This window comes from Lagenorhynchus albirostris, chromosome 5 (genome assembly GCF_949774975.1).
Source record: "Lagenorhynchus albirostris chromosome 5, mLagAlb1.1, whole genome shotgun sequence".
In the NCBI taxonomy this organism is placed as follows: domain Eukaryota; kingdom Metazoa; phylum Chordata; class Mammalia; order Artiodactyla; family Delphinidae; genus Lagenorhynchus; species Lagenorhynchus albirostris.
The window spans coordinates 51,221,758-51,730,353 of record NC_083099.1 but is presented as its reverse complement, the minus strand read 5'-3'; the positions used below and the strand labels follow the sequence as shown (position 1 = coordinate 51,730,353).

General features: G+C 40.1%; 1 protein-coding gene and 1 pseudogene across 1 annotated transcript; one reads left to right on the top strand and one right to left on the bottom strand.

Annotated features, from left to right (window-relative positions):
- Nucleotides 1-25,543: 25,543 nt before the first annotated feature.
- Nucleotides 25,544-26,060, top strand: LOC132520481 (glycine cleavage system H protein, mitochondrial-like; annotated as a pseudogene).
- A 6,700-nt stretch (nucleotides 26,061-32,760) lies between these two features.
- FNDC3B (fibronectin type III domain containing 3B) lies at nucleotides 32,761-390,676 on the bottom strand. Its single transcript, XM_060150005.1, has 28 exons — nucleotides 390,539-390,676; nucleotides 324,132-324,270; nucleotides 286,184-286,259; nucleotides 202,351-202,427; nucleotides 182,876-183,119; nucleotides 179,414-179,701; nucleotides 144,456-144,514; nucleotides 136,387-136,538; nucleotides 131,841-131,900; nucleotides 116,524-116,662; nucleotides 113,429-113,482; nucleotides 100,319-100,443; nucleotides 98,876-99,050; nucleotides 96,896-96,982; nucleotides 95,581-95,719; nucleotides 93,674-93,745; nucleotides 93,494-93,520; nucleotides 91,469-91,587; nucleotides 89,453-89,558; nucleotides 88,377-88,549; nucleotides 85,668-85,781; nucleotides 85,199-85,348; nucleotides 79,552-79,832; nucleotides 67,534-67,746; nucleotides 55,671-55,837; nucleotides 52,746-52,873; nucleotides 35,952-36,284; nucleotides 32,761-33,297 (listed from the first exon to the last, which is right to left on the bottom strand). The coding sequence occupies exons 2-27, from the start codon at nucleotides 324,240-324,242 to the stop codon at nucleotides 35,973-35,975; spliced, it is 3,648 nt and encodes a 1,215-aa protein (XP_060005988.1). The 5' UTR covers nucleotides 324,243-324,270; nucleotides 390,539-390,676; the 3' UTR covers nucleotides 32,761-33,297; nucleotides 35,952-35,972.
- Nucleotides 390,677-508,596: the final 117,920 nt, after the last annotated feature.

Here is a 508,596-nt window from a genome sequence, read left to right as displayed (position 1 = left end):
GGTCTATCCTATAGAATATTCCACGTGCACTTAAAGAATGTGTATTTGGTGTTTTTTGGATGTAATGTCCTGAAAATATCAATTAAATCTAACTGTTCTGTTGTGTCATTTAGGATCTCTGTTTCCTTACTGATTTTTTTTTCTGTCCAGAAGATCTATCCATTGATGTGATTAGTGTTAAAGTCTCCTACTATTATTGTATTCCTGTCAATTTCTCTTTTTATGTCTGTTAGTACTTGTTTTATGTATTTAGGTGCGCCTATATTTGGTGCATAACGTTAACAAGTGTAATATCCTCTTGTATTGTGTAATATGCTCTTGTATTAATCCTTCTATCATTATATAGTGTCCTTTTTTTGTCTTTACTCATAGCCTTCATTTTAAAGTTTATTTTGTCTGAGTATTGCTACACCCACTTCCTTTCTGTTTATATTTTCTTTCCCATCCCCTCACTTTCAATCTATGTGTGTCCTTTTTTTTATGGCAAGTCTCTTGTAGGCAGCATATTGTAGGCTCTTACAGAGTGGCAGATTGGATAATAAAATCTTTTGAATTTAGTCCATTGACATTTAATGTAATTATTAATATGTATTTATTGCCATTTTAAACTTTGTTTTCCCATTGATTTTATATCTCTTTCTATTTTCTTTTTTTACTTTCGTGGTTTGATGGTTTTCTTTTGTATTGTACTTGTGTTCTTTTTGTGTTCTGTGAGTCTATTGTATGTTTTTGATTTGTGGTTATCCTGCTTTTACAAGTATGCTAACCCACTATGTATTTTTTTGACCTGACACTAAATGGGATTTTTTTGACATTCTCTTTCTGGCATTTCATTGTTAGTGTAAAGAAATGCAACAGATTTCTGTATATTAATCTTGTATCCTGCTACCTTGCTGAATTCACTTATTAGTCCTAATAGTTTTTATGTGGAGACTTTGAAGTTCTCTAGAGTGTCATGTCATCTGTAGATAATAAGAGTTTTACCTTTTCCTTCTGATTTGGCTGTCTTTTACTTTTTCTTGTCTGACTTTTGTATCTATATTAAAGATACTGGCCTGTAATCTTTTTTGTAGTGTCTTTATCTGCTTTTGGCATCAGGGTGATGGTGGCTTCATAGAATAAATTTCAGAGTGTTCCCTCCTTTCAATTCTTGAATAGGTTGATAAAGATAGGTATAAGTTCTTTGTATGTTTGGAATTCCCCAGTGAAGCCACCTGGTCCTAGACTCTTGTTTGCAGGGAATATGCTTATTAGATTTGATTTCACTTCAAATGATCAGTCTGTTCAAGTTATCTGTTTCTTCTTGACTCAGCTTTTGTAGCCTGTTTCTAGAAGCTAGTCCATTTCTTCTACATTGTTCAATTTGTTGCCATGTAACTGCTCAAAGTAATCTCTTATCTTTGATATTTCTGTTGCAGCAATTATTTCTCCTTTAATTTTTTTCGTTTATTTGTGTCTTATTTTCTTGGTGAGCCTGGCTAGAGGTTTGTCATTTTTCTTTCTTTCTTTTTTAATCTTTTCAAGAAACGAGGTCTTGGTTTTATTGATCTGTCTTTGTTCTCTCTTTTATTTCCTCTTTGATCTTTATTTCCTTTCCTCTGCTGACATAGGGTTTTGTTTTCTTCTAGGTGGTAGGTTAGGTGTTTTGAAATTTTTCTTCTTTCTTGGGGAAGGCCGGTATGGCTGTGAACTTCCCTCTTAGAACTGCTTTTGTAGCACCCCATAGATTTGGTATGGTAGTGTTTGTTTGTTAGTTTTTAACATCTTATTAGAGTATAAATGCTTTACAATGGTGTGTTAGTCTCTGCTTTATAACAAAGTGAATCAGTTATACATATACATATGTTGCCATATCTCTTCCCTCGTGCATCTCCCTCCATCCCACCCTCCCTATCCCACCCCTCTAGGTGGTCACAAAACACCGAGCTGATCTCCCTGTGCTATGCAGCTGCTTCCCACCAGCTATCTATCTTATGTTTCATAGTGTATATATGTCCATGCCACTCTCTCCTTTTGTCACAGCTTACCCTTGCCCCTCCCCATATCCTCAAGTCCATTCTCTATTAGGTCCGTCCCCATATCCTCAAGTCCTTTCTCTAGTAGGTCTCTGTCTTTATTACCATCTTACCCCTAGGTTCTTCATGACATTTTTTTTCTTAGATTCCGTATATATGTGTTAGCATACAGTATTTGTCTTTCTCTTTCTGACTTACTTCATCCTGTATGACAGACTCTAGGTCCATCCACCTCACTACAAATAACTCAATTTCATTTCATTCTATGGCTGAGTAATATTCCGTTGTATATATGAGCCACATCTTCTTTATCCATTCATCCGATGATGGACACTTAGGCTGCTTCCATCTCCTGGCTATTGTAAATAGAGCTGCAATGAACATTTTGGTACATGACTCTTTTTAAATTATGGTTTTCTCAGGGTATATGCCCAGTAGTGGGATTGCTGGGTCATATGGTAGTTCTATTTTTAGTTTTGTAAGGAACCTCCATACTGTTCTCCATAGTGGCTGTACCAATTCACATTCCCACCAGCAGTGCAAGACTGTCCCCTTTTCTCCACACCCTCTCCAGCATTTATTGTTTCCAGATGTTTTGATGATGGCCATTCTGACTGGTGTGAGATGATATCTCATTGTAGTTTTGATTTGCATTTCTCTAATGATTAATGATGTTGAGCATTCTTTCATGTGTTTGTTGGCAATCTGTATATCTTCTTTAGAGAAATGTCTATTTAGGTCTTCTGCCAATTTTTGGATTGGGTTGTTTGGTTTTTTTGCTATTGAGCTGCATGAGCTGCTTGTAAATTTTGGAGATTAATCCTTTGTCAGTTGCTTCATTTGCAAATATTTTATCCCATTTGGAGGGTTGTCTTTTGGTCTTGTTTATGGTTTCCTTTGCTGTGCAAAAGCTTTGAAGTTTCATTAGGTCCCATTTGTTTATCTTTGTGTTTGTTTTGGTTTCGTTTGATTTGGGTTTTTTTTGCGGTACGCGGGCCTCTCACTGTTGTGGCCTCTCCCGCTATGGAGCACAGGCTCCGGATGCACAGGCTCAGCGGCCATGGCTCACGGGCACAGCTGCTCTGCGGCATATGGGGTCCTCCCGGACCGGGGCACAAACCCGCATCCCTGCACCGGCAGGCAGACTCCCAACCAATGCGCCATGAGGGAAGCCCTTTTTTTGTTTTTATTTCCATTTCTCTAGGAGGTGGGTCAAAAAGGATCTTGCTGTGATTTATATCATAGAGTGTTCTGCATACTATGTTTTCCTCTGAGAGTTTGATACTTTCTGGCATTACATTTAGGTCTTTAATCCATTTTGAGCTTATTTTTGTGTATGGTGTTAGGGAATGTTCTAATGTCATACTTTTATATGTACCTGTCCAGTTTTCCCAGCACCACTTATTGAAGAGGCTGTCCTTTCTCCACTGTACATTCCTGCCTCCTTTATCAAAGATAAGATGACCATATGTGCGTGGGTTTATCTCTGGGTTTTCTATCCTGTTCCATTGATCTATCTTTCTATTTTTGTGCCAGTACCATACTGTCTTGATTACTATAGCTTTGTAGTATAGTCTGAAGTCAGGAAGCCTGATTCCTCCAGCTCCGTTTTTCGTTCTCAAGATTGCTTTGGCTATTCAGGGTCTTTTGTGTTTCCATACAAATTGTGAAATTTTTTGTTCTTGTTCTGTGGAAAATGCCAGTGGTAGTTTGACAGGGATTGCATTGAATCTGTAGATTGCTTTGGGTAGTAGAGTCATTTTCACAATGTTGATTCTTCCAATCCAAAAACATGGTATCTCTCTCCATCTATTTGTATCATCTGTAATTTCTTTCATGAGGGTCTTATACTTTTCTGCATACAGGTCTTTTGTCTCCTTAGGTAGGTTTATTCCGAGATATTTTACTCTTTTTTTTGCAGTGGTAAATGGGAGTGTTTGCTTGATTTCACTTTCAGATTTTTCATCATTACTGTATAGGAATGCCAGAGATTTCTGTGCATTAATTTGTATCCTGCTACTTTACCAAATTCATTGATTAGCCCTAGTAGTTTTCTGGTAGCATCTTTAGGATTCTCTATGTATAGTATCATGTCATCTGCAAACAGTGACAGCTTTACTTCTTTTCCGATTTGGATTCCTTTTATTTCCTTTTCTTCTCTGATTGCTGTGGCTAAAACTTCCAAAACTATGTTGAATAAGAGTGGTGAGAGTGGGCAACCTTGTCTTGTTCCTGACCTTAGTGGAATGTTTTCAGTTTTTCACCATGGAGGACAATGTTGGCTGTGGGTTTGTCATATATGGCCTTTATTATGTTGAGGAAAGTTCCCTCTATGCCCACTTTCTGCAGGGTTTTTATCATAAATGGGTGTTGAATTTTGTCAAAAGCTTTCTCTGCATCTATTGAGATGATCATATGGTTTTTCCCCTTCAGTTTGTTAATATGGTGTATCACGTTGATTGATTTGCATATATTGAAGAATCCTTGCATTCCTGGAATAAACCCCACTTGATCATGGTGTATGATCCTTTTAATGTGCTGTTGGATTCTGTTTGCTAGTATTTTGTTGAGGAGTTTTGCATCTATGTTCATCAGTGATATGGGCCTGTAGTTTTCTTCCTTTGTGACATCCTTGTCTGGTTTTGGTATCAGGGTGATGGTGGCCTCGTAGAATGAGTTTGGGTGTGTTCCTCCCTCTGCTATATTTTGGAAGAGTTTGAGAATGATAGGTGTTAGCTGTTCTCTAAATGTTTGATAGAATTCGCCTGTGAAGCCATCTGGTCCTGGGCTTTTGTTTATTGGAAGATTTTTAATCACAGTTTCAATTTCAGTGCTTGTGATTGGTCTGTTCATATTTTCTATTTCTTCCTGATTCAGTCTTGGCAAGTTGTGCATTTCTAAGAATTTGTCCATTTCTTCCAGGTTGTCCATTTTATTGGCATAGAGTTGCTTGTAGTAATCTCTCATGATCTTTTGTATTTCTGCAGTGTCAGTTGTTACTTCTCCTTTTTCATTTCTAATTCTATTGATTTGAGTCTTCTCCGTTTTTTTCTTGATGAGTCTGGCTATGGTTTATCAATTTTGTTTATCTTCTCAAAGAACCAGCTTTTAGTTTTATTGATCTTTGCTATTGTTTCCTTCATTTCATATTCATTTATTTCTGATCTGATCTTTATGATCTCTTTCCTTCTGCTAACGTTGGGGTTTTTTTGTTCTTCTTTCTCTAATTGCTTTAGGTGCAAGGTAAGGTGTTTATTCGAGATGTTTCCTGTTTCTTAAGGGAGGATTGTATTGCTATAAACTTCCCTCTTAGAACTAATTTTGCTGCATCCCATAGGTTTTGAGTTGTCGTGTCTCCATTGTCATTTGTTTCTAGGTATTTTTTTATTTCCTCTTTGATTTATTCAATGATCACTTCGTTATTAAGCTTGTGTTTCCTTATTTATTTTCATTTTGGATGATCTGTCCATTGGTAAAAGTGGGGTGTTAAAGTCCCCTACTATGGGGCTTCCCTGGTGGTGCAGTGGTTAAGAGTCTGCCTGACAATGCAGGGGACACGGGTTTGTGCCCTGGTCTGGGAAGATCCCACATGCCGTGGAGTGGCTAGGCCCGTGAGCCATGGCCACTGAGCCTGTGCGTCTGGAGCCTGTGCTCCGCAACGGGAGAGGCCACAACAGTGAGAGGCCCGCATACCGCAAAAAAAAAAAAAAAGTCTCCTACTATGAATGTGTTACAGTCGATTTCCCCTTTTATGGCTGTTAGTATTTGCCTTATGTATTGAGGTGCTCAATGTTGGGTGCATAAATATTTACAATTGTTATATCTTCTTGGATCGAATCCTTGATCATTATGTAGTGTCCTTCTTTGTCTCTTTTAATAGTCCTTATTTTAAAGTCTATTTTTTCTGATATGAGAATTGCTACTCCAGCTTTCTTTTGGTTTCCATTTGCATGGAATATCTTTTCCATCCCCTCACTTTCAGTCTGTATGTGTCTCTAGGTCTGAAGTGGGTCTCTTGTAGAGAGCATATTTATGGGTCTTGTTTTTGTATCCAGCCAGTCTGTGTCTTTTGGTGGGAGCATTTAATCCATTTACATTTAAGGTAATTATCGATATGTATGTTCCTATTCCCATTTTCTTAATTGTTTTGGGTTCATTATTGTAGGTCTTTTCCTTCTCTTGTGTTTCTTGCCTAGAGAAGTTCCTTTAGCGCTTGTTGTAAAGCTCGTTTTGTGGTGGTGAACTCTCTCAGCTTTTGTTTGTCTGTAAAGGTTTTAATTTCTCCATCAAATCTGAATGAGATCTTTGCTGGGTAGAGTAATCTTGGTTGTAGGTTTTTCTCCTTCATCACTTTAAATATGTCCTGCCACTCCCTTCTGGCTTGCAGAGTTTCTGCTGAAAGATCAGGTATTAACCTTATGGGGATTCCCTTGTGTGTTATTTGTTGTTTTTCCCTTGCTGCTTTTAATATGTTTTCTTTGTATTTAATTTTTGACAGTTTGATTAATATGTGTCTTGGCATGTTTCTCCTTGGATTTATCCTGTTTGGGACTCTCTGTGCTTCCTGGACTTCATTAACTATTTCCTTTCCCATGTTAGGGAAGTTTTCAACTATAATCTCTTCAAATATTTTCTCAGTCCCTTTCTTTTTCTCTTCTTCTGGGAACCCTATAATCCGAATGTTTGTGCATTTAATGTTGTCTGCAGTAGTTATTTCCACTATTTTATCTTCCAGGTCACTTATCTGTTCTTCTGCCTCAGTTATTCTGCTATTGATCCCTTCTAGAGTATTTTTAATTTCATTTATTGTGTTGTTCATTGTTGCTTCTTTCCTCATTAGTTCTTCTAGGTCCTTGTTAAATGTTTCTTGCATTTTCTCTATTCTATTTCCAAGATTTTGGATCATCCTTACTATCGTTATTGTGCATTCTTTTTCAGCTATTCTGCGTATTTCCTCTTCATCTGTTAGGTCTGGTGGGTTTTTATCTTGCTCCTTCATCTGCTGTGTGTTTTTCTGTCTTCTCATTTTGCTTATCTTACTGTGTTTGGTTTCTCCTTTTTGCAGGCTGCAGGTTCTTAGTTCCTGTTGTTTTTGGTGTCTGCCCCCAGTGGCTAAGGTTTTTTCATTGGGTTGTGTAGGCTTCCTGGTGGAGGTGACTAGTGCCTGTGTTCTGGTGAATGAGGCTGGATCTTGTCTTTCTGGTGGGCAGGTCCACGTCTGGTGGTGTGTTTTGGGGTGTCTGTGGGCTTATTATGATTTTAGGCAGCCTCTCTGCCAATGGGTGGTGTTGTGTTCCTGTCTTGCTAGTTGTTTGGCATAGGGTGTCTAGCACTGTAGCTTGCTGGTTGTTGAGTGAAGCTGGGTGCTGGTGTTGAGATGGAGATCTCCTGGAGATTTTCACCATTTGATATTATGTGGAGCTGGGAGGTCTCTTGTGGACCTGTGTCCTGAAGTTGGCTCTGCCACCTCAGAGGCACAGCACTGACTCCTGGCTGCAGCACCAAGAGCCTTTCATCCACATGGCTCAGAATAAAAGGGAGAAAAAGTAGAAATAAATAAATAAAGAGGATAAAATAAAATAAAGTTATTAAAATAGAAAATAATTATTTAGAAAAAAAATTTTTTTAAGTAAAAACAAAGAAACAAAAGAAAGTACGGAGAGCACCCTAGGACAAATGGTGAAAGCACAGCTATACAGACAAAATCTCACACAGAAGCATACATATATACACACACACAAACGGAGGAAAAGGGGAAAAAATAATAAATCTTGCTCTCAAAGTCCACCCCCTCAATTTGGGGTGTTTCTTTGTCCTTTCAGGTATTCCACCGATGCAGGGTACATCAAGTTGATTGTGGAGATTTAATCTGCTGCTCCTGCAGCTCCTGGGAGATATTTCCCTTTCTCTTCTTTGTTCACACAGCTCCCGGGGTTTAGCTTTGGATTTGGCCCCGCCTCTGCGTGTAGGTCGCTGGAGGGCGTCTGTTCTTTGCTCAGACAGGACGGGGTTAAAGGAGTAGCTGCTTCGGTGGCTCTGACTCACTGAGGCCGGGAGGAGGGAGGGGCACGGAGTGCAGGGCCAACCTTCGGCTGCAGAGCCTAGTATGACATTGCACCAGCCTGAGGCACGCTGTGCATTCTCCCTGGGAAGTTGTCCCTGGATCACGGGACCCTGGCAGTGGTCGGCTCCACAGGTTCCCGAGAGGGGAGGTGTGGAGAGTGACCAGTGCTCGCACACTGGCTTCTTGGTGGCGGCAACAGCGGCCTTAGCATCTCATGCCCATCTCTGGCTCTGTGCTTTTAGCCGCAGCTTATGCCTGCCTCTGGAGCTCATTTAAGTGCCAGTCCCAACCCCCCCTCCTCGCTCACCATGAAACAAAGAGGGAGGAAAAAGTCTCTTGCCTCTTCGTCAGGTCAAGACTTTTTCCCGGATTCCCTCCCGGGTAGCCGTGGTGCACTAACCCCTTCAGGCTTTGTTCAAGCTGCCAGTCCTCTCCCTGCGGATCCGACCGATGCTGGAGCCTCAGCTCCCAGCCCCCGCCCACCCTGGCGGGTGAGCAGACAAGCCTCTCGGACGGTTGAGTGCCGGTCGGCCCTGATCCTCTGTGCGGAAATCTCTCTGCTTTGCCCTCCGCACCCCTGTTGCTGTGCTCTCCTCCGCTGCTCCGAAGCTTCCCCCCTCCGCCACCCACAGTCTCTGCCCTCAAAGGGGCTTTCTCTTGTGTGGAAACCGTTCCTCCTTCACGGCTCCCTCCCATTGGTGCAGGTCCCGTCCCTATTCTTTTGTCTCTGTTTATTCTTTTTTCTTTTGCCCTACCCAGGTACGTGGGGGGTTTCTTGCCTTTTGGAAGGTCTGAGGTCTTCTGCCAGCGTTCAGTAGGTGTTCTGTAGGAGTTGTTCCACGTGTAGATGTATTTCTGGTGTATCTGTGTGGAGGAAGGTGATCCCCACGTCTTACTCTTCCACCATCTTCCCCCTCTCTCCCAGAGACATCTTTAAGAGCTTTTGGTAGTGTTTTTATTGTCATTTATCTTGGTACCTTCCGATTTTCTCTTTGATTTAATCATTGACCCACTAGTTTTTTTTTTTTTTTTTTTTTAGTAAACTGTTTAGTCTCCAACTGTTCATTCTTTTCCCATTTTTCTTTCTATGGTTGATTTCTAATTTCATACTCTCGTGGTCAAAAAAATGTTTGAAGTAATTTCTATTCTCACATTTCTTGAGGCTTGTTTTGTGATCTATTATGTAGTCTCCCCTAGAGAATATTCCATGTGCACTAGAAAAGGATGTATATTCTGGTTTTAGATGTACTGTCCTGTAGATGGCCATTAAGTTCAACTGGTCTATTGTGTCTTTTAGGACCTCTGTTGCTTTACTTTCTGTTCGATGATGTGTCCTCTGATGTCAGTGGAATATTAAAGCCTCCTATTATATCTCTGTCAGTTTCTCCCTTTGTTAGTATTTGTTTTATATTTAGGTGCTCCTAAATTGGGTGCATATATGTTAATCAGTATATTTTCATCTTGTATTAATCCCTTTATCACTATATGATAAATAATGTTCTCCTTTGTCTTTATGGCCTCTCTTTTAAAGTATTTTGTCTGAGGACCATGTTCTCTTTTTCAGTGAAGCTGTTTTGTTTTCTCAAGTCTCTACTTGATTAGATGAGATGGAATTAAGAAGGGAGACCTGACCATAGGCCCCTGATTACATGTATTTTCTCCTGTCTCATTTTCAGTTTAGTTTACTTCAAACATAGAATGTTAAGAAAATACATCTTAGTAGAATTTGGCCAGGATGGCAGAATAGAAAGACCCTGAGCTCACCTCCTCTCACAAGCACACTAAAATCACAACTAAATTCACAGCTATCTGCAGAATAACCATAGATGAAAAAGACCCGGACCTACCAACAAAGATCTTCTATGACTAAAGACATAAGGAACCACAATGAGATGGGTAGGAGGGGTGAACTTGTGAAATAGTCAAGTCTTATACCCCTGGGGTAAGTGACGCACACTGGAAAATAATTACATTGTAGTGGTTCTCCCACAGGAAATGTCTGAGCCCAATTTTGGGCTCCCCAGGCCAGAGGCCCTGCACCAGGAAAATGAGCCCCTAGAGCATTTGGCTTTGAAGGCCAGCAGGACATAATTTTGGGAGAAATAAAACCACAAACCTGTAGTCTCCAGACAAAGCTTGCCCACCAGCAGGTCAGACCCTTCCCCAGAACCAGCTGGGCCCTAGCCCTGCCAACTAGCAGGCCAGCACAGCTTTGGGACACCCAAGATGACATACCCAGCTGTGTCAGGAACTACCCCCAGTCCACAAGCAATCTGACACCAGCTCTGGGACCCTTGAGCCTTGCAACCAGACTCCAGGATCCATCTCTGCCTACCGGTAGCCCGGCAGTAACCCCAGGACCTGGCTTCACTCACCAATGGGCAGGTAACAGCCCTGGAGTCTTCTGGACCCTGACTCTGCCCACCCGTGAGCCAGTACTAGTCCCAGAGTCCCCTGGGCCTCTGCAGTCAGCCAACTTGTGACCTGGCCCTGCCAACCATCAGCCACAGCCATTTCACAAGGAAAGTCCTGGCAACCAACTGGACTGGGGACCAACCACACCTACCAGACTTCCCACTTAATCTGCCACAATAGAAGGACCCATGCAGCCCTCATGGGGGAACCCCTAGAGCATATAGAGGGGAGTGCACTGCTAGGACATATGGGATGTTTCCTACAGAGAGGAAATTCTCTAAGCTTGGTAAAGGTAACTAGCCTATTAGACACATAAAAATACGAATAGCAACTTATGTAAAACAAGGTGAAAGAGGAACATGTTCCAGACAAAGGAATAAGATAAAACCCCAGAAGAACTAAATGAAGTATAGATAGGCAATCCACCTGAGGAAGAGTTCAGGGTAATGACTGATGATATATAAAGATGATCAAAGAACTGGGGAGAAGAATGGATATACAGAGCAGGATGTACAGAGCAAGAAGTTAGAAGTCTTTAAAAAAGAGTTAGAAAATATAAAGAACAGTAGATGAAGAATACAATAACTTAAAGGAAAAATGCATCAGAAGGCATCAACTGTATATAGAAAGATTCAGAAGAATGGATCTGTGAACTGGAAGACAGCAGTGGAAATCACTGATGTTGAACAGGAAGAAAAAAGTGAAAATGGGGACAGTTAAGAGGCCTCTGGGATGCATCAACAGCACTAATATTTGCATTATAGGGAGAAGAGAAAGGGGCTGAGAACATATTTGAAGACATAATAGCTGAAAATGTCCCTAACCTGGGAGAGGAAACAGTCACCCAAGTCCAGGAAGTGTGGAAGCTCCCATAGAGGATCAACCCAAAGAGGACCACATCAAGACACACTACCTTTAATTTTTTGCCATTTTAATCACAAAGAATATTTTAAAATTTTTTATTTTATATTGGAGCATATTTGATTAAAAATGTTGTGTTAGGGTCTTCCCTGGTGGCGCAGTGGTTGGGGGTCCGCCTGCCAATGTGGGGGGCATGGGTTTGTGCCCCGGTCCGGGAGGATCCCTGTGCCACGGAGTGGCTGAGCCCGTGGGCCATGGCCACTGAGCCTGCACGTCCGGAGCATGTGCTCCACAACGGGAGAGGCCACGGTGGTGAGGGGCCCGCATATCGAAAAAAAAAAATGTTGTGTTATTAAAGTGATTCAGTTATACATGTACATGTATCCTTTATTAAAAGCAGCAAGGGAAAAGCAACAAGTAACATACAAGGGAACTTCCATAAGCCTATCAGCTGACTTTTCAGCAGAAATTCTGCAGGCCAGAAGGGAATAGCACAATATATATGCACCCAACATAGGAGCACTTAAAAACATAAAGCAAATATTAAGTCATAAGTGGAGAAATCAATAGTAACACAATAATAATGGGGTGTTAAAGTCCCTTACTTACATCAATGCCTAGATCATCCAGACAGAAAATCAATAAGGAAACATGGGTCTTAAATGACACATTAGACCAATGGACTTAATTGATATATATACAACATTCCATCCAAAAGCAGCAGAAATCTGTTGGATACAATCTATACAATCTATACAATAACAATGAACTATCAGTGAAATTAAGGAAACCATTGCATTTATCATCACATCAGAAAGAATAAAATATCTAGGAATAAACATACCTAAGGAGGTAAAATATACTCAAATTATAAGACCCTGATGAAAGAATTGAAGATGACAGAAAACGATGGAAAGATATACTGTGTTCTTGGATTGGAAAAATTAATATTGTTAACATGACCATACTACTCCAGGCAATCTACAGATTCTGTGCAATCCCTATCAAAATACCAATGACATTTTTCACAGAACTAAAATAAATACTTTTAAAATCTGTATGGTGACTGACACAAAAGACCCTGAATAGCCAAAACAATCTTAAGAAGAACAGAGATAAAGGAACCATGCACCCTGACTTCAGACTATACTACAAAGCTACAGTAATCAAAACAGAATGCTTCTGGTACAAAAACAGACACATAGAACAATGGAACATGATAGAGAGCCCAGAACTAAACCCACACACTTAGGATCAATTAATCTATGACAAAGGAGGCAAGAATGTACAATGGACAAGAGACAGTCTTTTCAATAAGTGGTGCTGGGAAAGCTGAACATCTACATGTAAAAGAGTGAAATTAGAATATTCTCTAACACCATATATAAAAATAAGCTCAAAATGGATTGAAGATCTAAATATAAGACCAGATGCCATAAACCTCCGAAGGAAAACATAGGCAGAAAACACTCTTTGACAGAAATTGTAGAAATATTTTTCTTGCTCTGTCTCCTAAAGCAAAGGAAATAAAAGCAAAAATTAACAAATGAGACCTAATTAAACTTAAATGTTTTTACACAGCAAAGGAAACTGTTGACAAAATGAAAAGACAACCTACTGAATGGGAAAAAAATATTTGCAAATAATGACCAACAAAGGGTTAATATCCAAAATATATAAACAGCTCATATAACTCAACATCAAAAAAAATAAAGACAACCCAACTTAAAAATGGGCAGAACTAAATAGATATTTTTCCAAAGAGGAAATGCAGATAGTCAACAGACACAGGAAAAGATGCTCAACATTGCCAATCATCAGGGAAATGCAAATCAAAACCACAATGAATATCACTTCACACCTGTCAGAATGGCTATCATCAAAAAGACCACAAATAACATGTTGGTAAGGATGTGCAGAAAAGGGAATCCTCATACACTGTTGATGGGAATGTACATTGGTACAGTCACTGTGGACACAGTACAGAGATTTCTCAAAAGACTAAATATAGAAATACCATAAGACCCAGCAATTCAATCCTGGGTATATATCCCCCCCAAAACCCAGAAACACTAATTTGAAAAGATACATGCACCCCAATGTTTATAGCAGCATTATTTACAATTGCTAAAATGTAAAAGCAACCTAAGTGTCTATTAGTGGGTGGATAAAGAAGAGGTGGTATGTGTGTGTGTGTGTATATATATATATATATATATATATATATGTATGTGTATATATATGTCTGTACATATATATGTATATATATAATGGAATACTACTCAGCCATAGAAAAAATGGAATTTTGCCATTTGCAACAACATGGATGGACTTGGAGGGTGTCATGCTAAGTGAAATAAGTAAGACAGAGAAAGACAAATACTGTATGATATCACTTATACATGGAATCTGAAAAATAAAACTAATGATTACAACAAAAAAGTAGACTTGGATATAGAGAACAAATTAGTGGCTACTAGTGGGGAGAGGGGAGGGGCAATTTAGGGGTGTAGGGCATTAAGAGGTACAAACTAATAGGTATAAAATAAGCTACAAGGAAATATCGTACAGCATGGGGAATATAGCCAATATTTTATAATAAGTACAAATGGACTATAACCTTTAAAAACTGTGAATCACTATATTGTACATCTGTAACTTACATAATATTGTACATCACCTATACTTCAATTAAAAAGGACATGTTAAAAGTCTACTTTGTTTGTCTGGTAGGAGTATTGCTGTCCCTGTTTTCTTGTCATTTTCATTTGCATGAAATATAATTTTCCAACCCTTTACTTTCAGTCTGTGCCTGAGGTGAGTCTCTTGTAGGCAGCATACTGTAGGTTCTTTTTTTAAATCTAATCTGCCACTGTCTTCTGATCGGAGCATTTAGTCCATTGACATTTAAAGTAATTATTGATAGGTACATATTTATTGCCATTTTAAATCTTGTTTTCTAGTTTTTGCAGTTCTTCTTTGTTCATTTTTGTGTGTGGTTTGATGGTTTTCTTTTGTAGTATGCTTGAGTTACTTTCTTTTTGGTTTTTGTGAATCTATTATATGTTTTTGATTTGTGGTTACCCTGGTTTGCAAGTATGTTGACCCATAGCTATAGCTACTTGCTTAAACTGATAGTCATACAAGTTCAAACACATTCTAAGAGATCTGCATTTTAACACTCCCCGTCCTCACATTTGTGATTTTGATGTCCTACTTTACATCTTCATGTTTATCCTTTTGCTGTTAATTGTAGTCATAATCATTTTTATAAAATTTGATTGTTTTTAGTCTATGTAGTCGTTTATTTAAGTGATCTTCAATCCTTTTGTATATTTGCCTCTCCTACTGTGATTTGCCCTCTCCAATAGATTCTTGCTTATTTTCTATTTAGAGAAGACCTTTCAATATTTCTTTTAGGGTAGGTTTAGTATTGCTGAATTCTTTTAGTTTTTGTTTGTCTGAAAAATTCTTTATCTTTCCTTCTATTCTTAATGATAATCTTGCTGGGTAGCATATCCTATGTTGCAGGTTTTTCCCTTTCAGGACTTTGAATATATCTTGTCACTCCCTTCCGGCCCTCAAAGTTTCTGCAGAAAAATCAGCTGATAGCCGTATGGGGGTTCCCTTTTAACTGACATTTTGTTTTTCTCTTGTTGCCTTTAGAATCCTCCCCTTAACTTTTGCCATTTAAATTATGATATGCTTTGGTGTGGGTCTGTTTGGGTTTATCTTGTTTGGGACCCACTGTGCTTCCTATACCTGGATATCTGTGTCCTTCTTTAGATTTGAGAAGTTTTCAGCCATAATTTCTTCAGATACATCTTCAATCCCTTTCTCTCTATCTTCTCCTCCTGGAACCCCTATTACATATAGGTTGGCATGCTTTATATTATCCCATAAATCTCATACGTTGCTTTCATTTTTTTTTTTATTTGTCTGTCTGCTGTTCTGATTGGGTGACTTCCAGTACTCTTTCTTCTAGATCATTCATTCGTTCTTCTGTGTCTTTTAGTCTGCTATTCATTGCTTCTACATTGGTTTTTATCTTGGCAATTGGATTGTCTAATTTTGTTTGGTTCATCTTTATAGTTTCTTGTTCCTTGTTACAGTGAACTTCATTTCACTGAAGTGAAACTTCAATAAACTTCATTTATTGATAATCTTTCTTAATTCCTTTAGCATTTTTATTATCTCCTTTTGGACTTGGGGTCTCATAGGCTGATGAGGCCTGATCATCATGTGTTCTTTCAGGGGATTCCTCTTGTTCTTTTAGTTGGGAGTAGTTCCTCTGCTTTTTATTTTCCCTAACTTTCTTTGTCTCTATGAATTTAGGAGAAAGAGTTACCTACTGTGGTCTTGAACGTTTTTTGTTGTTGTTATTGTTGTTGTTTAATGTGGGAGCATCCCTCTGTAGACTGTTTTCCAATATTTTTAGTGTGAGGGCTTGTTTTGGTATGGATCCAGCCACATCTTTCCTTAGAGTGTGCTCGCCTTATCCCCTTGATGGGGAATGTGAGTGGTGGTATACCGCCCAGAGCCTGTGCTGGATGTGGGGTGGGGCCTCCTCTTTGCTCCATGGCTGTCACTGCCCTGTCAGGGGCGGGGTCTCCTCCCCAGTTGTTGGAGTAGAAGCCCTGAGGGTCGGGTTTGATCAGGCTCTGTTGTCCTTGAGTGCATGCCTTGCCCCAAAGTTGGTGTTCACTAAAGCAAGTAAGGCTCATGTGGTCACAGTGAACCTATGCATCATCTGTGTAGGTGTCTGCACTTCCTTCCAGAAGCAGCCCAAAGTTGCATCACTTTCTCCATTTTGTTCAACCGAGACTTAGTGCTAGGCTGTGGTGTGGAGTAGGCGGGGTTTGGTGGACTGTGGCTACAGGAATGGAGATGGCTGTGCTGCCACCTGGGACCTGGGCTGCCTCTGTGGCAGGATCTGTCTGCCCCAGAAGTGGTATAAAGTGGGTGGAGCTGGGGCGCTCCCACTGGGAAATGAACAGTCACGTATTCCTGCCCAGGGCCTGTCCATCCAAGACTCAGCACCCAGTGCCTGCCTGTTCCTGTGGTGCCACCTGGTGTGCACCGACAGTGTGCACTGCAGCCACACCTGTGCTGTGCACGCATGGACAATGGGCTCCACGGCTTGGCCCAGATCACACCCCAGGTGCCCTGTCTGTCTCTGCGCAGCTAGACCAAATCTCTGCCAGGATCTCACGCCATGCTGCGGTGTGGAGTGAAGGGGCCCTGGGTGTTTGCCCCTTCCGATTGGGAAGCTTGGCAAGTCAGCAGCCAGCCGTTGGTGCATGTCTCTCTCCATCCCGATGTTAGGAAGCCCACACAGGCATGCTTCTCCAGCCCCTCTATCTGTCCCAGAAGATTTCTCAGCAGGCAAGAGGGCTTCCCCAGGGTGAAGGTCTGCCCACGTGGACCTTCTCTTCCTTACAGATCACTCCCAGGGGCAGAGTCCCATCCTGATGACTTTTTTTCCCCATCCTACTCTGGTTCTATAGAGATCTTTCTTGCAGCTTTGGCTGTGTAGGAGATCTCTTGCCAGTTTCTAGTTGGTTTTCTGTGAGAATTGTTCCACATGTAGATGCATTTTTGATGTGTTTGTGGGGGGAGGTGAGCTTCACATCCGCCTCTGCCATCTTGATCTCCCTCCCTGTATCGCTTTCAGTTTCCTCACTGCTGTGTGGTAGCATCTGAAATAAGCTTTGTAGAAGTGTACTGTGTTCCCTGAGCAGTGAGAGTCCTGGTGTTGGCTGGCATTCTTCCTGACTGGCAGTTTTGCAATCCAAATGGCAGATGTTTACAGTTGGCTTGGGGGCAATTTTCTCAAAGTCTAAGGTTGTGCATATGTGGGGGACCTTGCCAGGGGACCTCGCCCCCTGATTATATCAGTCAAGGAATTGTAGTTTGGACAGAAGCCCACCTACCTCAGAAGAGTCCAGTCTTCATAGAATCATAAAGTTAAGGACTTTAGCTTATGTAGTTCAAAATTTGCCTTACATTGGAGGAAACCAAAGCTCAGAACCCAGAGTTTTTATTCCTTTTTTCAGAGGAGTCTCGGTCTGTCTTTTAGAAGTACGATCACCCCTTAGTCAAACATCTGACTCTTGTATGAGTACCCCTGGTGCCTTTCATCAGGAGGGGAGAGGATGGCAGTGAGGGGATGGACTCAAGCCTGAAGGTCAAAACTACAGCTGCTTCTCCTTTAATACTTTTTTAAACCTTGTTTTAACACCACATTATTTATGAGATTGAAGTTCAATGCTGGTACCTTTGTTGTTCACATCAGTTAAAGGTAACCACAAGAGGAGAGGTCCTGAAGGGTTCTGGCAGGCAGCATGGCACAGGGTTAGAGTATACTGGCCTCAGAAATTAATTAGAGCCAGGCTTGAATTCTCCATCAACATTTATATGCTCAAATTACTTGAGCACCTTGTGCTTCAAGGGGAGATAGATATAATTGCCTCAAAGGGTTGTTATGAGGCATAGATGATATGATGCATGTCAAGTGCTCATCAATTAGTGCTCCAATTCAGCATCATTTTGTTAAATTAAAAAATATAGATTTCCTAAATTCAGCATATATGATTTGAAAAGTAAAAACAAAATGAAAACACACAAAGGAAAAGGCCAAATCTGAATAAATTCCCAGGACAGAAATCTTTGAGGTTGTGCATTTGGTACATTGTGTATCCTAATTTATTTATTGTTTTTATTTTTTTTTATTGAAGTATAGTTGAATTACAATGTTGTGTTATTTCTGCTGTACAGCAAAGTGATTCAGTTTTACATATACACATTCTTTTTCATATTCTTTTCCATTATGGTTTATCACAGAATATTGAATATAATTCCCTGTGCTATACAGTAGGACCTTATTGTTTACCTATGCTATATATACCAGTTTGCATCTGCTAATCCCAAACTCTCAATCCGTCCCTCTCCCACCCCCCGCCCCCTTGGCAACCACCAGTCTATTCTCTATGTCCGTGATTCTGTTTCTGTTTCATAGATAGGTTCATTTGTGTCATATTTTAGATTCCACTATAAGTGATATCATATGGTATTTGTCTTTCTCTTTCTGACTTACTTAACTTAATGTGATAATTTCTAGTTGTATCCATGTTGCTGCAAATGGCATTATTTCATTCTTTTTTATGGCTGAGTAATATTTCATTGTATATATGTACCATATCTTCTTTATCCATTCCTCTGTTGATGGACATTTAGATTGTTTCCATGCCTTGCCTATTGTGAATAGTGCTGTGATGAACATAGGGGTGCATGTGCCTTTTTGAATTACAGTTTTGTCTGGAAATATGCCCAGGAGTGGGATTGCTGGATCATATGGTAATTCTGGTTTTAGTTTTCTGAGGAACCTCCATACTGTTTTCCACAGTGGCTTCACCAACTTATATTCCCACCAATAGTGTAGGAGGGTTTCCTTTTCTCCCCACCCTCTCCAGCATTTGTTATCTGTAGCCTTTTTAATGATGGCCATTCTGATTGGTGTGAGGTGGTACCTCATTGTAGTTTTGATTTGCATTTTTCTAATAATTAGCGACGTTGAGCATCTTTTCATGTGCCTATCAGCCATTTGTATTTCTTCCTTGGAGAAATGTCTCTTTAGGTCTTCTGCCCACTTTTTTGATTGGGTTGCTTGTTTTTTTGTTTTTATTGAGTTGTATGAGCTGTTTGTATATTTTGGAAATTAAGCCCTTGTTTGTTGCATTGTTTGCAAGTATTTTCTCCCATTTGTAGGCTGTCTTTTCTTATTATGGTTTCCTTTGCTGTGCAAAAACTTGTAAGTTTGATTAGGTCCCATTGGCTTAATTTTGTTTTTATTTCTATTGCCTAGGGAGACTGACCTAAGAAAACATTGGTACAGTTTATGTCAGAGAATGTTTTGCCTATGTTCTCTTCTAGGAGTTTTATGTGTCATGTCTTATGGTTAAGTCCTTAAGTCATTTTGAGTTTATTTTTGTGTATGGTGAGAGGGTGTGTTCTAACTTCACTGATTTACATGCAGCTGTCCAACTTTCCCAACACCACTTGCTGAAGAGACTGCCTTTTTCCCTTTGTATATTCTTACCTCTTTTTTTCAAAGATTAATTGATTGTAGGTGTGTGGGTTTATTTCAGGCTCTCTATTCTGTTCCATTGATCCATATGTCTGTTTTTGTGCAATAGCATGCTGTTTTGATTACCGTAGCTTTGTAGTATTGTATGAAGTCTGGGAAGGTTAAGCCTCCTGCTTTGTTTTTTTCCTCAGGATTGCCTGGGCAATTCTGGGTCTTTTATGGTTCCATATGAATTTTAGGATTATTTGTTCTAGTTATGTGAAAAATGTCATGGGTAATTTGATAGGGACTGCATTAAATCTATAGATTGTTTGGGGTACTATGGCCATTTTAACAATATTAATTCTTCCAATCCAACAGCATGGGATATCTTTCCATTTCTTTGAATCATCTTCAGTTTCATTTATTAATGTTTTATAGTTCTCTTTCACTTCCTTGGTGTGGTTTATTCCTAAGTATTTTATTTTCTGGGTTGCTTTTCCTTTATGACATTTCATTTTTGGTGTAAAGAAATTCAACCAGTTTCTGTATGTTAATCTTGTATCCTACTACCTTGTTGAATTTATCAGTTCTAGTAGTTTTTGTGTGGGTTTTCTATATGTAGTATCATATTATCTGCATATAATGACAATTTTACCTCTAGCCTTCCAATTTGGATATAACTTATTTCTTTTTCTTCTGTGATTGCTGTGGTTAGGACTGCCAATACTGTGTTGAATAGAAGTCATGGGAGTTGGCTCTTTGTCTTGTTCCAGATTTTAGCAGTGAGTATTATATTGGCTGTGGGTTTGTCATAAATAGCTTTTACTATTTTGAGATGTGTTCCCTCTATACCCACTTTGGTAAGAGTTTTAATCATGGATATATGCTGAATTTTATCCAAGTCCTTTTCTGCATCTACTGAGATGATCATGTGGTTTTTGTCTCTTATTTATGTGGTGTATCACATTGATTGATTTGCATATGTTGAATCATCCTTGTGAAATTGGGATGAATCCCACTTGTTCATGGTGTGTGATCTTTTTTATGTGCTGTTGGATTTAGTTTGTTAACATTTTGTTGAGAATTTTTGCATCTATGTTCATCAAAGATATTGACCTGTAATTTTCTTTTTTGGTGGTATCTTTGTCTGGTTTCGGTATCAGGGTGATGGTGGCTTTATAGAATGTCCTTGGGTGTGTTCTTTCCTCTTCAATTTTTTGGAAGAGTTTGAGAAGGATTGGTATAATTTCTTCTTTGTATGTTGGGTAGAATTTGCCTGTGAAGCTATCTGGTCCTGGATTTTTGTTTGTAGGGAGTTTTTGTTTGTTTGTTTGTTTTTGCGGTACGCGGGCCTCTCACTGTTGTGGCCTCTCCCATTGCGGAGCACAGGCTCCGGATGCGCAGGCTCAGTGGCCATGGCTCACGGGACTAGCCGCTCCGCGGCATGTGAGATCTTCCCAGACCGGGGCACGAACCCGTGTCCCCTGCATCGGCAGGTGGACTCTCAACCACTGCACCACCAGGGAAGCCCTGTAGGGAGTTTTTAAATTACAGATTCTATTTCACTTCAAATTATTGGTCTGTTCAAATTATCTATTTCTTCTTGATTCAGTTTTGGTGGGCTGTATGTTTCTAGAAACTTGTCCATTTCTTCTAGGTTATTGAATTTGTTGGCATATAATTGTTCATAGTAGTCCCTTACAGTTTTTTTTTTTTTTGTATTTCTGAGGTATCAGTTGTTATGTCTCCTTTTTCATTTCTTATTTTGTTTATTTGTGTTCTCTCTTTTCTTCTTGGTGAGCTTGGCCAGAGATTTGTCAATCTCGTTTATCCTTTCAAAGAACCAGCTCTTGGTTTTATTGATTTTCTCTATTATTTTTTTAATCTCTGATTTATTTATTTCCTCTCTGATCTTTATTATTTCCTTCCTTCTGCTGACTTTAGGTTTTGTTTATTCTTCGTTTTCTAATTCTTTTAAGTGGGAACTTATGCTGTTTATTTGAGATTTTTCTTGTTTTTTGAGGAAGTCTTGTATTGCTATGAACTTCCCTCTAAGGATTGCTTTTGCTGCATCCCATAGATTTTGTATGGTTGTGTTATCATTGTCATTTTTCTCAAAGTATTTTTAAATTTCATTTTTGATTTCATCATTGACCCATTGGTTTTTTTAGTAGCATGTTGTTTAGTCTCCATGTAATCTTTTTTTCTCATTTTTCTTTCTGTGGTGGATTTCTAGTTTCATACTGTTTTGGTATGCTTGATGCTTGAAATAAGATGCTTGAAATAAGATGCTTGAAATAACTTCTATCCTCTTAAATTTGTTAAGGCTTGTTTTGTGCCCTAGTATATGGTCAATCCTAGGGAATGTTCCATGTGCACTTGAAAAGAATGTGTATTCTGATTTTTTTGGATGTAATGTCCTGAAAATATCAATTGTCTAACTGTTCTATTGCATCATTTTGTATCTCTGTTGCCTTATTGATTCTTTAACTGGAAGATCTGTCCATTGATGTGAGTGGGGTATTAAAGTCTACTATTATTGTATCCCTGTAAATTTCTCTATGTCTGTTAGTATTTGTTTTATGTATTTGGGTGCTCCTATATTAGGTGCATGTATGTTAATGAGTGTAAAATCCTCTTCTTGTATTCACCCTTTTATCATTATATAGTGTCCTTCTTTATCTTTCTTTATAGCCTTTGTTTTAAGGTCTATTTTGTCTGATATGAGTATCATGACCCCTGCTTTCTTGTCATTTCCATTTGCATGAAATATCTATTTCCATGCCCTCACTTTCAATCTGTGTGTGTCCTTTGCCATAAAGTGTGTCTTTTGTAGACAGCATATTGTAGGCTCTTGTTTTTTTAATCCAATATGCCACTCTGTGTCTTTTGATTGGAGCACTTATTCCATTGACATTTAAGGTAATTATTGATAGATATGTATTTATTGCCATTTTCAACCTTGTTTTCCCATTGATTTTATATTTCTTCTTTGTCCCTTTCCTTTTCTTTTTGTTTTTCCTTTTGTGGCTTGATGATTTTCTTTTGTATTATACCTATGCTCTCTTCTTTTTGGTTTCAGTGACTCTATTGTATGTTTTTCATTTGTCGTTACTCTGTTTTTAAAGTTTGTTGACCCCCTCCTATATCTATTTACCTTAGACTTGTAGTCATATAGGCTCAAACACATTCTAGGAAAAACAAAAACAAAAAACTACACTTTTTCACTCTCCTTCCCCACATTTTATGATTTTGATGTCGTCTTTTACATCTTCAGGTTCACCCCTCTGCTGTTCATTGTGCACTATCATCACTTTCACAGAAAATTTTTTGATTTAAAAAATCTGTGTATGGCTTATTTAAGTGTTTTCCAGTTGTGATTTTCTCTTTCCTATAGATTCTTCTTTTCTCTTTGGAGAAGAGTTTTTAATATTTCCTTTAGGATAGGTTTAGTATTGGTGTATTCATTTAGGTTTTGCTTGTCTGAGAAAATTTTTTTTATCTCTCCTTCTATCCTAAGTGATAATCTTGCTGAGTAGAGTATCCTAGGTCACAGATTTTTCCCTTTCAGGACTTTGAATATATCTTGCCACTCCCTTCTGGCCTGCAGTGTTTCTGTAGAGAAATCAGCTGATAGCTTTATGGGGGTTTCCTTGTAATTAACTGTGTTTTTCTCTTGCTACCTTTAAAATCCTCTCTTTATCTTAACTTTTGCCATTTTTATTATAATATGTTTTGTTGTAGGTCTGTTTCGGGTTTATCTTGTTTGGGACCCTCTATGCTTCCTGTACCTGGATATCTGTTTCCTTTTTTAGGTTTGGGAAATTTTCAGCTATAATTTCTTAAGATACATTTTGGATCCCTTTTTCTCTTTCTTCCCCTTCTGGAATTGCTATTATGTGTAGGTTGGCATGCTTTATATTATCCCATAGGTGTTTTATATTGCTTTCATTTTTTTTTGTTGTTTTAATTTGGCTTTCTGTCTGCTGTCCTGATTGGGTGATTTCCATTATTCTATCTTCCAGGTCACTTATTTGTTCTTCAGCATTATTCATTCTGCTATTCATTGCCTTTAGCTCAGCTTTTGTCTCTGCAAATGAGTTTTCTAATTTTTCTTGGTTCCTCTTTATAGTTTCTAGTTCCTTTTTACAGTACTCTGCATTTCTGTTGATAGCCTTCCTTAATTCCTTCAGTATTCTCATTATCTCCTTTTTGAAATTGGTGTCTATTAGACTGAAGAGGTCTGCTTCATTGTTGGTTCTTTCAGGGAAGTGCTCTTGGTCTTTTAACTGGAAGTGGTTCCTCTGGTTCTTCATTTTACTTATATTTCTCTTACTCTGTGAATTTAGGAGAAACATTTATCTACTGTGGTCTTGGAGGGCTATTTATATGTGGGATCATCCCTGTGTAGCTTGTGTGAGTTCAGTATATTTGATGTGAGGGCTGTTTTTAGTATGGATGCCTGTCACCTGTTTCCTCAGTGTGTGCTGGTCATTATCCCCTTGATAGGGGGTGTGCAGGTGCAGTGGCTGGTGCCCAGTCTTGGGGTTCTTGGCAGTGGCAGGCAGCTCAGGCATGCCCCAGGGACACGCCATGCATGTGAACATGGCTTTCAACCACTCCTGGAGTCTGGGAGGGAGGTGGCAGGGGCCCGTGACCACTCCTGGCATCCAGGGGGTCAGTGTCAGTGGCCTGAGACTGCTCCCGGGGTTTGGGAGGGAGGTGGCAGGGGTCTGCCATTGCCCCTTGAGCCTGTGCAGCTAGTGTCCTCCTCTCTGTGAGCGCACACACAGGGAAAAAGGCTACAATCCAGGTCCTGCCACTCCCCTCGGGCACCCCCCCACAAACAATGGCACCTGACCTCTAAGGTGGCCCAGACTTCCTCTATGTACACCCCCTCCTGAAGTCGCACTGAATTCCAGCCCCCCGCATCTGTCTCCACACAGCCACCCCCAGTCCTCTCCTTGGTTCTGATCTCCGAAGCCTGAGTTCCAGCACCCAGCCCCTGCCGGCACTGGCGGACATGCACATCAGCGTGGGGAGTGCAGGGTGGTGGGACTGACTGTGCAGTTCTCCCTCTGCTCCGGCTGCCACAAACTGGCTTCTGTTCTTTCCTTTGAGGCTCTGAAGCTACCCCTCTGTCCTGGCTGATCTCCCCACCAGGGAGAGGGGGCTTCCCAGGGTGCAGGAACTTTCCTCTTTCACAGCTTCCTCCCAGGGGTGCAGGTCCCAGCCCAATTTCTCTCTCGCCTTTTTTTTTTTTCTTGTTTCCTACCCAGATATGTGGAGATTTTCTTGCCCTTTCAGTAGTCTGAGGTCTTCTGCCAGAGTTCAGTAGGTATTCTGTGAGAATTGTTCCACATGTAGATGTATTTTTGTTGTGTTTGTGGGAGGGGGTGAGCTTCACGTCCTACTATTCTGCCGTCTTGATCACTCTCCTGTGTATAATAATTTAAATAAACCCATTTTGCAATACGAGATAGGTCTTACGTGCTTTCTATCCTAGTTGGGAACCTTCCGGCCTCTGGTGTCAGAAACCCAAGTTCAAGTAGCTTAAACACAAGGGGGCATAAGGAAAGCAGGGAAGAGGTCTCAGAGAACCTAAGGACAGAATAAATGGGGCCTTAACTAGGGATCTCCTATCACATCTTTGCCCCTCTTTTTTGCTTCTCTTTTCCTGCCAGCATGTTTTCTCTTACCAACCACTGGCTTACTCTACACCAAGAAAACCAGTTGCTCAAAATTTTCAAGGTTTTCATCTTGCAGTTCTGGCATTAGAGCAAGACTAACTTGATTCTTAATCCCAAATGGTTAGGGACCCATTCCTAGAATAATGTCCTTAAGTCTGGGCAAGGGATTTTTTGAAAAACACAACAACTCGTGGAGAACCAAGTGGTTGGAGTTGGAGGTGGGACAGGATGCCCCTAGCCCACTGCCCAGAGGAGGCAGTGGCAGACAAATTAAAAGACACCCATTATTTTTTCCTTCTCTCCCACATGACTATTGCAAACCCAAGATCTATTATATCTTATCTCAGGCTCTGCAAAAATAACATTATTGAACTTTCAGGGTTCCGGCAAAAGCACCGTAACTTTAGAAAAGCTAATTCTTACTGTGAACATGGCTCTGCAAGCGGCATGGAGCGTGCAGGCCGCAGTCTGTAGGCTGCGGGCCATCTCTGTGCCCAGTGCGCCCCTGACTGCTGCGGCCCTCGGGACTGTGGGCGGGCACTCTCCAGGCTTGGTGCACCGGCCCTGCTCTGGTGTCGGTGCATAAATTCACAGACAAACATGAATGGGTACCAACAGAAAACAGTGTTGGAACAGTGGGAATCAGCAATTTTGCACAGGAAGCTTTAGGAGTTGTTGTTTACTGTAGTCTGCCTGAAGTTGAGACAAAATTGAACAAACGAGAGGAATGTGGTGCTTTGGAAAGTGTGAAAGCTAGTAGTGAACTCTATTCTCCTCTATCAGAAGTAACTGAAATTAGTGAAGCTCTAGCAGAAAATCCAGGACTTGTCAACAAATCTTGTTATGAAGATGGTTGGCTGATCAAGATGACACTCAGTAACCCTTCAGAACTAGATGACCTAATGAGTGAAGGAGTGTATGAGAAATACATAAAATCTATTGAGTGAAAATGGAACCCCTAAATAAACTAGTTTGAAACAACTTAATCTAGCATAGTTGTCTTAAATTAGTGGTGGATTTTTTTTTTTTAACATCTTTATTGGAGTATAATTGCTTTACAATGGTATGTTAGCTTCAGCTTCACAACAAAATGAATCAGTTATATACATACATATATTCCCATATCTCTTCCCGCTTGCGTCTCCCTCCCTCCCACCCTCCCTATCCCACCCCTCCAGGCGGTCACAAAGCACCGAGCTGATCTCCCTGTGCTATGCGGCTGCTTCCCACTAGCTATTTACCTTACGTTTGGTAGTGTATATATGTCCATGCCTCTTTATCGCTTTGTCATCGTTTACCCTTCCCCCTCCCCATAACCTCAAGTCCATTCTCTAGTAAGTCTGTGTCTTTATTCCTGTTTCACCCCTAGGTTTTTCATGACATTTTTTTTTTTAAATTCCATATATATGTGTTAGCATACGGTATTTGTCTCTCTCTTTCTGACTTACTTCACTCTGTATGACAGACTCTAGGTCTATCCACCTCATTACAAATAGCTCAATTTCGTCTCTTTTTATGGCTGAGTAATATTCCATTGTATATATGTGCCACATCTTCTTTATCCATTCATCCGATGATGGACACTTAGGTTGTTTCCATCTCCGGGCTATTGTAAATAGAGCTGCAATGAACATTTTGGTACATGACTCTTTTTGAATTATGGTTTTCTCAGGGTATATGCCCAGTAGTGGGATTGCTGGGTCATATGGTAGTTCTATTTGTAGCTTTTTAAGGAACCTCCATACTGTTCTCCACAGTGGCTGTATCAATTTACATTCCCACCAACAGTGCAAGAGGGTTCCCTTTTCTCCACACCCTCTCCAGCATTTATTGTTTCTAGATTTTTTGATGGTATGAAATTAGATCACTCCCTAACACCATACACAAAAATAAGCTCAAAATGGATTAAAGACCTAAATGTAAGGCCAGAAACTATCAAACTCTTAGAGGAAAACATAGGCAGAACACTCTATGACATAAATCACAGCAAGGTCCTTTTTGACCCACCTCCTAGAGAAATGGAAATAAAAACAAGAGTAAACAAATGGGACCTAATGAAACTTAAAAGCTTTTGCGCAGCAAAGGAAACCATAAAGAAGACCAAAAGACAACCCTCAGAATGGGAGAAAATATTTGCAAATGAAGCAACTGACAAAGGATTGATCTCCAAAATTTATAAGCAGCTCATGCAGCTTAATAACAAAAAAACAAACAACCCAATCCAAAAATGGGCAGAAGACCTAAATAGACATTTCTCCAAAGAAGATATACAGAGTGCCAACAAACACATGAAAGAATGCTCAACATCACTAATCATGAGAGAAATGCAAATCAAAACTACAATGAGATATCATCTCACACCAGTCAGAATGGCCATCATCAAAAAATCTAGTGGTGGATTTTTAAAAAGCAATTTTTAGCAAAAGAAACTACTTGCAACAATGTTTCCTGAAGAAAATACCACTTAACCTCCTAATGACTTCAGATAAACACTATGCATCTTTTCCACAACACCCTATGATTTTTAGGTTAGTCTCCAGTTATAATATTCAGAATGCCTGAAATTATCTGTGGTAAAACTAGTTATAAAAATTATGTAATTCAAGGATAATATTGCTATCTTAAGCCTTATATGATATTGTAACTTGCTTACAGCCATCCCTGGATTTGGGTCAAAATACTCAACGATCTTCCCACTGGAAATAACTGGTAGTGGACAAAAGTTTGTTAGTTGTATAGTGTCCAATGCAGAACATTACTATCTTAATTTTGCAATACACTGTGTTTGCGGTGCTGTTTTCATACAGTGAAGCAACAGCCTTGCAGGAAAATAAGAAACAGTTTAATAATAAAATATTCAACTTCTTAATTAAAAAAAAAAACAAAAGCTAATTCTTAGTCTTGTGAATATTCCTAAGTATCAAATGTGAAGATATGCACAGTAGGACAGGAAGGTAAAAGCAGGTTATTGAGGCTGGTAGGGATCAGCTATATGAACTTTCTAGTTCAGTTCAATTTCCAACTCTGTGTGGATTGTGATTTTTATTCCCACTCCTTTTTCCCTAAAATAACTCTTTTCACCTGAGGAAAAAAAGAATATATTTGCAGCCGCTAACATAAAAGATGTTGTGTTGCATAGATCCATTTGTATTTTTAGAAGGCAGGGTTCCACAGTGCATTGTTCTGAAACTTGAGTCATTTGCTTATCAGCCCTATGATTTCTGCCATATCTGAGTAGCACCTACACTATTCACTTGTTCTGTTTCTTTTGTAAACTTAAATATCCACTTTAATCTTATGTTTCTCTTTGATATGCTAGTTACAATTTTCCCTAGCCCAGATGACAAAAACTACATAATTTAAAAGGTGTTGACAATAACCACTTAGCTATCTTCTATGCCTCCTCACTTTGGCAAACAATGCTATAGTGGAAAATCATAAGCATTCAATGGCTCATGACTGCAAGAAATTCTGTTTATCCAAATTGAACACATTTCTCTTATAATTTGTTCAGATAGAAAACAAAATCTGTACCTTTGTCCTAGGGGAAAAAATTAAGGAGCATCTTTATTTATCCTTTGGCTCAGAAAAGTGGGAGGAATTTTATTTCTTCTGTATGGTTTTGTTTACAATAAAACTAATTTTTATTACACAATACATAAATTCATCTTTCATCTAAAAGGTGAACATATTGCAGTTAAGACTAAAATTCTCTTTGATCATCACCTCCCCACTCCTCACTAGGGTTAATCCAAGTTATGAATTCAGATTGTATCCTTCCAGACTTCGTTCTTTGCGTCTGGCCACTAGAATATCTGTTGTGTTTAATGGTCAGTTAAAGAATGCTCACAGATTTCCTTAAATGCCTTGAGCCAGTCAGTCCCCCTTGACAAAGTCAAGGGGCTCTGTATGCTGGAGCGCACCTTCAATGCACAGGGAATTTACAATTCTGCCTTAACCTTCGCTCCCTGACTGCACAAGCCCTGAAGATCAGTCAGAAGTGAAATCGGGGCCTTCTCAGGTCTTTGCTGAGCATGCACACAGCCCTGCACATGCACATGGCCTTCCAGACCCCAAGAACTATGCTGAAAGCTTTTAAAAGCCCCCGAGGACATCTCATTCCCCTGATCTTGCAGTTTTGGGCCAGCTCTTGTTTACCCCCGCTGGTATTGCAGCCTCAAGTAGCTGCAGGGTTAAACAATTGCACTGACTATCTTTCAACAAATGCCCTGGGTATAAGGCTTTCCCACAGAGTGAGCTCTAAGGCAAGTTAAATACAACCACCCTGCCAGTGGGGCTTTTCCAGAGAGCCTGTGAGACAGGTTAGATGGTGACAATGCGCTGGGATGAGCCATTTTGAGGTGCTCCAAACCCCGTGTGCTCCCTCTAGTGGTTGCAGGGCTGTTTTTCAAGACTAGTGTGGAGCTGGGGTGGGGTAGAGTGTGGGGTGTAGACTGGGTTAAAATATCACAAAACCTGCAGTTCTTACCAAGGTTCAGATTGTTATAAGCATTTGGTTAATTTCTGGAGCTCTGAAAAAGTTTTCAGAACTTTCGGGACAAGTTATTTTTTTGTTGTTGTTGTTGCTTCTATGGAAAAGCAGATTTACAGACACCCTCACTCCATCATTCTTGTAAGTCCCGCCCCCCCCGCCCCCCCCCCCCGTTTTCTCACTGTTGATGGAAACAAGGCCAAGAATTTTTCTTCTGTTAGACGAGACATCACCATCCATATCCATGTCCGGGATTTGGTGGGAAATGTGGTCAGGTGCAGAGCAAATGCCAACCAACAAGGACAGCTACTATTCACCCCTGTCCATAAGCACCATTCCAGAACAAGACCTAGAGTTTCCGGGTCTCTCAAACTTCAGTGGAATCTGGAATCCCAGTATTTCGTGGGAAATTGCCACATTTTAATTTATTGCCTATAATTTTTAAAAAATCAAAATACTGCACCCAAAATAACACATGGTGGCAAAAGACTAGTTTGGAGCAGCGAGTATCTTATGGCTCTCATCACTGCTATGTGAACTTTTCCGACCAAGTCAGTCAACTGAATTCAACAAACCTTTTTTTTAGCTTCTATTATGTGCCAGAGAATATGCTGTGTGCTGCAGAGCTGACTGAGACTTGCTGCCCTGGGTACATGTTCCCTTCCCCCAGCTTTTGAGGCGCTTAGAGTCTAGCAGTGGAGGTGGGAACTTTTTTTTAAGTTACCACCCTGAATAAAGGGTACCAGTGCTGGTACACAGATTTAATTGTTGGTTTAATTAGCCCAAGGTAAAGTGTTTAGAAGGGTCATTCTGTCTTTCCTCTGTAGAGGGAAGTGTATGCGTGTGTGTGTGTGTGTGTGTGTGTGTGTGTGTGTATGCGTGTGTGTGTGCGTGTGCTCACCCACCATGACTGGGGGGTAGGGAAGGAATAAAATGAAAGCTGCATAAATCCTTCTGAGGCAAAGGGCCAGAGAGCCAACTTCTGACCTGCATGAACAGCACTGAAGGCGGAACCCCACAGATGCTTCTTTCTTGGTTTATCCACTCATATAGGAGAGCACACCCTCTAGCAGCTTCCTGAGGAAGGGTGCATGGGAGGCAAAGTTGTGAGGGCTCCAATTTCTAAAAATGGCTTCATGATACTTTACCCTTGACTGAGAGTAAGCAGGTGGGAAACCTTTCTCTTTCAAAATCTTGACATACCTGCCTGACGGACTCCTCGCTTCCAGTGTTGCTACTGAGAAGAACACATCTACTCTGACTTCTAGCGCTTCTGTGTGACCGGTTTTTCAGCGTGTTGGGGAGCTTCTCTTGGTCCCACTGTTTGGAAATTTCAAGATGGTGTGCCTTGACAGGGGTTCTAGTCCCATCCGCTGTGGTGAGCTCCCTCGTGCCCTCTCACTACGGAAACTCAGATGTTTGATGATTTCCTCCCCTACACTTTCTATTCTTTCTGAAGTCCCTATTGTTTAGATATTGAATGTCCTGGTCTGATCCTGATCTTATCTTTGCATTTTTTGCTCTATTTTTAGGTTAGTCTCAATTCCAGCTTCCAATCCTTCTGCTGAGTTTCTAATTTCCAAGAATGTTCCCGTGTTCTTCACGTGTCCTTCTTCCATGGCATCCTATCCTTAGTCTACAGATGACTTGTTTTTTCCTCATCTCTCTGGGGATAGGATCATTTTCTGAAGGTTCTTCTCCATTAGCCTCTGATTCTTCCAAGTTGTTGGCTTTGGACTTTTCATTCATGTTAGCAGCTTTCATCAGATGTCAGGTTACCTTTGGCTAAGCTGGAGGACTAAAAAGCTGATAGAGGATTGTTGACCAAGAGTTTCACCGTAGGACAGTGGTTCTCGAATCACCTGGGGAGCTTTAAAAAACATTGATACTCCAGAAATACTCATTTTATTGGTGCAGGGTCTGAACACAGGGATTCTGAAAAGCTTCCCGGGTGGTGTCACTGTGTAGCCAAGGCTGAGAAGTATCACCAAAGGGTGCTCTGGCTGAACCACTTCATCTTCCGGCAAGACTAACATTCGCTAAGTCCAGGGCCTATTTTACCTTCTCCTGTGGATAAACTTGGTTTCTGCAAGGGCAGAGGAGCAGTTGTCCAGCTGAAAGTAGGGAGGGATTTTGTAGATGTAATGGCCCTTTTAGCAGCTTTCTACCAATACTATTTGAGGCGCCTCTCCCTCTTCACCCTCACTTTAAAGTGACATGCTTCTGTCAGTTTTCGAGCCTTCAGTGTATTCTGCATGTAAATTGCGTTGGTGCTCATTTTCTCCCCCGCTAAATGAGAACTCAGCTTTCTTCAGTCAGGTTTCCAAACTTCTGGTGCTAACAGTTCCCATTCTTCTGTGTTGAGAGCAGTTATGACTTAAAAAAAAATCCTTTACTGTGTTTTCAGGAGTGGAGTGTCGGGAGCATGCAAAATTTGATGTGTTCAACTTGTCACTTTTACCCAAAAGAATGATTATCACCATTCTTTATGCGAAAGAAAGCTTTTAGTTATAAACAATCGGTTCCCCCATTCATTTTTCCCTCAGGGGAAAAAAAAGATAGTAGGGATTCCTAGCAAAACAATCTAAACATCAGGGTGAAACCATGACTGTAGTGGGAACACTACACTTTATTGCTATTGTTGTTGTTGAATGAGACCCAGAGGAGGGAAGGGGGTCAAAACTGTGCGAGTCCGTCATGGAGAAGGTGCACCCCAGGTGCTAAGTGAAAAGAGCTAGACCTGGGCTCCTGAGTCTGGTATACAGATAAAATGTTAAAGACACACTCTTTATCCCCACAGACTCTGACAAAGGACTGACAGCCCATGGGCCTTTACGGTCCGCAATCCCATGTTAGTTGGCCCATTTAGGGACATCTGGATTTGTAGCTGCTGCTGCTTTTTTTATTTTAATTGGGGTGTAGTTGCTTTACTTCTGAAACATCAGCCTACGTGATTGTGGGTGGCAATCCTGCAGGACCTCAACCAGGAGCAGTGTGGCAGCCGCCCCTTTAGACGGTACAGCAAACACCCTGCGCTATGCCACTTGCCTGGCCTATAAACACATTTGAATTTACAACAACTTCTGGGATGTGGTTTAAGTTTTTAAAAAGTAACAACAACAAAAGCAATCCTATTCATGGCAGAAGAACCCTACTTAAGTCAGAAAGAATTAAAACATTTATTGGGCATAAATATATTACATATACACTACAGATACAGTTAGGTATTACATATAGCATAGTATTTGCAAAATCTATACATTAAAATTGATATGGCAGTTTTAATACAATGTATATGAAATAGTCTAAAATTTACAGGAAAACATATGATTTTTTTTTTTTCTCCTAAAGTTGAAAAGCTTGGAATGTATGTCCAACAGTGAGGTAAAACATTTTGTCTTTCAATTTAAAGAACTGTGCAAGGATAACATTCAAACACATTCAGTTAGGGCACTTTTCAATTTTGACAGGCATACTGAATTACTGTAGCCAACAAAACACGGTTAGAAAATGCCAACGTTTCAAGTTGATAAGAACAAGGCAGGTAATATTCAAAAAATCTTTTTAAAAAGTTGTTTTCTTTTTAAACAATTTCTTTGAGGACAAAGGGCATTTTGCTTCACATGACTGGAATTTTCTTGTGCCAGGGAGGAGTTTGACATATAGAGCATCAGAAAGCCACTCACTCGTTCCTACATATTACAAAAGGGCAAAGAGAGAAGGTTAACATAACACTTTATTTTATTGTTCATGTGTAATGGCAATATATATATAGTTATATCAATATCACATATACATATCTGTGATAGAAAACAGTGCCAGATAGTGTAATAACTTTTTGACTGAAGGGATTATAATGATGCCGAATAAGGGAGAGCAATAAAATAAAGTGCCGTCAGCTAGTGTTTCACACACAACAGCTTTCTGGTGGTTAAACAGATAGTATGAAAATCTCAAAGATCAAATATTCATAGCAATTTCGGCTTAAAGTAAAGTATTATTTCATTAAAAAAAAAAATCCAACCAATTCAGAGAATTTCTTTATAGCAGCAGTTCTGAAGTGTTTCCAAAAAAGGGACTTATTTTTTTCTCCTGCAGACAGGGTTCTCGTACTCAGTTGAATCTTCATTGCTTAAAAAATGCCTTCTCCCCAAAACACCTGCATGAGATTGTTTCAGAAAATGCAGATGCAGTGTTACAGTGGATCATAATACACATTTAAATAGAGGGATGAGTTACGCAAGGCCAGAACTTTGGCAAAAAAATTTCATCTTGATGCCATCAGTTTGCAAGGCTAATTAAACTAATTATTCTAGTCAATAACAAAATACAGAACTTTCTAGTAGTACTTATTACATCAACGTAGGCACACCGAATAATTCATTGATCTTAGCACTTTCTTTCAAGAGATGATTATGTTTTTCTTGGGTACATGTAAACGTTTCAATCGCTGACAATGGATTTTTTTTGGCATTTAATGCACTAGATGCTCTTTATCTTTAAAAACACAAGAAAATGTCAGAAGAATGACAATACTGCAGATGTTGCCAAGGAACGAGACTGACCTAAAATTACAAAAGTATAAAACACAAAAAAATAACATGCTACAAGGGAAAATTAGTACATAAGTACATTTAAAAAATTTTACAATAAATAAAGATTGCACTGTAATTGGCATTTAAAGTACTGTATGCAGAATATAGTATAAATAAACCAAAAACAAAATAATGTTGGTTTCCCCATGACTTTGGTATGGGAATATTATAAGCTAGTACAGGATACTGCATTTTAAGACAACACAGACCAAGCACAAAATAGCTATGATCAAGAAAAACCAAGTAGCAAAAATATACAAAAACAGAAGCAGGGGGATACACTGTGTCTGTTGCACCCTTTTGGAATATATTTGCACCTCCAACTCTTAAATGTCCCTGAGGTACGCGAACATTATGGACTTCATATAAATAATCCAATGACTTTGGGTTAAAATTGATTATCTCATGACTCAGAATAAACATGCAAGAGTAACACTTTGCACTCCAATAGCACCTATAGATCAAGGATCTCAAAGCACTTACGAACATTAGAATCCCCATTTTATTTTTTATTTTTAATGCATGGGAAAACTGAGGCACAGAGAGGTAAAGTGACGTGTTCAGATCACGCAGCAAGTTAGTGACAGATCCAGGGAGATAATCTAGGCTCCTTGACCCCCAAACACCCTGTGCTTATTACCACCAAATACCATTCCCTCTCCACACATGGCCAGGTCAACCCCACAAGAACAGGAACTACAAATTGAGATGACTCTTTTGGGCTTTATCAATTTTCACCTGCTGTTAGATTAGTATTATGTGCACTGAATTAAGCTATTGAAATTCAATCACTTCTTTGATACTTCATTGAATAGCCTAAAGGCAAATTTTTCAAAAATAATGAGCTGATGTGTAAGAAGATTGATCACAATTAGTGTAAGTCATGGACAATGGGCAGAGGCACTAAACTGTCACCAGTTCTCGTCATATAATTCTGGTCAAACATAACAGAATATAATAACTCTAGTGATTAGATCAGAAGTAGTTATATACAAAGACAGACAAACAAGTTAAAGCAGCTTTTAAAATAGCTGGACAAGGAAACTAACTATTGCACAATGCCCTCGAAAAGTTACTGCTATGAATTGATGTGGTACAATCTACAATGCTCTATAATTTATAGATGCATTTTGGTTACTTGATTTCTTAGACAGGCAGCTCATAGTGTTAAAATAATAAGAAATACAGATTACTAAAACATTTTAAAGTACACATTTTGATCTCAATGAGCTAAACACAGTTAAATAACTGAGTGACAAAATGGTTGTTTAGGGCAGCCTTATCTGAGTGAACACATCTTCTGTGTGTGGTTGTGTGGTGACACTCTGACAACACTGAAATCCTAGCCCTGTAACTACACACACTGTGATTCATGTTCACAGGTACAGATGATCAAGACATAAGAAGTGACAGGTGAATATAAATTACTAGATGGTGACATGGAAAAAAAATCAAAGGCTTGCAAAAGACATCAGTGAAAACAGAATAAAGGCAAATCTGAAAAATTTAAAAGAAAACGTAAGCTAGCTTTAGCTTTTGGTATCTGGTTTGTTTCTTTTTTTTTTTTTTTTAAATCCAGTTTAACCTCTTCCTAGTTTTGCATTTCAAAAAGGTGCACCAAAACACTGATATTTTTTTTCCTAGCTAACTCTGTAAAACAAGTATATAAATCAAAGAACAAAAGGGCTTAAAAAGGGGAGTATCTGAATAAATGTGTGTATTAAAATGTGTAGCATTAATTAAATTCATACCTCTAGTTTTGCTGGGTTTGTTTACTTCATTAAGAAGTACTGTAATATAAAGGCAAATAAAATGGACAAAGTTGCAAAGCCAACCACAATGAGGGCTGCAAACTGTTCATCAGTAGGCATCATGCTCTTCATTTTGGGATCATCTAAGCTCCCCATGTCCCCTGTAAGCATGACCTCACTTCGTTGTAGTACAAAAGCCGCAGAGGGGCTGAAAGCTCCGCTTAGCTCCTGAGAGGTGTCTAAACAGCGACGACACGCACACACGCGGAACCTATAGTCTGTGTTGGTCTGGAGGCCTGAGATTTGGAATGTGGCTTCTTCTCCCTTGTACACCTTCAAGAAAAAGAAAAGTCCCGGTCAATAAATTTATAACAACATTGTGGTCTCTAAAGTAATAACTGTATAACATCGGGGACCTTGTAGACCTGGCTTGGTTTATGTGAACTCTGCAACAACAAAAAGTACATGGAAAGGCATTTGTCCCAGTCTATATTTCATCTGTAAAGTATTCTGACCTACTCTGAATAAAATAAAATAAATTCAGTGACTCTGCTATTGCCAGGAGATAAGGCACTGACCAGAAATACAGGTGATACAAGTAATGATGATGCATCTAGCTAAATTTTAATAATTTAGGCTATAAATCAGCAGGTGACTTAATTCATACAAAGGGCTCTCTGACCTTGCTGCAAAGAATATTAAAAACAAATTATAGAAATAAAGGGCAAAGTCTCAGTTGAATGATTCTTTGACTACTGACTACACCGTTTAACACTACTCCATCAAGATAGCCCACCTCCACCCCTAAGAGGTAAGAACTCTTCTCACTTCTCATTCTGTAATTTGTTTTGCCTACTCTAGAAGTTCATGCAAATGCAATCAAACACTACGCACTCTCTTGTGCCTACGAGGTTCATCCATGTAATCGATTCAGTAGTTGTTCCTTTTACTGAAGAATAAGTACTCTATCATATGCCTACACTTTGATGTATCCATTTGCTTTTTGACAAATATTTGCATTGTTTCCAGTTTGGAGTTTTTATATAGTAAGAGTACTATGAACATTTTTGTACAGATCTTGAGGACTTAAGTTTCTCTTTTTCTTGGGTGAATACCTAGGAGTAGAAGGGCTGGGTATAAGTCTACATCTAACTGCATGAGAAAGCTGTCCCAAGCACATCCCTTTGCACTCCTGCCAGCTAAGCATGAGAGTTCCAGTTGTTCCACACCCTCACCAACATTTGTTACTGTCAGTCATTTACATTTTAGTCATGCAAATGGGTGAGAATGGTACCTCAGTTGCATTTCCCTGATGCCTAAGTGTTTCCCACCTTTTCACATGCTCCTTTGGTCACTCACATACCTTCTGTTGTGAGGAGTGTGTGTGTTCAGCTGTTTTGCCTATTTTTAATTTGTTTGCTTTTACTTGTAGTGGCGCCTTAATCTGGATGTAAGTTCTTTGTCAGGTATGTGTTGTGAATATTCTCTCCCAGTTTTGTGTCTTCCCTAATCATTTCTTAAGAAAATTTTTGATGCAGTCCTATTTATCACAAATTAATATTTAATTAATTTAATGGTCTGTCTTAAGTGTTTCCTGTCTGTTTGACCAACTTGTCCTTTTTCCGTTAAGAATCTAGGATATTTTCTTCCCCTTTGTTAACACTGATATAATCACCATGAGGCTTCCTACTATGAGGATTTGAAATCTACCAGTTTACTTAGAGATTATAAACCTTTGAGTTGACTGAAGAAAATAGGTATCTTTGAGGGAAGGTGGTAGAGGGAGATCTCACGTGGTTCTTCAATCAATCAAAGTGGTACCGATCCTCAAAACACTCAGAGGAAATGATAACCGCCTTAAAATTACATACAAATCCATGTCTTATATGAAATAGAGATAGGAAGAAACTAGCTGGAACTCAACCAAATCAGTAAAGAGATTTGGCTGATGAAATAATTAAACAAGAAATTAAAATTAACTGAACACTTTGTAGCTGAGTGGCACTGAGTTAGCCTCTGTAAAGTGCTTAAAACATGCCTGGTACATGGGTAAGTGCAGAGAAAAAGTTAGCTATTATTACTACTACTACTATTTAGAACTTTAAAACAACTCCAAATATATTCTTAAAATACAGTGATTAAAAGTGACAGGGGCATTTTCAACCTAGTGGCAGGCCACCTTAAGTAAAGATGTGAATTTTGCCCATTAATACAAATTCCCTAGAAAATAGAGTATTTCCAACAATTTCAACTTTGTCTGAAATACTCTCCAGCTATAGAGAGCTAGTGGGAATCTACAAAGATTCAGTGTTTCTAAAGCCTGGCACGTAAACTTCTACAAGAAGCAGGACATGGTACCAGAGAACCTAAGTGCACTGGCCACTCACTTAGCGTTGAGCAAACAAAGACAGCAAGAGGATCACAGTTTAGAAAAGGGATCGGACTTCCAGTGCTCACCTGATAGTCAGCCTTTTTAAGATTTTTCCTCCCCCATTTTCGAACTTTAGAAGTAGACTTGAAGAGTCTTACTGTATTTTCGTTTAGTGATTAAGCCCCAGAAAACCAATTCTGTTTCTCATATATTCCTTTATAAGATTTGAAGCACATTCCTCCTGGTGAGTTACTCTGTTTCTTTAAAGATTGTGGCATGTGTCTTAGCAAGTGGGGTTACAGACAGAACTGGGCTGGAGCAACCAAGAACAAAAGAGCTGTAAGAAAACCCCCAGCCATCCTGAGAGACCACTCCTTTCTCATAGGTCATTGTTCCAATGATGAGTTAGTTAAATGGCTATTTTAAGATGAGCTTGTTGTCATGGTGACTGCCCCAAGCTATTCAGGAGTTCGGACTACACCTTGAGAGCACTGTCTATGAATTATCTCCCAACATGTGGGTGGTCTCAGGAAAACAATGGTGTACACTTTTTTTTTCTTTAAAGAGACCTTTTCATTGTGAATGTTCTTAATTTCCCAAATTTAGATGCTCAAGTTGGTATTGTCTTTTCTTCGAAACTGTTGGGACCATTCACGAAGGGAATGATTTACAACCTTTGGGAACAGCATACTACCAATCCCTTTGCCATCTGAGCTTTGGGTTCCTGTCTGCAATGGCCCAGGTATACAATCTGTTCTGTCTCTATGGTGGTGATAAGTTAATGTCAGGCTGTTGATGGAGTTGGAGAAAAGCTGCCATGTACGCCTTAGCTGCAAGGTTTCTCGATACACCTCTTTCATCAATTCTTTTGGAGGCCTCACCTCTTGAATGTTTACCCTTATCAAAGGGTGAAATATTGTAGCTGCTGGAGCTCTTCTGTGCAACCCTGGGGAACTGGGTCTAGTCTGACTTGGCCACTGGGAGGCACTGGGCAGCTTCTTCTCAACGGCAGGACCAGGAACTGGCATCAGGATTCCAGGTCTACGTCCTTGCTCTGACCCTTTCTAGGTTTGTCACCTCGGGCAAGTAACAGCTTTGAGCCTTATTTTTTTTTCATCTTTAACATGGGGACTGTTACAGTACCTAACGTAACCCCAAGAGGGATTGAGTATTAAGTGAGAAACTATGTGAAAAATGCTCTGTGAAAGGAATATACTGGAGATAAGTCATCTTTATCAAATTTAATCCTCCTGATTACTCTGGCAGGTATTACTCCCATTTTAGAGATGATAAAACTGAGGATCAGAAAGCTGTTAATTTCTCAAGGTCTCAGGTGAATAAGGGTAGTGGTAGACCCCAGACGAGATCCCACATCTAACTCAAACACCCCTGCTCACCACTGGAACTGCTCCAGCTCCACTGGTTCCACGTCTTTGGTGGAACCCGTCCTCCCCACTTCAGTCCTCAGCCAATGACTACGGTGTGATACCAGGTCCACTTCTCTTGACCTTCTGACTTTGTCTTCCCAGGGAGTCCCACAGCCTCCCTGGTGTTTCCACGAAACACTTCCAGATCACCCCACCCTGGGTCCACTGCCCCAGAAGGAAAGCACTGCCTTTCCTATATGATGTATGGAAAGCAGCTCCCCAACCCAGTCTGTGCCAAGGAAAGGCTTGGGCAGCATTTCTGTGACGTGGCCTCTTAATTTATGCCGAACAATGACCTCATGGCTGAAAATCACTTAATTCATAACCTATCCCTACAGATGTTTGAGAGACTTTTGGAAAGTACATATAAATGTTCATTTATATGTAGTATTAAACGATTTCTATGGTTTCCAGAATTTGCATGGCTAGCTCCTTCTAAGAAAGTTGGCTCAGAAGTATATTTAATTTCCCAGAAACCCAATTCATGGAATCTTGAACATAGACTTTATATATTAATTTTGATGGTACTTCCCAACTTTTAACTCCTTAAAGATCCCTAAAAATGTATTGACATTTTGAAAGCAAAGGAGTGCTACTGTTCTCATAACCATTAAGCAAAAAGCTTAGTGAAGGAAAAATGAATATCTAATGGAAGGGAACTTCCTCAATGACAAGTCCAATTGAAAGGTGGGCTTTAATTTGTAAATATGTTTTTCTTTTAGCTATTCTTATTGTTTTAATTAGAAGAGCTCCCCCTTTTCACAAGCACTGTCAACACAATGTTAATATTATCTTTAAAAGTATATATATGATAAATATATTGAGTGTGGGACTGTGTTCTATTATCTCCAGAGCAACCAGCACAATGGCTATTAACAAAGCACGTGCTCAGTGAATGCTCTCTAATTAGAACCCTTAAATACTTGAGAGTAGATATGCTTATACCACACTTTGAAAAGAGAGGAGAATTACCAGCAGCAAGTACATGTGAACATTAAGTATCAGAACCCGCACACAAACCACAGGGTTTAGAACAGGTACAGCCATGATTATACAAAATGGAATCGTTAACAAGGATTGAGTTGTTTTCAGTGTATTGATAGTAGTCAACAATGCTTATTAAGCCTTTTGGATCTTAGTTAAGGAAAAATTAAAACAATCCCAATACTCCATTTCCTGAGGATTCTGGTTCCTGAGGTTTGAGATAACTGATTTGTTTTTGTGTAAATAATCACAGCCACGAGATCGCAAAATCAGTAAGGTCATCAGGCCTGCAGCACAGCTGAGGTGACTTTTCATGGGACTGTGCCTCTCACCGTGGCAGGGCAGCAGGCCATGCCTCTTACCCCTTTGTTTTCATTCATTTTGACAGGGGCACCATTACAGGCTCTTCCTCCTGCCTCAACCCAATTTAAAAGGCATAGTTCCATTTAAGATTATCTTTATTGAAGTAACCAATCATAATATCACAGTAAGTATACAAGCAATATTATTTTTACAAAGACTATTTCTGTCCTTGATTTGATGTGCAATACATTTTAAAGTAATTTTGACATGTTTGTTCCAAATGAGAGGATTTAAAGTAATACCCAGATAATCGAAATGAAGAATCAGTGACCCTTAATTCAGAGTAACATGCTGTGTAGTTGAAATCTTTGAAACAGAGAGCCTTTGGGGGAGGCTGCTGGAGGCTGGGATCTGGGCCAAGGCCTGCATCTCTTTACTAATGCCATCCTTCTCCCAGGAACTGGAAAGGGGAGACATAACTGCCCAGCATTGCCATCTACACAGCGCCCTCTCATGACTGAACAGATCTGACGCTCACAGTAACCCTGAGGTAGAGAATTAGTATCTCCACTCCGACAAGACAGCTGAGGCTCAGAGAGGTGAATTAATTCCTCCGATATCACATGACTACAAAAGGCAGATTTCACCTCCCTTGCCCCCCAGCTACAGTGGAAATTCACTAACCTGCAGACTTCCTCTGTAGAGGGTGCAATGCTGGGCAGGAATTGTTGCTCCTGAGCCAAAGAGGACAGGCAAAGGTACTGTTACTGAGCTGCTTCTTGGGGGCACGCTGCTTCTACCCCAGTGGGCCCAGAAGCTCTGAGAGCACAGACTATGCTGTTCTGTTATATGCCAGGCAGTGCTCACAGTGCACAGCACCTACCAGTTTCTCAATGAACCAGGGGCCCTACACCTGAACGCCATGAAACTGAATATAAATTTGTTTCATATGCAATTTAAAACGGATGTGTGCATGAATATTTTTCTGACAGAACGGGTCATATCCTTCATCAGATACTTAAATGGACCTATAAACCTAAAAAACTTAAGACTCAGCAAGACAATTGATAGCTTTTAGATATTCCCACCTTGATCTATTCTTACTTTGCTTTGGATTTGACCCTTTATTTACACAAAGATGAAGAAAATGTGCAATAAGACGGTCACAGCCTATTTAACTTCTGTGTTAGGGAATTAAATCACAAACTATTAAAAAAATATGTAGGCTCCAAGTCCTTAAATTAGTTCTCTCAAGGTCAAGAGAAGATCTTTCTTCACAGTAACTTGTGTGATACCACGAAGAATCAATACACATCCCAATACTATATTCTAAAAATGATACAAAATAAATTTATACAGAGATGCCATCAAGTTAAATGTGGAGCTCTATAAATTTTCAGATTCTTCGAAGGTTTTCATAATGCAACAAATCTGAGCACCAACAATATTAATAATTTGTCACAAATTTTGACTTCCAATAGGTAATAATTTCTTGCAGTTTGTTACCCTTTTCTCATCTTCAGTGTTTATATTTAAATACTTTATGTAAAAATTATTGCTGTCTGAACAGGGATATGAATGTGAATCATTTCGCTTTACATTCTTACGTATATATTAAACTGTTTATGTTATGTCTTGTGAGGCAAAAAAAAATCAGTCACCTGCATATATATACAATTTTCATTCTTTTTAAGAATGCTTTACGGACCTCGGGGGAAGATGGCGGAAGAGTAAGGCGCGGAGATCACCTTCCTCCCCACAGATACACCAGAAATACATCTACACGTGGAACAACTCCTACAGACCACCTACTGAACGCTGGCAGAAGACCTCAGACATCCCAAAAGGCAAGAAACTCCCCACGTACCTGGGTAGAGCAAAAGAAAAAAAGAAAAAACAGAGACAAAAGAATAGGGATGTGACCTGCACCAGTGGGAGGGAGCTGTGAAGGAGGAAAGGTTTCCACACACTAGAAGCCCCTTCGCGGGCGGAGACTGCGGGAGGTGGAGGGGGGAGATTTGGGGCCGCGGAGAAGAGCACAGCAATGGGTGCGGAGGGCAAAGCGGGGAGATTCCCGCACAGAAGACCAGGGCCAACCGGCACTCACCAGCCCAAAAGGCTTGTCTGCTCACCCGCCGGGGCGGGCGGGGCTGCGAGCTGAGGCTCGGGCTTCGGTCGGAGTGCGCAGGGAGAGGACGGGGGTTGGCTGCGTGAACACAACCTGAAGGGGTTAGTGCACCACGGCTAGCCGGGAGGGAGTCCGGGAAAAGGTCTGGAGCAGCCGAAGAGGCAAGAGACATTTTCTGCCCTCTTTGTTTCCTAGTGCACGAGGAGAGGGGATTAAAAGCGCTGCTTAAAGGAACTCCAGAGACAGAACGAGCCACGGCTAAAAGCGCGGACCTGAGACGCTCGCGAGCAACAGCTAAAAGCTCGGACCCCAGAGACAGGCAGGAGACGGTAAGGCTGCTGCTGCCGCCACCAAGAGGCCTGTGTGCGAGCACAGGTAACTATCCACACCCCTCTTCCGGGAAGCCTGTGCAGCCCGCCACCGCCAGGTTCCCGGGATCCAGGGACAACTACCCCAGGAGAACGCACGGCACGGCTCAGGCTGGTGCAACGTCACGCCAGCCTCTGCCGCCGCAGGCTCGCCCCGCACTCCGCGCCCCTCCCTCCCCCCCCCCCGGCCTGAGTGCGCCAGAGCCCCCGAATCAGCGGCTCCTTTAACCCCATCATGTCTGAGCAAAAAACAGACGCCCTCCAGATGCCCTCCAGCGACCTACATGCAGAGGCGGGGCCAAATCCAAAGCTGAGCCCCTGGGAGCTGTGAGAACAAAGAAGAGAAAAGGAAATCTCTCCCAGCAGCCTCAGAAGCAGCGGATTAAAGCTCCACAATCAACTTGATGTACCCTGCATCTGTGGAATACCTGAATAGACAACGAATCATCCCAAATTGAGGAGGTGGACTTTGAGAGCAAGAGTTATGATTTTTTCCCCTTTTCCTCTTTTTGTGAGTGTGTATGCTTCTGTGTGAGATTTTGTCTGTATAGCTTTGCTTCCACCATTTGTCCTAAGGTTCTATCCGTCCGTTTTTTTTCCTTCCTTCCCTCCTTCCTTCCTCCCTCCTTTTCCTTCTTCCTTCCTTCCTTCCCTGCTTTCTTTCTTTCTTCCTACTTCTACTAATTCTATCTCTCTACTTTTTCTCCCTTTTATTCTGAGCCGTGTGGATGAAAGGCTCTTGGTGCTGCAGCCAGGAGTCAGTGCTGTGCCTCTGAGGTGGGAGAGCCAACTTCAGGACACTGGTCCACAAGAGACCTCCCAGCTCCACATAATATCAAATGGCGAAAATCTCCCAGAGATCTCCATCTCAACACCAACACACAGCTTCACTCAACGACCAGCAAGCTACAGTGCTGGACAACCTATGCCAAACAACTAGCAAGACAGGAACACAACCCCACCCATTAGCAGACAGGCTGCCTAAAATCATAATAAGTCCACAGACACCCCAAAACACACCACCAGACGTGGACCTGCCCACCAGAAAGACAAGATCCAGCCTCATCCACCAGAACACAGGCACTAGTCCTCTCCACCAGGAAGCCTACACAACCCACTGAACCAACCTTAGCCACTGGGGACAGACACCAAAATCAACAGGAACTATGAACCTGCAGCCTGCAAAAAGGAGACTCCAAGCACATTAAGATAAGCAAAATGAGAAGACAGGAAAACACACAGCAGATGAAGGAGCAAGATAAAAACCCACCAGACCTAATAAATGAAGAGAAAATAGGCAGTCTACCTGAAAAATAATTCAGAATAATGATAGTAAAGATGATCCAAAATCTTGGAAATAGAATAGACAAAATGCAAGAACCTAGAAGGTTTAACATTTTTTAACATTTAACAAGGACCTAGAAGAACTAAAGATGAAACAAACAATGATGAACAACACAATAAATGAAATGAAAAATACTCTAGATGGGATCAATAGCAGAATAACTGAGGCAGAAGAACGGATAAGTGACCTGGAAGATAAAAGAGTGGAAATAACTAATGCAGAGCAGAATAAAGAAAAAAGAATGAAAAGAACTGAGGACAGTCTCAGAGACCTCTGGGACAACATTAAATGCACCAACATTCGAATTATAGGGGTTCCAGAAGAAGAAGAGAAAAAGAAAGGGACTGAGAAAATATTTGAAGAGAGTATAGTTGAAAACTTCCCTAATATGGGAAAGGAAAGAGTTAATCAAGTCCAGGAAGCACAGAGAGTCCCATACAGGATAAATCCAAGGAGACATATGCCAAGACACATATTAATCAAACTGTCAAAAATTAAATACAAAGAAAGCATATTAAAAGCAGCAAGGGAAAAACAACAAATAACACACAAGGGAATCCCCATAAGGTTAACAGCTGATCTTTCAGCAGAAACTCTGCAAACCAGAAGGGAGTGCCAGGACATACTGAAAGTGATGAAGGAGAAAAACCTACAACCAAGATTACTCAGCAAGGATCTCATTCAGATTTGATGGAGAACTTAAAACCTTTACAGACAAGCAAAAGCTGAGAGAGTTCAGCACCACCAAACCAGCTTTACAACAAATGCTAAAACAACTTCTCTAGGCAAGAAACACAAGAGAAGGAAAAGACCTATAATAACGAACCAAAAACAATTTAGAAAATGGGAATAGGAACATACATATCAATAATTAACTCAAATGTAAATGGACTAAATGCTCCCACCAAAAGACACAGATTGGCTGAATGGATGCAAAAACAAGACCCATATATATACTGTCTACAAGAGACCCACTTCAGACCTAGAGACACATACAGACGGAAAGTAAGGGGATGGAAAAAGATATTCCATGCAAATGGAAACCAAAAGAAAGCTGGAGTAGCAATTCTCATATCAGACAAAATAGACTTTAAAATAAAGACTATTACAAGAGACAAAGAAGGACACTACATAATGATCAAGGGATCGATCCAAGAAGAAGATATAACAATTGTTAATATTTATGCACCCAACATAGGAGCACCTCAACACATAAGGCAAATACTAACAGCCATAAAAGGGGAACTCGACAGTAACACATTCATAGTAAGGGACTTTAACACCCCACTTTCACCCATGGACAGATCATCCAAAATGAAAATAAATAAGGAAACACAAGCTTTAAATGATACATTAAACAGGATGGAATTAATTGATATTTATAGGACATTCCATCCAAAAACAACAGAATACACATTTTTCTCAAGTGCTCATGGAACATTCTCCAGGATAGAGCATCTCTTGGGTCAAAAATCAAGCCTTGGTAAATTTAAGAAAATTGAAATTGTTTCAAGTATCTTTTCTGACCACACCACCATGAGACTATATATCAATTACAGGAAAAGATCTGTAAAAAATACAAACACATGGAGGCTAAACAATACTTAATAACGAAGTGATCACTGAAGAAATCAAAGAGGAAATAAAATAATACCTAGAAACAAATGACAATGGAGACACGACAACCCAAAACCTATGGGATGCAGCAAAAGCATTTCTAAGAGGGAAGTTTATAGCAATACAAGCCCACCTTAAGAAACAGGAAACATCTTGAATAAACAACCTAACCTTGCACCTAAAGCAATTAGAGAAAGAAGAACAAAAACACCGCAAAGTTAGCAGAAGGAAAGAAATCATAAAAATCAGATCAGAAATGAACGAAAAAGAAATGAAGGAAACGATAGCAAAGATCAATAAAAGTAAAAGCTGGTTCTTTGAGAAGATAAACAAAATAGATAAACCATTATTAGCCAGACTCATCAAGAAAAAAAGGGAGAAGACTCAAATCAATAGAAATAGAAATGAAAAAGAATTAACATCTGACTGCAGAAACACAAACGATCATGAGACATTACTACAAGCAACTCTATGCCAATAAAATGGACAACCTGGAAGAAATGGACAAATTCTTAGAAAGGCACAACCTGCCAAGACTGAATCAGGAAGAAATAGAAAATATGAACAGACCAATCACAAGCACTGAAATTGAAACTGTGATTAAAAATCTTCCAACAAACAAAGGCCCAGGACCAGATGGCTTCACAGGCGAATTCTATCAAACATTTAGAGAAGAGCTAACACCTATCCTTCTCAAACTCTTCCAAAATATAGCAGAGGGAGGAACACTCCCAAATTCATTCTACGAGGACACCATCACCCTGATACCAAAACCAGACAAGGGTGTCACAAAGAAAGAAAACTACAGGCCAATATCAGTGATGCACATAGATGCAAAAATCCTCAACAAAATACTAGCAAACAGAATCCAACAGCACATCAAAAGGATCATACACCATGATCAAGTGGGGTTTATTCCAGGAATGCAAGGATTCTTCAATATACGCAAAACAATCAATGTGATAAACCATATTAACAAATTGAAGGAGAAAAACCATATGATCATCTCAATAGATGCAGAGAAAGCTTTTGACAAAATTCAACACCCACTTATGATAAAAACCCTGCAGAAAGTAGGCACAGAGGGAACTTTCCTCAACATAATAAAGGCCATATATGACAAACCCACAGCCAACATCGTCCTCAATGGTGAAACACTGAAAGCATTTCCACTAAGATCAGGAACAAGACAAGGTTGCCCACTCTCACCACTCTTATTCAATACAGTTTTGGAAGTTTTAGCCACAGCAATCAGAAGAGAAAAGGAAATAAAAGGAATCCAAATCGGAAAAGAAGAAGTAAAGCTGTCACTGTTTGCAGATGACATGATACTATACATAGAGAATCCTAAAGATGCTACCAGAAAACTACTAGAGCTAATCAATGAATCTGGTAAAGTAGCAGGATACAAAATTAATGCACAGAAATCTCTTGCATTCCTATACACTAATGATGAAAAATCTGAAAGTGAAATCAAGCAAACACTCCCATTTACCACTGCAACAAAAAGAATAAAATATCTAGGAATAAACGTACCTAGGGAGACAAAAGACCTGTATGCAGAAAAGTATAAGACACTGATGAAAGAAATTAAAGATGATACAAATAGATGGAGAGAGACACCATGTTTTTGGATTGGAAGAATCAACATTGTGAAAATGACTCTACTACCCAAAGCAATCTACAGATTCAATGCAACCCCTATCAAACTACCACTGGCATTTTTCACAGAACTAGAACAAAACATTTCACAATTTGTATGGAAACACAAAAGACCCCGAATAGCCAAAGCAATCTTGAGAACGAAAAACGGAGCTGGAGGAATCAGGCTCCCTGACTTCAGACTCTACTACAAAGCTACAGTAATCAAGACAGTATGGTACTGGCACAAAAACAGAAATACACATCAATGGAACAGGTTAGAAAGCCCAGAGATAAACCCACGCACATATGGTCACTTATTTTTGATAAAGGAGGCAGGAATGTACAGTGGAGAAGGACAGCCCCTTCAGTAAGTGGTGCTGGGAAAACTGGACAGGTACATGTAAAAGTATGAGATTAGATCACTCCCTAACACCATACACAAAAATAAGCTCAAAATGGATTAAAGACCTAAATGTAAGGCCAGAAACTATCAAACTCTTAGAGGAAAACATAGGCAGAACACTCTATGACATAAATCACAGCAAGATCCTTTCTGACCCACCTCCTAGAGAAATGGAAATAAAAAAAAAAATAAACAAATGGGACCTAATGAAACTTCACAGCTTTTGCACAGCAAAGGAAACCATAAACAAGACCAAAAGACAACCCTCAGAATGGGAGAAAATATTTGCAAATGTAGCAACCGACAAAGGATTAATCTCCAAAATTTATAAGCAGCTCATGCAGCTCAATAACAAAAAAACAAAACCCAATCCAAAAATGGGCAGAAGACCTAAACAGACATTTCTCCAAAGAAGATATACAGACTGCCAACAAACACATGAAAGAATGCTCAACATCATTAATCATCAGAGAAATGCAAATCAAAACTACAATGAGATATCATCTCACACCAGTCAGAATGGCCATCATCAACAAATCTAGAAACAATAAATGCTGGAGAGGGTGTGGAGAAAAGGAACACTCTTGCACTGCTGGTGGGAATGTGAATTGGTACAGCCACTATGGAGAACAGTATGGAGTTTCCTTAAAAAACTACAAATAGAACTACCATATGACCCAGCAATCCGACTACTGGGCATATACCCTGAGAAAACCAAAATTCAAAAAGAGTCATGTACCAAAATGTTCATTGCAGCTCTATTTACAATAGCCAAGAGATGGAAACAACCTAAGTGCGCATCATCAGATGAATGGATAAAGAAGATGTGGCACATATATACAATGGAATATTACTCAGCCATAAAAAGAAACGAAATTGAGCTATTTGTAATGAGGTGGATAGACCTAGAGTCTGTCATACAGAGTGAAGTAAGTCAGAAAGAGAAAGACAAATACTGTATGCTAAAACATATATATGGAATTCAAGAAAATTTAAAAAAATGTCATGAAGAACCTAGCGGTAAGACAGGAATAAAGACACAGACCTACTGGAGAACGGACTTGAGGATATGGGGAGGGGGAATGGTGAGCTGTGACAAAGCGAGAGAGAGGCATGGACGTATATATGCTACCAAACGTAAGCTAGATAGCTAGTGGGAAGCAGCCGCATAGCACAGGGAGATCAGCTCGGTGGTTTGTGACCACCTAGAGGGGTGGGATAGGGAGGGTGGGAGGGAGGGAGATGCAAGAGGGAAGAGATATGGGAACATATGTATATGTATAGCTGATTCACTTTGTTATAAAGCAGAAACTAACACACCATTGTATAGCAATTATACCCCAATAAAGTTGTTTAAAAAAAAAAGAATGCTTTACAATTAATATTGTTTGAAAAGAAGTTTTAAGGTTCTTGAAAAAAGCTTGTGTTTGAAACGTTTTTTAAATGGCAGAAAAGCCAAATCAATATATGCATGCATTCTAATACAGAGTAAAACTTTAGGTGAGGACTTAATACTGTAATAGACAGTCTCATAATTAGAACCAGATGCTCGCCCCACATCATGATAGCTCAACCAAAGCAAGCTAATTACAGAGTTAAAGTCAATGTTTCCAGCAACATATCAGAAAAAGACTTGGCCCTTACCATATGTCGCCTGTAAAAATGAGCTAGGGGAACAGAAGGACACTGTTCTATTATGGGTGATTTTTTTCACCTCAGTTATAAACATCACTTCTAAATCCCCCCTATGGTGAAGTTTACTGATTCTCACCACTGCAAGTATAAATCGCCCTGTTCCTGTGAAACTGCCTCTTTCATGCACGCAAGAAACATTTACTGAGTGCCTAGCTATGTGCCAGACCTGGGAAAATAAAAATGAATAACACAAGCCCACACATTAGTGGATCCTGCCTGATTAGTGCTGTAATTGAAGTATACACAGTGCTTCCGATATAAGCCCATAGCTCTGCTGTGGTGTATGCTCTGCACTGATGACCTCTCATTTTCTTTTGCTTTGCCTCTATGAATTCAAAGCCTGTTATCTCTGGACTATAATTATTTTAACCATTACTCTGCACACATAAGATAAATAGATTTCATTCCCTATCTCGTGTCCAGAACAACTGAATGAAGTACTCAAAACATCATGTTTAAGTTAATGTCTATTGAATAGGGAGAAGCAAAAAACTCAGTACAAATTGTCCCCGACTCAACGGTGGCTTTTCAAGTACCACTACCTGCCTTAATCATTTCTTGGTAAATGCAGGAAATACACGGTTACGAGAAGAATGCTAATTCCCCAGCTACTGAGCCCGCCCTGGTGTACTGTGTTTTCACCTACTTTCAACAAGAAACTCTTATTTATAGCTGTTTACAATGAGAAATATATTTTGAAGCATATATGTAATTGTGTATTAGTATTTGTATGTTCATGAGACAAAATATACAACATTAAACAAATAGCAAGATTCAAAAGAGCCAATCTGCCAGTGACATCTAATTTATGAATGTGTATAGATACTAAGTAAACAATGCTTTTTCAATGTAAATCAGCAATCAGTATGCTTTGAGAAGCAGAACATTTTTTCCAAGAACAGGTTGGAAAAGCATGGTGGTGGAATAAAAAGGTTTATAAAATACAACGATGAACATGCAGTGAATGTACTGCTCGCAAGTGAATATTGTTAAGTGTCAAGTGATATGTTGTAAAATTTGGTAACATTTCATCTTTAGCCATTTGTTACACTGCTATGCGACAGGACAGTGCTACTGGTGTTAAAGATGACTAAATCTAGCAGGGAAAATCCTCTGCTCTTCGTGTGCGCTGAGACTCTGAAACCAGTAATATATTTGTGGTAAGGTGAAACAACTGCACACATAAAATTACTGACTGTGAAGTGAAATATACTGTATAAAACGAGACTGTAAGGTGAAAGGAAACAAGAGTGGTTTTGCTCTTATTTCAGAGGAATGATGGAAACTGGTGAAATCATCCACTGATGTTAATCAATACTGGTGGTGCCTGTCTTGTTTAAAACAAGTTTTTGCAAAATGTGCTTAAAGCAATTCATTCTTTTATCTGGCACTTCATATTAACAAAGTACAGTAAGATTTACTAAAATTTTCTTTGATTCTTTTTACACATTTTTATTTACAAGTATTCTTTTTTATTATACGAGGAATATTAACCAGCAAATTAACAAAAACTCTGAATCAAATTATTTTCTACTTGTTTTGTGTACCTGGAGCCTCAAGAGTTGAATACAAAGAAGTGTTCGCAAATTATGTTAATGATTCGGAAGGCAGTGGCATTTATCTTCAACTTCTTGACTTTGACATAAACGCATTCCTATTAAAAGTGCTGGTAAGGAATGGGTCCTCAGCTTTTCTAATGGAGTAACAATGTTGTATTCTGATTTCACATAATTATTAAGTTCCTGGGAACATTATGGAAAGCCACAGAGTCTCTGAATCCTTCACATGCAGTGACAAGATAATGTGTGGCTTTGGAAGAATTAGGATCAAAAAGGGTGTCAAGAATGATAAACCCAAATTCTTTATCTGGTTATATTCCAATCACATTCTTTCGTGTATGGGTTTATCATGTGAACTGTATAGCCTTGCTACTCAAACCACGATCCATGGACCAGCAACATCAATGTCACCTGGGAGCTTGAACCTCGACCCCAGACCTACTGAATCAGAATCTGAATTTTTAACAGATACTCAGGTGATCCTATGCACAGTAAAGGGTGACAGGTAGTGACCCAGAGCTTCTGAATCACAGGCCTCAAGGGCTGATAGGTCGTTTTCCTTATCCTTCAATTATAACTTCCATAAAAAAGGCAAACAGACATGGGCTTTAGTAATTAGGTTGACACTACTTCCCTATAAAGAAAAACCACTGGCACTTTAGTTTTCAATACATATGAATATCAAATACAAATACAGAACTTAAAACCCTTCACAAGATTATGCTTGTGGAACTGAAAATTTAAGAATACCACCACATACAAAATAAAATGTAAGCTAGAGCTACTCTACCCTAAAGAATTAGGTAATGGGTACAAGTGAGGCAGTGTCTACGACCAATTTTGAGAAAAATGTAGTTCACTGGCTACTAAATTATTCACCGCAAAGGCAGAGGCAAGGAGCCAGCCAGACCCTGATAGGCCACGCACGTGCCACGCACGCTGGTTCTTACCTGTTTGTACTCAGATTCTCTTCCAACCAATACCTGCAGAATGTAGTTGACAGGATCGCCTTTCATGGGTGGTACCGTCTCCCATAAAATTTCACATGAATTTCCTTCTAACTGTGTTACTCGAGGTGCTGAAATACAAATCCACACATCCAAGCTCAAAATTCAAAGCATCATTTGAATAGCCCATATTTTAGTAATATTAGTGAGAACCCAGAGAGAGAGAGAGAATGCTTGTGCCCACCCTGAGAGGGGAGTTTATTTGCCCAGCCTCCTAGAAAACTAGCAGGGTACCCTTTACACAGAGAAGACATTCCATGCCTAGCAAGCCATTGGCGAAGAACCCTTTGCTCGCTGTCCTATTAATAACTATTTGGCCTGGGTTGCATTTTTGTTATTTTTTTGATGGCTAATGAGCACCTTCCATGATTAAGCCCTGTGTTAGGTTCTTTGGGGGATGCAAAAATAGGTACCATAAATACTGCTTTCGAGGAAATGAAGATCTAGTTGAGGGAAGGGGAGAGAAAGGTATGAAACAAGTACAAACAAACATAAATGTAAGGCAGATTAAAATGAGAGGTACAAACAAAATGTTGGGGAGTCCCAGGGGAAGGAAGTCACATCCGTGTGAGAGTCTAAGAAAGGTTTGAGGAGCAGGTGGCATTTGAGGTAAGCCTTTAAAAGTTACCTTACGTTTATATTTTTTAGTTTACTTTTTACCTACTGGACTCATTGTTCCAGATTAAAGTGAACTTATGTTAGTTTGCAGAAAAGCACTTACATGTTGCAGAATTTTTAAATATTTTCTTACAGCTTATACTGTATCTCTACAGCTTAATTCAATATCTGATATTTTTCCATTTTGTAACTAGCATGTGTAACTGGTCTTGCCGAATGCCCTTATTTATTTTTTTTTTTTTTTGCGGGACGCGGGCCTCTCACTGCTGGGGCCTCTCCCACTGCGGAGCACAGGCTCCGGACGCGCAGGCTCAGCGGCCATGGCTCACGGGCCCAGCCACTCCGCGGCATGTGGGATCTTCCCGGACCGGGGCACGAACCCGTGTCCCCTGCATCGGCAGGCGGACTCTCAACCACTGCGCCACCAGGGAAGCCCAGTGCCCTTATTTTTAATTTCTAATTTTTAAATTTCTAATTACATGAATTCTTCAGAGGCAGTTGTTTCTACTTTCAATTCTGTACAATGCTGTTTCAGAAAAATAAAAGTTGTCTTAAAAAAAAAGTTTGTATTAGTTGGCCAAAACTACAATTTATGGAAAACTAAATAATCTCATCAGACTAAACAGTCTTCCAGCTAAGACAATTTCCTAAATCTAAGAATGAGAGGAGGAACACCTGATCGTGTGGCAGTGTGAGGACACTGTCCTCCTGAAGAAAGTGTACCACGACCTGCAAGAGCTATCAATTTGGTGTCGTATTTTCCACAGAATGAATCGCCCCCAATAATCACCTTCAGAGGCAAAGGTAGGGCTGGGAAGACCCCTGAAGTTATTTAGCTAATTGGTAAATGTGGCAGGCCTTCCTGTTACAACAACAAACCTATCAGCCACAGCGTGCTCAGGAATCTCCTCTGTTAGAGCCGAAAGGCGAAGCTACACCAAAGGGCCAGGGCATTTACTGCCCAAGTGACCCAGCAAGTATACATCCATTTATACCAGTTATCTTCGTCACATGAAGAAGCCAAAGAGCTTCTGGACCACTGAGGGGCAGGGGAGCAGGGGGAAGGTATTTACCATAAAGTGCCCTGAAAGGAACTATGGGAAACCTTCACAGAATGCAACCACACTGTGGTCAGACCCTGACCCAGGCCCCGGAGGCCCCGCACCCTCCTGTAACGCACTCCGTGCCCTGGTGTAGCTGATACAGCGCCTCTGTGCAGAAGCAGTAAGTCAAATGGCCTTTCTCCTGGGGCCAGACACAGACAGAACCTTCTTAACAAATTGTGCTCACTGCCTAGCCACCCAAATAATACAGCCAACCCTCACTTTACCCCATGTAAAACCTGGTTCAGGTGGGCTGCTTATCTGTCAGCCTCAGAGTCATTTCGGGCAGCAGCTGGATAAAGCAAAGACAGGCAGCAGGGACCCTCACAAGAATCACACTACCGGGGAGGTGAGGGCGCAGGCTCAGGAGTCCATGATGGGCTGGGACTGGGCCCAACGCTAGGTGGGAAGGGCTGAGCCAGCTTTTGCCCTGTTGCTGTCTGCCCGGCTTGGCCAGTCGGCTGTGCAGTGGCTGAAAATGGGAGATGAGGGCTCAGCAGACCCGGTGGAGGGAGAGCCTTGGGGGCGTGGCTTTCGCTCACTCCCTGATCCCATGAAGGGGGCAGAGGGTAAACCAGTCATTCACAAACCTCAAGACAAATACTCCAGGAGGTGAGAACAGGCCACTGCTACAGCTTTCCAGTGAGGGCTGCGGGCTGGAGGAAAGGCTGTGGATGTTGCCTACACCGGCCTCTAATCTACTGATGCACCACAGTCATCCAAAGATGCATGCGAAGCGCTGCAGAGAGACACTCAGACCGCTCGTGGTAACCTGCCATAAGTGCTACATCACCAGGAATTCACCCGCATTCCTAACCCAACATCTGCCACTCAGGTCGGCTTCTTTTCTTCGTCCATCTATCCCCCGTGGGGAAGAGGCTGTCTCACCATTAAATTATCTGTGATAATAATCTACACATACTTGAGAAAAGTCATTACCGGTAAGCCCTCTCCCTTAAGGCCTCTCATTTCCCCTAGAGAACCCATTTCTCAACCATCTCTTTTAGAAAGTTCTTTTGATTCTATCTTGCTGATATGAGAAATATTAGGAGAGCATATTCAAGGTCAGAATCGAGCCTCCTCCTCTTAAATCCCAACATTTCCTCACTCTCACAGAAGAGCATGACTGAATACACGGTCCACAAACCTTTGATGCTGGGGGGGACACTCTTGGTTGTGCTGAAGGTGTAGGTTTCCGAGAAAGGCCCTTCCCCAGCCTCGCTGGCTGCCTGGATTCTGAAGGAGTAGCATGTGAATTCAGTCAGCCTCTGGACCTTATAGGTGTGGCTGGGTCCTCTGTAGATTGAAATAAACCTAGAGAAAGGAGCAGAATCCATTAGCCACCTGAACTTTTATTAGTGACAAGAAATTATGATACAAATGTGGAACAGATTAGACCAACTTGGTAAATGCTTTTCATACCATCTGAATTAATCATCAGCCAGTTGCTATGTCACTGTTAAGTTTAATGTCTAATATATGCTTACATAAAAGAAAAACAAATTTAAGAACATATAAAGCTTAGAATGAGATTCCTTTAATTATGTTATAGATTCTAGAGACATCACTTGTTCATGCTTTTGTTTACTGATAAAGAACAGAAATTTCAAATTTTTCATAATGGCAATATCTATATAATCTGATATGTTACCTTACCTTCTACTAATACTAGGCAATGAAGTTAATGTTAATTGGGCACCGGAGAAATACAGTGTCCTCTTTACCAGAATTTTCTAAATAACTGAGGTTTAGCTAGAAAATTCTTTACATTTTAACCTTTATCTTTCCAAGAGCTTTCAAAGCCCCTTTCTCAAACTAGTAAGATGACATTTACAATCATAGATCTTTGAGAAAATATGTAAAAAGAAGATATATTTTGCTCAGAATCATCCATCAGCTTAATCACAATAACAGAAAAACAGCACAGGTGGGCTGGACAGTTTAGACTGGCAGCTTCTGGATCCTTCTCCCTCCCATCAGGACTATTTTGTACTTCTCTGCTAAATAATATTTCCATGAGACACAGGCATAAGAGGCATGAGGATAAAAAAAACAGGCCTTACATTTTGAGTGTTTCCCCTCAGGTCTTGGAAATTAATATTTTCACAGTGAAACGGGATTACTTAGAACTGCAATATAACGTTACCGTTTGTCCTTTTATAGTTAACTGTAATATTTTGGAAATAATGTAACTTCCCATAAGTTATCCAGGATCTTCAGTAGATTCAGAATCTGAATCTGCTGGCCTGGGGACACTTTGAGAACTTCTATATGAGTTAATCCAACCACACCGCCTTGTCCCTACACAGGCCAACTGTTTCTCCCAGTTTCTCGGCATCTGAGGACAATCCGCTGTCTTCAAATGCTGCTCGAAGTCAGGCAGTGATAGAATCACACACAATTCAAAATGTCTCTTAGGCTGATTTGGCCTAAGGGTAAGCAGAATTTATGCACTCATTTAGCAAACATTTTTTGAACATCTGCTGTGTGCTAGACTCTGTGTATTCAGAGATGAATTAGACCTAATCCTGTGGGTTAGCTGGTCCCGTGTGTGGGCAGGGTTTTCTGAAGGAGAGCAGCAGCTTTTCCACCTGCTAGCGAACATCCCCTCCAGATGGATGGACGGATACAGAGATTAAACAGCTTTTTTACAAAACCTGTCAGTCGATACTTATCTTAAAGTAGCCATGCATTAATCAGCCTTTGCAGTTGAGTTCCTGAGCCCCAGTCATTTCACCCATTTAATGTTCCTCTGCTTTGCTGTGTAAGGAAGCACCTTTTACTGAAGAATGAACATTTTTAATTTCAGGAAAAGACAGAGTCCAGGCTGAAACCCAAATACCATGGTAACCTACTTAGCACTCCTGACACATTACCGCCTTAATGAAGATACCCCTTGCTAATGCTAGAGGCTACTTATTAACTCAGCCTCACCCAGGCTAGAATCTCTAACCAGAGTAATTGCCCTCACTTATACCACAAAATGGAAGTCATGGCGTAAGAAGTAAAAATGTTACATCTTCATTACAAACTTGCAGTAAAGCCGGGTGTTTAGAGGAGTTTGGAGAGGACTACTAGCAATAGTACTGCTTCCTTGCCCGTGCCCTGCTCTGAGAAGAGTATTTCCTTCTGAAATAAGTTCAGTGTATCTATGTAGGCAGCAGCACTCACATTCACAAAGAAATTTACTGAAGCAGATTCAGTACTCTAATTTTGTAGTATAATCTAAACTGAGCAAATAGCATATTTTCAAATATTTCAATTTTCAAGTTCATCAAAACCTGCTGTTTTTGGAATAGCTATTTTGTTCCTTTTTCTTGTTTTCCTCTTGTACCACAGCATTTTATTAATCGTTTAAAATTGCATTCTTATTTAGAAAAAGCACTGTGGAACAGGTGATTGAAAAACTTTACAATGAAAAACTTTACAATGTTGCCATTAGTGCATTTGTTTGCCTCCAGGGACAGTGCAATAAAGCTAGTGACAGAGCCCACCCCAGGTTTAAATGGGTTAATACAAGACAAGTGCTTAGAATAGTCTTGACATGTAATAATCACTCAGTAAGTGTTAGTTATAATCATTTCATAATGCTGAGAAGACAGCTAACACTGAGGTTATTTTCTTTCCTCCCGGGTGGAGGGTCAGCCGTGTGGGGAGCGGCTGGCCTGCACACACTGGCTGCTTACCCTCTCCCACCGGACCTGTCAGTGAAGTGCAGGCAAGAGCACCTCCCTCGCAAGACTGCTGGGATTCAATGTGAAAACTCACGTAAAAGCCCCAGTTCGTACACAGAGTAGCCCTCAAATAAATATCTGTTGATCCTAAGCTGCTTTCTGTACATGCTGACAGTAACTTCTCTTTCAAACAATAAACACCAACCAAAACGAAATAAAAGCACACAAGCCAACACAAAAAATATAATCTCTCTTTCACCCCAATTCTGTAATTATTTTCCATCACTCCAAGAGGCAGGGGAAGAAAGAACCTTCTTTCTTCAGAGCCAGTGATTTACAGCCAGTTGCATGATGGCCTCTCTGGGAGGCTCCATAGGTTAACACCCTGTGGCTAGAACCACTCGGGGAGGGAATAAAAATATTCCTCAAATATTTGTTTTAAAAAGGCCAACTTAATTTTAAAATTCATTAATAAGTAAGCCAGACGCCTTTGGTGATAGAATTAAACATGCTACACGTCCCAAGACACAATGATTGAAGACTCCACATTTTAAAACAACCAAGGACTCAGAGCTTGGAGCAAGGCTTTGCCATGAAGAGGAGAACAGTGGCCATCCAGCCGTCCCGACGGCTATTCCTCCCCCTTACGTCATTCCCTTGACTGCTCAATCCCACGGGGGTGGCCCAGGTGACAAGGGACGCACTATGTGGGGAGTCTGCGCTCCCCTGGGCCATCCCTTGGTCTATGCTGCCTGGTAAACACTGGGCCACCCTTCACTTCTCCCCCTGCCTCCTCCACACTGTTGGTGTCAAGGGGTGGGGCACGGGGACTTGGACCCAGGAAGACCGGACATGAATCTCAGCTCCGCCCGTAAGGCTGCCAAATCGCTCGCACCTGCTAACCGTTTCTCCATCTGCAAAACAGGGACAGTATCCACCTCATAGATCGTTTTGATGAGCCAAATGCAGAAATGTGAGGAAAAAGCTTAGCACTGAGCCCGACACACAGTAAGAGTTCAATACAGGGTACCCAATGGCTCCAGACCCTGCACCATGAGCGCCACCAACCATCCTGATCAGGCTAAGGTGCCCTGAGGATCACTGTGGCTCTCAACTCCCACCACGCAGGCCTTTCTCCAGGTTGCTGGGGCCACAACCAGTTCATGCTGCAGCAGGAAGAGGTCCATCTGAACTTGTCCTGCCACATCTGTTATGGCCTGTGCTAGACACATAGCTCTCCCCCACATAAGTTAATCTAATCTGGTGACCAAGGAGTGCACATGAAATGCTCACTGTTATTTTTATTACATGAATGCTCCTATGCTATAGAAACATAATGAAATTATATCAATATATAGGTATGGTTCCTAGAATGTAGTTCATGCTCAATAAAGCCACTGAGTAACTTTAGTATCAGTTCAGGCTGAGGCATGTGTAGCCACAGGGATCCTCTGTGGTATCACAGCCCATTATAGGCCTCCCTGGAGCCCTGGGCCCACACTGGCAGTGCCTCTGAGAGGTCTTGTACTCCATCCTCAACCCCTGCTGCCCATAGCCACATACATCTGGAGGCATCAGCCCCATGACCTAGGGCTCTTGTGAAGGCCAAGTAAGAGGACAGGTGTGGAAACACCTTGGGGCTCCGCTGTGGAGCTGCCCCACTGGTGCAGGGGCTGAAGGTCCAGCGGGTAATAACAATCACTGCAGACAGCAGACTTGAGTTTGAGTTCAGCTTCAACAGCCTGGTGGTCTTCACCTCTATAGCCAAGTAATCTGTTTCCTCCTGTGTAACATGAGCACAATAACCGTGCTGACCCCCTCAGAGAGTTGTGAGAATTAAATGGGATAATGCAGAGAGAACCCATTACAAAATGCCTAGCACTTGTGAGTGCTAGATAAATATTAGTGGTTACTGTTTATAATAACAAAGCACCAAGGTTCATGAATGATTTACCTAGTTTCTCAGCACTGGAGAAACCTGAGGATGTCCCCGGACGGCATCCCTCTCACTTACATTCCCTTAGACTTTCCGGAGCTGGAGGGAAAGCTGTGCATGTGAATACCATCTACCCTGTCCTGGAAAACCCAGGCGGAGAACCGCTGTGGAAAACAGATGAAGATGGAGCAGCGGGTCCTATAGAAATGCTGGCCACTTATGGAAATTTGGGCATTTTTACTTAGGGAGAGGAAAAACGGAGAGAAATGCTCTCATGTACTAAAACAAATGTTTACTTGGAAGGGGAAGCATAAACAAGGCGGAACGTTCGGTGGGTCACTGAAAGTTTACAGTCTAAATGAATTCTTTATGGCTCTGCCCCCAACTGGCTCCAGCTTTGACTATGTCTTCTTGAAACTAAACACTTTGAAGGTAACAAAAACACGTGGGCTTTTAATCTGGTAATTTGGCAGTGTTTTAAAAAAATATTTTACATATCTATGAATACAAAATGAATATGCTTATTCGGCTTGCCTGTCAGAGTACTCCATGGTGGGTACAAAGAGGTACAAAGACCTTGACCACAATGCAGAGTCTGTTACCTTCATGATGAACAAGTCGGTAACTCTCCAGGCTGTTTCTGGACACTTGGGATAATAACTGTCTTATTCACCTGGCAGGAATTTTTCTGAGATCCAAATGAAAGGACCAAGTAAATTCTATGATTTGTTATTAAATATACACTAGGAAGGCAAAACAACAGATTTTTGACATTTTCAAGAAATTCTTTCAACCTCAGTATTTTAGGCTTTAATATTGTGAAAGATAACTTTTTTGCACTGAAGGAAGAAATTCAGACATGTTACATCTTTAAATGTTTTTTAAAATCATTTTAGGGGAAAATGATGATATACAAAGTATTAATTTTAAAATGTTTCCGTAAAACAGTTTTGTTTCAAAAGAAACGTCCAAGAATTCTCTGGATAGAGTATAATAAATTCACAGTAGAAAATAAGAGAGAATGCTGAGGCTTGTATGTTTATTTCCTCGTTGCTGTCCACCCACTGCAGGCTAACAGAAGCCCATTAATATTTACTCTTCAAAGTGATCTAACCTGCTGACCTAAAAGGGCCTATGGTCCACAAACGGCTGCAAATGGCACATTTCAAAACATCACAAATTAACACTCGTAGTAAGCTCAATGTGGCTATATTCCTTAGCAATGACATGTCATTGCCTTTATTTTTTCTTAATTTCCCTGGGCTCCATGGATTGTGTGTGTGTGAATTTCCTACATTACTGAAGTGACGTTTGGGAATGGAGGATGTTCAAAACAGGAATGAATAGTATGTACCCTCACTCCACAAAGAACACTGAGTCCCGCCATGTCTATGCAGAAGCAGATGGCAGCAGATGGCATCACGTGAGGACACCTGAGGCAAAGAAGATGCTTTTCCAAAACTGGTTCTGATGTGGCCGAGAGTCCCAGTTTGGAGAGTGAATGCTCATGTGTCAAGAGCGATTTCCAAGAGACCAATGAGAAAAGGAGTTAATTTCCTAACCCCCATGTCCCCAGCTCCACATGGCTTGGGAGTAATCAGGCTGCAATATGTTTTGGTTATGATCCTTTTTATGCTCCTTTTCTAAGAAATAAAATGTCACTATAGCTACTGATGAAAATCTGTACATAGAATAAAATTCTTGTTTTTGATTCTTTTTGTCTGCACTGCACTTATTGATATACATCAAAAAAGAAATTTATTTATATTCGAAGAAAGGATGACTAGACTCTCTAAAGACCACCTGAGAACCTTGAAACTTTCCATTCTTCTACTTTGCTTTCAAATACGTGCAGTGAATCTCATCTTCAGGCATATTCTTCGCAGAGTCTTCCAAATTTCTGTTAGCCTACTTTTATTTTAGTGACCTTACCTCAATCTTACCTCATTTAGGAAAAATGGAGAGGAAAATGCTATCCAATTCCATTCTGTTACTTATTTATTTTTAAATAGAAGAAAAAACCATAGTCGGAATTCTACTTCTGGTCTAATTAAGATCTCAAATACTTCATTTACCACTCCTCACCTTGGGCTGTCCTTAGAACATTTTAGCCTGAAACTGAATAAGCTAGCAATACTCTTTATTTTGCAGGATGAATCTTTATGCTCCTTTTTAAAAAAATAAAAATGCTTTTTTTCCCATCAATCAGGGACTGAAGACAGGTATCATTAGCTTCATTTGGTAAAGGGAGAAACTAAGGCAAAAAGAAGTTAAGGGACATGCCTCTAGTCATCTAGAAACTCAGTAACAGATCTGGGATTACAACAGAGAATTAACACCCCTGTTGAGAACCATAACTGCCTTCTGGTGACTGAAAGCAATATAAAAATGCCATTTATCCAACAAGGGTGGTCATGCGAATTGGGGACTGCTCCACAGAAGCAAAGGAAGCTAATACCGAGGGTCTTTTGTGGGCCCTGAGTTAGTCGTGTTACATCTATTTCATTTAATTCAGCAGTATGCTCTGAGAAATATAAGCAGGAGTTTGTTCTATAACAGGCATACATTAAGAAAGTTCACTCCTGTAGTGCTCATATACCCCGGCCACTTTTGTTAGTTGCCTGGTGTGTAATTTTTTAGGGTTTCTTTATGCAGATTATTTTCCATCCCTCTCTAATAGCAAACAGGCAGTCATACTGTACACATTACAAAGTCCCTCCAATTTTGCTGGCTAAAGGTAAAAGTGTCACGGGCACAAGGGCTGAGTTAAAAGGAGAGCAAGTGGCAATTATCCATTCTATTAGAGCCCATCCCCATTTTGCTGGAGCCTTGCTTTAAAATACATTGGCTCTCTGGGTAACCTGAACAACAGATTAACCATAAATGTATTCCTGGAACTTAAGTTCCTCTTGCCTCAGTGCTGAGTACAATTATCAGGAACAGGGACCCACAGGGTCAGGACGAGAATCAGCATCAATTCAAATTCTGTTAGGGCAGCATAACATTTCATTTCAATAACTCAGACAAATGCATCTTCAAAATCATCATTACACATTATAATCTTAAAATGCATGAGCTGATCTTGTTATTCTAATCCCTGTATTCGGTTAGCACAGCATTATGAAAATGTTTACTTTTGGGTATATATTTTTCTTGCATACATAGGAACCAAAGACATTTGGATCTATGCTAGACCTGTTAAGAATAATAGACTTAATCACTCTATAGCTAAACTAACATAATTTTTGTTTTCTTGTTGAAATTAAATAAAAACTCTTGTACTGTCTGCTCATTTTTTCACATTAATTTCTCAGCAAGATAAGCTCCTTATAGACAGGCTACATACTTCACAAGACCTAGCACACTGCGGTAATTTAAAAAAAAATTGACTGAGCAATCATAATATAACTGCTACGGATAAACTTAGTCCTACTTTGAGGTTGCTACGTAAATATGTAGTCAGTGACCTTGGACTGGGAATCTTGTGGGTCAAAATCTTGAATACATGGGAAACAAATGTCCTGATCAAGGGGAAAACTTTCTACACAGCAATTCCAGGTGATCGGGATGAATTCTAGGTTGACTTACCTTGGGGCAAGGATTTGGGCAAGGTGCCCTTCTGGTATCCCTTTTATTTACATGAAGTAGCCCCAAACTTAAGAAAAAAAAAAAAAAAAACCAAGTGTAAAAGTACCAGAACAGAAAGGCATTTACATGGAGAAAGACCCAGGGCATGTTTCTGTTCTCTGGAGATTGTATCCTCGGTTTCCACCCAATCCTGAGTCCTTATCACTGGTCTCCATCCTAAGGCTCTCCAGCATGAGGTTATAAGATTGATTCCCTTTTAAGACTCACCCAACTTGTTACCTTTTCTAATAAGCCTTCTCTGTTCAATTTTAAGCCTAAAGTACATGCCATTCTTCTACCTTCCCTCAACACTCTGTGCATGTGTCAATCTTTAAGCCCTCCACACCATGATTTGCTGTCTCTTCTACCTATCCCCAACCAGACTGTGATCTATTCAAGAACTAAATAATGTAGATAAAGCTCTCAATGCCTGGCACTTTGTAGGTGCTCAATAAATAGTAGTGTCCTTTAGAAAGTCTGAAAATATATTTTTGGCCAAACGGTATACTTAGAAATCTCTGGGTCATTTCAGACTTTTTTGATTATGAGGTATATAAATTAAACATGATAAACCAGCAGATCACAGATGCAAAACCTTAGCGGTTTTGCCCATTAAGTGGTCACTCTTAAGGAAAGTCAGTATCTTTCTTCTTATTTTCTTATTTGTCAAAAGCAGAAATTAAACATGAAGAAAAAAAGAGATAACATTCTCTAATCATTTACAAAATACATCTTTTTATATAGGAGTTAGCTCACAAATAATCTACAAAGATTCACTGCTTTAAGGTGAAAAGGTGGCAAGGATCTCAGAGTTCAGCTTCTAGTTCAACCCCTTTGTATTTCATGGATGTGGAAAACGCAGGAGCAATAGTTTAGCAGCTGAAATCAACTCAACTCTTTAATCTGACAATTACCAAGCAGGGAGTTATTCATTTTCACTGTGCTTCTGTTGCAAAACATGTTTAAAGACTCAGATTTCTTGCATTGGCTGGCTAGGATAGCGACAAGACTCAGACACCACAGCCCTCCTTCCAAATGCCCACAGTGACTGGTGAGAAAAGCGTACATGGCAAAAGAAATATTTTGAGAGCTGACAGCTAAGAAAGTACATTAAAACCACCATCGGACCTAACTCTGATTCTCACCTTGGCCACAGCAGGATATATACTATTTTTGCCACATCCATAATAGGAACTTGTTAGTGCTTAATGAAATCAATACACACGCTAAAGGATGTGTACACTTTTCCCCAAAGCCACAACTAGAAACCACTCTAGCAACCACAAGTTCAATGAAAAAGACAGCTGTCACTTTGGAAGAAAACACTGGACAGGTCAGATCCAAGTCCTAAAGAACCTCAAGGGGACGAGAACTGACCAAGAGCTGGCTAAGAACAAGTATTATGATGTATCCAACTCAAGGTGTTTCTCGCTGATCTTCACTACTCAAGAGCCAGAGTTAAAGGCTTGGATTCGTGGGGCCATTTTCACTACACGAGCTCAGTTTCAAGACACTAAGGAAGGTCATCTTCAAACTCAAAATAGGTCAATTTCATCCTTTTAAATCCCAGGAAAATAATTCCACAAATGGAATGAGAATTTATTATGTTCTATATTCCTATTACTTTAATAACTTCTGGGAGCACTGACAAATCTAATTTAGAAAAAGATAAATTTGGACTCTAGCCCATAAAATTAAGAAAAACACTGTTCCTAATGGTAAGTTTTCTTAAAATGCCATTTAAATTTAGGCAAGTCATTTATTTGATTACAAGCCAGCCCCCCCTCTTTTTGTTTTCTTATTTTTTTTAATGAGGAAGGAGCCTGTATTGATTACTAGACTCTGCACTATTTTCTGTCTGGCATATTTAAATGTCTAACAACAGCATTCTTATTTGGACCAGCATTCTTATTTGGACCAGCATTCTTATTTGCTCATGGAGATTTTGTTCTAAGCATCTGTTCAGTTCTCTGTACAAGGCACTTCAGGTAGCTGCCCTGCAGAGGGCAGGACTGCAGCACACTGGGGATAGCAGGTTTGGTGCAAAGCTGTCCTTCTTCCCATATTCTTGGAGGTAATAGTAGAGGCAGCTGCATGGGGAAGTCAGGAGGTGCTGGTTCTGTTCCCAATTCTGCCACCAGCTTCAAAAATGTTCCTGGGATTCACTTCTTCTAAACAGTACAACTAGAAGGTATTTTCTAAGGAAGGTTCTCCCTGCCAACAATGTAAGCCAAAAGCCCAGGAAAAAAGAGACTCATGTACAAATTTCCCCAAATGCTAGCTTTATATATTTATCATGATTTCTGTTAGTCCATAATTCCTGTTCTTGCCAGTAAGGTCAAGGAGTCTCCTACCAGTAAAATAGTGAGTCCGTGAAAAATGCATTCCAAAAGCACACAGCACAGTAAGATAAATGGTCTTGTCTGTGAATGAGTATGAATTTAATCTCTAATGAACCTCCCCCAAAGAAGCCTTACCTTTTCTGTCCTTTCTACACTGGGACTCATTCCCAAAAGGACAATCACTTTTTTTCTTCTAAGTCAAACTATTGTGTTTTCCAGGTCCTCCAATGTCAAGTTCAAACGTTATCTGTTTCAAAAAGCTGTTCCTGATCTTTGCAACCAACCAGTCTCTGCACTTTATTCCCTACGTCTGCCCCCTTCAAACTCCCAGAGTGCTTTTCTCCAATGGCACTAGTGTTCTACGACTATTTGTAGGTTGATATTATGCTTCTGGAGGGGGAAGCAGGGCCTTGCTTTCGTTCTTGAGCTTGGTGTCCCCGAGGGCCCACCCCAAACAGTGCCTTCCACACAGCAGGACTCCACTGAGCTCACGTGAATCCGAGCACTCGAGTACAGAGCAGAGGTAGAGGTTGGACAGGGGTCTCTGTGCTAATTAGAACCAGGTCCCCATATAAAAGAGCAGGATACTGTGATGCATTAAGGGGAAATAACAGGAATACTTCCACATACACTGGTCTGTGCTTTGGCAGGTATGCACAGGAAGGGGCAGCATGTCTACTCCATCAGGCTGTCTTGGTTTTATGGTCATCTCCTACCTCCTTCAGCTGATTCTCTCATTTGAACTTTTGGTAACAGAACTTTCTGTCATTAACTTTTGCTACGCATCTGAATTATTCCTAAATACAGTTCAGCTGCCCATCTTCTGATCGGCCATTTTCAGAGGAAATAAAGTTAGATTAAATAAATACTATGTGAAAGGCTGTATCTGATTTCTGTAGCCAACAGTGTTCCTGGGCATGGAGTTTTATAAAGAATCTCCTATTTGCTCCAGTTAATTTGATATTATATTGCATTGCCCATAGTTACAGAGCACAATCCCCATCTGTACATCACCACAGCTATTTCAGACTGGTAAACATGTTTGTCCCGATGGTTACTGAATATTTAAAGAGGTTAACATCTTTTCCTGAGTCTTATTTCCCTCTGCACTCGTGACTAATATAACACTATTAAACAGCATGGACTTGAATTCGACCATTTTCTTTCTGGATAATTTCTCTCCATTTTCTTTATGAAAGAAAAAAACACATATATTATCACATGTAGGAAAATCAGGATCACGAGAATGTTAATTTAGAAAATTCCAAATGGAGAATGGAGGGTGCAACTTTGGGTATAAAACGCAGGACCCAAATACCTAGGGAGTCTTTCAATAAGGACGAAGAGTGCTTCAGAGGACAAATGAACAGGGAAGATTCCATCCCACAACCCAAAGCCATCGAATTTTCGGATGAAGCCTCAGGTCCTCACCTCTTGTTTCTGTCCTCCAGCTGCAGTGTGTACACCGTGCCATCAGCCGCGTGCGTCCTGGCATTACCGTCTCCCCATTTCAGCTTCAGGCTCTGGGGCCCAGCAGCGGCACATTCGAGCCTAGGAGGCAACGGTGGTAACGGCCGAGTTTTTGCTTTAATGAACTGACTAAATGGTCCAGCTCCAATTTCATTTATGGCCTGAATTCTGATCCTGGAAAAAGGAAAAAAAATCACAAAGGTTGTTGGTTTAAGAAGCAGTGATTCCTCATTTGAAATAAACATTGTGTGGTGTATTTCTTACTTGCCCCTATAAGCAGAGTCATGGAATAAAGGAAAACAAGTTAAAAATAATTCAAGACAAATAGAGAAATGGGCAGCTCGGAAAACAGATTATCTTCTCCATTCCAAAAAATAGCCCCAAAAACCACATTAGCAAGATATCCCTTAGTTCTTAATTAAAAGAAAGAAAGAAAGAAAGAAAGAAAGAAAAAGAAAGAAAGAAAAAGAAAGAAAGAATGGCAGAAAAGGGAAGACATACTAAAGACTTTCATATTTTGTTCTAGCCACCCTTCAGCTGCCTCAAAGTCAGTTTTAGGATAACAGCTCTTCAACAGCACATTTTCCTCCCCTTTCTCCAGCCTCACCCAACAACCTCTGCTAGTCCTTAACCAGTGCTATGTGTGCGGGCACTGCTGGTAACAGTGTCATTCAGATGTGCAATTATCTTAACTGGATGTTTACTATGTGCAGTGTTATGGGTAATAAAGATATACTAACATTGCTCTCATGGTCTAGGAACTGAAAATCAAAGTTAAAATGTATATAGAAAAAATTTCCTATTATCATTCCTATTTTTCTTGTTCCTCTACTTCCTTATTAGTTGATTGAAAAAGTTCTCCAAGGTCATCACACAACACATTGATGGCACTGCTCCACCTTCATCCTCAACACTCCTTCCCGCAGTGACTGCATGTTATTGAAGCTTGTTTCCTCCTGGCACTGAGTGGCCTGCAGACCCCTGCAGAGGCCTTTCTCCTCTGCTTCTCGGACCAAAGGTCTCACACTAGCTCCCACCCCACCCTCTGCTCTTCCTCTCTTCTTCTGTACAATATGGACAGTCCTCTCAATAACTTCAGCATTCCACAGCTTCATCCACTTAAGCTCTTCCCCAGGTCTGCCTCTCCTCCATCTCTTCATGCCTCATTACTAGGCCTCTAGTAGAAACTTGCACCCAGATCCCTTGCTAGGTACATAGGCATCTTATTGGGCTGAATGAGCAGTGTGGTGTCACTAGTTCTAAAAGTTTCAACATTTAAACTTGATTTGAAACAGTGTTTCAAAACACATGATAATAAAAAATACAGTCAAAGAGAAATTCTCAGGAAACAGATCAGTTTAAAATATTCTTATAATTTAGTTTTATGTACTTTTCACTTACAGCAATTATTGCTTATATCTAAATAGAAAATATCATTTAGGTATTACAATACCTTAATCCATCATATGACCTCAAATTAACCTTAATTCTTCAAATTTAAAATTACATAGTTCAGCAAGTCAATCTAATGACACATCTGTAAATTGTTAAGAAGAAAAAAAACCAATAGATTAATTCCAGGTGAGATGGAGTAAGCACACTCCACCGTCTCTCCCACTGAATGCAGCTATTAAACCTGGACAAAATAAACAGAGCAGCTATTTAAGAAGTCCAGAAAGGAAATAGAAGCTGAAGGATTTGGGGAAGAATTTGAACTATCACCAAACCAGCAGTGAATTTACCATTTTTCCCCTCCTTTACTCACTGGATTAGACTCAACGGCGCAGCCTGAAATCCAGGAACAGATATTTGCATGGGCAGAGAGCTGCCTGGCTCAAAAGAAAGCCAAGAGTCTCTGAATGGGAGAAAATTCCCCCATTCCTCTTTTTTTATTTCTTTTCTACACTGTCTCATTCTCCAACCCTTAGCCAGTTCCATCATATTAACAGCCTAAAGAAGAAAAACCACATGATCATACTCATTGATACAGAAAAAGCATCTAATGAAATTCAACATATGTTCATAATAAAAATTCCCAGCAAACTAGGGATAGAAGGGAAATTTCTCAACCCAAAAGGGGCATCTATAGAAATACCTGCAGCTAACATTACACTTAACGGTGAAAGACTAAATAAAAGATCAGAACAAAGCAAGGATGTCTACTCTCACCACTCCTATTTAATGTCAGGTACCAGTCCCAGCCAGTGGGTGTGGGGAAAAAAGGCACAGAGATAGGAAATAAAGAAATATACTGCAAGACACTGCGGAGACTATTGAAGACCACCTAACTAGACAGAGATATACTGTGATCATGAATTGGAAGATTCTACACAGAAAAAATGTCAGTTCTTCCAAAACTGGATCTATAGATACAATGCAATTCTAATAAAATTCCAGCAGGATTCTTCTTAGTAGATATAGATAAGTTGATTCTAAAAGTTACGTGGCAAGACAAGGGAACTAAAATTGCTAACACAAATCTGAAACATAAGAATAAAGTTGGAAGAATCACACTATCTGATTTAGAACTTACTATAAAGCTTCCTATAAAGTATTCAAGATAGTGTGGTATCAGACAGACACATAGACCAACAGAATCAACACATACATGGCCAACTGATTTTCAAAAATGTGCAGAATGAATTCAACGAAGAAAGAATAGTCTTCTTAACAAGTGGTATTGGAACAACTGGATATCAAAAGGAAAGATAAATAAATCTCAATCTAAACCTCAGATCTTATTCAAAAGTTAACTCATGGATCACAGATCTAAGTGTAGAATGTAAAATATAAAACTCTTAAGAAGAAAACAGGAGGAAATATTTGTTACCTAGAATTAAATAATTTTTAGATATGGTGTGAAAAGAATGTATCCAGAATGCATCTAAGACCTTTCAAATCTCAGCAGCAAAACAACACAAAACAACCCAACTAATAAAAAAAATGGGCAAAAGACTGGAACAAACATTCCACCGAAGAGGATATACACATGGCAAATATGCACACAAAAAAGATGTTTAACATCATTAGCCACTAGGAAAATGCAAATTAAAACTACAATGGGGTAACACTATATCCCTATTAAAATGGCCAAAATAAAAAATGCTTATTAATACCATTCTGGCAAGTATAAGGAACAACTGAAACTCTCCTATTTTGCTGGTGAGAATGCAAAATGGTATAGTTACATTGGAAAACAATTTGCTTACAAAGTTTCTTATAAACTTTAACATACATTTATCATATGACCCAGCAATCACACTTCTTGGACTTTACTCTAGAGGAATTAAAGTTTACGTTCACACAAAAGCCCGCACATACACGTTTATACCAGCTCTATTCATAATCACCCAAAACTGGATGAATATCTGCCTCACAGTTTGGAATGTAGCAAACACTTATTGCTGATAAAGTACAGCAAAAGTTCCATTACAAAGAGCCTTACTTTTCCCAGATTCTATTAAACTAGGGCTACATCAGGTCTCTTGTAGATAATGCAACGTCACTCTCTCAACACAGCATTGAAAGACTACAATGAACTCTTCTTTGCTTCCCAGCATGAGTCTTGTAAAATAGCTGCATGGTATTAAGATAAGAGTTTTTCCCCTATGATTTGAAAAGTACTAAATTTTTCTGCAACTGGAGAGGAAAGATCTTTTTAGAAAGGTGGTCATCATTGTCGTAGAAATTACTACCTTTTTTCCCTACTCAGGAAAAGGGGATTAAGCCAGACTTTAAGTCTCAGTCTTTTTTCAATGGTGTACAAACTTCCTCACCTACAAAGTTTATATCAATGTCTTTCCACTGTCCAGACTGCCATTCCTTCCCTTTATTCTGGGCAGAGGTATTCCTAGAGCCCAGAGGCCAAGATGCTTCCTTCCATCTGCTTGCCCATATTCCTCCAGAGCCAAGCTCACCTGTACTCAAGGTGATCCTACTGTTTTGCTCCCTGCGGCCTCAACAGCCCTTTAGCTACATTAAGTAAAAGGAAGGGAGGTAATGGGTTGCTTTAGATTGTTGTTCTGCTCAAGACAAAAAAATTATGAGATCCGAATCATTTATAAGAATTAAAAAATAGCTTATAATACACAAGTATCAAGATGCAGAAAGAAATGTAGATTTAATATTTACTTTTGTAAATTCATTTTCTTCACAAGGCCTCCCCAGTATTTTGATAGGTACTAGGTTCCTAATATCTGTAGCTCTAGGGTTCTCTGACCTTTTAACTGGGAAGTATTTGGTAGGCATATCGAATGTTAGCCATACATACATACACATACACATACACACACACACACACACACACACACACATACACACACCAAGAACAAGAATATTATGGTAGCATTTTAACTCTCTTTAGCAGTGAAGCCTTTCTGCCTACTCTGCTCATCACTTTGGTGACCTTGGGGAAAGGATCTAACACCTTTAAGTAACAGTTTCCTCCTCTATGAAATCTTCGCTGCATTTACAAATAGGATTACTTAATTAAGATAAGGAATATGGGAAGTACTTTTTTTTTAAATTAATTAATTTATTTAATTTATTTATTCTTGGCTGCGTTGGGTCTTCGTTGCTGCACACAGGCTTTATCTAGCTGTGGTGAGCGGGCTTCTCATTGCAGTGGCTTCTCTTGTTGCAGAGCATGGGCTCTAGGTGTGTGGGCTTCAGTAGTTGTGGCACGCGGTCTCAGTAGTTGTGGCTCGTGGGCTCTAGCGCGTAGGCTCAGTAGTTGTGGCTCACGGGCTTACTTGCTCCGTGGCATGTGGGATCTTCCCAGACTAGGGCTCGAACCCGTGTCCCCTGCATTGGCAGGCAGATTCTCAACCACTGCGCCACCAGGGAAGCCCAGTACTTCCTATTTTTAATATTTTATACTTTGCCGTACAATCAGAAAAGGATTCAAGGTGGCTAAAAGCACTTTGGTGAACTTTGAAGTGCTACTTTATGGAGTTACTATTTTTATGACTTCTTTTAAGACCGTATTCCTTCCTAGAGCAGTGAAGAAAACGTGTTGGGGATCTATAGGAGTGGCACTGTACTGGGCACACAAACGTACATCTTCGTTTTAGTTGTATTACTACCACCACCTCACTTTATTACTTGAGGAATTTGCTCATACGACCTATGTTTCTCCTTCCTCTAAATTATGGCCAAGGACACAGCAACAGCTAAAAGGACTGCCTTCTCAGAAGGTGAGATAACACCTTAGAAACAGATGAAAATGTTAATAACCACTGCAGCAAACAGCACTGAGGACTTGCTCTGTTCAAGGGACTATGCTATGGAGTAGGAACTAGTACAGTCGTCCCTCAGTACCTGCAGAGGATTGTTCCCAGGACTCCTGTGGATACCAAAATCCATGGGTGCTCAAGTCCCATATATAAAATGGCACCGTTCAGTCGGCCCTCTGTACCCGTGGATGCAGTGAGATGAGTGTTTTCTCTTCTATCTATCTATCTATCTAATCTATCTAGGCCACACCACGAGCCTCTCAGGATCTTAGTTCCCCTACCAGGGATTGATCCCACACCCCCTGCAGTGGAAGCGTGGAGCCCTAACCACTGGACCACCAGGGAAGTCCCTTCTCTTGCTTTCAGAGCTGAGCAAACTGCAGTTAAACTCAGGTTAAATAACTCCATCTAATTGATACAGTGGCTACTAGGTGCTGAAGTCTAGATTTGATACTGTCTCTAATTTCTACCCCAACCCCATGAGGAAGGAATTACTCTATTTCACAAGTGCAGGAACTGAGGCCGCCTAGGTTCAGTCATTTGCACTAATCTTCACAGCAGATATAGGTCAGATCTGGGTGTGAGCCTGGTCTTTCTAGGCTCAAAGTCTTCGTGCATTCTGACACACCATTCCCTCCAAGCATAATTTGAGCCAAACGCAGCTTCTAATCCAACCAAAAGATCATTTTAATTCAAACCACACTTTCAGTTCATCAACTGCCTTTTGCCAATGAAACAGACATTTAGAACAGTCAAATTTATCTTCACATTAGTAAAACAACTTTTGGCCTTGGAACGAACTGCCTAGGTTTTAAAATACTTGCTTCAATTTATTCAAATAACAAAATGTGTTTCAGTAAAAATGCATGGAAAACATTTTTCCATGTAGCTGATGTACTGAACTAATGTTAATCAGTTTTAATGATAAAGTAGCACTCAAAACTGAAATAGAACTGAGGAACTGATCAAATGAGGCCATGTCTTCTAAAAATATTAAGAACTCTTAGTCTAGGAGGCTGAGAAAACTGAACAAGGACTAAGGTAGTTAATATTTCTTTTGTCTTGGGATGAAAAATGCAGTGTGTGAAAATAATTTCCTAATCCCAGTGAGAGCTCACCCAGGACTGATTAAAAAAAAAAACAACAACACTAACCTGAGGAACAATTCTAAAAATTCGCCTCAGAAAAAAACGATTTTCAAGTTTTATTAAATTAGTCTATCCCAAACCCAAACTTGAGACATTTTCTCTTTACCTGAAGTAACATGTTAATCTTGACATTTAGATAAGATCTGCATTTTTTTTTAACATGCAATGTGTATCATTTTCTGAAATCTTAAGCTCTGCAACGTAAGTACAAGGGAAATGGAATTTTGCTTTCCAATTCAGGGAAGTGACTTAATTCTGAGAAGCTCTACCTTGGCAGGACTAATGTGAAAAATCTCTTTAAGTATCTAGAAGTCTGCAATATCCATCAATACACTGATAATACTGATAAAATAAATTAAGAAGTATATTCTTTATAAATTTTGACTGAAAATCCACTATTAAAATATCTTCTAATTTTAGATGCCAAATACATTACTGCTTCAGAAGATCATAGCCTAACATAATGCACTTTACACACACTCTCTCTCTCTCTCAAATGACACTACGTATGCTAAAAGAAGAATGACTTTGAAAACTGGGGAAGGTGACTTCTCAATCACAATTAGCCGTCCCAGTACTCGGGATGCCTCGAGTGAGGGGACAGTGAAGACAGCCCCCCCCTTCCTCCATGAAGAGCTGGGGTAAGACAGGCCTAAGAAGCAAAAGATGGGCTTTTAAGCCCACCAATCTACCTAATCATCCACTTAAGAAGAGAAAAATATGAAGGAGTAGTATCATCTTCAGATAACTTCTGAGGAAATAATAAATAGTAGCTTAAATACAGAAAACCTCTTTAGGGGAAAAGATGTGTTCAGAGTAAAGTTACTCGGAGAAGGCTCCCTGGAAGGGTAACCTTAGCTAGCTCAGAGTCATGCCTCCCTTCAACCAAGCTACTTCTGACAGCTCCTCAGAGACCAGTGCCACATTCCATCTCCAGGCACTTAGACCTGCTTTTCTTCGTGCCCTGTCTTGGCAGGAAAGAAACCTTAAATGTCTCCTGTGGCTTAAAAGATAATGCCAGATTCCCACACACATTTCTACCTGTAATCTGGTCATAACCCACCTGCCAGCTCCTTTCTTCCCTACCCTACCAGCATTAGCAACAGATAATTTATTGAGTGCTTACTTACCAGGTGTCAGGTCCCACACAAGGTGCCTGAAGTCTAAAACATGACAACCCTATTATGTAAAGTAATTATCCCTTTTTTACAGATCAAAAAACTGAGGCACAGGGAGCCTAAATAGCTTGCCAGAGGTCACAGAGGCACCAAGTGAGAGACTCAGGATTGATGTCAAGGCTGTCTGACTCCAGTCCACTACTTTTAAACTACTTAGAACTTGTCCCCTTATAAAGCCCACTTCATCTTGTTAGAATGAAATGAGTTATGATTCACTTCTTGACAGGTTTATGTAGTTCTTGACATACACTAAGGACTCAATAAATGTTATTTTCATCCGCATTTTACCAAGCAAAAACAGCACAGCAGACAAATCTACCTTAAGTTTTAGTTATCTGACAGCTCAATATGAGTCAGACATATAATGAGGCTGCCAAAAAAAGTAATCTTAGGCGACCTTACTGACTGCTCAATATGGAGAACAGGGAAGGTGACAGTCTTGCTCTGCTCTGAGCCAGCCAGACCGTTCCTGGAGGTCAGGGCGCTACTCATTAAAGAGGCCATCAAGAAACAGAAATCATCCGATGAAGAGGATTGAGGGGGTTATAGAAAACCCATGCCAGTGAAGACAGATCTGAATGAAGTGAAGATGGTTAACTAGGAGACAGCTGAAATAATAAGATAATGATGTCTAGGCCCTAGGAGTGGGGCTCAGACCTCTGTATTCTGCAAAACCTCTCCAGGTGATTCCTAAATACATCAGCATTCCAGAATCATCGCTCTAGGGCAGAGTTCTCAAACTTTTAACATGCATCAGAATTTCCCGCAGGGCTAATTAAAGCACAGAGTGCTGGGCCCCACCCCAAGGGTTTCTGATTTGTAGCCTCCAGCAGGGCCTGATACATTGCATTTTAATAAGTTTCTAGGTGATGCTGATGCTCTGGGGGAGAGCCCAGGATCAACTGAGTAGATTTTAGCTATAGAGGGGTTTTGACAAAATATAAGGGAACCTCTACAGAAACAGAGTTATCCACGACTGGAATGCACTGCCCGGCGAGTAGAAGCTGAAAACACTGCTCCATCACCGGAGATGCTCACGCCAGGGTGCTGGGAGGGGGTGACACCAGGCAATCTTGTCTCAGCTCACAAAGCCTATGGCTCCCTGTGGCAGGAAGCATGCAAAGGAAACCTACGTCTCTGTTTTCAACAACATTTTTTTCTCTGCAAACCAAAACACAAACTCAGTTCTAAGCTTAAAAGTAATGTATTTAAAAATATCATTGTAATTCCAACCAAATTCTATACAGGGTGTCAGCAAGCCAGTGGACAGTTTGGCAAGCACCGGCGGAGAAGGGATGGATCATTTCTGTGTCAGTAGGTTGGCTGGAGAGGTGCACATTTCTGTCCCAGCAAGACAGAGAAAGAATATGCTCCGTGTGAGAACAACGTGTAACTGCTAAACGTTAAAAACAACAACAACGACAACAAAAACCCAAAAGAAACAAGCCTCACTGCCGCTTAAAATGTTTCTTTCCACATTTGTATCTAGAACATCATGATCTGTTCACTTATATTTTAACCAATTTATGGGACAAAAAAAGGTGAGGTAAAAGTAGATTGGACTAAAATTATACCCTTAGTTCCCTGAAATACTCATTTTGTATTTCACCACAGTTACTGCAATTGTGTTTTTGAAACATAAAAGAACAAGACCATGGGTTGACTGGAGTTCTACTATAGAGAATCCAATTAGGTGCTATAGGAATAAAATTCCTTGAGTTGGACAAAGATGACCTTAAATGTGAAACATCCAATTTATTGATTGACTGGCCAGCAAATACTCTGGCTAAATCTTTTTTTTTCTTTGCCAATAACACAATATGACTTAGGGCCAAAGATCTGTCTTTTCTAAAGCTGTACATTTTTCATGCAATCTGTCTAAAATGATGTCTTACAAGCTACCATGTAAGGTTAAGAGGTGACATCCTCCCAATGTGACTTTCCATGTTCAGCTCAATATAGCTAGCCTTGCATATTAATACTGAAATGAATTATTTATGCTACATCCATTAAATACTTTTTAAATAGATTCTTGAGGTTTCACTATCCAAATCTAAACTGTACATTACTAAACCATTTCATCTTCTCCAAAACAGAATTAATCTCTGAGGTACTTTTTAACATGTCTTTCATCAACCACTTATGTGGAAGATATTCTTGATAATTTCCACTGTAACTGGCATTTCATCAATAAGGAAAGATCCCCTAGGTCAGTTCCTTCATTTGAGCTTTTGACCTCTAGATTTCTTTCTTGAAGTCATTCAACTATATGTTGACTAATAAACATCAGCGTTCCTCCAATATCAACCTTCTAAAAGCCGTAAAGTTTTATGATCATTTAAGCCACCTTTAAGGTATGCATAATGGCAGGAAGAAGCAAAATTCTCAGGCTGACACCTTGCCCTAAAAGCCCTTTTATGATTTCTGACCCGAATGTTCAGAGGACTGACCTGAGGATCTGAGTCCAGTCTGCGTAGACATGGGGTGGATCACACTGGACAAAAGACCTTTCAGTGAGCCCTGAGCCAGTGGCTTCTTCATAGGTTTTCTGGCCTGAGGAATCCAAGTCAGGCAATGTTCTGGACATGCAGTCTCTTAGGAACAGCTAGGGGATGACATTCACTTGGTCATTTCCCCCCCGAGAGACACCTCATGGTCAGGTCTCCTTAGAGCATCACCACTGGGGAATGTCCCTGAGGTCAAGTTCTGGGTTTAATTCACCTCTGGATTTCGTCAGCACCTGATTAGAGTGCTCTGGACACAATGGTCAGTCAGTATTTGGTTAGCAAACGAAGGTGGTGGTTGGTTTTCTGAGATTGGCTACAATGCTAAAAATGAAAAAATGCCCTTGGCCTGCCTCTTCATCCATAGCAAGTCATACCGTCTTTATTCAGTTTCTAACTTGATTCCCACTTCAAACCATCCCGATCATTCTGAACCCTGGGTCTTCCTCTCTGAAACGCCAACAGGACTCTGTACAGTGTTATTTTCAGCCTGTGAGGTCACAAGCATCTGCTATCTTAGGTTGCTGTTAAGTGTCCCCCAACTCCCTGAGCGCTCTGAGGGCAAGGATAGTGTTTATCACTATTTCATAGGCCCACAGTGCATAAGTACTGTGCCCCAGAGATTTCTTAAAAGAAGGAAAGACTAAACAAAAAATAGTCACTGTTTTGAAAAGCAAAATGAATACACTTATATGCATCATTCACAAAAGACTTGGTAAGAGAGGGAAAGCAGAGATAGCATGCTTAGGCAGGATGGGACTTCTGTATCTTACAGCTGTTAAGCTGGTTTCTTTCTTCAGTTTCTGGGGATAAAAAAATGTAGTCTATTAGATTATAACATTAGAAAAGACTGCAGAAAAAAAATAAGTGAAAAAAAAAAATAAGTGAAATGATAAACCCTTTTCTAGCAGCAAGTTTACCTGCCTGCCCTTCATTCCCCCTGCCCTACCCCAAGAAGAACTAGTTTTCCAGGGTGAAGGTCTTGGTGATGATGGAAATCACAATCCCTGTTACTGTGCGCCTGCTGTGTACTGCTGCGCTCTATACGAGCATTTCATATTTGTTTGCTCACTCCTTACAACATGCTTTTGAGGTAAGTAATCTTGTTCTCCTCACCCTGTGGAAGCAGCTGGGACACTGAGAGGTTAAGTAACTTGCCCAAAGACACCGCTAAGGACCTGTATCTGAATCTGTGCTCTCCTTCACCTTGAGAAGCCGTTTAATCTCACAAAGGGCACTGGACTAACCAGACGGTTCCTGCACTCCTCTAACACTAATCCTAAACTTCTGTTTTGGTCCCCCCAGCTATGGCACCCTGGGGACAGAGTTAAATGACTTGAAATCTTAAGAGGCTATGTTGAGAAAAAGGTGTGTGAGAAGAGGAAAGTAAGGTGCTGGCTCCCTGACAGGAACTCTGGGGAAAAGAAAGAATGCAAGTGGTAACTGAGCTTCGCTGGGTGCAGTGTGATGTAACGTCTTTTCACTGGCCCCTCGTGAAATCCTGAGCAAAAGCTCCATCACAAATGCTCTGTAACAGTGTGTCTGCTTTGGGGGATCAGAAGAATGGCAGAGCCCTGCTTCAGAGGTGGACCAAGTACATGCTGGGGACAGAGGGTGTCCATAGTGATGAGTCACAGTAAAAACACGAAGAAAAGTAGTTTATCAAAAAAACAACAAGGAGGAACTGATTCGAAATGGTAGGTGAAATTCCCCCTCAAGGGTTAGGATTTGTATCAATTTATAACCGACTCATAAAGTAAAAAGTAGTACAAGTTTTTAAGCTATATTAGCATTTGGTACTCAAATATATTAAGAGTGACTAGAATTCACCCATTTGGCCTTTAGGACCTGAAGGGTCTGTAGCCTCAAGTGCTGACGTGTCCATGCAGCTTTATTTCAACTTTCCTGTACTCACCGGTAGGTGGTTTCCGGAAGGAGGTCTTTCATAACGTGGGTGGTGGTATTGCCCACAGTGATGCTAGTGTCTCCAAGATCAATATTATAAGCAAGGATGTCAGATCCATTATTGCACGGTTCTTCCCAGCTCAGTACAAGGCACACAGAAGGCGGATCAGGATAGGCGTTGAGGGTCTCCTCCTCCAGGACACACAGAGTGGAGACAGGGTCAGGGGCAGATGCTGGCGTCTGGCAAAGGACAAGCTCACTGTATGGTCCTGCTCCAGCTTGATTAACGGCCTAAAAAACAGAATAGCGAGACAAAGTCCACATTACCCCATGAGCACATTCTAATGCCTCCACATTAGGCGTTAAAGAAGTCTAAAGTAACATACGATTACTGCTAGAAATGGAGGTAGAAATAAATCCTCCACAATGTTTATGTGAATACCACTTTCTAAAAAATACCAATCACATCTTCTCTGCTAATAAGAGAGAACATCGCCATCACCGTTTCTTATGAAAAATAGTTTAAAAATAACACTTTATATTTGCATAGCCCACTTCAGTTTGTGTATTGTCTTATGCAATCTTCACAATAACCATCTGAGGTAGATAATATATGGCAGGTATTCTTATCTGCCTTTCACAGAGGAGGGAACTCAAAGTCAAATTAAGTACTCAGGCCCCAGATTTAGATGCCAAGCTGGGACCCAAATTCAGTAATCTGACTTTTAACTCAAGTGCTGCTCTGGAAGAGCTATAGGAATTTTAGAAAAGATAGCTACTGTTTTCCATGTGAATGCTAAATTCGTACCTGAAGTCAATGCTCAGCCCTCATCTGACTTTACCTGAGCGTCACCACTGACACCTGATCACTCACCGCTTTCGAATCCTCACTCACTCGGTCTCTGGGACCATCTTCTTGTTTCTATTTTGCCGCTGCTGCTGCGTCTCAGTCACCTCTCCTGGCTGCTACTCGTTACCGGGACCTTTCAGCACTGGAGGGCACCAGGCCATGGGCCTTGCGCACCTCTCTGTCATCTCTGCTTAAACTCCTGGACATCTCATCTTGTCTCAGGGAAATATAATGCCATTTATATCCTACTCCCAAATTTATTTGTGTAGCTCAGACCTCTGCCCTGAATGCGAGGCTAGTGTATTCAACTGCCTACTGAATAGTTCCACTTAAATGTCAAATAGGCATCTCAAACTTAAGTGTCTGTACAGCTCTAAGACTCCACCCCATTCCTGCTCATCAAAAACCCCACTGTACCTCCTGTGGTTTTCCCCACCCTTCAGGTTGTTCAAGTCATTATCTCTGAGTCACTGTTGGACATCTTTCTTCCTCTCATACCCCTGCCCAAAGCATCAGCACATCCTTTCCCAGCCTAGTCCAACTACACTCTTTCATATCTGGTTGCTGTAATGACCTCCTAACTGGTACCTGTGTCAGCCCTTGCCCCAGTCTGTATTCACTGTCCCTTTCAATGGCCTCTCACTGGATACAGAATAACCTCTGAAGGCCTCACAACTGCCTATAAGACCCTATCTAATCTGCTCACCGCCACCACCTTCCCAAAGAACCCAGGACCGCTCTGCCTTCATCGTCCACTACCCTCCCTCTCACTCGCTCTGCTCCAGCCACACCGGCCTCCTTGCTGTTCCACAGGGACACTAAATTTGCTCTCATCTCAGGGCCTTTGCAACTTGCTGCCCCTTCTGTCCACAGAGCTTTTCCCCAGACATCTACACAGCCCATTCAATCGTATTCTCAGGCTTCTCTCGAGTGTTGCCTTTTCAGGGAGACCTCTTTGAACACCATATTAAAACTTATAGTCACCCCTACCCCAACTCCCGTGACCCCACTCATTTCTTATTTCCCTTCTCTGCTTTTATTTTCATCATAGCATTTGTCACCAGTATAGTATTTATTTCATTTAATTACTCCCTGATTAGAATGTAAGTTCCACAAGGGCAAGGCTTTCGGGTTCACTGCTGTAGCCCTGGCAACTAGAACAGTACCTGACACAGAGTGTGTGCTCAATAAATGTTATTAACAATATTTTTTTCCTTATAAGAACATTTGGGGACTTCCCTGGTGACGCAGTGGTTAAGAACCCGCCTGCCAATGCAGGGGACACGGGTTCGATCCCTGGTCCAGGAAGATCCCACATGCTGCGGAGCAACTAAGTCCATAAGCCACAACTACTGAGCCCACGTGCCACAGCTACTGAAGCCCACGCGCCTAGAGCCCGAGCTCCGCAACAAGAGAAGCCACTGCACCGCAATGAAGAGTCGCCCTCTCTAGCCCCACGCGCAGCAACAAAGACCCAATGCAGCCAAAAAAAAACACTGGCAACCACCTTACAAAAAAATGAAGGTGAAGTACTCTAAAATCTCGTTTACTTCATGGGAGATCTGATGAGGACAAATTATAATACAAAAGAAAAGTAGTCTGATCTCTTAAATCAAAGTTTCACTATAATGTCTGTGTATCAGTTAATTTCAAAGAAGCAAGCTAAGAGCATTCATTTGCTATCAAATCACTTTTGAAACCCTTCTGTAATATTTTTTACATCAAGTCCTATTTCATGACAACACCAACTTTCTTTCTGGTAAAATTTTTATGTCACAAATTAAGAGTACAGTAAGTCCCCTACATATGAATGAGTTCTGTTCCAAGAGTGCGTTCACAAGTCCAATTTGTTCGTTAAGTCCAACAAAGTTAGCCTAGGTACCCAACTAACACAATCGGCTATATAGTACTGTACTGTAATTATTTTCACACAAATAATACACAGAAAACAAACAAACACAAAAAATAAAGAAAACATTTTTAATCTTACAGTACAGTACCTTGAAAAGTACAATAGTACAGTACAACAGCTGGCATACAGGGGCTGGCCTCGAGTGAACAGGCAAGAAGAGTTACTGACTGGAGGAGGGAGAGGAGGTGGGAGATGGTAGAGCTGAAGGGTCGTCAGCAACAGGAGACGGAGGGCAAGCTGCAATTTCATGTGAACTAACTTACGTGACTGGACGTGCGAACGCACGTTCGCAACTTTGAAAGTTAGCAAGATTTGAAGATTCGTATGTAGGGGACTTACTGTATATATTTAGAGATTTTATTTTTGGATACAAATTTATCACAGGGGCAGAAAAATAAGATACTGTGGAGCCCAACTTCCATATCAACTAAGGCTTTAATCACCATGTAACAGAAGGAAACGAACATGGCTTTTAGAGTTGGAGCTTTGTTCACACCTGGATTCCATTATTTACTAACTGTGTGATCTTAGGCAAATTAACATCGCTGTTTCCTCAGATGTAGAATGGGGATAGTAACACATAATTCAAAGAGTTATTGTAAAGATTAAATTTGTTAACATGTCCAATCCTGGCAGAGTGTATCAGGCCAGCTGTCAGTGCTTCACTTCCCTCCTTCTCCCTGGGAAAATCAAGAACAAAACAGCAATAGCAATTTTCCTAAACCAATTTTCTTAAAACAAAACAACAATGAAATACTTTATTTTGAACTAATTTTAGACTTACAGAAAAGTTGCAAAAATAGTGCAGAGAAATTTCCATATAATCGCTCACCTTGCTTCCCCTAATATTAACACCTTACATAAGTATAAAACAATGATCAAAACCAGGAGATTAACATTGTTACAACGGTATTAATGACGTACAGACCTTATGTAGTTAGATTCAAATCTTACCAATTTCCGATAATGTTCTTTCTCTATTCCAGGATCCTGCCTAGCTTTGTTCTAGCTTTCTCGAGTTATATCACTTACTATATTACCAGTTTACAACGGAAACAATTCAAAAGAATCTTACTAAAATGTAAGAGTATGTCTATAATATACAATATGCTTCATGTGAATAGAATTACTTGGGTACGTGGTAATTAAAATATTCAAACAAGAAATGTAAAAAAAAAAAAAAAAAAAAAAGAAATGTTCCACCTAATTTTTATAAAACACAGTATAGGTATCATAGTGATTTAATTTTTAAGGCACCGAAGAGTCAAAAGAATATTCATCTTTAACCTGACTTTGTAGCAGTGTCAAATGAAAACAATTCAGATTTGGTCTATAGGTATCAAGAAATCAATACAGGTTGGGGAGACCCCTTTCCTGGCAATACTTCTTTAGCATAGCAATGGCCTTGAAAGTGCTATCCCCTTCATAGGGTCTGACTCATTTTATGACAATTAAGTATAGACACTTGAAAATATTTACTATTGTTGACAGGGAGGCAAGATTATTATGCAGGCTCTATTCTTACCAATGTATCTTTTAAAATGCAGTTTTGGGAAGTTAATGCTAAGTGACAACATATACCCCGAAAAGGAGGTAGAACATTTTAAAGAGACACCAAAACTCAAAAGCAGATTGAAGTTGCTTCCTGTGATGGCAGACAGTTTTTATTTATATGCTGCCTTGTTCCAAAAACCGGAGTGTAGCACATAATTTAACCTCTTCCCAATGACTCAGCATGGCTGTTATAAAGCTCAGATAACGTGCTATGACCCTGACTCACTGACGAATGGTTAATTACATCCCAGGCCCTCCATTCTAGAAGGAAGGTGTGTATAATGGAAGAGTTTAGCCGGAAATGTTTATGACAAAACAGCCTTCAGAATTCAACAGAACAGCTTCAGTTGATCTGGAAAGTTAACTTAAGAAGGGAATATTTTCTCCAAAGAGGCCCGAGGCCCAGAGACACTGAGAGTAGAAGGGCTTGTAACAAGCAATATGATCCATGACTTAAATCAGGTGGAAACCTAAATCTGGCATCTTTGCTTCTTTACCTATTTAAATCTAAACATGTATGAAGCAAGCATTCTTCAAGGTCAAGAACCGCAAGCGATTAACCTTTGTGTCTCTCCTTTTCGTCATCGGCAGCATCCTTTGATTCTGGCACAAAGTGGTGCTCAAGAAATGTTACTGAACAAATGGAAACAAATGAACAAAGAACCCTGTTTTCTCGGGACAATATGGTTTTTCAAAGGGAAAAAAATATTTACCCAAGTCAATGAAATGAAAGTAAACCCATGACTATTGTCACTCTTAGGGGTTAGGCTAGGAGCCAATTATTCTTCATGTTATTCTATTTGGACACCCAAGTGGAAGCTTACAGATAACAAGCCTTGTTAATGGTCACTGGGACGTGGGAGGTGGGTCTTAACAACTGAACGCAGACTGGTTCTAAATACTCTAGTGTTTGTTTTTGGCTCCATTTAACATCTGGAATGGGAAGTTTTAAATGTTTTTTGCCTTTTGTCTAAGTGGCTTTCCCACCAAAATGTGCATCTCAGAAAATTCATACAGAAGGTATCTTCCCTAAGCAGCTGTGCCACCTTTGCCTTGGACTCGGTCCTTCAATCAGTGAATTAACCAGCAAGCAAGATGCAAGTGTGGTGAGAAGTACAGTGGAGATGATTCTGGTTTTGTTCCTACTTTTTAGGACCTCTTGGAGAAGTAAAAATTAACTGTAAAATACCAAAACAATTACATTTATTTTTATTTAAAAGGACTCTTTTTTTCCATATCGCCCCTCCTGAGGGCCTCCATCACGAGCCTTTGAGTAAGTTTCCCAGAGTCTATCATGGAACACCAGTATTTGTGAGAGATGTCCGAATAGTGTCAGCCTACCTGTAACCTACAGCAATACTGTGCAGCAGGCAACAGATCCCTCATTTCAAAGCCGGTGTCTGTCCCATGATAAATGAGTTCTAAGGATTCTTCATCTTCTCCCCACTCCAACCTGTACTCTGAGATATCAGCACCAGAGCTTTCAGGACTCTGGAAAACAGAAATTTAAGTGGTTAATTTCATTGAAAAGAAAATCCTATGATGTTTCTGTTCAATTAACTAAACCGAGAAAGAGAGCAACATGCCTTAGGATATTTCAAATACATGAAAAGAAAAGCATGAAAAAGATACTCAATTTCCTCTCAATTCTGACCAGTGGTAAAATTTCCATAACTCTTGGCAAGCGCCAATGCAGATGACTGTGTAAAACCTGTATGTGAACTTAAGCTTTGTGGGTCCCTCATAACTTGCACTGGGGGGCAGATAAAGTAGAAGAAACAAACTGATGCAGAACATGTGCCTGACTTACCTCCCAACTCACTAGGACACATCCATCAGGCGTAAAAGAGATACAAGGTGCTTTGCACTGTCCAGGAGGCCCTGCAGCCGTGGTAATTTCTGAGACATCAGAATAGGGACCATACTGAAAGACAAAAACACATGCGTGCTTGTAGGGTGTGTGTGTGTGTGTGTGTGTGTGTGTGTGTGTGTGTGTGTGTGTGTGTGTGTGTGTGTGTGTGTGTGTGTGTGTGTGTGTGTGTGTGTGTGTGTGTGTGTGTGTGTGTGTGTGTGTGTGTGTGTGTGTGTGTGTGTGTGTGTGTGTGCGCGTGTGCGTGCGCACAAGCTTATAACCGAACAAGGGCTAAGCTAATGCCATCATCAATACAATTGATTAAAAGTATTACCTAATGGTCTTCACTTTCAGTTGAATATGTAGGTTTTCTTCTAACATACATTCCCTAAGTAGTAAATGTCTATTTTATAAATACATATTTTTTTAATTCAAAAGGATTAGAAAGTTGGTTTACTAAACATTTTTGCTGTGACCTAAGAAACAAAAAATGCTGACTTCTGCTACATCACAGCATTTTCCTTTAATTTCTCAGAAGGCTTCAAAGAAAACTAAGTCAGATGCACACTGCAGTTTAATTTTTAATGCCCAAAAATCTTCATGGGATTGTTGGTTATCAAATTTTGAGTACTTCTTCTAGTTACTGGTATTTTCCATTTTGAAAACCAATGGTCCTGTTAATGTTTTCTCAGCATGTCTCCCACCACCTCAACTATTTGAAGGTTTACACTGCACTCCTCTCCTCCACCACCATCAGTGACCACACTGCTCAGAGCCAACCACCGCTACAGATTTAAAACACGTCGAGAGAACCATCACCACCATGTTAACAGTGGAATATGTGATACTTCAATGAGCTGGGGCAAAGAGTGAAGTAATTTTCAGGTTAATGAAGTATGTGACTACATTTTTCAAAATGGAAAAAAAAGATTAAAAAAACAAAAAAAACCCCAAACCTCTCACATTTTCTAACAATATAACCTGCAAATATACTGGGGGTGGGGGAGAAGCTCTCTGAAGTGGCCCACAGAAGGTGATTATGAGTCAAATATATGGTTAACTTCCAATGCAACAGAATTTAAAAACAAGGCTGAAGATACTTTCTTTATATGATAAATTAGTGAAAGGAGAAAGTAAAACTCAAGTCAGCCCAGTTGCACGTTTATCTTTTTTTTCCCTTTTTAACAGCACATTTATCTTTATCATGAAAAGATAAAAAAAAATCCCTCTGAAAAATTGATGGGGAGAAGCACCAGATCAACAGTAAAATAGGATTTCTTCTGCAGCATCAGTGATCATCACCATCCATCCTTTTTTTTTTTTTTTTTGCGCTACGCGGGCCTCTCACTGCTGTGGCCTCTCCCGTTGCGGAGCACAGGCTCCGGACGCGCAGGCTCAGCAGCCATGGCTCACGGGCCCAGCCGCTCCGCGGCACGTGGGATCTTCCCAGACCAGGGCACGAACCCGTGTCCCCTGCATCGGCAGGCGGGCTCTCAACCACTGCGCCACCAGGGAAGCCCCCATCCTCTTTTTACTTATAAAAGTTTGGGTGTATAGGCTTTCTTATCTTCTCACCAATACATTTCTATTGTTTAGTTTTGTGTGTGTGTGTGTGTGTGTGTGTGTGTGTGTGTGTTTTAATTTAAATACCTGTATCTGAAATTCTTTCCTAATGGGCAATTAGAAGAAATCCAGCTCCTGTTAAAGGCTTGTGATCATACTTCAGACCAAATGTTTTCATAGTCAGCATGGCTAACACGAAACGGACTAAAGACAAACATACTTTGCTTCTGAAAGGCGTGAACAGGACCACCGAGAACTAGAAGAGTCATTGTCAACTTCCTGTCACTGTCAGTGGGCTTTCTTACTTGTAAAAATCTCATCAATTAATGACATCTATTTGTCTGCATGGAGTGCATCTGCATCTATACACACCACTGGCACCCTGTGGGCCTTTAGCAGCGGTTTGCTCTACCCACACCCTTCTACCTTCTTTTATGTTTCTGCCCATCTTTGACACACCAAAAAGCCCTGTAGTTTCTGGGTCACTTCACTCTCATTATGAATTGCCCCCCAATCCATATCACTCTGCAATTAAAAAAAAAACAAAAACCAATCACCTTTGTGGATATAATATAGACATACTCTTCCAATCTCTAACAGCCCACCTCAACAACTTCAGATGGAGTAGTAAGAAGGACCAGAGAGTTCTACAGTTTTCACTTGAAATAAACGAAAAAATATATATATATACTGGCCTCCCTAGCCTCTACCCCAGTCCAGTTTTAAAAACTGATGTAAGACATTGCTGGGTAATTTAGACAATATGATAAAGGAATATTATGTAGTCCTAGTTTCCCATAACTAATTTATACAGTCGATGAGAAAATAGGAAATTATTTTAAAAACTACCAAAAGCATCTAAAGGGTGATGTTGTTATTAACCTTGAACTCTATCTTAATAGAATGATATGAGGACAAAAGAAACAAAATTTCCAATGTTGGGTCTACGTGAAATCAAAACAGCGTATCTTCAGAAATTAGATTTTACATACACTTCCTTAACGGTTGTCAAGGTCGGACAGATACTGCTAAGGATTTTAGGAGGGTAGAAACAGAAGTGCCGGGACCTTATATTTCTGTTACGGTGTGTAAGCGTGTACTCACCCCTCCATCATTCAGAGCTCTCACCCTGAAGCGATACATGGTTCCGGGAAGTAGGTTGCCAACGGTGCACTCAAGCTTGGGCCCGTGGTACACCTCCGAAGCGACATCCTCAGGTTCCGTCATCTCCACGCTGTACTCTGAGACCTCACAGCCACTTTCAGAGGCAGGAACATCTGGGAAAGGAGAATGTTTTTCATATCAGAACACTTTTGTGTTTCCAGTTGACCCTATCACACCTCACTTTCCACAAGGTTTGCAAAGTATCATGTAGGTGGCCTGTCCTCGATATTTACAAAAGAAACCCCACTCCAAAAACAAAGATATATGGAAGAAAGTTTTTGAATGATGTTATCCATACTTTCCAAAGCAAGTACGGTTAATGATATTAACACAATTCCAAAACTGTAGAACTTTTAGGCAATTCCTTTATATTCTAATGCCAGGTAAACACAAGAAATAGAGGGGAGAAAATCTTCTCCTTAACTTGAAGCCAAAGGACACATTAAATCAAGTTAGAGGACCCAAAACTGGCACACTATCTTATTTTAGGCATAAGTGATGGGGAACAATAGCCTGACAGCGTTGTGCAGGTTTATATTTGCAGTTTTACATGCTTGTAAATTGTTGACCCGACAGGAAATGCTAATACAGTTTGAGTCGATACAGTAAAACACCAGGACCCACACTTAACAAGGCAGCAAAGATGAGGAGGAATTAGATGTTACCTGATGAACTATTTCTTGGTTTAACCTCTAAATTGAGCACAACTTTTGTTTTATGAATAAAGCTGAAAAATTCCTGAAAAGACTGGCTGCTCTGAAACATTTTCTATAAAAGTGCCCTCTGAGGGTAGAGGATGAACAGCACGTGTGGCACCATCAGGAATATAGGAGGGTGAGTGACAACGTGGGGAGAATACAAACCCAAGCCCATGTACACTGAACAGAATATGGGCATTTTCAATAGAAACAAATATGGTTTTCAGAAGGAAGACCTGGAACTTGATTACAAAGCATGAAGTCTTAAACTCAATCTCCACTTGTCCAAATTGGCAACGTGAAGATGTGTTCACTCACCCCACTCTAAGTGGACTTCTTTGTGCTTTGGTCTACCCAAAACCCTCGGTGGGCGACACTGACCTGGTGCAATGCTTAGTGTGCGAACAGGGAGACTTTCAGAACACTGCAGGAGAAATACAGGAGAGAATCATCTCTTAGTTACTTTGAATTTATTAGAGCTCTATATACCAAGCAAATTCCACCCCATACCTGCAAATGCTTCCAAAGAGGGTTACACATTGAATGTTTACACTTTTTATGCAATAAGATCTTCGTCTGTGTGGGGGGTGTGTGTGTGTATGTGTTTGTTTTAAGTATGGACATATACCGCATACAGCACTGGTAAAAATAATTATTTCTGATGTCAGATTTGTAGGTTGACTTTCTGAGTGTTGTGTATCCTAAGCACACGGTTATTTTCCTTTAAACAAAAATAGAGACCCTTCAGGAGGACAGAAGAGAACACAAAACAACAGCTGGATGAAGTTCTTAAATGGTGTCATAAATGGCCAACCATCCACATACAGAGCAGAAAAGCACATAAAGTCAATATTAATCAACTGAGTCTGACATTAACCAGCAGGTTCTGTTAATACTAAAATCAGCAGGCCTTCTTTTTTGCAGGATCTGGTTGCGTAAGCCTGGTTGTATGGAAGCTGACCCCTTTTGGAGACAGGAGGAGCATGGTAGACCTATGCAGCTCAACCAAATTCAGCCTCCATCCTGAGGAGACGAGGTGCAGAGGAGATGTACTTAAGCTTTCAAGGAGCGCTGCCGCTTCTGTGTAGGCTTGTGCAGCACCCTCGCATGTAAGAGGAACTCGCTGATCATCTGTGGCTTTGATGTGGACATCCCCACCCTGGGAGGCACTGCATAAACGTCGTCTAGGTGGACCTTTTTTTTTTTACCTCAGAAGTCTGTCTATATGGACAGTCTAGACATCACAGTACCACTATCCTTGGGGGGAAAAGAAAATAAACATAAAACGACGTCAGAGGTGGGCTGAGTGGCAAAATTCGGCACCTAATGGCAGGTGTTCTTTTGAAAAGTCAATCCAGTACAGGGTAACAAGGTTATAAGCCACCACTGCGCGTGCACTCCCTCTCAATACTAATGGTTTCAAAACCACAATGTTAAACATCTCTACAATGAAAACATCTTTTACCATATTGCCTCTCACTCACTTTCTGAATGTTAACACCATTTAGATAATAACTACTGATATCTCATTTCTAGAGCACTTCATGTGTACATGTTACGTTGTTTTGAGCCTACGAGAACACTGTGAAGTTGAAACCAAGTTTCCTGACGTGTTGAACGGTTGGTCTAAGGTCATATAAATTGTAGACAATGGTGGTGATCCTCTTGTGACGTATAAAAATATTGTCACTATGTTGTGGACCTGAAACTTATGTAATACTGTAAGTCAATTATACTTCAATTTAAAAAAAAGAAAGAGACAGCAAGAGAACTGCTGCTGCCTACAGATGTGTAGGTTGGGCACTGCGTAATCGCAGGAGGTGCCTTTCAGCTCAGTCATCATAGATTTATGTGGCTTTTACAATTATTTTCCAGCAGATGGCAGCAAAGTATCTCAAGGAAGGTGTGTCTCTCATTTTCACAAAACTGCCAGATGTGGTACAAGAAAAGCTGTGCTGGAGGCCATATCTTTTTTTGCTCTAAATCCTACACTTTCCTATCATTGCAATAACTGAGGTTCACCCCCTTATTTATTAGCTAATGCAAATTGCAGACCACCCTCAATTTTCAACTGTCAGGTGATCATGCCAAAGTCTTCTGAGAAATTAAGTGAGGGATGTACTTGGAAAGCACCACAATTCAGTTGAGAATCATTTGGGTCTATCTTTTTATACCCACTAAAGCACAATTTGGAAAACTCTGAATTCATGACGTGATACCATGGCAGGCTGCATTACCAAGATACATTTTTATACAGCAATTTATTCTGATGTTATAGATGGGTTGTCTGAGTTGGACCAAAGATGTTTACTTTTATACTGAAACAAAACCAACCTGACTGTGTCCACCAGTACTTATGCAGCATGCTCGGAGTTTGTACAAAGTGCCTGGTTTCAAGTGGGTGAAAGTGTACTCTGTAGCCGACCCACTGTAGGCCACTTCCCACTGACTCGCTGCAAAACAAGACCCGTGTATGAGATTATGCCTTTTGTAAAAACGTAACAGTACCAACCATTCCTGATAAGAAAAAGCTCTAAGTGGTTTCCATGAAAACCAGCATCTCCTATTCTTTCTTTCTTCCTAAACAGCCACAGTGCCCTCTTTCCATCTCCTTTACAAAGTTAAATACTAAAATAACATGGAGTCATTTTTAATACTTAGTACTGCTGGCTAGACTACTTAATATCACCATGATTACGTTTGCTGACTGTGAGGTTGGGATGCTGGAAAGCACACGAAATCTGTAGCTTGCCCCGCAGCAGGAGACAGCGGATGGTGTTGAGCAAGCTAGGAAGTGGTGATGGTGTGAGAAGCCCCTGAGGCCAGCTGGGCAGGCGGAAGGCTGCTCGGCCACAAGGTTCCTGGTCAGACCAGGGCACCACTGAAGAGTTTCTCCTGGCTCTTATCTGCCTGGAGGTCACAGTGAGTGAAACCTCCCCCTCCCCATACAGACCAAGTCCTTTGGGTAAAAGGCCTGCTGTCTCCATGGAGCCCCAGTTAAAAGACAAAAACACCTGAGGGAGTGACATTAAAAATGAAACATTCAGTGTGACCCAGGTTATCTGACCACTTCTCTGGAATAAAGCAAGCAAGCAGAGCCACTGGAGGGGCCTGGGTGAAGCTGACGCCACCAGGTGAAGAGCACTGGGGATGCTTCGACTGACGGCCTGCCTGCCCCACAAATCTGGGATGTTTATCCTCCTCTGTCTTGCTCCCACTAACACAATGTTTCCAGCAGACTATTTTAAAGGAGGCCTTTACTCCATGCAGTTGTTTTAGGGAAAATACTTTTACCCTGTTCCATGATAGTTACTAACTTCCACAAATGCCCTCAGCTGCTTATTAGGTCAGATTTACAATGAAGCCACGTGCACTAGGGCCATATGACAAGGGGGAATATTAACGACAGTCATCCTGACATTACCGATCAAACAACCTGCACTGAAAAGGCAACTGGGAACAAGGACTACCGAGGAGATTCAATTAATCATTGACGTCACGCACTGGCAACGTTGTTAACTTTCAGGTACAGATGGCATCTACTTTTGATCTGTCACCAGTGGTCAAGAGAGCCACAAAAATTCAAAATATATATAAGTTTTCACGATAAGCCACCGCACATCCGTGACTTCTCTCCTAGGTCAGATTTTTAGCATAGAATGTGATTTTATGTTAAGAACAGCTGTGCCCATCTCAAAGCATTTTCATGTTTTTCAGCTTAAAATAGGGCCCAACTGACATGAAAAACAAAACACTCCAGGTGGCTATCGTGGCACAGAATAAAAAGCAAGCCACACACCTGCATTGCTTGTTTGTAAAAGCTGCTGTTAACGCTTTCCTTTTTTCCCATATGCATCACTTTTTAAAAAAAAATTTAAGTTACAGGGATTATCAGAGTGGTGAGATGGGTGTCATTTTTAAAGTTCGGATGACTATACTTTTTTCTATTAAAGCCTAATAAATTTTATCAGAAAGAAGATCTAAGAATTTTTTAAAAGACACTATAAAGGGAATCTGATCTGTAACACTGTCCCACTTTAATTCACCTCGTCTGACTAGTAATGAAGAAATAATATGACTCAGAAATCACAACAAAAATGAAGACATTTTCTGAACTTGTGACAAAGTGTGACACTTGTCAATAGCCCACAGCAATACTATATTTTGTCATCCTTTGTGCACCAAACTCATTTGCTGTCTCCAATTTACCCTTCCTGCTGATTGCTTCTGACACTTTCTCTGCTTATAAGAATTTCTAGAGAAAGCGTGCCAAGAGAGATAAAAAACATATTTATTCTATTAATTGGGACCTCTGGTTTAGAGAAATGACAGAAAATTTTAAAAACGACAAAAACGTACATTTCAAGCAGACTCTGATCCCCGATGCTGTGTTTGAAAGAAAAAACTGTCAATATGTGATTAAGGCTTGTTTATTGTAGTACCTCTATCAATAGAATTAATGATTGCCCGCTATTATTATACAAATGTTTATCTTATTAGAAAACAGGACTTGAACAAAACAATTTCTACAAACTTCACCTTCAGAATTTCCATCAGTAATCTCTAGCAAGTACTTGAGTATTTCTGAACCACCGTTGTCCTTTGGAGGATCTGGAAAGTAAGCAAATGCCTTATTAGTTATAAAAGTGTATTGATTTTTGTTAGTAAATATTATTAGCACACATAGAATCATATAATATACTGTCTAAGTTCTGGATTCAACCAAAAGGCACAATAATTAATATATTATTTCACCCAACTCCTTTCTCGAAAAACAAAAGAAACAAAACCACAAAACCTTCTGATTATCAAAGCGTAGAGCTAGAAATGTCAAAAATGTTAGCACTTATTTAGTGAAACATGAACAAAACTCAAAATATGGAGTTATTTTTCTAAGAGTTATGTTCATTTATTTTGAGATTCTGAAGCCTGCTCTTCAATATTTGATGGTTTTTATATAAGACAAAATATACATATATTTCTTTTTAAAAATTACTTTATCCTTTTTTTATTTCACTTATATCATCAGTGAGAGACGGAGAGGGAAGAAAAGGGAGGTGCAAAACTTATTGACAAAATAAATAAAAGATCAGAATACAACAAATCTTTCCCATCACAGTTCGCTACTAAGCAAACTTTGTATCCCACATGAACCTAATATAAAACCAGAGCTGTGGATCAATAAGAACTTGTACCAAAGAGCCGGTTTGAGGAGGAGGTTCCGGCTTGTTACTAGAGCCCTGTGCGCCTTAGGTATCATATCTGTCTACTGCTAACTCGGTGCCTGCAAGAGTTTTCTTTTCTGAGCAGGAAAATACCTTTTTGCAAGACTACGCAGAATTTGCTTCTACTATCAGTTGGCCACCTCTGTATTTTAGATACACCCTCAGGTTACTCATATAGATTTAGCAACTTTAATTCCCGTCTCCTTTCACCTGTTATTTCCATTAATGTATGCAAACTTCAGTAATAGATATTTACAGCAATAATTAAAATATAGCATATGGCTAATGAAAGTAAATACTCAGTGTTGACGGAACTTTCTAGGATATTCTGAGAATAAAAGCTTTAGATCTGGCAAAAAGCACACCTAGATTTTTTGTTTCTCTTAATCGTATCCATCTTATAGGGAATAATTCTGCCTCAAAATTACCACATAACTTGAAGCAGTTATATGTCTCAGTGGTTGGTCTCCAATAACAATTTAATAATGTTTTAAATTCCCTTTACATTACTTGACTGCCAGGTAAAATCTTATTTTAGATTTCTATTTTTTTTTTTTTTTGCCTGTTTGGTAGTTACTATTATTGTATGACATTAGTGATAATCATACACATTATGTTTCACATACAGCTGCAAATGTTTATCAACATTCTAATGGCATTCATTTCGCTGAACTAATCCATGCAGCAGGTGAGCCACAAAACCCTCTACCAGATCCCCACAGATACCATGATGAACTTCAATATGAAAACCTCCTGAATTCCAAGACTTCCAAAGATATACAAACAACAACTAGTCTTCCTAATTCACTGTAACTTAAACTTCTGTAAAATTTAATATGACTTACCTAAATTTTGAAATTTATTTTTAATACTAAGTTTATAAATCAATTTTTATATTAAATATTGCTACATTTTTAAGGGCAGGCTATTGAAGAATGAAATATATTCAGAGATTACCACATTCAAATCAATAATACATTAAAACTATAGGAGAAAAAATGTGTCTTACAGGAAAATCATAAAGTAAATGAAATGCTCTTACAATTGTCAATTTTACGAGTTTGTAGAATTCTCAGGATGTTTCTCATACATATATTTCAAACGTGTAAAACTCCCTCAAATAATATGATTTGTTTGTTTATTGGTTTGTCACTACTGAAATTAATCAAGTTTTTAAAAACCTGTCAAAAAAGCAGCAGCAGCAACAGCAACAAAACATACCCCATTTAACACTAAAACCATGAGATGTAACTGGTCCTTTAATGAGGGGTCTTGTAGGAGGTCCAGGCCTGTCAGGACTCGTCGTACAAACCAAAACTTCACTTGGGCAGCTTTTCCCTTCCATATTAGAAGCAGTCAGCTATAACACAACCGAAAAAACATTAATGTGCTTTAGATATCAGGTCTTAAACCAGTAGTGACTTTCAATATGGCAAGATCAAGGTATCCATAAACTCACAGACAGACACACTCACATATTCTCTTTCTCTCTCTCTCACAGTCTCAAACTACTAATTTATAAGTGTTTCTTTAATGGAGTACTTATTTTCTATACAGTTTAGCTATTAACAATTAAAAAAAAATAACAAGGTAGGTTTTAGCCAAAGATATTTTTACCCTTTCAAGAAGACAAAACAAAACTAGTATGTCACCACCCAGTTCACAGTGTTTTGTGGAAGGAAAACATGGAGGAAAAGCAGATAAAAATAACCTTGCTTATTTAGGAGTACGGCAATGCCACCTTGTGGAGAAATGCTAGCAGTATACCTATGATCTCACAGCCAGCATCGAGTAACAAGGATTTTTAAAAATATCAAAAACTATCATTTTCCTTCAATAGTTACACATGCCACTGGATAATCCGACAACTATTTACTGAGTGACTACTCCGTGTTAAATAACATGGTTTGGTTCACAAATTCAGAGAAGGAAAGGGGGAACCAGAAGACAACCACATCTCTCCAGAAGGCACACTGTCACACTAGAAAACACCGCGCTGGGCTAGAATCAACAAACAGCGGGCAGCACACAAGGCAGCCTGCTGTTCCCTTCTCTCCTAACGAGGTCGCAAAGAGTTGATTCGACGCAACGTCGCCCAACGCGGAGCCCAAGTGGGGAGGGGGTGGGTAACAGAAGAGCAAAAGGAAAACGGCTGAGAAAAAGAAAATGGGCAAAAGAGCAAAGGGCGACGGAGAAAAGGGAAATCTGATTAAAAGAAGAAACTGTGAATAGAAAGGTGTGACGTGCAGGTGAGAGACAGGTGCGCTGGGCACCTGGTTTGGGTCTTCCCAGGCAAGGGCACCTGGCCACGCTGTGATGCAATTTATTACAGCACATTACGGCAACAGGTTTCTTTCTCAAAAGTGGGTTTTAAAATTAAAGTTGGGTGTGTATTTTACAGATGTTACCTTAAAAGTGTAAAGTGCAGCGAACTTAAAAATCTTTTAACCTGTACAGGAGATTTAAAATGGTCAAGGGATGAAACATAAAACAGCTTCATTTTTAAGCAGTTCAGGTACCAAAATGACTGACTTACCCTGAACTTATACTGTGTGCTTCTTTTGAGATTTTTCACAGTACAGGTTAAATCCTCTCCAGTGTATTTTGGGTGGAAAAGGTTATCCTGAAAAGGCAAAGCCAGAAAGAAACATCAGTATCATAAAATCTGGGCATTAAATACCTTGTCTGTAGGGTTTTTATATTGCCTCCTTCCGGCATCACCAGCGGGCCAGAAGTGTGGCAGCTACACCAGAAAGAGGGCCAGAATCCCACAGTGCTTTAGGAAAAATTTAACTCTATCACATCATAATCTGTCCTGGATCTGGGTACTTTTATTGGGAGACTAACACTAATTTGAATGAGAACAATGTTCTCTCTTTGAGAGAGTGTAAATTTGCTTTGGAATAGATGTCACCATATACTTTTCTCACGGAGCAAATTTTTCTGGTTACTCAATAAGCATTTTAAACAATGAATTTAACCACCAAATTAACGAAGCTTATGTAGTTAAAAAAATTATCTAACAATGTCGTCATGAAAAAAGGCTCTTGTACGGAGATCCTTACTGTCAAGCTGCAACGTGCTATGCAACCCACTGGCTGGGGTTTCTGACACAGTGTCCTCTTCTGGACAAGGGGGAAAGCAGAGCTTGGATGGGGAAGACATAACCCTTCAACGGGATAAATATCCTACTGAAAGCTGACTGTACAGAATTCACTCAATAATATTCTCAGTCATGCACACATCCATCCATCCACCCACGCATTCATCTCGGAGCACCTTCTATGCATCAGGCTCTCTTCCACGCTCTAGGGGTTTAGCACTGCCCAAGAACAGAGTTAAGTCTTGCCCATCAGAAACTGACATAATAGCCAGAGAAAGCAATTAACAAAAAAACCTACAGACAAACATGAAGCATGCTGTGTGGTGTTAAGTGCTGTGAGACGAAAGGAAAGCTGGGTAAGAGGACGGAGTGGTGGAGCTAGGAAGCACTGCTTCCAAATGAAAGCATGGGGATGCCATCTACTCGGATGGGGAAGGCTGTGGGAAGGCCAGCTCTGCAGGCTTCTTAAGGCAGCCACATATGGCTCCTCCAATTTAAATGAAATACAATTAAAAATTCAGTTCCTTGGGCTTGCAGCCACATTTCAAGGGCTCAGCAGCCACGTGTGGCTAGGCACTATCTTACTGGACAGCACACGATACAGAACATTTCCATCATCACAGAAACTTCTCCTGGACAGTGCTGTTTTACAGGGTGGTCAGGAAAGGGTCGTCCAAAGAAGTGACATGTGAGAAGAGACCTGAAGGAAATGAGGGAAGTAACTCAAAGATATCGGAAGGGGCATGAGAGCCAGAGGGCACCAGAACTGCAAAGGTGGGGTGGGACGGCACAGCTGGTACGCTCAGTGAGACTACAGTGGCAGGAACAAGGGCAGGAACGAAGACCCTGAATGTGGAGGACCTGGAAAGCACTGTGAGAGCACTGGCTTTTCCTCTGGAAGAGAAGGGAAGGCACTGAGATGGGAGGGCTTCTGAGCAGAGCACTGACATGACCGTATTTGTATTTAACAGGATCACTCTGGCTTCGTGTGCAGAACAGACTGTAGTGTAGTGAGGATGGAAGTAGGGAAAATACTTAAGAGGCCATTCCAAAACCCAGGGGCGAGACGATGGTGGCTCAAGAAGTGTAGTAGCTGTGCAGATGCTGAGAAACGGTCAGATTTCTGGGTAACTTTTGAAGGGAGCTTTGAAAGGATTTGCTGACTGACTATATATGAAGTCAAGGAAGAGCCCACGGGTTTCTGGCTTCCCCAAATGAAAGCACGGGGATGCCATCTACTTGGATGGGGAAGACTGTGGGAAGGCCAGGTTTCTGCTAGTGGTTACAGTGGTAGAAATTAAGAGCTTGGTTTCAAATTTAGGCAGCGAATCTAATTTCACCAGTGCATCCTGTAGTTATGATAAAACTGACTTTACCGAACACACACGAGGGTATAAAATGTGCCAGACTTACGTTTTCGTCCTCCTGGATTTCCAAGGTGTAGGTGACTACTTCCTCAGGCGAACAGCCTTCTGGTTTATTCCACTGCAAAGTGACCCATGTGACCCCAGCTCGAACAAGTCTTGGTGCAGAGGGCATCTGAGGAATGTTTCCTAATGTGTAGCACACCACCTCTTGGCTATACCCACTGGAGAGAAACAGACCCGGTGAGACACGTTTAGGAGCACGGGAGGGGTCTCGGCATTTCAAAAGAGCAGGGATAAGCCTACCTGCTGCGCAACTTGCTTGGGTGGGAAAGTCTGGGGCCTGACAGGTTCATTGAGCAAAGGAAGGCAAGGATCCTTTATGGGATATTCCCCACCACAACTTCAATTTGCCCCGATCCGCCCCACCGCCCCCTGCACTGCTCTGCTTAGGTCTGCTACTAGAAAAGCATGCCATGTTACAGGACAATAGATTTAAAAATTTACTTCCCCCCGAAAGCACCCAGGAGAAAGCACAGCACAGCGGTGATGGTGACAAGCTATGAGCCACAGCTACCAAGGAGCCTTCAAATCCATGTGAGAGCAAATAACTGTCTACTGATAAAATAGATGTTTTACAAATATATACGGTGCTATTTTCCAAATGTTTGTAGATGCCTCTAGTTCATTTACAAATTCTTGAACTGTAGAAGCCTTTATCATTATGACCGGTCAACCAGTGCACTCTAAAAATACAATGGCTATCATGGGTAGGGAAGGAGGGCTGTAAACCTTGTGGTCTTAAGAAGTTCTTTAGGCTGGAAAAACGGTTGGGACCAATGGTGCGCTGAACCTTTAAGAAGATTTTCAACAATCAGTGATAAAGAAAAACATTTTTCCCTTAATCAACAGTTCCCCAAGAAGTACAACTGAAATATGGTCTTTTCAGAGCACCTTTAATCCACTGATGCTTCACCATAAACCTGTTCTTGCCTTTCTCTAGCAGCCTGGAGGCAAGCCGTGTGTCCTACCCAATCCAGATTTCCTCCAGTCCTGTGAGTATCTGCCCGGGCTTGACAACAATGGACGGCCCAGCAACTCTTTCTTTGTATCAGCAAACACTCAGACATAGTTGAAAAAAGGCAACTGAATGAGTAGCTTGCTAAAGTGATGAAAGGAAAAGGCACACAATCTGAAAAAAATAAAGCCCCCAGAGGATTCCTTTCAAAATCTGTAGTTACCTTCCTCCTGATTCTCAGAGACCCCTAGTGGGCCTTTGCATTACAGCCTGCAAGGCTGCAAAGAGGCCACACAGTGGCATTTATCACCTCAGAAGGGGCTTTCTAGCCTCTGATTAGGATTCCCTTTCAGAAAATCTCTAACTGGTTCGGTGTGGAGGCAGCAGGCGACCTTGCGCCTTTTGGCAACGTGACAGAAGACTCAGAAACACCACACAGACGCTTAAAGGCATGAGGACCAGGAAACGCCATACCTGGTGCCAATGTCATTCCGAGCAGCCAGCCTGAATGTGTACCCCATTGCCGGACACAGCTTTGTCAATTTGCAGTGTTTTTGGCTCCCAAAGAAGCACTGTCTGAAACCACTGTTTCTTTTTCCCTGAAACAGCGAAACAATGCAAAGAAGTTTAAAAAAACATAATAAGAGAATGAAGGAATATTTCGAACAACTGTTTAATTTCCTAGTTTGGATGGACAAAACTAAGAGAAGGAAAGCGCTCTACAGTGAAATGCCATCCCTAACACAAAGGCACTACAGAAAGTTGTGTTACTGAGAGGGATAACGCACGGTCCTTGTGGTATTTTGTCAACAAAATAAAAAAGGCCCTTTCAGGCACAAGGCAGTGCTCAAGTGAAGGATCACAATTTCTCAGATCTTCTTCCTTACTTGGTCAAACTGCCTGATCTGACTCATAGGAGTGAGTCTGCAGCCTCACAGGATTGCTAACTCTGGAGCTGCACAGCCACCCCCAGATGGCCCAGCACCTGAGGACCAGGCTACGCAGCTCCGCAAGCCACAGAAAGTCCGCCCTGGTCTTCGCTCTCCTCTCCCGCCTTGTGGCAGCCCCCAAGCCCACACGTGTACATTCTGGCTAGTGAGCTGTTTGTCTACTCATCCCTAAATACTGGGCGCATGCCTTTGACTCATCTTGTCCACATCTGGTCTCCTCAAGGCAGTGCTCTGGACAATCTGGGAGCTCTATCAAGGCTTGCAGAGTTGAACTGAATGTCTGACAAGCACTTCATCTATACATATTACAGCCATTCTTAAGTTTCTTATGAGGCTGGAAACATATTTTAATGCATTCCTAGCCTTACATGATGCTTCAAACTCCTCGAAGGAAAAAGAAAACACTCCAGTGGGTTCTCTTAACAGAAGTAAGAAAACAAAAACAAAAACATAACTTAACTATGCTGTGCCATGCTCAGAGCCATGGAATACTCACATCGGCAGTTTTCTAGAATATTTCATACCCATAATCCACAGTATTTTATCTATGTTTACGCAGAAGAAAACCACATGCTAACACTGGATGAATTAGCATTTTAATCAGACAGCCTGGGCCCAGGACTTCCAGGAATGTTTGAAATTCTCAATTTATTACATAAAAAAACAAAGAAAGCACATTTTTCTCCTAAGCAAATTTAAGCATTTCCTTCCTTAAAGCAGGCCTCCAAATGCTTACTACTGAAAGAAACATTCCAGGTGAAGTCTAGTTAAAAATAAATATACAAAAAAAAAAAATAAATAAATAAATAAATAAATAAATATACAACTAGCTTGAAGTATCACTAGGTTGAACAGATTAAAAACGACCATGCCACATTCATCCTCAAACTCTTCCCAACTCGCCCCTCACAAGCAAGGTGGTACCCTTTTTCCAAGGAAGGGAGTAGAAGCCCTAACAGTCCTTAAGATCCAAAGTTCATTTTATCAAGGGTTCAAAGTACATTCAGGTGCAACTATGGAAAATGGGGAGTGGGGTGGGCAGGCAGTCAAACATGTCTTTCAGTGGCTACTTTAGCAAAGTCACCCTGTGACTTGCAAATCACGCCCTTATGCTTACTTTAACCTTGAGTGTTAAGGTTGCTGCAGACAATTTATTCACAGAAAACCTGTTTACGCATACATTTGCATAATTACATCCAGTGTCTGATTACACTCTAGGCGCTGCATGCCCTGGTATGTTCTGTATCCATTTCAGGCAGTAGCGTGATCTACCTTCTTTCCTCCACTACTTCTGAGCTCAGAGTAAACAGTGCAAGAAAGGCACATCCTGCTGCCACGGAAGCCTCATCCCTTCCAAACCCAATGTTGGCTCCCCTTCAATGCCTCATTTTTCCTATTTCTTTGTTTGGTCTCCTTTGCCCATTTCTCGTGCTTAGAACTACAGCCAGTAAATAAAAGCAGCCTCTTCCTTACTAGGTTGATTTGCTTTACTTTGGTGAAAACCGGGCTTAAATGAGAAAAAAAGTGGTTTAAATGAGAAAAAAAGAGTGGGGAGGCATCAATGATGGAAACTAGACTTTGATTTTTAAGGGGCCAGAGCACTGGGGCTCACTAAAGAATGGGGACAGAGGCATTCTGTGACCTTCAAGATGTTTTCCTATATTGCTAACATTAAAAAAAAATTTTTTTCAACTTCAGTATCAAGAACAATTACTAAATGAACTCCAACTTGCTTAGATAAATCATGCCGAATTTTCCATCTTAATACCTTCCAAGATATACAACTATGTGCACGGACCTCAGGAACACAGAGAATGACCCAGAGTTGTTGGAACTTCAGAATCAAGTTTTAGGAACAGTATGTGGAGAAGCTGAAGGGGGTAAGAGTACAACTATGTCACAGAGTTAAAAAAGTAAAGCTTATTGGTGAATTTTTAGAAGTCACTGAGTATAAAACAAAAAAAGGGGGGGTGGGAGTAGGTTAACAAAGTATTTCGGACATGAGAAGCTTGAAAATACTCGTGGATGACATGGAGTTTAATATAAAAGGGATATCTGAGAAGAAAGAAATTAATATTCAGAAGAGTCGCTGCTGTGCAGAGGTAATCTACGGCTGAGAGGTTAGCAGGTGAAGATGGAGAACGCCAGTGTGGGATGGCTCCCGCGTCCCCCTGCTCATCCGTGAAAGCCCAGGCCAGGCTCTCAAATGGCTTTAGTCTTGGGCATTAGAGTAAGTACACGTTCAAAGGTACAGGCGACGTGAAGAATCTGTTTGTAAACCAAGTGTGATCCCAGGTTGCAGATAGCATTTATAAATAAAATATTACGCAGCTCTTCTTGTTGACAAAAATGGATAGGGTTTAAAAAAAAAAAGATCATGCTTTAGAAGGCTAAAAGATTGATAGAAACGACAGGAGTGATAATGTGAATGTTTATCGTTATTTATCAGAAATTAAATATGTCCAAGCCACTACTGTCTGAAGTTTTACCAATGGTAAATCACAACTTCCACGTTTGATAGGTAGCGTGGCTCCAAATGATTTTGAGATATTATAATTTATGGCATGTTCCCTCTTTTAATAAAATCTAATTTAAAGTACACAGGATTACTGAGACATAACCGCTTTACTTGGAAAGACAACTTACTTTTTAATAATTTAAAGTTAGCTTCATGCAAAATCTCCTACTAAAACATGGTCCTAATGGAAATGCATAATCTCTCTCGACACTTTGTAGGGCCATTGCCATCAATAATCTGGTCAAACACAGGCAGCAGGGACACCTGTGGCCAAGGCCTTGTCCTGGTCAGCTACTGCTGCTAGGCTACTTGTGGGGTGTTACATAGAGGGGGGTTCCAAAGGTCTAGGAGTTGGCTGGTCTCCAAGATCTGAGGTATGGCTGCCCAGTAGCACCCTGTTTCTGCATCTTGGGGGATGATGGACGTGCAGGCATGGGAGCAGTCAGGATCAGAACCTCCCTAAGATGAGCACTTGAGTTCCTGTTCTCCCGGGGAAGCAACAAAAACTTCACCCCAACTAGAGAAAGCAACAAAAACTTCACCCCAACTAGAGAAAGAGGTGAGAGGAGGCTGGAAGCCCACACCCTTGATCATCCTGGAGCAGACCTAGCCACTGGACTACTGACCTTATTGGACATGAAGCCCCAGCATGTTCTGGACTAACTTGCTACTGCCAGTGTCCACAAGCCCAAAAGGGCAGATTTCCAGGGTTCCCCGACTCGTTTCCATTTCATAATCTTGGGCATTCCCAAATAATTTTTTTCTACTGCACACACTGGGTTCATTCAAGGACAAGGTTAATCTTTACTAGAATGTGAAGAAATCTTGGAATACAAACCAACTGTGTGTTAACAGAGCTCAAGGTGCTCACTTTGGCAGGGAGTGAGGCATTAAAAACCCAGCTGCTTCCTTTTTCAGCTGTGCTCCTCTTCTCGCTCAAATGAATTCACAGTTCTCGCTAATCTGCCATCATCCCGCACCTAGACCTAGCCTGAGAGCACACATTCGCCAGCCTGGGCATTGAGACAAATGGAATTGTTTTCTGCCCAGGGTCCAGGGTGCTTGTCCTCCGATTCTGGTTAAAAGTGCTTGAAAAGCAGCTGAATCATGAACACAGCGTATATCAGATTAGTCCTGCCCCAGTCCTGAGGTCCCCTGCTTTGCCTCTATCACCTCTCTTACCATTGAACAAAAATACACTGCGTATTATCTACATCCTAGACCCCACTGGGTCAGCTTAATCTCCATGCCACCAGGCAGCCCACTCCCTGATGCCACTGCAACTCTATTTACCACAGAGTTCACTGGGCCTAGTCTGGATGTCTCATTTATCTGGTCCTTGGTGAACAAATGCTTCTTTTCAGTCCTAGATTCACACAGCGAAGCAGGGGCACCACCTTCCGGGGCGAGTCGCAGCCTTACCACAGTCAGAAAGCTACATACTCCACCCACATGTGTCCCTGCTCCATCCTCATCCTCACTCCCTTTGCAGAAGGGTCATACATATGGTCACCACTCCTAATAATAATCAGAGTCCGGATGTTCTTTTAGGTCCTACAAAGTTCCTGCTTTACTCTGAAGAATGTCAACTTTTCGCCAGACTGTGAAAGGACCCAACCTTAGAGAGGCAGGGGTGAGAGAAGAGAGCATGGGGGAGTGTGTAGAATGTAACCCATGTGGCTACACAGCAGACAGTGACTCACCCTTGGAAACATTTTTCAAGATGAGTTAATATAAACTTCAGGGACAAAGATATTCTCAAGCATTATTTCACTCTTTAAAATGAAATTTGGGGATAAATGATAAATAAAGGGTTTAAAATACTTTAAGGAATATATTCTCTATTTTCTCATTTTATCTTCTGCCCTTTTACTACCTACTTGGGTATTTTTCTTTCTAATCTAGTTTAAAATTTAAAATTAGCTCTTAAATAAGATTATAAATATATTATCCCCTCAAAAAAGGGGGGAGGGAGCACTTTGCTGACCTCCTGTGAGTCGCCCAAAGGAAGAGGACACATGTAGTACAACAATGAGGCAGAGACATTAATTGGCAGGAAAGCAGTTTTTCTCATGGGTTCCCTTTCCTTATCACTGAGGGAACAGCAGTAATCTCTCCCATCTGTTTAGTGAGAAGGGCCGGGTTTGTGCACCGCTGAGTCACACCCCGTCGGCTAGCGAGCCGCGCTGGCCACAGGGTCTGAGTCCCATCCTACCACTGCATCTCTGGGGCACATCTGTCTTCCTTCCCCTCTTCCCAGAACACTCAGAGGAGAGCAGGGGTAGGAAAAGAGTTATGCTGTACTTTCAAAGTCCATGCCCTTGCATATAAGTCTTAGGGCATAGTACCTAAAACACTGTATGTGCTACACAAAGATAAAGGGAAAAAGATGAATGGACTACAAGAGTCAAGAGAACCTTTTATGTCACACGGTGACGATTTTAAACATGTCCAAACGTTCTTTGATTCTCCATCCAGAGAGGAGCAAAGCCTATGACCCTCTCCCTCGAATGTGCATGGGCTCGTGACTGTAACTGACAGATGGAGTGGAAATGAAGCTGTGTGACTACCAAGGTGAGGTCTGAAAAGACGACGAAGTTTCTGTCTTTTCCCCGGAATGCTCACTTGCGCAATTCTGACTCCCCTGAGGCTGCCATGCTCTGAGGGAGCCTGAGACGAGGTCCCACCACAGCCAGCAGTGACCACTAGATTTGCTGAGTGAGGACCCCACCAGAAGGTTCTCCAGCTCCCAGCCAATGAGCCCTCCCAGCTGAACCGCCAGAAATTGTGGAACACAGGCTGCTACTCCTCCAGTGCCCTGTCCAAATTCCCAACCCAGAATCCATGAGATAAGAAAGTGACTGTTTTAAGGCATTACGTTTTGAGGTAATTTGTTATGCAATATTACAGTCATTTATTTTGATGTCCACAGATGTCTAGAATATGAAGTTTTTCAGTAAACTTCTATAAATTCCTCCTGTACTATAAATAGCCAGGAGGTAAGGGAGCAGAAGTGTGCATGCTCGTACCCAAAACCAATGTTTAAAGTATGCCTGGATAAAGGCTTCTATTTTCTACATGCACTTAACACATGCTTTTTCCCTCAAAGCGTCCAACAAAGTAAGGCCTCTCTGAATAGATCTTAAAAGTTATTTCTGTAGAAGCTAAAAATGTAACAAGATTCCTATAAGATAAAGATCAACCAAAATTGTTAATCAATGGCAATGCAGTTACTTCATTTTACAGAGTGACATTTTAGAGAACTAAAATTTTTAATAACGCTATCCCCAAAGTTGTAGAGAACCCTGGGAATATTTTTAAATACAGACATGCAAAGGTCTTTGGGCAGTTTAGGTATTGCATAGCCTAAAGCCTCAGGAGTGAGCAAATTAAATAACCTTTCAAAGGACCTTCGCATATAATCGTGTTTCTACCTCTGTTTGGTATCTGTTTATGACACATAATGGAATAAAGTTCCAGTGGATAAATCAATTTACAGATAGGTCTGCCTATTTGAAAAATGGAATCTAAGTATATAAAAAGTATTTATTTCATAACATGCCAACTCATTTTTAAAGTTAAAATGTTTAAAAGTAGTTGTTAATTTGTAAAACTATGTAACTGAAAACAAACAAAAATATTTTTTTCAAATCTGTTTTCCTTCTTTATAAACTTAGTATCTTCATAACGTTGTCCTCACCACTTGGGAAGATGAATCCTTAAAATGGGTTTGTTTCCTGCTAAGGAACTTAACACATCTATGGCCAGTTCTATACATACAACTCACGCATACTCCAACTAATTCAGGCCACAGTATTTTCTTGCCAGGAGTAATTCTGTAGACTGAGGTTGCTGTGGTTTCTCTGGCTGACATTTCCAATTCCCCTGGACTGCACTAACAATCTTGGAAGCTGGTATTTCCAACACTGGTACTACGAGATGAAGTTGGCTGATATTTTCAACTGCCTTCAGATTAACAGATTGGAAGTGATCCTTCCTGCTCCCTGGCACAAGAAAATGAGAATGGCCAACACCAGGGTGCCCTGTGGTCACGTGGCTTGTACTCTTCCTGATGTTTTCTTGATTTATTGACCTCCTTCTCTTACAGGTTCTTTCACAGCCATGCTTGTTGCCTTCCCAAGCTGCTCTTACCATGTTTGATAACTGCCTGCTAAATAAATAACATGCATTTGGTTGTCAGGTGTCATGTGCTCGTGGCCCATGGCTGCTGGATCCAGACATGGGCTGAGTGATTCTGGGCTGGGCACTCTCTGTAACAGCATAGCTCAACCTGTCAGAAACATCAACGATAAATCAAATAAAAAAATAAGGCTGCACTGGCCAACTGAACTACTACCAGGCTCGAAGATTTAGTCTGCTAGTACATCTATATTTAGAAGCTGTACCAGCGTTGGCCGACCCTAGGCAACATCAAATATAAATGTTGGCTTGAGATATAAAAGCATGTATGGGTTCAGCATAGCCATATATAAGAAGGGGTTCATAACAGGGAGGTGGGGACACTCCACATCTGGGTGGATTCCGAAGTTCTTTGCACCAAACCTCACTCTCCCCTCAGTGATGCCTCTCTCATTTAACTGACCACTCCGGCACAGAGGAATTTTCAAAGGTAAGAAAAGGGGGTAGCGTAGCGTGAGGCTGCATGTCACTAACTAAATACGGCATGCATTTTATCCCCGGGCACACTAGTCTTTTATATCAGTGGGAGAGGCTTGGCTATCTGAAATAGTCAAGGATGTTCCTCTGGTTTAAAACAAACAAACATAATGTGCTTATATATCTCTCCAAATACGGAGGTTCACCTGATGTCGAGGGCTCTGATAGGATCAATGTGTTGGGACTATCCCAGTGAAGGGAAGGGGGTGATTTTAGAGCAGGTTGCCTATACAAGGGATGAACCAAGGGACGGATGGGCTCAGTTCACCCACCTAGCCAAGGCCCAAGGCGGCCATCCTCTAGCTGGCAACCAACAAGCAGGACAAATGAGTTGATAAATTAGGTGCCAAGGACCAAGATGCGCATATGTGATATAGCCTCAGCTGGAAGCTCCCCACAAAGTCTGCTGCCCTAACACATAATAACCCCCTCCTGTACACATGACAAATGGTAAAAAGCACGGAGAATCTGCTTCCGGTGTGCAGATGTCCGGGGTCCCTAAAAGAGAGGGCTCCTTTTAACTCAGTTCTTTGATACCTATGGACTTCTCTGAGTTATTAAATCCTTCCTTGCCTAGTTTCCTTCCATAGGGGCTGTAGTGGAGGAAGCTGTTCCCTGGGACCTCAGAAACCACCCTTTGACATGGAGGTGGTAAAGATCTGTGACGTGGCAAAACACTGTCATTCTGCCAGGTCACTGATTTGGCCCTTACGTAAAATATGGTTTTTGATGGACAACTGACAAACGAACCTGGGACCCCACTCTCCAACCTCCAACAGGGCACTCCCCGAGAATGGGCAAAGAGCTCGTGGGCCTGGGCAAGTGGCACCTTCCCCTGACTTTCAGCCAGGCATCGGCGATGGGCTGGGGAGTAGGCACTGGCCTTCCGAGTTTTCTCCACTGAACAACAGGCTATGCAGCCTCGGGAAGCAGGGCTCCTCAGAGACAGCGTCAGCTGCACTCTCGGCGAGGCTCTCCTTACCCGCTCTGTGAGGCCAGTAAGTCACTCTGCTTGCCAATGCTACGGCTCTTCCAAGAAGGGCTGTCTAACCAGAAAAGCCACATGCAAATTCACTCGTGCCAAGAAGCCTTTTGAAAGATTATCAATATAACTAATGCCTAAGTTAAACAGGAATCTGATTGGTAAAGCAGGAACCAAGCACCTCCTACGGGGCCAGCTCTTTCTCTACATGAGCTAGGTTGGCTGCTCCGGAACTAGATGCCCACAAAGCGACAGTCTGGGGCCTGCCGCCTCCTCTAGGTTTCTACAGTGGAGCTGCTGAGCCTGGGCCAGGCTGCCTAATGGTTCCCTATGGGCTTCTGGGCTCTACCTGGTGCCGGCCTTTTCTGTTCGAGTTCAAAGTATACTCCCCTTGACTTCTGCAGTATTTATGTCATTCGCGGTCTGCTGTGTTCTACAGTGGCGTTCACTCATTAGTCACCAGGAAAGCCAAATGTGACATTCATTTTTGGGCTAGCTGAGTCACATGTGATGGAGAGTCTCGGGAACTCCACTAGTCACATTCCCACAAAGCTATTTTTCTGGTTCTTTTGTATATTCCCAACATGTCATGTCTGGAAGCAAAGCTAATGGCAAATTAGCATCTATATATAGCACTAACATCCATCTTTATTTAGTTCAAACCAGAGCTATTAACCTCAGGGCTCCTGCCTAAGTTCCTGACAGAAAAATGTCATATTCCTTTCATACACTCCTTCTGTAATTGTTGACTTTTCCTATCCCAGATCTTAACATCAATGTGCTTAGGTGGTCTGAAATACTCATTACACAGAATCTGTCATTGTCCAAGTTATCTCATTCGATTTTAACCTACCTGTGAGATAACAGACGCTATTTTTCAAGTGGAGAAGCTGAGACGGTTAAATTATTTGTTTGACTAGTTAGAGACAAAGCAGAAACAATCCGGTTCTCTTTGGGTGAACACCATGTCACTGAACACATAAGCATGAATCCACGCCACGTGTTCACAGTGAGATCTTAGGAGACCTGCGTTTGTGCTGAGAGCTAGCTGCTAATAGCACCAGTTAGCATTTCTGTAGAGCACGCGTCAAAACAATATCTAAGAGTAGAACTCACACTACCACTTATCTGAGTCACCCCAACAAAGGGATGTGGCCAGGAAAGGCCACACCTTTCCAAGTTATGAAAACTGATCTGTTTCAGGAGAAAACTGAAACTGATGGCTATAGCTGAAAAGCCAGTGACACCTGTGTGTTCCATTTTTAGTTGCTCATTACCATCTCATAGTCACAGTTACTTCCTGCAGTGATGGAAAAATTATGGGAGTGGCTAGGCACAATTACTCACGGAGAAAAGTAGGCATCCAGCCCTCTTGCAGAACTATTAGGGAGTAATTCCCAAGTGAAGTCTGTGAACAGTGACCTGACATTTTTGACAATGAATTTAGGAGTCAGGGTGTATTAGCTTCCCGCCCCGTGCTTCACGGTTCTGTTTTCTGTTCCCCATTAGGGCCACACCTGCCTTCAGAGACCAGCAGGCGGTTAGCTCTTGATTTTAAGGTGGCTTTTCCCAAGGTCAACTCAGCACAGCATCCCCAGTTGTAGGAGAAATAAAGGCCAGGTACTCACTGGCCTCTCTGCTTCTGCTCTTTCATTCATGAAGTTCTTTTTCTAGAAACTTGACAGTAGGACTTGAGGCCCTGTGCTCTTAGTTTACTAACACCTTCAGAATTTTACACTAATTATTTTATTGGAATGGTGATTAAAAACTTGAGCAAAAGAGGGACTGTCCTGGTGGTCCAGTGACAAAGAATCCGCCTTCCAATGCAGGGGACACAGGTTCGATCCCTGGTCGGGGAACTAAGATCCCGCATGCCACAGGGTGACTAAGACCGCGCGCCACAACGACTGAGCCCGCGCCTCAACTACAGAAAGCAAACCTGCACGCTACAACTAGAGAGAAGCCTGTGTGCCACAACGAAGAGCCCGCGTGCCCAATGAAGATCCTGTGTACCGCAACTAAGACCTGACGCAGCCAAAAAAATAAAAAATAAATGAAATAAATGTTTAAAACAAAATTGAGCAAAAGAATAAATTCTGGGAACTCTAGCCAGGGCTGATATAATAAAAATATGGGATGAGACATTCGTGGTGCATGTATGTAGATGGGGTCACCTCACCCCAAGCTGTGATTCTCAGACCAGGTGCCACAGCAGGAATGGGGCGGGGTGAGACTCCTGAACAAAAGCTTCTTCGAGACTGAACAATACCTGCTTCCCTCTCAGGCGGGGATCTGCTCCTTTGTGCACCCACCCACCTTTCTGCCCTTTGAGCTTGTTTCTACAGCCCCCTGGGTGCCAGAGAGGCCATGAGGGCATGGCTGGGAGAGGCGAGCTCTGGCTGTGGAGAGGGTTGGGTGTGGGGGGAGGAACTTCAGCTGAACACCCCTCCTGTTCTCCTGCCCCACCATACTCCACCAGGGCACGGTCTGGAAAGAGACTTGTACCAGGTGCACCTGGCTCAGACACCACCAGCAGAAGGTTTTGGAGGGGGAGCCAGCGCCTCACGTGCTCTCACTTTCTGCAGGTCAGATGTTGTTCTCTGTTTGTACATTTGATTTTCTTCCTTGAAGAATATTAAGTCACAGGACATAAAAGGATTCCTGTGTTGGCAAAAGGCCTATAGTCAATTAGCCTGGAATTTCCAGGAAAGCTCACCAGAACCGACACCAACAGGCATTCAAAGGTGGGAGGGAATATAAAGAGGAAAGGGGAAGACAGAAGAATTAGGATGGAAGTGAGGGCAAGATGGAAGGAGAGCAAGGACGGGAAAGGCAGGAGAAGCCCCAAAATAAACAACTTCACATTCTGTGGTCACTCGTCCATAGTGGGTCCTACTGAGTACAAATGATCATCAGACAGAGCTGCTCCATTTCATGGGAGGCTGTAGCATGTTTCCTCCCAGCATCATGCCAGGACACTTTAAAGTCAAATTCAAAGGTAAGGTGGCCAACAACTGAGTCACCATTACTATTTCCTGCAGCACCTGGGTTTTTCTTGAGGTTTCCCACTGACCTTACTTAACTTATGAAGCCATGGTCCAAGACAGAGAAGCAGCCAAAAACACAGGAGACAGACAGACAGACAGACAGACAGACACACACACACACACACACACACACACACACACACACACACACACACACACACACACACACTCACCAGTGCTCTGAGAAGATATGGAGAGGAAAAAAGCTCCTCTTTACTAGGTAAACTCTATCTTGATATAAAACCTCAACCACAAGGGCCATAGCGGTTGGTTTCACTTTCCAATCAAGCCGCCTTAAAATGAAATCCACCTAATCTGTAAAATATACTGGTTAAGTCTGAGATTTCACCAATCTGTACATAGGAACTACTCAAAAGGATCCTAAGAACAATAGATCATTGTCTTTGGTAACTTGGAACTCTAGCTGTTCAGATGCAACCCAGATGGGAAAATATGCTTCTGCAAAAAGTGACAAAGAGCCCCCTTCCCACATCAAAATTTCGTCATGAGAATTTCATCCGTTTTCATTTTACATTTGGTTAAAATATTTTTCCCACACTTGACAAGTGGCTTTTTGCCTAAGCCTGTGTTCTGAATCTTTCAGGGCCCCTAAATTTAAGTCACAAAGACTAGTTAACTTGCATTACTCTCCAAAGTCAACATTTCCTATTCTTAAAATCCTTAGTCTGTTTGCTTGATCACAGAAAGAGAATAAAACACAGGTAAATGAATGAACGGAATTAAGATATACAAGAATAGTATCATTGCTTTTTAGAAACAGACGATTTCTGCATCCCGTGTTCCTGCCTGAGATTCTGTGCAGTGTTAGTGAGGCCAGGAAAGCATGGGGTCACCGTTCAGCAGAGAGTGGCCTAGAGTGTAAGAAGACTTCACCACGGATACCATCCAAGGCCTCTGGTGACAGAAACAGCAAAGGGGGCACCCCCTTCTAGGATGGTCTAGCCAGTAGGGTGCTCGCAGGTGGGTGAGACCTCCAGGTGCTGTCTCTCCCCTGCCCTGCTCCCACAGAGAAACAAACTAGGCTTCCCAGGCTGCAGTGTGGTTTACCTTATGGAAACCATCTATGCAGGCTGGCCCTGGGCACTCAAGATAACAAATAAGTCAATTCTTGGTCAGACACTAGGGTCTCCAAAATAGATAAGATCCTATCTTTTCTTTCAGTAGCATGTCTTGCAAATAAGTCACGTAAATATATTTTAACGCACAATTCACTACACTTCAGTCCATCTTCATTTTCCACAGTCAATAACTATTGGTTTAAATTTTTCTCTACTTACATTATTTTTTCCATGTGTTTAGCATATCTTCAAAAAAGAATAAAGTGGCATTTGTTCAGCAATTTCATTTTTAAAAGGTGTTTTAGATGGATGAACATAAAAATATGATTACCTCATCCCATTCTAAAAGGTAGTTGGTGATTTTTGAACCGTTGTCAATTGGTGCCTAAAAAAATAAATAAATAAAATGAGATTAGAGAAAGTTGTTCACAGTTAAAAGTTATGAGCCCTCCACTTGGTTCAAATACAATGTCCATGCTAGTACTGTACTCTCCCTGCAGGGGGATAACCCTGGATACCTCCTGTATTTGCTTCTTCAAACATTATCACAAAACCAATTGTAATACAAGTCAACTAGTAGAGAGCGCCCCACTATTAATAAATTGTACCCCACAAACAGCCAAGCCCACCTTCCCCACCACCTCTACCTTTACATTCACCTGGTGCCTTACTTCCTCCTCCGGGGATAAAACTTTTAAGAGGCATGTTGAATTCAAGGGTGGAGGAGAAAAAAGACAGGGGAGAAACAGAGGCACTGTTTGGGGTCTGATAAGATAAAGCTGACCCACCCTAGGTTCAAGAGTCTAAAGTCCATATTTTTGTAACTTCCCCCATACAGTTTTTGTTGTTTTAAGAGTTTAAGATTAGAAAGCCTTCCGTGGCATTAAGGTTGCCCTTTTTTAAAAAATGAGAAAAACCAGGATCTCCTGGATAGATTACCAGGGGCAATTAGCCCTTAGCATATTAGCAAAAAGAAGTTTCATCATTTGCTTTCCTCCTAAAAGCATGCTGAGATCTGCTTTACTGAGAAAGCAGGCTTTGGACAATGGGAAGAGGAGTAAAGAACTCTGGAGAAAAGAGTGCTTTGTAGGGTCAGAGCTGCCAGAAGGGGGTGCTACTGTGGAGTCACTCACAGCACTAAGCTAGTAAGATGATGTCTCCCAAGCACAAACGCACCTGGGCCTGGCTCTTCCCAGGAAAAGAGCCAGGGCCCTATAGAATGTGGTGACCTGCCCCCAGCAAAGGCAGCCAGGTCACCAGAGCTACACTGAAGCCCCTCTCGGCTGTCTGTCACAAGTGGTCTGATGTAAGTTGCTTAATACAATGCTCAGTTTCTTATTCCAAGAATGGATGGGTGCGATAAGGAATTGGGAGAATATATGTAAACCACTTACTAAACTGCCCCGGTGTTACAGGAAGCCGTCAGTAAACAGTAGCTGTTGCATTATTATTGTTAATAATAAATGCATTAACATCGAGGGCTCAGTAAATATTAGTTAATTAATAAAGAAACTCTTCACCCTGGCCTTTCCTTCCTTCCTCCTTCTTTCTTCTGAGTCATATAATCTTAGAGTTCCAAGCCCCAATTACACGTGAGTGATGTACGTTCTACTAAACTGTAATTTCAGGCTTTTGTGGGCTCGATTTGGGAGAAAGGATAGGGTTACATTTAAAGTTCTAAATAACGGACAAAATCAAGGTTTTAGCTGAGAACCCATTTCTAAGGTAAGAACTACATTTATGATGCTCCTTATTCCTTTCTGATGTCCTGCCCCACCACCGAGTCCCTGATTCCTTGAGGGTGGGGACACAGCCCCTGGTGTTTGTGTTGCCCTATCTCCTGGCGCTAACTGGGTGACATTAGAGGGCCCTGAGCTCTCTCAGTGTCTTGGTGGCTTCAAGGACAGGGGGGCAGCCAGAGCATGGTCGCCCTGTCCTTGTACCCCCAACTGGAGCACCGTTATTGGAAAATCTGTTCTAAGAACATGAAAACTGAACTGAATCCAGAACTTTCAAGTTTGCACGTAACTGAATGGAACAATAATACGCTTCTGATTTACAATTAAATAAAGGGAGAAAGAAATTGTGAAACATTTTCCTCCTAGTAAGAAATCTTTTTCTAGAGGTTGCTGGTCTGCCTGAGGCCCGAATTTCATCCAGGTTTTAAGCAGAGTATGTATCAGTGATTCCCAACTTTAGGTTTATAAGACCCCAGGGTCCCTCTGGTAATCTTTAAGATTTCTTATACTTTCCAAACAAAATGGATTTTAACTCTTTCCTTAAGATATATTTACATACGTATATGTATAAATACAGAACACATTTTAAAATGGATGTATATGCTCCAAGGACTTAAAACAATGATGACCAGTTGGGTGTTAAAACTCTGAAAAGGTAGGGAATCACTGACCTGGATTATCCCTGGAAGCCAGGAAGGAAAATAAAATAGTTCAGATTCTACAACTTTGCCTTTGTCCAAATAACACACTCAATGTTGGCCACTGGCTACGAGAGGGGTCTACAGAAGTCCATGCTTTGTTGCTAACCACTACTCTCAACTGCTTTTATCAACTCCCAAGATAAATTTGACCCTCTGGTCTAAGAACAAAAGAACAAAGTATTTGTTCACCAACAAGGAATCTCCCTAGTCATCTTATGTGCACATCAGTGTTTTCCCCCAATACCACAAATCTTTATTATCTCTACCTCTATAAATTTTACATTTTGAACTATATTTTAAAGTATAAATATACAGAAATAATTACTATAGAGATTGATAACATAATCTACTATTTTCTTACAAACACACAACTGTGACTGATAAGTCAATGATATACTACTTTAAGGACCTCTCTTTGACGAGAGTTATTTGTAGCCAAAAAGTTGTATTTCATGAAAACTACTACATGATTCAGATGTTAAAAAAATAATTAGTAATCCTAACTGACCTAAGGCCTAATTAGTCAAAATTAATGAAACCTTAATGTAGTTTAGAACACTAAACATTCTAGGCAGTTTTAAATATTAGACATTGCAGAGTCACCACTGAAAGAAGCCAATGGACCCATAAACCTACTTTATCTCTAAATCTTTCTTCACAAAAACGTTTTACTCAAGTCCTCAAATGTCTACTGCAATGAGTTAAACTATCAGAAAGTGATGACATTTAGGTATCTTAAGTATTTGTATCACTTATAAAGTGTTGCTCATGACCCTGAAAAGAAAACTAAAACTTGATTTCACAGTTCCCTCTCCCATTCTTTTGCCCAATTTTTATAGAGACGGCAACTCTTGATATCATTATAATTTGTCTCACATAGTCACTATGCAGAAAATGAAACACCATCACCAAACTGGAATACTGCTAAATGAACGTTTCAAATGGCTACAGACTTCAGAATATTCCTGCCACTTTGTGCTACCCACCTTCCACTGCAAGGTTAGTGAACTTTTGCTCCTGTGTGCCAGCTTAGGCGGGAAAGGACACTCGGGGGCGCAGCTGTGGGTGGTGAAGCTAACCGGCTCGGAGCAGGATCCCTTTACGGAATTGTACATAGCATATACCCTGAAAACAGACAGACAAATACAGTCAGTGGCAGAGGCCCATCACAGAAGACCGGGGTTTTTATCTCAGCTTTGCCCCAGGACTTTCCACAGAGAACAGAATTTCTTATGTAGTACACACCATGACCCTTATGCCTCTTTACTGGTCTTGTCCCGACCTAACTATGGTCAGCATTTTCAGGGGAAAATCATCCCAGGAGGCGGTGTGCCTCAGTGCATTCTCTCCTCCCACTAACTGTCAGAGCCACCCAGCCCCATTTAAGACAGGCAGAGTCTACTGACTGGAAAAGAATATGCTCAGTAAGGAAATATACTTATTCCCCAAAATGGCCTCCAAGTATATATTCGAAAATCCATCAAGCCACTCTCCGGTTGACTTTGTCTGGAAAAAGGCTAAAAGTACAGATAACGGTTGGGCCAAAGGAGACAAGAAGCAGTGATGAGAGTCCACAAACTGAGAGAGAGAGGTAGAAGTACAAACAACAAAGTAGATATCATCTTTGAACTGTTGATAATACTGCAGATATTTAGGTAGAAATAAGGACATTTCACACACAGAAACAGACTTGCTACTGCCAAATGCATCCCTCTTCTAATTCATTAAAAACATGGTACAGTTCAGGTACAGTTTATCCATGTGAACATCTAACTCTTACACCTGGAGCCAAGATTAAGGATGTGCATTCTGCACATTAAAATGCCTGGCTCGATACTCAACATATGGACCCGATTTCTCCAGAGAAGCTGTGAAAATAAAAGCATATAACACACTATTATAAAACTACACTCCTTTCAAATAGCACAAAATAGGATTATGCTGATTTTTACCATCTTCTTTTCTACTTTTTCATTTTTTAAATATTGGGCATTAAAAAGAAACCTTGAAAACATACTCTTTTAAAAAGACAACAAAGGAATCTTTGCTGCCTAAAGAAGATGCATGGATTAAGCTATTCAGAATTTGTAAGTACATCAAGTCCTTAATTCTTAACAACTCTTTATGAGCTGCCATTAAAGACAGAAGAACACTCAGACTAGAGAGGTGAAGTAAATTTCCCGAAGCTACACAGCTAGAAAGTTGGATCAATTGTACTCAGTCATGGAGATCTAACTGCTATACTATATTCCCTACTGTCCTATTCATCCTGCAATCCACTTCCCCTCACTCTACCCAATGAATAAATAACAGCTACAGATAACATTACGGAAAATAGGACCTAACTGAGGAGAAAGGATTTTAAAAATCATACACCTGAAGTCCACCACAAAATATTTATAGAGGCCATGCAAGTCGAAAGTCCTAACAGACATGCCTACCTTCCATTCTAAAAGGTAAAATACATATTTACTGGATATTTGACTTGTTTGCCTTAGGGGAGGACACCATGATATTTGATCCAAACAAAAGATACCTCTCATTAAGATGCTCTTCACCCAACCTGATGACAGAAATGCTCCTTTTTGCATTCACTGTAAGTAGGAACATGGTAACAGAAAATGAAACAGGAGAGTTGGCAAGATCATTTCTGTGTATCAGGACAGGTTCACTTAGCGTTAAGTTACTTAAAAATGAATCACAGAATGTTCCAGACATGGGCAGGGTTCCAGCCTGAACTTTAACAGATCAGTCGAATTCTCCAACTGATGGCTTATCGACTGTATTTTGCCCAAAATACGTGTGGGGGGAGGGAAGGAATATAGTGTTTTAAAATATTACTGCCACCTATGAATTAAAGGACATAGGCAACGATCACCAAAAAAGAGACATGCACTCCTAATGAGAGACCATGCCACTATCTATAAAATCCCTGCCAAAAAAACTGCACCTGTATCTGATTAAGCCTCTTCACTGCTTTATAGGAAACATGGAGAGAACATTATTAAGCAACACTACAGGATACAATCAGGCTAATTCACAGTGTGGAAAAGTCTACAGGACAAAAAAAAAAATTTATTCCAACAAATAAATTGCAAGAAGAGAAAAAAGGGATGGAGGGAAAACCTATAGCTTAAAAGAAATTTAAGAGCTATAAGCCAAACACAATACTCAAACCACATCTGAATTCCAATTACAACAAACTGAAGAAATAAAACCTTCATTTTTAGGACAGTTGAGGAAATGGGAACAGTGTCTGGATTTTAAAGACATGAAGGAATTTACCATTTTTGTTTATTTTGGATGGGCATGGGGTGTGTGATGATGGTAATGTGGTTCGCAGGTGAAACAATATGATGACCGGACTTTACTTCAAAATGACTGTTGGGGGAGGGCGTAGGAGAAGGCATCAAGGAAATAAAAAGTTGGGTGGTGGGTATATGAGAGTTCATTAAACTACTGTCCACTTTTGACTGTAACTGAAATCTTCAGAAACACAAAGTTAAAAATTAAGCCAATGCTGAAAAAAAAAATGGAGATCTCTCGTTTAAAAAAATGAACCTCTGCCTTCTCTTAAAAACTAGAAGTTCTAGCAACACTGAGCTGCAGACCTGAATGATGGGAATTAAATGAAATTGAGAGCAGCTCCCCCTTTAGATGGGCAGGTGCTGTCCAGTTCAGAGTCCCCACCACTCCCTACTGCTCCCCGGAATTGAGATTGCTTTTTCGCTGCCTTTTACCCAATCCTCTTTCCCCCCTTCCGTTCCCAGGAGGTATCTCATGTTGCAGTCACTAGGCATTTGCTTATGAATTCAGACTATACTCAGACAGACCAAGTCCTAAATATCCACAAAAACAGCCAGCACCAAAAATCCATTGGGTAACAGAGCAGAGGAAAGGAGGTAGGGAAAGAGCCTGCCAAGGACTAGCAGACCGCAGTTAGTTATCTGGGGAGAGCTGGACTCAGTCAAGTTCATTCTTTCTTTTCAATGAGATTCTTGGAGTCACAAATCCATACTTATTGGGCTAGAGAAACACGAGAGAAGGAGGCTCCTGACAGCCAGGTTGGGAGGATGACAGTAGGAATGAAGGAACCTGATAGCACAAGTAAAAATCTGGGGTACTTGAGGACGGACAGTTGTACGGGTCGGCAGGAGTTAGTGCCCTTGTCTTTAAACTCAGAGAATGTTATAGTTTGTCTAAATGAGGAGTCAATGCTCTGCACTTGTAAAAAGTCTGTCTGCAAAGGAAACAAGATCTATTTCACGTGGCAATATAAATGTGCTGCACTCAGTACCTAAAACTTGACATGATATCTAAGTACCTCATGATTACATCTGTCAATTCAAATTGTTCAGTAAATAGATAGCAACTAATAACTGTAATAACTACCTGCTCCGCTTTTACCAGTAATTTTTCACAGAAAAGTCTCTGTAAATGACATTACATTTTGAAGAATGTTGCAATCATGTTTCTCACATGATGGTGATGTGTTTTCTCTAAATACCACGATATGACAGGAAGATCTGTGGAGTAGGACGAGTGTCCTAAGTTAAATATATCAGCAAACAATTCAGTTCTTTTAGCATTTATACCAGCAAAGAGGAATACACTTTTCTAAGGATATAACTAATCTTGTGTTGGGTTTGCACATTTGTTTCAGTTTAAGTACCAACTAAATGTGTATGGAACAGGTGCTCCAAGAATTTCAGAAATTTGCCTCCCCTTTCCTCCAGCACGTCTGTAACATACCAGGAGCTGCAATTTCTAGTCAATAACACCTATTTCGTGAATGGACCTAGAGTCTGTCACGCAGAGTGAAATAAGTCAGAAAGAGAAAAACAAATACCGTATGCTAACACATATATATGGAACCAAAAAAAAAAAATGGTTCTGAGGAACCTAGGTGCAAGACAGGAATAAAGACGCAGACGTAGAGAATGGACTTGAGGACACGGGGAGGGGGAAGGGTAAGCTGGGAGGAAGTGAGAGAGTGGCATGGACACATATACACTACGAAATAAAAAACAGATAGCTAGTGGGAAGCAGCTGCATAGCACAGGGAGATCAGCTCGGTGCTTTGTGACCACCTAGAGGGGTGGGATAGGGAGGGTGGGAGGGAGACGCAAGAGGGAGGGGATATGGGGATATAAGTGTACGTATAGCTTATTCACTTTGTTATAAAGCAGAAACTAACACACCATGTAAAGTAAATATACTCCAATAAAGATGTTAAAAAAAAATAAAATAACACCTATTTCATAACTCCACACTGAGCTGGTCAACCACATATTTTTGGATTGTTTCATCACATAATTTTTCTGGGAAATGTTATTACATGATATCATCTCTCGGCAACCTCTTTGCCAAATTGTTTATGACAATGACTGGAAAACGGCCTCAAATTCTGCATTGAAATTGCTATCCATTCCAACACTCAAATTCCTGATTATCCTATCATTGATAAAAATATAAATTCTTGACTTTCACAGTAAAATGATTGTTTCAATGCGACTATTAATCATAAAACTACCAATTAAAAGAGGAATATGCGGGCTTCCCTGGTGGCGCAGTGGTTGAGGGTCCGCCTGCCCATGCAGGGGGCGTGGGTTCATGCCCCGGTCCGGGAGGATCCCACGTGCCGCGGAGCGGCTGGGCCCGTGAGCCGTGGCTGCTGAGCCTGCGCGTCCGGAGCCTGTGCTCCGCGGCAGGAGAGGCCACAGCAGTGAGAGGCCTGCGTACCGCAAAAAAAAAAACAAAAAAAGAGGAATATGCTTTTCTTTGTATGTGTATAAATAAATGAATATATAAATGTTTGTGATTGTAAAGTTACATACTTATGCCTAAGTATTATAAAACAGAATGTTATTTATTTGTATGTATGTATGTGTTGGATTTTTCTCATTCCTCTCTCTTCCTCAACACACACACACACACACAGAGGAGACTCTGCATTGGTGGCGTCATTCCATAACAAAATACCCTATATGGAAACACTGAATAAATACGCTTTGACAATTACAAATTGATTCCTTTTAAACATTCAGCCAACATTAAACCAAAAAAAGCAATCTGTGTAAGAACTGGGAAACTAATATAAAAGTGATGACTTTAATAAAAATAACCCAGGACCCAACACGTAAATTTTTTAAATCAACATAATAGAGGAATTATTGATGAATTACTTTCCTCAATCACTAGGAGAAAAAAAAAAGTGGTCAGATAGATGTGGAGCAATGACACGAAAATACATAGCAAAAAGTGAGGAAAATAATCTTTAAAACCTGAAATGTCTCAGGATACAATTTTCAATGTGGAGTTTGGACTAAAGGGCATAGCAAGCACCAATCTGAACAGCTACAGACACATAACCTATAGCACCGTCTCAAGGATGCCACTGGTCTCTTAATAAATTATTCCCAATAACAGTGAGGTGATGGCAAGTAGAATTCAAGAACTCTTCTTGCCTAGGAACTGATGCCAAGCACTATACAGTTCAATGACAGGACTCCATGACTGAGAGGCTGCTACTTTAAAATATGGTTGTGTATCTGACTGGTGAACTCTGACCATACTCACTAACAGGAGGGAGGAAAAAACTGAAAATGAGAAAAAGAATTCCATAAAGATACCAAGCAAGCAATGTGAAGGGGATGAAATCAGAATAGCAAAACCAAGAGCATCAAGAAAGGAGCCCTAGGTGAGATGTCAGTACCTGAGCTGAGAAAGAAACCTTTCACTCTACGGAAGAGTGATTTGAACAGAGACTTCTGCAGGCCTTTGTCAATGTGCACTATTAACAACTAGAAGGAGAATACAGCCTGCTTGACACTGCTACAAGAAACATCTGTTTTTATCATTGGCTCTCCAGACTTCCTATAAGGCGACACTTTCTAAATTGGTAATGTACAAATAAATGAAAACGGTAATAAATATAATTGTTCATCTTGCAGGTGTACAGTAATGGAATTTGTTTGGAGCTTCTGTTGTGAAAAAGTTAGGAAATATTTCCATGTGGCTTTTTGAGGCCTTATAGGTGACTATTAAATTTAAAATTATATTTGAGGCTACTGTGTTGATAAAAGCTTACATTCCTGGAACTAAGATTTTGAGAACGTTAACTGCATCATAAAAAGAGATTTTTGCTCTGCTTTTTTCAGCTCCAATTATGATATATCTTTATCTCAATAAAATAATGAGTGGTATGGTCAAACTTCATCATGAAGTCCTTTTTATTATTAGTGTGGAAAATCTGCAACCACTTTGGAAAAACAAAACAAACAAAACATTTATAGGTGTTACAGATTTATAATAGGTTTGCACATATATTTCATTTGCTCTCACATCATCTTTCTGAGGCTGGTATCGTTATTATCCTCATTTTATGAATGAGAAAACAAGGACATTGAAGCTTACATGGCTTGCCTAATCACATACCCTCAGTAAGTGCCTGAGTCATTAATTCCAAATTCCAAGGTCTGCCTACTATGCCATCAAGGTGCCTCCCAAAGCAATTCAAGGCAGAAGAGACTGACCCTACGTAGGGGCTGGAAGTGTTAAGAGTATTCTCTAGCTTGAAAAATGAAAGGCTGTACAGGGAAAGGGAATGAATGATCTATATGCACTGTGGAAGAGCCAGAGCAAAGTAACTACAATTGGGACTGTATGTAGACATTTTTCTTAGGAAAGAATTTTTTAAAAATACTAAAAGTGATGTGTTCTGGAAGATGGCGCAATAGAAGGACATATGCTCACTCCCTCTTGAGAGAGCACCGGAATCACAAGTAACTGCTGAACAATCATTGACAGGAAGACACTGGAACTCACCAAAAAAGATACCCTATATCCAAAGACAAAGGAGAAGTCGCAATGAGATGGTAGGAGGGGTGCAATCACAATAAAGTCATAACCGCTGGGTGGGTGGTTCACAAACTGGAGAACACTTATACCACAGAAGTCCACCCACTAGAGTGAAGGTTCTGAGCCCCATGTCAGGCTTCCCAAGCTGGGGGTCTGGCAATGGGAGGAGGAATTCCCAGAGAATCAGACTTTGAAGGCTATAGGGATTTCATTACAGGACTTCAAAAGGACTGGGGGAAAGACAGACTCCACTCTTGGACGGCACACGCAAAGGAGTGTGTGCATCAGGACCCAGGGGAAAGGAGTAGTGACCCCACAGGAGACTGAACAAGACTTACCTGCTAGTGTTGGAGGGTATCCTGCAGAGGCAGGGGGTGGCTCTGGCTCACTGTGGGGACAAGGACACTGGCAGCAGAAGTTCTGGGAAGTACTCCTTGGCTTAAGCCCTCCCAGAGTCCACCATTACCCCCACCAAAGGGCCTGAAGACTCCAGTGCTGGGTCGCCTCAGGCCAAACAACCAACAGGGAGGGAACTTAGCCCCACCCAACAGCAGACAAGTGGATTAAAGTTTCACTGAGCTCTGCCCACCAGAGCAAAACCCAGCTCTACCCACCACCAGTCCCTCCCAGCAGGAAGCTTGCACAAGCCTCTTTGATAGCCTCATCCACCAGAGGGCAGACAGCAGAAGCAAGAAGAACTACAATCCTGCACCCTGTGGAACAAAAACCACATTGAAAGACAGACAAAATGAAAAGGCAGGGGACTATGTACCAGATGAAGGAACAAGATAAAACGCAGAAAAACAACTAAATGAAGTGGAGATAGGCAACCTTCCAGAAAAAAGAATTCAGAATAATGATAGTGAAGATGATCCAGGACCTCGGAAAAAGAATGGAGGCAAAGATCAAGAAGATGTCAGAAATGTTTAACAAAGACCTAGAAGAATTAAAGAACAAACAAACAGAGATGAACAATACAATAACTGAAATGAAAAATACACTAGAAGGAATGAATAGCAGAATAACTGAGGCAGAAGAACGGATAAATGACCCGGAAGACAGAATGGTGGAATTCACTGCTGTGGAACAGAATCAAGAAAAAAGAATGAAAAGAAATGAAGACAGCCTAAGAGACCTCTGGGACCACATTAAACACACCAACATTCATGTCTATAATGTGTCCCAGAAGGAGAAAAGAGAAAGGACCTGAGAAAATATTTGAAGAGATTATAGTCAAAAACATCCCTAACATGGGAAAGCAAATAGCCACCCAAGTCCAGGAAGCGCAGAGAGTCCCACACAGGATAAACCCATGGAGAAACATGCCGAGACACAAAGTAATCAAACTGACAAAAATTAAAGACAAAGAAAAATTATTAAAAGCAACAAGGGAAAAATGACAAATAACATACAAGGGAACTCCCATAAGGTTAACAGCTGATTTCTCAGCAGAAACTCTACAAGCCAGAAGGAAGTAGCATGACATATTTAAAGTGATGAAAGGGAAGAACCTACAGCCAAGATTACTCTACCCAGCAAGGATCTCATTCAGATTCAACGGAGAAATCAAAAGCTTTACAGACAAGCAAAAGCTAAGAGAATTCAGCACCACCAGACCAGCTCTACAGCAAATGCTAAAGGAACTTCCCTAAGTGGGAAACACAAGAGAAGAAAAGGACCTACAAAAACAAACCCAAAACAATTAAGAAAATGGTCAGAGGAACATACATATCGATAATTACCTTAAACGTGAATGGATTAAATGTTCCAACCAAAAATAAGACCCAGAGATGTGCTGTCTACAAGAGACCCACTTCAGACCTGGGGACACATACAAACTGAAAGTGAGGGGATGGAAAAAGATATGCCATGCAAATGGAAATCAAAAGAAAGCGGGAGTAGCAATACTCATATCAGGTAAAATAGACTTTAAAGAATGTTACAAGAGACAAGGAAGGACACGACATAATGATCAAGGGATCAATCCAAGAAGAAGATACAACAATTATAAATACATACACACCCAACATAGGAGTACCTCAATACATAAGGCAACTGCTAACAGCTACAAAAGAGGAAATCGACAGTAACACAGTAACAGTGGGGGAATTTAACACCTCACTTATACCAATGGACAGATCATCAAGACAGAAAATTAATAAGGAAACTCAAGCTTTAAATGACACAACAGACCAGGATAGATTTAATTTATATTTATAGGACATTCCATCCGAAAACAACAAAACACACTTTCTTTTCAAGTGCACACAAAACATTCTCCAGGATAGATCACATCTTGGGTCACAAATGAAGCCTCAGTAAATTTAAGAAAACTGAAATCATATCAAGCATCTTTTCTGACCACAATGCTGTGAGATTAGAAATAAATTACAGGGGAAAAAAACGTAAAAAACACAAACACATGGAGGCTAAACAATATGTTACTAAATAACCAAGAAATCACTGAGGAAATCAAAGAGGAAATAAAAATACTTAGAGACAAATGACAATGAAAACACGATGATCTAAAACCTATGGGATGCAGCAAAAGCAGTTCTAAGAGGGAAGTTTATAGCAATACAATCCTACCTCAAGAAACAAGAAAAATCTCAACTAAACAATCTAACGTTACACCTAAAGGAACTAGAGAAAGAAGAACAAACAAAACCCAAAGTTAGCAGAGGGAAAGAAATCATAAAGATCAGAGAAGAAATAAATGAAAAAGAAAACAATAACAAAGATCAATAAAACTAAAAGCTGGTTCTTTGAGAAGATAAACAAAATGGATAAACCTTTAGCTGGACTCATCAAGAAAGAGGAGAGGACTCAAATCAATAAAATTAGAAATGAAAAAGGAGAAGTTACAACAGACACCACAGAAATACAAAGCATCCTGAGAGACTACTACAAGCAACTCTATGCCAATAAAATGGACAACCTGGAAGAAATGGACAAATTCTTAGAAAGGTATAACCTTCAAAGGCTGAAGCAGGAAGAAACAGAAAATATGAACAGAACAATCACAAGTAATGAAATTGAAACTGTGATTAAAAATCTTCCAACGAACAAAAGTCCAGGACCAGATGGCTTCACAGGTGAATGCCGTCAAACATTTAGAGAAGAGCTAACACCCATCCTTCTCGAACTCTTCCAAAAAATCGCAGAGGAAGGAGCACTCCCAAACCCATTCTACAAGGCCACCATCACCCTGATACCAAAACCAGACAAAGATACTACAAAAAAAGAAAATTACAGACCAATATCACTGATGAATATAGATGCAAAAGTCCTCAACAAAATACTAGCAAACAGAATCCAACAACACATTAAAAGGATCATACACCATGATCAAGTGGGATTTATCCCAGGGACGCAAGGAATCTTCAGTATATGCAAATCAATGTGATACACCATATTAACAAATTGAAGAATAAAAACCATATGATCATCTCAATAGATGAAGAAAAACCTTCTGACAAAATTCAACACCAATTTATGATAAAAACTCTCCAGAGGGCTTCCCTGGTGGCGCAGTGGTTGGGAGTCGGCCTGCTGATTCAGGGGACGCGGGTTCGTGCCCTGGTCCGGGAGGATCCTACATGTCGCGGAGCGGCTAGGCCTGTGGGCCGTGGCCGCTAGGCCTGCGCGTCCAGGGCCTGTGCTCCGCGGCGGGAGGGGCCGCAGCGGTGAGAGGCCCGCGTACCGCAGGAAAAAAAAAAAACACTCTCCAGAAAGTGGTCATAGAGGGAACCTACCTCAACATAATAAAGGGTGTCTACGACAAACCCACAGCAAACATCATTCTCAATGGTGAAAAACTGAAAGCATTTCCTCTAAGATCAGGAACAAGACAAGGATGGCCACTCTTGCCACTATTATTCTACACAGTTCTGGAAGTTTTAGCCATGGCAATCAGAGAAGAAAAAGGAATAAAAGGAATCCAAATTGAAAAAGAAGAAGTAAAACTGTCACTGTTTGCAGATGACATGATACTATACATAGAAAATCCTAACGATGCCACCAGAAAACTACTAGAGCTAATCAATAAATCTGGTAAAGTAGCACGATACAAAATTAATGCACAGAAATCTCTTGCATCCCTATACACTAACAAGGAAAGATCAGAAAGAAATTAACGAAACAATCCCATTCACCACTGCAACAAAAAGAATAAAATACCTAGGAATAAGCCTACTTAAGGGGGTAAAAGACCTGTACTAAGGAAATTATACGACACTGGTGAAAGAAATCAAAGATGACACAAACAGATGGAGAGATATACCATGTTCGTGGATTGGAAGAATGAATATTGTGAAAATGACTATACTACACAAAGCAATCTACAGGTTCAATGCAATCCCTATACAATTACCAATGGCATATTTTACAGAACTAGAACAAAAAACCTTAAAATTTGTATGGAGACACAAAAGACCCCAAATAGCCAAAGCAATCTTGAGGGAAAAAAAGGGAGGTGTAGGAATCAGACTCCCTGACTTCAGACTATACTACAAAGCTACAGTAATCAAGACAATATGGTACTGGCACAGAAACAGAAATACAGATCAACAGAAGAGGATAGAAAGCCCAGAGATAAACCCACACAGCTATGGTCAACTAATCTATGACAAAGGAGGTAAGGATATACAATGGAGAAAAGACAGTCTCTTCAATAAACGGTGCTGGGAAAACTGGACAGCTACATGTAAAAGAATGAAATTAGAACACTCCCTAATACCATATACAAAAATAAACCCAAAATGGATTAAAGACCTAAATGTAAGACCGGACACTATAAGACGCTTAGAAGTAAACATAGGAAGAACACTCTTTGACATAAGTCACAGCAAGATCTTTTTTGACTCACCCCCTAGAGTAACGGAAATAAAAACAAAAATAAACAACTGGGACGTAATGAAACTTAAAAGCTTTTGCACAGCAAAGGAAACTAAAGGAAACTCAGAATGGGAGAAAATATTTGCAAACAAATCAACGGACAAAGGATTAATCTCCAAAATACATACATAGCTCATGCAGCTCAGTATAAAAAAAAACAAACAACCCAATCAAGAAATGGGCAGAAGACCTAAATAGACATTTCTCCAAAGAAGACATACAGATGGCCAAGAGGCACATGAAACCTGCTCAATATCACTATTTATTAGAGAAATGCAAATCAAAACCACAATGAGGTATTACCTCACACCGGTTAGAATGGGTATCATCAGAAACTCTACAAACAACAAATGCTGGAGAGGGTGTGGAGAAAAGGGAACCCTCTTGCACTGTTGGTGGGAATGTAAATTGATACAGCCACTATGGAGAACAGTATGGAAATTCCTTAAAAAACTAAAAATAGAATTACCGTATGACCTAGCAATCCCACTACTGGGCATATACGCTGAGAAAACCATAATTCAAAAAGATATACATACAACAATGTTCATTGCAGCACTATTTACAAGAGCCAGACATGGAAGCAACCTAAATATCCATCAACAGATGACTAGATAAAGAAGGTGTGGCACATATGTACAATTGAATATTACTCAGCCATAAAAAGGAACGAAATTGAGTTATTTGTAGTCAGGTGGATGGACCTAGAATCTATCATACACAGTGAAGTCAGAAAGAGAAAAACAAATACCGTTGGCTAATACATATATATGACATTTAAAAAAGTGGTACTGATAAACCTAGTGGCAGGGCAGTAATAAAGATGCAGACGTGGAGAACGGAGTTGAGGGTACAGGGGTGAAGGGGAAGCTTGGATGAAGTGAGAGAGTAGCACTGACATATATACACTACCAAATGTAAAATGGATGGCTAGTGGGAAGCGGCCGCATAGCACAGGGAGATCAGCTTGGTGCTTTGTGACGACCTAGAGGGGTGGGATAGGGAGGGGAGGGGGAGGGAGGCTCAAGAGGGAGGGGATATGGGGATATATGTATACATATAGCTGATTTACTTTGTTGTACAGTAGAAACTAACACAACATTGTAAAGCATTTATACTCCAATAAAGATGTGGAAAAAACAAAAAGACACATGCACCCCGATGTTCACTGCAGCACTATTTACGATAGCCAGGTCATGGAAGCAACCTAAATGCCCATCAACAGACGAATGGATAAAGAAGATGTGGTGCATATATACAATGGAATATTACTCAGCCATAAAAAGGAACGAAATTGGGTCATTTGTAGAGACGTGGATGGACCTAGAGACTGTCATACAGAGTGAAGTAAGTCAGAAAGAGAAAAGCAAATATATAAATTCATATATGTGGAATCTAGAAAAATCGTACAAATGAACAGGTGTGCAAGCCAGAAATAGACACAGATGTAGAGAACAAACATATGGACACCAAGGGGGGAAAGCGGCGGCGGGGGTGGTGGTGGTGGTGGTGGTATGAATTGTGAGATTGGGATTGACATGTATACACTGATGTGTATAAAATAGATAACTAATGAGAACCTGCTGTATAAAAAAGTAAAGAGATCAGGATCAAAGAGATGGAGAATCTTCCATCTCTCTGGCCAGCAGGGCACTAGACCAAATGACCGCTGGTGGTGCCTTAGGCTCTTTATGTGTGGTGTCACACAAGTGTCAAATATGTCACAAGGGTGGGATCCCCGATGTGTTAGGAGGAAGTCTTGGATCCAAGGCCTCTAGATGGTAACTACCTCATGCTCCTGTGTCTTTTGGGGAATCCATTAATTATTCCTTTTATCTGCCCAGAAGTTTAAGGTGTTCATAAGATACATAAAAAGAATTAATGAGCAAGTATTCTCAAGTTTACCCTTTGTAAGAGGCGTTGAAAAGATACAAAGGGCAACACAACAGATAGGACAGTAAATAAAGGGCAGACTGTGACATTTAAAATTTTTTTAAAAGTTATTGTCAACTCATGGATGAGCAGAAAATTAATAAAGTAAACCTTTAGTAAAGCAGTGACAATGAACATTAAAAGAGAAAAAAGGAAACACGTGTTAACAATGTCTAATGGAGAACATTTACAGGACTACCTATATGGTGTTACATTTTCTGGTTTGTTGTTAAATCAACCATTTCAAAGAATGGTTAAACTATTATCTCAGCTTCACAAGTTATACAAATCTTTTTGCTTGTACAGACGGTGTGAAAAGTTCAATAAGTTTGGGCTTAAGCTAATTCACTCAAAATCCAAAAGTTTTGATTCAAATAGGAAAAGATGGTTGCAACAGAGTTCATCTAAACAAAACAATAGCTAAGCAGATATACACTTTATGACTGAATGTAAAAACCTTGCTCTTTTATGTATTGCTTTAAACATAGTTTTAAACACTTGTGCAGCTAATAAGATATTATAATCTAAACACCCCCCTACTTTCCTTACTTTTGTTACCAAGAAAATTGTGGCATGGATTCTCTGTGATTGACCAAAGTTAAAACAGTCAATTGATGGGAAGAACCAGAGTAGACCTCAAGCTGCCTAATAATTAACATACGCTCTCCCTGCTAGGCTACCCTGCCTCTACTCCACCACAGAGGGAACGTGTGGTGTGAATTAACCTTTGGAAAGTGTAATAAAGGGTGTGTGCTTGATGGTTGCAATTTTATTACATAATCTTGATATATACATATATAATTGAAGAAAGGAGAATTTGTTGTTGTTCACCCTATTAGATAAAATGAGAATTTCTGATCAAATTAAAAATTAAATAAAATGAAAGTTTAAATTAAAATGAAAATTTAAACGATATTATGGATCACATTCAGATTTAAAAATCTGCCTGTTTGCAGATGGATGTATGGATGTATCTTTGAGTAATCAGATGAGCTCTGTAAACACTTAGATGATACTTTCGTTCTCGCAGGTCTGTGGTTGGCTGGGTCTCTCCCTGAGATCAGCTAGCCCTGCCTTCCAGAGCAGTCATGGTAGAGAGTTCAGACTCGGTAGCAAACTATGTGAGTTGTTTTGGAAAACTGCATTAGCTCTTGCTAGAGATAATTTTGATATTTGCATTACTTACTTCAAAACGTATTGCCTTTTAGGTCCAAACTTGAAACATGGGAAGGACTTTATTTAGTCATACTGGCTGAACATATAGTTTACATGGAAGGTCTATAATAACTGATATACCCATGGTAAAAAATTATTGCTTTATAGAAAAAAATATTATATATTAAACCACGCATTCCAACGGATCTTAGGAGACTACGTAAAATAAAAATTACTTCGCAAAAATAATTCTTAAATTCTGTTCAGGGTATCATCTACTCTTCTATTACCAGAAGCACATCTGTGGACTCCCAATCTCTATGCTCTCAAGTGTAGGACATCAAGGAATGGCCGATGAGCAAAGGTACTGACACTTTTAGTTAGGCAAGTGCTGTTAACCAAACACTTTTAGAAAGGAGCATATTATTTATTTTAGCAATCTGAATTCCCCAATACTCACCTCACATGATAATCGGTTGCTGGCCTAAGATCTTTCAGGTTACATTCTAATTCTTCTCCGCTGCAAAGAAAAATCATTTCTTAGTCAATGATACCAGTTTCAAAAATAAAACAGGTTTTGGATTTGGGTCTCATAGTCAGGTACCAATAGCGATTCAAGAACTATTATTTCTACTTCCACCTTAAGTCAGAAATAAACTCTCCTGCTTGGTATTATCATTTTTCTGGACTAGCACATGAGATTCCTTGAAATGGTGTCATTCTGGACCTGGAAAACGGCAAGGCTAACTTATGAATAAAATTCCAAAATATCTTACCACTTCTTCAAAATGACTACATAAAAATAAGTAAATAAGGAAGCAAGCTGAACAGAAAGATACCCAGATAAACGTTAAGTGTAAATAACAGCACCGGCTGTCAGCTGAAGGGGGCTCCCAGACTTGTCCTGGCAAGAACCCCAATAGCTTCAACTTCTCAACTCTCTTCAAGAAACCTCAATCTGCTTCCCTCACATATCAATACTAATAAACAGCTCTCTTACAGATGCATGCCGATAAATAGTTCTCTTACACAAAATAAAACCATTTATTTGACCAGAAGCTGCAGAAGAACCTTGACTTAATCATGAGGAAACCACCAACATTCCAGAAAATACGTAATGTTCCCATTAAAAAAATTTTTAAAGGTGAGAGGGGTGTGTGTGGGCATAACTGTATTCTTCACAAATGTCAGCATCTACCCAGCCACAAAAAAGAATGAAATTCTGCCATGTGTAACAACACGGATGGACCTGGAGGGTATTGTGCTTAGTGAAATAAGTCAGACAAAGACAAACACTGTATGCTATCACTTATATGTGGTATCTGAAAAATAAAACAGACAAATGAATATAACAAAACAGAAACAGTCTCACAGATATAGAGAACAAACTAGTGGGTACCAGTGGGGAGAGCGAACTGGGGAGGGGCAAGATATGGGTAGGGGATTGAGAAGTACAAACTACTATGTATAAAGTAAATAAGCTATAAGGAGGTAATGCACAGCACAGGGAGTACAGCCAATATTTTATAATAACTTTATTTATATTTTTTAATTAATTAATTAATTTTTGACGGCGTTGGGTCTTTGTTGCTGCACGCGGGCTTCCTCTAGTTGCAGCAAGTGGGGGCTACTCTTCGTTGCGGGGCGCAGGTTCTCACTGCGGTGGCTTCTCTTGTTGAGGAGCATGGGCTCTAGGCGCACGGGCTTCAGTAGCTGTAGCACGCGGGCTCAGTAGTTGTGGCATGTGGGCTCTAGAGCGCAGGCTCAGCGGCCATGGCACACGGGCTTAGCTGCTCCGCGGCATGTGGGATCTTCCCGGACCGGGGTTCAAACCCGTGTCCCCTGCATTGGCAGGCGGATTCTTAACTAGTGCGCCACCAGGGAAAGCCTACGATAACTTTAAATGGAGTGTAATCTATAAAAATTTTGAATCACTATGTAGCATACCTGAAACTAATACTGTATGTCAACTATATTTCAAATAAATAAATAAGATTTAAAAAAAAAAGCATTGGATAATTCCCAAACGATTTAATCACAGTGAGGCCGCCAAACACTGTTGCCTCCCAGTGTGCTGGAAGAGGAAGTACATAGAACTACCTTGATGAACGCCTCCCACAAATGTTAAACCTGCATCTGATCAAGCTCCAGAACTAACTGTCCATTTATAAGAAATATGGGGGAGGAAGATTAAGTTAAAGGATACCACAAATTCAGATTGGTAACAAAAGTGATTCACTTTTTGCAACTGATCAAGAATTTTTAAAAAGATGGGAGATACACCTGAAAACTATAATGTATGCCAACTATATGTCAATAAAAATTTTTTAAATTAAAATTTAAAATATAAAGTAGCTATTCCATTTCCAAAAAGGGAGACTATTCTAGATTTAAATAGATTTATGAGACCTAACAATCCCAGGCAATGAGTAAACTTCATTTGGAGTCCCAGAAGAAGAAATCAATATTAAAACACATTTTTGAGACAATTGGGAAAATCTGAATATGACCAAGGTATGAAATGATGCCAGGTATTATTGTCAGTTTTCCTAGATGTTAATGACATTGCAGTTATGTAAAAAAAATCTTATGTTGATCCATATTGAACTATGTAGGAGTAACTGATGTGTTATCTGTGAGTTGCTACCAAATGCTACAATAACAACAACAACAACAACAATAATAGTAATAAAGGGGATATGATGCAAATGTGGCAAGATCTTAATAATTGTTAAATCTGAGTGATGGTTATCTGGGGGTTCATTGTAGTATTTTCTCTATGTTTCTGTATGTTTGCAATTTAGCCATAATTTTTAAAAAATTTTAAACTTATTGCCCTGCTAGTGATATTTAACACTTTTGTTTTTGAAAAAGTATGTATACATGTCAGTTTTCATTATTAAAGCAGAAGATTGGGGAAAAAAAAGTCAGTGTCATAAAGGACAATGAAATACTGTGGAAGTGTTCCAAATTAAAGAAGGCTACAGAGACATGACAACTAACTGCTGTATCTGACCCTAGAATGGATCTTGTCCTACAAGGGGAAGAAAAATGCTACCGCAGACATTATTTCATCAACTGACGAAACTGGAATGTGGATGATAGATTGGATAAAAGTATGGTATTGATGTAAAGTCATGAAGTAATGGCATTGTAGCTATTTAAAAAAATATCTTAGGAAACACACTTCAGTATTTAGCAGTAAAGGACCATGATGTATAAAACTAATAGGAAAAAATACAGATTAAGAGGAGAGAAAAGGCAAGAGAGAAAATCAAATAGTAAAGCAAATAGGGTAAAAAGTTAATAATATGTGAATCTGGGTAAAGCATAGGCACATATTCCTTGATCTCTTTATTTTTGCAACATTTATAAGTTTGAAATTATTCAAATAAAAATACTTTTTTAAAGTTGCAAACTGGAGGCCAATGTCCACACCCTGCATGTGCAGTTCTGTTGTTTGACTTGCGGTTTATCTTTGAAGTTCTTTGAATTTGCTGAATCAGTTTAACATTAGGAAGGTTTACATAATTATTCAGATTTTTAGCATTTCCTTTAAAAAAAATTCCAAGGAATCAGCAAATCTAGGCCTACATTCCCTTATGCAACAACCTACTTTAGGTGACTGGCAGCTGCTCCTTTATCAATGAAGACAGGAGTGTTCCCGTTCACCGTTCACCTCATTCCCAAGCTTCGTACTTTCTCACTTATGTTACCTGCCTGCCTCACTGGGCACTTGGGACTCTAGCTCCTGCCACCAATGACCATCATGCATTGACAGAATCTAACTGCTTCTTGGTGGGCTGGGGGAAATGGTGCTCTATATTTTGCTAAGGTCACTACCAATTCTGACTTTTCAAAATAGAACCCAATGGTTGTGAGCCAGAGCAAGGGGTTAGGACTACATTCTAAGCACAGTGATAAAGCACTGCAGTGTTCTCACAGGGGGGTGGCTTGGCCTGACTTCTGTTTTTGCAGCGTGGAGGCTGGATGGGAGGAGAGCAAGAGTGGATGCTGGAGGAGCCTGAGGAGACTCTTGTAGGAGTCCAGGAAGAGAGGACAGAGCCCTACGTGGCGGCAACAGGAGAGAGTGACTAAAGGGCTTCCCTCTGTCTGTCTCTCTTTCCCCCTTTTCTTTGTCCAGAAAAAGACAAGTCCCTGGAGCAAGTTAAGAATTAGAAATGGGGCTAGGGAGATGCGAGGTCTGCAGCAGGGAAACAGAAGGGAAAAGCAGCTTCTCTGGCTGAGGAAGAGGTGGGCTTTGGGTGACCATGTGACACTGGGTTTGGGCAGTAGTTCCCAGGGCCAGTTACAGAGAGGTCAAACAAGTAGTTAGAACAAGATGGCCTCTGATTTCCTACTCTGCAAATCTGAGCAGTGCCAGCAACTACAAAAGAGAAAAGATTTGACCCTAAATATTTTTTACCACATCTAGAACACAGCTATAAATCACTTAAATGGTTAATATCTGGGAGTTCATAAAGTGGAAGGGGATAATCCCTTATTCGGTGTGCTAAACTTCTGACGATTTAAGATAGCCTCCGAATGAAAAGCTTTACTGCACACTGGAAAACTACTGTAGAGGATAAGAAGGAGGGTGAAATGGAAACCACATCGTAGAATTTTGAAAAACAAGACTAGCACAAGGTCTGGGCCTAAAAAGAGGTGATCACAGAAGTGCATGATATACGTAAAAACTAAGAGGCATGCTCACTTTTTGCTCTGACAACATTAATGGAAACTTTTCTTTAGTACTACACTGGCAAGCTAACATAACCAAGTGACATATTTGACCAACACCAAATAGCTGTATAAAAGTCATTTCTGATTAGCAATTACCCTGGACAAAGTTAACTCCTGACATTACAATTATCACTAATTCTTAAAAAGAACTATTTAAAGGAAAATTTGCAAAGCCATTAAATTTTTCCTTTGTTTTTTATTCTCCTTAGTAACAGCAATTTCACGTTTGGCAGCTGAGAAAAACACATGGAAATATACGCTACCTGTAAATTATCTTGTATTTTCCATCTCGTCCTTTGTCTGACAGAGCAACCTCGTAGCTGTAGGGGAAGGAAAGACCACTGTGGGGTCCACATGAAAGTCCAACAGGGGGAGCCCAGGACAACACAACCGTTCTTGCCTGAATATTAGAAACCTGAGGAAGAAAAACATGAATCAGACACTACACTTCTCCCCAGAACATTTTGTGATTATTAGTAGTAGCATTAAAATGGCTCAGATTTAACTCAAGAAAAACGAATTTATTTTAATTTACAAATTTATTTTAATTACCAAAAAGAACCCACCCATCCTATATGGCATTCTTTTGTCAAAGTCCTGATGTCCAAACTATAGCTCCTAAAACATCTGTCCTTATTATGCAAACTTATGTCCAAGTCTGATGCAATTCACACCTGGTCCTCCAGAAAGTAAAAATAATGTCACGTTTGAGAATTTTTCTAAAGGTAAAAAGTTGAACGTGATATTTCAATAATCTCCATGATGGCCATCGTATTATGTGGAAGGAACCCACATCCACAGGTACTTTCCCGCGGCCTCCAAGCTTTGCTTGATGTCGAACTCTTCTGCAAAGCCGAGACCTTTCAAACCACGCTCCCCGAAGTCCTGCAGGTTCCTGGGAAAACCCAGTACGGGGGTGGGGGGTGGGGGGTGGAAACGGAACCATGGCCCAGGCTGACAGACGGCAGAAATATGTGTGGAGATGTTTCACCTCTCTAGGCTCTGCTTTTATCTTTTGCTTTAGCCTCCGCTCAAGGCTTCATTTGAACAAAGGAGTCTGGGACTCTCAACGCCCCAACTTTTCCCTCTTATTTAGGGCTTCTCTGAAGCACGTTCTTACACTATCTCCCAGGCATCCTCGGCAGGACTGAGCCCCAGCTGCCCGCAGCTGTAACCTGCTCATTAACAGACCCTGCACTGGCTTCTCCTCTGCAATCTCACGTCTCTACTCTAACCGTGCTTCCTGGGGCACCTCCCCACTTACACCATTTGCCTTCCAATCTTTGTTTCAGAGTCTGTTTCTGGAGAAACCTAATCTAATGCACAGTCTAATTCTTTAAAATAAATCTGTCAATGCATTTTAATGTTCTAATTTTCTAAAGTTTATTTTGTTGCTCTCTAGATATTGGTCTGGATAACATTAAAACAAAATGAGAGTTAAAACATACATTAAAGCTTAACGTTCATACAAGACTTTATAGCTGTAGATTAGAGTAGGCTGTGGATGGAGATGTCTAAACTACTAAGTCTCTATCTTTTTTTCTTCTATTTTTGTCACTATCTGATCTAAATAAAGGGTATTAAAATATAAGATAATTTAAAAGCATGAATGATAAATATGGAAATGAATACTGAGTTTCCCTTTTCAGTCTATCACACATTCCATTTTGAGCAGAGATCCCTCCATATCATCTCTGTTCCAAATAGATACAGCATCATTATATATTTAACCAATTATTTAGTCAAACTCCTACTCATCCTTCAAGACCCTAGGCTGGCCTCACTACCCCCAAGTAGCCTTCCCTGAAATATCCTATCATCTCTCTGTTCCACAGCACCTTGCTGCTATCTCTACTCATTGCTAATCATGTTAACAGCATTTGCCTACCTTCCCCACTGGACCGTGGGACTCCCTAAGGAGAAGGCCTAAGTCATATTCAACTGTGAGTAGTGGCTGCTTAGTAAATGTTGAATGAAAAATAAAAATCAAAGGGAATAAGACAGTCTGAGTTTCTGATACAGGTAACACAGTGGATGGCAGACCAGCATTAAACATCTTTAAAAAAAACCTGGAGAGACACTGTTACAGAATTGAACTCGACCCTTCTTGCTATGGCTCCAGACTAGCAGCAACTCTCCTGCCTGCTCCTCCTGTGACGGCTGTGACCCGCCCTTCAGCATGCCGTCCCCTCTCATGCCCCTGAGACTTAGCTCTGGACTTTCCCACTTTCCTGCCTTTAACAAACTTCCTTTTAGATCCAGTTCAAATGCTGCCTTTGCTTATTCATTTAATCATCATAGCTTAACTTGTGAAGGGCTGTGGACACAAAGATGATTAAGGTATGACCTCTGCCTGATGAAGAGATGCGTGAGGGGCCTCACGGCAGATACACTGAGCACAGAGGGGCCCATGGCAGCTTGAGGCCAATTCAGGAAAAGCTTCTGTACGGTGCTGCCTGACTCCCTGCTCAGGATCAGCAACTGTTTTCTTTGTGCTCCAACCACATTGAGCGGGCACCTATATTTGACACTCATTTCATTATACTCTGCTTTACCTGGTTATCTGTGTGTTGTTCCCCTGATTAGATTTTAAGGCAGCGTTTCTACCACATACACCATTGTATTTGCTGAATTCCTTCACACACCATTAATGAGTAATCTTGAGATACTGGATATTATATTTGATTTTTAACTTAAAACAAGATATTTTGCTATGAAGAGTTCAGTTTATAATTTAAAAAGATGCTGATTAGGTACAGAGGAACATTCAACTGAGGTGGTAAGTGGCCCAATTCCAAGAGCACAGTATGTAGTAACACTGATTCCATGAATGGTGGTGTGAAATTAACACCACTTCTCAAAATAGCTCAGTCAAATGCTAGCACTTTAGATACTGAACAGGTATCCATAAATTCACATCCTTTTAAACTCTACTTTTTTCATCAGCTATTAAGAACTTACTCCTAAGAGTTCTTATCACAAGAAGAAAATTTTTTCTTTTTTTCTTTCTTTATATTGCATCTATATGAGATGACGGATGTTAGCTGCACCTGTCGTGATAATCATTTTATGATATACGTAAATTAAACCAAAAAAAAAAGAATTTACTGTCTTTCCTTTAGGACTTGGTTAAATTATTACTTAACTCAACAGTGATGTACAACACCTGAAGCATCAACTAAAATAACGCTCACCTTTCCCCGAGGTTCCCTGAGCACGCCTTAGGAAGGCCAACTGTCATGTGAACACAGACCTCTGTGCAGGTGCCTCCTTCCCATCAGCCAGCCTATCAGAAGTGCACCTGGAGAACTCAGCATCATTTTCAAAGGACGGCGGCTTCTGGGAATTCTTTCCTGGATCTGAACAGCCTGCCTCCTAGACTACTACCAGAGTTGAGAGACCCGTTCCCTCCTGTGCTCCCCCCTCCCTCCCTCTCACTGACTCCTGGGCCTCAGGTTTCCTTTCTTCAGGCATTGGAATCCTGAGAGAAAGAGTGCTTTGTCTCTGTTAGAACTTGGAACTCACTCCCACTCCAAGGTTGATGCCAGGAAATTACACGGTGCCTTTCAAGAGAGTGTCATGTAAAGGGGAATCCTCAGCAGTAGATGCCTTTACTCCAAGCATCCAGGGAGGTGATAACTTTAATGAGAGATTCAGAACTCTGGGAACTAGGCTGGGTTCAAGCCTACTGCAGAGCAACAGCATTCGTACACAAGCTTCACCTTCATTCATTCAGTCTCTCTCTCTCTGGTGAAACTTTCTCACCAGCGGTGACCACTGAACTGAAATGGGGCATGGCTAACCTGATCATCACAATGATTGTCATGGCTGTGATCCAAAAAAGGAAGTTTAGAAGCCATAAAACTAACTGACTTGCTGATGCTTAACGATTCTACCATAAACAGAAATCAATCTCCTTTGTAATGGTGATAAAAGTGGTGATTTTTAGTTACAAAGTTATTGGACAAGATCCAACGTGACATTTGTTTCAGCACTAGTGATATAAGAGTCTGCTGTGAAGGTTACTAGTGTTAAGTCTGCATAGAAATTACTTAAACTGCTTTGAAGTATCTTTGAAGGACTCATAAAACCATCTACTTCTAAACGATTACACACTGATTAGAAGTCATTTTTGTCTATGTATTGATTAAATATAGATTTGAACGTGAGAACAGCTGCTAGTTAAAAGCATATACATGTGCATACACATATTCGCAAATAAGACTGCATTATCTTGTACCTATTTCGTATGTAATCCTTAGCTCTCTTTCTCCTTTCCCCTTTCTCTCCTGTTCATCCCAGTATATTAATACTATTCTGTGAAATTTTACTTTCTTAGTTTTCAGACTATCTTATATGCAAATGATATCCATTATTTGGATCAAAAACACCATTTACTCTCTTAAAGTTACTGAATTGTTACTCTCGTGTTCAAAAATATTTCTATGTAAGTTAGTAGCTTCTAAATTTGGTCTGTATTTGGATTTAACTATGTGGGAGGTCTGCTGATCCAATTTAGGGAGTATGTTAAGAAAACATTACCATAGAAATATTGGCTTCACTTCTGAAGTACCCATCATGAAAAATAATAACATAAAGGAAAATTTAAAAGGAAAAGGTCAAAGAGATCATTACTCCAAGAAATGGATGCTCAAATCCAGGAATTTCAGAATCATCTGTTACTAAAATTCCTTTAGTGCTAAGAACTTTAAATCTGTTTCCAGATCTACTGCTGTTTACGTTTCAAGGGACTGCTTCTTGCAGGGACAGTTGTTCTTCTTTTAGGTCAGTTTACTCACTTCTGGAACCAACAAATCAATTGTTTCTACAAGCTGAACATTAGCGGATAGAAACAATGCAGAACCACAATTCCAAGTTACATTTATTTACATCCTGAAAATAAACAGCCCAGTATGTGGGAGACTTCATCTAGCACCACCATCAGAGCAGATTAAACCACGTTAGGTTGGAGCTGGCTGGTACTAGCAGAGGTTAATCCGTAAACCACTTAGAATCATATCAGCTTAGTTCTGTGGTACAGCAGTGGCTGTATGAGCACAGTCCCCAAGACACCTACTTGTTACAGTCTTGGGACAAAAACCTTGTATATTTGTACCCTGTTTTATTTAATGGCTAAGTATTTGGATATTTATAGTATCTGGGTTTCTGAAGAGTAAATGACTTGCTTAATTCAGGGTGCCCAAAGTTCTAGAAAGATGACTGGAATCTACAAGTCCTCAGTAATGTTTCCAACACCTAAAACAAACCATCCGTAAAACCTTGAAGAAAAATATATGTGTTTTATTTGGAGGTGTTACCAGGTGCAGCTGAAAGAAAAAAAATTTAGAACAGCAATCCTTCAGACAATTGTGTGCCGAACTTTCTGCAGTTGTTTCTTTTCCTAGAAGGTGAACAGCCCCTCCTTCCCATTTCAGAGTATAGCAGGGAGTTTCACTTTTGCCTAATGATATGCTAAAAACTCTAGGAAAATACTCCATTCCAAGGACTCTCTATAAATAGCATACAATTTACTTTTCAGATAGTCCCACATGGTATTTATTATCCGACCTTTCAAAGGTAAGGAAACTGCGGCTCAGGGTCACAGAGCCAGTTAATGGCCACGCTGGGCTCCAACTCACAGAACCCTCCTCTGCGTGCTGCTGCCTCGCACTCTGGCTCCCAGCCGTGCCCACATCCCACCAGGCTGGCTGAGCCTCGTATGATGCTAGCCAGCCGTCAGGTATCTGTCTCACCTGGCAGAACCTCACTACAGCCACTGCAGGCTGCCACACATTTATTTACCAAGTACATGTTAAGGGTTCACAACGTGCCAAGGGCAGTGCTAGGTACTAGGAGCACAAAGATAAATAAGGCACAACCACGAGTAAGAGTTTCAGGCAGAGGGGGGAGGAGAGGAAAGAAGGGAGAATAATGGTGTGAAGAACTAACAGGGCTGGGGAGGATGGGAGGACTGTCATCCAGCAGAGAAGGTTTTTGTGGGGACCAGGGGTTGGTATGGTGGGCAGAGTAACGACCACCCCCAAGATGTCCGCATCCTAGTCCCTGGAACCTACAAGGTAAAAAGAGACTGCAGATGTGAGTAAGTGAAGGATCTTGTGAAGTAGGGACTGCCCTGGATTACCCGGGTGGGCCTGATGTAGTAACAAGTATGAGTAACGGGTCTTTGTAAGTAAAAGAGGGAGGCAGGAAAGTCAGAGAAGGAGATACGAGAATGGAAGGGGTCATGGGCCAAGGAATGCAGGTAGCCTCTAGAAGCTGGAAAGGGCGAGAAAACAGATTTGCCCCCAGAGCCTCCAGAAAGGAATGTAGCCCAGCCGATACCTGGATTTTAGCCAAGTGAGACTCATTTTGGACTTTCTGACCTCTCAGGTGACAATCTGACTATATTACACCTAACATCATGACTATTTATACAAAACCCTGTCTACCCTGCTCTAAAACCTGTAAAGAGTTAAGCATTTAATAAATGCTGAATCAGGAGGAAAGGACCAATACATATAAATGTTGCTTTTATCTTTCTAGAGCCACATGATCCTCAGAAACAGACTTTATCACTTCTGCAGTAAAGAAATGATCAGGTATAACTCAAGAAAAACACCGTGTGTGTGTACACGGGACAGAGACCAGATGATGGAGTTGTCTGACTACATCCCGGACAGTCAACGAACCTGCTGCTCTGCCTTCTCACGCCGACTATGACTTCCGTGTGTCCCTCATGGGTTCTTCTTTCTGCTGCACTGTAAATGTAAGCCTGTTTCATGATTCTGCCCTCAAGCCTTCTCTAAGCTCTCCCTGTGCTCTACCCCATCCCCAAAGCTATCATACACTCCTACGATTCCAATGGTCACTCCGATGCACGTGCTCTCCCCAGGTATATCTTGTTGCCCTCTCTCCACGGCACTGATCTATCAGGCACACTCAACCACCCACTTATTCGTCTTCCTGGATACCCTGCTAGTAAAACAAATTCCACATGTCTAAGAATGGCACTGAAGATACCGAGAGGACACAGACACAAACCTATTCTAGAGGAACTCACAGATTACCGGGAAAGACACAAACACAAGTAAATGGAGTACAATGCATTAAATACACGCAGAGCACAGTGAAGCTGTGGTACCACATGTAGTACCAGTGGTACCAAATACCGTGGGGAGTATCCCAGTTGATGGGACAGAAATCAGGGCAGCCTGCCCAGAGGAAGCAACTCCTGAAAGGCGTCATCTGAGCCTGAAAGCCCAGTTAACCCGTGACACCTGATAGGCTGTAATGCCTGACTGATTTCGCTCTAGAATGGCTTTAGTATCCATCCTCTCCTTGCCACACCTGATGCCACCGCCCTAACTCTGATTCCCACAGCCTCTCGCCAGCCCTACAATAAATAACAGGTGCCAGACACTTGTCTCCCTGGGTCCATGCCCTTCTCACTGCAATGCACCTGCCGGCTGTTTGATCCTCCTGAAAGTACAGTCCTGATTATAAGAAACATAACTTCTTTGCTTATAAGCTCTCAGTGGCAACCCGCTCCTTACCGGATCAAGTGCAGACTCCCCAACCCAGCATCAACACCCTACGCTTCTGCAAGTGCCCTACTGCGCCCGTAGTCCAGCAACACCTCATGGTTTTAGGTTTAGTCAAACTCAACTATGTGCCCCGAGGCATGTTTGGACCCTTCTGTTAAAAGGCCTCAGTATTTGAAACACATGAAGAATCAAGGTTTTCCAATTTAGCTAGAAAACACTCCAAAGAACTTTGGCTCTCTAAACTCAGATGAAAGCCTGAATCAACATTTTGAATTTTTCACTTGAATTTCAAAGCATCTGGCAAAATCAAACTTAAAACCTCACAATATCACTACTCCCACCAACATTTTTCCTTGCCATTATGCTTTGGACTTATTTTACTCAGCTAATATTTAGGTACCTTTTTGAAATTTACCTGGAAAAATACTTTGAATTACTGAGGTTTTCAAAAATTATTATTATTACATTTACAAAGGTAAAGGGAAATTACCAAAAGAAAACAGTTCTGTAGCCTTAGCGGGTGGGGGAAGGGGTACCCCCGGAAATCGAGATGAATACCTAATTGCATCCCGAATATCTAAATGAAGAAGACATTTTGGTGGATGATGACTAAACAGAAGACTGCTGTTTTATATTTTCATGCTCCGTTAATAACAACACTATTTCACAGTTTGTGAGTAATCCGCAATGGAAAGGGGCCCTTTGCTTACCTACTGTGTGGTAAAAGAAAAGCATGTTTGAAATACTTAAAAAAGCGCCATTTATGCTGAGAAATCCAGAAGACATACCTGTGGCTTCTCTATTCCCGAAAGAATGTCTTGCACCCTCTTTACTTCCAACTCATACTCTGCGTGGCAAAAAGAGGAAAAAAGAAAAACAGTTAATGCCATTAGAAGTCAGTAAGGTTGTCAAGTTCCTTTCCCAAGCCTTTAACAAGGGTTATCATGAAGTCAGTTGCCTGTTACCATGAACTTTTGGTACCACAAACATGATAATGAAAATCAGGAATGAGGATGTCTTTGGGGTTGGGATTTCACTGTGGTTGTGTTAACTTGCCACTATTATTGGTTTACATAGTCACAACGCTGACCAGATTAACACTGAACTCTACCTAATAATTCAACAGGCAACAGGGAACAGAGAACCCTAAGGAGGAGACAGGGGAGACCAGTGCAACTGAGAGAAGCTGAGAGCAATGAGATGAGGTTGAAGACAGAGGCCGGTTCATGAAGGGCTGTGAGTTCAGATTTTTTAATTCAAGTTTTATTCTAAGTTTGATGAGCAACCACTAGAGTGTTAAGTGGAGGGACTGACATACTATTGAGTTTGAAAAGATCTGTTTGGTGTCTGCATGAATAATGGATATATGGAAGCTGCTAAGAGTGGCAGCAGAAAGACCAGTCAGCACATTGCTACACTGGTCCAGGTGAAGGATGGAGCTAGCCGGCCTGGGCTGGGGGTGGTAGTAAAGATGCTAAAAATAGGTCTGGTTTTGGAGGTATAGGTGCTGAAGGGTTGGATATGATGGACATGGACGAGGGAATGAGAAGAATCAAGGCTAATTCCTCATTTGGGGCTTAATCAACTGAAAGGATGGTGGTGTTTTTTAATAAGATGGGGAGATGGGCAAGTTTTGGGGTGCAGCAAGAATTGTTTTTCAGATGAAACAGGAAAAGTACTTGGAGCAGGGAGCATGGGGTGGGAAGGATGTGTAAAAATAGGATAAATTTAATCTGTTTTGCTAAAAGAAACATTTGACTTTCACGACCTGCTTGATGGAATCTAATTTTGAGTCTACAGTTTTATTTAACTGTTCAACCAGTTTATGAGCTATATACCTAGAGATATTATGATTACCAAGACATGTCCTTGACCTCAAGATATTTCAAGTCGGGGGGGGGTGAGGGTGGGGGAAGGAATGGAAGCAAACAGGAGATTACAAAGTGACAGGCGCTGTGGTAAAGGCCCTCTAAGAGAGACCGCTCTAGAAGCTTCCTAGGAACCAACACCCAGCTGAGTCCTGTGGGCAAGCAGGCATTTGGAGGTGAAGGGGGAAGTGGACTAGGGGTGAGAGCAGGTTAGTAAGCCCAGCTCTTCACAGGCCGTTTATTCACAATGTTCAGGTCTAATTTCCAAGAATCCTACCTCAGCCCTCACCCCCTTGGCCCGGCTTCCCTCCCGTCATCGTCGTACCCTACTTAGCTCCTTCCCAGCAGTCATCAGAACTGGACATTAATTCTCCTGTCTAACTGTTCACTCGTTTATTATTTTTCTTTCCTACTAAAATGTAAGCTTCAGGAAGGTAGAGACACTAGAGGTCCAGAGCAGATATATTTTCTGTCAATAACCAGATAGTAAATATTTTAAATTTTGTGGGTCACGCAGAGGCCTCTGTCACACAGTCTTCTTTGTTCCTCTAGCCACTTAAAAGTGTAAGCCCCAGCTTAGTGGGTGAGGGACACAAAAAGGAGGCCACAGGGCAGGCTGCAGCTCCTGGCCCTGCTTCAGGACGTGCTCACCACTCAGCCCAGAGCGCCTCGCACAGTTCCTGCAGACTCACAGCTCGATACCTACTTGTTGACTCAGTCAATAAACCAAGCGTACGTAAAAAATAACAAGAACTTCTAGTTGGCTCCACCCTGAACTTCCAAAGGATCGGTTCTTCGTTCTTCCCCACTGCATTCTGCTTAGTAGAAGCAGAATGTTTACTTTTATTTTGGTGAGAAAAAGAAAGGGGCTGGTGGCAATATCATATTTTTTAAAACTGCAACTAAAAGAAAACTCACATTCCAAAGACTTAATGTCCCAAGCTCATTTATAATCATGTATTCGTGTTAAGATACAGATAACGGACTATACTTGTAAGTCAAAACATAGCCTCACATTTTCTGGGAACTCCTACTAAGTCAACTGTAAATACTGTGTATCTCAGAAGTTAGTTGTCAGTAAAAAACACATAAGCACAGTTGCAATAAATGAACTGGTTCGCTTGTTAAAAACAATACTCTCTGAATCACTGGTTATTCCAGAGGTTGAAGCACCCTATGGTTTCAAACACTCACAGAGATACATTCAAACACTAGATACATTCAAACTGCTAGCTGAAGGAGGTCTTTATTGCCTTCTGCCATGACTGACATTTAAAGTGTCTCAGAAGGACAAGAAGCCAGACCCTATCCTTGAGGTAATAAAAATTTAGACTAGAACAGAGATGATCGCCTATCCAACAAAGAAAGAAGAGAAGAATTGAAGAGCTCTCCAAAGGAAGAATCCTCCGGACCATTACTAGACATACGGCATGAAAGAAAGGGGAGTTAAAAAAAAAAAAATTTGAAGACCTCCTCCCCACAGCCAGCTTTCAAACACACACGGATGATAGAAGAAATGGTTATGCTTTTGACAGAAAAAGGAAAAATGGGAAAGGAGGTTGAATTAGAAGGGGTGGGGTGGGGGGGGAATCTGCTTAAAACTGAAAAAAATGGGTTTCAGGTAAGAGCCAGACATACAAGTGAAAGGCTCTGACTGAGATTAAAAACAACTAAACAGGGCTTCCCTGGTGGCAGAGTGGTTAAGAATCCGCCTGCCAATGCAGGGGACACGGGCTCGATCCCTGGTCCAGGAAGATCCCACATGCCGCAGAGCAACTAAGCCCGTGCGCCACAACTACTGAGCCTGCACTCTACAGCCCGCGAGCCACAACTACTGAGCCCGCGCGCCTAGAGCCCGTGCTCCGCAACAAGAGGAGCCACCGCAATGAGAAGCCTGCACCACAACGAACAGTAGCCCCTGCTCGCCACAACTAGAGAAAACCCGCGTGCAGCAACGAAGACCCAACGCAGCAAAAAAATCAATAAATAAAACTAAATAAAGTTAAAACAAAAAACAAAGGAAACCCAACTAAACAACTTCCAAACAGAGGTCAGGACTTGCCGTGTCTGTCTCACTGTAATAACGAAAGCTGCTATTTTCTGAGCACCTAGATATGTGCTGGTCAGGCACCATCACCTTGCTGATTTTTACAGCCTCCTTGGCAAGATGGACATTCTCTGCTCCATTTTACAGCAGGAGGCAGGGCTGCAGTCTATTCTGCACATCACAGTTTCGTGTCCAGTTTGGAGCACAGTATCTGCAAGATGTCTTTGTCGACCGAGGAATGAGGCTGAGGGACAAACGAGGAGGTTTCCCCAGGACCACAAGTCTAGTACGTGTCCCAAAGCAAGCAGAGCCTCTGGCTGCATCATGAGGAACTAGGAGTCATGAAGGAGAGTGAGAGGGAGGGGCAGAGGGCTGGGACTGGCGGGGTGTTTGCCCTGAGGCGGACGGGAGAAAGGAGGTGGCAGCAGAGACCCCCTAAGTCCCAGGAGAGGGTTTGTGTTCGTGGGTTTCTTTCTTAAACTCTGAAAAAGCTGTCAAATGAATAGAGCAAAGGCATTTGGATCTGGGGACAAGGCATGTGAGGAAAGGAAGAACAAGAAAAAGTAGGCCATGAATGGAGCCAGATAAACAAAGGATTCTGCAAAGATCAAAAATAAAGAGGGCAGGGCCTGAGGAGGAAAGGCAGGGACAGGACAGCCACTACCCTATTATATCAAGAGAAATGTGGTATCAAAGCCAGACTGGATTCCTTCTTTCTTTCAAGGTTCTGCATTGTGACTACGGCAAAAGAAGAGGAAAATGCATTCACACCACATTTATGTAACGCTTTCCCATTTGTGCTACCGCAGACTAAGAGAAAAAAAAGCAAATAAATGCCAGGCACACAATTTGCACAAACAAGAGCGAAAATAAAATTTGTTTAACTGAGCTAAAGTGACAGTTACTTACCACACATAAAATATACTCTTGTGTGAAAGCTAACTTTCTGGTATGAAAATGCCAAAATGCACAATTCCACTACCTAAATAACTGAGTTAACTCAGACCTTGGCCCACCTCTCCCTAAGCCAGATTTAACTGTGCCTCGGTGTAGTCTATGAATTATTACCCTTTCCATAAAACAGAGACCAGCTCTACAGAGTACATTTCGCAGTTGGACCAGGCTTCTGCCTGCTCACGTGCTCTCTTTTTCTCAGTCTCTGTCTCTGTCCCTGTCTCACAGACACACCATGAGTGTGTGCAAAGGAGAAAAAAATTAGAAAGCTAACCAATCCCCTCACAAAAATTAACAAAACAAGAAAGAACAGTTCTGGTGATTTGCCGTTAGGATACCTTTTATATCAAGTTTAAAAAGAAACTACGCCTTGTTTGTTTTTGTCCTCCCCTGACCCCCAAGAGTTTGGTGTGTGCCAACCGAACGAGATTGTCCAGAAGAGGAAGAAATGCGAGGCTGTAGGGCAAGGTGCTCTTTCTTCACTATCAGGGCTGCCTTCCTCCCTCTGGTTTTGCAGCAGGTAAATTTATCCAGAGGCAAATCTTATAAGCCAACTTTCTTTCTTCCCACATTGAAGCTGCCATGAGGTGAGCAATCAAATTAAAACCACTTTTCCACCTGCTTCAATTTTGTTTGTGACCATGGCTCAAGTGGGCAGACATGACAACCCACCTTTTACATCACCACCTCCTTAATATTTGAAAGTCTTTCCCCTGTGGTGAAGACTCTGATCAGTAAAAAAGGATTACAGGGCGCTCCCGGGACAGCTTTCCAAACAGAGGGGGGCAGGGAGCATTTTATTTTGTAGATATAGACACACTGGGGGTAGGGAATTTCTTGAAAAGGGATTAAGATGGAAGCCTCTTGTTTAAACATGCCCCAATTGAGGTGAAAACTACCCTATTTGGACATGCCAAAAAAAAAAAAAAGGAAGGAGAGATTCAGTTCAGCAACTTATACCCTTCCTCCCTCCTAAACGCACATCTCCACCCAAGAAAATAGAGCATTTTTAGCACAGGGGAGGTTAAAATAAAAATACACTAGCAAAGCAAATACATTTTTTTGAAAAAGGACAAAAAAACCCACAAAAACCCTACGCACGTAGACGGAATATGTGTCACGTGAAATTTAAACTTTCCACAAATAATGGTTTTCATGTTTGCTCCAAAAAGAACTGTAAGTTCACACTGTCTGTATAACTGTAAGGCCTAAACTAATTAAAATATCCCACTTTGTAAACACAACTTACTTCTTTGGCTTGTTTCACTGTTTTCCTTCTTAGAAAAGAAACAGAGCTAGACACTTAGCTGCTAGCTATAGAATGTATTTATGGTTGTGACAGCAGCCCCTTCATTCCAATGAAATGACTTCAGCATTATTTCTCTGTAACCCTTCTGTCTAGTTCTCATCCACAGGGTTCATTTACAGATATGCCCAGCATAACATAACATGCTTTCTCAGATTTGCCAAGGAGCTGACTTAGCTACTCTCTTTCAAAATTATATATAATAAACTAAGGGTGTGGAAAATACACGACTTCTGGTCATGTCCATTTTTAAGGTAAGAGGCTTAAAATCAATAGCAAACCCTCAATATAAGAACTAAATGAACAGAAAAAAACAGTACTTTGGGATGAAAAAGAAAAAAAAAGTGGCTCAATAATAGGGACAAACTGGATATCTAGACAATGCCTACTAATGCTGATGAGAATAAATGAAGGTAAAGGAAAGACAGTTTACGAATGCTTGCTGAATTGCTTTTCTAATCAGAAAAATAAATCTATCATCTTCATTTTTAAAATATTACTCATCCTGGGGAAAAAAGAGGAATCAATAGTTGCATACGAAAGTCAGATTAACTACCTAACAATCTCCATTTAGTGATTATGATCCACAGTTAGCGGCGCTAAATACAAACATTAAAAATGTATAAAATCACAAGGAATAAATTCACATAATATAAAGACAATGCAGTTAATCCCCAAAGACAAATATGCCAGAAATACCTTCAGTTATCAATCATCCTGATGCTAAAAATGCAAAGACAAACATCTTTCTAGCCATTTAGCTGGTTAAGTGGTTACACTATTTGAAATCCTGAAAGACAGACAAGGGAATACCAGACTCTCAACAGTGAAAAGAAAGCAGCAGGTAGGCGAACATACGTTGTGGGAAGTTGCCTTCCAGTCTAGGAAAATATTTTCAAGAGCAACATGGGTTCCAGACAGATTCTGGAACCTTAGAGAAAGCAGAAGAGGAGAGATGAATTCCTTTTGCAGCTGGAGTGGCCAGCTGGATAGGAGGGAAGGCCAGAGAATGTAAATGGGACAAGGGAGGCTGATTTCCTCTGAGCTTTTGTTGCTATTTCTGGAATTCAGAAGAAAGAGTGATCTTCTGTCCTAGCCCAAGATCTGAGCAAAGCCCTGCTAGGAACTTTCATATTAGTTTATCCATAGGCAAAATGGGTCCCATTCGGGCAACAGCTATACTACACTTCAGTTAATAAGATACAAAAGTGCGAGGTCTGGGCTTTAATAAAAAGCGAAAGCACCAGATCCGTTACCCTTGCTGAACCCCAGGTCTCAAGTTTCTCTCTCAACCTCCTCCTGTGATGCCAACTAAATTGGATTCTACCTAAAATACTAGGAGAATCTATGCTCACTTCTGTCAAATTCTCTAAGAAAAGTTCTCCTGTTTACTTCACAAGGCAAAAATCATATAGGCACATGGAACTGGACAGAAGCAGCTAGCATTTTTAAGCACAGCAAATTATATAGGAATGAAAAACCCACAAAAATGGATAAAGTATGAGGTAGATATGCTTGCCTGGCAAGCCTGACTCTAGTACTAGACCTATTCTTTCCTTCCCTCTGCATGTTTGAACTGTGTCACTGGCTAACTGAACCCTAACCTGTGCCAGATATAGCTCTTTTATTTTGGGGGAAGGCTCAGCTCCATGATTACCCAGAAAGACCCGGTACCCTCCCTGGGTGTATAACAGGAAAGCAATCGCTTAAACACAGGATAGAACGACTTACAAAGGTAATTAAAGTTTATACCCTACTTTCTGCACTGGCATCTATAAACGTTTCCACAAAATGTTTTTTCATTAAGGTTTGGCATGTCACATTGAAAAATTTTCAAGTAGCTTATTCAATACTTTTGCAAGACTGTTCAACTGATTTTGCAAGGCAGAATCCAGACAGCACAATTTTGTAACACATTAAATCTGAAAGAGAATTTTAATATTTATACCACCTATCGAGCAAGTTCTGAACAGTTTTTACACCCACATTTTAAAATTTGATGTCTCACATGATGAAATTATATGCATTTGGGGATGAGGACAGAATTCAGTCTATGGCCAAAGAACCCAGTGAAGCTCATCAGCTGATATAGGAATCAAATCCAGTACTAACTTCATGTGCTAGGGCTCGAAATAACTCACCAGAGTTCTGACATATGGAAATAGCATTACTATTCATGGTACAGCCTACCTCAGCCAGGAAATCAACAAATGCATATAGTCACCTGGCAGGTAATGTCAGTGAGTAAAAGATGGTGGACATATCAGGCAAAAGGGAAGGGTAAAGACTGTGGAAAACAGAAAATGCCTTCACCCTATCTAAAGGAGGCAGCTGTTATGCAGCCAATCAATTATTGCCAAGCAGGATCTAAGGAGTCTCAGGTTGACAGACTGCCATTTTTCCAGAGAATGTGGAAATGAAAAATTTTCTGTGAAATTTCCTGATGTGTAAAAATATATATTTTGAAACCTTTTTAATCTATAGAAAAGTGAAGGAACAGTATTATGAGCAGCCATATGCCCTTCACCTACACTGACCAATTATTAACATTTTGCTATACTTGTATGTTCACATTTTCTCTCTCTCTACACACACACGTACACACATATTTTTCCAGAACTATTTGAAGTTATTGATCTTATGACAGTTCACCCCAAAAACTTCAGCATGTATTTCCTAAAAGCAAGGACCTTCTTGTTGGTGTGATGATGTAACCACAACATCACACCAAGAGACTTAACACTGACAGAATAAAATCTAATCTATATTACATGTTCGAATTGCCCCGGTCATTCCAATATGTCTTTAATGTTCCCCCCCAACCCCAAGTCCAGGGTCCAATCAAGGAACATGTGTTGCATTAGTCTCCTCTAATCTAGAATAAAAATCTCCTATATTCTTTGTCTTGCTAAAGTTAATATTTTTGAAGTGTCCAGACCAGTTTTTTTTTTTTAATTAATTTATTTTTATTTTTGGCTGCGTTGGGTCTTGGTTGCTGCACACGGGCTTTCTCTAGTTGCAGCAAGCGGGCTCCTCATTGTGGTGGCTTCTCTTTGTTGCAGAGCACGGGCTCTAGGTGCACGGGCTTCAGTAGTTGCAGCATGTGGGCTCTAGAGCGCAGGCTCAGTAGTTGTGGCGCACGGGCTTAGTTGCTCCGAGGCATGTGGGATCTTCCCGGACCAGGGAGCGAACCCATGTCCCCCGCGCTGGCAGGCGGATTCTTAACCACTGCGCCACCAGGGAAGTCCCCAGACCAGTTTTCTTATAACGTATACAACTATCTGGATTGTGTGACTATTTCCTTATAATTAGATTCAGGCTAAAAATGTTTATCAAGAGCTCTGTATGGATGTACTTCCCATTCCATCACTTAAGGAAGCACACAGTACCAATTTGAACCTTCTGGTGATACTCAGCCCTTCGATCACTTAGTTCTAGTATTATGTGACCTACTTCCTTGTTGTTAAGGCACCCTCTTCCCCTTTCACCTGATGGTTAAACACTAATATCTTTGCCAGAAGATATTACTATATTGATACTTGTAAGATGGTGATATTCCTAATTCTATCATTCCTTCTATGTTAATTAGTTCCCTCTCTCACATTAATTATCTATGAAGTCATGGATTATTTTTTCCCCTCAATAAAACTTGTCATACTCTTTGCCATCATTCTTTTGAATGCTAAAACTCTCTCAAATATAGCCAGTAGGAGACCCTTCAAGCTGTCTTCTGTGCCCCTTTGCTCATTTCCTTCAGGCTTCTGTTTGGAACACCTGTTAAATATTCTGGTTTAAGATCACTTGGCCAACTGTGCGAAAATGTGCAGACTGCAGGTGACAGATTTTATGAGCATTAAGTAGAATTTATCCAAAAGTTTTGGATTTGTCAAAAGCCACTACTACTCAAGAACTTTCTTATTTAAATGTGACTAGGAAGGAAAAAACCCCATCTATTTCTCGTTTCTGTATCTTTTAGAAATTAAAGTTAAAACAAACCAATAACCCAAAGAACCATCCTAAATGACATTTTAAAATACAGCAGACTTGAACTCCAGAAACTCAAACATGAGTCATGGTAAACTTTGAGTAGAAAAACACAGAATACATATGGCTCTTCTTGGATTATATAATTTCTGCTCTCAATTTCATCTGGCATGTTTTATTTCTCGTTCTTCCCAATCAACATTTCCTTTAAAACATAGATAATCGAAAGAGACAGCACCATCTGCCCCAATCCAGAAAAGAAAATGGACTGTATTCTAAACGCATCAAACTGAGAAAAAAAACGAAAATGAAAAGTTAGATTGGGCCAGAGGGCAGGAAACATCTACATGGAGAATGCTATCTATGAAAAATTTTTCTCCAGAATTGGGATCATTTTGAGGGTCAGAAGCCCTCTGCTCTTAAAGGTTTTCCTTTTGTTCTCCAAAACATGTATAATAGAGCAGACGTCCCACAAATCTAAGGTCAATGCGAAAGAAGTCTTAAGTTGTTCACAAGCAAACTAAAGTCATGTGGCACTGATCTTGCTATCTCATTCTAAGTCTTTTATAAAATGAAATTATTTGGAATTAAAATTTTTCAGTTTTCTGTATAAAATAAAGGACTCTCTTGAGCCACGCAGATGACAGCTCTGTTGTCCAAATGGGCTGCCCTTGTTGTTCAAAACAGGAACGTCATGGGCCTATTAATAATGTGTTCTGCATGTATACTTAAAAATCAGTTAAAAGGTCTGAGAACTGGAATATTACATTTATACCCCAAACCAGCTCAATAAATGGCACACTTTACCAGCCACATTTTAAAGTCTGCAGATGATAAATCATGCTCACCCGGGCTCCATATCCTAACAGCTGAGGTATGTAACCCCTGGACTACAGTGAGCTCATCAGGCTCCCCGGGAAAACCCGTGAGCAAAAGTAGCCATTTGGGTCATGTATCAAACTGGACAAGAAATAAAAATGCTCAAGATGAAAATATAAAAGTTGGCACAGAAGGAAAAAACCCAGAAGAGATGAAAAAAAGAGAAAAGAAAAAGAGGGGCAGCAAAAGAGGAATGAGTGACAGAGATAAAAAGATTTCAAACATGGCTCTCAGCAATTAACATTGACAATTTTTTTCCAGCTAATTGATTTTAAAATAATTTCCTAGAGCTTATAGTGATAAAATTTCTATTACAAGACACCATAACGTAAAAGGTTAATCTGTGAGAAACCTTTTAGTTACCCAAGGGTGAAAGGGCAGTACAGAGTCTATCCCTTCCCTCCTGGTCCAGCTCACTCTTCTCATCCTTCCTGCCTCTGCTGAGCGATCAATTCTTCCAGGCAGTGTTGCCCTTATCACCCACCACCTGCAATGGTCCTCTTTGTAGGATCTCCCCTAACATCCCATCCTCCTCTCCATATTTAAGTATATATCCCACTGCATGTTCTTGTTCACAGTACAGCTGAACCTTGAATAACGTGGGGATTAGCAGGGCCGACCCTTCCTTTAGTTGAAAATGCATGTATAACTTATAGTCAGTCGTCCCGCCATAAATGCAGTTCCTCCATCAACGCAGATTCAAGCAACCACAGATCGTGTAGTACTATAGTATTTATAGTATTTACTACTGAAAAAAATGCGGACCTGAGAAGTTCAAACCCATGTTGTTCAAGGGTCAACTGTATAGCCTCCGCTTCTGCAAAAATGGCAAGGGTAAGCTTCATGAGTACAGGAATCACATCACTGTTATGTGTCATTGATCCCCCAGTACCTAGTACTGCACAGGAGTATGTCTTGAATGTGTGACTGAAGAAATGGTCAGAGACCACTTATGCACAAATGCACCTACTGTGCTTTTATTCTCTGAATATTTAGAAACAAGCACATGACAGACGTCATGGTGGACAAAGTTAAAAGGGATGACATCTTGATAGATCACGATATTACATCAAATAACACATTATGATAAACCTGTGTCAAAGGTCTATATACATCTCCATTTTTGCATAGGAATTCAGTATGCACATACTAAATTAATTCAGTAAGAATCCTAAATTTGATGCAGATTAGAAATATTTCAACAGCCAAAGCTAACAGTCTGCCTGGCAAAAAAAAATCCCTCAATAAAGCCATCACGCTTGCTGTGATGATAAAAATGCAACTGAGCACGTTAACTAATTAAGCAATTGAGAATTCCTGGATCTCACTCTGGATAGTATCCTGAAGAAGAATGGAGCATTTTACCTACTAGTGGTAACCTTTTAATCTGCTACATACTAATCTCATTTCAGAAAATTAAATCAGAATGCACAAAGTTGTTTTTAGAGGCTAAAATGCCTTGGTTTTGTTTAGCCAAGTTAGCTGTTTTCCAGCTTCCCTGTTCCACAATAGTTTTTTTGTGTGTACAAATCATGCATCTCTAAAGAACCATTTGAGATGACTCTATTATGCCTATTTACCGATTAATTACTCAGCCAAATAGGAAAGTCTGATCTGCAAAAGTATTTGCAAGTCTCCCTTTTTGCAATCTTAATGCATGCTTCCAACTGGCCTGACTACCCTTTCTCCTTTCTGCCTTGGAGTATGTGACTGTCTGGTTGCCTTTCTTCCCATAATTAACAGTCCTCCAATTGCAATCCCAGTGAACGAAAAACTTGGCATTGTCCATTGAGCGATCTCCTTCTCTGCATTGCCCTCTATCCCAGGCCCACAAAGTCACACTTGGAGTTTACTGTGGACTCCGTCTTTATGGCTTACTACCTATAGTAAGCAGTCTAGCAGTTAGACACTTTGAGTAAAACACTGCCATTGGCTCAAAACTTCCAAGCAAGAGTCTATTTACTCTCTAGCAAAAGACTAATTTAGAATGCTTTGACCCTGCTGGCAACAGCAATTCAACTCACCCATTCCTGCGAAGCTTTCCTAATAACTTCCCAAACAACACTCTACAACTAAGAGTCAAACAAAAAGATGCCCTAAGAGATAGTAACCGGAATGGTGTATATGGTGTATACAACAGTTCCATCTAATTCCTCCAGAGTAAAAGATGTATCTTTTCACTTCCAAATTCACCATACGGAATGAAAACACGGTTGGGTATTAAGTTTTAGGTTTTAAAGAAGGAAAGTGCGCTTTTTTTCCTATCAATGTGCCCACCAGAATAAAACTGTACTGAAATATTTTGAATACACAGAGCAATTTGAAGAATTATAAACTACAGTATATCACTTATAATTAGATAGCCCTCTGTAATGTATTGTTATGGGCTGAATTGTATTCCCCTCAAAATCCATATATTGAAGTCTTAACCCCCAGTACCTCAGATTTGACTGTATTTGGAGACAGTGTCTTTACGAGGTAATTAAGTTAAAATAAGGTCATTATGGTAGACCCTATGTGACTAATGTCTTTATAAGAGGAGGAAACTTAGATAGAGACACATATAGAGGGAAGATGATGTGAAGACAAAGGGAAGAATCAGCCAGCCACAAGCCAAGGAGAGAAACCTGGAGCAAATCCTTCCCTCATGGTCCTCAGAAACAAGCAACCTTGTAGACACGTTGATCTCAGATTTCTAGCCTCCAGAAACTATGAGAAAGTTAAGTATCTGTTACTCAAGCCACCCAGTTTGTGGTACTTTGTTATGGCAGCCCTCGTAATCTAATAAGTGTATCATATATGGAAATATTCAGTATTATTATACCCATTTACTAGATATGGATCCTACGAACTAGGAATTTTCAGAATTTGGTCAATATCACACAAGGCAAATCTAGAAGAACCCAGTGTTAACCCCAGGTCTTCTAATTCTTGGCCTAATTCTTTTTCTTCTTAGGGGGCCTCCAAAACCTCCTTTCACCCAGCCATCCCCTCCACCTAAGGGAACAAGGGAAGGGTAGGGAGAACAATTTTACTTATGATAGATGTACAAATCTATCCGCTTGAAGGGATTGCTAAACTACTTGGTTCGGTACAAAATAATTACAGTGGAAGTTAAAATGTGTTTATACTACTTGCTTTATAAGAGGTCATATCCAATTACAGAAGGCCAATTTAGAAGTCCAAAAAAGAAGCGACTGAAAATCATTTGAAAAGCTGATGCAAAAAAAGATCACTTCCTATGACAATTCTACTTTTTCGTGCCAACGCATCAGTAACACAATATGCTCTTCCCTTTCTCCCCACGTATAGAAATATATCATTCAGGATGTTTTGAGGCTAGAATACTATTATGCAGTAATTGCTTCCAAAACACATGTTACAATATTTTTGCAGCTGACTGTGGCTTTACAGAAGCAGCACATACTGGCTCCAAAAGAACAGAGACTATGACGGACCATAAACTACAGCTGTTTGCTGTGCAGCACCACCTGAAATATCTGTGTGTTGTTTCCTTCCCCACCAGCTAGTACAGAGTGTATCCAGACTACACACTTATTTATGGCTCCAGCTGTTTTTCTGTATTTTCAGACATTCTGCAACGGCTTGAGTGAAGCAGCCATTTTTCTCAAGTCTTTCAGTAAGGATAAAGAACTGCTAAGAGGATAGTGGGTACTAATTCTGTCCTTAGATAAAGTAACAGCCATTAAGGTATAAATTAATATCTTTAAATTAGTAGAATAAAGGTCCTAGTTTGACCTTCTTAACAGTTACTGAGCAGAAGCCTCACAAACACTTCCCTCTGTGTAGGAGACACCAATCTACCAGGAAGTGCAGGAAAGTGCGTTTCTGGGGAGCTTACAGTTGCTCTACGCACATACAAGACGCCCATATAACAACGAGCCAGAACAAAGAGGGAGGAGGACATGGGGAAAGCGGGGCAGTGGGCTGTGATTAGGCGGTACAGCAGTTGAAGGCGGCTGGTCCAGGTGACTTGTCTGACTGCATAACAAAAGAATTTCTAACGAAAGGGACACAGAAAAAGAGCTGCAGAAACTGATTGGCAAGTTTCTTTAAGCCGCAAGCGGATGAACTGTTTAGCTGTAATTACTGTGAACTAGTCTTCATCACAATGTAATTATACTATATTATTAGTGTTATTGTGAAGTAGTCGTCATGTCTACATTTTGAATGAAATTTACAAGTCTTATTCTCTCCTCCCTATCTACTGAGCTTCTCATAGTACATTATTAAAGAGTGGTTACTGAAATGCAATTGAGTAGGAAATTGCATGACCAGAATTATAAATGCTTTCATCTAAGTGAGTGACCTATTAAGGCTCATCATTTACAACAATTAAAGTATCACACTGACTAGGGTTATATTCCAGCAGGATAAAGCGAAATGAACTAGAGAAAAAGCAAATAGGTTTTGTGCAGATTTGGCTTTAAAGCTACCTAAGATTGTGAAATTATAAGCATTCCATCTGCTCACCAGCTGTGGTCTCTAATCCTCCTTAATAACTTCAGCTTGCACGACTCCATGAGAACCCAGGCATCTTCCAAATTTCACTTTACATTAGTTGCCAGCATTGATTTTTAGACACCAGCCTCCAGTGAAAGCAGCGTAAAGTTGATTTCGCTGGCAGGTGTTAATTTTCAGAAGAGTGAAAGGAAGTGGGAAGAGAGACTGAGAATGGAAAGAAAGAAATTAGGGAGGTTCCAAGATCATCACATTGAGTTTTGAGGGTCCTATGCTCTCTAGCAAAGCCCAAAAGCTCAAATTAAGAATATTCACCTGAAATGTGAAATTAAAAATTCCCTAAAACTTGTCAAAGGCAACATCTAAAATAAAGATATATCCAGCTGTCCCTAGAATGAGGTTATGTCTTCTGGAGAAGTCAGTCCTTTTCCCCACGGCAATCTGTGACTTCTGCCTTTTGGGCACCGACTAGAGATAGGGTCACAGCACTGTGAACTGTTCCCCACTGTAACAAAGCTCAGCTACTTTTTCCTTAAGGTATCTTTTTTGTTTTTACTAAAGTTGATTTACAATATTATATTAATTTCAGGTGTACAGCATAGTGATTCAGTATTTTTACAGATTATACTCCATTAAAAGTTATTTCAAGATAATGGCTATAACTCCCTGTGCTATATGTAATATCCTTGTTGCTTATCTGTTTTATACATAGAAGTTTGTATCTCTTAATCCCATAGCCCTATCTTGCTCCTCCCCTCTTCCCTCTCCTCACTGGTAGCCATTAGTTTGTTTTCTCTATAAGGTACATAGGGCAGTTTCTAGCTAGGCTCCATACAGGTGGTCACCATAGCTTAATTCAGGAATAGTAAAGGTGTGTTATTAAAGAAAATACCCAAATGTTACTAAAGTTGCAAGCAGGTCTCACAATCATGTTTTATTACTTTTATAGTCAGATATCTTTCCGACTCCCACCCTCACACAGTTACTGTCGAGAAAGTAAGAGAAGAAATGATTCCTTTCTAACTCAAGCTTGGCAACAACCTGATTGCCAGGCAAACACAGGTTTACAACATCTCCTCTATCATTAGTTCAGACTGCTGAAAGTTTTTGAGAAAAGCTGGAATTAGGGGTCTATGCTTAAGCCCAATAGTGATCGGCACCCCAGTGACAGTATCACAAGCACTAGGATTTGTTTCCTACTCAGATGTGTTCTACCAGAACAAGCTTATCTTCTAGGCTACAAATCACAGAGGCTTCCTTTCTTAGAATGCAACCTTTAAGGGGCTCTCTAAGCCAAGATGACAGAATCCATCCTTGTTCCAAAATGTCAACGTATCAATATCGTCTGGTAGAGAACGCTTTCATTAGTGGGATAGAATCTCCACTAATAATTCTCAAAGAAGAATCTGTTGTTCTGTCTCTCATTCTATGAACACTTAGAAGGTGATGGAACCCCATTTTTATTTCTGGCACAGACCTGAAGTTTACTTAACTTCCCTCCTAAGAGCATGGTGACCAGTCGAGTTAGCCCTGGCTGGAAGAGCCAAGTGGGAGCAAATAGGCAAACAGTCCCTAGTACGAGTACAAAGTGGTCAAAAAGTCAGGTTTCATGACGTTTGCCAACAATCAGAAAATAATATTTTCATCTCATCTTTCAACAGAATAAGAGCATACAAAACCATTCTGAGTGCCAAAAGTAATGAGTAATACAAAAGTTATTATACCATTTTTTAAAATGCTCTAATATAAAAGCACTAAGAGAATCAGACTACTAGGGGCTATTGTCTGAAAAACATCCCCAAGCTATGGGAGAAATCAATAGTTTAAAACTAGAGATTGAGTCAGATTCCATGTTAAAACCTGGTCTAATATTCCAAAATGCCTTTATTGCCATGCAGTCAAGAGTATCCAAGTGAAGTTTGAATTCCATGAATTACATGAAATTTACATTTATTCAATGTAAATTGCATAGGGGAAAACACAAAGTCCAGATTCTGCCTAAGGGTGAACAAGCTAATGGTAACAGAAATAATACTGGACTGCCAAAATTGACTCTGCAACCACAAAAAAAGGCTAATTCCTACTGAACACAAATGGGGGAAACAGTGGTAAAAGTTTATAACATTTATTCGGTGGGAAGGAAATATAAGACTTCATTTATAGGGAAGTCCCCTTCATCTGTGAGGATGAAATGAGCTCAGCAAAAAATTCTTACCTGGCAGTTCAGTTCCTCAAAAAAACCTTTTGTGCTCCGTACTGTGCAATTCTGGCATACAAACATGCGTGATAGCTATCTGGTAACTCTTTCCAACTGCAATGGAATTCTGTATTTTAACCCGAGCCTTATAAAATGAAATTTTTTAAATAAAAAGTAAATTCAGCAATTCATATTGCCTATAAAAATGTTTGGAAGTCCCTTTGAATGAGCTCTGCACTTGAACCTCTGACAAGCCTAATCTGTTTCCAATACATTCAAGGGGTGAACTCTGGTGGGACAATATAGACAGCATACATACCCATGAACAAACAGGATGAGGTCAGTTAGTGCCACGAAGAACATGTTTTAAAGGGTGATATGATGGAGTAGTCTGAGAAGGCCTCTCTGACTGAAGCATCTGCGCTACTCCAGGAAAGATGAGGAGGACCCTACCTTACAAAGAGCAAGAAAACTCTGGAGGCAGAGGTAACAGAAAGAGTGAAGACAGGAAGGGCCTGGCATCTTAGAGGACTGGTAAGGAAGCCTGCGTCCAGAGCACAGGGAGCTGGAACAGGGCTCGGAGGAGCTGAGGCAGCAGTCAGCTGACACAGACTTGGTCACCGGGGTAAAGAGTCTGTACTGTATGCTAAGTTCGAAAGGAAAACGTGGAGAGTTTTATTTAACAAGATCACCTGGCTGCTGTGTGGAGAATGAACTGTGAGGGAACAAAGGTTAAAGGAGAGAGACTAGCTCAAGGGACAAAATCTCTATGAAAGTATACATGCACACACACATTAAAAAGTAAGCACTGATAAGGGAAATCTCTGTACCTTCTCAATTTTGCCATGAACCTAGAACTGCTCTAAAAAAATCTGTCTTAAAATGAAAACAAGCGCTACAATAATACTGGAAATTAGGAAGAGAGTCACATTTAATGAGATATGTTTTGGATATACAGAAATTTATCACAATAATTTTCTAGATCTAGGTCCAAGAAGAGTAGCAACTCAAGTGACCAAGAACATGTATTTGATGAAATGTCTAATGGAAAAGCATAGCTTTGTACCATACTTGCTCTACAATCTAAAGAATCCAGAACATGAGGTTGTGGATCACGATATGCACTCTTCCCTGTAGTCTGAAGCTATCCTTGTTTCAAACACTGCTGATCAGAGATATATTGTAATGTAGACTGTAACATCATTCTAGACAGCAAGTAATACCAAAAGCAGTAAGTCATAGTCTCTACATTTAAGATTTGAATGTATTTCCATGAATGTTGTGACTCACAAAAAAAAAGCCAAATTCTACTAAATGGAAAACGTATTGCAGTCTCTAGAGCTGCTCTCAAACAGTAAAAGAATTTACCAGACATACTTAAACAGTTCTTCCCAAAGCCCTTTATTTTTCTCATTTAAATTGGTTCCAAAAGGAACTGGCAAGGGCATAGTATATGCTGTAAGTGATTGATACTCTTATGGAAAAAACACGTAAATAGCTGAAACTAAAGGCTCATGACTATGGGTACAGTTAAATGGCTTAAATGAGACAGAGTTAATGTTTTAAATTCATTGAAAATAAGACCGGGGAAGCTGTTCAAGAAAGGTAACATGATGTGATCCCCTCAGTTTCTTTCTCCCCTCATTAAGGTCCTAGCAATATCACAAGAGTTGATTATATGGCTAAACTAGCACATCTAGTGGCTTGAACATAAGGAAGACTGTGATCCGCATGACTAGTACTTTATCCTCCATATCATGGCATCTGTACCTGCTGTCTTTTTTTTTTTAATTTATTTATTTTTGGCTGTGCCGGGCCTTTGCTGTCGCATGCGGGCTTTCTTTAGTTGCGGTGAGTGGGGGCTACTCTTCCTTGCGGTGTGCGGGCTTTCTCATTGTGGGGCTTTCTCTCTTGTTGCAGAGCAGGGGCTCTACGCACGCGGGCTTCAGTAGTTGTGGCACGCAGGCTCAGTACTTGTGGCTCGCGGGCTCTAGAGCACAGGCTCAGTAGTTGTGGTGCACAGGCTTAGCTGCTCCGCAGCATGTGAGATCTTCCCGGACTAGGGCTTGAACCCGTGTCCCAGGCATTGGCAGGCGGATTCTTAACCACTGTGCCACCAGGGAAGTCCCCCTGTTCTCTGCTGTCTTTTTTTCATTTACCATCTTGGCTGATACTATATAATCCAGCTGAGTTCTCATGTTTGGCTAAAACTTTTTTTTCCCTACTTTTTCTTTCATCTTCACTTACACAACCTGGGCTCTGTACCTCAACTTTATTACTCTCATCAATGAGATATAAACAGATACAGTTCTGACAAATTTGTTCATCCAAGCAATAATTTGCTGATGTTTATACAGTGACATAAACTTAACTTTGATATATATTTCCTACCAAGTTTCACAGAATCACAGAATTCTGTTAGAGGAAAGAATCTTAACTGATTTCAAGTACTATCTTGTATTGTATGTACTTAAAATCTTCTGTGTCTATTTTAGGCATAACACCCACACGAGGGTATAAAAGGAAATCTGTAAGACACAAGTTTCATTACACAGGCAATAATTATTAAAAACACAGCAAGGCAGATAAGAGGGTTTAGAATTTATCGCTCATATGATACCTTGGAGTCCTTATAACTCTTCTTCAAAATTAAACTAATTATTAGACCTCACCTAGATATAGCCATCAAGGAAAGGACACATGTAATCAATCTATAGCATTAGCAATCCAGTCAATATCCAACAAGCATCAGCTTTTATGGAATTTTCTTGGAGGAGTTTTTTGTTTGTTTTGTTTTGGGTTTTTTTGCGGTACGTGGGCCTCTCAATGCTGTGGCCTCTCCCGTTGCGGAGCACAGGCTCCAGACGCGCAGGCTCAGCGGCCGTGGCTCACGGGCCCAGCCGCTCCGCGGCATGTGGGATCTTCCCGGACAGGGGCACGAACCCATGTCCCCTGCATCGGCAGGCAGACTCTCAACCACTGTGCCACCAGGGAAGCCCCTTGGGGGAGTTTTATAATGATTGTTAATTATTATAGAGTCATTAGATTCATAAGGAATTAATTATTCTGACAGCCTTCTTAGTCTTACCTCATGCTAGCTGAAAGCTACCTCAGTTTCCTTTTTGAAGAAAATATATGTTCCAAATTAAGATAGGTTCCTTTCACTTCTTTTTGGAAAATGCCATTAACTCTAAAAGGAATTATACAGATCCTTTTATTTAACTTCCATTAATATGTCCTGAAAATACATATCCACCACTTACATGCATATACATGCACATATCCACGTGACAACTCATTCCAATTTCCAGAGTTAATATGAACAATTACAGCATTCAACTTTCTGACTTGCCTCAACTAGCTTAATTAACTGTGCAGAGACATCCCTGATGCAAACTGCTACCATGAAGAGAAGACACAGCTCTGGTAAGTGACTCTTGGCCTGCGTTATCAGAGACAGATACTCAGAGCTGCTCTTAGACATTTATACTAAACTGTAACACACTGAAAAAGTTGTGGTGGATGCTGAGGAAGGTGAACGAATCCTGCAATCAGACCCAAACACCATGAAGGGTAATGAGCTGGTCCTGACCAGGTTACTACAATGGGGACACTGGAAGCAGCATGGGTTAGGCTGAAAATGGCCCCCAAAGGATATCCATATCCTAATCTCTGGACCCCGTGAATGTTACCTTTCATGGCAAAGTCTTCAGACATGCGACTAAGTTAAGGATTCTGAGATGGGAAGACTATCCTGAATTATCTGAGTGGGCCTTAAATGAAATCACATGTATTCTTATAAGAAGGAGGCAAAGCAAGATTTGACATGCACAGAGGACAAAGCAATATGAAGATGGAGCAGAGAGATATTTGAAGATGCTGGTCTTCAAGATGGGAGTGATGCAGCCACAAGCAAAGGGAATGATGGCATTCCCCTGGCTGGGAAAGATAAAAAAAAACAGATTCTTGCCTAGAGCCTCTGGAGGGAGCATTACCCTGCCAACACCTTGAATTCAACCCAGTGACACCTTGATTTCAGACTTCTGACCTCTGAAATCGTATTCTTCAGATTCCCTCCAGAGCCATGACAGAATAAATTTCCGTTGTTTTAAATCACTGACTTCGTGGTAATTTGTTAGTTACAGCCCGTCAGAGGTGTGCTCCGTTGAGCTAACCTCTTCATGGGCAACAGTAACTTCAATACGAACAGAGACAGCAAAGAAAATAAAGCCAAATTAAATGAACTGAGTTCATACTACATGCCAGGACTGTGTCAGAGTTTATCACAAACTTCTACTTTTAATCCATTCTCCTACTAATATGGAATATGGAACTAAAATTTGCTGAACTGGGGGGGGGGTCTGACAACAACAGATTAGGTATTACCCCAAATTTAGCATAGGGACAAAAAAAAGATTGATTGTATTGGCATTTACCCCTGCTCAGATGCCGTTTCCTGGTCAAATAAATTAATGTCAATCTTTCAATTTCCCGTTTTTCCCATATCGTGCATAAAAATGATTCAAAAAATGCAGGAAGGAGATGGAAATAAGAGGACACAGAAAACCTACCAAGTGGATCATGCTCTTTTAAAGAAGGGCCATGAACTTATCTCAAGTGCTATCCTTTTCCTCAGATGTGCTCAATGAGCTTGTAACAGTCTTAAAATAAGAGCACGTCTTGAACCTTTCTTCTTCAAAAGTAAATGGGTTGAGAGCTATGACAAAAATCTAGTACTAAAAGCATTCTTCTCATCTATCATTTCCTGCTTCTTCCCACTCCAAAAGCAAAACAAAAATACCCCAGTAGTAAGTAAGTGAACAGATGAATGAATAAAGAAATAACTCTAAATTTTAAAGGTCCATTCATAGTATTAGTGATGACAAATATGGCAGATCATGAAAGCCAGGCATTCAAAGTCGGGGAGGCAGGGGAGAGAATTCGCAGAATTTTAAAACGCAAGGGATAAAGAAAAGTATAAAACAGAAGAAAAAGAGAAGAATGAATGAGAATCCTAATTTCTGGGTACAAAACATTCCACAGATTACCAAGTTCAGACAACCAAAGTTCTGAAAGCGTAAGTAATAAAGGCTAATATATAAAAGATTACTCGTATCTCCCATTCCAACTAAAAGCAGCATGACTGCAGAATGGTCGCCAACTGGCCCTGAAATTATTTAAAATAAATGGTGCAGAAAACAGGCATTTATCCAACTGCAGAATCAGGCAAAGCAGCAGAAAGTCTTACTGATTCTACAACGCATGTATCCTTACTACCAAAAAGATAACCTTTCTTCTATAAAATGCTAATATAGTAGACACTTATCAAACATTAACAGAGACATTTTTGCCCTTATACATGATATTCGAGATGCGTTGAGTTCACTAAATCCAGAGACTGAAATGTGTGGAGAATAATACTTCACAGACACAGAAATCTTCAATAAAAAGGAAACACAGTTTCAAATTGAATACTGTCTGCCATCAAATTTGAGCTACCCTCTTGTGGACAACAGTGTGAATAGTAAATATTAATAGTGTCAGTGTGTGTCAAAAAATAAAATAACATGATAGCTGAAGAATTAAAGCACCAACAACCATTTTAATTTAAGTGACACATGATTTTTAACCCGAGTTTTCAAAAGATGCTGATATCTTATGGAGTTCCTTGGGGCAACATTCCACCAAAAAAAAAAAAAAACCTCCCTGAAAGACTAAATATTATTTTTTTTAATGTGCTTGGCAATATACTTAAATAGTTTTGAGGAACTCAGTGAACCTAAAATATGGCAGTTTCTCCATCCCTCTTGATTTTAAGGAGCTTACTGTTCCATATAATAATTTGTCTTTTCAAATAATAGGGAAAAAGAGGTCAATGTAAGTTCACCATGTGAATTAAGCACAGCAGTAACAAATGCATTTATGAAAATCTTTAAAAAATTGTTTGTTGACCTAGTTCTTCCCTCTCACTTCCTCATGTTGCTCTCTTGGGGTAGATCTAATAAGCCTAGGAAGCAAGATCTGAACACTTACTAGAAATGCCATCAATATTCTTTTTTATTATATATAAATGTAAAGTTAAGAGTGAACTTCCTTTTTTGACTTTGGAAAGAGCTGACTGCATTTTAAAGTAACCTCAGTGAATAGACTTGAGGACACAGGGAGGGGGAAGGGTAAGCTGGGACGAAGTGAGAGAGTGGCATGGACATATACACACTACCAAACGTAAAACAGATAGCTAGTGGGAAGCAGCCGCATAGCACAGGGAGACCAGCTCGGTGCTCTGTGACCACCTAGAGGGGTGGGATAGGGAGGGTGGGAGGGAGGGAGATGCAGGAGGGAAGAGATATGGGAACATATGTATATGTATAACTGATTTACTTTGTTATAAAGCAGAAACAAACACATCATTGTAAAGAAATTATACTCCAGTAAAGATGTTAAAAATGAATTAAAAAAAAGAAAAGAACAGGATGAAAACTACTTCAAAGGATGTGAAAAGATACAAACTATTTCTGAGGGAGTAGGCTGAGATGGCTAAAGGGAGAGAGATGACCGCTCTACATGTCTGTAGTTTTCTCATTGTCAAAATAAGTAAATATTACTTCTATAAGTTAAATAAATCTAAACTAAAAACAAACAAACAAAAAGTAACCTCAGTTTGTTAGAGGACCTAAAAATAATCATGACATTTGATTAACGCAGGCTGCTTTTAACAAAAGCACACTAACTCAAGGGTAGAGGTAAACCCCTTTCTTGTTCTTAACTTCCAAGTTAAAGTTTAAAAAGGAAATTTTTTTTCTAAATTTCCAGTTTTTAAGCATACCCAAACTCTAAAACATCACTTTAACAACTGCAGAGCACTATTCAAAAACCCAATACTTCAATCTAGTGTATTGCTAACGCTGCTGAAGTTCTGTGTAAGGCTTCATTTTTAATTCGCTTATCGAATCTACACTGGCAGTGAATGTCCTAACTCAGCACAGGAGGAAGACATAAGCTTCAGGAAAGCCCAAAGGGGAAAGAGTAAGAGTTTTATTTACATGGAGATTTGGTCAAAGTGGAGCTGCCCAAAGTGGAGCCACCGATAAAAGGGCTCATGGACCACACAGGGCAAAAGGGCTGTGCCCTACTCCGCTGGAAAATGCTGACTGAGTGGGTGGAATGCAATCTATGAAAATGGAACCATGAAACCTCTCTGCTTTTCTTCCTCTTGTTTTTGCCAAATTATCTTTATTCCACAATCCATAGAATCTTCCCTGTCCACCACGTTTCCTCCTTTCGTTCTACTTATCTTCCTTTTGGCCACTTCCTTTTGTTTCAATGTGCCATTCCTCTGAGGCCCTCCTCCCCTCACTCCAGCCTCCTCATTTTCCAGTTTTCCGGATATCACAATTCCCTTTTGTGCCTGGAGCAAATCATCCCCACCACTACCACCTGCTCTTTCCTGCCCCTTTTCTGAGCTCAACGCCTGCCTGCGTGGAAAGCTCCATTCTTCTGATGCAGCTGGGAAGTAGCAGCTACAATTGGGGGTGGTGGGGCACGAGGCACATATAAGAATGCAAACTCAGCACCAGAAGACAAGAAGAGGAGATTTTATGGTCAACTACAGCGACATTTACACTCTTTACTTTGTAAATCCTAAATCGCAAGCAATGAGCTGGTATCACTTCTCTCTCTCATGGACCTTACCCATTTTACCCTTGTGTTCTCTACTCAATCCTTAATAGAATTTCAAGGTCTCATTACAGTACCAAAGACTGGAACAGCGTGATATAATCGGCTGCACTGTGGTGTGTATGGTCGGGCAAATTAAGTTGGAAATAAAAGCAAAGGCTGGTCAGAGCAGAAACGATGGCCTGTAATTAGCATATCTGCAATACTGTCTATAATCGTCACGTTACAAGAAACTGGTCCTGTAAACCCAGAGATTCGATACCCTGCCTCTTCATACAGCACTTACATACAGGAATCCTGAAGGACCATTCCACAGGAGATGTAGTGACAAAATCAATGTTGACATAACAGCTGGAAAGTTGCCAAAATTCCATCACAAATGCCGAGACTATTTCAGATGGAGTGGAGTATTAACAGGCATGGTCCCCGACTCCACACACCATGTGGTGGCCAGCCTCTGAGATGACCCCTCCCCTACCTCACCCCACCATCAGCCCACCTCGGGGTAGACGCCTTCCACACCGTATCAGTAGGTACAATATGTGACCAACAGAATGTGGACGTGTATGACTTCTGAGGTATAAGGAAGAACTGTGAAAGAGCTTGAAGTTTAGTGGCTTTCCTAGCAAGCTTATCCGTCTGGGTTAACTAACGGCTCCACAGCAAGTAATATAAGTGTTAGCAAAATATAGAGAAGTCGTGGCTTGCCCAAGTCATCTCCAGCTACTCCTTTTGCAGCACTTCTAACACCTAGCAAAATAATTTAAAGCCGTGTGTTGAGAAGGTTCAGACACAGAAACAAGCTGGCCCATTAGGCTCTACTCCTCGGCCTCACAAGAGAATCCAGCCCAGAGAAGAGGCAGAGGAGAGATAAGGAGGGAACTGAATTTTACTCTTGCCCAGGATTTACCAGGCTGTTGGTGGTAAACGGTCACGGTCTTTTCTTGGGATTGGATGCCTCTCTGACTCCCCTCATATCTCAAATCCTTGGCACTGAAAGTTACTCAACATTGACTCAGAACACAGGAGGCCCTGTCCTGCAGCACTCCAGGGGTTGCGCTCCCAGGCTGGGGGTTCTGTTAACATGACCTACATGAGGCGGTTCCCTTAAGCAGAAAAATGCCATGGTCTTTCTTTATCCATATTCTTTAACATTTCTAAAGCACTTAGTGCCTCTAAAATTGTATTAAGAACTCATGACAGTCTTCTGAAATAGGTGCTATTAATGGTCCCCATTTTATACAGACATGAAGAAACTGAAGCTTTGAGAGATTAACTATCTTGCCCAAAGGCCCAAGGTTCACAAGGGGCAGAGGTGGGACTAAACCCAGATCTGCAAGGTCCTGACTAATATGTTATTTTGCTTCTAAGTATGGCACATTTGTGACGATGCCCTTTGACCCAGTTAAATTCAGAATTCAACTTAGCTAAATGAGAGAATAACATGTAAAAGTTTCAATTCAATAAAATTGAAGGTTATATATGTACCAGAAACAAACCATGTCATCACTTATACCTGCTGTTTAAAGGGTTCTTTGGGATGACATGTATTTTACCCACATGGGTTCTGATGTCATCTAAATGCCTCTATGATCAGTTCCCAAGAAAGCAAAAAAAGGCAGAGAAAATAATATGGGTTCACAGAGTTAAGTACTACATATGGTAGAAACTAATCAAAATTCTGCCCTCAATCTTCTGGTGAACATTCACTGCAAGAGAAAACTCAAAAAAATTTTTGCATGTTGTCTGTCTTTTTATATGTAAGTGAAAAATGGGAAGCTTCAAGTATGATTTAATGCGTTAAGACTTCTTAAACTGACATGACAAAAATATCTCATCCTGTCTGTTGAAAGAACCATGTAGTTAACATCTTTAAAACATTCCAGATTGCAACAGAAATACAGGGGGAAAGGGCAAAAGGCAAAAAGATAAGTGATGGAACTTGATAAAGACAACTATACACTCTACTCAATAGCAAAAATTTGGGCCACATTTTCCTCTTTGTTGAGCCACAGATTTTGCCTTTGTATCAGGAAAGTCAATGCCTCTGGAAGGAAAAAAAAAATCAGTACACTGGGGTCTTACTGAAAAAAGTTATTCATTGCTGGATTTCTCCAGCTCTGGCCCTCAGAGGATAGTGCCCAGGTCAGAAAGCACATGTCAGTGAGCAGCACCCTCCTCCTGAAAACAGCCTTCTGTCCCCAAGTCTCCCTCCCTTCCATCCCACACGTAGGCAGTTGTCACAAGGCCTGGAAACCTGCTCAGACCTCTCCCAGCATCCCTCAGGGGCCTTGGAGACTAGGGGATAGATCTGGCAATCTACATCTGAAATGGAAGTAAGGGTGTTAATTGCCCAGCTTCCTGCCAAAATGAGTGTATCTTGCATTTTGATCCAAGGGTCCACATTGTCTCTTCAAAAAAATAAAAGTCACTTGGGTTTGACTGGACTATTTTCACTTTTCAGACTGTACTTGGCAGAAGAATGGGTAAATTCCACTGACTTGAGCTCATTTTTTTTTTCATGTTTTCTTGATATTTTTGCCACGCACAGGATTCATATGCAGCTGCAGACAGGTGAAAACACACGGGATTTATCATCACCAAAAACTTGAGATGAAGCAATAATGAAAATCCAACTAGAAACTGTACCATTTTCAAATGCAGTGTGGAAAGCACCCACACCGGGAGAAAGGATCCCTGCCCCCTGCACAAGTAAACTCTCTTCCAAAACACCCAGTCAGAGTATGCCTAGGAGGTATGTGCTCATGAGAGAAAAAGGCTGCAGGTGAAAGAAGAAATGAGCCACTTATGAAGTGTGAAAGCCCCACTAAACACCTTATTTTAAACAGAACAGCACCAGTGTTATCTCTTATAGGGAGCCAGGACCAAAAGAGACTCCAAAAGAAAATCTGCCTTAACTCGTCACATTCCAGACCTTATTAACATTAGGCCTGTCCTTCCAAACAAAGGAAACGACTGTCAGCCCTGCACAGGTGGATGCAGCCGCCCCTCCCAGAGCCAAGCCACCCAGCAAGAGACAGCCTCCAAGAACCAGCAACTGCCCACAATCTCAGACCTCTGGAGGAAAAGGCCGTCCTCACCCTCACTACAGCAATTCTTATCTGCAGAATGAATAAACTTTCATGCTAATTTCAGTACATACATACAGGGGTCAGATTCTGGTTTCTGACCAGTAATAGCAAAATGTAGAAAGAGAAAAAATGTCAGGGAGGGCCATCTGAGAAGAAATCAGAACACAAAAACCTGGTAATAAGGAATACTACTACTGGGGGTCAGAAGGAGAAAAGCATAAGAATAATGCTTTTGTCACCAGCTTTCAATGTTACAATCAGAAACTATCATTCTATGTGATGGAATTTTATCAACAGTGTAACTGAGTCTCTGGATTGTCAACAATTCCAAAGGTCAAATGCCAAAAGTATGCTGTATCTTCATCTTCTTCTATATTTGGAAGTCTTACCATTTTGTCCCAATGTTTTCCCATATGGCACTGTAAGTTCTAGAGGTCTTCACGTAAACTACTACTTATACGTTAGCAACATAAAAGGGACTCTCTCTACCTCCCGTATATGCTTATCATTATACAGGTACTACAAAAGGAATAAGCTTCAACTTAAAATGAGTGTTTTAACTGAACGCCTCCCATACCCCTCATTTAAAAATCTTCCTTCAAAATTGCTTGGCATTCACGGGGCCAGTGGTTTTCAAATGTTACTGTGCCTGATTACCACCTGGAGAGCTCAACAAAACACAGGTTGCTGGGTCCCACCTCCACCAACTGTAATCCAGCAGGTCTGGGGCAGACCAGGACGGCACATGTCTTACAAGCTCCTAGATGGCGATGAAGCTGTGGCCTGGGACTGAACAGCCAGAGTCCAAGTGAGGGTGAGGAAAGCTTTGTGGATGACAAGTGCCCATATCTCCCGCCCCAAGCACAGCAGCTCCAACTCTATCTGCTGTTACAACGCCAGCGTATGTGTGTGTGTGTGAGAGAGAGAGAGAGAAAGAGAGAGAGAAAGATGATGGTTGGGGAGGAAGGATTCTGTATTGCATTGCGGATCCACATGAGATCTTTTTTTTTTTTTTTTGCGGTACGCAGGCCTCTCCCTGCTGTGGCCTCTCCCGTTGCAGAGCACAGGCTTCGGACGCGCAGGCTCAGCGGCCATGGCTCACGGGCCCCGCCGCTCCACGGCATGTGGGATCCTCCCAGACCAGGGCACGAACCCATGTCCAATGCATCGGCAGGCGGACTCTCAACCACTGCGCCACCAGGGAAGCCCTGAAAATCACTGACTTTAACTCACCTGTTCATTTTACTGAAAGGGAAACTGAGGCCTAGTGAAATGACTTGTTATGTATCACATAATCTAAAACACAAACAACTGTTATCTTACAAATCCATTAAGGTTTTAAAATGTTCAAGTAATGAGTGAAAAAGATAAACCCAGGGATGAGGTAAAGGTCAGCAGTATCAACTGCACACACAAAATACTTTCACACACACACACACACACACACACACACACACACACACACAAGGTGTTTGGAGATTGTGACTTATAAACACTCTTGATGTTCTTTCTTTCTCCCCTTCCTCTACCCAAACAACCCCCCCCCATTATTAATGGGGTTGCTTACTTAAGTCTTTTCATATTATCAGACAGTGGATCCTCACCAAAGTTTTCGTTTTTCACTCTGGCTTCACAAAATCATTTCTAAAACAGTACTAGCAGATAACCTAACTCTCCTTTCTGAGGATATATCAATATGACACAGGGACTACAGTGCTGGCTGAAAACTAGGGGATTTCAGTTACAAAACTGTATCCTCTGAATAACTTCCTTGATATCATATGCTTCGGTTTTTACCAAGGATAAAATGGAAGGATGAAACTTCCCTCTCACTCAATGAAGAGCAACAGAAACTCCTGTAGCCTCCGTGATAAAAGGAACATGACAATCTTAACTTGGTTTGGGCCACAGAAGAGGCTCAAGGCCCAGCTCTTCTTGTACAACATTCTGCACACAAGGACAAATTCTGTCATCCTGTCCTTGAACAACTATGGACAAGGTGCTCAGGCACTGAACTAAAATCAAATGCCAGTTAAGGAAAAGAAAGAGAAGGGAAATTTTCTTGAAATATTTTCCCCTAATCAATCTGCCATTATTATGCCTTGGGGAGACAGGCCCCACAGAAAGAGATGATATTTGAGCTGGCTCTTGAAGGACTGAGTTGGAGTGTGCTAGGCACAGGGACTGGAAGGAAAAGCCAAGAAGAGAAGATGAGGCATATTCTTGAAACAGGGCAAAACTTTGGGCAGCTGGTGGGGAAATCTAAAGTACTTGGGAAGGTGAGCATCAAGCAGCTTAGACTTTATTCTCTGGACAATGGGGACCACCATGGAGGTTCCTTAGGGAGGGGAACAGCACGTTCAGATCTGATGTAGATGTGGCTGTAATCAGAGGATGGGATGGAGAGGAAGATGGATAATCCCATTTCTTAAAACATAAGGCGGTCCTTCTCAGACTAAGCATAGGGAATCCTAACTCAGGTTTCTAAAAAATGTGAGGAGATGCCAAAGACAGAGTTCATTAGAAAGGATGGCCCACGAGGGTATCCAGAGTTCTCACTCACTCGGAACTCTAAGGGTCCCTGATGGGGTGATGAGAAGATGCGTGAAATCTGGCACCTCTGGGTAGGCAGCACATTTTTACCCCAGTAGCAATCTCTCTCAGAGAGCCTGGATGCAACTTCCAGAGGTAGAGGTCCAGGAGTACAGGGTTGAACTTTCAAAATGAAGATGGGTTTAAGCAGAAGGAAGCCACTTCTGGCTTACAGGGGAAGGAGTTGCAGGGCGAGGGCATGAAGGCAAGAGAGACGGCATCGGATGGCGGGAGGGGGAGAAGGGGGCTCAGGGGCACATAGGGATACTTGTTTTGAGAAGGGCATGTATCTTGATGAGAGTTGACCCTAAGATTACAGGGGGGAGACGATAAGAATATTCAAGTAACAAGGGTGACCATTATACTGAGGTGTTAAGAACCGAGATAGACTACTTTTAATATTTAATATTGGGAATTAAAATACCCATTTTACAGATGAGGATACAGAGATTCAGGGAATACTAAAAGCAAATAGTCAGCAAGTGACAAAACCCAATTCTAAGCCAAGTGTGTCTGATACCAAAGCCCCAACTGTTCTCTGCCCACATCACACCATCAACGCCAAGGTGTACAAGAAAACTGGAATCGTACATTCCCCTGATGGTACTGTAGACTTTGTCCTGCCTAAGCTGTTTTCCTGAAGGTACCAGCAGTAAATGAAAGGAGGGGCTGGCTGCAGAGCAGATGGCTTGTTTTAGAGAACAGTGCAGTTAAGAACACAGGGTTCATTCCACAAATATTTACTAAGTACATACTATATGCCACACACAGTCCTAGGAGGTGGGGAGAAGGTGGTGAGCTAAAGTTCCTACCTCACATCACATACAAACTAGCAAACCACACCTTCCGTAACCATCCTTGATATCAGAACAGTAGTTCTCTATCTTGCTGGCCATCATTCTCAGTGGAAGTTTAATGAAAAAACATGAAGCCAGATCAGGTGAAGAGATTCTGGTTTAGCAGGTCTGCAATGAGGGTTAGGGGTCTGCATTTTTTGGAAGTTCCACCAGTGTTTCTGAAGTACAAACAAGGGAACCAAGATTCCAGAGAGTAATTAAGCAATCTCCATCTTTTTAATATATTTATTTGCTTAGATTAACATAATTTGTTTGCTTATCACAGCACCAGGTACAAATTTGAAGTTTGCCCTTTTCCTTTTACATTTGTATTTTCTAAGTAGTAAAAAGGCGGTAAGTAATTCAAGTAGATTCCCTCAAAAACTAGGGAATTCTGAGACTAAAAGTTGGCCTCCTCTGGCAAACGTGGGCATCTTAAGTAGAATGTAGAAAAATACCACAACCTGTACGTCATGGTTAAGTATAAACCCTAATCTTGTGCGAACTACACATGAATGTAAACAGATCAACATACCAGAATTAATTGTAGTTTCATATTAATCAGATGGCACTGAAAACTTGAGAATTATTTGAGAAACTTACTTCCTGGGTACAGGAGTCAGTTGCAGTACATTCAAGCAAAAAGATACCCTGGGAGAATGTTGCCATTTACGTATGAGAAGGCAGAAGAAGCCTTCTGGGATCCTTTCAGCCAACAATCACATTCTGAGGCAGACAGGGCTGAACCACTATGAACAACATTATGGACTCCAGGAACAAGAGGTGCTTTTGTTCACCTATTCCACCTGATTCAGGTTTTCCTCTTTGCTTCGGACAACCTGGAGGCTCAAAGCCAAATAGATGGCCTACATCAAGCAACTCTTCGGGATTCTTTGTGTACAACCTTACTCGTGTCTTTGTCTTATTTGTCCTCAGTTTCCTCAGATATTTATTTTTTTATAGATTACTTTTCAGAGCAGTTTTAATTGCAGAGCAAAACTGATCAGATGCAAAGAAGGCCCTTATACACCCCACCCACCACAGGCACAGAGCCTGCCCCACCTATCATGTCCACACCAGAGCAGTACATTTGTTACAGCTGATGAACCTACACTGACAGGCCAACATTACCAAGTCCATAGTTTACGTTAGGGTGTATGTAACTCTTGGTGTTGTACACTGTATGGGTTTTGACCAATGTATGTGATATGTACCCACCATTACAGTAACAGACAGAGTAGTTTCACTGCTCTAAAAATCCTCTGTGCTCTGCCTGTTCACTCCTCACTCCCCAAACCCCTGACATCTATGAATCTTTTCACTGCCTCCATAGTTTTGCCTTTTTCTATTGGATAGTTGGAATCATACAGTAGGTAGCCTTTTCAGACTGGCTTGTTTCACGCAGTAACATGTATTTAAGGTGGCTCCGTGTCTTTTATAGCTAGATAGCTCATTTCTTTTCAGTGCTGAGTAATACTCCATGTGTGGATGAACCAGTTTATTTATCCATTTACTTACTGAAGGACATCTTGGTTGCTTCCAAGTTTTGGCAATTATGAATAAAGCTGCTCCAAACATCCGTGTGTATTTTTTTGTCAGGACGTAAGTTTTCAATTCATGTCAGCAAATTGTTATTTTTTTATCCAACATGTAAACCCCCTCAGATCCTTATTGGAATGCGCTAGAGTACATAAAATAATACTCCATCTGACTCTATATATTTCATGGCTAAACCATGTGGAGAGTAGCACTTGGAGTGATTTTGAGTAGGCAAATACTGTGATGAGAAAAGGAACAATACACCAAGTTTGAACTGAAGGTGAGATAAAAATATTTTCTAACTCTTTTCATTGTGAAACACACACTCCCAGAAGCCCATAATGAAAAAGATCTCACTGTTACCAACACAATAACATGTTCTCTACACAACAGCAAAGAGCTTAAGGTGCTCAGAATAATTATACTCTCTGTCATAATGTAAAATGCCAAAATGCTTGTAAACATATGTACATTAGCAAACATTTCAGCGTTGATTTCAATGCAAATCCATTTCCTCTCTTACAGCTATGAGAGAATATTAAAATATAGGGCAGCTTACACATTTAGGTATATGTAAAAGGAAATAATTGCATATATAAGGAAGGTTTACTTTTGCCAGGTAATTCATAACTTCACTAATTTTGTATGCTAACTTTAACCCTGCTTCATCTTATTTCCCTTCTCTTATTGTCTCTCTGCCTCTTAGATCTTACTCAAATTTGTTTTATCTGGCTCTATTATATTTATCTATTTCATCTGTCTTAAATCTTTTTTGATGCAAGGCAGAACAAAAAGTATTAAAGAATTAATCAAGTAATCAAGGTAGTTCAAACTTCATAAGCTCTCTGAAGACAGCTTATACATTCTTTTTCTGTAGACTAAAATTCTCCTTAGGAAAACCTATTTCTAATTTTTTTGTGTGTGAATTCTCTCTTAAATGCCCATGATTTAAAATTATAACTTGCTAATAACTGAATTTCAAACTTAGAAATTATAGTATTATTTGACTAAAAATCATTTTATACAGCAGACATAGCACTTTCCACTAGGAGCTGTTTGAAAGCCTCTTAAATCTTGGGTCACTCTTATATACTTGTTTATGTTTTGTTTAATAATTATAATAATAATAATGCATGGTAATTAAATAAAAGTTGGAAAATACAGAAAGGAATAAACAAAATTTAAAGCACGTATAATATATCTCACAGAGAAATTACTGTTCACTTTTCACTGTATCTTACTATTGCTCTTTTTCGTGCTGCAGTTCACTCATATGAACAACACGGGAGGAAATGTTGATGCCAGTGTCTGGTTTTACCTAATTTTCCTCTGCCCTGACAAAGGCCAGTCTTCCCTACACAATCAACCATACACTAATTCTGTCTTTTTCATTCACAAACACATTCTCACATACACAATGCCGGTTTCTACCTGGATGAGGTCCGATAAGGAAGGAGTGTATTTAATAGGGTTATAATCCGTTCTTACCTTGTCTTTCACATGTCTTTATTTCTATCTGTTATCTCACCTAGCTTATCAAAGTGTTCTTCTTTTGCTTCCCTTAAGTCAGCCTTCTACATATGCCTACATAAAAAGCTTCTGTTTTTAACTCCTGTGGCATAAGAACAGGTTGTGTCTAAGTCTTACCTAAAAGCTTCATTTAAGGCACGCACACCTTCTTCCCATATTTATTGATCTACAGCCACAAGACTAATCTACAAAGAAACAAATGCCCTTTTGAACTGATGTCTCTCTATTTATATGTGGTGCCCCTAATTCTTCCCTCTCATCCTTGGTCTATGAATACTTCATTCAGGATGCCAAAGGTGGCATTGAAAACAATAACTGATGAGGGAGACAGAAATATATTCCCTTACACAATGATAAATTTCACTACAGTATGGAAGTAATTACATCTGGTTTTATGAGGTATAATTGTTTTGAGATTTAAACTAGCCCTATACTTCTTAGAAAGTTTACCTGTTTTACTTAGGATCTCTTCCACATTTGTCTACTTAGAATGAAACAATGGAAGTAAGCTAACGTGAAAACACTGTCAGGTACTTGTTACTGAGATTAAGTAGAACGTGACACAGCACGTGTGATCGAAGAAATAACACTTCTGCCATGAAGCAGTGATAGAAAAGAGATGACAAAACATCCTGTCCTTGCTGAGCAAAAGATAAGAGAAGGTCTACCCTATCGCTCCTAGCAGAAAGACCAACTGCCATGCAACACCCTGACAGAAAACTCGGCGTCTCACTCTTTCACGGCAAACGTCTTTGAAGATTACCTTGCAAGTCTGCGTCACTTGACTTCGGACTGCTTCTTGCTCGCCGCTCTGTTTTCTTAACGCCCGGCCCACCGCTGCCTCCTCCCCCGCCTCCGCCGCCACCACCACTGTGGCCCTTCCCGTAGCCGTTGTACACAGTTGTGCAGTTGCTCTTGTAGATCGAAGAAGGAGGGCTGTTGAGGCGATTCTGGCGGTCAATCTGGCGGTCTTTCAGCTTTTTGTGCGGAGGCTTGCTGTACTGGTCTTCTCGGGTGATATAACTCGACATTCCATAGAGTGGTATAATTTCTAAAATGATGATTATGACAAATGCAAGCTCAGTCTACGTTTCCAATAACAAATTATTACAGGGTCAAATGACCTGATGCCTGAAGGAAGAAGTTTAACATATTACTAAATACAGTATAAAAGTGATACGCAGATTATACATGTTTAAAATATTCCCATTCATTTCTAACCAATAAAGGAATAATTAATCATTAAAAAAATATACTGTATGTTCAGAAATGTTCCAGAAATTATGGGAAATACTGAAGAAGGGTTACTGTCCACCAAGAGTTCATATTTTAGTTGAATAGATAACTAAGCTTGATTTTGCCTGTTATTTTTAGTAGTTGCAACATACAAAAAAACTTAGAATTAACAAATAAAATACCCCCTTAAGTAATGTGTTCTTAGAATCAAGATACTTGAAAGTATGCTTATCCTTACGGACAGAATAGCATTTCTATCAGAAAGGACATAGCAACTAGAATATAAGGAGTTATTTGTGCCATCTAGAAGAGCCAACATTTGAACAAAACCTACTAAAATGAAAAGATGAGAAATTCCCATTAAAAATAATCAAAGCTCACAGAATCAGGGGAAATGTTCAAGGAGATCTTGTAGTGATAAATATAAGCCATCTCTGGAACCTGGTGCCAAGCATAATAATCTACGGTCATAAACTAGTATTTCGGGGTGATCAGGAGGTAAGACAAACTGACTAGTAGAATGTCACCTGGCTTCACTATCCATATTTTAACACGGCTCAAAAGAAAATGGGAGCCTGCAAAATAATCTCACGATCTTAGGGGAAAACATTTATTTTAAATTTAAATTTTTTAAGCAATTAAAAATTCTATTTAGACATTAATAAAAATGGTAATGTATAACAGACACTGGGTCCTTACATGTTTATAAGAAAAAAAGGCCCCACGCGCACAGAGTGGCCATATAAATTTCCATCCAAATCTGAGTAATTCTGAGCATGATTAGGGAGCATTTCTAATTATTTCTCTTGACACGAGACCTAAACCAGCACTGTCCTAGGCACACCAGGAATGTATGGTCACCCTATATAACTTAATGACTAATGTTTCAATTGTTCAATGGTAAAGCTCCACTTTTCATTTTCTTTCTGTTCACATAGCTTGAGGAAGACCTTTAAAAAGCAAATCTTTACAAGATAACCGATCTGCACTAGAGAAACACAATCCTATTCAAAAAGTGCATGCCCAAATAAATTATGTCTAAACATATACAAAAAGAATGGTAAAAAGGCTTTAAATATCACAATGCATTACACTTGAGACCTAAAATATTCACCATGGGTACTGATAGAATAATATCTTAAAACATCAAGAACTTTTAAACTCACATGGTTTGGGAAATTAAATGTTTAAATTGCTTTTAGGTGTATGCACACTGAGAACTAAGGTAAGACAATATATAAAAGCCTTTTTATTTATAAAGCAAAGGACTTTTGTTTTCTGCTTTCTTTAATCTGGAATCAATGAAGGCACTTTTATTTTACATTACTGCTCTGTGTTATTTTAATGAAATTAAACCAAAATACCCTATTCAATGAAGACAGTATAATTTCTCTTTTTGCTTAATTCTAACGATGACTTAAATCATACTGTTGTATAAAATTACAGAGGACACCATTCACAAAACAGTAACTGTGTGGCATCCTACTAAAAGACTGCTAAAATAAGGCAGGTCAGACACTCTTCATCAAGCAATGAGTCAGTAGCCAAGGCTTTTCACACTGTCATTAAGCTCAGACCTAACCAGAAAACTCTGACAAATGCTCAAATACTTAATGTGTACTGTGTCAGAGTACTGAATACTTTTTTAAAAACTATACTTAATTAACTGAATTTTTTCAGTTTTTATCAAAATGTTTTCATGGAACACGCCCAATCTGATGTTTTGGAGTGTTATGCTACTAGGCAAAAAGACTTTAGCAATAGGAAGCTATTGATGCCTCCATGCAATTAAAGTATCGATTCGTCTTTTGCTATCATCTCTCCATACCCCATTATAATAGCACCTGATCCTTTTGAATTATATTAAATTTCTTTCTAACTACTATTACTACAACTACAAAAAATCATATTCTATCCCTAAGTTACAACAGGACACAGGGTATTTCACTTAAAATACCTATCTCAAATTTTTCTCTTGTTAATAAGAAAATATTCCAATGTGGTATAAACATACAGGAGGAAACATATATATATATATATATATATATATATACACACACATATATATATACACATATATATATATATATATAAAAATATATAAAGTTGATGAGAGAAGGTAAGGTGATAACTTCCTCCAAAACTAACAGGCATTTCTCATACAATTTATCTGTAAACCAATGTAATAAGTGTTTGAAACAATAAAACACTTCAATTCACAGTCAGACACAGAAGAAAATCCCTTTGCAAAGTCCTAGAGGTTGAAGTCTAATTTTATCCTCACTTGTCTGGTTTCTTAGTATCCATTTTGATAGAGAAGGGCTTTAGACTAAACCAACACCAAGGCCAAAACTAAAAAGAAATAATGTCGGTATCTCTGAGATTCTTTTTCATTTCAAGGTAAATATTTGCCTAACAACCAGTGAAACTGTGGCTGCACTAATGGCTATTCTTAAACTAAAAACAGCGTTCAGGAAGACCACACCAACAGTCAGGGGATTTGGAGTTCGCCAAGATTGCAACAGAGCATCCAAGAAACCCAAGGTTTACCAAGACCTCGCAGTCTTCTATCACTGGAAAAGGGGCACAAAACCCTTTGTAAATTCCCTTCTACTGCTAGACCATATGGATGCCTAAGAAATAACGTGCTGCAGTTCTGTCTTGGGCCACGTTCACATAAAAATACGTTATCAGGACATGGGAACATATGATAGGTTACTGCCTCTTTTCTGAAATAAGTGGCTCTCCCACTACCTGCTCTCTGTGGGGTGGGATGAGGGCAGAATTTGAAAACATGTAAAGAAAGAAAGAGTTGCAAGACACAATTAAGGACAAAGAAAGTTAGGAATTTACCATGAGCTTTATACAGCAGATAGAACCTCCTCTACCATGTTTATTACAGAGGAAACAAAGCTGCTCACTGGCTCTCTCAAGCTACTTAAATGTTGTAACCAGTTCCAACAGCTCCCGATGCCAGCAATCTACTCACCTTGTTCACCGTATATTGTAGGGGGAAGATGATGCTGAGGAAAAAACTGAGGCGGCATATCTCCAGGTCCAGTAACAGGTGGGTAGTAAGCTGTGTGTGAGTTATGAATAAAATGCGGGTGGTGAGTCAGGTAGGGGGGTAGGTGATGGGTTGGAGACATGGCCGAGGGGTAGCTTGGGGGGTAGCACTCAGGAGACTGGGGTGTGACCACCACCCGGCGGACTCCAGTATTGTCTTCAATCACCTAAAGAAAACAGCAGAAAGAACATAGTATGCGTTATTAGTAAATATCCTGTGAATGTATATGGTATTTAATTACTTCCTCCCTAACTTTAATCTTCTCTCCTCCATAGGAAAAAAAAAAATTAGTGCATGTTGAATTCTGATTCTCTAATTCAACTAGTTAAATGAATTTTAGCTGGTGGTTTTCCAGAAAGAAGAGACTTTCTGGGCCACGTAAATATGCCTTAGAGGGCTGAGATTCCATGTCTGCCCCATAACACCCAACCCCGTTCCTGCTTTAGCAAGCACAGTTCCATGACACTGGGGCTTCAGGAAACCAAGGTAACATTAACTTCAGAACCCATAATAGTACCTAAAGGCCATTTAATCTGGAACCAAGGTTGTGGATGAAATGAGGGATCCCAACCCTTCAAACACTTGAGCAATCCCAAATCGAGGACACCTTCGCTCCCAAGATGTCCTGACGATGTACCGAGTGTTGTGAAGGAGACATTGTGACCGGGGACCTTCTGTGAGCAGAGTGAGCCAATCAACATTCTATCTATACTTTCTTCAAATGATTTTTTAAAAATTCAACCAAGGAAGGTAACATAAGGCAGTACAAAGCCAATATTTATTGCCTCTGTGACCAACTGCATGCTATCTGCTCTAGGAGCAAACAATTTTGTTGAGACACAGGATAAGAAAAAATACAACAGAAACCATAATCCAAAGGTAAAGCTGTGGGGTACAGAGAACAAGAGCATGAAGTGGCAGAATCAGAGCAGGCTTCGGGGACCTCAAAGAACTGGTAGGGCTGGGACAGGTGAGAGCATGGCCCCTGCATTAGGGCCCTGCAAAAAAGGGGACAATGACGCCACAAGAATAAACTTGGAAGCCGGAACCAGGCTTCCAAAGAGACCAGATGGCCTAATCTAGCTTAAGACAATCAGGTACATACACTGATAGGAAATTTTGTTTAAAAAAACAAACAAAGAAAAAACTGAAAATTAAACTTGTGTATTGAAATAGACTTCTCATTACATCTCAGGAGGCTGATTATAGGCCAAAATAAAATGACTTAATCATGTCTAAAGCATTCTAATAAAAAAATTATAGTAAGCTTTGTTTCCTAAAATACTGCTTGAGACAAAATGGCAAGTTTATCAACATTAGTCTGTACTTCAGTGAACAAGATAGGTTTAATTTTAATTAATAGCCATTAATCTTTTTTTTTTTTTTGCTGTACGCGGGCCTCTCACCGTTGTGGCCTCTCCCGTTGCGGAGCACAGGCTCCGGACACGCAGGCTCAGCGGCCATGGCTCACGGGCCCAGCCGCTCTGTGGCATGTGGGATCTTCCTGGACCGGGACACGAACCCACGTCCCCTGCATCGGCAGGCGGACTCTCAACCACTGCACCACTAGGGAAGCCCAATAGCCATTAATTTTTATGTTAAGAAAAACAATCTTTGTTTATTAATGAACCTATTAATATAATAGCTTCAGAATTAACTACTATGTTAATAGATCATTAATAAAGCAATAGTAACTCCTTAAAATTAAGATTCTGAGTCATACTCCCTACTAAAGCTCAGGATGTAGCTTTTTACATATTCTTTATTAAATGTAACCCTTTCCTGGCCTTGGCAAGTTAATCACATTAGCCTCATTTAGGCTGCTAAGTTACAGGTATATGTGAAATGGTGCTTAAACCATGACACTAGAAATTCTAATGTATACACTAATAATTATCATCAAAGCATCTTCTGTTTTTTTTCTTTATTGAATTATAGCTGATTTGCAATGTTGTTAGTTTCTGTTGTACAGCAGTGATTCAGTTATACATATGCATATATATGTATTCTTTTCCATTATAGTTTATTTCAGGATATTGAATATAGTTCCCAGTTCTATACAGTAGGACCTTGTTGTTTATCTATTTTATACATAGCATTGGGTTGGCCAAAAAGTTCCTTTAGTTTTTAAGTTAAAAGACATTTTTCATTTTCACCAAGAACTTTATTGAACAACGTATTCACTGTTTTGTTCCACTACCTTCTGCCATTTTTCAGGCAACTTCATAATCCCATCTTCCCAAAACTTTCTATTTTTTTTGACCAAAGGACTTTTCCAGGTGCCTTTTATAGTCTTCCAGGGAACTGAAATTTTTTCCATTAAGAGGATTTTGTAAAGACCGAAATAAATGGAAATCTGAAGGTGCAATGTCTGGTGAATACGGAGGATGAATCAGAACTTCCCAGCCAAGCTGTAACAGTTTTTGCCTGGTCATCAAAGAAACATGCGGTTTTGCATTATCCTGATGGAAGATTCTGCATTTTCTCTTGACTAATTCCAGATGCTTTTCATCAGGTGCTGCTTTCAGTTGGTCTACTTGGGAGCAGTTCTTGTTGGAATTAATCCTTTGGTTCTCTGGAAGGACCTCATAATAGAGGACTCCCTTCCAATCCCACCATATATACAACATCACCTTCTTTGGATGAAGACCGGCCTTTGGTGTGGTTGGTGGTGGCTCATTTTGCTTGCCCCACGATCTCTTCCATTCCACATTATTGTACAGTATCCACTTTTCACTGCCTGTCACAATTTGTTTTAGAAACAGAACATTTTCGTTACGTTTCAGTAGAGAATCCCATGAGGTAATATGGTCAAGAAGGTTTTTTGCGCTTAATTTACGTGGAACCCAAACATCAAAGCAATTCACATAGCCAAGCTGGTGCAAATGATTTTCAGTGCTTGATTTGGATATTTTGAGTATGTCAGCTATTTCCTACGTGGTATGCAAACCACTTTTGACACGTTCGATCAGTCACAGTACCTGCTCCATACACTGCACAAATTTTTTGCGTTTAAGTTGCATCTTTACCTTTCTTGAAATAATAAAGCATAACATGCTGACAATGTTGCTTTTTCTTCCATCTTCAATATTAAAATGGCTACGCAAAAATTCACCAATTTTGATTTTTTTTTTTTTTAATGCACGCTGATATGATAGCTGTCACAATACAATCTAACATTGTTTTGAATGAAGTTAAAGACAACTAAGTGCTACTCGAGCCAGCTTACGAGAAAACCAGACGAACTTTTTGGTCAACCCAATAGTTTGTATCTGCTAATCCCCAAACCCTAATTTATCCCTCCTCCACCACCCCCGCTTTCCCCTTTGGTAACCACAAGTTTGTTTTCTATGCCTGAGTCTGCTTCTGTTATGTAAGTAAGTTTATCTGTATCCTACTTTAGATTTCACATATAAGTGTTATCATGCGATATTTGTTTTTGTCTGGCTTACTTCACTTAGTATGATAACCTCTAGGTCCATGCATGTTGCTGCAAATGGCATTATTTCATTCTTTTTTTTTTTTTTTTGGCTGACTAGTATTCCACTGTGTATATATACCACATCGTCTTTATCCATTCATCTGTCGATGGACATTTAGGTTGATTCCATGTTTTGGCTACTGTATATAGTGCTACTATGAACACTGGGGTCCATGTATCTTTTCGAATTACAGTTTTCTCCAGATATATGTCCAGCAGTGGGATTGCTGGATCATATGGCAACTCTATTTTTAGTTTCTTAAGGAACCTCCATACTGTTTTCCATAGTGGCTGCACCAATTTACATTCCCACCAACCGTGTAGGAGGGTTCCCTTTTCTCCACACCCTCTCCAGCATTTGTTATTTACAGACTTTTTAATGATGGCCATTCTGACCAGTGTGAAGTGATACCTCTTTGTAGTTTTGATTTGCATTTCTCTAACAATTAGTGATGTTGAACATCTTTTCATGTGCCTATTGGCCATCTGTATGTCTTCTTTGGAGAAATGTCTGTTTAGGTCTTCTGCCCATTTTTTGATTGGGATTTTGTTTGTTTATTGTTGTTGTTATTGAGTTGTATGAGCTGTGTGTATATTTTGGAAATTAAGCCCTTGTAGGTTGCATCATTTACAAATATTTTCTCCCCTTCCAGAGGTTGTCTTTTTGCTTTGTTTATAGTTTCCTTTGCTGTGCAAAAGTTTGATTAGGTCCCATTTGTTTATTTCAAGCATCTTCTATTTTGTCTAACACACAGAGCATGAATATGGTAGCGCATTTTTTATAATTTTAGTATAAATATGGGTTTTTCTTACCATCTCATATAAACATGCATTATTCTATAGTGTCTTCTTTCCCTCGGCCCTGCCACTAGCTATTAAGAAAAAAGTAAGGCATATTCCAGATGTCCCTCTTTCATACAATCTTCTTTCAATCCCGTGCTAGACAATGGAAGGGCACATAAGCAAAGTATTTGTTTTCTAGAAGCTTACAACCTACATTATTTCAGTCAACTTAAAACTTCCAATGATCAAGCAGTCTATACAGACTTGACTGAGGTAGTACAAGAAGAACAGGGATCTCACTAAATGTGAAGAACAACCCTGGGCTTGTAAACAGGGGTAGTTACGACGAAGAGAAATTACTTTCATTTCATCATATAGTTTCTGACTTGTTAAAGTGCTTAAAAAAAAAAAGTTGGGCAAAAAGCACTAACAAAAGTAAGAAATCCAGTCAAGGGGGAAAAAAAAACAAAAAAAAGAGATACAGAGCTGAAACATTATCTTTTTACTACTATATTTTATAAGAATAAATATGTCCACTAATTACAAACATTAATAAATCTGAAGTATAAATTACTATTCACCAAAAAATGGATTTCCAGTTAGAGAACTAAGTAGCTTCTTGAAACCGCAAACTGCCTGCATATATGAAGACTGTTTGATAGTCCCATATGTAATTATCTTAAATTATTCTGTGTTATTTGTGAAAGAAGTCTATTTACATGTACACGTGTGAGGGGATACTTTTGGAAACCTGCTCCTTAGCCAATCAAAGCCTACCTTATGACTAAAAATATTTTTATGAAATGAAATATTCTGAAATAATCAGAAACAAAAATCAAAAAATGTGTACCGAGTATTTTGTTTACTGTTCTTCCATAACACAAACTGTAGCATATTTAATTATCAAATGCAGTTTTGATCTATGTCTAAGGAAATTATGCCTATGTTCCTCCAAAGTCTGAGGAGCGATAATAACGCACAAAATAATAAACAACTCAGGAAACGGTGGCAATAACATGCTTTAAAAAATACGGTTCATAAAGAAATATATTACTGTAGCAGAAGAATTCAGACATCAGCAAGAGTTCAGTCTAAAAATCCTGAGACAATAAAAATGTGCCTTTAGTCTTCATAAACGACCATGGAAAAGACAATTCATTTCCTTTTGGGGTGAATGAAATTGGGACAATGTCCAGAGGCAGACAAATCACCTGTACTCAATTCAACAACTATTTCCTGATACACACTATGAGCTAAGCACTGGATATTCAAAAGTGGGGAAAGAAATAGGTGCTAAACATTAAGATTTGTCTAGCCTAAAAACAAAGAGAAAAATTAGCTTGAGTCCTAGTGAGTTCTGTTCAGAAATCTGAACAAAGTACTGTTTTTTCAGAAATGAAAACCAAGTATTCTTCATCTAGATTTTTTTCTAGCCCTGTGACTCAACGGAACACTCACCTTCTCCAGAGAGCACAGATCCTTGGAAAACATCATTGTGCCAGGTCCTCAAGGCTGCCACCTGTTATGGACTGAATTATGTGTCCTCCTCCCTGCCCCGCACCAATTCATATATTTATGTCCTAACCCGCAGTACCTCAGCATGTGACTGTATTTGGAGATAGGGCCCTTAATGAAGTAATTATGGTAAAATGAGGTCATATGGGTGGGTCCTAATCAGACATGACTGATATCCATATAAGAAAAGGAAATTAGGACACAGACAGGCAGAGGGAAGACCATGTGAGGACAGCAAAGGAAGAAGGCCATCAACAAGCCAATGAGAGAGGCCTTAAAAGAAACCAAACTGATAGCCTGAGGAACTGTGAGGAAATAATTTCTGTTGTTTAAGCCGCCCAGTCTATGACACTTTGTTATGGTGGCCTTAGCAAATTAACACGCCACCTCTCAGAGCCTCCTATCTTAAGTTCTACCATTCTTGTCCGCTTAAAACAAAAACGAAAAACAAAGCCAACACCCCCCCCCCCCCCCCGCACCACAAAAACCGCAAAAAACCTCTCTTCAAAAAGTAATGCATTTATCCTCCTGGACTAAACCCAGCCACCTTCCTCTAGCTAAGGAAGAAAGCTTGACGGCAAACAGCAGCTAGTTTGAATCTTTATCACGTCCTTTTATTCTACTCAATAAGTATTTACTGAGGAACTTCTATGTGCCTAGTGTCCTCTGCTATCCTGTGGCTGATACACATGGATGAGAGGCTAGAAAATGAGGCACAAAAGATTAAACCGAGAGAATGTATGCCTTCCTTACACCAGTGTTTTTAGAAGTATGACCAAGAGAACTGCTAAAACAAAATGAGATAGCCTGGGGGCAACAGCAAGAGGGAGAGCTAATGGGAGCAGCAGGGAGGGAGAGGAGAAAGCAAGTCACAGCCAGTGCCTGTGGCCTGCCAGCTGCTTGTCACCTGTTACCTCATGTGACTTCCTTAACTACTGGAGAACTAGATATTAGCATCCCGTTGTACATGAGAAAACCAAGGCACAGCACGATTAAAATGTACAACTAGTTCAACTGCAGAACCAGATTTTCATTCTGGTCTATACTCCCAAGTTTTCATTATGTAAAGAATCATACAGGAGTTAGGTATGCTGCGAAATAAATATGTAAATAATGAACTGTTAGAAATAGGTTATTAAGAGATGTGAAAGGATTCAAGATACAAACAATATTTATTGAACACCTGCTGCTCTGCTTTAATATCTTCTACCTGAAATAAGGCAGCAGCATGTTAAGGTCCTGGAACAGTAACTGATACGTAATAGATAAACCTTACCTAGCAATTACTACTATTACCACCTCACTAAATCTTCCCAACAACCCTGGGAGGCAAATACAGTTACCCCCATTTGAGACAGAAAAGGAATGAAGCTCAGTAAAGTTAAGCTAACACACACAAGGTCAGAGAGCTATGGGGGGAAGTGGCGGGGGAGGGAGGCGGGGTACAATTTTGAGTCCGAGAACTAAAGTGGACATCTTAAAAACACTTATGTTTTGATGATCCTTTCTCGTGTTAACAGAGAAGGTAGTTCTTCTCCTTATTGAACTGAAATGCTCCACAGGAATTTTAACAAAACTCCTCAGTTCCTAAAACTCTCTCCTTCTACTTCTTCTGGGCTGCAAACAACAAGAATCAAAAGAGCTTCAATGGTAGGAGGCAAAAGAAAAATTTTAACAGGCTGCCCCAATGGCCAGTGATGATCCCAGATGTGGGTAGAACAGACTGCCTGTGGACACACGTGAGCCCGCATGCATGCAGGTAGCGTGCAAATCTGGATCGCTTGAGTGAGCTGCTGCACACAGAAAACTGGGACCTAATGTGTTTGTGAAAGTTGGGCTCAGACTCACTTCCTAACTGTGGCCAACATACTTAAAAGAGGCCTCCCAGGCCATTCCGGTAAGGGAAGAAGTCTCAGCTAAAGCTGAGCAGTGAACAAGGAGAAGAAAAGTCTGGGCAACATGAAACAGCTGCATGGACAGAGGGACGGGCAGGCAAGCAGTCCAGGCTTCTGCCAGCCAGACTGGTGCTCACCTCTCCACCAGCATCTCTGTCCTGTAACGCAGATTACAGATCTGTGTCTCCCACCAACTCCAAGTCCCTCAAGACACCCGGGTACACAGGGGGCTCTCAATATATGTTAGCTAACCAACAAATGAATGGAAAAGCAAGCAAAAAAAAAAAAATTTTCTCTTTTAGATTTGATGTCTAGAAAAAGTTATTAACACATTTTTTATCAAACTCAACCCACCCCATAACTCAGGTATATATCTTAGTTTAGACATCATACTCTAAAGTTTCAGAAAATCTAAACTCAATTCCAGATCTGTTATCCCTGACACTCTTATTTTAAATAAGTATGATTTTACTATAAGAAAGACACAGAAAATTTACACATTTCCTATATAAGTTCTACTTCAAATCCAAATGCAATTGAGTGATTTTACTTTATTCTCACCAAGCAGGAATAAAGAAGCATTATTTCTCACCTTTCCTTTCTGCACTGACTCCTCACTCTGCATTTTCTAATATAGTAAACAATACGAAAGAGGAAAAGCAAGTTTGTTCTTCACGGAGGGGAGAGACTTAAAACATACGGACTGTACTTTCCCCAGCCCAACCCCCTTTTTGCTCCTATGGATGGATGAAACTCCTACCACCATCACCAAGTACCTTAGAAGAAAGAGAAAATTAGGATAAAGGAATATTCAAAGGGCAACCAAAGAATTACAGGAGCCAAGTAGTGATTCTATTTTACAGATGAAGTTAAGTTACTTGACTTAAAAACGTGGCAGAATTCAATGTATTTCTCAAATCTGCCGACTTACTTTTCTGTCCGTTCAAACTTAATAATCATAACTGCGGCTGAAAACATCAAATGTTACTTCTCAATCTCCTTTCTCTTCACATCTGTTATAGCCCAACACTGATGAAACACTATCTGCTCTTTCCAGTGTAACATTATCATGAATGGTCTGAGACAATAAACCCTCTAGGTTTAGGACCAGCTCCTCTTGCCGCATAGCATGGTTATTTTTGTAGCAGAATGGAAAAATAAATTATTGGTGACATTTCTGGGTTTCTAAAAGCCCTTTATATAATATCAAAGGATTATCCTGCAGAGTAGTTGCAGATTGATAATCAACATCCTCTCTGAATCAAGAAAAGAAAAAGTTCCTTGAAAATTCCAGCTACTTTTCTGAAACAGTTCTTGCCAATGATTAAGTAAACAACTAATTTCATATGCTTCACAGGTAACCAAACTTAAGGATTTAAGTAATAAGGTGATTCATGAATGAATAAAAATTCCCCATTTTACCCACACACTCATTTATACCTAGAAACCTTAAATTTTCCATTGGTGCATAATTTTTAATGCACATGCCAACTTCAGGCAATGGCTAAGGTACAGAGTGACAAGGGAATGGTTAGATCCAGATAACAAATCTGAGGTTGCTAAACGGGGAATCCCAAGTTGAAGGTACTGATATGGCCCCTGTCTTCAGTATTTTAGAGTATGAACCTTACAGACAAACTTGTACAGAGGTGACCATACGACCCAGCAATCCCACTACTGGGCATATACCCTGACAAAACCATAATTCAAAAAGAGTCACGTACCACAATGTTCATGGCAGCTCTATTTACAATAGCCAGGAGATGGAAACAACCTAAGTGTCCATCATCGGATGAATGGATAAAGAAGATGTGGCACGTATATACAATGGAATATTACTCAGCCATAAAAAGAAACGAAATTGAGTTATTTGTAGTGAGGTGGATGGACCTAGAGTCTGTCATACAGAGTGAAGTAAGTAAAAAAATGGTCATGAAGAACCTAGGGGCAAGACAGGAATAAAGACACAGACCTGCTAGAGAATGGACTTGAGGATATGGGGAGGGCGAAGGGTAAGCTGGGACAAAGTGAGAGAGTGGCATTGACATATATACACCACCAAACGTAAAATAGCTAGTGGGAAGCAGCCGCATAGCACAGGGAGATCAGCTCGGTGCTTTGTGACCACCTAGAGGGGTGGGATAGGGACGGTGGGAGGGAGGGAGACGCAAGAGGGAGGAGATATGGGGGTATATGTATAACTGATTCACTTTGTTATAAAGCAGAAACTAGCACACCATTGTAAAGCGATTATACTGCAATAAAGATGTTAAAAAATAAATAAATGAAAAGAGGTGACCAGTATAAGGAGATACCCTCATAAATGGCAAGCCTCACTCTGGTGGCTTTATATGTACTAACACTTTTATACACAGAAAAACCACTCACACTTACATAAATCTTTAATCTGGAAAAAGGAGCACAACTAGGGCATATATAAATCAAATCAACTTTTAGTACTTTACTAAACAGACAGGGCTCTTTCCAGGTGACTGTCGAGTGATTTATAACTAAAACCACTGAAGGCTGGAGAGGAGTATGGAAACAAGTACATCTTCTGTGGTATCTCTTTTAATCCAACGTCTTCAGTAAAGTATGTAATGCTATATAGCTGAGGGGACATTAAGAAGGAAGCCCAGCAAGGTTTGAGACACATCTTATGGACCACAGAACTGGGGTTGGGTCCTCAGCTGGTGCCAGCTCCATTACCACATCTTGGCTACCCTAGCTTGAGGGGCAGAGAGGCCCTATTTAGAAAGAGCTAAGCAACTTAATAACGTATAAAGTGCTCGGCACGTAACTCGCATAATACTCAGAAGATCCTCTAACATAGGCAACATCATAGTCCTAAATTCTGGATTAAGAATCTTCAGGAGCAATTAAGTAATTAACCTAAGGCCAACTAAATGGGTGACAAGATTCATACCCAAGTACTCTCACTAGAAATGCTGTGCCTTTTGTCATATTTTATTGTATATTACCAACCTAAATACCAAAAAGAACCACATCTGAAGATCAAAAATCAAATCTAATACTCCCCAGGATATGTACGGAGCATGAGAACATTGGACAAGTGAAAAGAGTTATATCCATAGAGTTTCAATTAATAAAATGGACCAAACAATTATTTCAGACTAGATGGAAATGCTGTTTTAAGGAACAGAATATTTGTTGGAAGATAAACAGTAAGTAGCAATCTGATGGTTTAATTTGTGCCAAACTGAGCTGCCTTTAAGATATTAATAACAAACAACAAGGTCCTACTGTATAGCGTAGGGAACTATATTCAATGTCCTGAGATAAACCATAATGGAAAAGAATGTTTTTAAAATGTGTATATATATATATATATATATATATATATATATATAAAACTGAATCACTGTGCTGTACAGCAGAGATTAACACAACATTGTAAATCAACTGTTCAATTTTTAAAAAAGATATTAATAAAGCTATTAACAGCAGGAATCAACGGGAATAACTGTTGCTGTTCCTCCAGCACCTCTCCATTGACCAGCACAGAAGACACAGCCAATAACATCTTTTCAGTGCAGCTTCTCAGACACATATACATCCATGGAAACACAGGCAGGCTGTTCTAGATTGTGTCTATGAATTTTATATTTTACACTTAAAAATGCTCATCAGTTTGGCAGTGGGTTCCATGGCACGAGAAAGGATTAAGAATCTGTGCTGTTGATAATCAGATATTTATTACAAAGCAAAACAACTGTTAGTCCAAGTTGGTAAACCTGATGAGTTTCAAAGAGTGTGTAGGAATATAACCACTTAACTTTGGTTCAGTTTTGTGCTCAAAGGTTGGGCAAATGTGATTTTCTAAGAAAAGTTGTTACATATGACAAAAGTGGGTTACTAATTTAGAAAGACAGACTACAATAATTGTGTGATAAAATCATATAATGTAATGTGCATAATTTAATCCTTATCAATGATTCAGAAGTCATTTCTAGATGTGACATCTTCTCAATATTATTACTATGAAAATCAACTATCAAATCAACTATCATTTTTCTGTAGAAGTGAAGAATAGCATTCTACTCAATAGAATGCTAAATCCCAAAAAAGTGTGCCCCACTGTTTTGGTAATGATTGCTTATGGAAACTTACTTATATTCTCTCTTGGTCTCCTTCTTAAGGAGCAGTATGAACAGTACAGGAGAATCCTCTAATTTTAGATTAGAAAAGAACCTCAGAGATCCTCAAACACTTTCCTTTGCCCTCCTCCCTCCACAAGATAAAAATGACTCCAAAAGTCAGCCAAATTTTAATAAATGCCTAGTATGTGCTTGACACCTTTCAAGGAACTAGAGATACAGTGTTGAACAGGACACATATTTCATCCTGCTAATCCTGTGTTCTATTAGGTCACAATGCCAGGATCGTAGAAACAAAGGAAAGAAATCCAAGAGAAAATGCAGAACAGGGAGACAGAGGACTCAGAAAGAGAAAACTTGCACAATGCTTTGAGGGGAGGGTACATCTCTTTAATTTACCATCGCCAACCTTGTCTGTAATCGCTCCTCAGACAAAATAAGCCATAAAATGAAAATAAAGTTACTGTAAATCTGATGATGATAGAAATTAAAACAGAATGGGTACGTAAGTCCTCTGCTCTTTTCCACAGAAGCTCCCAACACCCATGCACACACTGTGTGCACACACACTGTTCACTGTGAAACATCTTCCTAACTTCCTATAGAAAAGTCAATTTTTCCAGAGGATTTAAAGTTTTGAAAGAGATTCCAATTTTCTTCTTATTGGCCGCCAAATGGGTCTGATTCTTGGTCTACCCAGGCACAGGGCAATGCCCCATGTTCCTTCCTGCTCATCATTTCTACAACGTTGAAGGTTGAAGCACAGCATTAGTTTAACACCAGGTTGTAATTACCAAAGGGAAGCAGTTGAAGCTAATGCTCATAGCTCAGCTGACCTGGCTGAACAAAATGTAGGAAAGCATTCCACGGCTTCCACCTAACAGGCCCCATTGTTTCTCCACAGGGCTCTGATTTCTGGCCAACTCTTAAAACAAGCCTCACTGGAGAATGATCAACCAAACCAAAATTTAAACATGTTTTTAAATAGATTTCTTGTCTCTCCCCGGTCAAGAGAAATGGAATATATATAATTTCAACAGGTATTTACCCATTAACTAATCCCCAAAACAATGGAATGGGTTAAAGTGTGTACTTCCGCTATAACAACAGAAACACTTACTTTGACTACTCTGAAGTTTTTAGGTTACATCAATTAACCTGGAAAAAGAAGAGTGGTTTCTCCAATGATGGAACATTAACTTGGATGTTTCACTTTGTCTCTTCATATGCTTTTTAAATCTGGGGGTCTACATGAAACCTTTCCCTGTAACTTTTGAAAATGTTTCATAAATTACTATGGAAGCATGGAACATAAAACTCAAGGCATCTGCTTAAGAAATTTTTATATATAAATTCTTCAAAAGTTAATGATGAGGTTAAAAAAATTTAAGAAAAACCAGGGAAGTATACAATGAAAGGAAAAATTTGCTTCATATAGCATGATCTCAGTGTGTAGTGAGGAGGCAAATTCTGCCAAACTTTCACTGAAATTGTTCTAACAGGCCTCTTCATTCTAATAGCTACCACGTAGTGAATGCCCACTGTGGAGTACACACCTTACACAGCACTTCTCTTAATTCTTCCCTCTGCCACATCAGGTAGGCATTCACCTATGTGGCAAGAGTTTGTAAAAGCTACATGGAAGTAGCCATGGTGGAATACGAAGGCAAAGGCCTTTTCAAGTAATGTCCATGTTCTTCCTAGCTCGCCCTCTTTTCCCATAGCTTCAACCCTAATGACACTAATAAATGCTTTTACATAATGGAAATAATGGTGATAAGTGGATAAGGCTAAATTAAATTCCCTCTCACCTAAATCCACTTTCTCACAGGTGGGGGGAAAAAAAAAACCCACAAAAACTTAGCCTGTATTTTCTCTCAAGTTGAAAATGTCAGATCACATTTTCCTCAAACCTCCCCCAGCCTCCCACCAAAAAGTAAAGCACAAAATACACACTCACACTACAACGAAGAAAAGCTTACTATCTCAGAGAAGGTTCCACTGTTCTCCTGCCCTAGTCCACACTATCTCTAAAGCCCACAGGGTCAGTCCTTCCCAAACTAAGAAAACACAGGCTGTGCTGTTGACAGTGAGTCACAGCAGAGCTGTCTCAACTCCACGTTTGTCTTTCTATAAGATCATCTGCTCATTACTAACATTGGTATTTTGTCAACTTGATCAAGTTTATCAATTTATCTTTCAAGCACTTATAGCTACTGAAGTATGGAATGAATGCTACAACCAAGAAATTCCCCATTGACTCGGTTTAGAGTGACTGTAATGCCTTTAATCATTTACTTGCCTCTCTCTTCAATTTTCTTACAATAATGTACCATCTCATATATGGGTAGCTAGGGTTTTAGTATTAGAGATGCACAAGTAGACACACCACACATCCACACTCACACTGTCAAAAAGCAATGTAACATGAAGTAAATACAGTTAATCCTTGAACAAGGTGGACGTCAGGGGCACCGACCCGCCTCACAGTCAAAAGTCCACAAATAACTAATAATCAGCTCTCCTTATCTGTACCTCCTCATCCATGGACTCAACCAACCACGCATCGTGTAGTACTGAGTATTTAGTACTGAAAAAAATCCACGTATAAGTGGACCTGAGCGGTTTCAACTCATGTTCTTCAAGGGTCAACTGTATATCCATCAAAGTAGGCTCTGTCACTGACTTAGAGATCACATCATAGTGGGAAAAAGGTCAGTGAGTTCAGAAATGCCTGGGTTGCAATCCTGGTTCAACTCAGGGCCTTAGCTTCCTCGTATGTAAAGTTAGGATGGTGAAAACCAGACACGTAAATAGAGCATTCAGCAGAGTGCACAGCATACGCAGTAGTCATTACCACCATCAACACAGGCACCAAGACAGGCTGGGCCATTTTTCCCAGCTGTGCCACTGTTTGCTGATTAATAGTTAGGACTAGTCACTATCTTTCCCTCCCTCCTCTTTTGTAATAGCTTTATTGAGGTGTAATTTACATACCGCAAAATCCATTCTTTTAAAGTGTCTGATTCAGTTGGTTTTTAGTATATTCAGAGTTGAGTGACCATTACCACTATTTATTTCCAGAACACTGTCATCACCCCCAAAAGAATACCATACCCACTAGCAGCAACTCCCTAATACTCTCTCCCCCAGCCCCCGGCACCAACTAATACATTATCAGTGTCTATGCATTTGCCTATTCTGAACATTGTATATAAATGGAATGATACTGTATATGGCTTTTGTGTCTGGCTTCTTTCACTTAGCACAATATTTTCAAGGTTCATCCACTTTTTAGCATGTATAAGTACTTCATTCCTTCTTATGGCTGAATAATAGTCCATTTTATGGATATATCACAACATGTTTATCCATTCATAGGCTGATGGACATTTGGGTTGTTTCCACATTGGGGTTATTATGAATAGTGCTGCTATGAATATTCATGTACAAGCTTTTTTTGTGTATAAACATATGTTTTCTCTCCTCTTGGGTATTTACCTAGTAGTGGAACAGCAGAGTCACATGGTAAATAACTCTCTATTTAACCGTTTGAGGAAATGCCAGACTATCTTCCAAAGCAGCTGTACCATTTTACATTACCACAGGCAGCGTATGAGGGTTCCAACTGTTCCACATCCTTGCCAACACTTGTTCCTACTTGTCTCTTTGACTAAAGCCATCCTAGTGTGTGTGAAGTATATTGCGCTGTGGTTTTGATTTCATTTCCCTGATGGTTAAGTGATGTTCATCATCTTTTCATGTACTATTTGGCCATTTGTACATTGTTTCTGGAGAATGTCTATTCTGATCCTTTGCCCATATTTAAACTGGGTTGTTTGTCTTTTTATTCTTGAGCTGTTAAGATTTCCTCATATATTCTAGATACAAGTCCCTTCTCAAATATATGATTTGCATATATTTTCTCCCAATCTATGAGTTCTCTTTTCATTTTGTCGATGGTACCTTGGAAGCACAAAAAGTTGTAATTTGGCTGAAGTCAAATTTATCTGTTTTCTTCCTTTCCTGCTTGTGCTTTTGGTGTCATATCTAAGATTCCATTGCCTAATCTGAGGTTACAAAATTTTACTCCTAGAGGTATACAGTTTTAGTTCTTACATCTATGATCCATTTTGAGTTAATTTTTGTATATGGTGTGAGGTAGAGGTCCCACTTCATTCTGTTGCATCTGGATACCCAGTTGTCCCTGCACTATTTGTTGAAGAGACTATTCCTTCCTCTACTGAACTATCTTGGCACTTCTCTCTCTTAAATCCACATTCAGAGTATTTCATTCCTTGCAGGTATACATCACTCTGATCTTGCTAATTTTCCAGCTATCAGGCATATTACTGCTCTACTTGAACCTGCAAATCTTTGAACCAAACCTATGAATCTATCCTGTATTTACTTTATTTCAGGTTGGCCAATCACTTACATTTAAAAGCACTTATCAAGTACCTACTACGTACCAGGCAGTATTCTAAATTCTCAGATATAATCCCAATGAAGCACTAAGATTCTTGGGGATGGTTATAAAATGTATTGTGTTTCATGACAGAGATGGGGACAAAGTACCAAAGATGCTGGAAAAAAACAAAAACAAAACAAAAACAACCATCTCTGTGTTAGAGGTTCTAAAGTGGTCACATTCCGGACAGGTATTTGCATAGAAGAATTATTGAACTGTCAGACAAAGAAGGGCTCTAGAGTTCTCCAAGAAGAGAGAAATAATGGGCACAAAAGTATGAAGTTGAGAAAAAGCCAGCGGACAGAGGTTTAAGGTGGTAGCAATGTGGGGCAATAGGAAAAGGTGACTCTCAAAAGGAGGACAGGGTTGAATATTAAGAATCCATATACTACAACAGAGACCTTTAACTGTACCGCTACACAATGTACACCCAACTCTAGATCTGAACAAGGAAGCCACATGTATTTGAGGAAAAGGACTGTGGGGTTAAGGTGTAGACTGTATTGCATAGGGACAGACTAGTATTGGGCATTCTCACATATGTCTAGCCAGGAGGGGGATTTTTTTTTTAAGTGATTATTTCTTCCCACAACTGCATAACAAAAATGTATTTTGCTCCTTCATAAGTCTCCTAAGACATTTTATACTTGGTTCCAACCTTCTTCATTCCTTTCAAGTGTGTATACGGTCAGCCTTAAAGAAGATGTTGTACCTCTTCAGGTTCTCAATTTTCTTCATTATAATAATCACTTTTACTTAAGACACTTCACTGTCAAATATCATTCAAGTTTTAATGCTACCACTGAAGGTTATTTAACTCTGGGCCCATCTTCTGAGCAGACAGCTCAGTCTAAAAAGAGTTGAATACGTGCCTTACAGACTGTTTCTTGTTCTTTTTCAATTTGGAGTCCAACTTATTCCATTTTTACTATTCTTCAAATATCTCCTAGCACTTTCTGCCATAATTCTGAGTTCAGAAAGTGTTTCACTATGCTTCCATTATGAGCTTTAGGAAAGTAAGTTTACATTTCTGTTTTTCCTCTTTCTACTTAGATTTTCTATAGAAGTTTTTCAGAATCAGAAATACACCACGATCTAAAAGTTTCTATTTTTCCTAGGAATCCTAATAAATGTTTGGCAGTTAATACAATCACAGCAACACCACTAGCAATAAAAAGCACATTACAGCTTCTCTCCACTAGAATGTTCAATTTTTAACTGGTATTCCTAAATGGGCATTTAGCATAAAAGGAGGTGTTATTTCAGCCATCACAATGGTGAGAACTGTACTCTGGTTCAAGGGAATGAAACACTTCCTCAAATAAATGAGTGGGAGACATAATGGAATTCTACATTCCTTGTTCTTTTCTGTTTATTGACTGGTGACGTGAATGTGATCCACCATCGTGTGTCCTGGCTGGAAGGGCTTGCTCTGCACCCTTTTCTCCTTCAGTGATCCTTATTTACAAAGACTTGTGTAAAACAAGCCATTTACTTGCAACAGGGGGAAGATGGGCCACCATTCTGGCTCCTCCAAAAAAGAAAGATGTCAAATGGGCTCACATAAAAGAACAATGGAAAAAATGAAATTATAGTGGCTGCACTATGCCTTAGACAGTGAAGAAATGGATAAGTTTTTACATCAGAGAAGGATAAATCTTCTTTGATTCCTGCCTGCACTTCAGCAATTTTCCTATGTAGCTGCCAATTTTTTCACCCCAGCAAAATCACTGAAAATGAAAATTACAGATTTTTAAACCATTTTAAAAGCAGACAGAGAGAGAAAGAAAAAAATATCTGGAAGACTATAATCCAAAAAATGTTAACACAAAGATTATCGTCTTCTGTGGGTAGTAAAATTACAAATATTTTCTTTTTTTCTACTCTTCTGCCTTCTCAGATTTTTTCCAACAAATATAAGATGCCATTATAATCAGAAAAAAAGTACAATAGTGGCAGAAAGAGAGAAAAACAGTTGGTTAGTTAGGTATTTGGGGAGGAAGTAGTACAGGGAGAGTTCAAGTTGTTTTAGGAACTGAGGACAAAAAACAAAAGTATATACAGATGCCCATGTTCCAGGCACCCTGAAGACTTTAAACCTTATCCACGAATAGGAGTACAACTTTATCCTTTAACTTTTTTTTTTTAATCTTTCCAACACACCTCTGAAATTGCTGCTACTACTTTTTCTTGGGGCGGGGGCGAACTGAGAGGCTGTGGGATCTTAGTTCCCTGACCACGGATTGAACCCGCAACCTCTGCAGTGAAAGCGCCAAGTCCTACCCACTGGACCGCCAGGGAAGTCCTGCTACTACGTTTTTTTTGTTTTATTTTGGTGTTTTTTTTTTTTTTTTGCGGTACGCGGGCCTCTCACTGTTGTGGCCTCTCCCGTTGCGGAGCACAGCCTCCGGACGCGCAGGCTCAGCGGCCATGGCTCACGGGCCCAGCCGCTCCGCGGCATGTGGGATCTTCCCGAACCGGGGCACGAACCCGTGTCCCCTGCATCGGCAGGCGGACTCTCAACCACTGTGCCACCAGGGAAGACCCCCTGCTACTACTTTTTAAACAGCTATTGCTTTTTTTTTTTTAACTTAAGAAATAATCCAATTTCAGAGAAATTTAAGTACAAACAGCGAATTTCTCACATCATATTCAGTAATTTATCAAGCCCAAGTCATGCCACATTACAGAAAAATGGGACTCCTATAACAGAAGGCAGACCCTATTTATGTTAACTATATGTCTCCTTTGATATTTTTTACTAATTAAGTCTACAAGTTTTTTTTTCTAGCAAATTGTGGTACAGATAGAAGGAAGTCTCTAAGGCAGTAGACTCAATGAAGGAACCACCATCAAATGGTCAAGTGTGAAACCCACCTCAGAGGAGGGCAGCCTGGTAACCCTGCTGTGTTTCCCTCCCGCTGACTTTCTGACACGTCAAGCAGCAAGATTCAGGAAGGACCATGTGGTGCCACACAAACAAAATCAAAAACTAAAACAGGAAAACAAGAAAACCCCACAACTCTAGCATTATCCTAACTAAATTAATCCTGGAATAAGGTTCTGAGGCCATATTTTGTTTTGGAATAATGACAGTGCCCATAGTGAGTAGAGAAGTCTATTAAATGGTTTACCTGTGAAATATAACCTGGAGGCACATGGATGGGAGGAATGGATCCATTGGGTGACATCATGGGAACTTCAGCAGGCCCTAAAAGAGGCAAGAGTAAGATATTAACAACTGAAGAAATATACATTATTCAAACTAATCATCGGTATTTTAAAATATTATCAAAACTGAAGAGAATCACTGACTATTTTCTCTTCAGTAATTGGTACCTCGTGCCTTAGACGTGAAATCACAAATGAAAAGGAATTCTCCAGCTGCATAAGTTAAGGGGGTGGGGGTAGGAGAACAGCTATGAGCATCTTTTTTTTTTTTTTTAATATTGTTTTTTGGCTGCACTGGGTCTTCGTTGCTGTGCGCAGGCTTTCCCTAGCTGCGGCGAGCGGGGCTATTCTTCGTTGTGGTGCACAGGTTTCTCATTGCAGTGGCTTCTCTTGTTGCAGAGCACAGGCTCTAGGCACACGGGCTTCAGGAGTTGCGGCACACGGGCTTCAGGAGTTGCAGCACGCGGGCTCAGTAGTTGCGGCACGCAGGCTCTAGGGTGCACAGGTTTCAGAGGTTGTGGCGCTCAGGCTAAGTAGTTGTGGCACTCGGGCTCAGTAGTTGTGGCTCGCGAGCTCTAGAGCACAGGCTCGTTAGTTGTACAGGCACAAGCACAGCAGGGGCTTAGTTGCTCCACGGCATGTGGGATCTTCCCTGACCAGGGATCGAACCTGTGTCCCTGGCACTGGCAGGCAGATTCTCAACCCCTGCGCCATCAGGGAAGTCCCTATGAGCATCTTTATAAATATTTAATGATTCCCAAAGCCTCAAGTTCCATAAATTAAGGCTGCTCAGTTAAGAGTAGTCTAACAAAGTAGAGCAAAAAGTTTCCTTTTTTCCCTTTAAAAGAATGTATTATCAATATATGCTTAAGTAAATAAATTTTTAATGAGTTTATCTCCTCTGGTTTAAAAAGCTCCTATAGACTTTGGGTTTATAATTTTCATTTTGATTATTATTTTCAATAAGTTACTGTAACATGCCATTAATTTGACATAGAAGAAACCTTTAAAATACTCCAAACCAACTGAATTTGACAAGTCTCTTATAAGGCAGGGGGTAAAAACAGATTATATTTTAAAACTAGACACTATTAGGAATACTCATACCAAATTTACTTGGATTATTTCAAAGTAAAGCATTCAATTAACAAGAGGTTAGTTTCAAAATATTAAATTCAACAAATGTTAACCGCATGTCTAAGGAAACAATGAAAGGCAAGGCAAAGCTCAGTTACTTAAGACATAGTTTGAGTTAATATTTAATTACAAGGAAACTGATTGTCATAACATCAAAATCAACTTCTGACACCCTTCCAAAGATCCTATGACTAAATGGTTTCCCTGGAAGTATAAGAACCACAGGTCACTGGTTTTCAGTTTGACAGGTGGCTCCCCTATTTAGCAACCCAGGTCCCAAATGTCAATCCAAAGCTGTGTTTCTAGTCTTGAGATGCGACTTCCTGGCTCCAAGTGCCCTGTGTTGTTTATTTGCTTTCTCCTGATGTGTGTTGTGCTGCCGGCAATGAAAATTGCTCTGCTGTAACAAAAACCAAGAAAAATACAACACTTTTCTTGGCAAAAGAAGACAGACCCTGCCACCCAGTGCTGCGCTTACATATAAGCACAATGCATCTTTCACCTCACAGTACAATCCAATGTTACAACTACTTCTCAGGAAAAGTGTGGAGGGACAGGGATGCTGGGGTGCCCATCCAAAGGTCTACAAGTATAGGAAAAACATATAGGAGAAGCGCAGAAAAGATTTGAATATTCATGTAACATTCCACACGACTAGAGTTGCTGCAACTTCATGGACAATATGCCAAAGTACTAAACTATCTGATAATCTCTGAACACATACAAAATACCACAGTAGTCTCTCACATAGTAACACACTGGTAATCAGTTAAAGAAAAGGATGACGATGCCATAAGAATGGATAATTCCACAATCCCACTGTATTTTTAAGTACGATTCCAACTAATACATCCAGCAATCACTGAAGGCACTTTCCAAATTCACCTTCCAAATCCATCTTTCTCATCAGCTTTAGCATTTTTGCCACAGCCATTAAGACATTTAGGTATTTACTAAATATTTCTATTTGAATTGATTCACTTAAAAATCACAGACAACTATTTCACTCTTAGCCTGGGTACTATCTTTGAAATCCAAGGGTCAATGCACTCAGCTCTATAAGCAGGCATTAAGAGCGTGGCCTCTGCCTGGTTTCATTTCCCACCTCACTATTCACACTGGTTGTGTGACGTTGGACAATTCACTTAGCCTTTTTATGCCTCACTTGTCAATAAGAATAACAATCCCTACCTCATAGGTTTGTGTTTAAAGACTAAATTCAATGATACATGTAAAAGCATTTAGAGCAGTGCATGGCATAATAATCACTCATCAAAATGTTAGCAATCTTTACAATTTTTCTCTTTTTTTTATAGTTTTTTTTTCCTGTTCTTTCATTACAGTTACATTTTAAGCACTATTTTTTTTAACAGTACATGTCCCTGTAACACACAGTCAACACGCATACTCTTTGTACAATACTGACTTATGAGGCAAACCTTCCTCATCAGATAAATAGCAAACATTTCACAGTGCAGAGTGTGAACAGAAATGCTACCACTTCAATAAAGTATTACTTTTTAATCACCAAAATGTATACCAGGCAAACAGTCTCTTAACCCCAGGCATGACCCCTAAAACTGTTAAAGCCATTTGTATAAAATGCTTTAAAGAATGCAGGACAAGTAAATGATTTACAGCCAGAAAATGTTTTCTTCCTGGCCTTGGTTTCAAAAGTAGCCAAATGACTTTAACATGCTTGTTCCCCCTTTCTCTTGTCACTGTCATCAAAACCCTTTCAAAAAGCCTTGCGAAATATACAGTAATGGTTTCTGAACCTCAGCTCTGCCCTAGAACCCTAAGGTTTCTCTCCTTTCTGAAATAAACCATTGCATACACAGGCATTCAGGAGTTTAAAAGCTAGGAAAATAAAATCCCTTTCACAATGGTGGTATGAGAAAAGTTATTGTCTCCCTAAATACTTATCTCCCAATCAGTGAGTTTATGCCTCTGCTCAACAGTTTGTGTTTGAGAACCTCCTGATACTATTATAATTCTTCCCTAATTAAAACACAAACTTCTCTTCCTAAACTTTTAGGACTACTAGATTCCTTTTGATTTTTAATCGATAATCTCGTGACACAGAAGACTGAAAGGATATAGCCCTGAGAATATGTGGAAAATGGTTCTCTTCTTGTTCAAACCACCAACACCGGATATGTGAGGGGTAAAAAAGGCACACAATCTCCCCAAACTAACTTCCTTTCTGACTGTATTGGGAAACCATCCATCTATTAAACTTTTTGGAAAAAAAACTTTTTAAATATCTTAAGATATCTGGAACCCTCTTTATTAAACACTCTTCTTACATAAAGGTAGGTGTACACAAATATACATACACATAGATTAAATAATTTGAACACAAACATACACTTCCAAACTACTTCAGATTTTTTTTTTTTTTGAGAAACTAAATAAGAAGCTCAGCTAGAGACCACATGAACTCTTCCACAGACAGATGAAAGATGTCACACGTACAATTTCTAGAACTGGAACTAGAATGTTTGCTAAAACCCAAGTAATTCTATGAAAAAAATGCCTTGGGAAATTTGATCAATTTCAGGCTGTGACTTCAACAGTCAAGAACCCCCCCCTTTTTTTCTTTTTTCTTTTTTTAACATCTTTATTGGAGTATAATTGCTTTACAGTGTTGTGTTAGTTTCTGCTGTATAACAAAGTGAGTCAGCTATACGCATACATATATCCCCATATCCCCTCCCTCTCATCTCCCTCCCACCCTCCCTATCCCACCCCTAGGTGGTCACAAAGCACCAAGCTGATCTCCCTGTGCTATGCTGCTGCTTCCCACTAGCTATTTTATATTTGGTAGTGTATATAAGTCCATGCCACTCTCTCACTTCGTCCCAGCTTACCCCTCCCCTTCCCCCTCCCCGTGTCCTCAAGTCCATTCTCTAACTCTGCGTCTTTATCTCTGTCCTGCCCCTAGGTTCATGCGAACCATTTTTTTTCTAGATTCCATATATATGTGTTAGCATATGGTATTTGTTTTTCTCTTTCTGACTTACTTCACTCTGTATGACAGACTCTAGGTCCATCCACCTCACTAGAAATAACTCAATTTCGTTTCTTTTTATGGCTGAGTAATATTCCATTGTATATACGTGCCACATCTTCTTTATCCATTCATCTGTCGACGGACACTTAGGTTGCTTCCATCTCCTGGCTACTGTAAATAGTGCTGCAATGAACACTCCCTTTTTTTTTTCATTGAACAAGATGTGAGACACAAACAAGAACTATGATCAGTTTATAGTCATTAAAAAATTTAACCACAATATGCAAGTACATGGTCTAACATCTTAAAAGTCTGCTAGCATTTGTTAATGAATTGATTTTTCATTTACTTACAGCAAACTGTGAACAAGAAAGGTTGGAGAGCGGCTTAATTATTCAACCAACAGTAATTCATGCAATGATCCTACAACTTTATTCTCACATCAAAGAGACTGAAGGAGAGTCCAGCAATGTTGTATTTCTAGGGACACATAGCTCATGGAGAGCTTCTAAGCCCCTGTCATGGCTGTACAACCATTCTGCTTCACTCTGTGCTTCTTCCCTGCTACCAGGGATCCCCCCCAGAGCCCACACGTGTAGATACCCCTTGCTCTGATACTATATTCAGAATACTCACCCATCCTGGGAGAAGAGTTAACTAGATTGACTCGAGGAGAATGTACAAATGAGGTTCAGACATCTGAAAGTGGTGGAAAATGGGAATCCAGGGTATATATTATCATTTAAATTAGTCTCAGAAATAGATTAGGTATAAATAATTAATTACACCACAATTTTGACATTTTGAAATGGTATTTTTTATAAACTGAATATTTGCCAGTAGGTAAACAAGTAGTGAATAAGTAGAATGTTATGATTGTAATTGTCTATAAACTGGTACTTGTGTGTCCAAATGGCTACTTTCAGCAACAGCCATTAGTAGTAATAAATCACATTCTTAGCTTATTAACAAATATTATTTTGTTCAAAGAGGATGAAAGGGGTGGCGGGGGGGAAGGATGTAAGAGGACTGAGATCACAACACAGCAAGATAAAGGAAAGCTAATGAGAAAAATAAAGCAAGGGCAAAACACTGATGTGATAAAATCCAATGAACCCTATTTAAAAAAATAAAAAGACACCTGAGTCTTTCTAAATAGCCAAAAGATAATTTCTTGCTCGTTGAAGTAGTCATATGGATAAGGCCACAGCTAATAGGTAACCAGATAATTATGGTGAAAGCACTTATCAAAACAAACGGTCTAAATAAAAGTACACTGCGGGCTTCCCTGGTGGCGCAGTGGTTAAGAATCCGCCTGCCAATGCAGGGGACACAGGTTGGAGCCCTGGTCCGGGAAGATCCCACCTGCTGCGGAGGAACTAAGCCCGTGCGCCACAACTACTGAGCCTGCGCTCTAGAGCCCGTGAGCCACCTGAGCTCACATGCCACAACTACTGAAGCCCGTGCTCTACAACAAGAGAAGCCACCACAATGAGGAGCCCGCACACAGCAATGAAGACCCAACGCAGCCAAAAATAAATAAATTAAAAAAAAAAAAAGTACACTTGCGCTGTTTGCCAAGGGTCTAAGACTGAATACAAAATGTGAGGTCTTCTGGTGAACCTTGTGAATGTCTAATAATGAATCTCCAGTTATTCACAGTGATTCAAGACATGTAGACGAGTGAAGAGATTATGTAGGCACTTTGGGGAACACTGATTTTTTTAAAGCTATTCAACACTAATTAATCCCACAAGAGAACTAAAAGGAATACAAAGGTAATAAAATAAAGCACAGGTTCTAACCTAAGCTTAAACTCTAGTGCAGTGGTTTTTAAACTTTAGTGTGCATCAAAATCATCCAGAGGGTTTCTGAAAATCCAGATTGCTAAACTCCACTTCCCATAGTTTCAGAATCAGAAGATTGGGGTTGGGTCTTAAGAGCTAGCATTTCTAACAAGTTCTCAGGTGATAACCTCTGACTTAGTAGGTCAAAAGACAATAAGCATACACAGCAAACATTACACTCAATGGTTAAGAAACTGAAAGCTTTCCCTCTAACATGAGGAACAAGACAAGGATGCCTACTTTCACCACCACTATTGACATTGTACCAGAAGTCTTAGCTAGAACAACGCGGCAAAAAAAGAAAAAGAAACAGAAAAGGCATCCAAATTGGAAAGGAAGAAGTAAAATTATATTCGCAGAAGACATAATCCTATATATAGAAAATCCCAAAGATTCCATACACAAAAAACTATTAGAGCTAAAAAACGAATTCAGTAAATTTACAGGGTACAAGAGCAATGCATAAGTCAATTGTGTTTCTATGCACCAGCAATGAACAATCTGAAAAGGAAATTAAGAACACAATTCTATTTATGACAGTATCCAAAAGAATAAAATACCTAGGAAAAAATTTAATCAAGGGGGTGAAAGATTTATGCACTTAAATTACAAAACACTGCTGAAAGAAATTAAAGAAGACCTAAATAAATGGAACTTAAGAACACCTAAACAAAGACACGGAATGGAAGACTTAATATTGTTAAGATGGCAATATCGCTCAAAGCGATCTACTGAGTCAATGTAATCTCTACCAAAATTCCAACGGTCTTTTTGGCAGAAATGGAAAAGCCAACCCTCAAATTCATATGAAATTGCAAGAGGCCCCAAACAGACAAAAAGAATCAACTTGGACCCCTACCTGACATCATATACAAAAATTAACTCATCATAGATCTAAATATAAAAGCTAAAACCATAAAACCCTTAGAAGAAAACATGGGTATATATTTCATGGGCATCTGTCAATGGATTCTTAAATGTGACACCAAAACCACAAGCAACAAAAGAAAAAAAATAGAGTGGACTTCATAAAAATTAAAAACTTTTGTGCAAAGGACATTATTAACAAAGTGAAAAGACAACCTATAAAATGGGGAAAAAATATTTACAAATTCGGTACCTGATAAGGAACTAGTATCCCAAATATATATATATTGATAATTGTCACGACTCAACAAAAAGACAAACAACCTAATTTTTAAAACGGGTAAATGGTTTAAATAGACATCTTACCAAAGAAGATATACAAACAGCCAACAAACATATGAGAAGATGCTCACAACATCGTTAGTCATTAGGGAAACACAAATCAAAACCACAATGAGGTACCACTTCACACCTCCTACAATGCCTATTCTCAGAAAAATGGAAAATAAGTGTTGGTGAGGATGTGGAAAAACTGGAACCCTTGTACAATTGCCGGTAGTGATGTAAAATGATACAGCTGTTGTGGAAAACAGTTTGGCTCTTCCTCAAAAAGTTAATCAGGAAAGTACCATTATGACCCACCAATATCACTCCTAGGTATAATATACCCAGAAGGATTGAAAACTGGGATGCAAACAAATACATGTACACACACGTTCACAGCATCACTATTCACAATAGCCAAAAGATGCAAACAGCCAAAATGTCTATTAGGGGATGAATGGGTAAATACAATGTGACATAATACACACAGGGACTATTACTCAGCCATAAAAATAAATGAAGTACTGATATATGCTACAAGGTTGAAAACGTCACGCTAAGTGAGAGAAGCCAGACACAAACGGTCACATATTGTGTGATTCCATGTATATGAAATATCCAGAATAAATAAATCAACAGAAATGAAACTCAGATTTGTGGTTTCCAAGGACTGAGGGGTGGGAGGGATTTGGGAAGCAACTGCTTAATAGATGCAGGGTTTCCTTTTGGGGTGATGAAAATGTTTTAGAACTAGAAAGAAGAAGTGATTGCATAACACCGTAAATATACTAAATTGCCAATGAATTAAAATAGTTAATTTTATCTAATTAATAATGTTATGTGTATTTCACCTCAATAAAAATATTTTTTTAAAGAAATGGTGAGCACATAACCAAAGAACTATAAGATAGTAAAACTGGGGTTACTAATAAACTACCAAAAAGCAACTGAACATAAACTTCCTAGAGCACATCTTCATTCCTCATACATTAATTTCTGGGAGGATGCTATTTCTAGACACTGTGCTATGCAAAAAGCCAGTAAAGTGCATTCTCTGTCCTCAAAGCACTCACAGTCTAATTACGAGGAACAGATATATAAACAAACACACACAAGGATGCACTTCAGGCACTTCAGGCACTGTCTAAATTTAGCAAGATTTTAAATGATTATCACCCTATGGACACATTAGTAATTACAGAAATGAGCTGTTAGAAGGCCCTTAGGATTTAGTGGAGGGCTCACTGTTTTACAACTAAAGAAACTGAGGCCCAGAAGCAAACTGAGAAGCTGGCAGGCGATGGAACAACAGGGTCTAGAAGTCAGTTTTTCTAGTTTTCAGCCCAATGTGGTTTCCTTCAGGAGTAAGTTTTGTTGTTTCTTAAAATGCTGCTGCAAAGTCATTTTCTCTCACGGTGTAATTTTCACATAGAGCCAGGTATAGATGGCACGTTTCTCTGGCTCAGATATATTGGTCTCTCCAAACTGTAACTACTTCTTCCCAAAGGCATCCTGCCAGAGAGGAAACAAACTGGGAAGAGCAGAATCTGAGCAGTGCAAAGAACAAAAGCTTTGGAGCTAGTGAGGCCTGGGCTTGAATGTGAGCTCTACCACTTTCCAGCATGACCTTGGGCTAGTTACTTAAACTCTCTCTGACTGATCAGCACTTTTCCGACCTACAAAAAAGGATGACAAGAGCTAATTTCAAGGGTTGTTCTGAGGACTGGAAGTTGTAATAATGCATATAGGGTCCAGCACAGTACCGTGTCAAATCATGGTATTTAAAAAACAACTCCAACATTGTGCCACGAAGAAAAATACTGTATGAACAAAGAGGTTAACAGAGACTAAGCATTTATCAGAGAGACAAATGAAGAGTTATATGCTTTCTCAAATGAGCAAGTCAGTTGTTTTGTCCTTCACAATTTTTCCCTCTAAAAATGTGTTTCCATCTTGTACCTTCAAAATAATATTCTCCTTTTAAAAATATAATGCGGGCTTCCCTGGTGACACAGTGGTTGAGAGTCTGCCTGCCAATGCAGGGGACACGGGTTCGTGCCCCGGTCCAGGAAGATCCCACATGCCGCGGAGCGGCTAGGCCCATGAGCCGTGGCCGCTGAGCCTGCGCTCCACAACGGGAGAGGCCACAACAGTGAGAGGCCCGCGTACCGCAAAAAAAAAAAAAAAAAATATATATATATATATATATATATATATATATATTGCATTTGAGATATATGAATTATGATTTAAAAACAAGGAACAAATTTTTAAAAAAGGAAAAGACGGCTGCTTTCCCATAGTTGTCTACTTTCCCATATCTAATACTAGCCCTCTACCTCTCCCAAAACCACCTGTTATCTTTTCCTAATTTCTAGGAAACCTTAGAAAATTGGGTATGCCTAACTTTCTAAATGTCTGGACAACTCTAAATCAAAGGATCAGTCCTTGTTTTCTGAAAGCCAATCCTCTACACCTCTCTGACATTGGCTTTATTACAAGAATTTCTAGTCTGGCTCAGCTATTGTCCTTAAAAGTAGCAAGTGACCGTAACAACAAATTGCCCAATGATGACTAAAATATTCCTGTTGAAGTCTTCCTGAAGTAAACCACTACCAAGAACCAAAAGTGAGCTGCCGATAGAACTCATAAATAATGGGTCACCACCATCTTATCATTTAACCATTTAAAAACACAAGAAGGTGCTACTTTAGTTAAATATGTTATACCATTTTTGAAATGCAAGTCTTTTCTTTCCAAATATTCCTCTTCGAACTTGTTCTGCTACTTAGCTGTTATAAGGGCATCAGGAGTAGAGCAAGAGTTTAATTCTCACATAAGACTAAACTTCATCAATCCCAATTTTCCTTAATTTCAAAAAAATTGAGATATCTACCCACGTTATCAAGTTGTTTTTAGGCTTAAATGTTAATAAAATCTGTATACTTACTGAGTGATTATAGAGTGCTTTTCTTATATTAGTTAATATTTTATTGCATTCAATTCAATAAACATTTATCGTACAAGATGCTGTAAGGTATTAAAAGCCACACAGAAGATTCTACAACAGAAACGTTACTAACGAACTACTCCATAAATAAGCAGCAATTGTTTTATTAGCGGCCAAGAGCTCTGGAGCTGGACAATAAAAATCATCCACGGGGTGGGTAGAAGGAGCATATTTAACACTTCCAGTGACTGACAATGAATGGTAAAGGAAGTCGGTGAATCCACTCACAACAGGCATGATGCCTAACACAGTTTTAAAGAGAACTCGATTTAAATTCAGGCCTACAGGAATACAAGCTCTAAGACTGTCAAAGATATTAGGTACCATGAGAGAGGCCAGTGATACAGCCTTCAACTCCTGGTTTTAGAGCTCTTGGTTGTTGCTTTGTTCAGTTCAACAAACCTTTGCTGAACCCGGTCTAGTTGCCAGACCCGGCACAGGATGCCAAGGACACAACGACATTGAAGAGAACAAGCATTTCTGCTCTTAATTATGGAGAGAATGGCATGCAGAATGAGTAATGCACAGGTGCATAGAGTGCGGGGCGGAGGGGGAAACCCAGCTTTGTGTCCTGCTTTGGGCCTGAGGTTTCTGCGACAGACACTGTGTGTCTCGGCATGGAGTCAGGCACATAGTCCAGACATCTCAAGCAGCATGAGCATTTGGTAAGAGTCTAGTCTAGCAATAGAAGTGATTAAACAATTAGGTAGGAGGCCTATGAAAAATGGTTCCAAAAGTTCATCTTTGGAAAAAACAAAACACAAGACAGTGAGTTCACAGATACAGCCTGATGTTGAAGCTGGACCTCCCGAGGTCTCAGGGCCCTGCTCTTCATGTTAAATTTATCACCCTCTTCAAATCTGGACCATAACTTAACCAGTCCACAAAATGAAAAACATTCAGTGTCACCCTTCCAGTTAAACTTATCTAAATGAACACTAAGACTCAGTCTGTCTTTGTTTGATTTTTAATGTCAGGTTTTAATGACAGATAATCCATGGATTTGCTTATTTATACTTCAACTAGGACCTTATAAACTTCAGAGCTCTGAGGAATGACACAAACACAACTCAGTAATACTGAGAATGAGCTTCTGATATTTTACCAAAAAAAGTCCCTGCAAATACTAGCAGCAAAATTAAAATAAAGTCATCAAAAGGGCATTCAACTTCAAAGCCTTTTAAAGCAAATCTTTCCTAGCATGCTTTCTCTATGCCCATCAAGGGCATCAGAGAGCCCCTCACACTTTCTTATACAGGGTAATGAGGACCATTTTGCCAACTACTGGTATTAGCTAATAACAAATTCAAGAGGAAGTTGCCCAACAAACTGAGTCAGAATGGGTGAGCATAACTTCAGTGGAACCCTCCAAGAGAGTCCTGTTTAGGGTAGAAATTTATTAGAGCAGAGTATTTTAATTTCATTTTAAATGTCCTGAGATAAAACAAACTGATATTTTTAAGAAATAAGTCTATTAATTTTGTAGAGAAAAAAATCAGCAAGAAAAATTATTCATTAAAAGGCAATGGCAGAGACAGCAACGTGCCAGCAGGATTGGGGCAGAACTTATTCACTGTGGCACCGAGTATTTTAAAAGGGTGGCCTGCATTCTCTCACCAGCTTTCTTTGCGGTCAGAAAGGGTTATGAAAGGGAACAGGAAAGAATAAAACCCTGTCTACTCTTCTGCTCCAGACCTCAACTCCCACCCCATCTGGCTGCCGCACAAGCCTGTTTTCTCCCGGGAAGGAAAGAACAGCAAACAAAAGATAGGACAGCAAATAGATATTTTCCTAACAACTCTGTGAAGAACTCAGGGGCAAATGTGCACTTCCTAAATAAAATAATGTGTGCTCCTCTTTACAACTCCAAGGTCATGCTGTAGAGGGGCAAGTTTGAAAATAGTACTGAAATTATTAACCCAACAACAATATGTGATTGCACTCCTCTCAAGATCTGTTTTACATTATCCATCTGTCAGAAATGAAAGACTATTAAAACATCACCCACCTGAAAGCTGAATTACAGAAATAATAAGGTATAGCTTTACCAACATATCATTACACAATATATTGGGGGAGTTCAATTATCCATTGCTCTGATGAGGTTTACAAAGCCAACCACAGAGGATACCTTTTAATTGCCCTCAAGGCTGGCTCTTCTGCTCCCTGCCCTCCCACCATGAGCATGCTTCCCGTAAAGGAAAGCCTCTGACAACATTCTAAAGGCATTTTATTGACAACATCCCAACACGGTTTACTACCTTGGTTCTTTTAACTCATGCACCTCAAGAAAACAAAGGCAGGAGAAAAATGTCTGGGATCCACGGCACAGAACTGCTAAAGAAAACCAACAGTTATTATGGAAATGGAAAAAAAATAATCCAAATGTTCCACAGAACACAAATCACAGTTTATCTACCTGATGCCATTTTTCCTCCAACTATAAGGTTATTCTTTTCACTTACTCACAATCACACAACGTCAGGTTGGAAGCTGCTTCTCAACAGAAGACCAGCAATCTTCTGAAATTAATTTAATTTTACAAAAATGTTTTGATTGCTAATAAAAATTCTCTAAATTGTCCCGTGGTTCGGACCTAATAATGGGCTTTGAGATGACTACCTCAGTTTACAGTTCTAATCTCTGCCTTACCTAAACCATGTAGAGGAGACCAAGAGAGTAAGTGAGAGTTCCTATAGACCAGCCATGTTTACACAGCTTGTTGCTTTTACTCTTTTTTGTTTGTATGTGAAAAACAAAGGGCAGGCTGAGACTGACAGTAAACAACAACTACAAATAGGTTAGGCTCTCCCATTTGAAGTCTGATCAAAGGCAGTCAGTAAACACCTCCAAGTAACTGCAGGAAGGTTGGATCACCCTGGCCAGTTATTTTCTCGGCTATAAAAATGAGCTGACACAGTTACTGTTTGAGGGGCAGACAACTGCTTTATGGCATAGATGCTTTCTCGTCCTGGCACGCTGGTTCAAAAGAAACAAAAATTTTTACTAAGCAGGCTACAATTTCACTTTCAAGTATCAACCCTCCACTTACAAAGGGGACGGAGACAAATGAAAATGGAGGGTCTAAGCTTGGGGAATACGTAACCAGAAAGATCTCCTAGCTGATTAACTGCTGTCTTTCCCTAGCTTAAAAAAAAAAAAAAAAAAAGGAAGCTTTTCAAGAGAATGATAAATTTTAAAGTCACCCCATCCAGAGAACTACCAGCCAGTCAGGAATATCCAAGACTAGGCCATACCAGGATAGGTAAGAAAAGGAAAATGCAAAATTACCAATATGTTCAATGAAAAAAAAAAAATCAAAACAGTAATTTCACTTATACTACCATCAGTGGTTAAACAACATAACCAAAACCAGATATACACAACATACAAACACGAGCAACTCCTAAATCCCTTCAAGGCAAAACATTCATATTAACACCCCTTCCAGTCCAGACATCCTTATCACATTAAACTGTGAGCATCAGAAGTTGTAAGTATTTTTCAACTCCTTATCTCCATCACTGCCTTTGAGAAACCATTGTGTTTTGTGACTTCTCTTCCCTCTGACATCACCTATGAAATAATCCCCATGTGCACATGGCCTGAAGTCCATACCTTAAGCCTCGTACTTACCAAGTGATCACCTTCACTTTTAGAAGAGTAAAACAGTGTCAAAATATTTGATTAAAAATTTCCTGGTCACAGATATGAGGTCAGGTCTGTTAGGTAATGTGTTGCTAGAACAAAGTGAAGATCTGATAATAAGGAGAAAGAAAGGTTTGGGGCAGCAAGATGACATTCTCATAGAAAAGAGAGGAGGAACTAGACGTATACTGAATATACAAGAAGGAAAAAGAAAAAAAAACAAAACACAGAAGGAGGAAATAATCTGGTGGACTGGGGAGAAAACCTCAAACCAGGCATAAAAATCACACCCGGAAAATATTTGGCCCCAATTAATCTCTACTAAATTGGTTTCCAATTCAGTGTGATACATTAAAAGGTCTGTGGTGAGAGCACATGCATGATATTCAAAATAGCAACTCAAAAAAAGCATCACAGGAATCTAGAGGCTGGTCAATGATCCATTTCAGCTTTCAAGCGGTATTTTTAAAAACTCTTCTCTTCAACCTACCCTATGGAAACCAACTGAAGCTCAGTGGAGATATGGGATCCAATCCACAAGGCCTTGGGTAAGTCACTTAACTGTGCATGTTAATAACTGCCTCAAATGCAATGTAAAAGAAAAGGAACGTGATGATTTCCATGCTTCCTTCTAGAGCAGTAGCAATGGTGTCATTTAGGCCTATGCTTGCAGATTCTAGAAAGAGCTGTTAGTGGACAATCTCTAAAATCCTTCCAGCTGTGAGCCTCAAATGAGAGTTACATTAGAATCTCTGGGGCCTTTTGAAAATGTAGATTTCCAGGACCTCTGGAACCTGCTTTCTTTCACAGGCTGACCAGCTCTCCCTTCCTTCCCCCTCAATTATACACCCCATTGATTTCGATGTAGATGTACTATGGATCAGTCAGAGGAATAATGACCTAGAAAGAATGCAATAAAATAAATAAAAGGGCGAGAAGAATAATCACATTCAAGATCCTTGAAGCACATCTCATTTGTACTTACTTTAAGCCAAATTAGCTGAGTCTTAATTTCAGCACAATGCTTAAAAGTGAAGAGGGAAAAGAGACAGCCAAGTTCCATAAATCTTATCCAATTGATGGGTATTTAATTAAATATATATCAACAAAGATGACTATAATTTGGCTAAAAATAGTCCTCCAGCTTTAGTCATAATAAAGCTACTATTATACTTCCATGGCAACAACAAAATAATCACAGAATTTTATATAATATCAAATAATAAGCATTCTAGTAAGCAGTCTATACAAGTATTATATTTATTTATATGATTACAGGACATCAGTGACAGTTTAATATGAAACTCTATGCATCTAAAAATAAACAAACAGGGAGAACATTTGATAAAATCTTTGTAACTGTTTTTAGTTGACAGCCAAGATCACAGAATCAAAATTCCCTTAGGGGTGGCAAGCATCTTAAAGGTCATTCAGTCCAATTCCCTACTTAAGGCTTGAACTGCTGATCAAAATCTCTAGCAAGTGGCCAGAATATTTCAAGTAATACAGAGTTCACCTTCTGAAAACGCAGCAAATTCCATTTTTTAGGAATCTTAATTGAGAATGGGTTTTCCCTTTTAATAAGCAGAAATCTGAATTCTATTCCTAAGAGGCATACAGACTAAACGTAATCTCAATCCCATAAAACAATACTTCAGATACCTGGAGAGTTAAATCTCATCAGGCCTCCTCCTAAAGACAAAACTACTTGGGATTTCTTTACCCTCTCCTTCTTTGTCATGGCTTCTAACTGCATCCCCATTGGTCATCCTAACAATCTACCTTGTCTATAGCCCTTTTAAAACTTCTTAGGTTCTAAAAACATTACACTAGGGACGTCCCTGGTGGTCCAGTGGTTAAGAACCCACCTTCCAGTGCAGGGGACGCGGGTTTGATCCTTGGTCGGGGAACTAAGATCCCACATGCCGTGGGGCAACTAGGCCCACACACCACAACTACTGAGCCCGCATGCTCTAGAGCCCGTGCGCCACAACTAGAGAGCCCGTGTGCCACAACTAAGACCCGACACAGCCAAATAAATAAATATTTTTAAAAATAAAATAAAAACATTACACTCCATCACTCTGTAAGCACAAGGTGTGGAGAATCATCACTGCCCTGGTCTATTCACAGTCAAGCTCAGACAGAAATAAGACCACTGGCCTCTCCTCCACACCAAGGCCAGCTGACCAATGAGGATGAATCCCTGAGTGCTCCATGCCTTTGGTGACCCATGGGCCTCTGCAGTTGACAACTCAACTCACTGCAGGCGTTAGGCAAAGCCCAAACAACAGGGAACTGCTAAGTTCAAACCTGAGAGAGATCATGATTTCACTGTTTTTGCATTCTGGATTATACTAGGTTATTGAGATCACTGGTATCAGAATCAGCACTATAGTCATTACTTACATATGTATATCTTCACATTTATATGCTATGAGTATCTTTTATGTGATATTATATGAAATCATTTAGATACTATAGTTTATATGTTTTTAGGTGTATGTGAGTGTATTGTCAAATGAAATCATAATATAAAGTTCACTTCATATGAAGTAATCTCATTATCATTAACCCAAAGGTTTTTGTAACAGAATAGTTAGTAGTTAGGCATTAAATGACATGTCTGTAATCAAGATACTTCCTCGTTTTCAATCTCAACTTTTGCAAATGTGTCAGTGGCAAAATTTCTACACATGGGTTAAACATCTAAAAAGCAGGTAACTTCTCAGCTGATACTTCTCTCACTTGAGCCAGTTAAAAGAACATTTTCTTCCCTAAAACTTTAGTTTATTCTTCTCAACATTTATACCCATTTGGGTATTCATAAGCAAATCTTTTCATTTTTTGCATGTGGCTACAAAGTTTTTTAAAGAGGACTCCAAAAATGCAGGATCTTACGAAAAATTAATACTTAGGTTTTCTTAAATCCTAAAGCAACCTAATAACACTGATTCATTTTACTGAAACATGTCAATAACTTTGATGGCCCTTATTCCATCACTCCCTACCCAGCTCTCCTCCCCAAGAAAAAGAATGAAAATAAGAGTTTGTACCCACCTTCCAACTTAGCTAAATCTCATTAACTTTTTCGAAAGTGCCAATATAATCTGTGAAATATTCTGAAAGGTTTTCTCACAGATTCTTGATTCTATTTGAATTTATTATTTTAAAAAACAAAATTTTCCTTTTTTGAGAAGAACCCAGTTTCTCATTTTACCCCACGCTTCAGGTTTTTCATGAGGACTGTTAGCAGTACAACCATATTGCTATGGGCTTATAACAACTTATAAAACTCTCAACTAATGAGGTTCCCAAAGGGATCACCCATTCAAAACATTAAATTTAAATTCATCTACGTTTATTAGTGGTCCAAAGTCTAGAATCTCTACTGTGGCTCAACAGAGTAAGAAGAAGAAAAACAAATGATGCATCTTATTATGTGTAGCATAGGGGCATATTTTTATAAATATCATATTTCACCAAGTCAAAGATACCATCTATAAGACAACATAATTTCATATGCTACTGAAAAAGAAAAAATGTTGCCTTCAATTGACATTCAATCAAGTACAAGATGCATGACAATTCAAAAGATGTTAAAATGGGAGCAGAAAAGTGTTTTTTAAAATTCATGAAATATGGGATAGTCTGAGAAGAAACTGAAAGAAATCAGAGAGTTCACAATCCCAATCTGTAGACCTATCCAATGGCTCAGTGGATGATTAAGAAGTTTGTGAACACAATCACAAAATTCCCATTAACAACACAATTTGGAACAATCATTAAGAGCCAGCTTTAGAGTGAAGCCAGTGTCATACAGAGTAAAGTCAGTCAGAAAGAGAAAAACAAACACCGCATGGTAACACATATATGGAATCTAAAGAAAAAAAATGGATATGAAGAACATAGAGGCAGGACAGGAATAAAGACGCAGATGTAGAGAATGGACTTGAGGACAAGGGGAAGGGGAAGGGTAAGCTGGGACGAAGTGAGAGAGTGGCATGCACATATATACACTACGAAATGTAAAACAGATGGCTAGTGGGAAGCAGCCGCATAGCACAGGGAGATCAGCTCCGCGCTCTGTGACCACCTAGAGGGGTGGGATAGGGAGGGTGGGAGGGAGACACAAGAGGGAGGAGATATGGGGATATATGTATATGTATAGCTAAAAAATTTAAAGAAGAAAAAAAAAAAAGAACCAGCTTTAAGTCTAATGTCCCAGAAACTACCAAAATTCATTTCTTGCACAAAAACTTCCAACTTGGAATTACAGAGTAGTTCACTGAAATAAATGTACCCTACCCCCTCCTTTCTCCTTTAAATTCAAATTCACTGAATGTTAGTTGAACTCAGTATTCCTGTAACTAATGTATTTGCTTTACTTCAGTTAAACATAAACCAAGTTTTAGTCTTTAAATGTTCAAAATTCACAAAAAAAGGCAGGTCACTGTCCCCTTCAAGAGACTGGCAGTCTCACTACGCATTAAACCTAAGACTGAAGACAATTTCTGATAACAGCCATGAGTCTCTAGCTTCCTCATATCCTGAAGGCATACAACCACTGGTTCAGAACTCTTAGGGCAAGTGTTTAGCAAAGTAAAAAAATTTACTTTAAAAAAGTTTGAGGGACTTCCCTGGTGGTCCAGTGGTTAAGAATCCACCTTCCAATGCAGGGGACGGGCCTCGACCCCTGGTTAGGGAACTAAAATCCCACATGCCGCGGGGCAACTAAGTCCTCGCGCCACAACTACTGAGCCCACACGCCACAACTAGAGAGAAGCTCAGGCGCCACAAATAGAGAGAAGCCCGCACGCTGCAACGAAAGATCCCACACGTGGCAACTAAGACCCAATGCAGCCAAAAACAAACGGAAAAAGTGTGATACCTCTGGAAAGACTGAGCGTAAACAGTCCTAGGAAGGTCTGGTCATCCCATGGACTTGGCGATACATCTGATTTGCATTAAAATGCAATGTCTTACAAATATATGTGTTTTCTAAAACTCATTCTCAATGTAACGAAAAATACTGCTTTATCCCATGTTTTAAGGAGTTCTACATTCCCCTTACTCTCATTAATTCTTGTAATGGAATAACCAATAAACAACACTTTCCGCTTAAAAGAATAAATTATATTCTGTCTCCTCCATCTGCTTCCCACCTTCCCTGCACCCCAGTCCCACATCTCCGGAAGAAAGCTACATGGGGAGGGGCTTAAGACAAATTCACCTATTATTATCCATGTTTCTGACAGTGGAGGGTATGTCAAGCTAAACTATGACTGCATAGTAATTAAAGTTCTAACTACTGTTGTTGTCCAGCAGTTCGGAGAAACACCAGATTCCTTTAATTTGTGCTTCATCACTCCCTCTGTTTTCTTCATCCCAGAGGGTCACCTCACAATATTCTTATTAAAGTCAGCCAAAGGGGGCTTCCCTGGTGGCGCAGTGGTTGAGAGTCCGCCTGCCGATGCAGGGGACACGGGTTCGTGCCCCGGTCCGGGAGGATCCCACGTGCCGCGGAGTGGCTGGGCCCGTGAGCCATGGCCGCTGAGACTGCGCGTCCGGAGCCTGTGCTCCGCAACGGGAGAGGCCACAACAGTGAAAGGCCCGCGTACCGCAAAAAAAAAAAAAAAAAGTCAGCCAAAGGAAAGGAAGAAATAAAGGTCAAGATCTTAAATGCCAATGTACGGTCCTAACCTGGGCTATACAGGATGAGATTTACCAGGAAGTTAAAAAAGCAGATCTTCTCTCTAAAGACCCTGGAAAAAGAACTAGTGTTATTGATAACGTTTTATTTAGTTATCTTTTAATGCCCTAATTTTACTAAATCCACTACTCACAAAATGATTGAATGCATCTGCAAGAGTCTAGCCTATCAAAACTTATCAAACAGAAACCTAACAATCTGAAGTGTATGTATACAAAAGTAGAAAGTGGCCAAACGTGATCCACAGGGCGCTTTAGTCACCTTTTTCCCCCTGTAGATTCTATTTTTCATTTGATATTCATTGTTTCTTAATGATTTACTCTTAATGACTGGGAAACAAGTGCTAAAATGTTATAAGTTACTTCTACATTTAAGTGGATATTAAACAAAAGTAACACCAAACAAGTTTTCCAATTTCTCCAGGTTTTCACACAAATTAACATCTTAGCCGAAATTTACAGACTAATCCTAAACCAGGCAGAAAGGACTCCTGAAAACTACCGGATGGCAGCTGCTAGAATATTAAGGTGGTGATCGTAGGTGTCATTCAGAAAGATGGGGCCACCTTTGTGGATGTGAAGTCACCACTCTCTAATGAGCTCTAGTAGGGAGCTTGTGAGCCCCTCAAAAACAGGTCCCAAACAGGCAAAATAGACCCAAGACATACAAAATAAACAAAACTAGCAAAGGCAACGAAGGCCAAAACAAAGAGTCCTGTAAGTAATCAGGAGAGGCGGAAAGCTAAGCTACTCTTTTGTCATAATTTCTCTCTCTAAACAAGAAAAACTTGAACACATTCTCATTTTAGAGAAAACTCAATTCTAAAACTTCTGGATAGGTTTATAAACTACATAAAACATCACAGTACAGTATGATCTGCTTTTTTTTTAAATAACTGATTTTTCTGGAATATACTCTCTAGAATATACTTCTAAACGAACTTCCTTTTTGAAGGACTCATAGAAATGAATGACAAAACTTGCCTTATGTTATTCATGCACTATTTCAACTCCTATTCAGGAGCCATGTGACCTCCTCTTCACTTGGTGCACCATTTCAGATGACCAGTAACTACTAAACATAGCATTCATGAGCTGCAATAAATATAACTCCTAAAAAAATCATCTTAAACTGGCCAATTTCAATCAGCCCTACAGTCCCTTGAGAAAAACTAATTATGCCGCCAATCGACATATTACCTTACAGTAGTAAAAATTAGTCTAAAAACATTCTTTCCAATTTTCTTATCCTTATTCTTTTTCTTTCCCTCATCACATTATAAGAAATAAATGGTTGAATAATTTATATATCTACTTTTCATTTTTCATATACAGTATACAAGAATTATAAATACCCTGATTTTACATTAAGATACTTGCTAACGATTCATTACCTTCAAATTTAAAATAAAAATGCCAATTAAGGGCTGAACAAAATTTATTACCCACCTACCTACTAAACCACAATGTAATTCAATCAATGTATAGTAACTACCAAGGAACAAATTAAACATGGAACTTTTCTCTGTGATAAAAACAGATATCGGAGAAGGGCAAATTCCTTTACCTATAGAACATATTATCTTTCTGAAGTGATCTTACTTCCTAGAATTCGGATTTTGAGTAACTTTAAACACTTCTCCAAAACACACTGCAAGAAATAAAAGATACATTGAAACTCTGCAAGGAGAATGCAGATTTATTTACCGGCTAACCAGAGAGGAGTAGTTGTGGCATAGATACTGGGCCTTACTCTTCCAGATTCAATTCCCAGCTCTACCAGTTACTAGTTGTGTGATCCTAGGCATATTACTAAACCTCTCTCTATTCCTCAGTTTCCTCATCTGCAAAACAAAGAGGGTAATAGTACCAATTCATCTGCAAAACAAAGAAGGTAATAGTACCAATCTCACAAGATTACCAGAGGAAGAAGTGAGTTAGTAGATGTGAAATGCTTCTTGGAAGAATGCCTGACACGTGCTTGGCTCCCTGATGGGTCAGCTGGGATTATTACTATTATACCACAGCCACAGCTGCCATTTTCTCTCCATCCCAACGGTCCCTATTACTCCTGTTATATTCCAGTTTTAACCAAGTAAGGTAATAGACTCAGATTTTTCTATGAGTATAGGTAATCACAAATAAAATTATCCAAACAACAAAAATGATTAATACCAATATCCAGACAATAAAAATGATTAATACCTATCCATCAACAAAAATGGTTAATGCCATAGCTTGGGATGGGGTGATGATCCTGGTTTTAAGCCTTCTATCAGGTTAAGCCAAAAAATCATTCACTCCAACTAGGCAAATCAATATTGGTTTCTCATCGGCTGAGGGAAAGCAACATAGATTTACTGCTGCATGGGATCTACATTTCCATTCATAAAAGCACTGTCCTTCCCATCAGATACAAGAAACCTTCTTCATTTCCCCCACAATACCAAGCAAAGTTGGCCCAGTGTTTAACAGGCACTTGACGAATAACTTAGGCCCAAATGGATGTTTCCTGGATGTACCATGTACTCGTTTAGTTGCATTGCCAGACAATGTTGTTGGTTCTCTCCCACCACCACTCATCCCAGGTTTCTAAACCTTAAAACATAGAACAGGTAATTTGCAAAGAATATCTAACCTTGTCCTATGAGCTGTGTCCTCAATTCATGCAGCTAATACTAGATCTTGCCCAAAAAGCAGACTTCAGTGCAGAAAATGACTCAAAAAAGGGACTAAAATGACAAAAAAAATTCCAGTTTATTTTACAGAATAAGTTTGGAACTCTACAAAAAGTTTATAAAGTAATTAAAACTCCTATATATCAATTAACCTTTTCTTAAGGAATTATTCAGGTAGAATGAAACTCTATTACCCATTTAGTAACATATTATGAATACATTATATGCTTTGGGAGGTGTGTATGTGTAGAAGTGAACAGAAATGAGCCATGAGTTGGAAACTCAGTACTGAAAGTTTTATTTTGCTCAGGGGAAATCAGGAATATTCTCACAATTCTTTCTGCTTACAAAGGCAGCCTGGTTTATTTATAAAAACTTGGCCACAAGTGGCCAGAATCAAGGCATTTCAATAGGGCTGTCTTTTGCTTTCTTCCTTTTTTCTCTATCCCCTTTCTCCTTCTCCTTAAGAAGCATCTCTGGTGCACGCCTGGTTTCTAAGGGTCTGATGAGACTCTCTATGGGTGCTACAGTGAATGCTTAATTCTGAAAGAAATATTTTTCTCTCCGTCTCTCTGAGTCAGAAAATTCTGAACACAAGAGGACCCATTCAAGGCATGATGGAGTGCCCCACAGAGGCAGCAATATGTTCACAGTTGGCAAACAGAGATCTGTTTGGACAGTGAGCACAGCCATCCACTCAGCAAACATCAGCTTCCCTATTAGTTCACAGCAGAAACAACCAGACGCTGGCGGCCCTTCTTTCAGACTCCAACACCACTTTGGGACAAGCCTTCTAAACAGAATGCCTTTGTCCAACAGTCACAATTCAGTGCGTCCCAACGGCTTTCCTAGAAGCTATGCCTGTCTATTCACAATTGCATTTGGGCCCAAAAATCATTTGTAAAGGTCTAGAGGAAAAAAGTGATGGGAAAAAAACCAATTTCTATTTATAATAATAGACAAGGAGTGACTGAATGGCTTTATACAATCAGCAAGAACAGCAGCAGGAAAGGTATGAAGTGTATGATGAATCTAAAGGGCTGTCAATCCCCTTAAGGTGCTTTTGGGATCATGGATGTTGTTAGCACTGCAATCTGGAAGAACACCAAGTATAACCTTTCACAGGAAGTCAGAGAAAAGGTAGAGCAAATCAAATAGCAACTTCCTGTGGCGTGTATGTGAATATGATACCCCTCCTCCCCATAAGGTTTCAAAATAATACGCAGTTTAAAACTTGTCATTTCAGAAAGACAGCAAGACAGGTTAGGACATCTGGTTCTACCCAAACTTTCACCAAATCCTCTCTGTCATGGGTAAAACCAACAAACAACCCCACAAAGACAGAAGACAAACTCATGGCCTCTCTCGCTTTCTCCCACTGTGGGCATAAACTTGCTGTTTGACCAGTTGTTCCTACAGACCTGCTAACAGAATTCTGCCATCGTTCTTAGTATAGGTATGAAATCAAATAAAAATATGAGTATGACATAAAAACATGTCACAGGGAAGGTTGAGGGAAGAGGGGGTAGTGTCCTCCAGGATATGACATTCCCCACAGCTTATAACACTAACATATTCTTATTACTAAGTATTCATTTGTTACCTTATCTCCCCACCAACATCACTTCTATATAAGTTGGAAGTGGAGGGTAAATCTCAGAACCCAGAGAACTCTCCATGTAACATACTTAGGAGAGCAAACACTCTTAGGAAAACTACTGCCAGCCCATGGCCGGGTTCTGTACAGCCTAGGAGCTAAAAATGGTTTTCACATTTTTAAAGGTTGTAAAAGAAATAAAGAATATGCATCAAACACCATATGTCTGCAAAGCAAAATATTTACTATCTTGTCCTTTACAGAAAAAGTTTGCCAACCCTGCACTAAAGCAGTAAAAAGCCTCAAGTAACTCCTGATTCTATTTAAGCCAAATCATGAATGTGGAGCCAACTTATGAATGTGCTTTCAAATAATCTCTTCCGGGGGTCATGGACCAGACTCAGAGGAAGATGAAAATGTCAGAGCTGAGGATAGAAGGGCCCCACCAGGACTCTGCTCATTCAACAACAAAGGGTTAATAAGGCAATCTTAAGATGTCATAATACGACAAACTCTTTATCTGGGAAAGGTATCTGGGAAGGTACCTAATAAATCGTTCAGTTTGGGAGAATTCCTTAATAACCACTTGCCCTCACAGAGGGCGGGAGAGAACTTTATTTGTATTGCACGGGGCTCTCCTGTCTTCGTGTAGAATATGCCAAAGGAAATACTGACCAAATAAAAGACAAAGCAAGGCGGAAGACGTTATAAAACTCTTTCTTTTTCCTACAAGCACAAAGACGACCTCAGATAGCTATCTTTTTAAATGAATAAAGAAAAGAGGCTTTTTATGAAGGGAAGGCATAGCTGAAATTTCTAACCTATAAGCTGAAAAGTCATTAAAGAGGAGGAGGGAAAAAAGAGGTAATCAGAAATTCTGGATACTGTAACTTCAAATTCCTACCTCAAGCTGGCTGATTTAACTTAGTCCGAGAACCTGACAAATGTGATTTGCCAGCTCAATTGCAATTCAGTTGCCTTTTAAGGAGGGTTAAGATCAAGCCTCAAATTTTCATCCACTCAAGGGTTTATTTGTGAAGACTGCCAATTTTTTAGAAACTGATCATGCATACATATTATTCTAAGTATAACATGTATCCAAGTTATTGCATCATGCAAGAACTCATGAAGTAGGGTTGCCAGATAAAAGACACACTCAGGTCACACTCAGTTAAATTTGAATTTCAGATACACAATTATTTGTTCCAAATACTGCAAGGAACATGTTCACACTAAAAAATTATTTGTTGTACATCTGAAGTCCAGCTTTGGGTGCTACGAAGACATGAAGGTTAAACAGCTGCCATTTTGTAATACTCCACAGGCTGGGGGGTGAGGAACTGATATGAATGACTTTGTCTCTAAATATGTCAGCAATCTGTACAAAGAATGCTATAGAAAAGAGGTTAAAGACCCAGCAGGAGATTCCCATTGCCTTACTCAGACAACCACAGGGAAATAAAATGCCCATGACAGGGAAATCCTCTAGAGGTACAGACTTACCTTATAGTACTGCCACTACTTCGCATGAGGTCACTCTCACCAGAAAGCCAGTGGTAGGAGAGCACTGCTGGGGAGCCAACTAAAAGGCCCACCTCTAGCCCTCCAACCCCCACTCCCCCCCCCCTCACACACACACACACACACACACATAGCCTACATCCCAAATATGTCCAAGTAGTAGTGTTACAGTATTTTTTAAAGTAAGAAAGGAAGGAGAAGAAACCTCACAGACACTAAAGCCTCTGGAGAGCTGCCAGGATCTGAGTGGAAAAACTCCACCCTGTGCTTTCCCCGCTGGGGTTGTGGCTTTCTTGAGAAGGGCACTCGGCCAGAACCCGGCCCTGTGATAGGTTTCCAATGGAAGCGCTAACAGAACTTCACTGTAGGAGCCCTTAGAGAGGCTGGCTGGAACAGGGAGCTCTGAAAACATGGCTGGCCCGAACATCCACACAGGGATAAGATCATAAGCATAAAAATTATGAATCGTTGTTCAAATAAATTCACTAAGAAGTTGGTTTTAGCTAGCAAGTGCTATTCAACTTCCTCCTGCCCACATATGCATATGGCAGCAATTATATTGGCAACAATTGCCACAAAGACAGCCCTTTCACTAAAAATTAAATAAAGGCCAAGGTACTCAGGTGCACTTCTGAGAAAAAGAAAATTCACTTCTTCAAATGCTCCTCTCTCCTCTCTCCAGACGACGAGATCATTTTACTCAGTTTCATGCTCCAAACTAAGCCAGTGAATTGTGGGCACATACACCACTGCATTCATTTGTTTAAACGCAACCCAAAGGACAAAAATAATTATATATGTAACTTTTTCCTTGATGTGATTAGGACAATAGTGTTATCATAAATAAATATTCCTAACAGCTACCACTCCTTCACTAGGCATGTGAAAGACATGAAAATAGCTCTTCATTTACTTCTTTCTCTTCCTGTTCTCTCCCCACAAGGTAGGCATCCCAGGGTTAGAGGGTCAGTTGGACATGGGGAGTGACAGTTGGAGTGGGGTAAAGAGGATGTCCAGGTGTGGAGGCAGTCCAGCATGGAGAGGCCACTTAAAAGGGTGGCCTAGCATGGGGATCTGGAGACAGGTCAGGTGCAAGAAGATATCACTCATGGTGGCAGCCTGGCATTGGGCAAGAAGGGTGTCCATGCAGTGAGGCCGTCTGACACGCGGTATCAGCCAAAGGGGTAAAGCAGGGGAAACACTGTGAGGCTGGTTACATATACAGGGAGTCAGACTTCTCACTATAACAGAAGGGAGATTTACAAACATGGTGAGGAAAACGAGAATCCTTGTGTTGGATTGGAATTACAAGTATCAGTATAAACTCACAGATTTCAATATATACAGTAAGATGTAGAAATACATATAAAATGTGTACTCATGTGTGTTTTTATGCATATGTATATCTGTATGAGTGTGTTAAGTATGTACATATATACAATTCAAGTATTCTCCAGCTCTGTCCACTGAAAGTCTTGGAGAGGTACAACCCCAATAGTAATGGCCCCACGTACTACCCAGATCTTGGATTCTAAATATCCTTCTCTACTAAAAGAAACCAGGGTTTCCTAAGGAAATGGTTAACTGAGGACTAAGGCAGGAAAACTTGAAGAAGAGCCTGGAACATCTTTTTGTACCAGAAAAGAAGTACTCAAAGAATGATGGGGATGTATTAAAAGGATACATAAGATGGCTGGAAGAGATTTTATTTGAGCACCAAAATAATGTTAGTAATGGATTATAACCCACTAAATTGAATCCAAACCAAAGCATGCATTTGTATTAGTATAAATAAATAAATGAATTGACATTTTGATATTGATTTATTTCCATCACTTTAAAATATCTCCCTACAGAATATACTTACTAGTTACAAAGGGAAAATGAGACAGTCTGCAATGGAGAAGAAGACTGGCAGATACCACCTTAATCAAGTGATCAAAATGATACTTATTAGTACAAAATATTAGTTACAAAGGGAAAATAAGAAAGTCTACAATGGAGAAGACTGGCAGATACCACCTTAATCAAGTGATCAAAATGATCATCATCAGTATGGGACAAATCAAAATCATGACCTCCTGACAGGACATAATAAAAACACAACCATCAAAATTCCTAATTTTGATGCTTGTGTTGTTATGCAGGAGAATGTCCTTGTTTGTAAGGAAAATACAACTAAGGTATTCAGGAGTGATGGACATCAGGAGACCAATTTACTCTCCAGAGATTTTTTTTTTTTTTTTTTAGTATTCAAGCTATATTTGTACTATTTAAATACAAAGTTTTTGTACCATTCAAATTATTTCCCAAAAATAAATTGGTTTTAGCCAACTAGTGCCGTAAGATATTTTGTGGCACTGTATCTGCAACAATTCTGTAAGTTTGAGGCTGTTTCAAAATTTTAAGCAATTATTTTTTAAAAAGAGTAAAATGATAGCTTAAAGCATATATTTAACCCAAACATAAAGAATGTCCACTTACTTACTGCCTCCGAGAGCTCTTGCTGCTATCATTCATGTGGCCCATTCTGATTTTCAGATTTTCAGGCTGTCCTCAAACTCTAGACCCCCTTCTGTTCAAAATGGAACCTCTCACTATGCACACCCAGAGCTCAGATCACAGAGCTAGGCATGACTTGAGACAACCAAATCCCACCTCCACCCCTCCATTTTACAGATTAGAAAACTGAAGCCCCAGAGAGAACAAGAGTTGGTGCCAACACCTAGAATGCCCAACTCCAAACTCAAGGAAAAAGAATAAATGGAAATAAGCTATAAAAAGTGTAACATAAAATAAAAATGTTTAAATCTGAAAACTCTTCCCAGCAATTAAAAGCTTTTCTGGGTGAGGCCTTGTCAAATGTCAACTACCTAAATTTTTAAGATTTGAAGAAACTCTCATACTCCCCCAAAAATATCCTCTATGATAATTAACATCGTACATTTACGAAGGTTCACAATAAGTGCCAGAAATCATCCTAAGCATTTCACATAATCTCATCTAATCCTCACAACTCTTTGAGGTAGAAACTGTTATCATCCCTCTTTTACTGTTGAGGAAATCTAGGATCACAGTCATTACCTAACTCATTTAAGGTCAGAACGTTTGAGGCAGAAGACTCAGAAATGAACCCAGACAGTCTGACATCCAAGCCTGGGCTCTTAACTGCTTGTACCCAACTCCTGTATGCCCTGAACTGCTCCCCCCAGCTCTGCAGGCCAGCTTGTGATTTAACTGGTACTACTCTAAGAAAACTGGTGTCAAATGGGCAAGAACTCCTTCTATATTCTCCATATGGACAACAGTCAAGAAAGGGTTTATCAAAACCTGATTTGCTGAAAACAAGCACCTCAAAATGTAGGTGGGTATTGGAAGAAAATAATATGGAAGAAGACTAAGTTATTCAAAATGATAAACAGTGTACAGCACAACTTCTCAGATTCTTCACTACTATGCTGACTTACGTGTGGAGCTCTAAGAATCTGCAATGATGCCAAACTTATCTAAGATGGAAACCTTTTGCCAAGAAGCAAAGCTAGCAAAAGCCAGGTTTCTGCCCTGAATCAAATTCTTAACCTAGTAACAAGTCTTAGTGCATTAAAAAAAAAAGTTACATAGTGTAGTTTTTTTTTAAATAAAATGTTGAATCATTTCATAGCAAAGAGCAATTTATATCAAGTGACAAATTGTACACATATTTTTCTCTCACAATCTCAATTCAAATATTCATCTATATATTATAAATGCACTTCCAAGAATCTAAGAAAACAAAAATGGAAGGCAAAGTTAAGGAGGGGGAGAAATACATACCATTCAATACACAAACTGTTCTAATTTAATTATTACAAAAATAGCTTTTTATCTTGGATCACAACTATTTTTGTGAATAACTAAAGATCATAATTTAATTTAAAATAACTTGGACTTTCTTTTATGTCAGTTTTTACAGACCTAGTTTTGTTTCTTTTCCTGATGAAAAATTAGTTATAACCTGGGAAACAAATTCTCTAAGATCCTTCGTAGCTCTGATTAACCACCTCCCAGCAGGGCTGAGGAGGCCCAAGAAGCCATTGCTTCACCAAGGCAACTTGATAACATAACAGGTTTCTTAGCAACATGGTAGTCACAGTAACCATTCACCATGGTATTAGAATTAGGCTAACCACCCGGGTTGAGGCCAAAGAAATAATTTAAACTCATTAAATCTTTAGGCCCAAGATAACAAGAAAAACACAAAAATTTTTAAAGCTATTTGTGATTCACCTATGAAATTAAGTTCTTATGTGACTCTTCAGTGCTGACTAGATGAGTAGATACTTACAAACATAATTACAAATTCTAAGTCAATCCTTAATGCTCTTAATACTTCTTTTTCATTTTTTTAAAGAAATTTGGAGCTAGGTATATGACCTATGCCACAATTGGATTCTTTCCAATAGAAAAGTAGTACCATGTATAATTTTAACCATAAGAAGATGATTATATAGAAGCAGTAAGTTATAATTCAAATATGGAAAACAAAACTTTGAAGTGTGTATGAAAGCATTCTTAAATTCCATTTAACAAAGAAATGACAATTTTCAATTTATTAAAATGTCTATTAAGGGCTTCCCTGGTGGCGCAGTGGTTGAGAGTCCACCTGCCGATGCAGAGGACACGGGTTCGTGCCCCGATCCGGGAAGATCCCACATGCTGCGGAGCGGCTAGGCCCGTGAGCCATGGCCGCTGAGCCTGCGCGTCCAGAGCCCATGCTCCGCAACAGGAGAGGCCACAACAGTGAGAGGCCCGCATACCGCAAAAAAAAAAATGTCTATTAAACAAAAGAATGCTAATTTGCTTTTAAAGTCAGATTTTTATATATGTATTTGCTCACACATTATAGAAGGTTAATAAATGTTCTCTATATGAAGAGAAACAAATTCAGAATTTACATAAATTCCACTTTCCAAATCTACAGCACGGAGACACTGTTTGTGATGGGGACAATATACTTAAATTTGCAAACAAGAGCTACATGAGCTATTTAATTTTACAGTACCTTCAACGCTAGTCATCTCCCTTGTATCGAAGATTACTTAGCACTCATACAAACAGAATGTTTTCCACAAGTGCTATACCTTCATCTTAGGAGTGTCTCAGTCTCCCTCCCTGTTTTTTTTTTGGCCACGCCACATGGCTTGGGGATCTCAGTTCCCCAACTAGGGATCGAACCCAGACCCCTGGCAATGAAAGCGCTGAGTCCTAACCACTGGACCGCCAAGGAATTCTCTCACCCTTTCTAGTGAAAGAATACTCCAAAAGAAACACAGGTTTGATGATCAAATGTGACTATTATCTACAGTAGTGACATATAATCTCATTCCTAATTGTATAGTACCATTCCTGTCCATGTCTTATTTCGCATGACAGGTAAGGTCATACAAGACAAGAATCACATATTTACATTTCTGTAGCTCTCAAGGTATCTACCGGAGTACGTGGCAAACAGCAGGACCTCACTAATGGCTGCTGGTTGAACAAATGCGTGAATCAGTACTATGCTACAATGGGCTAACTTGTTAACATGGTTTTGAAATTTTGCTTGCTCACCCATAATTAACCTTTTTTTTTTTTGTACTCACACTTCAGTGTGAGCACTTCCACTATTATAAAGTTGATGCAATTTTTGAAAATTTTTATTGGTCTTCCTTCTGTGGTGATACCTTGAGTTATTACAGTTTCCTCACAAGGTCCCATTTCTAGACATCAAAAACACCTCCCTTTCCTCACAGAGCGCCAGCACGAGAAGAAAGAACGATGCCACGCCAAGCAAAGCCAGACAAACCCAGGCTTCCCTAATTCTAGACAAAGTGCCACCAGCCAGCAACCAAAATGCGAGGGAGCATGTGGAGCAGAAAACACCACTGAGCCCAAAAGATTTCAAATCAACAATGAACTACGGGGTACGAGACAAAATAAAAAGAGCTCAAAGTAATTAGTCGATGAAAAATTTAGTAATATGACCTCATTCTCTGCATTAGGATAAGTATTTTGCAATACCTTTTAATATACTTCAGATTACCAACCCAAATACGGAAAGAAATGATAGTGCAAGTCAAAAAGAAGTGAGACAGCAAAAATAGAAAGAGGACAGAGAAAAGAGAGACTGGGGCCTAGCATTTAACACAGTTAACACAAGACTACAGATTTAGAGAGAGGGGCAGAAGGACAGAAATGAGGAATTAATAGACAATCACAAGCAGACATTTGAGACATTCAGTTATTTGCAAATTAACTGCATTTTTCTTGATACTGAAATTTCAAATAATGAATTCTTTCAGATGATTATCTGAGTTTATATTTTAAAGACATTGTTCTTTCCAGCCTGAAATGAATCGCATTTGATACAGCCAACCCGGATGAATAATAATTTATAGTTCCAGACCTCTGTAATTAAGTCCTCGTTACAAAAGTAAGTGCACCAGAGGCTACAGGCTCCTTATGGGGAAAATCTCCAAAATTAAAATGAGATCAAAAATCTTCATGCTCTGTAACTGGAGGTCGAGATAGTCAAAATAAAATAGGAAATAAGTTATCTATAGAATCAATCCTCCCTGAATAAATACATGTAAGTATACCAAGCAACAGAAAGCAAATTACTGAATTGGTATTAGTGCTTATAAAAGTCTTCTGTGATGTAAAATAGTTGGCTGGTGGGAAGCAGCAGCACAGCACAGGGAGATCAGCTGGGTGCTTTGCGATGACCTAGAGGGATGGGATAGGGAGGGTGGGAAGGAGGCTCAAGAGGGAGGGCATACGGGGACATGTGTATGCATATGGCTGATTCGCTTTGCTCTACAACAGAAACTAACACAGTATTGTGAAGCAATTATACTCCAATAAAGAGCTATTAAATAAATAAATAAATAAAAATAAAGCAGAGGGGGAAAAAAAAAGTCTTCTGTGAATTCGGTTAATACAAGCTGGTTTTCCAGCGCCTGATCACCAACCCTAACTCCATTTTCCCATGTAAACTTAAAACTGTGTTTCCTATCCTGTGAAACTAAGAATCAGCTTGTTACACTTAGGAGAAACAGGTCTGACAGTTTATGTCACATATGCCACCTCCAAACCCATTCCAAGGTTGGGGTAGACATCACCGAGCACTGCACCTTTCCCACTGGGCCCAGAGGCCATTTCTGGATCCTGCACACAGCACTCCAGCGAGCCACAATCAACTAGTTGGTAGGAGAGCTGAAACCTCATTTGCCTTGCTGCAAAACAGACAGTACCTGAAAGTTAAACAAGAATTTGAAACCTAGACCTACCACTTGAATACCCTGCTTAAGCACTGAGAAACTCAGGCCTTCCAGCCTCTAGAATGGGGATGATGAGGAGGACAAAAATGACAATAATAATATCATTTCTTGTGGCATTAACAGTGATGATTATTTGAGATCAAAAGTATAACTTGCCACACACAAAGCAAATATAATTTAATTTCTTCTAAGACACTTCCACAGCCCACAGACTATGCCAACGTATTGATATCAACAATAGTATATATACAAACTACTGACATAAAAGTGATTTTGTGAGAACAAGGATTAAAAACAATAAACACACACACACACACACACACACACACACACACACACACACACACACACACACACACACACACACACACACAAAGACTCAGTGATATGAGGCTGACAGGACCTGGGCTCCAGTCAGCTCTGTGCTGTGTGATCTTGGGCAAATTATGTGGCTTCTCTGAGCCTTAGTCTCTTCACCTGGAAAATAAGGTAGGGTTGGTCACGTTCCATGGTCTCATTTAATTCTTTTTTTTTTTATTATTGAAGTATAGTTGATTTACAATATTTATTAGTTTCTGGTATACAGCAAACTGACTCAGTTATACATATATACGCATACTTTTTCATATTCTTTTCCATCATGGTTTATTACAGGATATTGAATATAGTTCCCTGCACTGTACAGCAGGGCCTTGTTGTTTATCTGTTTTATATAGAGCAATTTGTATCTGCTAATCCCAAACTCCTAATTTATCCCTCCCCCACTCCCCTTTCCCCTTTGGTAACCATAAATTTGTTTTCTATGTCTATGAGTCTGTTTCTCTTTTGTAAAATAAGTTCATTTGTATCATATTTTAGATTCCACATAAAAGTGATATACGATATTTGTCTTTGTCTGAGTTCACTTAGTATGGCAATCTCTAGGTCCATCCACGTTGCTGCAAATGGCAGTACTTCCTTCTTTTTAATGGAGAGAGTATTCCATTGTGTGTGTGTGTGTGTGTGTGTGTGTGTGTATACATACATATATATACGTATATATACACATGCACACACACATGCCACATCTCCTTTAGCCATTCAGATGCTAATTTTAGAGATACTTTGCCACAATGCTCAAATCCCAAATTTGGAGCTTTTTTACAAAAATATTATCATGGAGGTGAGGAGAAAAGCATATGTAATCCTAAATCTTATTTAGATATCGAAAAGAAACAGATGACAGTATATGAACTCAATGATTTATTTTCCAGGTTCCATAAATTTAAAAGCTATAGTAGACAAAGCATCACAGAAAAAGTTCCACTGCTGGAAAAGGAGAGAGATGAAAGTAACTCCAAGAATGCTTAATTCATGGAAATTCTTTAAGCTTCGCAACTTTTGAAAGCCTAACTTCAGCTTTCAACACCCTCTTCCACTTCTGGCCTATCTCCAGAGACTTGTAACATCTGCAATCACTTTTTGTCAATTATATTCACTCTCCTCTTTATTGCCTGTCTTTTAAAATCTTAGACACTAAGTAAAATAGAAGATATGGTCTCCAAAAGCAGCGATAGCTCCCAAGAGCTAGCAATTCAGTGAGAATTTGATATACACTTACTGCACTGAATTTTTTAAAGAGAGGTAACAAACAAAACCTACATTAAATTAGTGCAGCATAGGGCTTCCCTGGTGGCACAGTGATTAAGTATCTGCCTGCCAATGCAGGGGACACGGGTTTGAGCCCTGGTCCGGGAAGATCACACATGCCGCGGAGCAACTAAGCTCGTGCGCCACAACTACCGAGCCTGTGCTCTAGAGCCCGCATGCCACAACTAATGAAACCCACGCACCCAGAGCCCATGCTCCGCAACAAGAGAAGCCACCGCAATGAGAAGCCCATGCACCACAATGAAGAGTAGCCCCCACTTGCCACAACTAGAGAAAGCCCGCACGCAGCAAAAGGACCCCAATGCAGCCAAAAATAAATAAATAAAATAAATTTATAAAAAATAAATTACTGCAGTATAATTACTTCCTTGTAATTAGAAAACACAGTGACTACATTAGACAAATTATTTCTTTGTAAGGAATTAAATTACGAATACAAAGTTCACAGAATCCATTGGCCTGTTTTCTGGCAACAGCAGTTAAACTTTCCTGCTACTCTGATAAACATATTCTAAATAAAATGATACAAAGTAACATGACATATTGCAGACAGAAAGAAATTAACTTTTGTTCATAAGTTTTTAAATCAAAACATTCTCTTTCAAATCTCAGTAAGAAATGATTGCTTCGGAAGATCTTACTAATTCAATCTTTAAACACTTGAAAATAGAGTAAATGCATTCTGTAGAAGAACTGAATGTCTCAACCTTCCCCAAAATAAGAATGAAAGGAAGGAAAATAGAAATGCTTGGGTTTATAGCACAAAGAATTCTTCAGACAGGATTGCACAGGACTAGGTGTCTTCCATGTCTATCTGGATTGCTTGATTTTAATCAATTTCTAGGCTATCAGGACAATCGGTGGGTATAATGGAAGAAAGATAATGAACCAGAAAGAGGGCAGGACATTTTTTAACTCCACCTGGTAGGAAGAAATGGGAAATCCTTTCTGCAACCTTTTATAAATGAAAAGGTTATGTGCATGTGGAAGACGTTATGAACTTGACAAGAACCTACTAGATAGGAACCAAACAGTGGGTTCTTCTAAGCTGTTATGGTCTTCAGTGCTAGATCAAAGTTCATGACAGTAGTCATTCATAAAAACACACAACTTCAAAGTGGCAAATAGTAATAGCTCTTTTTTGCGGTATGCGGGCCTCCCACTGTTGTGGCCTCTCCCGTTGCGGAGCACAGGCTCCAGACGCGCAGGCTCAGCGGCCACGGCTCACGGGCCCAGCCGCTCTGCTGCATGTGGGATCTTCCCAGACCAGGGCACGAACCCGTGCCCCCTGCATCGGCAGGCGGACTCTCAACCACTGCGCCACCAGGGAAGCCCAGTAATAGCTTTTATCTACTCTCCTGAAAAGAAATTTTATAGATAATTTTTCAGTGCTTGGACACTGGCTTCCAAACTGTCACGACATTCTTAATGTTTGAGTTCTTAGTCTACTTTTTCCCTTGCTTCTGAATCTTTAAAAGTTCATTTGCGGGGATTATCAAAAGGGATAAAAGAAAAGACCTTTGCTAATTAGCACTTCTTGGTGAAACAGTTTTAAAACAGTATTTCCTACAGAAAAGGAAAGCCCCAGAAGATAATTCCTCACAACCCTTATCTGAAAGACTGGTATTGTAACTCTGGAATAACTGGAATGTTGGTGCTCCCACATTTAAACCCAACCTCCTTCACATTCACCTCCTGCCTGGCCACACTCCCCTGTGAGCTATACAAACAATTAGGCTTTCCAGTGCATAGGCTGACAAGCCATCTGTCAGTAGGATGTGAAACTTTATAGAAAGTCTGATTTACTTTTTTCTTGCCTTTTCTTCATACTGTCCTAGGCTTTAAGCAGAACCAATGACTAGAACAACATATATATTTTGAAAGTTTTGCCAGAAAGCATACTCCTTCCCAGTATTTTCTTCATAGCCATCACCACCTCTGGTGATGTTATATGTGTATTTAATCTTTTGTTGTCCATTTACTCCCAGCTCTGGTTGTTCCACTCTTCCGTCCTCTCAACATGCAGAAAGAACCAGGCACGGTCAGTGCTCATTAATACAAGCTGAATACAAAGAACAGTGCACGAGGCAGCAGAGCAGAAATTAAAAGTCAGGGGTTTGAGGTTAATAAAGACCTGGGTTCAAATCTCCACTCCATCCCTTAACAGCTACTTGACTTTGGATGAATTAAATTTTCTATCCCTCTATTTCTATTTCAAATAACAGCACCTATCTCTTAAAGTAATTACGGAGATCAGAAGCAGGTTATACACCTAGCCATGTGCCTAGCATACAGTAAGAATGAATAAAAGTGTAATAATTTTACAATGTACTTGGATTCAGTAATACTTAAAAGGGTAATCTAGTCAAAAAGACTAACAGATCAGGCACATAAACTGCTATCCAAGAGTAGCAAAACTTGGATAAGTGAAAGCACAAAATGCCACTCCAGCCTGAAAGAAATGTGATGTCATTCAAAGACGAAACACAGATTGCATTTTCTTACAATGCAAACAGTCAGTAAGACCAAAAAGCAACTTAATTACATTTGAACCAACAGAAGGTTAAAATGACACACATTCTGACAAAGCTCCCTCTCTAATAACCATACTGGACATATAATTAATTAAAACAAATGTTTTAATGACACAGAGCAAAAGAGAAATAAAAATCAGAGTCTTTTAAGCATCTGTAAAGTAGAGGCTTTAGTACATGGTAACTGTAAACCTCTAATAACAAAATTGAGAGTAAGAGTACAATTTTCATTACCTTTTTTATTGGAAATTATAAATTTAAATTTTGTGTAACAAATCTTTTTTTTAAATCATCGAACTTAAAAGCTATCAGACAGAAATTCTGACTCACTAATCAGAAAGTCTCACTTCTTAAAAAGCACAAAGAAGTACAAGGATGACCTGGATCTGTCCACACAAATTCCAAAAAGCAATCACCCAGGGGCTTCTTATTTCTTATATTTAGAACCTTCATGTCACAGAAAGTGAAAGCAATCTAGAATACTCATCTTTTAGCTTGCTGTATCTTGCTTTGACTTGCCAAACAGACAACACAATCAGCTTTCTGTAATTTCTCTGCCACTAGCGTGGCAAAGGGGTGGGGCTTTGGAGCAGAAAGCTTTGTGTAACACTCACAGTTCCTTTTTAACCCTTTTTTAAACAAACAAACAAACAAAATACTTCATCTTTATTTCTCATTCACATACCCAAAGTTAATTACGTCCTGTCACCAAATTAAACAGGTTCTACTATAAGAACCCTTAAAATTTACTCCAAATTATCACTACATTTTTACTTCCACTGGCATTAAAAACATGCATAATACTCTCAAAGTACAGCAGAGAAACTTCCTCAAGACGCCATGTTAGAGCCCCTGGCCCTTAACAGGTTCTTACAATTTGCATTAGGCAGCAGCTGATGAGCACTGCTGATCATGCCAAATGCAAATCACACCGTGACCACACATCCCGCAAGGGCCTCTGGCAAAAGTGCACCCAGTACTGCCTCCAGGGCTCTGCCAGGGCTGACTCTCTGTGAACGGGGTGGGGCAAGGAGCAAGGTGCTGATCACTGGCTCCCACACAACAGGAAGAGCCCAGGAAGCTCTGAGCCTAAGGAAGTCCTCTTGGTGTCTGGCACACCGCATCCACTCTGTTGCCCAGATCTCCGGCCAGGCAGCTCTGACTCAACACTTGGCCCCATACCTCCAGCTGTTGCTGCTGTGAGAAGACCACGGACAGCCACCAGCCTGACTCATGCTTCTTCCTGACTCTATCCTTCCTGTGACCACATCAGCTCCTTGAATTGTTCTCCTCCCCTGAGCCCAGCCTTCACTTGCTACTTCCAGTCCTGTTGGCAAAGGATTTCTCTCCCAACTTACCATGCTGATTCTGGTGGGACAAAGGGAACTCACAGCCACAAGTGCAAAAACAACTCTATGCTGAAGCCACTGCTGTTAAGAAGGGCACACACACTTAAAACTACTTCGGTGTGGAATTCCAAGACCCTCAGAAACTCAACAGGCCACTCTGCCTCACCCACAGGCCAAAGTAAGGAAAAAGGAATAATGTAAACTTTCATTTGTCAAGCAGTCTGGGGAAACAATACGAGACCACCCGAGGAAATCCACTCAATGGGTGAGAACAGCAGTCTGTGCTCCCCACTCTTAGCCTAAGGAGTGAGAGGGGTACTTTGTGGCTATCTTTAAAGACGACACACCAACACGCTACTGGCCCAAGGAAAGTAAATTCTAAAGGCATTTTTTAAACACCAAGTGAATCTATCTGCATAAAATGCTTGTATCATTTCAAATCTTATTTCTAGGGGTCATTCTGGCAGAGATTCAAAATCAATTAGAGATTATTAATAAAAGCAGCTTCTCTCAAGTCCGAGAGGAAAAGTCACCTTTATACATAATGGCTTGCCTCACTGTATTTTTCCTCCGACCTAAGCCACAGCCTCCAAATGGTATCAGTCTTTCCTGCTTCTGAAGAGACTGAAACAGCATCTAAAAGATCCCTGCCAACTCTAAAATATTATGAATCTGTAAGTGGTACCAGTCTTAAAACTGGTTCCAGAAATTCAGGCACATTATATCATCACTCTACAGGTTCCCATTTACATCTTCTCTCCCGAAGCTGTTGCCTGCTCTGCCTGTGTGCCCATCTCTCCTAATGGCACAACTAGATTCCCACACCCGGCTATAAACCTGGCTATAAGAGCAAGTCCCTCGTGTCCCATCAGTCACTGAGATCTGTCTGTTCTGCCCCCATTCCGACAACAACTAACACAGGGCTTTGTATACAGTTAGCATACAAATATGTGTTACATGAATGAACAAACCAGATGATTACAACTTATTCTGAGAAGTTTTATTCATACACACATATATACACATACAGCATGGCCCCTGCCCTCAGAGAACCGGGGCTGTATCTAAAGACCACAGCACACACTGAAAGCTGAATCATTCAGGCTCTCAGTTTGTAGTGAGCCCGAAGATCACTTTGGAGGCTTGTTAAAATACAGATTCCAGAGCCTCACTTCCAGAGACTCCTGCTCAGTAGATCTGTCAAGAGGTCCAGAATTCTGCATTTCTACCTAACACTCAGGAGAGCCACACTCCACACTGGAGAAATGCCATCCAGCTGGATGGACAGCAGAGGCACAGCTGGAGACTAGGGACAACATGCCTGTCCATACCCACTTCTACATGCTTCAGAGGAAGACACGCTTGCTTTGCCTGTGGCCCCGCTAAGTACAAGGAATAGTGCAAACAAAACATGCCAATGCGGGACTTCCCTGGTGGCGCAGTGGTTAAGAATCCGCCTGCACATGCAGGGGACACAGGTTCGATCCCTGGTCCAGGAAGATCCCACATGCCGTGGAGCAACTAAGCCCGTGCTCCACAACTACTGAGCCTGCACTCTAGAGCCCACAAGCCACAACTACCGAAGCCCATGTGCCTAGAGCCCGTGCTCTGCAATGAGAAGCCACCACAGTGAGAAGCCCTCACACTGCGAAGCCCGTACACTGCAACGAAGAGTAGCTCCCACTCACTTCAACTAGAGAAAAAGCCCACACGCAGCAACAAAGACCTAACCAGCCAAAAATAAATTAATTAATTATTTTAAAAAACAGGCTAATATGAAGAGAGGAGGAAGAAGAGAAATGTTTCCATGAGTCACTATCAGAATGGGGCTAGTCAGGGCCACCACAAACTATGGTTGATGACTGTGGAATGTAAAACCCAAAAGAGGTCATCCAGTAACGCCTCTCATCAGACAGGTGAGGAAACCTAAGGCCCAAGAGATAAAAATCACCTGTCTAAACTCTTACAGCTGGGGAGTGTATGCATGTATGTTGTTGCCAGGGAGGATGTGACACAAAAACCCAGGTGTCCCAGTTCACACCATCTCCCCTGTATCTACGGAATGAACATTTTAACATAGATGTTTTAATTGCCTCAAAGTACTTTCTGCAGCTTACATCCTATATTTCTCTTGATCACAGTTCTTATTTTTATGAGACTCCACGGTCCACTGGCCATGCAGTAAACCTTTTCAAACCCATACCTTCCAAAGACAAACTAATTTCCTGGTCAGGTGCTAATGTTTATGGTATTCATGTTTAATCACAAGGCAGAAATATGAAGATCAGAAATACTAGAGCTTATCCATTGGGTATGTGAGGGAGCTGAACTGAACAGGGCAATGTGGAAATAAAAGACTCTGAGGCTCTCAGAAGGTGGCACAGGTTTTTCACCCCCAAACTACCTTCAGCTTCTTCCAACTGTCCTTATCTGTGGACTTCTATTATAACTCACATTTTTATCACTCTTACCATCACTCTCTCCAGTTATCTTTTGTTCCAAGACATAATAAAATAATAAGAACGTGGGATTACAGGAACATCCTGGCTCACTAGGTCCCCACACATCAAGCTTTTGGTGCTTTCTCCCCTCCCTTTTCCCCTGTTCTTCCTGCAATTGTAGCCTTGATTCCCTGCAAATCTTTACACCGGCCTCTTAATTCTTACTGGTCTGCAACTTACCATCTGTCAAGATAAAGCATCTGCGTATTGATTTGTAAAGTCTTATGAAAAGTTCACAGGCAGTTATAAGTAGAACTTGTGATCTTCTCTTCCACCTTGCTTTAGAGCTTTCAGGTGACAAAGCAGGTAGCTTCCTACAAATGTCTCTCCTAGGCCTTGAATTCACACAGCAGGATATCGTGCCTCCTGGGTTTTCTGGGTTTTCAGTCTGTCTGACTTCCATGGGTCAGCACCCTGAGCATGCCAATTCACTGCTGTAGTGACGTCTTAGCCGCCCCCTGCCTGCCTCCCCTCACGCTACCGGCTGGAACCATCTGCACCTGGCAATCCAGAATGGCTAGAGGCGGAGAAGTTCAGCTTTAGGCTCAAACAGATGAGAGTTCAAGTTCAGCTCCTTGGTGACTAGTTATGTAATCCTAAGCAAGTTACCTAGCCCTTCTGACCCTTGATTTGCCCCTGGGTAAAAAACAGGGGTGATAAAAATTATACCTTCCTCCGGGCTACTGGGAGAATTGTATCAATTAAGTGTAGCAGATAATAAATGTTCAAGACATGAGCCTTTCACCCTTATTTCCAAGACAGTAGAGATGCTTGGGAACCGCTTCGCTTAGTAACACTGCTGACTGAGCCACCACATGAACACTCCCCTGCTACCCAAAAGCAAAGTTTCTCAACTGGCAACTTCAAACTTCAAAAGGCTGCAACTTCTAGTGTAAGCTCTAGGGTAAAGGGCAGTAGAAATGCCCAAGGAGGCTGCTAAAATGCAGATTCTCAGATCCTTGCTCTCAGAGAATCTGATTCAGTAGGCCTACGATTAGGCCCAGGAATCTGAATATTTAACAGGCACTGCAGGTCATTCAGAAAAGTATTATCAGCATCACTTTAATAAACATCAAGCTACAGTTTCAGATGAACTCATGGTTCCTACAGCACTCTCCAACCAGAAAGCAGTCTCACATGATCTCACCTGACCATCATCATCCTGGGGAAGAACTCTAAAGAGAAGCTCCAGGATCATCTCTAATCACTGGCCCCTCCTTCATCCTCCCCACGAAATCTGCAGCTACAGCAAGAACTAAGTTTTCAAACCCAATTCAGAGCTCATTTTTATTTGGCTCTTATTTAAGGGCAACTAACAAAAAACATCTCATGAATATAAAGAATGAATTGAGGTATCCCATGGAAGGTTAAGCCTCTTAAAGTACCAACACTTTAAACAGAAATCTCACTGAAAACTACCACGCTCTAGGCATTCTTGTGTCCACTTCTTATAGTTTCAGCCTTGTTATTATCATACCTCTCTCTCTCTCTGATAGCTCCCCTTCCTTAAAATTTGCTGACTTTAATCTCAGTTGGTCTGAGAAACCAAAAGCTTCATTGGAAACAGAAATAAATAACATCAGCCGCTGGTGAGAGAATAAAGGGCTCTTCTAAGAATCTAGTGCACACATGCTTTAGAGTTGATTTATCTGAAGTCTGATTGGCTAATCAAAGGCCTCCCTTTTTAACCAATTGCCTGGCTTGGGGTTGGTTTGGGAATTGAACACAGAATCACATTCCTTTAACCAATATTACTGCCAAGTAGGGCCTGAATACCTATATTAAGCTCTCATCTGATAAGGGAAAATTATATTCTATGCAGACATTTAATATTCAAAAAAGAAACAAGAACAGGTTTATAAAAATTGTATAGAGGGCTTCCCTGTTGGCACAGCGGTTGAGAGTCCGCCTGCCGATGCAGGGGACATGGGTTCGTGCCCCGGTCCGGGAAGATCCCACATGCCACGGAGCGGCTGGGCCTGTGAGCCATGGCCGCTGAGCCTGCACGTCCGGAGCCTGTGCTCTGCAACGGGAGAGGCCACAACAGTGAGAGGCCTGTGTACCGCAAAAAAAAAAAAAAAAAAAAAAATTGTATAGATAAAACTATTCCATCCCCTCAGTGCAGGCAAGGAATATCAGGGGAGAGTTTTTACATCTCTACTAACTCTGGTCCCTCCTCTGGAGAAACAATAACCTCCTGGGAGAGCCCCGACATTTCGTCTACATCTACAAGTTTCTCACATTTGTTAATCATGTGTGTATGTACCGGCTTTAGATTTGTGGTTTTCTGTGTAGACTCCTCTCCTAAATTTATGTAAATCTCTTTAAAGGCAGAATCTCAAATTTATTTTATATCTTCCACAATATTCAAAATATAAGAACTCAATAAATCAGATATTTGCTAAATGAAGAGCCATTCAAGGTCATTCTTACCACTGTAGCTCCAACTCCATCCCAAAGTTAAACTTTCCTCAGATACACATCCTCTAAAGGGCCCTTGTCTAATGATTTGCAATGGGAAGAAACGTCTAAGTTGAGAACAAAAAAGGAAAAAGGAGGATGAAAAGACTATTTAAGCGTTTAACTCTAACACCTCCCCCACAGAACTGTAAAATCCTGAAGAAACCACTTAACAGAACAGCTTGGAAACGTTTTTAGGGAAAACCCTTTCTCTGCTTATCTCCACTCCTTCATTCCACAAAAGCCCAAAGATGACAGAAGAAAAGCAAGGAGCAGCAGACATCATCTTCCACAGAGTTTTTCCCTAACAGGTAACTAGTTTCTCTATCACTGATCTGAGATAACTAAGAAAAGCAGTATCAGACAAGAATCCTGGACTGTCAGGGAACACAGCAGAGAAAGCAAAGCAGCAGGAGCCTGATAAGGAAACAAAAATGGAAGTGAGGAAAGCAGCTGGGAACCCCTCGGAGAAAGCCTGGCGAAAGAGGAAATCAGGCCATGGGACCGGATGGACAACAAATGGGGCGGGGCAGAGGAAAAGTCTCCAAAGTCCATAGAGAATCAGCAATTTGGCCCAAGCGTGTATGAATAATTGGGAATTAACTGTATACGCAAAAGACTTCATTTACCACAGCAGCTAGATAAACACCATACTAAATCCAATAAGAGGCTCTTCACCCACAGCCTAATAACCAAGACCATTTGTCTTCATTCTCCTCTACAATTTTATAGAAATTTCACCATGACTTTGCAGTCACCCTCTCAATCTGTGTAAGGCTTCTGTTTATTTGTTTTGAAGAGGCTGATTCCACTTCTCAAGATTGAGGTTTGAATAGGACATCAATCCAGATGCTCTTTCTAAAAATCTTTCAAATCTGCCAATTCAAAACATTAACATAAAGATACTCAGGGAACAGCTGCTGCAATTAACAAATTGTTTACATTTTCCCTTCTGTTGGCTTAAAAGTACTAGAAAGAATTTTAAGCAAGATAAGAGAACCGTTCAGATTTGGGATTTTTAAACAGATGATTTTCAGGCTAAAAATAATAGTCTGTAGGTTAGACTTCACGTTGCAAAAACTGGTTTCAAATCACAAGACTAAAAACTAAGTGGGAGTCCCAACATGGAGTAGAAAACAAAGCAGGCAGAAAAAACTACCTCTGGAGTAAGGTTCAGTACTTAGAAACTTCTGATCTTTTAGCATTTTCCCACTAGGGAACAAGAATGTTCCTTCCCAAATATTCTCAAATTCTTTCGGCCATAACAAGTCAAATGAAGTCACCTGGTGGTCAGGGAAATGGGAGTCATTCTGCACCTAGAGGTGTGTAAATGGCAGTTTTCACAGCCCCTACCCAGAGCAGCCCGAATTCCCTCAGTCTGAGGAGGCGCCCACAGAGCTCAGAAACATTCCCCCAATGGGCACCTTTTGCTGCACCCATGAACGGATTCGCAGTTTGCTGACGGACTCCCAGTTCCCCTGTAAATAACCCATCCCTGAGCCGCGCTATACACCAACACCGATGAGTCTCACAGGCAGCGACCACCATCCCCATTTCTCTGCCACAGCCTTCTCTTCTGAGCGCACCTAAGGCGTCAAATGTCTTCAGCATGATTCACACAGCAGCTCAGAAACCACACATCAAGACTCCTCCTTGAAGCAGTGGGTTTGAAGAACATATCAGAATTGTTTACCCCTTGTATCTTAATAGAGAAATCTCTGTTAAGGTGTTTGGTAACCTTAAGCTTTATTTTAAAATAGTTAGAGTCAAGTTTAGGGCCCTTGTGATAAAAGAATCTGTGATACAAAGCTTGGGGCCACCACCAGGAAGAAATCCAAAAGAAGAAACAGATTACCTTCTGTCAAGCAGAAAAAGGAATTCTACAAATTGGCTTGTCATTTACCCCAGAGCAAAATTCTCATAATGTTCCCCTCCTTCACTTTAGTGTATTTTTAACCCTATACACTAATTCCAGTTTCCTTTTCGCTGACTTATGAAATGGGGAAAGGAAAATTCCCTCAAGAAACTCCTTAGGAAAAGTTAATAATTTAACTTTAAAAGTTTTCTATAAATGATTTTACTGGGATTTTCTCACAACAAACTACAGAACCTTTTCAATGCCCAAGTTACATGGATAAGAGGCATTAAAATATAAGATTAAATAAAGCTGTGGTAAAACTGACATCACTCAGAATATTAAAAACCCTTAGCAACCCACTTCTGAGCTCTCACCTTTCACTGGAGAATTTTTTAAATGAAAGGAAGGAAAAGAAATAGGCTCCTTATATTTAAATTGTGACTGTTTTGAAAACCATGACTTGATAGAACAAGTGGAGAACAGAAGACCTGGATGATAAAACTACATATTAAAAATAGGTATTGAAACATCAAACCAATATGTCTAAACCTGTATTTATATTAAGGTACTTGACATGTAAAGGTTTAAAAGAATCTGGGAATTCCCCAGGCAAGTTCTTGGAAATGTATTTTTGCTGTGTTCCCACAGAGAAAGATCTCTTCAATACCAGTTCTACTTCATTTCTTCCCCAGGACCAGTCAGGAATTTTCCTTCCCCCCAAGAAACATACTGTTTTGGAACAAAAAATTGACAGGATCTTAGAATTTCCCTCTGACTTGTAATCTTAGACATTCCTTACTTTGTCACACAATAAAAATCCAGAAACTGAGATCTAGGTAGTTCCAGATATCCCTACTCCTAGTCTTAGACATTCCTTACTTGATCACTATTTTCGAAAACAATCCAGAAACTGAGATCTAGGTAATTTTTGGTCATGGGTTAAATGTACTCGAAAAAAAGGACAGAAATTCCCACAGGCAACAAAAACAAAATGTCCACTTCCAGAGATGCTTTAGAAGACATATATCAAATAGTAAACCCCTTACACTACCATTTACCTACTGAAACCACTCAAAGCCCCTGAAGATTTAGACCATTGTGTGTCTGAAGCCTGATAATGGAGCATATGTTTGCAGGCACACAATGTTTTCTTTTTATAAGAGGCAAAGGAGGAGGAATGCAATGACTGGCCGGGGCAGCAATGACTCTCTTAAAATAATAAACCTGAAAATGTTTCTAGTCAACCACAACATACCTTATTTTGCTACAAACATATCTACTTTCACCACATGTCCAACCTCTCAAATGCTGGCTTCCATTTATTTCCCTGAAAAACGGTGCTAAAATACAGGGCAGACACAGGGCAAAACCACTGTACACATCTGGTGTTTATAGGGGAAACCCCACTATTGGATTTTTTTTTTTATTTCAAAGTACTTTCATTAGTAATGTATACAGCTGTCTTCTGTTGGCTAATAATCAGAACTGTAACACACGCACACTGACTCCAGGCCTAACTATGCCAAGCTGTTTGTGCTCAGCTGTAAAATGCTGAAATTCTGAGCATCGGGGAGATGCCCCTGTACCACCCCCTCCCAACCACCCCCCCCCAAAAAAAAAATGGTTAATGCAGCTGTTTTCCTCTCAGGAATGCCAAAAGAATGCAATTCCTCCCTCTAAACCTCCCCCAAGCCCACCTCCACCAGTATTATGTTACCTACTCATACTAATAGATGAAGAGAGTTTTAAAAAGATATCCCATTCTTTAATAAAATGAATAGAAGGGGAAAAAACGCTGGACATCCAAGTTTCCAGTAGTAATATGTGCCACCTCTACAACAAGGAAAAAACAGAAATCCAGCAAAATTTTCTACTGAAAGACGTATGAGTACTAGATCTACACAAAACAACAGTTTTGGAGAGGGTGAATATGTGCTTTTAAACCATGTGTTTTTAAAGTATGTTCTTAGCCTGTCTTAATATAATCATATGAAATGTTTGTGACTTGCTGGTGTGTCACTTTGTTTTGTAAATAAAGGAGCAACTCCATTTTGAAATAATGAACACAGGAACTTCAGCTTTGCATTTCCGTAGACTTCCCTCTGGGCTCGGCTTACCACCTTTGTAGGGCCACAGAGACACAGCACAGAAGGCCTTTGTGAACAGGTCTCAGCCGCCTATCTTCATACAGCCACTGGCAAGGGCCTCCAAGGAGTCCCTTTCTTTTCCAACCAAACACAAAGGTTTTATCTTACAGTAAACAGAGAAGACTTTTAACATTAGAGCAATACTAAGACAGTGATGCTATAAAAGTGGCTCAAAGATTTGCATAATGAAATTCTACTGTCTTGGTTTGAACTCAAAACTGTTTTTTAAAAAAAAAAAAAGGTCAATCACGGGAAGGGCATGTTTCATTAGCTGAAAGTTATATTTACAGAATGCGTTTCATCTGAGCTCTCCTAGTTTACCTAGGAAGCTCGGAGAAGATCAAGTGAAAGGAGCAGTAACTATATACAGCCCTGTTTCTGTATAATATTCTCAACAGTCTCCAGCCACTGGAGGCTTGCCTTCTTCACCTTCTCCACCAAGCCAGCCTAGCAGGCTTCTGCAGCAAGGGGAGGGGAACACGACATTATTTCCTTCCTTCCTCTCTCCCTATCACCATGGGAGCCATACTGGAATGGAGACCGGGGGCAACTCCGGGCAGGTAAGAAAGGATTCACTTGTAAGCAATGAATCGTAACCTCGCTTGCCTCCAACCCCAAACATTATCACAGCAAAGGTGAAGTGTGGCATCTGCCCTGACCCACCAAAGTCTTCTGTGTGGTACCTGTGATTTGTTATTTGCGAGGCGGGGAAAGGGGACATGATTTGTCCACAATCCTGAATATTCTGCACTCAAGAGTGACAAACAAGGTACAGCCAGCTCCTTGGGAGGAAAATGCTGAGGAATCTATGGAATTAGGAAAAAATTACCCCCTCTAGACTTGCATTTCTACTTTTAATAAAAGTAGGGGAAGAAGGAGGAGAACTTGGCTAATATTTTTAAACATATCAATTAAGTAACAAAGATAATAAAATTTAAACCAAAAACTTAGATTTGAGTGTTAAAAATTCTACTTGAAGGAAGGTAAATAGCAAACCTTGATAGGAAGCCAGTTTTGTGTAAAACATGAGGGGCAGGATGGAAACTGAACGCAGTGGCTTACGTTGGTGTGTGGAAGTCAGCCTTTTAGGGTCGCCTAGTTTTTAAAAATTCTGTTTTTAAGTTGAATTAAGCAATGAATTTCCCTCTCTGTGGTACACATAAAATGTGAAGATACTATGAGACTTTTCATAAAGTGCTATTTAAATGGAAATATTAACAGTGAGCTTTCAGCACAAAGTAACTCGCCCAGTGGAAGTGAATGGACCAGAGCAATCTACTTGCACATGAGCTACTTTCATCACTGTTACATGCCATGCTTCCTAATGAGGACAAGTTAAACTCAGCCAATTCTTTTCTAAAAGTGGGTATCATCAAGTCAGTCCCCGTACGTTCTTCTGGCTGCATGGCCCTATCCATGAAATGGTTTTTAATCATTTGATATCGGCTAAGTGGCTAGGAAATGTATGACTCACCTCCACTGTACTTCAATGCCATATCCAACAAATGCGCAATCCCTGCAGTAAACAAAACCATCCGGCTTGAAAAACACCTTTTTAGGAAGCATTTAACCCTTGCATCTATTTTAATATTTAGTAACTACTTTGTGAGCACACACAAGCACCAGGTCCCACCCCTCCACCCCCAAACGCACCTACTGGCTTGCTTCTACAGGCAGGCCTCAAGCTCAGCAATGTGCGTTCAGCAGAAGGCTGCCCAACAACCCAGAGACCTGCTCAGGCAATCCCTTTGGTTACTCCTCTAAAGGGCACCTCTGACAGAATGGATGCAGCTCTCAGTGTTCCACAAGTGCTCAAGGTACCTTTGGAACAGAAGTGTCGATAAGTGCTGGCATGGGCTTGCTGGTGAAGATCGGTAACGCATTCTGGGGTGTCACTCAAGAAAACATGACAGCTTGGCACAAGTAAAACTTCTACATCAAGGTAGGAGGCGGGGGAAACCTTGAGCAATCTAGCTTAGCTGTTGGACTGCAAGGCCTATGTGTAAGTATCTGCAAGTGGGCCTAAATTATGAAATGCTGAATTATTCGTTATACACACACACACAAATATAGATCACCACGACCATGTGATTTAAAATGAGTGAGAGCTTCCCTGGTGGCGCAGTGGTTGACAGTCCGCCTGCCAATGCAGGGGACACGGGTTCGTGCCCCAGTCCGGGAAGATCCCACATGCCGTGGAGTGGCTGGGCCGGTGAGCCATGGCCGCTGGGCCTGCGTGTCCAGAGCCTGTGCTCCGCAACGGGAGAGGCTGCAACAGTGAGAGGCCCGCGTACCGCAAAAAAAAAAAAAAAAAAGTGAAAGTTTGTGCATCTGAAACTCATTTCACACCAAGTTTACCTCAATTTTAAAAAAACGAGTGACGACACCTCAAAAAATTTTTGTCTCAAAAGCAAACCCCACTCTCTGAGCTCTAAAAATGTATGAAATTATTCTAGAACAGCTTATATGCAATAACATTTACACCCACGCAAAATTTTTAAATTATTATAAAAGGCTTTTAGCTGAGAATAAGATGTTGGGTAATTGTTTTATAAAGCTGTATCTTTTTAAAAGAAAATTTTCTAAAAATAACCTGCAATACCAGTAAGTAAATCAGTATAGTTTTACCATACACATTATCTGAGTTAGTCCTATGTTTGCTTCTAGGCTAAGGCACGCCTCTGTACCTCAACTTTCTTCCTCACTGTTGTCTATCTCCTAGCTATTTCTTTCCCTCACTGTGACTAAATATTACAAAGATAACCAAACAAATAACACAAAATATAGCAGTATCAATCTCCTCGTTTCTAGGCATCCCACAGTGTGTGGTTGTAAATATTTAACAATAAATGGTTCTCCAGGGAAAAAGGGGGTGGGTATGTCCTGAATTGTAGTGTTTGCCAGTTTCCGTGGTATAAATGTTCCCGCCATGGCCAAGATCAACCCAGCAACACGACATACCTGAACATGGACTTGGAAAGATAGCAACACTCTGCTATGCAGCATTTCCATCATATAGACACAAGAGACCTAAAGAACCTCAAGAGTATAGATAACAGCAACATGTACTACAAGACCAGGAAAGGAGGAATTTCAAGTATCTATTATCTTTGTTATTAAATACAGTTTAAATTGTAAGCCTGTATATCTTAATGTTTAATAATGGCTGTGCTTAACAACCAGGGCCCAAAATGTCTGAAAATTTGACAATCGGCCTTGGGAGATGGTACAAGCCATCTCCACCATTCCACTGACATGGTCTGCTCAGTTCCATTACATCATCCTGGGCAAAGGTGCAGGAGAATGGCAGAAAAACAGCAACACCTTCCCTGATTCCCACAACTTCAAAATAGCAAAAATCAAAGAGTAAAAGAAGAGAGAGCTAACCTGTAGAGTCCTTTTATAAGATCAGTGGGAGAGTAGTAGAGGCAGTATATAATTACTGGGCTCATAGAAGCAAATCATGCTAAGATTCGGCAATGTGTATAATAATGGCCAGTTAGTTATACTTTTTTCTAGTTATTTTCACTTGCTATAACAATCTGAAAATAGAACAATTTGAAAAAACATATAAAAATTTGAAAACTGAGGGTAAGTAGTACATTACATAAAATTAGTAAACACACTATGAGCAGCCAAGGATAGTCATTAGCATGTTCCGTGTAGAGAAAAGACCTCTACCTCCCTGTAGTATTACGACAGGGGCCAGGCCACAATCCTGCCCAGGCTGGGAAGTCTAAGATAAGCATGCCACTGGACTCTCACCACTTCTTCTGAGAGATGTGTAACTCACGATCACCTCTTAGAGAACTAGAAGAACTACAGGGAAAAGAGCTCAAAGGTTGTGGAATGAGTGAAAACCGCATGTAAGCGGAGTTGCTTCCACTAACTAGTCATTTGATCCCCAGGAAGTAAAGCCAATCAGTACTTACGCAATTATGTGCCAGGCACTGTACTACATAATGAAATCACAATGGTGAACAAAACAGACGCAACTGCAGCCTTCATGGAGTACATATTCTAGGGAGCAAATGCAGACTTGAGAGCCTTGGTTTCTTGATCTATAAAGTGGGCTAATCACTATTCCAACCTTGCAGGCCTATTAGGATAATTAAATGAGACAATGCAAATGGCACAAAGGACACTCTTCTCCTTTCTGTCACTACCTAAATGCGTTCCTTTTGTAGAAAAGTAAATGACATCAACATTTTCAATCTCTTTTTATTATCATCTCTGGGGAAGATCAGAAGAGGAACAGAGATGAATGGGCCTCCAAAATTCTAAGCCGTTTGAACGGGTATAGAAAGAAATGACTGTTGGGACTACCAAGAGTTCTTACAGCTTCTGATTCTTTAGCCATTAGACAGTCATAATTATTCTTAAAAGAAAAATGAACACATAGGAGACTTAGGATCTAGATTCCAGAGTGTCTGGAACAAGCAGACCATGACAAGAGCACATGCCTTCTTCAACTGAATTACTTCTGACTGCAATTTGTAAGAACCATTTCAATCGGGAGAGATCAGACTCAAGGTAGCTTGTATGCTCTCAAACAATCGACAAAAGGCCAATAATTACTCATTCATTCATTCATTTCATGAAGTCATTCAACAAAAATTTAGAGTGCTACCCTGCAGCAGGTATTGATTGAGGCACAAGAAACACAGCAGTGATCAACACAGTCCAATACATACTGGAAAAAGGTAAAGATTCACAAACTTGGCTGAATTACAATCCTAATTCAGAACGAAATGGGTAGCCTTGAAATGCTGACTAGTTTTCCCCCAACATCAATGCGCACACACACACTCTGATCTAGATTAATAAATCTGGGACATAAAATCTGAAATAAGCTTCATATAAATGCTAACTCTGAAATGTACATATTTTAAAGTCTCTTGATTCCATACAATTTAACCTCTTTGGTTTCTACTTCAAGAATCTGAAATGTGTCTAGCAACGCTTGGCCCTGGCAAAATGCAATATATCTTAAATAAATTCTATGTTGAAATGAATTAAATATAGTTTCCTAAAGTGTCCATATATGTATTAACATAAATCAGTGCACTTTAGCTCCTTCGTGTATAAAGGAAGACTGAGAAGACTTCCTCCAGCCTCGAATACCCACCATGCTCGAGTATTCACCTAGGAAACAGAAATACCTCCAAAGCATAAAAACAAGTGTTTCTAAAAAGAACAGAATGAAACAATCTCTCCTGATAACCAAGTTATATTACAAATATATATATCCTGGACTCCTCAACCTAAGGTGATTCATAAAGATTACAGCAAAATTCAAGGCAGTGAACACCCCCAGCATTAAATAAACAATTTCTGGCAGCTTCTCTCTTTTGTACCTCCCACCACCACTTGTAAACATGGTTCTATGATGTGGACATCTTTATGAGACAATTTATAAAATGGGATTTTACTTGTACAAAACAAAATAAAGATTTATGACTTTAGAACTGAAATTTAGTGTACTAAAAAACAAAACAAAAAAATAAGACTCATTTCCAGTCTGCATGGTACAGTATGAAAATTCAATTTAGAGTAAGTTTATAAGATACTGCAATTGTATACAGGGGGAAACAAACTGTTACTTGGTCTAAAGTATATTCAATTATAAAAACAAAACAAAAAATGTAAAGCGATTCAACACTCCTATTTCGATTTCCGGTATCAATGGGAGAAACTGCTTGCTTCGCTCTTCCTTGCAACTACCCCTCCTTGCCCCCCCAAATTCACTGAAGCTCAGAATTCACCCATAAGGGGTGCAAATATTCCTGTGACATCTAGAAAAATATATAATACTCCAGAGTATGTAAATAATTATGCTACTAACTCATAAGATAACAACACAATAAGATACTTGATGTGATGAGACAAAATATCTTTGCCCTAAATAATAACCTAAATTCATCTATATTCAAGAACTGGGAATAAAGGCAGTAATTCGTTAATTTTTGTCTCCTAAGCACTATACAAATCACCCGACAGGATGATACATCACCTGAACCTGCAGCTATGTTTTAAAGTTTACCAAAAACAAACCTCCAAGTAGTGTGTGCTACAATGAGACTTTCCTCTTACAGGAGTCATACAATAAGTATTCATAAATACATTTTTTTAAATTTCATACCAAAAGTTCTGCTTTTAGCCCATTTCCTCGTACCTAAAGTGACAGTCTTACTTTTTCTCAGTAAAATAAGCAAGATTCGCTTTTAGGTTTATGTTAAGTTTTCAAAATACTAGCTTACCCTTTAAAATCAGTAACTTTGGGACTTCCCTGGTGGCACAGTGGTTAAGAATCCATCTGCCAATGCAGGTGACACAGGGTCGAGCCCTGGTCTGGGAAGATCCCACATGCCGTGGAGCAACTAAACCCGTGCACCACAACTACTAAGCCCATGAGCCCAGAGCCCGTGCTCCACAACAAGAGAAGCCACCGCAATGAGAAGCCTGCGTGCAGCAACTAGAGAAAGCCCGTGCTCAGAAACGAAGACCCAATGCAGCCATAAATAAATAAATAAACAAACAAACAGTAACTATCTTTCTCCAGCACAAAAAAATAGTCAAAAAGATCAAAATGGCATGTCTTTCAGCACTTCCTTCCACACAGACACACACTGACACATAAGCATGCACACACTAAAAAGATACTACTTCTTAATGTCTAGAATCTTTTAAACTAGATGTTGTGAATTCCTCTGAAGCACTCTATTCACCATAAGCAAGCGACAATTTATATACACTGGGCTAAGAGAATCAATATTAGCAAACCACAAACTTACTGCTTGTAGTTGCCTACATATCAAGTAAAAGGCGTCAAGTTGGTAACCTAAATAAGCAATTCCATACATTTTTAACTTTATTATACAAAAATTTACATGGCAAGAGAAAAATCTTTGGATTGAAAAAAAATCTGATAGTATTCATGTAAGAGATCTAGTTCTCAGTTATAATAATCTAAGGAATATACCATCTTAATGATTTTTCAATAGCATATAGGATTTTCAGGTAACCCAATGTCCACCTTTCTAAAAGAAATAAAAAATATAACTGTACATGGGCTGGGTGAAACTTTAAAAGTAATGAGACACTTACAGAAATGCAAATTAAAACCATGATCAGACACCATTACAAGAACCACCCACCAGACCGGCAAAATGTTTAAAGGCTGAAAATATTAAAGATTGATAAGGTTGTAGAAAAAAGCATTACAGCATTTTAAAAGAGTCTGGCATTATCTAGTAACCTACAATTCTATTATTCACTAAACATTCCAGAGAAACTCCCGCAGACCTGGAGACACAGACAAGAATACACAGACAAGAATATTCGTAGCAGCACTGCTCAAAATATCCCCAAACCGGAAACAACCCTGATGAACAAATGTTCATCAGGAAAGGAGTATAGACTGGTCAGAATGGCCATCATCAAAAAAATCTACAAACAATAAATGCTGGAGAGGGTGTGGAGAAAAGGGAACCCTCTTGCACTGCTGGTGGGAATGTAAATTGATACAGCCTCTATGGAGAACAGTATGGAGGTTCCTTAAAAAACTAAAAACAGTTACCACATGACCCAGGAATCCCACTACTGGGCATATACCCAGAGAAAACCATAATTCAAAAAGAGTCATGGGGCTTCCCTGGTGGCGCAGTGGTTGAGAGTCCGCCTGCCGATGCAGGGGACATGGGTTCGTGCCCCGGTCCGGGAAGATCCCACATGCCGTGGAGCAGCTGGGCCCGTGAGCCATGGCCGCTGAGCCTGCGCGTCCAGAGCCTGTGCTCCGCAACGGGAGAGGCCACAACAGTGAGATGCCCACGTACCGCAAAAAAAAAAAAAAAAAAAAAAAAAAAGTCATGTACCACAATGTTCATTGCAGCTCTATTTACAATAGCCAGGACATGGAAGCAATCTAAGTGTCCAATGACAGATGAATGGATAAAGATGTGGCACATGTATACAATGGAATATTACTCAGCCATAAAAAGCAACAAAATTGAGTTATTTGTAGTGAGGTGGATGGACCTAGAGTCTGTCATACAGAGTGAAGTAAGTCAGAAAGAGAAACACAAATACCATATGCTAACGCATATATATGGAATCTAAAAAAAAGGTTCTGAAGAACCTAGGGGCAGGACAGGAATAAAGACGCAGACATAGAGAATGGACTCGAGGACACAGGGAGGGGGAAGGGTAAGCTGGGACGAAGTGAGAGAGTGGCATGGACATATACACACTATCAAATGTAAAATAGATAGCTAGTGGGAAGCAGCCGCATGGCACAGGGAGATCAGCTCCATGCTTTGTGACCACCTAGAGGTGTGAGATTGGGAGGGTGGGAGGGAGACGTAAGAGGGAGGAGATATGGGGATATATGTATATATATAGCTGATTCACTTTGTTATACAGCAGAAACTAACACACCATTGTAAAGCAATTATTCTCCAATAAAGATGTTTAAAAAAAAAGTAACGAGTGTAGAAATAAGGAATTTGAACACTATCTGGTAACAAAAACATGAACAGCTACACACAATATCTTTGAAACTCATAAATTAATGTTTCACAGAAGTAGTCAGGAGAGAATGCAAATAGTATGGTTTCATTTATATAAAGTTTGAAAACAAGCAAAACTAACCTACACTTGTGTGTGTGTGTGTATGTGTATGTGTACATGCGTGTGCACACTCATATGCATGCAGTAAAACTACAAGGAAAAACATGAAAAGTTACTATCCTAAAAGGTTAGTGATTTCAGGGGCTGGGAGTGAGGGGTTGGGAGGGGGATGTTAAAAGGAAATGCACAGAAGAAATTTGTTAATGATTATTCATGTTAATAATATTTATATACTCTCTCAGCCATCTTCATTATTAACAGTTACCTAGAATTGTAAATTTTTACTTTACAATCTAGGTGGATTTATTGTTTGCTTTATAATTGTTCTTTACCTATACATATATTTTATGCATTCTCATATATATCTGATATATTTCGAGATTAAAAGATCAGATGTGAGCTTCTGAAAAGAATTATTTTTCGTGGTACGTATGTGGTTTGGTTAATGCTGTGACTTGGGGTCAAGGTCAAAAACAAGGAAGCATGCTGGTTCTAGCAAGAAGCTTCATTATAGCTCACAGCCATAGCAGAACTAACCACATCCTACTTCCTTAGGTATATAAATACCAATCCCCTGAAGAGAACAAATGTGAAAAATGCAAAGAAAAGAAAAGAAAGAGGGCTTCCGTGGTGGCGCAGTGGTTGAGAGTCCACCTGCCTATGCAGGGGACACGGGTTCGTGCCCCGGTCCGGGAAGATCCCACATGCTGCGGAGCGGCTGGGCCGGTGAGCCATGGCCGCTGAGCCTGCGTGTCCGGAGCCTGTGCTCCGCAGCGGGAGAGGCCACAACAGTGAGAGGCCCGCATACCAAAAAAAAAAAAAAAAAAGAAAAACAAAAACCTAAAATTGCATTAAAGACCAAAAAAACAGATAATAACCAAGTGTTGGTGAGAGAGTGGGAAAACTGAGAAAGCTCATACACTGCCAGCAGGAATGCAGAATGGTGCAGCAACTCTGGAAAACAGTCTGGCAGTTCCTCAGAAAGTTAAATATAGAGTTACTATATGACCCAGCAATTCCACTCCTAGGTATACACCCAAGAGGAATAAAAACATATGTCCATATGCCGTGGAGCAACTAAGCTCGTGTGCCACAACTACTGAGCCTGCGCTCTAGAGCCCGTGAGCCACACTACTGAGCCCACGTGCCACAACTACTGAAGCCCGTGCTCCACAATGAGGGAAGCCACTGCAATGAGAAGCCCGCGCACTGCAATGAAGAGCAGCCCCCCGCTTGCCGCAACTACAGAAAGCCCACGTGCAGCAACGAACACCCAACACAGCCATAAATAAATAAATAAATAAATAAATAAATAAATAAATAAATAAATAAAGGAAACGAAGTACTGATACAAGCTACAAAGTGGATAAAACTTAAAAATTATGCTAAGCGATAAAAGCCAAGCACAAAAGACTGCGTAGTATATGATTCCATTTATATGAAATACCCAGAATAAGCTACTCAACAGAGATAGAAAGTAAATTAGTGGTTGCCTAGGGCCAGGGAAGTGGGGAAATTGGGGGGGTGAATGCTAATGGGTTAGGGTTTTTCCAAGTGATGGAAATGTTTCAAAACTGATTACAGTGATGGCTGCAAAACTGTGAACATACCGAACCACCAAATTGTATGCTTTAAATAGGCAGATTGGGCTTCCCTGGTGGCGCAGTGGTTGAGAGTCCACCTGCCGATGCAGGGGACACGGGTTCGTGCCTCAGTCCGGGAAGATCCCACATGCCGCAGAGCAGCTGAGGTGAGCCATGGCCACTGAGCCTGCACATCCAGAGCCTGTGCTCCGCAACGGGAGAGGCCACAACAGTGAGAGGCCCGCGTACCGCAAAAGAAAAAAAAAAAGGGTAGATTGCAGGGTATGTGAATTACATCGCAATAAAACTGTTATCATAAAAAAATTGCATTACAGGTGATCTCTGCCATAAATAATACACAACAGTCCTCAGAAACTGTCAGACTTCAGTAAACACATGCACGTGTCAAATAAACTTTTACATTCAGCCCCGAAGTCTGGGAGAAATCTGACTAGTCATAAACCTAAATCCTGCACAGAATGGCTTTGTTTCCAGTTCTTAGTGCAGTAATCAATAGGTTTTGATTTTATCCATCAGAGGTTGGGCAAGAATCCATGGTCGCCTGCAGAATGTGCTAAGTCTGCATGCAAAGCAGTATCTTCTATAAGTGACCCATAACCTCTTTACTGAAGTGATTTTCCAGGACTCTCCATGAGAGGAAAATCTGAAACTCACTAAATTCCTTAACCAGAAGTGTGCTTTCTTGACTTCATATGTAGAGAATTTTTTTCCAAACCACATTGGAAAATAACAGGATTGGAAAAGTCATCAGTTAGTTCACATTCCAGCCCACCAATGTCCAACAGCCTGCCCAAATGCAGACGTGAAAGTAAAACACTTCCAATGTCAGTCAATCCTATTTCTAATGAGAGTTCTACATAACAGTCAAAAAACACAACTGAAAAATTATAGAAATATTGTATCAAGAATAATGATTGACAAAAACAAGAATGAGACTTATTTTAAGGGCCTTATGAAAGTCAAGATCACTCCTGGCTCCCTCGTATTGCGGTGACTTTATTTTCTTTGCATCATTTTTTTTACTTTTTAAATTTATTTTATCTCAATATGTAGTAAATATACCTGTATGCTGCCAACAATCTTTTCAACAGTAAGTTGGGGTAAAAAAAATCCAAAAATGAAAATAGGGATTCCTTCTATTGTTCTGGATTTATAATAGTTATAGCCAAGATAAAAGTTTAGAAACCGTTTACAATTACGTGGCTTCTTTATTTTAAAAACCTAATAAAAAATCAAAAGCCAACATTATAAAAGTTCCTTCTCATCTTTATAGACAGTGAGCATACTTCAAAATATAGTTATATAGACTTTTCTATTAATCTTGCTCCACTATTGGATCACGCCTCCTTAGCACAAACTGAGATTTCTGATTTAGAGTTGATTTTTTCATTTCTCTGTTCCATGACAACTCTGAAAAGAGTAGACCAATATTATTTAGAAGGCAGTCTTGAATTCAGTGTCTTGAATTTTAGCAGCTCTGCCATAAGATTTAATATGACTTCTGCGGAACGGGGCGGGGGGGGTAATAAAGTAGGCGTTTGGGATTAAAATACACACACTACTATATATAAAATAGGTAAACAACAAGGACCTACTGTATAGCACAGGGAATTATACTCAATCGTGTAATAACCTATAATGGAAAAGAACCAAAAAAGAATAAATAAATAAATAAATATATATATATATACACACACACACACACACACAACACATATATATAAAACTCACTTTGCTGTACACCTGAAACTAACACAACTTGTAAATCAACTATATTCCAACAAAAACTTTTTTTAATTTAATATCACTTCTTATGGTTGGGGCCTAAACTCTAGAAGATGCAAACACAGACCACATCAAGGACCAGACTAAGTGGCAGAGTGGTGAGCATAAAGAACAAAGCCATAGAGAAGAAACCTGAAGAAATAAAAAGGCAAGCCCTGGGGGGCACAAAAGGCAGCTCCTCGCCAGCAGGTGGGATGCCAAATCCACAATAGGCAAGGCCCAGGGAGCACAACCAGACTTCAGTCTCACTCCAGACACAGGTCTAGGAACAGAGCATGCCATTCAAGGGAACTTGTATAATACTGTAGTACTGTGATGCTCAGTGCTGCCCTTGGCTTCAGGACCATGTCAGATGAAAAACAGCAGCTTACAGTGAGTCAGAAGACTGACATACTCCACCCGCAAGGTAAGAGCTGCCCACCTCCCTCTCTCCTCCCTCCCACCTCCCACACACATATACACACCCTGCAAGAGATCCAGAACACAAAAGAGCCCAAGTCAGGAGAAGACCCAGATATGCAGACTGGATCCCAATAATGCATTCTGTAAACGGAGGAACATGGATCCAAAAAGGCACTCACCTCCATGCAGAGTTGACCAATGAAGCTGTCCTCCTAGCCTTTGACCCTGAGGTTTAGAGCCATAGAACACTATTTCAAATCTTCAAGTTCATGAGGCTGAGGCTCCTGAACAGTTTCCACACCAACAGTTAGGTTATGACTCAAGACAGATGGAATGGTGCTGGGATACAGCAGGCAATGATGGGGCTTCCCACAACTTTTAGTGAATATCAGTTAACTTGAGCAGGGCCCAAAGGATCTGCTTCCCTATGTAAAAGCTGATGAAGTGGAAGGGACTGACTGCCCTGGATCAAGATGCTCTCTCACATGGACAGGCTGTCTGCCATGCTGCAGATGGACCAGCCCATTTACAAGAGAACCCTATTTCCTACCTGTAAAATATGAAGGTTAAATTAATTGACTTCTACCTCCTCTCCAAGTCTGAAATGTTGTAGTATCTTTGCTAAAGACTACAAAACATACAGAAGGCTTCAGTGAGTGTAAGGTGCCTTAAAATACACAAATGAGTGGTAAAATCTTTTTTTTAATGGATCTGGATCCTAACTTTTTTTTTTTTTAACTTTCTGCTCATGTGGCTCCTTTTTTGATTATCGATAGCTGTTATTTCAGGCCAAACAGACCCAAAGATCTAGACTTTATGATCATTCCAGCCTTAAAGTCCTTGGGTACCTCGGTGACAGCTGTACAGAACTTCACACTTACAAACCAATTAATATGTCTTTTTTTTTGCATACTTACTTTGTGGTTTTTCTACTGACACTTCTAAATGAAAACTCTTATTTACAAGTACCCATTTAAGGAGAACTGACATATCTCTATTGGGTCCTTTATTTACCCTAAATACCTACGGTAAAATTCATTTTAAAAAATACTAGGGCCCAGTGTTAAGGCTTACTTTATATAGCTACAGTAACCAAGACTGTGTGGTACTAGAGAAGGGCTAGATACACAGATCAATGGAACAGAAACAGAGGACCCAGAAATAGACACACACGAGTATACCCAAATAATTTTTAACAGAGGTGCAAAAGCAATGCAATGGAAAAAGGTAAGTCTTTTCAACAAATGGTGCTGAAGCAATGGGACGTTAATAGGAAAGAAGAGGAGCTTAGTGATAAGACCAATTGCTGGCAAAGATGAGGAGAATCTGGATCACTCACACGTTGCTAGAAGGAATGTAAAATGGTACAGCCACTCTGGAGAAGTTTGGCAGTTTCTTACAAAACTAAATATGCAATTATAATACAACGCAGCACTGTACTCTTAAGCATTTATCACAGGGAAATGAAAAGTCATGTTCACACAAAAATTCGTACACATATGTTCACAGAGGTTTTATGTGTAACTGCCAAAAACTAGAACCAAATGTCTTTCAATAGGTGAACTGTTAAACTGTGATTTGTCCATATCATGGAATACTACTCAGCAATAAAAAGGAACTGTTAGCATATACAAGTTGGATGGATCTCAAATTATGCTCAGAGGGGGGGAAAAAAAAAAGCCAGTCTCAAAAAATTAAATATTATATCAGTCCATTTATATGATATTCTTTAAGTAACAAAACCACAGAGATGTAGAACAGTTTAGTGGCTGTTAAGGCTTAGAGACGGTGGGAGAACAGGGGAGTGGCTGTAATGGGATAACAGAGGGATGCCTTTTGGCAAAAGCAGTTCTTGATTGTGGTAGTGACTACACAAATCTACCCCCCACACACAAAAACATGTACAGCTGGTGAAATCTGAATAAACTCTGTGGACTGTACCAATGTTAATTCCTGGTTTTGATATTGTATTATAGTTACGCAAGATGTTACTACACTAGGCAGAACTGGGTCAAAGATACATTGGATCTCCCTGTACATTTTTTCCAACGTCCTGTGAATTTACAATTATTTCAGAATAAAAAGTTTTTTGTGTTTTTAATACCAGGAGCTTTGGAATCTTGAGATCAAAATCTGGTTCTGCTACTACACTACTGTGGATAAGTTATTTAGCCATTCTGAACTTTTGTTTCTTCATGTTTTAAGGATAATAATATTAGCTGGTGGCTTAATGAGAATTAAAATGAGCAAAGAAAGAAAAAGCAGTTTTTTTCATCTGAGATAAACGAGACCAGATGGCAAAGTATTTTTCAAGAATAGTGCCGTATATGGGACTGCTTGTATGATTAAGCTACAAACTGTACCTACAACTTTTTATAATCCATTTGTAAATGTGACTTTTCTTATTTGTAGACAAAATTAGGTTTAGATTTAAGAGCATTATTAGAATAATAGCCATGCCACCATATAGATTAGAAAACTGAGGACAAATAAACTTCCTACAGTCCATAATCTGATGAAATATACTTCAAAAGGTTAAGCAAACATTCTACAAAGGAAAGCAATGTGACCTGGAATTTGATACGGTTCATTTCCACATCGAGATCAAACAGATTAATTAGCTGCTTTTAACCAAAGAAACTCCCGTTGCTTCAGAGAATGATCACTGAAAAATACTTCAAAAATCATAATGGCCACCTTTCACTGTAGATCCCTCCACAATAAGGCTTTCCAGGTTCCATCAACAACCAATACAAAGAACCGCTCAAGGTCCTGGCTGGCACTGTGACACCCTCAGGCCTACCCTGTTCCCTCTGGCAGTGCAACGGATATTCCTGTGCCCGTCCCTTGCTGGCAGCCCCAGTGAAGGCCCGCCCGCTGTCAGCCGCCCAGCCCCTGGCAATGATTCTGCAGTCAACCCTGGACACTTCCTCTCGACTTCTCGTCCAATACCAGGATGAACTGACACTTGGCACTTACCACTCTGAGTGGGTAGTTGGTGGGGGGGAACAGCGGCAGCTTAACTTGCCTCGGTCAAATTATGTTTGGGAGAGAGAAGGAGAAAAGACAAGGCACCAAACAAATGATGGCCTGAATTCTTTCGTTCAAAACAAGTGTATTAGTTTGTGCAACTGATGACAGCAAAACATACGAAATTAATAAAGGCTTTTTTTTTTAATGAAGCAAAGAGACTTGGTAAAGTGGCTTTGCAAAGACTCTGAACTTTCATTTAAACAAAGAGTGTGCTGAAAATTTGTAATGCAGAAATTATCTCATTAACATCACACAAAAGAACAATCACTCCCACTGCCCTGGCTTCCTACTCACAGTTGCACTTGAAGAATAGATCTATCAAGAACTGTGGAAAAACGTCTCGGTATTTTTTTTTCCAGCATGAACTGAGGAGGGGAATGCATATAATTACACATACAGTATCTCTGCCACTGAAACAAGATTGGCAGATGAAACTGTTTCTCCCCTTCTGGTCTTCATGAAGTGTAAACCCAGCCTACAGCAGCAACAGCAGAACACCACAAACGATTTGAATAACTTCCTAGTTCCACCCATGCATGCCCTATGAAAATCAAAGCCTCTTTAAAGGAAGTCAGAAAACTTTACTGAAAATGTAAGTAGATCTATTATACTTTTACTATCCCATCCTCTCCATTCCATTCCTATCTTGCTTGTTTTACTGAGAGTTCATTTGCTACGGGCAGAGGCTTCTGTTCACCCTGATGGGCTGAGGGTAGTAATTTGGAGAGCAACGGAAGAAAGTAGCTTGCAGGAAAGAGGAAACACTGGATTATATGGCCAATGTAAATAATTTACAAAACGTTTAAGTCCAAGTCCACCCACCTACTGGACTTGGGCGCTATGTAGGAAAGCCAGGGCTGACCCAGGAATGAGACCCATACGAGGCCTGAATCCACCTCAGCTTTGTCCCATAACCTAGAGTAAACAACCCATCAAACAAATTCAAGTGAATTATATAAATAAATGATACACCAGGAATTAAAGGTTACACCATATGTCAAAAGCCACCCCAAAAAAAAAGAAAAGGCCACCCAGCAATCATGTAGGGATGCTGAAACAGTAAAAATCAGGGCTCAAACTGTTGGCCACCTCCAGAGAATTAGTCCTGGACGAGAAGGGCTTGCTGGATCTTAAAGAAGTTTAAACGGCCCACAGAACTGAAAAGTATGTTTTCCTAATATCTATGGCAGACAGGCCCCACATTCTTCCTATTGCCTTGGCTGGGTATTTGAGAATCATTTTGACTTAAGTTCTCTTGGTTAATTTTCCACATCCAATTTCTGTAATTTAAACCATACTTTAAAACTTAACCATGCTTAAAAAGTGCTGATGGCTCTTCCTTTCAAATAATTCCCTTCATCTTCAGTCTTACTGCCACCCCCAATTCGTCTCACACCTAGACTAGTGCCACCATCTGGATCGTAGTCATACCATCTGGGTCATACTCAGTGACTTCTAGCTCTCCAGCCTGCAGACACACAGCGCACTACTACACCACCTGCCCTAAAGCTGTGCTAGAGGTAGGGAGGTGTGGAAGGCCACAATAGCTAACTAAGAGATTATGAAGGCTCAAAAGCAAGTGACAGATCAAAGAACTTTTACTCTAAGGTACTCTGACAGTCATTACAATATTACCTAACAAACTGACCTACCTGAGGCAAAATTTCCTCACCTATAAAATGGAAACGTGCATTACATCAGTGGTTTTTCAACATACGCGCGTGCCAGGAGGGCAGGGTGGTCAGGAGAAAAGTTTTAAGACCCTTTATCAGAAGAAAGAGGAGCAGGTGTGCCTCAAGCCTCTCCACCCTCAGTCAGCTCCATTTGCTTTGTATGGGGACGTCCATGTAAGATTAACTGAATAAAAGGTTCTACAACAACCTTCCAAAACAGACAAACCCACTGAAGGCCTAGATCAGAACTGAAGTCCCATCTCACTCTAAAATTCCATGACAGCTTGACTTTTCTGGCCCCATTAGAAGGTAACAAGGAGCTATACTTGGACCTTTCCAAATAAGCGATTTTAAAGTACCAAGCAGTGCTTGAAACACAAGCCAATACTGAGCATCCAATGGGATGCTGACACCACTGATGGGAAAACCATTCAACAGGATTTGCTCCTAAAACGGTTTCTCCAAAGAGTCCCATTCTTCAGTTCCTACCAAGCTGCGAGAGCCTTTTCCACCAAGACACAAACTACAGCTTTGTTTTGTTTTCTGGAATGTCTGTCTGCAGGATATGACTGGGAGCTCGTACTCCCACCCACCTCTGCAGGAGTGTGGCGCGAGCAGGCTGCAGGATGCAGCCTCGTCTGGCCTTCTAAAGCCTCCTCTCAGATGTCTGCTGCAGACTGGGTCTCACCCCAGAAGTTAACTCCTGCTGATAAGAAACGCTTCCTATGGCCAAACAAATCACTGTTTGATTCTTGCAGCATTCTTCCCTCCTGTTTTTCTTCCTCCTCCTCCCTTCCTATAAAAAAGGTGTCTTTCAAGTATATCTAGAAGGAAACCTGAACAGCTAGGCGCTTTCCCCTCTTAATTTGTTCCTTATCCCGCTGGTGATTCATGCCCTGGGCCGCTCCTTCCTCAGCACACTGAGGCGCTCTGTTGGGCTCAGCCGTGGGAGGCCACGTCAGCAGGAAACAGTGCTGGCTGCCAGGTCACATTCAAGACCGTCTGGAGCAGGCAGCATGCAGCACCCGCAGGACAGAGGCTGCTCTATGGTTTCCCCCAGTGAAGGGAGCGCTCAGCCTGGACAAAAAGACCAGCCTCTGTGTGCCACAGCGACACAAGCTTAGGGGAGACTCCAAATACTACAGGTTAGAGTTTCCCCATTTTGAAATGTGCCCCCAAATATTTCCAGTTACAGAGTTATTGGTTTTTCCTCCTTTTCTTAGAGGACGTACTGTACTGCATCCAAATTCATATTTGGAAAAGGCTGCCACAAGCCAAATCAAACTTCGTCGTGGCTTTCTGGCTCCTGGGTCCAAAAGAGGGAATTCTGCACACCCAACCCACCAGTCTCCGCAGCCCTGACACACACGTTGAGTCAGGATGGAAAACCTGACCTAAAGGGCTGACACACAAAAGTGATCACTATGGGCCTTTTCTTCTTCTAAACACACACACTAAAAACAGTAAACAAATAAGGCCTGCCAAATGTTATCATGGTATCTCGCAGGACGGATTCCCTACAAGAAGCAAACAACTCACCCTACACAGAGATACGCTGCATGAGTGACAATGCCATACTTTATGCAGCTGGTTCAGTAAGGTCCAAAACCAATCCTGCTCGTGTAAACCAACATGACTAAGGTTACATGCTAAAACAGCAGGGCTCCTATGCACCCAGGATACCTAGGAGCTTCTTAACTTGCTGCAAATTTAGACCAGAAATACTGTAAAACGAAAAACAAAAAAAGTGATTTTTCTCAGAAATCTCCTAAGTTCAGGGCTTTCCCCTCCACTCTCGGAGAGAGGTCTTAGGTGGACAGCCCAAAGGGTGAATCTTTCTCTCCAAAAATACCAGGTTTGCTAAAGAAAATATCCCGTCCCATGGAAAGTATTAGTAAAAGAAACAGGAAAGAAAGGAGGTGAAGACAGAGCGAGTAGTTCACGACATGGAGAAGGGTGTTGTGAGAGAAGAGGCACAGGATGTCTGAGAGCAGACAAAGTAACACACAAACACTGCAGACACAGCAAAGGCAGTCTGACCCTAACAGTTCTGGAAGGTGACTGAGCTACTATTTAGAAAGAAGGCGTTAACTACCCCAAGCACACGCGTGCATACACAACCCCAAGTGCAAAAGAGACATGTAGCTTCTGAAAGGAGTCTATAGCAGGAGAGGCCTTAGGAGCAAACCAGAAAAGGAAGAACACACAAAGCCAGGAGACCACACGTGGCTGCAAAACTGACGTTCTAATGAAAAGGAACTAGAGGACAAAACAAAATCAAATATTATAAGTACTTAGAGATTTAGTGATGTAAAAGGTACTCTTTTTTTATTTCTACCATTTGTGAAAATGAACACCAACAGCACATCTAATCTAAGGGGCCACTTCATAAAGCCTGGTCTTCAGACAGGGACTGAGTATCACCAGCACCTCGTTATGGGAGAAAAAGAAAATATTAGATTTGGCTACCTATTAATTTATTGAAAACCAAACAAATATTCCAAATTTAACTGGCTACCACAGGCTTCAAATAAATCCATATAGCATTTTGACCAAAGAAAATACCCTAGTGCCCTGATAGACTACAATAAAGCTTTAAAATCATCTCAAAAATAAAAACTATCAAATCATATATGCTGCTTATACATCTGGAATAAATTTAAATTCGTTATTATACCAGGGAAGTTTTTAGAGGTAGATGGTCTAGATCCAAAAGTAATAATATGTCTTGGGTAACACTGTAGGGAAGGAAGGAAGGAAGGAAGGAAGGGAGGGAGGGAGGGAGGGAAGGGAGGGGAGGGGGGTGGAGAGGAGGGGAAGGGAGGGAGGGGAGGAAAGGAGGGCACCTGAAAGGAGGGAGGGAGGAAAAGAAAAGAAAAGGAAAAGGGGGGGGGGAATAGGTAGAGAAAATGAAGTATTTTTCATATAAATATTAGAAGTACATGATAAGATTGCTGAACTTGGCTATACTGTTTTTAATAAGGTAATGCTACAACAACCAGCACAGAGATGAAGAACAGAAGAGCCTTGAAATTTTTTAAAACCCGAAGTGTAGCTTTTACCAAAAGGTTAGACAAAACAGAGAAGACACAAGTGATAACACTGGCAAACACATACATTCATATACATTGCATGTGTATGCATATGTATGCATACATATACACACATTAGAAAAAATAACCCTTTTGGCCAGTGAAACAGAGACATTTGGTGAGAAGCTAAAACTAACAAAGAGCATCACAAGATTATGACTTGTGTATGAAAATCCTCCAGGGTGTACTTAGAGGATATGATGTTTAAACAAATGAGTCATAGTTCTACAACTGAGAAGTGCATAGAATAGTAAGCTATTTCAATTTTTACATACATGCACACACAAAATGATTATGCAAACACAAAATTAGGACAAACCCGTATCAATTTGTGATTTTTAAAGACCTAATTAAATCTGAAAGAGAAACTGAAAACTAAATAAATGTATTTCATTGATTCCAAGTAATTTTTTTTCTCATTTTAACATCTCGAGAAAAGGAAAGCATCTTACAGTTAATGGCAAGTCAGTTTAATTGACAGTATTTTCTCATGTAGAGATATGTAAAATGCTGGTGCATCTCAAAATCAATCACATCATAGATTCAATAAAATGATAGAAAGTAACCTATGAAACCAATGCATAAAGGACAACCATGTGTGCCGTTTCAGAGATAAGAGACAGGCAGCAAGGTGATCTTAGCCAGTTCACGGATAAGCAGTGGGCACAAGGTGGGAGCAAAGGCACATACAGACCCTTCAGCTGAGGCAGAACACCTAGGAGGAGAAAGTATCACTTTTTTATGTTTTTAGGGTTTTTTCCATTCGCAAATAATTTAATGCCCTAAATACCAGATGACATAAAAATAAAATCCACCAATTGCTTTGCTGAAAACAAGGTTAACTAAATACTTATGACAACTCTATTTTTAAAAATATACTGGGGGGATTTCCCTGGTGGTCTAGTGCTTAGGTCTTAGCGATTTCACTGCCAGGGTCTGGGTTCAATCCCTGGTCAGGGAACTAAGATTGGCAAGCCGCGCAGCACGGCCAAAAACAAAACAAACAAAAATAAAAAAAATAAAACTGGATACTAACTATATCCAAACCTCTGGAGGTAGGAACTCAAGCATTTTGTTTTAAATCCTAGGTGATTCAACTGTGCAGCCAGGGTTGACAAGTGATGGAAAGTACCTGGCATACAACAGGTGAGCACATTTTTTAACGTGGCAATTATTAAAACAAGGAAAAAAATATACCCTGGGTAATTTTCTTTCCTTTTTTTGGTTACTAGTCAAGATTAATTTATGCTAATAAGATTTTAGAGAAATTAATGTAGTACCTAAAGTAAGAGTCCTAAATGATATTTTAACATCTCACTTTCAAAAAGAAAATTCTAGATAATTAAGCTCTTGAGATCTACCCACACTTGAATCTATTTAGGTAAAGTTATAGTCTTCTCATGAAATTAGGAAGATCTAAATGGCAGAAAACTCTAGGGGAATAAAAGTGGCAGAGGAAGGAGAAATTGGGAGGTAAGAAGAATTTTAGAAACGATCTGGTCCAATCCTTATTCTGAGGTGAGGAAAGTGAAGTCTTGATCAAAGAAACCATATTGAATGGAAAAGTTGTTAAACTTCATCTGGGCATTCTCTGCCTTTAATCAGGGGCAGAAGGTTTTATCAGTTTCTTCATCTAAAGGGGAAGAGAAAAATTAACAATCAACTGATTTTTACTGAATGAGTTCAAGTCCAATGACCTTTGATGTGAACTTAAAACATTTTTTTTTTTAAGCTGCACAAAATACTGGGTCTATGGAAGGTGTACGGTAAAGAAGATTTGTATCAAGGAAGGGGAATAGGCTTGAAATAAGTTTAAAGAGGCCAGATTAGCAAGGCTATTTCACCCTTCCTGTTGAGCCATTTCCTATGTCCCCTAAATACATTACCCAGAGCTACTTTTCAGCACTCTGGCTCAATTTCTAAAGAATCTCATTTTCTCCAAAGTCTGTTCTATGGTTAATTACGTGCCTTCTCACTACCCTGGGTATAGCCAAGAAATAGGTAGAATGCACCTGTTGTTCTCGAGTTCCATCTGAGATGGAGGCAGGCATTCTATTCACCTCTGAGGAATGTTAATTGCTGATACCAGCATGACAGGTGCAATGAGTAGAAAAATGATCAATGAACTCAACTCACAGAACAGTGGCAGAACTCATCTAGAGACCATGAGAAAACTCCTCAAGAGCTGTAACTTTAATTACTAACAATTGGTCTGGAATTCAATTTGACCCCTGAAACAGATTTTTAAAACACAACACAACGTTCTAATTTCTACAATGGTGCCCTGTCCACAGGGGAAAAAAAAGGGAATATGTATAATTCTGTTTTTCATGTTACTATGGAGTCGTTCACTAACCCGAACTGCTTCTCATGGATTGCTTCTCCTCACGTTCCTCCCATTCCAGATCTTTACTGTTGTAGTCCTATCTATTTTGAATGATGGGTCACTTCCTTTCCCCCTAGTTTTATACTTTAAAAATCATACTGTTTCTTTAGAATACTTCATAGAGTGAAGCCAACTTCCATATCGCTTCCCTGACTTTTTATCTTCCCCTTTTGGTTTTTTCTTTTACTACCACCCAGCTGTCTAGGGGGAGGGATGTACTAGCTTATTACTTGAATACAGTATCAGATATTGTGTATCTGTTTAGAATATTTTTCATATTTGCATAAGTTTCCTAACTCAGTGATCCCCGTATACTACACAATACTATTCATTAAACTCTAAAATATTCCTGGAATAGCTTTGGCAATCGTATTTATTCTCACTGTGTCAGAACTGAGGCATAGAGAAGAAAAAGAATTCCTGATAAAATGGCAATTGAATTAGGAGGTATAAATGGAAAGATTATATGAACAGATCCTTTGAAAAGAGTCCCTGATTCAAACCTCAGTTCATCAAACCTATAGTGGAGGAAGGGGAAAAAATTTCAGACCAAGAAAAACTTCTATCTTTGAGCTTAAAACTGAAGAATTTAAGCCAATCATTCTTTTTTATTTTTCTTCATTTACATGGACTTTCTCCCTTTTGTCCACTTTGTGACCAAACTTAATCCTGAGAGTTTTCTCTTTTGTTTAAGGGCACTTCTCTAAAAGTCCCCTCTTACAAGTGCCCCTCTTCCAGAAAGCCTCCTACCTCAGCTGTTCTCAAAGCCTGGACCCAGAACCACGAACATTAGTAACACCTAGGAACTCCTTATAAATACAAATTCTCAGGATCCATCTCACCTACCCCAGACCTAAATCAGAAACCCTGGGGGTGGTACCAGCAATCTGTGTTTTAAACAAGCCCTCCAGGTGATTCTAATCCATGCTAAAGTTACTGGTAACTGTCAGCATCTGAAACAGGATGTAATACCCTGGATTCAGGTATGCTGGGGGGACAACTTGAGCCAAATACCAACCTGTTTCCTGGGCACCTATATCATTTAAAGTATGAGGCAAGATCTATGAAGGGAACAAAGAGGGAAGCAATAGTTTCAGCCCAATTCGTCCACAGAGTCAAGTGGAAAGAGTGCTAAAAGCAGCTTCTGCAAGCAGCAAGTTGTAAGATGGTTATTTTCTCATCTCACTTTTTCTGCTTCATCCACCCTGTACAATCTTTACCTATTTTAATCAACTTTGAATTTTAACAGTTTATAATAGGTGAGCTGTTGTGTTTACATCTAACTGAAGGTAAAATAGATCTATTCTCTGCTGAAAGGAATAAACTCAAATTTCTGTTTGATGACCCTTATTTACTACTTACAGAAGTTTATAACAAAACGAGCCATTTCAGTTAATAGGTTCAATAAAAACAACCACCACATACAGCTTACTTATTAATAAGTATATGATTACAAGATAAACGATCTTTAAGCACTTTGTAAACATTCTTAAAGAAGACTAACCTGGATGAACAGACAGGTACACAGCATGTGCAGTGTGATGTACTTGGGAAAACACACCATGAGAATTTCTTAAACTATCCTGAGGGTTAGGTTAACCAGAAATTCTCAGTCTCCACTGCGTATTAAATTACCTATGAAGCTTTTCAAAACTAATGCCAAGGTCTTGCCCCCAAAACAATCTGACAGTTCCCCTTGGCTTAGACAATCTGACAATTCCCTACAATTAGCCTGGAGGTCAACTTGTGCTTTTTTTTTTTTAAAGTTCCCCAGGTAATTCTGATGTGCAAAAGTTACAAACCACTAATGTTAATACAACCAGCCTTAAAATCCTGAGGTGTTAGAGATGTTCTTTACCTTAAGCATATGATGCAAGAACTATGTCACTCAAAATGTGAATGCTTGACCCACAGAATAAGAAATGTCTGGATCACTGAGAATAAATTAACTAATTAATCTCAGATCTTGGTTTCTAATTTATGGTATAACAAGCCACACTTTTGCTGTACTTCAACATTTTGTAACTATTTCAATGCTTACACTCAGGCAATTTAAGTATAAAGGTTTGATTATACTGCCCGCAAAGACTGTTCTTCCTCAATTGGAGGAGACAAGTTCTAGCTGTGCCAAAGTACACGTGTTGCCTGCAATGCTTGTATCCTGGTACAGCAGGCACAGAAAATTGACACTGCTGGATCTAGCATAAGACACACTGACCGATGTTAAACGATCCAATCCCAGATAACCAAAATAATCCAACCTCAGACAACAGTTAAAGACTTGGCACTTCAAGCCACGAACAGGCAGAGTTTAATTTGACATCTATATGAGATAATGTGTGAGTGTGTATATCCACTTTACTGAGAACTGCAGAACAAAACATAAAATTCATCTAGTCGATCCTCTAATAGAATAACACTTTCACTCAAAAACACACTAAGAATAATGCTTATATTTATCTTTTTAAGTTTCCACTTCTGTTCCCAAAGACTTTTCTTCCCCTGATGTTTTGCCTCCTCTTCTTATCAGTTTAGAACAGAAATTTTAATTTGCTAATAACTGGAAGCTTTTTAAATTAAGTGAAAATGTTGAAACTCCTATAGCCAGAAAGATCCCACAAAGCCTGTTAATTCTGGCTCTGCTGCACTGCCATATACAAAGTGTCCATAAAGATGTTATATTTGAATTATGGAACACTTCCATTTTAACTCAGACACAAAAAGACCTGAAGAGTTTTCAACACCTCAACTTTTCTCTCCAATTGCTAAAGAGGGTTGGGGAGTTATATGCAGCCACACAAGAAATGTGGGTATATGCAAAGAACCCCGAACTAGGAGCATAAAGGAAAGTCGCTGATGTGGGCAGTTTTTTTGTTTTGTTTTGAATAAATTTATTTATTTATTTATTTTTGGCTGCGTTGCGTCTTTGTTGCTGAGCGCGGGCCTTCTCTAGTTGCGGCGAGTGGGCGCTATTCTTTGTTGCGGTGCGCGGGCTTCTCATTGCAGTGGCTTCTCTTTGTTGCGGAGCACCTGCTCTAAGCGACCAGGCTTCAGGAGTTGTGGTTCATGAGCTCTAGAGCGCAGGCTCAGTAGTTGTGGTGCACAGGCTTAGTTGCTCTGCCGCAGGTGGGATCTTGCCGGACCAGGACTCGAACCCATGTCCCCTGCATTGGCAGGTGGATTCTTAACCACTGCGCCACCAGGGAAGTCCCTGTGGGCAGTTTTGAGGCCAGTTTTCTCCATATTTAGATGAGTCCAGAAGGAAGTATTAAAACACACTCCCCTTTTACCCAACTGTCTTCATATCCTCAAAAAATAGTGTGCAAAATACCTTCCAAGTCACTGAAAACTCTCCTCCAAGAAGCAATACCCAAGTTGATGAGCAGAAAAAACTCACTTACTTAAAGAAAGAAAAAAGTTTGCATCTTTTTATCCTTTTTTGTTAATCCTAATGCTTGTCCAATTAGGACAGAGTGAATACAAAATGTTTAGTTTGTAAACTATTGTTTATACTGTAGGACAAACATTTTTCTAAAGGACCGGATTCCACCTATCTTAGGGAAACATACAACATCTAGTGCATAGCTCACTCCCTCTCTTCAGTGTGTGTCCCACTGGTCAGCAAGTCATGACTATCTCCTAAACATCTCAAATTTCTGTTCCTGCTTCCACACCCACCACCAATGCCCTCACCCAGGCTCTCTTCGCCTCCTGCCTGCCAACTCCATTTACTTCAGTAACCAGACTCGTTTACAATTTAACGTGTACTCTGTTTATTCCTGGGTCTGACATGGAGTTTCCTGCTACAGATAAATGCTATAATTTTTAACTACACGAAAACAATAAAATACTAATGAACAATCTGAATTACTTGCTAATAATATAAAAGATAAAGCTGGTCTATCTTTCACCATTAAATAGCCTTAAAAATATTTTCCAAGGTGTTCCCAGCTTACTCCTCACAAAAGAAAAAGATTATCAAAAGAATGGATATAATGATCACTCCTTCACGCTTTTTACAAGTAAGGGAGCTAACCAATATTTTGGACTTCTTCAGAATTACTGTGTGTTTTTGGAAACAAACTCATACCTGCATTCATTATCTTAATTCGAGGAACGGAGAGTAAAAATAACCAAACTTAATTACTTAAGTACAAAAACAAAAAATTACCTCTGTGAATTAACTATGAGACTTTTCCATGATTTTGACATGATTTTTCAGCAGTAAATCAGGAAATGACTTTCCTCTTTTCTGAGCATCTAGGAGGTGCTGGATAGGCACTGGGATACAAAGATCACTAAGATTTGACCCCTACCCTTGAAGAACCCTTTACAGACACCTCCAACATGAAATTTTCCATTTCAAATTGTAAGTGTAAAACACAAAGGTAAAAAATACAGAAAGAATAAAGCAAGAACTAAAAGATTATAAGCTGTGAAATAAAATGTGGTGGACAATCGAGGTAATGTGACAGTTAGCTCTTCAGAATTATCTGTCATGCAAAGATCTGTGACATTTAAGGAACTCCAAGCAGTGGTACCCTCAGAAATGACATTTTAACCACTGCTGAACAAGGCTGAAAGACAAAAAGGGCACAGAAGCTAAACTCCCACTGCATAATTTTTAAACATATTATGAAGCAGTACGACTAAAATGTGAAGACATCTGAAAACTCCTAACCAATACCTCAAGTTCACAGAGTCTTCCCTGAAATGCTTTAAACTGACAAGTAACAAAAATAAACGGTGGTTCAACGTCTAGCCGTAATGGAGACTGGGAGCCTAATAATGGTTCCTATTTATTGGACCCTTACATTGCCTTAGAAACTGTTCTAAGTGCTTTCTACCCAATATGTCATTTAATCCCCATAGCAATTCTTTAAGACTGATATTATTATTCCAATTTTACAGATTAGGTGTAGATGGAGAGAAGTAACTGCTTTTACGATACACATCTAATATGCAGGGGACTTCTAAGTCAGCCAATCTTACTCAAAAACCCATAATGATCTTACCAATATGCCTTACTGCCTCTTCAGTACTGCCTAAGAGCACGACACATTAAATAAAGATTAAAGAAGTATGGAGTTTAACTGAAATGTGAACGACAAGGCCTAAAGGACGGAAGGCATACCCACAGGAACCACTTTATAGGCCTGTCTGAATACGGCCTCTCAAGCATAGTGTGAGTTAACAGCTTATCATCCAAAATAAAAGCAACAACTGAAGCTTCAACTACAACAACACTTACTTTAAATGCATGAAACAGTGGAACCACTGTTTTATCCACAATCCTTTATCTGAACAATACATACAACCCCATAAACCTTCATCTGAAATGTCTGAAATGTTGCCATCACCATCAACCCATGAGAGCAAGCCTACTGTTAAGTAGGCAAAGAAATGGAGGCTTGAACTTTGATAACCAAGTCATTGCCCACAATTGGTTATGGCATCTGTTTCGAACAAAAATAATCAGCAAAGCTGTGTACATTACTAGATGATGATGATGATGATGCTGGTACTTACAATGGAATGTCTCACAACCTTACTGGATAGGTATTCCCACTAACCCCATTTTAAGAGAGGAAAGAAACTGAGGCTAGGAGTCTAACCATTATCTAGCAAACAACCAGGGATTCTCACTACAGAGCCTTTACTCTTAGAACATAACCTTTATAACGTCTAACAATTAAATCACTCAAGCTTTACTTGAAGAAAAAGGCCAAAGAAAGTCTGACAATATAATTTTGTGTAAAGTTTTTGTCCTAATTATGGATATGTAACAATAGGTAAAAACAATCGAGATAAATGGGAAGGGTAGAAAGCAGCAGACACACTGGGAATTTTCCCTTGAGATGCAGCATGGTTTGATACTGATGTAACCCAGTCTCATGACATTACTCAGTCCCAGCATGATGACAGCCACACTTATCATCACAGACTTTCCTCCCACCCCCTTCATAAACTGGACTTTCTGCTCTGGGCCCATCAGTACTCACCGACCCTTATGGAGACTACTCTGGTGGGAAACTTCCAGTTACTCGGCAGCAAGCTATTGTCTGAAAGGGGGCCTATCAGGTCAGCATACAGAACTCCTATTTGCACAAACAGCTATGCATGTCCATGGATGAGGAAAAAGGCAAATCATCATGCCCAGAATAAGGCTCTCAAACACTTCAGAGATCAGGTATTCTCCAAAATGCTAAAAGTGATTTTTCATCAACATTTCATCAATATTACACACACACAGGTAAGAGACTGATTTGTCCCAAATCTACTATTTAAGTTATAAAATGAGCTGGCACATTGGTGGAATAATTCAGATATTCCTAGAAACTCAGACTCTCTCAGCCTAGAGCCTCACTGGAAACTTATGTATTAAGTCTTACCAAATACAGCTCTGGATCAGTCAGAAAGATGGGCAGGACACTGGGGCTAGCCTGGACAAAAACTCGGTATTTTCAATTCTAAAAGATTTTCTCAAGTGAGGCCTTAACTGTTCACAGTAACATTTCAGATTAGCGATCCCTCACAAACCCCCAAATGCAAAAGGAACTGACTTTCAAAGCAGTTTCTTGTGTAGAAAAAGAAGATCTCAAAATAAGAAAATTGTAACAGGAAAAAATCTTTTGCCTTATAGTACAGACTTTCCATAAGTAATTACATACAGTCAAATAACAATTAATTACATATTCAATGTAATGAAAGTTTGCAAAGATTCTAAACTATTTAAAGGCAGTCATAGGACAGTAAGTTCACTTTCAAATCACCCAAATAGGGCTTCTCTGGTGGCGCAGTGGTTGAGAGTCCGCCTGCCGATGCAGGGGACACGGGTTCGTGCCCCGGTCCAGGAAGATCCCACATGCCGCGGAGCGGCTGGGCCCGTGAGCCATGGCCGCTGAGCCTGCGCGTCCAGAGCCTGTGCTCCACAGCGGGAGAGGCCACAGCAGTGAGAGGCCCGTGTACCGCAAAAAAAAAAAAAAAAAAATTCACCCAAATAGTTTGGATAAAAGACTTGTTTGCAAATTTCAGCCAGGGCAAGGGTTCAATCACTCTTAGGAGACAGACTTCATTTGCAACAGGTCCTCTTCCTTGGTTGTAAGCCAGTAAAATAGGAATTTCTCACTTATATGCAGAGTTTTCTTTAAAGGCATAGACCATATAGAAGCTTTGCTTGTGAAATGACAGTCTACCTCAGCTTGCAAGCCCTACCTATGACATCACTCAAGTCATTTCTCAATCAACAAAGCAAGAGACAAAGAGAGTCCATAGGATCTGTCATAAAATTCTTAGAAAGAATGACAGGTTGGTGTTTTAATGTGCCAACCAAGTCTAATAAATGCACTTAAAGTACCAAGTGAGAAAAAAAAGTAACTTTAAGGTCCCAGTGACAGTCTGGAGTCTGAATATGGCAGGGAGTGGGGTGGGAGACAAACGAGGAGATTCAAAAATGTGTAACGGCTCTAAATGGTGTCATTCACAGGGGCCTGTGAGCAGAGCATGCTGTTCATCAATGATACGGTTCCCACACTCAGTGGGGCAGGGGGACTTAGACACGGAGCTGAAGAAGGCTTAAGGAGAGTAAGCAGGAGAGGGAGAAAGTCTCACACTCTGACAGACCCAAACTACAGCCATCTCAGAGTAAGGCTCTCCTCAAGTTTCCCTCCTGCCATACATTCTGCTGTCATTTCAAGGTCTCTACTCACTTACCACAAATGAGCCGAGTAAATAATCTTTTTAAAGATGTCTAGATTATTCTGGACAAGAAACATTAAGAATCAGATATCTTTAAATATTATTCTTTATTAGAATAATGGTGATTCCCAAGCATTTCACTTCAACCTGTTGTTTGCTGTTATCACCAGGACATTCACCTGTTTTCTTCAGGCTCATGATGTGAAATATAAGTCTTGAAAGACAAAAACTGCAGCATTACTACTGGTTAATATGAAAGTTCTTTAGACTTCCACATTTTTTTTTAAAGGAAACTGATAAGCTTTAATTATAATGTGATTTGAAATTTGAAAGTTATTCTATAGAGATTTTAAAGGCCCCTAAAAGCACTTAACTAAATATCTTCAAGTTCCCGGCACAATAGTAAAAGTTAAAAGAAAAATCATCACATCGGATGTAATGCCAGAGCTAGTCAAGGGCCTAGTAGTCAGTAATTATTGTCAGGCTGTGTGGCTGGAGGTAGGTAGGGTGGAGGATACACTGTTTCCTGTCACAACTGGACTCACAGTCTAACTCAAGGGCTAAGGAAAGGTTTACACATATAACCAGATAGTTACATGCAGTGCTACCTCTACCTGCTCCTCCAGGAACGCAGAGAAAGGTCAGAATGGACTGAAATGGTCCGGGGGGAAGGGGGGGACCCCTGCCGAAGGAGAGAGCCTAGAGCTTAAAGGAAGTGTGGTATTTGTTTTGGCTGAAGGGTTTTACAGGGAGCAGAGAAATGGCCCAGATAAAAAGATGGCATGCATGGACAGGAAGGAAGGCTGCACTGCCAGCACCTCAGCCCAGACAAGGATATGAAAATAATGGGAGAGACCTGCAGCTGCCCTCTATTAATTCCTGAATTTCACCAAAGGAAAAAATTCATATTGATTGCTAAGATTCTTTTTTCCCTTACAATTAGCTCCTTATACACTTTCACCTGGCCTAGGAAAGAAAAATCTTTTGTCTAGGATGCCATAGGTATAGTGCTGCCTCCAAGTAAGAATAAACTATGACCTTCTGTGGCCCCTTCAAGACCTATGATTCATGTTTCATGGAAATATTGAGAAATATTCCATTAGAAATGAATCTGCTTTCACAGCATATTGTATGTTTCCTGTGTTTTTCTTCCTTTATCACCAAGGACATTCCCATGAAAACAAACTCTTGTTTTTTCCCCAGAGTAACCATACGCTTTACACTGATGTGCTCTGAATTTCCAGACTGCCTTTTCATGGCACCACAATGAGCTTCTGGGGTCTTTCTAGTGATGTCATAAATGTCCTATAGAGAAAATTATAAGGCTGACAAATTCGACTACAAGCAGAGGAGGTTGACCTCATAGGGTGTAATTTCAAAGTTTCCAGGAAGGCCTGCAACCAGCTCCACTCCCTCCCCCTAACCCCACCCCCCAGCAATTCTTACCATGCTGGCTAGTGCTGCAATAGCAAAGCTATCAAGCTGACAGTTTCAACCACGGTGTAAGCAATGGGAATGACTTCAAACTTTCCCGGAAGGCGCACTCCCCTTCCCCGCCGAAAAAACACCTCCCCATCTGCCGGCTGGTGTTGAAAAAGCACAACTAGAGCTCCATTCTCTTAACTTTAAATACAAATGCTTCTTTTAAAAGTTTCCATTACAATATGACTCAATTTCAGATCCTTTCCTAACCAGTCCTCTACCATTGTACCCCTCCTCTTCCAGCAACTGAAGCTGGAAGTCCCACCTAGAAGCTCAGCCCAACTCTGGGCCCAATCCTGACTCTGGACAGAGATAATTTAAGGACTTCTAAATCAATACTCCCTGTATCGAACTATCCTGCTCCCACTTCTGTTAACAGGGTACCTGTCTTATTCCAAAGACCCAGTTTCCACCATCCACTTTTGCTCTGCAAACCATTCCTATCTCATTCTGGTCACCTGAGTACTCACCTAGCATCCTTCCCAGAATCCTGTTACTCCAGGAATAGGAACCCATCTTGCTCTTGTCACGTGCCCAAGAAAATGGAGTCGATTTGAGTTCATGATTCCCTGACGTAAAGCCACGGAGCAAGGCAATAAAGAGCTCTGCTGTTTCTCACTAGATGACTTTATTATGTTTTTTAACATCTTTATTGGTGTATAATTGCTTTACAATGGTGTGTTAGTTTCAGCTTTATAACAAAGTGAATCAGCTATACATTTACATATATCCCCATATCTCCTCCCTCTTGCATCTCCCTCCCACCCTCCCAATCTCACCCCTCTAGGTGGTCACAGAGCATGGAGCTGATCTCCCTGTGCTATGCGGCTGCTTCCCACTAGCTATCTGTTTTACATTTGGTAGTTGTATATATGTCCATGCCACTCTCTCACTTTGTCCCAGCTTACCCTTCCCCCTCCCCATGTCCTGGAGTCCATTCTGTACGTCTGCGTCTTTATTCCTGTCCTGCTCCCAGGTTCTTCATAACCATTTATTTTTTTAGATTCCATATATATGTTAGCATACGGTATTTGTTTTTTTCTTTCTGACTTACTTCACTCTGCATGACAGACTCTAGGTCCATCCACCTCACTACAAATGACTCAATTTCATTTCTTTTTATGGCTGAGTAATATTCCATTGTATATATGTGCCACATCTTCTTTACCCATTCATCTGTCAATGGACACTTAGGTTGCTTCCATGTCCTGGCTATTGTAAACAGAGCTGCAATGAACATTGTGGTACATGACTCTTTTGAATTATGCTTTTCTCCAGGTATATGCCCAACAGTGGGATTGCTGGGTCATATGGTAATTCTACTTTTAGTTTTTTAAGGAACCTCCATACTGTTCTACATAGTGGCTGTATCAATTTACATTCCCACCAACAGTGCAAGAGGGTTGGTTCCCTTTTCTCCACACCCTCTCCAGCACTTATTGTTTGTAGATTTTTTGGTGATGGCCATTCTGACCAGTGTGAGGTGATACCTCATTGTAGTTTTGATTTGCATTTCTCTAGCGATTAGTGATGTTGAGCATTCTTTCATGTGTTTGTTGGCAATCTATATATCTTCTTTGGAGAAATGTCTATTTAGGTCTTCTGCCCATTTTTGGATTGGGTTTTTTGTTTTTTTGATATTGAGCTGCATGAGCTGCTTATAAATTTTGGAGATTAATCCTTTGTCAGTTGCTTCATTTGCAAATATTTTCTCCCATTCTGAGGGTTGTCTTTTCATCTTGTTTATGGTTTCCTTTGCTGTGCAAAAGCTTTTAAGTTTCATTAGGTCCCACTTGTTTATTTTTGTTTTTATTTCCATTTCTCTAGGAGGTGGGTCAAAAAGGATCTTGCTGTGATTTACGTCATAGAGTGTTCAGCCTATGTTTTCCTCTAAGAGTTTATAGTGTCTGGCCTTACATTTAGGTCTTTAATCCATTTTGAGTTTATTTTTGTGTATGGTGTTAGGGAGTGTTCTAATTTCATTCTTTTATATGTAGCTGCACTATATGACTTTAGATGTGTGAATTAGCCTCTACAGGTCTCAAGCTTCCTCATGTGTATCTGTCATACCCATTCAATGAGAGAATGCATAAGGCTAAGAGTTGAATAAATATTAGCAATGATAGGGATGTTAATCACAGTGAAAGGATAATAACAACTTGTGCTGGAATTTATAAACATATTGCCTATTCCCACATTCTATGTTGATATGCTCTGCCTACCTGGAGTGAAGCATTCATTAACTCACACTGGAACTCAGATGAAGGGGGGGATGAGAGCACCTGGGCTGAGTGGCTGCCAGTTATGCATGAGTGGCCAACAATGGGTCTGGACTGGGGTTCCTTCCAGTTCCTGCAGTTGATCCTGTTGTCCCAGGGCCTCCCAAGCCCTAGCAAACCACTTGGGGTTCCAGGTCACCCTCATCCTGTCCTGTGTCATTTCAATTAGTTGGGCCAGGTACCAACATGTCCAAATAAAGATAACCACAGTAGCTGGGTGTTCAGAAGAGAACAAAGAATAGGAAGGCTCAGTAAGCCAAAGATAAATGGCTCTACAATTCCTCTTTAGTGAATGGCATTTTTTTAAATCACTGAAAGGGGTGTTAGTGTCACTTATCTCCAAGTACCATCATGAATAAATACAAAGCTTCCATTGTGGACAGAGCAATATACTTGCTAAATTCCCTGCAGAGTATGCCAGTTACGAATTGGACCCACAAAAAGTGAGGAAGAGGCTAACTAGATGAACACACACACACACACTCTTCAGACACCAAAAGTAAAAGCAGGTGGCATGAAAAAGTGGATTTTATATATGTTGATCCATTCAGCAATTTGCTTTTATAGACTCTATTACACATACTCAGCTGTAGAGGGACACAGTCTTCTAGCCAAAGCATAAGCTTCCAATGTTACCATGACCAGAAGCTCACCTATTTTCTTACTGAACTGGAAACACCAGCTTCATTCTATGTAGGTAAAATAACTTTTCATCTAGTTTTACTAGTGTGATTTTTTTTTTTTAAGATACAGAGTGAATCTTGGGGTTTTATTTGTTGATAGTATGTTACAGTTCTACAAGTAGGTAGAAGCTTCTGTAACCCATACTATTTTAAAATATTTTTCTCTCTTCTTTTACCTGAAGTTCCTTTGTGTGATCTATCACTGAAGACTAGGTTTGGTTTTTAAATGGTTTAGAACACCAAGATCAATTTCAGGGACACAATGAATGCGATCAGAAAAAAACCATTAATAAAATGGTTAAATCATTTCAGATTAACTGCAATTAAAACTCACTAGGATTCTAGCCTAATGAGTTTTAATTGTTTTCCTAAATTTTTGTTCTTATAGTTACAAAAACAAGTAATGAAACGACACAGCAGCACACTCTGCTATTATGCAAAACAATACGAAGATCAACTTTTTCCATGCAGCTCATTATGGAAAACTAAAACTAAAGGGCATTTCCCTTCATTTTCTTTATATATTGGTGAGCAAGCCCAAGTATTAAAGTAAGACCTCTGGTCAGATTCCAGTCTAATCAATAACCTAGTATTGAACTCAATTACAGGCCAATTTACCATTTGCCCCATAATCCCAATCACTGCCAAAAAGAGCTGTCAAAAAGTGCCCTCCACCACAGCAGTATTTGTACACTAACTCCAGTATTTGTACACTAACTCCATATCTGGATTGATCTTCCTACACAGAACCCCATAGGGATCAGAGTACCTAAGCGTCTTTCTTTCCTTAGTGAACTACAGAGAAGAGGCACCGGTATTACACAAACTAGAAATTAACTGAAATGCCCTAGGAGCGGTACTTAAAGAACTACACCCAAGGAGCCTCACCTACTCCTGGAGCTTATTTAGGTAACAAGACTCTGGACTCTGAGCTGATGTTGTACTGGAATAAGAGTTTTGGAGATCTTAGGAGGGCGTATCTTGCATACGGGAGAGACATGAATTACTCAGGGCCGAGGGTGGACGGTGGTGGGCCGCTTTCGAAAAGTTGGCTGCTGGTATTCATACTCTGTGTAATCCCCTTTCTGGAGTGGGCTGGACATACCACTCCCTCTGGCCCTTTAGTCCCTGCTCCGATGAAGCTGCCATAATGTAAGCATCCCCATGGAGAGGCCACTTAGCAAGGAACAGAGGGAAGCCGCCTGCCACTAGCCCACAAAAAAAACCTAAATCCTGCCAACAACCACTCAGGCGAGCCTGGAAACAGACTGACACTCTGACATGCCTTACAGTGACTGCAGCTCTATCTAGCCCACACCTGGATTTTAGCATTTCGAGAGGCCCAGAGCCATAGGACACAGCTAAGCTGTGCCTAAATTCCTGACCCACAGAAACTGTAGACAAGAACTGTTTTAAGCTACTAAATTTAAGTAATTTGTTACTCAGTAATAAATAATAGATATTTAATACATATTTTTACCCCTAAAAAAATCATTTGGATAGCATCACAATATGTATTTGAAACTTTTACCTAATTTGAAAAAGTACTTGCTGTTCTCATCTGGAATTTTAAGCTCTCTTAAAAATCTCTGCATTTTTCAGGACTACCAAGTTCCATAATACATGAAAACAATGCAAGCTTTCCCAAGTTTATTTAATTCACTTAAAAGTCAATAGAATACTCAAGATATTTAACTTTGTCACTCATATATCACAGGCCCATATCAGCATTAAGGAACCCCTAATAAAAGCAAAAACAAAAAAACCCAAAAAATCCAAGATAAATTTAACTTCTAGAAAATCACATGCAGACTCAGAGATAAACTCTACTTCTATAAAATAATAAATAAAGGAAAACTTCTTTGATTAGAAGGCTTACAAAGAACTTCCTTACCTTGAATGCACTGAAGCGTTCCATCCTCCGCTCTTATTGTAAAAGTCTCACCTGGATTAACTTGAACGAGAATAACCTGCCAAAATAACACAGTAATTTCAATTTAATACTCTTCAACGGTTTCATTACCTAAATTTATGTACTAGATAAGAAGTATGTGGCACAGAATCTTGTATAAACACAAAACTTAGGATATATCTTAGAAATGGTTCAAATTTGAGAGGGGTAAGTTCATGCATTTGAATTTAGCTAAGTGAATTCTCCTGTGTTGCTTATGCTATATAACTAAAAAAAAAAAAAAAAAACCAATGTTAAGATACCTTTTCTTTCAGACAATTCCTTTTTTTCTTTCACTAAACCAGAAACAACAATTAAAGAAGAAAAAGAACCAGGAACTATAACTTACAAAGGAAAATTGAAAGAGAAATGAGTTTCTGACCTAACACTGTTGCATACCATTCCCAAGTATCTATTACTGACCTGACTCTACTGTGTAACAATAGAAAGCAATTTATAAGAAAAATGTTTTTTGGGGAAAAAAAAGCGTGTATAGAACCTGGAAATAACAATGAACAGTATAAAATAAATATTACAAATAAGACCCATCACACACACAAATTTTTGAATCTATTACCTAAATGTCAGTGTTTTAGTCATATAACATAGATATTTAGTTATCAGAAGACAACTTCCGAAAGACTAAACCACGGATGCCATGGCAAAGTATGTTCTTTTAAGAACCTCAGTTTTAAGTTCTAATCTCATTTAGTTCCTTTAGATAACAAAAGTTAAAAAAAAAATCACTAATTTATATATAAATATAAATTAAAGGACATAAAAAAGCTTAAAAAACTGTAGTTAAAAATTACCAGGTGCGCTACCTGGGTTCTTTGGTGGGGTCCACAGATCAGAAGAATGGAGCTTGAAGAACTTATAGAAACGTATACATTCGTATACTCACAACACAATCAAATGTAAATTATTCTCAGCACCCTACAAGACCCTTGCCCCTCCTATTCAGTACCTCTCCCAAGAGGGACTTCCCTGGTGGCGCAGTCATTAAGAATCCGCCTGCCAGTGCAGGGGACATAGGTTCGAGCCCTGGTCTGGGAAGACCCTACATTTTGCGGAGCAACTAAGCCCATGTGCCACAACTACTGAGCCTGCGCTCTAGAGCCCGTGAGCCACAACTACTGAAGCCCACACGCCTACAGCTCATGCTCCGCAACAAGAGAAGCCGCCGCAATGAGAAGCCTGCGCACCGCAACAAAGAGTAGCCCCTGCTCGCCGCAACTATCAAAAGCCTGCGCACAGCAACAAAGACCCAACGCAGCCAAAAATAAATAAATTAAAAAAAAAACTGATTAAGATCTCAAGGACAATGTTGAATAGAAGACATTCTTCTCTTGTTCATGACCATTGTGACCATGGCTGTCAGCGGGAAAGCATCAGTTTTACCATTAAGTGTGATGCTAGGTGTGTGTGTTTGTGTGTGTTTGTGTGTGTTTTAATAATCCTCATCAAAACATACATGTATTTAAAAAATCATGAATAAGTATTAAATTTTACCTGTTGAAATTTAAAAAAAAATTAACATGTGCAACATTAACACTATTAAAATAATGACTGTATATTTCTAGAAACTGGAAGGATGTCAGTGTCACATTCATCTTATAGTTCTTAGAGCAAGCCTTGTTCCTCCCTGCCTCAAAACCATCAAGCATACTGTTCCCTCTGTCTGCAATGCTCTCTGCACTCCTTCATCTCTGCCCACCTTATTCCTTCCTCAACCAGCTAACGCCCATTCATCCTTGCCAGATTAAGAAGTGGTATTTGACTCTCAGGACAGGCCAGGTCTTGTAATATGTGTCCTCAAAAAACAAACAAACAAAACTCTACTCCTTCCTAAAATTTACAATTGCAATTAATTAACTAAGGAATTATTTTTGTGTCTGACTCTCCTTTAATCTAGGCTCTGTAAGGGCAAGATCTGACACAGAATAAGTGCTCAAGAAATATATTTACTGGACAGATTGGTTCAAGATGGCAGAATAGAAGGACGTGCTCTCACTCCCTCTTGTGAGAACACTGGAATCACAACTAACAGCTGAACAATCATCGACAGGAAGACACTGGAACACACCAAAAGAGATACCCCACATCCAAAGACAAAGGAAAAGCCATACTGAGATGGTATGAGGGGCACATTCATATTAAAATCAAATCCAATAACTGCTGGGTGGGTGACCCACAAACTGGAGAACACTTATTCCACACAAGTCCACCCACTGGAATGAAGGTTCTGAGCCCCACGTCAGGCTTCCGAACCTGGGGGTCTGGCAACGGGAGAAGGAATTCCTAGAAAATCAGACTTTAAAGGCTAGGGGGATTTGACTGCAAGACTTCGACAGGACTGGGGGAAACAGAGACTCCACTCTTGGAGGGTACACACAAAGTAGTGTGTGCTTAGGGACCCAGGGGAAGGAGCAGTGGCCCCACAGGAGACTGAACCAGACCTACCTGCTAGTATTGGGGGGTCTCCTGCAGAGGCGGGGGGTGGCTCTGTCTCTCCATGAGGACAAGGACACTGGCAGCAGAACTTCTGGGAGGTACTCCTTGGCATGAGCCCTCACACAGTCTGCCATTAGCCCCACCAAAAAGCCGGGGTAGGCTCCAGTGTTGGGTCTTCTCAGACCAACCAACCAACAGGGAGAGGACACAGCCCCACCCATCAGCAGGCAAGTGAATTAAAGTTTTACTGGGCTCTGCCCACCAGAGCAACACCCAGCTATATCCACCACCAGTCCCTCCCATCAGGAAAATTGCACAAGCCTCTTAGAGAGCCTCATCCACCAGAGGGCAGACAGCAGAAGCAAGAACTACAATCCTGCAGCCTGAGGAACAAAAAGCACATTCAAAGAAAGACAGACAAGATGAAAATGCAGAAGGCTATGTACCAGATGAAGGAACAAGACAAAACCCCACAAAAGCAACTAAATGAAGTGGAGATAGGCAACCTTCCAGAAAAAGAATTCAAAATAATGATAGTGAAGATGATCCAGGACCTCGGAAAAAGAATGGAGGCAAATATCAAGAAGATGCAAAAAATGTTTAACAAAGACCTAGAAGAATTAAAGAACAAACAAACAGAGATGAACAATACAAGATTTGAAATGAAAAATACACTAAAAGGAATCAATAGCAGAAAAACTGAGGCAGAAGAACGGATAAGTGACCTGGAAAACAGAATAATGGAATTCACTGCTGCAAAAGAGAATAAAGAAAAAAGAATGAAAAGAAATGAAGACAGCCTAAGAGACCACTGGGACAACATTAAATGCAAGAACATTCGCGTTATAGGGGTCCAAAAAGGAGAAGAGAGAGAGAAAGAACCCGAGAAAATATCTGAAGAGATTATAGTTGAAAACTTGCCTAACATGGGAAAGGAAAGAGCCATCCAAGTCCAGGAAGCACAGAGAGTCCCATACAGGATAAACCCAAGGAGAAACACGGCGAGACACATAGTAATGAAATTGGCAAAAATTAAAGACAAACAAAAATTACTGAAAGCAGCAAGAGAAAAACGACAAATAACATACAAGGGAACTCCCATAAGGTTAACAGCTGATTTCTCAGCAGAAACTCTACAAGCCAGAAGGGAGTGGCATGATATACTTAAAGTGATAAAACGGAAAAACCTACAACCAAGATTACTCTACCCTGCAAGGATCTCATTCAGATTTGATGAAGAAATCAAAAGCTTTACAGACAAGCAAAAGCTAAGAGAATTCAGCACCACCAAACCAGATCTACAACAAATGCTAAATGAACTTATCTAAATGGGAAACACAAGAGAAGAAAGGAACCTACAAAAACAAACCCAAAACGATTAAGAAAATGGTAATAGGAACATACATATCAATAATAACCTTAAATGTGAATGGATTAAATGCTCCAACCAAAAGACACAGGCTTGCTAAATGGATACAAAAACAAGACCCATATATATGCTGTCTACAAGAGATCCACTTCAGACCTAGGGACACATACAGACTGAAACTGAGGGGATGGAAAAAGATATTCCATACAAATGCAAATCAAAAGAAAGCTGGAGCAGCAATACTTGTATCGGATAAAATAGACTTTAAAATAAAGAATGTTACATGAGACAAGGAAGGACACTACAAAATGATCAACGGATCAGTCCAAGAAGAAGATATAACAATTATAAATATATGCACCCAACATAGGAGCACCTCAATACATAATGCAACTGCTAACAGCTATAAAAGAGGAAATCGACAGTAACACAATAGTGGAGGACTTTAACACCTCACTTACACCAATGGACAGACCATCCAGACAGAAAATTAATAAGGAAACAAAAGCTTTAAATAACACAGTAGGCCAGATAGATTGAATTGATATTTATAGGACATTCCATCCAAAAACAGCAGATTACACCTTCTTCTCAACTGCGCATGGAACATTCTCCAGGACAGATCACATCTTGGGTCACAAATCAAGCCTCAGTAAAGTTAAGAAAACTGAAATCATATCAAGCATCTTTTCTGACCACAACACTATGAGATTAGAAATCAATTACAGGGAAAAGAAATGGGAAAAAACACAAAGACACAGAAGCTAAACAACATGTTACTAAATAACCAAGCGATCCCTGAAGAAATCAAAGAGGAAATCAAAAAATACTTAGAGACAAATGACAATGAAAACACGATGATCCAAAAGGTACGGGATGCAGCAAAAGCAGTTCTAAGAGGGAAGTTTATAGCAATACAATCCTACCTCAAGAAACAACAAACATCTCAAATAAACAATCTAAACTTTCACCTAAAGGAACTAGAGAAAGAAAAACAAACAAAACCACAAGTTAGCAGAAGAAAAGAAATCATAAAGATCAGAGCAGAAATAAATGAAATGGAAACAAAGAAAACAATAGCAAAGATTAATAAAACTAAAAGCTGGTTCTTTAAGAAGATAAACAAAATTGATAAACCTTTAGCCAGACTCATCAAGAAAAAGGAGGAGAAGACTCAAATCAATAAAATTAGAAATGAAAAAGGAGAAGTTGCAACAGACACCACAGAAATACAAAGCATCCTGAGAGACTACAAGCAACTCTATGCCAATAAAATGGACAACCTGGAAGAAATGGACAAATTCTTAGAAAGGTATATAACCTCACAAGACTGAACCAGGAAGAAATAGAAAATATGAACAGACCAATCACAAGTAATGAAAATAAAACTGTGATTAAAAATCTTCCAACAAACAAAAGTCCAGGACCAGATGACTTCACAGGTGAATGCTATCAAACATTTAGAGAAGAGCTAACACCATCCTTCTCAAACTCTTCCAAAAAATCAGAGAGGAAGGAACACTCCCAAACTCATTCTATGAGGCCACCATCACCCTGATACCAAAACCAGACAAAGATACTACAAAAAAAAGAAAATTACAGACCAATATCACTGATGAATATAGATGCAAAATTCCTCAACAAAATACTAGCAAACAGAATCCAACGACACATTAAAAGGATCATACACCATGATCAAATGGGATTTATCCCAGGGATGCAAGGATTCTTCAATATATGCCAATCAATCAATGTGATACACCATATTAACAAACTGAAGAATAAAAACCATATGATCATCTCAATAGATGAAGAAAAAGCTTTCGACAAAATTCAACACCAATTTATGATAAAAAAATCTCCAGAAACTGGGCACAGAGGAAACCTACCTCAACATAATAAAGGCCATATACGACAAACCCACAGCCAACATCATTCTCAATGGTGAAAAACTGAAAGCATTTCCTCTAAGATCAAGAACAAGACAAAGATGTCCACTCTCACCACTCTTATTGAACATAGTTTTGGAGGTCCTAGCCACAGATATCAGAGAAGAAAAAGAAATAAAAGGAATACAAATTGGAAAAAAAGAAGTCAAACTGTCACTGTTTGCAGATGACATGATACTATACATAGAATCCTAAAGCTGCCACCAGAAAACTACTAGAGCTAATCAATGAATTTGGTAAAGTTGCAGGATACAAAATTAATGCACAGAAATCTCTTGCATTCCTATACACTAATGATGAAAAATCTGAAAGAGAAATTAAGGAAACATCTCCGTTTACCATTGCAACAAAAAGAATAAAATACCTAGGAATAAACATACCTAGGGAGACAAAAGACCTGTATGCAGAAAACTATAAGACACTGATGAAAGAAATTAAAGATGAAACAAACAGATGGAGAGATACACCATGTTATTGGATTGGAAGAATCAATACTGTGAAAATGACTATACTACCCAAAGCAATCTACAGATTCAATTCAATCCGTGTCGAATCACCAATTGCATTTTTTACAGAACTAGAACAAAAAATCTTAAAATTTGTATGGAGACACAAAAGACCCCAAATAGCCAAAGCAGTCTTGAGGAAAAAAAAAGGAGCTAGAGGAATCAGACTCCCTGACTTCAGACTATACTAAAAAGCTACAGTAATCAAGACAATATGGTACTGGAACATAAACAGAAACATAGATAAATGGAACAAGATAGAAAGCCCAGAGATACACCCACGTACCTATGGTCAACTAATCTATGACAAAGGAGGCAAGGATATACAATGGAGAACAGTAGGTCTCTTCAATAAGCGGTGCTGGGAAAACTGGACAGCTACATGTAAAAGAATGAAGTTAGAACACTCCCTAACAGCATACACAAAAATAAAGTTAAAATTGATTATAGACCTAAATGTAAGACCAGACACTATAAAACTCTTAGAGGAAAACGTAAGAAGAACACTCTTTGACATAAATCACAGCAAGATATTTTTTGATCCACCTCCTAGAGTAATGGAAATAAAAAGAAACAAATGGGACTTAATGAAACTTTAAAGCTTTTGCACAGCAAAGGAAACCATAAACAAGAGGAAAAGACAACCCTTAGAATGGGAGAAAATATTTGCAAACCAATCAATGGACAAACGATTAATCTCCAATATATATAAACACCTCTTGCACTCAATATTAAAGAAACAACCCAATCCAAAAATGGACAGAAGACCTAAACAGACGTTTCTCCAAAGAAGACGTACAGATGGCCAAGAAGCACATGAAAAGCTGCTCAACATCACTAAGTATTAGAGAAATGAAAATCAAAACTACAGTGAGGTATCACCTCACACCAGTTAGAATAGGCATCATCAAAAAATCTACAAGCAGGGGAGGAGGTTCAAGATGGCAGAAGAGTAAGACGCTGAGATCACCTTCCTCCCCACAAATACATCAGAAATTCATCTGCATGTGGAACAACTCCTACAGAACACCTACTGAACGCTGGCAGAAGACCTTAGACCTCCCAAAAGGCAAGAAACTCCCCCCCGTACCTGGGTAGAGCAAAAGAAAAAAAAGAGACAAAAAAATAGGGACGGGACTTGCACCAGTGGGGAAGCTGTGAAGGAGGAAAGGTTTCCACACACCTTGTGGGTGGAGACTGTGGGTAGTGGAGGCAGGGAGCTTCGGAGCCACGGAGGAGAGCACAGCAAAGGAGTGCGGAGGGCAAAGCGGAGAGATTCCCGCACAGAGGATCAGGGCTGACCGGCACTCACCAGCCCGAGAGGCTTGTCTGCTCACCCGCCGGGGCGCGCGGGGCTGGGAGCTGAGGCCGGAGCGCAGGGAGAGGACTGGGGTTGGCGGCGTGAACACAGCCTTCAGGGGGTCAGTGCACCACGGCTAGCCGGGAGGGAGTCCGGGAAAAGGTCTGGAGCTGCCAAAGAGGCAAGAGACTTTTTCTTCCCTCTTTGTTTCCTGGTGCGCGAGGAGAAGGGATTAAGACTGCTGCTTAAAGGAGCTCCAGAGACGGGTGCAAGCCGTGGCTATCAGCGTGGAACCCAGAGACAGGCACGAGATGCTAAGGCTGCTGCTGCAGCCACCAAGAAGCCTGTCTGCGAGCATAGGGCACTATCCACACCTCCCCTCCTGGGCGCCTGTGCAGCCCGCCACTGCCAGGGTCCCGGGATCCAGGGACAACTTCCCCAGGAGAACGCACGGCGCGCCTCACTGGTGCAACATCAAGATGGCCTCTGCCGCCGCAGGCTCGCCCGCATCCGAACCCCTCCCTCCCCCCGGCCTGAGTGAGCCACAGCCTCCGAATCAGCTGCTCCTTTAACCCCGTCCTGTCTGAGGGAAGAACTGACGTCCTCTGGCGACCTATATGCAGAGGCGTGTCCAAATCCAAACCTGAACCCCAGGAGCTGTGCGAACAAAGAAGAGAAAGGGAAATCTCTCCCAGCAGCCTCAGGAGCAGTGGATTAAATCTCCACAATCAACGTGATGTACCCTGCATCTGCGGAATACCTGAATAGACAATGAATCATTCCAAATTGAGGAGGTGGACTTCGGGAGCAACAGTATATATATTTTTTTTTCCCTTTTTCTCTTCTTGTGACTGTGTATATGTATGCTTCTGTGTGTGATTTTCCCAGTATACCTTCACTTTTACCATTTATCCTAGGGCTCTGTCTGTCCGTTATTTTTTTTAATTACTTTAAAACTTTTTTTCTTAATAATTATTTTTTATTTTAATAAATTTTTAATTTTACTTTACTCTTTTATTTTATTTCGTTTTATCTTCTCCCTCCTCCCTCCCTCCCTCCCTCCCTCCTTCCTTCCTTCCTTTCCTTTCTTTCTTTCTTTTCTCCCTTTTATTCCGAGCCGTGTGGAGGACAGGCTCTTGGTGCTCCAGCCAGGCGTCAGGGCTGTGCCACTGAGATGGCAGAGCCAAGTTCAGGACATTGGTTCACAAGAGACCTCCCAGCTCCACGTAATATCAAACAGCGAAAATCTCCCAGAGATCTCCATCTCAACATCAAGACCCAGCTCCACTCAACGACCAGCAAGCTACAGTGCTGGACACCCTATGCCAGACAACTAGCAAGACAGGAACACAACCCCATCCAGTAGCACAGAGGCTGCCTAAGATAATAATAAGGCCACAGACACCCCAAAACACACCACCAGACGTGGACCTGCCCACCAGAAAGACAAGATCCAGCCTCATCTACCAGAACACAGGCACTAGTCCCCTCCACCAGGAAGCCTACACAACCCACTGAACCAACCTTACCCACTAGGGACACACACAAAAACAACGGAAACTACGAACCTGAAACCTGCGAAAAGGAGACCCCAAACACAGTAAGTTAAACAAAATGAGAAGAAAGAGAAACTGCAGATGAAGGAGCAAGGCAAAAACCCACCAGACCTAACAAATGAAGAGGAAGTAGGCAGTCTACCTGAAAAAGAATACAGAATAATGATAGTAAGGATGATCCAAAATCTTAGAAATAGAAGAGAAAATACAAGAAACGTTTAACAAGGACCTAGAAGAACTAAAGAGCAAACAAACAGTGATAAACAACACAATAAATGAAATTTAAAATTCTCTAGAAGGGATCAATAGCAGAATAACTTAGGCAGAAGAACGGATAAGTGACCTGGAAGACAAAATAGTGGAAATAACTACTGCAGAGCAGAATAAAGAAAAAAGAATGAAAAGAATTAAGGACAGTCTCATAGAACTCTGGGACAACATTGAACGCAACATTCGAATTATAGGGGTCCCAGAAGAAGAAGAGAAAAAGAAAGGGACTGAGAAAATATTTGAAGAGATTATAGCTGAAAACTTCCCTAATATGGGAAAGGAAATAGTTAATCAAGTCCAGGAAGCACAGAGAGTTCCACACAGGATTAAATCCAAGGAGAAACACGCCAAGACACATATTAATCAAACTATCAAAAATTAAATACAAAGAATAAATATTAAAAGCAGCAAGGGAAAAACAACAAATAACACACAAGGGAATCCCCATAAGGTTAACAGCTGATCTTTCAGCAGAAACTCTGCAAGCCAGAAGGGAGTGGCAGGACATATTTAAAGTGATGAAGGAGAAAAACCTACAACCAAGATTACTCTACCCAGCAAAGATCTCATTCAGATTTGATGGAGAAATTAAAACCGTTACAGACAAAAAAAAAAACTAAGAGAACTGAGCACCATCAAACCAGCTTTACAAGAAATGCTAAAGGAACTTCTCTAGGCAGGAAACACAAAAGAAGGAAAAGACCTACAATACTAAACCCAAAACAATTAAGAAAATAGTAACAGGAACATACATATTGATAACTACGTTAAATATAAATGGATTAAATGCTCCAACCAAAAGACATAGATTGGCTGAATGGATACAAAAACAAGACCCATATATATCCTTTCTACAAGAGACCCACTTCAGACCTAGGGACACATACAGACAGAAAGTGAGGGGATGGAAAAAGATATTCCATGCAAATGGAAATCAAAAGAAAGCTGGAGTAGCAATTCTCGTATCAGAGAAAACAGACTTTAAAACAAAGACTATTACAAGAGACAAAGAAGGACACTACATAATGATCAAGGGATCAATCCAAGAAGAAGATATAACAATTTTAAGTATTTATGCACCCAACATAGGAGCACCTCAATACATAAGGCAGATACTAACAGCCATAAAAGGGGAAATCAACAGTAACACAATCATAGTAGGGGACTTTAACACCCCACTTTCACCAATGGACAGATCATCCAAAATGAAAATAAATAAAGAAACAGAAGCTTTAAGTGATACATTAAACAAGATGGACTTAATTGATATTTATAGGACATTCCATCCAAAATCAACAGAATACACATTCTTCTCAAGTGCTCATGGAACATTCTCCAGGATAGATCACCTCTTGGGTCACAAATCAAGCCTTGGTAAATTGAAGAAAACTGAAATCCTATCAAGTATCTTTTCTGACCACAATGCTATAAGTCTAGGTATCAATTACAGGAAAAAGTCTGTAAGAAATACAAACACATGGAGGCTAAACAACGCTACTTAATAACCAAGAGATCACTGAAGAAATCAAAGAGGAAATCAAAAAATACCTAGAAACAAATGACAATGAAAACACAACGAACCCAAACATATGGGATGCAGCAAAAGCAGTCCCAAGAGGGAAGTTTATAGCAATACAATCCCTACCTTAAGAAACAAGAAACACCTCAAATAAACAACCTAACCTTACACCTAAAGCAATTAGAGAAAGAAGAACAAAAAAACCCCAAAGTTAGCAGAAGGAAAGAAATCATAAAGATCAGATCAGAAATAAATGAAAAACAAATGAAGGAAACGAGAGCAAAGATCAATAAAACTAAAAGCTTGTTCTTTGAAAAGATAAACAAAATTGATAAACCACAGCCAGACTCATCAAGCAAAAAAGGGAGAAGACTCAAATCAACAGAATTAGAAATGAAAAAGGAGAAGCAACAACTGACACTGCAGAAATACAAAGGATCATGAGAGGTTACTACAAGCAAATATATGCCAATAAAATGGACAACCTGGAAGAAATGGACAAATTCTTAGAAGTGCACAACCTTCCGAGACTGAACCAGGAAGAAATAGAAAATATGAACAGACAAATCACAAGCACTGAAAATAAAACTGTGATTAAAAATCTTGCAACAAACAAAAGCCCAGGACCAGACGGCTTCACAGGCGAATTCTATCAAACAATTATAGAAGAGATAATACCTATCCTTCTCAAACTCTTCCAAAATATAGAAGAGGGAGGAACACTCCCAAACTCATTTTATGAGGCCACCATCACCCTGATACCAAAACCAGACAAAGATGTTACAAAGAAAGAAAACTACAGGCCAATATCACTGATGAACATAGATGCAAAAATCCTCAACAAAACACTGGCAAACAGAATCCAACAGCACATTAAAAGGATCATACACTATGATCAAGTGGGGTTTATTCCAGGAATGCAAGGATTCCTCAATATACGCAAATCAATCAATTTGACACACCATATTAACAAATTGAAGGAGAAAAACCATATGATCATCTCAATAGATGCAGAGAAAGCTTTTGACAAAATTCAACACCCATTTATGATAAAAATCCTCCAGAAAGTAGACATAGAGGGAACTTTCCTCAACATAATAAAGGCCATATATGACAAACCCACAGCCAACCTCGTCCTCAGTGGTGAAAAACTGATACCATTTCCACTAAGATCAGGAACAAGACAAGGTTGCCCACTCTCACCACTCTTATTCAACATAGTTTTGGAAGTTTTAGCCACAGCAGAGAAGAAAAAGAAGTAAAAGGAATCCAAATTGGAAAAGAAGAAGTAAAGCTGTCACTGTTTGCAGATGACATGATACTATACATAGAGAATTCTAAAGATGCTACCAGACAACTACTAGAGCTAATCAATGAATTTGGTAAAGTTGCAGGATACAAAATTAATGCACAGAAATCTCTTGCATTCCTATACACTAATGATGAAAAATCTGAAAGTGAAATTAAGAAAACACCCCCATTTACCACTGCTAACAAAAAGAATAAAATATCTAGGAATAAACCTACTTAAGGAGACAAAAGACCGTATGCAGAAAATTATAAGACACTGATGAAAAATGATACAAATAGATGGAGAGATATACCTTGTTCTTGCATTGGAAGAATCAACATTGTGAAAATGACTCTACTACCCAAAGCAATCTACAGATTCAATGTAATCCCTATCTAATTACCACTGACATTTTTCACAGAACTAGAAAAAAAATTCATAATTTGTATGGAAACACAAAAGACCCTGAATACCCAAAGCAATCTTGAGAAAGAAAAACGGAGCTGGAGGAATCAGGCTCCGTGACTTCAGACTATACTACAAAGCTACAGTAATCAAGACAATATGGTACTGGCACAGAAACAGAAATATAGATCAATGGAGCAGGATAGAAAGCCCAGAGATAAACCCATGCACATATGGTCACCTTATCTTTGACAAAGGAGGCAAGAATATACAGTGAAGAAAAGACAGCCTCTTCAATAAGTGGTGTTGGGAAAAGTGTTCAGCTACATGTAAAAGAATGAAATTAGAACACTCCCTAACACCATACACAAAAATAAACTCAAAATGGATTAAAAACCTAAATGTAAGGCCAGACACCATCAAATTCTTAGAGGAAAACAAGGCAGAACACTCTATGACATAAATCACAACAAGATCCTTTTTGACTCACCACCTAGAGAAATGGAAATAAAAACAAAAATAAACAAATGGGATCTAATGAAACTTAAAAGTTTTTGCACAGCAAAGGAAAACATAAACAAGAGGAAAACACAACCCTCAGAATGGGAGAAAATATTTGCAAATGAAGCAACTGACAAAGGAATAATCTGCAAAATTTACAAGCAGCTCAATATCTAAGAAACAAACAACCCAATCCAAAAATGGGCAGAAGACCTAAATAGACATTTCTCCAAAGAAGATATACAGATTGCCAACAGACACATGAAAGGATGCTCAACATCATTAATTATCAGAGAAATGCAAATCAAAACTACAATAAGATATCAGCTCACACGGGTCAGAACGGCAATCATCAAAAAGTCTACAAACAATAAATGCTGGAGAGGGTGTGGAGAAAAGCGAATCCTCTTGCACTGTTGGTGGGAAAGTAAATTGATACAGTCACTATGGAGAACACTATGGAGGTTCCATAAAAAAGCTAAAAACAGAACTACCATACAACCCAGCAATCCCACTACTGGGCATATACCCTGAGAAAACTGTAATTCAAAAAGAGTCATGTACCAAAATGTTCACTACAGCTCTATTTACAATAAGCAGGACATGGAAGCAACCTAAGTGTCCATCATTGGATGAATGGATAAAGAAGATGTGGCTCATATATACAATGGAATATTACTCAGCCATAAATAGAAACGAAATTGAGTTATTTGTCGTGAGGTGGACGGACCTAGAGACCGTCAAACAGAGTGAAGTAAGTCAGAAAAACAAATATCGTATGCTAACACATATATATGGAACCTAAAAAAAAAAAAAGTCATGAAAAACCTAGGGGCAGGGTGGGAATAAAGACGCAGACCTACTAGAGAATGGACTTGAGGACACAGTATGCTGGGACAAAGTGAGCGAGTGGCATGTACATGTATACACTACCAAATATAAAACCGATAACTAGTGGGAAGCAGCCACATAGCACAGGGAGATCAGCTCCATGCTTTGTGACCACCTACAGGGGTGGGATAGGCAGGGTGGGAGGGAGGGAGATGCAGGAGGGAAGAGATATGGGGATATATGTATATGTATAGCTGATTCACTTTGTTATAAAGCAGAAACTAGCACACCACTGTAAAGCAATTATACTACAATAAAGATGTTAAAAAAAAAAGAAAATCTGCAAGCAACAAATGCTGGAGAGAGTGTGGAGAAAAGGGAACCCTCTTGCACTGTTGGTGGGAATGTAATTTGATACAGCCACTATGGAGAACAGTATGGAGGGTCCTTAAAAAACTAAAAATAGAACTACCATATGACCCAGCAATCCCACTACTGGGCATATACCCTGAGAACACCATAATTCAAAAGGACACATGCACCCCAACGTTCACTGCAGCACTATTTACAACAGCCAGGTCAAGGAAACAACCTAAATGCCCATCAATAGACGACTGGATAAAGAAGATGTGGTATATATATGCAATGGAATATTACTCAGCCATAAAAAGGAATAAAATTGGGTCATTTGTAGCGACGTGGATGGATCTAGAGACTGTTATACAGAGTGAAGTAAGTCAGAAAGAGAAAAACAAATATCGAATGTTACCGCATATATGTGGAACCTAGAAAATGGTACAGATGAACCGGTTTGCAGGGCAGAAATTGAGACACAGATGTAGAGAACAAATGTATGGACACCAAGGGGGGTAAGTGGCGGGGGAGGTGGTGGTATGAATTGGGAGATTGGGATTGACATGTGAACACTGATGTGTATAACATGGTTGACTAATACGAACCTGCTGTATAAAAAAGAATAAAATTAAGTTCAAAAAAAAAGGGAAAAAAAAGAAATATATTTACTGACTGAATGAAGTCATAAAACATAGGGAAAAACCACTGCAACAATTATTTTAACTTGGATATTAAGCTTTCAGAATATGCAACTTTGAAAGTCAATTTTATTTACTGTATGGACCATAATTTATCTGCATTTTAAAACTATTTATTAAGATCAAAACCATTTCATCTTTAAAAACTAAACCTTTAATTTCCATGTATTTTGCTTCTATTAATAATTCACCACAGGAAAAACACTGCTGGGATATTAAAATTTTTTTAATCTGGAAATACATTAACTAGAGAAAACAGGATCATTCAAGGAAAAGCAGTACAAGCTTCATCCCTAGTGCTTCTTGTTATCTTGAAATATAACGGTTATTTCAAGGCAATTTATTTTTCCTGTACAGTAACTGTGTCAATAATCTTTCCGTCTTAAGTATTCAAATTCTTCCCAAGGTAAACACACTTTGTCATTTTAAGAACTCAAAAGGAAATCCTTTCAGATCTCTATGGAGTGATTAAGACATTCCAATTGCTTTCTTGAAACTGAGTTTTTAAAGTCATTCCTAACATGAAAATATTTTTGATTTTACTTTATTTTTATATACACATAGAACACAACTCGACTACAATGGAATCAAACACTCCAATAAAGAAAATTATCCATGTTTTTTTAAAAGTCCTTAAACCAATTCTAACATCACTGTAATAGTGCAGAAACCACCTGCTTTGTTAAGCCTGTAGGGATGGGCCTATAATACATGCCTGTAGAATTATTTAGTCAGAAAAAAAAAAAATCAGTGGACACTAAGACCATGACCCAGATATTCTTTGACAATCCCAAATTTATATATTCTCTTCCACTATACTCATAACTGTCAGACAACGTGTCCTAAATGCTGGTTCTAAAAGTGCAATTCACCAGTATTAGGGAAAATCCCAGGCAAGAAAAGGGATTTCTGAATTGGAGTATGTTCCAGGTTCTGTCACACCATCTGCTTATCATGTTGCATGAAAAGTGTCTGCAGCAGTTCCTCAGCAGTCACTGACACTAGGTCACAATTCAAAGAATGGCTGTCCTGGAGGCATCCAGCCTCCAAAAACCATTTATGCCTTCCCCTCTCTGCTCACAGGAGGCCCATTCCTGACCCCCACCCCATTTCTTCAGGGAGAAAGATGATAGGTAAAGGGCTTGTACACATCCTATTAAAATACCTCTCTTCAAATGTTTAGTTCCTGTAATTTTCCCTGCTGCTGTGTTGCTATGGCAACCAGATTATAATCTACCAAGTTACCTCAGAAACCAGGCAAATCTCCTGTGTCCCAATATCAATTTTTCTTAGTAAGAGCAAAAGTCATTATTTGAGCAAACTGTATTCATCTTGGCACCGAGATATTTTAAAAGAAAGCATTTTATTATACTGAAGCAGACTGACTACCTTGCTGTTTTCACTGTCAATAAAGGAGAGATAAAAATAAAGTTTTGACACACACCAGCCCAATGATCTGTCCCTGACCAGAGACAATGAATGAGATGGCGGCAGCAAGCCACGCATCACACAGCCTTGAGGAGCATAAGTCACACCCAAAGGCTCCCTGGCACTTAACCTTTTTCATCATACAGGTCAGTCAGTCTGTATGTCTGTCTCTCTCTCTGAATATCTCTCTCAATCTGTCTCTCCCCCCTCTCCCCCCATCCCCCACCCCTCTTCCCTGCCTCCTCCTTTCTCTCTTTAGCCACAAAGCAGACACTACGGTTACAATTTCTCTTAAATACAGAATGTAAAACATAACATCACTGTCAAAACCTCATTTTTTGTCCACTCAGTAAGCATTTCCTGCTTTTCTGAAGTCAGCATTAAAACAAGTCATGCTGTATTCTGTGTCTTGTCAGAGGAGAAGAAAAAAAAAAAAGAGAGAACAAAGATTTTAACCACTGATAGATTTTTTTTTCCCCAGAGATGTTAAAATAGAACCATGTTAATCAAATCATAAGAGCATACTTCAGTCTACTATTGCTTCATCAGATTTCTTTCAAATCTATTAGTGCTATACGAACCAAGCAGCCCAAAATAACCAAAGGTAGTTCATTAAGGCTTAAAGAAAAATAAGTGACCATTCTTCCAAAGTCTAGAGAAACAATAAAACAAGAGGTAGAATTAACATAATTGAGCAAAAGGCTAAACACAGCATCCTGGGAAAGCTTTACCCAACAAGACAACTGAAACAGGTATAACACATCTTTCCTTAAAGGTATAAATCTAAATCTAACTCTGTTTCTAACTCATTAGAAGAGCAAAAGGAAAGCTACATTTGCAATTTAAATTTTGAGTGGCTGATTAACCAGAAGATGGTTAGCATCTAAGACCTCTAGAGGCAAATTCCTAATTTATGCCTCAAATAAAATACTACCAGCCACCAGACTAAATAATCACTGCCACGTATGAGTCCATCACAAAAGCTTCTGCCAGGAGAACAGTACTGACTGACCAAAGATGAAATGTTACATTTGCAGTATTCTTAAAAGTTAAATCCCATACCCAGACAATCAAGATATAAACTGTGCTAGGAGAGGAGATCCCATTTCACTTTCAGAGCTTTTCCCACTTGCCACATTCTGTGAGGCTTGTCTTACTCTTAGCTGTTTCATGTATGAATGAACATTCTCACTTAGAGCCAGCATTTATGAATATCCAACAGATATCTTCAGGGGAAAAAAAATAATACAACCTAAAAGCTGCATAAGAGTTCCATGTAAGGACAGATTCTATCCAGGAAGATCTAATAAGTTAAAAAGTGACCTTTGACTCCATGAAAGGAATAGTAGCACCTTCCTTCTGGACACACACACACTCTCACTCCAGATTCCCAAACTCCAGAAAACTCCTGGCCAAATCTGCCCAGGCCCTGAAGGGCCCAAACCATCCATCAAGACACACCCTCGAGACCCTGGTCTCTGTGCCAAGACCACAGCTGGCCTCAAGCAAAACTGAAAAGTAGCATCATTTGTTTTTTAAGCTCTGTCTCTTTTCTCCAAATCAGGAAAAGGGAGATGATGAGCTGCAAATGAACGATAATTACCTTTGTGGTAGTAACATACACAAAGAAAATGTCCCAAGATTTTAAATGTAAGCAGTTAGGGCTTCCCTGGTGGCACAGTGGTTAAGAATCCACCTGCCAATTCAGGGGACACGGGTTCGAGCCCTGGTCCGGGAAGATCCCACATGCTGCGGAGCAACTAAGGCCGTGCGCCACAACTACTGAGCCTGTGCTCTACAGCCCGCGAGCCACAACTACTGAAGCTCGCGTGCCACAACTACTGAAGCCTGCACACCTAGAGCCTGTGCTCCACAACAAAAGCCAACGCACCGCAATGAAGAGTAGCCCACTCTCGCCGCAACTAGAGAAAGCCCGCGTGCAGCAGCGAAGACCCAACACAGCCAAAAATAAAGAAAATAATTTTTTTTAAAAAGCTTAGAAATTAAAAAAAAAAAAAGTGAGCCGTTAAACAGGAAGCTCCTAGAAGATAATGGGAAAGCATTGACTGACTCACCAGTTCACATGTCCAACCTGAAGCCTGAATCCAAAGCTGGCAGGAAAAGAACACATAAGACCAGGGAGCCTCCAAGGGTACTTATACACTAGGTCAAGGCAAAAGGACATCCAGATTTTAGAGATGGGGAGCTGAGGCTTGAAGAGGATCAGTAACTTGTCTAAAGTCACAAAACCACAAAATGACTGAGCCAGCGCTAGAATCCAGCCCTGCCTGACCAAAACGCATGCTTTTCTCTTCTACCGCACATCGTCCCTGCCCCGCCTCCCCAGTAGGTGTGGGTTTCGCAGAGGAGTCAGTTCTCTATGGAGAAGCTTCAATGAATGGTTACAAGGAGAGAATGCATTTAACTGGGTCAAAGGCATGTCCCCAAAACTGAGGACAAGTTCACTTCTAGGAAATCTGTGCTCACTCGCTGAGGCAGAGCCCCTTACTCCTAATATGGCAGTTGGGTGGTAAGGAATCCATCCCTTAACTAACAACAAACAGTTGTTTTTATATTGGGCAGGATTTATTCTCATAAATTCGTTGCCAAGTCCTTGAATTCCCCTAGAAACCTCAGACAAACCAATAAGCTAACCACTTGATTATCACAATCATCAGATGCCATTTCTCATGGCCTAATAACAGGCATAAGAAAAATAAGACTACTCCTGAAAAGACTGGGTCTTAGGCATCTATGCTTCCCAAAAGTCACCTGTCATCAACAAAAATGACAGGACTGGATTAACAGGTAACCAAGGAAAGAGAAATAAGATGAACCAAAAAGAACATTTTTATGCACTGAAATCACACCAGTGTCTGCTGAAAATATATACATTTGACCTTGAACCCTCTGCACAGTTGGAAATCTGCATATAACTTTACAGTTGGCCCTCCACATCCTCCGATTCAACCAACTGCAGATGGTGTAGCACTGTGATACGTATTTAGTGAAAAAAAATCTGCATATAAGTGGACTATGCAGTTCAAACCTGTGCTGTTCAAGGGTAAACTGTACATTCAAATGAGTTCAATAACTGCATTTCAAGTAAGTGTCCTTAGAAGAATTACTACTCTACTCAGTTATAATGCAGCAAATATTAATGCTTGCCCAGAAAGGGTGAGGCATTCCTCCAGGCCACAAAAGAGAGTCTTAAACAACACAAAGTTCTCCCTACCACAGGCTGACAAATGGAACTTGCATGGGATGGGAGTGGGGAATCACTTAAATAAAAATTAAACATTTACAGATAGTGGTAAGGGCTATAAAGAAAATACAATGGCAGCTTGTAAGAAGTTATATATTTCTACTCCCTCTAATTGTATTCTGCCCTGAATAAAGAGATTCTATTACAAAAAGAGCTGTTTGCTAAGAATAAAAATATAGCATTAACTTAAACGGAAAAAATGCAAAATGTAATATAGATGGCCCAAACTAGGTTAAAAACCTGTTTTAAGAGAGCCACAAATGGCCAAGTCTAAAGTTTCAACTACAGTGCTTTCAAGATAGAAACCAAAAACATTAAAGACCAAAATTCCATACAAGCGTAAGTGTAGTTTTTCCCTGGCTAAGAGTAACGGCTACCAAATATCCTTGTGCATTTGCAGCAGCATTACGTTTATTGAAATGGATTTTTTTTCATTTTATTAAATATATTTTCACAGAGTTGTTGAGTATCAAAAAGATACTTCCTCCTTTAGCTGAAAATTATATTCACTGAGAACAAATTTTTGTTCCTGTCATCACTGTTTCAGGATCAATCCTTATTAAAAATGTCCACCATTTGAGGTTAAAACCCCTTTCCACCCCTCAATTCCATCCACACACCCCATACCTCCAAGCTGGGCTCTGGCCACACTGATGGGGAATCAGCAACTTGGGCCACTTTTCACCTAATCAGCCGTACCTTCAATGTGTTTTGCACACTGAATCTTGCATGTCTTCCTTCATTTAGATCCAGCTATCTCATGTCTGGTTTTGATTGGCTGGGACATGATCCACATTGATGTGCTAATTAATGGCACACACCTGTGGTAAGCTGTGCAATAAAAACCTAAATATACAACTCTACTGTGGGAATCTCAAAGGCCAGTGAAGAAACATATTTAACTGCCTACATTCCCAATATTCTACTACTTTTAAAACCCATTTCAACGTTGGCCATGTCATTCACTGAACAGTTCTTCCCCACCTAAGACATAATCAAGAAATAATGTTCACGTGTTGGGCAAAAATTGTATTCCATTTTTTTTATTGGAGTATAATTGCTTTACAATGTTGTGTTAGTGTATGCTGTACAATGAAGTGAATCAGCTATATGTATACACCCCACCCATCTAGGTCATCACAGAGCACCGAGCTGAGCTCCCTGTTTGTTTTAATTCACTCTTTATTCCTCGAGATATGTAAGTATTTCCTATAAACGTATTAACCATTTTGATAAACGTAAAAGGCCTCTTATGGTTTTCCAGCTTTTCTTTGCTCTTCTGATTGTGTTTATATTAACACATATTCAGGGATACATTTTTTAAAAATATTCATATGAGTCTGTTGCTGAACTTCTTATTCCATTTCTGTGTTGATCTACTTCTATACTAGTACTATTCAAAAATAATTATTATGGATTATGATATGCTTTGGCATCTGGAAAGGCTTAGATATATTTATTGTTCTTCTTTAAGTTTTGATTATTCATATGCATTTTCTCTTTTAGATTATTTTAGAACACCCTGTCAAAGTCCATAAAAATCCTTTTGAGAAAAAAAATAAACAATGTGCCCATGAAGAATGTTCTCATCCCTATAGCTGACAGAAAATCAGTTCCCAATATTTTGTCATTAAACATTCTAGAGTTTACTTTTCTTACTACTATACTTCCTTAACTGCTTAAAATTAACACTACTATTGCCTTATATTTTATTCTCACTAACATAAAATCAGAAATGAATACAAATATGAAATGTTCTACAGTTTTGGAAGGATTTTGTGGAAGAGACCCCAGCCCTTCTCCACCACTTCACAGTATACTATCATCACTTATTCAGGCCTTGCCTTTGCATTGATTATATTAAACTTATTTAAATCAATACCTCATGCAATTATTGAAACCCTGATCATTCAACAAACATTTGCTGAGTAGTTACTACTGGCCAGGCACTTTATTAAGCACTGATGATTCTAAGATGAGAAAGATTTTGAAATCCTACCCATTTATTGATGCACTAGTAGAAAATACAATGAACTATAATAAAAAATGATTATTTGCTATCAAGTGGTATGGAAACTGAAGAAATCATCAAGCAATCAGGAAAAGTTATAGTTGGGGGTGACAATTAAAGGGGGAATGAGGGCTTCCCTGGCGGCGAAGTGGCTGAGAGTCCGCCTGCTGATGCCGGGGACACGGGTTCGTGCCCCGGTCCGGGAAGATCCCACATGCCGCGGAGCGGCTGGGTCCGTGAGCCATGGCCGCTGAGCCTGCGCGTCCGGAGCCTGTGCTCCGCAACGGGAGAGGCCACAGCAGTGAGAGGCCCACGTACCGCAAAAAAAAAAAAAAAAAAAAAAAAGAGGGGAATGAGAGGATAAGCAAAAGAACAATCACACAGCACATGCATGGAGGCCTGACCGGTATGGTACGTTTAGAATTCCAATGTGCTAGAGAATTCCAGTGTGGCCGTCATGGCATAAGCATGCAACAGAGGGGTAAAGGTGAGACTGCAGAGGCAGGCCGTGCCCACCTCAGAAAAGCCGTTGTTTGCCTCTCTTGGAAGTCTGGACTTTATCCTGTGAGCAGAGTTTTCCAGTAGGAAAGCAACATTATTAAGATAACTCTGTTAGTAGCGAGAAACTCAAACTGAGATGGGAGATACCGAACACATAGACACCAGCAAAGATATTAGTGAAACATCCACCTGTGACATAATTCAGGGGTTACACTGTTCTAAGAGTTTTCAAAACTAACCGATGGTTTAACCTCTAAATATGACCATCCAGATCACAGGGTTTGCTGCTGAAGAGTTCTGCCCTCCCTCTCTATGAACGCTGGGGCATCTCGGATTGCAGAGAGAGGTGTAGCAGTATATGGCTCTCCCAGACATACTTACTTAATTTTTCCTACTTCCTGTCACTCTCTCTAATTCTATTATCCAACTGTGATTCTGTCATTTCCATTTTCCACCCCTCCTATCACTGACAACTGATAGGCCTTCACAGTCTGTCCCTCTCTTGAGTCTCCACCTTTTCCTAGACCTTTTCTGTCCCTTATTTCTTCTCTTTGGTTTCTTGCTCTAAAAAGCTAACCCCCAAAGCACTCAGCAGCCAACCTACCAGTCTTTTCCTTTACTTGTAGTCAACTCATCAGTCCAACAGGGGACTATGTTGTCCACCTACTATGCTGTGGGTTGGTTTGCTGATCAAAAGAAAAGGAGGACTAACAGTAGGATTCTTGGGAAACAAATATAATTATGAGTCAAAAGAGAATCTTTACTTATTTTCAAGGGTCCCAAGTTAATCATATTCCCAAAACATCTACTTTCTGATTCCAAGGTAATCCCATTTCAGACTAGTTAATTCATTTTTTATATCTTTAAGTTATAGTTTGCCTTTTAGCATATCATACATACACAAAAAAAGTTTGAAAAAATAATTTAAGGACTCAGAATTGCAGATAAGAAAACAGCACAACCTACAACTTAATCATTAAATTTAAGATGAATCTTAACTACTTTTTAAGATTTTAAAAAATAAGTACATAATAGCACATATTTCTTCTACATGTTTGTCTTCCAGCCACACTATATGTTGCGGTAAAATTAGATGGCGTTCCGGCCAGAGGTCTCTTCTAAGTAACATCATATACAGTATGTAAATTACTGAGTAATTAAGTCACTTTGTGCTAATCTCATTTTACTTGCAATTCTTTTTAGCTAACAGTTTAAAAAATCAGCTAAGATACCAAAGATACACAGTGAGAAGAGCAAATCAGACACATCACAGTTAAGTCCCGGCTCTGCCAGACAGGGCACTTAACCTTTCTAACCCTGCACTTCCTCCTTTGGAAAGAGAGATAAACACCTACCTTATGTGTGTGCTCTGAGGAAGAGAGCAACCCCAGTGCAGCCCTGGTAGAAGGCCTTATACGTAGTATGTGCTCAGTAAGTAATTGTTATTAATATTTCTTTTTCTTCAAATTTCTACCAGTGACAAGTCTCTCAGTTAAGGAAAAACATGGCCTCTAATAAAGTCTAAAGAAAAAATTTTACCAAAACTACCACGTTTCATGTTCTCAATAAAATCTAAAACCAGCCAATTCTCACCTCTGAGCAGATTTTCTGTTTGAGAAACATTCTGGCTTTCCTTAAAGGATCACCTCCCAACTCATTGACATTCTGGTGTCTGTTCAGCTTCCGTGGATCCCGGCAACAATCGTGACTTTGGAATCCAGTCACAGAAGTTCTGAAATCTAAGCCCTTTACATCCACAAAATGGTTTGAATTACTTGGAACCACTTCTCATTAAGATTATCATAAAGAAAGTCAGCAATAAAATGTAACAAAATAACACCACGGTATGTGGAGATTTCCTATCAAGTGCCCAGAACTCCAGAAGAGGATCCTTTTCTGACCTATAAGCTGCCTTCTCAAAGCACACAGAAGAATTAAACCTGGCCAGATTCTCTAAGAAGCATCAGGCAACTGCCTTTTTAAACACTTAAGCAACTAGTCTGAAAAGTTATCCACCATTCAATCCAGGAAAACGTAATTATACAGCTGGATACTTAAGACCATTAAAAAATTTTAAGAAACTATCCAGATTGAAGATTTCAAGGCGAACAGACTGAAAGCGCTCTTCAAAAATGTAGTACTTTAAGATTTTCCTTTCTAGATTTTAGTACCAGAGCATCGTAAGCAGCTGTTGGAAAGCCTGATGCACTTACACTCAGTCTTGGAAGAAGGACATCCCTGAGTGCATCACATACAGACTTGCACAAATGAACAGATTATTCCGATTCTTCCCTCATCCCGCACCAAGTCCAAATTCAGTACTGACACTAGGCTCTGCAGACAGCAAAGGAAAAATGTGACAACAATTTTCCAGCCAGCCCCTCCCTCCTCCTCGCACGCCTTCAGCACACACAAGCACACAGCAGATTCTATGCACGTCTCTAACTCGGGCCAGTTTATGCACCATGACATCAGTGCAGTACAATGAGCCAAGTTTAAACTCCATCTGGGACAAATAATGTCCAGGCACACTGTGACTTCTTTTGTTTATATACACTGACTAAATATGTCTTGGTGGTAAATGAACTTAAGATTTATTTCCCAAGGCCTCCAAACAATATTCTGCACCCCTGAAGCACCTCCCTGCTTCCAGTTCTCTTTCCAAGGCTACTCGTAAGTGATCTTTAACAGAACACATGATTTTGAAACATATAATTAGCATCTTGAGGAGAGTCAAAGTCCAAGCAGCCCTTCATCAATCTAAAACAAAGAAAATGAGGCACTCACTAGCAAAGGGGTGTGGCCTCATGGCACAAATACTGCACGACACCTAATTTTGTATTCCCCCTCCCCCAAGAACAGGAATGAGCAGAGGTGAGACACTTCGGAAACGCTCATGGAATTATTTCTCTTCGATGGATAAACTTAGATTTTTTTTTTTGCCATTACTTAAGAGAAATAATTATAAATTCAGAAAGGAAAAACAAATCTAATAGGTTCAAGTCTTACAATTAAGATTTCTTAAAACACAAAAACTGTGCCTCTGGGGCACAATTTTTGAATGGAAATGAAAGGTGGGGTTTGGGAGGAAAAGAAGGCAGACAAAAGGCCCTCTCCTTACCCCCAGACTCCCAAGGACAAGGAACCCCTGATGCCCTTCTCTAGTGACCACCATCTCCCAGCAGCTGCTGGCCCCAAAGGGAACTGCTCCCCTACGCCTAACCTCAGGAAAAGAACCATTCCCTAGGGAAAGAAAGGGAGCTACTCTGATGGCCTGGGCCTGAAACCCAACCTCTCCTCCAAACTCAGCCAGTGCCTCGAGGCTTCAGACACGGTCACCACAGCTCGGTCCACAATTCTGAGAAGCTGCAGAGCCAGAATCGCTGCCATCTTCCAGAGTTGATATGAAGATCATATAAGGTAACAGCAGGAATACTCTTCTTTGTAAACTTTACAATTTACTACCGTGCAAAACCCAGTCCCATGTCTCTCCTGACTGTTTACCTGAACAAAACAATGGATATATGCCTAATCCAAGCAACTCCACCCTTCCTGGAAGGTAGGACATAAGTGGATTCAAATCCCAGTCCTGTGATTACCAGCTGTAAAGTACTTAACCTTTCTCACCCGTGATTCTGTCTGTAAAAATGATCACTACCTTACAAGGCGTATGTTCACAGGAAGAAATGATGTAAAGAAGTGCTTAGTACCATTCTTAGCACACCCTAAGCCCTCAAATAGTTACTATTCATTCCTCCTTCCACCACACAGGGAACAAAGAAATGAAAATGTCAAACAAAAGCCATTCTTGGGGACTTCCCTGGCAGTCCAGTGGTTGGGACTCGGCGCCGTAGCCTAGGTTCAGTCCCTGGTCAAGGAACTAAGATCTGCAAGCCGTGAGGTGCAGCCAAAAAGAGAGAGAGAAAAAAAAAAAAAGCCATTCTTTCCAATAATTTAACAAATAACCACTCAGCTAAAAGTCGAGCATAAAATTGAGATTAAAAGCCTTCTGGTGATTAGCAAGCTTAAAAAGTAACTTTTTTTAAATTTTGGTTGTGTTGGGTCTTCGTTGCTGCGCGCAGGCCTTCTCTAGTTGTGGCGAGTGGGGGCTACTCTTCGTTGTAGAGCACGGGCTCTAGGCACGCGGGTTTCAGTAGTTGTGGCTCGCGGGTTCTAGAGCACAGGCTCAGTAGTTGCAGTGCACGGGCCCAGTTGCTCTGCGGCATGTGGGAACTTCCCAGACCAGGGATCAAACCCATGTCCCCTGCATTGGCAGGTGGATTCTTAACCACTGTGCCACCAGGGAAGTCCAAAAGTAACATTTAAGTTTGAGGCAAATGCCAAAAATTAGGTTAGACACTTGGCATTCTTTCAATGCCCCAAAATCTGACCTTTAATATATCATTTACATTGTTACGACACTAGAATCTCTGGAATATTACAAAACATTTTAGCCTACACTTCCCCCGTGATTTTAGAATAACTTAGAAAATGAGCCACTGCCTCCCTCCAAAGAAAAAGCATACACCAGCTGTGATGTCTATCTTCAAGTCTCCTTAATGGAGGCTTCTCTAAAGTTCCAAGGCAACTTGAAGCAGCATGGTGTGGAGAGGCAGTCAATAAAAAGTGAGAAGATGCTCAGGGCCTTACCTGGAGTAACCACTTGAAAAATAAGAAAACAAGATAAGAGAAAGTCTGAGAAGTAAACAGGATGTGAACACCCATCTATTAAAGGATTATGTGCTCTATCACCCAACTCCATCCTCAATTGATTCCCTGGGTCTTTAAAACAGATATTATTCACACACAGGGTATATATAAGCCTAAGGTCTGATTTCTCAATGCAAACCTTATAAGAAAAATACAGATGCCATTCCTCTGTAATTCATATAATATATATTTGTATTTAAATTACACTTATTTTCAGTCATGACTGAAGTCACCAAATAAATTATAAAGAAACAGCCATTCTATAAGGATGCTTTTTATATAGCCTTTTGCCAAAGTGATGAGAATTAAGATGAGTTATAAATAGATGCATGCTGCCAATGCAAAACAGGTCAGAAAAGATAAATGAGCTGCAAAACTCTGGCCAATTTAGCTACCAAACAACATCACTAACTAAAGCACATGCTTCAATGTGTCACAGTTTCCCTCATGAACTAGAAGGACAACTCAAAATTCCAATATACGTAAAGACCAAAGAAACTTCTATCCAAGTAACATGCCTCAGTGTGGAATTTTTCTAACTACTTAGAAAAACACACGAGTATTTTAACGACTCCTTCTAAAAATTAGAAGTCATGAAACACAGCTAGATAACAACACAAGTCCATTTCTCTACACAGCTAAGGTTTAGCTCAGAAGAATTGATTTCCACTTTTTAAAAACACAAATGACCCTTGAAAAATGCAGGGCTAAGGGGCACCGACCCTCCACGCAGTCAAAAATCCATCTGTAACTTATAGTCAGCCCTCTGCATTAGCAGGTCCTTGGTATCCTCAGTTGCACATCTGTGGACTCAACCAATGGTGGATGGTAGAGTTCTATAATACTTACTACTGAAAAATATAAGTTAAGTGTAGAAGTGGACCTGCGCAGTCAAATCCATGTTGTTCAAGGGTCAACTGTAATAGGAATGGAACCCTTTGCTGATATAAATTCTCTCTAGTCAACCTGCCCCCCAAAATTAGTCCAAGTACCCCCAACTTTCTGCTATCTCCACTTAACTAGTTGCCTAGTTATTTGCAAAGCAGAAACACTTGGCAAAGTAATTCTGTAAATGCAGACTGTCCATTTTATCCAAATGCACATCCACTATACCGCAAGGGGCAGGGAATGGGCAATAAAGAATGGATCCAGGTCAAATATTCTAGTTAATGGTTGTACTAAACACATGCTGCACATAAAACAGATTTCCTCTCAGCAATGATCTATCTGATGGTCACCTGCTAAAGAAAAAGGCCCAGGGCTGAGAAGCAATACCAGTGTAGGCATGAACACTAAAGTGGCACTGAACTGTTTCTTCTGGAGGTCCACCACAGTTCAGCTTCAATTTAGTGTAACAGCAGAGCTGGCTGGAAAATCACTAGGCCGCTTCAGCAGCGGGCTCCTCATCAGGCTGTTTATTTTTTGCATCTGCATTTGGAACTTAGAGATTAATGTTACTAATTTTATGCAGCTTGCTCACTACTATCCTGTTTGGGATGTAACATATCTAACTGCTATATAGTCATATTTTTAAGTCAATCATCTGGACAAAAAAAAAAAATAGGGTCTGCCAACATGAAAACAATTATGTATAAGTAAAACACATGTCTTAACACATTCTGGATGGAGAATAGTCCCATCTTTTCTTCCTGTGTGCGTGTGTGTGCATATATATTATTTTTACTGCACTATAAGACACATCAATGGCTATCATACCACATTCAAGATGACAAATATACATTTTCCAAAAAAGAAAAAAATTAAGAATTCGAGATTGGAAATCTACTATCAAATTTAATCTTATTCAAAGAGAAAGTCAATATAGAAATGACTTAAATAAAAATGTCTCGTCTAGGTAGTACCAGGGAAATTTTACTGAAATGGAATTTAAAAATTCTGTTTCAAATAAGTACCTAACGAAAACTCAGTTCTTGGAGACTGTAAAAAAGACTGTAAACACAAGTATTTGCATCTCTATCCCCTGGAACGCTGATACCTTGCATCTCTCTTTAATGTCCCCTAACTAGTGTGTAAACAGGAAAACCAAGGCGCCTGGTCTTTTCTCCTGCCCTTGTTACGCTTTGAGGAGTGCTCAGTGTGGCACTGATTGGGGATTCAAATACTGTTCACTGAAAAGCAGAGGCCAAAACAACCAATACTTGGGTCCTAAGTTGTAAGACATATAATTGAAAACCTTCTACAAAGCTATACGAACCATAGCCCACACTAGTTCATTTTACAAGTCATTAAGTAGAAAAGTAAGAGACTTAAAATCACTTTATCAGTATGATACACAATGAATGTGTCTGAAAAACCTTAAATATTTTTGCTATATTTAAAACCCAGTATGTGTAAGCACAAGAAGAAATTTCAAAAGTAAAAAAAGTTAACAATTCCCAGGTTGCAAGTTCAGATGACCACAGAGCCCAGGCAGGTCTGGAAATGGAGTGAAGCGGACAGGGTGGGGCCTGAGGACGACACTCCCCATCCAAAGCGGGCAGCTGCTACTTTGTGCCGGTCAACTGCTGCCAGCCCAGTTATCAGATCTTCTGGGTTTTCAACATAAACAGAAAGATCCAGAATTTTGTGTCAACCTTCCCATTTTTAAAGGTTGGCACCTAATTATTTTTTGTTAACTATAAAGACTTTTTTTTTTAATGCCTATATGACAAATGCAATAGGTAGCCAGTTTTCAGGCCCTGGTTTAGATGAATTAGATTTGTTCATTTCATTTATCCTTCATCCACTCTGAAGGATTTACTGAATGCTACCCTCAGACACCAGGCACAGCATGAACAAGAGACACATAGCCCCTGCTCCCCTGGAGTTCAGAGTGCAACCAGACAGTCAAACATTGCAATAAGTTGAAAACAATCATAATGTGAAAACCACCACAGCGTTTTAAATTGCTGTTCTTTTGCAGTGCAACCTTGCCACGCCTGTGTTTTTCCTTAATCCTCTCCTTTTTGAAGGCAGCTCCCATTTGAAGGATACTGACAGCATCTTGTATCTTATTATTATTGCCTTTGGCTAATTAAATTCTGAAGTGTCTCTCAACCCAGACAGCTCAGAGCTGTCATAATTATATGTCATGTGTCATAATTATTGTGGGTGCCACATATAACACCACCCTCTGCATGGCATCAACATTTTCCTTTATGAGACAGAGATTATGCATAGGCTATGCCTTTTCAGAAGGCTTTGTAGGGAGTAGAATTGGCAAACCTAAGGCAGAGAGGATTGTAATATCAAACCACAGACCTGCATAAACTCACTCCACTTTTTTACAGTTAAAAGGAAGCCCTCAGAAATGGGGCTGGCTGCCTGTGCTGCTGGAGAGCAGCTTTGGTGAAGGGGTACTCAGGATCTGCACTTCTGCAGAATCGGTAATTATGAGGAAGAGACATCAAGAGGCCATGGGTGGGGCTTCCCTGGTGGCGCAGTGGTTAAGAATCTGCCTGCCAACGCAGGAGACACGGGTTCGAGCCCTGGTCTGGGAGGATCCCACATGCCGCGGAGCAACTAAGCCCGTGCGCCACAACTGAGTCTGCGCTCAAGGGGCCGCGAGCCACAACTACTGAGCCGGCGCCCCTAGAGCCCGTGCTCCACAACAAGAGAAGCCACTGCAATGAGAAGCCCGCGCACTGCAACGAAGAGTAGCCCCCGCTCACCGCAACTAGAGAAAGCCTGCATGCAGTAACAAAGACCCAACGCAGCCAAAAATAAAAATAAATAAATTTATAAAAAAGAGGCCACGGGTGGGTCGCCAGGCTGGATGCATCACAGGACAGACAGATTCTCTAGAAAGAATGCTAAAGAGCAAACTTTCCAGAAAAGAGATTTAGAGACGGTCTGCTTGGGGTGCCACTAACATTAGCTCCTCGTTGACTATACTATCCCTACACAGTATTTACATTTCATAAAACCAAAACTGATTATATGATATGCAAAGCTTGAATAACTTCCAGCAAGGTCTCAGTTCAGGCTCAGCCTCCCCACAGACACCTTTCCCTGCCTGGTCTGTTTTCCTGCCCGCCTATCCTGTTCCCTGATCCACCCCTCCTCTGCGCTCCCAAGGCACTGATACACTCCAAGCACTTCTCCTGTGGTTCTACACGTGTGTAAACAGAGCCTTTTTTTCTTTTTTTTTGGTAAACCACACTTTGCTCCCTAACTACACTGCTCATTCCTTTAGGGCAAAAACAGTGTCTTATTCAGGTCTGTGTCATCAACACCTAATACAGTCCTGCACAGAAGACGTATGACAAATGCTTATTAAAATGAACAAATCTATTATTCAGTCACTCCTTAATTCAGTCATAAATCTTATCCTCTCACTCCTTCTTTCCACCCCAGTCTCAAAGAAGAGAGCTGACAATCTTGACACAACAGGCCTTATAAGTTTGAGTAGTAGAGAGAACGCAGACAGCAGTTTGCAATAATAATTTTCTTTAAATATTTGCACAAGTTACACATTTCTCATATATTGTGATGTTCAAGAGTCTGACCAAAACTGAGCTTCCCCATACTTGGTTTCCCAAACCCAACATTTGACCAGCCTAACTTTTTCTACTTTCTAGCTCAAGCCCCAGCTTCTAAATAGGATTCTATCATAAAAGGAGATGTTATCTAATATTATTCAGCAATGATATTTTAACAGCAAGTCCCATTCTCATTTGAATATCCTTCTTTTTCCTGGGCAAGGCTCCTAAGAGCCGTTTATTCATTTTTCTACACTATACTGATTGTAAACCTCTTTCTGGCTCCCCCAACACAGTGGCCGTCAGTATGCTTGAAGAGCAAACCTGTGTGGTGAGAGGATTTGAACTACTGAATGCAAGAAGGGAGCCATCAGGGGAAAAGTTATTAAGAAGATATCAACCAGAACAGAAAAGGTCACTGGATTAGCAGGAGAAGTACATTTGCTGTAAAAGACGTGCTGATGACGAGCACCATCTGAACGTGGAAAGTTTTAATGTGTTTAATGTGCTGTCTGGAAATGTGTACTCAAACGAATGATCCAGGAAAACTCTGGCTGTGTATTCTGTCTAGGGAAACAAAGGCTTTCAGAAAGAAGAAACAAAAGGGAAAAAAAAACCTCACTCCCAATAAAACGACATGCTAAATGCTGATCAACCGAAACGGGTTAAAGTTAAGACAACTGGACACAACTGAGGTAACTTTAACCTCCTGTCTTCCAGGCTATCCCAGAAACAGTTTTCTGTTTACATTTAAGTAGATCTACTTCCTGAAGAAGAGGCATTAAGAATACTCATTAGCAATTATATTCAGGAAGCTTAAAAGAAAAAAGAAAAGCAAGACACAAGAAATAAAAAATGACAAAACATTTGCTAGGTGCTCTCTGTGCGCTAAATGCTAGGCAGAACAAAGAGGCGCCTAACTCTCTCCCCACCCCACTGACCTAATGAATACATATGTGAGAAGTGTCACTAAGAATATAAAGTGGCATACCACCATCGTGTAGGTTATAAGTGTCACAGATTAAATTAGCAAATCAGTAAATTCTAGGTGAACACTCTGCTCTTAACCTAATAGTTTCTTTAACTGGTGGCTGCTCTAATTCCTCTTCAGAGATTACTGAAATATTAAACCAATAGAACAAGTTGGAAATTGGGTTGATGCTTACTCTTTCATGCTCAAAACTAGCTGCTACTTCTTAAAATCTCTAAGATGTGCTAAAAGTACTTAACGAAGATAGTTAAATTAATACACCATTAGGTTCTAAAATGTTTCAGAACATTAGGTTCTGAAATGTAACGTATGAAATGCCAATACTTTGATTACTGAAGGGCATTCACTGTAATTTATACAGCCACACACAAAAGCTCAGGTGGAAACATGACTTTTATAACTCAAGAATAGTATGTGGTTAGGCATATTAAGGTAAGCAAACTTTATTTAGCTATGTTGACCTATTTAAAGGTAGAAGAAATTATAGTGAGAGAAGCAGAAGTACTTTATTTAGAAAACTATAGTTAAAAAGAAAGCCGTTCAATTTCACTCCTAGGTATACATGAGAGAAATGAAAACACACAACACAAAAACCACACAAACATTCACAGTAGCATTGTTCATAATAGCCAAAAAGAGTAGAAACAATCCAAATGTCCATCAACTGATGAATGGATAAATAAAATGGAGTATTATTCATACACTAGAATATTATTTGGCAATAAAAAAGGTATGAAGTACAAGCATCCCTCTTTTTATTGAGCTTTTTTGCTTTATTGTGCTTTGCAGGTAATTGTGTGTTTTACAAATTGGTTTAACATGGCAACTCTGTGTGGAGTAAGTCTATCAGCGCCATTTTTCCAATAGTATTTGCTCACTTCCTATCTCTGTGTCACATTTTGGTAGTTCTTGCAAAATTTCAAACTTTTTCATTATTATTATATTTGTTATGGTGATCTGCAATCAGTGATCTTTGATGTTGCCATTATAAAAAGATTACGACTCACCGTAGGCTCAGATGGTTAGCATTTTTTAGCAATAAAATATTTTTAAATTAAGGTATGTACAATTTTTTAGACACGCTATTGCACACTTAAGAGACTACAGTATAGTGTAAACAGAACTTTTACATGCACTGAGAAATCAAAAAATTCACGTGACTCACTGTGTTGCAATATTCACTTTACTGTGGTGGCTTGGAACTGAACCCACAATATCTCCGAGGTATGCCTATACTGATACATGCTACAACATGGACGAACCTTAAAAAACATTATGCTAAGTGAGAGAAGGCAGACATAAAAGACCACATATTGTATGATTTCATTTATATCAATGTCCATAATGGGCAAATTATCTACAGAGACAGAAAGAAGATGAGTGGTTGCCTAGGAATAGGGGAGAGAAGGGAATGGAGAGTGACTGCTAAAGGGTTTCTTTTCAGGGTGATAAAAATGTTCTAAGATTAATGGTAGTCTTGGTTGCACAATTCTGTGAATATAATCAATTTCGTCAAATTGTATACTTTAAGTGAATTACATGGCATGTGGATTATATCTCAATAACGCTAAGTTCCTTCTATCCACCTTGTGTATTTGTTATTGTTATTCTTGTTCATTTCTTAGTTGATAATACACTTTAAATGTTCATTCATTTATAATGAAGACAGCTTTTCATTTTAAGAAAAGAATCATCCTTTTCCTGCTACCTACATAAAATGGCAAAACAAGGTTTCAAACTTAACATGACTTCGGATAATGAAAATTAACAGTGTTTCTTATTTAGAGAGCCAGAACAGAGCAGAGAATCTTGCCAAGAACCGGTCCTAATTAAATCCAGAAGCCAACAGGACAGAAATCAGGAGGATGAAGGCTATGGGGACTGAAGAGCTTTCTCCTAACTGTGGTGGTTCTTTTGCATATATAGAAATAATTAGAATGTCCTCAGCACAGCTGCAATGTATTAAGAGTTGTAAACACATACAAGGTAAGCTTCACCTACACACTCCTAACAGAAATGTAGAGCCAGAGGGCCCCTCTCTTCAACGGTATAATTTGGGAAGTGGCTCAAGGGCCTCTCCCTTAAAACGTCACTCCAGGGGTCTGCCGGGACAGTGCCTGCAATGTCCATCATTGAAGTCAGCCCTGTGCCTCCAAACGGTCCTTGTTAAAAAGAAAAAGTATTGCCTCAAGAGACAGCATAGTCAAAGCCTCCTGATCCTTTCACACAAACCCACCTGAGCAACACACCACACGTGCTCCGAGAGCAAGCAGCAAACAACAGCAGGCGCCCGGACAAGCACTCAACACTCTTGCAGTTCCTGACTCTTGGATCCGCACTCCTGGTCCTTGCTCTTTTTGGTGACCCCCCCCATCCCTCCCCCTCCCCCACCTCCTCTCTGGTATTTCTCCATTATTTTGGTTTTGCTTGCCCCTTAGCCCAGGTTCCACACACAGGCCCTGGGGACTCTACCACACTTAACTCTGCCAAAACTAAATGTTAGGACCCAAAGGAAAAAGTGAAGGCTTGAGTGAATGAGAGAGACACAGAATGGGGATTCTGGGGGCAGAAAGAGGCAAAAAGAAGTGTCAGGCACATAGGCCACTGCCTCAGCAGAGCCACAGCGACAACATCAAGGCATGATACATCTTGGGCCGTTCCTGCCGAGAGGAATATTTCAAATGCACTCTGCCCAGTTAACAACTGTGCCCCACTAAGGGAAATTTAGGGTTAATGCCAGTCAACAACTTGGCCCACATAACCTAAATGCCTAAATGTCAAATGCTTCTAGCACAATCAAACATATTTGCGAATTAAAGAGACTGAAACATTTCCTTCCGATGAGATCTGTTTAGAGTAAGTGTACTCTAGTCTGAGAAAGCTCGATGTTTGTGACTGTTTATAAAACATTAACAAATCTTCCCATTTCTTGGATTTATAGAAACCTTCTCAGGTGAAATCAAAATGTGATTTTATTAACCAAAATTATTAAGCAGCTTCTACTTAGGAGCTGAGGTAGATATACAGAGTAGGAAATACCACAAGGCCTTCTGAGGAAATCCAGTCTTTTCAGTCACTGGTCATTTCTGGGAGCAAAGGAGTTTACTTCTGAAGAAAAAACTGGAAAATTCTAAGGGCTCTGTATGCTGGCTTATAAAACTACAAAAGGCTACTCTATGCAAAATGAATTATAGAAATGAGGGAGAAATCAAAACACAAAAATGGTGCACAGCTACATGGATGGGTGGTCTCAGGTCTCCCAGGTACATATGCAAAATGGAACCAGGTGACAACATCTGAGAGACCTGCATTGTTTTCCAAGTTTAGTCATATTTGAATACCTTGTCCCTCCTTTTTTTTTTGGCCTCACCATGAGGCATGTGGGATCTTAGTTCCCCAACCAGTGATCGAAGCCGTACCCCGTGTAGTGGAAGTGCCGAGTCTTAACCACTGGACCGCCAGGGAAGTCCCAACTTGCCCTTTTTTTTATTGTTTTAATAAGTGAAAATAAAGGAGACCAAACACCGCATCTTGAAACTATTCATGGCACTTTGAGACCTTCCCATGAGTGGCCGGAGCAGGGCAGTGGGAGGATGATGGAGAGAGGCAAGCTCTAACCGCAGAAGGTGGACTGGCCATGGTACTGCACTCAGATTTTATCTCAGGTGGACAGGACAGCTCTGAGCAGGGCAGCGACATGGTACGTTTATGTTTTTAGCAGACTGCTGTGTGGCAAATGCTTTCTGGTAGAGCAAAAGTAAAAGCAGCGAGACCAGTGAGAAGAACTGTCCTACCCTGGTGAGAGGTGTTGGCTTAGAGTCCAGGAGTGGTCATGGAAATGAAGTGGACATGGCAAAGTATGGTTTCAGCAATGTTCCTGAGATAAGGCCAACAGGACTTGCTGACAGACTGGAATAGAAAAATGACAAGAAACAAGTGGAGACTCTGGAGATGGAGAGTAATAGAGGCAAGGAAGCAGAGGCTCTATTTAGAGAAGCACTGCTGTAAAGGGGAGCAGAGATACAAGATGGTAACTGGGAGAATGTGGAGTCAAGCGAGGGAGCTTGTTTCTGTTGGGTGGACGAGAGGTATAGCTATCTGTGCATTTAAGATAAAAGATACTACAGTAGATAGGTGGAAATGAGCCAAAAGAGAGAATCAGGAGTCAGGAAGAGAGATACTTGCATCAGTGGCAAGAAGGGAGGAAATTTATTCAACTGACAAACATTTATTGAGCACCTATTAGATATTCTTTGTTCTTAAGAGGCTCACGGTCTAATGGAGGAGAAAGTAATATATATGAACTATTAAGCAGCAAAGCAATATCCAACAGAGGTATATACAAAGTATTAATGTACTATGATAGATAAAGAGTGTTAATGTACTATGACAGACGGGGGTGGGGAAGAGCAACATACTGACATCAAATAAATGGCCAATTAACTTCTCTGAATTAATATATTTTGCGTAAATATTTTTCAAGCAATTGTTCCCAATTCTACTTTTGATAAAACGAAGTCTTCTACTTTTGTGCTTCTAAAGAGCTACACAAGTATAAAAAATGGCATTTAATTTAGTACAAGACTGAGGGAACCCAGTTTTAGTTGTCAATTAAAAATTTAAATAATGTTATCAGAGACAATACTTGTCTCTAATAATTTTTAAAGTTTTACTTACCATTTAAATTTTTTCCCAAGTGCTACAGGAATGAGCTCAGGAATAACTTTTCAACTCTGTAATGTTAAGTAACTAGTGGCAAAGGAGTTTTTACAGAAAACAAGTACCATCATTTTCTGGGCAGCAGGCTCTACATTTGGAAGGACTGCCCCAGGAGCCAGGGTGGGTTCACACAGACCTGTGCCTCTTGTCGGGGTCAGTCACCCCCTGTGTGAGATGAAAACCTGATCCACCCTCTGGGCAATCCTGCTCGGGCCATCCTGCTCTGACCAATCAGGCAAACCAGTCAAGCACAATATATGACATAAGCAAACAGTATTTTATTCCAAAGACTTATATGTATTTTCAAAATGATTCATTTCAAAAATCAGACGTTTGTTTTTGATGCTTCAAGAATACCAACTGGATTAGGTAAAGTTTGCTGTTCTCAAAAACTACAACTTCTGATATTTTAAATCATATAGTAATTCTACAACAAAAACACTTGACCTCTAGAGAACTACAAAGGTTCAAAATCACAGATCTTGAATCTCAAAATAAAACAATTTCTGGGTTAGCGGACTTCCCTGGCGGTCCTGTGGTTAAGACTTCGCCTTCCAAGGCAGGGGGCGTGGGGTTCAATCCCCGGTTGGGGAGCTATGACCCCCACATGCCTTTTAGCCAAAAAACCAAAACAGAAAACAGAAGGAGTATTGTAACAAATTCAATAAAGACTTTAAAAATGGTCCACATCAAAAAAAAATCTTAAAAATATAAAAACAATTTCTGGGTTAACACTTCCCACTTAGACAAGTTGACTTAAATTTCCTTCTTACTGCACCTACCTGCTGAGCTGCATCTCCATTCACCAAGTGAGGCATCATGGCTACCTCTCCGTTCAGCAATGGTGGCAGTTCCAGAGGGATCTGGTCGGTCATCATCATTGTGACATACATTCATGGAGAATTTCCCTCAACTGGCTTCCTGCAAGAAAATCACCATTTTTTTTGAAAAGGACTCAAGACCAAAAAAATTCACCTGTAATAAGTCAGCAATTTAAGTGCACCGTCATGAGGTCAGACGAAACTCAAATTCTTCTAATCACAGTACTGTATTAAAAGGGATGAAGCAAAACCCAGGAAATAGCCTGAATTAGGAGACCACAAACCTGAATCTCTAAGCAGCCAAGTGAACTCAACCTCTAGTTCCTCAATTTCATTGTTTAGCTATAAATTTTAAAAACTTATGAATAATAGTAAGTCCCCTAACCCCAGGGATCTTCCTCAGAATAAAATGAGGTAACAATTTGAGAGGCTAAAAGTGTCAAACGAACACTGACCATATCATTATCTTTAAGGTAATTACAGAAAATAAGGCCAAAGAGAATGAGCTATAAGAAAAGTTTTCCTCAAAAAAAAAAAAAAAGCTGTTAACAAAGCAAGTAAACAAAGGTTAACTGCCTACACTGCGGTTGTTGCAATTTCTGACCTTGCCATTAAATTGGTAATTAATCATGTTCTAATTATTTCTCTCCCTTCACCTCCTTGAATTGGATTTAACCTGCTGCATATTTACAGCTTTATCACTGCTGAAAGTCTTGAGTTTTCCTGTACCTGACAGCACCCATGGCACCTTGTACGGAATAAGGCTTAATGGCACATTCCATTGTTTCCACAGAATGAATGGTTGTCATACAGGTATTCAAAACAACGCCAAGCCCACTTTCATTCCGTAATGGTACTTGCCACCAACATCTAGCTTTTCAATATAACAGCAGGAAAACAATGAATTCCTATTCAGAATTATAACGTTTCTTAAGAAGTATTTACGTATCCTTCAATCGTGCCTAAAACGTTTTGTCACAAATAGTTTAACAGCAGGGACAAAGAAGAATAAACAAACACACAGGCACACTATTTTAAGTCAGTCCAGAAAGAAACTGCCATGTGGTTCATTTTAAATGTTTTCTCATTCATAATAAAGTCCCCCAAAATTTCAAATTCAAGAGGATTTGGTAAATGAATCCTTTAATACTCAATATCCAAATCAGGCAAAACAGTGGGGCAAATCCTTTAATGAGTATCTCTAATTTGTCTCAGGTGTGACAAATAAAATATTTCTTCTCATTCTTAAAACCTCCATTCTGAATGTTAAATATATCTCCCTCCCCCAAATCCCACCCAAAAGATACTCCCTGGAAGTATCAAATGATGCATAAATGCCACCCAAGAGATTATAAACTTTATTTTAAATCGGTAAAATTTTACACTATTCATTATAACCCCATTTGGAGAAACTAATTATTTTAAGCGCCAAACAACAAAGTCTTGTTCCAACTAGGGAAGCACATTCTATAATAACAGGTCTTATAATGCAGTGTTAACAGTATCATCATGCTGTTTTATGAGGCAATTACTCAGTTCCTAAGCAAATAAAAGTACAAAACTCAAAGCCCAGTAGTTTATCCTAATGTAGGAAACAGATTCTTCCACAATAGAATTAACCAAGATAACTTCCACTGACACTATCATGACATCAACTGTTTGATTTTGAGCAGTACTACTAATGGAGTACTAATGTCCATTTCAGTTTTATTTCAAATATACTTAACCCTACTAGTGCATGAAGAAAGAATGGCTAGTTTTCCTCAGATTGATATTACACAGGCCTATTTCTTAAGCGTAATGTTTTATTTAATGTTTCTTCAACGTGCAGGTTGGATAACCAGGGTACTAATTTACATTGAGGGTCTGAGGATAAAGCATCCGGGAGAAAGAAGCACTCCACACTCACTTCCACCTTTTCCTCACCCTCCGCAGGGAAGAGCCCCAAGGCACTTGCTGGTAAGGTTATGGAGGTTGTGGCTCCGTCCTCTCCCCTCTCCTCTGCTAAAGTAGTGAGCACCAAAGCCCTCTCCCACTGGGGGACAGTCCTGGTCATCTCACAGACAAGCATAAGGATAGAACCTGCTCTTTTTTCATCCTGTGCACGCAGGTACTGGTAGGAGGACAGAATTGTGATCTAGTATAAAATTTAGCCATTCCTGGCCACCCATCCCTAATACCAAAGAATGTCTCAACTCCCAACATTATGTCTAACACTGACAATTCCAATTTAAGAAACCTTCTGGTTGGCATCGTAATAAACAATGGGACTTGCTATCATCAAAACACAGCAATCCAGCCCCACTAGCTGGCACTCTTAAGCACAGGTGTCAAGTCCAAACTGGGCAGTTAAACTCCAGGTTCTGCAAGTGTGGGATAAAAGGACAGAGCCCCTCCCCAGTTCCATGAAAGGCTTATAAATCTACGATGAGGGAGGGGGGAGCCAACAGAGAGCTGCAAGAACCCCCAAAGAAACCAAGTCCACTGGCACAAAGAGATAACTGTACTTGCTTTTGAAAATTGTACAGGCAACTTTGGGCAATGCAGCTATTCGATACAGAGAAAGATGCCTGAATCCTGTATTTCTTTTCTACTGGATGATGGATTATTCACCTCACAGATGTGCAGTGGTTGTTGCAGATTACTGAGAGGGGAACAAGGGAGGGGAAGACGGGGAACTGTGCATAAAAAAATCAACTCAGCATACAGTGGGAACACATAAACGTCGTACACTCCTAGTGCCTCAACTCAACCATGCAACAACCGTACCTTTAATCATGGAGAAAAACGGAAGAATAAAATGAAGGCACAGGGCTTCCCTGGTGGCGCAGTGGTTGAGAGTCCGCCTGCCGATGCAGGGGACACGGGTTCGTGCCCCGGTCCGGGAGGATCCCACATGCCGCAGAGTGGCTGGGCCCGTGAGCCATGGCCGCTGAGCCTGCGTGTCCGGAGCCTGTGCTCCGCAACAGGAGAGGCCACAACAGTGAGAGGCCCGCGTACCGCAAGAAACAAAAACAAAAACAAATAAAATGAAGCCACAGAGGCACACTGCTCATAAGCAAAGTTGTTAACCCTCTTTACCGTAGGCCACCAGCTTGCTAAAATCCAAGGCCTACTTTCTGATGCCCAAGAGTTTCACCAAAGGTAAACCAGACTTTATTCTGCCTGCAATACAAGGTAAGAGACTGATCTAGAAGGCGTGGTTCACGCAGCCAACAATGTTTAAAACCCCCTTTCTACACTCCATGCACATACACAGGATATGTTCATTTGCCTGGAATTCAAGGGACATGTAGAAAAAGCAATAAGTTACCACTAGGCAAGATAATGCCCAGCTACTTTAACAAAGCAATTGCCTGCCAACCGGTCCTTAAATTATCATAGAACACCAACAATTTAGTGCCGTGGACTGGGACAAGAGAAAAGGCAGGAGGAAGAAAAGAATGAAAAGATAAAAGAATGAAAACCATAGATGCAAAACATAAAACAGGGTACAAAGTAGTATTTACTATGGTTATTACCATATTTTTGGTTATTCCCTGGTGATGGGGATGGGAGTCGGGTAGCAGGAGGTAATGACTTTTCCAAATACAAATGGAATGTCAAATGTTCAAGTTGTAAACTGGGAAAACCACTCAGCCCTAACCATTGACAGTTGAAGAAGGTTAAGTCAGGCCAAGATACTTGGGAAGGCTTGCCATGCATCAATCATTTAATGGTGACAGCTCCCCCCAAAGTGAGTCTCCTCTATTTTGGCCGATAACCCAGACAAAACTCAACTTAAACACCTTAAGAGGTGCTTAAGCCTCAGCACCACTGTCTTGAGACCTGGAGAATGTGACATGCCTAAGAAAGCTGACCGAACTTGAACTTTTCAAATGGAATTTTAAAAATGAAGCCATGAATGTGGAAGGCTTACTATTCAAACAGTTAACTTTAAGGACCAAAAACTTTATTTGCAATAATTGGGGATGGAAATTATACATTTTCTCACTTCATTCTAGGGCAGTCTGACCATAACTTTATTTTTTCTTAGGGATGTAGGGTCATTGTTTACAACACTGTGTTCAGTCACAAGGTGACGTACTAGGGAGTTACTAAGCATTCTGACCTTACATACTCAGAGAAATTCACCCCTACTTTGAGTACTTATGTTTAAATTCTATGGGTTTTTTTTTTTTCTCTCTTCCTCATTAGGCTGTACCACAAACCACACCTCCTCAAATCTGAGAAACATATCCTAAATTTGCTGTCTTATATCTTCCGTGGGCTGGGAAGCCAGGCTGTTAGTTATACACACATAGAGGAGTGGTCTCTGGGGTCTCAGAAGCTCCCCTCTGTGCCTTGCACCATCCTCCCTGACCACGTGCTGACTATCAGCTCTGAGGGAAGCTGAGTGAGCCAGATGTTGATCTCTGGATAACTGAGCTGTAACTGTTTTTCGTGTCAGTCAGAAAGTCTCATGAGGAATCACCCTGACAAAACCCTCGTCATCCTGGTCTGGGTTCCTTCTCCCTTGGACAGATGTGTATCTGAGCTGGCCAAAGCTTTCACAGAACTCATGCATTGCATTCAAGGCTCTACCACAACCATACTGCCCTCCTCACACACAACTGAGCTCTTGCAATAAATCCATTCTTTAGACCACCACCGTTTACAGATAAAGAATAAATGTGCTGCAGAACTAATCCGACTAAACCAATAGAAAATAGATGACCTCTACTACAGTGCTTTTTTCTAATTCTCTGAATTTTTTTTTTTTTCACATAGATCTCCAAGGTTTCACTCCTATTCTTTTTATTCTTACCCATACTTCTATTTCAAAGAATTCAGTGACAACCACAGGCCCTCACAACCTCTCCCCCTAACCACACATCCTAACACTAAAACCACAAGTGCTTCATGCCCGGCCAGTTCTATTCTTTTGATTGACAGGGAAGGGATGCCACGTGAGCACTTGTGGTTAACTTCCCTCTCTCCTGAAAGCAAGTCGTTTGTTACCGTCCTTACCTGCTAGCAAGGCCCAGAACCAAAGAACTTCTAGGCTAATGGCGGGGGGTGGGGGGGGGGGCACTGCATACTCTGAAAAAGAGATCCTCACTGCTGGTAAGACATTTAATGCTGTCCAAATATGCCCCCAAAGCTTTTCCAGAACACCTTATTTTAAAATAATATTGCAAAGGGTCTTCAGTTTTTACATTACTCTAGGCAACTGGGTTATTACTTTTTCCCTTTATTTTGCTTCCCTCACTCCAAGTCCAAAAAGGTTTTCCATGGTATTTTGGCCCCAGCCTATACTAAGAAACACACAGCCAATTTCATAAAAAACCTGATTCTCAGGAAAGAACCACAGATCCATTTCCAAAGGCCAGAGAAAGCAATTATACACTAGGAAGAATTTCTAACTTGAAAAAAACCAAAGCCCTGATCACCGCGGGAGGAGGTTTAAGTCTGTGAACTTGGCCTTCATATTAGTAACAGAATGTCCTGGTCCTCACTCCATAGGCTGATGACCCGAATTTCCTTACATTAATTCAAGATGTGAGTTAGCAGTACAGTACACAAATGGGTTTCAGATGACAAGAGGAAAAGAAACCTAACGGCACCAAAACGAGCAAAGCATAACCAGCAGCGCCAAACGGGGTGGTCCTACTGGGTGAAAGGAGACTGGCTCCCTGAGTCAAGTCTCAGGCCAGCGCCAAGGTGCAGGCTCCCAGGCTCACTTCACCTACACCCTGATGTGGCTTCTGACCTATTCTAAACTATCCCGGGGAAATGTGTAAAAAATAAAAGCAGTATGAGAACCAGTAAGAAGAATGTATGTGTGCCAATTACACCTCAATATATTAAAAAAAAAAGTGCACATCATCAGTTTTGACTTTTTGCTTCCATTCTGCAATTCAAATGCACTTTCAGAAGTGAAATGGGTTCCTTGATGAATGGGAAATGGATGGAAACCCACCAACTAAGACCTATGAAGCAATTAGGTAAATAAATAATAAAATAATTTTCAGAATTCATATCACTAAAGTTAATTGTGATTCCATAAAGCTTGTATCTTTTCCAATAAATTATACATTAACCAATCACCTTCACATCATCTAAACAGCATGTAAACATTTTGCTTGCTACATGCTTGTTCTGCAGCCTGGGAAAAATATTCTCTGGGGCACATTGGTAAAATCATAGCTTGATTCATACTTCAACAAAAGTTCCTTCTCTACTAAAAGTACTAAATGACTTCCAGTAGTAAGACTCTATTGTGGACCAGGTGTCAGAAAATCATCACAAACATACCAGAGAAATGTTCTAGCCATGTTTTTAAATAGTAATAAGGAAAAGAACTCTTTTTCCTGATTCAACATAGCAAGAAAAACCCCATTAGTAGTCAAAACGACAATAGGATAAACTTACTGAATCACAAAAAAAACGGGGGCTTTGTTTTGCTGTGTTGTGTTTGAGGCAGATGGGTTTGAGAGGTTACCAAGAAATTACTGTATGTCTATTCAAAGAATATAATTATCAGATAGCTAATGTTTTATGAGTGATTACAAGTTTCTTAATGGCTTCCAATGTAAAACCTAAGCCTAATAAAACCTAATTTATTACGACAAACATTTGTGCAGCTGATTTACACTTGCTTATGCCATGACTGTAGTAAAAAAGAAAAATCTTAAAAAGTCAAAATTTGACAGAGAATCACGTAGCACAGAAAAAAAGAAAAACTGCTTTCATGAACTTCCTTCTCATACAGGTGGCCGTTATGTACATATGCCCTCAGTCACAAGGACCAACAGCTTCTTAGTGTGTAGTCTTCCACTCTAAGTTTTATTAGCAAGATTTAGAAAAACAAAGAGGGAGAGAGGAGGAAGGGAAAGAGAAACGCTGAGAGAGGAAGAGAGAGAAGAAAAAAAGTTTTTAAAAAGTTATACACATTCTTAAAACTAACGAGATATCAAAGTATCATTTGCTATTTTATTTTCTTCATCAGAAAAACCTCTTACCTTCCTGCTCCATTCTGGTTTTGAAAGGTAAACCCCTGATGACATTTCAAGACCTAGAAACTCTCAAAATGGTTCTAGCCTTCGGAGCAAAACTAGAAACAGCTTTCTGATAACTGTGGAAACACCAACAGCATCAATAGAAAGAAAAAAATGATGAAAACAAAATAGAAACACTGTGCAACCTCCTTTACCTCTGAAATTGAGAAAAACCTGCTCATCCATCAACACACATCGGACTGTTTTTACTATGTTCCTGCTACTGTGAAAGCAGGACTTTTCTTTCCCTTCTGGTAACACTAAAGCAGTGGCCGTGGCACTGGCTCTGACCGTGTGGAATTACCATGTGGAATTACCATGGCCATTCAGGAACCTGATGGGGGGCACTGCCATTGGACAGGAAAAGGCTGCAGGTGGTTTCAGTGCTTCTCTTTGTACCATGTCTCCCATACACTGTGGGCAACCATGAGGAAAGGTACTTGTACAGGCAAACATTCTCCTTCACTTTTCTGAAAATCAAATTAAATTGTGCCCCAAAAAAGGATATGGAGAGAAACTAAAGATATTTATTAGAATTTTTCACAGCCCTTCCACTAAAAACTGTTCAAAGGACCAGTATGTTATGGCAAAAAAGCACTAGAGCAAAGAGACCCCAAGACTGAGTATTGGAAAATATGAGTTCTAATTTGAGGTTTGCCAATAATTAGCTTTAAATTTGGGCAATTAATTTCTTCTTTTACAAAATGACAAGATTATAGATTCACCTTTAAGGTTTCCTTTTGCTCTTAATAGACTATGTTTCAAAACACCATTGCCTACTGTGCTCACTTCATACAGATTAATAAGCAAAAGCTAAAAAGAGAGGTTTACTCAAACTCTAAGAACCTGTTTCTCTTACTTGTATGAGTATAATCTGAGCCTTCTGCATAAGAGAGGAAGAATCTAAGTAAAATGTTGAAAAAGAACGTATTGAGTAAATAGTGATAGTAATCACTGTGTTTTTATGCCAATGAAAGCTAATTTTACAGCTGAGTTCTACACAGCTGTGAAAGAAAGACTCTTGCCATGGCTTGCCACTTGAATGAAAGGAGTGGTGATAACTGTTCATGCAGAAAAACCTCTTGAGACATGAGCAGTACCTGGAGGTATGCACCCAGCTGGTTGGTTGAGGCACAAATAGTCTGGAATTTGTCTTCTTGTCTGACATGGGTTCATTAGTGAAGTTAAATCACAGTTGTCTGAAAAAGTTCCTAACCTTAAAGACACTCTCGCTTTTTGCATCCAATTATAAACACAGGAGAATTAGGTGGCAAAGTTTAAATTCACAGAGAAATCCCGTGAAACTGAGTTAGATTAAAAGCACCGCTGCCACCTCTGCCACAGATTAAATAGCAATAAATGATTCAAGCAACAAATAAAAAAAAGAATTGTCTACTGTGCTCCAGAGACCAAGGAGGGATGCCAAATAGCCTAATGTACAGGCCCCTGCCTTTAAGAATACACAAATGCTTTCTTTTTTTTTTTTAATTTGTCAAAGCATAGTCATGTCTGAACTCAAAACTACCATACAGGAAAGGCACTATTTTCTGAGAAGGAAAAAAAAAAAACCTACATATCTAAGGATCATATGTAAGCATTATATGCATCCTGAGGCTACTTTTATCAATGTAATTCTCCATGAATATACAGAGGTTGGCTGCTTCCATAGCCCCTTAATATACTCCAAATCTTTAAGGAAACACAAAAACTTAAAAAAAAAATTGTATCACTACATATACACAATCTCTGGACCTCTGATCCACATCCACACATAAACAGCTCAGTTCTGAAAATATTAACTAAAAGGGAAAGGGGGCCCAACTACAAAAAACGTTTACCAACCAAAGGCCCGTTTGTTTTGTTCATTGTTTTTAAACGGTGTTTAAAGAAGTTTGCAGATGTAATTAGACATTTTTATTAGAACATCTAGACTCCAGGCACACTCAGCACAATAAATTTCACATCCCTCTCTCACATCCCAAGGATGCCAGTCTAGCATCTAACAAGAAACATTCCAAAGCTATGAGCCCTTATTTTCACACATATCCAAGCTAACTTTGTCACATACTTTACCCAAAGATGAGAAGAACTGAAAATACTTCTTTTCAATGAGATTCAGAATTGTGTGGTTGTTTGTATCTTTTTCTATAGGATGTTGAAAACAAGTCTAGAAAACTATAGTCCAAGAACAGAAGAGGTCACTCCTAAAACCCTCTGCAGCTCCAGGTCTCGCCACCTCCCCACCAGTCAACCTGCAAGCTGCAAGGGCGGGGCAGATATAGAAAGAGATGAGATGGGATATCAGAAGACACAGAAGACACGCTCTCCTCTCCATCCCAGCACCAGAAGCTCACTCCTCACCCAGCCCCTGGGCTACTTACTACCACCTGCCTGGAAGCCCCACGGCACTGTGACAGGTCCCACTGCTCGTCAGGGCTGTGACTCAAGGTGGGCCTACACAGGCCCTCTGAGTCTCAGTTTCTTCATCTGTAATGTGGGTGCTTTAACACAACTTCTAGAGTCCCCTCTAATGAAATCCAAAATGTATTTTATTACTCTGCTTTTAGAGATGTATTATGAATTAAATTCACATTTCTACAACCACTTGGGTACCTAACAGCCACGTGTAACACCCTTTATTGGTGTGTGGGTGGGATGTGTTGCAGACACCCAACAACTGACCGTTTCTGGGAAAGGATGAGAGAAAGAGCCCCAAAGCAAAGAAAGGCATGGCTTGCAGCCCCTGCACACTAATTCTTACCTAGCCTCTCAACCTTCGTATGGAGGCAGTATTCCCCTCTTAACAGGTATTGCAGCTAAGGCTGAGAGAGGTTAAGTAAGGTGCCCATAGAGACTCAGAAAGTGATGGTAAGAGTCAACGCTCTCTGAGTGAGCTGATTATAACATCTAAGAATCTGGCAACAAAACATGGGAGTGGAAGGACTGATGAAAAATTCATAGGTTAGTGAATTTTAAAAATTAGATAAAACAAGCACAGAGTACAAGATTCAAAAGATAACTTTCGAAGACATCCAATCAAAGTACATTTCTCTCCTATCCAGTCCCCAGTTCCCCATACACAACGGCAACAACTGTGAGTTTTGGGTGTATCTTCACCAAGATGCAGATTTAATGATTTTTTTAAAACACTTTTCAAAGTAGCTTAAGGAAGGTTAAACAAATCCACTGTACTATCATGTAGTCCAGATGGTTAAAAATTATGGAGAAAAAGAAACCAAACTATAAATTACTAAAGTTACACGCTCTGTGTTGATTTTCAAAGAGATATGCCATGATTAAACACAAAAGTAAAATTACTTCACAAAGGAGGGCAGCTTAGCAAGTCATCGATGAGGAGAGTGTTAGAACAAGGTATTTGGTACAAAGGGTTTCAAGATTCTATTATTTTCAGTATCTCAAAAGGACTAAGCTGAAAGGAATCTTCTAAAATAGCATCAAACAAAAGGACATGAACAGAGATAATCATCCATCCTTTTAACAAATATTTATTGAGCATCCACTATGTACCAGGGACTGGACTAGAATTCTAGGATTCTAGAAATAAAGGCATGATGTTAAATAGCATTACACTGAAATGTTATATTCGATTAACCCAAATCCACACTGGATACTTCTGACAGAACCGAAGTCAACAGACCTCCCTGCTCTATGAAACCTTTCATCTGAGATAAGCTTCAATGTCTAAACTTGGTTCCCAGCTGTGGCATCTTTCCTACTCTTAAGAGTGTGCCAGAAGGTGAATTTGTCTTCAACACATGCCACCTGCCTCAACCTTCATTTCTGGTTAGCCAGGAGGACACTAAAATTGTTTCTCTAATCAGCTCATATAGAATTCAATCATGTTTATTTAACAAACTCAGTTTTGTTGAACTGAATAGATGTTATGAAACACTCATTACAAGGAAGAGCTCTGAAGCTGTTACTTCAGCCTGGTAGAAGCATCACTGATGTTTTATCCAATTTATACTTAAATATGTATTTCAAAGATTTCTAACATTTTATTACTAATTTTAGATGTTGGTTCAAATATTTCTTCCTCCCCTATGTGGGGGAGGGTAGAGAAATCAATGAGAATAGTATAGGACACACTGAAAATCAGTTTACAAACATGTTTTTAAAACAAACTATTTCTTAAAGAATCATTACAACTGATGACACTCTCATAAGCAGCTCTGTATTTCACCTAATGTGACTAAACACAAAGCAAATACCAGGTGTTCCTTAGAACTTACAAGGTACTGAAACAGAAAATTCACATGAAATGACACAAAGAAACAAATTAGCAGGTGCAAAGACACACTGTGTAAGGGAACATCTATTTACTATATCAGATTTTAGCCCATCACAAAATTTCAGCATGAGCAACCACTTTCCTAATTCAGACTAATATTTTTGAAAACACAAAAATGTGGAATTCTTCAGAAAAAACATTTTCTTTCTTTTACGGGGGAAAAAACAAAACAAAACTGTCCCGTACCATAGAGCATCAAAGAGATTCAATAAATGAAATGACAATTGGTATATACATACTTATATGCAAACAGCTGAATCTAAATGTTTGAAAGCATGCTGCTTGCCTATATTCTAAACACTCCCTGTGAATAATGACATCATTAATTACACTAATATAATTTGTTAAGAAAATGTAAGGGGGCTGCATTCATTTATTTAATAAATACTCACTTAGGTTCTGCTCTGTGTAAGACACTCTTTTGTTCTAAAATCATTCAAATTCTAAATTTAAGGAGTCCACTAATAGGCTTTAAAATCTTTCCAGAAAAATAATTTTAAATTTCAACTCTGCTACAAAAATACATGTTCTCCAATTCAATTTTCATATTTCTCCTCATGTGAAAGCATGAAAGACACAAGATACTTTTCAGTTAACATTATTGAAGAACTCAGAAGCATAAGATTGAAAAAGACAAATAACATTTTAGGATTATTAATAGTTATGACCTCGCGAACCCCATTAAAAGAATCTCAGGAACACCCAAGGGTCCCCCATACCACACTTTGACAACCACTGCTCCATGCCAAGCACCTTAGATGTAAAAATATAAGAAAAATTTAAACTCACTTTCTAGTAGACAAAGATTGTTGTCCGTATTTTATACTCTATACATCCACAATTCACCCGGCAGGGTCTGAACAAAGAATAATTAACCCAAATGAAAAGGTATCCAAGTTCCACCATGGATTTTTCTCTACAGGACTTTATGTTATACTCTTTAAAGCACCCTGGTGAAACAAATTCATTTGGTAAAATCTTGAGAAAAGAGCAACAGGCTGGGGGGATAGGAAATGGATTTTGGGGACCAGGTACTCCCCTGCTGGGAATGTCAGCAAACATTCAGGGACTGGGTGGGACCTGTCTCCAATAAATCCAGGCCCATTAGATGGGGACCCCATTCAATCTCTCGAGTAATCATATCCATACCCTGGATTCAAAGCAAACGATCATCTCCAAGGAAATAAAGACAAATAATTTTGTGTTGCCATTCCCAAGTAAGAATCTTATCTGCTCTGATCTCTAGACCTTCATTTACTGCTCAATAGAGCCCATTCGAAATCCCAAGATGACTTGATCTAGTATTTTCTAGGGTCACTACTTTATTTTCTTTAGCCACAGCCTATTATGTTTTTCATCAGAGAACCCAAAAGGAGTTTTTCTGAGGCATAAGGATAACTCTTAAAACAAGAACCTCAAGTTTCAAATATAGACAGAACAGTTAGTAAGAAGGTGACAATCATTTCCTAGAGCAGGCAAATTAGCGAGATCAAAATATGCCACAGCTAATTGATTTACATTCAGCAAACACTCTTAGATAAGTGGCTTCCCTTTTATTTTTAAAAATAGATTTAACAAGCATATTAATTTTCCACCGGCCATTATAAATAAATGCAACTACAAAATATCGTTCTTTGCAAGGGAGTTCTGGCCAGTCGCTGTGAGCCTGACCCTAAGTGGAATGTGTATTTACATTGCCGAGAGGGTGCATTGTGTACTGGTGGGAAAGCACTTCTCACAAACCTCCCATTCAAGGGAGGCCTCCACAATAGGTACTCACACAGGAAGCAGGCCTCGCTAACAGCACCTCCAACTGTTCCAGAGAGAACTTTCCAAGGCAGGGGAGGGTGAACCACTGTAAATGCCATGTTCACAGGCCCCCCACTGCCTACACTTCAGGGTCAGCAAAGCTGGTGTTGTCAACAATCATTCCCCCGAGTTCTTCCCGAGGTAAAAGGGACACAGTCAATAACTGCATTTCATTTCTCTAGCTAATCTCTCAGGGTATCACTTTGTTTGGAGAAAAAAAAAAAAAAAAAATCACAAGGCCATGACATTTTTCTCTCAAATAAACTGGAAAATACTCCCAGGAACTTATTGCTTTTCAAAACTAATGAACAGTGTTAGTATTGGATATGCAATTTTTTAAAAATCAAAACTTCAACACTAACTTCATTATCTCTACTGAAAATTAGGGTTCCTTAAATACTGACCATTTTGCTTAACTGCAAAGCAAAAAAAATAATTATTTTAACTCCTCAGATAGGAAAGTGGGCATTGTCAGCATCATATCAATGACTTCTGCACAAATATGTGAGGAAATAAAGATAATGGTGACACATGCCATCAAATTAACCAACTGCTGATGGAAAATGCAATTAACAAATAGGTTTTACCAATTTACTACTACACTACAAAACTACCAGTTTGACTTTTTCCTCCCTACCTGAGCTTTTTAAAAAAAAACCCCAACCAGGTTCTTTCAAAAATGTTGATTAAATTCTCAATACCCAAGTCTCTCAACGTGTAAAAGAGAGGAATATTCTTAGGCCATTAAATAACTTAATGACATTGGGCAAGGGGCAACTCTTCTGGCTTATTTTTCTCATTTCTCTAATTAGAGGGCTAAACTCCATGATCAAGGTCCCTGCCAGCTCTAATAATCTATCGATTTGGGGACGGCAACAAAGAACATCACATTTAATACATACATCTCAAGGGTTTATTGGAAGTCTAATATTAAGGCAGCCACCATAAAATAAAAGGCATCTGCACCCATGCCAGCCATAAATAACAGCACTTACTAGCTTCAGGAAGTCACTACTGCAATATAGAAAAAGTAAACCAGAAATCACATGGAAATGCTCATAACACAATATTTAGTGAAAGGTACACAGAGTATATATGTACATGTAATCGTTTATGAGACTGAAATGAAATAAAACCAAAATGTTAACAATGGTTAACCTATGGATAATGAAATGAGTTACATTTTTTCCTTTGTACTTAACTATTTTTGAGCATCTATAATTTTTATAATCATAAAAGTTAACTTTTAAAAACCCATATAATTCCATCTACATTGTACCATGTGACTGTTCAAATTTTCACGATGAAATATTTCCAAACCACTGTACAACATAAGGTAAAGACCTAAAAGACACGGATTTAGCCAAGTCTCCCAGAACGAACTTTCACCATTCAGCCCAGGACTATGTGGAACACAACAATGGAAGCACATCTGTGGTTAAGTAATAGATTTGGTAACATTTACAAAGCCAGCCCTGGGTCATGCTTGCTGAGTAATCCCTAGATTAGGCATGCTCCCTAGGACCAACCCAAACAGTTTTTTTAAAGGGAGGAGGGGAAAGCAGGTTCCTCAACCTTACTTTTTTTAGATAACAGGCACTCCAAAATATCCTCTTTGAACTGCCAAAATAAATGGAACTTTCTGGGTGGAGAACTCTCCGTCAATCAAATGAGGCTCAGCGAAGATAAACTAATAATAGAAATCTGTTACATACTTACTTAGCTGTGCTAACTATGCTAGTCCCTAACTAGCACAAAGGACTTCAGAAACTCTAGCTAAGAAAAGTACAGGGTGGGACCAGAGAGTTCCCTTAGGGTTGGTAGGCCTCATTCTCAGTGGAAAAGTAACTACCCACTCTAATTTTTATGGTTTCTCTCCACCCCACCTTCCCTCATCTGAAGCCTAAAAATATTTGTCCCATATTTTAATTCCCACATCCCCATATATTAGAACATATAATACACGTTCACTCTAGGAATCTGGAAATACAGAAAAGTAGAAAGAAAGTTTCGATTATTCATAATCACATCACCCAGAAACATCCACTGTTAAAACAGTGATGTGTTTCATTTCAATTTTTTTCTAGCCATATGAAATCTATAAAGTTAGAGGGCTACAGTTGACACAGTATAGACCTATTTTTTATTTTTGATATTTCATGATTCTAACACTGACAACTTTAACAAAATAAAGAACTGGTTCCTAAGTGACATCTTCAGAGAAGGTGGCAAAATCTCCTTCAGGTCCTTGACCTTGGCACAAAGCTAGGGAATACATGGTATTCAACTGAGATGACCAATGTGTACCCAAAGGCATAATCTACTTCTATATGATATCCGGTTATAATGACACAATACACTTAGATTGTGTGCAAATATTTAAATAGAATTATGAAGTGAATGGTCCCCACAAATTACTGTAAATTCAATTTTTTGTTTCTATGTTTCCATATATGTAAGTTTCTAAAAAGTAAAGGTTTGCTTTCTGTTTCCTAAGAGCTATAACTGTTAACTGTTCATAATACTTTCTTCACAACTATAAACCTACCCTATCTTCTCAGCAGAACAGACGTATCATGAACCAAGGTTGATGGCACTTTGACCCAAAACACTTAACCCTGAGCATCTAGGTGTATTGCTGCCAGTAAAGTTATTAACAGAAAACCAGACTGGCAGTGTATGATGTGACCTAAACTACCTTAGTATAAAGTATATCTCAGCATAAAATAGTGAAAAGTCGGAAGCTATCTCATCCACACAATGGAAGACTATGCTGCCACAGGTTAACAAACAGAAGGTCTACGCTGTGGTCTTATTTCTGCAAAAATAGGAATATGTTTATTTTTCACAAGAGAACAGAAATAAAAGAATATACACCGAAGTGTTCACAGTGATTATGGTTAAGTAGGTAGAATGAAGAATTTTTCATCAACACGTTCTGACCTTTTTTTTAGTGGTGCTTTTGCTAGGGAAGAAAAAAAAACGTATTGAATATATAGAACACAGAGCATCTTAAGGGCAATCTCATCATATTTGTCAAATCATCCAATGGAAAAATGAGAAACAGATAATGGATATCTGATCAATGAGAATCCTATGATACAAAACACACCTCTATGACTTCCTGAAACTGGTCACTGATGGTGGCAGCCCCACCTTCTAAATCGGTGCAGCAGCTCACAGGTGTGGTTTCCGCTTCACCTTAGGCACAGTGGGCCAGACCCACAGTGATGGTGAGGACTCCGCTCCTAGAAACTATTTTCAGTTTCAAGATATATTACAGAATCCTGAATCTAAAAAGGAACCTCGAGAAGTTCAGTCTGACACAGGCTTGTACAATATCTAAACATCCCAAATTGACCAGAGGCTTCAAAATATCATAACCCAGCATTTTTCTTATTATACTATATCCTTCAGTTAGTTTTCCTGGATTTCCCCTCTCAAACAGTTGGTAAAAACACATTTATTTGGAATAACAGGATGATAGGAATAGATAAGGTCAGAATTAGCCATAACCATGTCTGAGTCAGTTAAAAATATAAACTGTTGAATATTTTAAAATCACCACTAGTGAAAGGATTCTTCCTTTAATGAAAGTCTGCTCCTCTGACTCTTCCTTTCCATTGCCAGCAGCAGAAGGAGCAGTGCCCTAGTTCAGGAATCAAATCACGTCTAGATTCTGGAACCATCTGGAACCAACTTATGCTGCCTACCATCTCTCTCTCGTCTCCCTCTTCCGTCCACTCTACCCTGCACATGCAGACCATGTAATTCATTGTGAACCGTCACCTCCACTAGGCCACCGCTCGCTCTCACAAACCAGGGACTCTTCAAGCAGAGGCCAGAGCAGCTCTCATGAGATGCGGAATGAGGGACTTCGCATGGGGAAGTGCGAGTTCTACTGAGCAACTGCTCCGGTTAGTGTTTCTTCAGGTGTGACGCAGGAACTACTGCAACAGAATCAGGTGGGGTGCTTGTTTAGAAACACAGATTCCTCACAAATGTTCACAGCAGCATTATTCATAAATGCCAAAAAAGGAGAAACAACCCAAACATCAACTTTAGAATAAATAAATAAGATATGGTAGAGCCACACAATGGAAAAGAACTTGGCAATAAAAAGGAATGAAGTACTGACACGTGACAGAACATGGATAAACCCTGAAAATATTATGCTAGGTGGAAAAAGCTAGCCACAGAAGGCCACATATTGTATGACTTCCTTTTATGAAATGTCCAGAACAGGTGAATTTTTAGATACAGAAAGGGTGTTTGCCTGGAGCTTGGGGCGGAGGTGGAGGGGTAGAGGGATGGCAGAGCAGAGTAACTGCTAATAGGTACTACAAGGTTTCTTTTAGAAGGTACAAAATGTTCTAGAATTTGATATTGGCGATGGTTGTACAACCTTGCCAATATGCTACAAATATATACATTGCATTTTACATCTTAAATGAGTAAACTGTATGACGTCAATTATTTCTCAATAAAACTGTTTAAAAATACAGATCCCGGGCTTCCTTGGTGGCGCAGTGGTTGAGAGTCCGCCTGCCGATGCAGGGGACATGGGTTCGTGCCCCGGTCCGGGAAGATCCCACATGCCGCGGAGCGGCTGGGCCCGTGAGCCATGGCCACTGAGCCTGCGTGTCCAGAGCCTGTGCTCCGCAACGGGAGAGGCCACAACAGTGAGAGGCCCGCGTACCGCAAAAAAAAAAAAAATATGGTTCCCTCAATTCCACCTCAGAACTACCAAATCAGAATCTCTGGAGGGAGGCCTGGATATCTTTCCTCTGAACAAGGGCAGGTGATGGGAATTTTCAGAAAAGCTGTAAAATACACTAAACACTCTCTTAGATCTTTCCTAATAGGACATATGTAGGCAAGATAGTATATTCTGTAGCTCAAAAACATTTCTCAGGCCAAACAGATCCTCCACAGTCCCCTGCCTATATAAATGTATTTCCTACTCTGCCCACACGACTCTCCCTCCTACCAGTGTCACGACTCTCCCTCCTACCAGTGTCACGACTCTCCCTCCTACCAGCGTCACGAGGCTCCAGAAGCATGTGACTGCTGAAACTTTGCTCCTGGTACCCCCCTCCTCTTTCCTAGGACATCCACCTTCCGTCTAAGCCTTATCTGTTGCTTAAAGCTATCTCAAGATTACTCCAGTTTACAATGACCTCCACTAAGAGCCCTTTGGGCCTTCCTGTCCTCAAGTGTGAAAGGAGGGTGATGGACTGCCGGACTTTCTTCCATATCTGATAGTCTGAGCCTCTCTGAAGACTCAAGAGACACTCTAGGCAAGCAAACTTTCCTCCATTCAATTCACTTATTACATCCAATTAATGCCTCTTGTGCAACTTTCTCCCCTACTTGATGTATGGGGAAGTTACGTAACTTGAGGAAGAATTTTTTTTTTTAAGGCTGGAGAATATGCACCTGTTAAAAAGGTCCTCAGGATACTGCTATAGGGCCCTGGCGTGTGGTAGTGGCTCAGCTATTTGATGAATTTCTTTATACTTAAGAAGTCACTCCTTTAGCTACAGTCTATTCAGACTTCTAGGTTTGCTGAGGTTATCTACAGAGATCTTTTGCATGGGGGAGACCTGCCACTTCTGTACTGCTTCTGTTTGACATATGAAGGTTGCTGTTCTTCTTTTCCAAGAAGACACTACCAACCCCTATCAAAGAGACCTGTAATATATGTTGTTTTTTTCTGCCAGTGATGATGGCTTTATGAAAGCATTTGAAAGAAGAGTTGTTAAGGTTAGAGATGTATTCCATGGTCATGAGATAAACAAAATAACGGGCCCATCTTGTGATCAATCTGCAATCTCCTTTTCTGAAGCAGTATAAAGCCTTTCATCACTGCCCCCCACCACGTACACAACGCAAGGTCAGTGAAATGCCACAGCACTCCAGATGATGTTCCTGGAAGCAACACAGTTTTCAAAATTGCTCTTCAGTGACTACTCGTGTCAAGATGAATAAACAAAAATTCCACATGTGTTAAAATAAAAGCCAATTTTTTGAAGAAGCTAGTAACTTTTGCATCACAATTTATAGGTACAAAATGCATTCTTATATTTCCAGCAACTTGTAAGGACAAAGCTTCATAAAGCTGAAATTGAGATGCTCCAAAACACATATACATAAACACACATATACACATGTATGCATAGATATACACTCCTTAGAAAACACACTAGGAAATTACACAGCCCTTGATACTATAATGCCAATTTCTAAATCTATAAAATATCAGAGTCCTGTAATTTCTAAGTTTTTTTCAGATGTTTGCAAATTAAGGGAAAATGTGCACCTCATCTTCAAACTGTACTGTTCTTTTCACGTGTTAATATTATATAGATAAAAACCTTGGTAATTCAAAATTATTGAGGAAAATCCCATCTATATATATGAAAAGAAGCAACTGCAACAACAAATATAAATGCAGCTAAAACTGTCAATAGCATTGCCAAGTGTAACTCCTACCTGCTCTACTTAACAGATAAGACATACTTGTACCTCTAACAATTGCTACGTCAAAAAAATATTTTCCCATGGATGGACCCAGAGATTGTCATGGTGAGTGAAGTAAATCAGAGAAAGACAAACGTCATATGACATCGCTTATACGTGGAATCTAAAAAAAGAGTACAAATGAACTTATCTACAAAACAGAAATGGAGTTACAGATGTAGAAAACAAACTCATGGTTACCAGGAGGTTGGGGGAGGAGATAAATTGGAGATTGGGATTGACATATACACACTACTCTATATAAAATAGATAACTAACAAGGACCTACTGTATAGCATAGGGAACTCTACTCAATACTCTGTTATGGCCTATATGGGAAAAGAATCTAACAAAGAGTGGATACATGCATATGTATAACTGATTCACTTTGCTGTACACCTGAAACAAAACATTGTACAACTATACTCTAATAAAAATTTTATATATATTTTTTTTCCCAAGTACTTCAGAAGAGTTTTATTTTATTCTACTCCCTTCTCCCTAGGTCCTCCACCCCAGTCTTATTTTAGTAAATTATTTCCCAACTTCTTCATAGTCACTGAAGAGATTACTAGGATGAAAACTTAAATTAGCTATATTATCTTCAGTACCCAGATAAAACAAGGTAAATAATGATTTAGTTTTGGTTTTGTGAGCTGGACGCTAAGTAAGGATATCATTTCAGTTTATTTTCACAATCCTATCCTGTTACACGAGAAAGCAAAGTGATAAGGAATACTACACTGGAGAATCAGGAAACCTGGATTTTTCTGACTGCACCAAGAACTCTTTCTGTGTTCTAAGCACAAATCCCTCTCCAGCTCCTTAACGTGGGCTGTTTGGCGAGGGTCCTGGCTTTTTTCTCACATGCCCACTCAAATTGGTTTGGTACCTGCCTGGATTACAGTGTTGAGAAAGATTCACTGCCCTGGTTCAGTGATAGAGAGGGCTGCCACGGTAGTGAGATTAAGGATTGAGGAGATCCATGTCACATATTTGCCATCCATTGGTTAGAAAAAGCACCAAGGACCCCTCTACTCAGTCATTCTCAGTCAATCAAGAACTGCAAGTAGCAGAAAAGAGGAGATACATCTGATGCTGGACGAGTTGTAGAGACAAAACCTCTGGTCTCCACCTCTAATTTGTTCGGCATTTCAGAGACAACATTAATGTCTGAGAATTTTAAATTGACTAATTGCTAAAAAATTTAATCAACACCTAATAATTAAGATATTAGAATTAAGCACACCTACTCAAATCATTTAACAGACAACCACATCTGACAGATCACCACAACCAGAGCACTACTACAAATGAATAACACATGTTGAAATCATATGTGTGATTGAAGTCAGATAAAGTTGAGTAGACAGATCTGGAAATTTATTCCCTCGGTTTTTCAAACATTTATTGGGTACCTTACGTGCCTAGCACTGTGCAGACACTGGAAATCCAGTTATGCACATTTGGCTAACTTTGCAATTGAGCTAAGATTTCAAAACACCTTCAAATAATGAACAGAGAGTGAGATTTTTCAAATCTCCAAGTCCTTGATCTTTACAAGGCAGTCTTATTGGAATCTTTTTTTTTAATGATCCAAGATCCTTCTGTCAAAGGTATTAAGATATTGCTATGACTGAAATTATAATCTAAAATCATCATAACTGCTGAGGGCTTAGTAAATCCGACATTCAACTTGTGTGTGGTGTGTGTTGCCACCTACCCCCTACCTTCAATCAACTGATGATTCAGTACTGACTGTCACAGGGAAATCCTCCAAACCTCTGCAGACAGCTGTGCCCCATCGCTTCCTGTTTCCAACACTCACTAATGAATTTGTACGGGTTTTTCCCAGGGTCTAAGAAAATCCTGTAGTAGAACATCTTGCCCCAATCTTATATTGTACTCCTGTAACATACATTCTAAAAGATGTTTTCGTACATTCTTGATTCATAGATTTAATTCAGAAATGAGAATCAGTAAAAGAAATAATCTGTTCTGAACTAATTTTTACTTTGCAAAGTTCTACGGGTATTAGTTACTCACTGTGAGTTTTAAAAAGCTCACAGCACACTGAAAATCCTATTTATTCAAAGCTAATTCTGTGAAATTCAACACCATGACAAGTCAGTTCTCTCTCAATGCCTTTTCTGTCCATTAGAAAGCTAATTTCCCTATCACTTAAACCAGAAGACTGAATATTATTTGGCCATTGTCTATGTATCTTAAAAGTCTTACTGCTGGATAAGTGAATAAAAATACAACTCTTTTTTATACCTTCCATACAAGCTAATCATTTTAAGCAACACACGTTTTAGGAGAGTGCTGTCAACACAACTAATGAGATTGTACTTGCACTTCTACTTTGTAGATTTATTTTTAAAACGATTTCTAAATGATCAGTTACACTTCAAAATATACTTGTGAAGATTCAGATTTGTTAAATTTGTTGTATGTAAACTATATTTCAATTTTTAAAACATTTCACAAGGAATTCTAGCACTGCACATATCGCCTGAAATCTACATGATGTGAGAAAAGAGGATCTCGGTGGCAATCCAGAGACTTGGTTTAATTTGTTCTATTATAAATACCAGCTGCGTGACTTAGGTTTCTCAGAGCCTCCATTTATCTGCAACATGATGTGGTTGGACTAGATTACCTGCAAATTTCCTTCCAATTCTAAATTCTGTGATCCTAATACAGCAATTTCACTAATTTGGGATCAGAGTCATAAACAAAGTTCTACTTAAAAGATATTTTCCCTAGAAAGTACTGTGTTTAGCCACGTATCTTTAAAGAAAAATTACAATAGCCATATAACACTCATTCATGTCACACCTTGAAGGATAAGCATTTTTAGGCTGCAGGCTTCTCAGGAACAAGACGTGGCAAGCACTTCCCTGGTTCTAAGCGTCTCATTACTTACTCTGAAAATGTGAATGGCAGAGGTGATGCATGGTAAAAGGTTCAAGATCCAAAGGCAGAAGTAGTATATATATACTACGCTACTCCTTCCTGCTACCGTGGACTGAGTCCTGCCGAGCTCTCAAAGAGGTCAGCCCGGGGCTCTCAAATTCTCCTGCAGCCCTCATGTGGTACAAGAAGATTGCAAATGGAGAGCCATTTAATTCTTGTAGCCCCTGGCAAATACCAAAGATTCCAAATCATATTTTTACATCAGCATAGGCTTTTCCACCATAAGGGTTTCATTTCCCTTCCAGCATGTTACAACCTATACTAATTTCAAAAACACAACCTCAGCATTTAAAATTTGCAGTGAAATTTTTAAAGTTTTTTTTTTTAAATCAGCAGCACTTTCAAGATTATCTAATCCATCCCTTATTTTTTAGAGGTCACGCCACTGATTAATGGAAGAGTAAGGTCTCTTGCCTCTCAAATCACTTCAAATTTCTAAGCATATTTTCTACCTAAGTTTATAAAGGAAAACTAACCAGGCTGTATGCTCTTTACAACACCCACACACATATACACCCACTCTTACTTATCAAATTCCAAAATGTTAATTATCCCACTGCCTTTCCCCTAGTCTATCAGGTTCTCTGCAAAGTCCCAAACCAGGCAACTACTGAGGCTCTCAGGAGACAAGTGTTTTCTACATTAGTAACACTAAGTCTCCAAAAGAAGGGCAGCACAAGGAAAAGATGTCCACACCTAATATGGTCGTTTACAATACAGCCATGGTGAGTTATGTGTCTTAATTAGAAGCATATGACCTAAAAAATCGGAAATAAATATAGATTTGTTTTCTAAACAAAAGAAAGACCACTCAAAACTACCCTCTACATTCCCTCTGGGTTCTACACTAAATTTCAACCATGTCACTGCCTGACATCTCCGGGAGTGGCCTGGAAGAAATGTAATTGCAAACTCAGGTAAAAGTGAAGAGAAACAGAAAAACCCATACAGAAACAGGAACCAACTACATGTGGTATCTTTGTTTTTTCTAAATCCATCCAGGTGTAATTTCCAAAGTATATGCCATGGAACAAGTATTCTGCTTCATGCTAATATGTCTTATATGAAAAAAGAATTCTAATATCAAGTAAACCTGAAAACTCTGTACTGAATAGCTAGAGGTTCTTTAATGCTGGACTTCAAAGAACTAATATGTACCGAGATTCTCTCCAGGGTCAAACTTTTCTAAACACAAACTTTTCCCAAGGTCTGGTGTTCATCAGATAATGCTCTAGCTCTAGCTACTCAATTATTTTCAACTCTCCTAATGAAATCATGTGAAATTCTTTTTTATAGAGATTATCTAATGATATGTTAGTAGCACTTCACCTAGTTTCTTCACATGAGAACTTAGCCCAATCTTCAGGTAAAAAGTCAAAGAAAATTGGATCCAACGGTTAACCCTACACAATTTATGAGTCTAAAGGACTGCACAATCTTATTCACCCATATAACGTCAAAATATAAGTCACATTTCCACATTAAACATGGCTTGAAATTGTCTAGTTGTTCAAATTTCCTCTAGGAAGGGTATGCCATTTCTTCTTCCTATGAAAAGGAATCCAAAGCTCAATTTTTCAAGTCTTTAAGGCAACAACAAATCAAAATGTTCACTTTTCCTGGATGAAAGATCACTTTTTCCAAACAACAAAATGTTTTCTAATCTTTCGCATTTCCTGCCACTATTACAAGTAGAAAGAAAAATACAATCTCCTTAGTAGACAGGAAACAGTACAAATAGCGAACACACACCTTTAGGGCCCTTCTAATGCTGTATCTGAGCACTCAGCCATGTGGCCATGCACTTTCAACATCTGAACCAATTAGGCATTTTAACAGTTCAACAAAGAAAGCATTTTTCCCCCAGACTCACATTCCATGCTGCCACTTCCACAGTCAAAGGCCTGAAGTTCATTCCTCTAAGTCTGAGCCGCTATCTCTTCCCTGTTGCATACTGTCAGCTCTCATAACTAAAATCATAAAAACTCTAGACCCGAAAGAGGTAGAGGTTTTAAATAATCATCACATCAAGGGGCTGTGATGTCTAAATGCCTACAAGAGCCAAGAAGGGAATGTCAACGAGTAAAGTAGCCTACCTTCCTTGCTTCCTGTTTTAGAAACATGGCTACAGAGAAATATTTCATATTTAAATTTTTTTCATATTTTAAAAATTAAGGTGCGCACACGATGGCAAAAAACAACTGACAGGCAGCCTCAGTATCTAGGAGTCAACAGAGAGCGGTGGAGACCCCTGCAGACAGAGCAGACACCCCTCCTAAACAGGGAGCTGACACTCAGCTTACGACCTTCACTACGTTGCAGAAACGTCAGTCCATACTGCCAGGTTTTCAAGAGACACCAGAAATCTTGTTTTATGTGAAATCCCTTCATTTTCAAAAGTTGCTTCCAAATTTTAAAAAACACTGTGCAAAGCCAAAAACAAAATCTACAGGCCCCATCCCCCAGCCCAGTTTACAAATTCAATCTCATCCTATCAGATGAGGCAATCAGTGTTATCTGGAGACGTCCAATCACTTGCCCAAAGCTGGAGATATCTAAAATCTGAGTCTCATCAATTTATAGTACCAGGTATATAATATACCACATGTTGGTTCACTTAATCACCAAATTTACCAAGGACCTACTAGGGGTTAGATACTCTTCCAGAGATTGGTAATTCACCAGTGCACAAGAGAAACAACAACAAAAAACCCTTGTTCTGGTGGCGTTTACATTCTAGTAAGGGGAAACAAGCCATGAACATAAGAAGTTATGTAGTACGTAAGAAAGTGATACTTAATGTTAAAAAAAAAAACATGAAAAAAAGAACAGGATAAATAGAATTAAGAGTACTACAGAGTTAACAGAGTTAGTCTCATGTCTTATGAAGGTTTTAGTTGCAGCCAAAATCTTTTCTAAGTAGTAAGAAGCCCAACACAGCTGACATATAACCAATGGGCAAATTTTCATGCCTTGGTTTCCTTATCCATAAAACAAAGATATTGTTACCTGATCTACCTAATGCCCATTATTGTAAGACAATCTTTCGTTACTATTTGAGAAAAGTGAACTTATAATATTTTAGTGTTAGATTTATGATGCAGTATGATGATCATTTCTAGACATTCAGAATACCTCTTAAATGTCCTAAGCACTTATTAGGCTCTGATCTTTCAAAAGGAAAAAGTAGCCACTAAAATCATTAACATTTCTTCTCCCTTCTAATGTTGACTGATCCAAAGGCCACAGAACTATGGCAACCTCTATGAACTTTGACTGGGCTACAATGCGGTGAAAAGGAGAAAGATTTCACTTTTTTATACCACTCTATTGTTTGGGGGGAAAACAGTTTTTTTTAAAACAAACAACACGAATTAACTTTTCTAATAATAATAATTTTTTTTTAAACCCTTAAGGCTACAATGCACTGAAGAAACAGAGTTAAATCTAGGCCTGGGTCCACATGGCTACCACTTTCATTTCACAAAAGATGTACAGATTTAACAATGTAGAAACAAGATTTATAATCCCTCATGTTTTGGTTGTGATAATATTTAATATGAATTGACCACATCCCTAAGTTTCATAATCAAATGTCAATTTACAGAAGAAATAAAGTTCTGCATATTTTCCTCCCATTTTCATTCTCCTGATTATCCAGCACTTACCATTTTCTCTTAATAATTTGCTTCCTAACAGCTACATAATGTCTTTTACTCTTTGTGAAGTTGCTAGTAATGCATTTTAGTTGATCATCTCTTCCTCACCGCACATAAATGGACAGAAATTACAGGACATTATTGCTGTCAGACACCCTCCGTCGGTCTCTTGTGCTCTTACACGCCCTGTCAGGTATGCTAAAAAGGCAAGGCCTTGACCGTTCTGTGTCCAGGCTATTTCTCAGAGTTCTGTTTACAGTGAACTACCTTGACAGATGGGGTAAGACTCTCCTCTGGACAAAGAGAAAGTTCCCTCACTGCATGCTGCAAAAGCAGTGGATTCCCCGAGTTTAGTGTCCCTCAGCAGAAACACAACCCCACTGTGTACACAGTTCCATCTGGATGCTCCAAATCACCCCCGTGGGACTTGGGGGCAAGGAGGAACCGATACAACTGCTGGTGCTCACACTGTTTGGTATGCCCCTGTCTGTGGTGCCAGAGCCCCCTGTCTTCTGCCAGCACTGATGAAACAGTAACACGGTCACTATTAGCTTAGGGCAAAATCAAACCCCAGACTCAACAATGTCAAATGGAGTTGAAGAATCACATATTTATTCAGATATGTCATTCTTGGTAAGCTTATATACAAAACTTGCAAATCCTCAGGCCCTAAACGCATGTCTGATTTCCTTTGTTCTTTAATCACTGATATACACAAAACATATACACATACTACAATAGAATATCTCACCCCATATTAGGTTTCAGAAATAGTTAATAAACTCCAATGGAATCCAGCTGTCACTAATTCATTACCTCTTACTTCTAAATGAAGGAACTGGAGAGCTACATCTGGATGTGAACCTGGCGTTTCCAATCAAGTCTTCCACCTTCTCTCCCTCAGCACAGGCCACTTCAGAAGAAAGCAGAGTAAGTTTTAGGCAAAGAGTCCTAAATGTCCAGATTATGTCAAACTCTCTGGGCCTGAATCTGTTTACCCGTAAAGTAAGAGGGCTGGACTAGAGGGACTCATCTCTTTTTCCAGTTGTAATTCTGATGATTCTACTTTCAGCCTATACATGGGTGGAACATTCTTTGCTGCTTTGTTCAGTGCTGGAGTGGTTTATGAAGTGTGGTCCTGCTGAAAAGCTGGAGAATGAACTAGATGTCCTCGCAAGATGCCTCCTGGCTCTATAATCCCATGATGTGCTTATAATGGAATTTGGCTATCCTTATAATTAGAAATGTAGCCTGCTGGTCACACATCTGGATCAGATAAATCCGCACAAATAGCATTTCACCAGAAGCAGAAATGCCAAGCATATAACAGCTGTGTTGTTACATCAGCCTTGCAAATAACAAGGAATACTATTTATCCATAGAAAGAAATGACTACGGCAGACAGGAATAAAGCTGATTTCATTCAAGTTATTTGGGGGTGGGAGAAATGTTTATAAAAGAAAAAATATATGTTGGTCAGACTTTCATATTAATTTACAAGACCAGTACAGAAAAGAATTCCCATACATAAAAGACCGCAAATGCCAAAACACTATTTCCTTATTTCCAGCAGTCCTAGTTAATGATGAGTTTCTTGTTACTGAACTTCTGTAAATGTAATAGGCTCCTCCGACTTGCATGTCAACATATCACATGGAACCATGAACCTAATCCACAATTAAGTATTATCAAAGTGTCAAATGTACTATGGGAATATTCACATCCATAGAAAATAAATGTGTTTCAAGTTAACAATTAATTTCACTCAACCAATGTGCTGGATAATATGAAACAAGAGGAAATTATTTTCCTAAAAAGAAATAAACACTTTTCCTAGCCAATTAGGTAAGCATTAACCACCTTACCCTTTGAAGTTCATTTCTTAAACCCAAAAACTTAAATGTGCTAATCTAATTGCTCTGAGGAACAACTGACAAAAGGCATGACTAATGGCAAACAGGTATGAATACAAAATCTGTCACCTATTACTAACCTTGCCAACACAGCCAGTCTTCTAATTTATAATACTGTTCAAAATTTTATTTTCCGAATTCAAAAATGTATTCAGATTTTGGGTGATAATGACTGTCAATGGAGGTTCGTCAGTTATGACAAATGCACCACTCTCGTGGGGGGAAGCTGATAACGGAGGAGGCTGTGCACTGTGGCGGCAAAGGGCTAGAAGGGAAGTCTCTTTACCTTCCTCTCAATTTTGCTGTGAACCTAAAACTGCTCCAATAAAAATAAAGTCTTTAAAAATGTACTCGATATAGTATATACGTTTTAAAAGATAGAAAGTAACTTTCCTATCAGGTAAATGCCCTACGTTGAAATGTATATATGGAATTAGATCCTTAGATTTTTAACCTATAAAATGTAAGACTCAGGAAGTCACTTTATGTATAGTCACTTTCCATATACAAATATAAATAACCCCACAATATTAGTATAATTACCATTACCTCAAAAGTCCAGACTAAAGTTGGTAAGTTTTGCTCCACGTAAAGAAAAAACAAAGAGAACAAAGAAAGCAAGCTAACAAGACAAAAGGAATACCACAGAAACTGGGGTTACATTCCTGAAACGGAGAAAACAGTGATGACTGGAGAGGTAAAGTAAGACAGAAGCAAACTTATGTGGTTCCTAAAAGGGAGAATCCAAAAGGTAATCTGATTCTTACTCCACATTTTCTAATATTAACTGAAAACTACTAGTAACAACCAGTGTCTTTGGATCAGTTGTGAAAGGAGTACAGGGATAAAAAAAAAAAAGTTGACTGATTAGACAGACGAATCTTTGGCAAAATATAATAAATGACAACTTTCAATCTTTACGTATCAATTTTTAAACTAAAACCTTAGATTAAAATGACACCCTGATGGTCACTTAATCGATTTTCAGAAGAATGTTAATCAACTATTTCCAAACACCGGGAGTCAACTTAAGCAACTGAAGTTCTCAACGGATTCTAATTCCTAAGGAAGTCACTGTAAGAAAAATGAGTTAGCACTTCAAAACACCTAGCAGAGAATCTAACAGATGCATACATTTTATGTGTAACCATGGGGTGTCCTTAATAAACACAATCAACAGGAGATTCATAGTGTAAACCCTCTTTGGGGCCTAGGCAGCTCTAAGTAAACATCAACTTTGAAACTGTGATGGGCGTATCAGTGAACCACCATCAAATTATAGATGAGAGCCAGGCCTTCTGGCTTTATGCCAAAGTGAAACATCAGATGGGCAGGTTCCATCCCTTCAAGGGTACAGCCCAAACTTCTAAGATTCTAAAAGATGTCTTCAACCTGAAGGATGGGAACTCTCAGCCTAACAGGCTGAACCACACTCAACTTCAACTTCTATGGTCAACTCAGGAAATGTCGAATCTTCCAAAGCCCTAGATGCAAGGCAATTAGTGAACGTGGGTAGCCCCTCCCCCTTTTTAAATAATTCTTTCCGGTAACTGAATGTCATTAGCAACTAGGCCTAAGAGTGAAGTATGAACTTTTTATAAGATAAACCTTATTTTTCTGTTTTGAATCTTTCCATAGCTGTTTTCTTGATTTAAGGGTTTAAACAGATTCCTAATACATGTTTTTTAAAAATAATAACTGACCTATTTGTTAATATCAGTCCTTTTCTCTACCCTCTATCATTTTGATGTTATTCTTGCCTTTTAGGATCCGTTTGTGATTTCAGATTTAAAGCCAGGCATTTGAGAATTTGCACAGGCACACAGACAGGATTTCGATTTTACCAAGGCTGCCAAATCAACAGCTAGTCCAGCAGTGCAAAAATCCACTCGCTATCTTTTTTTTTTTAAAGAAATAGATTTTTTGCCTCCATGCTTTTCATTTCCAGGAACAATACTTCTCTCATGACAAGCAGAGACCCGAAAAACAAGGGGCAGCATTGATCAGAACTCAGCCTCGCTCCCTTCCCTCACCTAACACCTCACTTTCAAAAAGGCTCTAGGTTGTGTCTTTCCTTACTAGAAACTGAATTTCCTCATCTTAAAGGATACTTACTGACAATTTCCCCGATTCTGGCCGTCTAGGCATTATTTACCATCTCCACAAATTTCAGTGTTTACATAACTGAGTGCTAAAGACCTTGACAATGGCAACACAGGAATACTCCCAAGATGCCTATGTTTGGGTGGTAAAAATGTCCTGACTGAAAAATTTCTTTCCAATTATCACTTTTCTATCACTCTCTGCCCAAATCCCTCGCCAGTTTGTTCTTCCTGGTCTCTCCTCCGATAAAACTAGCAGGAGCACCTGGAGCTGCAGCTCCCCACACAGAACCCCACCAAAGGCGAACGGAAGCTTTAGAGGAAGGCAGAGACCAGCTCTGGACTGGACAGGTGTGAGGGCCTTGCGGACTCCTACAACTCAATACACATTTAGTCTTTTACCCCAATCAGCACAGGACAGAGGATACTGAGGCCTCATCTCAAATTCTAACTGTGTAGTTTAACAGCATGACATTTACAGTACTTAACATAAGAAATTATGAATTCATATTTTTGATGTCATGTCTTCCTAATTCTGAAGATACTGATTTATACAAATGCCAATCCCAGCCAAGAGCCTACCACACACAATTTCTATAGGTTATCTCACAGGTTGCTAAAAATACCTACATCAGAGCTTAACCAAAAAGTGGGGGAAGGGTGGTCTGTGCGTTCTTTATCTCCTGTATCAGTGTGTCAAGAGACAGTCAGGTAAACACATTCCCAAGGCAATCATATGACACCCACCACCAGGAGAACTCCCTATAAAAGGCTGCCTTGGGCAGGAACCTCCAGAACTTTTATGTGAACTGCCTCCCTCATTTTAGGGAATGTTCCTCAAACCAATGAGCACAAGAAGGACACCTGGGTGGCAGCCAGCAGAAAGCTATCATTAAAGTCAAAAGCATTTTGTACAGATTGCCTTCAACCAAAGGCGCCAGTGTTTTCATCTGCCACAATCCAAATGCTCCTGTATATTTAAATATTTACTTCAATCAACCTATTGCTTGTTTCAAAGAAGGCAGGATGAAGAGACGAGGTGGACTTCTTCACAATCTGAAATTTACCATTTCCAAACAAATGACAATGAATACTTTCTACGGACACTGTCATACTGGTCAAATGGCTCCTCTCGCCTTCTTCTCATGCACAGGGGGACCTGCATTCCATTAGACGTGGACACCTGTGCTCATCCTCCCAAACCCCAAGATTCCATTTGCATAGCAACATTACAAAATAGCTACTTTCACATATCTTAAATACACGGGGAGGGTGCATTTTAAGAATCAGTATAAAGCGTTACTTCATGCTAAAGAATGTCAAATGGAAGTTCACAGAAAAAGAGTTTAAAATAGATCTAATTTGCATGTTTGTCTGAAATCATCTAATTGGACATGTTCCTTCCTGTGTATTTTATTTAGGTTACTATTTTTGGTTTTGAGGCATCATTCTACTCTGAAGACAAAAATATGACTCTTTTTTTAAGGTGACTTTAATACAAGTTGTCCAAATACTTTTTCAGTCCACCTTTGTGAACTCAAACTACTAGGCAACTTAAAAAGTATTCAAGTTTTCTTGTTGGGGGGAAAAAAATCAAATATTTCTATAGTGAGAGTCTTTCTACATGAGATCACAGAAAAGAATTCATTAATTCTCTCTCAGACAAGCACACAGGAGGCCAAAACCTTTGTTCAGAGAAGGGAGAGAGCATTCATCAATTAAGTGTAGTATTGTTCTAGGGCTTTGTTTATAAATCCAGCATACATCGCCATCTGTTAACTTGGACTAGAGAGCTTTACTTGATATTTATGTAGCTCAGAATAAAGTAAAGGAAGAGGCCTCTGTGAAAACACCACCCCATAAACATTTTCTCACCCCTGGATCAATACAATCCTATTCTGACTGAATAACGTCATACTGAAGACTTGCATCCCTGCTCTTTCTCTAAACATTAGTTTCTCATGTTAGAAATGTATTTACATCTCTACGAAAATTCCTAATTTGTTAAGTTTTCAAATAGAAGAAATTCTGACTTTTTTAAAAAAGGTAAATAAATTGCAACTTCACCTAAGCAGTTTTTTTAATGCTCCTGATTCCTTAAGTTACATTCAACTTAGAACAGACATGATCTTTTTTACCAATCCATTCCCATCTACTTCAAATTCTAGGTCTCCAGTTAATCATTCTTGATTAATTCTACTGACCTATAATCATTCAAGTTGTACTTATGTGGCTTGATCACTGGTTTATATAACTTCATGTATGTAGATTTTCTAATTCGAATACAAACTTTGAAGATAGGAACCACATTTTTTATTCATTTCATCCACTCAAAGCTTTCCCCTGCCAACCCCACGATATATTACTTTATACACAACAGACATTTTAGTTAAGTGAATTAACTTTTTAACTATAAACTAAAACTATTAACATTGGTCCAAATTTATCCAAGCCAAAGTCACTCTAGAAACAGTTATAATTTTATTTAAAAAGTATACTTCATTGTCCCCCCAAATTAAAGACCCCTCTTGATGCCCTTGTGACCTGAATGGAATTGACAGACTTTCATCAACATTAAAGAGACTTTCAACCTTCCCTTAACCACTCTGAAACTCATGAAAAATAATTTAATGTCTTTGTACTCTGATACTTTTTTAAACTCTCTAATTTCCACCTAATTTTTTTTTAGAGGATTAACATTTTTTAAAGCTGCATACATATACTGTCTCCCTAGAAGTTGACATTTCGACTTTGCTGAGATGTGCACTCAAGTGGAAAGGCAGGAAGAGCTCACAATTCAGAGGGGAAATACCTAACAAGCAGGCAACACAGAGCCATAAAAGACCACGTGCAGCTGGGCGCTGAAGGAGAGCTCTATGGGCAAGGGCCTGGCTGTGATTCATCCTTACACTCCTAGTAGCCAGCATAATTCTCCACAACGTACACTCTCTGAAAGCAGAGACTGGGGTTTTGCTCTCTGCTGTATCCCCAAGCCCCAAGAACAGTACTAATACATAGCAGTGCTCAGTAAACACGTGTGAAATAATATCTGCAGAAAAAATGTATAACACATAGTAGACATTAGTAGGAAAGGAAGTAGAAGAAAGGGCTGGGACTAGCTAAATTTTATTTTTAGATTGTACTTCCGATGCTCACCACTACTTTAAACGTGACACAAACTCCAAGTATCTAAGGGGCAATTGACCAGGATGGTGTTGAATCAAAATGTCAAATCATACAAGGAAAAGCTTTGAACACTGGGGACCTGCAGCAAACAAGCTGGCTAGAGTTGAGTTTGAGGGGCTGTCACATGAAAGAAGAAACAAACTTGTTCTAGGTTGCTGTGGAGTAGTATTTTTTGAACTATGGGTCATATAATCAATTTAGTGGGTCACTGACTGGCATTCCTTTAGATAAAAGAGAATAGCATAGAATTGGATCACAAAGAATAAAGGCAAGTATTGATTTATTTTGATCCAGGTATACATATTTAAAATTTTCGTAGATGTGTATTTACTGGACTACCAGGTAAAACGTGTCTCAATGTGCGTGCCAGTCAAAATTTGTGGAAAAACAGTGCTATAGAAAGCCCATCTTTCACCATGACAACGTGGGCTCAATATAAAAATGAGAGATGCCAAAAAAAAAAAAAAAAGAATTAACTGATTACTTCTTAAAGAAACTTTGTTAGTGAATATTCAAAGAAATCAAGAACTGAAAGAAACCTTAGTGATCACCTGGTCTAATCCTTTCATTTCATTAATCATAATGGTAAAGATACCCAAAACCAAACTGGTAGTTAGGGGCAGAGCCAAGCCTGGAAGCCAGTCTCCAGAGCCCCCTAGTTCAATTGCCTTGACTCTAGCATAGGCTGGTGACCATGTGTCAAGATGTCACATAGGGGGGTCTTGGCACTGGTTGGAATGGAGAATTAGAGGGCCTCCTTGGTGCCTATAGATTAAAATTCTTTGATATAAAACTATAAGTACTGTACTTATCTTCTGATGTACAAATTTTCAGGATAAAGAGATAATGGGGACTTTATTTACATATATGTCATTATTTATAGAGCTCAGGATTTGAAACATGATAAAAACCATTAAGGAAAAATTAAAACCAAGGCCTATTCTTTTGAAGTTTTAGAAGACACAAAGATAAGAAAAAGCACCATTTTAACAAAAAAAGTAGTAGATAACCCTTAACTTAAAAGGAAGAAATTCCACCTTGAGATGTTACAAAACTTAAAATAAAAATCTCTGAAATTGGAATGCTCCTTGCCATGTTTTCCCCCATAGAGAAAAATTAACTCCTAATCTTTAAGTATCCGTAGCAAAGTAGAAAGGATGCACTAATGAGAAATGCTCATACAGTTCCCCACCAGTCCAGTCCCACCCATATTTTCACTACCCTCCACCCTCCTTTCATAAGAGAACAAAATGACTCCTTACAGCAAACTCCTCAGAAAACAACCCACTAACTTCCATAAAAAATGAGCAATGAACATTTAAAATATATATTAATTCATGTTTTTAAGTCACTATCCAAGTTTGGAGGCCTATCTGTCCCTGTATTTCTTTTAGGCACTAGGTATATAGAATAACATGGTTTGGGGCAATCTTTCCCTCTTCCTCTTAACTAACTAGGTAAGAAGAAGCCCACAGGTTTGCCAAAGAGAGAGAGTAGGGAAGTAATGGAACCATCAGTTTTTCTAGTGTTTTATTAAAATCAAGAAGTTCTAATAGTTGTGACTGCATCATGGTTAAAACTCTCTAATTCTATACACATACCTAGAGTCACAAAAACTTTCACACATGCAAAGCAAGAAACTTTTGTTATTGGAAGAAAGTTGGCAAAACAGGGTGAGTAGTTTAATACTGATGACAACATCAATTATGCCAGATGTAGGTCTGCAATAAGCTAACTGAAGGTCCCCAACCGGTAATCAATCATGTGACTGTGGCCACTAATGGACTTGAGTCCTGCCAAGTTTCACATGCCCGATAGTTAGTTATGAAATAGCTTCCTTTCCACGTGTCTCGAAACAGACTTAAATTACCTAATTTTTTCTCCCAGCCCTTAAAGCATACCTCACCCTATAAAGCAGCAAACTAAGATATCTGCGACATCCTCCACCATGAAATCATCCTTTATAGCCAGAAGGCAAGATTCCATAGTCACAAGCAACCAATCTCACCGACTCGAAGACAAGTTACTCACAAGCAAAAGCATAAAGGGCTGCTCTTAAACAGAACTAATATGACATCTTTAAATTAGTAAAGTTTTAACTTTGTGCTAATTTTTCCTTTTTAAGAAGAGTTCAAGACTCAATTGTCACTCCAAGTCCTTGGTACAGGCTGCTCTGTGTGTGCACAAGACTTATTTGATGTATGTGAGCACACACACGCGTTTCTAAGTTATGGGATCCGCAGGATTTGTAACTAGAGAACTAGACCTGAATACTGGCCCAGTGGACTTTTGGAACCGCTGCTACTTCTTGCACAGCAGGAGGGCCACCTCAGTGCCAGTCACAGCAGTCACAAGCTATAGTTCAGCACCAGCACATTATCAAACATACAGAGGCATCTCTCAGGATAGAGGCATACTTTCAATCAAGTCACCAGAAAAACAGGGTCCAATGTATGTCAAAATTGGAGACAACTGTATTTCAATACAACGTTTGTAAGGTCCTAAGCAGAGAAAGTTTTCATCCAGAGTCATCATCCTGTGCTGCAACCCTTGCTTGAAGACGCAGTGCAGCATCATCCTAAATTCATGACAGAAGGCCTGGCTTCCAGTTCATATGGGTCATGTGGTAAGGAAAGAGGCCAGGGGGGAAAAGCACAAAGGAAAGGTAATTCTACTTTTCTGGCTAATTTGGTAAGAGTTTCACAGTGAAGAAGACACAAAGCAAAGTCAGTTAGCAAACTTACTTAAGCTATAGAAGTACTGACCCATCAAAAGGCCGACTCAGTTCTAAAGCTTCGGTGAAAAAGGTAACTACGGAACATATTGTACAGTCATCTGCATGAGAAAAGCTCATCACAAATGCCTTTAAGTAACGTTCAACGGCTCCTTAAATCATCATTGAAAGTGTAAATGGAGAGTTTACTGGCAGTGAGGCAGGTAAACGGGGAACTCACTCATCATAGCTACCTTTCATTCTACAATTAAATCGTAATTCTCCTTTCAAGAAGTCAAATCACTCTCTAGTGACACGTGGTTTCCCATCCCGAAAGCAGTGTACCAAGTGGAGAAGTCAAAGTCCACAGCAACTAAATGATTTGCCCAACTTCAGTTAGAAGCTAAAGCCGGGAACGCAGTATGTTTCACCTGTCATTCAATACTTTTTAACCTTAAGGCCTTAAGTCCCAATCCAGTTTCACACCCAGTCTGGGTTCTCTACATCCTAACTCTGCTACATTTGAGAATTACAAATAAGAACTGAGCCAACAGGACCTGTTGAAAACACCCCATGGCCATGCTAATTCCCAATGTTTGGTGGAAACCTCTCCATACAGACCTTTCAAAGCAGACTTCCAGATCCATGTCTAACAGTGGCTGACTTTTAGCACCTGGTTATAGTACTTCAAGTCCTTCACTTAAATGCTAATGATAACAGTTCAATCCCATAAACAAAGAAAATGTCTGTTTTAGAACTGCTAAATGAGGGGACTGCAGACATGTTTAATTATGTCTGCCAGGTGGCTAAGGTCCAAAACCCGCCACCATCTGGAGACTCTGCTTGCCTGCATTTCACATCCCCACCATTGCTGATGGAAACAACCACTCTGGCCCTTTTCATCAACATAAAGGAAAGATTAAAACAATTAGGTTTAAGTGCCTCATAAAGGCTTAGATGAAAGCACATTATAGGAGGCATGATTTATCAACTAACTCATAGTTTATGTGGTCTCATTTGAAATGAAACCTGGCTTAATTACCACTGGCTTTTCTTGCTATATTTTCATAGATGGGAGCTCTGTCAACACAATTCTACTGAGGCAGGCCGGAGGAGAAAGATGAGCTGAATGCTTGCTTCTTAAGGGCTGCTTTTGGCCCAGAAAGGCCATTTTACCATTTTATCATCACTCCTTGATGCTAAGCTTGACCAAGGAGCTGGACTCATTACGAAGCAAAAACTCCCCTCCAAAGCTAAGAAGCAAAGGGAAATGTCAAAGCAATTTTTGCTCAGCCACAAAGCAATTAACAAGGGGATGCCTCCAGATGTGGTAGGCTGACGATCTCTTATGTTGGTGATCTAACAGTATTTTGTTGTTAGGCATTAAGGTTTTAAACATTCAATTATCTCATCTGTAAAAATATTTTCACTCTCATTAAAATCGTTACTATTTAATGATACAACCACTGACAACCCTAAAGAGGTGGAGATATTGACAGTCATCAAGTGTCAAGATGTTGTCATTACCCCAGGAAAACTGAAACTATAAATTCTCCCAGGTCTCTTGGACTCTAAAACTGAAGCTACATGTGACTATTTAAATTTAAATTAATTAAACAAATAGAATTTAAAATGTTGTTCCTTAGTCACATTAGCCACATTTCAAGTGTTCAATGTGATTAGTTGTTATCCTACTGGATAATGTAGATAGAATATTTCCATCATTTCACAAAATTCTATCGGGCAGCACTTCTCTAAAATGCCATGTTCTCACTGACGAAAAGGCGAGGAACAAGTTTTTTGCATAGAACTAATATTTCCCCTTATACACCAAGTGAAGCACTTGAGCAGAGCTGTTAAGAGCCAACACTCTGGAGCCCAACTACTGAATTCTAACCCAGGCTCAACCACTTACTAGCTCTGGGATTGGGACCAGTTACTTAGCCTCTCCATGCCTCAGTTTCCTAGCTATAAAACAAGGATAATTACAACACATATCCTCATAGGACTGTGGTAAGGATTAAATGAGTTAGTTAAGTGCCCAGAACAGCAAGCACTAAGCAAATATTTGCTGATATTAAGCCCGAAGCATGCTTCAAGGCCTTAAAAATGTTCATAGCCTTTTCCAGTTAAGGAGTATTTCGTTCCTTCTAGTATGTGTGACTGCCTGTAACAGCCGGTCTCCAGGCTAAAAGATTAGATTCATTAGCCAAAATTTGCCTTTTATGTTTGACCACCTTTCAAAAAGTAGGATCTCCACCTTAAAAGAAGATTAATTCTGATTTTATTACTTATATTAAATGTAATTGATCAATTAATTGATTATATATATATATAAACCAGTTTAGTTTTTCCAAATAAGGTTAAATCCATAACATTATGGTATATAAATATATATACTTAAAAATAATTGAGCCCATAAATCCACTCACTTAAACTACAAGACCTTGAGAATTCTCTTTGACAACCATCTACAATTAGCAAATATGTTCCATGAATAGAAACCTGCTATTAAAGTTATATCCAACTTTTTGAAAATTCCAAATCAGTAGAGTCTAAATTAATGATTGCATAAGCTATGGTACACTAAAATTTAGGCTGTTTGAAATAGCTGGGAAATATAAGCACTGAAAACACATAAAACTGAAGAACATTATGGTCCCGCACTAAAGTTTGAAAGTTTCTGAAACATACTAAATTTTTTTGAATTAAAAAAAAAGTTAAGTCTGAAAAATAAGCTAATTTTTAACACTACCAAAACACTCATTTGTCTGTTATTATGAATAACTTTTTCCCTGTTTCAGGAAAAAAAAAGGTCTGTGAGTCCAAACCAAAGTCAACTTGAAAAGTGCTAATTGGTTAGAAACCAATCGCCAATTTATATAGCAAAAATTCCAATATTTCAATTGGAAAACTTTAAACTAGAAGAAAATATACTTCTGAAAGAATCTACCTGAAAAAAAAATACTGAACTATTTAGAGATTAAATGATAAGAGGTCTGGGGTTTGCTTCAACACAGTACAGCAGGAAGTGGGAAATGGGGTAAAGGGAAAGGTTAAAAGTCCTAACAAACGTGCACCCGTTTCACAGTCCATAGCCAGAGTGCTACAATTCTGCTCTTCCCCCACCTCCCCAGTCACTACAGGCAGCACAATTTATGATTATCCCAAACAACTGTATGCCCAGAGGAGTATTAATTTTTTCATGTGACTTGTTTTTGGATTTTGTTTGTCTCTTTCTTCACCAATTCCACGTAAAGAAAACCAAGAGGTGGATTAGCCAACACACTCCAGAAATGGCCAAGGGTCTTATTTTAACATCATTATTCTTGACTCCAAGATGTGCCTTTTTTTTTTTAAGGCTATCAAGAGGCTGCATTCTGTTGATGGATCCCAGTTTAGTACTAGAACATCTAAAATTACACAATTATGGTAATTGAGTTATTTCTAACTCTGTTCTCCATTTATAAAAATGAATGTCAAAATACTCTAATAAGAGCCTGGGAAAATGTTAGCACGATGAAAATATTTTAATGTTCATATCATTATAAGTGAAGAAGATGTGTACCTACAGATTTTCAGTTAGAGGTTAGCCAATTTTGAGACAATAAAATGCAATGGGAAAAAAAAAGAAGAGGGAGATCTGGAATCAAGCAATTAGAACTGTTGCCTGATTTTTCCCTTTATTAGCTGAGGCACCCTTAGGAGAGGTGCACACTTTCAGATTAGGTTTTCTTATCTCTGAGACAATCCTCACTTTGTTTACATTACAGGGTCCTGTGGGAATGACTCCCTAATACAGAGAAAACTGCTTTTTAAATAAAGTGCTATTTAAATAAAAGCCATCAGCTTGTGAACTACTTTAGCAGCCCCTCTAAAAATGGTTTCTGGCTATTCCCCTACTTAGAAAGGGAAAGGAAAAAACAGCCAATTAAATGAAGAGGGCTAAATGGAACTGTCAGCCAGATTCCACAACTTCCTTCCAGTAAAGATGAAACATGAACCACCTGGCCACAGCATCTAGGCACAACTGGGTGAGGCTGCCAAGGTACTATGAATGGGAGTCTGAAGATCAGAAACTAAGGCAGGTCAATCAGATCAAAGGCACATAACAATGACTTATTAAGATTCACTAATTCTTTGAAGGTATCAACCTTTGCCTAATAGTGTTAACCCTGTATTTGCTTGTGCTAACCACATAAAAGCCAGCAAACATTTTGAAAAACATTTTGCTTAGTAAAATAAAATGAACAAATAAATACCGAGGAAATATCGATTCAATGTCACATTAAGATATACAAAACTGGGCTTCCCTGGTGGCGCAGTGGTTGAGAGTCCACCTGCCAATGTAGGGGATGCGGGTTCGTGCCCCGGTCCGGGAAGATCCCACATGCCGCGGAGCAGCTGGGCCCGTGAGCCATGGCCGCTGAGCCTGCGCGTCTGGAGCCTGTGCTCCGCAGCGGGAGAGGCCACAGCAGTGAGAGGCCCGCGTACCGCGAAAAAAAAAAAAAAGATATACAAAACTGTAAACTTCAAATGGAAAGAGCAGCCAACAGCAAGGCCAGCAGTACCCTCCCACAATGGCAAATCATAACAGGGAGTTACCAAGTCAAGGAAGCCAACAGTGATGTTTCTCAGCAAAAGCACAAGAAGTTGACCCAAATAACTGTATGAGGAATAACGTAATATGTAACACAGAAAAGATTTACAAAGCAATACGCAGTTTCAGGGAGAAACTCTCCTGAAACCTATCCTACACACTTTACCACAACTGCCTGGGTTCAAATCCTGACTCCACAACTTACTAGCTTTTAACCTCAAGCAAGTTGCTTGCTCTCCCTGTGCCTCAGTTTCTTCATTTACAAAATGGAGATGATAATAAAGTATCTACCTCATGAAGCTGTGAGGATTAAATCAAGAAATGCACTAAAGCACTTAAAAGAGTGCACATAGTAGGCATTCAATATTATTATTATTATTAAATTTCCTCACAAAACATTTTTACTCTTGCTATAAATGAATACTTCTCAAAAAACATTGTCCCCCAAACACTGGATCAGCGGTTCGAAAGGACAGAATCACGTACTAATTCAAGTAAAGTGTTTGAGGAAACAGAAGGGATGAGTACTGCAAGTATGGGAGCTGTGCTCAGGCCAGTCAATTACTAATTTCTTATTTTCTTCTTCTGTGTGCTTCCTTACGCAGTCAGCACAGCATCAGCCCTGACACTGGAGATATAAAAGGTGAATCTACAATCCCTCCAGAAGGGCCCAGAGTCTGAGTCCAGTGGGGGAAGAGACAGGGAGCTAATGACAAAGAAGAAGCACCTGGAAAGAGCAACAGGGACTGCGGGATGGGTTCCAACAAGACGGGTCCAAGTATTAAGAAAGGTAGAGCTAAAACCTAAGCAGTCGCCCTATACCTGAGGAGCAGAGGAAGAGTAGAGGAGGCACTCCAGGCAATGGGAACACAGGTAGGCGCGTAGCCTGAGCAGCATGCTTTCTGGTGTTCCTGGAGCACGTGAGCACAAAGGCAGTGGGAGAAGATGCCTTGTACATTCTCTGCTCTCAGCAGGCTTCGGGTAATACCACAAAGCACAACCTGAAACAGTGGCAATACCACACCCTCTGTGTGAAGATCTTTCAATAAATGATCTTTTCAATTAATGATCTTTCTATCATTAATTCTCAGAGGAAGACTCTTCAAAACAAACAGGAGAGGGAAACCCCTAAAATGTATTTAGTAAGTCATGAGGGTAAGTAGTAGGGAAAACTACTGGCATCCCAGGACTGAAAGAGCCTGTTCTGTAGCACTAACTCTGGGACCATAAGTCCCTAAGAAGATACAAACTTCTACAGGCTCTTAATCAGCCTGATGAAGTTTTTCTCAAGGGTGATGACATTTCACTCCCCGATACAGGGGCAAAGACTGCACCAAAAATCCACTACAGACTCTTTCATACAAGAAACTTTATGACTTTATGATGTAATTGTAGCTTTATGACTCATGGTGATTGTCCTTTTTTTTAAACATAGAGAACACTAAGAAATGTACCTTTACTTTATGATCTTTTATAAAATAATAGCATTAAAGTTTCACTCATAATTGTAATAAAGTAACAAGAGCAGTCCTACTCTGGTGCCTCTGTGAATATGGAAAAGCCTCAGAGATCAGATTTATATTAAGCCAGACTAACCCACCTCCACTCCACTTTCATCAAAAAGGTAGCGAGACTTCAAAAAGCACATCCACCAGAACAAGGTGTTCTGCAGTTTAGGATGCAATCCCCAAAGAACTCATGAAGTCATTACAGCACCATATAATATATACAGAAAAATAATACTGTCTGCACACTATCTAAACAGTGGAGATTTTAAAAGAAGACAGAATAATGAAGCAGAATAACAGCCCAGAGGAGGATTCTGGTGGTTTGTGGAAGACTGTCTGGGGAGGAGACTGTTGACCAAGTCTTCTCTCTGCAGAGAGAAGCACCAACTTGTGAAGAACACAAGTCTTTACACTCTTCAATAAAAGTGCTTCAAGACAGCCACCTGTGTTAAGTACCCAGACAATCAACTAAGAGTACAAGAGTCAAAATTATGGATTTTTTCATTGTTTTCAATTTATATACCAATATGTCAAAACAGATAAAAATTCCTTTTTTGTGGTATGCAACTTAATGTCACTTCCCCATGTGTTGGATTTTCTTCAAAGATATAAAACTTTGTTAATGTTCTTCAAACTCACCAAGTTACTCAATAACCGCAAGAGTAACCAGAAGCAGTGTGGGAGCAGCAGCCTGTAGATTTAGGTGTTAATCTGAGCCTTGTGACCAAGCTTTACTAAAAGGCTCAATTTGAACAAGGCCCAAGTTTCCCAGAGGAAAATGAGCTTTATTTCCTGAAGCCTGCAGTCACCTCTCACCTGAAGGGGCAGGAAACTTGTAATAAATTTCTCCAAAATTGTATGTGAGCAGGCGGCAAAAGAGCGTTACCTAGTTATTACCTTGGGCAGATTATTATCACTCTGAATCTCAGCTTTCTTATCTAGAAAACAGGAATCGCATCATTCCCCTTCCAAGGTTGACCTAAGGGCATGTGTAGAACTTAAGCACTAGTGCCCAGAAGAGCAGAGTCTTGGAATTGCTGGTGAATACCATGACCTCCTCACTGCTCATATCTCCCTGAGCCCCACCTCCCACCCATACTGGACACCTACACTTCATCGTTACCCTATCGACCACAAAATCATGGGGAAACATGAGGAAAGATGCAGTAATGCCTAGCGCCCATGAGAGATGGGCCAATTGACAAAGGAAAGCCACTAAATAACAGTTGTGGGCTAACAGCCACTTTATCAGACAAGCACCTGCAACCCAAATGAAGCTTCTGACCCCCATTTCCAAATCAGCTAGAATGGTCTTGGTGTATCTCTACATTCCAATTCTTCATGAGTCCTTTGCAAATACTGAGTACCGGGGTTCTGAGATTAACAAAGCAATTCTATGGGCCACATACCATACCTCTACATCACCATCACCGAGAACAAAGGTATTCCAAATATTAGATTCCACAACTCTAAAGCAGCATTTTCTTCCCCTTACTCCCTCAGGGGGGGAAAAAAATGAAAGGAAAAACTCTGCAGAGGGATGAAGTGGGAAGACCCTGTTCTAATACAAACATGGCAAGCTCAATTCTATCACTGCAACATACTCTTTGACTTCAGTACAAAAATCTTTTCTGACCATCTGGAGCTACTCCAGGCAGGAGGCCAAAACTTTGTAATTCCTTTTCAAAGTAAATGACAGATCAGTAACCGCCACGTTGCACGTTGCTAATGCACAGCCAAAAGGGAGCCCCTCATCTCTTATTCAGAGTTCCCTGGAGTTTTACACATGTAGTAAAAACAAAGTGCTTCCAAATAAATCTGCCCACTTATCAATATTCCAAACTGAACAGAGATCATGTCACTTCTGAACAAGGCAGCATTTTTTTCGGGTGTGATCCTATTACCCTATTTCTCAGGCAGGAAGTAGGACCTTCTGCAAGTTTCACTAAAAAGAGCCATTTCTGAACTAGAGTGAAATCTATATATGTTGATTTATACTTCAGTTTGCCAAGAATGAGACATGGGACTCCACCAGAAAGTTTAAGAGTCTGTCACCTGCAGTGACTGAGATGTCTGTAAGGCTGCAATAAACTTGGGGTCGCATAATACACAGGGCAACAGGAGCAATCAACGGTGATGTTGGTAGAGACTTTTTATATCCCACTGAACAGCAGAATCACTTTCTTTATTCATCCAATAAACCAAATGGAGTGCCTACTATGTGCCAGGTACATATGATGACAGTGAATGAAAATCAAAGTTCTCATTATCTCTGCCAAAAATAATGAATCTTAAAAGTTCCAACTTCGTGTAATATGACACTGATAATAAGAGCAACTTGAAAGCTCACAGGCTTAAATTTGGTGATCTTCCTCTGGAGCACAACAAGTAGAAAGGTATCTGTCAGCAATGGCTATAGACTTCCTACAAATATTCAATCTTTTTTAAATTTATTAAATTTTAATTTAATAAGCGGGCCTCTCACTGCCGTGGCCTCTCCTGTTGCGGAGCACAGGCTCCAGACGCGCAGGCTCAGCGGCCATGGCTCACAGGCCCAGCCGCTCCACGGCATGCGGGATCCTCCCGGACCGGACCGGGGCACGAACCCGCATCCCCTACATCGGCAGGCGGACTCCCAACCACTGCGCCACCAGGGAAGCCCCCATCTTATCCTTTTAAGTAAAACATTTTAAAACTGAACAATCTGAAATTTTATCTGGTACCAGACTGGTTCTTACAAAGTTAAAAGGAATTTTACAAATGAGTAAACAGTAGCTAAGTACTGATTACAAAATTAAACTGCAGGACTTCCCTGGTGGCGCAGTGGTTAGTAGTCCGCCTGCCAATGCAGGGGACACGGGTTCGAGCCCTGGTCAGGGAAGATCCCACATGCCGTGGAGCAACTAAGCCCGTGCGCCACAACTACTGAGCCTGCGCTTTAGAGCCCACGAGCCACAACTACTGATGTCCGCGCGCCTTGAGCCCATGCTCCACAACAAGAGAAGCCCATGCACCGCAATGAAGAGCAGCCCCTGCTCGCCACAACTAGAGAAAGCCTGCGTGCAGCAACAAAGACCCAAAACAGCCAAAATTTTAAAAATAAAAAAAAATTAAACCGCAGATAGATTACAAATAAAAAATATATAAAATGGGGAATGATGGTTCTCTCCTTCTGATGAACTCTTCCTTGAGGATAAATTCACAGATTGGTAATAAGAGAGCAAGAAAAGTCATTAGAGATGGTCCCATTCTGATTTTACCCAGCTAACCTCTTAGAGAAGCTCTTTTGTTAGTTTGCCTTCAAAGGATCATGTAATCATTACTAAATTCATGGTATCTGAGTGTCTGGAGCCAATTCCAGATGCAACCCTTGTGTCCTGCCCTGAGACCAGGGAAGAGATGGGAGGTCTTATCGGGCACCTTCACAGAGAATCCAGACCCTGATAAGAAAATGATAGCAGAAACCTTAGAGCAGATTCCTCAGCACAGGAATGTGTAAGGATTCCTTGTCCTTAGCCTTTTGGAATAGAAAAGAAAGAAAAGTGAATGCTGACAAAATTACCTTTCCCAAAGGGTTTAAGAGGCTCAAGTAGAAATTCCAAGGCAAGTATCACCATCAAAGGAAACTGCTGAGAGGAATGAAGTAGGAGGAGAGGAATCAACTGCAAGATTCTGAACAAGACAAAGAGGTACAAGGAAAAGCAGGACTTTGTGAAGACATTTTGAGGTGACAGAGGTGACTGGTGAAAAAACAGACTGCAAGAAAAGACTAAGTTTTAAGGAACTACGGAACCTTTGAAGAAAAATGGGGAAAATACACAAAAATCAAGGCTTTCTTCCAAAGTATTTAACAAGAAAATAAACTATTTAACAAGGAAGAGAGCAAAAGATGCAAGCAAACAAGGAATGGCAATGGGTCATTCAAAAGAGGAATCTGAAGGAGCTAGAAGAGCAAACGCGATGGCGCAGCAGCAGCTCCTACAGCAAAACTGCACTTCTTTTACAGGAGCCACAGACAGCTCGTGTTTTAAAGCGGGAAACTCTTTTCTGACTCTTCCTAAATTCACTTAATTCTCCATTCGTTCTCCTTCCAATCTGACCTCTATTAGTTACTCCCTTACTTAAGATTGTATTTTCTCTCAGTGATATACAGACTTCAGGAAAGTCAAAATGAGAGAAAGATGAATGAATGAACAGTTAGGCAAAGTCAGAAAAGTACTTAGAAGTACTATATAGAAAATCAGCTCTGCTCAAATTGCAAATTATCAATCATAACGCTTAAAGAATCAGCAAATGGTGATAAAGAGAAAAATCCCACTTTCAGGGAGGAGAAAAGTAGGAGATGACTGGGGTACTAAGAGACAGGTAACAGGCATGGACAAGGGAGTGGGAGAATGAGGCAACTTGCCAAGCCCAGAAAAGAAAAAGAACAAATTTACAAACAGCCTGCAAGGGAGAATGTGGAAGAGAGAGAACAGAGGCTGGCTCTTCCCGGTAATGCCAACAGGTCACCAGCTTCAGGACACCTCCTTTTTTTTTGCACGCATAAGAAACTGTTAAAGGAAGTAAAACTGCACAGACTAAATCTCGACTACCAGCCTGATGACCTCATGCACCCACTTTTCTCAGTATCCCTAACAGGCAGCCATTCTGATAAGTAAAATAAATTATGATTTTCTACCACCCATACCTTCAATTCATTACTAAAAAGTAATGTGTAGACTAGCATTTTGGAAGGAAAAATAAAAACTGATAAAAACTTTATGAGTTTAGAAGCATCCAGCATTTATAGAAGATGGACTCTACAGAAGAAGAAGTATCAAAGAAAAAAAGAAGGGAAAGAGGAAGAGAAGCAGCCTTGGCTCCCAGTGACTTCCCAGAGTGGGTTCCAAGACTTCACAAGGTCCAGGGACACTGCCCTCATTTCCACTGATTCCAGCCTTTTTTTGCTTAAGCTGGTTTGAGTGTTTCTGTTACTTTCAAGACAAATAGTTCTTCACTATCTTTGAACACCCAACATTTTTCAGTCTTCACTTATTTTCAGGTATCAGTTATTTTAAATTGAAAATCCCATATGTCTTCCAAGAATTAGAACAGGGCTTGAAAACTGGTATCAAACAAGTTTTCTCGTGGTTCAAACACACGTTACCTCAGTATCAAAACATTATGCTTTGCTCAGTCATTAAGTCATGTACTCAGTAAACACTGAGCACTTACTGTCTGCCACCGTATAAAGAAAAAAGGAAACACATGGTCCCTGCCCTCATGGAATTTCTATAATAGTGGAGAAGATGAAGAGGAATTAGAAGTCTCCCTGTTCCATTCCTTGCCACACCGTTATAGCTAGACACAAACAAAAACTAGTTCTGATTGAACTGAAGGCTCCCTAAGCTTCAGGTACTGGTTCATACAACTCACTGGTTCCTACAACCTTCTACTTCTAAAGGAGAAATGAAAAGTGTGGAGTGGGCTGTTAGGGTTTTCTCTCACCAAAGTAGGAAGTCAGCCTCATCACCTGGGGGACTCAAGGGAAAGCCTGGATGTGGGTCCAACTCATAAGTATGCCTGATCCTCTGCCTGTCCTTCACCACCACCAATTCTCATCTGAAGGCACCTACAACTGTGAACATACAGCACTACCACCCCCTACCCCCGGGCAAGGGGACCGACCAACATCTAAAAGAAGAATCTATCATTTCAAACTAAAACCTACCATCTTCCATTACTTATACTTATTCAGAGGTTCATGACAAGATTGAGTCATGAGAATCGTGAGAGAACATTAGAGAATTTAATGGTTCACTATGAGGGTTCATTATGAGAGTCTTCTCTTCATGATGGAAGAACATTCTGCGAAAAAACAAGTATCTAATAAACAGCAGTCAGTTGAGGCCTAAGCCCTCTCACAGCTAACAGGAATCGACTACCTCTAAATCTTCACATTCTTGCAAATCCAAGTATGTATTCCTTAAAGCTGAAGGCTGGAAGATCTAGGTCAAAAGATGCCTAATTGGTTTGAAACATTTCAAAATGAAGGCTCTGACTAACCAAATCATTCAAAACAACAACGCTAGGAATAAACGATACATGCCCTCTATTTCTCTAAAGGTTTTAATTCACTGGACTATAGATAAACATCCTTATACGCAATCATCCGGTCAGCATCCTGGAAAAAATATCCTTATGCTCAATAAAGGTTAAGCAAGTTTATACAGGCTATCAGGTGTAGTGTTTTCAATGATTACTTTTCCATGGCAAAACATGAATCGCGTTAATGACTTAGAAAAATAAACAATAACACCTAAATTGTATCTTTGCCCTGATTTCTTGTCAAACTTAAATACACCAGATATATTTCAAATAGGTTAGCCAGTCTATAACAGATTCCAGCCAGCCAGTTAACAATCCGTACAAACATTTCAAGCCTAAATTCCCAATCAAGCAAACAATTTTTTAGATCAAAACATCTGACTCCCAATATCACATGAAATTTTCCAAAGCCTTTTAACTCTTTTTATATGTAAGTTTCAAATTCCCCACACCATGGGGTGCAACTACCCTCAGGAACCTTAAGGAGGACTAATCTCAGAGGTGTCAAAAAAAATCCACTGGGACCCTTACTACAGAAAAGGCTTCTAGAAAGTACCATTTCTTTTATAAATGAAATATAAATTTGGATTTTAAAAAGTCCCCCCAAGTATGTACCATGTCATGTGCTATCGCCAAAATGTATTTTACACAACACACATATAATACGGTTACTACAAAAATCAAGAATCCCATGCTTTGCTTCTTCTTGTACTTATGGTGATGAATAAATGAGGAAAATAAACATTATGAAAAATGTTCACAATGATGACAACCAGAAGCAAAATGTCAGAGACAAGATGGTCACTAGTAGAAGCAAACTGCTAAAGGTTTTAAGAATTAAGACAAAAAGGAAGGACAATACTCCTAAGAACTCCCTTGATTCACTGGTCTTTCCTATGAAGATGTTAGAAACTTCTTTACAGTACGGCATTTCGGGAAACAAAGAAAAATATCTAAGTGTATATAATCAATGCAAAATGAACACAATGACCTGAAGTAACACAAGAGGTCCTATTCGATATGAATTACAGATCCATTAAAATAGAATGGTTTCTTTTTCCTCCTCTGCACACAAAGACTGAAACATTTGCTTCTTCTAGCATTGGCTACTCCTATGATTTTAAGCAAGTCCCTTCAACTTAAGATCCTTCTCTCATTACGTATTTCATGGGAAAACCTGATATTGTCCTAGAAAAATGAATTATATACCAACTGAGAATCTGTAACAGAACATCCAAATAAATCAAACATCAAAATAGCAATAAAGATCTTTTGACTCATTAAAAAAATGTAAAGATGTAAGAGGAAAAGCAACCTGATTTTAAAAAAAACATATTTTAAAAGATTTCATTATTGAATAAAAGGACACAAAGTAGTGGAAACCAAGTGAGCCGAGATTAACCAATGTAACTCTGAAAGACAAGGACAGGTTCACATACTTTCTCTGTAACATTAATTAATAGCAATTTTTTCTTCTTGCTATTGAAACTACAAAGTAATTGACTGCCCTAATGAATACACAAATTTCTCCAAAATGAATGCTGCTTTTGGAAAGCAAATTAATCTTCTAAAAAAAACAAAAACAAAAACCCTGTGACAAAGCCTTCCTTCAGGCAAGTTTCCAGCAGCCAGTGGGATATGCGAGGAATTAGGCAGTTTGCAAACATGTGGTTAAAAGTCCAGAATTGAGCCAGTGCTGACAATATTCAGAAAGGTTTCCTACACACATAACTTGCATATAAGTCCATTCATGATTTCAATGTGGATAAGGGCCAAACATCCCTATCATCGAGATTAATAACATCAAGTTTTTTTAAATGACACTGTTCTTATTCCAGCCCCCAAATCAACCTCCGTGCAGCACTGCATGATTTTTTTTCCTCCTAGCAAGTCAGAAAATTAAATTTTCTTCATTTCCAGCCAGGGGCCACTCAAACAAATCTAATGGGTGTAGACAGCATTTCCTGCCTACTGCAAGAAAATAATAGGATTGCCATTATTAACACCGCCTGGGGCATGCACTGAGGTGCGGCACTGAAGAAACTGACCTTTAATTTTCATTGGTTAGCCTGCAATGACTGCCTAATTTTGGGTTTTGTTTTGTTTTGTTTTTTAAAACAGTGAACGTTGGTTTTTTCTCCAACGTTAAGCTTTAACACTGGCTCATTCACTCTCATGGAGCAAGTCAGGCTCCAATCCCTACTATCCTTTCCATTCAACTGTGTTTATGTCTAGAACAACCCTGCCAGTAAACAACCAGCTAAAATTCAGTTTTGTTTTTCTTTTACTTTTTCTGGAGCTAGCCTTCCAATTTATAAGAAGTTGGTAAGACTTAGGCACTGCCAAAGCAGAGAAGACTACTCTAGTCATGGCATCTCTGCCAAATAGCCTATGTTATTCTAAAGAAATGAGCATCGTAACAGCGAGCAGCAAAGGTAGCTAAGATTTCCAGAAAGACAGCAAGGTCTTAGCCTGCAGTGCGCCGTTCCCCAGCAGTGGTGTCTTTATGCCATTACTACAGAAATGAAGAACACCATTTGAGGTGATGACCCAGAGATGAAAGGCAGGTCTTGGAGCCCCCATGGTTTCGCCCACTAAAGTCAAGGCCTGATCTTCCCTCTTAAAAACGGTTAGAACAACATCCACAAAAAAGAGAGAGGGAATGGGAGCAAGTGACTCTCCTTTATTACAACTTTCCTTTGATCCTAGACTTGGGAGAGGAAGCAGAGCTGTCATATACCTACTTAAAAGGAGACAACCTTTCTTTGAGGGGGCAGGGAAGAAGAAAAATACTGGTAGAATCAGCACTTGTTTAAGTACGTACTTCTTGGCATTCAGATATGCTTCCCCACCCTCACCCTGCTCAAAGTGCCTCTTACATATATTACCATTTTATGCCCACACTACCTTACTAAGGTTAACAGCTCAAGTGTGACTTTGGAGATGAGCTACAAAGATGCCACTTGAACAAGAACACTCAAGGAGTCGATGGCAAGGCTTGTATTCATATACACTTCTCAAGTAACAGGGGAATGCTTTTAAATAACTATCACCCCATTAAGAAGTATGTCCAGCGATTAAATGTCTGTCATCAGTGAACAAAATAAAATAATAAAACAGCAGCTCTCACTTGCTGAGCACTTGATGAAGCACCACACCCAGCTAACCAGCCCTAACAATTCCTTTTAACAGACAAAGCCACCAAGATTCAGTAATTAACCAAAGTCAGAGTTTCAAATCTGCAGTTACAAATCTGGGTTCTCAAACTCAGGACTCAGTTTCCAGAGCACAGGGGCTCAATCATCCCACTATAAATGATGACTGAAGATTTACCTTCTTACCCAAAATATTAGTTCCAAGTTAAGTGAGTAGTTTCCCATGCCCCCCAAATATGAAAACGGTATGTGATAATCTGCTATTATTTACAGACAAGGACTAAAGAATTCCCAAGAAGAATGGTTCCTCTAAAAAGATGTTTCCTTTTAATCTAACAAAGTTTGCAATTAAACTTTCTAGAAAAGTATTTATGCTTTTTCATGAAAAATGGTATGAAAAAGTTACCTCTTGGCCAAAATGCACACTTATTAAAGATATACAAATACAGCAATCTGTGTTTAAAAAAAAAACACTTTAAAAGAGGTTCTTCATTAATCTACCAAGCAGAATATCTGACAGCAGACTAGAACTGCCCCTCTACTGAACTCACAGGTAACTTAGTGGAAACTAGAACTTGGAAAACCTATCATCCCATGTAAAACATAATAGGAACAAACTCACTCACCTCTGTTGGTACTACATCCTTCCCAAACCCTGGCCTACTATCCTCTACTCCCTCCTACAATCCCTGTTTCTCACAAAAGCAAGAAAGCAAAACTTGCAAAACTGGAACGTTAATGGCAAACACCTGGAGCCTAAAATTACTCCAAACAAAATGCAGCTAATGTAATCTAGTGAAAAATTTATTTGTATTCTCAATTTTCTCTTACTAGCCAACTGCTATGCCTTAATAGGTTTGAACTCCTGAGAAAACTGAACTAAGAGAATTGGAAAGTAAAACATTAATAGGAAGTGACATTGTTACCGTGCTTAAATTTAATATAATGAGCAAATGGCAAAATCTAAAAGGCTATGTTTTAAAATTATCAGTGTCACCAGTATCATTAAGATACAGTTAAAGCTACAGCGCAGTAACCATATAGCAAGATTAGAATATGTCAAAATCAAATAAACCTGGAAATAACTTCTCATTAATAAAGAAATTTTATGGTAAATTAAAGATATCTGTTGTTAATTAAAGCCTGAAATAAAATACAAGCCTTAAAAATTATTATCCATTTCTTCTCCCCCTTCCCATAGCCCTCTTTAAAAAAAAAAAAAAAAGCAGGCAGATTGAGTCTGAAATGCCTGTGGGAAAGTAAGGTAAAGATATCTGTAGTTGATGGGCTTCCCTGGTGGTGCAGTGATTAAGAATCCGCCTGCCAATGCGGTGGACAAGGGTTTGAGCCCTGGTCCGGGAACATCCCACATGCCGCGGAGCAACTAAGCCCGTGCACCACAACTACTGAGCCTGCGCTCTAGAGCCCACAAGCCACAACTACTGAGCCCTTGTGTCAGAACAACTGAAGCCTGGGCACCTACAGCCCATGCTACCCAACAAGAGAAGCCACTGCAATGAGAAGCCTGCGCACAGCAACGAAGACCCGACACAGCCATAAATAAAAATAAAGTTCCCTTTCAAAAAAAAAAAAAAAAGATATCTATAGTTGAATATACAGGTCTAGAACTCAGGGATATAGCTAGGGGTTTGGAAATTACCAGTCTTTACCTGTGGCACAACAACAAGGATACCCATTTCCAGTATTTTCATGCACTAAGTATAAATAACGAGGAATATTCATTAAATAGTTAAATACATAATTTTAAAAGGACAGTATTTTAAAAATTGAACTTACTTCCTTTCTAGGAGGCTCAAAACTACTGATTTCATAATTTCCTTGAACATGAGTGTACACATGGGCGATTTTAGTATCTCTTATCCAAAGTTAAGTAAATCTCTACCTTCAGGTGACGATGGTAAAAATGAATGAAGGGTTAGACAGAAGAGGACCCAAGCAATTTAAACCAAACTTTAGCAAATTAAAATGCTCAAATCCTAAAATTAAAACATATTCCTTTTTTACAGTGCCTACAAAAAAAAAAAACTAGTTTCTTTACATCTTAAGGTATAAAATAGATGTCTTAAAATTAAATGCTCTTAAAAGTTAGTTCCATCATACACACACTCCTATACATAAAATAGATAACCAACAAGGACCTACTGTATAGCACAGGGACCTATACTCAATATTTTGTAGTAACTTAAAAGGGAAAAGAATCTGAAAAAAAATAGATATATATATACATAGGTATAACTGAATCACCGTGCTGTATACCTGAAACTAACACAACATTGTAAATCAACTATACTTCAATAAAAAAAATTTAAACAATTTTTTAAAGTTAGTTAGATCCTATGGTACTCTGTGTCATGAAGATCACCACCAGCAAGCTCTGAAAGCTGGGTTATAAGACAAAGACAAAGGCTTCCCGGCCCCCAGCTGTAACGAGGGGAGGGCCATGGGCAGCCCAGTGTTGGGGAGCCCTTCTCTGGGGTGGCAACCCGTCGTGAACATTTTACCATTTATAGCCTCCCTCCTGGGCAGAAGTTTTGAGAAACAAGAGAAGGTTGTTCTAACAGCCCTCACCATTCTGTGGAAACACAATCCCCAGGGAAGCACACAGCTCCTCCCGACCATGAGCAGCATTTTTGTGAAGCAGTGAGAATCAGTGTTTAGGTAACACCACCTTGGGCGCTGCGCCTTCATTGGTGTCTTCATTCACACCGCCCCACACAAACACCGGGAGAGAAAGCAAGTCAGGTCCCACTTCAAAGCCTTGTCCTTAACTCACCTTCAGTAAACTCAGTCTCTAAAGATGGAGTAGGGAACTCAATAATTTCTAACAAAGGAAGCATTTAGGGCTGCCAGCTCCCCAGGTTTAGCCCGGGCCGTCTGGGAAAGCACAGGGCTCCTATGAATCCTGAGGTCACCTCTTATTCACCACGGGAGCTGCTCTTTGCGCATGCAGAGATGAGACACGTTCTAATCAGTTCTGGGCTCATCCTGTCCCCGTGGCAGCCTTCGGTGCAACCCAAACACCACAAACTATTAGCCTTAAAAGGACAGAAAGGATTAGTATCAGGCATGGGAGGCCTTGCTTTTCCAGGTGCAAATTGTAAGTACAGGATCTTACCCTATATAAATGAACTTAAATGAAAGGCACTGAGGAGAGGGAATGCGAGATGAACAAAACTGTATTGCCACTGAGTGAAAAGGACTCTCTTTCATAGAATTTTTCAAATGTCTCAGTCAGGTAAAACTTCATTACCATTTCTTAGCCAACTGCTCTAGATTTTTCCCATTCACTATACTGAGTTTCTTATATATTACTGTCTATGAAGTATACTTTTATTCTCTGGTTTCTCTCATTCCAAGGTTAAGTTGCTTTTACAGAAAACAATCTAGGAAAATCTCCCTCTTGGGAGATGTCCAGATTATTATTATTGTTTCGAAAGAAAATTTTAGGTTTCTGGACCATAGACAGGTTGAACACATGGAAAGCATTCAACGAATACTTAGCCTTAGCATCAGCTACTTGGGAACACAAATAGACACTGTTCCAAGTCTGGATATACAATTAAGACATTTAATGTGAACTATTAAAGCAGCAGTGTGATACAGCTGGAAAGAAGTTTTGGAGTCAATCTAGGTGATCTTTTTAACCTTTTTGAGCATGTCTTCTAGTCTTAGTTCACTCAACAACCACTTATAGGGCAGCAGGTATGTTCTGGCTTCTGCGGTAGATGGTGGAAACACATAGAAAAACAGAAATAATACCTACCTTTCATAGTTTAATGAATATGGAAGAATGAATGAATATATACATATATATATATGCAAGTGCCTGGCACATGGTAGGTGCTCAACAATTGCTGGTCACTGTTATATTTTACATCCGACTTGCAGTTAGAATGTTTGGAAGTTTAGTGCACAAGTGACAAGTGTCCTTGTTTCTATACTGAACTGCTAAGAGCTGGTTATCACTTTATCCTAAAGAATACGACGTTAAATTCTTCTGAGGAGACCTTCGATTCTGCCCTAGGTCCTAACTAGAGTCCTCTGGTGTCCTAATTACTCCTCTCACCTCAGTTCTTTCCAGCCATCAGGTCAAAAACCTTAAAAGGACATTACCAAGAGGGCTGAGTCCCCAAGACTGGGTTTCCCAAACTTGTCTGATCATATCACTCACCTGAAGCATCTAATAAAGATTTCTGATCCCACCCCAGACATAATAAATAAGAGCACGTGCACCCTCCACCCCCTATAATGCTCCAAGAAAGTCCTCTCTTCTCAGGCGTGCTTTACTTCCACCTTCAAGTGGCTGAGGTCATTCTCCTCAGGTTTCCATGACATGCCCTCTGACCCTTTCTCCAGGGTTCAGTTTAGCACTGAACACTCTGGCCACCAGTGCAGCAGAATCAACTCTCTCTGCTGGACCCCCACCATCTCAGCAAGACATATGTTGTTGTTATTGTTGTTGCTGTTTTTCTGTCCCTTAATGCCTCCCTTCTAGAATTTCCCTATAAAAGATCATTTTAAACTACCACAGATCTCTGAAAAGTCACCTTTTTCAAAAAATAATTTTCTTAATTTATAATTCCCAAACTGACTCCAATAGACAAGCAAAACATACATAATTGAAGTCCACATTTTTAGGGAACAGAAATATAAGCTATTTATTCTATTTGTATTTTCAAAATCAATTAGTGATCTGATACAGACCTAAAAAAAAGTCCATGTATTCTCTGGAGAACTTTGTTTCTTTAAAATAACAGTAAATGAAAGGCTAGGTTTGCACTGAAGGTGACTCATGCCTTTGTTTTGTTTAATATTTATTAGATCCCTACCATGAGAAAAAAAACTTTTCAGGAAAACTGTGGAAACACAAAAATGCCTGTAACATGGCCCATGCTTCAAAGAAATCAACTTCAGCAGAAGAAATAATGACTTGAGCACCTGAGGAGAGGTACTAAGTTTAAATGGCACATTCAACCTAGGAATTCATCTGTCTCTCCATCCATCCATCCATCCAGTGAGCATTTACTATGCACTCACCATCAAAGACATTAAGTTAAATCAGTAAATATCCTTACACTCACGTAAGAGTGACAAGGAAACAATCAGACAACACTGAAAAGGACAAGTGTTCTGAAAAGTATAGAAACAGTGCCAGAAGAAATTAAAGAAAATGATAAATTACCTGAAATCATGGCTCTGGAACAAAATGAGTATATGCAAAATAGAATGAGACACTCTTTTCTTTTGAGTAGGTCAAAAATCAGTGAAGACCGCTCTGTGAACATGGTGTTTTAAGTCCTCATATCTCTACCAGATATAAAGAGACTGTGACTCTCTGTACCTTTTGAAATCAGTTCGTAATGATCCTATCTCTAGAGTAATTTCTAGGCCACAAAAATGACCTGCTATGGTATGAAAGCCATTTACACATACAGCAAAGAAAATATACCCTTATAGATGGCAAAGCATGCAGACACACTAGCATCATACCCTTGCGACTTTATACTGTTTTCTGGGAGTTCAGGAATTAATGAACTATTATGGACGGCAAATATTTCACAGTATACGGTATAATTTTTCCTTGAACTTATTTGTATGTAAACTTAAATCTTTCTATCTGAATTTTTACCTGATATTTTCAGTATTCCTAACATGCACTTTACATCTGACGTTTAAGCTTTATATCCAATCACTTAACAAAAATCCTGCCCCATCTTTTCATAAGTGATCTGCACAAACTCAACATCAATACCTCAGAAGCAAAAAAAGAAACAAAACACCGACACTCAGAGAAAAGTCACCACTATGAAATTATTAGGTGCTAGAGGCAAGTTCAGATGAATAAAACAATACTACATGCTTGCCTGCTTTCACTCTATCCCCTCCCAATAAGTTTTGGTCTAACAAACTGAAGAATGTTAGCACCTAATGCTTTTCCAACACTAAGTACTGAGATGACTTAGACCCTTTCTCTAAGTGGAAATCAAAGTTTTCCCTAAAGTACTGAAGATGACAAAATTGGGGGGGAAAAAAAGGTTTAAAGGTTAGAAAATATGACAGGTCTAATTGTACATCCTACTCTCTGGTTTTTGGATGACTCACAGTAAATTCAGGATAGATTACCTTTATGTGCCTATGTGGTCTGTGGATACTAATAAACTACCTGGCTCATCTAAATGTTAAAATATCTTTCTTTTCCCTCCAGAGATCTCCTACTTTTAAATAGTCTCTTCTTAAATTCAACTCAGTTAATAAAATAAGGAAACTCTGACCTCCAAAACTGGCCTAGGAGAATCTCCGTTTACTCTGTAATGGGAGGTGGGGAGGGCGGGGAAACATCTACACACCAACATGGAGCAGACCAAGGGGGAGCAAACAGAGGCAAGCTGAAATCCTGTGGAATAAATCTCCTTCAATTTTTTTCAATTTTTTATTGTGATAAAATATACATACATTTGCCATTTTAACCATTTTTAGCCGTACAGTTCAGTGGCATTAAGTACATTCACAATATTGTATAACCATCGCCACTATTCATTTCCAGAACTTTTTCATTATCCCAAGCAGAAACTCGGTACCCATTAAACTATAACACCCATTCCTCTTTCCCCAGCTCCTGGTAATCTCTATTCTACTTTCTTCTCTATGAATTTGCCTATTCCAGGTACCACACATAAGTAGAAACAGGCAATATTTGTCCTTTTGTGTCTGGCTTATTTCGCTCAGCATGTTTTCAAGGTTCATCCATCTTGTAGCAGGTACTGGAATTTCATTCCTTTTTACGGTTGAATAATAATCCACTGTATGTACACACCGCATTTTGTTTATCCATTCATCTGTGAATGGACACCTGGGTTGTTTCCACCTTTTAGATGTTCTAAATTATGCTGCTATAAACACTGGTGTACAGGTATCTGTTTGAGTCCCTGCTTTCAATTATCTTGGGTACATACTTAGAAATGGAATTGCTAGGTGATTATATATTTAACGTTTTGAGAAACCGCAAAACTGTTTTCCACAGCAGCTGCACCTTTTTACATTCCCAACAACAATACACTAGTGTTCCAATTCAATATACTCTTAAGTATTCTCTGATTCACTAATTCGGAATAATGTTTACCTTTATTACCCTAAATTAAATTTTTTTTCCTGATACAAGAAAAACCACAACAGAAAAATCAGGAACAGTAATATCTGAAGACATTTAGTATTTTCCTCTTAAATGACTTAATAGAAAATATAAAATGTGTTTAAAAATAACACTTTAAAATATAAGAGAAAAAGGAGAATACCCTAAAAATATATTAATGATCCTACACTTAGAACTTGTACCATAAAAACTTGTCAATCTGAACCCTAAAAAGTCATATACTTGAAAATCTCATGTCTGAGTAAGTGGATGCAAATACTTGAGATATTTTAAAGGAAATTTACCTTTCTTATGGGTCAGTTCACACAGTACCTGGAACAAGAAGGTCTTGCTTTAGTAAACCAGAAGACGAGGCTGTGTAATGAGCTTACCTAAATACCACTGGCAGTAGTTTCCACAACTTTGCCCAAACTCACGGAGGAGGAGATGGGCAGCTAAAAGCAATAATGATGTCCTTAAACCTTTAACACCTGCTCTTACCAATCTGCCATCAAGTGCTTACAGGAGACAGCAAGTAGCAAAACAAATGGCAACAGAAAACCGCCAAAACAAATCAACAGGCATATTTGGGAGTCTATTGGTGGGGGTGGGGTGAGATGGGGAGGTGGATATTTGTTTATTGTTGTGATTTATTTTGCATACAAAAATATAGTTCTAACTTTTGCTGGTAAACTGTTCCTAGTTCATGTGATAGCACTGAATAAATTGACATGTATTTCATGGCGGTTCTGCACCTCTATGAAAAAGCGCACTAGGAGAACTAGCTTCAACCCATACTGCAGTTTTACACTGCTTTTAAGTAAATTGATTTTTCCAAGGTGCTTAAAGTGTTTTGTCCTCCTAATTAGGTAAATATTCCCTCTATGATCTATTTAAACTTCTGTTATGGTAAAACCTTTTCATATAGAGTAGGAAGCCAAACTTTATCCTAGACTTGCCTGGATAATTGCAAATTCCTAATTAGTTACATCCAGAACAATGGAGTTATTTTTAACAGAGACCCTCTTCCACCAGCTGTGGAGAATCTGACTGAGATCCTTAAGAATAAATTAAATCATGTTATTTCCTGGGATTTTAGAATCTACCATTATTTCTCAAACATACTATATTTGCTCATGTATGAAGACAATTATCTGGATAATTATTTCAACAGAAAGCTTTTCATAATTGAACACTATGAGTTTGTATTATATCAACTTAGTTTAAGCAAATTTTTCTAACTGGTTGCCATTATAAAAACCTTCATCTTCCAGAGTCAAAACAAGGAAGTATCGGAAGCCTAAAATTCTAACATAAATTTAGTTTTAAACATAGCCTATAGGTGCTCCAATTTTAACATTTCTCAAGTTTCAGAAAGGAGCAAAGGACTGAAGTTATCACCATCCTGCTCTAGGAGTCTGGTGGTAGACACAGCTCTCTATACTACATTCCAAAAATATGAGCAAAATACCCCTAGAAGTAAACAGAAAAATGTCTTGCATTTGCCAAAAAGTCAGGACAGCATAAGAATATTCCATTAAGAACCCAGTTTAGAACTCAGTAAGTGCCTCCTGAGTCAATAAACAAGTGAATGAAATAAAATTACATTTTAAAATCAAACATAATCATTTAACACATGGGACATTTTAAAGATACCTACTAGAATCTCAAATAATGCTAGCTTTTGCTGAACACCGTCTCACTAAAATCTCCTCCCTCCAGTTACTTAAAAACTGACAAGCAGTTGTAATATTATAGAAACAAAAGATATTAGGAGCCAGTGACTGAACCGACAGGGAGTATTGCCAAAGACATCTCATCAGCCAATGAAATTACAATCCAGGTGTTTCAGAATGCTAAACTTGCATATCTCAACTAGGGACAAAAAGAGATTCAAGGACTGATCCATTTTTAAACTGAGAAACCTCCCCACCTGTAATAGTTGATCATTATAGTCTATCTTACCTGATTTATACCTGGTGGTTTAAAAACCTCCCAACCCCCAATTCCAACCCCACATACCTCTGGTCTCCAAGGACTCATCCTTGACACTAAACCTGCACCATAAACAATTCCCCTCTGGGTAAGCTTGTGACTAGAGATCAGCCTCTCATTGGCTGTACCTTGCAAAGAGTTCAAGTACCAACGTCAAGTCATCCTCCCAAGTGAGCCTATATTTGGCTTCCACAGAAACCTGCCTCTGTCTAGCCACAGTGATTGAAGCATTCTCTGCCGTTTAAAAAACACATTAATACTGTACCATACTGTGTATTTTAAGGTTAAAAAAAAAGTGTGGGCTTATGAATATTTTCTTATATTCAAAGGCATTCAATGTCAACTAAAGAATAAAGCTTCTCCTCAACCACCTAAGTGCATTCCCAACAGCTGTTAAGGATGAGAATTAAGGTTTGCTTGAAAATGTCTTAACACAAAAAACTCTCATTGAATGGATTAACCTTGTTAAAGTGAAGAAAAGGCAATTGTGATTTCTAAAGTGAAAACAGAGGTAGGATGCAAAGATTCCCCTACACAGAAAATGATTCTTTTCCCCCATTCTCAGCTATAATTATTGAAAGCTCAAATAACAGGCTTACTAAGATAATATACAGGAACTAAAGCCTATGCCTCTATCATTGCTTTGGAAGTTCCTCTAATAAGAGATTGCACTTTGTCCCCTCCACCTCAAGAATGACCCTGAATCAAGCAGACTGCCTTGTCCACTTCAGCAATGCTAACGAGCTACAGACCACATGTAAGGAAAGACAACTTTTGAGAGGTCACAGATCAACTATTACATTAAGAGTAGGGAGAAAATGAAACTGCTATCTAAAGATTGAAACTTTATTTACTCATCACAAAGGAAAAAATAAACCACTTTTCAAAGTGGCCAAACACAATTTGGAGGTCTCTGAAAACATACAAAGTAATACTGTAAGAACAGCTCAGTTTTTAAACTTTGGAATATAATGAACTATGGAGTTTGTATAAGGCTTTGCTAAACACTTTTCAATACACTGACTCATTAACCCCTTGTGACAACCACCTGATAAATGGTACAGGTGAGATGTTTTCGCCTTATACTAAAATGAGGAAACCCAGACTGAGAGGTTCAGTAGTCTAACAGGGACACACAGCCAAGAAGTAAACTAAGTCCTTGACAGATAAGATATTCTGATTTCAAACCCATACTCAGATGTGGCCTGCACCAGAGGGTATAAGATTTCTAATCTTTGCCAATCATTTCGATATCTTTATCTTTTAAATTACGTCTCATTTGTACTAAGCACCTTGATGTCCTAAAAATGGAACCATACATCCTGAGTTAAATCATGTTTCCAATATTTGTCACACTCACAAGAACACTATAATCCAATAACATGGTTCTTATGTTGGTTCCTTGAAAATAACTATGATCCCAATAGTCAGGAATGGGTTATGAAAGGGTTTTTCAGCTATCTGATTGTCTAACTGATGCCTCACCTTTAGTTGAATTTATAATTTTCAGAGCTGGAGGCCATGCAATTCACATAACACTAAAATAATATAGAACAATTTAAAGCTGATTTACTTGTGTAGGTCTTTCAGGATCATATAATGCTCTAGGGTCAGGATTATGAGCTGCAATTATCCCTGAGCAGTACAGTAACTATGAAAGATACAGCAGATTCAGATATATTTATAATGAATCTGGAAGTTACTGCTCTTAAAATCCTAATAAAAAGAGATTATTTTATCATCTGTCTTTTCCTGAAAGCAGTATGCATAAAAAAAAAACCAGAAAGAAAAAGGTATTGGGTTACTGGATATTTATGGATGAAATCCACATAAATGAATGCTTACTTTAACATGAGTTGGAATTTTCACTATTTCATATAAAATCAAAAAGTTGTTGAAATTCCTTCTACCAAATAAATTCTAAAATGTAACAGATTTAAATTAAATCCACTAATTAGAAAACTATTTGACCATATGCCACCTAAAGAATCTTTCTTGCTGTTTGTTTCAATCTTAAACATATTCTTCCCAATTCACAGACAGATCTAGTGCTTTATATTTGAATTTCATTCTCTGGTAGTAAAGCAATGATTTTAATTCTTCAGATTAATTGTGCAGCTAGTTAAGGAAAAGTGAGTGATAGTTTGGCTATATTATTTACCTGAATGAAGACATTTGAAAAGCATCACCGAATTAACAGGTAACCATGGATATCAGGGGTAATTTTTTTTCAACTCCCCATCAGTGATTTTTCATGCTGCTCCCTACTTATACTTTTATTACATTGAAATAACCAAGAAGCTCTAACTACCTTCTCAGCAATTCCTATAGGCAGTTATTTCAATCAAACAGAAAATGTCACAAAGTTTTTTTCTATCAGTTTTTACCATGACATTCAAGTATTTTTAAAAAAACATTTTTTGCTTGTTTTTGAGCTATAGGTAATCCAGTATTTAAATTCCACTTAAGAGTTGAATATAGTCTTCCTCTGGTGGTATGGAAGGAAGAAAACTGAATTACAAGATCTTAAAAGCAATAAATAAGCAATAAACGTGAATAGATTTGAGAGTCAGAAAGTTCTACGTTGCAATCCCCAATATGGTACCTAACCACTAGCCACAAGTAGCAGTTTAAGATAATTAAAAGTAAATAGAATTTAAAATACAGTTCCTCCATCGAACTAGCCACATTTTAAATGGTACAACAGCTACACGTGCCTGGTGGCTGCCATACTGGACAGCAGATATAAAACCATTTGCATTACAGAAGAAAATTCTATGTAATCTTACACAAGTTACTAAATTTCTGTGAACCTCAATGCCTTGTCTATAAAATGTCCTTAACATCACCTAAATTGAAAGATTAGAATTGTAATGAGATAATATATAAAAAACACAATACACAGTACTTAGTACACATTAGATAGCTAAAAAAGAGTAGCTATTAATACAATTCTGTATTGGATTTTAATCTCTGATTGCCAATACCAAACAAGTCACTTCCCCTCCCTGGGCCTCATTTTCCTAAAACTGAAAAGCTGGGAAGTTCTTCAGGTTTTCAGTTCTAAGGACGTTATCAAATTTTACCACATAAAATGAAGTGTTAAGCAAAAGGGGCACAAACTCCTACCGAGTAAACTACTACTCAGGCTCCTACAGCCAGCTTCCTAACGGATCCCAAGCATTCCTCTAGAAACCCTGGAAGACTGGCTCTCCAATACAGCCAGCCCATGGTCTGATGTGAGCTATTTATAAGGTCTGTCTTAAAAGGTTACTGGAATATCTTTCTGATATTGTACATACTGTAATTAGAAGCTACAACCTCCTATTCCATGATAGTATCTTGCAGTTTTAAGATCTCTTTTAAAATGAACGCTATCTTCACGTAGAATTTTTTTCTCTTACAAGCATTTAAGCCAAAACACTTTAAAAGCACATACGAGTCTAAGTACCATTTTTTAGAGACTTTTTCTTTCTACCAGCTATGCCTCATTCTTAGCCAGCTTGTGGGTGACCCTCTAGCGTCTAAACAAAGTGAGAATTACACCCTTATAGGGGGGAGTCCCCTTGCAGGACCAGAAGCATGCCCAAAGACTTTACCCTCGTTAACAGCTGCTCCCCGGGAGCCAAGAAATTTACTGAACGCTGGTTCCACAGAGGCCGCTTCCAATCAGGGAGAACCACGGGGCCCCAGGCAAGGCACAAAACCAGGGCCACGGGCTGCTCTTGGCTGTGGCTGCGGGTCTCTTCCCCCGGGCGTTGTCCAGGGCCCCAGAGTCACAGCGTTAACTTGAGAGTGAAGAGCAACTCAGGCAGTAGAAATGAGAACAGAGCGGTGCATTTTTGCCCGAGGCCAGAAGCCTCCAAAAAAAAAAAAAAAGTGTTATTCCAGAGCAGATTCCTTTTCTTCCGGGTCTGTCTGCTCCCTCTCACTCTCTGCCTACAACCACCGTGCCTCCCCTTTTCCAATGCCCCACCTCTCTCCACATTAAAAAAAAAAAAAAAAAGGTGGCGTATTCCCTCTTCCTTAGCTTTCCCCACCAGGGCCTGGAAACTGGAGGAAATTCAAATCAAATAACTGCACATTAAAAAATAAACATACAAGCAATCAGGGGGTGCCCACCGAACAAACGACCTCGCCTGTCCCAAAATATGATTAACCCTGGATGGAAGATGGGGAGGAAGACTAGAAACCAACAGGGATTGAGAGAGAAACGTGTGGATCTGGGGCCCCAGCGTTGGCCCGTCGCGGCCAAATTCCAAATTTTGTTTCAAGAACACGCTGGACTGATGAGAATATAAAATATAAAAAGTTTTAACTTTTAAGTAAGTCCGCAAACAGCACTGTCTGGATAAAATGCCATTGCTTCCCTTCGTCAGGGATAGAAGGGTGGGAATTGAGGTTCGAAAAGCTCCAACTCCAACCGCGCACTCCTGGAAGCCTCCCGGCCAACGGCGCCTCCGGGCGGCCCAACCCAGTCTCCAGAGACACCGGGCCCGGGTGCTCGGGCTCCCACGGGGCGCCGGGACCGGGCCTTTGGGAAAGTTCGCGGGCACAGCCCGAGGCCCCACTTTCCGCCCAGAGTGACAGGCCCTTCCCACGCCGGCCGGCCCCCGCCCCACCGCGGGCACCAGACGGTCCGCGCGGCCCCTCCCGGTCGCCTCTGGGCACGGATTCCGCCCGCCAGCCCCACCCCGGCCCGGGCGCCCCTCGGGGTGACCGACTGACCGGAGCTACGCTGGCCCACACACCCGGTCGCCCGCTCCTTCCCGCCGCGCCCCACTCCCCCGCCCGAGCTTCCAGCCGCCTGCTCGCCGAGTCCGGCCGCAGCCGCCGGTTACCGCCCCCAGCCCGGGGGGAGCCCGGGGGGCAGGACGGGGAGGGAGGACGTGGCGCGCACGGAGGTGGCCAGCGGCGAGGCGGGGAGTGTCCCTGAGAGGCCTGGCCTGGGCTGGGGGCCGGCGCGGGCTCGGGACCCTCCCCGCGAGCATCCCCGGGTCGGAGGTCCCGGCCCGCCCCGCCTGGCGCGGAGAGGCGGCCCCAACTTCCAGCCCCACTTCGCACACCCGCCCTCCTCCCCTCCACCATATGGAAATCTACAGCCTCAGAAAGTGACACGTCGAAGATTCCTCGGCCCCTCCGCCCGCCCTCCCCCTCCCGGGCAGCGTTCCTGCAGCGGAGATTCCGGGAGGGGGAGCGGATTCCTCGGACAAAATCTGCTGGGAAGGCCTGGGAGGGCGACGGGGAGAGGGAGAGGGGGGGGGAGGGAGAACCCGGGAACCACTGCCCAGATTTTTTTTTCCATCAAGAATCTACCCGTTTCTTTCCCTCCTCCAAGCCCTGGCCAGCTGGGGGGACGAGCGGGGGCCCGGAGCCCAGTGAGACGCGGCCCCAAAGCGTTGGCCGACCCCCGCTCCCGGGCCCCGTGTTCCCGGGGTGCCCAGAAGAGCGCGGAGCGCCCCAGCACTCTGGCGCCAAGTTTTCCTCGGGAAGCCCGCTGCGCCCGGAGCGCTCCGGGACAGGAACGCACTTTGGCGGACTCGGCGTCCGGTCGGGGCTTTCCAGCGCGCCGTGACCCGGCGGCTGAGACTCGGGGTCCGGGTTCCCCGCATTCTCCCGCTCCTGCATGCCTTACCTTCCCTCGGGCTGAAACGCGGGGCTCCGGGCGCGCCACACACCGGGTCTCCCACGCCTTCCCAGCAGCCAGCCCCGAGAATCCCTGCCGCCCCTTCGCAGCTCCCGCCGCTGCTGCAGCCGCCGCTCTCCTTGTCCTCCGGCCGCCGCCGCCGCTCAAATAACTACCAGGAGGGTTAGATGGGGGATTCCGCCATGTCAATGATGTCGGGACCACATGGGGATTTGGGGCCCGCCCCCTGCCGTAATCTGCCGAGTATAACCGCCTCCACAAGCTCAGATTCGCAGGCGCCGTGGGATCCTCCTTCCCCCTCCCCCCGCCTCCAGACCTGCATAACTATCCGGAAACTCTTTTTGGTTCAGCCGGACTAAAGAAGTCTTAGGCTTAGAGGAACTAGCAACTCCTGAAAGGCTAGGGCTGCATATTCTGCAAACGATCGCCAACACCAATATAAATGCAGGGTTTGCTGAGTAATAATCAGAGCTAAAACTATGACATTATTTTTCATTTACACATATATTAACTTTTTTTAAAATCCCCACAACAACCTTATGAGCTATTTTGTCACCCTTCTCTATTTCCCACAGCAGTTTGTTCATATGGTTAACGTAGCGTGAACAGATTTTATTACACCGAAGTTAAAATGTCTATTTCCCCCTACAGTACCCAATATGAGCTCACAAGAGCAGAGAGTGTTCCTTACTCATATCTGTATTTCCGTATCAAACATAGCATAATGCATAGGCCACAGTAGGACTCATTAGATAATTGCTGAGTTATATTAATCAAGTCAAATGTAATGTATCCTGTTGTACAGACTCAAAATGGTTAGCCAACTGTATCCCATCCCACCCCTCAAATTATCCAGGGAGACAAGAAAGTAGAAATTATCCCAGAGAGGCCACTTCTCTTTTTAGCTTCCCAGGTATTCTAAATAATTACATTAGCTTCAATTATTAGGCTACAAAGCAGTACTAGGTAGCAACCAGAGGCAATGTATTACTTTCATTGACCTAAAAAATACATAACAACCATTTGTCAGATAAAGTTACTGTACATAGTACTGTATTTTTTTCTCTTTTTTTTTTGCGGTACGCGGGCCTCTCACTGTTGTGGCCTCTCCCGTTGCGGAGCACAGGCTCCGGACATGCAGACTCAGTGGCCATGGCTCACGGGCCCAGCCGCTCCGCGGCATGTGGGATCTTCCCGGACCGGGGCACGAACCCATGTCCCCTGCATCGGCAGGCGGACTCTCAACCACTGCGCCACCAGGGAAGCCCCGTAGTACTGTATTAAAGCCTGAAGAACATAAAAGAATACTAAGAAATAGCTCCTTTTGTTGTAGAATTTGCAATTCTTTTTTGGAGATGAGGGAATAATGGTGAATCCAGGTAAATGGGGCCCTCCCTCCTAACTGGCTTCTTTCCGCAAATGTTCCCAAAGAGTCTCTGGAAGCCATCTTTCTAGAACATGGTTCCAATCCTAGGCCATAGTTCTGTATTGGAAGGGAAAAAAGATAAAGCAGAGGTTCCCAGCTCCTGCCTCAGCTTCTCTAGCTTGCCCCTGAGCTATGGCCTCCAACCCAGCTGAACTCTCATGACTTCCAAGCACCTCTCTCCCTCTGCACATCCTTTCACTCTGTCTGGAGCATACTTCTTCCTCTACCCTATCTAAGGATCATTTCCTCATCTTTGATCACCCCCTCCCTTCCCATAGCCTCGCAGCTCTTTTCCCCACAATCTCATAATGCTCTTCAGTGCTTCTCACATTGCTCTGAAGTTACTGTATATCTCTTCCACTTGGCTGGTCTTGTTCATTTTTGTATCCCCAGCATTAACCTAGCATTGTACTTTGAATATAATACCCTCCTTATAAATGTTTGTTGAATAAATTAATTTTAAAGTATGTTTTAAGAATCTGAATGACTAGATAAATGGGCAAACTTCAGAGGGTGGAAGTTTGAATTCAAGTGTAGTAAGACAGGCTTGGCAAAGGAGGTAAAAGTAGGCAAGAGAAATTCAGAAGACAGAATTATTTCTTCCAGTTTCTTCCACTAGGCTGAATTTGTTCCAATTAAGAAGAATCGGGGGCTTCCCTGGTGGCGCAGTGGTTGAGTGTCCGCCTGCCAATGCAGGGGACACGGGATGGTGCCCGGTCCGGGAAGATCCCACGTGCCGCGGAGCGGCTGGGCCCGTGAGCCATGGCCGCTGAGCCTGCGCATCCGGAGCCTGTGTTCCGCAACAGGAGAGGCCACAACAGTGAGAGGCCCGCGTACCGCAAAAAAAAAAAGAAGAATCAGGACTTCCCTGGTGGTCCAGTGGTTAAGACTTTGCCTTCCAATGTAGGGGGTGCAGGTTCGATGCCTGGTCAGGGAGCTAAGATCCCACATGCCTCGAGGCCAAAAAACAGAAACATAAAACAGAAGCAATATTGTAACAAATTCAATAAAGACTTAAAAAAAATGGTCCACATTAAAAAAAAATTTTATAAAAAGAGAATCAATGATACAAAATGCCTTAAAATTTTAAATGTATTTTCATATATATAATGTCAGCGTTTCATTTGTCTTCTTATCCTAACACCTAACATCAGTTTTGGACAGAATAGAAACCCAATTAAGTGTTTGCAAAATGAGAGGAAGTATGGTGTAGTGGAAGAAGCACGGAAATTATAATCAGACAAAAACCAGTGACATTGGACAAGTTTTTAAAGTTCTCTGAGCCTGGGTCATTTATTTATTAAGTGGTGATATTACCTTCCTGCTAAGGTTGTTGTGAGGAATAAAAACCTCAAGCACCTGATAATAAATAAAGGCTGGTTCCTCCTTGAATGAATGAATGAATGAATGAAGATGCCTTTACTAGAGAGAAACTTTTGAGAAGGCTCCCAACTACGTGTTGAGAGATTTAAATTTCATAATTGAGAAATCACTGTAGGATTATAAAGGCATGAAGTGACTGAAGTGGGTTTCAAAGTGGATTCTCCTAGCAGCAGGATCTAAAACAAGGTTCATGTCAGAGAGGCATGCCCTGAACCCATGAGGGAGATGATGAAGTCTTAGCCCGGAGCGGTAGTTCTGCAAATAGGAAGGAGGGCTTCAACTTAAGGCAATGAGTATTATTGTCTTGCGTTGACAGCACCCAAGTCATCTGCCACCCTAGGTCCTAAGTTATAGAACCACAGTCATAACTTTGCTCCAAAAGCAACTTAGGACTTGCTCTAGTACAGCAATTAACATCCAAATGAGATGCCTAGAAGTTAAGACCTATAACAAAATATACAGACTTGCAAACCCTTCCATCGCCCATGCAACGTAAGCTGAGTTGTGTTAAAATTTTTAAATAAATAAAAGGTTCAAAGTTATACTTCCTGACTTTAGATAACTTACTTTATAACAAAAGAAATGCAAATCTAACATATTTGAAACTAGCATTGAAAAGGTCTCAAACCATTAAACCTGTAATACTTCTCAGCCTAAGATTTGTAAATTCAAACCTCTTTCTCAAAGATCACTATAGCTAGTAATACCTAATATCTAGAAGACCCAGCCAGGTTCTCAGTCTCCATATCCTACCTCTGCCTGCAGCTGGGGTTGCTAGATTCTCACAGGCAGGCTCAGTCTTGCCTCTAATCTTGAAACACAATCTTGACCTTAGAGGACATTAACTCTTTGCATCTACTTCTTGTTCTAATGTACTGAGCCAGATCTGATACCAGCTTCAATACGAATATTGATGAAAAACCAATTAATCCTGTTATGAAGAGTGTTAGAATTCACTAGAGTGTGAACTAGAGTAAGGGTTAGCCAGCTCAGTCAACAATAAAATCTAAGAGCAACATTGCAACTGCACTTTTCTCCAGAACAGTTCAACCAGTCAAGCTATAGTTTCACCTTCCTTACTATTGTTCAATGCAAGACAAGGGCAAATTGTAACTATATATATATATATATATATATATATATATATATATATATATATAAGTCATTTCCAAAAGAGTGTCCCACAGTTATCAGAACTATTCAGGTAGAAGCTGAATAAGCTGTCAGGGCTCATAAAATCACAGGCCTGATAGAGAGCTAAAGTTTTTCGGCCTGCTCTCTCCCAAAGCAGAATCTTTGCCCCACGTCAATGACAGCTAAGCACCCAGCCTCAGCCTGAGCACCGCCAGGAAAAGGGAAAATGCTTCTTTCCAAGACAGCCTTTTATCAACAACTCTAGACCCAAACCAAGTCTTCTGAAAACCGCCTCCTTGCAACTTTCCCCCACGGGTCCTGTTTCTGCCCTCTGGAGGCAGATAAAGTAACAACAGTCACCGTCCACATGACTTCCCTTCCAGCAAATTGACGTTACCAGTCATACCTGTTCTCTTTTCCTGGATAAACATCTCTGACTTGCTGACCTCTTCATCTCATCACATGGCTTCCAGATCTCTCTTCATCCTTTTCTTCCACCACCTCTAGGTACCTACGTGTTCAACAGCTCTGAAAGCTGGGTATTCAGATTCTGTCCATAATATTTCAGGCATGATCGACACACAGCCAGAGTGGTACACTTTGCTGCTTTAATTTGGACAAAATGCTTGTATTGTTACAGTTTAATATTGTGTTAATTTTCTTAGCACGCTCTTCATCCTGTTAACTCATGCTTTCTTCTTCCATGAAAAGTTGTCAAGCTGGGCATACATCGGGAAAACAACTGATTTTATTTTAATTGGTTTTAATTACTGTTAAATAGTTGAATATTTCATTTTATAAAATTTCACTTTTAAGTTTCATTCTTACATTCCAGCCTACCTAGTACTTTCTGGACAACCTTTCCCAGCTTTGTGACATTGATAAGTATGACAAGCATGATTTTCATGTTGCCATCCAAGTCACTAATAAACCACAAAAAAAGACAAGGCCAAGAACTACTAGTAATTTTTCTCCAACTGAAGGTAAATTTGAGGTAAAGTCATTTAAAAAGCTCTGAATTTGTCCATCCCACTGACTTACTCTGAACCCCACACAACAGTGGAGCAAGTTGGGTTTGACTTTCTTCATAGTCATTTTTATTATTCTTGCCCACTCTCATACCTGATTTACTCCTATGATCATTTTTTCTTCCTAAGATGTCAAGACTTTTGTATGATACTTGAGTCTCTTCACACCAGGTATGCTAAATATTATCTTCCTCAAACAAATTCAAAATTTTCCCTGGATAGAAATACATGTAGATATATCTGTCCTTCACAGAGAAATGAAGCTAAGAAATATCTTTAGCTCAGGCTACATGCCTCAGATACAAACCATTTTAGTCAAGGAGAGATTCTGAGATTTGACCAGAAAGCACTGAGTTGGAAAAAAGTAAACTTATTGAAGAGCCAGCTGGGCCCATTCTGTTTGTGAAGAGTTGGATATCATACTTGAAATTGTTTCTCATCTTTTGTGTAGTTACCACAGTATTTCTTTTAGTTCTTGGAAGCATACTCACTGGTATTTCACATGTAATCTGTGTGTCTCAGAACTCAGTGTAACTCAGGGAGTTAAATCACATATACATTAATACCCTTGCTCTGACTCTGACAGCCACCATTATTGCAGGACATCTCACTACCCTTGTACTCTTTCTGGTTCTTTCTAGAAGTCTCCTGTGAGTTTACAAGCATGCTTTTTCAGAGTGCTTCAGTAACTTATCAACCCAGCCAGAGCAGCTAATGTGGCACCTCCCACTGTCCTGAGCCTCCTACTGTTGGTAAAACCATGGAAAGCCCACCCTGGTTACCCTATAAGGCCAGCACCTCCCTCGGACAGACTCACTTCTCTCTGTCTCTGGACAAACTCTGTGAGATATAATTAACATACAGCACTGTATAAGTTTAAGGTATACAGCATAATTATCTGACTTACATACATCATGAAGTGATTATCAGGATAAGTTTGGTGACCATATATCACCTCATATAAATACAAAATTAAAGAAATAGAAAACAAAATTTTTTTCTTGTGATGAGAACTCAGGATTTACTCTCTTAACAACTTTCATGTACAATATTTCATATACAACAGGGTTAATTATATTTATCATGTTGTACATTACATCCCTAGTATTTATCTTACAGCTGCAAGTTTGCCCCTTTTGACTGCCTCCATCCAGTTCCCCCTCCCCCCATCCACCACTCCTGCCTCTGGTTACCATGAATCTGATCTCTTTTTCTATGAGTTAGTTGGTTAGTTTGCTTTGAAAATGTAATTGACCTACAATACTATGTTAGTTCTCGTTATACAACATAGTAATTCGATATTTCTATACTGTTTCAAACTGATCACCAGGATAAGTCTAGTTACTATATGTCACCACAAAAAGATATTACTTAGTTATTGACTGTATTCCCCACACTGTACATTTCATACCTGTGACTCATTTATTTCCCAACTGGAAGTTTGTACATTGTAATCTCCCTCACCTATTTCTTTGCTCCCCCTACACCCTTCCCCTCTGGCAAACTCCTGTTGGTTCTCTGTATCTATAACTCTGTTTATGTTTTGTTATGTTCGTTCATTTGAGGTTTTTTTAGATTTCACATATAAGTAAAATCATACAGTATCTATCTTTCACTGTTTGACTAATTTCACTTAGCATAATGCCTTCAAGTTCCATCCATGTCAAAAATGGCAGAATTTCCTTCCTTCTCATGACAGTAATATTCCATTGTATGTATATATATATATATATATATATATATATATATATATACATCACATCTTCTTTATCAGTTCATCTACAGACAGACAATTAGGTTGTTTCCATATCTTGGTTGTTGTGAATAATGCTGCAATGAATGTGGGAGCACAAATATCTCTTTGAGATTCTGATTTCATTTTTTTAGGCTATATACCCAAAAGTGGGATTGCTAGATCATATGGTAGTCTACCTTTAATTTTTTGAGGAACCTCCACATGTGTTTCATAGTGGCTGCACCAATTTACCTTCCCACCAACAGTGCATGAGGATTCCCTTCTCTCCACATACTCGCCAACACTTGTTTTCTGTTGCTTTCTGACAATAGCCATTCTAACAGGTGTGAGACAATAGCTTGTTATGGTTTTGATTTGCATTTCCCTGGTGATTAATGATGTTGAGCACCTTTTCATGTATCTGTTGGCCATCTGTATGTCTTCTCTGGAAAAATGTCTATTAAGTTCCTTTGTCTACTTTTTAATTAATTGGTGTTTTTGCTATTGAGTTGTATGAGTTCCTTACATATTATGACTATTAACTCCTTAACAGATATATGGTTTGCAAGTATTTTCTTCCATTCCATAGGTTGATTTTTCACTTTGTTGATTGTTTCTTCTGCTGTACAGAAGGTTTTTAGTTTGATGTTGTGCAGCTTTTTGTTTCTTTTGTTGCTTTAGCTTTTGATGTCATATCCAAAAAATTATTGCCAAGACCAATGTCAAGGAGTTTTCCCCCACGTTTTCTTCTAGGAGTTTTATGGTTTCAGGTCTTATGTTTCTCTTTTGTCCTTTTAGAGTTAATTTTTGAGAGCGGTGTAAGATAGGGGTCCAATTTTATTTTCCTGCCTGTGGTTATCTAGTTTTCCTAACACCATTTGTTGAAGACACTATCCTTTCCCCATTGAGTATTCTTGGCTACCTTGTCAAATATTAGTTAAACATATAAGTAAGCGTTTACTTCTGGGCTCTCAATCCTGTTCCCTTGGTCTATGTATCTACACTTATGCCAGTACCATACTCTTTGATTACTATAGTTTGAAATTAGGAATTGTGATGGTTTCACCTTTGTTCTTCTTTCTCAGGATTGCTTTGGCTATTTAGGGTCTTTTGTGGTTCCAGACAAATTTTAAGATTGCTTTTCCTATTTCTATGAAAAACGTCACTGGAATTTTGATAGGGATTTTATTGAATCTGTAGATTGCTTTGGGTAATACGGACATTTTAACAATATTAATTCTTCCCATCCATGAACAGGGGCTATCGTTCCATTTAATTGTTTCTTCTCCAATTTTTTTAAACCAAGTCTTAGAGTTTTCAGTGTACAGATCTTTCACCTCTTTCATTAAATTTATTCTTTGGTATTTTATTGTTTTTGTTGCTATTGTGAATGGGATTGTTTTCTTTATTTCTTTTTCAGATGTTTTGTTGTTATTGTATAGAAACACAGTGGATTTCTGTATGTTGATTTTGTATCCTGCAACTTTATTGAATTTGTTCATTAGTTCTAACAGAGTTTTGGTGGTCTTTAGGACTTTCTCTATATGAGATCATGTCATCTGCTAACAGAGACAATTTTCTTCTTCCTTTCTAATTTGGATGTCTTTTATTTCTTTTTCTTGTCTAATTGTTCTGGCTAGGACTGCCTGCACTATGTTGAATAGGAGTGGTGAGAGTGTGCATCTTTGTTTTGTTCCTGACCTTAGAGAAAAAGCTTTCAACCTTTCACCATGTATGATGTTAGCTGTGGGCTCGTCATACATGGTCTTTACTATGTTGAGATACGTTCCTTCTATACCCAATTTGTTGAGAGATTTTATCATGAAAGATGTTGAATTTTGTCAAGTGCTTTTTCTGTATCTATTCATATGTTCTTATGATTTTTATCTTTCATTGTATGAATGTGGTATATCACACTCATTGATTTACATATGTTGACCCATCCTTGCATTCCAGGGATAAATCCCACTTGATCATGGTGTATGATTTTTTTAATGTGCTCTTGAATTCAGTTTTCTAATTTTTTTTTTTTTTTTGCGGTACGCGGGCCTCTCACTGTTGTGGCGTCTCCCGTTGCAGAGCACAGGCTCTGGACACGCAGGCTCAGCGGCCATGGCCCATGGGCCCAGCCACTCCACGGCATGTGGGATCCTCCCGGACCAGGGCACGAACCCGTGTTCCCTGCATCGGCAGGCGGACTCCCAACCACTGTGCCACCAGGGAAGCCCCAGTTTTCTAATATTTTGTTGAGAATTTTTGTGTCTATATTCATCAGGGATATTGGCCTATAGTTTTCTTTTCTTATAGTGTCTTTACTTGGCTTTCATATCAGGGTAATTCTGGCCTCTCAAAATGAGTTCGGGAATGTTCCCTCCTCTTTAGTTTTTTTGTAGAGTTTGAGAAGGACTGACATTAATTCTTCCTTAAATGTTTCATAGAATTCACTAGGGAAAACATATGACCCTGGGCTTTTTTTTTGTTGTTGATCTTGGAAGATTTTGGTGACTGATTCAATTACTTTACTCTTTATTTCAGATTTTCTATTTCATCATGATTCAATCTTAGTAAGTTGTATGTTTCTAGGAATTTATTCATTTCTTCTCTGTTATCTAATTTGTTAGTATATAACAGTTCGTAGTAGCTATTTCTGTAGTATCAGTTGTAATGTCTCCTTCATTTCCGATTTTATTTATTTGAGTCTTCTCTCTCTCTTTTTTTTTTCTTTTAGTTTAGCTAAAGCTTTGTTACTTTTGTTTATTTTTTCCAAAAGACCAGCTCTTAGTTTTCTTGATCTTTTCTATTGTTTTTCTGGTCTCTAGTCCATTTATTTCCGCTCTGATCTTTATTTCCTTCCTTCTGCTAACATTGGGCTTCGTTCATTCTTCTTTTTGTAAGATCTGGTTCACTTCTATGATTTCTCATCCTGGTTTATGGACACTGTGCAAGAAGGAGGACCAGGCCACTACAAGTGAGAGATGATGGTGGCCCAAACTACAGTGGTGGCAGTAAAGATGACAAAACCCCACTAATTTGTTATTGGAGGTGAGGGAAAGTTTGGAGTAAAGAAAAAAAGCTTTATCAATTTTTGCTTTCTTTTCCTCTGTGCCCTTAGAACACAGACACAAATTCCTAAAAGTCACCAAAAGGAAGAATCCAAGTCACAGCCATGGCGTGCTTATAGTCTCTACTCCCCTCTCAGTCTCCTCTACAGACTGAGGCAGTGTTATCAAACTGACTCTTGGCACAGATCCCTTCACTGAGCATAAGATCTTTCCCAGAGTCCCCAAGGACCTGCACACCAACACACCAGAGGGGTTCAGACCCAAGCCCAACCTTAGACCCATGTCTATATGCCAAACAACTCTCCCTGGAATGAACAACTTAGTTGCCCTAGGAGTTACCACTTAGGACCCACCTTCAGTTGAAGGTAGTATTAAGTAAAAGCTGGTGTTGTTAACCTTATCTATGAGGAAGAGCACTGGTGAGCAGTCCAGGTTCCTGACTATTGCTTTGACATGCTGTGTAATATCAAGAAAATAACTTTACCTATTTGGATTTCAGGCTTCTTAGCCGACATATCTATAGAATAAGATGACATCTAAAGTCATTTTACCTCTAACTTTCTGTGATTCTATGGATGAATCAGATAAATTAACTAGTATAGTATATTTTTGATAGACCAAACACATTCTCACTTTGTCCAAATCACAATATTTGTATCTAGACTGCTCTGCTAGCTTGTTAATCATATCAATAGGGTTAACCTGATATATTTTGTTTGAATGAGTTTATGTGGCTCCTGGTGATTTATGCTCGTTTCCTCTCACTGCCCAACTGCAAACTATTCAATAGTTTAGAGTTGTAGAGGGGACTGCTGCACTATTTAGTAAGTTAGACTTGGAGACCTCTCTAAATTTCATGACATTATGAAAATAAGGAAGGTTTTTCAATGGAAATGTTATCATACACCTTATATCAGAATTACACATGGCACCGACAGGGTTAGCCCTATGAGGAGATAGCCATGTATTACGGATATTACAAATCAAAGGCAGTTAATTTGATCTCCTTTTGATTTGTAACATCCCTATTCAGTCTAACTATGAATCAGGCCACCTTGAGTTATCAGTCATAGGATCACGACATGAAAGTTTAAATGAGAGACAGGTCAAAATAACATTATTATTGGAACATAATACTCAATATAATAAAAAGGTATTAGTTTATGAATGAATTACACTGATACCTATAAAGTAAACAGAGCTGATCTTTAATGGACAAATTGATGTTCTGCCTATAATAGAGATTCAATAAATAATTAAATAATTAATTAAAATCCCTAACAGCTTTCTCTTATTCCAGCAGTTTGGCTCAAGCAAAAATCTATCTTTCTTGATGAAGGAATAGGCTTTCTTTATTTGACAATGAGAATAAGGTAATTTATTGAGATTTCCTTTTGCCCTGGCTACTCAGAAAGTCAGAGGTAAATTTTGTTCCAGATTATAGCAATTATCCTTAGCCTAGGATTTCTAGTAAGACCATTCTTCCTCCCTTTTCATTGCATAACTCATATTCATTTTTTCTTTATTTTAGTGGACCTAGTTTATCTCTGTTTTATTATATGCTGTTCTAGCCTTATGGGAGGTAGGTATAAAATTTAGGACTATTTTGGTTTCAAGTGACATGAAACCAATTCAAACTAAATTGAGGGAAAAAATATCAGGGTTAGAGTGAAACAGCTTATGCTAAACCTGGTTTAAAATTCCTAAACTGTAATAACATTTATACAAGTGAAACTAACTATAATCATTTTTTAAATTCCATAGTTTTTATGTGATGGATCAAAGAATACATTGTTTATGCTTATTAGGATTATTCTTTTACTTACTGTTCATACATTAACTAACAACGTTTACTGTTCAGCTTTATATTAATTATTCTAAGTAAGGTAATATAAATTTAAACAACCCTCTCCTTAAGGAATTTGTAATCTAAATGAGATTGTCACACATTGAGAAATAAATGTACAGTTTGATCATGAACTGTATTTTTAAAACAATTTTTAGGGCTTCCCTGGTGGCTCAATGGTTGAGAGTCCGCCTGCCGATGCAGGGGACACGGGTTCGTGCCCCAGTCCGGGAAGATCCCACATGCCACGGAGCAGCTGGGCCCGTGAGCCATGGCCACTGAGCCTGCGCGTCCGGAGCCTGTGCTCCACAACGGGAGAGGCCACAACAGTGAGAGGCCCGTGTACCACAAAAAAAAAAAATTTTTTTTAATTTACAATGTTGTGTTAGTTTCAGGCGTACAGCAAAGTGAATCAGTTATACATAAGCATATATCCACTCTCTGTTAGATTCTTTTCCAACATAGGCCATAACAGAGTATTTTTTTTAGTCTGTTTTTTTTGAAAATATTTATTTATTTATTTTATTTTTGGCTGCGTTGGGTCTTCATTGCTGCGCACGGGCTTTCTCTAGTTGCGGTGAGCAGGGTCTACCCTTCGTTGCAGTGCGCGCGATTCTTCTTGCGGTGGCTTCTCTTTTTGTGGAGCACGGGTTTTGGGCGTGTGGGCTTCAGTAGTTGTGGTATGCGGGCTCAGCAGTTGTGGCTCACTGGCTTAGTTGCTCCGCAGCATGTGGGATCTTGCCAGACCAGGGCTCGAACCCGTGTCCCCTGCATTGGCAGATAGATTCTTAACAACTGCACCACCAGGGAAGTCCCCGTAACAGAGTATTGAGCAGAGTTCTCTGTGCTATACAGCAGGTTATTATTAGTTGTCTATCTTATATATAGTCAGTCCCAATCTCCCAATTTATCCCTCCCCCCCATCCCCTGGTAACCATAAGTTTGTTTTCTACATCCATGACTCTACTTCTGTTTTTTAAATAAGCTCATTTGTACTGTTTTGTTTTAGATTCCACATATAAGCAATATCATATGATAGTTGTCTTGATCATGAACTGTATTTGATTAAACAGAACCAATAGGAGATACATACACACACACACACATATATTGATATATATATATATTGAGAAAGAGAGAGAAATTGATTTTAAAAAATTGGCTCATGTTACTATGCAGGTACAGACTGGAGATCCAGGGGAGAGTTGATGTTGCAGCTTGAGTCTGAGCAGTCTGAAGGCTGACTCTCCCTTCCTTGGGGGATGTCACCTTTTTGGTCTTAAGGCCTTCAACTGATTGGATGAGGCCCACTCACATTATGAAGAGTAATCTGTTTTGCTCAAAGTCTACTGATTTAAATGTGAACTCATCTAAAAAATACCTTCACAACAACATCTAGACTATTGTTTGACCAAATATCTGGGTTTCATGGAATAGCCAAGTTGACAAATAAAATTAATCATCACATGTACTTTAAAGTAAAACTAGACTAAGAGTATAATTGATATCTTATTTATGGGTCTGAGTTTATCCCAAAATGTCTAGCACTGCCTCAAAAATAATAGATGCTCAGTAAATATTTGTTGAATTACCAAATCGGAAATTATATTAACTCTATGAGATTTTATCCTACCTTACTGTCTTTATTTTAAAATATATATGGTATTTGAAATCAGAGTTTGCACATTTAGAAAAGTAAATAAAAATTTAGAAAACCAAATATTTCTGAAGGTAGCACAATTTAGATACGTTTCATTTTATGGCATGATTCACAAAATGAGTATAATGTCCACCCAAAGATCATGATTTTTATTAGTACAAGGCAGCATTCTAGAGCTTCATGCAAACAAAAAGCCATTGTATGTATTTGTCAGTATTTTAAGTATTGTTATCTTTAATTTTAAACAAGGCTGGCACTGTTGATGATCAATGATGCTGAATACATGTGAAAACACCAAGATGTGAACAGTTGTCTCCTCCACATAAAGACTGCAAATAGAATGGCAGCTATGTGGAAATCTGGTGCCTTTAAATCTTTCTCAATTCGCATTCTACCCAAGGCCCTAGCTTTAAGAAAGTCATCTTGAAGATGATTACTCAGTCAATAATTGTACTTACCTCTCAGCACATCAGAGGTAATGTACATTGTCAGTAGGAGCACTCCAGTAATTACTATTATAAGCAATAATAACCGCTCATATTTCTAGTTATTTATGGCTTATTATGTGCTTTCATTTACATTACCTTTTTATGCAACTGTTATCTTCATCGTCATCATTGCCTCCATTTTATAGATGAGGAAGCTAATTTGAATTCAGGCAAGAATGATAATCAAAATATTTAACATTGGGTATGACTTGGAAACCAACAGATCAGAACGAACATCAGCCTTCACACCATGTAGGTATGTCCTGGATGAATATCAACCTGCATCTAGGTATTATCACTCTAAATGGTACTATCTATGCTATATTCCACAGGCTTCTCTTTTTCCTCTAAGGCAGTAATCCAACGGCACGGAAGCTCTTTACAAGTCCCTCTGGAGCTTACAGGACAGGAGCTCCAACTCAGACCAACCTCAGAGTTCTGGTGAAGAAAGTTTGTCTCGAGATCTTTTCCTTAACAAACCTATCCTTCTACATTAACTTTGGCTCCACAGTGCCAAAGCAATCAAGTGGGTGCTGAAAGTCCGTTATTCTGTTGTTTGCTCTTCTGTTACCCCAACAGTATTGCTGTTTCCTTATTTTTACTAGAATTATTGCGTTGACACGTTATTTTGACCTCTAACAGACATAATTGCAATGGGGAAGTTGAGAAAAATGGGTAAAGTATTATCATGACAACTAGTTGCTGACTGAACAACAGTCAAACCACAGGAATATTTTCAAGTTAACATTATTAATGAAGGCTCTCCTCCTTCTGCACACTTCCCAGGCATTTACCAGCTTCCACTACCCAACAACGATGGATCCATTGTAGCCCTAACTTAAGTCTGTCTGCTCTAAAGCCCATTTCTTCGGGATCTCTTAAGTGACCAACCCTCATTAATTCACACATTCAGTCATTTCACTCAAACACCACTTCTTTAGAACTCAACAATGTGCCAGGTTCAGAAGTGTTATAAAATCAAATAAGACATAATTCTCATCCTCTAAGAGTCTGGTGGGAAAGATAGCAAAGTAAATTAAGGATCACATGCAGTGGGACACATGTTAGGCCAGAGGTTAGAGTTTATGCTCTGAGCAAAAAGACGATATGGCTAGGCATGCCCTAAAGAGCAATCTTTCTTCCATGAAGATCTATAACATACGCCTTCGAAGCCTTGACCCAAGGGAGAGAGGTTTTCAGGATAGTAGAAATCAAGAGCATAGAGGGTCTTGCCTGCCCCTCAAATTATCCCGTCTACCTAGTGTTTGACTCCTCCCTGTATAGCAGTAATTGCAATGAGCACTTTCCACTTTTTTCCCTCTTACCGTTAAAATTCACAAAGAGATAAATGACATGTGTGGTGACCATGAAGAATAAGCCTCTCAGATATCCTGCTGTGAGAAGCAGAGTGGACTGACAACTCCAGCTGCCACGGCTCTGGATCCACCACTGCATTCTATGAGGCCACATTTCCTTCAGAGTGATCCAGTGAGTGACTGAATATGGCAGGCGTAGGAAGGCAGGCTTATTCCTTCAGGATGTGGGGCCCTATAATGGATGGCTTTGGCTCAAAGACTCCTCACTGAGCTGGCCAAAACTTTGTTAGAATTGAGGTCTAGTCTGAGTCTCCTCTTACCCAGTCCTTCTTCCTTCCTCCCCTCCTTTCACACGTATCAGAACTGCACTGAGCTCTGAGGCTTTCCTTACCTACCTGTTTTTTCCCCCTTTATTCTTCACAGGAATCTCCCCCAATAAAGCTCTTGCATGTCTAATCCTGTGTTCACATCTGCCTCTCAGAGGACCCAAATTAACACAACATGGAAAATTAAGAACTTCATTAGCTACTGTCACTGGAATTTTTGAAAATAAACTAGCTGCCCTCCCAGGTATTTTGGTTTTACTGTAAGAAAACAAGAATCAAGCCAATTGAACGCGTTATTTTGAAGAGGATAGCAACTATATTTCATTTCTTGCTAATGCTTGTGTTGGATATTTCCCTCCAAATCGACTCTCTCCTGCTCTGTGCCTCCGAAGGCCAACCTCATTCACTGGGCTCACAGTAACGGGCTTTCTTGCCCTCTAGCTTCTGGTTGAGTTTCACCATAAGAAGTACAAATGGATATGGGAGGACAGGAAGATTGTGTGGCTGTGTATTCATTTTCCAGGCTCCCTCTATGTCAAGGCTGGCATTAACTGTGTTTTTCTATCAAAGGCAACTACTCCAGTCAGGATGCCTGAAGTGGTAACAGATTCTCAAGTATTTCATCATACCCCGCTGCCCTTCCTTAACCTTGCCCACATTTTGTAAATATTCCTTTCATTAAACCCTCTTCTGTTTCCTACCTGTTTTCTGCTAGAACTCTAGGTGATATCTAATAATTCCCTGGTCTTTCGTGGGGTATAGAGCAGGTATGACTATTTTTACAAGTCTTTTCCTCTGTTTATTTACTAGATTACATTTTCTGTTGGTATGCTGTCTCATCTTTGCTTGCTAGGTTTATATCTATTCTTAGAAAGTAGAATGCCAATGGTGATAACACGTTGAAAACATAGTTTATTTTTTACTGTTGTTGGCATGTAAAATGATGTGGATTATAATCTTAACATTATAAATTTTATTCACATTTGATCTTTTTCCACATAAAATCTATATAGAGATATTTTTGCTTATGGTTTATGAACTTTTCTCTGTGTTGTATTTCAACAAAAAGGGTTTTTTAAAGTCTTTATCTTTATGGTACATCCTAAATTCCTTGCAGAAGTAATGAAAAGGAAAGAAGAAAAGACCTTCTGATTAAATCACTATCAAACATTCATTTAGGCCTATACACTTCCCCATGAGTATTGCTTTAGTTGCATCTAACAAGTTTTGATATGGAGCAATTTCATTGAAATTTAGACCTAATGATTTTCCAATTTTCATTATTATTTCTTAATTAATATACAAATTATTCAGAAATATATTTTGAAATTTCCAAATATAGTGATATTTTATCTACTAATGACTTTTAATTTTTTGTGAGCTAGTATTTGATAAATTAACTTTTAACAGTGCAAATATAAGAAAAAATATATATCTAATTACTGGGTACAGGGTTCCAAATATGTATTAGACCAAAAACATTGAAAGTGTCTTTGAAACCTCTATACCCTTATTTATTTTCTTCTATTGGGTCTATCAGTTACTGAAAGAGGTACAATAACATCAACATTTAACCCACTAAAGCATAAAGCCACTTTATTCTTTACTGTTGTTATTGTATTTTATCCAGTATTTTTCAGTGTTTGTGGTAGATTTTCACCATTAGCTTTGTCTACTGATTTTCTGGAAGTGAAAATCTCTGCAACTAATATGCTTGTATTATTCCTGTTTCACAGGTGAGAATTTAGGGAATTTTCCTCAGGTCATACACCTAGCAAGTGGCTTTTCCAGGATTTACATCTAGTGGCCTGGGACTTCCCTGGTGGCACAGTGGTTAAGAATCCGCTTGCCAGTGCAGGGGACATGGGTTCGAGCCCTGGTCCAGGAAGATCCCACATGCCGCGGAGCAAGTAAGCCCATGCACCACAACTACTGAGCCTGCGCTCTAGAGCCGGCGAGCTACAACTACTGAAGCTTGTGCACTTAGAGCCCGTGCTCCACAATGAGAGAAGCCACCGCAATGAGAAGCCCGCACACAGCAACGAAGAGTAACGCTCGCTTGCAGCAACTAGAGAAGGCCACCCACAGCAAGGAAGACCTAATGCAGCCAAAAAATAAATTAAAAAAAAAATCTAGTGGCCTTTAGCCATGTGCTTTATTGACATTATTTAGTAGTATCATCATTATAGTATTTATAAATAACTATGCTCATTCTCTAATGATATGATTTAGTACTAAAGTACCCAAGTCTGTGGTAGAGAGACTGAGAGAGTGTTGACTTTACTCTTTAGCTAGTTTCCCTCCAGGCAGCAAAATGCCTACAGCAGTTCTAGACCTCATAGCTTTGCATCACATTGTCCAGGACAAGATAGAATCTTTTCCAGTAGGCCCTAAGAGAAAGCAAGAAGTGTCTCTTTTCCAATATCCCTAGTAAATGCATCCCAGCACCTCGTTGGCTCTGATTAGGGTATGTGTCAATTCTTAAGCCAATCATGGTGGCCTGGGCAAAGGGATATAGTGATTGCTTTAAACCAATCTGGACCCACCTCTAGAGCTCAGAGTGGAGTCAATCTCACCAAAAACAGGGGAGGAGGCTTCTCAAAGGAAATGTGGTGAAATATTCCCAGAAACAGAGGAATGGATTTTTGGTGGCAACAGACATTAGGTAAGCAGAGAGGATGGGGAGGGTGTTCCAGTAACAGATAAGCAAAGGAAAAGTGTGAAGTGAGCATGATAGAGAGAATGTTAAGAAAGGCCTGCAGTAAATCTTTCATTGTTATAACACAGGAACATTTTCCATACAGAGAGCCAAGCTAACAATTTTTTCTGATTATTTTTTCTCCATCTAAAGAGAACATACTTTGCTCTTAGAACAAAGAACATGCTTCAGAGCCACAGTGTCTGGGATCACAATCATTCCTCATCCTCAATTTACTGCAATCAGACTTTCCTCTCAGCACTCCATGGAAATGGTTTCTGGTTCCCAAACAAGGCCTCCCAGAGGTCGAGAGAGGTTCAAGCACCAGAGACTTAACCAGGGGGAGCAACAGCAATAGATCATCCCCTAAAAACATTCTCCCCAAGTGGCATCCTTAGATGAAAGTTCTTGGTAGAAGTAGGGTGAAGGAGGAGCCGGTGAGTTCATTATGTTTACAACATTGCTCAGGTCATAAGCCAAATGGCAAAAAGGGAGGTGGGATGGGGGACCATTTTAGTGCAGTGGTTTCCCCACCAACTAATGGTGCAGCTCTAGTCCTTAGATCAGGCTTGTCTTCAGACTAGTAACATCTGATGGTGGAACCTAGCTAACTATGGGAGTGTTTTCATCTGCTGAGGATCTCGGTATATCAAAAATTAAGGAATAACAAAACAGGTTACAAAAATTGTGGGTTATTTTACATATTTACACTTAACAAATTAATGCTTTTCATACTCACAAATATGCCTGTGTTACTGGGATATGTGTCACCAGAGACGAGACAAGGACATATAATGACAGCAAGCTGAGGTGACGACTGTTTCAATGCCACTGACCCAGACAGTAGGTATCCATTCCTCCCGGCACCTGCTGCCACCACTTCAGAGGGGTGATTTTTGGTTTATGGTTTAAAGAACTCTTCAAACGATACAAGAGCTGGTTTGAGGAGAGGTACAACAAGAAAGGTTCAAGTGTGAATAAGAATCCTGCCAAAGTCCAAAGTTAGGGGAGGACCCACAGTGAAAAGGAAACCAAAAGGTTGATATGGACTCATTGAAAAGAAGTGTTTTGAACAAAGAAGATACCTTAAACATACGTGGAAGAAAAGCATTCCAGGCAGTGGAGAGAGCCAGTGAAAGACCATAAGGTGGGAATGTGCCTGGATTGTTCAAGGACTAGCAAGGAGGATCACTATGTTTAAAGGGCAGCAAGCAAGGGGTAGAGGAGCGGAAGCTACGGGAGGCCAAATGGTGGAGTGTTCTGGAGGCACTACTTAAATGGGGAGCTATTACAGGATCTGGAACAGAGCACAAGAATAGCATGAACTGATGGCTTTAAAGAGGTCAGTCTGGCTAACTGCTTGAGTATAGCCTGTTGGGAGCACGAGTAGAAGCAAGGAGACCAGTTAGGAGACTACTGCAGTAATCTAGGCGTGAGATGACGGTCAAGTGTGGTAGATGTAGATGGGGGAGGATTCTGTATCTATTTTGAAGGCAGAGCAAACAGGATTTGTTGATAGATTAGATATGCGGGTGTAAAAGAAAGAGTGATAAGAATGATTCCAAGATTTTTGGCCTGAGTAACTGGAAGGATGATGTTACCATCAACCAAGACTGGGAACAGGATTAAGGGGAAAACAAGAGTTCAGTCTGGGGCATGGTGAGTGTGAGACATCTGTTAGATTTCTGGATTTAACAGTTGTCTGATCTGAGGGAAGCCACTTAACTTCTGTAGGCTTCATCTGTAAAATGAGACATTTGGACCAGGAAAACTTCAAGGTCCCGCCAATATTTTTTGATTCTAAGTTTCACTTAGCTAAGTTGTTTTTGTGCGAATTTACATGTTTACTTGTGTGTGTTGCCACAGATTAAATTTTAGTTTTGTGGTTTTAAATAGGGAGCTCAGTGTAAGCCTTGCTGAAAAGATGGCTTTTAGACAAAGGAAATACAGTAGCTAACCATGAAAGAGTGTTGCATGCAGAGAAAAGCACCTGTGCAAGGATCCCGAAGTAAGAGTGAGTCTGTTCATGAAATCGTTCAATTTTGATAAGTATGGGTTAAATACAAGGCACATACTAGACTGATAAAACCCACAGAGAGCAGAAAGTCTATAATGAGGGGGGAAAAAGACATTAAAAAGTCTTAAAGGATTCAAAAGCTAGTGGAACATCAAATAGCTTTTAGAAAAACAACAATTTGATGATTCAAGCATAAATGAATCAGAAACATAAGAATTACTTTTCCCCTTACATTGCTCTGAATAAAAATTCAGACATAAAAGTCTTGACAAATATGGTTTAGATGGTTTCATAACCCTTTCCTCCTCTTCAAAAAAGTCTGAATTTTTAAATTTCAAATTACCGTTTTCGTAAACAATCTCAAATTTAGCAATAACGCAACAATTTGGTTTTTAAAGAAATAATGCCAGTCACATCAAAGAATAGGGTAACTACTGAAAAACACTACAAATCATGAAATAATGAACTTTCCAATTACATTAAATCCTTTTTAATACAGTTAGGAGCTTTAAAATTTAGTAAAAGCCAAGGGAATTTCCTCACGAAACAAGCAAAATCATTTTTGGTTCTGGTATTTTCCAGGACTCTTACATTTCTGAAGATTTTGAGTAGATTAAATATATTCTTTTTTTTTTTGTTCCCCTAATAGAAATCTGTTGATATTTAACACAAACCGGCAAAATTGGGAGAGATACTTTTATTAATTTAGATGGAATGCGAGATCCTTCCTGGCTTCCTGGGGCTGGAAAAATTGAAATGTAAGCGGGAAAGAACAGAGAGGAGGATGGGTCAGGTGAGGAGTGGCAGTCATGGCCTGTGTGGAATGCAGGTGGAAGATAGTTATCACCCAGGAAGGGAGATTTTAAGTCTCAAGATCGTGGCCCTATATAATAATAATAACAACAGAAAAGCCTCACAGAGTACTTATTATGTGGCAGGGTATGCATTTTACACATGTAATAATATCTTTCTTTCATTTTGACAAGTGAAATATATAGCAACTGGTCATAGGATTTTTAACTTGAAAATGCATTCCACTGCCTCCTACCTTCTAGTGTTGCAAAGGAGAATTTCACTGCCAGCCTATTTCCCCTCCCCCCAACCCTTTACAGATAACTTATTCATTCTGTCTGGAAGCTTGTAAGATTTTCCTCTTTATCCTTGGGCAAATAGTAACAGAAAATACTTAAAGAGTGCTTACTATGCACCAGGAAATATTCAAAGCATCTCACATATATTAATACATTTAATCATTGTAGTAACACTTTGAAACTATTACAACAGCTATCCTTATACTACAGGTGAGAAGACAGAGAAGTTGAATAAGCTGTCTGAGTTAAATAACCTGCACATAGTTGAGCCAAGAGAGCTGATAAATAGAAGGGAACACAGGAGACAAAACACTTGTAAATGCTGTTTTAAAGGCACTGTACTTTAGAGTGCAGGAAATTTGAAAGAGAAATTGTATCAAGGATGATGGAGCTACTGAGATTGCTAGTACCCTGGAGTGTGCAGCAGGGGAAACTAATTGAAGGAAATTCTCTGGGCCCAACACCTGGAGGCTGCTCTGGGGTGGATCGCCTCTCCTTCCTTTTAAAACCTGCTTAGGAGGAAACAAAATCTTGACCATGGCTTATGTGGCCTTGCATGATTTGGGCCCCTGTACACTTCTCCACTGTAAGCACTTATATTTTTGTTTGCTTTGTTTTGGTTGCCCAGTCCATCAACTACGCTCCTTAGTTTGGGGGGATTCATGACCCTTCCAGATCTTGCCTCCCTGCTCAAGCCATATAACTTTTCCAGTTCCACTTTTATCAAGGTTAGAATACTTTCTAACCTTGATCAAATGTGAATGACTGAAGAACTGGCAATGTTTAACCTGGGGGAGAGGAGACTTTAGTGGGGGTGGGTGGGTAGGTGAAGGAAACCACTGATAGAGACCTCTCCAAATATTTGGAGAGCCAGCAAATGAAAGAAGGCTGTGGCTTAAGAGCAGAAACTGGGGGTGAGAGTGGGGGAGGAGAAGTCAGGCGAGAAAGAGTGAGATAGCCAAGTAGTTGGGAAGAGCAACTGCAGAAACTTTCTCCAAAACGATTGCCTTCTGCACAATTTTTTTTTTTTTTTTTTTGCGGTACGCGGGCGTCTCACTGTTGTGGCCTCTCCCGTTGCGGAGCACAGGCTCCGGACACGCAGGCTCAGCGGCCATGGCTCACGGGCCCAGCCGCTCAGCGGCACGTGGGATCTTCCCGGACCGGGGCATGAACCCGTGTCCCCTGCATCGGCAGGCGCACTCTCAACCACTGTGCCACCAGGGAAGCCCCCTTCTGCACAATTTTTTAAAAATCAACTTTCTTGAGGTATCGTTTACATATAATAAAAATGCATCTATTTTAAATGTACATTTTCATGAATTTTGACAAATGAATGCACATATGTAACTACTCTAATCAAGATACAGCACACTTCTCTCACCCCACAAAGTTCCCTTTTGCTCCATTCCAATCACCTGCTCCCGTCCCCAGCTCTAGCTTACCACTAATCTGATTTGGGTTACTAAATCTGGAATTTCATATAATGTAATCATACATTTTATATCTGGCTTCTTTCACTCAGCACAATGTTTTTGAGATTCACTACTGTTGTAGCATGTATTTGTTGTTCACTTCTATATACCTCTCGGTAGTAGTCTATTGAACAGATATACCAAATTTGTGCATCTATTCATTTGTGGATGGACATTTGGCTTGTTTCCAAATGTTTGTTATCTTGAAGCTGCTCTGACCATTCATGTACAAGTGTTTTTGTGGACATTTGTTTTCATTTTTCTTGGGTAAATATTACTTAGGAGTGAAATTTCTAGGTTACATGGTCAGTGCATATTTAACTTTTTAAGAAATTGCCAAGCTCCGTACTAAAATGGGTGTGCTATTTTACATTCCTACCAGCAATGTATGAGATTTCCAGTTGCTCCACACCCTTGCCAACATTTAGTGTTGTAAGTCTTTAAATTGGAGCCCTCTCATAGGCCTACAGTGTGTATCATCGCAGTTTTAACTTGCACTTCCCTAATGACTAATGGTTTTGGATGAGCATTTTTTCTTGTGTTTATTTGTTGTTCCCATAGCTTCTTTGGTGAAGTGTCTGTTTAAATCTTTTCCCCATTTTTCATGAGTTGTAACATTCCTTATATTGTCTGGATAGAAGTCCTATATCAGGATTTTTTAAATTTAACATCTTTATTGGAGTATAATTGCTTTACAATGGTGTGTTAGTTTCTGCTTTATAACAAAGTGAACCAGCTGTACATATACCTATATCCCCATGTCTCCTCCCTCTTGCGTCTCCCTCCCACCCTCCCTATCAGGATTATGTTTTGCAAATATTTTATCAAAAACCATGGCTTGAATTTTATTTTCTTAACAGTGTCATTTTAAGAGAGAAAGATTTAATCTTGATGAAGTCCAATTTAAGCTCTTTCTTTTTTGGTGCCTGCTTTTTGCATCCTATCTAAAAGAATCTTTGTCTAACTAAAGGTCACAAAGATTTTCCTCTAGAAGTCTTATTATTTTACCTCTTACACCTTGAGCTTTATATCTGATTTTTATACTGGCACCATAATCTTGATTAATGTTGCTTTAGAGTAAATCTTGAAACAGGTAGTGTAGCTCCTCCAACATCGTTTTTCTTTTTCAAAATTGTTTTTCCTATCTTAGATTTTTTGCATTTCCATATAAAATTTATAATCACCTTGTCAGTTTCTAAACAAAAAGTCTTCTGGGGTTTTGATCGGCGTTGCATGGAATCTATAGGTAAATTTGGGGAAAATTGACGCCTTTATATTGACAAAAAATATTGAACATAGTATATCTCTTTAATTATGAAGCTCTTCCTTAATTTTCTTAGTAGTCGTTTTTAGTTTTCAGTGTTTTAAGTCTAGTACATTTTTTGTTTAAACTTTCCTTAAGTATGTTGTTTTTGATGTTGTTGTAAATGGTACTTAAAATTTTCAATTTCTAATTGTTTGTTGCTAGTATAACAATTGATTATTGTATACTGACATTGTTTCTTGTAATTTTCCTAAGCTTACTTGCAAGATCTTATAATGTTTTGGAGATTTCATAACCATTTCCATAGAATGATCATGTTCTCTATGAGTAAATTAGTTTTACTTCTTCCTTTACAATCTTCCTTTACTTCCTCCTTTACTGATTAGGACTCCCGGTACAATGTTGAATAGAAGTGGAAGGCATAGGCATTCTTGCTTTTTACCCAGTCTTAAGAGAAAGGCATTCGATCTTTCACCATTAAGCATGATGTCAGCTATAGGAAATGTGAGCTATAGGGATGCCCTCTTCAAGTTGTGGAAGTTTCTACTTGTAGTTTGCTTAGAGTTCCATTTTGTTTTTCTGGGTTTTTATTTCAGTTTTATTTATTTTTGGCTGCATTGGGTCTTTGTTGCTGCGCACAGGCTTTCTCCAGTTGCAGCGAGTGGGGGCTACTCTTTGTTGCAGTGTGCAGCTTCTCATTGGGTGGTTTCTCTTGTTGCGGAGCACAGGCTCTAGGTGTGTGGGCTTCAGTAGTTGCAGCATGTGGGCTCAGTAGTTGTGGCACATGGGCTCAAGGGCACATGGGCTTCAGTAGTCATCGCTTGTGGGCTCTAGAGTGCAAGCTCAGTAGTTGTGGCGCATGGGCTTAGTTGCTCTGCGGCATGTGGGATCTTCCTGGACCAGGGCTTGAACCCATGTCCCCTGCATTGGCAGGCGGATTCTTAAACACTGCGCCACCAGGAAGTCCCCTTTTGTTTTATTTTTATATAAAGAATGAGTATTGAGTTTTGTCAAATGCTTTTCCTACATCTATTGAGATGATCATATGGTTTTTCATTTTAAGTATACTATCACATGATTGATTTTCAGCTGGTAAACTAATCTTATTACCATGTCTCATTTAATCAAAAAGGGAGACAATGGTAAGAGTCAACGAAGATGTGGAGAAGGTGGAACCCTCTTGCATTGCTGAAGGGAATGTACAATGGTACAGGCACTTTGGAAAAAAGTTTGGCAGTTCCTCAAAAAGTAAAACACTGTGAGCCAGCAATTCTGTTCTCTGTATTTGCTCAAAACAGATGAAAGCATATGTCCATGTGAAAACTTGTATATGAATGATCATAGCAGTGTTAGTCAAAAACTGGACAACTCATATGTCCATCAACTGATGAATAAATAAGCAGAATGTGGGACAGCTGACCCTCGAGCAACATGGTTTGAACTGCATGGGTCCACTTACACGCAGATATTTTTCAAGAGTAAATACTACAGTGCTACTTGGTCTGTGTTTGGTTGAATCGTGGATATGGACGAACCTCGGATATGGAGGACCAACTATATGCAGATTAATCCTTGCATTGTTCAAGAGTCAATTGTATATCTGTACAATGGAAAAATATTAGGCTGTAAAAAGGAATTAAGAACTGATACATGCTACAACCTGAATGAGCCTTGAAAGCATTCTGCCAGTTGAAAGAAGCCAGGCATAAAAGGCCATATATTGTATGAATCCATTGATACAGAAAGCCCCAAATAGGGAAATACACAGAGACAGCAGATTAGTGCTTTGCAGGGACAGGGGAGAGGGGATTGGGTAGTGAATACTAATGGACACATTAATATACATTTTCAGGGTGATAAAAATGTTCTGAAATTAGATGGTGGTGATGGTTACACAATTTTATGTGTATACTAAATTATTAAACACCATTGCACTGTACACTTTAAATGAGTGAATGTCATGGTATGTGAATTATATTTCAATTCAAAAATAATAAAACAAAATACAACTTTACATTCCTGAAACAAACATTGCTTGGATATGATGTATTATCATTTTTAAATTGATACACTAAAATGTTGTTAAAGGTTTTTGTGTCTATCGATATGGAGTCTTTTTTTGCAGAGCCTTTGGTTTTAACCTCAGCATAATACTGGCTTCACAAAAACAACTGAATTGAAATTCTTTTCTAAATGTTTAGTAAAATTCACCTGTGAAACCATCTGAACCTGGAATTTCTTTGTGGGAAGGTTTTTTAACTACAAATTCAACTTACTTTTTAGATGCAGATTATCTAGATATTTCTTCTTGAATGAATATCGGCAGTTTGTGTTTTTCTAAGAATTTTCCCATTTTACTTAAGCTGTCAAATTTATTGGCCTGAAGTTGTTTATAATATTCCCTTATTTTCTGTTGTCTGAGGATCTAGATGATATTCCTGATTTCATTCCATATATTGATACTTTATGTCTTCTTTCTTTCTTAGTCATTCAGGAAAGAGATTTATCAATTCTATTGACTCTTTTAAAAGAAACATTTTTTGGTGTCATTGATTTCCTTTATTTTATTTCATTGACTCCTGCTCTTAGCTTTATCATTACTTGTGTTCTGCTTACTTTGGGTTTAATTACTTCTTTTTCTAGTTTCTTAAAATAGAAGCTTATTTATTTAAGCATTTAAAACTATAAATTTCCCTCTGCACACTGCTTTAGCTCTTTCCCATAAATTTCGATATATCGTGTTTTAATTTTCACTCAGTTAAAAATATATTCTAATTTTCCTTTGTGACTTCTTCGAGTAATTTATTTTTATTTTTTTTTTGGTCGCACCACGTGGCACATGGGATCTCAGTTCCCTGACCAGGTATCAACTCTGCACCCCCTGCAGGGGAAGTGTGGAGTCTTGAACACTGGACCACCAGGGAAGTCTTTCCTTGAGTAATTTAGAACTGTATTGCTCAATTACTAAATATTTGGGGGGGGTGTCCAAAAATTTTTTTCTTATTGATTTCTAATTTAATTTTATTGTGATTGAGAATATACACTGTATGTTTTCAATGCTTTTAAATTTGTTGAGATTTCTTCTAAGATCCAAACTATAGTTGATCTTTGTGAATGTTCCATTGGCATTTGAAAGGAAGGTGTATTCTATTATTGTTTGGTGGAGTGTTTACACAGTATGTTAGTGTTCAAGCTGTTAGTTTTGTTAGTGCTGTCCACTTGTTATATCAATTACTGGGAGAGGAGTGTTGAACTCCCCAACTACAGGCATGCCTGGTTTTATTTCACTTTGCTTTATTGAGCTTCACAGATATCAGGTCTTTTACAAATTGAAGGTTTGTGGCAACGCTGTGTTGTCAGATGATGATTAGAATTTTTTATTTTTTAAAATTAAGATATGTACATTTTTTAGACATAATGCTACTGCACATTTGATAGACTACAGTATAGCATAAACATAACTTTTATATGCACTGGGAAACCAAAAAATCTGTGTGACTAGCTTTATTGCAGTATTTACTTTATCATGGTGGTCTGGAAACAAACCCACAATAACTCCGTAAACCTGTGTAATTATAGATTTGTTTGGTTTTCCCTTCCATTTTATCAATTTTTGCTTCATGTAATTTGAGTCTGTCTTAAGGTTCATGACTATTTAAGATTGTTATATCTTCCTAATGAATTGACCCCATTAAAATTATGAAGTAGTCTTCTTTATCCCTTGTTCTGAATTCAAATTTATCAGATAGAAATAGAACCATTACAACTATCTTTTGATTAATGGTTGCACGGTATATTATTACTATTTTATTTAAAATTATCTGTGTCTTTATATTTAAACTGGGTTTATTATAGGTGGCATATAGTTGGGCCTTTTTTCATTTTTTAAAAATAAATTTATTTATTTATTTTATTTTTGGCTGTGTTGGGTCCTCATTGCTGCCCGTGGGCTTTCCTTTTTTTTGGTTGTGGCGAGCGGGGGGCCACTCTTCATTGCGCCCGTGGCCTCTCATTGCGGCGGCTTCTCTCGTTGCGGAGCACGGGCTCTAGCCGTGCAGGCCCCAGTAGTTGTGGCTCGTGTGCTCTAGAGTGCAGGCTCAGTAGTTGTGGTGCACGGGCTTAGCTGCTCCGCGGCATGTGGGATCCTCTCAGACCAGGGCTCGAACCCGTGACCCCTGCATTGGCAGGTGGATTCTTAACCATTGCACCACAAGGGAAGTCCCTTTTTTCATTTTTAATGTAAAATATACGTAACATAAAATATTATGGTATTATGTAGCAAAATGTACATAACATAAAATCTACCATTTTAACCTTTTTTAAAGTATACATTTCAGTGGCACTAACTACATCCATAATGTTGTGCAATCATCACTTTTCATTTCCAGAATTTAAAAATCAAATCCAAACAGAAACTCTGCAGTACCTATTAAACAGGAACTTCTCACTCCCAGCAACCCCCAGTCCCTATTTTACTTTTTGTCTTTACGAATTCATCTCTTCCAGGTACCTCATAAAAGTAGAATGTTTTCTTTTATGTCTTTTTCTTTCACTTAGCATAATGTTTTCATGGTTCCTCCACATTATAGCATGCATCAGAATTTCATTACTTTTTATAGCTAAATAATATTCCATGGCATATATATATATATATATATATATATATATATATATACACACACCACATTTTTTTTTTTTTTGGTCTGCGTGGTGCAGCTTGTGGGATCTCAGTTCCCTGACCAGGGATAGAACCTGGGCCCCCTGCAGTGAGAGTGCCGAGTCCTAACCACTGGACCATGAGGGAATTCTAATATATCACATTTTAAAATAGCAGTTGGATTTTGCTTTTCTATTCTATCTCACACTCACTGCTTTTTATTTGGAATGTTTGGACCATTTACCTTTAATGTAATTATTTATATAGTTGGGTTTAAATCTACCATTTTCCTATTGGTTTTCTATTTGTTTCATTTTTCTTTCTTCCTTCCACTTCTTCAGGATTCTTTTTTTCAGTATAAAATTTTATTTAAAAGGGGCTTCCTGGGCTTCCCTGGTGGCGCAGTGGTTGAGAGTCTGCCTGCCGATGCAGGGGACATGGGTTCATGCCCCGGTCTGGGAAGATCCCACATGCCGCGGAGCGGCTAGGCCCGTGAGCCATGGCCGCTGAGCCTGCACGTCCGGAGCCTGTGCTCCTCAATGGGAGAGGCCACAACAGTGAGAGGCCCGCGTACTGCAAAAAAAAAAAAAAAGGGGGGGGGCTTCCTTGGTGGCACAGTGGTTAAGAATCCGCCTGCCAATGAAGAGGACACAGGTTCAAGCCCTGGTCCAGGAAGATCCCACATGCCGTGGAGCAATTAAGCCCGTGCGCCACAACTACTGAGCCTGCACTCTAGAGCCCACGAGCCACAACTACTGAGCCCGCATGCTGCAACTACTGAAGCCTGTGCACCTAGAGCCTGTGCTCCACAATAGAAGCCACTGCAATGAGAAGACTGTGCACCACAACGAAGTGTAGCCCCCACTCGCCGCAACCAGAGAAAAGCCCATGTGCAGCAATGAAGACCCAACACAGCCAGAAATAAATAAGTTAAAAAAAATTTTTTTAAATATCATATTTTGGGGACTTCCCTGGTGGTCCAGTGGTTGAGACTTTGCCTTCCAATGCAGGGGGTGCAGGTTTGATCCCTGGTCAGGGAGCTAAGATCCCACATGCCTCACAGACAAAAAACCAAAAAACATAAAACAGAAGCAATATTTTAACAAGTTCAATAAAGACTTTTTTAAAAATATCATATTTTTCATCTCTGGAAGTTCTAGCTGAGACTTTATTCATATATGTCTTTTCTTCCTATATTTATGTTGTCATATCTTTGTGAGCACATAATTTGTGAATGCATATTTATAATAGCTATTTTAGCATACACGTCTGCTAATTCCATTTTCTGTTATTTCAGAATTTGTTTCAACTTACTATTTTTTCACCTGGTTATGTGTCACATTTTCCTATTTCCTTGTATGTCTGGTGATATTTTAATTAGATAAAGATTATGAATTCTAGATTATTTGGTGCTAGATTTTATCGTATTCCTTTAAATAATGTAGACTTCTTCTGGTAGGCAGCAAGGTTACTTGCAGGTTAGATTTTATCATATTAGGGTTTATTTTAAAGCTTTTTTAGGAAGCTTCTAGAATACCCTTAATTCTAAAGTTAATTTAGCCTCACTTCTAAGGCAGAGCCCTTCTAAGATCTCTACTACATGGCTAAATATTCAACCAGATTTCTCCACTCTGGATGAAGGGAATTCAAACATTTATGGTCCTATGTGATTTCTGGGAATCGTTCACCTCACCTCCTCTAGGAATTAGTCTTTCCTCAGAAGATTTTCATGACAAGAACAAGGGTTTTACCTTATGCATATACAGGCTGATATTCAGCAAAAACTCAAGGGGACTCCTATGCAGATTTCTATATCTCTTTCTCTGCTTAGCTCTCTCTTTTTTTTTTAAAGCCGTTCTAAAAAATTTTATTTTTTTTAATTTATTTATTTGGGTGTGTTGAGTCTTCGTTGCTGTGCATGGGCTTTCTCTAGTTGTGGCGAGTGGGGGCTACTCTTCGTTGCGGTGCACAGGCTTCTCATTGCGGTGGCTTCTCTTGTTGCAGAGCACGGGCTCTAGGTGCGCGGGCTTCAGTAGTCGTGGCTCAGGGGCTCTAGAGTGCAGGCTCAGTAGTTGTGGCGCACGGGCTTAGCTGCTCCGCAGCATGTGGGATCTTCGTGGACCAGGACTCGAACCTGTGTCCCCTGCATTGGCAGGCGGATTCTTAACCACTGCACCACCAGGGAAGTCCGAGCTCTCTCTCTCTTTTGAACTCTGCTCTTAAGATTATAGCTGCCTGGCCTCCCCAAACTGATCTGTTTCCTCGACTCAGCAAGTTGCTGTGTTCCTTTTCCCTCTGCTGTGCCTTTCTCAAGGCAGTAATCTGGGATAATCATAGGGATTCTTTCAGGAATCCAGTTCTACACTGCCAGATGTCTAATGTCTGAAACTTGCTATTTCATATATTTTGCCTGATTTTCTAGTTGTTTATGGTGGGCTGTTGTTTCTAGTTGTTTACGTTTATTAACTGTTAGCAGTGAATCCTTTCTAGGTGGAAATGGAAATTCCCCTCTCAAAAATTTTAAAACCATTAAATTGACATGGCAGATAAGACTGAGGAGAAGACATTAGAGGAAGCAATGTGAAAGATGACACTGAAACACCAGAGGTCAGTTTGTGAGACTTTTAGAAACTGAAGTCAAAATATTGCACCATTTTGGGCTTCCCTGGTGGCACAGTGGTTGAGAGTCCGCCTGCCGATGCAGGGGACATGGGTTCGTGCCCTGGTCCGGGAAGATCCCACATGCCACGGAGCGGCTGGGCCCGTGAGCCATGGCCGCTGAGCCTGCGTGTCTGGAGCCTGTGCTCCGCAACGGGAGAGGCCACAACAGTGAGAGGCCTGCGTACCGCAAAAAAAAAAAAAAAAAAAAAAAAAAAAATATATATATATATATATATATATATATATATGGCACCATTTTGAATTCCATCCACTCCCAATTTTACCCACCAATTGCCCAGGACCTCTTCCCCTGCCTGCTCTAGAGCACTTCTGAGGCCGCTTTATGTCCTAAAGAATATTTTTTTAAGTGCCTTTGAATCAAAAATATATATATTAATGCCTAAATGATATTTTGCTGTTCACAAAGATTATTGGGGTCCTCCAAGTTCATTTGTCTTCATTTGTTTCCCCTCTATTGAGAGCTTACTTGCTATGAACTTAGTGAAGATTTTTTTTTTTTTTTGACCACGCTGTGCAGCATGGGGATCTTAGCTTCCTGACCAGGGATCAAACCTGTGCCCCCTGCAGTGGAAGTGCGGAGTCCTAACCACTGGACCGCCAGGGAAGTCCCTGAAGATATTCTGTAATTGCTTTAAAACTCAAGAATCCATAGATAAGAGCAATTAAAAATTGATCTGAACAACACAATGAAAATACAATATATGAAGTTTTTGGCTCTCCCCTTAGTGTATTGTATTGTCAAAGTTTTTTTGGAACTCTGGTTCATTTGGACTTGATTTGGTGGAAGATAGTATGCATTAAACGTAAATTCCCTTGTTGTACAAGAGCAGTCGTTCTTCTGTAAGTATAAAACAGCAAAAAGAGATTTTCTTCCCTGTCTTCGTGCTGATGGGAGTGCTGTGGTCTTTGCTATGTGTTCACAAGCTGACAAAATGGACAGTACATTTTTCATGTTGTTTCAGCCCATGTAAATTTTTCGAAATAAATGGTTCCTGCTTGCCAAACCTCAGTGAATAACACTGACTTCTTCTCAGTCCACGAAGCTTACCACATGGATTACATATATGCATTACTCACACAGCACAATCACTGGCCCATATGCCAGAGTGAAATATGATTTTACAGTTGCCTCTAGAGCACACATTTCCAGCTCTGGTTCCACATACAAGGAGACAGATTTGCAGGTTTTATTTTCTTACACAGATTCAAACACATTTGCCTCAAGCAGAAATGTACGCTCCATAGTTAGTTCTTTTGTTGTAGGAAACTCTTGCTTCTTTTCAATCTGTCACCTATTAAAAAAAAAGAGCAACACTGCACTGTTCGCATCGTTAAAACTTAAAACAGGTCCAAAGGAAAATGTGCCTTGGAAATCCTTCACTGATTTGTTTTTGTAGAACAGCTGGAGGTGAGGCCCACGGTACTAATCACGTCCAGTTGCTACTGGTCAAATTGCACTTTCAGGAAATTCATAATTAGGTGGTTATATCCCCTGAGTTTACTCCGAAGCACTCTTTACAACTCTTGACTTGTCTTCTTCCTTGTCATTCAAAACAACCAGAGAGAGAGAGAGAGAGAGAGAGAGAGAGAGAGACAGGAGAGAGAGAGACGGAGAGGAAAAGGGAAATTGAAATAGAATTTCTAAGTTATGTCTCTAAAATAAACCAAATTGTCTGTGAATGCTGGCCCTCTCTTAAAAAGAAAAACAGCCAGAGAATGTGTATATATTAACATGTATGTGTGTGTCTTTCTCAAAAACATTCAAAAAGGGTTAAAAACATTTTAAAAAGGTGTTCTCCTTAAAAACTGTGCTCTGAAACGTTCATCTGTTTATGTTTCAAAGAGTGTGGATTTAAAATTAACTGGTACTACCCCAACTTCAAGGATTAAATTTTAATATTTCATGTAAATTTTATATGTTTCCTTATTCTATTTGCTTCTCTACCTGCCAGCCTTGGAATTATTAGGTAATTAATGTAATGCCAGAATTTGTAGCTCAAAGCGTTTGTCGATCCTTTGCTGGTTATTAGCAAATTTCTCAGTTCTGTATCAGAAGATCTGACTTCTAATCTATACTTTGGAACAGCAGGGTTCCTTAGGATCTTTACTTCTTTATTAGGTAGTTTTAGGGAAAATGGGGAAAGAGAAAATGCTCCAGGAGCCGAACTGTGGTGAGGAATATATATCATTAGTTTCCTAGTAATCCCATACCACTAACTGTTGATTCATTGATCTAATAGAAATAAACAGAGGTCAAGTGCCACATGCTAGTTAAGCAAATAAAAGCCAAATAGAATTCCTCAAAAAGTCAAATATAGAATTACCACATGATCCATCAATTCCACTTCTGGATACCCAAAAATATTGAAAACAGGTACTCAGACAAGTACTTGTATACCAATTTTCATAGCACCACTGTTTTCAATAGCTCAAAGGTAGAAACAATCCAAATGTTCAGCAATGGATAAATGGATAAATAAAGTGTGCTACACACATACAATGGGATAGTCTCAGCCATAAGAAGGAATAAAGTACTGATACATGCTACAACGTGGATGAATCTTGAAAACATGGCAAGTGAAAGAAAGCAGACACAAAAGTCACATATTGTATCATTCCATTTATATGAAGTATCCAGAATAGGTAAATCTATAGACACAGAAAGCAGCTTGGTGGTTGTCAGGGGCTGAGGAAAGGAGACAATTAACAATAACTGCTTAATGGATACAGGGTTTTATTTTCGGGTGATGAAAATATTTTGGAACTAGATGGAGGTGGTAGTTACACAACATTGGGAAGGTACTTAGTGCAAATGCCACTGAGTTGTTCACTTTAAAGTGATTAATTTTATGTTGTGTGAATTTTACCTCAATAAAAAAGTAAAGTAAAAAAAAGAAAAAGAAATAACACGTGTTTCCTCTAAGGACCTAGCACTTCTTGGAGGCTACAGAACTTGATGTTCCTAACAGAGTTGTAGGTAGGACCACAATCTAGCAAAACAATCTAGCTGGGCTTCACTTTTTCCAAAAGCCAACTTAAAATGTTAATTCATTATTCAAAACAAGACTTGTAAACATGGCAATAATCATTTTCATATGTTTTCCTCCAGAAACAGGTCCTTACATGAACTATAGGTTCATTCTGAGCTCCACTTTCAAATTCTGCCCCGATCTTTCTTTAACGTACATGTTAAACCAATACATTACTGAAGTTTCATGTAAATTTGACATTTCTCAGTTATTAAATGATAACCCCTCATGTCAAATAGAACCTCCTTCTTCCCCAGGAACTTTTCTTCCCCTCCTTAATTTCACTAAGGAGGGGGGTCGGTAGCAGAGGAGTTATAGTATAGTCTGTTCTTATCTTAAGGAAAAAGAGAGCTTAGAAGCAGAAAGAAAAGAACAGGGGCATTTCAGATTAAATTACTTTTTCAAAAACATACAAATAAAGTTGTAGCAAAGAAAATACACACAAGCAAAAGGATAAAATGGGTGAAGTTAGGCATGAGAGATTGCCCTCCACCCAGGGAAGTGTGCATGTTCTTCCTGGCTCTCAGGTGTGGCTAGAGAGGTAGTCTGCGTCATCTCTCTTCTGGGAGAGCATGAGAAGATAGGGCACAGACAGCCTGTCTGATGTCACCATATCGGTCCTCAGGGGTAGAGACTTCTGGGCAGGCCACCATTCACTGAACTGTCACTGCGTGACATACACCAGCAGCTGGAGCTGAGCTCTGATGAACAGATCACTCAAGACCAAGCAGCCAGAGAGTGGAACAAGCTGAACATTCAGAACAGGCTATCTATGAATTACAGTTGCTGGAGGGCAGAGAACATAACTTAAAACTTGGACAGAAAGGATAATAGAACTACCTAAAAAGATACAAGGGCTACACAAAATAGACTTTCTTGATATAAAAACAACAACAAAAACATGATTTTTAAACTTAAAATTCATTAGTGAAGAAAATAGTAACTGTTGAAATTCAACTAGTAGCCTGGAAACTGGATGCAAGAATATTACAAAGCTCAGAGGAAACAAATGTAAATCATGAATACAGAGATGGAAGGGAGGTTTAAGGACACTGACATGAGACTGGAGTTCCAGAAAGGGAAGATGATGCACATGAAGGAGAGGACATATTTAAATAAAACAAAATGAAGCATGCAAACAAAAAATATTTCCCTGGATTGAAGAAAGGATACCAAGTTTCAGGCAGGAATGATGAGAAAAGATTATATCTATGCCTATGTCTATACCTATATCTATCTTTGTCATCATATATATATATAGCTATAGATATATACACACATCTATCTATAGCTATTTATGCATATATGATATTTCTTCAAATGTGTATATACACATATATATGACTAGACATATCCTGCTAAAAATTGTGAGCTCCAAAGATAAAGAGAAAAATCTTATTCTTTTTGTGTAAAAGTTTGTAAGTTATTTATTTTTGGCTGCCTTGGGTCTTCATTGCCGCATACAGGCCTTCTCTAGTTGCAGTGGGCGGGGACTACTCTTCATTGCGGTGCACGGGCTTCTCATTGCAGTGGCTTCTCTTGCTGTGGAGCCTAGAAGCTGGCTCTAGGCGCACAGACTTCAGTAGTTGCAGCACCTAAGCTCAGTAGTTGTGGCTTGCGGGCTCTAGAGTGCAGGCTCAGTAATTGTGGCGCATGGGCTTAGTTGCTCTGCGGCATGTGGGAACTTCCCGGACCAGGGATCGAATCCGTGTCCTCTGCATTGGCAGGCGGATTCTTAACCACTGTGCCACCAGGGAAGTCCCTGTAAGTTACTTATAAAGGAAAAAGATTAGACTGTCATGAAATTCTCCTTTGCAACACTAGGAAGCTAGAAGACAATGGAATACATTTTCAACTTAAAAATGTATTTCATCTGTTAGGGTACAAGAAAGATGTTTACAGATACATAAGGATTCAGAGAAGTCACACATCTCATTACTCATCTGGGAAAAATACTAGAAAAAGACTTTATTAATTAAAAACAAGCAAACTAACAAAACAGAGACTTGAAGAAGAGAGAAAGCCATAGTGAGCAACAGATTTGTGATATTTAATTAAAAATAGGTGAACAATGATAGACGGGGAATGTGTAGCTAAATAAAGATTCTAGAAAGAGAGAAGTGTACTAAGAAGGAAACTTCTAATAATAATCTGGAATTTAAAGAACTAAACCACCTTAGGAAAACTAAAGAATTGTGGTGAGGAGGGGCATGAGAAAGAAGGAAGCAAAAATATTCCAAAGGCTTCAACTCTTGGGAGGAGAATAAGGAGGAAATTGCAACTGAAGTCTTCTTCAAGTTGAATATCATGGGTGAAGAGCGATAATGGAGTAATGGAAATTCTCAGTTGGGGAAAAGTTGGTGTCTTCTTTTCATGAAATACTAGGGAAATATCTGTCTGATTTTATGACAGCTGGGAAAGGACAAGTAACAATTAATGAAATGTAAACAAAGAGCAAAATCTTAAAGCAGACGTGGTGTTACTAATACCATGGAACATGGAATTTGAGTTTCAAATCTCTAAACAGAAAAGAGGGACACTTTGTAATGATAAAAAGCATAATTTATGAAGAAAATAAAACAATCCTAAGTTTTTATACATGAAACAACATAGAAGCTAAACAGATTTTTTAAATTATTAGAAACTCAACTGTTAACTAAAATATTACAGTAAAGGACTTGAATATCAGAATTGGCCAATTCTGATAGACAGACAAGTAGATATAGGTAGACAGACAGAAAACAACATAGAGGAATTAAATAATACAATCACAAAGCTTGTTTTATATGGTTACAGTCATCCTCATTATTTGTAAATTCAGAACTTGTGAATTTGCCCCCTTGTGAAAATGTGTTTGTAACCCCCAGATCAATATTTACAGAACTTTTCCATCCCTCACAGACACGTGCAGAGCAGTGAAAAACTTGAGGTCAAATAAGGTGACACTCTGCCTTCTTATTTCAACTCTCATATTATAGAAGTGTCCTCTTCCCAGTCTATTTTGTATCAGAATTTGGGCATTTGGGTGTTTTTGTTGGTGACTTCACTGTTTAGATTGGTCCCCCAAGTGCCAAAGTGCCGTCTGGGGTCCTACATGCAAGAAGGCTGTGATGTGCCTTGCAGAGGCAATAAATATGGTAGATAAACTTCATCTAGGCATGAGCTTCTGTGATACTGGCTGTGGAATCAATGTTAATGAGTCACCAGTACACATTAAATAAGGAGTCTTTAAACAGAAACACATAAGGAAGGTTATGTATTGACCAGTTGACAAAGATGTTGCAACCAGAGGTTCACAGGAATCTAGCCCTGTATCTCCCACAGGAGCAAAGGTTCAGTCTTCACAGTGTCTTTATAGGACATAACTACTGTGAATAATGAGAACCAACTGTATTAAGATTTAGAGAGAACTTTAAGTTCCTCAAAGAAATTCCTTTTTTAAAAAATATATTCCAAAAAATATATATATATATATTCCATGGAAGACTTCTAAAAGTTACTTATGTGCTTTTCTTTAAAAACGTCCTCATTATGATTTCGTGATCATAACCCACTAAATTTAAAAATAAATAAAAAGGATACAAAAACTTCAACTACATTGCAATCAAGAAGTATATATCTAGGGCTTCCCTGGTGGCGCAGTGGTTGAGAGTGCGCCTGCCGATGCAAGGGACATGGGTTCGTGCCCTGGTCCGGGAAGATCCCACATGCCGTGGAGCGTCTGGGCCCGTGAGCCATGGCTGCTGAGCCTGCGCGTCCAGAGCCTGTGCTCCGCAACGGGAGAGGCCACAACAGTGAGAGGCCCGCGTACCGCAAAAAAAAAAAAAAAAAAAAAATCTATATATTCCCTGAATTGAAAGAAATGTTAAAAACCATCAAAAAAAGCAATGAAAAAATTAAAATTATCTAGAAAGCAACGAAAATAACATTTCCTACTAAAGTTTATGGCATTTGGTAAAAGCCACATTCACAGAAAAAATTTATAACCTTTAATTATTTATTATGAAGGAATAAAGATATTAAAATATAGAAGCTTTATGATCACTTACAAAATTAGAACAACAACAAAAAAACTAAGAAGGGGGAATTAAGAGAGGGAAAACCTAAAATTAAAGAAATAGAAAACAAAAACAGTATAAAAAGTAAAAAGCTCAAAAATCACTTCATTTGAGTAACACAAAAAGAGAAACCATTTGTATTTGAGATTAAGGAAAACAGGGAGAGTAAAAAACATACAAGATTGTGAATGAGAAAGAGCACATAAAGACAAATGCCAAAGAGAACAAAAGAAATAAAACGTTATGTGCAACTCTATAATAAATTTGAAACCTACGTGATTTCCTAGCAAACAATACGTATAACAATCCAAGTAAAGACAGAAAACTTGAATAAACCGCTATATAAGCGTTTTTTTTAAAGTGATTTAAGATTTAGCATTTACAAAGGCAGCAGGATCGAATGTCTTCATATCTGAATTCTAACAAAACTTAAAGTAAATAATTGCAAGATCTCAGAAAAAAATAGGAAGCACCCCAATTCATTTGATGAAACCAGGAGAATTTTAATACCAAAACCCAACAAAGAGAATGTCAAATAGTAATCCATGTGACCGAAAAGGGTTTATTCCAATAGTACACTCTCAGGAACTCTAACAACATAATTTTAATACTTTTTCATTTGAAATCATGTCAAACTCACAGAACAGTACAAGAACAGTACAAAGAACTCTCATGTACCCTTTACCCAGAGACATTATCCAAGTTTTGCCAACTCTCCCAGGAACATTCTCTAGGAGAGGGATCCATCCAGGATCATGTGTTGCAACTAGCTTTGTCTAGTCTCTGGGAACAGGTCCTCAGCCCTCCCTTGACTCTCATGACCTTAATATTTCAAAAGATCACAGGCCATTCATTTTGTAGACTCCTTGTGCTTGTCTGATGTGTCTTCACAATAACATGAAGATCATGTGTATTGGGCGGGAACCACATATTCATAGAACGATGTGTGATGTTGCATCCCCTTGAGGGGCACTTGAAGTTGATTTGCCCCATGTCTGGTAGTTTGCTCACTAGAGTAAGGTGGCATTGCCCAGATGTCTCCACTATAAAGTTTCTCTTATTCCCTTTGTAATTAATAAGTATTTTTGTGGGAAGATACTTTGACACTAGTAAATATCCTGTCCCCTGTCCAACTTTCACTCCCTAGTTTCTTGCAATGCTTTTGCCTAAATTGTATGGACAAAAGCATTCCTATTTTATTCAATAGGTTGCAATCTTTTACTATTATTATTATTATTTTTATTTATTTATTTATTTATTTTTGCGGTACGTGGGCCTCTCACTGTTGTGGCCTCTCCTGTTGCGGAGCACAGGCTCCGGATGCACAGGCTCAGCAGCCATGGCTCACGGGCCTAGTCGTTCCGCAGCATGTGGGATCTTCCAGGACCGGGGCACGAACCCATGTCCCCTGCATCGGCAGGTGGACTCCCAACCACTGCACCACCAGGGAAGCCCTATTATTATTTATTTTGATGATCAAATTTTTCCATGTTTTGGCCAGTGGGCGCATCTAAAGCTTCTTTCTATGTCTTTCAGATCCCCATCTTTCTGTGATCATGACCTTACTTTCTGTCACAGCAAGATGTTCCAGGCTTATCTTTTACTTTCCCTGCCTTGGCCTTGAAATCAGCCATTTCCAGAAGAAGGCTTGATTCACCTTAAAAGAAAATGTATTTAGAAACCAAGATCTGGGCACTAGGTGTGCTCATTGCTATTGAGATATCACTGCTCCCAGGCTCTCTAAGTGGATAGAGCTAGTTAATAAACAAATTAAAACCACAAAAACCACTTTAGGGCCCACTAAAATGACTGTAATTGGGATTTCCCTGGTGATCCAGTGGTAAAGAATCCACCTTGCAATGCAGAGGACACAGGTTTGATCCCTGGTCAGGGAACTAAGATCCCACATGCTGTGGGGCAACTAAGCTTGCGTGCCATAACTACTGAGCTTGTGCACCTCAACTACAGAGCCTGCGTGCCACAAACTACAGAGCCCACCTGCCCAGTCTGCGTGCCACAACTAGAGAAGAGAAAACCTGCACGCCACAACTAGAGAGAAGCCCACATGCCACAATGAAAGATCCTGCATGCCTCAACGAAGATCCCACGTGCCACAACTAAGACCTGACACAGCCAAAAATAAACAAAATAAATAAATAAGTAATAAATAAATCTTTAAAAAAATGACTGTAATAAAAAAGACAGCTGATAACAAACGTTGGAGAGGTTATGGAGAAACTGGAACCTTCATACATTGCTGATGGGTGTGTAAAATGGTACAGTCACTTTGAAAACAGTTTGGTAGTATCTAAAAAAGGTTAAACACAGAGTAACTATATGATGGCAAGTCTACTCTTAGATAAACACTGAAGAGAACTGAAAATACGTTCACACAAAAAAACTTGCATGTGAATGTTCATAGCAGCATTGTTCATAATAGCCAAAAAGTAGAAACAACCCAAATATCCATCTGCTGAAGAGTGGATAAAAAAATGTGATATATCCATACAGTGGGATGTTATTTGACAATACAAAGAAATGAAGTAGTGATACATGCTACACCATGGATGAACCTCTGTTGTGGATTGAATGGTGGCCCCAAAAGATTGTTCATGTCTTTATTTCTGGAGCCAAAAAGGGTCTTTACACCTGTAATTCAGTTAAGAATCTTGAGATGAGGAGATCATCCTGATTTATTCAGGTGGGTCCTAAATTCTATGACAACTGTCCTTATAGAAAGGGTAGAAGGAGATCTGAGAGACAGAAGAGGAAAAGACAAATACACACACAAAAGGCTGTGTAAACACGGAGGCAGAGATTGCGGTGATGTGGTCGTAAGCCAAGAATGCCAAGGAATGCTGACAGCCACCAGAAGTTGGAAGAAGTAAGCTAGATTCCCCTCTAGAGCCTTCTAGGGGAATATGTAGCACTGCCAACACCCTGATTTTGGACTCTGGCTCCCAGAACTGTGAGGCGATAAATTTCTGTTGTTTTAAGCTACCGATTTTGTGGTAATTTGTTATTACCTCAGGAAACTAATACAACCTCAAAAACATTAAGCTAAGAAAATAAGGCTAGAAACCAAATGCTACACATTATAGGATTCCATTTATATATGATTTCATTGATATGAATTTTTCAGAAAAGGCAAATCTATAGTCAGAAATCAGATCAGTGGTTGCCAGGGACTGAGATGGGAGAAAGAATTGACGAAACAGCCATAAGGAAACATTTTGGCATGATGGATGCACAACTATATAAATTCATTGAAAACATTAAATTGTACATTTACATTGGATATTTTATGGTATGCATGTTATACCTCAATAAAACTATTGAAAAATTAAAAACTGAAATATAAAAAATTAGAAATAAATTGGATAAGGAAAGCAAAGAACATATACAAAGAAAACTGGTAAATAATTTTTTCCCTCTATGGGTGTGGGAGGCATTCTTAACTAAGATGGAAAATCTTAAGGTGTATTTCTATATAGAGACATATTTATGTATAAAATTTTAAAACTTGTATGGCCAAAGATGCCATAAGTAAGATCAACTGAGAAAATAATATATTTAAAGAAAAATTTCAGCAGATGACAAACCATGAATATTTCTAGTAATACAAGGTAGTCTTAGGTATTAATGAAATGCAAAAAAAATCCTGTAGAAAAATTAGCAAAGAATATGAAGAGCAAAGACAAATAATCAATAAATATAGATTTAAAAAGCATAAACTGAAGCATGATGAGAGAATGAAATTAAAGCCCTGATAAGGTATTTCTTTCTACTCCATCAAAGTCGGAAAACTACAGAGCAATAATACCTACTGTTGGTGGGAATAAGATTGAGGAAGAAAAATAATCTCATATATTTCTTGTGGAAATACTGTGAACTGTTATCTCATTTGAAAAGTAATTTGGTAATATGTATTAATACAGATAAAACTTTTTATCTGCTCTTAGATATTAATTTCATTGATAAAAAGGACCAGCCATATGATATATGCACAAGTATGCTTATGCTTATTTTATAGCATTGAGTATAGAGGTGGCAAATTGGGGGTGAGAAAGTAAATGCACCTCGAAGGAGGAATTGGTTCAATAAGTCACACTATATCCACAACCATGGAATATTTTCCAGCCATTGAAAGAGTTAGAGACAGCAAATTAAGAGCAATACTAGTTGATTTGGAAATTCTACCAGGTATTACTGCCTGAGAGAAGCAAGTTGAAGAGGGGGGAAGGGGGTGGGAAAAATTGGTGAAAGGGGTCAAAAGGTCAAACTTCCAGTTATAAAACAAGTCATAGGGACGTAATCTACAGCATGGCCACTATAGTTAATACTGTATTGCATATTTCAAAGTTGCTAAAAGAGTAGATCTTAAAAGTTCTCATCACAAGAAAAAAATTTTGTAACTATGTACTGTGACATGTTAACTAGACTTGTTTTGGTGATCATTGCACAATATATATATCATCATTATGTTGTACACCTAAAACTAATTCAACGTTACATGTCAATTTTACCTCAAAAAAAAAGAAAGAAAAACAAGTTGTAGAGAAGTATGTAAATTTTTAAGAAGTTATGTATTTATACATATATGTGTATAAACATGTATGTGTGTGTCAACAGCATCTTTCCACTGTAAAAGTACCGTTTACCATTGTAATTAATAAGTAATATGTAGGATGCGTCTTTGAAGCCAAATGAATGTCTTGTTTTCCAACTACCTTTAATCCAGTGGATTTTGCATCTTTGCCTAATTCAATTATTACATTGAGTGGTTGCAAATGAATCTTTTTTTATTATTTGAAATAAACTTTGTTGAAGTACACTGAATCATTTAAAAAACCCTGTTTTACTACTGAAGCCCACGTGACTAGAGCCCGTGCTCCGCAACAAGAGAAGCCACAGCAACGAGTAGCCCACGCTCGCCGCAACTAGAGAAAGCCCGTGCACAGCAACAAAGACCCAACGCAGCCAAAAATAAATAAAATAAAATAAAAACCCTGTTTTTGTTCCATAGCAAGTTTTGAAGGCCGAATGATCTACATAATGGCTTCCTTTCTCTTTAACTTGGCCTGGGTAGACCTAAAATAAATAGGCTTACATCATGCTTGCTCATTGTCTCCATGACCAAACTGAATACAGCTGACATTTTCTGTTTTCTCTTAGACTGACACTTCCAGAAAAAAATATTATAACATATTAGCCAATGAGACAAGTAAATTACACTTTTGATTTTGGCATTGGCATCAGCAGCATTGATTAGTAAAACTTAACAGAATAAAATTTTATTAATCTAATCTCTATTTTTCTGCACTTGACAGTTGCTTTTTGAAGTTTCTGCCAAGGCTGGTTCAGTGATATTAGCCACAACTAGTATTTTTATGAGTACAACATTCAAAATCTCTCTCTATAAAATAAATTAGAAAATTTCACAATATTGCATTTTTTTATTGTCTGGTTTTTGATGTTAAATACTTAGATTATTTGAAAATAAACTAGACTGTTTGGAGTACAAGTGACTAGTACAACATACATTTATCTCACTTCAAATTGCATCATCCAAAATCATTTTTCAAGAGAATCACCATGTACACAAAAGAGCTCTAAAGTTTGTTCAAATGATAAGGTTTATGCTTTATTGCTGTATTAAAGATTTAACTGAACCAGTTTGCAGGGCAGAAATAGAGACACAGATGTAGAGAACAAATGTATGGACAATAAGGAGGGAAAGCAGTGGGGTGGTGGTGGTGGTGGGATGAACTGGGAGATTGGGATTGACATGTACACACTGATGTGTATAAAATAGATAACTAATAAGAACTTGCTGTATAAAAAAATAAATTAAAAAAAAAGATTTAACTGAAAAGAATCAAGCAAGGAAACTTTTTGCTTGGAATGAGGAGAATAAGTCCTAAATCCCATACTGTTGTATTTCAAAGAGTTACTTTTCTAAGTAAAATGGAAACTTTTAGCACAATGTAGACTCCTTAGTATTTTACCAATGAAAACATAGAATTAAAAAGTAAACTCTTTTTTTAACTTATTTTTTTATTGAAGTATATTTGATTTACAATGTTGTGTTAATTACTGTTGTAGAGCAAAGTGATTCAGTTATACACATATATGTTTTTTTTAAATATTCTTTTCCATTATGGTTTATCATGGGATATTGAACATAGTTCTCTGTGCCATGCAGTAGGACCTTGCTGCTAAAAAGTAAACTTTTAATTAGAAAGTTTCATACAATTTAATCTATTTAGAAGCATTAAGAGATCTCATTGAGGGATTGGGTGAATAAATATTTGAACATTCTACAAACAATAAATGCTGGAGAGGTTGTGGAGAAAAGGGAACCTTCTTGCACTGTTGGTGGGAATGTAAATTGATACAACCACTATGGAAAACAGTATGGAGGTTCCTCAAAAAACTACAAATAGGGCTTCCCTGGTGGCGCAGTGGTTGAGAGTCCGCCTGCCGATGCAGGGGACATGGGTTCGTGCCCCAGTCCGGGAAGATCCCACATGCTGCGGAGTGGCTGGGCCTGTGAGCCATGGTCGCTGAGGCTGCGCGTCCGGAGCCTGTGCTCCACAACGGGAGAGGCCACAACAGCGAGAGGCCCGCATACCACAAAAAAGAAAAAAACAAAAAAACTACAAATAAAACTACCATACGACCCAGCAATCCCACTACTGGGCATATACCCTGAGAAAACCATAATTCAAAAAGAGTCATGTACCACAATGTTCATTGCAGCTCTATTTACAATAGCCAGGACATGGAAGCAACCTAGGTGTCCAGCAACAGATGAATGGATAAAGAAGATGTGGCATATATATACAATGGAATATTACTCAGCCATAAAAAGAAACGAAATCGAGCTATTTGTAGTGAGGTGGATGGACCTAGAGACCGTCATACAGAGTGAAGTAAGTCAGAAAGAGAGAAACAAATACCGTATGCTAACACATATATATCGAATCTAAAAAAAAAAAAAAAAGAAAAGGTTCTGAAGAACCTAGGGGCAGGACAGGAATAAAGACACAGACATATAATGGACTTGAGGACAAAGGGAGAGGGAAGGGTAAGCTGGGACGAAGTGAGAGAGTGGCATGGACATATATACAGTACCAAATGTAAAATAGATAGCTAGTGGGAAGCAGCCGCATAGCACAGGGAGATCAGCTTAGTGCTCTGTGACCACCTAGAGGGGTGGGATAGGGAGGGTGGGAGGGAGACGCAAGAGGGAAGAGATATGTGGATATATGTATAGCTGATTCACTTCGTTATAAAGCAGAAACTAACACACCATTGTAAAGCAGTTATACTCCAATAAAGATGGTTAAAAAAAAAACGTGAACATTCTGAAAAAATGTTTTGATTTTTCTCAACTTTGAACTGAAGGTGATTTTAGGTTCACAGAGTTAAATAAAGCAAATGTTTCATATGCCAGGATGTTGTAGTAGATAAAATGAAGAACTTAACTTTGGAGGTTTGAATTCTGGTCCCGCCTTAGTCCATGGCTTGCACGATTGTAAAAAGGGGTAGTTGAATTAAGAGGAAAAATTATAATCTCCTTTTATGCTTAAAATTCTATACCATTAGATCAGTAATGGTGTGTACTCACCAAAAATGGCAGCATGTAATTCATCATTCATAAAATATGCATTCAGCACATACCACGTGCCAGGCACTGCTCTAGGCACTAGGAATACAGTTCACCGACCTTCTCAAATACAGAGGTACAGGTATATCCTGTTAATATAATAGGTATTTAATAAATCTTAACTTATAAGACATATTACACTCATTCAATAAATTATACTCTTGTTCCCACCATTCCACTGAAACTACAATCAATGACCTCTATGCTGCAAAAACTAATCATCAATTCCGTTTTCATCAGTTAGATCTGTCTGTAGCATTTGACCCAGTTGATCATCCCCTCCTCCTTGAAGCATTTTTCCCTCTTGGTTACCAGGACACCATTCCACGGTCCTGCTATCACAATGGCTGCTTCTTTTCAATTTTCTTCGCTGTTTCTTTCCATCCCTCCTGATCTGTAAATATTGGAGAGCTCCAAAATCCATCCTACTACCTCTTTTATTCTCTACTTTCACTTACTCCCCAGGTGATTTTTATTTTAGCTACCCTGACAACTCCCAAATTCATAGCCTCAGCTTCACTTCTTCCCTGAACTCCAGAATGACACATTAAGTACACATTAAGTATTTGACAACTGTACTTGGATTAAAATTCAAATGCCGTTATCCCCTTGCTCACTCTGAGATTTACATGAGGAGATTTATTGGGGAGTATATATGGGACCAATATCTGTGATGGCTGAGGTTGAAGGAAGCAACTTTGAAAAGTGGAAGATGCTGAACTGTTGACGCAGTTACAACAGAGGCCTCAGCTGATCTTATAGTGAGCTCTGGAGCTGAACTCTCACAACTGTTCCAGTTGAGGCAAGAGAGATCTGTACCACTGCATGAAGTCATTATCAGATGCAGGCTGCCCCCAGAGAGGAGGGTAACCTTGGGCAAGGTAGCTTCCTCCTATCAAGAGCAGGTCCTAGGGAGGACTCAGCTGTGAACCCTCAAGCATCCAACATTCATGGCAGCTGAGGGAATGAGTGTCTCTTGCTGAAGGGAGATCCGGGTGGCACAGCACAGCTTCTACTATAACCACCCAGTATCTGGTAACATCTCATTCGCATCACTTTCCATCCTTTATGCAGTTTAATTTTTTTCCTCAGGGTATATACTATGTGTTTTACTTATTTGTTTGCTGGTTATTACCTACTAGAATATAACACCATAAGAGCAGAAACTTTTTCTTCTTTAATCCTATATCCCCAACATCTAGAAACAGTGCCTGGAACACAGTAGGTGCTCAATAAAAATTAGTCAATGAGTAAATAAATGTATCACACATTTACTCTATGCTAGAAACTATGCTATGTTCCAGGAATACAGAAGGAAGAAGACAGACGCTATCCTTATGGAACTGACAATCTCGTAAAAATGATATACATATATAGCACACATGGATAAAATATGCATATATAAACAATATTTTTAAAAGTGCAGTTATAGCCAAATGCTGTTATCTAGTATTTTACTAATCTATCTAGATTCAGCACATCTGGTGATCTGTCATACAAAATTCTTTACTAAATGACAACGTCAGAGACTAAAAAACAGTGGAAATTTTAGTTAAAGAGTTATTTATTGTTCCTGCTAATTTTTGGAAAGGAAAGTTAGATCTCTGGGACACATATCTTCTGCCCAGTCTGGGAGGAAAGAATGAAGGACAAAGTAAGAGAGAGACTAACTCAGAGAAAATGAATATGTACTTACTCAACTGGAATTTTTATCGACCAGCATCCTGTTTTCTGAAATGATGGAAAGCAAGGCTATAACTGTATCTAAATAGATAAGGGGGAAAATGCTTGTAATGAATGGATAATTCATAGTCACTTTATACATACAAATATAATTTTTCCATTACTTTAGTTTCAGCGACAGTTAAAATGTAAAAAGGACTAGGAAATAACACTCCAGCTTTTATGTCATTGTGGAATCACAGATTCATCTTTTAAAAAGCAGCCTATCTCCCTAAAAGCTATGTTTTCTGCTTTCTATAGAATATTTTATTTCCATTCACAACGAACCACATAACTTTGCCTTATAGAGCTTCAGCAAGATGAATCCTGTTTCCCCCTCTACTTGTTTTATTTGAAACATGAAAGCCTTTCACTCTGCGCTGTCTGGGCGGTAGCGAACATGACAACCTATATTTCAATTCTTGGGCTGTCATAAACAAGATACTTGGCATTTCTAGAATAACTTGCATGAGAAATCTCAAGTTGCTCTATATTTATGAACTTGCCAGCCTCTTTGCTTCCTTGCACATTATTGTTACAATGCGTGAAATGTAATCTGGGGGTGAGTAGGTTTATGCACCCATCTTCTATGTGCCACTTCATCCTAGAGCAATGTAAGCCTTGAGGAGATTGTAGCCCATATAAATTTCTACCTTAAGAGTGAAAAAAAAACCCCAAAACAAAAAATTTTTTAATGCTCATGGGGTAATAAAACCAATGGGTCCCACTATTCTTCACTCAGACAGTTTGATGTGGTCCTCTATTAAAATAAATTTTAGGTTTCTGAAGAATATCTTAACTGTCAATTTTACATGGATTTACTGAGATGTCACCTCTATTCTCGGATATGTTTTATAAAAGGTGATTACTAGTCTTGTATTAGAGTATGCCGATGCAGTCTAATTATATCATTGCTTTGATGACTAATAGTTAGATGACAAGGTCCTTACAGGGGGTCTTTCAGAGCACAATAAATATTAGAACTCCACAAATTATCCTTGTTGACAATTAATTAATCATCCTCTTATAATTGGAGGTGATACCTGAGTACCTCTAAGCACAAAAGGGCTGCTGCATCCCCTCAGTTCTAGAGTCAACAATATTTGATAAGATCAGCTGTGGACGGTTACAGAATTTTATAAAAAGAAGTGACAGGAAATGATCTCTTACTCTGAACTCAAATGTACTGATATATCAGGTATCACAGAAGCAGCTCTAATGTGCCTAATGCCTCACATGCCATTGCACCCATGTCTGCCTCACTCTATTTGTACTTCTGTCTCTCTTCTGTTCATCTCTCACTAACACATTCTTAATCTGCTTTCTTTGAGCCTTCCTGCTTTTTCCCTTGTTTTGTGTATTTTTCTTCTTTTCCTGGTCCCAGGTGTTTCATGTGAACTGACCAGAAGTGTATTTCAAGTGTATATTTTATGGTTTCTAATATTTTCCCTACAGAAAATTTATTTTCCTATTGACTGTGTTAAAAACAGGAGAGTAAAATTTTTTTAATTTCCTTAATTTAAAACCTTTTCAATTATGTGTAGATCTTGACTTTTATGAGTTGTAGTTTAAGTTGGAAAAAAAAGATTACTTACTTCAGGTTTGGTCAGTGTTCTAAGACTAGATCCCTGCCCATAGTACATGTCCAATAAATGATTTTTGGAAGAATGTTCAATATACAAATACTAAATTGTTACTACGGTATTATTTTTTTAACATCTTTATTGAAGTGTAACTGCTTTACAATGGTGTGTTAGATTCTGCTGTATAACAAAGTGTATCAGCTATATATATATATATATATATACATATATCCCCATATCCCCTCCCTCTCCCATCTCCCTCCCACCCTCCCTATCCCACTCCTCCCCAGGTGGTATTTAATAGGTAGTCTTGCAGCATGCAGCATCCCCCAGACACAGGTAGACATTTATTAAAACCTTAATCTCCAGAGGGTGTTGCTTATCTGTTTTTGCTCACCTGCATATCAAAATCTCGACAGTAATGGCCAGGTAAAGTTCACCTGGATGAGATTTCTATAAGTAACCATACCTACAGGGGTTCTTTAATCAGAAATCTATGAACACTCAAAAGTGCTGAGAACTGCATGTGCATTATCTTACATGCTTCTGTTCAGTGAACTCCCAAACAACGCTTCTTAAACTGTAATGTGCATATTATTCACCTGTTTGCAGATTCCGGTTCAGCATGTCTGAGGCAGAGCTTGAGACGCGATGTTTCCAACAAGCTCCCGGGTGATGCTGCTATGGTTGGTCCATGGATCACACTTCGATTAGCAAGGGTCTAAAGGTAATGGGAGTTCATAACAAAAGTTTTGCTGTCACCCTTCAGTTCATTCTCACTAAGGAATTGTTGATAAGCCTTAGCTAGTGGGGGTCTGGCCTGTATTCTCTCCTGTCATCTGATCTGTCCTGGGGGTGTCTGTGTTTGCTGCAGAACTTTGTTACTGATGACACAGAGTCCTTAGTATTGACTTAACCCTGGGAACAGCTGCTGGTTCCTAACTGTAACTCCAAGTCTAGTAGGAAGATGAATTATTCATCTTTTGGGAGCCTCCCTAGGTCCCTACACATCCATAGATTTATTTTTCTTTGGTTGTTCATTGACCCAGTACAATACCTTCCCCGCTTCTCTAAAGAGTTGACACCAAGAACAACTTGAAAATCTTGATAGTCTGTTGACTTCAGTTTGAGAAAGATTATTTCCTTCAAGATAAGGTGGGAGAACATAATATATAAATGAAGAATGAGGGAGCAAAGTAAAAATGAGGATAAACGCTAAGAAGTGGAATTATCTTCCTCTCTGGTTTTCCTCTTCTTCCTTCCTTCCTTTCTGCATTCTACTATGGAGAGGAAGATAATTTTGTAGGCACTTAGAGCCTCAACTCCCTCCATGCTAGCACATTTATTAATCTTTGAGATCTTTCTCACATTTTATTAAGAAGCATTTTTTCTAGAGATCCACAATAGTCAATGGTCAGGTTATTTGAAGTCTAGAATATACAATATTGCTCATTTTGCCATTTAGATAATATGCTTTGGGGTGACTGAGTGCACTGGGAATTTGATCTAAAGGCAAGTGAATGGGGTATTTGCATTTAATGCTTCTTTTTTTTTAATTTCAGGGGAAAAGAATCAGGTAATTACTGTAATTACTGCACTGATGGTTCAGTGGGGGCAAAAATGAAATCCATTACAAATTGAAAAATGTAAAAAAAAAATGCTTTAACAAATTTCTCTATAAACTATTTCCTGTAGCTCTCTAGTCTATTCCCTGAGCAGGTAGGATGGGGCATAAACTTGTCAGTTAAAGAGATTTTAATACTTTTCGGTTTCAAACTGACTACTTGGTTCCTTGGCCAGGCACCCATAGGCAGCAAACAAGCTGTACGGCCACTTAGAGTGGCCCGTGAGGCAGAACCTAGGACCCAAGTGCCTGAATGCTTCCTTTTCTTCTCCTTCCCTTATCTTCTCACCTCCTCCCCCAAAGAGCTGCTACTTCCCCTTTCTCTTTAAGTAGACACAAACTTCCTTTATGTCATATCCTGAGTTACCATTCCCATGACTCACGTTAGAACTCCATGGACTGAGTCTGCTGTGTCTGACCATCAAGGGTAGTCTTGCCCTGAACTAAATTACTCCCCAGACGGAGCAACTTAAGACGACAAATGTTTAGAATCTCACATGGTTTCTGAGGGTCAGGAATCCAGAAGTGGCTTAGCTGGGTGGGTTGCCTTCCAGCTCTTGCCCAGGACTACAGTCTCTGAAAACCTGACTGGAACTAGAGGATGTGTGTCCAAGCTCAGTCATGCGGCTGCCGGAAGGAGGCTTCAGTTCCTCACAAGAGGGCCTTTCCACAGGGCTGCTCACAACAGGGCTTCCCCCAGAGTGAGTGATTTGAGAAAGAGTGACCAAGATAGGAGCTGCAGTCTTCTATAAGCTAATCCCAGGAGTGACTCACTTCTGCCATATTCTGTCCACCACACAGACCGAGCCCGGTACAACGTTGGGAGTGCGGGGACAGGACAAGTGTGTGCGTGCCAGGAGGCAGGGATCAATGGGGGCTTGGTTTGGAGGCTGGCCACCACGTTTTCTGCCAGTGTTCCTCAACGGGAGTAGCACTGCCCTATGTAACAGTTCTTGGTTGGGTGGGATGGTCCCAGGCATGGCTGGACCTTTAACATCCCTGACCTTCACCCAGTAAATGCCAGCAGCACTTCAGAATCAGTCATAATCAAAAGTGCCCCCCTCAATATTTTCAACATGGCTTGTACTCATGCCCGGTTGACAGCCTATCTTGTATGTGAGTCAGGAGGACCTACACTTTGGGAGTTAATTAGAGTAAAAATATATCAGTATATTATTTTCAAAAAATAATGGGCACTGCCCCCACTTCCTGGAAAGCTGGCTCACTCCTGAACTTTGTGCTCCCCCTGCAGCCTTCTCAAGTTGTCTTTCCAACAGGAATTTCAGGCAAAACTCTTCCACTCACAGCTGTCTACCTTCTTCGTGCTCAGGGCTGGGGGCACTGCTGGAGAAGATCACCCAACCCTTGGGAGGGGTGTACTCCCAATTCACTCCCACAGCACCTGGGCCATCAGCACTGCCCCAGGACTCCTGCTTCCCTGGTCAGCTTTGTTCCTTCAGTCTCCACGGCATCTTTATAAGCCTTTCCTCCATTTACTTGAAACCTTCCACTCCACCCTTTCATACTTCTACCTCACCCAGACCTCAGATAACCTTGCCTGCTACTTCCCCAAAACATGTAAGCCACAGACAAGAATGCCCACACCTTCCTGCCACCCCTCCGTCCACGCCACCTGTCTCTATACCTGTGCATACCTTCCCCTAAGACTAACCTCTCTGCCTGTACCTAGGTTCTCATCACCTCGGACCTGCTCAGGCACTTCCCTCCAACAATTACCCTGTCTCTATATTTCAACATTGACATTTGCATTAAATCCTTCCCATCTAAAGACTTCTCAAGTCTCTTTCACCTTAAAAAAAAAAAATCCTCCCTCCAACTCTCCTTTCCCTCCCCCCACCCATTTTCCTCTTATCCCTCTCTTCCCCCTCACAGCACAAGTTCTTGAAATAACTCTTCACATTTGCTGCAGCTTCCTTACCTCCCTTCCTTCTCAACTGACTATAGTCGGCTTCTGCCCACAACTCACCTCTGAACCTGCTCTCACTCAAGTCACAGTCTCCTTTTTGCTAAATTTCATGAACATTCTCATTTCTTATCTGACTTGACCTCTCAGCATTTGACACCGTCCATCTCTCCCTTCTCTGTTGGAATGTCCTCTTCCTTTGCCTTCTATTCAACCACATTCTCCTAGTTTCCCTCCTATACCTGTGGCTGCCCCTTCTCAGTCCCCTTTTGGACACTGTTTCCCTTGTCCTTCTTGTAACTCAGTGTCCTCAAGTCTCTGACCTTGGTTCCCTTCCCTTCCATTACATACTCTACCTAGGTGATTCCATCCATTCTCATAGCTACAATGAATATTTACATGCTAATGATCCTTGAAACCATGCCAGTGGTCCAGAAGCCTCTCTTGAGCCTCAGATGTATATTTCACAAGGTCTTCTAGGTGTTTACACCTGGATGCCCCACAGGCATCTCCACTCAGTCAGGCCACAGTTGAATTCTTCTCTTCACTTCTCCTCTCAAACCTGCTCCTTCTCCTGGGCATTGTCCTTGACTCCTCCTTCGCCCTGACCCCTACATCCAATCATGATCTGAGCCAGATCCTCAACATTCTACCTTCCCCAAACATTTCTCAGCTCTGTGCCTTTCCACTTGCACTGTCACTAGCTGAGTTTGGGTGTCCTTTTCTCTTTGGATTACCATGGTAACCTCCCAACAGGTCTCTTGGTTTCCAGTCTTCACATTGAACCCACAGTGATCTTTCTGAATCTATAATCATGCCCCTTCCCTCAACCCTGTTTAACATTCTTTACTGACTCCCTCTGGTCTGCAGGATATGACCACCACTCCCTGCAATGTATCCTTCAACTACACTGAACTATTTGTAGTTTCATAAGGTTGCTTGCTGTGTCTTGCCTCTGGACTTTTGCACATGCTTTTCTCTGTTCTTTCCCTCTTGTGGGTTTACTCCTATTCATCACTTTTTCCATGATGCTGTCTATGGTCTTCTTGTAACAGAGTTAGATGTTCTTCCCTTCTTCTATCATGTTACTTTGTGTTTGCCTCTATCACAGCACCAATCATGCTTTAGTTGTTCATCCTTAGACTTTGGGGAAAAGACCCTTTCTTCTTTGTGGTTTTAACCCTAGAGTCTAGATAGGGCATGGTGCATATTAGAAGCTCAATAATTAACTATTAAATAAAGGAGTAAATCACTCTATTAATATGTATCACATGAATGGCTTATGATGGACATGTAAATATTGATTGAATCTGAACTTTGAGGGAGGGGAATATTAGAGAGATAAGAGATGAATTTAAAGGGGATAACGAATCAAAGAGATAATCCTCCTGGTATCATGTGTTGGGGCCAGAAAGCCAGATGTTCCTTCTTTTAAAATTTATTTTTATTTGGCTGCATCGGGTCTTCGTTATGGCATGCGGGATCTCGTTGCAGCATGCAGGCTTCTCTCTAGTTATGGCATGTGGGTTTTCTCTTCTTTAGTTGTGGTGCGCATGCTTAGCTGCTCTGCGGCATGTGGGATCTTCGTTCCCCGACCAAGGACTGAACCTGCGTCCCCTGCATTGGAAGGTGGATTCTTTACCACTGAACCACCAGGGAAGTCCCCAGACGTTCCTTCATCCTCACCCTTTATCTCCTTTGGCAAGAGGAAATCATTTGCCACTTAGAGAAGCCACTGTTGACCTTGGTATTGCCATTTCAAAGATGGTATTAAAAACAAAGGCTGTGCCAGGATGGGAAGAATAATTGTTTTTCTTTCTTTTCACAGTTCAGGTGCAAAAGAAGCAAGGACTCAAATAGAGGAGAAAATACTCTAAAAATGCAGCGGTTTTCTGGGCTGAAGTTTAAGAAATATTTACTGTTTAGTATTTTTACTGTTTATTTAGGTGGATATCTTGAAACAAACAGGCTTAGTCTTTATCCTGCAAGTTCAAAAAAAGGCAAATCAATATATTTTCTAATGGCAATGTCCCACCTGCCTTATTTATTGAAGAAAAGAGTGTACGGTTACTAGCAACACCCACACATAAGTAAATGAAACACTATTATGCAAGAATCTGAGGAACACCAACTAAAGAGCAGCCTGGTATTAAAAAATAAATAGAAATGACTCCTTCTCTTCGTTGTAGCCACATGTACTTTCCCTTGCACCTCAGATCTCCAACAGATTTAATTTCTCTCTGGTTTGTCTTCAGAACTGAGGAGAAATCCTGGATTTGGCAGGCGCTGAACTTGGAATCCACACTGACTCAAGCAGTGCTGTTGCTTCAGATCATTCTTGAGGCCAGTAACACTTCCAGCCCCAGGGAAACCTCTGTTCCAAAATTTTCCCTCATTCCACAAGGGAATTCTTTTTGCAAAAGGCTTTGGCTGTTCTTAAAGCTTTCTCTCATTTTGTCTTCTAAAAAGTTTTGTGGGATTGGAACATTGCAGGTTTTTCCCCTCCCTCTTCACCCAGATGTTTCTGGTTCTCAGGATGTACACCTGTGAAGCTGGGTCACTTGGGACAAATGTTTGAGTTTTATTTACAGCAGAGAAGAATGTGATCTTCACATACAAATGTTCAAAATGGTCATTTTGTTCTCAGGGACCAACTGCAAGACCTACTAGGGTAGAATTTGTAGGGATATTAAAAAACCCCATAAAGGTCAAATTATCTAATCATTAAATAATTTTTGAGTGCCTACTCCGGTTCCCCAGCACTATTCTATTTAGGTGCTGGGAATACAGAAGTAGGGGGGGAAAAAAAAGAAGAAGAAGTAGAAGAAAGAGACAAATCTCTAACTGGGGAAGGAGATAAGTGAAGATGGACAATATTAAAAAGAAAACAGTAAACAAGTAAATATAAAATTTGTTAAATGAAATTGTCCTGAATTTTGAAAGATAAATTTGTACACTGAGATGCCTGCTTTTTGCCATGAAGGTGATCTTTCTTCAACGAAGGATGATATATGGGAGGTGTCTAGTATAATAACCGACTCATAAGTAGGTGATCAATAATATTAGTTCTTCTTCTCTTCCTAACATGAGCTACCAATCCAACAAAAGTGTTTTTGTACACTAAGTGTAAAGTGTTGTAAGACTCACTTTTAGCAAAATGCATCACTAAACTTCAATCTAGAGGGACTAGATGCAGCCATGATGGAATAATTCATATCATCAAAAGTTACTGTCAGTCACTCAATTCATTCTAAATCGCTTTCATAATAAATATTATCAAGAAGCTACTATTTATCAAGCACAGTGTCAAGCAATAGGAATACAGAAATTATGGAGACACCATCCCTGTTCTCAGGAGTGATTAGATAGGGCAGCAGTAACTCTAAAGATAAAGTCCCATGGACAAATACAATGTTTTGGGAGCCCAAGGAAGGAAAGGATATTTTTTGTATTTGGGGGGAGAAAGGAAGGGAGAAAGGATATTTTTTGTATTGGGGGGAGAAAGGAGGAAGAGCATGAAGAGGAGCTTCAACAGGTAGATATCCTCTGGGATGAGCCGTAGAGTTTGCCAGGTAGCGGAGGAAGCCAGGAAAGCCCGTGGAATGTCTAGGCCCCAGGAGTTGTCTAGTTTGCCTAAAACACAGAATGTGCAAGGGGCATGGTGGGAGATGGGCCTGGAAGGGGGTTTGGGATCACAACATGAGTGTCTTCAATGGCAGGGGAAGGGCTAGTATTTCACGTGGACGGTACTGTGGCACATTTTGAGATTTCTGAGCTGAGAAATAACACAATCAGCTACGCATCAGACGACAAGCAGGGGATGGGAAGACCGGTAAGAGATGACTGTGATCAGCTAGCTAAGAAGGAATGAGGATCTTAAGTAGGGCATAGCTGCGGAAATTTATAGAAGTTTCAATCAAGATGATCTTGCTTTACTGTCTTTGTGGTACCTGCCACAATTTGGAATTACCTTGTTCATGCGTTCACATGACTATGGTCTTTCTCCCTCACTAGATACAAAGTCCACGAGAGCAGGGACCTTGTCTCTTCCCATCTTTGCTGCCTTCCTGGTGCCTACAATGGTTCCTGGCCCACAGCGGGGATTTGATAAAACATATGTTGAATGAATGGATGACTCAGGTGGAAAATGAATTGATATTGAAAAATGACTGATCCAGAAACAGGTGCGAGGCAGAAGGCCTGAGATGTTCAGAGGAGAGTTTCCAGCTTGGTCCCAGGAAGAATATTTAACACATGGCTGGACTAGCTTCCCATATATCAACTTATTTTCTTTTGCACTTGCACCGTATGTCTTTAAAAGATGACTCTTTCTTTATAATGATTCATTGTTGTTGTCATTGTCCATTTGTTGTTTTGTTTTATGGTTTTTGGTTAAAGGTTTGGCAATGAAGTCTGTTTTTCATTTTTCATCAAGAGTGTTTTCAAGGTTGAAGACCCTTTCCCTCTACCACTGGTAAATTATCAGGACCCCTGGAGATGTGTACCATGAGTTGAAAAGGTTTATCTACAATCAGTAAGAAAAGAATCTAGGGCTTGGCTGGTTGCAAATTCTTACATGTAAAGAAACTCTCCAGTTTTGATAAATACTGCTTCCAAGACTCGAAATATTTTTTTTTATAAAGAGGTGGTACATTTTCCGAGTTCCTGTTGTACTAAAAGCAGAGAGGAAGCATGGATTCCAAATCTGATATGGAAGGAGAAGGAAGGTCAAAGAAGAAACTACATCAGAGAACTGGAAAAGATGAAAGGACACCTGACTTGAGGTTGATTTTTGACAAATGAATTTGTAGCCTCTAGGAAAGTAGGAATACAAGGAATTCTAGGGCCAAGAATTATGGAGCCAGGAATTAGAAAGAAATAATTGGCATCCATCGGCTATGTGAAGTGGCCTTGTTCCACTTGGGGGTTGAGCTAAAAGATTCTCCGTGGAAAAAGTGGTACCTGCATTGTGAGGATCCAGGGAAAGGAGAAACATTCTCTTGGAGGCATTTCATGAAAAATGGGAATGGTGGTGGCAGGAAGAGCAGCGTTAGGCAGGAAGCTGGCTTACCCAAGGTATGTGGATAGACTGACGGTGCTGATTGGTACAGCAAGGGGGGTTTATGATTACCTTCATATTTCACACTGCACAACTCCGGGGGGCACCACTCACATGTAGCTTATGTAAATGGGGCTGTGCTCCAGGGAATGACAGTCACCTAGCCAGTATTCTCCACTGCACCATTCCAGAATACCCCTCCAACCCCCTGAAATAGTACAGTGAGGAATACTGTCTTCTTGGGAGATGAACATCTTGGGTTTTGGTGTTAGGATTCTTTTGGTTTCAGAAACAGAAACAGAAACTCAACTCAAAGAGCTTAAACAATACAGGTGATGTATTGGCTCGCTCCAGTGCATTCTGGGGACAGAGCTGCCCTCTGTTTCCCTCTCTGGGCATTGCCTTCCCCTGGGTGTTAGTAACATTATCTCCTATTTCTGGGTTTCCTTTTGCTTTATGTGTGTGACGGGGGTAGGAAGGAGTGTGTGTGTGTTGGGAGTGTGTTTGTGTGACTGATATTTTCTTTGGCAGCCCCCTCGTCCCCCAGAACCACATGAAAAAGTAGAGAAAAGCAGTTTATTCTAGGGAAGGGAATATTGTTATCTTCTGGATCATGAAGGATGTGAGGGTTGCTGGTGGGCCATTAATGATCACATCTGTTAAATTGTACATTAAAAATTACTTCCTTAAAACATTTTTTTCCCTTCTTTGTTGTGAAGTAATTCTATTGTACTCTTAAAGAAAACCGACATGAAAAATTCTGTTTAAAAATCTTCTTTCAAGTTCAACTTGTGCCTTAATTAATATGGATTGGTGAGTGATTATACAATTCTCCTAGAAATAAATATTACTGGATTAGGTTATAATGAGTATTTTATAGAGAAAGTCAATATATGGAGCGTTTTCAGTCTTTGTCATCTGGTTCTAGTCTCTGTTTGGCAACAGGATTTTATACGTGGCTCTGTTAATGCAGCCAGAAACCTTGCATACTTCACAACTTGCCACTCTTTTCAAAGATTTAGTTAGAGACTGCAGCTTATAACACATGCTGCTGGATTAAGCATCTAAAGTGAGAGTCTAATGGGCCTAAAATATCTCTTGTACCCACACATTTCCTGGTAGGCCAAACTTCACAAAATAAACATAGATGACCTCTCATACATCCAGTCTTCTGGAAAGTTTAGAAATGATGCAACCTTTTGGCAATATGACATGACACATTGCTTTACTTGCGCAGAGCATGATCTTGCTTCGTTCTGCTCAACGCCAGACAAACAAGCATTTACATTAGCACTGCCCCGGATTCTGAAACAAAATCTCATCGACTTTAACGAAACTAGACATTAAATAAACGGCCTTGCTTGGGAAAGAATGAGTCAACATGTGACAACAGGGGAAGTCTTATGGTTGTTCATAGTGACATCCAAGACATTTGAGAAAGTAGAAACTGGTTTTTCTGTCAATACCTTGGTTTCCTTTCCTTTCTTTGTCCCCCCACCCCCACCCCGGCATGCAGTAATAACAATGTCTGGAATCAATATAGGCTCTTCTTCCGAGGGGTTAAGTATTTTCCCACACGTGGAGCAGGCTGGCTTGGCTCCTTCCCTTTGTGGGAGAGTGTGAGCTGTGAGATTTCCTACCTGTCCTCTGCCTGCCTCATTGGTCTCTCTACCGTTAACCCAGCTCTCAACTCAGTTTCTCTTCCTGGGATGGCTTATTCTGGTTTCTCTTATTCCATAAATATAAACAAATCTTTGGGTCTTAATTAGTGTGTTATGCGCCTCTTTGAACCCCTTGTGAGGATTCCATGTGCTTTTTGTTGGCTCCAAGCTGGAATAGATGTGCCCTCACTGGTTCCCAGGTGTGTTTGTTTTGTTTTTAAAGATTTTCTTTCCCCTGAAATTGCCTGATTCCTCTATTTTCTCAACTCCTAAGAGATAAGCCACGCTTAGAAGTGGCACAGTGTCACTCATGGTACATAACTAAGCACAACTTGGTTAAAGAATTCTGCACAATTAAGCGATTTCAAACTATTTTACTTATAAGGCTCTTCACACTCGGTTCCCAACCTATGTCTCCAGCCTGTTACTCCTTATAATGCATCCCATATGACAGTACGTGTCAAATTTTACAAAGTGAAGAACCCGCTGTTTTCATTTCCCATCTGTCGAGGTCAGCTATGTGGTCCTACTGTGCAGGACTAGTGTGCAGCTTGGGCGACCTACCTACCACACGAATGTGACCACATTTGGTCTGTATCCTGTCCAAGGACTGGAGGCCACCAACCACGCAATGTCAAGTTGCTAATGTTTCTACAGTGTTCTCTTGATTTCTTTGCTTGTATCATCACAGAACATAACAAACAATCCACAGCCCACTGACTGCCTTTGAGTAGCACAGCCATTCTACCAGATTCTTACCATTTTTTGAACAAAGCTTCATTGTTGTTGCTTTTGAACTGTGACCCTAGGAGTTCCCTCAGCCTGGGGGTCCTCATTCCCCTTGCTTTGCCTGGCCTATCCCTACTTGTCTTTGAAGGCCCACCTAAATTTTTTTTTTTGAGAAATAATTCATATAACATTCACCACTTTAACGTGTGAAATTCAGTGGTTTTTAGCACATCCACAATGTTGTGCAACCATCACCACGACCAGAACACTCTTGTCACCCAAAACAGAAGCCCTGTATCCATTAGCAGTTACTTTCTACTCCCCCTTTCTCCCAGCTGCTGACAGCCACTACTTTCTGTCTGTATGGATTTCTCTATTCTGGGAATTTCATATCAATGGAATCATATAATATGTAGCCTTCTGTGACTGACTTGTTTCACTTAGTGTAATTTTTCAAGGGTCACCCATATTGTAGCATTTATCAGTTCTTTATTCCCTTTTATGACTGGATAATATTTTATTGTATGGCTATACCACATTTTGTTTTTACTTTCAGCAATTAATGGACATCTGGGTTATTTCCACTTTTTCACTATTATGAATAACACTGTTAATTACAGGTACGAGCTTTATTGTAGACATATGTTTTCATTTCTCTTAAGTATATACCTTTTTCTTTTATTTTGGCGGTACGCGGGCCTCTCACTGTTGTGGCCTCTCCCGCTGCGGAGCACAGGCTCCGGACGCGCAGGCTCAGCGACCATGGCTCACGGGCCCCGCTGCTCTGCGGCATGTGGGATCCTCCCGAACCGGGGCATGAACCCATGTCCCCTGCATCGGCAGGCGGACTCTCAACCACTGCGCCACCAGGGAAGCCCTTGAGTATATACCTTGAAGTGGAATTGCTGGATCATATGGTACCTCTATGTTTAACATTGTGAGGAACTGCCAAACTGTTTCCAAAGTGGCTACAACATTTTACTTTCCCCCCAGAAACACGATTCCAATTTCTCTACATTCTTATCAACAGCTTGTTATTTTCTTTTTGAAAAAACTGTAGCTGTTCTAGTGGGCACCATAAATATTTTTCTTCTGTGATTTCATCTCTGATTCCTTCTCCTCCCAGGAAGACTCAACCCTTTTTTCTACTCTGCTCTCACAAGAATATATAATAGAGTAATTACAAGAATAACTAATTTTGCATACTTTGTGGGTGCTAGATACTATGCTAAGTGCTTCACATGCGTGAGCTCGTTAAATCCTCACATGATCTTTTGTGAAGTCAATTTTATTATCTGCATTTTACAGATGAGGGCACAAGCAGAGAGAGAAATTGTCCAAAACCACACACCTACAAGAGTGAAAGCTGGGATCTGAACTCCTGGGCATATGTGACCCCAAAGCCAATGCTCTTAACTCTTACGCTTTCAATAAATGGAAGCTATTAGTATTACACTCTCTTTTAGAGCAGGACCATGCTGTCCTATTAGAACTAGCAACGTTTCATTTCTAAAGATTTGGTGGAACTTTAGTTTACTCAAGGGAATTTCTGCAAAGTACAGTCAACAGTTCTCACTTTTTCATTCAGGGTCTTATAAGATAAAATATAAATTATCCCACTTGTAAAGCTTACATCATACCCAGTATCTAAAGCGCTGCAAAGTGTCATTTGTTTATCCTCAGTCATCTATCAATCTGGTCATACAAATGAAGGCATTTGTTGCCATTTGCAGCAACATGGATGGACCTATAAATTATCATACTAAGTGAAGTCAGTTTGATAAAGACGAATACCATATGATATCACATATATGTGGAATCTAAAATATGATACAAATGTACTTATTTACAAAACAGAAAAGTCTCACAGACATAGAAAACAAACTTATGGTTACCAAATCAAAAGAGGTTGGGGGAGGGATAAATTAGGAGTTTGGGATTAGCAGTTAAAAACTACTATATAGAAAATAGATAAACAACAAGGTCTTACTGTATAGCACAGGGAACTATATTCAATATCCTGGAATAAACCATAATGGAAAAGAATTTGAAAAAGAATATGGAAAAGAATATATATATATGTAAAACTGAATCACTTTGCTGTATAGGAGAAACTAACACAACATTGTAAATCAACTATACTTTAATTTAAAAAATAAACAAATGAAGGCATTTATTGCTTTCATCTTTGAATTTGATCTTGAAGAAGACTATTTAAAATTCATTCAGGACTTCCCTGGTGGCGCAGTGGTTGAGAGTCCACCTGCTGATGCAGGGGACACAGGTTCGTGCCCCGGTACGGGAAGATCCCACATGCCGCTGAGCGGCTGGGCCCGTGAGCCATGGCCGCTGAGCCTGTGTGTCCGGAGCCTGTGCTCCGCAACGGGAGAGTCCACAACAGTGAGAGGCCCGTGTACCACAAAAAAAAAAAAAAAAAAAAAAAAAATTCATTCATATATATTAATATGTCTTTGCCAGTTGATATACACCACTAAGATATTCTTTTCTCTCTGGTGATTTCCTCTTTCCCTGTGGAAAATAAGAGAATTCCAGACACCACTTCACTGCTAGGAAAACCTTTGTCATCTTTTGTTCTTGTACTTTTTCATCACACACAAACCCTAATGATCATGTTACTGGATGTCTCCTGATGCATGGGCATAGGTTCTACCACTTACTAGAGGGGCGTGTGTGTGTGTGTGTGTGTGTGTGTGTGTGTGTGTGTGTGTGTGTGTGTGCTCGGGTACCTATGTCTATAGATACAGCAGTATCCTACAGTTATCACAATAATTATATAAGGTGTGTTTTACTATCACCAGCCTATAAGTAAGGGAGTGGAGGTATGGAGAAATTAAGAAACTTGCCTAAAATCACACCTCTAATAGTAAAAGCAAATCTCACAGTAAAGGGCCTATTTAAGTTACCTGATCTTGAAAAAGTCTCATTCCCACATTAAAAACAACAACAACAACATTTCTATATATAATTCAGGAGTCTGTGTAACACAATCTCCCCTCCCCCCTATCTTTTGTTACCCCCAGTGAAGTCTTCCCAGAAGGAGTTAATCACTTCCTTCTCCTTCCTGCTTTGGTCATAGTGTGTCATGGCATTTAGGATGCTGTGTCGTAACTTATTTATGTCTGCCTTTTCTGGGGGCAGGGCCCATGTCTTATTTTTCTTTGTATCTCCAAAACTAAAAGGTGCCCAATCAATATTTACTGACTTGAATATCTGCCACATGTAAATTACTCAGAACCCCTGGTGAGGACAGTAATGCACATTGCTCTTAAACAGGGAAGGAAAATAAGCTCAGCACTTCTCAGTGATTCTTAAGGTGAAAATCCAACATAGATAAATATCTTTAGTTAAAGAGGCCCTATGGGTTAGTGTAGGCTCTCGACTGACATGTGTTCTCACCAGATGAATCTGTCAAGATGAAGATTCAACTTACTTGAGTGAGCATGTGTCAATATGGCTTCAAAAAAGATGTTATTATACCATCCTGGCGTGTCCATTAAAAAAAAAAAATCTTTTCTTTCCAAAAGTGCTTTGTTTTCTTCTCATGCTTTGATCCAGCAGCAGAAAAATATTGCTTATTCTGATTCTGGATAAAGGTGGGGCAAATCTGCATTGGGCTTCCTACCTTTGGCTCTGTGCTGACTGTTCCTTTTATTATCCATACTCTTCTTCTGTACACTGGTCCATGACCTGATTCCCTTCTTCCCCAACCTCTAACTGTTCCTAAGTCCATTTCTGTGTTTGCTAACAAAAAAAGTTTTTTATCCATACTCTTCTTCTGTACACTGGTCCACGACCAGATTCACTTCTTCCCCAACCTCTAACTGTTCCTAAGTCCATTTCTGTGTCTGCTATCAAAAAAAATTTTAGGTGACCTTTCTCTTTTTATTATGCATATCAACTATGCATATCCCTATGGATTAATGCAACATCCCCATGAAGAAGGACATTTCACACAGGTCAAATGATATTCCTCAGGTCCCACAAGAAGGTGAAAACTAAACCCAGAATCCAGATTTCCTGATCTATGTTTCCCACGCGTTTTCACTCTCACTGTATTTTTTATTGTTATTGTTAAAGTTTCATGCATTAACACAAAATTTTATATATGAAGATAGAGACATGAAAAGTTCTTTCCACAAGACATTGAGGGAATGGAAATTGTGAAGAAAGCTGTGAAGAACCTCCAAGTTATATTTATTTGTCCAAAGGGCTAGGTTAAGTACACAGGAAAGGGTAGTCTTCCTACCTCCTGAGGGTGGACACAATTCATCTGAAGAGGCCTTTCTCTGGCCATCCCTGCAACTTATGCAGGTGGTGATCTCATCTTTCTCTAAGCAACTGTGGCCTTTACTAAAAGGGCAGACACCCCCCAGGGAGGAGGCAGGCGGGCCAGGATGTGCGGAGGGTGATTCAGCAGGTGACAGCAGTTCCTCTCAAGCCACCCTGCAGAAATTCCCAAGAGGCTCACCCTCTCAGACAAGTTTCAGAGGAGAGAGCCCAAACTCCTAGTTGCACATACTATTTTCCTCAAGGTGAATTCTCTGTTTACCCTTCTAGGAGAAAAATTTCATATCCTGATTCACACAAATCAGAAAATTCCTTATGAATTTGATCACTGCAATATGGTTTCCTTTTCTTTTATTTTGAAAAGGATTGGCAGTAAGCCCATTCCAACTTTATTTCAGCTCCTGATAAGATGCTGGGGTGCAGGAAACCATAAACAAGACAAAAAGACAACCCTCAGAATGGGAGAAAATACTTGCAAATGGAACAACAGACAAAGGATTAATCTCCAAAATATACAAACAGCTCATGGAGCTCAATATCAAAAAAACAAACAATCCAGTTAAAAAATGGGTAGAAGACCTAAGCAGGCATTTCACCAAGGAAGACATACAGATGGCCAAGAGGCACATGAAAAGCTGCTCAACATCTCTAATTATTAGAGAAAAGCAAATCAAAACTAAAATGAGGTATCACCTCACGCCAGTCAGAATGGCCATTATCAAAAAAGCTAGAAACAATAAATGCTGGAAAGGGTGTGGTGAAAAGAGAACCTTCCTACACTGTTGGTGGGAATGTAAATTGATACAACCACTGTGGAAAACAGTATGGAGGTTCCTTAAAAAACTAAAAATAGAACTACCATATGACCCAGCAATCCCACTACTAGGCATATACCCTGAGAAAACCATAATTCAAAAAGAGACATGTACCACAATGTTCACTGCAGCACTATTTACAATAGCCAGGACATGGAACCAATCTAAATGTCCATCAACAGATGAATGGATAAAGAAGTTGTGACATATATATACAATGGAATATTACTCAGCCCTAAAAAGAAACGAAATTGAGTTATTTGTAGTGAGGTGGATGGACTTAGAGTCTGTCATACAGCATGAAGTAAGTCAGAAAGAGAAAAACAAATACCGTATGCTAACACGTATATATGGAATCTAAAAAAAAATGGTACTGATGAACCTAGTTGCAGGGCAGGAATAAACAGGTAGGCATAGAGAATGGACTTGATGACATGGGATGGGAGGGTGAAGCTGGGGTGAGGTGAGAGTAGCATCGACATATATACACTCCAGAATGTAAAATAGTTGGCTGGTGGGAAGCAGCAGCATAGCACAGGGAGATCGTCTCAGAGCTTTGGGATGACCTAGAGGGGTGGGATAGGGAGGATGGGAGGCTCAAAAGGGAGGGGATATGGGGACATGTGTATGCATATGGCTGATTCGCTTTGTTGTGCAACAGAAACTAACACGGTATTGTGAAGCAATTTTACTCCAATAAAGATCTATTAGATAAAAAAAAAAGATGTTGGGGAGCTACAGGTTGGGGAACCCCAATATCCAGCACAGTCTGAGGCCCACAGCAAGTGGCTGAGACATGTTTGTTGAGGAAGGGAGGAGAAAAACTGAAAACTCTGAAAGAATCTCTTCTTGAATTTCCTTAATCTATTCTGAGTTTAATAAGCATATAAATACAACGTTTTACTGGAACTCTGTGTAACTATTGACATCTTAAAGCCTGCAATAACTAAAATTAATATGAAATGAATTGATGTCTTTTTACTTACTGCAAGGCACTTGGATCGTAATAGTTGAGTGCTGTTCCCTTGAAGCATATTTTAAAGTATGTTTTTTCCTTTCTCAGCGCATATTTTTAGACCAAACATTAACATGCAAATTATATGGATAAAACCCCAACCCCCCACAGCCTTCATAATAGCCTGTGAAAAATCAAACCACAAGGGCACAAAGACGGTCTTATTACTTTTAACCTTTGGGGAAAGCGGCTTCATCCACCACTCAGAGCTTGCTTGGGTATCAAACTCAAAACATACCGATGGCTCCAAAGGGCTCCACCGGATAACACTCCCACATACATACCAAGGTGCTCTTTGGACTCTGCTATGGAGACGGCCTGGAAATTAATGACACGGACTGCGAAGGACAAAGAGAGGGGGAAGGGATTTCTGAAATGTCAGGGACTCCTTCCTGCTGACTCTTTCCCAATAACTTGTCAGGGGCTTTTCTTTGTGGTAGTGGAGCTGGGTTTTCTCACAGGTAAACTGGGCATTCAGTGTGCACTAGGGGCTCCTGCTTTTCTTGGAGGCCCTAAGGTGAGATTGGAAGCCAGTTGGAGGTTAGGGGTGTCACCTGATGTCAGTTACTTCAGGCGGAAGGTCCTGAGCTGGTGTTAGCCATTGATGAGGGAGGTGAAGTTTGGTGCTTCCAAGGATTCCTTGGCCCCAGCCACAATTTCTCCCTGTCTTCTGAGACAGAAATCCAATTTCTGTCATTCCCCTGCTTTAAAACCAACTTTGGGCCTTTGCTATCCATGGACAAAGTCTGAATTATTGCATATAGAATGCAATAATCTTAAGAAACTGGCTCCAACCTCCCTATCCTCTCTTCTTTCTTGACTCTTGTGACTTGTTTGCCCCAAGGACCCTACACAGACAGCCACTGCAGACCTTTGCTGGTCTCCAGAACACTAGATGCCATGGCAGGCTCTCTTCCTGGACACTCCAGCTCCACTGATAGTGCCTGGTAAACTCATCCTTGGGAACCATTCAACTGTTAGGCATGGTTGAACTTCCACCCACACTTGTTTAAAATCTCTATTGTGATGCTTATGCCATTAGAGTGGGATTAATTTCTTAAATTTCTGAATCTTCTACAAGACCAGGAACTCCTTGAAGGCAGGGGTTGTATCCATTTCTCTCTGAATTCCCATCTTCTACACAGGTCCTGGCAAGGGCAGAGTTATTTTGGTGCAAGACATACATATTATACTCTGGTCATAGGCAATCTGTTCCTGTCCTGTGGGGAAATAACTAGGAAGTGGCATGACCCCAGGGAGAGTTCCAAGCATGGTCTGCCAACCCTCCTATATGCTCTGTTTGGGATTTCATCTCCCTCAAAGGCCAGGAGTTAAAAAAGGTTAAATTTATTTCCCCTCTGTAAATAATGTCAAGTCAAATCAGAAGGTAACATTGAAACAGAGATTGCTGGAGTGAGAGTTAATAAAATTGGATTCTAGACTTAGCTCTGACACTAAACAGTTGTGCACCACTGGAGAGATTATTTAGCCTCTCTAACCATCAGTTTCTTCATCTATAGAATTCAGAATTTGGTCTGGGTGATTTTTAACTAATATCCATAGTCTCCTATGGGGCAAAAATTCTCCGGAGGGGTTTGAGGAAAAGGCAAAGTGAAAAGGAACTGAGTGCTCCAGATTTTAGACACAAGATGGTTGTGAAAGCACCTAACACAGGCCTGTGCACAGAGAGTCCTCAAGAGATGAAGGGTCTGTTTCTCCCTGATGCCTTCATTTCTACACCTTGGGGTGCTAAGGAAACCAGACTTACCCTGTTTATCCCACTACCCTGATCCAGAGATTCATTTCCCTTGAGAAGTTCCTCTTCCCTCCTCTATTGTGGTGGGCAACCTTAGAGGAGGTGAGTACAGAGCAGTGGGAGGTGTTATGGGCTGAACTGTTGTCACCTAAAAAAAGGTATGTTGCAATCCTAACCCTGGTACTTCTGAATGTGACCTTATTTGAAAACAGGGCCATTACAGAAGTAATCAATTTTAATTAATTTATTTTTTAACATCTTTATTGGAGTATAATTGCTTTACAATGGTGTGTTAGTTTCTGCTGTATAACAAAGTTAATCAGCTATATATATACATATATCCCCATATCTCCTCTCTCTTGCATCTCTCTCCCACTCTCCCTATCCCACCTCTCTAGGTGGTCACAAAGAACCGAGCTGATCTCCCTGTGCTATGATGCTGCTTCCCACTAGCTATCTATTTTAGATATGGTAGTGTATATATGTCCAGGCTATTCTCTCATTTCATCCCAGCTTACCCTTCTCCATCCCCGTTTCCTCAAGTCCATTCTCTATGTCTGCATATTTATTCCTGTCCTGCCCCTAGGTTCTTCACAACCATCTTTTTGTTTGTTTGTTTTTTTAGATTCTATATATATGTGTTAACATACGTTATTTGTTTTTCTCTTTCTGACTTACTTTTCTCTGTAGGACAGTCTCTAGGTCCATCCACCTCACTACAAATAACTTAATTTCGTTTCTTTTCATGGCTGAGTAATATTCCATTGTATATATGTGCCATATCTTCTTTATCCATTCATCTGTCTATGGACACTTAGATTGCTGCCATGTCCTGGCTATTGTAAATAGAGCTGCAATGAACATTGTGGTACATGACTCTTTTTATGGTTTTCTCAGAGTATATGCCCAGTAGTACGTTGCTGGGTCGTATGGTAGTTCTATTTTTAGTTTTTTAAGGAACCTCCATACTGTTCTCCGCAGTGGCTGTATGAATTTACGTTCCCACCAACAGTGCAAGAGGGTTCCCTTTTCTCCACACCCTCTCCAGAATTTACTGTTTGTAGTTTTTTTGATGATGGCCATTCTGACTGAGGCGAGGTGATACTTCATTGTAGTTTTGATTTGCATTTCTCTAATGATTAGTGATGTTGAGCATCCTTTCATGTGTTTGTTGGCCATCTGTATGTCTTCTTTGGAGAAATGTCTATTTAGGTCTTCTGCCCATTTTTGGATTGGGTTATTTTTTTTTTGATGTTGAGCTGCATGAGCTGCTTGTAAATTCTGGAGATTAATCCTGTGTCAGTTGCTTCATTTGCAAATATTTTCTCCCATTCTGAGGGTTGTCTTTTCATCTTGTTTATGTTTTCCTTTGCTGTGCAAAAGCTTTTAAGTTTCATTAGGTCCCATTTGTTTAGTTTTGTTTTTATTTTCATTTCTGTAGGAGGTGGGTCAAAAAGGATCTTGCTGTGATTTATGTCATAGAGTGTTCTGCCTATGTTTTCCTTTAAGAGTTTTATAGTGTCTGGCCTTACATTTAGGTCTTTAATCCATTTTAAGTTCATTTTTGTGTATGGTATTAGGGAGTGTTCTAATTTCATTCTTTTACATGTAGCTGTTTAGTTTTCCCAGCACCACTTATTGAAGAGGCTGTCTTTTCTCCATTGTACATTCTTGCCTCCTTTATCAAAAATAAGGTGACCATATGTGCGCAGGTTTATCTCTGGGCTTTCTATCCTGTTCCACTGATGTTTATTTCTGTTTTTGTGCCAGTACCATATTGTCCTGATTACTGTAGCTTTGTAGTATAGTCTGAGGTCAGGGAGCCTGATCCCTCTAGCTCCGTTTTTCTTTCTCAAGATTGCTTTGGCTATTCGGGCTCTTTTGTGTTTCTACACAAATTGTGAGATTTTTTTGTTCTAGTTCTGTGAAAAATGCCATTGGTGATTTGTTAGGGATTGCACTGAATCTGTAGATTGCTTTGGGTAGTATTGTCATTTTCACACTGTTGATTCTTCCAATCCAAGAACATGGTATATATCTCCATCTGTTTGTATCATCTTTAATTTCTTTCATCAATGTCTTATAGTTTTTTGCATACAGGTCTTTTGCCTCCTTAGGTAGGTTTATTCCTAGGTATTTTATTCTTTTTGTTGCAATGGTAAACAGAGATGTTTCCTTAATTTCTCTTTCAGATTTTTCATCATTAGTGTATAGGAATGCAAGAGATTTCTGTGCATTAATTTTGTATCCTGCTACTTTACCAAATTCATTGATTAGCTCTAGTAGTTGTCTGGTAGCATCTTTAGGATTCTCTATGTACAGTATCATGTCATCTGCAAAGAGTGACAGCTTTACTTCTTTTCTGATTTGGATTCCTTTTATATCTTTTTCTTCTTTGATTGCTGTGGTTAAAACTTCCAACACTGTGTTGAATGACAGTGGTGAGAGTGGACAACCTTGTCTTGTTCCTGATCTTAGAGGAAATGGTTTCAGTTTTTCATCATTGACAACGATGTTGGCTGTGGGTTTGTCATATATGGCCTTTATTATGTTGAGGTAAGTTCCATCTATGCCTACTTTCTGGAGGGTTTTTATCATAAATGGGTGTTGAGTTTTGTTGAAAGTTTTTTCTGCATTTTTTGAGAAGATCATATGGTTTTTCTCCTTCAATTTGTTATATGGTTTATCAGATTGACTGATTTGCATATATTGAAGAACGCTTGCATTCCTGGGATAACCCCCACTTGATCATGGTGTATGAGCCTCTTAATGTGCTGTTGGATTCTCCTTGCTAGTATTTTGCTGAGAATTTTTGCATCTATGTTCATCAGTGATACTGGCCTGTAGTTTTCTTTCTTTGTGACATCTTTGTCTGGTTTTGGTATCAAGGTGATGGTGGCCTCGTAGAATGAGTTTGGGAGTGTTCTTCCCTCTGCTATATTTTGGAAGAGTTTGAGAAAGATAGGTTTTCGCTCTTCCCTAAATGTTTGATAGAATTCGCCTGTGAAGCCTTCTGGTCCTGGGCTTTTGTTTGTTGGAAGATTTTTAATCACAGTCTCAATTTCAGTGTTTGTGATTGGTCTGTTTATTTTTTCTATTTCTTCCTGGTTCAGTCTCAGAAGGTTGTGCTTTTCTAAGAATTTGTCCATTTCTTCCAGGTTGTCCATTTTATTGGCATATAGTTGCTTGGAGTAATCTCTCATGATCCTTTGTATTTCTGCAGTGTCAGTTGTTACTTCTCCTTTTGCATTTCTAAATCTATTGATTTGAGTCTTCTCCCTTTTTTTCTTGATGAGTCTGGCTAATGGTTTGTCAGTTTTGTTTATCTTCTCAAAGAACCGGGTTTTAGTTTTATTGATCTTTGCTACTGTTTCCTTCATTTCTTTTTCATTTATTTCTGATCTGATCTTTATGATTTCTTTCCTTCTGCTAACTTTGGGGGTTTTTTGTTCTTCTTTCTCTAATTGCTTTAGGTGTAAGGTTAGGTTGTTTATTTGAGATATTTCTTGTTTCTTGAGGTAGGATTGTATTTCTATAAACTTCGCTCTTAGAACTGCTTTTGCTACATCCCATAGGTTTTGTGTCGTCGTGTTTTCATTGTCATTTGTTTCTAAGTATATTTTGATTTCTTCAGTGATCTCTTGGTTATTTAGTAATGTATTGTTCAGCCTCCATGTGTTTGTATTTTTTACAGATTTTTTCCTGTAAGTGGTATCTAGTCTCATAGCGTTGTGGTCAGAAAAAACACTTGATATGATTTCAATTTTCTTAAATTTACCAAGGCTTGATTTGTGACCCAAGATATGATCTATCCTGGAAAATGTACTTGAGAAGAAAGTGTATTCTGTTGTTTTTGGATGGAATGTCCTATAAATATCAATTAAGTCCATCTTGTTTAATGTATCATTTAAAGCTTATGTTTCCTTATTTATTTTCATTTTGGATGATCTGTCCGCTGGTGAAAGTGGGGTCAGAAGTAATCAATTTAAAATGAGGTCATTAGGATGTTCCATAATCCAATATGACTGGTTTCCTTAGAAAAAGGGGAAATTTGGACACAGAGACAGACACACATGAGAACATGCTGTGAAGATACACGGGGAGAAGACGGTTGTGTGACTGCAGAGATGCATCTATGAGCCAAAGAACGCCAAGGATTGCTGGCAAACACCAGATACTAGAAGCAAGAAAAGGTTCTCCCCTAGAGCTGTCAGACAGAGCCTGGCCTTACCAGTACCTTGATTTTGGACTTTAAGTCTCCAGAACTGTGAGGCAATAAATTTCTGTTGTTTTAAGCCACCTTATTTCTGATACTTTATAATAGCAAGTCCTAGGAAACTAATACAGGATCCAAGCTGAGCTGTGTGGATGGCACAGAGAAAGAGTGGGGTGTGTGGTGTGTATGTGTGTGTATGTGCAGTGATGGTGTTAGAAGGGAATTTACATCACGGACAGGTAGGGTATGAGTCTTAGGAAATTAAGCCGACACTATTTGTCAAAAATGACTTAAACTCCTTGGCAGATTCCACCTACCCTTTCTTCCTCCCCTTTTCACTCTTCTTTCTTTTCTTGCCTTGCTGCAACTTCTAAACTCTCCCTTACCGCCTCTCTGCAGCCCTGCATTGGCTCCTTTAAAAGGAACATTTTATTCTGATGTTTACTTAGAAATGTCAGTACTACACAGTCTGGCATGGCTGAAGAGGCCTCAGAGTGAGGGTGAGAGACTGAGGCCTCCTGCTTGGAGATTTCAGGAGGCTCAGACCATGGTGGCACCAGTGAAAGGAAGCCAACTAAGGTAAACTTTTTTTTTTTCCAGTTCGTAAACCCTCCTTGTGAAACTAGTATAATAGATGCTGTATAAGAACTCTGCTGGATTCTCCCTTCTGGAATCTTCGGGGCGCCTGACATAACCCTCACCCTCCACACAGTGGAGGGCAGAGAGGCCTCCCTCTGTGTGCTCCATCACAGCTTTCCACTGACTCTGGGTTTGGGCTGCCTGATTTGAATGGAGGATTGTTCAGCATAGCCAGTGACCGGCAGAGCTGCCAGTTCCAACACTTGAGAAATACAGTGCTGCTTTTAAAGTGGAGTAGAAGGGCGTTGAAGCAAGGATGCCGGGGTTTCTTGTCAAATACACTGCCCATCTGTCCTGGCTCTCCTTGGAGGGGAGGGCTGAGGCTTCCCGAAGGCAGAGAAATGGTCCCCCAACCTCCATGTCCAAACCAGCAAAAATGGGGAAGGAGGCCTACTTCATCTCTGTGCTCTGGAACAGACCATCTATTGGGCAGATTCAAAGTGGTAGCTCCTTTCCCATTAGCTCACTCTCAAAGTTGGTATTTACAGATTAACTACAGCCTAGATGTACCAGAAGTACATGGTATATGCTCCAAGTTAAGTGCATGAAAGAAATATCATCTCTGAGATCGCAAAGAATGTTCCATACTCTAAGAATCGGTGAAGAAATTATACACATAATCTCTCTCCTGAGGTGAGATGTAATTATATGGTTAAATATTCATATTTTAATTATTGGAAAGAAATATATTAATGAACTATTATTGAAATATTTTCCATATAGAGTCAAGTAGGAAAACCTAAAGAGCCAGTCTTTTCTGTACTTGCAATGAAACAATTTCATTGTTTGCTGTGGCAGGAACATTTTTACACAAGAACTAAAATTATTGCGCTGTTTTAATGATTTGACCATTACTGAATAAAAACCTTGCTGGGAATCCCAATTGCTACTATTGGTCGGCTTCAAACTTCCACAGGAGTGTTGGGAGGCAGAGAAAAAAAAAAAAAGAGATTCCCTAAAAAGGACCGCTTTTGTTTTGATGGTGCTGGGTGGAGGGCAGAGTGGGATGGACGCTGACTATTCTCTGGGCTTCAGACAATTCATTTTAAAAACAAACAAAACAAAACAAAACAAATCTAAGACATTTCTCTTTCAAAGTCCTCATGAAGTGCTGGGGAAGGGGTTCTCACATATGCAGAACCTATATTTTCTAGCTATTGGTAACATCATTCCTTTATGAAATCGGTTAAATTGAAGTGTTAGGAATGCCTATTCTGCCAGTTTTCAGAGTAAAAGAAGCAATAGAGAAATAATAACCATGTTGACTTTCTAGATAAACCCCAGTGGGTTTATCCCCAGTGGGGATAGAAGCAACATTATTATGAGAGAGCTCACCATGAATGGGTCTTGTAAAGGCCAACAAATATACCTCATTGAAAAAGAGGTGCATTTTTCTAATGTTCTAACTATTCTGTACAGCAGGAAGATGGAGAATAATATTCAAGACATTTGCAAAGGAAACGAGCCCCAAAATTGCCTTATTTGGTGCTTTAGTCAAAAAGGACACCTGCCTAATTCACCAAATAAACTTTTTTTTCTACAAGATGAGGCCCTGATCAAGCCCTGCTACTCTGAGGAATGAATCAGAGGTATTATATTTACCACAAAAATAAATAATTGCAGGAAGTGATGTACCTCTTTCTAATTTTATCACATTAGAAAGAGCAAAGATTACAAGTAAGATCTAATTCTTACTGACTTATTGATCACACCTGAATGCTGACCGTGATTGTTTTTTTTACTAAAGCAACAATATGATGTTCTCAAACTCTCAAAATGAGTAGGCCAGAATTACTTAAATCTGCAGTAGGAAGTGCAGAGCTGAACAATGCACTAGCTGGTGTGTTTTGAATTCACGGTCTCCATGGTAACATGCATGAACAAATTTTTTAAAAATATATGAATGGTTTATCTTTAGGGTAGGAATTTGCCAAATATTATTTAGTCTAATTAGTTTTTAAATTAATTATATTTTAGATGGTTAAAATGTTTTCCCAGGAATTCTCATGCCAAAAACTATTGTATTGGGACTTCCCTGGTGGTCCAGTGGTAAAGAATCCACCTTACACTGCAGGGGACATGGGTTCAATCACGGTCAGGGAACTAAGATCCCACATGCCACGGGGCAACTAAGCCTGTGTGCCACAACTACTGAGCTCATGCGCCTCAACTAGAGAGCCTGTGTGCCACAAACTACAGAGCCCATGCGCTCTGGAGCCTGCGTGCCACAATTAGAGAAAACACACATGCCACAACTAGAGAGAAGCCCACACACACCACAACAAAAGATCTTGCATGCCTCAAGGAAGATCCCGCGTGCCACAACTAAGACCTGACACAGCCAAAGAAATAAATTAAAATAAATAAATAATATATAAATTAAAAAAAAAAAAAAACTATTGTATTTACTGACTTTTGTATAATTAAATGTCCATATTTTTAGAGTAAACGAGTTGTGGATTGAGAATGACTAACTTGCATAAATTAAAGTGGTAAGAATTTCAGCAAAGGCTCTGTTGGTAAAAAGCCAAAACAACTGTTAAAAAGTGAACATTTCAGTTCTGCTGATTATTTGACATCATGGGAATCCCATTTCTTATCTTAAAATATGGAGATATATTTTAAATTAAATATTTTTGTTTTTAGGCAAATCATACTAGTCTATGCAGACTGTGTACTCAGGGAATTAACTGAAGTGCAATGAGGGGCAAAACCACTGGAATCAAGGGGATGTCAAAAGTGACCCTCAAGAACACTGAAGTCCAAGAACTCTCTCAAACCATGTTCAATCTGGAATATCCAGAAACTGTCTTCTATCAAAGGCCAAAGTGAGGTGTATAACCCTGCCCCTTGCCATAGTGTAAAGATACAAGCAAAATTGCTCGAGAACCAGCTGCTGTTCTGGGGGCCAGAATACCAGTCATTGCCGGGAATTGTACGGAGCGTGCTGGAGGCACAGGGAACCTCCTTTTGCTCCGTAAGATTAATACAAGGTTAGTTAGGGTTATGGAGAAGAGGTTGGTGAGAGTCAAAAAAAAAATTGAAAAACCTGTGCTTTGAGACATGCACACAAACAGCAGAACCCTCTCTGCAATTGGTGTTAAATGACTAAAGACAAAGAAGCAATTGTTCCTGCACCAACTAGTGCGTGATCCTGAGAGAAGGATCAACAGAAAAAGCAGGACTGGCATGATGGGAAAGGAAAAAAATCTGCCTGAGAGAGAATTCCCTGAGATTCTCAAGGGTCTTTCACAATTTGTCAGTGAGGAAGGCTGGAGACCTCACTGAAGAGACATTCTGTGCATTTTATTGTGAACACACACCCACATTCACACTCACAAATGTATGCACTGTTTACTAAACACATTCCATAGTGTAGTGTCATCATTTTCAGTTAAGAAAACTTCCATAAGGTTCTGGAAGTTCTGAACTTTAAGACAATATTGTTAAAGATACACAGCTGATCCAGGAGTCTGAATGACAGTTTTAGTCAAGATTTGAGTTTGCCTCTCAAAGTCAGCAAACTTCATACAGCACTGTTTACAGCACTGTGCCTGAACCCATCCTGTATTTGAGCATACTGCATGAGTGCCCTGGGCATGCTGGCCAATCCAGAAAGGAGTCTGGTTCCTAGTCAGCTCACAAATGAGGAAACATTCATTCAACAGATGGACAAGACTGCAAAATGGATTTTCTCCTGGCATATTGGGAATGAGGATAAATTGCTTCCTTCCTGTCATTTACAACACAACAATTTGAGTAGCATTTAGAAATATAAACAAATAGTTCAAGAGAGAAGAAGACTTAAAATTAAGATAATGAAGTTAGCTGTTGGTTCTCACTTTTGTATACTACCAATGCATATATTAGCAGTTTTCTGGAATTCAGAAGATGCTTTTAAAATTACTGTGCTAAATGTAAAAGCTCAAAATATGAGGCTTCCAGAAGAAAACAGAATATCTTTGCAACCTTGGAATTGGAAAAGGTTTCTTAAACACAACGCAAAAATCATTGACCATAAAAACGTAATAAATTGGATTTCATCAAAATAAAAACTCTGCACATCAAAATACACTGTTCAGAAAGTAAAGAGGCAAGCCACAGACTGGGATAAAGTATTTAATTATGTATGTCTGACAGAATATATAAAGAACTCATACAATCCAACAATAAATATACTTAGCTTTTTTTTTTTTTTTTTGTGGTAAGTGGGCCTCTCACTGTTGTGGCCTCTCCTGTTGCGGAGCACAGGCTCAGCGGCCATGGCTCACGGGCCCAGCTGCTGCGTGGCATGTGGGATCTTCCCAGACCGGGGCACAAACCCATGTCCCCTGCATCGGCAGGCGGACTCTCAACCACTGCACCACCAGGGAAGCCCTACTTAACTTTTTAAACGGGCAAAATACACGAACACACACTTCACAAAGGAAGATATATGGATGACCAAAAAGAACATTAAAAGATGCTCAATATCATCAGTCATTAAGAAAATGTAAATAAAAACCACAATAAGATACCATTTTGCACCCATTAGGATAGCTAAATTTTAAAAGACTGACTACACCAAGTGTTGGTGAAGATGTGGAGCAACTGGGACTCATACACTGCTGGTAGGTGTGTAAAATGGAGCAACCACTTTAAACACAGTCTGACAATTTTTTGTAAAACTAAGCATAAACCTACCCTATGACCTAGCAATTCCTTTCCTAGGAATTTATCCAAGAGAAAGGAAAACAAAAAAAGTGTAAGAATTTATAGCAGCTTTATTGATAACAATCAAAAACTGAAAACAGCCCAGGTGTCCATGAACCCATGAACAGGAGAATGGCTGAACAACAGTGGTATATCTATTCAATGGAATACACTCAGCAAAAAAAAAAAAAAAAAAAGGAACAACTACTTATACAAACAACAGAAAAAACATGGCAAGTCAAAGGAGCCTTTCACCAAAGACTGAGTACATCCTGTATGACTCCATTTACATAAAATTCTAGAACAGTTAAAACTAATTTATGATAAAAAGTTCATAACAATGGTTGCCTATGGTGAGTGGAGGGAGGGATTGACTGGGAACTTTCTGGCATAATGGAAATGTTCCATATCTTGGTATAAGTTTGGGTTACATTCACCTGAATTCATCAAACGTACACTTAAGATTTATGCACGTCACTGTATATAAATGTTACCCCCCCCAAAAAAAACCCAGAAACAAATATTAACTCTAGTTAGTGATATACATGTTAAAGTGTTTAGGAGTAAAGTGTACTAATGTCTGCAACTGACTTTGAAACGCAGCCAAAAATATAATGAATTGATGGATGAATGGGAGAATAGATACGTGATAAAGCAAATTAGCAACATTTTACTGGTAGATTTAGGTGCTGGGTATTGGGAAACAGCTGTTGATTGTATTATATTTATACATTGGAGTGCTACTCAGCAATGAGAAGGAACGAACCACTGATACATACAACGAGATAGCTAAATCCACAAAACTGTATGTGGAGCCCAAGAAGTCAGAGACAAAATTCAGGAACAGGCAATCAGAACAGGTATTGCCTATGAGGAGTAGGAATTGATTGAAAGTGGCATGATACAACTCTCTGGGGTGATGGAATTTTATATTGTGATTAAGGTGGTGTATGTTTAGCTATATACATTGATCAAAATTCATTAAACCGTACACTTAAGATCTGTGCATTTCTGTATGTAAATTTCACCGTGGGTGTTGGGAGGGGAAAGGCTGTGGAAGAAAGATAATACCAAATTGTAAGTGGAATTGTCTTTGTGTGACTATAGATGGCGATTTAGAGGCAATAGAGAACCCTGAATAGGAGGAGTCAAAGGTAACAGATTTCATGTCAGGAATCCAACTCTGAATAGTAGGACAGGTCTCTTCTTTGAGATGTCCCGAGATAGAAAAAAAGGCACTCAATATTTCAAGGTGGTGTAAGATGAGAGACAATAGTAATATCTTAGTTTGTGGACAATAAAGATCTCAGTCCCAGCTTCAATGGTACAGGATTATGGTCACACGGGTACCTTTTTCCTTTGTTTTAGGAAATGTACAGATGAAGTTCCAGGAGGGAAATGAGATGTCAAAATTGATGGATTGAAATAGTTGTCCTTTAATTCCCCCCAGGCCCTCTCTCCGAGTCTATTTTATTCAGAAGGCAAAGAAGGTGGGCTAGCTGCTTTGCTCCCTAGCCCTCAGCAGGTTAGAAGGAGCGAATCAGAAAAGAGGAGGCAGTGAAATAGCCAGAGGCTGTCACTCAGAGGACAAGCGACAGCTCACAGCAGGCACAAATGGATGAAACAAAGGGAGAAATATAAAAAGCCAACCCAAATACTCAAGCACACAACAGTGTGCAGGGGACTCCTGCAGCCCAATTTATTTAAATAACTCCTTAGTGCACTGCAGCGCTTCACAGATCAGTCTAAAGTCTTTTTTAATGTCCTAAACGAAGAACTAGGACTGTAATACATTTTCTGGGAAGCCAGAGAATTGCTATCACTTCCCCGAGTTTTAAGGTAATATGATTAGAATAATATTCAAACATTTTGATTAGAGGGATAAATTTTAGTTAATTTTCAAAAATTGGGCCTGCAAAATACTTATTCCCTGACAATAATGAATAATATACTTTTTACTTCTTAAGATTTCTAGTGAAGTTTCACCCATCAAAATCATATAACATTAGATGACAATATCTTGAAAAAAAAATGATAGCATCTACCTCTGCTACCAAAGCTAATGTCTTGAACTTATTTTCCAAATGTCCATGAAATGTTATCCCCATTATTCTAGAAGGGCTTTATATATTTAGACATGTCTTGGAATTCCTTTCTTCTGAATGTCAATCATTCTATAAGATCAGACCTGGAGCATTTTTTAAGCAGTGTTGTTAAGAGGTGATCCATTTTGTGCATTTTATACTGGGTAGTGTGAGGGCTGGAGCCATATCCTACAGAGTCCCAAGAGCCACTTATGGTATCTCTTCCCACCTCTGAGTTCAATGACTTTACATCCTCAGCTTGAAACTGGCCATGGTGGCAGTTTATACCATGAAATTAACAAACACTATAAATCAGGACTATTTTCCTTTCTTTTCTTCTCAGAGAGGTGGTTGTTAAACATTTACCAGCACACCACTGGTTCTATCAGATTCTTTAAATACATTGGATGGTCTTAGATTCAACTGCCACCACCTGTGGCTCTTTCCTTACTAAGAAACGTAAACTATTACCGTCTGGTCAGTCCTCAACATAATTGGCAAGGCTAAACAGCTTGTTTTGTTACTTACATTTTATTGGGAGCCAGATAATCCAGTTTAATTATTAAATAATTTGAGCAATGGTGACAAAATAGATGGGAAATACGCTGAGCAAAAAAAAAAAAAGTTGATAGCGTCAATACCGTTATAAAGCATGATCCTAACAATACTTGCTTTAAGAAATAATATCATTTGTTAGATCCTTATAGGTCTTAGAAGAAATAGACAATTATCTGAAGCAAATATTGGGCTTCATGCTTCATATTTAGAATAGAAGTGAATAACAAGCTTCCACAGAGACAGTTGTTTTTATAAGGAAAGATATGCCCTTTCATTTTCTGGATATTTGATGCTCTTGAGATAGGCAAGTTCATTTAAAGCACTCACTCGACCAGTAATATTTGTGATTGTAGGGAATTCCTAAATGTCATTGTTTCTATAAATCCAGCCTGATGACACATAATCTATTTGGGATTTGAGTTTTGACATGTGCTGACCTGTAGGCACCTACATACTGTTGACCACTTTTATTGCTTTGTAACAACCATGAACTATTGACTAGGGCGAGAGATATTATTATTAGGGAAAAAATGCTCAAATAATTTTTTTTCTTTCCACTTTAAATCTAGGAGAGGACTAGTTATATGCTTTCAAAGAGACTAATTGGCTCTTCACCCCAGGTTCATATTTAATCCTGAAAAGCAGCAGAGAATTTAGGATCAAAAATATGTTTATCTAATAAATTACTTAATGCAGTCAGTTCATCAAACTCTCTGGATAGTTCCATCCAAAAAGTTGAGTTCACAAATGTTTACTGAGTGCCTATTATATGCAAATCACTCTGCTGGTCACCACAGAAGTATGAAAGCCGAGATACGGTTCCTGCCTTCAAGGAATTTAATACGTAGTGAAGGACAGACATTCACCATGGTGTAATCAATTGCTAATTAAAATTTTTTTTGACTATACCACACTTCTGCCCCTCCAAACCACCTCATTTTGGATTCTTCATTATATTGTATCTTTAGTTGTGGAAAAGTTTTTCTGCTAGTCTTCAGGTTGTTCTCATTGATATTTTCTCTGTAAATAGTAATTTTGGTGTGCCCACGGGAGGAGGTGGGCTCAGAGTCTTCGTACTCTGAATCTTCTAAAACAATTTCTTAAAAAAATATAATAAAATATCCAACCCCAAAAAGCTGAACAGAGTATTTCATGATCAGAAAATATTTGAGAAAGTACTGGAATGTCAGCTCCTTGAAGGGCAAGACCTTCTCTCTCATGTTTTCAACTGTGCCCAGTGAACATTTATCAAGAGTATTTGGTGAATGAATATTGTCCCCTGTCATTTTCATAAACATCTATGACCACTGAGTCTAAAAGTAATGATTAAAGATCTCTGGAGAGTAGCACGTCAAATAAACTAGTTTATCTTCTAGTGGTATATGCTATTAAGTTTTCTAAAGTATTGCTTATACTGTCTTCTAATTTAGTTCATCTTTCAATTTCAACAGTACACAAATTTTATCTGAAGAAAAAAAGAACCAAAATGACTTGTCATAGTGTACAAAATAGCAATTCTACTTAAAATATAAGGTGCTAATCCCATTACTTATATGTTCTTCATTAAAATAATTTTATGCTTCCCAGGTGTTAATATTGGAATATACGAAGGAAAAAGGAAATCTAAATTTCATATAAGTGTTTTAATAATTTGCCAACTCCCTTAAATTGGAATTTTATCAGAAAAAAAAATAAAGAAAACAGGAAAAAAACTTGAAGCCAAAAAGAAGGCATATTGAAATCAAGAAAAAATATTGGGTGAATCCCCAAAACGCAACTTGTGAATTTGCCAAAACATTTTAAAATCTCATGTTTTGAAAATGATTTTGTTCCCTCTTCAATGTGATTTACTTAATTCTAGCCTAATGAATGTCCCTGAGAACACAGGCACTAAATCTTTGAAGACACAGTCACCCAGAGGCAAAGAAGCACTCCACTCCCAGGACCTCTTTGCTGCCCAGTGTCCATCCACCCCCAACACAAACCTCTAGCCTCTCACTCCCACCTCCCTCCCCACGCTCACCTCCCACTCCCGGCAAAACAAAACGGGATACTCGGAGGTAAGCCACCTAAGCCAGGGCTTTTTGTTACTTAATTTGCAGTAGACTGTGTCAGTCACTTCACCTCTCTGGGTCTCAGTTTCCTTGTTTGTAGACTAGAGATGAAAATATCTTACCTTCCCAACTCTCACAGTTTTTCTGAGGCTCTAAGTACTTGATGCATGAATAAAAGAAACACTAATGCCCTGTGCAAGTGTGGTTACTGTTTTATTTCAGATTATCTATTCCCTAGCACATTAAAGAGAGTTTAGGTTTATAAAACTTCATTAAGGCCTTTTCCCTTAGCTATACTGGGAAGTTCCAAAATTCCCCATGTTTCACCCATCAATTATGTTACTTTATTAAGGACAAGGTTGAATGGGTTAGCGGTTAGGTTATGCGACTAGGCATAATACTTCCTGTATTCTTATCTGACTTGGTCATTGTTTTGTTATTGCCTCAGGGAAAATCTTAATGCCTTAATTTGCTGTAAAAACAAATACATATCACGGATATTTACTTTGAAAAAGGGTCATGAGACTTTGAATGGATTCATATGAGAAGGCTTTTCTAAGTGAATTTTGTTCTTTGGAGACAAATTTATTTCTAAAGCAATTGTTTATTGTGTATTCAAAATCGATAGATAAGAAAATAATTTTTTTTAAAATAAATTTATTTATTTATTTTTGGCTGTGTTGGGTCTTAGTTGCCGTGCGTGGGCTTTCTCTAGCTGCTGCGAGCGGGGGCTACTCTGTTGCAGTGCATGGGCTTCTCATTGCAGTGGCTTCCCTCATTGCGGATCACGGGCTCTAGGTGCGTGGGTTTCAGCAGTTGCGGCACGTGGGCTCAGTAGTTGTGGCTCACAGGTTCTAGAGCACAGGCTCAGTAGTTGTGGCACATGGGCTTAGTTTCTCTGCGGCATGTGGGATCTTCCTGGACCAGGGATGGAACCCATGTCCCCTGCATTGGCAGGCGGATTCTCAACCACTGCACCACCAGGGAAGCCCCAAGGAACTAATTTTTTTTTTTTTTTTCCGGTACGCGGGCCTCTCACTGTTGTGGCCTCTCCCGTTGCGGAGCACAGGCTCCGGACGCGCAGGCTCAGCGGCCATGGCTCACGCGCCCAGCCGCTCCGCGGCATGTGGGATCTTCCCAGACCGGGGCATGAACCCGTGTCCCCTGCCTCGGCAGGCAGACTCTCAACCACTGCACCACCAGGGAAGCCCAGGAACTAATTTTAAATGAGCTTTTACTTTGTCTTGAGCATTATGCTTATAATCGCATTCAATTTGTACAAGCTGTATGATATATGACACTATAGCTGAAATGCCCAAGGTCGCGAGGCCCCTCCACAAGACCACCAGAGTCGAGAGTCAAAGCCAAACGGCAAGGGTCATTTATTGCAGGTTCGAACCTGGACCTCCGCGCACTTGTTGCCGGTGACGCTAAGAGGTCCTGGCGGAGTTTAGTACAGCTCTTTTATAGACCGGTACAAACATAGTCGCCGATTGGTTGACTTTTAAACAAAGACACTAGTCGCCGATTGGTTGACTTTTAAACAGAGACACTAGTCGCCGATTGGTTGACGTTTAAACAAAGACACTAGTCGCCGATTGGTTGACTTTTAAACAGAGACACTAGTCGCCGATTGGTTGACGTTTAAACAAAGACACTAGTCGCCGATTGGTTGACTTTTAAACAGAGACACTAGTCGCCATCTGATTGGTTGGACGGTTGCGGGGGTGGGGGGGTCAGCAGGCGTAATTACAGAAGCGAGAGCGGCTGGTTAAGTTTCGGTTTCCTGAGGTTTTGTTTCTTAATTGGAAATACTTAAGGCGGGGCCATGGTCGCAAAAAGAAATAGTGCAAACAGGAGGACTGATACAACCCTAGCAGTGCTGCGGCCTCCACCAGCCCAACGGCAGGGCGTCGGGAGGCTGTGCGCCCAACTTCAGGCAGCGCTCCCAAATGTGGCAAGCCCAGCGCCGCGCCCTGGAATGGTCCTTTTTCGGCCCTTCCCCTCCGGAAAGAACAGAAAAGAAATTCCAGGAAAAGCACAAATTGAATGCAGGGCGTCAACTCAGTCCTATTCTCACCAAAGTAGAACATAGCCCCCTCATTCCCCCCTTTCTCATGAACCAGAGGAGCCAATCTTGGGTCCTCAAGGCTCCGTTTCTTCAATTTCTGAGGCCTCGCAGGGTTGATATTGCGTTCTTAATATCATTAGCTGGACTGTATTTATTCTTTCGCGAACAAAATTCATGACTTTACTGAGTATACAGGGGCCTATAGTGAGGAGGAGAAGGAGGCATAGTAGAGGGCCCAGGATGGGGAGGAGGAAGGGGAGCATCCCATGAAATCCTGACCAAAGGGGATTATCCGCTAATTCTTGCCGGCGGCGAGCTAGGTCTTCCTGGAGCTGGTGGATCTTGTTTCTTACAATGCCTGATTTATTTGCATAGAAACAACATTTTTCTTTTAGGGCGAGGCATATCCCACCCTGTTCAGCTGTCAGCAAGTCTAAGCCCCTCCTATTCTGTAGGACCACCTCGGCCAGCGAATCTAATTGGTCCTGTAAGTCCTGAATGGTCCCAGAGAGAGTTTCTACATCTTCTATTAATTGCCTAGACAGCTGACTATAGGAGTGAAGGGAGACCCCAAGGCCCGTGCTCCCTGTGGCCACAGCTCCTGTAATTCCTAATCCTACCAGGAGGGGCAGGACTGTAATGGCTCGTTTGGTTCTCCCTGCCCAGAGGTCAAAGCTGGGAATGGGCAATGGGGTGTCTCCCGAGATCAGGTCTACATTGGGGAGGAGAGTGGCCAGGGTGCAGACCCCTGTCCAATTCGGGGGTAAATAGGTGTATGCTAGGTTACTTCCACAGACAAAGACAGTGGTATTAGGACTACAGAGGGAGGAGTTCACGGGGATATATTGACTACATCCAGTGGATGAAAGGATTCCCAAGTCAATACTGGCGTTAGAGAGGGAATCGTTCTTGACAAAGCATGAGGTATTAAAGGTGGTTGAAAATTTTGAAAATTGTATGGGGAACGGCTCGGGGAGTGAAGTTGGGTTACATCGTTCGCTGATATTTAAATTGGCGAAGGTGGGGATGGCTATAGGGCGGGGCGGTCCTTGAGGAAGGCAGAGCCAGCAATCCTGTGCTAAGTTGGGGTTGGTGGTATTCAAAAGCGCAAAAGTAGCTTCTAGTATGGACATGGTCTGGGAGTCCAATTCAGAGGGATCGACCTTAGGGAGAATTAGGGGGTGGTAGCTGAGCTGTGGGTACAGATGCCGATAGGCCTCTTCTATTTGTCTTCGGGTTTCTATCTGGCGCACTGCGTCCTGGGGCCCCCCACCGTCTGACATATGTGTGGGGGCCCTGGTATTCCAGCATACCGGGGTCCCGGGGGTGCCAGTGCATCCAGCCTGAAGGTATTTATTATCATCACTAATGGTGGGGCTTTTATTATTCTGTAGTATGGCTGTGAAATAAGTCTTGTTATTGGCCCCTATACATTGCTGGTAAGAGGAATAGCACATGCTATGCATTGATTCCTGGAAGGTAGAACAGGGGCAAGTAGCTCGAGGGGGGAGTGGCTTAGGCTTATGGTAGCATTGCCAGTTTTGAGAGGCCCCGGTAACCCTATATTCCTGAACAAGATACGCAGTTATGCCCCCGCAGTCCTGCATATGAGTATACCCTCGGGGAACAACAGGAGTCTCCATAGTACCTCCCCTGCACTCGCACGGTGCACCATATAGTAGTTGTATTAAAGTATTCTTATTGGGGGGAGGGCCGAATCCTCCCCTCGTGGCCCGAGGGTTGAGGGTTAGGACTATCATTAGGGCTATCAGCAGTACTTTGGTCATCATGGGGGAGGGTACGGCGCAAAGTCAGTTTGAGGGGATTGTTCTTACTCCGGTCAACAGTCCAGGTGACGTCAGCTTTAGTGGACTTGATGAGGTCAGAGAATGGGTCCACCGGCTTGACGTGTGTGTAATGGATCCAGGCAGCTATGCTGTCCACCTTGATGGCTGTCGGCGTTGTCAGGATGATCTGGTAAGGTCCTTTCCACCTGGGTTCTAGGGTCTCTTGTCGATGGCGTTTGACAAGGACCCAGTCACCTGGCCGGAGCTGGTGTGGAGTAGGTGGGGGTCCTGTTGCATATAGCTCTTTTAGTTTGGGCCAGATTGTCTCGTGTATCCGCTGTAAGGCTTGGAGGGAAGACAGGAGATTATTTTCTGGGTCCAATTGGATAAGGTTAGTCTTTAGATTAGGGATGATAGGAGGAGGCCTACCATGCATTATTTCGTAGGGAGTAAATCCTAGCTTATAGGGGGAATTTCGCACCCTAAACAGAGCGTAGGGGAGTAGGACTACCCAGTTAGCGCCAGTCTCCATGGTCAATTTAGTCAAGGTCTCTTTTAGAGTTCTATTCATCCTTTCTACCTGTCCTGAACTCTGGGGGCGGTATGCACAATGTAATTTCCAATTAGCCCCAAGTATGGAAGCCAGATCCTGACTTACCTTAGAAACGAAGGCTGGCCCGTTGTCGGACCCTATCATAACTGGAAAGCCATACCTGGGCAGGATCTCTTCTAGTAGCTTCTTAGCTACTATTCGTGCAGTCTCATTCTTGGTTGGGAATGCCTCAGTCCAACCTGAAAAGGTATCTATAAACACCAGTAAATATTTATACCCATATTTGCCAGGCTTTACCTCCGTGAAGTCCACTTCCCAGTAGGCTCCAGGCTGGTTTCCTCTCTCCCGGATGCCAGTGGTTGGCGGGTGGGAGCTGGCATTATGGAGTTGGCAGACTGCACAGTCAGCAACCAGTCGTTCAGTCTTCTCGGAGACATTTTTAATTTTAAGTCCAGTCTGCCTGATGAGATCCTGTAGCCGTCGGGCGCCCAAGTGGGTGCTACGGTGGATCCGTTCAAGGACCAGGGTTCCTAGTCTCTCAGGAAGGAGGATATTGTTCTTAGCGTCCCGCCACCATCCGTCTCTAACCTGGGTTAGAGGAAGCTTGCTCATCCATCTGATGTCATCCTCCGAGTAGTCGGGTTGGGGCGGTAGTTCCCGGGGGCCTGGATCCGGCAGTTGCAGGGGAAGTAATGGTATTGGAGTGTGTGCCGCCTTTCGAGCTGTCTGGTCTGCCAAATTGTTGCCTCGGGTGACTGGATTCGTGGGTTTTTGATGCCCCGGGCAGTGTACAATGGCTAGCTTTTTGGGTTCCCATATGGCCGCTAGCAAGGCCAGGATTTCCTCTTTGTTCTTGATGTCTTTGCCCTCTGCTGTGAGTAGTCCCCGCTCTCGGTATATTGCCCCATGTATATGTGCGGTAGCGAAAGCATACCGGCTGTCTGTGTATATGGTAGCTTTTTGGCCTTTGCTCTTCTTGAGAGCTTGGGTCAGGGCAATTAATTCAGCTTTTTGGGCTGAGGTCCCTGGGGGGAGAGTCTCTGCCCATATCACCTCAGTTTCTGATGTTACTGCTGCCCCCGCATACCTCTGACCTTGCTGGACAAAGCTGCTGCCGTCAGTGAACCATGTGACTTGTGCATCCGGTAGGGGCTGGTCACGTAGGTCTTCCCGAACCCCATGGATCTGGGCCAGTACCTCTGCACAGTCATGGAGTGGGGAGTCCAAATCTGGGTCAGGTAATAGGGAGGCAGGGTTTAATGCCCGCGGCGGAGTGTAGCTGATTCTGAGGGGATTTAACAGTAGACCCTGGTAGTGGACCAATCGAGCATTGCTCATCCATCGGTCGGGAGGCTGTTTGAGAACCCCGTCGATGGCGTGGGGGGTGGTGACATGTAACTCCTGCCCCATAGTTAGTTTGTCAGCATCCTTTACCATTAGGGCCGTGGCGGCGATCATCCGGAGGCAAGGAGGCCAGCCGGCAGCCACTGGGTCCAATTTTTTTGATAGGTAAGCAACAGGCCTGGGCCAAGGACCGAGGGGCTGGGTCAACACGGCCTTAGCTATGCCTTTGCTTTCATCTACAAAGAGGTGGAAGGGTTTGGAGACATCAGGGAGACCCAGGGCGGGTGCGGATAGCAAGGCAGTTTTGATCTGCTGAAATGACTGCTCAGCCTCTTCTGTCCATTCAAAGGGCGTCTGCTCTTTGGTGGCTAGGTATAGCGGTTTGGCCATTTCAGCAAATTTGGGTATCCATAAACGGCAGAACCCAGCCGACCCCAAAAATTCCCTCACCTGTCGAGGCGTGGTGGGTCTGGGGATGCGGAGGACGGTTTCCTTCCGTGCATCTGTGAGCCATCGTTGCCCCCCTTTCAATAGGTATCCCAGGTAAGTTACCTCAGGCCTGCAGATCTGTGCTTTCTTGGCAGAGGCTCGGTATCCCAGGGTGCCGAGAGTCCGTAGGAGGTTTCTGGTTCCCTGCAGGCAGGCTTCAGCGGTCTCAGCAGCTATTAAGAGATCATCAACATACTGCAGGAGGGTTACATTGGGGTTTTGTCTCCGGTACTCACTGAGATCCTCGTGTAGGGCCTCATCAAACAAGGTAGGCGAGTTTTTGAATCCTTGGGGAAGTCTGGTCCAGGTGAGTTGTCCGTTTATACCTCTCTCGGGATCTGACCATTCGAAGGCAAAGAGTTCTTGACTTTTGGGCGCCAAGGGTAAACTAAAAAAGGCATCTTTGAGGTCCAGCACAGTATACCATTGTTTTTCTGGACTAAGGGCGCTCAAAAGAGTATATGGATTGGGCACAGTAGGATGGATGTCTATGACCCGTCTGTTGACTTCCCTCAGGTCCTGCACTGGGCGGTAGTCTTTACTGTTAGGTTTGCGGACTGGCAGCAGGGGTGTATTCCAGGCCGACTGGCAGGGACGCAGTATCCCCAGGTCAAGAAGCCGGCGAATATGAGGAGTGATACCAGTCTTGGCCTCTAGGGGCATGGGATACTGTCGGACACGTGCAGGATCTGCCCCCGGTTTGATCTCTATGAATAGGGCTGGGCGGTGTTTGGCTAGTCCCACCCCCCCTGTTTCTGCCCATGCTTCGGGGAACTGCTGAAGCCATGACTCTATATCTTGATTTTGGGAGGGTGGTTCCTGGTGAAGTCGGTACTCATCTTCCAAGTTTAGGGTGAGCACAGATATGGGTTGGTCGTGAGGGTCTGTTACGATTGGCCCCTCTGGCCGAAAATGAATTTGTGCTCCCATTTTAGTGAGTAAGTCTCTCCCCAGTAAGGGGCAAGGGCTATCGGGAATGACCAGAAAGGTATGGGTTACCCTTCCCGTGCCCAAGTCCACAGTTCTCTGAGTGGTCCAAAGATAACGTTTGACTCCCGTAGCTCCCTGGACCCAGGAGGATTTGTTAGAAATTTTCCCGTGGGGCTTAACCAAGACCGAATGCTGTGCCCCTGTATCCACCAGGAATTGGACTGGTTTCCCCTCCACTCGTAGGGTTACCCTGGGTTCGGGGAGGGGGTCCGAACCCCGTCCCCCCTACTTTGTATCATGTGTAAACAGGACTGGGGTGGCGTTCGGTTGCCATTGCCCCTGGTTGGGGCGCGGCTGCCTTTTCTTGGGGCATTCCCGAGCCCAGTGGCCCTTTTCCTTGCAATAGGCACATTGATCTCTGTCCAATGGTCGCCTGGGAGGTCGAGTGGCTGGGGGGCCCTCTTGATCTTTCTGAACAATGGCGGCCAAGACTTTAGTCATTTTCTCAGTGGCTTTAAGTTGTTTATCCTCTGGGGCGTCCCGGTTATTAAAGACGCGCTGGGCGATACGGAGTAAGTCCTGTATCTGTTTGCCCTCCAGATCTTCTAACTTCTGGAGTTTCTTTTTAATATCAGGGGCTGCCTGGTTAACGAAGGACATTACAATGGCGGCCTGATTTTCGGGGGCCTCTGGATCCATAGGGGTATACTGCCTAAAGGCTTCCATTAATCTTTCTAAATAAGAGGAGGGACTTTCTGTTTTACCTTGTACAATTGAATATACCTTGGCCAAATTAGTGGGCTTGCGCGCGGCAGCCCGGAGACCCGCCATTAGAGTCTGGCGATAAATGAGCAGTCGTCCCCTACCTTCTCCGGTGTTATAGTCCCATTCATCCTGCGGGGGGCGAGTTAAGGGAAAAGCTGCATTGATGAGGTCAGGGTTAGCGGTGGGTTGACCATTATCTCCAGGAACCAGTTTTCTCGCTTCCAGCTGGATTCGCTCCCGTTCTTCGGTAGTGAATAGGATCCGGAGGAGCTGTTGGCAGTCATCCCAGGTGGGCTGATGAGTGAACATAATGCTATCTAGAAGAGCTATCAAGTCTTTAGGATTATCAGAAAAACGGGCATTCTGGGTTTTCCAATTATATAGGTCACTGGTAGAGAATGGCCAATACTGGAGTCGGGGGTTCCCTGTCTCATCGGGAGGGCCTATTTCTCGCAGGGGTAGGGCTATGGTGGAATCAGGATGGCGGAACCCTGGGTCGCGCTGAGTGCGTCCGCGAGTGCGCCCAGCCGGCCCCTGGGAATTATTTTCATTGGGCAGGGGGACCGGTAGTGCCTCTGCCTCTCGGTCCTCCGGTTCTGGCCTGGGTGGCCCTCCGGGAGGGGCCGCAGGAGGTTCTACCAAGGGGAGAGGAGCAGAGCCAGGAGCAGGAAGGGGGACTGGTTGTGGGGCCACAGGAGGAGATTGATATGGGGGGGGGTCTAGGAGGAGGTCTTGGCTGTCAGAGAGTATGGGTGCAGTTCGGGTCTGAGGCTTGGGAGGTTTAGTTGGTCGGGCCGCAAGGATCTTATATGACCCTGATGACAAAAAGGGGGTCATCCAGGGAGGAGGGTTTTCTACCAGGTCCTGCCATACCAGGATGTAGGGGATCTGGTCCGGATGGCCTTCTTTTCCTGGCAAGAAAACTCTAGATTTAACTTTTAGGATTATAGGAAGACAAAAGGTACCCTCGGTGGGCCAGCCAACCCCGAAAGTTGGCCATTCAGAGCGGCAGAAGGTAATTAGTTTTCTTCTCCGGATATCCAGACTGAAGTTGTGTCCTCGGGACTTTACATCCCCGAAATTAGCGAGAAGGAGGGAGAGGGGGGTACTCTGTGCTTGGCCCATGTCTAGGTCCTGGAAGAGATTGATTAGAAAAGGTTACTCTGAAAACAAAAGTGATTAAGAGCAGTCCCAATAGCGGAGTCTGTAAAAGGAGGAAGGGGAGGTTATCGCGTGCGCGCTTCAGATGGGCTGTCAGCCCCAGATGGGTCGTGGTGGACGTCTCCAACCACACCCGACTAGGTGTCCTATAGCGCGTCCGCCAGGACTGTCCTAGTCCCCAAAACAGAAGGTACCCTGAGCCGGCTTACTTACCGATCGGTTGTCAGCGATGACCCGTTGACCTGATGTCTGGTGGGCTTGGGGGCATCCCGGACGAGCCCCCAAATGAAATGCCCAAGGTCGCGAGGCCCCTCCACAAGACCACCAGAGTCGAGAGTCAAAGCCAAACGGCAAGGGTCATTTATTGCAGGTTCGAACCTGGACCTCCGCGCACTTGTTGCCGGTGACGCTAAGAGGTCCTGGCGGAGTTTAGTACAGCTCTTTTATAGACCGGTACAAACATAGTCGCCGATTGGTTGACTTTTAAACAAAGACACTAGTCGCCGATTGGTTGACTTTTAAACAGAGACACTAGTCGCCGATTGGTTGACGTTTAAACAAAGACACTAGTCGCCGATTGGTTGACTTTTAAACAGAGACACTAGTCGCCGATTGGTTGACGTTTAAACAAAGACACTAGTCGCCGATTGGTTGACTTTTAAACAGAGACACTAGTCGCCATCTGATTGGTTGGACGGTTGCGGGGGTGGGGGGGTCAGCAGGCGTAATTACAGAAGCGAGAGCGGCTGGTTAAGTTTCGGTTTCCTGAGGTTTTGTTTCTTAATTGGAAATACTTAAGGCGGGGCCATGGTCGCAAAAAGAAATAGTGCAAACAGGAGGACTGATACAACCCTAGCAGTGCTGCGGCCTCCACCAGCCCAACGGCAGGGCGTCGGGAGGCTGTGCGCCCAACTTCAGGCAGCGCTCCCAAATGTGGCAAGCCCAGCGCCGCGCCCTGGAATGGTCCTTTTTCGGCCCTTCCCCTCCGGAAAGAACAGAAAAGAAATTCCAGGAAAAGCACAAATTGAATGCAGGGCGTCAACTCAGTCCTATTCTCACCAAAGTAGAACATAGCCCCCTCATAGCCATTTTACAGAAAGATGAGTCTCAGTAATTTACTCAAAGATCACCAACTATGGAAGACAGGGTTGGTATGAAAATTCACTTTTCTCTGATGCAAAATCCCTACTCATTTTACTAGACCTAGGCTCCTCATGGTGTGCTCTGTGGAACAGCAGCAAGGAACCACCTGGATCTAGTTAGAAATGCAGAATCTCAGGCTCTACCGCCCTGCCTACTAAATCACAGTATGCCTTCTAGAAGGACTTCCACATTAAAGATTGAGAATCTTTCACTAGACCACCTGGCCTCTCCAAGAGACTGCTGACATAAGTAGTTATCTTCACAGCTGACCTGGTTTCTGGGTGAGCCCCCGACACCCACATACTCCCACACCTCTATGCCAGCTCAAGCTCCAGGCAAAATTAATCACTGCTTCTCTTTGCATGTGGTACCAGTTTACGCCACCATTATGACCTTTTTCTGTGCTACACTGTGAGAGTAGGATTGATCTCGTCCATCTTTGTATACTATGTGCCTATGACTTAAATGATGATTGGCTAAATGAATAGATTAAGTTGCACTTTCTTAGTGTCTCAAAATTTTCCCTTTGTTATTTCTTCTCCCAAAGTAGCCACAAGGCCTGACATGCCTCATTCTGAGAGACACAACTACTATGAGTTGGAAGAGTTGCTAATAAGTCACACAGGCTGGAGGGTAATCCTTTCCTGGAGAACTGCTGCTACAGTCGGGAAAATCTCAGTACCAGGAGGCTTCCCCTGTCTTTGTCATTAGTAAGCCTCATGACTTTTGGCAAGTCCCTTCAATTCCCTGAATTTCCATTTCCCTTCAAAGGCAGATGAAGTTTTGAGTTCTGAAATACAGGAACTTTTCACCTATCATGACCTGCTCTTTGCATTTCTATCACCCACAAACCTTCAAACCCCAAACCTGTTCTTTATCCAAAGCCCTAAACCTAAAGAGGGAATAAAAGGGGCGGGGAGTGGGGGAGAAGATGAGTATGTTCCACAACTAATCTTAATTCAAAAAAGAAGAGACCCTTGAGGAAAATCATTCACACTGATGAACCTTCAGGAACTTTTAAAATCATGAGCATTCCCTGTTCTGGCAGCTCTTAGGTACTACTTCTTAGGCACGCCACCTTGAGTTTGGCACTTGGATGTCCTCTGCAAAAGATACTGAATTGGCCAGTTGTATGGAAAACTGTGCGGTTCTGGAAAAGTAGAGAGAGAGAGATAGCTGAATATACTCTCAGCTCTCTACAATTCTCTACTACATGGTCTTAACGACACAGTTGTGAGGTATGCCTCAAATCTTTGTTATTAATAAGAGCTGTTACAAATTGAAGCTTGTAAATGATTTACTTTCTTCTTTTTTTTTTTTTTAAATATTTATTTATTTTTGGCTACGTTGGGTCTCCACCGCTGCACACAGGCTTTCCCCAGTTGCGGAGGGGGGGCCACTCTTCGTTGCGGTGCACAGGCCTCTCACTGTGGTGGCCTCTCCCGCTGCGGAGCACGGGCTCCAGGAGCACAGGCTTCAGTAGCCGTGGCACGCGGGCTCAGCAGTTGCGGCTCACGGGCTCAGCCGCTCCACGGCACGCGGGATCTTCCTGGAGCAGGGCCCGAACCCGTGTCCCCCGCACTGGCAGGCGGACTCCCAACCACTGCGCCACCAGGGAAGCCCTACTTTCTTCTTTTTAAAAAAGTATTAGAGTGGATCCAAATTTATCCTAACCACCATCACTAATTTCCATCGCCTTGTGCTTTTTTCAATGAGAGAAAGAGATGAAGTTATAGAGAGCTCTCAAGGAATTTCCTGTAACCAAGGCCTTATCTCTGCTACAGCCCTGAAATCTAGGTATGGCCAAAGGGTTGCATGGTTCAGATGCATGTGAACATCATTTTTCTCTTGTGCTCTAGGGGTAAAAGGGTTGAGACACGGTGCATTTGGGGATGTTGACATCATGATTTTGTAGACAGAGTTTCCTTGTGAGGTTTTCACGGCCTGTTGAAGAAAGCAAAGTATTGGGAAGACTATCCAAGGCTGAACAAAGGGAATGGTTGGTATATATTTAAAATGTTTTCCACTGATAAGAGAAGATTTGATGTCTGTGGTTTCCCCCACTGCCATTAGAGCAGTGACTTTTTAATTATTTTGACTGTGACATACAGTAAGAATACATTGCCCAAAAGTAACTGTTATGTGTGTGTATACATACATACTAGTTTATATATAATGATATATGTATATATACATATGTAGTGGTTTATATATGAGTGAAAACATAAATAAAACTTTAAAATATCCCAAAACCATACTTACTTTTACTGTGTTTATACTATTTTTTTACTCTATTGCACTTTTTAAAAAATGCCAGATGCAATCCACTAAGCTGATTTCATGACCATTAATGGATTGCAACTCAGAGTTTAAAGATATTGCTTAAGAAGTATCTGCACTTTACAGCCTTGACCAGTTGCTTACTGCCAATTAGCTGAAAATGACCAAGCTAGTGTCCTCTTTCACAGATAAAGGTAGAGTTCTGGCCAACAGACTATGACAGCTGCCTTAGCAGCACTAGATGACTGGTTTGGCCATGATAAACAAAATAAAAACACTTCTTTCCATCTAGTGGAATTCAGTGAACCCTGCAAAACATTTAGCCAAGCAGCAGTTGTTAAGCCGTTCATAAATAAATTGTCCTAATTTATCCCAAATTTATAAACCACTATACTACTGCGTTGATCAAGTCAGCTGAAAAGAAAGCATCATCAAGGTGGCATTACAATATTATCTCGACATGCATTATTAATAAGGCAGTAGCTGGAATTTTAGTGTTGTTTTCAACTAACAATATCTAAAAATCCGATATAAAAGGATCTGATCCTCTTCAAACTTTGCTTGTCTATTTTTGCCTCAGCGGGACTCCAAATTGTAAGCTAAAAGTTTTCAAGTTTTAGAAGTTTCAAATTCTACATCATCAAGACCTTTTGTTATGTGTAAAATATTTTGAATTCTACTCTTAAAATATCTCTATATTAAAAAACTTTCCGAGATTTTTGTCATTGCTGTTTGTGATTTTCTTAAACAAAAACAAACAAGAAGAAAAAAGAAGTGTTGCTTTTCTTTTATTTGAAATATGTTTCTTTTCTGGATGTTCGTTTAAAATCCATTCTGCGATACAGAATCTATGGCCATATACCAATTCTGACCAGTTAAATTTAGGAAGCAACGACTGCAGAATGTTACAGAGAACTGGAGGAACTTTACACAAGTGCAACAAGGAGCTCAGAGGGGACAGTGGAGTTCTTGTGTAACTAGGCTGCTGTTTTCGGGATGGCACGTGTTTTCTACATTATTGGGTGGAAACTGGATTTTGTGATTCCCTTTACTCAAGCTAACTTTTGCCCTTGGGGAAGAACTGAATGAAGGAGATAACCCCAGTACAGGGCTTGAGCAGGGGCAGTTAAATGTTCTGCTTTGGACTGTAAATTGGGTACATCAGTAAGACTCTATCCCATGTCTTTGAGATTAAAAAAAAAAACAAATTGGGCTTCCCTGGTGGCACAGTGGTTGAGAGTCCGCCTGCCAATGCAGGGGACACGGGTTCGTGCCCCGGTCCGGGAAGATCCCATACGCCGTGGAGCGGCTGGGCCCGTGAACCATGGCCGCTGAGCCTGCGCGTCCAGAGCCTGTGCTCCACAACGGGAGAGGCCACAGCAGTGAGAGGCCCGCGCACCGCAAAAAAAAAAATAAATAAAAAAAAAAACAAATTAATATCTGAATGTGGACTCTTTTATGTCTGACAAATAAATGTTTATTCATAAATTATTATTTTCTTATTTCTGCAATGACTACAGATACGGAAGCAAGATTAGACCATGCTGGGAAGGCTAAGCAGACCTAATCTCATGCTGGAGAAACCAAAACCAAAACCAAAAACATGAAAAAGAATTGAAATGGACTTGGTCCAGCCCACATAGTGGACTTGGAGAAATATCCTGATAACTATTGTGATTGAGTTACCGGGCCAAGGGGCTAGTCCATACCCAGGAAAACGATGCAATTCTCCTGAGGAGAGTTACATACCCACTGCCATTCATCCTGGAGTAAGGTCAGTCCTGAAGCAGGACATGGGGCAGGACTTGCAGGGAAGGACCCCCTCTCATGGGGTTGAAAGGCAACTGAGCCTGGATTTCTACTGGTCAGGGTTCAGTTATTCTGCACCACATGGGAATCTCTGGGAGTCAGAGACTCTTAGGTAGGATTTGGGTCTCTGAGTTTCAACAGCAGCAGGTTGTTATAAATAATGTAACTGTTACTTGCCTTGCATTTCTATGAACCCCAAACCTTCCCCAGGGTCTCTCTGAAAGCCACAGCTTGGTCTCATTTGTGTTATAGGACACTGAAGAAGTAGGATGGGGGCACCTCAGCAGTAATAGGGGGAGAGAGAGACAGAGAGAGAGATACTGGGAGAGAGAGAGAGAGCATGAGCTGTGTATGATACTGAGCAGGGGTTGGTAGTAAGAGGATCACCGTGCATGGGGGTTTCTTCCACAGGTCGTTAGCCACAGAGGCAGCAGCATGATGGCAAGAGGGGGAGGCTAGACTGGAAGTATTAGTTAGACTTTGTCAGGAATATACATGGGGTAGTTCTCTGGGAAACCCTCAGAAATAACGTAGAGACCTTCTGAGAGGGGCTAATTTCTGGTCATTTTGGAATAAAAAGATGAAGTCGGGTACATAGAGATGAAACAGGCATGAATGCAACCCCTTTGTGGTGTCGCAAAATATTTGCAGAGGCAATTATTTTAATCACATTGGAATAAGACTGATTCTCTGTCTTTGCATAGATACAAAAATTCATTAGCTAAATGTGAACTCACAGAGGAAGTGAGTTTGGTTTAGCAAAAGAAGTTATTCTCTGCTTCCATATTCGAGTGCCTGTTTCTGGTGGTCTCCAGCACGATTATTCCATAGCTTCTTAAAGATGGTGGAGGGTGTGGTAAATGGATAGAACCTAAGGGTGACCTGCTGAAGATTTTTTAAGGCGAAGCGAAGGTTTCCACAATCTTCTTTCTCCTCCATAAACCTGATCCTAGAAGTCTGGGAAACTCCAAGCCGCCTTAGTTTCCTGCACACACTGAGCTCTAGTTTATTAATAAGTCAGCTTGTAGCTGGGCCAGTAAGTGGAGATAAACAATAGCAAAATGAAAAAGAGCAGTGGAGATCTGCTACTTATTTTCAAACAGTTTGACCATGAACATTAAAGTAAGCTAAACAGGACTTCCCACGCGGTCCAGTGGTTAAGACTCCATGCTCCCACTGCAGGGCATGTGGGTTTGATCCCTGGTCGGGGAACTGAGATCCCGCATGCCACACGGCACGTGGCCCCCACCCCCCGCCGAAATAAGATCAAATAAGCTAAATATATATTTATTGCACATATGTGTGTGTGAGCCCACACACAAAGAAAGTATGGCAGCATGTTAAGGATAGGTAAACCTACATTTAAATTTGTTCGTTATTTTAGACTTTCAACGTTTCTGTAAGATAGAAAATTTTCAGAATAAAAAGTGGTGGGAGGGTGGGGAAGAAGCAGCAATGGAGAATTTTTTAGTCTTTAAAGAAGTGATAATCAGAGCACAGATGTTAAATTTAATGAGGTCATTGTATTTTTTAAATAAATTTATTTATTTATGGCTGCGTTGGGTCTCTGTTGCTGTGCGCAGGCTCTCTCTAGTTGCTGCGAGCGGGGGCTACTCTTCATTGCGGTGCGCGGACTTATTGCAGTGGCTTCTCTTTTTGTGGATCACGGGCTCTAGGCGTGCAGGCTGCAGTAGTTGTGGCACGTGGGCTCAGTAGTTGTGGCTCACGGGCTTAGCTGCTCTGTGGCATGTGGGATCTTCCCAGACCAGGGCTCGAACCCGTGTCCCCTGCATTGGCAGGCAGATTCTTAACCACTGTGCCACCAGGGAAGTATGAGGTCATTGTATTTTATGTTATGCAGTATTATGTGATATTATGTTATATAGCGGCTGGTCTAGGGCTTTGAATTTAGAAGGGCTTCACCTATTTTTTCAATAGCATGGATAAAACTACCTTTCACTCTACAGTAAGAACATACCAAGCGAAGCTCTGGAGGGAGCAGTCCCTCCCCTCGTATTCCTCGGGCTGTATGATGCCAGTATCCATGTATGTATCTCACCCTCGAATGGCAGCTTAAGGATAGGAAGGTGTACTATACTCTACATCCTCTTTGCGTGGTGTGCTCTGTGGACTTGCCGTCTGCATCTCCTGAGAGCTTGTTAGAGATGTGGAATATTGCTCTAGCCCCAGACCTACTGAAGCAGAATATGATTCCTAGACACCTTAATTTCATCCTTGTTAGGATAAAAATTGGCTAAAGCCATTTACCTGCATTAAATGTATCCATGATTGCTTATAAGTAAACGTAAGATACATAACCAAAATGATTTCTTAGGACTTAATGTATTCTTTGCCAACACTTAAAAGAGTGATGTTTTTTCTCCTTTCAAACCCCCAATAGGAATAACTCTTGCTGTTTGTCAGATTTGCTGAAAATTGTTCCTCACAAAGAACATTTTTTGTATGTGTAATTGTACATACAGGTTTTGTACTCTAATATACTACAGTTCTGAGGTTGGTAGTGATTAAACCAGATAATTTTATAGCAAAAAACTAAAAAAAAAATAAAAGAAAATGTTTTTCTAATAAAACGTAAGTAGCTTATTTCTTCAAAAACCTTTTTAAAAAATTGTGGATGGGCTTACCTGGTGGCGCAGTGGTTAAGAAACCACCTGCCAATGCAGGGGACACGGGTTTGGTCCCTGGTCCAGGAAGATCCCACATGCCACGGTGCAACTAAGCCCGCATGCCACAACTACTGAGCCTGTGCTCTAGAGCCCGTGAGCCAAAACTACTGAGCCCGCAAGCCACAACTACTGAGCCCGCGTGCCACAACTACTGAAGCCCGCGTGCTCCACAACAAGAGAAGCCACCGCAATGAGAAGCTCACGCACCACAACGAAGAGTAGCCCCCGCTCGCTGCAACTAGAGAAAGCCCACGTGCAGCAATCAAGACCCAACACAGCCAAAAATAAATAAATAAAATCAATACATTTTAAAAAGAAAATAAAGAAAAAAAATTGTGGGTGATAATGATTTTCCACATGTGAGTTAAGTATCTCCCACAATTATTTTGATCATGGTAAGAGAAAAATTTTAGATTATAGTCTAAAAATAGAAAATGATACCAATTAGATTTCTTTAAAAATATAGAAATATGCTACAGATTGTAGAAGTTTGTTAAAAGGTCTACTTGAAAAAAAAAAAAAGGTCTACTTGACATTTATAATTTTCTTTTCAGTAACCCTTTAACTAGAGATAATTTAAAAGTAGTTTACTGATGGTTCAAGAGTTTAGAAGTGTATTTTTCCCCCCTTTGATTACTCTGCCGTCTGTGCCACCAGAGCTAAGGAAAATGAGAGGAAAAAGGGGCCTTCTCCTATCTTTTACAGTCTCTAGACAGGGTTGAAACTCAAGACCTCCGTGGACTGCTTTAAGAAAGAGATCAATGGCCTGGAGCCCAAGCAAGGGAGAGGCAGATGTATTTGTAACTTGGAGATTTCAGTGAAGTCCCTGTTAGGAAGAAAACTGTGGGCCTTCTTCTGGATAAATATGTGCAGTGTAATTATTAAGTTTAAAAAAAGCCAAAGGAAAAAGGAAAAATAAAACCCCTCACATTTGGAGTCCTGCATCTGGAAGCTTTTTTCTCCCCTAAGGAAATATTTTTGGCTCTTTTTTCCTGTCAAGGAGGAAAATGTGCTTGTAAATTTCACCCAAGAGAAAGTATATCTTTGCATCCACTGCACCAGGAAGGAATAGATACATCCCCACAAGCATATGCAAAATCCCAGAAATTTGACCAAAGGCTAGCTGGGGGGGGTGGGGTGAGAGTAAGGGGTGGAATTATGCAAGAAAAGCAACCCAACCTGGCAGAAAATTTCAGTGAGGAAGTGCTCTGTGCCAACCTTGGCCTCAAAGAAAAATACTCCACCCTCTTAAAGCTGCTTAGATGGCAAAAGGGAGGCAGTGCCTTCACTGGCCATGAAGATCGCCCTAGACAGGCGCACCCTGCCAAGATCAGCCAACTCACGCTTCCCGCTATGCACGATATGTACAACTGTATGCACAGAGGCCATCTTGAGTGTCCAGGAGTGGCTTTTCGGTGTGAAGGAGCCAGGGAAGTCATCCCGAAGTTTCTCAGACTGCCTGTCTGGGCGCCTAAGATTCAAACATTGCTGGTTCTTTCCACTATAGTCAGGATTATATGCACCCTGAAGGTTCCTTAAAGTGTTAACTGATCTGGGAGCAGGGGTGGGGAAGCTGGGTATTGTTTCGTTCACGGCTTTTTTGTATTAAAACCTGAGGTCTCGGCTCCACACACAGGGACCCCTAAGGTAGTGATTCAAATGAAAAAGGGTGACATTCAGGCGAGAGCACTCTTTATTGCTGCTAACCACTCTTCCTTATTCTTACTTCTTAAAGAGGGTGTGAAATGTTTTTCCACAGCACAAAGTAAATTACTCTCCAGGTGAGGCAGGAAGGGAAGGATGCAGATTAGACAGTTTTTTCTCTGCACTGTCTCTTTTCCGACTGTGAGAAGTGGCACACCTGGGATTTCTTACAGTTACACCACCAGCGAAGGAATTCAAGACGGTCAGGATGGTTTCCCTCACTTTGGAGGCAAAACCACTTCTCGTACAGGGACTTCCGGATACCAACTGTTGCCTTATCAGTCAGGGACAGAGTTTTACCCGGAGTTTGAGAGTGTGCCAATCACTTTGCCCTCTCTTGCAACCTATACAATTAAAATACTTTATACTCTTAAATCCTTCCTGAGGTGAGGCCCAGTGCTTCAGCCAGAAACCTCAACAGAAGGCTTTATTGCATCATCTTAAGGCAACATTCTTATAATTAATGAAATCTGTTACGTTGAATATTCAATTCCTACAAATACATAATTTTAACAATTTGTTTTCATTACCAGGCTTCATGACCATCTCCTCAGACCACTACCTGGGTCTCTTGCCAGGATCACACTGGTCCTTGAAACAGGAACTTTTTAGTATTACCCCAGCAATACTAACAAGAGCTCAGCAGTTAGAGGTGATTGGAGAGCTTCCACATTGTCAGTTTTGTGCCGCTCGGACTTGGGGTTGAGGCCTGCACCTGTGAGACAGGTGCACACACATGCACACACACCCCACAGAATCTCAGGCTAGAAGTCTGAGTGGCACTGATTCATGTTTCTGGCTTATATTTCAGGTTACAAGTTTCCTGACCTCAGGTTTCTACAGTGTACCAGCAGGAACTACCTCTCAGATCAAGCCAGAGATGGCCATGGACCATTTGTATGAACATCTAGGACTCCTCAGAAAATCTCAGTCTATAGACCCTTTGGCCCCTTTCACCTCTTTCATCTTCTCTCCTGGACTTCTTCCTCTCTCCTGAGGTACCTGCCCAATGCCTGCTACCTCCAGAATCTTGAGAGACCACTCTCTTCATCTCAGCCTCCTGCCCTCTTTCCCTTTCTCCACCCTTGCCCCCATCTAAACTTCTGCTCTAGTTCTTCCTTGAAAGCAGTATTATAACAACTAATATTTTTGACACTTGCAGTTTACAAAATATGGATAATTATGTTGAATCCAAACAACCCTGTCAGGATGGTATAATTATCCCCATTTTAGCATAAAAACAAATGTAAGGCTCAGAGGTTCAGTGGGTACTCAGGTTACAGGGTATTGACGGACTCATGGCTTCCTGTTCTGTCTGCTGGGGTAGCACCATCAACCCTGCAGGCTCTGTGACTACCTGGGCCATGGTTTTCTCTTTATGTCAGTCTACTTAGGCTTCCCAAAGGCTCTAACAAGGCATGAGAAAGCTTCTTTCTTGGAGTCCACTTTCTGAATGAGAAAGAGCAACTCTTAAGCAAGTTTGCAAATGGAATTTTATATGTATGTATATATATATCTATACACACACACGTACATGTATGTATTTTATCTCACTTTTCTTTCTCATCTCATCACAGCCTTACTCCCACTAGAGATAATCCAGTATCTTCTCAATAATTTTTATTCATTAGAGAAGGTAGCGTCTGGGCCAGTGTTTAGATTGGGTGGTGTGAACTGGTGGGCTGGGTTCCCACTTTGAGCAAGGCCCTGCTTTGGACTAGTTGGTGACTGTGAGGGCAAGAGTCTCCTCAGTGCAGGTACCTGGGAGGGAGACGGGGAGGAGCAGGATGGGGGAGGAACCCTGGGATCTGTTTCCAGTCTGAGGTCCATGGAGAAAAAGGGTTGGGGGCAGACGCTGAAAGCATTATTTTCACAAGCAACTTCCTGAGACTCATGACACAAGCAATGCTCGCTCAGGGCCCAGCTGGAAAGGTGTAAGGAAGAGGTGTGGGGAATATATCTCCTAATTTTGATGGAAAAGAGGCAAACTTCTTGCAGAGGGAAGCTTAAAGGGAGCCCAGCGCATTTGTGCCTTGGAGGGAAGCAGCAAGAAGGGGCATGAAAGCAGCTTTCACCCAGGGGAGCAAAGGTAGTGGCTCTGAATTCTGGAGGCCTGAGTGGAAAAGGACTTCAGGAAACTATGTGAGACACTCCGGACTCCCACCAAAGTAATCTGAAGCCCCCTTTAGGTGGGGAAAAGACCAGGTCTTATAGTTTTACAGGAGAGAGCTGGTGAGATGTGACTATCAACGGACCATGATTAGCCAGCCTTTGGGATGCTGGGGTACAAATACTGAAGAGTCTCAACGTAAATTTTTGCTAACCTTCCGGTTTTTCATAAACAATATAACAATTGCACGTGTCCAGTTTTTTTTGGGAAAAAAAGGTATTTATTTGTCCATACAATATAGCAGTTACAGGCAAATGTTCATTGAGAATGACTGCCTGTCAGGGACTGACGGCTTTCTCAGTACTCTCTGGGCAATGAGGTAGGTAATGGGTGGGGATGAGTGAGCCCCACCTGCCCACTCTCTCCTGCCCCAGGCTTTATAACCTCTGACAGAGTCCCCTGTGGAACCAAGGCATTTAGTCAGGAGGTGGGGCTTGGCTCATCCCTAAGAGAACTGAGACAGAGAAGAAAATGAAGAGAATTTTCTGCATTTTTTAAACTAGTGTATTTCCTCATTCTTTTTCTCGGTAAAGACTATACATTCAGCCTGAAGACAGGGCTATGTAAACGAGCAGAAACACTGGAGCTCAGCCAACTGGGTTGAATTCCCCACCCGTACCATGTGGAAGATGGACAAATCTCTTAAACACTGTGGAGGACTGATCTGTAGACAAATGGCTCTAACTGTGGAGGGTGGGGCCACATCCCAATTAGAAACTGCATTCAGACTGCCCAGGTGTGAATCCCAGGTCTACTGCTATCGTGTGACCTGGAGCCAAGTATTTAACCCTTCTGAACCTCAGCTTTTTCACCTGTAAAATGAGGAAAGTATTAGTACCTCATAAGGTTGGTATGAGGATGAACTGAGAAAAAAAAAGTATACAAGACCTATAGCTCCTGGTACATTTCATGCACTCCAAAGTATCGCTTATTAACTATGGATGTTTTTGATGCACTTGTGTTTATTTATACCTGAGCTATTATTTTTTAATGGGAAGTTATCTTCCTTTAGTTAGAAGTTGTTTTTCTTTTTGAGAAGCTATTCTTATCCCTAACTGATTTAAGACACCCACTCCTAAACTCATCTTTGGCTTAAGGCTCTCTGTTTTGTGCTTTTCATGTGAGTACTTCCATTACAGTACTTATCACAGTGTATTTTAATTGGTTTTCTTTTTGTTTGTCTCCTTCACTAAATTATGGACTGCTTGAGGGCAGGGGCTTTGTTCCCAGAACCTAGCACACTGTAGGCCTTCACCAAATACTTGTTGGAAAAGTGTAGAAGTGAATAGATATCCTTATCTAAAAGGGATTTTGATTAGCAAGGAGATAGATGCTTTTGATTAGAAGGAGACAGAAATCCTATCTTACAGTATGTATCAGAATATAAGTGGCTTGGCCTAAAGATAACCCGTAGGCCAAAACAAAGAGTCCTGGTCCATGTTTTCTAGCTCCAGCAGGAATGATTGACCCCTAAGGTTTTCCTCCAGACCACATGGCCATAAGTTTGATCTGGAAGGTGTGTCCCCAGCTTCAGTATAGTCTCCAAAGAATGTGGCTGCAGCCCTTGGGATTGCTTTACAGAAAATAGAGACCTGAGGAACTGAACTTGACTCCTCCCTCTGCTATTGATTTACCTCCAAATGGTCTCCCCAAACCTTTCTCTCTGCTCTGTTCCCATAACCCTGGTTTTAGTTCAGTTCCTCATCATTTCTTGCCTGAATTACTGAATCACCTGGCTTACTGGTCTCTTCCATCCCATTCTCCACAATGCTTCAGGTTGAGCATTCCACAAGGCAGGTCTGTCCCTACTGCCTGCCATTGTTCAGGATCTATCTGCTCCCTACCTCCCTCAGGATAAAGGCTGAATGGGGCTCACTAATTCTTTCAGGGTGGGTCCCAGCTTTCTGCCCATTTCTCCTTCTCCATCTCTTCCTCCCACTCTTCATTTCCTTTTATCTTTGGACAGACTAATCTACATGAAATTCCAGATCAGGCCCCTCTCTCAAGTCCATGTTTCCATGTCCTCTAGGAAGTAATCCTTATCTCCTTCTAAGATAATTTACTATCCCCTCATTTGTTAGATACAGGGAGGTATCCAGAACTTTCCTCCACCACAGCAATAATCATATTGGATTGAAATAAGCTAATTGCTGCATTCATTCATCCAGCTTCCATTCATTGATTCTCTTATCCAGTGCTGTTATAGTGTGCTTACCAGGCACTCTTCTTGATGCCAGAGACACATATACCCATAAATAAGCCAGGAAATAATCCTGCTCTCATGGAGCTTACATTCTAGTAGAAGGAGAACAGTAATAAATATATGAACAAGTTATTTTCCAATAAAAATGTGATACAAATTTTTGAAGGAAATAAATAGGATGAAATATTGATTATATAGTGTTGGGGTATGTGAGTAGGTGGGAATCAGGGAAGGCCCCTCTGAGGGAGGTGATATTTGGGTAGAGCACAAAAGCACAATGAAAGGAAAGCTATGCACAGAACTGGTGATGGATGATGAGTCCCCAAGGAAGGACTGAGCTTGGAGTGATGGAGGAAGGAAAGAGGCCACTTTCCCTGGATCACATCATGACCCCCAAGTAGACTGTAGGCTCTCTGAGACTCTGGGCAGTACTCATACCTTACTATATTCACAGGGTCTAGACTGGTACCCAGAAACTAATAGGTGTTAATAAGTATTTGAAAGAGTAAATATGATTTTAAAATTAGATATTCTTTGGTATCCACTCAGAAAACTAAAAAGGTCTTATATTTTTGACAGCTTTTATCCTAGGAACTACAGTAAAATATTCTCCCTCCCCCCAGTTTTACTGCAATATAAGTGGCATATAATATTGTAGAAATTTAAGGTGGACAATGTGACAATTTGATATATTTATACATTGTGAAATGATCACAATAAAATTAGTTAACTTATCCATCACCTCATGTAGTTACCTTGTGTGTGTGTGTATGTGTGTGTGTTGAGAACATTTAAGATCTACCCTCTTAGCAAATTTCAAGCAAACAACACAGTAGTGTTAACTATAATCACCATGCTGTACATTAGATCCTCAGAACTTATTCATCTTATATTTGAATGTTTGTACCCTTTGACCAACATCTCCCCATTTCCCCCAACTGCCAGCCCCTAACAACCACCATTCTACTCTCTGTTTGCATTTGGCTTTTTTAGATTCCACATATATGAGATCATAGAGTATTTGTCTTTCTCTGTCTGACTTATTTTACTTAGCCTCAAATGCCCTTAAATTTCATTGTCATTGCAAATGGCAGGATTTCCTTCTTTTTTGTGGCTGAATAATATTAATTGTATGTGTGTATATATATATACACACACACTCAATATTTTCTTTATCCATTCATCCCTTGATGAACACTTAGGTTATTTCCATGCCTTGGCTATTGTAAATAATGCTGCAATGAACACAGGGGTGCAGATACCTTTTTGAGATAATGATTTAGTGTCTTTTGTATATATACCCAGGAGTAGGATTGCGGGTTCATATGGAAGTTCTATTTTTAATTTTTTGAGAAAACTCCATACTGTTCTCCACAGTGGCTGCACTAATTTACATCCCCACTAGTCGTGCATCACATTTCCTTTTTAATCCACATCCTCACCAACATTTGTTATCTCTTATCTTTTTGATAATAGCCATTCATTCTAATAGGTGTGAGGTGATATCTCATTGTAGTTATATAAAATATTCTTTTCTCCATTCTTGGGAGTTGTTTGAGGTTTCCTTTCTGGAATCTATTCTCTGTTGGTTGCCATTTTGGAGAAAATTGCTACAATTGCAATACCTGGTGTAGTACTGCAAGACCAGCACAGCAGGGGATAAAGTCACACTAGGGTTAAAATGCATTTTAGTAACCTGGCTAGTTAGTTAGTTCTTCTTATCAATATAAATAGATACAGTACCAAAATAAAGAAACAAACAAAAAACTCCTGGAAAGGGTGAGGGAAGTTGGCTCCCAAACACCTTAAAGAAACAAGGCACTGTGAAGTATGTGGATTTTTTTTTTTTTTTTTTTTTTTTTTTTTTTTTTTTGGCGGTATGTGGGCCTCTCACTGTTGTGGCCTCTCCCGTTGCGGAGCACAGGCTCCGGATGCGCAGGCCCACTGGCCATGGCTCACGGGCCCAGCCGCTCCGCAGCACATGGGATCCTCCTGGACCGGGGCACAAACCCGTGTCCCCTGCATTGGCAGGCAGACTCTTAACCACTGCGCCACCAGGGAAGCCCCACGCTGAAGCTTTAAGCCTTTGACTCAAAGGGCTTTGTTGCCTTCACTACTGCAAAACACAGTGGGACCTTCAGACATGGTGGCATGCAGTGGTTGTCCAGTGGGTGGTGGCACAGCAGGAAATGCCGCTAGCAGAGCCAGGCCTCTCTAGGAGCACACAGTACACAGCCAGGGGCATTCAGAAGTACCTGAGAAGCACTGGCAACTGAGGTTCTGCAGAAGGATCCCCTGCAAGGTAGGGTAGGAGCCCATGGAATTTCGATTTTTATCATTAATGTGACTCCTTTAGTATTCTCAAGCTATGGAAGCCTGGGGAAACAAGAATCAAATAAAATTCTGAGATCTATGCTGGGGCAGACATAAAGAATGCCCGAACTGAAATTAAAGAACAACAATGACTATGTAGTTTCCTTCATATCAAAACTGGATATTCTGATGGAAAATAAATTTAGACCACAATCCAGCCACAAGTAATATATGCTTTTATATGTTTTGACGGAATAAAAAGCAAATCCAAGCTGTCAACTGGTGACCTAACATCTCCAAAAAACTTGTAAAGCAAATTAATTACAGAATTTATAGCTGCAAGCACATTTTCTCAAGTTCTTCTGGGTTCATGTTTTTTACTTTCAAATCTTGTTAACTTCTAATATACTTATGATGTGGATTTGTTCTTAATGCAGAACACATTTTAATATTCTTGTTTTTGGCAAGATTTTACACAAACATGTTACTTCCAGAAAGTGCCTTAGTAAGAAAAGTTAATAGGAACACCTTTATAGTATTCATAGGCATTTAGTCTTATTAATATGGAAATCAGATTTTAAAATCCTATAATTGCTAAAATTAACAAATTAAGAAACTTAACTTTTATTCTTTGTAGTAAATAAGCACTATGGATGGGCATAGAAGATAAAAGAGAAATGAATTATTAATTAAAATTTTTACTTTTCATTGATTTTTTAAATTACAAAAAATAGTGTTCTAATTGTAGAATATTTAGAAAAAGTTGAAACACTTTAATAAGAAAACAAACCATAAGACCCATAATCTCAATCTGCTGGAGATGGCAACTGTTATAATTTTTTGTATTTTCCTATACTTGTTTTACATACATATAGTAAAAAGGGGTTAATATTGTATAGTAGTTTTTATATCCTGTTATATTTTCACCAACTATGTTTTCCTAGCTCATTTCTCTAGTAGTTTGGAAGGTACAATTACAGTTTCTTCTATTAGTAATTATCTTTTTGTTATTAAAAATTTGAAATTTTTTTTTTTTTTTTTTTTGTGGTACGTGGGCCTCTCACTGCTGTGGCCTCTCCCGTTGCGGAGCACAGGCTCCGGATGCGCAGGCCCAGTGGCCATGGCTCACGGGCCCAGCCGCTCTGCGGCAAGTGGGATCTTCCCGGACCAGGGCACGAACCCGTGTCTGCATCGGCAGGTGGACTCTCAACCACTGCGCCACCAGGGAAGCCCTAAAAATTTGAAATATTTTTATCTCTGCTTAGCAAGGTTTAGAATGTAACTACATCTATTAATTATCATCTGTGTAAAATGACAAATCTTTTAGGCTTTTACTGTCCTTGCTGTCTCTCCCCACTTCACAATTTTGATTGATGTAATCTAGAATTTAGATCTAAATTATTATTATTTTACATTATCAACTTTTGTTTGAAGATATTTTTGAAATTTGTTTTGTCTTATAAATATATTATTGACAGTTTTCAAGATGTTACTCTAGGTTTAAATAGTTTCCTTTGCTTCCTACAATCTCTTTTTACTATGGCACTTTCCTTCTGTTATTTTGATCCATCCCTAGGTTGGCTGGATTGTATCCCTAAACTGTGAGTATAATACCTTCCTAGAACTGGCTAATAGGAGAATACTGGTCTTTCCTACAAATGACCTCTTGACCAAGTACAACATTCTTTTCCTCCCAAGTTTGGAAGCCAGTCTTCATTTACTGCTGGTATTTGGTTCTCTGGAGGAGAAGTCAGTGATTTTTCTTCCCTTGGGGCAGTGGTTCTCAACACTAGCTGCACATTCAAATCACTGGGGGAGATTTTAAAAAATATCAATGGCAAGGCTCCTCCCAGAATACTGAAATCAGAATGCTTAAGGATGGAGCCCAGACACTAGTATTTTTTAAAGTCTCACCCATGATTTTAATGCACTGCTGCGGTTGAGAACTACTGCTTAAGAAATAAGCTGTTTTTTCTTGCCTCGATGCTTCTAGAGGTTTCTTTCTTCTCCTTAAATTTTGTAACATTCAACAGGATATATCAAGGTGCCTATTTCTCTTCGATACTACCTAGTAAACTTTAATTCTACAAACTCAGCAATTTCCTCCTATTATTCCTTTGACTATTGCTTCCAACACATCTGTTCTATTTTCTCTTTTTCATATTCTTAGGACATGTTGATTGGATTTCCTCCATCTCTCCCTTATATTTCCCTTATTTTCTCTCATCATTTTATGACATCCTTATGATGTCAGTGTGAATTTCATATTTCTCTTTGGTATTTGGCCTGCTATCTATCTATTGCCTTTAACAACATTTGTAATTCTACGGTTTTGTTTCTCATTTCCATACAATCTGCATTGACCAATGTTAGCAAGAACACTGCTAAGTCAGCTTGGCAAGAATCCCCCACCCTCCATATCTGATCCCCCTCCATATCTGATCGGGTTCCTCACCCTCCAGGTGATATCTGACCACCCGGCCTGAGTTCAGCTAGAATCCTGTTAGGTCAGTTCAGCCAGAATCCCCCATTACCCCTGATATTCCCTCTTAGTCATTTTCCATCCACTGACCTCCATCCTGCTTCTTTGACCATAAATCCCCACTTTTCCTTGTTTTTTTAAATTAATTAATTTATTTATTTTTGGCTGCATTTGGGTCTTTGTTGCTGTGCGCAGGCTTTCTCTAGTTGCAGCGAGTGGGGGCTACTCTGTTGAGGTGCACGGACTTCTCACTGCAGTTGCTTCTCTTGTTGCGGAGCACGGGCTCTAGGCGCGTGGGCTTCAGTAGCTGTGGCTCACAGGCTCAGTAGTTTTGGCTCACAGGCTCTAGAGCGCAGGCTCAGCAGTTGTGGTGCACGGGCTTAGCTGTTCCGCAGCATGTGGGATCTTCCCGGACCAGAGATTGAACCCGTGTCCTCTGCACCGGCAGGCGGATTCTTAACCACTGCGCCACCAGGGAAGTCCCCCCACTTTTCCTTGTTGTATTCAGACTTGTTGTACTCAAACTCTCTCCTCTACCTCAAAACCCCATTGTAGTAGTCTCCCTGAATAAAGTCTGCTTTTCTATTTTTTAACAAGTATCAAGAATAATGTTTTTATTTAACATATTCTCAGTTTAAGTTTACAAAGCAATTAGTACTGGTTCTGGGTCTTTTGGGGTCACAGACACTTTTAGGAACTTGATTCAATTTGGATCCTATTCCCAGAAGAATGGCTACATCATAAAATTTGCAGGTAACTTCACAGACCAACTCTTCAGATCTCTGTGATCCCTGTACCAAGGCTCATGAACCCTATAATAGAGTCCTGGTCTAAATGAAGTTCTATCTATACTGACTTATAATCAAACAGAAGGTGAAAGAGATTGGCTCAGAAATTGAGTGTGTGTTCCTGTACACATGTTATGTCCATATGAAAAGGTGGTACCTCCACTGTTCTAGACTGGGTTTGATGAAACCTCTTTAAAAGGTTTTAGTGGTGTTCTGAAGGGGTGTCTGTCACTTATTTTCCAGTCATTCATTCTTGCCCTTTAGGTGTAATCAGCTGTATAACAGGTAGCAGAAATCACTTGGATTTTCTAGCAAGTACCCTTATATCCTCTTCTAAGTTTTACTTAGAAATTTAAAATACAATGGTTCTAGCAAGAAAAGGAGCATCACTCTTTTTAATACAAGTGTACAACTGCCACATCCCAATTCTGATATATCACCAAGTGGATTTGCTCTTTCTGCCCTCTCACCTTTTTCTCTCCATGTATTATGTTTAGCCTTCTAATATAGCTAAGGAGACACCAGAGAAAAATTTATTTTCCTTCCTTTGTGGGTAAACAATATTTTTGCTGCCTGGATTCTGCCTTTATTTTACCTTGAAATTCAGACTTTGACCAGGATATGTCTAGATGAAGATTTCTATTCATTTATTTTTTTTTCCTGGTATTTAAGAAGCTATGTTGATCTGCAGGTTAAAATTTACCTTCAGCTTATAAATGTTTTTTTTGTTTGTGGTCTTAGATATTGTTCCTCTCCTATTTGTTCAGATCTTTTTTTCCCAAAACCACCATTATCCACACAATGACTCTTTACTCTTCACGTACCACATCTCTCTCTCTCCAAATGCACATCTTACTTATCTGTTTTCCCTATCTTATTCACTAGGGGAAAATGCATCAAGCTTATCAATTTTATAAATGATTCAGTTTTCTACATTGTCCGTTCTGCTCTCCACTGCTTCTAATGAAGAACAAAATCTCACAATGGCATAATTAACTTCAAAATGCTCTTTCTGCTCAGTGCTTTGTGACCACCTGGAGGGGTGGGAGGGAGACTCAAGAGGGAGGGGATATGGGGATATACATATGCATATAGCTGATTCACTGTTATAAAGCAGAAACTAATACAACATTGTAAAGCAATTATACTACAATAAAGATGTTTTAAAAAATGATCTATCTCTCATCTAACTCCCTCCTCAACTCTGTTCAATTTATCTTTTATCCCTCATTTCCAAGTATACATATATTTTTTAAAATTAAGAGCATAATACAGATGCATCTAAAAGTTTGTTTCTAAACTATATATGTTTCTTTGATCTGATTTTCCTCTACCTTTTGCTGTGTTTTCCTTCCTTTATACTACAAATTCTTTGTGGGGTTATGGCTAAATCTGGTAGTTGTTCCCCAATATCTATTTTCCCTTTGGCCCTAGTAACAGAACTCTGCTTTTTAGCTGGGTACCTGGCACCTGAAATAAAACCTACATCTCCCAGACTCCCTTGTAGCTGGGTGTGCTCATAAACTAAATTTCACCCAGTGGGAAGTAAGTGGAAGTGCTCTGTGTAACTTCTAGGAAGTGTCTCTAAATGGAATGGAGAATGTCCTTCATTGTCTTTTCTTGTAGCTGGAATGCAGATATAATGATTATAGTTCAAGTAGCCCTCTTGGACAGTGGGATAAAAACCATGTGCCAAGAATGGCAGAACAGTAAGATAGAAGGAAGCCATTGAGAAGCACCAAGTCAGGCCTGGACTGTCTACCTCTGGACTTCTTTTAGGTTACAGTGAAATAAATTCTATCTTATTTAAATTACTATCATTTTGGGTTTTCTGTCACAGCCAAACCTAGTCCTGTCTGTTATGGGATTTCTGTTTACTTATACTTAAACAGTGCAATTCTTTATTTCCTCCGGAAACCAGAAGCCAGGTGAGGGGATTCTTTTTTTTAAGTCTTTTCACTCTTTTTCTTAAAAATACTTTTAGGGACCTCTTAAAAAATTTATTTTTCCTTTTTCTTTCTTTCTTTTTTCTTTTTTTTTGGCTGCATGTCACGGCTTGAGGGATCTTAGTTCCCCTACCAGGTACTGAACTCGAGCCCCAGCAGTGAAAGCGCTGAGTCCCAACCACTGGACTACCAGGGAATTCCCCTCAAGTCTTAAAAGAAGTCATGTGGCTAGTTCCTTAATCTAACAACCTCAGGGATCCAGGCCATGTGCCGTCTTGGAAAGGAAACTTCATCTCCATCATTCCCTTCCTTTTTTAACAGAAGTGCAACTTACATAATTTGCATAAAATATTTTACATATATATGTAAATATGTATGTTATATATATGTGTATGTGTATACACACACACACACACACACACACACACACACACACACACTTACATAACACTGTGCAGATCTAGAAATAGAGTATTTCCTACCACCTAGCAGACTTCTTCCTGCCCCCTCCAAGTCACAACCCCTTGGTCTTCTGAGCTCTATCAGATTAGATTTTATGGCTTTGGATTTCACACAAGTGCAATCATATAGTATGTAAATGTGGCAGCCATGGAGGTATGTCACTCAGATCTCCCTTTCAGAGAGAACCTGCTGCAAGGAGTCAGTTAGTTGACTGTCTCCAGATGTGAGTGCTTCAGGATCTGCCTCAGCTTTTGAGTCAAGATCATGTACTTTCTGGGTAGTGCCAGTTGATGACTGAGCATGGTGGTACAAGGGTTTGCCATTTCTGGCTATGACAGACCCATCTATGGGTAATCTTGTGTTGAAGCTCCTGACTGAGCTGGCCAAGATTTTCCCAGAGCTGCATTACAGGCTGAGGCTCTTTCTAGACAACTTTCTATCCTTCCTTCACTAAATGTCAGGCCTGAAGACTTTCCCCGCCCACTCCTATTCCCAGCAAATCTTCTGCACCTCTAACTCGATCTTGGCAACTGCTTCTTGATGGACCCAAACAACATTCTACTCTTTTAAGTCTGTTTTCTTTTGCTTAACGTTATGTTCAGACTAATCCTTTTTTTTGCATACAGCAGTTTTTTCTTTTTCATATGGATGTGAATATTCTAAAATATATATACTTTTGGCTTCACAAATAAAGCTGCTATGACCATCCTTGAGCATGTATTTTGATAGATACAAGTACCTGTTTCAGTAGGGTATATACCTAAAAGTGGAATTCTGGGCCATAGGGTATAGATATATTTTAGTAGACACTGTCAAACATTTTTCTAAATTGACTTTTTAAAAATCAGTTTACATTCCTACCAACAATTTATGGGAGTTCTGGTTGCTCTTCATCTTTACCAACACTTCATATTGTTAGCTACTTCCTTTTCCCCTAACTGATAATGTTCACGCATATTGTCTATTTACCTATTAACTTTTCTAAAGTGACTGTTAAAGTATTTTACCCATTTTTAGTCCATTTTTCAGTTTTATTCTTTTATTTGATCTTATTCTTTATGTAGGCTGGATATGAATCCTTTGTCAGTTATATCTACTGCAAATACCTTCTACCAATCTGTAGTTTGCCTTATCACTCTCTTAATATTGTCTTTTAATAAACGTAAATTATTTGTTTTAATAAAGTTCAAATTTTCAATCTTTTATTTTTTGGCTAATGTTTTTGGTATCCTATTTAAGAAATTTTGCTCTAACAAAAATCATGAAAACATGCTTTCCTCTAGAAAATTTATTGGTTTACTTTTCACATTTACATCAATGATCCATCTCAAATTAATTTTTATGTATTTTGTGAGGGTGAGGTCAACATTTGAAAAAAATAGCCATCTAAACTCCTATTTATAAAGTTTTTTGCTTTTGCTTTTGTTTTTTTGTATTTTGCGAAAGGGCTGTGCTATTGACAGATTTTGTCGTGTAATTCCCATCTAGGGCTTCTGTAAACACCCCCAAGCTCACTGCTAGTGTGTGATACAGCTGCCCAGATCAAAGTCTCTAGCCAGGTGCCCACTGCATCAGCCGAGATGCTGCTAGTGACAGTCTGCTGCTTGAGGGTGCCACTTAGGCCTCGCTTTCACGCTCAGCTCCACAGAGGCAGTGAAGGTCTCCAAAGCTCGGGGAATCCATCCAATAACACAACTATTGCCACCATGCATGGGCTTTCTGCCTGAAACATTTACCATTGTTTGCTACCTTTGCTACCCTCAAACTCATTCAATTTTCAAAAGCCAAAAGAACCACTGACGGGCCTTGTAGTCAGCTTCCATGCCTCGTCCCTCCAGGTCAAGCTGCTCCTTGGTGACTGGCAAATTGGCCCTAGATGTCCTTTAATCTGGTCCCAACTGCACAGGATTTAGAAGAAATTCTTTGAAGTTTCTGGCACTTGTATGGTTTCCTTCTCTAGCTTCCAGTACTGATTTGGGGTTTTACATATTTTAAAATTTTCTAGGTCATTTTGGATGGGACTGGGAGGCAGGTGGTTCAAATATGTGCTCTCAGACTCCCATATTTCCCCTGAAATGTAATAAGATGTTTTTTACTTTTAGTCGTGTGGGGATTGTGGAGAAAATTCTTTATTTCTATGAGAAAATAGTATTTATTTTTAATAGTAAACTATTTATTAATATTGGCAATATGTATTTAATACTCATTTATGCACATATTTGTCATATATTTCACTCCAGTCTTTTTTTTCTAGGCACTTTTTGAAATGTAATTGGGATCTTGTTGTATATCAAATTTTATATATTACTTATAAAACTTTTTATTGTACTATGAGCATTTCTCCGTGTTATTGATAACTTTTCCTTTATATATGTGTTATAATCCAATTTTTCTTTGTTATATGTGAATACATATCTGTATTTGTTTGTATAGACACAGGAAAAACTGTGGAAAGATATGCACTAGACTGTAAACAGTTAGGGGTGTGGATCTTATAGTAGGCGAGGAAGAGCATTACTTTTACTTCATAAACTTCAATATTGTTTAAAATGTTACCATAAAATGCTTTTTAAAATAAAAATGTTCTTTGTTTCTTTAATTTCTTAATTCAATGAATATATCGTATTTTAGTACCGATGTTGCTATTTACATAGTTTCTATTTTTCTTATAATGTAAATGTCTTTGTTCTTAAAGCTTCATACACACACACACACACACACACACACACACACCACACACTCCTTAGGATTTACTCCTGGAAATAGAATTACTCCATAAGAACATTTACAAGTAATCATTTTCCAAAATATTTTTTCACTTTCTATTTACAAGCAGAATATAAAATGACCCTGTTTCAACTATAATTATGTTTGGCAGTTTAAAGAACAATGGCAAAAAATAAATAAAGTCACTGTAATAGCCACTTCAAAAAAATTAAAACCTAGGCCTAAAATTAAATTAGCACTAACAGTGGCTAAAATACCTAAGGTTAACTATATATATATATATATATATATATATATATATATATATATTTTTTTTTTTTTTTTTTTTTTTTTTTTTTTTTGCATTACGCGGGCCTCTCACTGTTGTGGCCTCACCCGTTGTGGAGCACAGGCTCTGGACACGCAGGCTCAGCGGCCATGGCTCACGGGCCCAGCCGCTCTGCGGCATGTGGGATCCTCCCGGACTGGGGCACGAACCCGTGTCCTCTGCATCAGCAGGCAGGCTCTCAAGCACTGCGCCACCAGGGAAGCCCAAACAATATTTTTTATACAGACCCACAAGCCCTTGTATTTTGTTAAGTCCAGAGGTAGGATGATATGGTGTTTCATGAAATCATTAGGCATCCAGCTTCTCTGTATGTTTCACCGTGGCTGCCATCCTCAAGGTCACAATGATTGCTGGAGCTCCAGCCATTGCATCCCCATTCCAGACAGCAGGAAAGAGGAAGAGGGACACCAAAAGAGGAATAATTGCTATCTGAGTCTATTTTCCTAAGGGACCTATTTCGAAGTCCAGCAATGCTTTGACATTTCAATGGCTTTATCTTAGCCATAAGGTCACACTTAACTACAAGGGAGGCTGGAAAATATATCCTTCTGTTAGAGCACATTACTGCCTCAAATAAAGCCAGGATTCTGTTACTAGGTAAAAAGGGGAGATGGACAATATACAGAAAACTGGCAAGCTCTGCTGAACCACTGTATCTACCATTCTACTCTCATTATAATTAAATGTTTTCTGGTTTAAATTTGAGCTTTTTGTTGTTATTAGTGAGGTTTTATATTTATATACATACATATATGTTGCATATAAAGTTCTCCAGGATGCAGATCCTGAAATGGAAATTTGTGAACAGAAAAGTTCTTGGGGTCAATACCTGTGGGGGAAGGGAAGAAAGCAGGACTGGACAGGGGGAGAAACTGGGCTGAGAGGCAGTCTCAACAAATGTTTCAGATAAGCCAGAGAGAATTCTGAAGCTGGGACATCTCTTCAGAATTGTTCCAAGTTGGGGTGATGGGAACACGCTTTTATACCCTACATCGACCAGTCATTGAATGAAGGGTGACTGAGTAAAGGGAGCATGCCCATGGGTGAGGCAGCTTTTTTCAGCCAAGGTAATTCCTAAAGCTGAGAGAGTAAGTCCCTTAGTCCAGAAGGGTAATTTGGGTGGGGCAATTTCATTTCCTCTTTTGTAACTTGTCTTTTCATTTCCTTTGCTCATTATCATAACCTAACATTAAATTTAAAAAGCAACATATAAAACTTCAATGTTCCTTTTGGTTAAATATTCCCTGTTTTGATCTGCGTATCAAAACACTCAAGAACTGCCTATCTAGATTTTACACATGTTAAGATAAATGCCACATTTGCTTCAAATTTCTGTCTCTCTTTTTAAAAAGGAAACAAATCTTTATCTACACAACTAAAAAGTCCCACCTCCAGTCCCTTCCCATCTTCTCTCTCCAGAA

What these genes read in the sequence shown, in the direction of transcription:
- FNDC3B (XM_060150005.1), bottom strand. Translation starts at nt 324,242, where the DNA reads ATGTATGTCACAATGATGATGACCGACCAGATCCCTCTGGAACTGCCA. An exon ending in TACTGATGGAAATTCTGAAG is followed by an intron (nt 93,521 to 93,673) that starts GTGAAGTTTGTA and finishes TTTCAAACACAG; the next exon opens with CATCGGGGATCAGAGTCTGC. An exon ending in GTACTGGTGGACACAGTCAG is followed by an intron (nt 89,559 to 91,468) that starts GTTGGTTTTGTT and finishes TTTCTCCTGCAG; the next exon opens with TGTTCTGAAAGTCTCCCTGT.